Source organism: Caloenas nicobarica, chromosome 4 (genome assembly GCF_036013445.1).
Source record: "Caloenas nicobarica isolate bCalNic1 chromosome 4, bCalNic1.hap1, whole genome shotgun sequence".
Classification (NCBI taxonomy): domain Eukaryota; kingdom Metazoa; phylum Chordata; class Aves; order Columbiformes; family Columbidae; genus Caloenas; species Caloenas nicobarica.
In genome coordinates this window covers 50,708,024-51,284,739 of record NC_088248.1, presented here as the reverse complement: position 1 = coordinate 51,284,739, position 576,716 = coordinate 50,708,024, and the positions used below count along the sequence as shown (strand labels likewise).

General features: G+C 41.2%; 5 protein-coding genes, 1 long non-coding RNA gene and 1 other non-coding gene across 19 annotated transcripts; 4 read left to right on the top strand and 3 right to left on the bottom strand.

Annotated features, from left to right (window-relative positions):
• Positions 1–50,701: 50,701 nt before the first annotated feature.
• Positions 50,702–82,605, bottom strand: USP46 (ubiquitin specific peptidase 46). Of its 3 annotated transcripts, XM_065634182.1 has the most exons (10): positions 82,104–82,605; positions 69,363–69,443; positions 68,300–68,513; positions 65,792–66,021; positions 62,304–62,380; positions 59,721–59,804; positions 59,226–59,423; positions 58,319–58,397; positions 51,993–52,095; positions 50,702–51,363 (listed from the first exon to the last, which is right to left on the bottom strand). In XM_065634182.1, exons 1-9 carry the CDS (start codon positions 82,137–82,139, stop codon positions 52,006–52,008), a joined length of 1,089 nt encoding a protein of 362 aa, XP_065490254.1. In that variant the 5' UTR covers positions 82,140–82,605; the 3' UTR covers positions 50,702–51,363; positions 51,993–52,005. The 3 variants fall into 3 exon arrangements, with proteins under 3 accessions (XP_065490254.1, XP_065490253.1, XP_065490252.1); XM_065634181.1 differs by having other exon boundaries at positions 50,702–52,095; XM_065634180.1 differs by lacking the exons at positions 50,702–51,363; positions 51,993–52,095 and adding an exon at positions 54,753–57,301.
• Positions 82,606–90,753: 8,148 nt separating this feature from the next.
• On the top strand, positions 90,754–93,430 carry LOC135988580 (uncharacterized). Of its 2 annotated transcripts, XR_010606175.1 has the most exons (5): positions 90,754–90,815; positions 91,047–91,225; positions 92,007–92,109; positions 92,525–92,610; positions 93,155–93,430. It is a non-coding gene; the product is annotated as an uncharacterized LOC135988580 (long non-coding RNA). The 2 variants fall into 2 exon arrangements; XR_010606174.1 differs by lacking the exon at positions 90,754–90,815 and having other exon boundaries at positions 90,824–91,225.
• Positions 92,278–92,395, top strand: LOC135988785 (small nucleolar RNA SNORA26). Its single transcript, XR_010606232.1, has one exon. It is a non-coding gene; the product is annotated as a small nucleolar RNA SNORA26 (small nucleolar RNA).
• A 35,179-nt stretch (positions 93,431–128,609) lies between the features above and the next one.
• Positions 128,610–131,594, top strand: RASL11B (RAS like family 11 member B). The gene is made up of 4 exons (XM_065633757.1): positions 128,610–128,760; positions 128,836–128,892; positions 129,978–130,054; positions 130,924–131,594. Exons 1-4 carry the CDS (start codon positions 128,628–128,630, stop codon positions 131,389–131,391), a joined length of 735 nt encoding a protein of 244 aa, XP_065489829.1. The 5' UTR covers positions 128,610–128,627; the 3' UTR covers positions 131,392–131,594.
• A 1,727-nt stretch (positions 131,595–133,321) lies between these two features.
• On the bottom strand, positions 133,322–331,812 carry SCFD2 (sec1 family domain containing 2). Its single transcript, XM_065633853.1, has 10 exons — positions 331,039–331,812; positions 322,258–322,426; positions 297,191–297,318; positions 277,186–277,361; positions 244,447–244,696; positions 148,689–148,834; positions 145,235–145,369; positions 139,410–139,529; positions 135,261–135,379; positions 133,322–134,541 (listed from the first exon to the last, which is right to left on the bottom strand). The coding sequence occupies exons 1-9, from the start codon at positions 331,784–331,786 to the stop codon at positions 135,287–135,289; spliced, it is 1,965 nt and encodes a 654-aa protein (XP_065489925.1). The 5' UTR covers positions 331,787–331,812; the 3' UTR covers positions 133,322–134,541; positions 135,261–135,286.
• Positions 331,813–335,889: 4,077 nt separating this feature from the next.
• FIP1L1 (factor interacting with PAPOLA and CPSF1) lies at positions 335,890–380,298 on the top strand. 9 transcript variants are annotated; one of them, XM_065633783.1, is made up of 18 exons: positions 335,890–336,057; positions 336,810–336,849; positions 339,138–339,195; positions 342,631–342,731; positions 344,967–345,028; positions 345,223–345,330; positions 346,241–346,371; positions 346,651–346,719; positions 349,276–349,385; positions 357,829–357,922; positions 358,971–359,124; positions 364,526–364,552; positions 365,140–365,194; positions 366,923–366,978; positions 371,009–371,104; positions 372,120–372,345; positions 377,561–377,698; positions 378,391–380,298. In XM_065633783.1, the coding sequence occupies exons 1-18, from the start codon at positions 335,976–335,978 to the stop codon at positions 378,536–378,538; spliced, it is 1,755 nt and encodes a 584-aa protein (XP_065489855.1). In that variant the 5' UTR covers positions 335,890–335,975; the 3' UTR covers positions 378,539–380,298. The 9 variants fall into 9 exon arrangements, with proteins under 9 accessions (XP_065489855.1, XP_065489856.1, XP_065489854.1 ...); XM_065633784.1 differs by having other exon boundaries at positions 342,628–342,731; positions 372,141–372,345; positions 378,391–380,297; XM_065633782.1 differs by having other exon boundaries at positions 342,628–342,731; positions 378,391–380,296.
• LNX1 (ligand of numb-protein X 1) lies at positions 380,086–448,657 on the bottom strand. 2 transcript variants are annotated; one of them, XM_065633778.1, is made up of 10 exons: positions 448,272–448,657; positions 415,258–415,499; positions 413,536–413,691; positions 404,398–404,600; positions 401,286–401,657; positions 396,071–396,208; positions 389,992–390,169; positions 387,889–388,114; positions 380,947–381,105; positions 380,086–380,221 (listed from the first exon to the last, which is right to left on the bottom strand). In XM_065633778.1, exons 1-10 carry the CDS (start codon positions 448,655–448,657, stop codon positions 380,086–380,088), a joined length of 2,196 nt encoding a protein of 731 aa, XP_065489850.1. The 2 variants fall into 2 exon arrangements, with proteins under 2 accessions (XP_065489850.1, XP_065489851.1); XM_065633779.1 differs by lacking the exon at positions 448,272–448,657 and adding an exon at positions 444,345–444,436.
• Positions 448,658–576,716: the final 128,059 nt, after the last annotated feature.

Below are 576,716 nucleotides of genomic sequence, written 5' to 3'. Positions count from 1 at the left end.
TAGCCTCCTCCCCTGGAGCAGTGTCTGATCTCATGTTCAACCCTGCCAGGGTGAAATCCCACTGGAGATGCCCTTGGGCATCTGGAACAGGCAGAAGGCTGGCCCATCTCTGGTCACTGGGGCTGCAGGACACCAGTATCCTCCATACCAGCATCTGGAGATGCCATGGGGCATCTCAAAATACCACATGCTACCCGTGTTTGGGGATCTGATTTATGTACTTGGCAATAAGTTCCTTGTTTCCCTTACAGGCTGTTTCGAAGTATAAATAGTCTCATATATCTAAGCTAAATTCTCAGACCTTAAGTCTTTTCCAGCATGAGTAAACCTGTGCTTTCTTTCTCCTCAGACTATCATAAATCTTTTATATGTTTGTCAAGTCTCTTTGAGAAGCTGGATAAGTTCAAAACATTTTTGTGACCTTCTTCTGCTCCCTCCTCTTGTATTCCCACATACTTCTAAATGTACAAACACAGAGAAAGAAAGAATTTCTTTGTAGCAGCTTTACTGAGACTGTGCATGGGAGCAGCTTTGCTTTGCTACCTCTCTTCATTATTTCTCTTCATATTTAGCAAAGGGTAACAATAGCCTTTACTAGCACTATTGGCAGTTACTTTCAAGAATACATGAGTCACAGCTGGTATCACAAGTGCGACTCTCCCAGTCCATGGCTACCATCTGCGTCCCCAAATCCTAGGTGGAGGTCGGATGGTCACCATCTGACCTTGCAATTCAGATCACTCTGCCTCCACAGTCTGCTATTCTATTTCTGTTTCTACAGTGAATATCACCAGCAAACGTTTCATGTTTCTAAATGATTGATAAACTATTAGTGTTGGTTCAGGGACTGGTCCCTATGGACCAGGCTGAATGGCCTCAGTGGCAGATACAACTCCATTAAGACATGATGAGATTCACCAATGCGGCAATTTTTAGTGATTTTAATATGTACTCTGTTATTTCTGCATAAAATATTTTTAACCAAAATATCACCTTGTACTGGTTTGGCTGAAAATGAGTTAATTTTCTTCATGCAGTTAGAAACCTTCCTTTTTCATAGCTAGCACAGCCATTTTTTTGGACTTAGTTTGAGAACAAGAGATAACACCCCAGCACAGAGCTAATGTTTTTAATTGCTCTGGTCTGAGAGCCAAGGCCCCTGAGCTCTGCCCACAGGTGTGAGGCGGCTGGGAAGGGGGGCATGGATGGGGCAGAGCTTGACTGACATCCAGACTGATCAATAAGAGTATTCCATCATATCAGTGTCATGCTTCATATGTAAGGAGAGTTCGGATCTTCCGGTCACTCTCGGGTGTTTCTCAGTCTTGTTCTGGGTCTTGGGCACTTTCTCTCACATGCCTTTTTTCTTTGCTCTTTTTGTCAGAGCCAGGGGAGTTTTGGTTTGGGATGTTTAGTTCGGCTTTTTGCCATTTTGCAGAGGCCTCTGGGCTTTTCTGTCTTTTTTCTGGCTGCTTGGTGTGGCTGGAGTTCATGAGGAACTGCCTTGAGTATCTTTTATTTTATATTCTATTTCTATTATATATATTTATTAGTAGTGTATTAGTATTTTGCTATTTTATTAAACTGTGTTTATCTCAACCCAAGTTTCTCCCTTCACTTTCAATTCTCTCCCATATTGGGGTGGAAGAGGGAAGGGCGAGTGAGCTGCTGCTCCTAAATCAAATGCCTCGCGGAAATCCAAATAGACTATATCAATATGCATGACCTTATCAACTATGCCTGAGGTTCCCTTGAAAAAAGGTAATATTTAATGCTTTGATTTTGTGGCATATGGGACAGCATGAGTGCCATTTCATCAAGCATATGATGTACAGCCTGAGACACTCATAGTTAATGGTGTGTGAAGCTAATGCACTGCTCTTAAAACTTTGTTTTAACCCTGACTAAAGAGCAATATTAATGCTTTGATGAATGACTGGAAGTAACTGTGTTTCTGCTTTGGCTGAAATTATCTTAGCATGCTATGATTTGCATTTTGGAAGGGCAATAGATGAAAACAGGCCAGTCATTTACAAATTAAGTTGGGTTTTAAATCAAAAAAGGCTGAGCTGAAAACAAGACTGTGACATGTCGGGTCTGGCCAGCTTTGCTAATACATGGTCAAGCATTTGTATTTAGGGCTGGCTGGCATTTTTTCCCCTTTTAAGTGATGATGATTCCATAGGGAACATTTAGAGAATTATTCTTCATTGTACCTGTTTTCTTGTATCTGATTTCTATTTTTATTGCTAGCTGTTCTCTAGCAAGGTGTTAGCTTGGAGGAAATTTGGCTAATATTGCAGTTCTTTAGGTATCAATGCCAAATGCTTTAATAAAGTGTACAGCAGGCTTTAGCATAGATTAGTGAGCCAAATTCCACTTGTATAAAGCTGTCTCCCAGAGGCCTGCAGTCTGGACCATTATCCAATTGTCAATTAAAATTCCAGCAAGCCAGTAGACTCTTATTCTTAGTTCTGTGGCTGTAATATATAATTTTGTATTGTGGCAGGTGCACTGCCCGCCCTCCACCCCCTGAAAACAATAGAAATTTCTAGGCTGATGGACCACTATGGTCATACACATGCCCCTTGCTCAACAGACAGTGCCCTTGACCAACGAAACATCTCATCCAAGAGAAGTTTCTGGACCGCTACCATAAATGACCACAGTTCACATTCAACTAGGGTATAAATGGAGCCCACCAGAGACCCCCTTTGAGTTGGTCTTCCTTGGAGTGATGGGTCTGCAGTTGAGGAGCCTCCTCCTTAGACTGGCCATCTAAGGAATATTCCTAGGGGACTGAGACACCTTACCGACCTGGTAAGTGATCTGGATACCATTGAGAGTCCTCACTTTGTAACAGAGTGCGAATATGCACATTTTTGAATCATCACTCTAGAGTTCTGGGATCTGATCCCATGAGTTTGAATCAGCTGTGTAGTAAATGAGCTCCTAACTGATATCCCAACCTGTGTTTTATAAAGTTGTTGGAGTACTGAATAATTTTGGAAAAACCCTTTTCTAGTTTGTTTTCCACTAAACGGTTCTGGTTAGAATAAAGTCTGTTTGACTGTCTAAATTAACTTTTGAGGTGCCTCCATGACATGTGTATTTTGAGGGGTCTTTTTGAAATTAGAACAAGCTTTATCCTAAGGAGATCTGAAGATTGTAGCCCCAAGATGTAAAACAGATGATGTCTTAGTTTTTGTTATTCTATTACCATCTATTTTTATCCCAGACATAATTTGCATAGAGACAATGTAAGTGAACCAAAGTAGGATCGAAAAGGAGTCAAATGGAAGGTAATTGAGTTGGTGAGACTACAAATCTATTTATCAAGTGTTTTCATTTTAAATGGTCCTCTAGCACACTTTTTGTTTCTTTCTTATGCCTGTTTCTGTAGAGTGGCATTTAATCAGGCACAGCAAAACTTGGAGTAAGTACGATCCCATTTCTCTTCATCTTCGAGATGGAGAAGGTCAGCTAGGAGAGCTATTGCTAAAAATTGATTCATAGCTTGAGGAACTGCATCCCCTGGCAGCCAAACAGCCTGCCCATCCCGTGTGCAGAGTTGCAACACTCCAGCCATCAAGACACTAGGAAACTACTGTAGAGTTACAGTAGACTGCAACAGGAAGATTATAGTCACTGAAAGTTAGAGGCTGAAATAAAAGACTGAGGGTTTTTTTGCTTTTGTTTATCCAATACTATTAAAATAAGTTGGCAGGTTAGCTCATTCTTTCAAAGACATTTAAATACTTAACAAAGACTTGAAATTCTGCAGAAAGCATTTATCAACACCTTTACTAAGTGATTATTTGCCCAATCTTTTGCTGGATTTTGTTGCTGCATTCCTTGCAATCACTCAGTAGTTTCACAGCAAGAAACCACCGAATTGTTGCATGTGAAGGCTAAGACAGCGATTCCTCTGTGCCTACAGACCGCACAGGGAATGCTTTCACTTAAATCTCCTGTGAGGTCTCTGGAAAACCCCACATTCAGTAGGCCAGCTCTGCAGTTTTGTGCCTTGATAATGCTAGAGAGGATGACACTGCTTCCTCACCCATGGGGTTTTTCATAGCCTATCGCTCATGCCAGTGGCTCTGTCCCAGAGAGATTTACTTGCTTAACTGGTAGTAAAATCATATGGGAGTTAGAAACCAGAGAGGAGCAATTGAAGACACTACCCTGCTTCCCCAGCTGTAACAAAAGGGATTAACCAGAGAAATGTGGCAGACGGCTTATTTAACAGCTTGAGCAAGTTCACAAAGCTTTCCTCAGCATCCCAGCTTGACCAGCTCCAGTCCTGGCTAACGGAAGCAGAGTGTCAGATGATGAATATGGCAAAACATTGCATAGTTTGCCTTGGGCCGAGTGTTTCCTGGATGTGATTATGTGTCTGTGGGAAACAGGTTCCTTCAGGCTTCCTGGCCAATTATGGGAGAACACTGATGGGATGTTGAATGTTATTTTTACCAAGAGGTTGCTGGTTCAAATATCATCCCAGGTGGCTCGTAACTAAATATTGTTACCATTTGGTTAGAGCTCTTTGATATCAATTAGCCAGTGAAAGAGGAACCTGTGGTTTTACCTTGATTCTTAGTAGATAGATATCCACATCATTACAAGTCAGCCCTGCTCAGCTCACCTGTTGTTGTGGGAAACCCCAGGTGAGGTAATCGTGCTGGAATGGACAGTGAGGCATTTGGGAAAGGAGCTTACCAGAATCCTGGGGGAAGTCTTTTGATATCAGAATTACTGAATGTTGCTGTACTCTTTGTGGTAGAACACTTGACTTTCCATGACTTGACTTGACTTTCCATGCTTTCATGTCTGATCAATCCTCTTTACTTACTTGTTCCTAATTAAGAAAGGAAAGGAAGCACAATTGAGGTAAAAGATTGATTAATCTTTCACTAAAAGACAAATCCTTCACCAGTATAAATTGTCGTGGCTCTAATGGCTTAAGGGGAGTGTCAGTCATCTGAAAGTCTTCCCTGTCCATTTGGACAAGTTAAACCCACAAGCCTGTTGCAGTCCACAATAATGATTACCATGCAAAAGAAAATATTATAGGAGGTTTTTGAAGACATACTGAAGAGTTTGCATATTTAGTAGTTGATGCAAACTCACAAGAGCTACAAAAGTACTAAAAGAAAAAGTGAGGTATGACTCACACAAAATATAAGTTACATTGGTTGCTTTGAAGTGTTGAGCTTGGTTAAACAAAACCGTGGAGAAAGAGGAAGGAAAAATAACTCCTTATCTGTGACTGGGTACTTCCAAGGGGTTGGTCTTGCCAGAGGTGCTAATGTTGCTGCTGGGAGAAGGACACTGGGGAGTCCCCCTGGACCATTAGAAGAGACCTAAGCAGCTCCTACCTGCAGCTGTTCAGACTTCTTCCAACGGCCCTGGGGAATGGTGTATATGAAAGAAAAGTGCCTTTTTATTTTTTTTTTTCCTTCCCCACAGACATGCTCAGAGAAATACAAGTTATTGATAAGAGAAACACAAAGGAACCTAGGAAAACTAGGAAAATTGGAATAACAATGACTGCATAATCTATGTATTCTTGCTTATATCTCAGTGAGGAGCTGTCTGAACTCTTGGCTGTTGATCTTGACAGAGTAAGGAGTAGTAAAGAACAAAAAGTCCTGGTACCCAGTTACTTCCTGTCCTAAAAAGAGCCTGTACAAAGAATTTGTCTGGTAAACAATACTGTTGTTTGAGCATTAACTATTAGACTGATAAACTGTTTGATATATAATTCAATGAGAGCTGTGAAAAATCAAATGTCTCTTTCCATATTAATTATTTATGTTATTCATAGCCCATTATACGTGTTATTCAAAGAAGATAAAGCAATTTGATGAGTGATAGTTTTAGTATAGACATTCCTTTGATGGAGCTGAATCCATAAACTGAACCAAGCATTAGTCAGGGTTTGCTGATATTAATGAATAGGGGTAAAGTATATATGAATAAACTCATGAACAGCAGCTTGATTAGACACATGAGGCAAATTTACAGGACCAATTTGTATTTTGTAAGGAACCTTGAATTAGATAATACATGTTCTTTTTGATCTACCATGTATCGTGGACATGGACTGAGCTGTACCAGACCTGAAGACTATTGAGGGAAATGTTTTACCATTTGAACACAGGCTTTCATGTAAATATCACAGCTGACCTTGACACTTGGTTTACAGCTGGGGCAAAAATCTTAAGCTATTTGTCTTCTCCAGAGGTGAAGAAGAAATTGAAATTCAACTCAAATTGTAAAGGTCAGGTATAACTTTCAAATCACAGCAGCTCACAAAATTGCCAAGCAATCAAACAAGATAGAATATCTAGTGTTTAAAAGACATCATTTATTGACAGGCATTGAAGGGTCAATGCAAAGCTGAGGGTATGCCTGCAGGAGGGTACACCTGCAGGAAGGTACACCTGCAAGAGAGTGCCTTAAAACTCCATTAAGCATCTTTTCCCTGTATTCAGACATCAAAAAACTGAGCACATTCTGTGGACACAGGAATGGCTGGAGATGACTCCGTTGCTGATGTTTTTTTCTCTGCCCCAGCTACTTGTTAAAAGAGTCACATTTCCATATGTTTGCAAAGCAAATGAACAGGGCATTCCCAATGGTGTAGCTGCCCCCGATCGAATCTCCCATGACTAGAAAATGTTTGCATGGAGGCATGAAGGCTAGCATCTACCTCCAGGTGGATGAGGAGGGATGGCTGGTGTGGTGAGGAATGGTGCCAGGTCCCTACAGGACGTGTGGGCAGGGCATGTCTCAGGCAGCCTTTGTTGGCAAGGCAAGACATGAGCTTGCTGCTGCCTCCAGCAGCTTAGTCATCTGGGCTGGAGCAGTGAATGTCCCTTGTACCACTCTTGTGTTTTGCAAAGGTGAACCTAGTTTTCTGGTTTTATTGAGATTTAAAGCTGCCATACAGGGAGAACAAGACATTCATCTATTCAATCCAAAGCCATCAGGAGTTAGCCCAGGGAGAAAATTTTGCGGGGATTCTCCCAGCATTTTTAATATTGCCCAAGTTATAATAAAAAACTCAAGTAGGATCGTGGACATCAAAATTCACTGCTTATTTTCACATGGTTGTACAGAGACATTGGAAACTGGATTAGTTTGACAAAAATGTAGGACAGTTACATAAATCACCAGAATTTCAGTAATAAAATCAAGCAAAGTTGTGAGGCAGATACCATCAGCTCCCTTTTAAGGAAGTTTAACGGACCAGATAGGATTTTTCGATCCCTTTATGTTTTTTCTGAACGCTGAGTAAACATCTGAGCTCTAGAATGTATGCAGGCTGTTTGAGAGATCAATGTGGAAAATATCAGTCTCATTTACATACATCCGGAAATAATTATTGTGCACTTAGTACTGGTTATAAATATTGTCCTAACTCCAACCACAGTGACACAGGAGGCATGGGAGCTCATCAGCATTTCCCTTTTAGAGAGACAGGTTCAAATCTTGCTTTCCAGTAGGAATGCAAATGGTTTTTTTGATTTCTGCTTATTTACTGTTTGCTTGAAGAGTCTCAAAAACCTGGTCAGTCTCTGTTCTTACAGTCAGACTTCTGTGATCATGGGCCTTGAGAATGTCTTATTTTGGTATTTTGGGAGGTACAACCTGTGTCCTTTCTTGCAGTTTTTCATTTCAGCCTCGCAGCCCCTCCGTCCATCACTCCAGCATACCAGCACCCTGCTGCATGCAAAGGGAGAGTGCGCAGGGCTGGCTGACCAGCCGCCCTCAGCTCAAAGCCACGGCAGGAGGCTGCTCTGAGGGCTGAGGCCATTTCCATAGTGACTGAATCAGTGACCTGAGTGCTGTGATTCAGACATTCCCAACAAAGCCTAAGTCCACGGCCCTTCTGCTATGTGCCCCTGGGGAGCTAACGGAGGAGCACCTGGGGAAGGTGTGTTGGTGGCTGACGGTGACCTCGAGGCATGGGTGGCAGCACCCAGAGAGGAGACCCTGACAAGAGGCTTAACTGGGGTAGTGAGCAAACATCGGGAGAAAAAAAAGGGAGGCTGCATTTTGACCACACAGGTTGGCTTGGGACCACTCAATGGCAGGCTATTTTTGCATTAGACTACTGATGAAGTGGGCACAGGGTCATCTGTAACTCTTGCAATATTTTTGGACAATGAAAGGTAATGCTGGCAGCAAATTTCAAAAATTGATAAGAAAAACACTTGTTAGACAGTCATTCAAGTCTAAGTATATACTTACATGCAAACAGCACAATAAGTGAAAGCTTCATATTGATTATACTGTAGGTGGTTTAGAACAAGGGTATGTTCTGTATTTCAGCTGCACTTGACATGACAAATCTTCCTCTTGTTTTCAAATGCAGCACTGGCAAGGTCATGCTTTGAGATCATTTGCTTCCCTCAAGAAGCAAAAGCAACTCCTGTGGAGGTTTCTTGATCCTGCTGCAATCCATCAAAAACAACAGATATGCCCATGGTCTTTCAGGAAGAGACATGAATGTTTTCCCCTCAAGGCATCTGAAAGCTTGGTTCAAATTTTAAATGAGCAGAATGCTAGCTCATGAGACAAAATAAAACACCGAGAAAGACACATGAAGGGGTTAAATGGCAGGGTCAGAAGTAAGATGAGAGCCAATGTATTGATTTAATTATAACAAAATGACGGGTTTCACAGAAAGGATTAATTACTCTGAATTTCAGAATCTTGGACAATAAGGCTTGACTTTAATCTCAGCTGCAAAATTAAGATATAAATTAATACATTCCCCTCCCTCTACCCCCAGAGTTGTTGAATTTAGTCTGGGTTTTGATTTATCCTGTAGTAAGAATGGAATCTAGTATCGAAATTTGGATCCTGACCCAAATATGATGCAGAACTGTACCATATTGGAAAGTATGAGATTGAGATATTCTGGCCTCATATTCTGTGGTCAGGTTTTCTATTACATGTAAAAAATGGGAACAGATCCTTCTGTGTGCCGCTGTTAATACCACACAAGGGAAGAGAGTGGTCATTTGATCATGTATGGGCAACCTCAACTGTCTGTGCTGCAAAATCCCCACGCTGGCCTCGCAGCCTGTTGCAGTCTATTACATCAAATTTCACCTTGTCATACTTACAGAAAACCACATGTACCAACAAATCAGGTCTTGCATTTGGGGATGCTCGTTATGCATATCTTCTGTGTTGTCATGTCCCCATTTTGTTCTTTCAGTTGTTCAAAACTGGGGAAAGAAAGTGGCCTGGACCAAATAGAGTGTTTTTTGCATAATGGAGTAATTTGACCCTGATATGAGCCTAAACCATGTGTCCCACTCCTTCCCTTCCCATGACCTGTACCAAACCTACCCCTCTGCGCTGTGTGAAGTTCAGCATGTGTTGCTCCAGACTGTGGAGCAGTTTGGTGAATGTAAGACCAGGTTCCTTTCAGAGGAAACCGGATTGGAGGCTCTGCTCCAGGTGGACATTTGTAACCTTCCATCCCTCAGGAGAACATTAGAGTCTGATGCAATCTTTGGTCCAACCAGACACATACTGGGAATATTTGGCTCAGGAAACCAGTTTACAGTAAAACTCTTGAACTGCATACATCATAGCTCCAGCTGCTTCCCTCTACTGATCTGTTCCTCGTGGATGAAATTGCTTGCTAATGTAGATTTACCACTGAAGCCTTAAAAGTGCAATCACTTCTGATTTTGTGAATGCTCAACCAAGCAATCTGCTGCAAAATCATATCATGGAAGTGGATCGTCTAATTGTTCTTGCCAAAATACAGTGCATGGCAAATATTTTCCTTCATGTGGCTGTGCTTCTGTGGCCAAACTGTTGAGTACAGGGAGGCCATAGTGGAGAGACCAGCAAGAGACAAAACAGCAGTTCTGTGCAAAAATGAGCACTGTGAGTGATCTGCAACTGTCTGCAGGGCAAAGAGATCAAATGCTGTGCAGGAAGCAGAGTTGTGCAAATGCAGATAGGATACAGAAATGAAACTGTAGGATTTTGGCAGAGGATTTCCTGAAACTGGGCTCTGCAGCTTGGGTAACACTCCAAAGAGGCTACAGATATGTAGCGAGGAAGTTGTTTTCACATCCAACAGTTTAGCAGAGATTATGGTCTTCTGCTGTAATTGCCTCAGGATGTGGCTACGTGTATTTGCAGTGTGGACAAAAGCATGGCATGAACATGGACCTTTCAGGTATGTGCAGAGGCAAAATTTAGGGCATCTTTTCCTTTTGCAGACTGAATAGGCTTTTCAGTCTCCTCCTGTGGGGCCATACTTCACCACATCCCCAGTGATATTCTAAGTGCTATAATTATGCACACACACAACACATAATAGCAAATCTCATGAAACTTAGTTTCAAGTGACGTTTGTCCTCAGGGTGCAGGTTTCCCAGTTCCTGGGACAAACATAGCTTTGGGCAATTTTTTTTGCAGTGCTTTATGGATAAGATCATAAATGGTAATTATGAGATTAATCTAAAGCCTTTTTCTCATGAGTAAAGAACAAACTTACTGGGACTATGGTCAGCCTGTATGAGGACATCTCTACTGGTCATTTAACAGTAGCAATTCATGTCAAATATGTGGTTGTTTATCTAGCAGGGGAAGATTTTACATCAAATGCTCTTTCATGTATGCGTATGCACGTGGATGGTGTTTATTCATCTCCTCCAACAAATGCATATGAAGAAATGGTTGTTGAAGCTTTCTTTGCTAAGTCTCAATTTTTCCCTTTTAATTTTCAGATTGAGAAGATCTGGTAACTGTGCTTTCTCCAATAGAAATAGGTCCTGGCAACAACATGTATGAGGTGAATTATTTGTTAATCTGAAGGAACAAAGAGAGCAAGGGGAATGTGATGGAGCCACAGAGAGAAATGACATGAGGGCCAGGATTTCACCACTAGAGAGTGGAATTCTACTACACAATTTGACCTTTCTGCTCCCAGAGAAACTGATTTGAGGTGGGGAAAGTATGTAACAGCCCAAGCAGCTTTGCCTGAAGTACACTCTTTAGGTCTTTAATCAAAAGGCACATCAAGGAGGTACTGTATCCTTGGAAGATAAATGCATTACTTCCTCTGTGCGTTACTTAGCATGAGTTTCAGGAGGCATTTTGTGAAGTAAGATGTATGCAAATTGGAATAAGAGCTTATATAAAACTTATCCTTGAGACAGATGGTTATGTATTCAAATTTAAATTTCAAGCACTTTAATAGTATAAAAGAAGCCAGCTGAAATGCATTTATATGTATTTTTTAATTTTGTTTTCAACTATGTGTGTTCTATCACTATGCGTGTTCTATCACTATGCATTTCCCTTGGGCGGATACTTCAATTTTTAACTTAAAGATGGTTCTTTGAAAAAAATCTGCCTTTGCTTCTGCTGGTGTGGCTCCTAAACTGCACTGCCAAAGTCACTGCTGTGCCATGGCATAATGATAAGCAAACCAGGCATCTAATGGTTAGAGAAATGGGGGAAACCAATCTCTCATTCATACACTATGTCACTTCTGTTTATGTATGTGCATCTTTGTCATGAGGTTCACATGGGGATTCTTCACTTGCCCACTGCAATCTGCCCGTGGCGGCATTCATATGTAGCTTTAGGTCTCTTTCAGTGGTCACACACTCAGGCCTGTCGTACCTCACTTGCTATGCCTGGGACTTCTCTGTATTGCTGCAGCCTCGCTTCTCCTTGCTGAACAGAGGGTTGAAGCTGCAGCTGGCAACAAGAAGCAATGGGCATCTGCAGGGCCTGCTGGGGGGCGTGAGCCCTGAGGGCGCTCTGGGAGCCCATGGCGTGGGTCTAGTCACTGATGGGCAATGGTGGAGAAAGTAAAGGGTCTCAGGTCTCTCCTGCTGTAGTAGGTGATGTGAGGAGCCTGTGAAATGCAGAGTCACTGCTCTCAGGGGCTACAGAGAGGAAAAAATGCAGCTTGGTATCATGCACATGGACAGCCTTTGTAGCCTTTGTTGAAACCAATCTCCAGCTGACCTGAGATCACCAGAAGGAACATTAAGCCTGGGGAAGAATAAGGCTATTAAGTATACTCCAGGGATGTACTGTTAGGGATTGTTAATGGCTCTTCCGTATGTGCACAAGTGTGTATACAAAAAATACAGTGCTCGTACCTGGAATTTCACAGGTTTAGGAAAAGGCTAACTGAATTGTGTGTGCATAGTATCTGTTCCTTACCACTCATCTCCCATAAAGTATAGTGGGAAAGGGTTTATATAACAGGTTCCATCAAGCACTTAAATGGGAACCTGGGAAAGGGTCATCACAAACGCTGAAACCTGGGCCAGGCTGTAAATGTGGTTATATCTCTAACAACATCCTTGAAAATATGTCTCAGATCTGAAGCTGGTGAAAGACATTGATTTTGAATATTAATGCATTTATTTTAGCTGAGCTTACTACGGGATGAATCTGACCAAGTCTTTCTCTATTGGAATTTTAAAACTTTGCAGTGAATTGAGATATACTTAATCCAGAACATCCACTGATGTTTTAAAAGTTTTGTTCCCTTCTCCTTTCATAACAAAGCTGGTATAAACTTGGATCTCACATACAGTAAACGCAGCGATTAACTCAGTTATAGCATGTTCCAAAGGACATGCTGTTCCATGACTGACCATTAAAATACCACAAAGCATTTAAGAAAGAATGGATATTAAAAGTAAGTTTTATATAGTTTCATGGTAATTGTACAATAACAATTGACTTAAATATGTTTCCATTTAGAATATCTTCAAAAGGACTTGTTTAGTTCAGACATGCTGTGTTTACTCTATAATTTCTCCCAAATCACCGATTATTGTAAAAAGTAGCTAAATTGACATGGCAGTATTGTTCAAACACTTCAACAGAGCACCAAAATAGTTCAAAGCTTGTTGCTCAATATTTTTATCACAGCTGACATGCACACTAGAATGGGAAAAGGCTCCAGAAAGGCAGTAACATTATGATTTAAAATCGGTGCCACAGTTTTGCATTAGGCCATCTTCCAGAGTACGTTTTGCTCTTGCTGTTTTATTATAGAATTCAGGAGCTTATCGAGAGACAGCTAAACTTTGTACAAACAAAGGCAATGCCTTGGGATCTTCTCATGAACCTCATAGCAGCTGAGAATTGCGAGAATTCCTGTACTGGTAAAGGGTGGGGAGAATAATCAATATACAGAATTGTACTGTTAGCTCTTACTTCAGCCTTTTTAAAAAAATAATACAGAAATTGCTTCATCTTTGAGTCCACTTGCAACAAACAGCATTAAGGAATGGTAAGTATAAAGTAACGGAATGCAATGAGTATAAAGCAAGGCTCAATGATCTGGGGGGCTTGTGCAAAATGAGATTTGCAGGTTGAACATCACAACTTACACAACTATTTCAGTTACTTCTAGCTAACTGCAGCATGAAAGCCCCTTGAAAAGCTTTGCTGCCTCTCAGAGTGAGGTAACCGAGCCAGTACCTGTTATGTCTTCTGGGTATAGCCAGCAAAGATTGATGTTCAAAGCTATGTTTTCATTTAAGCGTAGTGCTGTTTTGCTCTAGTGTTTGTTTTCTGAATTAGGATCAACATATTGGTGAAAGTAGTACTTATCAGTAAAATTGTCCTCTCACTTTCTGGTGACCCAAGCTGACACTGTATCTCTGAGAGGACCTGCTTTCTCCACTGAGCTGGGAAGCAGCAACTGCGAGTGGTTTAGATAAGAGAGGTAATTCTCTGAAGCTGCAAATTGCCCCTTATTTCTGAATTGCTCTCTGGCAGGCCTAATCCCTTCCATGGTAGGGGGGCATGGCCTTATGAAGTGTATCTTTCTGAGCTCTCTCTTTGGTAAAGGAACAGAAATGAGCTCACCCAGAAGACAGCCAGGAGCACCTAAGGCTTGGTTTCTGTGCTGGATGGCCCTGCATCTGATTCCTGCAGCTATGGGAGGTGCTGTGGAGATCAGCCTTATCAAGCTGAAAATAAGGTTAGCAACTACAACCCCTTCATCTGCACATGCTTCAAATCCTATCTAGAACTACGTCTCTGAGTTTAGCTGAAGAAAGTAACAAGGTACCTCTGAAAAGCAACTTGAGGTGAGGATTGGACAACCTGGTCTTGGCTTCCCAACTGAGGAATGATGTGGATTAATACTTTCTGAAGCTTTGGCTGTCACCAAGTAGTGTAAGGTTGCAGCATGCAATAAAACTCTTGTACACTTTAAAAAAGTCAGACAAGACTAAATTATGGTGGTGTTCTGTGAATTATAAGTGCTGCAGCCACAGTTAGCTTCCAAGACATGGATCAAGCCAAATGACATCTGGACTCTGAGGTAACATTACATGAAAATGTGCTCAACTCAATGTTCTTGGAAGCTGTTACTCCATAAATGTTTAATAATGCACAGTAACTGCAGATACCTGCCAGCTGGGATGTGAATGCTTTTGTTCATATGCAACTACTTACTTTGCAAGATTGAGACAATGCTAGGAAGACAACGGTGCTTGAACTGAGAATTATTTATGGATGTTTCTCCTTGACTCCTACTCCCACACATGACTTTTGGCTGTCTTTCCTCAAGTCTGCATGAAAAACTGCACTTTCCAAAAGAGTTGAGTATAACTGTGTAGTCATGTGCAAATGCACCGGGATGGTTGTTCAGAAAAACATGTGCATATGTTCTGAGACAGCAGGAAGGAGAAGCAGGAGCAACATTGGTTTAGCAGTTGCTACTGCAGTCCCAGCTTCTCGCCAGAAGGAAGTTTTGGTTTAGGGGAGCTCTGAGGTAGGAGTTCAATTCTTCTGTTCCAAAGCTGTCTCTTGTTTAAAGCACGTTTACTCAGGGTTTTCCAGAGAGGGCCACAGCTTTGCTTTTACATGGGATGTTGGATTTCGGCTGATGTGCTTCAACTGATTGTGATGGGGTTTTGTATGCAGAAACTTATTACAGCTCATACAGGAGGCTTGCAACCTACTCAAGAGAGTGAGCTACTGTTACTCGGTGAAGTTCTCCATTCCCACCCCGTAGTGGTCAAACAGCCAAATCAGATGATTTCTGCCAAAATTTCTTTTCTTGATTTCTTTTTCAGCTTGGAAAAAGGAAGCAATGATTACATGGTGATTTTAAGCCCTTTTGAGTTCTCTGTAGCTCCCTGGCCTTGGCCACAGGCTCTGTGTAAAACACGGACATCTTGGCTCAGTTTTTCCAGGCAGTACATCTTTCCCTTGGACAAAGTCTACCACTCTTTGCATCTAGGTTTGTCCCACGCCACCTTTGCCATGCAGAAGACAGCTCATTTCCCCTAGCTGATGCTCACCCCACCTCTGCTTTATACAGGGACAAAGTAAGAATTAGTCAGCTTAGGAAAATCACTGGAGGGAGTTGTTGATGAGAAAAAAAGACCATGTTTTGGCTCTCTTAGAAGCATCTAGTATTCCCCACATCAGCCTGTGCATCAGCACAACTCAGGTCAACACTTTCATGCAGCTCTAGCTGCTTCACCCATTAGCGAAACACAAAGATCATCAAGAAAACTGTCTACTAAATGTCAGAGGGTTGTGGTGACTCAAACGAGAGCCTGTACTATCAATAATTGGTTTGGATGCAGAGGGTCTGAGGAGTTATAAATGGCCTTTGTTTCTTTATAGCAGCAGAAAAAAGGAAATTTGTGATACTTCAAGCGCTGGTGTGTGTGTGGTCTTTCCCTCGTGCAAGCTCACCCAAAAAGTCATTCCTATGTTCATAAGCAGTCTGCAGTTATTTTAACTTCTTTTTCTTGGCTGTAATTCTAATAGACCTTCTGCCCAGGTACCAAAGTGTGCCACACATGTGACTACTCAGACAGCAAATGTGGTTCATCTCAGACCACAGAGCCAAGACCACTCATGCTGTTTTTCACTCCTATCTCTAATACAGACAGCCTTTGCCTAACGTAACACACCTTTGCTGCAAAAAAACCTGACATACCTTCTATAAACAATAGTGATTTGCAATAAACTGTAAAGTGCAAAGCAACTGTCCTAATTAAAACACAGGAAAAAAGGGCTTTTAGATTTTTACATAGAATTATATGTACCCTGAGCCCTTGAATTAAATATTCCTTGGAAATTACTTGCTGTCTAATTGCAAGCAGCAGAACATACAATAATGATAAACTCTTGTTTTCTTACCATCTCCATAACTACATGGTAATAGGACCTTCTGCTTTGTTTTGCTCTGACAGCTTCAAATAAAACAAATGCAGGTGCTTCCAAGCTTTATTTTCCTCTAATTTTATGCAGATTTTTATTACTGGATAGCACCACGGTGTTGTACTTTGTGTGTGAATGTTGAAAGTGGACAGTAAGTAAATGAAAGTAACAAGCCAAATCTAAAAGTACATTTTTGTTGCTTTCTGCATCTTTAAAAAATACTTAAGTTTTACACTAAAAACCATTATCATCCTTTCTGTTTTACTCTCTCTAGTTCTGGGGAGAGAGGGCAAATCAGACTCTGCATGAGACTCGTGAAACTTCTGAATTTGCCAAGAAGCTATTGCTATGGTTCTCAAATGATACAGGAGGAACCATCGACCCAATACGTTGCCACTGACATTGGTGAGGCTCTGAGTGCACCCACCACCATGCAGGTGGGCTCGGGAGACACTTGGTTTAACTTGCCATATGCAAGGAAAGAGCCTGTGATCAATACATCCAGAAGCTTTTTGAGTACCAGAGGTGTGAACCACTGCCAGTCCAGTTCCTCTTGCAAAGTTCTTGCAAGATAAATAAGAAAACATGTTCGTAAGGAAGGGAAAGAAATGGGCTTTTGGAGCTCAAGGCTGCTTGCCATTTTATTTGGCCTCTTTCCTTGATTTTCATTCCAGGTAACCAGTATAGAAGTGGGGCAATACTGTGACAGGCAGAAAATAAGCTTACCTTTCATAAGGCAGCCTGGTTCAATAAGACCATGTCAGTTTAAACCAGCAAAGAATTTTACATTTTTCTTCTCACTGATGCCATTATCAGCCCTCCAGAGCACTGCATTATTATTTTTTTTCAAATAAAGCACTGATCACTTTTGAAATGCTGCTGCAGTTTGTCAAAGCAATGAGGTTGGTTCTCATTTATGAAAAGAATTCTTTCTACAACTAGAGTAGTGCACAGGAAGCTTTCAGAAAGTAATAACTGAAGCCCAGTGCCTTTAATGTGCCTGTAGTGTTCTATGATGAGTATATATTACTGTCAGCAACTTTTATAGCCAACCTATCAGACAAAATGTTGCATGTAAACACACTAAAGCCTTTAAGGACAACGGAATAAATGGAAACTATGATGGTTATAGGCTTTGTAACAACTGTATCCCTAGCAATATTCTCCACCAGGCAGTCTATTTTTGTCTATTGATCAGAGATATATGTGCTAAAAATATTGACTCCTTTGATAAAAAGGCAAAAATCAATGAAGTTGAAGTCAGGGATAGTTTGATTTATATTAGAGTCTCAGCACATCGCAAGATGAGTTTTCTTCTACTGATTAGCACATCCGACTGAAATATTGGTGACTTTTGTGAGGAGAGAATTTATTGTTTTAATAATCATACTCAGTATTTAGTCTTCCTATGTCTCCAGGCTAATTTCAGATAAAACAATGTTGAGATATGAAAGATGTGGCTGCAGGCAGATGTGATTAGTTTTATACTTATTTTTCAAGTGGTACATTGTGGTATTAAACTTGCTAAACACCCTCGAGAACAGGAGACAGGGCAAAACAGCTTGTAAAACCACTCACATGCTTTCATGTAGCATTGTCAAAATTTCCAGCCATTGAACTCCTTGAAAATGATAAAATATTATTGGAAAATTATCTTCACAATTCTACAGACCTTCAGATAATATAAAGTACTATCTTCCTACTGTAGCATCAGTTTATACCACTTGAGGACATGTGCCCTGTGTTGTAAACCAAACCACCAGACTTCTCAAGCAGTTCAAGCAACTTGCTGCTTGGAGGTGGAATCTGAAGTAGTGGTCACAACATGAAGAGTCCGCGTCAAATTCAAGCTCTGTGTGTGTGCTCACTTATCAGAAAACCTGAAATCACTTAGTGTTTCTTATCTGGGTTTTTTCTCTTCTTTCTGAGCAATAATGTCAGCAACTAATTATTCCTGAAGAGAGATCCCTGGAGAGAAGTCTGACATCTGTGTCACGCAATGACTGCTCTATTAGGAGTCTACTGTTATATGCAGTCGATTGTCTGATCAGATTTCATGTCCCTCAAAAGCCAGACAACCCGCCATAGGATACTCTCAGGCAGTTAAATCACATTAAATATTCAAACATGGAACTTGACATCATCCATTTGGTCTATTAAAGACTCTCACTTATTGCTGCCAGAACTAACCACACAGCTTAAGACTATGACTTTTAAAATTACTCTATCTGCTTCTTATGGCCTCCATGATGTCCTAGAGAGAGTGCAGAGGAGGATGACAAAGCTGGTGAGGGGTCTGGAGCACAAGCCTTATGAGGAGCGGTTGAGGGAACTGGAGCTGTTTAGCTTGGAGAAAAGGAGGCTGAGGGGAGACCTTATCACTGTTTTGTACTGTATGAGAGAAGGGAAATAATAATTTATGGTAGAGAAATTAATGAAAAAAAAGATGAAGTCAAAACTCTCTTAATTTGTCAGTAAAATGTGAATTCATCAACCAAAATATTTTGTAGCAAGACCTCTTTGGTCTCGTACCAAATAACTGAGAATGCCAGAAAAGACAGAAGCATTGCATTGCCAGTTCTTGCAATGAACTCCAGCATAAAGAAATTAAATAATTTCCCTGTGGCCACACGCTGATTCCAATGGCAAAGATGAGGATTACAGCCATGTTTTGTGACTGTCAGTGCTGTCTTTCGATTGGTAAGGATGTCTTCTCTCTTTGTAAAATGCCACAGTGTTTTTTTCTCAAAGCGCTCAATTTTGCTCTAGTTCTGCTCCATCTGAAATCAGTTAATATTAAGCCCATTCTCCATACACAAAGTAATGATACCATACTGAAATAGTATTTTATTCTACCAGAAAGACTGGCACCACGCTAACAATGAAAGCCCTCTGCATTGTGGATTTATTTTCTCCTTAAAATATTTAGGAGTTATCTCTAGGTAAACACCTTTGGTGCTTCTTGGATCACAAATTCTTCCTGTGGCTTTCATCAGAAAGAAAACTTCATTCCTGTTTTGTCTGATTTCATGATCTTGTAGCCATCTTTATTGATTAAAGAAAAAAGATTGCTTCATGCTCATCCCATTGTCTGTTTTGAAGGCTCTTCTAAGTTTTTGCAAGGCTCTGCAAAAGAAACTTTTGTAGTTTGCCTACACATCATTCTTAAATTTAGTATCTCCTCTACCTTAATGTCCTGAGAAATTATTTCACATCAGAAATTATTCAGCTTTTTCTGTTATAATTTAGGCCATTTTCACTCTGTGATTTCAATAGGAGGGTTATATTAGTAAGAAAGCAGAGCAAATACCACAATATTACAGCTTTTGCTGGATCTATAATAGACGGTGTGGCAAATGCACTTCCCTCCACACCCCCAAGAGCAACAGAAACTTCTAGGCTGATTGACCATTATGGTCATGCTCATGCCCCTTGGTTGACAGACAGGGCTTTTGACCAATGAGATGCCTTAGTTGAGAGATGTTTCTGGACCATTACCATAAATGACCACAGCCCAGATTCAACTAGGTTATAAATGGAGCCTGCTAGAGATTGCCATTGAGTTTGTCTTCCTTGGAGCAGTGGGTCCGCGGTTGAAGACTCTCATTCTTAGACTGGCCATCTGAGGAATGTTCCTCAGGGACTGAGAACCTTGCTGACCTGGTAAGTGATCTGGATACCCTTGAGAGACCTCACTTTGTAACAGAATGGGAAGATGCACATTTTGAATCATCACTCCAGAGTTTTGGGACCTGATACTTTGAGTTTCAATCAGTTGTGTAGTAATTGAGCTCCTAAATTATATCTGAATCTGTATTCTATGATGTTGTTGGAGTACTGAGTAACTTTGGATAGACCCTATTTTTAGTTGGTTTTCTGCTAAACAGTTCTGGTTAGAATAAAGTCTGTTGGGCCCTTGTTGCCAGCCTAAATTGACTTTTGAGGTGCCTCTGTGACAGATGGCTAATGTGACATTGTGATAACTTTGAAGCAACATTGATGCTGAAGTTAAAAAATGCTGCTTTCCGGGGATGTGGACATAGAACATTTGTATACAAAATGATGCCGTGTCAGACAACGTGGTATTACACAATGATAGCGCAAAAAAAAAAAAAAAAGTTTAGGAAAACACAAACAATAAGGGTTTTTTTAAGGTGAGAAAAATTGATATGTTGTGTTTTTTTCAAAAAGTACTTGTCTGAAGAAAGATAGTTTTAAGACTTAAAGAAGGGAGTAGTATTGCTTATGTATTAATCACTGTCATGGTTCTAACCTCATGATAACTGAACCACTTTACTACTGCTTCATCTACATATTCTGACTAGGAACCAGTTTAGGATGAGCTCTGAGGTGACTTTGCCAATGTATCTGGGAGGAAGCTGAGGGTATCTACTGCTTAGAATGCTCCCCAAGGGACACTTACCTGCTCTGGAGTGGACCTTGCTAATTTCACTTGAGTTTTTCTTGAAAGGACTGTGACATCTGCCCTTGGAAATCTTTGACACTGGATGTGTGGGACTGAGTAACCTTAGAGTAAAAAGAACTCCAGCTGCCCGCAGGACACAAGAGGGATGGTGGCTACCAACTCCTGCAAGTAACCTGGAATTCACTGTGCTCTTCGGATTGCCCTATATCAGGGGTGTCAAACTCATTTTCACTGGGGGCCACATCAGCCTCATGGTTGCCTTCAAAGGGCTGAATGTAATTTTTAGGACTGTATAAATATTGGAGTAGTTACATTTATACTGCTCTAGAAGGTATGATGGGTGATGACCTGTGACCTTCATGGTCAGCTGTTCTCCCTGTTCTATAGGGTAACTGTGGTGAGACCAGAAGTCCTTCTATACAAATCAGTTTAGGAGGTTGCCTCCATGTCTGTGCTTCTACTTGAAATCAACTCAAGTCTTTATTTCATCACTTGGTAAGATGGTTTTTGTTTGATTTTTCTCTGGCTAATACAGCGTTGACTGATTGTTTTCCTCAAAGGGAAGGTGTCTGTAGTTTTGCACATATGCAAAGCCGAGGGTGATAAACAGAAAGAAAAATAGCACCGATGAGTTTATTCGGAGGGAGGCAGAAATCCTTCAGTTATACAAAACTTACTATTGGAATCAGATACTTAAAAAAATAGGTCAACTTGAGACCTTTTTAAGAAGAACCGTCTGGACACAGGTTACAGATAAGGCAGTAAAGCCAAGGGTAGACAGAGAAATATCTTTGGTCAATATAGTCACCACAAGGAAATGAATTGACCCAGGTTCCTTGCTTCTTCAAAAGTTCATCTCTGCCCTCTTTACCTTGACCCTCTGCAGCTTTCTCATCTCTCCCTTGTACCTCCAGCTCCATTCTTCTTTCTGCAAACCTCCCACCTTGCCCATCTGGCCTCTCCAGCCTGCCTCAGTGCTTGCCACACACCTAAGGAATCAGTGCAATGCATAATCTGCTCCTTTCCTCACTCTCTAACACTGCTCTGGAGATGCTGTTTCCTCTCCACCCGTTATCTTTTACATGTTCTTGACTGGTCCAGTGCACCTCAAGGAAACAAATCTCCTTCTCTTGATACTGGAATGATGCTTTTTTGGCGGAATACAAGTCTGATTAAAACCTTCTGACATGATTCAAAGTTACATGAGATATAAGAAATATCAAGATAGCTGATCTCACTTGTATCACTGCAAGAGTGGTAAAATATCTTGTATCATCCTGTCTACCTCCAACTATAAGCCATTATTTACAGATGTAATTCCATCTTAATTGCATTGATGTGCATTGTAATAGATATTTTCCTTTTTTTTTTTTCATATTTGGTTTTGCCTAAACTTTTCCAGACTTCAAGTTTTGCTCCACTTTTGCTTCTCTGAGTAATTTTGCTTTATTTTTTCTTTGCTTTTGAAGCTCTACTGCTAGTGCCTTGCTTCATTATCTGAACAAAAATGACCTTTGAGGAGGCAAACAATCTTGCAGTCTTTGCTTAGTAAAGAACTGATTCAAAAGTGGTATCCCACTTCCTCTGAAAATGTCTGGCTTTTTTCCTCTGCTAAGTTTTTGACAAAAGAAAGGAAACACTTTTTACCTTTCTAGCACTGTGCTGTGTCTGTGCTGTTCGTTGTTGCTGCATTCTATCTGAAGTACTCACCATTGCTGAGGAATTTTGTATTATGCATTGAAGAGAGAACCAGCAAAGACAGTAACAGCTTCAAATACATCAAGGTGGTGAAAAGGCACAGATGGAAATAATTACCACTTTATTTGTGTTATTAGGCCAGACTGACACAGCCTGTTTCAGGAAGCCATCTGTCTTCGATTAAAATTGAAAGGTTTCTTATGAAATAATGTATTTGCAGGGGCTTCACAGCTGCAGAACCAACCAAATCTTTTAACATCTGTTCAGTCCAAAGAGATCTGGACCTAAGATACCTTTGAAAGACTATTCTGGAAATAGTGCTTTACTTCAGGTATTCCTCTTCTGTGGTCTCAACTGTTAATAGCACTGGCAAGCACATAATCTGTCGCCTGGAAAGGTCAGGACAGAGGCTGATGTGACCCTGGCCAGCTGCCTGGAAAAATGGCCTTCTAAAGCAAGGCCAGAATGGATTGTGCTTTACTTTTTTTGGCTTTTGTTGTTCTAAATTTACTAATGGGATTATCAAATGAGACTGTGAAAGGAACAACCAGTGGAGAGAGTGAGTTTGTATGACCTGAGAAGGCCTGCTGTCCAAGCATCTCCAGGCTTTTTACCTTTTCAAGTCCCTTCTAGCTTTTCAGATCTATACAGTGTAAGAGCTTGAAATTTTTGTAGCTGTAAGAAGACTATGACTATGCACAGAGAAGGCATTATGTGATCACCGACACTGCTTAGTCACGGGTCTTGCTTTGCCACCAGGCAATGATAAACGGTCGTAACAGCCATAGCCTATGTTCAGTCAGTAATGAATGCATTTCAGACTACAACAGTTTTGTTCTTGTCAGGTTTCCACTGTGTGTGTTCACTGAAGGGAATGATGAGTTTACCCTTACTCGAGCATTTATTTAAAATGTGTTTGTATTTAGTAATCTCTTTGAAGCACAGGAAATGACTGGGTGGCCAAAAAAAAAAAAGAAATATTTATATAGCAGTGCAGAAACGTCATGGCATTGTGCACAGGGATAAAGATAATCTATCTGTGATCAACTGTCTTATTTAAAAGGCAAACAACATGGCTGCCTCCAGATAAGATTAATACGTCTGTGCAACTAGATCATGCATGCATGGTTGCTCCAGGATCAGGGCTTAACAAAGCTGCTGCGCCATGCATTTACACACAGACAATTAATCCAGCAGGTCCAGCACATGTCCAAATTGACAGGTATGCACAGATCAATGTTATGGACATGCAGAATACCACCAGCACATCTGGATCTGGGTCTTCTGCTAGCCAAAAAGGCCTGGTTGCTCTCACTGCAGGTTTTAGACCAGTCAGTGAGACCTACTCTGATGTGAAGACACTGTAGGTGTAGGCAGGCAGCTCTCCTTGGCATCAGGCTGGTGGGAGCAGCGGCAAAACCACCTCAGCCCCTTGGGACAGAACCTAGATTGCCATGGAAGATGGACCAAACTGTGTGGGGCAGTGGTAGAGTAGGACAGTCACATTTCACATTGCTCAGCAGGTGAAGGGGTTCTCCTACCAACCAAAGCCTCGCAGCAGCGGAAGTGGCCAACCTGTGTCTCCTGAGCTCTTTGTACCCTGCCTGTTTCTCCATTATTCCTTTCTTCTCCTTTCCAGGGAATGTATCAGGGACAGCTTGGCATTAGACCATCATCCTTGGGGCAGGACAACTAAGTTTGTGCTATGATGTTACAAATCTCTAAGTTGCCTGTTATATCATGTTCTTCTACTGTAGAGGTCTGGTCTCTGGTGTGACGCAGAGAAGTGGGAAAGGGCTCATTCTAGCAAGGCATGATCAACTTGATGTACATGAGCAGTCTTGTTAAAACCAGCAGACCTAACTGGACAGCAAAGACAAGCACATGCAGTAGAGACTACAGAATCTGAGACTGCCTTTTAAACAGATATTTAATTTAGGGATACTCAGTTTCTCAGTCAGAAGGGTTTCCTTCATCTCCAGGTGTGAGGTGGAAGGTCCTTTTAGCTCTTGTTCTGCAGCTGCAAGTCTTAGGTTAGTTTTGGGTCAAGTCCTCCTGCAAGAATAGTTCTGGGGTCATCTGGGCCTCTCACTCCACAGCTTCATGTGCTCTCCCTGACAGCTTGAAAACTCTGGTGTTGCTGACCTTCCAGCAGTCCCTCTGATGGGTTTGCTCTGCAGCCATGCCTGCAGATACGGACCCATAAACAGCTTGCCTGGGCAAGCTGGAATGACAGATAGTAGACTAGATCCCTGACAGTAATACAAAGAAAAATTGGTGTAATGGGTACATTCCCATCAAATACTTTGGCTCCAACAAGCCACATTGTCTGGTGATGATGTGTTCTGTTAGAATTCCTCCATTCCTAGCAAATGTGTCTCCCTCCAACCCTGAGTTATGACTGAAGACAGTAGATATGATTTCATCCAGAGATGTGATCAGCTAGAAAGTAAAATATCTAAATAAAGCCAGTCCAATTCCTCAAGAGTGAAAACATAGTGATAAAAGATACTTCGGCATTGGCTATCACTCATTCTGATGAGAGTCAGTGGTCCACATTACTTGACTTAAATGGACTTTGAGAGGGGCCATTAAAATTTAACCATCCTTAATTGGATTATCCTATCACATATAAATCAACTTTCCTTCACATTAATTTCATTGGTTTGTTTTCTGGTGTATGCTTCTAGATTTCTTTTTCCTTGTCTATTAACAAAGGAGAATAAATGGATTATTTGAACAGTTTCTGCCAGCTTCCCTATTGTAATGTATTCACCTTCACCCCACCAACTAGTAGTCAGGTAAACACAGGCAGATAAAGTCCAATCTTTGCCAGTATGGTCTGTTGTGTTACCTGAATTGATCTCAAATTTTGATATGCTGCATAACAGAACTAGACGGAAAATTGTCTTGGATGTTGTGTTTCCATTTCCTGGTAGTACATGTCTTTTAAATACAAAATATATACAATATATTAGCCATCCTTCTCCATTTAAATAATGAAATTTTGTTCTGTAATTCTGAAAACAAGATCAGACAATACCTTTTTTAATGGTGAAATGGTGTCTGTTTCTTGTGGATTACCTTCTTTTATGTAGGAATTGTGATTACTTCCTCCATTAGATTTGATCATGCTAATGCTGTTTAACATTACTAGTTAGATTTTTGTTTTTAATTTGAACAATTGTGTTATCCAGCTGGCATTTAAAAATCAAGTCTTACTTTCCTGATCCCATAATAGAGAAGGGGTTCAACTTCAAGGATAATTTTAGTACAAACATATCAATGGTGTTAAGGTTCTTGTGGGGAAAAGCAAGGATGACCACAGGAGAGGTAATAAGTTCATTAAGCTGCCAGAGAGCAAAACCCAGAGTAGGTTGCAAAGAATCAAGGATAGCCCTGATGATGGCTACTCTTAGTAGCAAAGAAAAGATGAGGAACAGTTAAAAGTGGATTTTCAAGGGGAAACCAAATCATGACACCCCTGTTAGAATAACGGTTTCATGTTTCAGCCTGTGTTCTGAGTTGCTACAAGTCGGGTATAGGGAACTGGGTAAGACGGATTAAACAGAAGATGCTTCTTACTTCAGCCATATCAGATATGGCCCAGACAATAGCTTGAAAGGATAGGCGTTTTAGATCAAAATCAAACACACGGTACATTAAAAACAAGGATGCATATAAAGCTATTCGTGAATTTGAGACATAATGTAGAAAATGCAGCAATAAACACTTTTTATATGGAGACATGAATATTTAAAAACGGGCCTAATATTTGGCAGCTTTGGCTGGAAGAGAAGTAATAAGGCAGGTAGACATGGTATGTATGATATACAATGCCTTTTTACAGTGCACCTTGTGACCCTACTATTTGGGCCTCCTGATTACTAACCACATAGCCCTGGCCAGACGTCTGGAAGCCATTCATGAAGAGCTAAGCAACATGATGGGGACTGCAGCTCCTGGTGTACAAAGGAAGATGATTTCAAGACTCTGTAAGGGAAGCAAAGTTGAAAGGAAGAATGAGTTCTTACTTAAGCTATGTTAGGTGTGGTATGTTTACTTTTGTTCACCAAAGCCTGGAGTGTGGTTTTATGCATCCAGGACATTGGATCAGGAACATTGTCCTTGGTCTCTTGGGAAACAGGTCTTTTCAGCCTGAATCCCCTGCCTGGTGGGAAACATCTTCCTGAGCAGGGAGACCCAGTTGATAACTTCTTATTCTATATTATACTCAGTAACTATAACTAGGAAGTTACTGTTTCCATAGCAGTAATGCTAAATAGATACTTGTCACTTCTGAGATGTTGTCGTGGTTTAACCCGAGCCAGCAATATAACCACGGTAGCCGCTTGCTCACACCCCCTGCTCCAAAAAGGGGAGAGAATTGAAAGGGAAGGGTGAAACTCATGCATTGAGATAGACATGGTTTAATAAAATAACAAAATAACACTAATATACTACTACTAATGATATATATAAAATGGAAACAGAAGATAGAATAAAAGATACTCAATGCAATTCCTCACGAACTCCATCTGCACTGAGCAGCCAGTCCCAGGCAGCAGCACCTGGTCCCAAAAGCTGATTCCAGAAAGAGAAAAGAGAAAAGGGCAGAAAGGCCCAGAGGCCTCTGCAAATGGCAGGATGGCAAAAGGCAGAACTAAAACTCCTGAACAGAATGCCCCCAAACAGGTGTCTGTCCTGGCTCCAAAAAAGAAGCAGAACTAACGTCACCAGAAAACCTGACTCTCCTTAAGTATGAAGCATGATGCTAATGGGATGGAATACTCTTATTGGTCAGTCTGGATGTCAGTCAAGCTCTGCCCCATCTCTGCCCCCCTTCCCAGCCGCCTCACACCTGTGGGCAGAGCTCAGAGGCCTTGGCTCTCAGACCAGAGCAATTAAAAACATTAGCTCTGTGCTGGAGTGTTATTTTCTTGTTCTCAAACTAAGTCCGAATAATGACTGTGCTAGCTATGAAAAAGAAAGGTTTCTAACTGCATGAAGAAAATGAACTCATTTTCAGTCAAACTAACACAGATGTTCATATTCCATCAGACCTAGCAAGAAAAGGTTCTCTGTGTTTGATGGAAACATTTTTCACGTATCATAACTCAAAGTACTGTTAAAAATATTTCTGCCAAGGTGCAATACTTACTGTGCTATAGAAACACCTCCCCTGTGTCTCTGTTAAGGTCTGTTGCATAAAGGACTGGGCAGCTGGCAAGGACTTGGCTTCTGTGAGTAGCAGGGAAGTGCAGGAGACAACAGTGATTCTTCCAGCCTGGCACATTTGGTGTTGGGTGGTGAGAGTTTTATGGCACTGTGAATCGAGTTTGTGAGTCTGGAGAGCCCTGGAGAGTGGGACCCAAAGGTATGAGCTGGATAAAGCTTTTCTCTGCTTGCCTTTTTTTTTTTTTTTTTTTTCCCCACGGATGAGGGGTAGGACTCACAACAAAGCACCAGAACAAAATGAATAATCATGATGACACTGAAAGCTGCTAAACAGCTCTAGCCACTGTGTGAAGGAACCAAAGGTACACTATGTGACACTGATAAAAGAGACAGTTCGTGGTAAGACTAAGAGTGGTGCTTGACACCACTTGCAACAGAAAGTGCCTTCTTCCAAATAGAAAAGCGTGATACACTCTTGCTGACCTTAGCCTGCCATCAGTCACAGATACTGTTGCAATAAAACATGATTGGTGACAGTTTGAAATAATAAAGAATTAATGAAGACCCAAAAATAGTCATCTGGAAATAAGTATCTTGACAGCACATGGACCAGGGCTTAGCAGTGAAATTACTCCAAGTGTACCATATTATGCTGTATATGGCATGCACTAATCTTCACCATTAATTAACTGTTGCTGGCTTGCCTTGTGGCACAGAAGTTCATGTGGAATCCTAGAGTCTTGTTTAGGTTCTTCTCAGGTTCTTCTCAGTGAGCACCTCCCACCCCGACTGCACTGTCATTTCAGCTGCTCCCTGGAAGAAGACAGTTTGTTGATCGCCACAGAGGAAACAGCCACTGCAAAGCTATTAGCAGCCCCCATTGCTCTCTGCCTGCTTCCTAAACTGCACCGTGTGCTTGTTGATGCAAGCTAAAATTTGCATTATTCATCGTGTTCTTATTTATTTTTAATATTTGCAGAAATCTAGCAAGAGGATTTCTTTCCCTGGCTGCCGTCTCCCCAGTGTAACCTATGCTAGGAAGGAGAATGAAATAAGTGTGAAAAAAATGACAGTGGGTAAAAGTAATGCCTCAATGAAGACTGCACAGCTACCAGTGATGACAAAATACAACAGACTTTGTCTCTGAGAAGTGTTTGCGGTGTAGTGTATTGCTTGCAGGAGGAGGATGGGAGAGGGTCTTTTCTGTGGTTAGAAAGTGCCCCAGTTTGCACAGGTTTCACTAAGCAGGAAAGGGCATGTGGTACTTTTTTGTAAACATGGAATGGCTACTTAGGCTTGAGCAAAATTTAAGGCTTAAGTGCATAGCTGTAGAAATTGAAGTTCTTAATTAAAACTGCCATCGACTTTACCCAACTATTTGAAATGTGCTCAGTACTTAAAGGCCAGAGGATGACTAATATAGGCTGGTTTATTTAAATTTTCTCATTCCACAGTTAATGATAATTTTATATGATAACAACCAAGAAAAGCTCTAATGAATATCTTAAGAATAAGATCCTAACAATACACTTAAAGGAAAGAAGCAAAATAGGTCTTTTAACAAAACTTTTTTTTTCATCACAGTGCATTACAAAGTGGCTTTTAAAATCCACAAAAACTCTTTAGTGTCTAAAAAAAAAAAATCTAAAAACATCATGATAGAGTAGCATTGACTGGGAATAAAAGGCAAAGTGGAATGTCTTTTATTCTAAACATTTCCAGATGCAAACCAGAATTATCAGGTTTTGTGACTAGATTAATCCTTATGCAGCACTAACCATGCAGCATGAATTAAACCTGTTACTTGACAATGCACAGTATGTGAAGAGCTTTACTTACAAAAATTTGGTGACCAATACTACATCTTGGACTCCTCATGGTGACCAATGCTTTAGAGAAGAAAGGAAGTGCAGGTTTTGCTCTACTTGCTCTGCATAGTTTCTTTTCAGAAAAATAAAATGGACTTGACTGTGAATAAACCCAGACAAGAGCTGCCTGCCAAACCAGAAAAACAAACAACCAACTTAGAAAAAGATGAGTCAAGAACTGGGGCAGCAAGCTCAGAATCTTGAAACTCTCCTTAGATCAACAGTCTTCCTGTAAAAGCTTTCCTTGCCAATGTCCCTGGCTCCAAATCATGTTTCATGGGGAACTACTCCCCAAACCACATCATCACCACTATTTTTGAAGTGGAACTGAAAACTTCCACCATCATGCTTATCGATAAGAATATGCTGCTTCATAATTAGGCTTTTATTTAAATGCTTGTTTATATGAAATATCACTCTGAAAGAAGTCAGTGAGGTACTCCAATAATGGCAAAATGTTCCCTTTTCCATTTCCAAAATGTAACTCCTATTTTTACCATTTAGAATTTACTTTCTAATAGTTTAAATTTTGTAAGCATTTAAAAATTGTAATATTTTAAACTAAAAAGGTATCATTCAGATAAATATTAAACATTTTCCACAGCATGAAACAAAAGCCTTAACATACGTTCAATCTATGGCAAACATACTTTGTTTCAAACTTTTATTCACAACAAAAATGAACTTGAAATGTCAAAACCATGGGTACTCAAGTTCTGATTTTCAATCCATTCTGTTCATTCCAAAATCCTGTGTTGATGCCTCATTAGATGTCTCGTTATACCTACTGGAGTGGACATCAGGAGGAACCAAACAGGGGAGGGACACCAGGCAGGACACAATTGCGAGCAAGCTCCTGAATAGGCCATGACTGCAGTAGCTCCAGGCCTAGTATGTAACTCGGGTAGTGAATCATGTCAAGAGGAAGGCCTTTTGGCTTATCTGCATTTTAGCACCCACAGAAGTGTCTGGACACAGGGCTACACTGTCCTTGTTCTGGTCAGAGCCACCTTTGTGAGGCACAGACATTCCCAAAGCAGAAAGAACCAAAATCCATGACGATGCGTGGCATTTGGGAGCCTGTCTGGGTTCCCACTGACAGATGTTGTCCCAGGCAGCGACCCTTTGTCTGAGACCACACATTGAGAAGAACGGCCTTGGTGGAGAAATGGACTCTAGTTGGCCATTAGAGCTGGCAGACCCTTTTTTGACTGGCAAGTGTCAAAGTTGCTCACTGCTCAGGTTTCAAAAATGAAAAAGGCAGAATATTTACAGACCTATAAAGGAGGAAATTGGTAATAGGAATAATACCTGGAAAAATGGCTAATCCTTTTTTCAAGAGAGAGCCCTTATTGTCTAAAGGACCTGTAACTTGGTTTCCATGGCATGTCTTCATAGGTAGAAACACCTTGGTCTCAGCTATGCTGGCCTGAGAAGCACTTTGTAGACACCCTGTAGGTTTTGCAGTGGCTTTGAATCATATAAGTGAGAAACAGCTGGTTTTGTGCCGTATCTCACTGTAACACTGAGCTCAATTAAACCCCAAACATTGATGCATTCTCTGCTTCCAGTTCAGGCCGATCTTTAAGCTTGGGCTTTGAAATGTCATCTTGGAAAAAAGCAAAAACAAACACCAGAAAACTTCTTAAGAAGCTTTTAATTGCTTTTCATTCCTCAATTCGCCGCCGCCTTTTTCACTCAGAAACAATAATTGCTTGTTTTTCCTTTTTAGCTAAAAACAAACGATGAGAAAAGCAGGTATTATCCTACTCCAACAGCTGTATGTGATTCACAGCACATTTTGACGGTATTGTTTTCATCTTTATCACTTGTCTGTCTCGGAGCAAACTTAGCTGTTTGCAAGTGTGATCCTAAGAAACTGCGCACCCTAAAAGCACTGGCAATTTTGCACATTTGAGTCAAACCAGGATAGGAACTTGCTGTATTGTCACTGCTTGTGTGTGTTATCTGAGAAAATGCTAGCTCTGCAGCTGGTGGATAACCGCAGAGCTCTGTTGATTGCTGGAGGCCAAGACCTCCTGCTTATGGAAGCAGCCACTGTTTGTCTTATTTTAATCTGATTAGATCCTCGGTGGCTGCTAATCAGTGCATTTCCAGTGGAGAGTAAAGTCTGAAAGTTAACATCTCCCCTCAATTTATGCTGAGTTATTGCTGGGATTTGCTAGTTCCCGCTCCTCCATCTATGCAGAGCTGGACCAGGGTTTTGTGACTGTTTATGTGCACTGTGCCCCTGGATAGCACAATTACATGACCTAGAGAGCCTTTCCTCCTTTCATGCCAGCTCTACCTTTTCATGTTGTTTACCTAACAGGGTTGACCTGCAGTCTTTCTAGTAACAGTTGGAAGGTATTGGTGTGTCAGTGTCTAATCACGCAGCAACTCTTGGTAATGCATTATTTGGGACCTAAACAGAAGTTTGTCTTTTCCTTACCCTAGGCATCAGTACTGCAAAACTTTATTTCATGAGGCTAATAAATTAAAACTTTCCATGTTCTGTGGAAAGACAAAAAGTTGTTATTATTCTTGCAGAACCACATTAAACAGAAAGCAACAGCAGCCGGAGTATTGCTGACATTGCTTAATGAAAACCAGAGCATGGCAGTGGAAAACACACTGGGAAGGACAGCTTCAATTAGAGGAGAGATTAAAGGCCTCTCTTTTATAGAACCTAGGGAAGGAATGTGAAAGAATGGGTTTGAAGAAGGGTCTAATTGAAGGATAAAATGGAAATGGTAAATGCCTTATGATAAGATCAGTAAGCGGAGACAGCGAAGCCAGTATTTCTAGGAAAATGTGTAGAAGTTCACAAAGCCCCCAAAAGTCAATTCAGTCTGGAACAGACAGATAAAGAGGAAATATCCCAGGAATTGTGAGCATGTAGAAGTCCTATCGGACAAGGACAAAAGGTTTGAAAGGGAAGAATGTCAATAGTTTGAAAAACAATCAAGTATTTTATGCATTAAAAAAAATTCAGTGAAATGGGAGGAGAGTTGGGAAGATCAAGGTCTTTTCCTGAAGGAGGAATGAATGAAATTTGGTGACAATTGTGCTCTGACGATACCCCTCTAATCACAGAAAATTGGTTTTCTCAGTAGGGAAAATCTGCAGAGCTCGGAAAGGTAAAACCTCTTAAACTTGAAACTACTATAACCATGTGTCATATTTCTTCTTAACACGTAGAAAAGAGCTTTGACTTAGACAAGTATGTTTTTAATTAATTCGAATTGTTAGTTCAACCAGGCTAAGAACAAGGGTGGAGGGGAGGAAAGTGGGATGAAGGAAATTATTTCAGCTTCAAAGAATGTTCAACTGCATTAACAACAGCAAGAGAAACAGGATACCAAGAAGAGGAGGTTTTCTGTAAAGAAGTCGTCCTTCTCCCTAAGTTTCAGAAACAGCTCAAAAAAATCAGCCTTTTTGTTTGCTGCTTCTCTGATTCTGAGGCAAGGCTAACCAATATTGGGTTTGTTCACCTATGGAAGCCCTGTCTCTTCCCACCGTCTGGCCGTCCCTATTGGATTCTTCAGTTGCTCCTGATGGTGGCACGTGCTTGCTGCATTGGAGAGTGGCTCCACCTGAGCAATCTGCCACATCTTCCAGTGCAATTGGTTTTTTTCCCCCTCCAGCTGGTTAGCAGCACAGGTTAAATGCTATTATCTCTTGTAGGTAATATTGCTGTCTGATACCACCAACCATTTTATTTATCTCATGAACTGTCTAAATGTATCTGACCTCTTGAGGAGCCATACACGTCCCATTTCTTTCTGTTCTTAACAGCCGCCTGCCCTGTCTTCATATCATGCACTTGTTCTTGTCACTTGTTCCTTTCCACACTCTGCTGTTATTCCACCAACATTCTTTCTCTCTCAGCTATTGAAAGCCCTGAGGCTAGTACGGTATGCGTGCACAGGTAGGTATGTATATGCATGTATGTATGCATTTCATCTATTCAGGCTATGCCACCTCCCTGCTTCTTTTTGACAGCAGGTGTTTTGGGGATGGTTGCCTGGACACATGCAGACATATGTGGTGGTGGAAGGAGGGGAAGCTGCCCCTGGAAAAGGATATTGTGGGTCAGGCCTTGGAGACACGAGGAGAAGTCTGTGCGGAAGCTTGGCTGATGCCTGCCTGAACCATATCTAGCTCTTTCCAATGGTCAGGGTCCGTTTATTTCATTAGTACTTAAAACCTCTTTGGAGTATTTATGATTTTTTACTGGGTGTTTCTTAGAGACACACGTAATATAATTGGTCTAACAGTAAATCTGCTATGATGTGTTTATAAATGCAAGCTTTAGCTTCCCTGGAAAGTTTAGAATTTCCAGTTGAATGATGCAAGTTTACACAGAAGTGTGAACCAGAATAACCAGATCATTACATGAGAGTTTCTATTTTTACCTGAAGTAGATGAACATTTACTGACATCTTTACAAAAGGATGGCACCATTTTCCTATCGATTTATTGGCACTATATGTTCTCTTTGGCTTAAACTCAGCCAGGCACTAGGGAATGTCCCTGTTGCAGCAGTAGAGTTATGCACAGCTATCAGAATTAATTAGTTGTGCTAATCAAGAAGATGTATTCCCCCAGGCAGAACAGTACACTGATGGGGTTTTTAACTTAGCTGCTTAACTTCCTCTGCTTAGCTCGGGTACCCTAACAGGGTGTGCCAACCCTTACCCTCCAGGCAGGTGATTTGTACTTCCTTTCTTCTTCAGCTCATACAGCTTGGTTAATGTTCTGAAAGGAGAATTATTGCAGTTGATAAAAACAATCTTAAAATTGCTGCAGCTGCTGCCGTCACTCTCTGTTCAGGTAGGTAGGTCCATTTACCACTGGGAAAGAGAAATTTGCTCTTTGCTCACTGCTAGGGTTGAGCAAGCAAAGGGAGATGAGTAGTATTTTACTGCTGATATGGAGACTAGGAGTAAGATTGGTCATGAGTCTTCCCAGAAACACCTTTTATGCTTTTTTTTACTGCCTTACAAACTAGAAAAGCTCCAAAAGTTATTTAACAAGGAACATGAAAATGTCTCCAATCTTAAACTGTAATGGGCCGGAGAAGCCATTTCCTGGGCAACTCTGATCAGACAGATGCTGTTGTGCCCTTTCCATCACCTCCTCCTGCCACATCATACTGAGCCCCATGGGTCTGGAAGGCAAGATCCTGTGTGGGCAAGTGCTGTTGCTCATGTAACCTGCTTTGCTTGGGATGAGATCTGGGGCGGGGGGGTCACAAAATAGTTGCCTTAGTGGTGGGCTGTTCTGGCACCAGATATGTAGCATATCTGAACAGCTGTATGGGGAATTTGAAAGGTTTCTGCCCTGTGCCCATGTTCCTCTGGGAGCTTTCTCTTCCTCGATAGCCTTTAACCTCATCCTGTGCATTTTTTTAATATATATTTTATGGTAAATTTGTCCTCTGGTCACATCTCAAAAGTTAAATTGGGCTGCAAGACAGTTAATTTATGCTCCTCTGTTCCTCAGTCATTCTGAAGGTGCAAATCCTGCAGAAGAGAGGCAAATACTACTGTTTTATCTAATACATTATACATGTATCTGTGCTTGCTTACTCAAAATGACTGCTCTATCTACTGTGAGGAGAGGCGTCATTGTAATACATGTTTTATATATGTGCCCTTTAGAAACCACAGTTTGAACATTTGACTTTGAAACTGCAGTGAACCAGATTCTGCCTCTGTTATGTTAAATGATCCTTCAGCTTTTACTTTGTTTAGACAAGGCACTGCTGAAAGTGTCTTTTAACATAAGCAAAGATAGTGGAAATAGGCTACCTCTTCAAATGCATCAGCACAGCTCAGCTTCCTAAAGATATTTTGTTGCCTAATTGCCACTGACATGGCTTCTGAGACAGTCATTACATCTGTAATTTTGTAGAAATGAGACTCAGCAATTTTTCTAAACCTCTTAGGAAAAAAAAGGGTTTATGGAAGGCATTTATCAAAACAAGCGAGACTGAACTGGTCAGAGGTAGGTATATTTGCTCCTGTGGAAAGTATAGTATTTGAGGCAATTAGAATCATGGTGGTTTTGCTGTTTCCTATTTTTAAGTATTTTGAAGCATATTTCAGCATAACTGAAATTTCAAAAGCTCAGTGTATTATGCATGACATTAGAAAATGTAGCCTGAAGTTTTAATGGAGAATAACCTGTGCTTGAGATGGAAATTAAGAAGAAACCAGTGAGAACTTCAGCAGATGTGTAATAAGGTCCTACTAAAACGAGGAGAACGATTTGTGAGATGCATTTTGAGCAGAGTGGATGGAATATGGTAAAGATGACAGTGGCATATCTGGGTGGTTTATTTCCTAGTGGGGACAGAATAGCAAAGACAGTAAAATCTGAGACCAGTGCAACTCTGGGCCTCCCACAGAGAACCAAAGTCCTGCTTTTGAGGAATGAGCAGAAATAAAATCCTGTGAAGCACTATAGCAACCATCACCAAGGATACCGTCACAGATCTGAAACATGTTTATCCAGGAGAATTACAAGTCACGGAGTCGGATGATAAACTTGGAAATGGTATTTTAAAAGTAAAAACACTTGTCACCTGGTAATTGCAGTGGTATAGAAATGAGACACTTGGACTTCTTAATAAAACAAAGCTGTTTTTAAGAGATACTGGAGTATCTCCTAGAAATAGCTACAGAGAGTTGTATTTGCAAAATATCTGTAGACAAGAGAACTGGCCATTGTGCAAGAAGGGAAACCAGACCAACAAAGTCATTGCAGTAGAACGAGGTAAAGGTCTTTAAATAAAAATAATAATTTTTTAAAAGATTTTAAAAAAAAATTATGCTCCAATGTTAAGACCAATACATACTAATATCCGCAGTTAATCATGTTTGTAGGTGAAACAAATTCCATCAAGTGTGGTGTGATCCTCATGGATCATGTTCAGCTGAGCCATACTCATATTTGGCAAAGATGGAAACCCCAACTGATTCTTAGCTTTGTTTTCTTCCAAAGAGGGAAGTATGAATTGTCACATTCTCTTCCTGGGTGTGTCACTGACCCAGGAACACTGGACAACATCACACTGGACAATTCATCTGCTCGTTTCAAATTTGTATCTTTCAAAGGAAGACAAAAGCTTGCTAGGGTATTGTGAAGGTGAGCTACTTACCGTTTATGCAGAGGTCTAATCATGTGAAGTCTTGGTTTGTAAAATGCTGTATGATGTAACTTGTTGCCTTTCTTCACAATTGACATTTTTTATCTTGATACTCTATACTGCCTACAAGTCATCGTGTTCTTCCATAAGTTCTCCAGTTTCACGTAGTTCTCGTTGACACTGTCTGCCCACATCTTCTGCAGAGATGCAGAAAAAGACAGTATTATCCTTTACTCATGCTGAATTCATGACTGATCCTGTAAGAACAATAGCTAACAGTAGCAGTCTGTGTAAGCAAATGTTTCTGAATCTCACTGCCAGGCCTGGTTCAAATGTAAAGTTGAATTGTCTTTGCTCATAGTTAGATGGTTCCAGTCTCCTGCCCCATCTCTCTGGGTGTATAAATGTCCACCAACCTTTGCAGATGCTTCAGTTAACAAAAAAATAATAATAAAACCCCACCAACCAACCAACCAAAAAAGCCAAAACCCAAACAAAAACCAGTATCCCACAAGTCGCTCAGTCCCTGTCAGGATCCCCAGCTGGTGCCACTTGGCTCCCCCCATGAAGAAAGCTGGTGTCCAGGAGCAAGACTGGGTCACCCTGACAGTGCCTCTGCATGTCCCCTCGTACCCTGTGCCACCTGACAGAGGAAAATAAGCAAGATTGTAGTCTATATCACTGATGTTCAGGTGCCTAAATCAAAGCACCCTAAATCAGAAATCTATTTCTAATGTTTGAGTTTTGAGATAAACTATAATGTTTTTGTAGTAGCAGCCTATTCCTGATCTTTAATAACAAAAAGCTGTTTCTGAGTAACAGGAAAGATGAAAGAAAAAGACAAAGAAAAGTTATCACCGACACATTCCTTCTCAGTCTCAAAAATACTGTCATCTCTGTATTATGTGCTTTTGCATCTGATATTGTCAGTGCAATGTTTGCTTCCCAACATGACATCAAGCCATTACTTAATGCTTACATATTGGCTTATGACTTAAGAAAGGAGCACTTTGTTCTGCTGTGTCAACGTTACTTTTCACTGTCATTGGCAGAAATATGTTACTGTCACTTGCACACAACAGATTCAATCATCTTTTCAGTGGACACGTGACTCACATTAGATTAACCACTATGCTTTGTATAAAAGCATTTCAGGTTAAAATGGCTCGAGTTGGTCCAATAACCAAGAAGTCCAGTGATTCATTATAGCGCATATATTTTGTTATACTGGTATTGTGTCCTTAACTTTTTTGAATGCAGTTAATTTTTTGCAGCCCAGACTTTGTTACTGCTGAACATGTAGGTCTTTATGATTGGATTTGCATGGAGTGGGAAGCTGTATGTTTGGTTTTTTCCCCTCTGACTTTTTGTCCTGGGTTTCAAAAGTGGCAGAGCAGTTGCTTGGTGTGATGCAGGTGGCAGCTGCAGTTGCTGCGTGGGTGATGCACCGGGCATGAAAGCACCCCTGGATGGTACCCACCTTCTGCTTCCCGCCGGGACACTTGTTTCATTTGCACTTGTTGCAGCGTTCTGCCCACACTTTCCCAACAGAAAGACCACATCCTTGTGGAGAAGTTTATTCTCAGTGATGAACAATTTGGGTGGTTTTTTCCCCCAGTTTATGAAGATTAGGAAAGATAGCAAAGCATTTCCTAATGATTCAGTGTAATAGTTAAAAAAGTCAGGGCTTAATTTCTAGATAGATGTGCTCATATTTTTCCCTTTATGAGTGCATATACCAAGTACAACTCAACTATACTGCCATATGAATCAGAAGTGCCTATATGAAAGCCTGCTGGTGTGGGAGTTTCAAGCATGCATTAGGGAAGAGCAGCTGTGACTCCACTGTAAGTGCTTTTAGAAAGCCCATCTCATGCTCTGTTACAAATAGAAGAAACAACTATCTGCATTAGGCAGGCAGCACAGATACTCTTTGCATCATCTAATCATGAAGACTGGGTAGGATGGAATCTTATTTCACTTTATATGAGTTCCTGTGAGAAAACAGCAGAGCTACAGTTTTCTGCTTTGTTGCAAAAGTGTAATTTAGATACTTGGATCTATATCTTCTTGGTGATTCTATAATCCACTTTTACAACAAACTAAACAAGAAAGGGATAGATGATTTTTGCATGATATTGTGTCACAACATTCTAGGGTAACTTACAAAGAGTTTCATGTAGCGGCTCCCCGACGCCCCAAGGCTACATGCCTGAAAGCAGATCCCCTTGGTTCAGAAAAGACAGCAACAATTAAGGATGGAGGGTGGTTTCCACATGGTGAAAATCAGTGAGTTTTCTTGGCTCCCAGCAGAGCTACCCAGCCTATTTCAGAAAACAAACAAACAACAAAAAACCAAACAAACCAAACAAACCAAAACAACAGCAAAAAACCCAACACAACCCAAACTCGGCTCCATAGATGTCTACATGGCTCTTTCTTAAAGATTTCTCTGTTCTTGGAGATTCATGGCGGAGTTTGCAAGCTGCCGGGCAGCCCCAGAGCAGAAGAGACAAGGCTAAAAGCTTTGCACATAAGACATGCTCATGTTGGGGAAAAGCTCTGGTTTTCCAGTGTTGTCGTCTTTGCTCTGAGAACTAGATAATACTGATGAAACACCTTGATGGAAACTTTCCATAGCAAATTTCAAATAGAAGAGGTAGGAATTTGTGAGTGTATTCAGTGACAGAGACTCCTGAAAATAGGGGTTTATAATGGAATACAAGGGATACGAACTGGCCTACCTTGTTTAATATTCTTCGAATGGTGCGATCTGCCTACAATCTTTTAGCGCTCTGATTATTTCATCTCATTAGCTGATTTGATTTATTTCCTTTATGATGAGTCTGTCAGCTAAGATACAATAGGACTGCAAAAGGACTCTTCAATTCAGTGGCTTTCATTAGGTTATGAAGTTCTCACTTAATGAAGAGCAGCAATGATCACAGACTGAGTTTGAACTTATAGAGGGGGCCAGGAGGAGCAAGAAATATTATTATGAACTTTAAAATGCTGTTAAAATCCACATGGGATCTGTGGATAGAATGAAATATCCAATCTGACTACCCTGATTTTTTTTTTTTTTTTTTAGCTATAAATGCTTGTTAACCAATCATAACATTCTGACATTTTGATAAACAGCTATACTAAAATGTAGCATTTGATTAAAGCAATTTTTGGCTGGTACCTTAAATTTGGTAGATTTCCACTGAAATTACTGAAAGTCAGGAGTGGCCATAGTATGCAAGTTGTGTAAGACCAAATGAACACTTACTCTGTTTCCATCTCCAGCACTGACCAGGTCCAGACCCCACAGCTTTATTAATGCAACCTTAATGCAAAATCTGTTGAATTCAAAGGAAAGATTTCCCTGTTGATTTCAGAAAGAGCAGAAGCAAGCCATGTCAGTGGCAATTATATATTCTTTGCCTATTTTCCAGCCAGAAAATAGAACATTTTGAATAACCACAAAATAGCTGAAGTATGCTGCATTAAAGTTAATACAAAACCATCCCAAAGTTGAAAGAATTATAATAAGGATATTCTCAGATTTGCTTGTAAAAATGTGTACACACATCACCATGACGTTTGTCTTTCTGCTGTTGTGCTACATGGGAGACACTTTGGTGCTGTTAGTGGTGTTATTTAGTTGAGTCTCAGCCCTTCTCAGAGCCAGGTGGCTTGCTGCCCTTTTTGTAATAACAAGACATAGTTACTGGTGAAACAAGAAACCCAGGTAATCGCCTCATGGTCCTATGGGCCAGCGGGCATGGGAAGAAGGATTAATAGTCCAGAGTGTGGATGAGAGGGAGGGGGGCCCTGATGGGCCTAGGAAGACATAGGAATTAGGAGCTCTGGGTTTTATTTGCCATCGGTCACTGGGATGTTGTGTTACTCCAGTTAAGGACTTTACCTGGATGAACACTTGTAAAGGGCTTTTGGGTCCTGGCAAAAGAGCATGCTCATCTATTTCTAGAGGTAACCTCAAGGGTCCTAAGGAGAAGATGAAAGATTCACATTTCCTCAAACTGCTTTTGAAGAGCTCAGGCTTCCTGCCCTTTACACAGTCCTGAAAGGGAGACTAGAAGTTGCCCCCTCTTGTTCCAAAGGGCATACCAGCCTTTTCCCCCCAAAAAAGCTAATTAAGGAAATAGCGACTACATGTTATGCCAGCATCTGTAAAATGTGGGTTTATGCACACAGTAAACCAAAAACTTCTGCTCCTTTATGTGTTGCTATAGAGATGCATACAAAAGATATTTGTAGGAGAGATTTTAGGCAGTTCAGATGCAGTGATTTACGTCAAAGGAGTAATAAAATAATTAAAGAATAGTCATAATTTTCAATTTAACTGTTAGCTTCTGTTTGCTGTGGTACTGGAAACTGCAAATTTACTGCTGCAGAGACAAAATACATATTGATGAGGTGCAGGCAGCAAAGAGTTACTGGAGTGTGGACCACTTTATCAAAAGAAAGGCAGCATGAGAATATTTTTGAGTATTTTTTTGTCATGTTTAGCACATGCTTGTTCTAAATTCCCTTTGCTTCCAACACCAAAGAGTGACCTCTGTGAAACAGACTCTTGATCAAACAGCTTAGAAGTTGTTTTTGTTCAAGATCCTCTGTACAAGTCATTCTTGTTCAAGATCCTCTGTACAAGTCATTCTTGTACAAGTCCTTAGATTACAGCCAGCTACTAAGAGAAGAAAAAAATTACTGACCTCCAAACCCCACTGTTTCATGAGGAGCCACGCTCCTGGAGCTTATATTTACTCCAGAAACCTGGCTCTTTTTTGTCTTTTCAGACTCAGGTTGTCTGGGTGTTGTCCTGGAAAACCAAGGTCCAACATCTCTACACTACATTTTCAAGTATAGTAACATGCACCTAGTTATGATTATCATATGTGTACTTTCAATTAACAGACACCTAGTTGCTGGCTGTCCTAGCCAGTTTTCCAACACAACAGGATAAAAACGGCTCACATTGACTTTGGTGAATGCCCCAAAGCACATTGAATTGCAGCATGCAAAAGGCAGGATTTCTTTCCCATCTGTTCATGTGCATTGGATGTTGCATGAACGTAGATGATGATAATTCATGCCAGCTGGGGGTTACTTGTGTTCCGTTTTGAGCTGATCTTTCATCAGACCATGTTCATGAGTACTCGGGTCTACTTCATCCACTGGCAGTTAGGACTTTTTGAGGCATGGGGGGTTGCGTTGTTCAGCTTTTTGTTAAATTCCTGTTATGGAAGGATGGCAGGCAGGATTTGTGAGAAAGAAAAGCAGTGCTTTTTCACAGAAGTAGGAAAATACAGTTCCAGTGTGAACGAGGTCAGTGTCAAAAGGCATCTGCTGCCAAGGAAATACACTGTATTAGAGAAACGAGATCACAGTTTTCTCCTACTGCAGCTTCTCTAATTTAATTAATATCTGTGTTAACAGTCCAGAGGAAACAGCAACAGGAGGAGAAGCCGCTGTTGCAAAACAATTGGGCACACATGGCATTGAGAATAACCTTTTTTAAACACTGACAGGAGGATGACGCTTGATGCTTTCGTTAGTGTTGCAGGACATTGGAGCACAAGGGTGCCCGTGTCCTGAGGCTCATGCCCGAGGCAGCATCCATCAGTTCTCCCATCACTTTCTCGAGCAGACCTCAAACCCAAGAGACAGAATGTTCTTTGTGTGTGAAACTGTGTGTTGTCTGAGAAGTAAGTAGAAGTGGATGATGATTTAACTGTTTAGAAAAAAATCCTTGGCACTTCCAGGCTCCTGTGTTTATACACTTGCATTAGTTGTCTAGTCCACTCTGTCACCTGTCGGATTGGGCACAAACTCTCCAGCCTTTGCCACTTGTGAATGGATTTGAACCATATGGCTTGTAAACCCATTGCAGTCCTAATGTGAGTTTAGTTGGGTCCCGTGTGCTGCTTCTAAAAACAAGTATTACTAATGTTTTTACATCAAACTCATAAAACTTGGAAATGGTTTTATGTCTGGATCTGACCTTTCCCAAAGTCTGGGAATCCTTAGATGGTGATTGTAAGACTGTGAAGCCAAAAAATAAACACAATACTCAGTAAAAGTCCACAAAGAAAAGCACTAAGAAGCACAAAGCATTGTTGTGTCAAATAGCTGATATGGCCCAAACCCAAGGGACAGCGACTCTCCAGTCTAATATCTTTGACTCTTATTTGTTCTGTGAAGTATCTCTCTGTTAAGTCGAAAAGCTGTACAGTTATACAAGTTCGCCTAATTTGTTTAAAGGTGTTGAAGAGGTTAGATAGAGTCCCTTCGTGGCTGTGTGCGGGTTGGGCGTGGGGAGGAAACAAAAGCAAATTACTCTTCTGTAGTTGGACAGAATTACATATTAACATTCAGCCATATGCAAATTTTCTTCTATGAAAGATCTTACCAGCTTTTGGAAGAGAGTAACTGCCTTTTCTTTGCTTGGTGCCCAGTAGAAAGGGTCTGATAAGAATGGACATTGAAAATTAACATCAGTTCTTTAAACCACGAGTCCATCCCAGTAACAGCTGAGGATGGTTCACTTCTGCATATTTGCCAGGGTTTGTTCCAGCCTGAAAACGTGGGTTTTTTTGGAAACCTGATCCTTATGAGCTCCAAATGCCCATGTGGGCGAGGAATTGCCCTTTATAAAAGGAACACAGCATTTCTTACTCTCCTTCGTGAATATTAACCATTTGTTTCTCAGAACATTGCAATAAGGTTAAAATGAAGAGTACAAAACTGAAGAGGGAAATAATTTAAGTAAAGGGTTCTGGGAAAAAATGTTGTTGTTGTTCACCTTTTAAATATTTAACTTCATAAAAACATTGAGGATTTGGCAGATTGTGGAGGTTTGTTTTGTTTTGTATTATCTTGTCCTTGTTAGGTCAGTTCTTTTGATGATGATGTAGTCATCCTAAAATCCTTCCAAGGGTCTAAGATAAAATAAGTAATACTGTAAATAACATGATAGCATCTTATTATCTAAGCCATAAATGGAAAATTATTTTGGGTGACAATATATTTTTAGGGAGTAAACGAGCTAAGCAAATCCATAAAGAACCAAGCAGTACACAGTGCATAACCCGTTAGCCTAGTTCTTATCTGTTAAAAAAGCAACAATTAACTGAGTAAGTTTGGAGGGAAAGTTTCTATCCCTTGGAAACTTTCCTCTCTTCTTGATGTAAGGAAATGATCTTCTTTAATGGGCCATTTATTTCATAGCTGTCTGCAATAGAATTTTCCCCCTTTCCTTTGAAATCTCCAGATACAGTCATTGTGAGAGACAGAGCTGAAAGAAACACACAGCAACTCCCGTGTTAGATCACCTAGTATGTGCTCTGGACCTGATCTTTGCCCACTGACTTTGATTCAGGTTATGACGGGGTATGTTGCTTGGAAATAAAATTCAATAATCCTGACCTTTCAGGAAAAACTTGGCATATATTTATATCACTGAATTAATTCCTGCCAGCTCTGGGCAGTTGTTTGATCTCTTTGTAAAGATCTTTTCCTGTCAAATAATGGTCAGCTCATCTTACTGTCTGCATATGTTCCTGCTTGAGGGGAGAGATAAATACTGGCGTACCCATTTTCTAGGTGGGAAATAGAGGAAGAAGGACATTGCATTATTTGCCCCATGTGAGTTCTTGATAGGGATGAGTTTGGAAATCACAGACTCTCCTGTTCAGTCTATAGAGCTTGCTGCTTTCCTGAATGTCCTATCCTGAAGGATGACTCCTGTAAATATGCCTTATAGTATTGGATATTAAATGGTTGCAAAATTTACTGAAGGTGGTGACTGGTATTGCAATCCCTCAGAGAGAGAGAAGCTAAGGGCTCTTCCATTCAGTGAGAGCTAGAAAGTTAGAAGATACTGTCCAAAATAATAGGAGTAATAAGAAAAACAAAGAAGCCCATACATCATGGCTTAAGGGAAACAAACAAATCAACCCACAAACCAATAAAAAGGGGGCAGACTGTCACTTGAAATTATGCCAGGGAACTTGCATCTTGGGTTTTCGTGGTGGTTTGTGTGTTTTTTCATTGAGAAATGGTTGCATGAATTCAGGTTTAACAGCGTTTCAAGATAAATGTTTTTTCCTGAGGGATAAGGGTCATTTTCATATTACAAGGGTTTTGCGTGAAATCACAGAATGTTAGGGATTGGAAGGGACCTCAAAAGATCATCTAGTCCAATCCCCCTGCCGGAGCAGGCACACCTCGCTGAGGTTACACAGGAAGGTGTCCAGGCGGGTTTTGAATGTCTCCAGAGAAGGAGACTCCACAACCTCCCTGGACAGCCTGTTCCAGTGCTCTGTCACCCTCACTGAGAAGAAGTTTCTTCTCAAATTTAAGTGGAACCTCTTGTGTTCCAGCTTGAACCCATTACCCCTTGTCTTACTGTTGGTTGTCACCGAGAAGAACCTGGCTCCATCCTCGTGACACCCACCCTTTATATATTTATAAACATGAATGGGGTCACCCCTCAGTCTTCTCTTCTCCAAGCTAAAGAGACCCAGCTCCCTCAGCCTTTCCTCGTAAGGGAGATGCTCCACTCCCTTAATCATCTTTGTTGCCCTGCGCTGGACTCTCTCCAGCAGTTCCCTGTCCTTCTTGAACTGAGGGGCGCAGAACTGGACACAATGTTCCAGACGAGGTCTCACCAGGGCAGAGTAGAGGGGAAGGAGAACCTCTCTCGGCCTACTAACCACCCCCCTTCTAATACGCCCCAGGATGCCATTGGCCTTCTTGGCCACAAGGGCACAGTGCTGGCTCATGGTCATCCTGCTGTCCACCAGGACCCCCAGGTCCCTTTCCCCTACACTGCTCTCTAATAGGTCATTCCCCAACCTATACTGGAACCTGGGGTTGTTCCTGCCCAGATGTAAGACTCTACATTTTCCCTTGTTATATTTCATTAAATTTTTCCCTGCCCAGCTCTCCAGCCTGTCCAGGTCTCGCTGGATGGCAGCACAGCCCTCTGGCGTGTCAGCCACTCCTCCCAGCTTCATCTCATCAGCAAACTTGCTGATAGTACACTCAATTCCCTCATCCAAGTCGTTGATGAATATATTGAATAATGCTGGTCCTAGTACTGACCCTTGAGGGACTCCACTAGATACAGGCCTCCAACCAGACTCTGCCTCATTGACCACGACTCTCTGGCTTCTTTCCTTCAGCCAGTTTGCAGTCCACCTCACTATCCGATCATCCAGTCCACACTTCCTCAGTTTAGCTGTGAGGATGCTGTGGGGGACGGTGTCAAATGCTTTACTGAAGTCAAGGTAGACCACATCCACCGCTCTGCCATCATCTATCCACCTCGTTATGTCTTCATAAAAGGCTATGAGGTTGGTCAAGCACAACTTCCCCTTGGTGAAGCCATGTTGACTGTCCCTGATGACCCGCTTATCCTTGATATGTCTTAAGATGGCACCAAGGATAAGGTGTTCCGTCACTTTCCCAGGGATGGAGGTGAGGCTGACCGGTCTATAGTTGCCCAGGTCCTCCTTCTTGCTCTTTTTGAAGACTGGAGTGACATTTGCTTTCCTCCAGTCCTCAGGTACCTCTCCTGTTTCCCGAGACGTGACAAAGATGATGGAGAGTGGTCCAGCAATGACTTCAGCCAACTCCCTCGGCACCCGCAGGTGCATCCCATCTGGACCCATGGATTTATGGATGTCCAGATTGCTTAATTGCTCCCTAACCCAGTCCTCATCAGCCAAGGCAAACTCCTCCATTGCCCTGCCTTCCTCTGGGGCCTCAGGGGTACGGGGCTCCTCAGGACAGCCTCCGGCAGAGTAGACAGAGACAAAGAAGGCATTCAGTAACTCTGCCTTCTCTGTATCTTCTGTGACCAGGGCACCCACCCCGTTCATCAGTGGGCCTACATTGCCTCTGGTGTTAGTTTGATCTGCCATGTATTTGAAGAAGCTCTTTCTGTTGTCCTTGACCCCTCTTGCCAGGTTTAACTCTAAGGAGGCCTTAGCTTTCCTAGTTGCCTCCCTACATCCTCTGACAACAGCCTTATATTCTTCCCAATACTTCCCAATACTATTTATCCCAAATACTTTGGGATAAATAAAATTCAGTTGTATATAGAGCATGGTGAATGGAGTGGTTCGTTTTCAGCTCAGTGGAGGCTGGGATTGACTGCACAAGAGTGAGAGCAAGAGATTTGGTATATGAAGGAAACACATTCTCTAGGTACATTTCTTCTACAAGTGTCATGACAACTAAACAGACCTGCTAAACAACAAGCATTTACTCAGTGCTGTTACCACACCAAACACTGGCTGTGCGTGGTCTGTGTTATTACTTTCTGACAAACTGATTGTCTTTCCTCATCCTCTGTAGCTGCATTTGGTGATAAAAAATGAGTATGAATGTGTAACATTGTCATAAAGTAAAGCTTTTAGATTTCATGTGACACCTTCTCTAAGCCATTGTCAAAATCCAGTTTAATACAAATATTGGACACTACTCTGAAGCATGTGATTGCAAAAGTGTGCTGAATTCGATGTTGGTTGAAACCACAGTGCAACACAGTGATGCAGTGTGCCCAGACATATCCCCATATATGTCAACAGTAGAATGAGCAACCTGTGCTGGAGCATTTAAAAAATACGGTTTTAAAGGGTAGGGGGAAGAATTCTGCTTACCTTTTGGGTTTTAATCCTCAAGGTCAGGTTCTGAGAGGCAGCTGAGTGTCGTTCTGGTGTTTTAGACAACACTGGTCGCTGCCTGAACTACTCATCTTTAAAACAGTAAAAACTTCACTGACCTTAGCTCAGAATAGTTTTGTTTATCTGAAAATGTAACCATAAGTATCCAGAATGATGAAAAATAAATAAACCAAATAAATGTTATCATCCCTGCTTTGCCTAGTATTTCCTGCTAGTGTATAATAATAAACAATTACTCGGGGGCAAAAGAAAGCTAATCCATTCCTTGGGAAGTAAAGCGCTGTTACTACAAACTTCCCGAGAAACCTCAGCTGCCCCAGTGAATTCCAGGCAAGACAAGCCAGTTCGCAGACAGAAGGGATCAGGTTATACTGCAGCAATGTGCTACAAGATCTGCACTTTGAACTGCAGCCAGAAGTGAATAGGTCATCAAGGCAAGCCAGTGAAAATGGTCCTACTGGTTAAATCAGTCTGCCTGAAGGTGACCAGATTCAGCTCCAGTCGTGGTTATCTAAAATATGTAGGCATTTTGGTACACATTACTCAATTTCTACAATTTTCTCCAAATTAAGAGCTGAAAAGTTATTAAGTTATCTGGTAAACTATTTTGAGGATGAAAAATGCTTCATAAATGACAGTGACAAGTGTATGATTAGTCACTAAATAAAGTGTAAGATTTTGTTTGTGCTTCTCAACTGTGTTTTCAGAGACCAGAGATAATGCTGCTTGTAGTTCAGTACTTACAGTGTTCCACACATAACGGTGTCTTACAGCTGCACAGAAAACACAGCTCTGCACACCAAAAGTTTTGTGAGGATGTTGTAAGAAACTTTGTTCCAGTTTCTGTTACTATTAATCTCACTGTAGAACTGCAAACCTATCTGGAGCTTCTTTACAGCTATGCCGAAGTGATCAACAGTAGAATTTGGTCTCTATCGGATAGTCTCTTGGTTGAAGCCTAAGCATTTGTGGTGTCTGGTTTGCAATGTTGGGTGAAATCTGTATCTTCTCTTTCAAATTCTTTGTTTTTCTGGAACATGACTTGAATATTTTTCCTCATATGTGTGTGAAATGAAATTGAAAGGATAATGTTTCACTCTGGGTTATTCTAAATTTCATTTCAGTATTTACCTCTTTATTTTACCGTTGCAGTGATTTGGCAAAAAAATGTCTGTCAACCTCCACCTCTCGGGTTCTGTTTGATCCTGGTAAGTCTCTGTGGATTTTGGGGCAGCCTGCAAACTCCATGTTGTTGCCTCATCTGCTGTTTTCTGCATTCGTGGTGAGATGAAATGCACTTCTAGCACCAGGCGAAGTGTTTGTGGCAGGTTAAACTGATACAAGCACTTTGATAATGATCAGCCTTTACAGTGGTGAATGCCACCAATGGCTTCCTTCACAGCAAGCCCACCCTTCACATCCGAACCCTGACATTGTGCTCAGAGCAGTAGACACCTGCTGTGACGAAGTGGACTGAATGTGCCTCCCTCCAGCCATATAAGAATATGGGGAAGGGAACCATAGAGGAAAAAAAAAGGGAAAAGTTGTTATGATTCAGAAAGGTCTTGGACTGATTTGTTAAAGGAATCTTCTCAGGTTCAGACCACATGAGCAAATGTATGGTTGTTTATCTTTTTTTTCTAGGTCTGCTAATGTATTTTCCCATGTGAAGCAAAGCAATTCTGTACTGGAAATAATAGAAAACTTGTGCACCAGGTGTTCCTGGAAAGAGGAGATTGGAGGAAAATGTATGTTGAAGCTGCTTAGGTGTGGAGTGGAGAGAGCCATCACTGGTGTGCTGTGCCCTGGGAGAAAGGATCTGGGAAGATGGAGCTTTTCAGGGGCTGCTGGCCCCACAGGAGTCTCCCAGAGACAGCAGGGACATGCGACTGCAATCTCTTTAGGCTGAGGAGAGCTCGAAGCCCTTAGGTGACAGAGGAGCAGCCGAATGAGGGATGCCGTGAGGGTGAGTGAACTTTAACAAGGCCGTGAAGTAATCTACTATTTGATATAAAATTAATAAGCGAAGAGGAATATTTTTCAGAACAGATAATTGAAACGTTCTGTTACCATATATATATATATTTATATGTATTGAAAATGGTTGTCCTACTTTTCTTCTTCAAAAATTTTTATGTGATTTTTAAATGGCACACGGTCAAGGAAATGAACATCTCCAGAAACATGGTCTTCCATGTCATATATTTAGTCATGTCTAATAATGTTGTGTCAAGTCTGGTGAGTGTATTTAAATGAGGAAGCTTATGATTTTCTCCTACCATACCTGAGTTTTCAATGAAATGTTATTTTTAGCATTTCTCTGTTTATCTGGTACACAGAACACAGACCAATCTAGTCTAAAATCATTATTCTAACTCATATAAAAAAATAAGAAACAGACACATATGTAAACATCATACAGCTTCTGGAAAAATGCATTTCTGAGGTGAGAGCAATTCTAGAGGAGTCCATGTACCCTGCTCTTGGAAACCTTTTCTTGGTTTCTTTATATGTACACTTTAAATTTCATTTCTTTAAAGTGCTTTAAAAGTATGGATTTGAGACTTATTTATTTCAGTCATCTCCTGTGTTTTAAATTTCTCTCTCCATCCTGCAGTTAAAAGCTTATGTTCTAATAACCTAGAAATAAGTTTGAAGGTGGTTCAAGTTTTTTAATTTGAGAGGAAATCTGTACTGTAAGATATGAAGTGTTTTTCAACGTAGTCTTTTGATAGTATTATGCGCCATAAATCTTATAGCATATTAGTTACAAATTTAACATGCTGTTTGATAGCTCTGTTTGATTTTGGTTCTCTAAATGGTTCTGAGGGAATAACAAGAATCCATTTAGACAAGAGCAAGAAACTCCAGCCTTTTATTTACCCCACTTTTGAGTAAGTAAATTGTGTTTGCTAATGAATAACTTCAGGAAAATGAGCAGACTACAGGAAACTTTCCGTTCTCTGACAGAATTTTAGACCTCATTAGCAAAACTCTTTCCTACTCCGGTAGACACAGGTAAAATAACAGGCTATAGAGCTTGGGGTTCTCATTGTTCCCTGGTGCAAAAGGTAGTTCAATTCTGGCTGCTTTTTGGTTGGTTCAGTTTTAGCTGTTCTCAGTAACACTGGCAAGGTCAGCGATGTGCTCTGACTAGGTACAGCTCAGTCACGCAATTGTGTGTATATTCCACTGAGACAACTCATGATTTGCATTCAGAATTTGTTCCCTTTAAGACACTTCAGAGGCAGCCCAGGTGGTAAAATATTCTCTGAAGTCACTGAAAATGCAATGACTCCATTAGATGAAATAAAAAGCGAGCATCAGCAATCTTGCCATCTGTAAGAATACAGATACCTGACATTCAGAAGCATTTTGTGTAACAACCAACATCAAGGTCCAGCCTTAGTCTGGCTCCAGCTGAATTCAAAGCAAGTTGAATGGAAGCAAGATCAGCTAGGGAGTTTATTTTATGTAAAATATAAACATGTTAACAGGAGAAAATACTGTTTTCTTATGTTACAACCTTAATAACCAACATGAGATTTATCTTACAGTTCTGCAGGTAGTGCAGGGTTTAATTACATGTACATGATTAAAAAGAGCAATACTCAACTGTATACATACACCATGTATTGTATGCTTTACTAGAAAGTCAGTGTTTTTATGTGTCCCCAGTTGTGTGCCTAATAATTTTACTACCTCTTACTCCACTTAAAAACTAGCACAAAATATTAAAGTAGTTTTACTATGATTGCATCATTTTGACAAGGTGGGGAGGGTCTGTATATTTACAAAGAGATATACATATTCAATGCCTCCAAAAACCAGCCCTTTCTATATTTCTTGCTCTCCTCTCTCTTCTTCCTCCTACCCTATTCTCACATTCAAACAGCATAAGGTGACTTTGCTCCTAAAGAGTCATGGATATGTTATGGAGCTTGTGTCAGGTCGTCTTTAACAAAAGCTGCTGAAGCTATAAAATTGTCTCCAGGAAAACCATTTGAATCTGTAATGTGGCTGCCCTGATGTTGCTCTTGCTGTTAGAATGAGAGATGAGCGAGGACTGGGAAACTACTTGGTATGTGAACACAATCTGTCTTGGGACATCTGCAAAGACGAACACCGCTGCAAATACAAAGCTGATGTTTAAGCTCGTCCACTTTAAGGAATGTATACTTACAATTAAGAGTTTTGGGGAGCAGGGAGAGAGGAGTTGCAAATATTCATTAATTAGCTACTGTGGTAAGCAAGATGTTTTGGTGAACTGCAAAGGGTCTTCACAAAGGGTTTGCTCCTGTCACTTCAGAATCTGTAGTAGGGTTAGGGTTATCTAGAGGATAGAGCACCAGCTTCAGCTGGGTACAAGCTGAGCGTTTGGAAGCTGCATGCCAGTCCAGCTCCTGTGTGCTATCATGGAAAAGTCACTTACTCTTTAATATTCTTACATATAGTCAAGTTGCCACGTGCAACAGCCTTCATGAGAAGCATTAGGCTGTTAAATTGACCACTGTGAATGGCACATACAAGTCAGGTTATTTTATGTTGTGCAATAGACCCAGTCTTGATAACCAAATGAAGCAGAATGATTAAAGAATTATAGAAACTCCGAGACCATGAATAAAGCGAGTTATATGTGGTTTCATATTAAATCATACATGCAAAGCCAGCGAATAAACCTCCTAGGGGATAAAGAATCATTAGTGTGTAAAAATGCGTGGGCTTAGTCCAGATGGTCGCATCAGGTGGGCACATACCTCCTGATAGGTGTTATTCGACCTTGTATGCGAAAGGAGTGTGTTGATCCGAATAAGTCTTGTGGACAGGTTCAAGCAATCTCTTTGAAGTAATGCATGTTAGCTGGAAAGAAATTAAAACTCTGTCTGTCGAGGCTTACCAAGGGCTATTTAAATATTAAGTGCCACGTTAAATTGAGAAGAAGAGCCTCAGCAACAGAACTGATGCAACAGAAAAAGCCCTGGTCTTTTCATTGATCAAAGAGAATACAATATCTAAAAAACTAAGAATAACCCTTGCATTAACAACACAGGTAATGACTTTCTGATATGGATAGCACAGATGCTGGCCTCTAAGAAACATCCATTGTCTTTGATAGATGGTGTGGTTTTTTTTTTTTTTACACCAGCACTTATCCCACTTCATTATCTCTTCCCTTTATATGAGCCCAAGTGTAGAGAAGAAAGATGCAAAAAGGTTTGCTCTCCTTTCTAGCACTCACACAAGGGCCATGAAAAAAATGCAGCTCTTAAGATTATTAAAACTTGAGACTGCACAGAGCGCAGATAAAATGGCAAAGAGAGCAATACTTGTATCATCAGCTGATGGAGAGCTGTGTGTTTGGTAAAAGAGAATTCCCCTGTGAAAGATGGAGCTTTTCTAAATTAGTCACTGATAACCGTGCCATAGATGAAAGCATTACAGTCATGCTCAGATGCCTTAGCAGGTAGAGTGCAAAAAAGGTTGTGAAATGTGCAATGTGGGTCCAACTCGTCAGGTACATACTGTTATGTGCAGCAGACATGTAGTAAGTACTGTGTCCTTGTTATGTCTGAACAAATGTGCATGAAAAAATTTGGCCTTCCCGAATTTACAACCCAGCTAGGATTACAAGCCTAAAAATGTAAATTGGGTTGTAACTAGAGACATTGGATCACAAGCAAGCAGCTGCAAAAGCAAAAAGACAAAGGCAAAATGTTAAGCTGATTGGAATTTCACAAGATTGACATTGTTGCTTAAAGTGCTTGGGTTGATTGCATTTAAAAAAAATCAAAGTACATAAAAATTAAAACAAAACTAATAATATTAACTATGCAAGTTATTATACAAATAGAATAACAGACCAACAAAAGAGAAATAAATTAAAACAAACACTGATAAAAGGTACTAGCAAAGAACAGGTGCACAGCCAAAACTTTTTAAAATTTCTAGTACACGTTCAGCTGTAAGATACTCCCCACATTTGTCAGCTACAAGCAGCCAAAAAGAGATGGAACAAGAAGGTTCTGCTGCTGAGAGGCAGCAAATCACAGGCAGCTGCAAGTTGTTGGCTCAGATCCCCAGTACATGGTGCTGTAACAGATGAGTGAATGAAATGCCGTGTGTGAAGTTAAAAGACAGGTTGTCATAGCACTTTAGGATCCACCATCTAATGTGATTTTCAGTTTCACTTTAGTTAGGTCTTCAATATCTTTACTAAATCTAATGAGAAGGAAATACCTACTGCTTTATTTTCTTTACTCCAACTGCTAAAGGAACAAGACTTTTAAAATGTAATCTACTGCTCTGAGGTAACTGTAAATTATTAAAACAAAATTGACAGGAGTAATTTTGGGACTTGATTTCAACAAGGTGTTCTGCTTCACTGGCATGGTTTCTCCATCACTCCCCTCTTCTGCGTCCCTCTGCTATGTCCCCAAAATAGAAATTACATAAAATCCTGACAGCCTCCTCTGTGAAACACAGAAGTTGAAGTCTGAGCTCATCCTCTAAGATAACTGATTCATCAGCACTGCAGTGCTTCATCGGGTTCAGTGGAACAGCACAGGACAAAAATGTTATTTTTCTAAGTAAGAAAATAGTAATGAGACTTATAAATGGACAATACGTCTCAGCAACGGCATGTGAAACAAGTAGGAAACTTAAGATGTCATTAGGCCTAATATCCGCAGAACTCAATGCCATAAAAATAGTCATTTTAGGGAAGCACAGAATAATATTAGACATCTGTGCTACATTTTTTTTCTAGCTGCTCACTGAAAAGCTTTTATTGTCCTAGATATTTTTCCATTCTTTCATAAGGGATTGGAAGTCTACACGTAAGCATAAGAGAAAATGAATTATGTTTTATTTAATCAACTAAAATATTTTACATCATATGTTTGTTCCTGTGAGGCTCCCAATCCTAAAGAAAAAAGTGAATGTACTTAATTTGACATAGGAGAGTTGTTCTGCTGCCATACAAATAGTGCCAGTCTTATTTGTACGGCCACAATGGACAGGCTTTTGCTGGACTGAAGTCAAGGCATTCAGCACACTGTAGACTGCTTATAATTTATGGAATTGTGACTGCATTTTTTTTAATGAAAATAAGATGCTCCTTAGCTTAGTTGGTGTTAGCATCAAGTGAACATTCCACCATTTGTCAGAGTTGACATCAGACCACTGATGTTGGACTGGTGTGATACTAGTGCTGTGATCTTTTCATGGACTAGCATGAATTTAAAATGTTTTCTTCATAATTTATGAAAAGGCTTATTCTAGTAATTTTACTCTCAGTTGCATATTGCAATTATCTGTATGTTTTACAACCTAGAGCTGTCTTGCACCTGAATAAAACCAGAGATTATAATCCTGTACTTTAGCATTTAAATATTAATTCATATTACTAACATTAAAGAAATCACTTTTCAGATAAGTCAATTGAAATACAGAAAACATTTCCTAAAATTAAACAGATCTAAAATTGTTTTTATGAAAACATTGAAATGATACCTTAAGAATATATTTTTTTGTTGCTTTTTTTAAAATTGAAGAATGCCCTAAGAATGTTTATCAGTAAACTGTGAAGTACAGACCTTTGGACCAGCACTAGTTAATGCCGATCTAGAAAGTGCCTTTGCCTTTATTCACAGTGAGGAAACCTTACTCATTTTAAAAGGCAAGTGATTATTATATTTTTGTATGGAAATTCTGAATGCTTATAAATAAATCCATTAAAGAGGGATTTGCAGGTTTAGCTTTCCTGTGGAAAAGCTCCTGCGCCTCAGTGAGAATTGAAGTCTCCTGGAAGATGTCTTCTGTCTGTGTTAGAGACAGAACATTTCATTCTAACATCAATAAAAGAACTGGAGCTACATCCCCATGATGCTTGTCATGAACCTGAGTACCAGCCTTCATTCATGTGAGTGATCTCTGTAGAGTGCTACTATTATTCACCTAGTAAGAACTCTGAGGTTACATTCTACGTCCTTTTTCTTGTATCAGCATAACACGATAAATCACGAATAATGTTGGATGAAAGGTCCACTTCTGTTTCTCTCTTAGTGTAAAGTGCTACATTTCTTTAGTTTACAAAACAGCCATTGATAAATCCAACTGAACTTCAATTGATGTTACAGTAGAAGCTAGTACTTAATTTTCACCACTGTTTAACAAAAGATATTTCACATTCACAGTAGATTACAATGAAATAAAACTTCGTCTCTTTCCTACGGAAGACTAAAATATAAGATTTAGCTGCACTTCAAAAGACATTTCTTGAAATGGAGTGCTGGCCATGAAGTGTCAGGCAGGCTTCTTAAAAGAACAACCAAAAGCAACATTGTCTGATAAATACTTAACAAGAGTGAATGAAATATAACAGGTAGAAATAAATTCTGTGAGACGAGAATATTTCCTTGTAAATACTAGAAGCAACTGTCATTCCCCCTGAAGACAAGAGTGATTTTGCTGTTGATGTCATTGGAATAGGAATTTGGCTACTGAAGTTCATGAATTGTACAATGGAGTGAAAATGTCAAACCAAGCAAGGTAGTTACCTGGTGTTACCACTGCCACAACCTGTAGATCCCTTCTCATACCCTGTTGATACTTTCATCTACACTCATTCTTTGCCAAATTCCAGCATGCGAGTTCAGCAATGTTATTAGCCAGTACACGAGTAGTGCCAGACAAATTCACTCAGTAAAATCACAAACTAAGCCTTTTGATGTTTTTAAAATCAAACACTCCAGAGCCCTATCTGTTTCTGTGGTGACCTAGATGATGTCAGACATGTCCAAAATGTTAGAGATGACATACAGAAGAGACTTGACAATGCCCTCAGACACATGGTGTGAACTGTGGGGTTGTCATATGCAGGGACAGGAGTTGGACTCGATGATCCTTGTGAGTCCCTTCCAACTCAGGACGTTCTATGGTTCTGTATACATGACAGCATGTGCAAACTAACGGGTTTTATGTATTACGTTATGTTGCTCGGAAATGGACTCTGTCTTGAGAAATGAAAATGGGACCTACAGATATTAATAAAATTGCAGGATCAAGCCGTGTAACATGTATCATATGTACAGTACTTATCTGAATGGACTCTGTAATTTCAGTTCTGATGGATATATTATACGTGAGCAGTCTAGCAATTTCTGCAAACTCAACTAAGAAAACAACCTACGATATTCTTTTAACAGAAAGGTAAGTTCAATCTCTATAAATATGTGTCATCTTGCTCCCTTTATTCCAGTGCTCTGCAAGTTCTGAAATCTCACTTCATCTGCACTACCTCGTGATAAACAAAGTGACTGGACATAGAGAGTTAGTTCCACTATAATTTAAATCCTTCTATGTGAATTGTAGGCCTGAGATTATGCACTGGAAGTTTTTAACAACACAGGGCTTAAATGATTTTGGAAGAACATCTTTTTGCAGCAGAGAGTAACATGTAAAAAAATCCCCTATGCAATCACAATTCCATCATGAAACAGATTTTTTTTTCTTAGACTTAAAATGAGTAAGTGTATGTCAGGATGTATTTAAAGGAATGCTTTGTAAATTTATACACCCCAAAGCCACATAGAAAGTTTTAAACAATTTTGCCCTAAATGCAATGAATGCTTTCATATAAAATACTATTTTAGCTGGATTGGGTTTAACAGTTGACATCCAGAACTTATTACCTGTAAACGTTAGTCTGTATAAATTCCACTAAAATCTGACTGCAATTAATTCTTCAATCAGACTTAAAAACTACAAACATCCCCCGCAAAACAAGGTTCTGCATGTCAAAAATGGATGGTTATAGTCAATGCCACATAGACCAGTTAATAGGAGACAGAGAGTGGTGGTGTTCAACCGTACAAGATGTGGTCTGTGTAAAAGTCAGTTCAGGGGGACTATCACCTTCTGTTGCGTGCAGCATTGTTGTGTGCAATTGTCACAGTTTGCCAAGTCACTCTCTTGACTGATAGAATAAAATATAGCCAGACTCTGAATTTTTTGATATATCAGAGGTCAGACCATAGAATTCTTCAATAGCTTGAGCATCTATTTTCTGCAAAATAAATAAAATTATTTAATGTGCTGTCAGGTAAAAGAAATACCAAACATGAATTAAATGATTGTATAGACGCAAAAGACAAAGTAATTTGTTTCAGGGTAGCAATTAACGAATTCTGTTTGCAATTTAAGTGGTGAAAGGGTAACATTCAGGGGCTTAAGCCCTACTGGTCTCACTCATGGAAGTCAATAGGAATGTTTGTCTCAGAGAACCTAACTGAATTAGGCTTTTCCCAATAGCAGAGAGACTCCTTGGAATGCAGTAGTGAACACTGTTAAAACACACAAATGTGACCATGCGACCCCACCTTTCTGCAGTTTCCAGAAACCCTCTTCAAGACATGACACATCCAATGTCCCAGTGCTTACTTTCCTCCATTGGATTTACTTTAGGGAAATCAGACTCAAACCCCCAGCTTTGCCAAGGTGCTACAGTGACATAAAGGGTTTGCTTAGGAATTAATTGCAGTGTGCTTAGACAGAATCTGTAACAGCTGTGGGCCAGATCCCGCTCTAATTTACATTCAGACAAACCCAGACTGACTACAGAGTCTGGACTTTCTTATAACTTCCTAGTTGTTCAAAGATTGAAGTTCTACTGCAAGACTAACTTTATCCAGTCTAATTTTGCCAAGTGATACTGCCAAGGATTGCAAAACAGTTCCTGGATATTTTAGGTTTTGATGGATTAAATTGATTTTATTAGATGTGAACAAATCTTCCAAAATAATGAAATCATTCCAAATTAAACCCTTGAAGTCGGATATTAAAAACATTTAATGTTGCTCTGAAATAAAACAACCCCCTCTGACATTGACAGTAAGAACTACAGGATTAATAATTGTGTTTGCAATCTTAGTTGCTAACAGAGTTGAGCTGAATGTCACATTACAACCAAACTGTAGCTTTGCAAACTAGTAATCTGTACCCAGATCTAGATCAGAATTTCAACCCCAAATAGAAAAGAGAACATAAACACAAATATTGTGCTCATGACCTTCAGCATACTGACCTCTACAATGTCATCATCAAACAAGAGCCAAAATCCGTGACTTTTCACGATAGTAATATAATGCCCTCGATTCGGTCCACTAGAAAGCAAAACAAAAACACAAAACCTGAAATATTAGAAGATACCGTTGAGTCCATTTTGATAAATCCATTTCTATATGCAGGCAGTCCGAAGTATAACTAAATGTTACAAAGAACATAGTAAACCCACCCCTGGCAGTACAGACAACACGTACTCCTCTCACCTTGTTACTGACTTATTGCAAAGATTTCATGAACTGAAAGCTAAATGTGTTGTTTTCATCTGTGCTGCGACCGTTTGCAAATTAACCTATAGAACACTTAAAAATTTGCTCATCACCAGCATCAACTGTTGCAAGTATTTTTAAAACATTATAAACTAAATTTGAGAAGGAAAATTGTTTAGTATGAACCATGAATATTTGGTTACGCAGTCTTTGAGAAAAGTGAGAATAAGTTGTATTCCTAGAGCCCCAAGGATTTTTTGTTTGTTTCTTCTTTGACAATATCCGCTATGTGAGAATCTTTATTAAAGCTGTGATTGTCATTGCCTTGACAGGAGACCAAGGTGTGCTGCCGTAGGGCCTGCATGCTAGCAGTGCCTGGCCCTCACAGAGCCCTGGCTCCCAAGCTGTCTAAGTGGGCTCATGCGGAAGGAGTCGGCTCCATTAATTTAAGCCAACCTTGTGACTTTTGGAGGCCTGAGACATTGTTTTTAGAACAAGTACAGATTTACTATGAGAGAGGGTGGCTAAGAGGTCCAGGCCAAGTTGATGCAGCAGCAGGGTTTGTGTCCTCCCTCCCACCCTCCCCACATTTTGTCAGGCATGCCTCTCCCCTTGGCAAATGTCTGGCAATAGCTCAAGATACACGTGAAAGTATCTTACCTTCCACAGTGAACAACGACGGCTACCAAGTCATACATCCGATCTAAGTTGACAGCATCGCCAGATGTGTTGAAGAGACGTAACTCCAGAGGAAATACTACACGATAAGACAGCTTAGTATACCTGTGCAATTGCTCCATGTACTTGAATCTCTTGAGGTGTAAGGCAAGAATCATTGGCAGCTTTTTTACTCTCATCCTGTGAAACCATTACAGCACATATGATAAAGACCTGACCAGTTCAAAGCTATTCTGTCTTTCCCTAATGAGTAAACATTTGCATTATAAAAGCACTTAGTAAGTAACAGTACTCAACAAGCAGTAGCTTGTAGACTAAGACACACGTAGTAGCTTCGAATCTGCCTGTAGGTTCTCTGGCACACGCAGAGAAGGCAGTCGGGGTATAAAGCTTCTAGGTATCTAAAAACTAAATATCAATGAGGAGGTTTGTCAAAGCCCAGGAGGGTCATGGTCAAATAGCCTGCTCTTTGCTTACCTTTTCTGTGCCTCTTGTTTACTGCAGCAAGTTTCACAGTAGTATTTCTGTTCACTACATAATGTCTCTGTGTTACTGAAGTCTCTGTAAATAAAGACAATTATCAGTTCTTAAAGGATCTTAACATTTTTGCACCACTCGTGCTGATGAACTGGAACCCTAAAAAGACAACACAGGATGAAATCTTCTCTCCATTGAGTCGAAGTTTCTAAAGCATCTAAAGCAACTGTACTGGGGTTTGCAAAGGGACTTAAGGTATCTGGCTGCTGTGACAGCCCTATATTAGGAGCGGTGCCCCTCCGTATGATATGGGAGAGGGTCAGATATTTCAAAGTGAGACTTATATCCTGGTCTCCTACATATCAAGGGACTACCTAGACTTGGCTGTAGTCACTCGATCATCCAGTCCCTTTTAAAATTATTTGCAGAATGGAACAGCTTCAAATGCACTTCTGTCATCCTCAAATAGCTCACATTTTATGGTCTGGATCTGTAAGATAGGCTTGAATCATCTGACACAGAAGAAATAAATTGAACTCCATCTTCTGCATCCTCTAACCTCTGGAACTCTCATTCAGAAGCTATTTGATTATACCTTCTCGTTTTCTAAAAAGGAAGATGTCAGCTAGTATAGAAGATTTTGTAAATCCTGATCAAGTAAATACACTTGGAAATGTTTCTGGATCGAGCTTTGGAAGTGAGAGAGGCAGAGGAAGGCTGGTTTGATAATGCTTCTCAGTTCACCAGAAAGATTTGCCTGAAATCACAGTGCTGATACGCTTCAGAGCAGAATTTTAGGTACCTAGGAAAACTCAATTGTAAAAAAAATGACAGTGATTTTTTTGTCACCTCTAGTGTTACATTGCAGCTGAGCAGGCATTTTGAGAACTGCAGATACAGACATAAGCCCCTATCTCCCAGCTTAAGCACACAGGTTTTCTTGTGACTTTGGGCCTCAGATATATCTGAAGCCCAGATCTGTCCTGTTGATTGCACCTACATTGTACCTAATAGACTTCCGAACTCCAGACAAATTTGGACCCATTCTGACCCAATAATCTCTAATTTAGCATTGCAGCCCACATGGACAGAGGCTGAAGCTGTGCTACCTGCAAGTTCAGCCTGCTCCCACAGTAGGCAGCACAGAATCATCTTAACAAAGGCAAAGGGAGGATTCTGGATGATTATTTCTGCCTGGCATCATCACCACAGGGGTAGATGGGAGAGCTGAAGACTATATAGATTACCAGGCCATACATTATTAAAAGTTATTTACATAACTTTGTAAAAGGGGAGGATTTTCCATTTTCAAGTGTTAAGTTCTTTAAAGGTTGACAGAGCATGACAGAGAGACACTTCACATGACTGAATAATATTTATACTGAGAATGCTTTAACTAGTTGGGGTTTTTTCCTTTCTTTTTGTGGTCTTAAACAGTTTGATCAGAAAGTGCTGAAATTTAGGACAAAACACATCTCTTGAAAGATACATTGCAACAAAACTTTGACCATAACTACGATTATTTACCTAAAAGAAAAATAAAGCATGATCACTGGAAAATATTTTCTTCAATGGTAAACATTGATCTCAAGTATCTGATTTCATACTTGAATTTAAAGACAAAAATAACTGAATTCTGCCAGTTCCTCTAAAAAACATGGTGAACTTTGAAGGAATCATAAATGAAGAGCTGAAACTTTAGAAAAGATTAGAGATGGGTTATATGCATGGGGAACATAATGCTGCAAGATTCAAAAGAATGTGTTTGTGTATGTTTTAGGTCTTTTATTAAGGAAGGAATCTGATGTTTATTTTCAAAGCCTAACACATAAACTTAAACAAACAAAATAACACACACACAAAACCACCACCACCACCAAAAACCCACCTCAAAAACCTAACTTGTGGAATGTGTTGGTTTCCTTTTCACCTCAAAGTGAAGCTATGGAAATAATATTTTTCTAACATAAAGAAATATATACAGATGGTAGAACTTTGATAGATATTGATTTTATTTTGATCTCCAAATTGTTTGTTTAATAGTTAAGAGTGTACTAGGAGCAGAACTGAAACTTAGAATGAAAGTCTTCTCCCGATAATTTGAGGATGAGGCACAGAATAAGAAACTTAATATGGAAAAAAAGTAGACTTTTGAAATCTTTTGTCCTCTAGGGGCTCTAGCATTCATTCTGCAAAGCACACACTTAACTTTTAATATGCACGTAACTCCTAATCAACAAAACACTTGAGTAGAAGCTTAAAGATAAGCACATGTAAATCCATTTGAAGCCAATTATTATTCTGCAGTAATTCTTGAGGATGACAAGGCAATCAATTATCTTCCCCACAAGATGATCTTTTTTCTCTTTCAAACACATAAATTGAAACAGAAAGTGAGTAAAAGAAAATATATTCATGTATATTTTGTCATTAGAGAAAATATCCAGTTTACATTATTTTTCTTCTCCTTAAGAAAAGCTCAAGACCCCAATGTTATTCTACTTCTCTTTTCTGTACATACTAGGCTTGGGAAATTTAGCAAAGTCAGACAGAACTATCTGCTGGAGAGGTGCATTCATTTACCTTAGACAGTGTGTAATTGATGTGTTCTGCTCCACATCAACAGAAAGGTCAAGAAAATCTTCGTCTTTGCTACTAACCTGTTGCAAAAAATATACATGTAAAACAGAGATGTAGTAAAATGTCACACATCTAAACATCGTTTATGTCTATGTGCAAATGTTAAAGACAGAGCAATTTCTGCAGAAATGAATTACACAGAAATAATTCATGTCAATGCTTTCCATTTTTTTTCTAGTTCACCGTGACTGTATTTATTAGTAACTCTACCAATCCAGGTTTAATGTAATTTAGCTTCTGTCTGTTCCACTTATTCAAACCCACCAACTAGTGACTGCCGTCTACTGGTCATTAAAGGGGGACCATCATTGCCTATATTAGATGTGACTAGTGTATTATATATGTTCCCTTGTTACGCAAAACAGCTTAGTTTCTTATTTTACTGGAATTTTATTCACCCTTTATATAATATATTACACTATGTAATCACAGCTTATGCCCTACATAATTATTTCCACTATTAAGGATGCAATGAAGATATTTTCCAAATAAGTGTCTGTCAAGAAATTACATATTTAACCATGTTGTGATTTCTTTCCAGTGAGCGTTCCAAAGGCTGGCTTTATATTTCTGGTTGACACAGCTGCATTCACTCAGTGAATATTGTTCCTGGTCAATAATTTTGATTAAATAATTGAAAGATTATAGGTAAAAATGGCAAAGTGATGATATTTTGCAAAATAATTTTGATTTTTCCATTTTTTTAAGGAACAAGAGGAGAAAAATTCTAAGAAAGAGGTTTTGTTTTTTAAAAATGACCTCAAATATTTTCAGAATGGCAGATCTTGATTTTTGCTTTGAAAACGATTTTTCACTTAGTGTTCAATCTTGAAGATGAAAGAATGTAAAAAAAACCCTACAAACATAATTGTTGTAATACTTCAGTGAGTTAAAAAGACTGCAGAATTACTGCACATGAATTTAGTCATATGCATAATAACCATTTTGTGTATAAAATGCTGCATGAACACACCATATTTGCCTCCTATGACTACATTTCCTTAGAATAACTAAATCAGATGACAGGATAGTTAAGTTCAAATCAAGAACTTCAGTGGGGGGTTGAATCCATTGTTCTGACACAAGTCCCTCCTGCTCAGATTTCTGCAATTCTATGGATGTGGAAGTTATGTCCAGCTTTCAGCTCATCTGTGCATTATATCAGAGATACTATAAACGCAGTGAATGCAGCCTGTATCAGTGCTGGATCCAGAGGAACACCTTTAGCAGGATGAATCTTGGTATTAAGATAAAGTGCACCCAATTAAAATGAATAGCAGCTCTTCAGACACAAATCCTCCCTGAGACATGACTTGACCCACGAGACAGGAAACCACGAAACTGGCAGCAGTCAACTGCAGTATAAACACACAGCTGGAATTGGAAAGGTAGAGTGACAAAGCTTCAGAGAACATTGTGTCTCTACGGCTGGAACTGGAGTTGTCAGACGCACGGTGTATCAAGAAAGAGGTTAAATACTTGGAAAAGTCTTTGACAAGTATAGTGTTTCATTTGAATGCCACCAAGAAGCTAGGAATTTTGTTATTGATTTCAAAATATCAAGTATTTACTGAAAGGGGGAGGTGAGCTAGTTGTAGCAAGAATGATACAGACTGAAACTAAAGGTAGCTGTAAAATCAGATGGAAACTGCAAGTTTCACTGTGAGTGAAAATAAGAACTACTGGAATCTAATGATTCTTCATGCACTACATATTCATACTTTAGCAAAGGAACACCTTTGAGTCCATTTTACTGTTTCCCAAAGATTTCAAGATAAAATAATACAAGGAAAAAAAAAAAAAAACAAACTAGAAAAGTATCCTCAGTAGAATACAGTATTTCTGCATTCACAAGAGGCTATAGACAAGCCTTCCCACAGCACCAGTAGCTAGCATGATTTTTTCCACAAAGCTTGGTCACCTGGAATTACAAATAGGGTATTGTGCAGTTTTGCTGTTATCCAAGGACACATCCTGACTTCAGTACACTTTGTCTGAATAAACACTGGATATTAGTTCATAATTAGGCCGCGGCCATTTAAAGAAGCTTGTGAGTTAAAAAATAATTCTATCCTTTTGCTTATTTTAACTTGCTATTGTTTCTTGGGGTGTTATAATTGAAATAGATTAAATAAATAGTTTTCAATCTCTCCGTCATGTTTTTACTTACACAAGCTTATTCCAAACTTGGTCCAACTCCTTCTTTTATGTTGACTATCACTGCATATTTTTTTCTTGCTCTCTGACCCAAATCCCCAGAGAAGTCATATTTTCTTGGAGTACAGAGCTATTCTTTATAATTAGAAATATCAGAATATGTTGTTTTACACATCTGGTAGGACCTGGGTAGGGTTTATGTCACCTTACTTCAGCTGTCTAAAGTTAGATATTTAACCTCATCTTGCTTGCTGAAGATAACCTTCTCCTCCCATCTTAATGCAGGTGATCTAAAGATGCGTTTTCTTTAGAGGAGGTCCTTGGCAGCAGTACTGGTCTGAGTTAAAAACACATGATTGTTAGATCACTTTGCTGACCCAGTTCGCGGCATTGCTGCACCAACAATTGCAGCAGCTCCGTAACAACATGGAACCAGAACAAGCTGTATGGAGCAGACGGAATGCCTGATACTGCTCAAAACTTTGTGTGTCATGACAGCTTGGAGACAGGTGGAGAGAGCTTCCTGCAGGAGCTCCTTTGCAATCTCCATCATCTACAGAAGGAGCTAAGAAAACTAGTTCATCCTTGACACCTACCTTTTACGAAGCAAAGGTTAGGTGAAGTTAATTCCAAACTTTTTGGAAAGTCGGTGTCAGTGCTCTCCCCTAAACAGATTTTCTTTTTCCTGCCTGTGTTAGTCTTTCACATAGCAACATTACAGAGAGAAACTTTTTTTTCCCCTTTAAGTAGAAGCATGTGATTGAAAACCACACAAATCGATACGAGACTTGCAATCAGGCTTCCTAACTAAAACTACTTTTTACTCATACTTCAAACATGAGAGCCTTCAAACTGACAGCATTCTCTAGAAAATATTATGGAGATAAGAATACAGTTTGTTAATAACAAACTCTCTGTATGCCAGTCACATTCTTAGGATTGAATTAACACAAATTCATCTTAACTTTTCAGTTATTCATGGAATAATGATGTGAATATCTTCTCCCAAAGTTACAGTAATAAGGAACTGTATTGATTAACTAGTGAGGATATTAACTGTAGAGGTATGTATTAGGACAGCAAGACTTGGCATAGGTTAACCAAGTAATGCCTAGAAAAATAAATTTTTAGAAAAGAATATACTCACTTTAAGAAGTTATGTCTACAGGAATATCCACAATTCTCAGATGTCTGAAAAATTCATATATTTATATATATAAAATGTATATACCAATTAATGGGCAACAAGAAAAAAAATCTATCCCAATGCTTACGGTTTCACAGTTCAAACATCTAGTTTCGTTAGTCAGTGTTCCCTGAAAAATCTCATGCACCCAGGTGAGTTCTTGTTTATTGTTCTCTTCAGCTTCATTCATGTTGCCATTTTTCAGTTTCCCATTTTGCTTTTCCTGTTTCTTCTCCTCCTGCAAAATGTCTGCGATGGTGTTCAGCAGGTAATTTAAAAACTCATGTGCATCCTGCTGCATGTAATTGTCAAAGAGATCTGTGAAGAAGAGAGTTGAGATTTCAAAAGTTAAGTATATCCTCTCCTTCAAGAAAGCAAACTAAATTCATTATTTCTTTTCAAATAAATGTACTAGTCCTTGCTCAGCAAAGCATTTGGAATGATGCCAAAGAAGAACAGTTTTGCAGCCACGCTGGCTTCAGTGAAACTAGTTTGGGAGAAGGTTTCATCTCACCTAACTTTAGCTGCTGGAAAGGTTAGGCTCTTCTGTGGAGATGGTTGTGTAGGATCCCACTACAGTCAATGAAGAAAGCAAGTGGGTGACTCAGCCTAAATTAATTGCTTAGACTAGATGTCTAACTTTAGACAGCACTGACTCCCACCCATATATTCCAAGTCCGTCAGACACTTAGGAACATCACAGAGTTTGGACAGTGAGACATGTGGCTGGGGCAGCTGAAGACCTTGGATACTGACACATACCAGTGAGCTGTGTCTGGCTGGGGTGGAGTTCCCTGTCCTCCTAACAGCGCACACAGTGCTGTGCTTTGTACATCTGGCTGCAGGGGTGTTGGTGACGCACTAACGTTGTGGCTGTTGCTGAGCAGTGCCCGTGCGGCATCAAGGCTGGCTCTCCAATCCCCCAGCCCCCAAAAGCTGGTAGGCTGGGGGTGGGCAAGAGGTTGGGAGGGGACATAACTGGGACAGCTGACCCAAACTGACCAAAGGGATGTTCTGTACCATGTGACATGGTGTTCAGCAATAAAAGCTAAGAGAAAGGAGCGGGGGGCATTCACTATTAAGATGTTTGTCTTCCAGAGCAGCTCCTATGCATACCAAGAGGTTTCTTCTCAGGGAGTGGCTGGAAATTGCCTGCTGATGGGAGGCAGAGAATAAATCTCTTTTGGTTTTGCTTTGCTTCTGCATGCGGCCATTGTTTTTTGTTTGTTTTTCATTTGTTTGTGTTTTGTTGTTGTTTTTTTTTTTTAATTAAACTGCCTTTATCTCAACGCATACATTTTTTTCATCTTATTTTCATCCCTTGTCCTGCTGAGGACGGGTGCGAGAGAGCAGCTCGGTGGGCACCTGGCAGCCAGCCAAGGTTAACCCACCACAAACAGTAATAATAACACCATTTAATGAAGCTCATTTTTCACACACACAAATCTGATGAGCAGAGACTTGTCCTTTTCAATAAGAAATGCTTGCAGGAGGTGGGGAGAATATCGCAGTGATTTAGTACAGACTTCTCCAGTGAAGGCTTAATTTGCCCACCACGTTGAAGTGAAAAGAATCTGTGTTCCCAAGAAATGTGTATTTTTATCCCCCTGCTCCTGAAAAAGCTCACGTGGATTTCCTCAGAAAACATGGCAAAGATCCTTTGTCTTTGCAGTGTCTAGCCGAGGTTAATACACATTAAGTGTGGCCCTAATTTAAAAAAGCTGAAAACATAAGATCCAATCCCTAAAAGTGATTCCCAATAGTGTGGGGGCATTTATCACCAGATGACTCAGAGCTAACTTTGTCACACTTTCAAACGCCTGCTCTGGAATGAACAGTCTGCCCATTTATATGCTGTCACCAGGAAGAAATTTCTTCCAGGTGTTCAACTTTGTCTCTTCATTCAAAGCTCCCCTGTTTCTAAGCATACCACCCACACTGATATGAATCTAGGCCAAAATGGAGCTGTGTGGCAGGCTTCCTTATTTCAAGATGTTCCTCATTTCCCTTAGACAGAACTACTGCAAGATTAAGCATATGCTGTTGCCAACTTAATGCTCAAAAAGGGCTTGATGCTTCCCAAAGTAAGACTCTGCCCAGCACTTTGATGAAGAAGAGCAGCAGTGGACATGTAGGCCACTGAACACCCCCACATACATAGTTACTTATCCTCCAGGTGTTTTGGGGTAGTGGTGCCTGTAGCCCTCCTAGGTCACACGGTCTCTGTACTGTGAACTGCCTGCAATGGTTTTCTCTGCTATACTTCGCATAAAAATTAATTAAAAAATTGTGACAAGAGTATCACGCTATTGCCAGCCCTGGATCACTATTCAGAGCGGTCTGTCCCACCATGCTGTGAAAACATCATTAATTCTTGCACCTCTGGGAATGTATGAAACCTTGTATGGTTATTTCAAGCATAATATCATGTATACAGATACTGAAACATTAAGATCTAAACCCCCAAAAGTACTAAAAGCAACTTACAAAACTAACCTGAACATCTGATTAATATGATCACATTGTCCCTTGAAGCCACATTTATTTATACTGATGAACATATTACTGTCTAAGTGGATTCCAGTTTTCTGCTTACCATTCTCTTTTCGTAACCTTGATATGAACTTCTTTGGTGGAATAACTCCAACTTTCTTCTTCTGAGTAGCAATACTGTGGAAAAGATCTGCCAGGCAAGTCAAGAGATTTTCCTTCTTTTTCTGTTGGGCCTTGTATGATAATACATTTTCCCGAAACGGCCGGCAAAAATACAGTGCCTGCAGCACGGAGTTACAGTAGCAGGTGTTCCCAAACTGCCATGTAAAAGTAAAAACAATCTTAATCCCTGGGCATCACAATAAAACTAGTTGCTTCATTCAACTCTGGCTTCTATGTCCCTGTCACATACCAACCATTTTGCCATGCAGCTACTGTAGAAATATCTTCCACACCCACACTTGACACTTCACGGGAAAAAAACAAAACAAACAACTATGGTGTTCTACATTAACTAGGATACAAAGCAGAAGTTTCCACTTGCAAGAGATATATTTATTGTAGTGGATCTCGTTAAGCTTGTTTCCATATATTAATACACTCTTGGTGGGCTGTATCTTGCTGCTCAGTAGCAGAATGACTAATGTTTTCAATGGAAGAGATACTATATCTGCTTTACTTTTATGGGAATAAACAAGTCATTAAACAGCCTTCTCACTCATTCTCTCCTTAGTCAGATAAAAAAGCTTCTCCTAAGAGAGTCCCTGATGCAGGCTGCTGTACCTAAGCTCGTACATATTTGCATCACTTCCAACCAAAAATTAGAGACTGTCCCTCACATTTCATAGCTAAAAGAGACTTTATTGAAGTGTAATTTCTAATCACTGAAAATATTCGTGGAACAGCAAACTGTTTTCTCTGGGGATCTGTGAGTCTATCTTCAAACACCTGATACGGTTTTGCGACCCACTTTGCCTAAAATTGGAACATGAGCTGCACTTTAAAAAAAAAACAACAACAAACACAAAACAACAAGCAAAACTACAGTCCTGCCTTAGAACAGGACTGGGGGAAGGAAAAAAAAAAGAAAAAAAAAGACACCAATGTTCAAGTAACATTAAAGCCATAGTTCTGTATATGGTTTCCCTACTGAAAATGGTACTTACATTGACCAATCCAAAATAGTGTTCATTAATTGGAAACTGCTCTGGGCCAATGTCTTTTTCCAGAGCAGAGGCATTGGTGCCCTAAAAAGAAGATCGAAGAATTTATTTAGAATATTAAGGCTCTAAAATAAAGTAGTAGCAAGACAGAAACTCATTTTTTCCTTTCAACTACAATTAGCCAAGCTAACTCTCTCTTACTAATAGTGGACAAGCACAACAGTCACATGAGCCAACAAAAATATTTGCAGTTCTAGGTAGTTGAGCTGGCATGACCTGGACACTCTAGTAATGACCGATTAGAAGCGAACAGGTCACAACAACAGTGGTTCTCCCCTCATCCATCTCCATCTTATTTTTACTTTGTTCATAAACAGCTGGATCCCATTACCCTCTTCCTTCGTAAAAATACTTGTAGATCTGAAGTGAAACTATGAAAGGTATTTTGGATAAACCATTTTCTAGATGTAGGGCAGGTTTTCAAAGTGTTACTGAAACTCCTCTGAATCCATTCTAATTCATCAGCAGCCTTTAACAATACTTGGGCTCCAGACTGGCACCTACTTCTAGTAACAGCATCACGAATGCTAAAAGCAGGTGTAACATAGACCTGCCGTTTTGTCCTGTCTGACATCAAAGCTGCAAACTGTTACATCTCTCAGTCGCTGCCTCAGTGTGGCAAGTTAGGTTCTGCTGTATCTTCAACAACAAAGTTGCTTTCACAGCTACTGGTCTGTGGGCACAATGACTAATTTTGCATGTGTTACAAGTAGTTTTGCTGTATTAAAATGTCCGTGTTAGATTACCAGGCAAGGAAGGTAGATGGCTGCCAAAGACAGTGTCGTAACTGCTGTCCACTCTATAAGCATACAGATCCTTGTAAGACCTCACTAAAAATGCTGGATTTGGACAAGGATTCCTACATACAATCATTCCCTACATACAATCATTCAAGTTAGCCAATATTGAATCGGTGTGATAATTGCTTTACTGACATCATACATTTATTGCCTTACTGAACGTGCTCTGGAGTATGAAGTATTAATAATCACGCCTTAGAATTTGCATCACACAAGAAGAGCACAGTTGGTTGACTTCTATAAAATCATGTAAAATGGCCCTGTAAACATGCCAACATGTAAAACATCGGAAAATTTCTGAAATTTCCTGTGTTCGATTTGCTCAGAGGGCTCTTTAGCTAAAATTTTCAAGGTTATGATAATCAAATTAAATAATTCTGGTGTCCCTTCCCCATCTTCTCCCCAAAGCTTGATTTGTATTTCCTTACTGCACCTACCAGCACCACTGCTGGCTATATTAGAATATTATTTCATGTCAGCTCATTGAAAGAAGATTATTTCAGTCAAAAGAATCAGTGGTGTGAAACTCAGCACGGGTACTCTTTGAGAATTTGCAAGCCTTGAAAGTAAAACAGCTCCTTCAAGTTGGCATCTTCCAGAGGAGCTCCCAAGATTTTGTATTTCCCATTCCCTTATCAGATCTCTTTGCAGTCTCTCCATTTCTCTCTCCTGCACATGGCTAATTTCTCAGGCTGAGTGAATGTTATTTCCCAGACCTTTGAGACCAAAGTACTTCAGCTGCACGAAGGTCCATAAAAAGCTTAAGGGATGTGTTGTCGTTCTTGGGCTCTGCTAAGCCTCAGTGACAAACATGGAAAAAGAATGATCTGTACAAAGCAATTATTGGCTACCTTTCAATGGAGATGACAGCATGATAATTATGTAAGTTCCATGTGAAGATTGAATTCTTTGCTTGCAGAGACAGCCTTGCCGAAGATGCACAAATTCAGCAAAGCATCCAACTTCCCAAGAGGGAGGAAACTGATAAATATTTGCCCATTTGATATTAATGGGGAAGTAAACAGCCACTGTTACCCTCAAAACTTTGTCTGATAAAACAAAAACTTGACTACAGAAGATTAATGCAGCTTGAGAAGAAAACCATTTCATAATAATACTCATCGTATGACATTCAGATCAAAGTAAAGATTTCTTTTGATTAGACATTTAGCATTCAAATCAAGTTCCCTAACATAAGAATGAAATGGGTGTTTTTCCAGTTTTGCAGGAAGTATTTTCCAAACTCAAAAAAATTCTCCCTCTGGAATTCATGGAAAATAATTTCTCTAAAAAGTAACCTCCTACTCTTTTATAAACTACAGGTTAGTGTATGCTGTTAAGTAGAGTGCAAGTGCTCTGCTAACTGGTTCCTCCTACATTACTCATTTTCCTTTCCTCCAGGGCCAGGGTTTCTTACTTCAGAGGGTGCCAGATGGTTTGAGAAATTCTTTCTAGCATCCAAATTGTCTTGTAAATATTGTGAAAAAGAGCAGGAATCAAGATTTACCAAACAAAATTACCACTGAAAACCAAACAAATCCGTAATGTGCACTAATTTATCTTCATATAAAAACAATACATTGCAAGGAAATTTTCAAAATACATGCTGTTGAAACAATGTATGCTGAGTAACAGCTCATCATAGAGCTATAGGTTGTTCCCCAAAACCAGGTCCTGGCTGTTGTAAATGCACAACAAAGCACTGGATGGCAGTTTCCCAGTAAAACAGAGGGGCTAAATTTGGTCTTTGGGTAAGCTGACATAACTCCCACGGACTGTATTAGGAGTTGTGCCTTCTTATAGGAAGGGCAATTTCAGTCTGCTTTATTTCAAGGTGTCCAAAAAAATACTGTTAAATTCATAGAAAAAGAAGAGTAGGAAAACAGGTAAGCACAGAGACCTAATACTCCAAAGCAGTGTATCTTTTTACATGGAGAAAAAAAATGTAGACAGACTATTTACTAAACTTGAGCCATGCCATGCTACATTAATTTTTATATGTGTGTTTTGCATAGGAAGGTTCCTCAAGAAACATGTTGACATGATGGAAGAAGAAATGATTGGAAATTTTTCCAACCAAAGGAAACCAGAAACTGCACACCCAAGCCACATATAAACTGGAAAAAATACATTATTAGAGATGAGTTAAAGATTGTTCAGAACTCAGTTTAAACCAACCATATCAAATATAGAAATCATGTTAGCCTATTGAGGCTAATCTACAGCAAAAATCAACCATGACTATTTAACATGGTTTTAAGCATGGTTGTGCTTCTTCCCACTCCCACCAAGTCAGTTTTGTCACTTCTGCAGTGGAAACGGGCTCAAACATTTTAATGCAAGCCATTCTCTATGGCATACATTTATAATTAAATACATGTATAAATACATTTATACAGTCCTAAAATTACATCCAGCCCTTTGAAGGCTATCGCGAGGCTGATGTGGTCCCCAGTGAAAATGAGTTTGACACCCCTGCTCTATGGATTTATAAACGGTCTTGTGGTTCAGCTAGGAGAACTATCCTACTGCAGCTGAATTTACTGTAGTTTCATAAAAAACACTGGGAGTGGCAGTGTGGCCACAGAGCCTGGACCGAGGAGAACCCACGTAAGTCAATAAACTGGGATCTGGGACTACTAAATAAATTCACATCAGGGTATAGAGACAATAAAGGAGACTGGCTCCTTCTTAAATGAATACCCTAATGAAGGAAATGCAACGAAGTGACTGTGGTGGCTAAACCTTATGAGAATGAGAACTAGGTCAATGCGGGAACTCCTACAATGTATTCTATGGTGTTGGTGAGCTTTGATTTCTCTGAAGTTTTGCCACTTAATTCAACAATCAGTATTCAGCCCTTATAAAATGGCAAAGACACACAGTTAGAGACATAGCCAAGCATGGATCATTTCAGGCTAAGCCAAGATTTCAACCACAGCATCGCTCCAAAAACATTCTGGCCATATGACCTATATTGTTTCCTCTCTTGTTATTTTGCTCTAGGCTTTCCAATGGATAAGTCTGCCAGTTTTCATTTCAGCTGAAATTTCTGATAATGATGCTAAGAGTTTAATTTGTGCTTTGCATCACATGAAAGAGATTGAGTAAAAAAAACTCCTGTTCCTTTGCACTTTAGCATGTAAACAAAAATAATGCAGGGGAAAAAAAACCCAAAAGACACCAAAAAACTAAACCAACAACAACCAACCAACCACTCTCCCCCCCCCAAAAAAAACCAAAACCAAACCCCAGACATCAGATTAGCTCATTAAGTCACATGTAGCAAAATAAGCTAAATACAATCATTCTGTGGAGGGTGAGAAATGGAATAGAGCCAATATAAAAGATACTGCAAACAGAAGACAGCAAATCAGACTCTACATTCTAGTGTGACAGAGCTATAAAACATGGCAGTAACTTTGTAGAAGTATGTATGTGCTTAATTTAAAGTAAATGAGTGCAATAAAGAAATTTCATAAGTCACCTGTGGAAAACTATTAAATAGGTATTGCAAAATCAGAAACATGGTGTGAATGGCCATCAAACAACAAAATACAAAATAAGAAATAGCAAGAAATACCTTGTTCAGGAGAAAAATCTAACAAATCTAAGAAAAAAACCACATAAAATTGAGTAATGAAAACAGAAATTTAACAAATCTATAAAGAACAAAAGATCAATGAAGGAAGTTAGCTGGACCATGACAAAAGGCTTCAGATCATATACAGCTGTGAACTAGATTTTTTTTTTCTTAGTATTCGGGGAAAGCGAGAGCAATGTACTAGAAATAGGATTGTTTCCTGAAGGGAGAAACTGAAGACAAACTAGGAGTGATGTCTGGGCTGGTAGAAGAGAAATTAAAATAAAAATAGAAATGGCTTCAGGGCCAGGCAGCCTGAGTTTTGGGATTTTGGAAGGCACAGCATATGGGAAGGAAAGGAAAAAGAAGATAAAGATCATGAAAGGCAGTGATGGCTAACTCAAAATAGAGGCAGCAACTGTAAATGAAATCCAAAATTAGCTCCCAGAAGCAACACAAAATGAGAGAAGAGCGAACAGTATCACACCATACAGTATATATGCAACTGCATTCAATGGACAGGGCACCTGTCCTTGGTGTTGGACTTGGGACAACCTCAGCTTCCAGAGGGGGATGGCGAGTAACTGGAATAGCTAAACCAGCCTCATTCCAAACTCACAGACCATAGATAGAAAACCTGAAATGTTTCTGTATTTTTTAAAGTCTAAGTCCCACAAGATAGGTTGAGTTTAACCAGATTAGCTTTTTTTTTCTTTCTGCAAAGAAGTGGTTTATTGTTCCTCCAGAATAGCTATGTTGTGACTTTGGTATCACAAGATAAAAGACGGTGCTGCGAAAAACATTGGGGATTATAGTAGACAGTAAAAGGATATTGACTGACCTAAAAACCACTGCGTACTCGTGTTTTTGCGGGAAAGGTGATTTAAGACAATGTAACTAAATAAATTATTTTCGTGCCTTTTTTTCCAAAAGGCAAATTATAGGAGCTTGAAAGGAGATGTCTAACTTGGTTTTTTGTTGATGCACTAAACTATCTCTAATCGCAGACCTAAGTATTACATATACCATTAATAACTTTAGATCTTTACTGTGTGGTTACCAAGAAAGAGATAAAAATTGAGATGCCTGAAATCCTGAATCACTTAAAATCTTGGACGAAGCGTTTAAGGCACTTAGTTGTATATAGCTTTAAAAACTTGTTTTTCTCAAAGCACAAAGTGTTACAAGTTCAGCATCTAAATCCATAAGTAATGTTTTTAAAAATATTGACCTTTAAAGTTTCCATGATTAGACAACCTCCACCAAACTGCAGCTCAGTATTCTTTCATAAGTCTGTCTCCATTCCCAGCTTAATTGTTCTTAGATTAGTGGCACTCAGCCTTTTCCTGGAACAAGTAGCAAAACCATTTTTTTTTGGCCAGTTTCCTTCTTCAGAACACATAACCTCAAGATGGCCTCACAAGTGAAAAAGAGACTGAGGTTTGCTTACAGACTATAATTTCTTCAGTAAGATTTTTGTGTGGGCCACCCAGACTGCATGTGTGGTGCCTCGGAGCACTCTAAAGGCAAGGCACCTTCCAGACTTCATCACAGCTGCACCAGCTGGAGTACTCTTTGATAACCTGGAGACAGAAGTAAAAATACCTTCATTAAGTCTCAATATAACGTGAGTTATGAGGGCTGCAGTTATGTTGCAGGACAGGTTTAGAATTCAAAATTGGTTTTGACAGTCAATTTTTTACTTTTTTTTTTAAATTTTAGATAAATGCTCTAAAACCTGTTGAAATTCAGCTGAGACAAGTGTAAGATTCTGCACATGAAATGAAGAATCACCTGTAAGTGTACAGAATGGGAAACAGCTGACTAAGGTAGCAAAGAAAAGCAAAACAAAGCAAAGCAAAGTGAGAAAAAAAAAAGTACAGAAACTATAGCATAGTGTAAGATGAATAAGCATCAGCTGTGCAGTGCTATTGCAAAAAACCATAACAACAACAAATGTAGGCAAAATAATGAAATTATTGCAGACAGGAGTCTACAAAGTTCTTAAAGTAACTTTCCTGTTTGACTTGTCACTGGTAAGACTTCGGACAGGATCTTATGTCCAGATTTGGGTGCTAAGTTTCAAGAAAGAGGAAGGTAACTGGAGAAAGTCCAAAAGAAAGCAGTCAAAATGAAAAACTCAACTCTAGAGAAAAATGACCAGTAAAAAACAAGAATTGAACAGGGTTGTGTTGCATAAGACAGAAAATTCTGAGGCGGGGGGTGACAAGTACATGGCTTGTTATAGAAAGGAACTAGTCTGTTCTTGATCTCAAGGGTCGACAGGATGAGAAGTATGAATCTCAAATTGCAGCAATATAGAATCAAGTAAGACATCAGGAAACATTCTAGTCATAAGGACAGTGAAGCATTAGGATCGCCTGCCTAGAGAGATGATGTAGCCACTGTCACTGGAAGTCTTCAAGTTAGACATACATCCAAAATAACACAGGTTTACGAAATGGAAATCCAGTGGACAGTTAGAAACTTGATTGTCCTAGGACAGTTTAGATGCAACTATTATTAGGTCATTAATTGTGAAATCAAATAACCATAACACACAACATCCAGTGATGTCCAGCTCAAAACCATCAGCACAGCAGCCTTCTCTGCAAAGGGTGAGCATACCCAAGAACCCATGGAGCCCTGATGGTGGAGATGCAAGCTCATTTCTTCCCCAGAACTACTGATATACTGTGGTGCTAAGAGCACATAATATACATAAATGTATGTGAGTGTATCTACCAAACAGCCAACCAAGGACAGTTTCTTGCAGCTAAATGAAGCTCAGCAGAAGAGATTTTGCTGACTGCTTCTCTGGCTGGCCATGATTTACACTCCCCAGACTGTGGCTCTTCAAGCCCATCAGAACCTCACCTCCTGCGTGGCAGCTGCCCAGCACACACAGTTAATCAATGGCCAGATTCTGCTTTTAATCCCATTTCTTCTGCAATTCAGACTCACTCAGCCTTGCTGAGCTGTAATTAAGAGGTTCCTTTGTTAAGGTATTTTGCATAACCACTGGTTTGCTCTTAATTCAGCAACTTGAAGCTAAAGAATATGTGCATCTGAAAGAAACATACTGTAAACCACACGTATTCATAAATTTTCCTGTTGTCCTTCTAAACAACTAGTAAGTGCATGATAACCTTTTTAGCTATAAAAAAGCAGTATTCATGCAAGACAAGCCTCAGTCATTAGTCCAGGTTATACATTGGAAATGATAGATTAGGATGTTTCTTGCTTCGCATATCCTCCTCTATCCAATATAAAAAATATATTTTGTGGACTTCTGTTTGTCTTCTGATGGAATGCACACTCCTCCTTGTCAGTCCAGTACCCATTTGTCAGCCATACCCTCAAGTTTCTCATTACTTCAGAAAGGTATTACAAAAATAAGACTTCACATTCTCTATATTTTTCATATTTTTGTTTCTATATATGTCATACTGAAATTGTGCACTCTTGAGACTATACTTCTAAAATGGCATTGCTTGAACTGCCTGTAACTAATCTTTTCAGATGTAAAAATCTGTTTGCCTTTATCCACCTAAATATGCCTTCAGATAGCTGTTTTGGCATGTATTATTCTGCCTTAATCTCTGTTTATAAGAAGTTTTAAAAGTCATGAAGAAATACATGCTGCAGGTTGTTCAAATGAATAAATCCAGTTGAAAGTCATAGCCATCTATTCTGTAATCCAATAACACTCTTATTGTACAATGCAGAATTTGACTGTTTTTACGGCATTACAATTGTAATTTTTTTCTATCAAGCATTTTCTAAATCTATGTTTGTATTTTGAGCTCTCATTCTGCCAATGCTCTATATTCAAACAAATCCTGCAACAAGTTTCTATAATTATGACATTAAAAACAAAGAAAAAATCCAACAGTTATTCTTGTTTGATTCCTGAATGTAGAGACTCCCAAGTTTATGTTTTTCTCTACAACTAGTTTCTAGGGTGGTTAGAAACTTTTGTTTGTTTTTAAAAATGAAAGCTGAAATTCATAGGTATTCACGTAATTCCTGGAAACTATGAGAACAGGTAACATGCAAGCCCAATTAATAAAAAAACAAAATTAATCTGAGGAACTGCAACTTTTTTTTTTTTTTTTCCCCCAAAGGATATCTATACAACTATCAGGAGCAACTGTGAGGTATTTCAGATGATACCTTGTATCAGAAGTGATCCGAATTTTTTCAGAATGTCCCATTTATTAAATCGACAGAACACTCTGAAGTGTGGATCAGATTATTTCAAATACTATTACAAAATTATGAGAGAGGGGGTTGAGTACATGTTCTCAGCAGAGCACTAAAAGGTATTTAGGAGAAATATTGTCCACAGAGCTTGTTAGCCATCTCTGTAAAAATACATATCAATACATTCTGAAATGGTTAGGTGTCCTTCACTACACAGCAAATAATATCCCTAGGCCACAGCTGCAGCCTGCGCTTAACTCAGGACTCAAGGCTGTGCCAAAAGCTCATCAACAAAGAAACATACTGCAGAGGATTTCAGTAAGCAACAATCTTAAAATGCCACTATGCCTATCTACCTTTGAACCAGCATTTTGTACTTGAGTCATTGTGTTATCTCACAGAAACAATACCAAAAAGGATTACAGCATCCCAGGGGCTAGAGCACATCCCTAGTTTGTGTCTGCAGTCTACAAGGGTTACATGGCATCAGGTCTTGCTATTCACTCAAACAGGGTTTCTTCTTCACATCTACTGTACCTGTCCTACATAAAATCTGATAATTGTCTGTTGTGTACCTGCCTCCCTTTGTGGTGAACCTGGTGTGCAGACAGAGTCGATGAACCCTCCCAGTGTCTGAAAGGCAGGTACGAGGAACATCTTCGGGACTAGACGTCCCTTTTCAGTGTGGCCACTGTGCCTACATAAGAGGCCCACTGATTACTTGAGGCACAGTCGCCTTCATTCCCTCTACTCCAGCAGAACAAGCTTTAGCTCTTTGGTGTCATTAACCAAATCAGTGGGGAAAAAAAAAAAAAAAGCTAATACTACTGTTATTGTAACTAGGGGGACAAAACTGTTAAAAGACAATAGAAGAATTTTCTTTAATTCTAGATGATGTGTATTTGAATATTTATTATTAATACAAATAAATGGATCAAGTGGAAAGTTTGCGCCTAACATTTTTTCTTACTGGATAGCTCCTACTGTGTCTGCCTTAGTGTGTGAGAGCTTATCCAGTGAATATATGGTAGTAGATCTCTTTTGCAAGAAAGTTAAATATTGTCCCTGACTTCCTTGCTTCACTACACTTGTTTTGATCCTTCCTGGGAGAGACTGAATCTCTAACCATCTTCAGGAGACCAAAATTACAAACCTGAGATACTAGACCTCAGTCAATTAAATAGCAAACATGCATCCTAAAATGCTGACTAGCCAGGTTCCCTTGAACTAAATTCATTCAGCTAAATTTAATCTATTTTTCCCCTTAGAGACATGAAAGTACTTGGACAAACAAACACAAAAACCTTGTCAAGAAGAACTAACATTGAAAACACGATCTGTGCTCCATTCAGAAAAGGACAAGTATTTCAGGACCAATTCCTCCCTCTGTCTCTCTCCCCTTGACCCCCCTCCCAAGAAAATCAGCTAGGCATCATCCAGGTTTTTGCAAAAGTTGAGAGTGTTCAGAGATTTTATTTTTTCTTAAGTGGAACAGGAATGGAAGAAAGATAAGAACATAACTTTTTTCATTACTGTGTTCAAGTTAAAAAACTTAGAAACATACTATTATGCAGCATTATGTACCAAAATATATTCTATTACCTAAGAATCATGCAGCTGTTTCCTGGTCCACAAATTGTAAATAGTTCAGTTCTTCAAGCGCTATGTTATAGTGCAGAAACAAGGTTTGGGAGTTAACATCTTTGTCTCGTAGATTTCTACAGATGCACTAAATCAATCTAGCACTGCGAATATTCAGGTTTTGTACCAGTAAATGGTTTCCTTATGTCCCGTTCTTACGGAGGGCTGTCATAGCTCTTCTTACAAACCGCTGAGTTCAAGTCCAGCACTACATCTAAGTGGACACATTTTTGTAGAAGCCATAGCTCAGTGTTGCCAATACTTCCAAGAATTTATATTTCTCTTACAGTCCAAATTCCTGTAGCTTTCTGAAAATCTCAGTTCTGTTTGTTTGTTTTCCTAAAACAACTTCCAGTCCCCATGGGTTATCCAGAAAAGACTAAATCTGACCAGCTAACACATCACCTCAAAAAGCTAAGTACACAGACTCCAAGGATTATATAGCTTTACAACATCATTATCATTAAATCAAGTTCACCTTCTGTCACAGTATTGGTACTATGAGCTAGAGTTGCCTTGAACTATGAGCCCCTTTATGCCTTTTCTGCCCAAGGCTCTAATTCTTCCCTTCAGTCTCTCCATTTCTCGGATACTACTTTTGCAGGATATACTGGCAGGAACAGCCAAGCAGGACATCATTAGAACCGCCTCATCAGTTTTGCTGTGAATCTGTTCAGTCTTTGGGAGAATCATACTGTATACAAGTGCATCTGTCTGAAGCACACGAAAGAAATCATGGAGTTCCTAGTACTTTATGCTGATGCTAAAGTCTTACGACCACTTAAAAGTCTCCAGCTCCCCTTCGTGCGGTGCTCTCTTACACAGTCTGCAGGGCATCACACCCACCATTCTTCAGCAATAAAAAACAGAGTCTGCCTCAGAAGGAAGCGTGTTTGGGTTTTCTCCTCAGTCCTGTACTGTTTCCTAAACCTTTCTTTGCAGTATCCCAGGCCTACTGGCACACAGGACTGGAAATTATTAAGAACGAGGAAAAGTTCAGAAAACTACTTACTTTTTGGTGGAGAAGCATGAGCATCCAAATTATTTTAAACCAAATCTGGATTTTGTATTAAGCTTTTTTAACCCTAAATCCAACCCTCCCTCTCTGCATTTCAGAGCAGGTGTTTCAAAGGGAGAACTGAGGCCGAAGTCAGAACTATGTATGCATGGGATGTCCTGGGCATCTGGTTGGAAAGAAAAGAGCAAGCCCACTTGAGTGGAAGTGTGAACACGTGGAAGGGGAGCAGGCTTGCAATCTGCACTCCCTCCCCCAGACTACTGCTGCTGACCCCACAGCAGCCAGGCCTCTGGGGCTATGCCTGTTGCCTTACCCTAGAGTTAGGCTCCATTCTCCAGGGCAGGTGAATGGTATGTGTGGCATCACCAGCACAAGGCATGCTGGGGCACCACATGGAGGGAAGCTGGCAACTGCGTGTAGCTACTCTTGAAGAACCTGGAAATAAGGGGGGGAAAATACAGACTAATCCAACAAAATGTGCAGAAACAGGCTTATCTTCGGTTTGCACTGGGGTGCTTAACACACATCCATTTCTTTCACAAGTTTATTACTGCCTCGCTGTAGTGATAAACCTTGGACAGGCAAAATTCAAGCTCTCCCTTCCCCAACAAGAAGTTTCAAAAATCTAAACCAAATCAGGTGTTCCAAGTTTGCTAGGATTAAAATTAGACCCAAGCACAACGCAGAAAGTGTCCTTTCAGCTGTTCCTGGGGAGGAAAGTGGCAAAGTTTGCACATGACAAACACAAATATTAATGTTTCCTTATTCCTTCCTAATTGCCTAGTCTGATTTAGAGAAAGCTAAGTGATTCAAGAGTACTTGACAAATAGCAGTCCTCTCCGAGTGGCATGCAGTGCAAGCTAAACCCTGATGTCAGCTCTAAAGCCAAGACTTCCTGGAACAGGTACCTAGCATCGGGATCCAAAAGCGTATTATCACGTATCTGAGGATCCTCGTTTTCTGTATAACCTGGGGAGCTCCTGGCCCCATGAGACCAGAGGGTACCTCCCTGAGAGGGTTAAATGCGGTCACTGACTTGACGTGGATTCAGAGACCAACTTCGGGGTCCTTTGGCAGGATTACTTAGGGCAGGCGGAAGGGCAGGACGAGGAAGGGCTGTGGCTCCGTCTGCAACGCGTATCGGCCGGGGCCAGCCCCGCGCCGGGGGGCCCCTCCCCGGCCCACTCCCGGGCTGCTCCGGCAAAACTCCTCGGGACATCGCCGCTCTCCGGCGGCCAACTCCGTCTCAGGCAGGTCCTGGCGCAGCCTGCCCGGCTCCCCCTCCGCCGGGGGCAGGGACGCGGTCGCTTCCTTTGCCTGGCGCCCCCGGGGGGAGCCCCCCGCCGCCCCACCGCCGGCCCCAGCAGGGCCTGCCCCCGGAGAGGTTGCTCTGCCGCCCCCGCCCCCCGCCGGCGCGCCCGCCCGCCAGCACTCACCATATTACAGATGGAGGCGATGTTTCTGACAGTCATGAGTCTAAAGGTTGCAGCGATCCCACACCGCCATCTTTATAAGGTGAAAACAGCCCCGCTCATGGTGGGAAGAGCGCAGGAAGGGAGAGGGGGCGGCAGCGGCTCCTGCTCCGGGGCTGGGATAAAAGCGAGAGGAGGGGACAGCACAGGCACCCTTGGCGCCCGCAGAGCAGCGAGAAGGACGGACCTTCCTGCCCTCCCTCCTCCGGGCGAGTGACCGGAGGCTTTAGCAGCGCGGGGAGAGCAGCCGCATCTCCGCTCCTTCCGCCTGTGACTCTCGCACGGTCCGCAGGGCCCCGGGCTCCCGCTGGAGCGCTCAGCCGCGCCTCTGCGCCAGCCGGCACGGCGCTAAGCTCTCCCTTCCTCCTCCTCTCCTGGCGGCTGCCGTTGCCGCTCGCCGCTCCATTGCAGCGCTGCGCCCGCTGATCCGCTCTGACAGCGCCGGGGAAGGAAGGTCAGAGGCAGTGACCGGCACGGGGGCACCCCCGGCGGGCCCGGCCGGCGGCTGCCGCCGCAGCCAGTGCGCTGCGGAGACAGGGGGCGCGGGGGGGCTGCCCCTGCCGCCTCCGCCCGGCCCGCGGGATCTAATCGGTGGGCAGCAGGGTGAAGAACAGGAAGGCAGAGTGCAGGCAGGACGACATGGATGTGTGGCAGTGATGGCAGTACTGTACATTGGGACAGGCTCTCTCTGCTTCCTTCGAGGTACACAGAAGCCCAGGCGCTCACAAACCCCAGAACAGTAGGCTGGAATGAACAGTAGGCTGGAATGTAATTTACTGCCCGCAGCAGGTGCTTTGCATTGCCATTTCTGCAGACAACTTTTGTCTTCACAAATGCTCTTTTAGGACCATGTCCGCACCACGCATCTTAGTGCCAAAGTGCTCACTCACAAGTTTACAACACGTGGCATTTATATAACACTTAGTGCAGTAACCTCTTCAAACACAAGTAAGTTGAAGCCCATCCCTTTCTCCAAGTAGAGCAGTATGAGTGTGTTATATTTACACGTGGTAAGAGGCACAAGACTATTAAACAACTAACTCGAGGCCACGCAGCAAATCTCTGAGAGTAGCAAGAACACAGTTCAGCTAGGGCAATGCCTCGTCTTAGAATTCCCCTTTTCCTTAGCAGATGTTGTTTCCAGCAGAAGCTTAAGGCCCATTTATTGTTCCTCTGCTATGCTGAGGATATCATCCAAATGAAGAGAGAGAACTGCTAACATTTCTACAGGCACCTTTGCTCCTAACAGCATCTGGAAGCATGGCACACTCATGCTTGGCTATGCTTTTTACTTTATGATGCTGGTATATAGTAATTTCAGTCTATAGAGCTTGGCCCCGCAGGCTTTATTTAGAGGAAATATTCTGAAGTCATTTATTTATTTCAAGAGAAGGTCTATGATTATTAATAAAAATCTGGCATCAGCAGTAGCATCTAAAGATAAATTCCTACCCGTAGAATACTGTTAGGTAAGTGGCCTCAATCCAGCTCATTGTGGACAAGTGCCCACTTTATAAAAACAGTATCAAATTTGGCATTAGTTGGTATCCTGCTGACAGTTTCAGCAAAGAAACTCAAAATGGAGTTGTCACAGAGACAGAATTTTCTTTCCCCAGTAAGTTGGATTAGTTACATTAAACCACTGCAGACATTTGAAATACAGGATGGAGAAAGATTTTTGGACATTATGGAGTGAAGTCATCAGGGGTACTAAACTGCTTCATAAATCCACAAATCACTATGCAAAAGAGACATCAAATAATATAACATTGAGAAAAATTAATCCTTGGTATAATTCTATTAAGTCCATGATCTTACATGATGTGTGAACTTTCATCCCAAGTGTTTAATTTGTTTAAACACTGAGGACTGGATAATACATAATATCATGGGTTTTCTTGACATAACCAAGGAAAATGGGAGTTAAACTGCAGTGTCATTTCAGAACTGGCCACCCCCAGCCTCAGCTGCAAAGCAATCAAGGCCTGATTGGTCTCCAATGCATTTCTAAGTAGCCTCCAGAGACTGACAGTGTTGCACTACATCTGGCTTTGAAACTCAGACCCCTTTTATTCCAGAAGCCTAATTGTGCACTCTTCACTGCAGCCCATTTATTCCTGTTTACTGTAGAGATCGCGCTTGCTCTCAGTGAAAAGTTATGAACCAAATTAATTTGGTTTGGAAGGTGATTAAAAATATAAATGGAATAAAATGTGATAATCAGTAAAGCCATTTACCTCGTATACATTTTAATGGCAAGGACATTATTCCCAAAATACGAACCCCAGAGAAATCATACGAAGTAGGAAAACAAAAAAGTAAGAAAAAGCTAAGTGGTATTTTCACACTTTTGCTTTCTCACTGATGCTGATTACTTGATTTCAGGGTAAGGTTTCAGTTGGTTTCTGCTTGTTAAACTTTTTTTTTTTTTTACAGAATGTAATTGTTATTAGTTAAGCATTTGTTGGTTGTTCAAGCAAATTACTACTGTTGAAAATAAGTATATTTGAAAAGATGGACATAAATACATACACACACATAGTTCTGTGAAGAATTCAGTATCATTATCCTTAACAATAATAAAAATACTTTCATTTAAAGGTGGACGCATTTTGTGTCTTATTTCTAAGGATTTCTAATAAAAATAGGAAGCGATATACAAGACTTTTTGTGCCAGTTTAACAACACTTCAGCACTGGCTTTTTTGCTCTTCAGTCACATACCAAACTGGGAAAGAGGAAAAAAACTTTCACACTTTAAATGGACTGGAGAGTGTTTTGGTTTTCTTCTGGTGGTGTTATTTTCAGGACTAGGAAGTTTATTCCTGTAGCTTTCTAAAGATAAAAAAGTCCTAAAAAAAGCAACAAATGCTAGTTACAAACATTATAGGAACTGTATAAATAAAGAACAGTGACCAATTGTTTCCACTCTAAAGCGTTACCCTATCTCTTCATAACAAACAACTAACCCTGTGTTTCTTCTGAGTGTTAGACAAAGAGAAGGAAAACAAAGAACTATTTATAACCTAGGACTGCTTATATAATTTCTGTTGAAAGGTCAAAAAATGCCTCCTGCATTTAATTTTAGAGCAGTCTTGGTCTCATCTGGCTATACACTTGAACATTTTTATTTCACTACATAAAATAAGAACCTATTGTAAATATCCTCTTTGGCTAGCGGAGGCCTGGACTCTCATAACATTTTCCATCTGACATTCTCAGAGTACTTTGCAAACATTCACTCAGACTTGTCAAACTATTGGGTGGCAAGTTAATATTACCTTCTTTTACAAAGCAAGAAAACAGGCAGCAGAAATGTAGCTACTTGTCCAAAATTATACAGGAAAGTTAGTAGCAAAGCTGGGACTAGAATATCTGTTCTATGCTACAAAGAGGATATTGCATTTCCTTTCCAGAAATCTTAGAAAATTCCACAGAGGATTCTTTTATGTTTTTCTTGTAATAAACTCTGGTTCAGAAATGGGTAATCATCGGTCAGTTTTGCTGAACAAGTGGTTGGAACAGAATCAAATTTAGAATACATTTACAGGCAATTAAAAGGGCATTTTAATGGTAAAGGCAGTTAAAACAACACTCACATTTTCTGGAAGCTGTGAGAATATATAAGAATTAAAAGATAATTCAAATATCTGGTATACTTTCAGTGCTATGTTTAGAATTTTACAAACATTTTATATATTTTGTTTCTTGCCTTAAATTATGCTCTACAATAAATATCAACGTGTTTTTAATGGAATTACAAATATGTAGACACAAGCATGAGGACTAAGTGTTTTCCATGAAGCTTGGCCGCCACTGCAGAACAGACTGGGAGCTTTAGTACAATGCCAAATGTCAATGCACAGCCCATGGTGCGAGGCTGTAGTGCATAGCTCATAACAGCTTTGCAGAAGCCACTTCGTTTACACTTGAAATTCTAATGGTAAGAATTGTAGTCCATGAAAAATTCATGGCAATCCACAGAAAATGTGGTGAGTTTCCTGGGGGCTCTTTAGTCTAAAAAAACCCACAACAAAACAAAACAATCAAACAACCCAAAGCAAACAACAACTTTGGAATCACTATTCTTCTTTAAGTCTGTCAGCTTCAAAGCAACCCTTACCTAACATTTTCAAATTATCTGAGAAATTATTTCTCTTGATTTAAAATACAGTAAAACTTTGTCTTTAGAGTCCTAATGAGTCATACTGTCGTCACCTACCAAATACAAAAGTTTGCATTAAATTAATCTCTGAATCTTGCCTATCTTTGCTAATGTAAACATTATACTAGCTGGCAGAGAGGGAATACCATTTCCTCCTTTTTATCAGAAATTTCTATTTTATGGAAGCAATCAAAATACATTTACAGTATCTGATGTGACCTTTTTTTTTCTTTTCCCCCCCAGACGTCAGATTTGAAGCCCAAAGGCAGCAGAATAAGGCAAATACATGGATGTCAAATACACCAAAAGCTGACTGAGTGGATAAAAGGAGCTGAGAGTTCTATAGTGATAACCATTAAACAGTTTATTCTATGAAAGGCTGTGTAGGCCTTTACAGTCAATTCAATGCTCAATGGCATAAAGGCATAGAGGTGTGATTATCTTACTCTTGGTTTTTTCCTCCTGCTTAATTGTGTTTCAAAAAATTGTATTAGGAGCCTTGAACTGTGGCAATAAGAGAACTTCTGTGTATTTCTTTGTCAGTTTACATAATATTAATCTTCCCTGACACTGACTACTCAACTGAAAATATTCATACATTTGTGTAAGGCAGAAGCAGGAAGAATGGCCTTTACTGGTATTTTTCTTACCTCTACAAAATGTGCTTTCAGTTGGAAAGATATTGTTTAAGTTCTAGTCATACATATTAGCTAGAAAGAGATAACCAAAGTTTTTAGCCATGGAAGTAATGTATCAGACAAGAAGAAACTCACTGAGCAAAAAAAACAGAAAACCTAAGTTTCTAACAGAAATGTATTGTTATTTTCTGCCTCTACAAAGGAAATAACAATTCTGGCTTGCCCTCCTCTTCTTCTCAAAAAATTGTATTTATTATTTTTGGGGTTTTTTTCTACAGGCTCTAATTTTAACTAACATATAGTCTGAGGACAAAACGGAAAGGATATTTTGACAGCAGACAGGCTCTAAGTGGCATTTAGTCTATTTTCATCAAGAATTTAAAATAGTATTTCCATCTTATATAAAATGTGGCATAAATTAATCAAATTACTTTTTTTATTACATTAGCGTCTCAAAGTTCTAATCAAGTGAAAAAACCCGAGGCTGCTATATTCTAAGGTCTCAAACCTGTCAATTATTTAATGTAGACTGATACTGTCATTCAGCTGCAAAGACTGATGGTCACATCAAGATTTTACTTGCTTGGTTTTCCTTCATATCAGTGTGGAGAAAGACAGTGAAATTGAAATGAAACATTAATGACAATTGTGCATTGTGGTGAACACAACAAGATATTTTTAAACAAATATTTTTCGAAAGTCTTCCAGCTAAGAGAGGTATCAGACCAGTGACTTTGAGATTACATTCATGCATCCCACAAAAGAAAGACTTGGCTGATTAGAGCACCACCCTTCAAGATTTGATCAACTGTGTTCAGATCACTACAGATTCCCTAAAAAGCTCAACACTAATCCCACAAAATAACCAAGGAACCCAGCTGCCGCTTACCTAACTTCAAAATGCAGACCTTCAGATATTCTTCTCCTTGACTATCTAAAGTGTAAGTGCCCTAATGTAAACAGATCTAACATCATCTACTGGCATGGTTGAGCAGATGCTTGACAGCTTTTCCTAGGCATGCATAGGACCTGCTAACCTCTCACACTGAAAAGAAGTAAAGGGTCTTCTTCACCATAAGGCAGCCAGTGTGGAACAAAGGTAGCACATTAAGTATCTGATTCTTAAGTGTAATGCTTCTAACAACTATCCATACTTCCTCCCTCCCCCCTTAAATGTTTCCATGGTCACTAGTCAAGCTCCCATGATAACTGAAGTTCCTGCAAATTCTGTTCATGACCAGAACTGCATCTCTCCTGATCAGTGATTCATCTTAGCTCTACTTAGATCCACAAGTAATGTGGGCTTTCCCACAAGTCCCCAAGATATCCAGGCTTGTAGGCAGACTTAATGCCCAGCTGAGAAGTTTGTTGAGGTAAAAGTTAAGAGGCAGCTCTTTCCTCCAACAAAACATAGAAACAGCAGATCTGCCTGCAGTCTTGTAGGCAATAACTCAATGGTTACAGCACTTGCCCAGGAAACAGGAGAACACTACCTGCATGCGAAGAGGCTCAAATCCCTTGCTATGACAGTAGTCTATTCTCTAGGGAAGGTTTAGGAAGAGACCCTGCATTCCTCCTCTTGAAGTTGTGCCACTATCAGACAAGAAAGTACATTTCATGGAGCCAGAGAGAAGGCAAACAATGTAAAGTTTGTATGTAGAAGACAGAAGAAAACTCGTGCAGGGGAAGAAAAAGGAGTAGGACTTTATCTGAATGACTAAACAGCTTATCTGGTATAGATACTGATCACTGGTTTGCTGCACTAATAGAGGTGCCAGTTTACATTCTGTACTGGAAAAGAAGAAACTGAGCTTGACAAACATCCCACTGACACAGATAGTAAAAATGTAAAGGTTGGATGCCACTTCATCTTTTTGGCTACGTTGCAAGGACTGATCTGACTTGTGTGTCTAACTGTAGAAAATGGTCATTGCAGAGAAACCCACTGGAAATAACATCAAGTTACATGCCTCACAAATTCATATCCAGAGAGTGACTTAGCTGGAGCCCTCAGCTTTTGAATCCTTATGTACTCAGAATAAATTTACGGGCACAAGGATTGCATGTGCAACAATGTTTTAAGCAAGTATCCAGAATTAGAAGAGGTAACTAGAGGTGACAAGAAACAATTTCTAGAGCTATCTCTTGATTGCAACTATGTGACTGTTTGTTTCAGGCTGCAGCAGAGGGATGTAGACCTGTTGATGGTGATTTAAATACAGGGTTCAGAAAACTCCCAGGGATAGTGGGCCAACCTGTTACTTTCTTTCCACACACTTTCAGGTGCTGTGCTGGTAGCTACTCAGTATGAGCCAAGGTGTAGTGTTTGACACTGAGAGAAGAAGCTATGAATTATCAGCAATATATTCACCTCTTTGTGAAGCAGGAGCTTTCATCGAATTCAGAACTCCATGGAAACCAAGATGTTGTGCTTCCTACCTACTAGCTTTGCTGGGCAACATTCAAAGTCTCTGTGCTACAGATTACTGATTCCCACTTTATGCTAATTGGCTTGTGCTCACTCTAAAATCTTTGAGTAGTATCCCCAGTCGGGCAGCACATCACAGCTGTTGTAGAACAACAGCCATGTTTTGCACCCATGTTGTGCTCTAACTCACAGGACAACAGGTCCGGTTCCACCGTGCCAGCCTATGAACTGCAGCCGAGGCGTGCTCAGGGTGAGCTGCATGTGCTGTGAGGTCAGAGAGGGTATTAGTGCAGGCTTGAGGCTTACTTCACTATCCTTACAGACAGATCCTAAGCCTCCTAAAGTAGGGCTTAGATGGCGGTTTAGACAGAGATCAGTAGTATTTAGTTCCTCAAAACCGCTACACGGCTGCTGCTTCACAGATCACACAGATCACAGAATGTTAGGGTTTGGAAGGGACCTCAAAAGATCATCTAGCCTGATCCCCCTGCCGGAGCAGGAACACCTAGATGAGGTTACACAGGAAGGTGTCCAGGTGGGTTTTGAATGTCTCCAGAGAAGGAGACTCCACAGCCTCCCTGGGCAGCCTGTTCCAGTGTTCTGTTACCCTCACTGAGAAGAAGTTTCTTCTCAAATTTAAGTGGAACCTCTTGTGTTCCAGTTTGCACCCATTACCATTGGTTGTCACCAAGAAGAGCCTGGCTCCATCCTCGTGACACTCACCCATTACATATTTATAATCATTAATGAGGTCACCCCTCAGTCTCCTCCAAACTAAAGAGACCCAGCTCCCTCAGCCTCTTCTCATAAGGGAGACGCTCTACTCCCTTCATCGTCTTCATTGCCCGTTTCACACCGACGACGCTTTTGTTTCTGTATGTTAAAGACCTCCAGATCCCTAGAGTTTGGCCTGGGAAGATTCCATCCCCACCAAGACGGAAGCCCCGTCATGACCCAGGCCGCGGGTCCGCCCTTGGCCGACCGCTGCAGGGAGCGCGACCGACCCACAGAGGCGCTTCCCGCCGAGGCAGAGGGCCGCCCCTTTATCCCCGACCGCAGCGGCCCGGGGGCGCAGGCGGTGTCCCCGCGGGAGGGGCGCGGCGCGGCGGGCTCTCCCCTCAGCGCCTCTCGGAGCTGCGGCGCGCGGATCCACCGCCACAGGCCCGCACGCGCGCCCTGCCGCAGCCGGCCCGCCGCCCTCATCTCGGGGCGGGGGGGGGGGGGGATCACGTGCGCCAGCTCTGCCAATAGCCGGCGGCGCCCTTCCCGCTAGCTCCCCCTGCCCCGCCCCCTCCAGCGGCGGCGGGCGCCGCGCGGGGTCTCGCGGGAGCGGCGGGCGGGTATTTAAGGCCCCGGAGGCGCTACCTGCTCCTTTTCGCCGCCGCCCGCCGCTGCGGTGAGGTGGCTGCAGCCGCTTCAACAAGGGCCCCACCGGGCTCCTAACGGGTGGGGGTGGGGTGGGATCTCCTCGGGTCTTCCCTTCACATCTTGCCCTCTCGGAGCCTGGCGGTGCTCCGGGGAGTCAACACAGGGGGATAGAGCAGCTTTCCCTCACAGAAACCCAGCGCGGAGCCTCCTCTCCGCCCTGCATCCTGTCGTGAGGCACATGCGCTCCCGCTCCCTCCTCCCTCCCCGGCCCCTGCGCTGCTCCGGGCTGACTTCTCTCTCCCTCCGCAGTGCCCGGCGAGGGGAACGGCAGCAGAAAGCGTCCCAAGGTACCGCCAAGGCCTTCCGATGTCCCCGGAGGCTTTGTCTGCCGGCCCGCCGCGCTCGGCCGCTCCCGGCGCGGGCAGGAGGCAAAGCACAGTAGGCCTCGACCGCTGGGCATCTGGAGCCTCGCCTTTGAAGGGCTGTAGGTAAGGGGGCACACCGACCTCATCATGTTTCGCAGCCTGGGGCTGGTTGGATAAGGCTTTGGGCTTCAGAAACGGAGGCTTTAAATCCTGAGGCTTTGTATCACCTAAAGACAAACATACATGAGAATACTGGTCTGTGTCAGTGAGCCAAGGAAGTATTTGTGTACATTTGTACCTTTCTACTCTTTCCTAAACTGTAAGAATAGAGCTACACAGACATTAAATCTGATTCTATGCAGTGGTTTCTTTTTAATAGACTCCATCAAGAAAGTTGCTACAAGCCGCAGCATTTAAGGTACTGAATGCTATAGGCATTCGTGTTCAAACAGACTTAATTTTTGAAACAAAGTCACTGATTGCATAGGGTTCCGGTGCAGTCTTCTACTGTGTCTATAACAGTGACAGTCTCTGGGCTGACCCCTGTATAATTTGTTACAAGGTACATGGAAGTAGGCACAAGGTAGCAAAGAATTGGCTGGTAAAGGTCAGTCTGTTAAATCTGGAATTTTGCAGTTTACTTCAGAGTAGTGTCAATGCTATAAGCAATTTAGACTTAATAAACTTTCCATTGTTTCTGATTATCAGTATACTTTAAAAGATGTTCTATGTAGTTAAAGTGGGCTGATTAGAAAAGAATATTTTTAACAAGTTGAACCGTTGACTACTCTGCAGTCTTGATTTGTTAAACTTTATATAAATTACTTCTGCAGCTTTGTAGAAGAGGGCTTTAAGGTCTGTAGGTCTGTAATAAGACAATATGAATTTTTTTTTCCCTGTTTAGGGATCCCACTTAGCAATTTCATGTTTGAGGTGTTCAAGAGGCAGATGATCACACCTAAATTACAAGCAATGCTTAGGACTTCATTGGAACGTTCTGCTAGTAGGTAAGCATGCTCTAGTGTAATGACAATCACAGATAGTTTTAAATCTTGCTTTTTGATAATTCATAAATGTCAAGTAAATTATAATATCTCTTTTGAGTAAATGGCAACTTCAGATAATTTTAGTTAATAGGAAAAAATTGGTGCTGTAATCTACTCCCCTATTATGCTTTGCCCTCTTAAGTCTAGCAGTGTCTTAAGTGGCCAACACAGAGGGGTATAAAACTTCTCTCTCAAACCCAGAGGTGAGGTCGAAACTCTTCTTTGGATCATGCTGAGAGGAACATGGTCACGGAACTATTGCACTTCAGGAAGTCACCAAATCAACTTTATTAGTAGCCTGTAGCTAGATTTTAAATTGTAATCTGATTCTCATATTATTTGAGTCTTAGTATCAGTTTCATGTAAATCTTTTCAGGTTGTTCAGATGTGTCAGTGCTTTATGAACCTGTGTGATGCACACCTCGAGTGAAAAGAGTTCTTTGTAAACTGGTTGGTCTCCAGGTATGTAGTGTGGAAAAGATTATTGGTTTTTGGTAGATGGATTGCTTTATATAGCTAAGGAAGTTTTATTCTTTACTTGAAAACTAAAAACAACAACAAACAGACAAAACCCCAAAACAAACAAAACCAAAACAAACAGCAAAACCACAGAACTCCACAACAAAACAAACAAAAGAAAAACAAGAACAAATACCACTAAAAAGCCTCACCCCAAACTACTTTACAGTAGTGGAAACCTGCTGCATGGTAATTGTTTGAACTTTATATGGATTTAGCCAATCTAAATTAGAAAAAAATCTGATGAAATCTTATAGGCAAGACAATTATTGTATCCATTTATTCTAATCTGGCTGGTCCTCTAGTAAAGAATCCATACTAATAGTATGGGAAAAGAAAGTCCTGTCCTGTAGAAATGAAGAAATTTGTATTGAGAAATGGCTCTGGCTTAAGGGTTAATGCATGTAGGATGTTCATACAGGTCAACTTTAGGCCATTTACCTCTTGTGTGCATGGTGCTGACTGCAAATTAAAACTTCTTTTTCAGGGAGAAAACCAGCATGTCCAAGGGATTTGAACTGATATTAAACATCAGCTCATGATTTGATGAGTGGCTGATTTTTGAATTCATACTAGATGACTCCAGTGGTCACCTGTAATGTATTTTCTTGGAAGTGGAATTAAAACAAGTGGCTAAAACTGCACGTCTTCAATGATTATGTTTAAATAGGAATCTCACAACTTGTTGAAACAAGTTTCTCAACAAAACATGCTATAATTTATTTTTGTCTGTGGATTAATTGAAATAAAAGAGGAGAATGTTACCAGAAATTTGTGTGTTCTGAAGGTTTCTTGTGTAGGTGCTTCCTGTATGAAGGCTTTTTTTCATGGATGTGGGCACTCCTGTGCTGTCATGCGATAAAGTTCTCTTGCCAAGCACAAAATTAATAAGCTTAATCTTTAACTTACAAATCCATTGAAAGTGGCTCTCTAAATCATCTTCCCTTCTGAATATCTGGTCATGGTTTTCTGAAGTATTTTAGAATGCCAAAGCACTTTGAGGTCAACTGGCCAACTTCTCATTTATTTCATTAGGCTGTGTGTGTTATTCGCGTGTCCTCCAACTAGTCAAAAGGTTGTCTCAGACTTTAAAGAACAAATACTTGCCTATTTCAAATAAACAAAAGTTGCAATATTCCATGTAAAGAACAACCAGCAGGAAGATCCTTGAAGAGCAAGATCAATATGGTTGAGCAATTGAAAGCTCGTATGTGCTTTTCAGTTGCTTATTTCCAAGTAAATATTTAAGATTTGTTCCCCAGCAGGAGCTCTGAACATAAAGTGATTTATGTGCACCCTATTCCTGGCCAATGCTTCCTTAGAATGCACAAGCAAGAACATAAAGTAGTTTGAAGTAGCTGCCAGGCATTGCCCACACAGAAGGGTGAGTTAGTGTGGATTTAGGACCAAACTCTCTTATGTACTTGGTCAGATTAAACTCTCATCTAGCCAGGAAGAGTTTCTCGTTGTTACCTTTACTTAAACATGTCCTAAATGGGGTGAGTATTTAGTGATGATCTATTGCATTCGTAGCCTGCTAGGCTTACATAAATGCTGCTTTTCCTCTGGATTTGTGTTTTTATAAAAGGTGAAACTAAATTTGAAGGACATCCAAAAGTACTTTCTCTTCTATACTAAATCTGTCTCACAACTGTCTAGTTGCTGTTATGAGAAACAATGAATCATTTTCCTACAAGCCTTATCAGTCATTTTATAGTCCTCCAGGCCTCTGCAGTCATGTGCGAGGATTAAGTTTTAGTCTATTCCGTCTTGAGTGTGGTTTCAGATCTCATCTATGCTGCCTTGTGCAGGCTTTCTATTCTAAATCTTGCTTCTCTTGGGTTCAGCATTAACTGATGGTATTCAGTATAAAGAGATTTATAAATGTTGTCTCCTGTTTGCCTTAACTATTAAGGTTGTTTACATTTGATAGCTTGGGATGATGTTTTCAGTGAGCTGTCTACACTAGCAGAACTTTGTGAAAGGAGTAGAAGCAACGTAAGAGTTAGGATTGGTTTCCTTCCCAGATTCATTAGTTGTGCAATCAACGTCATAAAATTCCATCTGCTGCTCTGTCCACAAAGATCTTGTCAGAATCAAGATCTTTTGGAGTCTGCAGTCATGGTTAGCTCTGAAATTTTTTTTTTTTTAACATCAATTGATGCTGAAAACATAGTTTTGAAACCTTTTCACTAAGGAAAACTACTTGTTCCTTTCCTTTCTAAATTAATGGCCTAAGAGTACACTAAAGCTCCCTTCTCTTTTATGGTAGCTATCATGCTCTTGAAGGACCTGTCTGAAGACTTTTCAAAAAATAAAGTGTATTCTTTTGAGTTGTGCTCTGTGCTTAGGTGTTGACTCCTTCAGAGACTTGGTGGGCGTTTGTTTTGTGTTTTGATGTGGTGGGTGGGGTTTGTGTTGTGTTTTTTTTTTTTTTTTTATTGCTACTCTTCAACTTAATGCTGTGCAGTTGGTGATAAAAAGTACCATTAAATCCTAATGACTTGGTCCTTATTCACAATTTTTTTCTAAAATGTTTCAGGCGAGTCCTTGTTCATTCATCGCTGGTTTTTAAAAACTTTGGGAAAGTAAGCTCTATCACAGACAAATCATTCATTTGGCTTTTGTAGTATAGCCTTGGAATTCTCAAAGGCTCCTTTCATACTTGTTCATTTTTTGGGCTTGCAAATTCTTTTGCAGACTGCCTGACTCTGATCAATTTGAAGAGATTGGATTACTCGTTTATCATTGCTCCTTAAGCATTTCTGCTGCTTCGGTGTTGTACAGATTATTTTTACTTTGGTTTGGTATGACTTGCAGTTACTGAAAGATGCAGCTTCACTGTGGAGTACATTCACAGTTTAAAAGTGCTGTCATTTTTATGTGTTTTGATTTGCCCCTGAGACTGATTAAAACTTGTCTTTTAAGCAACATTTTGTCTGCTTAGCTATACTGCACCCTTTTTAACTGGGACTTTAGAGTAGTTTAATTGCTCTTTGCTCTTTCCTTTCCTTTCCTTTCCTTTCCTTTCCTTTCCTTTCCTTTCCTTTCCTTTCCTTTCCTTTCCTTTCCTTTCCTTTCCTTTCCTTTCCTTTCCTTTTTCTTTCTCCAAGGGAAGATTTTCCTTAAATTTCAAGGAGTTCAATATAAAAATGTTTTAGGATGTACTTATTTCCACTGCTGACAGCTGAGGTTTTGTTTCCCATTAGTCTTTCTGTTGCAGAAGATAAACTTTTTCACAGTAGTGACTTACACACTTCTACTGTGTACTGGCAGTATGTTATACAAGATTCCCAATAAAAATGCAGTGTTAGTTAAGTCCTAATTTGCTGTAGCTACTAACAAAATACCCATGTACCACTAAATGATGATGTTGTATGTGAAGTCCAGTCTTTGCTGTTCCATCCTTCTGAGACCTCTGGTCAGAAAGGCTGACGAAAAGAGGGAGAATAATTTCTAAAACTGATCTGCTACTCTGGCAGAGCATAAATGGATTTACTTTACTGTTTTTAGTACATCTAGTGAGAGAGCAAGAATGACAAATGTATACTTGAGACTCTGTGTGAATATTTAATGTTTTACCTACCTTGTTATTTAGGTAACAAGGAAATCTTAAGGCGCTGTTCTTTAAAAGCAGAAAGAGTGTTTCAGTAGAACTGGTTTAAACCAAAATTGAAGTAAAGTTAGTATTTTAAACTAAAGAAGTATAATTTTTTTGTGTGTGTCTATAAGACCTATGACTTTACCTTTGACTATATGTGCTGTCACTCACTTGGGGCCATTATTCTATACTGAAGGTTTATTTTGAAGAAACACTGGTTGAAAAGATAGGTCACTTGAGAGTACTCTGTTCTATGACTGCTCATGAGTAGTTATAATAAGAAATCTCTTATCAATTAACTTTGCCTTGTTTCTATTCCACCTTCAGGCTTTTCGGAATGTAAATGTGTCAGTTCAGGTATTGTTCACCTAATTAATTTTATGATCTAACATGTTAAAACAGTGAAGCAAAATGGATTATTATTAGTCTAGGAATATGAAGTAAATCTAAATTTGATAACTTTATTGTTGTAAATTAGATCATTTACCCTGACCAATACCCTGTGGGACTGTATAGTAGGGGCTGTGCAGTTCACTAAGAAAGCTGGTTTGTATGAATGGTATCCTGTAAATGAAGTGATAACATCACAATTTTCCCTTTTATTACTCATTGGAAAAGTGAAGACTAACGGAAGAAAAATGACCAGGCTTTCTGGAGAATAGTCAAGGGCTAAGTAGTTGGCTTACACCATCACAGATTCGTATTAGCTAGCCTTGTTACTGGCTAAATGACATTAAGTCAAATTCCGTCATTTTATAAATTTTTGTACAACAGGCATTTTTTTGGGAAATAAAATGGAGGAAATCTATAATATAACTTTTAATCTGTACATTTCTGTCTGTTCCAGCTGTTGATTACAAATTTAAGAATGCTGCTTACGCTTTTCATTGACTAAATGTGCAAGAATGTTATATTCATTCAGCAAGACTGAAGACTGTCAGATAAAAGGGGGAATATTTTCATGTCTGTATTTCATGTTCTAACAGACAGTTGAAAAGCATTGTATTTCCTACCTCTCTTCATTTTAGTAAGTTGTTACAACTGTTGAGACTCAATGATCAAAGGAAATTCAGATTAAAAAAAGCTGAAGAATGAAATGTACTTCAGGAGTAACATGTGCTAAGCCCTGGACTGTGTTCTCTGCACAGGGCTACGTGCAACAACATCGGTTTGTATTCTGTGCAAGATTCTAGTTCGACACAAAAGTGCTTGTTCTTCCTTTTTTTTTTTTTAGTTTGGAAGTTGTTGGGGGACCACCTTGGTACTCCCCAAGAGTTTTAGTTCTGAGGAGCTTGGCAACATCAGAATTTTTGTGATGGCTTCTACTTAGTAACACAGATTTGTGATCTCCAGGGTATGTGTTGCTTCACTTTTGAGAATCTAAAGTTTGGATGCAGGTATTAATTCATGTTAGAGTTAGGTTTATGACTCTTTGTGGCCTTACATTAATAAAGCATACTTATTGAAGTTTGATGAGAAGCTTGGAGGCAATACTCAAGTAATAACGGCTACTTGTTGTCCTAACTATTCTTTTGAGTCGGTGGTTAGTTGCCTGCATCTTCTTCATCCCTTCCCATAACGTTACAGTCATATTCAAGATTCTTGAGTTCATGCAAAGAGCAAAACAGCAGTAGGGTGAGAATATAGGCAGAAGGCACTTGTACCTTAGAAAAAGCGACTGTGCATTCCATGGATTCTGGTTTGGATCAATGCAGGCAGACATTTCTTACAAACCCACAGTTTATGAGATGCAAAAATCCTCTTTTAATGGTCATTAGATATCAGATCTATATAGAACACATTTTCTTGAACTTTTCTCATTTGGTCTCAGATGCAACTCACACTGGATTTTTCCACACATCAATACTTCTTGTCTCAATAAAGGTGAAAGCTGTTTGACCTTCTCTGACATTCATTGCTGCAGAGAGGGCCTCTTCTGTTCAGTAGACTTTGATGTAAAGATGAGAGATTTCCTCACATGCTTTGATATTTAGGTTTACAGTTTTGACTCAGTGCATAAATAATGAGCACTATAATACTGCAAATATCCATAGTCTCTCAGATTAAAAAAGTATAGAAGCTGACAATGACTTGCCACCTTCAGATTGTATTGTATGTTTACTGTAAGACACAAATTTATTTTAATTCACAACACATTCTAATAAATATATTTTAACTTAAATATACTTTATTAAAATTGAGAATGGGAGTAATTGGAAATAGGCAGAGTCCAAGGAAGAGCAGTGTGTGCAAAACAGGGTGTGAAAAAATGCTGGAAGTTTCTGCTTTTAGCACTCCCTGGATTTGGAGACAACAGATCATGCGGATCCCTAGTTTTGTCTAATGTGGTAGCAGGTGAGGTTGTTTTATTTCCTTCTTAATGGTATATTGCACATCAAAGCAGAGGTGGTATGTGGCCTATGATTCAGAGTATTTTTCAGACTTTCTCCTGATAAGTGAAGGGATTACACGAAAGTAATTTATATAAAGGAATTTGGCTTAGGTTTTATTAGAGCTCCTGCTGTCAAGTCTTATTACAGATGATGTGGGAAGATGAAATCCCAACTTCTGTTTGGCTATATCGTGGTCGGTGTTTTAAAAATAGGAAATTATCTCATGTGTTTTGGAAAGTGAAAGAAAATAAATAGCGACTCTATAGAAAAAATTCTCTGCAAGCTACCAGAAAAGATTGGTAACTGTAATGTTCTCAGGATTTTAGTAATGGGTCTTATTAGATTCATCACTTTTTTTTTTTTCCTCCAAAGTGTAAACATAAAATGCATACAGCATACTTTATTGGTAAAGTAACCAGAAGGGAATAAAGCCAAGTAAATCATACAGAAGGATGCAGTCTATTTCCAGAAATAATGTGTTCTCTCCCACATACCCAGACTCAAGATACTGATTTCAGGTACAGTATGGCAAAAGTTTTTAGAGTTGCTGGTATGTTGTGACATACCATTATTTTTTTTCCAGATACCTATGGGTCCCCTCAAAACTTCCGTAGATCAGTATGGTGGGTGACAAGCATGCCACCACAAATGTAGGGCAGGTCTCCAGAGAGTTTCACTGAAATTCAATGAAACTGTGCTTGTTTACTTCAGCAGAGAGTCAGGCCCCCAACTCCTCTCTACAAACCCTGGTTACCTTTCTGAAGGTCACTGTTAGTCACCTAATGTCTAAAAGGATTTGAGGTCCTGTCCTCAGCCTCGCCTCATTGTTATCTCAGTAGCTCACCTCACCATTCCTGCGCAGTGCTGTGCTGCCAGGTGCCCTGGCACAGTCTGAAGGTTCGGGGTTATATAAAGTTGGGTTATTTATACCATTTCTGACTAATCCTCATGCTGTTAACCTGAACTCCTCTTTGATCTTGTTCAGCAGGTGTCACAAGTTTCTGGCTTGGCTCATACAGTTTCCCATGTACTACCTTTGGTTTTAGCTTTAAGAATAGTAATCTTTATACTTCCATATAAGTGATCTGTCCTTCCATTGTGGTTTCTGGAGTTTAATCGCAAATTATTCCCTTTTCACCACTCTGTGTTTTTATTTAGAGTAATTGTATTCTTACTGAGCCTGCCTTAAGAATGTTATTTAATATCTTCTCAATATTTTGTGTATGTTTGTGTGAAGACAGAGAGAAAAGTCCCTTGCAATTTGTAATCGGAAACTTTAAAGTAGTTATAGACTGTGATTTAAGTGCTTTTGTTTTTATGCTGTTACACTTTTACATAGTTTATGTAAGTCTTTATTGCCTTGAGATTTGGCTACAAGTTGGATTGCTTGAGCGGGTCTTCAATAAAATTCAGCAGTGCAAAATACTTTTGCCATTTTCTTGAGGTAAAATAAGTTAGAGGTGAATATTTCATGTATTGAAATGTAGGTGAAGAGGAACTGTTTTTCCTTACAAGTAAATTATTTTCAGTTGTCAGATTTCAAAGCTCCAAGTAAGATATCATATGGATCGTCTCTTTGCTTACATTCCCAGCTGCCTTTCAAATCCACTCTGGCAGAATTTCGCATGCTAGATTCTATAAATTGCATGTTTTGAAGTAATTTAAAATAAAGATTTTTAGGGAAGGTTGGGTTTTTTGTTTTGTTCTGTTGGTTTTTTTCATGGTTTTTTGTTGTTGGTGGTCGTGGTGGTTTTTTTTTTCAGAAGTATGCAGAACTGGATTCTTTCCAGTCTTTCTGAAATTAGAGTTTTACTGTTGATGTCGACAGAGCAATATTTGGCCAGTGCTGAATAGTTTGAAAATCCCACTGCTAGTTACTAAAAGCAAAATCATTGGTATTTCTTAATCTCTTCAGGTGGCAGGGCATGTTTGGTTCAGCCAAGTAATTTGGATTGGCCACACTGAAACTGTTGATAATGTAATTTCATACTTATATCATGAAGCCAAGAGGAAAAATTAATTTATTATCCTGTAGGCACTGAAAGAAATATAAAATACACAGATGTAGTTGTAGTCTGCCTTTCAAGAAACCTTAGTTTGTGCCCTACATATCATCAAATAGAGGCATTGCGTGATATAAGCAGTCCTGCAGGTATCACCTGTTTTAGTAGACAGGAGCTTGATTTGAGGAAATCCTTCGGGGTTTTTTACTCATTATGCAGTTGTGGGTTTTGTGGTTTGGAGTGTTTTGTTTGTTTTTAATAACAACTAGACAGTTCATATTCATAATCTGTAACATACCACAGGGCAAACCTGTAAATAAAGCAATCAATGAAGTAAGGAACTTTAGGAAAAGATGAATTTCCTATAGAGAATGGTATGGAAGACTTCATCCAGAATACAAGGTCGGTCTCAGATGGTTGTGTGTATGCTTTAGTGTCATTGTGGTAGCATCGCTGAGGTAAAAGAAAATCCTATTTAAGCAATATGTAGTTAAATGTAATTAAAAAGCAGATGGACATGGAGTTAAAATAATGAAACAAATCTGCTTAAAAAATGGTAGCTTGAGGGAGCACCATAAGATGACTGAAAGAGAAGGAAAATAGTCATCACATACAGGGGTGTTGTAATTCCAATTTTATTTTTAAACTGGAAAGCTACTGAAAATTTTATGTAAGATTGTTGGCATGGACTGAAGAAAAGTGTAGACATGGTTGTGTGAAGGCTTCTGAAGAATGAAAGCAGAAGGTGAAGATGTAGTGGTTTGTGTTTCACACATTGTTCAGGAACCTTGAGAGCTGGGTTTAGTTGCTCTGGTTTGGAATGATTCAATAACCACCGCAAGTTGAATGCTACATATTGTGGGAAGTCTATTTCTTCAGTCCCCTAAAAGCATTAACTGAAGGTAAAAAAAATCAAAGTCCCATGCTAAAGAGATGTTCAATATTGTTTGTGACAACATAAGATCAGTAGTCTGTTCCACCAACAAAATATTGGTGTGTGATGAATTCTAAAATCAAGCTCAACATGAGAATTAGTTGGTGATCAAAACTTATCCAGAGCTGATATAAAATTGTCAAGAACAGATTAAAATACAGAACAAAATGTAGACACTTCGTAGAATTCAGTATGTCTAGTCAGCATTGAAGTTAAACTAATATTTCTTCTTGTTTGACAGTTTCTATATCAAACCCAGAAAAATTTCACACACTTCTCATATTTCTGATCTATAATTTAGCAAGAAGTAGGATATTCAATACAAGTCACTGGTTATTAGTGTCTGTAGATGGATAGTTTTGGAGTCTGAAATATATTTTGTTCACAACCGTAATCTACTAAAAATATGTCTAAAACACAAGCCGTATGATCAAGTATATTACATAACAGCTCAGTAATGTTGCTCTAAAAGCTCGCTTGTCTTTTTAACCTTGGATAATTTTTCCCCAATAAATTGCATGCAGACAGCTTGTCCAGAAAAAGAATTGTTCATTTAGGTAATTGCTGTTAATTCAGCTGAAAAAAACCCCAAGGGTAATATCACCTCTCCTTTTTAGAAAAGCAGTGCTCAAATTCAGTGAGAATGTCTTTGAGCTTTCAAGTGCAGCTGGTTTCACTGACTGACTGCGTGGTTTCTGCCCCTGTCTAACGGGAACCAGAACTGGTTGGGATCCTGGACCGTGGCTCTTGGTGCCTTATTCAGCTGTAGCTCTGCTGAACGCAATGCTGGGGGTTGAGGTAGGTAGTGGAAATGGATGGGGCCTCATTACAGTTTGCATAGCTGTGCAAATGTGCTCTCAGACATTTGTAGGGCAAGAGGAAGGTACAGGTCCCTCGGGAGTTCATTCTCTGTTTTCTCCCTGGAGCTGCAAATCTACAAATGAACCTAAGGGGATGTGATGGGTGCAGTGTACGAAAGTCCACTGTAATTTATACAGAATCAGTCCTTGTTGTGGTAGTGGAGAGTAACATGGTAAATAAGCCTACAGGGAATACCATAAAATTGTATTCAGGCTTGTTGCAGTATGCAAGCTAACCTGGTTAGACCTAATTTTGTTATGGGTTTTGTTCCATGGACCCTGGATATATCCTAAAGTACCTGGTTCTCTATAGTGTTGGGCATCCAGCAGCCATACAAGATATATAGCATTAATGTTTTTATAACAATAATAATTTTGATTTCTGCAAGTGTTTTAAATAGCTGGAATTGTGTGTAAAGCAATAAGAACAAACATGTCTCTTTACAATTGTTCTTCTATAAATAACGGATTTTACTGTATTGAGAAAATTAGTTACTTGTCTTATTCAATATCTCATCATACCCATTGTATAACAGCCAAACGCCCTGGCTACCCAAGCTCAAATGGTCATTTTGTATAAAGGTGTAGTTGAGCCCAATTTGTTCAGGTCATCTTAATTGTTAGGTTCCCTGCATACGGTAACAGCTGCTTTTTACCAAGCCAGAGCTAATAGCAGGTTTACTGTGATTCACAGCAAGACGAAAGAAGCTTCCATAAGTCCCAGAAATAACAAATTCTTTTTAAGTGTCATATATAGGTTTTTGAAGCCTAATGAATTGTAACAAAAAGGCTTTTTGTCTTGTGAAGGAAATGTTAGTGTATCAAATCAAGGATATTTTGTATAATGCAGAAAGCTTGCCTTGTTCAAGTTGCAACCTTTAAAGTGGGTTGGCTTGAAAGAAGGGAAAGCTGAAACAGAACAAGTGGCAAAACACTGGACCATACTGCTGGAAAGCAAAACCACTGCATTGTATCATCAACCAAGGGAAAAAAATACTCTATTGTAAAACTTCATTTTGAAACCTAGGATCCATTTTTTTCAGTTTCGAAAAATCTCATACTTACACAATGCAAGAGGACAAGGGAAGAAAATTATCCAGAGGGTTGCACAGAGATCTCCATGAGGCTGTATAGGATCCGAACCCACCGTTAAAAACAACTAAGGGTTAATAATCAGCACTGAAAGTTATGTGGAGTTGGTAAGATGGCAGTGGAGAAAAGACTAGTGGCTTTCTCCTCTTTGCCTTTGTTTTGTAACTCAAAAAACCTGATCGCTGAGACATTTGTTAAATAGTTGCTAGTAATAGCCATATCAATCTCATTTTAGAATTACTGCAGATTTATGTCGGAGCCTGACATATTATGGAGACAAGAAGCCCGTGCACTGTTTCGTATTCATCTAATCTCTCAGCATACTGGGAAAATGCATACAGGTACATTTTGTTCTCAGAATAATTTTTAAAGAGGTTTTGAAATCACTAGGCTATCATCTTTCACCACTGGTATTCGAGACTGTGCTGTCCTAGCTTCTTACTTATTCTTTTCTTTGTGTACAACAACATTTAGCAAGGAAATGGAAAGAACACCGCTGAGTTTTCCTTCTTGTTCCAGCATGAGTGTGGGGAACCTAATGCCACTATATGGTAACACTTAGAATGAATTTCAGCTGATATTGAAACAGTGAGAGACAAAAGTAACTGAATGCAAGGGGTCAAAAATCATACCTGCAAGACCCTTTGTCACTAGAAAATAGGTCATTTTGTGCTATTTTTGAGGATGCTTGTGACATTTCTGGTAATCATCTTATTGTCTTGGCAATATTCAAATTACAATTCTATTTTAAAAAATAACACCTGGGTACATTTGCTGTTAGAATGCCTAGACGGAGGACAAAAATCTCACTGAATGCTTAATTGAATGAATCATGCCTGATCCGCATTTGTGTTCCTGGTGATCGATTTTTCTGGCTCAGCAGCTCTGCTGGGTGCATACAAACTCAGGGTACCAGAAGCACTTTTCAATAAGCACATCTATTCAGTTAAGCTGCCTAAACTTCTTGTACCTTTTCCACGTTCCTAATTTAAATTGGCAGTGCTTGTGAATGGTATCAGGTTGTCAGCACTAGAGAAAAGAACCGTTCCTTTTGTTCCCAGAACTAGTACAGTGTGAGCTTTCTCATCTAGGGGCACAGGATGAAGAGGAGGGAAAAGTTCCCATCCTTTATGTAAAGCAAGAGCCATAAAGGATGACTGATTTTACAACTCAGCGTTAGACTTAACAGAGGAGTTGCTGCTGAATCCTATGGATACCAGTTTAGACTGGTAATCTCTCATTTTTTTGTCAGGAGGACAGTGCACTGTAACAAAACCCCTTCCACCACAGAGTATCACAGATCAATACGCAGTGTCCATGTTGCTTGGTTATATGTAGATAATCCTTGACCCTGTGCTCCATAGAGGAGGTAATAACACCATGTGTATCTTCATGCACTCATGTGCCTCTTTATTAACTGAGCAATCTAATGTATATATTTATTAAAAATATGGAAAGTAATATATCCCACAGTACAACTGGAGTACCTTATTGAACCATTAAAGAGTAATTAATTTATACTCATATCTTCACATTAATAATGTAATCAAGATCAGAGTGGCTAAACAAGTATGTTCTGAAGTTGTTGCTATTAAGGCAATCAAATTCCACAAACCTGTTACCAAGGTTTCTTTGTCTTACCTAGAAACACTTCAGCCCTACAAATTATCACATTGCAAAACCTTGATACTTTGCCATTCAACAAAATGCCTTATTCTCTCAGTGAAAAAAATGAACAAACACCACCCCCCCCCCCCGCCAAAGCTACAAACAAACCTATTTCTGCTTCTGATATGCCAGCTAGAAAAAGCTCTATCCCGAAAGTGCCCCAAACAGCTGGGTGACCATAGCACCCAGGAAGCCTGTGAAGTGGGTGTTTGGTTGCAGATGTGGTGATCTCAGCATACTGGATGTGCTCTTCCATTGACGATCTTGAAAGCTTCTGGTTATAGTGCTGAATGCAGTTTGGCTTGGATAAAAATCACATTGAGCACCAGTTTGAAGAGGGAGTGGTTTTGGCAACTGCTGCCGAGATAATTAATCTAATTCTGGTCTAAACCGTTGCTTGTCCCAGTAAGGAAATGGGTTTCCTGCACCTCCTCACATGAAACAAGTTCTTTGTGCAGCTCCTCCTTAGCTGACAAGCAACCCCCTGTGCCCATCTCCTTTCCTAGAGCTGTCTCCGGGGTGTCTCCCCCAGTCCTGGCCTTTTAACATGATGCTTCACCTTCAGCACCATCTTCTCCAGCAAGACTCCAGCAGAGAAGGGAAGGTGAGTAGTAGATTGGGTTAAATTATCTTCCCTCTGAAATCCTTCTGTTTCATGCCCCTGCCAGGTCTTCTTCCTGCTACCCACCTTCATCCCTCCTCTTCACCTGGTCAGATGGGGAATCCACAATCCTGCTGCCCAAGGTGCACAACACTTTGGAAACAAGCAGTCTACTACAGCCCTGTGCATATTTTAAAAAACATGGACCTATGCCCTTTTTACAAGCCAGTTATAAATTGTTTCATTGTTTACCGATTCAGTTGTGTATTTTTCACACAGGCTCACTTAGCAAAGGAATGCTTCTATTTAAGTCTCTTGCCAAGGTGAAGTGAAAACCTGGCTTGCAAAATCACTTCTATTCACATTAGAAAATACTTTTTGCTGTTATTTGTGGACTTTGGATCAGAAATGCTCTGTGTTATATGCGTTCCCCACTGACTGCTGTGTAATTAGGCTCCGATGTTTTGGTGGAAGAACGCTCCCCAGGCTGCTGCCGGAGTGGCGTGCTCCCTGGTGCACCTGCACAAAGCTGCCTGATAAGACAGCTCTAATCTGCACCTGCAGGAATGTGGTGTGGATCAGCAGCAAGTCACCAGTACACCAGCTCCACTGTATCCCCAGTTAAGCTGTAACCGATATATAAACAGGGAAAAAAAAAAAGCCAACTTTTTTTTTTTTTTTGGTGACAAGCAGTGCATAGAATTAGAGTGCCTTAGATCTGTGTTTTTTAAAAAAATTTCAGTGGCTTTCAAACACTAGGATTTGGTTCAGATCCTGCAATGGTAGAGAAAGTTTGCAAAACAAAATCCAGGCAATCTTACAATTGCTAGATTTTTTTTTCTCTCTGCAACCTGCAATTCTTCTGATAGGTAAAACCAAATTAATAGTTCTCCCTTTTTAAAATCTAGGAAGCAATTAGAACCATTCTTTCAAAAGCCATGTTTTTTTTCTAGCACTTTATTTTAAATATGTGTTGTAATTTCTTGTCATATATGAACACATAAGTTATCAACTAAGATCCAAGCAACATTTTGCTGAACTCTGCACTTGCTTGTTTGTGGTCAGGCAGTCTTTTTTTTGGTAAGCTATTCAAATTAAAAATACCAATAGGAGGAGAGAAGTACTTTTCTTACCCACATACAGGTCATTGCAGAATCATGTGGACCACTAGTTTAGGCAGCAGGATTCAGTGGGACTGAGTGACTGGGATTCAGTGGGACTGAGTGACTGTCTGTCCTAACTGCTGCTCTGCTCTCTGTTACCATGGATCTCCACCAAACGTCACAGGTGACAGACCCGCACCTAGATGTGTGATTGGTATCCATGGCTCCCTTCATTTAGACAATTGACTGATCAAGACAGATTTTCCTAGGAAGACCAGGTTTATTTCTTGAGGTTATTTTTCTCAGATATCAGATATACTTCTAGCTGAACAGTTAGCAAGAAATCGCAACAGAGTAAGAACCAGCCTGGGCCCAGCTGGCTCTGTTAGCAGGTTGCGTGCCATGTCACGCTCCTTTCTTTTCAGCCCCGCAGCACTAAAGAATATGCAGAACAGACTGAAACATTATCTCGTCACAGCAAAAACCTATACATAGGAGTCTTTCTAAAATCACAGCCTGTAAATTGGTTTTTTCCTCTTCCAATATCTTAGAAACAGATAAGCTCTAACTGAATAGTTTTCATATTACCTGCTCCTGCTCTCCAAAGAGACAAACAACAGAGCACTGGGGCACTGTCACGGTGAATAGACCATATCTCTCGGTGACTTGAAGAGTTTTCCTTACTAAAGATGTTTTCCTGACTCAAGTCCGGACCTGTGATAATGCAGCCCCTTTTACAGCCACTCTTACTCTGATATCTGAGTGGTTTTGGAGACTTGAATGTGTTTATCTCCTCTGTGATAGAGCAAGGCTGCACACAATTTGCACAGTTAAACAGAAAAGCTGTGGCAGCAGGGAATCAGACTGAAATCTTGGAAATCATGGACTATCAAAACATTCTTCACCTTGTTAATGTTTTACTAATGGGATGGATGCATTTTTGCCTTTTCGTTTGTTTGTTTTTGTTTTGCTTATGTTCCCAGGTGTCTTGGTCTATTACACTTTTCCTGACAATGTACAGACTTAAAATCACAGCTTGCATTAAATCCCTGTCCATTTTAGTATCATTTGATGCATTTTGCAACAATTTAATTGTTGCCCTTTCACACGAGGTGAAGGAAGAAAACAGGACATGCTGTTTTCAGAACGTTTTTCCCAAGATTTCACAAGAGCCAGCCTCTGACCCAGGCTGCATCTCCACCTTGGCAGGATGCACTCTTGCGTGGGGGAACCTATAAAGGAGCCCCACTGTGACATGATCTTGAGATCACCACCACTGTGGTCTCAGAACATCCAGCTCTGGGTAAATTATAGCCTCACAAACCTTCCGCCTGGCTTACACATCACTGCCGCAACAATGAGTTCACAGTGATATTGGCAACAGAGGAGATGGCCATAAATGTGACAGTGTATGTGTGCTGCATGCCCTTAATTGTGACACCAGTTCCCAGCAGGGACACTAGTGAGAGTTCTGGGGTTATTTTAAAAAAGTTAATGAGGGAAGGGAGACTCCAGCATTGCAACTGCTCTTCAGAGTAACCCCTATCAGATTACTCATAGTTCTCCTCTTACTGGGCATGTGGGGGTGTAGTTGAAGTGTTTCTCCAAGACGAGCTATGTCCTGCTGCATTATTCATGGATATAGACCAGCTTGCTTTAGCCTGAAAGGCATGTAGGAGGAAAACTCGGTTCAATTTGTTCATGGCATGACAGTACCGTAATTTCTAAGACAGCCAGTGTGGCTGCTGAGTTAGTTGGGAAACTGTGCTGTGCACAGGGCTGCGCTCCTGCCAAGTCACTCACACGAGTGTCAGCCGGGCAATGCTTCTGTGCTCTTCATTTGTGAGAGAGGTGAAATTAAAACAAAACAAAACAAAACAAAAACAAAAACAAAAAACCCGACCAAACGGAAAAAAAACCAAACCAAGACAAACAAGCCTTTAAGTGTGAGCCTGTCTTTAAGGACACAGTGGGACAGGGAAGAGTTATGTACCAACCACTTTAATTCCTGACACATGAGCAGTTTGAGTTTCCTGTCTTTTAGAAGTATTTGTAGTGCACATCCCTGTAAAATTCAGCTTCCTTCAGTCTTCTTGTCTTTTTGAGAAACTCAAAGGTGGGAAATTCAAGGGCAGATCCAGCTCAGAGCTCTGGCTGATTCACGTCCAGCCCTGAGATGGGATCCATTTACAGACCACTACTGCAGCTTGCTTTATTGAGTCCTCTCTGGAAGATGGTCCCAGGTGAAGGAGTATAAAAGAGCAGCTAGGGACAAAGCCAGTCTGAAAGTGCAAAAGCTCTGGAAATACATTTCTGCGGATTTTCTCTCCTGAGCTGATGGGAGCTTGGCTGGAAGACCCCATTGAGGAAGGGGGGATACATGCAGCAAGTATGGTCCCTGTCAGGATTACTATTAACAATCTTTGCTTTGTTAGGCACAAAAAATAAATCTGTCTTTTAATTTACTTGTTATGCTTTACTTGCTTTGTTTACTTCTTTGCACTTCTTTTTCTCAGTCTGGACAGAGGAAGAAATTTCTCCTTTTTCATTCATATTATTAGTGATAGCATCCCCGAACAACCATCTTCAAAATGTAATTTAGTCATTTAAAAATTAGTGTTTTTAAAATGAAACGGAAATTATTCATACCTATATTTATTTTGATTAGGGTTTAAATATTAGACAAAGTCGGACTAAATAATACCCTTTAGACAATGAAGCCCCTGCAAATATCTCTTTATATTATATACTGTTGCCCAAAGACTCAGTCATGTGGCAATCAACAGATACATATTCTATATCCGCTTTCCCTATAGTTAAATAAACTTTTAAAGCAAATGTTTAGCTCCTGACCATCAATCTGAATGTAATAATGGGGCTGTTTAAAGCCAGATAGGCTTCCCCGCTCCCCATTCTATTAAAATATTTACATTGTAATAACTCAGTAGGGGTTTTTTTTGTTTTTCTTTTTTACTAAATGGAAGGCCTGTAAGTGGGTGAAAGTATTTTAAAGCAGGGCGAAACTGAAGGGACATGACATGTTATTGAATTAAGGGCCTTAGAAGGTGAGGGCTGTGCAGTCATAAATTCCAGGAATGCGGATGTGACTCTCTGAATGTGTATATGAAGTTGACAGAGTTTGACAGCTACCATCTGTGAACAATAATGTATAGAGAAGCAGGGCTACATGATGCAGGCTGGAATGTACCTATCAAGCTCTGAGGACTACAACAATTTACTACTCATTATCAGTGACTGTGGTCATGATTAGCTGCAGGGGTTGGAATGAAACTTGGAAATGATGAGAACAAAGCTCCTCTTGTTAAAGCAGAGTAATTAGTTTAATACATACGAGGAGAAAATGGGCAGGAGACTTCCTTTTTTTCTTTTTTTTCTCTTTTCCCCCTTTTATTAAGTGTTTACCATCCAGGCCCTGCTCAGGAACACTAAAAACTGCACAGTGAAAATGGATGGACTGTTACTTCTTTCTGCATCACTTGAAATACGAGAAAATGGCTATTTTGTATTCATGCCCTTACTATTCTGGGGCTTTCCTTGACTCTACAGTCTTTGCAGCAGAGAATGACAGAGATGTAATTATGTGATAACTGTGCTCATGCTGCATTTGTTGATCAAAGCTTATTTCTTGTAGTCTGTACTCTTCTATGTTCCATCAGACTGCAGAATATTGGCAAAAATATACCTTTGAGCTACAGCATCTTGTAAACAATATTTCTATTTCAGAAAAGGTGCCTTTGCTGTTTTCTAGTCCTGCATATTCCAAACAAATCTGTGTTTTCCCACAGGTTAGTATTTTTTTCTTGGTAAACACCACCATGTACAGTACAGCTGGAGCCACAGAGAAATATTGTGAATTCTCATTTAAGGTTGCCCAAATACACTATCTGTCGAGACAGAGAACAAGCTTATTGCTGAGCATAAATTGGCATGGGTCGGTCATACTTAAAATTGTGTTTATACAAGCTGAGAATCTGTCTGAGAACATCAGGGAAATTATCAGATGAGAAACAGAAAGCATACTGTCTACATAATGCATATCTCAATGCCCACAATAATATGTATTCTCATTCTTTTCCTGCAAGAATTTGCTTTTCTTACAAAAATGACATCAATCCCAGTCTCCACACATTAGTCAATAGTGAACTCTGACAGCAGTTTTCGCTCCAACAACAAGGTGCCCAGATTCCCAGGAAGGGCATTTGACTTTGAAAAACATCCAGCAAAAACAACACATAGAAAGAAAGACACGGCAGGAAGTCTATTAAGCAAGAAAGATACCATCCATCCTCTTTTAATTGAAAGAGAAAGGTTAAGGTTGGTTTAAAAAGAATGTGTGAGCAGACAAGGAAAGTATAGTAAGCAGTTCCTGTGATAGATGGTTTAAATTTAGTTGCTCCTGCCTGTGGTGGGGGTGGTGGGGTTGGACTGTGTGACCATGTTGAGTCCTTTTTACTGCTGTTGTCAAAGGAAAAGATGAGGACATTTCTCAAGTGGAAAGGCAGCATGATTTTCCATTATCTGCTTTAGAAAAACATACACCAGTGAGGTTATCAACAGAATGCCATTAATATAGATGTGTTGCGCCCGTGTAAAGTGACTTACACAGACATGACGTAAAGGTGTGCCTGTCACAGCCACGGACATGCTCCTTATCTCTTGAATAAACTAACCTACCCTGAGTCTGGGGTTGGCACATTTCTAGTATCCAGGTTAGCTTGGTATATTTTTTCTGCATTGAGATGACTGCAGGCTAAACATGCCATTGCAATGGCAAACGGCTGGAACAAGTGGGATAAAGTGAGGTGCTCTTCTCTTGTGTTCCTCATCTTGAGTGGCAATTTGACTTACATCAGTCAATGCATACATAGCCTTACTATATCAGGATCTTTTCCTGATTAGTTCATTTTCAGCTAAATAAAGTAGAAAGAGATCAGTTTCTTTAACATTTTCCTCAACATTTTTTGACTTTTCTTTGCACAAGCTGTATCTCGGAAATGGAAGAAAGGTGTGTAGGTTAGATTTTTGATGGAAACAGTTTATTTTTCAGTGGTGAAAAAACATTTTTTCCATCTAGCTCTAATTAGCAATATATAAAAGTGCATTTCCTGAAGGAAATTAATATGCAGATGACTCAGGTATTGCTGTGGAAAGAGGCAAGCAGTGTGATGATTCAGTGTTGTAGTGAGTTGATAGTTGATAGTGATAAATGTGGGCCGGATCTTGTATAATTGTCAGGTGAGTGGTAGCCACTGGACTAGCAAAGCACGGACACAGCAAACTGCTGCTTCTGGTACTGCTGGTGTGCCATTTTGTGCCTTATTTTCTTGTCCAGAGCCTGTTCAGGAGCCTGTTAACACAAATTAGTGGCATCCAACTCATTCCTCCCCTTGCACTAGGCTTCCCTATTGCTTTTCCCTGTTTATACAGCACCTGCCACAGTGCAAATCATAGTCTTAATGACGATTGTTTAAAAGTAAGTTAAACAATAAACAGGAGACATTAACCAGACCTTCTCACCACCACCTACTAGGATGGATTTGAGACAGTCTGAAGACAATTTCACTGACCATTTCTCCTCTTTTTGTATCGGATCATTCCCCAAATAATTTGGTATTCAGACATCACCCATAGAGACATTAGCTGCCAAATATCCAATAATAAGTACTAGTCAGGAACTTAGATGTGTCTTTGTGTTCTGAAAACTTTCCTCCCTGCAGATCTTTCTTAACAGGTCCCGTTCTCTTGGTATCACAGTTAAAATGGACATGATATGCAAAAGGAACCTCCTGCTGATTGCCTGTGATGCTGTTTGATGTTGCATGCAATCAGTTTTGTTCTCAGCCTGTTCAGATTTCTGCTGGGTGAGGGTGACCTCCATTAATTAGGCACTGTTATAATTTGCATCTACTGCCTGTAAGACAGAAAACATGCCTACAAACACAAGATGGACTGACACAGACTGGAGCACAAACCATCAACCCAAATACAAACTGCCCTGGGGCTCTACACAGATGTCACAGACACATGCTGGTGTGGAAAGCTCTTACTACCTGCTATGTTTTTCCTGCTATCGTTATCTGTAATAGCAAGATAAAAGCTTGTTGAGGTTTGCCATGCTTTTCATGTCCTTTATTTTGCTGTGTAGACATTTCCAAAGGCATTAACACTTTTAAGACCATACCAGCCTGTAAAACAACCATTCTCTAAGCCTGCCTGTCTAATGCAGATAACCTACTGCATTCCTTCAAAGCAGTAAAGAAAACAGCAGCAACTCTGAAATTGCCTGTAATTTTCCTCCTAGCATTTTGTAACTATGCTATTTTACCTGTCTCTTTTATATGGGGGCAGTTTCTGTGGCTTTAGGATTGTATGTCTCTAAAAAGCCTTTCTTTATATGCTTTAAAACTTCAGTGTTACATCAAAGTTAGTAGAGCGGCTACCAAACATTTTAATACCAAGTTACAAGTATTTCTTGTCTTTAACAGCATTTGTTGCTCTCCCCATCCCAACAAGCGAGTACAGTAGAGAGACTGGGCAGTCTCACCTCATTCTCTACTTTTACTCGCTCATTTTAAAATCTGCTGTCAGCCAAGAATTTGTCGTACTTGTTCCCCCAGCTCCTAGTTCTCCTTTGCATTCAAGCCATCTTGTAGTGATTAACCAGCTTATAAACACAGTAAGAATTACTACCACTAATGAGTATAACCTAAAAAGATGGTAATCTCAAAGGGGTTTGTGGCTACTTCATGCCCAACAAGTTCAACCTCAACAGGTTCCAGAGTTAACACATTAATTTGTGTAATGTGGTTTTGAGACATTGTTGGGTTGTTGGGATTGTTAATTTGCTTTATTGCTTTTGATTAAGTAGTAAGTCTCTGGAGATATTTTCAAAATGTACAACATTGGTCCAACTCAGCTGAGTGATAACATTTTCATTTATTTTCACTATTCCATGCTTTTCTTTGCCTCTGTATTTTCATGACATTAAGCTGTAGATTTTAGAGGACAAAAGGTTAGTTCTAAAAGATCAGCTGCCTTACTGTTGCCCGCCCTTGCAAAATGTTTACATTTAGTTTTACTGAAGAGTAATATTTCTTTCCACTGAACACAGCTTTTTAAAACATTTTTATGACTGTTCAAGATCTGATACAAACCTTAAGCTTTGTGCAGGATTCTAATATGCTGAGTATGTATCGACGTTTGGAAATAAGTACAAACACCTTTTATTCTGTATAACTTTCATATTGTTTAGCTGAATGATTTTTAAGATGGCCTTTCTCAGGTTTCAGGTACAAGGCAGACCTTAGAGAACAAGTGTTGTGGTTCCTATGGGGTTAACGTCTAGACGCATCCCTGAGTACCCAGAAAATGGGTTCAAGAGTAAAACCTGATGCTGTCCTTTTAATGAGAAATCTGATAATAAAGAACAATAAACTAAGAAAATGGGCTAGATGAGCATTAGACAACTCTGGCAGGCAGGCCAGCATTAGCAGCAAGCCTGGGGTGCAGGACACCTGCAGGCACATTGCCCTGTCCCCATATCATGGCTACTGGCTCCCTGCTTATCAATTAAGAAGTAATTGAACTTGACCTGCATTCCCCCTCCGAGCATTTCAGAGATCTGGATCACTGTGAGTCTCTATCTCCTGCTGTTTCCAAAAGCAGAGCCAGCAGGGGGGAGAAAATGAACACCACAAAATGCATGAACTTGACCATGACCTTAAAAAATCCACCCACACCCTCCACAAACTGGTTATTGTCAGGCTGCCCCGCTGCTGAGCTGGCAATTTTTGAGCCCCAGTCAAGAACACTGCAGAGCTTACCTGTGACTGTAATAGAGAACAGGGCAGGTCTGTGAAGCTGTCTGGTTTTCAGACTGCCCTGTTTCACTTAGCACAAGAGGGCTCCAGGGGAGGTCTGAACAGTTGCACGGTGCGTATGGCTCATTATAATAATAAAGGTTGACTTGGGCTTGTTTCCAGTCTATGCTCTAATGAGAGATAGCAGGTTACATTCACCAATAGGATAACAGCCCCTAACTTTCCAGCTAGAATTGTTAATGAATCATTGGTTTGTCTCTGTTCAGATGGGATATGACATTCTAGCAACAGTCATTGGCTTGGTTTACTCAAGAAATGGTTTATTTTTCAAGAGGGAGGTCTGTTCATGTTAATTATTCTCACAGCTGGGATGGAAGTATACAGCACTTAAGCTCCTCTTACAATTCAGAGCAGGCAAATGCCAATAGCTGTGAAGCAGCTTTAGATTTAAGACCTCCATATTTCACAAAATAACAGGTACAGTTGTTTCCTTCCCTCCCTGCGCTGAATATTTAGTGCTATGAAGGACTGGAAAAAAATATGTAAGCTCTTCTGAAAGGAAACTGGAGCCAAAGCCTCCTTCCTTCAGCCAAATGCCCACATTAGTAGATGACATAGAGAGGTGCTCTCTTGCTTGCTCTCTCTCTCTCTCGCTCTCTGACACTTGTTTCTTTTCTGTCCTATCTCTCTGCTTTGATAACAGAGGCCGGGAATGCCCTGTCTCCATAGAAGAAGCAGTTCAGTGGCTGGAGGAGACTCCTGGAAGGGGCAAGATATGGCTTTGAATCATCTTACACTGGGGAGAGCACTGATTGTAGGTCTGCTGCTTTCTAGATGAGGACTTCAACCTCCAGGTAGTTATGGGTGATCATAGGCAGTCTCCATTGCTCTGTCCTCTAAAGTGAAAAAAATTAGCTGAACAGCACCCAAAGAATTGAGCTGTGTCTCTGAGCATCACTATCCCTGAGTGTCTTAGTAAAGCTTGGCCTAAGGAACTTCACAGCACCCATGTTTTTTGCAACCAAGATCGTCATGAAACCCTACATCCTTTTGGACACAACAAATGGACTGGCTGGGAGTAAAAGCATCATCCTTCCTACTGACTCTGGCTGATAGAAAAGTCCCTGTGAAGTTCTGTGGGCCAGAAAAAGTCCTGTGAAGCTCCTCCTGAAGCTGCTTGGGCCATCCCCCAGGAGAGGAGCACCATTGACAACAGGGCAGGCAGAGCCTCCAGGCTTTTAACCTCATCCTCGATTCAGCAGTTGATGGGTGGCTCTGCCATCTTGCCAAGTTGATAGAACTTAAACTCTGCTAGGGAGTCATGAGACTTCTGTCCCATAAAGCTCCCCTCTAGCTTTCATCCTTTGCCAGTGCAATCTGGCTTTGCTTGCATTCCAAAAGCACCTGCACATTTTTTTGCAAGTCACTGTTTTATTTACAATGCATCACACCTTGATAGTTTTTTCATCTACCCACCTCAAAGCCCTTGATGATGATGGGAAACATTATTGCCTCATTCCAGAGATGGGGAAAATGAGGAACCAGTCAATTTAGGTTGCCTTTGATATGATTCAGAACTGGAAGTAATACAGCATTACAGCAAACAGCTAGGTGAACATTTCAGTATTTATGGTCTATTGGAGAGGTCTAACTACATGTTCTATAGGTAGGTGAACAGCAGAGCATGTTTTAGAAATACACGCTCTGTGCCCACAATTCATACCCCCCCCAAAAATATATCAATGGACTTGGAGAATGGGAAGGGAGAAGAGAAGGAAAGGGAAATGGGAAAGAAGCTTCTTGAACCACATATAAAGTGCTTGCTCGATTTTCCTGCAATTAAGAAATCAGCAACATGTACTTTTTTTCTTCTTAATATTACTTTGTGTTCAGCATGCTTCTTCTTGGTAAAGCTGGCTGACTACCGGGGACTCCGAGAAGCAAGTATGTAGAAAGGCATTAGTGAGAGGCCAGAGAAACCTCCCAGAGCCATGGGGCTGATCCAAGAGCTCATATGGTCCTTGTATCAGTGGTCTTGTTTGGGGTTACTTGCAGACCCCACTAATCTTACTCTGGCTCTCTCGAAAAAACAGTATGTATCACAAAAATATAGCATTCTGGTACTTGATACAGCACATATTGCTTCCAGTTGTGTCCTTGAAAGATATTGTATATCTTTGCCTTCAGCTTGTCTTCTCCATGGGCTGAAGTATATCTGAGCTTGGAGGACCCTGCCTTAGCTGTGACTACAGCATGTGCCAGTTGAGTTTGCTTTGTCTTCCCAAAGGGCTGCAAGGCAGGACAAGTCAGCCAAATTTGGCAGGCGAACAAAAGCCGTTTGGCAACTGTAAGAAAAACAACTGCTCCACGTTTTGGAAGCTGTTGCTGGATCTCACAGTGAATCAAAGTGTGTCCCTTACTGCTTCACAGCGGCTCTGCTCCCGAGAGCACAGCCTTGCAGCAAGGCCAAAAACAAGCCTCGTACTATATGGATTTTCATCTTGTAAAAATAGCTTCATTTTCTAGACATGAAGTATATGTCCTCCAGTAATATGTGACGAAATGTAAATTGCATGTGTACTGTATCCAGCCATGTTGCCTGTGCTGGCAGCCTCTCTCTGGGAGTGTCAACAGCCCCGTATACCTGCGATGCTTATGTTTTCTCATGCATCCCCCAACAAAGCCATGCCTGAAGTCGCAAATTTCACCTACAAGCCACCGGCAGCTCCTTGCGTGATGGCAGACCTTTATGGCAATTAGCCAGGGCAAAATATGTGAAAAGATGTTGAGAGGAAGAAAAAGCGTCATGAGAGTGAACAGACTGGCTTGTCCTGAGAGCCAGGGCTTCCTGACCTCAGACCCAGGACACTTCATCGCTCGCACAGCACCACCACTGCGCGCCGGTGCCCATGCCACCAGCGAGACCATGAGCTGGTGTGCACCCAGATGTGGAGCTGGCTCTGCTCTCCTCTCGGCAGCTCCGGAGTGGCAGCCAGCGGCTGTCTCGGGTGTCCTGTCAGCACAGGCTGGGGACGGGGGAGGCTCTGGCTTCCTGCCCAGCGAGCCCTGAGACGCAAGGGTGGCCTGGCATGGAAGCCCGCAGGAATGCCGCCAACGTGGGAGCTGTGCTTTTGGCTCAGGGCATCAAAAGACAGCTTGAGGCATGGGGTGGGGGTGGGCAGAGAACACGAGGGCTGGGCTCGGTGTGTGAGTTTCTCTGGGGTAGCAAGGTGGTGGTGGGGCAAGGCATGGGAGTTTGGTTGGGCTTGGCTCGGTGTTAGGGTGGGTGGCGCAAGGATGGAGTGAGGCAACTGGGACATGCTTTGTCCTGAAGGTGTGACCAGAGGCAGGCCCGTGGCGACTGCTGTTCAAGGTGTTGGCTGCTGTTTTACATCGTGGTACCCACTGCTGTCAGTGGTGACACTCAAGTCATCTTCGGGCACCTCAGATCTAGGAGGACACTGGCCTCCTGGAGGCCCTGAGTCAAGGCCACCAAGCTCCAGAAACCCCAGAGATGTCAGTGAGCATCGGATCTGGCTGTGCGCTGAGGTTGAACTGAGCAAAGAGAAAGGTTTCTCACCTCTCCTGCTCTCCCTGTTCCACCTCCAGCTGCCCATAGGCCCCTCTGCTCACAGCAACACCTACTATGTTTTCTGAGGCAGATGAATCACGTCTGCATCTTCTTCTGCGGCTTTGACCGCAGGAGTCAGCGGTCGCCAGCGGAGCGGGAGGTGGGGCTGGCAGCGGGGCTCATGTCTCAGCGCCCCTGCTGACTGACAAAGCTCTGAGGGTGTAACAGTTGAAGCAGCTTCCTGCAGAACATGGCAGGATGGCATAATTTGATGGCATAATTTAAGAAACCTACACATTACGAACTGCAAAATATTACAGGATGAACATGTTCTTCCCAGATCCCTCGCTTTCCAGAGTACTGCCACAAGGCTCTGTGTCCAGCCTGCCCACACTGTCTGTCTCCCCATCCCAAGTGCCAGCTGTGATTCGCTTCCTTTGCAGAATTTGTTCTCCATTCTTTACTTCTTGCATGCTTCTTTTCTCATACTTGAAGAATTTTTCCCTGAAAACACAATTGGGCACTTTTTCAAGTCCTAGTGGAACTACAAGCCCGAGGCACAAACCAAGACTCACATAATTTGCCTTTATATTTTATTTAAAACAATAAGAAATTATAAATAAAATATCCTTGCTTAGTAATGCTTTTCCAGCTAAAGAACAGTTTGTCCTAGTGTTAGGAAAAACTGTAAGCTAAATTGACATAGATGAGCTGCTGTACAGCTTCCAGAGAGTCTTGGGAAAAGAAAAGTTTATTTCTGTAAACACAATCTCTTATTATAACCCTGAACAAAGGTTTCTACTTCTGCAAATGATTTACTAGTCAAAGAAAGTGGGACATTCATTAATAAATGTAAATACTGGTTTAGAAAATACATTTTAGAAACGGTACAGTATGAGTACAGTTAGAGAAAATTATGCATTATTGTAGTCTCAGCCAATTGTTCTTTTTATTTTTTTTTTCCTCAGAATATTTTTACTGAGCACTGAATTTTTTTTCAGGAGTTTCTATCTCAGAGTTAATTATAACATTAGGATCTGTCCCAAATCAGTAATAATGTAGTTGTACTGCTTGTTGAACAGAGAGGAGAATGAATTGCAACTTCAGTTCTTTCATAGCTGATTCATACACCAAAAGAGAATGAACCTTTTATATACAACTGCCTTCTGATATTTCGAAAGAATACATATTTTGAAACAGCTGAGATTGCAGTTACTGCTTAGATACAAGTGAAAAACATTCTAGTTACGTGGTAATGTTTTATTCATGGCTGCATGTAATATTAATGCAAAATACTTTTCCTTCTCAGTTAGAAATCCTGTTATCAGTTTGTGATGTTTCAGCTACTTCAGGTGCCAAGACGTGAGAGAATGTGTGATTCTAAGCAGTGAGTCAGCTGCTGTCTACATCTACAGCTAAGTAGTATGGCCAGAATAACACCTCATTTGACTGGCTTTCCTAATTATTTTTGTGCAAAGCCTATTCCCTTTCATGCCTATGGCAATTCAGGAGAGATTCTGACAATAACTACCGGTGAAAATCACTATTGTTTGTAGTTAGATCTGCAGATACAGTGATTCTTTGTCTAGAATGCAGTAAATACCTAATATATATTACATTTCAACGTTGTCTAATTTTCCAGTAGTTGATTGTAGTTGGAACTGCTCTTAAGCTTCACTTGTTACACAATTTTTTCTATATGCTCTTAGCAAGCATATATTTTGCTTTATAGCTAGTTTAATGCTCATTCTTAGTACTCATTTCAGCAATTTGAAATCGTATCTTGAGTTACAACTCAGTCTTGGTCAGAATGCTTTTTCAAATGAAAAGAAAAAAATCTGTTTTACAAATGTCACTGTGAAAAAGCATACATTTTCCCAGACTTTCTAGATAGGTTTTTTTTGCCCAACTTCAGACTATGGAAATGCATTTTGTAATGAATAGTTCTATTCCTATACCATCAAAATTAACGTAAACTTTGTTACTAATATCAACGGAGGTGGAACCAAAGCTGTAGCAAAACACATACTGCATGTACGTGTATACGGTAGCATATAATGCAGTGTTTGCTTACACGCTTTCATAAAAAAAGGGTAGTACTTTGCATTTAAATGCCATTTAATCTTAAATTTAAAGTGCAGTGCCTTTCAAGTTGACTTTTAATGGAGGCTGTAGCTTCGGTCCTCCCTTTACCAGTTAATACAGGAAGGTAGAGAGAGAAGTCCCAAGGTCAGAGGGAGCTCCCTTGTCCATCTCGGCAAACCTGCCACCCCAATGTGCAGCCAGGAGAGGGACCTTTCTCCATGGAAGTACTTTAAGCACAGGTTTTCTTTCACACCTTCACCTGTGTCTGACAAGCATTAGTAGTGACGGGCTTTATTTTGGAATGGGTGAACAGAAACTTCCTCTCAGGATGTAGTTTAAACCTGGTTTGAATTACAAACGATTTCTAGGCAGCTGGATAAAACTCACCCTGAGCTACGGTGCCTCAGTGCACAAGTCATTCAGGCACCGCCTGTCTGTCCCAGGGACTTACCCCCACACCTTCTAGCTAGAAGCTAGAAAATAAGTTGTTCTCTGTTAGTATTTTCCTTTCTCATTTGGTGGAGATTCTATAAGAATTATAGAATTCTGTAAAAGAAACCAAAACTAAACTAAACTAAACATAACTAATGGATTCATATGCTGAGACTGACTTTGTTTGTTTCTGAGAATTCAGTGAGACTGTGTCAAAGGCGACTTGCAGGTCAGCCACAGAAACCCATCTCCAGGATATTTCAGGCAAATTAGAGTACTTATTTTCAAAGTTCCTGAATATTTTAGGGAAAAAGGAAAAGTGCTCTGGTGTAGCACAAGAAACAAATGGAAATGCTTTCTTTCTAGTTGGAATTGATGCTTTCCTTTTATTCCTATTAATAAGATGTTACTAAACTTTTAAATATGCAATGGAATACATGGCGACAGCAGTGTCCCCTTCGACTTTGCAAGTGGTGCAATGACCCTGGAGGCTGCGGGCTGGGGGGGCCCTGCCAGGGGTGAAGAGCAGAGGCTGGTGGGACAGGGCCTCATTTCCTTCCTGGCCTGGGGACCCATTCCAGCCATACCACGTCGCAGCGCTGCAGGTAGCACAGGGCAAATAACTCTGGGCTCTGAGCAAGAAAGCAAATATAAAAATGACCATGAAAATTGCCCAACCAGTTAGAACTGGTTCCAGCCAGGGACTCAGGTCCTACCTTGAAATACTTAAATCCCATTTGGACGGCATAGATTTACATTCCAGATGAAGAATTAATGGCTTTCACACAATATCCTCAGCAGAGATGCCCCAGCATACCAACCCCTGCGTTTTTAGTAGATGGAATTCGTAATTCCTCCAGGAGCTGCATTCTTCTAAGTGTTACTTCTATTTTGGGACTGACTACTTGCTTTATTTAGAAAAAAACCTGCGCTCTTCTCAAACCATAGAGACTATATGAGTCATCTATACAATAACACTAAACCAGCCTTCCCTGTTACGGTACAGTTCATCATAATCACAAAGGGACTTATAGAAAACAAACATAGTTGACAGAGTCTGTTCTTTAGCTTCCTGTGTTTAATCTGTGTGCGTGTTTAGCCAGCTGAACAGTGTATTGTTGAAAAATGGGTCGTTATTAAAATGTTGGGTGTTGCAGTAGCTCCAAAGTCTCATTTTTTTGCTAATAAAATGAATGTCATTCCTCTGACAATTTTGGCTGCCTGTGTATAGTCTTCTGCCCGCGTAATAATTGTGTGAATGCTGATGAATACCCTGAAACTTTGATGAATAATTTTTTTAAGGCTGCCTCATAGGCAGCAGTGCTTGCTTATTTAAATGCCTTAAATACATCCTTCACAAAGTATCACCAATGGGCCCTAGCCTCAGACAAAACGAACTACAGAAAACTTATGGTATAGAGACACAGTGAAGCAACATGTAACCAGCTTCTTGTACCCTGCATATCTATGTAGCTTACTAGTACTGTTTCCCAAGAGGGAATCATTTCCTTCCCAACCTACCCCATTACCTTTTTCTTTGTTCATCTAGTTTGGATCATTGTCAAAATGTTTTGGAACGTCAGGTTTCTTATGGAAATCCCTATAGTTGCAGGGGTTTTTTAAAAACTGTTACTTACAAATTGTTAACAATAATTGTATTTTTAAAACACTACCAAAAGGCAGTGGGAGCAGAGTGCCTAATTCCTTTAGACATTTAAGGTCTGTAAGACCCACTCATAAGGCAAACCCTCTGACAAGCTGCTCCCTGTTCTAAGACGCTCTCCTTTCTTCTATGATCCCTCTTGTGTGAGCTGGCAGCAGGCAATTATTGTCTCACAGGCACCACTTGCTAGGCTGAGCAAGCCTGTCTTTCCTCCTCTCTTCTTGTAAAACAGGCATTTCTCCCTCCAATTGCCCTCACAGCGCCTTGCTGCACCAGTTGCACCTGGAGCACGGGTGGGAAGACCTGTGCCTGGTATTCCCAGGGACCTCTTACCCATCCCACCACCCTTCCCTGCCAGATACCTGGCCTGTCATGCCCTACCGTCACGCTTGCTTCCCGTGTATTCAGGTTGCCTCTTTCCTCCCCGTTTCCAAGGAAGCCCTTGGCCCCAGGTCTGTGACACTCACAGACACAAGCTCAAACACCCGTGTACACTAGACGTGGTTCTCTTAGTCTTCCTATCACAATTGTTCCGCTGCCCTGAGGGATTTGACGTTCATTCAGGTAGAGGGAGAGAAGGGGTCCTTCCTGGTGGTTCAACCGCTCATCTCAGAAACTCCGGGGCTATAGTTCCTGCTTCAATGCAATATGTATATGGGACTTCCGTACGGAATACTTGGGTGTATAAAGCACTGAGGTGTTTCAAAATGAGGTAGCAACTGAAAGGAGTTTAAAACTGGCAGGTACATGCCAGTCTAGTCGGATTAGAGTTTGAACTTTTCTCATGTATGTTTGCTGTACACCATGACCAGCCTATGACTGAGTTAGTAACTCCTGTACTAAGGGAATACTTCCTCTGTTACACCACGGGCTGGTTAATTGAGGATTTAAAAGAAGTGCTGAATAACATTCAGATATTCAAGTATATTTTGATGTTCTGCTCCCATGGGCAAATAGAAGACAGACTGCCAGTATCACAGGAGACAGTGTAACAGTATGACATTATACAATTAAGGCTGTAACAAAATGCATATGCAAGAGGGAGGATGAGTTAAGGTTGCCCAGGAGATCTTATTTCTGGCATTTCCTATATTTTCTGCATTTGACTTTGCAACCTACATGTTCACTCATCATAACTTTCTGTTTTAGTATGGAGGCATGACTTGAATTTACATCCTTCTTACTAAAGAAGTTGTATTAGAAATGTAAAGCTTTCAGTATCCTTCCACTTCAGAACAAGGTCAGCTCAAGCCACATTCAACAAGGGCTTGTGCCAGCCTGGCTGACCCATTTGAGCAGGGCAGGACCTGTGCACCCACTGTAGGGCCAGTCGCTGCCTGTCCGGAGTTGACAGCCAAAATCTGGAGAGGTGGTAACCAAAACGTTGCCTTCCCTCTCTGTAGTTTCAGGGATGCAAATTCTGCATGGTGACTCCATGAAGTTAAAGGATCTGCAGAGGTTAGACTTGCAGATGGTATATGCAAAAAGCATATATCTCATTTTCTTAGCAACTGAGAGAAGCTGTGCCAGGCCCAGCGCTCCTCAGCTTGTCAGCAACCTTTCCGAACGCAACCCAGGCGTTCAGCCCCTTGACAAACTGACTCTGTTGTAACACAAGATGAGATTTAGAGAGGCCAGCAATGGCACTTTCATGCTGCAGTTTTTAGAGGGCTTAGTATAGATCCTGAGGCATCCCTAACACGGAAAACAAAATTTCTACTGAGTGGTCTCATATACATTTTTAAGCATTAGAGCTTGTATTAATTCAAGAGATTCTGTTATAACGGCTTTCTCCCCACCCCAGCTTTTCAACTCAAACCAGCATTCTGCGTGCAGAACAACTGCTTGTACTGTGGGGGCACAAACCAGGACAAAAAAAATACTGGCAGCAGATGGGGAGCCCTGAACGGAAAAGCAAACTCTGAGATTTCCACTTGGATGAGAGTTTGGGAGCGTTACATAAGGAGGAAATGGGAAAAAATGCAAGCTTAAGGAAGATAAAATCTGATTAAAATGCAGACTAATATAATTGCAAAACATTACTCAGGCTTTCTTGTGGAGAGAGAAAAATGTCTGCTATTGTGCTGCTATAGAAACCACGTAGGGTCTGTGGGTAGGTGAGAGTGCATGGAGCGTGTCCCTCCCTCCCTGCTTTCTGGAATGAAGATCCTATCTTACTCCATAAGCTGGGCCTTCGCTGGCCAGGAGATCTCTCCCAGTACAGAGAGGAACTGTTTTCTTGTTTATATAGTTTCTTTTAATTTCTCTGTTCCCTCCCTGTTTTGTTCTGCTCTTGGAAGGTGATGCAGGGCTGTGCCAGGGGAGAGGTAAACTCTGGTCTTCTTGGGCTTTTCACAGGGCTTGGTGTACTTGGCTCTACGTGTTGGGAGCATGGAACACATGTACTGTGCCACGAACAGAGAACTTTCTTGTATTTACTGCTGTTAAACCAAAGAGAGAATTCATGGTGCTTTGGGAAGTAAATACTTATCTGGAACGAGCAGACGTTGTCCGTGTTTCTGAACACTGTGTCCACACAACTTGTTTCTCTGAAGACACACATTAGAAGTTAATTACCGGAGCACTAGATAACAAAGTAAGGTTCGTTCCCTGGCTGTCAGTGGAAGCGTTTTATGGAAGGTGTAAGCTGCATACAACTTCAGTAGCACAAAACAAACTATAGAAATGTGTCCCTGAAGTGTGGAAGTGTATATTCACACTGGCTCCGACCCATGACCATCTGGGCAAAGACCTTGTGTCTGGCAGCAGTCGCTTCTGCATAACTGAGAAGTCATATGAAATTTTGTATTAAAAAGACTGATGCATGAGGAAGCCTGTCCATACTGTGTTAAAGCTCTTTCTCATCCATAATATTAAAGAGACTGGTTCAAAATTTGAGGAGATTAATTTACTGATGCTTAGGAATTCTATGCTAGCATAAAGTACTGTAAAACCACATATTCTCATAATTTATAAATGTACACTCCTTCTTTGTATAGTGATGATTTTAATCTTTGACTGAGTGCCTTCCTACAACAATTCCTACAACTCAGTGGCCCAATTGCGTATTTTACAAAAACATATTTTGTATCTCAGTTTTTCTAGAAGTTCCACCTTCCAATGTGGCTGATTGTTTTGCTTTTGGTGTTCTGAGACAGAGGGAGAAGAACTCATTCTCTGGTTATTTTAGCACTTCATCCACTCTCTAATTAATCATCTTCATAAAACCAGTTTATTGAGGTGTCGTCTCCTTTTTGCCACGCTTTCCCTTTTCCCTTTTCTTTCATACCCCTTTATGTGTGGGAAACACCACTGCTGCATGCATTGCTATATGTTAGGCCTAAATATTTTTTTATGTAATGGTATTAGGAATTCTCTGTAGGCCTCTAGAAGGGGTCTGTTGGTCATCTAATCTCACTGCCACTGCAGTCAACCACACAATGTAATCCCTTCTATAAAGACCTCCAGCTCCATTTAAAAGAAATCAGACTTGATTTTGCTCCTGTTACTCTCATCAGAGGGCTGTTTCAGTGTTTTGCTACTCGGGCTGCAGACTTCAGCTTATACCCACTTGTTCTCATGTTCATATTGGCTTTTAGTTTTGACTTTTCTGGCTCCTCCATTTCCTGAGCCCCAATTTTTTTGTTTTGCCAAACTGAATATACCAAGTGTGTTTCACCACCCTCTGAAACGGGCTGTCCAGTCTCCGATCATCATAGTGGTTTTTGTCAGTACTTGTTCCACTTTGATTTAGTCTTGACTGGCTGAAAGAATCACACATCGTACTGCAGATCTTTTCTGAAATTACTCATCTGACATAACTGGGTTTATGTTTCCCTTTTTACATAGCTCCTACTCATCTTGTGATTAACTAGTCTTTCTTTTCCAAGTTCTGATCTCATAGTCAATGGAAGAAATTTTTGCAATTAATCTCTGCATGTCATTAGTACTATCAAATTTAATAATATTTTCATCAATCTAGTTTTAAGAGGCATGTAGTTTCTCCAATATACTGTTCCCATCCTTGTTCAAACTGGGTATGTCTCCCAGCTCTGCCAACAGCATATTTCATTATAATGTTTATGTTCTCAATGACACCATTATAATGTAAATACGAAGGACGACGGGAGCCTTGATGAATCCCGCACAGTATCTTTCCTTCTGCCTAACACTTTCCATAGAAAAGACCCCTCTGTCCTTGTCTCCTGATCCTCACATTCTTTGGCTTAAATGGTGGTTTCCTTTCTGGACAGGATCAGGTGTTATTGATGCCAAATATTGCATCCACCACATTTCCTTTCTTTAAGGAAAAGTTACCTTAGTTACCAAACTTCTAGGAAATCTTCTGTGAAACCCTTCCTCTTTGCTTGAGATAAAATGTCCAGATCATTTCTGCTGCTCTGGCGTAAAGAAATCCAGTCTTTCCTTTGCGTTCAAGTCCTTGAGTCCTTCAGCCTTGTTGATTCTTTTCTAATTAGTTCTCTTACTCTCTCCTCTTTTGACTTAGAATGCCTTTTTATAAATCTGAGTTTTACCCATCTATTTATTTTAAACTGCATCCATCAAACAATTTTTTCCCTCTGCCTTTAGTAGCCTTGCAATATACTCACTATTTACAAAGTTAAACCACCATGACCGCTTGTTGGTCTGGTGGCTGGCGAAGAGAGCTGCTCCTGTGCTGTACCCAGAGCTGCTCAGCCCCAGGCATCACTCAGAGCATCTGCTCTCACCTTTCTATCTGGGAAAGCAGCAGCTACTCTGGGAACATCACTTTGCTTCATTATATTCCAGATAGTTTTTTTCATATGCAAACGTAGTTTTGCAGCTTATAGAAAGCTCTGCACAAACACACGTTTGCTGCAATGGTGACCGTCTTTGCCTAATGTCACCATGAGGGTCCTGGTCCTATCCCTGACTCTCTTTTAATGTTTTCCCTGCTGAGGTTTTGAGCCAAACACTTTGGATCTACTCCCTCTGTTTGTGTAATTAGCAGTCGGTGTTACCCAGTGGCCTTTGCTATGAGGTCTGTTGTTCCCGAATACAGGAGACTGATTTTATCCTGCTCGGTTACCTCTGTCCTAGCAAGCTTTGTTTGACATGTGAGAAGGTTTTATTCCTCCATTTTGCTGCTCAGGCTCCTTGCTTATGCTGGCAAGGGTTTCAAGTGCTTTACATAGATCACTCCCGGCTCTCAGGCTGCTACAGTCCTCCGTTTCCCACCCACATCTCATTTATATTTCTCTTCCCTTGCCATTATCTTCTGTTGTTTCTTCAACCATTGTAATACCCATGTTTTACTTGTTTTTTGTGGTTTTTTTTTTTTTTTAATTTCTGTGTGTTACAGCCGAGCTGAGAGCGCACAGACCCTCTCCCAGCCTCATTCTTCGGTTTCAATTCTTTCCTCCGCAGTTGCTGCAGTTCTGATCCCAGACTGGTTTTTCGAAGTTGTCGGTCGGGGGAGGAAAGGGAAGGGAAAGGGAAGGGGGAGGGAAACGGGAGGGAAAGGGAAAGGGAAGAGCTTTTTGGCGGCGGGTGGAGATGTGGGACCGGCACCTGGCCCTGCGTGGAAGCAGGAGCGGTGCACCCGCGGCGGGGCGAGAACCAGACAGACGGCTGAGCCGTTATACTGCTGCGTCCGTCTGGGCGAGCCCGGCGGGGCTTTGGGAGGTGACCCCAGCGCCCCGATCTTCGGAAACGCTCCGTCGGTCGCCGTTAAGTGCTGGGGATGTTTGACGGTCGAGGCGTGTGGAGGTCACACTGTTTCCAGGCTTCTCCCCACGCCTAGAAACGCCTCATTTCCGACAGCCTTCGGCTCCCTCCGCCCGGGTCCCGCCGCCCTTCACTCGGCCGCTCGCCCCCGCCGCGCCCCGGCGCCCCGCGCAGCCGCCCGGCTCTGCCCGACGGGGCGGGGCTTGGGGCGGGGCTTGGCGGCGGCCGGGCGCGCTGAGTGGTCTCCGGGAGCGGGGGCGGGGCTTGGGGCGGGGCTTGGCGGCGGCCGGGCGCGCTGAGTGGTCTCCGGGGGCGGGGGCGGGGCTCGGGGCGGAGGCGGGGGCGAGAAAAGCGGCGGGGGAGCGGCCGCGGCGCGGCGGGCGCGGGCGGGCGGCGGAGCGGCGATGCGCCTGACGCAGAGCATGTGCACCATCGCCGAGTGCGCGCCCGGCGGGGACGCCTGTCCCGCCGCTGCCGCCGCCCGGCCCCGCCTCGTCAAGATCGCGGTGGTGGGGGGCAGCGGCGTGGGCAAGACAGGTGAGGGGGGCGGCGGTGGGGTCGGGGCGGGGCGGCGGAGCGCGGCTAACGGTTGCTGTCTGTGCCTGCCCGCAGCGCTGGTGGTGCGGTTCCTCACCCGGCGGTTCATCGGCGACTACGAGAGGAACGCAGGTAGGCGAGCGGCGGGGCGGCTTTGCTCCCGCCGGGCTCGGGGGTCGGGCGGCCCGCAGCCGGCTCGGGGGGTGGGTGCCGCCGGGTGAGAGCGGTGGGGAGCGGGAGAGCGGGGCCCCTGGAGCCGCCCGGGGCTGCCCGGCTGGAGAGCGGGGCGGGCGAGTCCTGGAGAGAAGTGCGGAAGCCCAGCGTGAGCCCGTGCGCACGGGTAAGGGGCAGCGCTTCAACCCGGGGCTGTAGGTGCATCTACCAGGTGCTTTTACCACCCAAAGCCCCCGAAGTGTCACAGGGCTGACACCTCGCTGAAAACTTGTTCCCCGCGCGGCTCTGGCAGCCCTGGGGAAGGTGCAGACCAGTCCCAGCCAATGTGCAGCTCCTGATCAGAGCTTTGCTGGTGCTGTGTTTTACTGCAGCTCTGTTCTCTGGCAAAACTTGCTTCATATGCTGAAAATGTCCCTCTTTGAAGAAGTCTCTTAGCTAAAACAAGAAAACATTCTGTAAACCTAATATTGCATCGTTCTTTGCAAACTGAATGCCAGCAGCTAAATGATCTAGGCAGTGCCACCTTAATGGGGAAAATGAAGAGGTGATGTGAGGTACTTGCTTCACTGTAGTCCAGTGGGAACTCTAACTAACGTGAATGTAAAATATACAGAACTCTGTTGAGGAAATGACTTGAAAAAACCAAACAAATTAAAACCCAACAGATCTTACAGGCCAGTCAGCAGATAGCTTCACTGAAGTGTGGAAATACTAAATAAGTAGACTGCTTTTCTGTAATAAAAGCTGGTTATTTTCCACACTTACCTTCATCGTCTAAGCTAAGACAGTCTTTAAGAAGCGGTTAAGTTCCAAGTTGCACATTATTAAATGCCAAGCTTCAAAACTAGTCAATGCAAGATTAAATCTCAGGCTTCTAATAACATCACAGATTTGTGGGTTGTTACACATAAAAAGTCTGTAACATTGGTTCCTTGCTTCATAAACAGTGAGAGAACTTTTCATACACAACTAATGGGCAGCAGAAGCAGCATCTGTGTGTAGAATGGTGGGTGTACTTGTGAACATGTTGGTGTTCTTGTCAGGTAATCTCTACAGCAGGCACATCCAGATAGATGGAGAGATGTTGGCTATTCAAGTGCAAGACACTCCAGGAGTCCAGGTGAGCTGGATGCAGCCATGCAGTTTGCCAAAGCAGCTCTAAATCTGTGTGTACTTGTGTCCCTCTGTGTGTGGCATCTTGTTACGGTCTTTCTAGAAAATATTTTGCTGTCCATGTCAGAGTTTGGTGTTCTGTGTGGGCGAGGTGGTAACTTGTGTTTCAACCAGTCAAGCCAGATACATTGCGTGCCTGTACTGCGCTGGTCGTAAAAGTAAACAAATCGCTGTTTTGATGAATCATTTGTACATTGGACGCCCATTACTTCTGAGTGGCTGAATTACTGAAAGATCTTTTTCCTGTATATTGGGAACATTAGACACAAAACTAAAAACAATTCTGTGCAAATAAGGTACATGTAGAAAAAAGTCATGGCTGCTGCCCAACAGGCTTCATAAATGTGTATGATGGAAAGTGAAGTCTGCTATATTGTGGTTGTGCTCATTAGTGTGTCACAAGTTAAAGTTTTGAATATATAGGCCTGAGTAATGCTGGATTGTTGCCTTTTTGAACTGGGCAACACTCCAGGTCTAAATGCTTCCAGCTCATATCTTTGCTTCCCCAGACTTACTGTCTAGCCAGTTAATTTCCCATTCTGTGGAACTACAAAGTCTTCCTTTGCATGCAGAACTACTCAGGTCAATTTTCCAGTTGAGTATACCAAACTCCAGTGTTAAATTCCAGCTTTTTGCAGCTGAATCAACATATGCATTTATTCACCATGCTGAGATTAAGTTTGTACTTACAATGTGAAATGCAAATATCTATGTCCGAAACTATAAAATGCTGTTAGGCTTTACAGACTCTTAAAGACAGGTTCCTTTAATCTTTTATGACTTCAGCCATCTAATTTGAGACCGTTCATTTTTCAGATCCATGAACATAGTCTGGATTGTAATGAGCAGTTGAACAGATGCATTCGCTGGGCAGATGCCCTGGTGATTGTCTTCTCCATCACAGACTATAAGAGCTATGAACTACTCAGTCACCTTTACCATCATGTTCGACAGTTGCATCCAGGAAACACAGTCCCTGTTGTCATCGTTGCAAACAAAGCTGATCTCTTGCATATCAAAGAGGTGGAACCTCAGCATGGACTTCAGCTAGCCAACATGCTGGGCTGTACTTTCTACGAAGTATCTGTCAGTGAAAACTATAATGATGTCTTCAATGCCTTCCATCTCCTCTGTAAAGAAGTCAGTAAGCAGCAAACAACCAGCACCCCTGAGAGGAGGAGAACCTCTCTTATTCCACGGCCAAAGTCACCCAACATGCAGGATCTGAAGAGAAGGTTCAAGCAAGCTTTGTCTGCCAAAGTGAGGACTGTCACTTCTGTTTGACAGCAGAGCCATTGGTCTTCCCCACTTCAGTTCCAGCTTGAGATTGAAACCTGGAGCGTTCAACACTGGCACATCTAGAGTCCAAGGCATTGTGTAAGCAGGCTGGTTCGGGCAGCCTTTCGCATGGCTGTAGAAACAAGTGGTTGCTTAAAAAAGGAACACTGGCAGGTTGGAAAAGGGAAAAAAAAAAAACAAAACAAAACCCAAACTCTTGAAATGGTTCTAGTATGTGACTTATAGAACGAGTATTCTAATTCGGAAAAGGAACTTTCCAGTAAATGAAACAAGTTTACTTTTCCTCCAGTCGGACAGATTTGGCTTTCATTTGTGCAGAAACAATCTTTCAGCTGTAACTCAACTTGTACTTGAGCAGGAAAACACCCTGAACTGCAGTTCACTGTTCAGATGTAATCACTTGAGTATTGTTTTCACATGGATGAAGGGCAGCATGATGTATCTGTTTAATTTCATTGCACAGTAGAACAGTATATTTCCCATGTATTTCAAAACAAATAAGCAAACATGAAATTGTTCTGTAAAAATACGTGTAAAATAAGTGGACATGACTGAGTATCAAGACTGTAAACAATGGTCTTTTATTTTTTTACTGGCTATGTTATTACTGACAACTTGAACAGACTTTGTATGCGAAACTATTGTCTTCAGGGTATGAACACACCTAATTACAAATAACTTGTGGTTTTTTACTGTCTGAAAAAAAATCCTGTCCAGACTAAATGATCCAACATGAAGGTTTTGAGGAATAAGCCTGGAGTTGGAGTGATAGTCCCTTATAGCTGCCACTGTAAGATGCACCTCTGTGTGCAATAGGCACAGAAGCATGGCTGGCTCCTGGCAATGAAGCTGGTGGTTTGTTCAGAGCTGAGCCAGTCCCTCTTCATCCTTAAACACAGTTGGCAGTTTTATATGTATATATTTTTTTTATTACATTGAGCCAATGGAGTTCACAGGCTAAAAGGCCTTATACACATGCACTTTAAAAAGCCAGTTGTGCTTTTGTTTAAACTGTAACTTATTTATTTTGTGTACAGTTACTCCTCATAGGGAGTGGACTTTTCATTCGTACTGCCTGGTTCAACATTAAATTTCTGAATTGAGTGTTTTCTTGTGTGTTCTTTGTGGGTGAGAAATGATGGGCAATAACCAGTGAACTGTTGAGACAAAGTAATGGTTTTCTCAAGGTAGTTAACATACACTGCAGAAACAGTCACAAAGCCTTTCCTGCCTATACTATTGCTTTATTAGCATAAACCACAGGGGGGAACCTCTCACAACTGCTTTACAACTTCCTTTTTAAGAACTCCTTTTAGGAGAGGAACCAAATAAGGCAGATACCTTTCAAATTAAAATGAGATTCTTCATTTCCCCTTGTCAGAAAAACTCCAGTGAGAAAGAAATGGTGTGAAGTAGGTCAAAATCAAGAAGCCTTATATATTGAGCTATATCACAATGAAGAAATTAAATTACAAGTCGTTGACTATTTTATTCATGTTTAAAGTAGCTTTACTGGGAGCCATCCTGAGGAGGCTGTTTGTGCTATGACAAGGATGACTGGCACAGGCTCACCTGGTCTGCACACAGCTCATACCTTGTGCAGGGAAAGCCTGACAAGGTCCTACTGATCATCATCTTTTTGACCATGAGCTACTGGCCAAGTGACTTAGGACTGGACTTGCAAACAAAACTGAGCTTGCCCTTCCAGTCTCAGCTTATTACCAAACACTGCTTAGCTTATTAACACAGCAGTAAGCCCATCTGCCCAGGGTGGCTTTGTGTTTTCTCCTACCTTTTGAGTTTAGTTTAGTGTCACATGCGGAGGGCTTGGACACTCCTTGCTGTGGTCCTGCACCTGCCCAAGCAACATCTCTTGTGCTCTTCCTGCTCACATGCAACTAGCAGGACACTCCTCATCCCCCTGGCCTTTTCCCCAAGTGCAGAATATGTGTAGCTACTACAGCTATTTCTTACAGATAAGGAGCTAACCATTACACTGGGGCCACTGGAAGGACTGCACTGGTCTTGGGCTACAAGAGGAGCAGCTTTTAGGCCCATCTTTCATCTCTTTGGCTACTAATCATGAGATGGTGGCTGAGCCCCAGTATCCATAGCCACAGCTGTGTGAAAGCCTCTCTAGGTTCCTCCCAGGACAGAAGGTTTAGGTTCTCAGAGGGAGTCAAATAATGCAAAATAAAAATGGGTCACAGGAATATAGTCCTGGTACATAGCCATACGTACTAGGAGAGAAGGAGAAGAGGGATGAGGTTTGGCATTGTAAGAACATTGCTTTATTGATTACAGAATTAACAAAACATCTATATTCTAAGATTAAGCAGTTCAGAAGGACAGAAAAGAAACCAAGAGACTGGCTATTTGCTTTCCAGTTGCTCTGTTCAAACTGTTTCATGAGCTTTTAACATTGCAATCTCATAATATTTCTCATTTTTATAGCACAAAGTTCCATTCTATAGTAATTCTTATAAACCTCTCTTCCACAGAAGCAGTATTGTCTATGCTTTATAATGGGTCCATTGTTTCCTTCTAGCCACTCAAAAGTCAATTTAAATCAAAATGCACCCTTTTCTGAAGACCACTATAAACATTTAAGAGAACTTATGCTAGCTAGTGAACGAAGGTTAAAAAGCTCCTTCCCATTTAATACCTTCCTTTGGCATAATAAAGAATGCTATGATAGAGTGAATGTCACTTATAATTTCGCATTCTTATCTCAGTGTAAGCTGTAGTCTTAGCATCCCTTGGATGAAGCAAGAGGATGCAGCTTTAGAGCTCCACCATTTTATGTTGCTATTCAGAACTCTTGGTGCTATACGCAATCACAATCTCTACTGGCTGCTGCTTTTTCATCACAGATTGTATCAAAGTTTTATAAGGAAAAATTACATAACTGAATTTGATAGCGGCTCTTTCATGGTCATAAATTTAAAATAAAAGCTGTTCACTATTCATGCTGTTCAGAAATCTAGCTCAAGAAAGAATCTGTTGCTGCGGCCTCTTGAAAATAGAATCGTGGTTTTTTGTTGTTTTTTTTTTTTTTTTTTCTCTCCTTTTTTAAATCCATGTGAGGGGAGGATTCTTCCAGGGTTATCAAACCATCAGAGCCCATATGTCCTCCTGCGTAAACCAACAGAGAAGTGTGCCATCAGAAACAGTCTTTTCTCCTGGGACTGTGGGTGGAGAAAGTAGAGCAGGAACCGGGAAGCTGAGAGAGAGGCAGCCACGTAACCCGGCCCCTGGGGTGGCTCTCTGCCTCTCTGCCCCCACCAGTCCTGCTGGGAGAGCATCCCCCGACCGGGAGGTGCTCTGCCGGCTAAATCAGGGCTGCGTTCCGTCGCCTCTGGGTTGAGGGACCAAATATGAGCAGAGGCGGTTAATGCTGTATAAGGCACATGTGTTTTGCAAGGTAACGTGACAGAGAGGGTGGATTTTGCTAGCCTTTCACTCCCTCAGCAGCATTTCCCACCAGAAGCAACCCCAGCGAAACCATCAGGAAAGTACTGCTCAGGGAGTGCAAATTCAGCATCACCTCGTCCTCAGCCGCCCCTTTTCTAGGGAATTATTACAAGTGATCACTCTTGCCATGCAGAGCAGGGCTGGTGTGGTTCAGCACCCTATGGTATTACCGTGAAGGAGGGGGGAGTTGTCACTGGACAAGTGGACCATTTTGGAGAGTTGCCCGTGAGCTGCACATGTCCCCATGCAGCCAGATAACCCTGCTGCTTCACCCCATTTCAGCTGGAGCCCTGACTGCAGCACGGGACATGTAATTTTTTTGAAGGCTGTTGGGAAGAGTGACAGACCAGGGATTTGATGTTTCCAGCTGAGACACTCACTCGTCTTCTCCACAGATCCTGCCCCGTCAGATATTGGTGTCAGGCTGGAGACGGTCCGTGGCAAACAACAACTCAATAGCACTATGCGGTGTCAGGAGTGCAGAGGAGAGCACAAGTACCTGAAAGAAGGGGGACAAGAAACAACAAGTCAAAATAAAGGGGACTGAGGGGGATGGAGCACTAATGAGCCATGGATATGAGCTGTTTGCTTCACTCAGCACCAGACAGGCTGTGTGTTTCTGGTGTTTACTGACAGGGCAATACAACTGGCCCAGTGAAACTGTCTGCTTGCTAATAACTGTAGTTAAGTCATTTTAAGGAGCATAATGACTGGTAGAATTGTACTCTTAATGAATGTGTGCTTTGACTCATTTCTACCCACATCTTACCCGGTGATTTGTTGTGACTGCCACTGTGTTTACTGCACGGCAGCAGCTGATGAAGCAGGGGTTTCCTCCCCTATAGCACAGCTTTGACTGATGGCTGTTGCCTCTCAGTTGGAGATGAGGCGAGCACCACTGAAGTGCTGCCGTGGGGAGCCACAGTCCCTGCTCAGAAACGTCTCTTCAGACCAGGCACAGGCTGTTCTGCACATCAGGACCAAAGCTCAACGTGGGGCACTGCCGAGACGCTATCGCTTTTGTTTGGTCAAATTTTTAATCCAAGATGGGTGTGATGAATGAACCTGTTGCTCACTACGGACATGATAGACACTCTGCTAGATGTAGGTATCTTGTTTTTCTCAAGTGAAAACCAGTATGCAGGTGCCTGGCATGAAGGCTCCTCTGAGGGCCAGAGCTACCAGCAAGGAGCGAGCGCATACGCTCTTGCTACATGGAGCTAACTCAGGGTCGAAGCCATAGGACACCGCTCTTACCAAGCCCCAAGTTCAGCAGTGTCTCTTGGGTCAGGCCTGCAGGCAGGGGTGTGAAGGCAGATTTATCTTACCAGCCCACTTGAACATGAATTTGCTTCTCCAGTGCAAATCAGAGGCGAGGAAGCACACGCATCAACAGCAGAGTACGTCTGTGTGTGTTTCCTCCAGTACCTCGTGCTCTTCATTGCACGGCTTAAATGTGTGGTACTGTTGCATTTCAACTTTTTTTGTTGTTCTTTCTTTCATCTTTTCACTTCAAATAATGAAAGGAATCTGGAGTTAAGTTACTACAGATCCCTTCTGTACTGATGATAGTCTCCCCCTCACTTCTCCCTTCCCTTGTCCTCCCACACAATCTGTGGCAAACTGACACTGATTATCTCCTCTCCTTCCTACGGCTGAAAAACTGTAATTTGCAGATGCCAAAGCCTGACATTGTCTTACTTACGTTACGTGAGAATCAAACTACAGCACAGTATGTGCCCATTGTGTTATCAAGCAATTTAATTCTGAAAAACATGAGCAGACACATTATTGAAGTTTTTTGGGTGTACAAGCCAAACATCAACAATAGCCACTGCCAGATAAAAGCAATTTCTACTTGGGAGTCCCACCACGGAACCCTGAGGGAATTTGTGCAACTAAGAGCAAGCCCAGAGAGAAAACTGAGAGCTCCAAATTTAATGTCTGAGAAAGGATGCAGTCAAATACAGTGGGACTTCCCTCCTTTCCCCTCAATATCTCTGAGGGCTCAGTGAGGGGGATAAATGTGAATATTTGTTCCTTCATTTTTACAGAGAAGGGGGGAGTTGCCCAGGGAAATAATGTCCACCTTTTCTCCAGGAAGGTCTCTTCAGGACAGTGTATCTCCTTTGAAGACCTCCTTATTCAGCGCAGTGTGCCTGTCTCTCCACCTGAAGGGCTGCCCCTCCTGATGGCAGCCAGGAGCCCGGAGCTCCCATCCTGACCCACCGCGCTGCGACGGGCAGTTCCTCTGCAGCGGAGGGCAGGGAAGGATGCAGCAAACGTCTGATGGTGCGTCTGGAGGGGCTTATCTGTCTGCACGTCCCAGCAACAGCCACATAGATGGTTGTGCATGTGGAGGAGGGAAAGTGAAACATCCACTTGTGCTCTTTCCCCTTTTTCAGTCCCCTGATTAAAGTAGAAAAAAAAGGTAATTTCTTCCCTTTATAGTAGGATACTTCTCACTAGGTTAGGGGAGCTATTCACCACCATGCAAAAACAAATGATGTGTAGGAAATGCTGTATTCCTTTGTGCTTCTGCATGGGAAATAAATTCGTCATTCAGATGCAGAGCAGTTCTGCGGATGGAAACATGTGTCTCCTACTCCACATTTAAATGTCATTTGCCTCAATTCCAAACAACTGCTGAAGTAATCAGTGCGTCCTGTCAGTTCTTTGGTTACTTTTGTCAATTCTTTGTTTTTGCACCCACACTCCATTTCTCCAAGAGCCAATAATTAGTATAAATGTCAGTGCTTTGTTTGACTGGAGGGGACCTGGGAGACCAGTGTTCCCCTGATGCCTGACCCTCATTGAACACCACAAAAAAGCTCTGTTAAATGCTGGCTCGAGTTAGACAAATGCCTGGCTTTTTGAAAAGAGAATAATCCCAAACAGGTGGCACATATTCACAGCTATAGTGCATAAATCCAGGTAAATCCAACAAACTCATAAATTTTTTCATATGAGAGACTTGTACAACTGCTTCTTTTCTTCTTTCTCTTCCCACTCCTGCCTCTCCCTCAAAGTCCTTTCACCTCTAACACAGCACATTTGGACAAAGGGCAAGTTGCAGTAAAAGCTTAAAATTCTTTAGGAATCTGCCTCAGAGGGTGACCTGCCGCCAGGGTTAAGCCAAAGCAAAGCAACACCAGATCCCATGTCACCACCGTCAAGCCTCGAGTCCCAGTAGAAAGCCACTGGAAAGTCTCCCTGCATAGTTCTCAGCCAACTCACGTGTTAACCCTCTGCTTATCTTTCAGGGTGTATTAATACATTTCGGGTGTGGATTAACTTGTCCATCAGTGTGTCACAACTCAATCCCCCTCCAAGAGGATAAAGAATTTCATTTGCTATTTTGAGATTAACAATAGGCTAATGGGGAAGAAATGTGTTATCAGATTAAAAAAAACCCCCCAAACATTGCTAAAAATGGCGTTTCGTTTTACAAAATGCTGTTTGAGACCACCTTGCAAAACAACTAAACTGTGGAAAACACATTTCAAACTGAGGGGCTGCTCTGTCTTTGGCTGGCTCCATTTTGCTAATGATTTCTCACTAATCAAAACTGTCTTCCACGGGAATTGAAAATAAGATGTTTACAAGACACCCTGGAAACTAGACTTATGTTTACGATGCAGCTGGTTACACAGAACTTCCCTGCAGTTTTTAGATTACCCTGTGTATCTGCACTACTCAGCAGATACCCAATTGCTCTTGTACATCCTTCTCCAAAGTTAACAATGATTTTTAACGTCTCAGACACTGCTGGAGCCCATCCATCATCCTCCTCTTCCTCCCCACTCCGTTCAGATGACAGCTGCTGTAGCCAGGTTCTGCTGCCAGAGAATGGAAGGGGCAAAGACCAGGCACATGGACACTACTGAAGCTTCACCACAGGAGCCATCCTCCTTCCAGGAGTCCAATAGCACATCCAAGGGCTGCAGAGACTTGGGGCTTTCTCCACACCATCTGCTTCAGGCTACTTAAGGCATGTAGCAGATGGGTGTCTATCAGAGATCCCTGGCCTAGCCCAGAAAGAGTACAGCTATACCCAGGCTAATTTATCCTGCTTCTCTGCAATGCTAATTGACTCGTCTGCAGAATCACCACTGATCTGTCACTAGATGGTAGCCAGGCCCTTGGCAGGCTTCTTCTGAGCATTGCTGCACTATTCAATGCCAAGGAGCCTGTAGCCTTTTGGACAGCAAATGTTTCTGTTTATAAAGAATACCAAGAAATGAATCTTTTGAGACATGATGAAAGCTCCTTCAGAATAATGCCTGTCTGCTCTGAACCCTCCAACCTGAGTTTGAACTTTTATTGCTGACTCTAACATGTAAAAACCAGACCCTTGGTGCCTGAACACTTGTTGTCTATAGATGTTTCACAGCAAAATCCTAACACCATTCCTATCCATGTGGCTGTGGCTTCATGCAGGTTTAGTACCAGTGCTACAGGGAACACTATCTGATGAATTTTCTCAGTCTTTTTTCAGATAGGAACGGTGTCTTTCGAGCTGTTTTTACCTGGGTACCAGGTTTGCATGTTGCTACCAGATCCTTCACCATTTTGACCTCAGAGACTGTCACTCCACCAACCATAAAGATGATCAGAAGAGGATGATCACCAGGGTGAGGGCGATTCACCTGTAAAATGAAGGAAAGCATTATTTGTAGTTGCTCAGTCCAACTCCAAACCTATGGACGAGCAGTGATTGGCTCCCTGAGCTGCTGGAGGAAGACTAATGAGGAAGCTCAGAAAGAAATATTCATAGAATGCTGGTTTCTGTAGTAGCTCAGAGCGAGATCAATGAGGATGACGCCTTGTTAAAACTAATGAACAGTTTCCAGGGAAATGGAGTCTTTATGGTTTCCACTGAAACCTAGAGGAGTTTCTCACAAGGTGTGAGGGCTTCTCCCTCCATTCCTTCTTCATTTCTTTCCTGCCTTTCTCAGAATGGGAGGAGGATACTTCGGTGGATGTGCACTTTGGATGCACATGTGCATGGAGCTTTAAGGAATGAGGGGTAAATCACTACCCAGTAGAAGCATGGGGTCCAGCCTAAACATGCTAGAATCCCCGCCTGAGATCAGCAATGGAAAGAACTGTAATGTGTTTTCACCAGTCCAGTAAATAATCCTTTACAATTCCAATGAAAACAAATCAGGTTCATTATAGTATAAAATTACTTTCTAGCTTGTTTCACTTCAGAGTTTTCAATACTTCTGTGACTGGTTTGTAACTAATATAGAGAAAATTTTGCTCAAACAAAACACTTGGTTCATTTTTCCCCAATTATCATTAAAATGGCACAAACATTCTACTTCATTTAAGACTTTATAAAACCGCATTGTAATTTTAAATGCGAAGGTGATGCTTTACGGCACTTTCCTCTTAACCACTCCTAGAAGTTTGATTGCTTTGCTGTTTCCTAGCAAACCCTTTCTTTCTTGACAGAACACACTCCCCTGACAACGCCCCACTCCAGTCCTTGGCAGTGATGTCAATGGAGCCCGTGCAATTGCTCTTGTCACACCACCCTTGCGTACGAAACACTCCAAATGTTTGTCTCCAAAACGTGACAGTGAGAACAGTTTAATTTACTCCTTTTTAGACTCTACGCCCCCTCTCCTTCCACAAGCGTAGGTTTTTGACAGCGTTCACTCGACAGAATGAAAGCGGCCATCAACCCGTGTTTGGGCGTAGCGCGGCTCCTTCGCTTCCACCACTGTGGCAGCTGCCTTGGATCCCTGTGGCTCCTCAGGGTTCAGCTCTTCTTGCCTTCCTACTGTGGCTGCCCCATGTTTAGGTTTTGGGCAGTTTTTCTTCCTGCCGCTCCGTCAGGCTTTCTGACCGGCAACCTTCAGAAGAGAGTCTTCCCTTTGGAGCACGCATGGGGGGCCGGCGTGGTCCCTCTCCAGGCCAGCTGCCCTTTGATTACACGGGGCTGCTCCCCAGGGGTCTGAAACCAGTACAAAAACGCCTTAGATAGATGTATTAGTGAGCTGAGTATTCATGTACTGGGTGTTTACTCTCTTAATTGCCCCCACTTTGCCAGCCGTGGAACTGATGGCACAGATAGAGTATTTATATGCTACAATTCAGGAGGATGTCCTGCAGTTCTGGTGTGATATTGAGCAATTTTCCATTTACACCAACAGACTGATTAAATGGATACACCAGAGCTTACAAAGACTTTCTTTATGCATTTTCCAACATCAGACTACTCACTTGTTACTATCTGCCTGTAACATAGTGCCAGCTCCAAATGAAAAAATGTCCATTCCTGTTACAAACACCATGAGGAGTTTAAGTAAGACCTAAATATTTACTTAAAATGCAGGTCAGATAGAGCTATTACTTGCTAAAACATTAGAGTATTTCACGCCATAATTGCTGCAAGGAGTGACACAAGGTTAAAGAAATAACTGCTTGCAAAGATGGCAAAGATAAAAGTTCACAAAATGCTCTGCTACGGTACTTCAAGGTAACACAGGAATTATTGTTTTGTTCCTTTTCATGGATCTTTGTTCTTCTTAACCCTCTCACCAGAGGAAACAGCTCCACTCCATCTCATGAAGCTTTTGAAGGACCCAAGACATATGCAAAGAGCTCGAACTTCAGAAGCTTGCTATTGAATAAAGTCTCTCTTTCCTAATGACAACAAACTCATCATAAACATGCATGCGTGACATTGGACACACTGAAAGGACACTCAGTATAAGAGCATTAATCGGAAAACACAAGCTTTCATGGCAATACTAAAGAGAAAATGTCTTGACAAATCATTTCCTTCAGTCAAAATAAACCTAGATCCAAACACATGGTGCCTATATAAAACTTATTATTTTTCAGAAGACTAAAGTTCAAACCACAAATTCCAGAAATGCATATTAAAAATACTATTAAGCATGCAAACCCTAAATCAAATTAAAATTGCAATGAAAAAGTTCTTGGAATCTGTAATTTCATTATGCTATGCACAAGTGTTTTGAAGGAGGACAATACTTTGGGTACAAAATATTTGGCTGTGTCGAGAATGCAAGTTTCTGCCAAGATTTTTTTGTTTGATAATACAACCACCCAAGGCTCTCTCTTTTGAAGGAACTGGCTGCATGTGGCTAAACACAGCTTATTTCTGTGATACAGAAGAACTAAAATGGACTGCAACAAAAGCAATGTGTATCTTCTGGGATCCTTCTAAAGTTCCCTTGTTTTGGTACATTTCTGAGGTCTCTGAATCACATTTACTGTGAGATCTGCATTTTGCAAAAATTCCCAAGTGAAATTCACATTCAGTTCAAAATACCACGCATAAAAAAAAATGGGATGGTTATCCTGGGCAAATAGAATGACTAACCAAGGAAAAAGCAAACCGATTACATCAAGCGAAGGAGCCTGAAGGAAGAAGGAGGAATGTTTCCTCGAGCTAGCAGAGCATCCTAGGTGGACACCAGCCTCCAGCCCTGAGCCCAACACTACTGCATTTCCTCAGGATGCTGATGGTCAGAGGGCTCTTTCTGTATGGAGGAGAGTGAGAAGGGGAGATGAGAAAGTGAGGTGACAGTGGGAATGAAACTCTAAAATGGAAGCAGGAAGGGGCTGGAAGACAGTTTTTTTTCTCATGGCAGATCACAAACCACAGCCTTTTCCTCTGAGGAAAGTCAGAAGAAACAACTTCTACTGTCCCATGACAGGTATCTCTGCCAACCAGGACACCAGCACCAATGCATCTGGTATTCATGACCAATCAGAAACCAATTAATTTAGCTGAATAACTGGAAAAAGGAAAACACATTGATCACCAGAAACTAGTATCAATGTATGACTAGTATCAATGGTATCAATGATACCAAGCTCAGATCATCATTAAAAAAATGGTATCGATGATACCAAGCTCGGATCGTCATAAACCACGTGTGTTTTGGAGTAGTGGTCAAAAGATGAATTCTTGTGGCAGGCAGCCCTTTTCCCTTCACCTTCCCTAAGATTCAAAACAAACACATCCACCAGAGAAACAACTTCTGCACGAGAGGTGTCTTTAAAAGTCTGTCTTGGGTGAACATGTCTGAGTCCATCACTTACCAAAGCATGTTTATGAGTTGGCATTTATATTCAGGCATTGAGGAAGAAATAAAAATATAAAGAAGCTCATGAAATAATTACAGTGCTGGTGGTGCAGTAAGTGGAGAAGATCCTCTTGTGTGAGAAACACAGGCTGGTCAGAGACTCATTGATGTAACAATTGAGCACTTGCCAACAAGCCAAGCTACAAACTAAATGAGCAAGCATGGCCACATATTTGTGAAGTACATGATGATGCATACGAAATATTCATCCTACACAAGATTTGCTTGCTCATCTGTTATATATTCCTTACAGTAGGATATTTTTCCTACTAGCAGAGATGCAAGTGTTTACAGGTACATATTGCCCATAATATACTTAAATGATACACACACACACAAATTATTAGTAAGGGTAGAATAGACTTGAAACTAGCTAAAGCTGTCAATGTCTCAATGTTTCCATCTCTTTAGACTTCCTGGAGTTCATTTCTTGCCTTTTTTTTTTTTTTTCCCCTGGTAAACAAAGGCAAGCTATGTTGCTGCTTAAAAAAGAAAAGAAACAACCAAACACAATGAAATAAATACAATTGTGAGAGTTATTGGTAAATAAAACCAATAATTGAAAACATCACTTGTGTGCACCAGCTTGTTTACTTTGATGCTGGAATATCTGTTTCTTCTTCTACTGTTTTTGGAGTGTTGGCATTAACTTTTTCAGTACTGATATATGAATGGAAAGAACACCGGGTCACTCTTTCTATAACTATCCTCTTTTGTCTCATGGCTTTACCATAAGCTGTGAAGAGCTGAGAATTTCCATTTAGGAACCTAACTAAATACCTCTTGGAAATCCGTTTCAACAGTGGACGGAGATTCCTGAAAACAAGCACCGGATTTTAGGCATATCTGATTTTGTGCTTAAGACTAACTTGCTCTGAAATAACATAAAAATAACTTTGTTATTCTGATAGTGGGTTCTAGAATAGTACCAAGACAACAGTCAAAAACTATTTTTGTCTTCTGTCTTTAAATGCATGGCAAGCCAAGCAAATATTAGCACAAAATAGAAAAAAACTTTTTCTTTCTGATTACTGTAGAATCACAGAATAATTCAGGTTGGAACAAACCTTTGTAGCTCCCTGCCCAAAGTAGGGCCAACTTCAAAATTATATCAGGTTGCTCAGGGCTTTGTTCAGCCAGCCTTTGACTATCTCAGAGACTGGGAATCTGCAGCCTCTCTGGACTTAAACACTCTTACAGTGAATGTTTTTTTCTTTATATCCAACTGGAATTTCCCATGCTGCAACCTGTGTCCACTTCTTCTCATACAGTTTGATGATACCTCTTCTGTGCTGAGGAGTGGTGGTGGTAAAACTGGAAGAACACCAGGCACAATACAGAAAAAAAATACTGCACTCATAACCATAGTGTTGATGTGGTGTGAGGTAAATTTGGGTTTGTCTTCAATGGAGGATATGCAGAAAGACAGAACTAAATGTGCAGCATGCTAGCTACTCCACACCTCATCTCAGTAGACATTTAGTGAACACTCGGCATAGGCTAATTTATAAAGCAGAATAAGCTTATTCTGTGATTCTGCATGATTCTGTGTGACTGTCTGAAAACATGCTAAGAGCCTCCACAAGGCAATTTCCAACTAACAGGCTTCCTTCTTCCCCACTGCAAGTTGAACCATATCAAGTTATAGAAAAGGCACCTAATATGGAGCTCCTCTGATGACCTTCCTCCCCTGTGAGACCTGACTGTTCATACTTACTTCTCTCCTATCTCAAGGCTGCTCATTGTCCTTAAATTCCTTCGATGAGTTAAGTGCCTTGTGCAATGCCTTTTGGAAATCCAGGCAGATCACTTGAAGTGGTACTTGCTTATCAATTTGCTTGATGGCTGTCTCTGAAGAGCTCTGAAAGCTAAGTGAGGTAGGACTGTGGTAGGACTTCCCTTTAGCAAAGCCACATTGTCTGCTCCTAGACATATCATCCTTATTCAGCCCTCCAGCATCATCCTTATGTAGGTGTCCAGTCTGCTCCATTCCTCTTGTTTTTTTCAGCAGGTGCTACCCATCTGTACTGTACCTGCAATGTGGTGCCTCAAGCTATTTCCAGCTCCCTCTGCAAGGATTTAACTCTCCTAACTGTCCCTTAAATTCTGCTGGACAATATCAACTCAAATACATAAAATCTGCCACTGCCACACAATGCTACGGAAAATCAGAAATGAGGCTCAGGAAAATCTTACAGATGAGCTTGGGAAGCCTGGCTTACCTTCATGAACATGCTGAATCCAGTTTTAAGGAGATCGGTGAGACCTGATGACATATGCTCAATATCAAGAGGATCAGGTCGATCAGGATTACAGATCTCTTCCACTATCTGTTTCAGCAGCGGTTTGTAAGAAGCCTGCACAAAAAGAACACAGCACTGTCAATAAAGCTGTTTAGACTCAGTGCCAGTGCTCTTCTAAACGTTTTACTTCTATTAAAGGTAACAAAAATAATTATCCTAGAAAGGACATCATTCAGAGAGCTAAAAGATTATCAAAGCAGCAGTGGTCTTTGTGACCTTGCCCACAAATGGTGTGCACCAGCACCATCAACCTCCAAAGACAGGAATATGGCCACACATTTACTCTGCCCATGTGTACTACATGAGTAAAGGGAGACAAGGAAAAAATGGGGCTTCTAGTTTCTCTGGAGTCTTTTTGGAGGTAGCACAGAAAGGGATAGCAATAGGGATGACGCTGTTGCCCATGGTATGCCCAGGAGACCCCATTCACTTCTTAATGATTTTAGAAACACTTAAACAGGGATTTTTAGGAGAGGTTGCTTACTGATCACTCCTGCCTTCCCACAGGCTCCATGTCAGCACTGAAACCTGAATAACAGCAGGGCTGGGAAGAGGCCAACCTGCCTGTTTGTCCCTCATGAGACAGCAGAGTTAAGGAGTCTCTGCTAGTCCTTCAGCTTCCACAGCCAGGGCACTCTACTTCCACCTGTGGAAAACCTTGAGAAAAACAGGCCAAACAACCCCACTGATATCAAGCATGTCAGAACTTCAGAGAAGTTAGGGATCAGGAAAAGCGGAACATGAGAATGTACAAATGATCAGCATCCTGGGAGATCCACTTCCAAAGGATCCACCCTACATCTTCTTCAGGGTCCACAAACCTGTGCTGAATATGAATTAGTAGCCCAGAAATTTCCACGTTCCTTTACCAAGGTTTAAACCACACTGCCATCCTGAAAAAGCTTCTAGGATAAAAATTTTAGGGATTTGTGGAGAGATGCTCTTTAATGAAAATTCAACCTTACTTCGTTTACAGATGGAGTTTTGCTTTGCTGCTTTCAGCTTTGCCTAAACTGCAACGAAACCACAATGGTTTCAGAAAGTGCAACAGTCTTAGACAATTAGCAGCTTCCAAATTAGCACATTTGTTTTCCTTTGGGACTAGCCCAGGTATACATCACCTCCTGGATTTCTTAGGAGAATCAAGTGTAACATCATTCATTTTGTAAAGATGATATCTACAAAAGACATCATGCAAAATAAACATATAAATGGATGGAAAATAAAAAGCAAGCTGCTTGGCTGGAAAGTAAAATTTTCTGGAGTAATTAAAGAAATGTTTTTCATCCAACACTTTACAGTGAGAAACAAAACTTAAGAGTTTTTGAATACAATCCTGTCAACGAAGATTTATACAACTCATCTAGTTCTTCTCACAACACATGCATAATTTTTAATTGAGCCAACAAAGCAAATTACAGCAAACAAGAGCTACAGAACAGTTTAGGAGAACGTGCCAAGATTTGTGTCAAATCTAGTCATGCAATAAACAACCGTTGGAAAATACACATGCAAGCATGAAGACTTATGTATAAAAATCTGATTAATATCTTCATAGATGAGGAACAGAAAGATATTAGGAATGAAATATTTTTGGAGTAGAGATCAAATCACAGTTGAACAGAGAGGTTTACTGCACAGAATTAAAGGAATAATATCATCTGACTTAAGCAAAACTATGTACTCAAAAGACATTAAAAATGTGCTATGATTTTGTATGTCTGAATTTTCAAAATTCAGCGCCCTTCAAAATGATCCACTTTGGCTACACAGATACTAAAAGGAAGGTACTATGATCACTTACCTTTTTTTTAAGCTATGATAGTTTCAAATATTTTCAAAATCTTTTATGACTTGAAAATCATCTATTACATTTTCAGGGAGTTTTTTCTGTATTTTTTATACAACCCCCAACAGCTCCATTGATTTCTAACTCATATAATGAAGCTTTCATCAACTTTAATTTTTGGCTGGGCACAAATTGCATTTAAAACAGCTGCTAAGAACCTTGATGGCTATGGGACATACCTCAGACAAGATTATAAGGAGAAAAGGAGAGAGAAAAAGTGAGAGAAAGAAAGAGAACCAGAAAAGGAGAACGAAAGATGAAGGAGGAAGGGATGGAAGAAGGGAGGGAGGAATATGCTTGAGATCAAGATGAAGGGAAAAGAACAGTAGTTACAGTATCAGGCAAAATAAATACTCAGCTCTTGCATGGTTGCTACATGAACTGGTTTGATAGCCTGATGAAAACATTTGTAAAGACCTGCACGTGTGATGGAAAAAACTGCACTGCCTGCTTATTTCTGCTACCCCAAACCTCCTGAACTGCCCTCAGCAGAAGGCTGGTCCTATTCAAGCTATTAAATCCAACTCATGGCCGGAACAGGGAGCTGCAAAGTGTTAATATATCCCTTGCTGCTTTCCAGCACTTAGCCCTAAGCAAACAACCTGGGTTACATCCAAAGAACATACTGATGCTAATTACACTTCCAGGAAACTTTTAGAGGGTATTTTCTTCCATCCGACTGCTGCCCCACTGAACTGTACTAAATGTTTAACAGTTTTCCCCATTTCAGACACCAGACAGGTCCTCAGTGCCAGGAGACTTCAGTAACAGGTTTTCTCCACCTTAGCTTTCCAGCGACATTTTGCAAAACTCCCGATTCCTGTTGTTACAAAGCATTGCTTAATTTGAACTACATCCCTTTGCCGGTCTACAGCATACTTGTGAGTTTGGAAGGATTTTGTTCTGGCTCAAGGCTGTAATTAAGTTTTACAGTCTCTCTCTAAATCACCATATGTGCTTTCAATCGTAAAATTCTATTTTTAACTGAAAAAAATAAAACACGTTGGGGGAGATGGAGAGACAGAAAAACATTATATATTAATCCTCATGATCTATAGTAGTATCGTAGTTCATGTGTCCGTATTATAGAAAAAAAGGGTGCATTTTTCACCTATTTATGAATGGGCCTGACTCTGACAGGAGAGAGACAGGAGAGAAAATACACAGAAATATAGTTGCTGTATGGATGCAGGCATTCTGCTTTGCTATGCCACGAGAGGTCTTAGTCCAGCATTGTCTTGTCCTAGTTCTGCCTTTCACTGGGCGTGTCACAACAGCGCTGCAGAGAAAACGCCAAATTTCTTCCTCAGAGAATTCTTTGTTGACATTGACAGAGATATGCCCGAGTTTGGATGAAGGACTTGAGGAAGTTCTTGATGATTAGGTCAATTATAAAATCTGTACTTAAATATTTTCCACATGGGCAGAACATATATAGGATTAGCACGTCAGCAAAATCAGTGCTGTAATTTTGACAGCATGCTAGAGAAATAACGTACACAGGGAAAAGAAAGATCCACTTGCCTGGTGGGTGTTGCTGCCTGGATTATGTATGGAATTAAACTGTTTCATGTGCATTCGAGCTCTTGCGATATCCCTGAGGGACCGAAAAATATTGTCCACTGCATCTGCTGCTTTCTGAGATGTGAGGTTCAGTGATGAGTCACAGCCTAAAGAAATAAAGAAAGGTGGATCTGAGTGAGTGAAAAACTTTCAAGTGTTTTGATAATAAGCAGTAGGAAAACAATAGCTGGGAGGAAAATTAAATTAGTTTCGTCATGTTATATTCTAGAAAGTCAGGAGCTTGTTAGACAGCACATCCTCAGCATGGCACAAGACTCTGTAGCTAAGCAAGAAGCCATAAATCCTAGACAGCAAGCAAAGCGAACAGCGCGGGACATTTGTAACATAAATCATACAGCAATTTCATCGGCGCAGGGTATGTTCTGCTCTCCACAGCAAACAGAAGATCCCATGCTAGCAGGCCCTGAAGAAAAGCCCCACATGGAAAGGAGCCAGCTGGTTTGCTCGTCTCTTTGGGTCGAAAGAGCCATGAAGCAGGGACTTGCTGCTCAGGCATCGTAACTGAGCCCTGGCTGGCAGCCTGCTGACTCCAAATGCATTTCCTACCTTTGCAACAAGAAAACCAGGAACAGACCATGCTAAATACAGCAGACATGATATCTATGCATTGGGAAGAGCTGTATAACCATAAAAAGTCCTTATCCCTCAAAGTGGCAAAATTACTACTTTTAACGTATTTTCCCAAAGCTAAGATATCTGCTAAGATACACTGCTTATCTTCCACCGAGGTCAAATTCCATTTAGAGGACCACATAAAAGGTCCTTCCATGTGGCCAGGCAGTACCTTGGCACAGCAAAATTCTTATCCTGGGCTCCATCCTCCTCACCACAGGACCTGTTTTGCACAGATGAGTAGAGAAAATGCTTTCTCAGCTGACCTGCTGATGCGAATTATCCAAGTGAGAGATAACTGGGTCACTTGGTGTTTGTATTGCCCTGTCAACACAGCTCTACACCTTTTGACATCTCTGCCCGGCTCACTTCTCGCTTGACTCCTCGTCCCTGTGGAGGAAGATGCAGCACAAAATAACCCTTCTTGCCACACGCACACACAAACACACACACTCCTGCTTATCGCCAGTGCCTTCTCTGGGGATGCTGCTGTAGTGGTTTGTGCCCATCCCCCAGTCCTGCGATCGGTCCTGCACCAGCAAACCTCTATGTCTGTGCAGAATCCTGCTGAGAGGATGGGGTGTCCCTGCAGGTCGCAGTGCCTGCCACAGCGATGCCTGGATTTCTACTGGGGATATTTCTGAGCAAACTTTCTGCTACAACTGACAGAAGATGGAGTTCTTCAGCACTAAAGGAACAACAAAAAAGGCAGTACAATTTTTCAAAATTTACAGGGAAGTTCTAGGAGTTAGCTAATCTGGATCACTCACATCTTTGAAATCTGTACAGCAGAATATAATGTATACACATCCACACACACTTATAGAGGTCTGAAACTATTCCTACAAGATGGTAATTAGACATTAGAAGCTTTCATGTGTCTGACTATCATTTGTTGAAAGGTTCCAAGTCAGATCCCCAGCTGGTGCAGCAGAACAGAAGAAATGACTGTACTTCTGCAGGGCTACATCGGACCAGGCTGCTGAGGATTTATGCCATTATATTCCAAAAACCAATGAAGTGAACACAGACTGGACCTTGGTGACTCAAGGTGATGTTGTAATTCTACGCAGACACTCACATATTTTTGGACAGGGCTCTTGAAGTTTTGTTGTTGTTGTTGTTGGTGGTGGTTTTTTAAAATGAGTGCAAAATAACTTATAGAAATATGTATTTTTTGGTTATGTAACTGCAAGATCTGTGTGCTCTGATACTCTGATTGACCAAAGCTTAGTTTTTTCATTTGGCAGAGGAGCCGGTGTGTTGTCAGTGAAAGCCCTGAACACAAACCCCGCTCTGCAGCTCATTACCCCACTCCACTGGTGCTCTCAAAATGAGATGGCTCCTGTGAGTGAACTTGTGCTGGTTTAAGTGCAAGGGAACCGTGTTCAACAGCTGAAAAAAGTGAAACAGAACACCTCCTGAATACATGAGGTTGATAAATAAAGTCTGAGGTGATAAATCCTCATTTATATTTATCACTAGCATAGGCAAAATATTCAGAGGAGACCTTGTATTGTCACTGTGCTTTTACCCTGCCCATGGGAAAACACGGGAATGAGAAAACAGGGCAGTCCCTGTCAGCTCCCAATTCAGAGGCTGTGCATATTTAATAGTTAACATTTAAAAGCATTTTGCAAAGGAAAAAAAAAATATGAAGTGCCTTATTATTGTATTACTAGATTTTTCTTCTCTCCGAAAGACAAGCTTTCCCTGTTTTAGCCACATGAGAGGTAAGCAGCTCCTACCTGATGTCAATAGTTATATTTTCTTTGTCCTCTCTTCAGTCCTGTCTCAGCAAAAGGCACTGCTTTTGGCCAAGCCATCTCTGCAATGTTTCCTTTCACTAGTGAATGCAAGTCCCCCGCATTGAACAAGTTCAGGCAAGGCAAAAATCACATCAAGTTTGATTTGCTTTGGACACTTGTCTTTTTTTCTTAATTGTTTATTTTCTTGGACCATTTAAAGTCTTTTGTTTTGGCCCTACAGTTATTTTTCTCGTGAAAATAAATATTTGTTTCCTTCTCCTGTTCACATAACTCCTCAGTCTATTTTAACAAGAGCCCTTTGATGAAGAAGTTTCAAACCAGCTTCTCACTTCCCACTTCTGGAACTGCAGGGCAGCTTCCAGTGGCCACGGTCTGGCTTTGTGGCTGGAAGCCTCTGAGATGCTCCTTGCCTTGCCTGGCCCAGTGCATCCCGCTTTGCTTTTTGTTACACAGTCAATCTTCTCCCGAGCAATTTCTCGGTGAAGTGCAGGCTCTGTAGCACCACTCACCACTCGAACCTTATTGCCAGGGAAACGCTGTCCGGAGCTCGGGCTTTGCTTTACAACTTGTGCTGACGCACTCGTGGGCTGGAGGAGGCCAGGAAATCATTCACCCTCACCATCTGCTTAACAGGCTCCATCGCTCCATCGCTCCATCACCGTCACCCGAACCAAAGCAAGAGCCTGGCATGCCATGCAGTGCTCCAGCAGCTCCTCACCCTCCACGCTCGACCATGCTTCCCAGCAAACCAGAGCGGATCTCCAGGAGCACCGCAGCAGGGGCTCAAGGTGTGCTCCCAGTCTCCATAGCAGAGCGCCGTGCTGGACCAAGTGTGGAGCTGGGGGGGTACTGGGAATAAAACCTCCAGTCCAGCACCAGTTTAAGGCTGACCAGATGTAGGGAAAAGAGGTGTACTTCCAAGGGTTGCTGTAAAATGTGGTTTCCTTGAGACTTCTGATCAAGAAATATCATGTGTCTGGGGAAGTCACAGCTCTTTTTCCAGGCTGACATCCAGTTCTTATTTTTTAAAATGTATCTTTAAAAACAAAAAAAAGTTTTCTTTTCAGTCTTACCCTTGAGATTAATAACAAAAACCTCCGAAGGCTGCTGCGTACCTGTGGCACTGCAGTGGGTTGGAAGAGGGGGGCCGGGTCTCTCTCCAGCCTGGAGAACAACAGAAGCTTGTGTTGTACAAATGGCAGGCGGCTACAAATCACCTCCCGTTCACACCTTCCCCGTGAATGGGGCTGTGTGTGCATATGGGGAGCAGAACACAATCCCTCTTCTCAGCCTGCTTCAGGTTACCAAGAAATCTGCTCCTTTTACAACAATGAAGAGGTGGAATACATTAGCTGCTGCACAGCTCGTGTGCTAATTAAAACAACTCTTCCTGTTACTGTGTTTTCATGGGAAGTTAAATGGCATTAGGAGAGCATGCTGAATGAATTTCTTTGAATCCCAAGCCCACCCGATTTTATACGGGAAAGGCATTTAAATTAAATTTTGGGATAATGCTTTCCTGTCAGGCTTGAAAAAACCCAGTTGTGGAAACAAAAATTCACAGTTAACCAGCAGGAAACTAAAGATTTTAAAGCACATATCCAAGTTCTTGATATCCCAAGAAGAACACAATGTAGTTCTGCAGTAAGTGGTGCCCAACCTCACTGATGTTGCTTCTGTTCTGCTTCCATCCACTTGCACTGATTTTGAGGAGAGTGAGAGCATCAGGAGCTGAATCCAGCACTTGACACAGTGAGACTACTGGCCCTTATTTTTGACCTACTTTTGAACTTTTGCAACAGAGCACATCTCTCAAGCTACACATCTGCATGACCATTAGTACCAGAACCAAGTCATTGTCACAAGAAGCTTGAAAAGAGAGGAATGAAGATATTCTTATCTCCAGTCTGGAGTGACCCAGAAGCTAAACTGGACCAGTTTTTCTACCAGTTTCTGAAATCAGAACAAAGATACTTTAAGAAAATGACACAGACATTGTGAACCCATGAGATCCATGACTATACAGTGGCGTGTGACTGATTATTCCCTCCATCAATGCATCAAATGAGAATTTCAGATCTTTCACTGTGCTTTGTCTCTTTTGGTATATGGTCCAGGAGTTATAAACAAATGTTCTATCTCTAAAGTAGTATGATAATTATTAACACTTTGTGAAGGTCTTTGATATTTCCAAGACATCACTGAAAGGCTACACAATCTTACAAAGATAAAATTTAGGAGAGCCGAAAGTTTACCACTTTACTCTGTTTTATTGGTATTAACTCAGGCTTTCTCTACCTTAGGCTGTCTCTACAATCTGTTTACAGAAATAAACCAATATAAATCCTGCAAACCCTGGAATGGAGCTGGCAGAGTAGCCAAGTCATTTCAGAAGCACACACTGAAGCATGGGCTAAACCAGAAAACTGGTACTAGAACAAAGAAAAAATCCAGCATCAGGATTGCATTATGCAAGCTATTTTCTAGATATGCAGAGTTAATTTGCTTGTCAGTGAAAGACAGAGAAAGAACAGAGATATAGGGTGACTGGAGGGTCAGAACTCAAAAAATAGCACTATGATATTAAACTAATGAAAATCTTATATTTTTATAGTTTAGATGATAGCATAGCAACGAAGGCCCTTCTTTTCTAGCAGATAAATCTAAAAGCATGTATATATATATCCACAGCCATATGTTTTGCAATACTTTTGATATGTTCTTGCGTTAAGTTTGTTATGAAAGAGTAGGTACGAATGCGTATGGTTACAGAGACCACGGCTGTTTTTTGCAAGGAAAAAAAAAATGTGTAAACCCCACAACTAGGATGAAATTTGTGTGATTCTGCACTCACCTTTCTTCCCAATGGATTCTGCCACAAATTTGAATCTTTATTCTTAAATCTGATTTTTAGTAAATCATGCTCTCTTCTGCATCTAAAAGGGAGGCTGGTGAGTGTGACGCTGTGGGACAAGGAAGGATGGGCCGGAATACAACATATCTGTTATTGCCCAACAGCAGCATCAGCAGACGGTGAAAAATCAGAATTGGCTCCATTTTAGTTTGGGGGACTGCGGAATTATGGAAGCGAGGTGCGTTCCCCAGCTCATGAGAAAAGCATCCAGAGCGTGCGTGGCTCCAGCTGGGGCAGCCACATCTGTGCTGCTGGCAGCCCCAGCGAGGAGCAAACCTCTGGTAACCTTTGAAATGCTGAAGGCCAAGTCAACACTGCAATGGGCTGAGTTCAAAAGGCTGGCTTTTCTGACATTAGCAGTTGATATGGGTGCCACGGATTGGATTAGAGGAAAGCAGGGGTGAAAATAAACAGGGCACAAGCTGAAAGATTTTTCGAAATGGTATTTGGAATTCAAAGTTGAATTAAAATCCCAAGACAAAATGCACTTAGTAAAAACCAGGTGCAAGTTATATAAAAATTGGCCCATTTTGCTGAAGCCCTGGCAAAGCAGCATGTCGGTGCTGCTGGCACGGAGGGGTAGGAGCTCATCAGCTGGGGAAGGGGCAGCACAGAGGTGCAGAGATAACCTGTCCCTATCCACAGCCTCGGGACACTCTTGCACCCTCCCCTACCAGCAAACAGAGGAGATTTCTAAGCCATCGTCCCCATTCAACTCCTTTTCGCATACCCCCTCTTCACTTCCCCCTTCCTGCAACAGCCCCTTGCCCCAGCCGTGCCTCAGCCCTTCATCGCACTGGGGAGGCTGAGCTCAGCTTGGACCGCACTGCTGCAAAACCTCTCCATCCCCACCACCCTCCTTTGGGAGAGGAAAGTTACTTGTGCATCAGAGGTGAAGAGGCCAAAACTTCTCGGAAGCATACAAGAGGTCAGCATCACAGCCAGAGGAGGAACTCAGGATTTCCCAGCCCTGGGCTTGACCAGCTGTCCTGCCAGTCCACACAGCATGAATAACAGACTGCAAACACCAGCAGGCAGAGGGATCAACAGAGGGGAGGAGGAAAACAAAGCAAAGCAGTATAGGGGAAAAACACTAGAAAGGGGAAGGAAAATGTATATGATGTTAAGGATCAAAACAGAATGTTTCCTTCAATTATTAGCAACCTCTGATTGGAACCTATTTGAAACCCGAGGTTCACATGGAGGGTTGCTGTGGGGCTCCAGCTGAAGCCTGAAACTTCAGAATAAAACAAAGGGATTATCTGAAAAGCCACAAAACAGAGAAGGTAAGCTCCACATTTCTACAAATGTCATTTATGATCTGATTGGCACATGGAGGATGGACACACAGCAGCATGCAGGGATGCTCCGGGGCAGTCCCCAGCCCCACACAGAGCAAGTGATGGTGTGGATGAGGTGTCTGCGATGGGAGGACAGAGGGTCCGATCCACCACCCAGAAAACGACAGAAGCCAGTATTGCGACCAGCAAAGGTGCAATTTGTAGCTTATTTTCATCACAACAAACACTCCCCATTTGAGAGAAAAGCCAAGGATGTTTTTGTAAAGAGTAACTAAATTTAGAAACTGAAATCTCCACTTCAGCTTTTAAATGAGCATCCAAACTTTAGCAGTGCTGAGCATCCAGGGATTGCACATGTATGTCTCCAGGGGCAGTTCAGCACAGATCTGACGTTTATTATCCAGGGACGCATCCTGCAATCTCTGGAGGTCACTGGCGAGGGATGGCAAGAGCCAGCAGTGTGCTTGGAAAGCTTCGTGTTGGCCTCGCCTTTGAATCTCTTCTGGAAGCTGCTCTTTGGCGTGCAAGGCACGCATAGCCCTCGTGGCTAAATACTTTGCTGAATATCAAGCTCTGAAGCTGCACATGTGAAAATCTGGCCACTAACTATGCGATTAAATATGGATGTAAGACCTAGTTTTGGAGAGCTTTTTTTTTTTTTTTAAAAAAAAATTGGCCTCAATATCTGTCACTTGGACATTTCAATTTTACGGGAATATTTTATTGCCTTCTTTTTGCCAAAATTCAACAGCACAACAAGTAATATCAACTTTTATGAAGCACTGCAAACTCAGTACTGGAGGCTCTCAAGTTACGTGAAATTAAACCCGTCATTTTGGTGAACAATTACAGGGAAAAACTACAGCACTTACTAGAATAAATTACATAAATTAATTGCAGGAGGAATTTAAGTTAGGTTCAGATGTGCTTTCTGAAGGAAATTAATGTTAACAAATTCATTAGGGAACCATTCAGTTGCTCCCTTAAGTAGTCCATATCTTAATTAAAAAAACACACATGTTAATAAAGCTATGGTAAATTCCTGTAAGTCTAATAAGGCCTCCAATAATATTCTTGCAAGAACTTGGTAAAACTTCAAGTTTTACTAAATGCTCTAGAGCTTCATGAAAAAAAAGCTCTAGGACTTACACAATCAAATGTCCTCAGTCTTTCACAAGTTATTCTCAGCTGTCCTCTTTTGTCTTCAGCCTGGTGGCTGCACTTTGGCAGGGACAGATTTTTGCTCCCATCAAGGACTTTTTGTCACCCATGGGCCAACACCTTTTGGTGATGCCATGAAATTTCACCCTCGGATCTGCTGCCTCTCACCTGCTCTGCAAGGTACTCCCAGAGGTACCGCGTACGTAAAGGACAGGCAATCCATGGGGAAGAGGGATGAGGTTCACGTCCAGGTAGCAGCAGGTGAAGCAGAAAGTGCCACCAGTATGGCAAAGCCTCCTTGGCCAGCGTGCGCCAGAAGAGAGGAGATGTTGCACATGTGCAATGGTACAGCTCTTCTCCTTTGGAAGAGCCTGCATGGCGGGACATGGATGGGACCCACCACTGCTTTTTCTAATGTACCTACTCAGGACCTAATAGTCCTGTTTCTTCCTCTCTTTCTCCAAGCATCTGCAAGCCACTAATGTGTGAGAGACCAGCTGAAGCCAGATGAGCCTTTTTTTAGGCTACAGTGCTGCTTACGCGCAGACGGTGCTGTCAATGCAGCACTTCACACTCTCCGAGCTGAGGAAAATCATACATGCAAAGGAAAGTGTTCCCAAGCAACTGTGTCTAAAGCCCTTCAGAAAGAAACACCGCGAAGGCCTGGTTTGTCTCTGCACTATGAAGCAGCAGAGCAGGGAGGAAGCTCATGTACAAGTCCACAGGAATCTAGATGCTTTACCCACTTGGCCTCAGAGGGGAACCTCAGGAAAACATGGCAAGATCTGTAAATATCCTTATTGTTTCAAACATCTATTATTTATGTTCATTACAAGGAATCACACTTTCAAAACAACAACAAAGTGAAATAAGTCTTCCAGTATTTTTGTTTGATATTTCCTTTTTTAGCTTGGACAATGGAAATTAATATGAGCAATGTTTTTTGCATTCACAGTTCAATTTGTTTGTAAGCTCCTGAAGTATTTGGTGCTATTTAACCGTATGTGAAGTCCCACTGAAATCCAGCCAGAATAACTTCAACCTTATTTTAGCACCCCATCTCCCCAGGAAAGAGAAATCCTACTATTCTACTTTTACTATAGGTGACTCATTCATGTTAAGGTAAAATATGCAAAGTGATTGTAACCAAGAGTAATGCCCAGCCTAAGTGGACATTTCATGGTAATTCCCCTGGTGATTTCTAATTCAAATTCCAGTGAAGTGTCTTACAGGGCTGCCTTTTTCAAAAAGCATTTAGTTGACAGTGGCAATGATACATACAGTCACAGTATATGTTAATGACACCAAAGGTGAATATTCCCATCTTGTGGCTATTTCAAATAAGATTTGGAAAGCTTATGGCCATGAACAAGTAGATGGATGATTTTGTAAATCACTACCCTGCAGCTCAGGCATAGGCTCAGCTCTGAATTTAGGAATCTGGGTCCTTCACGCTGGCACCAAGCCCTTTGCGGGGATAAACTACCATTGCGTAGGGTCCTACTCAGCTCGGTGCAGCCTGTGAGTAATGGCACTCACCTGCACGGATCTAATTGCCAGTTGGCTGTTATACTTATGCCCGTGTTTACACTTGAAATAGCAATATTTTGAGTTCATCTCCTCGGTCATCTCTTCCAGCTCTCAGTCCCTTTGGGCAGGAGCCGCCTGGTACCACGTGCCCACAGGAACTCTGACTTAACTGGGTCCATCACACGCTGCTTCTGTCTAAATAAAAACCTCACTCCAGGCTCAGTTCAGAGCAGGTTTGCCGAGGGAATGACAAGGGTGACTTACTGTGGCCTGCTAGGCACAAGCTGATCAGAAGAGAAAGTCAAGGGGCACATCTCCCAGGGGCTACAGGCGTTAGGAGGGGGAAGGAAAGGTTCCCCTTTTTCTGTACTATCAAGCACCTGCCAGCGCATTAGAGAGAACAATTTCCTACCCAGCAGGTCGCACAAGACTTTCTTTCTTTCTTCCATCAGTAGTGTAAGAATTGCACCATGCTCTGCCTTCCCAAATGTAGCACAAAGCTGGCTATGGTGTGTGAAAATGTTAACGATACTGAAAACCAGAGAAATGTGGCTTGTGATGCTCTGCTGGAGACTAGGGGTGTACTGGGCAAGGACCATTTTATACTTTTTTTTTTGTTCCTGATGCCTCTTCCCCTGAAAACAAATATTGACGTTAGACATTGAGGTAGAATATGGGGACAAAACAAGGTAAGCCCTTCTGTCCTGCAAATGAGGAGAAGTGAAAACCAACAATTTCTAGAGAAAAATAACAAGAATATTTGCAGTAGAGGGCATAACATCAAGAAAAAACTTTTAATACACACTATTGAAAGCAACAGCCACAATTCTCCACATCGAAATCAGTAATTGTACTTTAATGGCAACCTACCACATTGCAAGTCATATGTGACCAAGGGTAAAAGGACTAGAAACTGGAATGCTGAAAATTGCCACCTTTACATCATGAAAAACCCGTCTCTGATGAGTCACTGTATTGATCTACTGAACAAATGACCTGATGTGATATTACCGTGTTTCAGATCTTCCTCTGCAGAAAACACAGATAAAAACTGCTACTGTTTTTACAACTAACCATCTATATGTAAAGCACAATGTCGTACATGTGGGCTTGGGATGCCTGACTCAATTTTTGAAGCTATGAATTGTGAACAATTTAATCCTGCTACAAAAGAAAAGCTGTACTTACTGTCACCTTACCAGAGTTTGATATTAGAAAGCTTTGTGTCTTCATAAAAAGGTAAGTGATAGTTTAGCCTACAGCATGAGTGATTATGTTATTTGGAATAGGCATTATGTGTCTGATAAGATTAGGAAAAACATATTTTCCAGAGGTGTTTACTCTTCATGAATTTCATAGAAATACCTATGCAAAACCACTATTACATTTGGAGTCAGAAATAAAACAGGAAAAGTCTTGGCAAATTTCTGTCTTCAGCTTTGGTTTAAGTGGTTGTTTATACTTTTTAATCACCCACTATAAAGCTATTTCATTTGAAATCATTGCTGGAGTACTGTGTCAAAGAGAACTCTTCTTGCTTCAGGAATATTTCACATCTCAGTGAGAATAACATCCTATAAAAAGTACCTTCATGGAAGGCTTTTTTCCTTATGAAAGCAGATAACACTGACTCATAATTTAAAAGTCTTCCTGTGTTCATCTACTCTTATAATACATTGAAATTGTGCACTGCACTTTGCAAAGATCAAAAGAATACAGTCCAGTCCAAACATCCAGCAAACTGCAGATAAACAAGAAAAGGCAACCTAGTAAAAAGTATGGGCAAAAAGAACAATAATAAACCAATAAAAAATGCAAGTTAGAAAGAAAGCACTGCATTTATTATTCTGCTTTATGTTAATTTTTAAATTGAAATTATTGTTATACAAGAGACAAGACACAGACTTCATAACGCATATTCTCGGTCAAAAGCAAAATAAAAGAAGTGAGGCTGTGGAAAGAAAGAAGAGGAGAAGAGGAGAGAACAGGAGGAGAGAACAGGAGAGGAGGGAATGGGAAGAGCAACAGTAACTCCAGAGTGTCAGAAAATATTTAACATTCAAACTCGTTTTCACATGGACCAAAAGATGTGCCATATTCAAATACAAAGCCTCTTGTCATCAACAACTCTGACCACTTTAGAATGAACCAGTTCATTGCATGCTGAAGCAACGTTGTTGGTCAACAAACCAGTTTTTGGCATAGCACTATTTGTAGTTACTTTTGCTTTCTCTGAGAGACTGCAAATAATAAGATGTAGACATTAACATTTCGTGAATACATTTAACTTTCCATTTAGCTATAGCTTTATTCAGCATAACTGTAGATAAAGGTAGCAACAAACAATTATTGAAGCTTAAAGAGCAATTTTTAAAATAAGTACCAAGGCCTCATATTTGTTCTGAAACTGTTTTATTTTCCGGGAATACTGTTTAATTTGTCTTGATTTTTAGGGGAAGGAGAGGAGAGGAGAGGAGAGCTTAAAAGGTGTGATGGGATGAAGCTAGGCCAGTGCTTAAGTGCCTTGTTGAATTAGAGTTAAACGCTCTGGTTTAAACTCAGAAATAATTGTGCTGTTTTAATTAACAAACAATTGAATGGCTTGTGGAGTTGGTCTATAATGTTACATTTTCTTAAGAACTTAAGAATTAACATTTTTTGTCTTTAAAACAAACTGAAAACATTGTATGTATTGGTGAAAACACAGCTTTTAATGCAGGCTTGAAGAAACAACTGATAGAAAATGCCTGGGATCTGCAGTAATTTCCATTTAGTATAAATTATTAATGTTCCCAGGAAAAAGAAGTAATGAAAAACACTCATAATCTTGCAGTCAGGTTTCAACACTTGCTTATTTATTGTAGCCAAAAGAATAAGCATAACATGATTTATGCTTCAAGCATACGGCAGAAGCGTAGGGGTTTTTTTCATTAAATTGTGCCCGTCGAAGAATGAAAAAGGACATACCATTTCAAAATTAAATGATTTTTTTTTTTTTCCACTCAGGAAACAAAGAGATTAGTAAATTCAAGCAACCAGTCAAGTCTGAAGGACCGACAGCTGCAATTTCGCTGTGAGGCTGATCTGTGGCAGCCCAACGCTGTTTGCTGTCAGGGGACGGGGCGAGTACAGCTCAGAGGCGCCGTGGCTCCAGACCACCAAAGACTGTCATTTGCAGGATGCCTGTGCAATGGCAATTGTATAACTGCAATAGGAATATTTATACTAATATATCTAAGCTAATAGGTTCTCAGAATGATTGGTAGACATAGATGCACTTCCATGGATATATACCACATGTAGTAAAGCCAGCGGAGGAGAGGAGGAGACTTCTGAGACTCCTACCATAACCATGTTTCATTTCAGAATGAGAAAATATTGACTAATTTTGGTCCCAAAGTCCTGATACCAGCTTGTGACCACTGATCTCAATGACTAATTCCTGCACAGAGAAGAATTATACAAATGTTGTGAATGTTAAATACTGCGAAAACACAGCTACAGCTTTTTCTCCCACGTTCAAATTTAACATCAAACCTGGCTGAACCTTTCACAGTGTTACATTACCTCATTCACTACTAATTATAACTAATCGGGGCTGCATTCGTAAGGGTTCATTAATTTTCCCTGTATGTTTTTTGTACAAAACCACTCAGAGAAGGAAAGCCGCCTCACACTTCCATGCAGACCTTGAAACCAGAAGAATGAGCTCATTTTCCCCACTTTTAATCTTTTAGCCAAAGGACTGGTGAAACTGGTAAAAGAAAAGTTAAGAAATAAGCTGAGAAACTGTAAAACAACCCCACATCATAGAAACTGTGAGTTATCTGCTTCCTTGATGTGTTCACTACCAGTCAGCCTGGTCCTTGCCTTTCTCTGATAAGCTGGTGGCACATTTGGAGACATAAATGCTGCTCTCTGTAGCTAATTTCCGAGTGCTACTTCACCTCCCTTTTGCTTCACCTAATTTTCAAGCTGCAGAATGGAGAATTTTGAAAACAAACCAGCACCAACAGCACCACTCCCAGTCCTGCTCTTCTCCTTCCATTGAATATATACCTATTTTCTTCAAAGCTTAGTCTCAACCCCTGCCAGCTCGCCTCCCTTCTCTTTGCTAACTTCTGGCAGCTTTGGGCACAATGGACTTCGCCATCAGTTATCTTGTGCTGGCTGTCATCGAAAAATGGTACCATATTTTCACAAGAGAAATGGAAATAAGGCAAATATCTTATTATTTTAAACTGTTGTCTCAGCCGGAAATGTTACTTGACATGCTGCATCAATGAAGTGTGGCTCTGCACTTTTGTGACTGAACTTGAGGTACACACTGCGTTTCATGCTCTGAGAGAGGCGCCTGGGGCACTGAAACGACTCTGCAGGAAAAGCATCAGCAAGGGTCGCCTGGCAGTAGTTGCTCACACGTTTCCTTTGCATGATCACACCGTTCAGTGTCTGACACACTGACCGAGAACAAGTTTCCCCTTTCCCTGCAGAAGGATGATGATTGCAGTGAGTTACTCTCCAGGCACATGGCTGGACTTTAAAAGACAGCTCCCACAGTTAGGTAACATCAAATTAACATGTAGAATATAGTCACACTCCGAGGTATATATGGGACACTAACAACCATCTAGAGTGCAGGTGCAGGTCTCCCGTGAGTAGATTGGACATAAAAGCACCCAAGGTCTTAGCCTCAGCCCACAGCTACCTCCCCTGCTCCCGACCAGGTCAGTCAATAAACAGCAGAGACAAACCAGGGAACAGCAGAGGACATACTGATTCAAATAACCAACCATCTTGTTGCCTCCTGGGCAGTAGGTCACACTTTAATAAATTTATTTATTAGCAAGACTCTGACTGTCCATTTTTAATTTCCTAATGTGGGTCACAGAAGTAGCCCTAACTATTGAATGTCCCCATCTGCTTTGGTGGAAAACCACTGTGAAACCTTTCTCTATTGAGATTCTGCTTGTACCACAAGAAATCCCACATGTTGGTGTCTAGACCTGGGTTTTCTGTTCTTCAGCATTAACAGAAACCTGTCATTTTTTATAAAGCTCTTGATATCCCTTAGTTGCTTGGAAATACACTCATATACTGCCAGCACTCTCTTCTGGCTCCTCAGTGAGTATGGGGCACCTCTGTGCTGGAAACGCTCATTGCCAACATCTCATTGCCAAAACACATGTTTCTAAGTACCTGGTCCTCCTTCTAAAACCATAAATCTCAGCACTTTCAGGCTGAGAGGCAAAATGCATGATAACACATATAACTAGAGAAAATTAACAGGCCAAGGACCGATCCTTCAGAAGTGTTGTTGTTGACACGTATCTGCCTACCTGAATTCCAAGCATCATTAGTCATCACATGAATGAAATGACTGATGGCCAGGTAGACTGCTAGGTCTAAGCCGAACATTCCCACAGAGCTGACATGGAAGCATGCTACAGAATAACAGAAGGTCGCTCTCAAAACCTTTCCCTGTGCCATCGCTGCTTGGTGGACACTCTTCACTCATTCCTTCTCTTTCTCCTTCCTCCCGCCATGAGGAGACACACCACATGCAGAGGGGGCTGCAGAGGACGCAAATGCTGGGGTGGCTCAGTCCTACTCAGTGTTCCCATCAGAGCAGCCTCAACCTGCATCAGTCCACCCTCCTGAGAGCAGTGTGCGGCTGTACCAGCGAACCATGTGGCTCGGCAGCAGCAGCATCACCTCAGAAGTGAACCATCATGGAGTAAGAAAACACATTTCCAAGCAATGAAAAATATCAAAGGACGAAGCTTCCCCATACACTTTATTACTACTTTCTCTCAGATAAACAAAATGTTGTTTACCATACATTCTGTGCAATGTCACCATTACAATCTTGGCCAATGTCATGTCGACTTTCTCCGCCATTTTCATAGAATCATAGAATCATTTCAGTTGGAAGGGACCCTCAGGATCATTGAGTCCAACCATAACCTAACTCTAGCAGCAAACCATGTCCCTAAGAATCTTGTCTAAACACCTTTTAAACACGTCCAGGGATGGTGACTCCACCACTTCCCTGGGCAGCCTGTTCCGATGCCTGACAACCCTTTCTGTGAAGAATTTTTTCCTAATATCCAATCTAAACCTCCTCTGGCATTTTATTCAAGAAGTTTTAGCCATCCTCAGATGTAAAATTATATCTGTGTCCATGATCTTGGATGTAATAAGGTCTTCTTTTCCTTATACTTGGGATAATTTTTTTTTAATAATTTATTTTTATTTTTACACCAAAGGATTTGAAATATTATATTATGACATTCTGTACAGCATCTGGAAAACGCACGGTTTCCTTGCACAGATATTTCCTCTCTTCAGCGGAGCAGAACAGCCTCAATAACTGAATAAAATGTGAGGGCAGAGCCTGGCAATTAGTTAACAGAGATCTCTGTGCTATAGGAACATGGCAGAAGGCAGCACCATGCTCGAGCTCCTGGACCGAGCTCAGAAGGTGCTGCAGTGCGGCACCATGCCATTCAGTTCCCAGGAGAAGCACCGTCTCATGAGGATGATGCTTCATTCCAGACTGACCAGGTCTGCCTAAGGCAAGGCTAGAGTGCTGCCTTTTCTGGGCACAGCTGTTCTGCTTCTGGTTCCAGAGCTGATGGGACACATCCAGCTGTCCCCGAGCAGAGCACACAGCAAGCAATGATCTCTCTGCACTTGGTGGAATGTAATGCTTAAGCTTCTACTGTGATCCCCCAGTCTTGAATTGTTCTGTTACAGCTTATTATAACTCTCTGCACTTCCATAAGTTTAATTAGACCTTTCGTTGCTTTTGCAGAACAGCACATATGCTGACTATTGGTCCTTTAAAAATATTCTGAGGTGGGATTCATCTCTACTAGTGTTAGCCATCTGAAAACAGAAATCTAGTCCACTCTTGTTATCTCATCCCAGGGAATCTCCTGGAAAGGCCAATCTGTCTGCATTGACTATATGTAGATTCTAGAAAGCTTCACCTGTTAACATCAAACTCTGAAATAATAAGCATTAACATGGAATAAGCTAAAGTAATATAAATCTGCAATAAGGAGGATTAACTTACAGACCAGAAGAACTATGACAAGCACAATAAGACGTGCTGTTCTTCTAAAAACCAACTATGAATAGATGCTGCCATCAGCCCCCAGCACATTCAAAGTCAGAACTGCTTACTCTGCAGATATAAATAAACTGTCCTACTTTCGGCTTATGCCAATGCTACAGAAGGGAAAATGTACAGAGATATCAGCTAGATTAGACCTTATCCTGGGAATGATAAATGGAACGTGATCCATTTGTGAGGAGTCCTTAATATGTATAATACTTGCTTTATTTATTTGGTCTTTTTTTACATAATCTTTTTCATAGCTTCTCCAGAGTGCTGCACTAAAGTCAAAACGTCTCATGTTCACAAAGATTGCCTTGACCAGCTCTTGTAGAGAAAGGAAGCCAAATGAAAGCAGGATGAAGCAAACTGAGCAGAAAAGCAGCAGAATCTGAAGCTCCGATGTGTAAGCCAAAATGGACACAGGTTGGCTTTCAAATCTGAGAGTGTTTTTGCAGAGCTAGCAGCTATAAAAATGTATTTGCAGTTGTAAGTTGAGGAAATTTGATATGAGTCACAGTGGCTGTAAACATGCAACCCCCACAGAGGTGCTTGCAAGTCATTTCTCTGCATATACGTTGTGTTCAGTTGAAGACTAAATAACTGAGTAACTGCAGAATACCAAGTGCAGTATATAGATATAAGAGAAGAGGAAAAATGACACAGGCAACTACAGTCTAGTCACTTGACTTCCAAATAGGCATAAAGTTCAAGCAGATTTTGAAAAGAAAAAACAAGTGTTAAAAATGAATGAGGAAGGCAGAAAAAAGCTGACAAATGGAGGTGATAACCAGGCTCCTCATACATTTTTCTGAGTGAGATAACTGACTGTTCAGCTACAGAAGTCAGGTAGATGAAGTCTATTCAGATTTCAGTAAAACATTTCATACACTGCTACCTGGAGAATTAGTTTGGAGTGAAGAGATGGCGCTTAGTAAAAGAGTAGTAAGGAACGGGCTGAAGGAATGATAATGGCCTGAGCTGGATGGAGACTCTTAGCAACGTTCCTTGAGGACTGGTCTTATTATTTTTATTGATGACTTTTGCACAAAAAAAGTAAGAGTGCTGATGACAAAATTATGAGGCATTGTCCAAGGTAGAAGCCTGAGATATTATACAAGATTTAAGTTCCGAAGCACTAGAAATGAGACAAAGCAGACCAGTACAGCAACACAAAATGAGATAAACCTCCACGAGGTCATCAACTTAGTGGGCAATAATAAGAAATCTCCCCATTAGCTGGGACTCTGCGAAGGAAAACAACAGGAAGAGAAGAATTTGGGTGGTATTGGTTGGTCTGGGGACGACCCTGGGCTATGGGCACTGCACGAGGCATGTAAAACTCATCAGATAAGATACTTCCTGTAGATACACAGACATGCTAGTTCTGTCCTAAAAAATAATAAAGCCGCAACAGAAACAGTTTTGGTCACTGATGCTTGAGATACTTGAATTCAAACTGGAACAGGCTTAGAGAAGATCTGGGAGTGTGACTACAGAAATAAGAAATCATTTTTATCTGAAAAAAATGAGGCTTGCTCAGCTCAGCAAGAGGAAAAATTGAAGCTATGTAAGCTGGGAAGTAGAATGAAGTACCCAACCATCAAAGGAAGAAGGTCCTGTAAGAGCCTTTGTGTAAGAGTAGTTGGATGCGGCTGGAAACAAGCAGTTTCAAGATGGATTTTGATAAGTTTATAAACAAGATTATATGATACGTTTGCCTTGAAAGCAGCAGGGGGCTGGTTTGGTGGTGAGGGAAGCGCCTCTCTGCTTCTGTCTTTCCACATAGACTCTTGATCATTTCGAACAATTTTTCTATTTCAGAGATTTAATATTACGTCTACCAGAAAAACCATGCAATTGCTCAAACTCTTTATAGATGTTCTCATAAATGCTAATGTAGGATTTTGACTATTAAAAGCATAGAAAAGTCTGGCAGCCTTTTTAAGAGCCTGGTTCAGTCTAGCTGCAGGCTGTCAGTGACCAATTTCACCAGGCACATTTTTCTGCCCTGACAAATGGCTCAGTGGACAGCCTGTCTGAGAGGTTTACAATGCATTAATGCCTAAGTGCTCAAAGCTGGGAATCAGCCTCTAATAGAAATGAAAATATTTTTCCCCCTAGAAAGTTATTACAATTCTCCTTCCTTCTCTGAAAACATAAATGTTGAGTAAGTTGCCCAGCCATCTGCAAATACTGGTAGGAATAGTAAAGCCATCAGAGAACACAGATGTGTAGCTCTTTCACTTCCCTAGTAAGCCAAACTGCTTCAGCATTGAAAAAGTGTGGAAAGGTCATCAGAGAGGCACAGTAATGAAAAGGTCGAGGCCGAAAGGCGAGCAGAAGGCTTGAAACTAGTTGTACGCGTTATGTTTCTAAACGGCAGGAGAAACACAAGGTTTTATGGTGTACATGGGGTAGAAAATGGGATTCTGTAGGATCTGTGATTTGCTCTTGCAGGGCAGGACTTGCACCACAGCATGGAAAGTTAGCATGGAAAGGCAGACTTACCATCTTGCTATTTAGAGAGCTTAGGTGAATGGAGGGGAGGATGAAGCAGGTTATATATCTGTCAAAAAGTATATTCCAAACACCTCCTGCTGCCTGTACTCCAGAAGAGGGAGGTGGCGTATAGCAACCACCTGGCCCTATAGCCAAGGACGTGCATTTCCTTGCTCCTCTGGAAGTTTGCTCCAGTCTGGGTGAGCTGAAAGCCCCTGAAAGACCATTGCTCACACGTGCTTAGTTAAGCCTTGCTGGATTTTCACCATTAAGACATCTAAGGATGCTCTTGCCAAACTTACTCCAGTATTTCACGGGACATAGTGCTAAGAGAGCAGTCCATGCATCATCACTAAAGAGCGGCTACCTGTGATTCGTTACTTCCCAGCTCCTAACTGTGATCAAAAAGCAAAAAATGTACTATTTTCACAAAACACCACCAGCCTGTCCCATTTACTAGGCTCTCCCCAGGCCAAGGCTGCTCAGCCACTGTGCTGGTGCCATGGGGATAGACCCACAGCTGCGGCAAGGAGCAGGCTGCCAATGGCACTCACACAATGACGAGGCTCTGTTAAAAGGTAAAGTCCATATTGAAAATTAGTTGTAGAAAGCTCTTTTTTACGTTTAGTAAGCTGGTAAACTACAGGGGAATTTAACAAAAACCAACTATACTTATCAATAAATTTATGATGCTGACATCTATTTATTTTATTAAATCTATTCCTTGCCAGGTTAGCTCCACAGAATTCAGCATCCTGTTTTTACACAAGACTCAGGAAAAAGACATTCATACTTGAGATGCCTAAAAGGCTCCAATCAAGCTCTTCATATTTACTAAGAATGTAAACAAAATGACATGACCTCAGTAGGAATCATTTACTCCATACTTTTTACAAAAGAGAACAAACATATGGAAGGAATTACAGAAAGGGAGACAGTAAAGAAAACTAGTTCATCAGAGAAATGTTTTGTACACAAATTATATATGAAAGGGAAAAAAAATAGGTAAGCATAGAAAAATGAGTCCTTTGGCCAAATGTTTCTTACATTCTTGATAAAGTTTTAAGAGCAGTTGCTGCAAGAATGTATAATCAGATGTCAGGAAGCAACAGTCTGTGTGTCATATGCAAGGAAGGAATTTTATCAGGTTCCATTTTTAGGGAGCCTTAAAATACTGCAATGGGAAAAAGAAAAGACCAACACCCACAAAAGACTCAAAAAAACCCAAACCACAAAAAGCATTTAAAAAAATCACAGACCATCACAGACCCATAAAACATAAAAATTACTAGGAATCTGGGACCTAATGTTGCTGAAGTTTATTATGAAGCATAGCAGAAGAACCAGGGGCAGGGAACCTCAGGGCACCTGGCATAAGCACCAGGAAGAAGATCAGGATGGGACCGGGCATTTTTGCTGCTTGGAGATCCTGCTCAACAGGAGGTTCCCCAGTGAGAGCAGCTGCTCTGCTGCCCTCAGGATGGAGGATGCAGGAACGATCAGAATCTAAAATACCGTGTAAGCCACAAACAATACAAATGGGCTGAATCGCCCAAACCCACACGTCTCTGTGTGCCTTTCGGCTCCTTGGATTTTAGAAGACACTCAGTGACCTCTCGCCAGACCTGCAGCTCAATGGGGAGACACTTGGGAAGGATGCATCGAATGCTGTCACGTGAAACCTTGGGAGACTGAGCAGTTGTGGGACATCATGAACTCAGTTTCTCATAGGAGAATATTAATTTGGCTCAGCTGACAATCTTTTCACTAGCTTGCAAGTTAAAGTGAGAGTGTTGTTTTTACAACTTTATGAGAAAAAAATCCACACAAAGTTACTGAAAACGCAGGATTTGAAAGTGACATCATCGGGCTATGTTACAAGAAGATTAGCAGTGAACCTGGGCAGAAGTTTTAAGAACCAGAGGCTCCAGGAGTATTAGAGTCAAAGTTCAAACACAAGTTAATTAGGCTCAAAATATTGGACTAATCTGTTCTGCAAATACGGGCTTAAAACCTGTTTCAGGGGCTTGATTTCTAGAGAAGAGGTATCTTTGTAGAGCTAAGGTGTGGCACAAGTGTCTTCAGGATATCACTGATCTTAATTTGTGCCTATTCATTGAAGAACCATGACTCAAGTGACCTGAGTTGACAGACCCTTTTTGTTTTTATGAATACCTGCAAAATAGACCGCCAAAGCCAGCTTGATCAGAATGAAAGCCAAAGACTGAACTGGCAGACAGAATAGTCTGGATCTGTCAGGGATGCTGGGCAGCATAATGAAGCTTGTAGTGCTGCTGCCTTAGGTTCCCCTGCTTCATGTTAAAAACAGCAATTTCTGTTTCCCTGGCTGTCAATGTGTATCTTCCACAGACACCACATTAATTTCACAAATGGGGAAGACCATCTGCAAACACCATAGACTTGTTACAATAGGAACTTCACCACTGAAACCTCTAAGAATTATTGAAAATATTTTAAGAATTTAACTGGATGCCCCACGCTCTGCTTTCACTGAAAATGCATTTCATCCCTTGCTTCACAGGGAGCAACACTGGAGTAACACAACACTGAGCACCGCTGAAAATCCCATCATAACCGTGTTTATACAAATTAGAGACGTTGGAATTGCATTTTACACCCAGAGTATTCTCAATTAGCAAGCAAAAATGCTATGTTAGATGTCAGCAAGACAGGTGTCTAGATTAATTGAACCCTTCCAACCCTAACTACTAAACGTAGCTTATTTTTCTTATGAGAACGAGCAGCATGCCAGCCTGCTGTATGGGTGGGGAACCTGAATGCAGAGAGTGTGCCAGACCTGACCACTCGGCGCTGCGCTGTGAATAGCTGATTAAGCCTCTTTGTAGCAATGGCTATAGCGTGGCCTGCCTAGACAGGCAGACAGATTTATTTAACCAACGGACCATATACTTAATATTAGATCAAGTGATAGACACACACTGAAGAAGGTAGTGGGTCAAATTGCTCGGAAGAATACACCAGCATCCTTCTGGATCACTCAGGAGTGACAGTGCAAGCAATAATACAAAGAAGTCATTGTTATAATAAACTTTTGTGGTTTCTTTTGGTTTTAAAGGCAAGATTTCTTCTCTTCACTTTAAGATCCCTCCATTATAAAATGGTGGCTGAATTATTTCTGCTTTGGTTAGTTTATTGTCATATAAACATGATAGAAGCAAGGCAGGCCAATGAATTGCAGTAGTACTAAACCTTTACACACTATATTAAGGCATGTAAAATCAGTGTTTTAAGACATTATTTCAGTTCTAAGTTACACACATACGACACTCTAAAGCACCCTGAAACAGAGCCTGATGTCTAAATTGCCACCAAACTCCCAAGCTCAAGAGGGAGGCTCACACTTTCTTCACTGTTGGAATCACTTCTCAACAGCGATGGCCTTTATATCTCCACCTCCAGACTGCATCTGAACCCTCTGGTAACTGCAACAACTGCTCAGCTATTAAATGACTTAAAAAAACCCACTGAACATATTTTTATCATCTTTTCAGGGAACTTAGCAGCTACAAGTAAGAAAGGGGTACTTGTGCGGTGTGATCTTGGCAAAATACAAGCAAAGGCTATTTGGTCAACATTTCGGTATGGCAGCCCATGCTTTCCCCAAGTCCCTTTCCCTCCTTTCTTTAGAGAAATCCCTTTGGTAATTCAATACTGCAATATCTTTCAAATCAAAGGATTTAAGCCAATTGCGCTGACAGACATCTAGGAGATTCTCCACCCTAAGGACGAAAGCATGAATTTTAGCACAAGTCAGTGTGAAAAAGCTACTTCAAAGAAACAGCAATACAACCCACAATTCTATAAATGACTTGAAATGATCCCTCTGCACATTCATTAGACTGAGAAGGGGCATGCCACTGCACACAGCTACTCCTGGCCTTAATGCTGCTTTCTGGCCTCTGATGTGCAAGGCATGGCCTTAGGGAAAACAGCAACTTTTACAAAGGAGCGGCAGGCTAGGTATCTGTCTATCCAGGTATCTGTCTATCCAGATGTCCTCCTCTGGGTAATAGCGCAAGTCTCATCACTTCTATCTGTTACTTACAAAGGGGTTTTACAACTGAGGGGCTAACTAAATGAGAAAAATTAAAGAGTCAAGAACTGTGTTTAGCAATGTAGAAAAATCTGTTCTGGAAGAGGTACCTTGCAGAAAGCTGGTAAACACACTCAATGCAAGCAATTATCTGTTAGTAGGTAACATTTCAGCATATACTCATTTGTGCTTTTAACAAAATAAAGGGCTTTCTCAAATCAAGAACTTAATTTGGCAAATTGTGTTGCATCGCTGCAAAAAGAGCTCCTTTTCTTCACTCGAGGTCAAGTTTACTGATGCAGTGCATTGAGCAGTAAATCTGTGGAGGCTGAAAAGAGGTCAGCACTACGCAAGCAGATTTTTAAATACTTACAAATCCACCTGGGAAGAGAATTTGAGATCTGATTGTTGATTCCCAATGCACAAGCCTGAACATTTTAGAAATCAAGGGTTTTGGCATGTTCCTATACACACATACACACAGAATATTTATTCCTAATGTATCTATGTTTATCAGCTCTATCATCTTAGAAAGAAAATACTTTATGCAAACCAAACTCTATACCAAAAATCTTGTCATGCTACTCAAACCCCAAGTCTAAGAACATCTGCCAGCTCTAAAGACTGTCTAGAAAAAAAATCACAAAAACAACTAGCTGAGCTAGAACAGATGTTCAGTGGTGTTGCCACTTGTTACCCATACACGACCACGGTAAAAGCCAATTACTCTGTGTGTTCTGTTCGAAAATACCTGTAGAGAAGCTGTGAAGTAATTCTGGCTCACTTTCAAAACTACCTTTCGGGTGTAGGCATTTAGGTCTCATTAGTTGCATTTACATTAGATTTTAGTCTAGATTAGGATTTTTGATGAGAATCTTCTAGTTCTCACTTGCTGTGCTTCAATTTGCACTAAAGAGTAACCTTGGAGTGCACAAACTGAATTCCTTCCTGCTGAAACTAAATAAAAAATGTCCTCCAATGACTAACCCAGATCACAGGAGCAGATGAGAGCGAGTCTCCCACTCAGCAAGTGTGGACCCTGGATCCTCAGCATCAGCTGTGACAGTGTGTATGGAGAATAAGCAGAAGGGAAACAGTTACTTCACTCAGATAGAAAACGCTATGATATACACACAGAGCTATGCAATTTAAAAAAAGTAAAGTAACATTAGTAGGCAGTAAAGACATGCAAAACTGCAATGAAACCTTCTGCTGTTTGAAAAGCTCTAAAAATAACAAATGACAGTGCTGCTAAGTGCCATAAAAGATAATGGGATGGAAGTAAACATTTCAGAATTGTTAGGACAAGAAAGGGAGAGATATTGAGAGGACGGCTCTGAAAGGAAAAAGAAAAGAATGAACAAAAAAAATCTGTGAGTGAGTCTAGGTCACCCTTTTCCATAAAGATGCACAAAGCAAAGTGGACTTGAGCTCAACATCATAAATATCAGCCTTTAAACAGATCCTTTTATTTTTTATTTTTGATTGAGTTTCTTTCAACATCTTATCTTTTTTTAAAAACAACAAAAAAAGACAAATTCTTTTGCCTCCTGTTTATTTCCACATGCACACTGTGTGTGTGAGTTTAATTTAGCTACGTGAGTGGAAGAGACCCACACCAGTTGGCCAAATCCAAGCCTGCAAAACAAAGGCAGCAGGTAATGAATGCCAGTTTGGTGCAGCCCTTCTCTGTGCTGTACCTGTAGCTTTGGGGGTCACAAATCCGCAGGGTACAACTCGGTTGAGGCACGCAAAGCTAAGATGAACCTGTATGCTGCCTTCTATACCAGTGCCCGTCACACAGATGCTAGGAGGGATTTAAAGAGCAGAAGTTTCTCTCCTTCTTGTACTGACAACTGCTTGGACGGCACTGGGTGACACAGTGGCCCCTAAGAGATCTGTGTTACCGTAAATTATGATCAGGTCTTTTTTACAGGCTCTTGAAACCAGGTCAGTAAGGAGCTAAATGCATCTTTCTGTGTTGTGCTATTATAGTGCTTCCATAGTCCAAGAAATAAAGGCAGATAAAGGCAAAGCTTGGTGCGAGAAGCCCCTCCAGGAGAGGTGGGGGGAATCAGGATGGCGTGATGCACAGAAACACTGACACTCCTTCACGTGCTCATTGAGCTGCACGTGATTATGGAGCCACTACAGCACTGCTGTTCTGTGAAAGAACGGCATTAAAAGGCTCAATTCCTGCCCCGTGTCAGAGGCAAAACTGTCGCTCCTCACTTCATGGTACGTGCTTTGCGTGCCTCTGGATTAAGCTGTGCCTCGGCGCATTCCCCCTGCTCATCCACGCCGCAGATCCCAACACATGCAGCTGGATGCAGGGATGCAATCCCATGAAACACTGATTGTTTTGCAGCTCAAGAAAGATTCCTGAATACGTGTGTCTAATACCCCAGATCATCCTTAGCTGGAACAAAAGTTGTTGCCTTGCTTTTTTCAGTCCCCACAGGAAATGGTCCTCTCTTTATCACAATAAATAAATCCAACATGTCAACATAAATAAGAGCATTCTCTAGCTTTAGCCACTAAACGATTCTGAATTTCATCTGCAGTGTGTCTAAATAGAAACATTTATTTGAAGAAAGCAAATGGAGTTTTAAGAGCTTCTGTCTTGTTGCCGATGGAAACAAAACATGCTTCCTAAGCGCCTGTAATCCCGCTCACCTATTTTGCTCCAATAGCTTGGCTGCTCAAACACTCCTGTACTGCCCTCTCCTGTTCCAGCCTCAGCCTGCTGGTTTTGGACAGAAAATTAGCAGCCAGACAATCAAGCAAGCGACAGCTTGTTATTTTTTTCCCTGCAAGGTAGGGAAAAGTTAAATTTTAATGACAATTGTCAGAATTATAAGAATTATAATTATAAGAAATGATAGAAACTTAAAATGTGCATGGTGGATACTACAGCACTGACCGTACTGAAGACTGAACAGAAACTGCTTGACTGGGAAAAAAGCTTACTGCAATTTCTATTTGTTCCCCAGTCTTTCCTCTCTCCTGTGTTATGCTGCCCTCAACTCTAACCAGGGTCATTCGAAAGATGCTGAATAAGGGCTACACAGGCACCAAAACACCTTCCCTAACATGGCAGGGCATGCCGTCAAATTGGTTGTGTTCAAAACTGCAGCTCTCTAGTGAAAAACACATGATAATAAACCCTCTTGGGCTGTTCTTGGAAATGACAATTGCCATTAAAAAGCTTTTTGGTATTCTAGGGAGAAGACTAAAACCTGCCCAAACGGGGTCTGTTGTTGCACACTCTCCTGTCCTCCAAGCCACAGATATTAATTTGTGAGGTCTCCAACCCCAAATCCTTCTTAATAGGTTCTTCAGGTTAAAGGCAGTGAGAATTCAGAGGATTCTTCATAAATGTCGATTTTGTATTTATTGCTGACCGAGAGATGATTTTTTTTTAATACAGGAAAAGCAATCTGAATTAGAAATTCCTTTCTGGAGGAAGAAAGACAGTGCATTTGTCACCCGAGAGCTGAAGTATCCCAAGTGCCTCCCGATTTTCCCACTTCTATCCTGCAGAGTACAGTGACCTCTGCTGTCTTGGGAAAGGCAGCCTGCTTGAGAACCCAGCAAGAACTCCCCAGCCTTCCCCGTTTCAGCCATTCCCCTCCTTACTTCGTGAAAAAAGCACTGTACATTTATCTTATTGCTCTTTATGTTAAAAGAAAGAGAGAAATCCTTCCAGATGTCTGTCTGTCCCAGCTGCAGAAAATCTATCAGAAAGTCTGGTCTGGGTGGGTGTCACCAGCACCTCCCACAGGTGGTTTTGTTGTCTTTTGCTTTTGTTCAAAGAGCAAGGTGTTGATCTGAAAGCTCCCTAAATAAAGCAATGATTCACTTGCTCTCTTGTAAGATACAGTGATTTTTTTTAAACAACTGCAACCATGTCAACAGCTTCTCACAGAGGAGGAAGAACTGGTATCCATTTAAATCCATTCTGGGAATCATAAACAGCTTGTTGACAGAGGTCACATCCACAGGGGAGCTCACAGTTGATTAGTTCTCCTTCACAGAGCTTTTGCAGGCAGTGTGACTTGCGCTCCAGGGGAGGATTTAAGACAGAGATGTGCTGAACTAACCAGAAACAATTTGAGAGGATTGTGTTGTGTCTGCCAAGATGCCTAAATAAATGGGAAATGAAAATAGCCATGAATTTTGAATTGAGCTTTGCTACTTTCGCTGTGTGCTGTATGTCTGTGTTCTTGATGATCAGCTATTGTTTTCTATGCTGCGTTATACCAAATTCACAGCTTCTACCTCAATAAAAATACCTCTTAGATAATAATCACCGAATGCTTCCCATCACATTACTAGATTTGAACTCCAAAAATGCAAGGAGGGGGGAGAAGATTTTAGTGCACTCGAGACACAAATCTATAGGAAATACAAATTCAGCAGTTCTGCTGTATTTCCTTCGACCTGTAAATTTTCTTGCCTAAGCTCCTTCCTAATTTCCTTTACAGTTATTTCAATTATATAGTGTTGTCTGAATTTCTGCTTATTTACTTACTGTTGTTTTCTTATCAGTGTACACTTGCAAAACTCTCAATAAAGAAACAAAATGAATAACATGCAGGACATTCCAAATAAATAAAAAACCTAATCTAATCTATAACACAAAAGCTCTATTGCATTAAAACTGATGATTCGAATATTCTAAATTCACTATTTTCCCAGACTATTTACAACTAGCTGGCGTTTATTACTACTACAAGACAAGATGACATCCCTACCAATTATATTTTATACCTTCACCTATGTCATTCTGAATGATTGTCATTTCTCTGTTAAATCCCAGTTTTCCAACCTCCACTCTGTTGGCTCAGCCCCTGAGATATACTTCAAAGTTTATCCCACTGCTGAACTTTAATTGACACAATAGAAAATTCTTGCTTGGCACGCAATATTTAGGGCTTTCCGACTGCTGGTCTAAAGCATCTCGTTAGGCGGAAACAAATATCAGACCTATGAATAAAGGATATATTCCAACTCTTTGACCACATATTTTCAATAGTTGTTAACACAGACATTGATGCAATATTTCTGCTTGCCTAGTACTTTTTACGTATGTATATATAGACACATACCAAACAGGTTTCATATCTTAACTTCTGAACTTTGATTTCTTACTATTCTAATGTCTGCAAGCATATGCATGCAGATAAAGAATGCTGAGAGAAAGAATTATTAGTGAACGAAGAGGTTTCACCTAATGTTATAAAAGCTGATATTTCTCAATATTAGTTAATACAAGAATGGCTTAAGATTTTAATGGTTCTGCCATTAATGGCAGCAAACAAGAAATGTTGGCATCTTGTGGACTTTTTCCACAATCAGTGTAATAGCAGTGAAGTATCTTACTTAAAGAGAATTTCCTTTAACACTTCCACAACTATACATTGTTTACCAAAAAGCTCAAAAAGGCTAAGACCCCGACCCACAACACGGAAAGGGGGAGGAAAGACACACCTCAATCCTACTGCTTTTAGTAAGACCCTATATGGGTACCCGAGCTACTCCGTGACCACATTTCCCACATCAGGTACTACTGCAAGTCAGCGTGTCATGCTTTCAGCAACACTTGGTGTGGATGTTAAAAAAGTTTTACCATGTGATGAACATTTACTTGCATGAAATGTGACATCTCGTTATGGCTGGAGCTGCCAGTGACAGCTCTATTTGAAGGTTGCTGGTTATATGCAAAAGTCCTTCTTCAGTTTCTCATAATTCTGTCTAAACTGTATCTTCTTTATCCAATTTCTCTTCAGAAAGTGGATGTGCTTGGAAGGAGTAAAAATACTTCAGCTGCTTCTGGGAACAAAGAGTAGAGAAATTCCTTGCACTTTTAAATATTTTCAGCAGCTCTTTTGCTTATCTTTGCTCTAACACCTAGAAGTAGCTGGGAAGCTTAAACCCAGGTTTGAGATTAGTAGGTATATATTTTACTGTGTCTGGTCAGCATCCATTTTGATACAGCCAAGTCTTAAGCGTTTTTAAAACATACAGCTGTAGCTTGTGAATAACGGCCCCTGAAACATCTAGGAGCAGCTCCGAGATCCCAGGACTGTATGAAGCCCGAACCACCGCATAGCTCCTACCTGAGGTTATCTCTACCGTTTGTACACAGCCCAGGTAACCTGAGGCGGGCAGCAATGATGTGACCTGCCCCAGACCTCACAGAAAATTCACAGCAGCCCTCTGAGAAGGCGCAGCTCTGGTGTCCATGCTGCAGCCCGGCCTGCAGGCCGATGGCTCCTCAGCCTCCCACCCCGGGGCAGCAGCACCAGCCCGGCACCCGGCTCGCCCTGCCCCGTGCCAGGCACGCTTGCGACCTTCCTTGGACAGGAGGAGTTTACGTTCCTGTGGCTTCCTTCTGCCAGGGTCTACCAAGGAGGAAGCATGGGCAGAGAACTCAACTCTGATAGCACATGGGGGCCATGAAGCCCCAGCCACAAATGAGAATGTTTCAATTCCTGCAGATCTTCTAAAGCAGAAGTGTCAGACTCATTTTCACCGCGGGCCACGTCAGCCTCGAGGTTGCCTTCAAAGGGCCGAATATAATTTTAGGACTGTATAAATGTAGGAGTAGTTACAGTAGTTGCCTTTGAAGGCAACCGCAAGGCTGACGTGGCCCGCGGTGAAAATGAGTTTGACACCCCTGTTCTAAAGAATGGAATAAAGTGTCTTAAATGTCAGCAAGGGGAGTGCAATTCCTGCCTGCACGAGCCCAGGTGCCAGAGGAGATGGGCGGCTTCTCCTCCCAAGCCCCGTTTCCACCCCTGCAGAAAGCAGAGACAATGTCTCCCCAGTGGCATTGCCAGGCTCAGGGCCACAACATGCTCTGAGAGGCTCTGCTCTGCTCAAGGAAGGCTCTACCCTTCCCAAAAGGCAACTGCAAAAGTGAAAACAAAAAGAAGACTGACTAAATGAGCCCAGCTCAGCAGATAGATTTGTGAATTATTACATTTCTGACCCCCACAGCAATGCAAATCCTAGGATGTGCCAAGAACAAATTAGGCTGTCTGCAGTTGAGACTTCTCTCCAGAAAAAAAAAAAAAAGCCTTTTTTGCTAGACATAAGAAACAAGCATCTCTGCCAAAGCTAGAGAACACAGAGATAAAGATTCCCTCTTGAACGTCTCATTTGGAAAATTCAAGGCTTTATCAGGATGAAGATATGACTTTTTTTTTTTTTTTTTTTTTAAAGTAACTACACAACAAAAACAACAAATTGAACTTCCACTGAGTTCATGGCTTTACATTTCCATCGCTGTGTGTCTAACACATGCTCCTGAGGGCTCCATAATGCTTTAAAACAAGAGGAGCTTCTGCCTCCACTGCACTTAGGCTCTGGCTGAGGAAAGCAATTTTAATCTCATTCTCAAGTATCCTGCTAATTTTCCAGTCTCATTTTGTCTGTCAGATACAACTTTCTTTCTCTTTCCAGGGCAAAATGAGATATAGGTAAACAGAGAATGAGGGACGTGAGTTTTCTTTCCAAAAGTGGTTCTTCAGCAGAATGAATCAGAGGCAAAATATTAAGTCCGAGAAGCCGTTTCTCCCAGAGCTGCTTGGACATCCTTTAAAAGGGGGATGAAGCAAGTTTTTCAAGAATAAACTTTTCTGTAAAGTGCTAATCAAAGCACTTAACTTCAGTGTAGAATTAATTTGAGCCAAAGTAAAACTTCAGCCCTAAGCAGACTTCTGTCCATAAAGAAAAACATTAGTTCAAAAGTGATTATGCTTTTAACTTGTGTGTTTTGCCTCAAGCTATAATGAAGAGGCAAAATATTTAGTTTGCCCAACTTAATCTCTTTGTGCTGCTCTACAGTCACATTGTTGATCCCCTAATTCGTCTGTGCAGCTCCGGTATAATTCTGCAGAATGGCCATTCCTGAGTAAGCTGTGCTATGCTGGGGGAAGTTCACTTGAGCACAGATAACTCAAGTTAATTCAGCTGTCAAAATACAGCCAAAGAAATCCGAGAGAAGTGGTGCAATTTCCTAATATTATCTTCCTCACTCATGTTTCATTCACCCCTGGGATGGTAATTGAGTAGCTACTCGGTGTAAACTCTTTGCTCTGCAGTTCAAATGGGAGAGAAGCGGCAAAGACAATCACTAGTATCACACTTCAGCGTGTCTGGAGAAATTGATGCACACTCAACATCTGTGGCTATTTTTGGTACCGCGCTTGTAGTTTTTTATATTTCTTAATTTGTAAGCATTTAGTAAGCCATAAGTGAATTTTCCATACTGACCCATGACTGCTTATTTTATGTAAAAGCCTTGGGTGAGGGCTGTTGATGAAATGCAAGTATATTATCTGGACACCCTCAACCATAGAGCTGACTGCTGGCTCCTTCCTTACTCTAATCGCTGAGCACTTTTGTGTCAGAGCTAATTCTGCAAAAGCCATGTCGATTCTTCTCTCCAGCATGACTGATGCAGCTACTGGTTCATTAGTTCCCTCGTCTGTTACAGAGCATTACACCTCTGAAGCAGAGCAATGTTGATAGTAACTTCTCAGGTCTAAACACAATCAGAATTTTATTTGATTATTATTTATGTTTTAACAACCAATGAAGAAAAATTTTGAAGAGATTTTGCTTATGAGATAATAATTAACAAGAAAAATAGTAGTGTGTTTTGGAGGGATGCTCAGTTAAAGAGTAACTTTGTCAAAAACAGAATAAGAAAAAATAATTTACTAAATCAGACAATTCTGATTAATCTGAGGAACACAAAAATGACTGGATTATTTAGCACAGTGAGAAATAAGCTTGAAGAAGGACTTACCTGAGATCTCAGGACCTGTATCTCAGGACTTGAGCTACAAAGGATATAACTTTTTTTAAGCCTTCCATGTTACCCCTGAAACAGGCAGTCATTGACTACAGCTAAATGGTATCCTTCATTTAACTACGTGTTCCCCCAAACTCTCTGTAATTAAATAAGTAACAGTAGGGCTTTACATCACTTCATGCTGGTATGGAGAACTGCCTGCACAATTTTACTAGCCTGAATTATTCAGTTATTTCTGAACTAGCAATCAGAAATTAGGAAAAAGGCTTCAAAATTCCATGGGGAATTTTAAATTTGGAATTATTTTCATTGGCCTTGACACAAACTGGATTCACGTTTTCAGCCTCTCCCCTGCAGCCACAAGGGATAACAACTTATTTTCCTTCCAAATGAGACTTGCAGGTAATAGCCCAAACCCAGCAGCTGAAGTTTAAAGAGAAAGACCCAAACCTGCCAGACTTGGACATGGGGTGAGTGGAAGAGCAAAGAACGAGGGAAGAATCGCAAAGGACTCTGACCCTGCCTGCACCAGCACTGAGTGGGCACCACACTCGCTTTTCCCAACAGCTAGGACCTGAGGAAGGTGGAGAGAAAACAGTCTTATTTTCATGCCCAGGATCTTCCTTAACCAAATGAATTCTTCCCACATATACACACATATAACCACATAATTCTTCCCCCTTTCATTTCTTCTTGTTTCTGACCCTATTTTGCGAAAGGTATGGAGCGGATGTCAGATTACCACGGCTGCTTCTGCTCAGAGAAGACTGTCTCAGCAGCTGAATGTTATTTGTGTCCACACATGCCCTTCGTTCACACTTGCACTGAAGTAAAACCACCTTGCAGTCCCTGCTGTGCACTCTGCATGGTTTCACAGGTCATGGCCAAAGCGTTCTTCTCACACATTCAAGGGAAAGAAGCCCCCAAGATTTTTACAGTAAGAAAGATGATCTCTTTCCTCTGAGAGTGGCAAGTCTGCAGTTATTCAATTCCACCCAATAAATGGGAACCATACGACCATAGATGAGGGAAAGCATAGCTAGTTTACACTGCAGCCAAACAGTCAAACTACACCAAACTACACCAAACACCTCTGCAGTCTTTGCATGGGGAAAGCTTCTTCTGTGAATGTTGGACCTGTTCATGGCTTGGGACAGTGCCAGAACAGATGTGGCTCCTTTTGCAGGTCCCAGCACAGTTGTCAAGTCCTCTTATGTTCTGTTCTTTTTTTCCCCTGGTTTCTATAACTTGTGTATTTATTTTCCTTCTCAGCCTTTCCTAAAGGTGTACTTTTCTCTCCGCGGATTTTGCCCATTCTCCCAGTGCTGGTTCCCAATCAGCATTAAGGCATCTGAACTCTTCCACTTCAAGGAGTGCCAATCACAGCTGTCGTTGCTCATTAGGAAAACTGCACCTTTCAGGGGGGCCTAATCCCAACCAGAAGCTAGAGACCAGCACTGGCTTTGTAACACCTGGGCTGCAAACACCCTGGAAACTGGCCACCAGCCCCAAGAGAGGTGCCTTCCATCAGTCACACAACAGCAACAGCAGAAAGTGTGGACAGCACATTTTTCAGGGGCTGGCCTTAAAAGAGATGCTCTACAGTTCATCTACTAAACTACATAACATGAATATAATGGGAGATGCTACACCTGGAATAAAGATTTGAACTGTCTGCACACAGGTCCACTGACAGTCTTTAAACACAATATTCTGAAATGTAGTTAATACCCAAACAGCTCTAAATTATTGACTTAGGGATGCTGAGATGGTGTACCAAGGAATGCACTGTGCTTTGTATGCCCTGTTCTGCTATTTAATCCTCTACAGAAAACAGATCGCCAGGCTAGCTAGGTCTTTGTTCCTACCCAGCCCAACTGTGCTTATGTCATTAATTAGTTAATTTTCAGTTGCCCTTACAACTGCAGCTGGCAAGATGCAGAGCCGTACTCCTGGAACTGGACAGTGGGATCCTGCCTCCACCAAAAGGTGCTGCTGACTGAGCTGGGCACTGCCCAGGACCCAGAGATGAAATGTACCTCTCCCGTCAAGCTCCCTTACCCAGGCAGAGATGTCCTCTGCATAAGGAATCTGTAGGCAGTTGTCTTTCCCAATTTGCATGGTTGTCATCTTTCCCGTTGTGTTTTCAGACGCTTGTCCTCACCAGACAAAAGGTCTGCTCTCGCTTCTCCTGAAGTCAGTGGGAACTCTGCCATCAATTCCAGCGGTTGCTGGATCGGGGCCAAAATGTTAGCCACTCCGCTTCCCCTTAAGTCATTCCCAAACAATACTTCTTTGATTACATATCAAGCCTGAGGGGTCTTAGTTATCTTCTAACCCTCTCCTTTATATCTTCAGTATCTATGGATTCCATAGTGTAGGCAGGAACTGTTTGAACAGAAGGGCCTTAATCATCAAAAGTACTTTTCTTCCCCTGCCATGTTTTTTCTCAAAGGGAGTTTGTTGCTAATTCCTTTGGGAATGAGATGGGGAAAATGAAAAGGAAATGACACAGGTTTAAAGACAAGCTAAAACAAAAAAAACCCCACCCAGCCCTACAGAAAGGAGGTTTCTGACATTTGAGAACTAATGTGCCTATAATCAAATTCACCAGGAGAAAAAACCCCTGCTCACATTGAAAATGCTAACTTTTAAAATTATATTGGATGCAAATGTGATACAAGCCACAAGGGTAAACTTGGCTAGATTTTCAAGGTGGGGTTGCAATAGAGAATAGTAAATAATGAGAAAGGGGAATCCTGCTTATTTAGGTAGCTGCACAGCCTAACAAGTCCAAAATAGCCTCGATTGATTCTGAGTATCTTCCTAGACTTCTAAATGGTAATTGTGTTCTCCTTTAATTAGAGACAGTGATAGCAATACTCTGCCATAAAGAGAAGTTGTACTTAGATATTTAGTTTTCAGCCACAGAGGGCAACAGCAGACCACTGTGTATACTTATGTGTTACAGACGGCACTTGGTAAAGGATGAAATGGTTACAGCAGACAATCAGTCTGACTCAGCAGACCAAAACAGGACTCTGTCCAAATCGTGTCCTGCAAATAACGTCCTTGCAACTGAAGAACTCTGGCACTGAAGTTAGTATTATTTATAATTCTGCTCCACAGCTGAAGAACTTTACTACAGATTGGACATACATCAGATTCATGTATACTTAAGGTGAAATATATTCACTGTCCACATAGGACAGATGAGAATTTCTTCTTGGTTTTGTAAAATGTGCATGCAGTAAAGAAAATGTGGCAGTCGTGCCAAGTGATACACAGCTTCTCAAAAGGCTGGGCATGACAAGAGAGGAAAAAGTGCTATCAGAAAGTGGCACTATATTTTACTCTTCCACTGAACAAGAGGTGAATAAATGAACAAATACACTCTATATAAAATAAATGAGCAAATAAATTCAATATAAAATATGCACATAATATTACCAGGTAGTCTATTTGAATTAAAAAGTAGCTCTAGGCTAGGTAATGCAACACATCACATTTTATCAGCCTTCTCCTATTAGATATTCTTAGGGTGACTTATAAGACTAGGAAATACTCAAAATTGATTTAGGCCACTAATATTTTCTTGAAGCATTTTGGACATGATCTGGTATTTGGTCTGCTATGAGATCATGAGTGAACAATGTCAGAATACTCTTAATTATTTCATAGTGAAAAAACATGCAGGTCTTATTAAATATATGCCATGCAGCTAGAATGGTAGTATTTGACAACCTTTCAGAACATACTGCAGTGAAAAATGAGGTAAGGTACCCATTATGCTATTATAGTTGGCAAAGCACAAAAGCAAGTTCAAAATGAAGAAGGACCAGCAGCTTATGTTTCTATATAGCAAACAAAGTTTGGGATTTAACTTTCACATTGTAGGGATGTTTTAGGAAAGTCACCAGCATGTTCAACCTGACTCTGTTGTAAGATTTCATTGTGATAGGCAGGATTGGAAGGGAAGGATGTAAAGAAAAAACAAGCAATCCAGGCTCTAAAAATGACTGTGAGAGAAAATTGCTGTCTACACAGAGATGGCTGAGATGACACAAGGACATCCAGGAGCTGGATTTGGGATTTTTTTTTTCAACATTCACTTTGCTACCCTATAAAAAACATTTTTTAAGTAACTTCTCAGCAAGGTTGTGGGGGCCTTCTTTTCATGATTGTCATCCACTGAAACAGGCCATTGAGGGGATTTTTATATCATTGGTCTCCCTAATAGTTGCTACGAAGATGGAGAGCAGTAAACACGAATGTGTGCAAGCTCACTTGTTTGTTTGGAGAAGACTGTGAACGCCCAAAGAGCAGCAGTAAATCCTGCCTACCTGCAGCCACCCAGTGACACCGCGACACGTCCCAGCTGGGGCTTCTATGCTGGACTAAAATATATGTCAGTGCAGGAAAGGCTCCGAGATGGACTATGTGGAGATGAGCTTCACGCTGCCAACACGGTAGATCTGGCGGTGGAACAGGGCTCACGGCCACAGGCAGCCAGGAAGGCTGGATTTATTTGTCCTCCTGTGTGCAGAGCAATGCGTGTTTGTGCCTGCACGCGTTCCACGCAAAGGGCATCACGCGAAGCAGCGGATTAGCTATGGGGTTGCACAAAACCAGCTCCTGAGCTCTAATCCCAGTTATGCTGTTCACACACTGGGTGGCCTCGGGCAAGTCTATCGGCTCTATTTCCATAGCCGAGGGAAAAAAAGACCGCTTCACAGAGCCACTCTGTGTGCCACGCAACTGATGCTTTTACAGCACATTTTAAAATACCATGCACCCGATTTGCCTTCTGCCAGATCTCTTTCATATGAGTTTAAGTAAAAAAGGCCCAAAGTACGTCCTGTGCTCATTCAAGGCCACTTTAGATTAGTCAGAGTGGGGCAGAGGGACTTACATGGGAACAAGAAATGAGAGTCACATTTGGTATGTGATCCCTCGAGGAACATTTACCAACCATAGCACCACCTTTTACTGCTTCTTATCAAATCTTAGGAATAACAAAGCGGGTTTGTTGCTAGAAAGCATTTCTTTCTGCAGCAGTTTTAAAATAGACTTGCATCTGGATAAGAAAGTATGTAAATTTGTCTCATTTAATAATCGTGAAAGCTTAGGTATGAATAACTCTGAATGAAGCCGGGCAGATTCCAAGCTGTAGCTACAGGGCTTCCAAAACAGCCAGGGCAAGAAGCATCAGCCCTGTGGAAACCCAGCACTTCTATTTATGCTGAGTAACTATTCACTGACTGAAAAGACTGCGACAACAAAGCCTATTTCTCTGCTTGCTTATTCAATGTTCACACGTTTCTCTTCAAAGGTAAAAAGATCAAATCAAAGGTCCATGCCCTTTTTGAAGCAACCTTTATATATTATATATTAGCTAGATGTAACAGCATATTATATATTATATAAAACAGTCGCACATCACCAGGAATTTGAGGCATACTCCTCTAAAGGATGCTGTCGCAGTAAATTCCAGGGTTGGTTTCAGATGTCAAAATATTGTCAAGCCATCTTTTAGTCTAACAGGAATGATTTTTTCCTCATCCATATTTTATTTTGATTTGTAAGCGCTAGTTTAAGCCACATGTCAGTAAGCACGCTATCTTTCAAACTCCTTCACTTTCCCGCTCTTTCGAACTGCATACACCAGAGTGCCAGATCTAGTGTTAGAAAGATCCCAGCATGACTATGTTATTACTTTAATTAATCAGGGCCTAACATATGATTAGGGCATGAGAATAATATTATGATCAATCCTGCATGAAGTCCATGAATACAGGGTGGAGGATTTGCATATATCAACGATGAATTTCCTCTGCAGTCATTCAATTTAAACTTGGGGAAGCACTTAAGAGTATCTTTAAGAGAATATTGCAATGCAAAGTTACCATCTAGCTCTAGATCTCTCTACGATAAACAGTATATAAATTAACTCAAGTATTTACATTGCACTTACGGAGAAGTTAATATTTCCATCCTTAGACTCCATTTATATTGGCTGTAGTTCAGAAGTCAAGGCTCCAAAAACACTCAAAACACCTTCATGAAAACAAAATGATGGTAAAAATTTCCAGGATGTTTCTAGAAGGAAAACCTATCCTTCCATTCAACAAGAAGACATTTTACTGATGCCCCAAATGCTTGACTGGTATTTTACATTTAGAAATAATTTATGATTATTTGCATATAATTTATCCTAAGATGGACAAGCGAAGAGGTGAGAAAGTGGCTATAATTTCAGGTTTTTCTGTTTTGATAATTAGAACAACTCAGTTTCTGTTACTGGAGCACTATTGTTACAGGCCACACTTTCTGTAAAACCTTCATATGAAATCTCTGCACATCTTACGCATTTCACTATGACTTTACATTTAAAAAAAAATCTCAGATTCCTTTAATAATAATAGCAAATAGTTCCAGCTTTCTGCAGCTGCAGAAGTTTGCTGTCCCCAGAGATCTGCCATGGTACAGCTCTTGCTTCCAATCAAAACAGTGACACAGTGGCCATGATTTACAGCTTGCAGGGGCTTGATTAGGGAATAGTACACTACTGAGCAAATATTAAACAACTGAACAGAATTTTTAATGTGCAGGGCTTTCTATCTTCAACCCCCCAAATAAATAAATAAGTAAACCCCGAAAACCAATTTCCTGCCCCAAAGCTAAAGGAAATGGGAGCTGGTATTCAAGATCTCTCTTCCTCTGTTGCTGAAGTTTCAACTAGCAATGTTCACCCATAACTGAGACTGGCTCTTTAAACAACTCTATCGCTACCATTTTAAATAAAAAACATCTGCACTGTTACAGTAACACACTGAAAAACTTGCACAGTAACGAGGAACAAAAATTATAAGGTTTAGCATCAGACTGAAAATTGCTCTCAGGTAAAGTGGCAGAGTTTCCTTGCAGAATTACTACGAAACAAATACCGATAAGAAAAATTAAAAATATTTTAATTATTTTTAAAATGGTGATTTGATATACAAAAGGAATATTTATATTTTGTGCTCAAGCAAAAAGTCTTGGTAGACTACATGTTTTTATTAGCATTAGGAATAACAGCTATTACGTGACGGCATATTCTTGATCACATTGAATTTGCCCAAGCAGAATGAAATTGGGAACTATGTACAAAAAATTTCAGAATTTTTATTTTCTGGTAAAACAAGGCTTAAAACAGTCTACAGGACAATGTAAAATTACACACAGTAAGCTGGTCATGTTTTGAAATTTAATTAGTTGCCAAGCTGCAGTTTTTGGCACTCAGTTTTTGCTGAAGTCTAGCAACTTCATTTTGAGAAAGTTAAAACCACTGTATAAGATTTGACAAGCGAGAAAGTGACCTCGGTTTTCTTCAATAAAAATTAAATTAGAGGAGTGTAAGAAGCATGTATTCTAACTGCTAATTTCTATCATTTTATGATATACTTTTGACTGGGGGAGTGGAAAGAGACACCAACAGTTTAAGGGTCTGCATTTCTGCAAACGCCTAACTTCACATGCATGGTGATTTTGGGGGTTGTGTTTAAAATGCTGGTAGCTATGCAAAAAAAGAAAACCGCAGAGATGCTGCAGGGATTCACCACTTGACAGAGATCTTAAGCTGCAAATACAAATGGTACATGAAGATTTTACGAGTTACAGGGTCTGTCAACGAAATATATGCAAATGTTGCTATTCTTTATTCTGTAACTGCAGGGACATATCTGATAAAGGAAAAAAAAAAGCAATGTTCAAACTCCTAACTGTAAAGCTAATTCTAAATATATGGCTCAAAACTACTATTATCACATACGTTACGTATTAAGTAGAAAGCCTGAGGCTATTTGTCTGTCTACATTTAATCTCATAGTCTATTTTTCCTCCTGAGAACTATAGTCTATTTTTCCTCCTGAGAAACTGTCTGCGAACAGACAGATTTTCCACCTACTTTTGTTCTCTGATAGCAGAATCCAGGTCTGCGGAATTGTTTCATTTTCTGCAATTTGCATTCTTCAGTGAAGAAGCTGTTTACTTCTACCATGGTTATACAGTGAAAACACATCTGCATTTATGGAGTTAACAGCCATCTTATTAATTTAATTTTAGTCTGCCTTTTTTTTTTTTTAATAGAAACCTAATGAAAACCATGTTTATGTGCTCAAAGGCACAGAGGAAATTCATTACTCTGAGGAATAACACACTCCACAAGTGAAATGAAAGTAATCTTATTTATGACAGGAAGAGGCCTTCACTAGACTCAACTCCACCACACTTGGACTGATACTGGCTGCACGAAAGAAGCTGCAAATTCAGGAACCGGTTTCAAATGCGCGCCTCATCTCAGCAATAAACACATTTGCAGTTTAGCCTCACAAACATTCAAAGTCTGCTGAAGAGGAAGCATCCAGCTATTGTATTTACTATAAAAGTGTTACAAAGAGAACGCGACAATTACATGAAAAATAGTGATAGGGCCTCTCAATTGGGGTTCCTTCCTACCACTTAGAAATGAGCCTCCCTACGCCTACAGCCAGCCTGCTTGCTTATCAGATCTGGCACTTCACGTTGGATTTAATGGCGGTATTGCGGTAACCGAAATACCCCCGTTTACGTGCATTTATTTGGCTGTGGGGAGAGGAGAGACTTGTAAACACACCCACCTGGAGAACCCTTGGGGCTGAGGAGTGAGGAGGTGGAGGGACAGGACCTGCGAGGAAGGACAGATGCTGCAGGGCTGGGACCGCAGCTTGCTCCCGGGCTCGCTGCCCAGAGGTGCATGTGGTACCCTGCACAGCCGGGTAATTCCCTGGGCAGAAAAGGGAAACCAGAAATGACAAAAGATGATTTACTCTCCCATCCACCCAGCCCTGTACGTGTATGCGCCTGAGTAGCTGGTACCCATGTGCATGTATGCATGTGTGTCTGAATTGAAAAGAAAGAGGAAAACCTTCTTGCGAAGAGGAGGGGTGATGTGAAAATGCCTGACAAGTTATTGCTACAACTATTTCTGTACGAGATTGCATCTTTTTCTTGAACAAAATTAAATCGAAAAGGAAAAATGTTTCTTAGTGCTGTGAAAGTCAAACCCTACGTTCATCTCATCTCTGGAGACTTCAAAAGAGAGCTTTCATTAATGGAAAGTTGTGATGTATGGCAAACTAGATGGCTCCACATGCGTTTGCAATTTCTATATCTAAACCCACATGTTTTACATTCCTCGGGTTTCTTCCCCGACTTTGCCTTGAGTTAGAAAAGGGAAGGAAGGGGAAGCAGCTGCCGTGCCAAGGCTTCCATCCAGCAGTGAGACCTCTTCCCCACAAGAAGGCACTGTATGCTAACAAATAGGAGTGCGCTGATATTTTTGGAGGGAATTGCCATGCTTTTTCGCTCTTCCTGGCTTTTGCTAAAGGGCCAGCACAAGATGTGTGGGTTTCTCCAGCGTCATGAAGGACAGCTGCCTTTGTCTGCCTGCAGATGTTTGGCCAGTTCCAGTCTGGATGCTTGACCAGTGAGCAAGATAAGCTCTTCAGCCTTGCACAAGGAATTAAGTGATATTCTTGTGCATCTTCTGCCAGAAAGCAACTTTTAACACTAAAACAAGCTTGACGAATTTCAAGATTTAGTTAAACATATTTAGTTCTTCCTTTGCTATATTTCTGCTGCAATTACAGTATGTTTGCATTTGTATAGGCACTTCACTTTTTCCTCATGTGCTCTAAACTCCTCTTCTCCGTCATCCCACAACAAAACAATTAATTCTTTGTTTGCAACATTAGGCGGTTGTCATGGAATTTAATATGATTTTACAAATTTAGAAGTATGAACATTTTTGGATCACACATGAATAGAATAGGGTCACATAGACCGAGCGTATCTTTTAGAAATCACTTGGTACATATCGACTGCATCAGAAAAAAAAAAGATATTTTGGAAGAAAATAAAACTTTAAAAGCAAGTAAAAGAAACCGGAATCCTTGTCTCAGTCTATTATAAAATGTTTGAACATTCCTCCCAACAGGCAAGTAGTTCTTTAAATCATACACAGCCTTTTGTTTGCACAGGAGATTGCTCAATCTTTTTTGTCTAGATTTGAACTTGTCAGCTAGGAGAGCAGAATTGAGACTCTCCTCTTCCCTTGACAAACGATCTATTTGCTGACAGAGATGAGCAAGGGAGTGGACAATCTCAACAGTGCTATTCTACGGCCATATTTTATTCCCGCCTTAACATGAACACAGAAAAGCAGGAGCAGCTGCACTGAAGAAATAAGTGATGCTGTTCTCTGTGATGTCTATATACCTCAAATTGTTGGAAAGAGCCTGGTACGGGCCACAATTCTCCATCACAACACAGCTGAAGGCCAGTGCAGACCCGTGGTACATAAGGGGTCACTGCAAACTTGTAAGACCTACTTTCGGGTAGCATATATACTGAGGTTCCTACATGATTCTGGATAAAACACTGTCTGAACCTCATGAACAAGATGATGGATAGTGCCAGACGCCCATTTGGGCTGGGGGAGCTGCCAGACTAGCTCCATACGGCCGAAAGATGTTGTACAGAGAGATCTGTTGACATTATCAGAATTGAATTAAGTTGAACTGGCAATAACAAGCAAGATAGTATATGGAACTGCTTGCTTTCTAGCTGCTGCCTCCCCCCACGAATGAAATTAGCCACTCCCCTGCCCCAGCAGAAAGCTGCCAGCCCACGGGCTCACACACACCGCCTGCTCTTGCCTTTCAGGCACAGAGGGAACTCGGTTTTCTCCCTCCACATTTCTCACAACCACCTCAGCAGGCTCGTATCACAAAGCACAAGCGATGCCAGTGCTCTCTGCTCGAAAAGGTAACACAGAGATGCAGTTTATAATGAGTATATTCACACCCTCTCAAGTGGTTGTCAAAATGATGTTTGCCAACATTTGCAGTGCCCAAGCTCTCTCCTCTTACAAGCATGACACACTGATGTTATGCATCTCAAAATATTAAAAATTGAAGAAAAGCTTGGGTGAAAATGTCAGCCTTAGGCTCCACTAAATCCCATAGCAACCCCATAACCTACCCGATGTACAGAGAGAACAACGGGGCAAGTGTTTCGCTGCAACGCAGGAAGCCAGCCTCAGAGATAACCACCAGCTGACCCTTCTCTCTCAAGAATGAGAAGTCTAGATTTATTAAAAAAAAATTCCTTGGATATTCTAGAACACATCTGATTAACTTTTTTTTTCATTAGTATTTCAGGTTATATTCGAAAGTTTGTGGAGAACAAGTATCTGGAAGGCAATATTCTCCAGAAGAGTTAAAACACTTGAGGACAAACACTTTCAAGGAGAACTGGCTCAGCAAACAAGTTTAATTTTACCACTTGGGCATCCACCTCACATGTGGACTCAACGCTGGAGCAGGGCCGCAGCTTGTAAAAACTGTGGAGCTTTAATTCACCAAGCTACTACTCCTAGGCAGAAAGAGTATAATTTATCTTCACTTTGATGAGTTTCTGTGTTAGTTCATCAAAATTAACCACCAAGTGCACCTGGATTCTGCCATAACACGCATGCTAAATAACATCACCATTTTTAAGCCCTAAGTCCACAATGAGACACCTAGACTGAATGAACTGTGTGAACACTAAACTGGATTTCATTATGCCAAGCTATAATAATGTACTAACACAGTAAATCGGCTACGACGAAGAAAGCCTGAAGCTAAACAAAGGGAAACGTGAGGCTGGATTCTTTCACCCAGCAAGGTTACACTTTCATCCAGTAAGGTTAACCTACAGCAAGTGATCAGAGGAAAATGTCCTGTATCAGTAGAAGAAATATAACTGTGAAGTTTCACTTCACCCTGTATTCGCTGTCTGGATCCTTTGGCACAAAGGAGAGAGATGATCCAAGCAGCAGGATTTCAGAATGGTGGGTGCTGCAAAAGAGCCTTTTATCAAGCTGTATCCAGTTGCACCGAAACAAAAATGTACAGATCAGGTTCCCTGAAGTAGTCTTGCAACAGCACAACTGACTACAACTTGCAAATGCTTCAGGGTTCACAGGTTTCCTTCTTTGCGCCTTTCCCAAATCCACACAGCCCCGAGGGTGATGCCAACCACAAGTTACTGGCACCCTTTCAGATCCCGCTCAACCCCTCCGTTAACTGAAAAACAGTCAACCTTACAACTAACAATTTGCATCCTACTACTTTCTTTATGGTTAAATAGGCGTTTCCTGAAAACAGATCTCTGTGTTATCTGCGCTGAAGATCATATGTAAACTCTTGAAGAATATTCAGGAAATACAACACAGCTCATGCCAGTCTGACCTTACTCATTAGTAAGTATGTAGAGCATATGTTCATACATAACTCTGGGAATGTACTTGCACAATCAAATTAACCTTTGGACTGCTGGTGTTCGGTCATGATTTACTGTATCTAGTTTTCAATTGCATATGCATTGCTGCTAGTAGTACAGAAATACTATCCCATAAAAAACACAAAAATTGATAACAAAGCTGAAAATGGAGAAGAATGTTTTGCTTCCACTACAGAAATATAATTAACTATCACTATATACCCATAATCAGTTGTGTCTGCATCATAGAAAAATGCTCTTATTTGCAGCTTTTGCTCAGCCTAGTAATATTTGAGTGGGAGTGCAAGGGACAAAGCAGCAAAGGCAGGGGAGGAAGGGACAAGTCAGTAACTTTCCCCAGACACTGATTTAATTTAAATGGGTAGCAGCTTTTTCTTTACTAGCTGGGTGCAGTATTGTTCCTGCCTTCCCTGAGTTAGTTCCACCCCATTGCTAATTACCGCTTGAATGCGACATGCTGTGCAGAGGCTATAGAGGTCAGTCTCCGAAGCCTCCCAGATTGACACTATCTTGCTGAGCGGGTGGGAGAGCCGCTTGTTCCCCACCTCCCATGAGGGATGATGAAGTGGGCTTGTCAGGTCAGGCAGAAGCGACCTCCTCCATCTGAGTCCCCACCACAACAGGACTCGACCAGAGCCTTCCCCACCATGCATGAGCACCGACGGCGCGTCTAATACGAGGAGACACCAGTGGCAGTTCCCAGCGTGCCTGTTTGCTTTGAGGAGCCATCTCCTGCAATGGGGCCGACACGTTAAACCAACAAGCGGGATCTGCGCTGACCTCCGGTCTTGCCAAACCCACAGGGCAACAACCATTGCACAGACTTTCAGCAGATCCAGGAGATGAGTGAGACAATCTCTGCACGGCACTGTTTTCCCATTTCTGGTGGGTTCTCGTGGTGTGAAAATAACCACCTCCCTCCATATGAACATCCACTTCTCCTCTGTGACCACTGAATTTCAATTCCAATGTCAAAGAAAGCGAAATGCCTCTTTGTTGATGAAGAAATGATAGACTTAATGGAACAACAACTGTCAATGCTGTTTTTTCTAAGCTTTCACAAATGCTGAGCTGGTCTTCCTTTGACACACGCTGTATTGACTGACAGGGAAAAGAAAATCTTCTACTTTACAAAATAAACCCACTATTTTATTACAGTTAATTCTACATTTAAGAATAACCCATTAGAAGACGTAGAGTTTGCTGTAATCAACGTAGAAATTACCTTAATATAAACACTGTGATACTGTTAAAACAAAACAATCCTCCATAACCAAGTTCAGCATTTAACTTTAAAATATCAGCGCAAGGAGAGAGCAAATAAAAAATAAAAAACAAGACCCAAAACCTCAAAACTATTTCCCTTACAAATCATGTTTTTTACCTTTTTAACATGCGTTGGGGAATAGCGTATGAATTTGTTTCCAAAGCAATGCATCACTGAATGAACGTTGTGACAAAGATGTTGTTTTAATTGCTTGCTATTATGTTAGGACCATATGGCAAACTGAGGTGCGCGCGCAAATATGGTGTTCTCAGCAAAAAACAGAGAGTGCACCGACAGTGACTTGTTCTGAAGAGGACAGCTGTGCTCTGAAGCCCTCAGGAATGCAAAACTGGGCTTCTAGTTCAATTTGTGCTCAGCACGTCTGAAAAATTCAAAAAGCTGCATAATTTGTTTCTCATTTCTTGCAGAAAAACAATAAAAGAACGCTCATTGCATAATATTTTGCTCCTTCCGTAGAAGAAACCTCACACAATAGAGTCTGGTCCCTTCAAAACTGCAGTTTCTTTCCATTTATGTAAATCATCACAATCTTGTGTTGCTAAAAGGAAGACCTCCTTTCCAAGAGAGGCAATGGATAGCCTGCTCTCCTGCAAGGCCTCTTGGCACAAGAGAGACCCAGGGAGGAACCCAGCGACACCTCCTGAACAACGCTGCCAAGACAGCAGCTGGAACCCATCACAGAGCGCGACAACCCTGTCCAAACAGCCGAGCGCCAGCATCTCAGGGTACCGAATAAAGGAGGCTTACAGGACAGTGCCCTATAAGAACATGGATCTACTTGTGCGTTTGGGTTTTTTGGTTTAAAAGAAGTTTTGTCGGCTATCGGAAGCACTCCTACAATTTCACTCTTTTGATATTAATGTGAAAGGACATATTCCCTCAGTAAATCGGCTCTGGACCACAAATGGTCTTTTGGAGAGAAAAAAAAAAAAAAGGAAAGTAGACAGAAAGTGCTTCACAATAAAAGAAGCAAAAAAAGATCATTTTTAAGCCATAATAATGCAGGGAGATACTCAGTTTTTGCCATGCACTGTCATAGATTTCAGTGCTAAGTGAGAACGTTTTTTACTCTGAAGAACCTGATGGCTTTTCTCAATTTAATTCTCTAACTGCTGGGCAGACCCAGGTTTTGGATAACCATTTCCCCCTCCTTTTGTCTATTAGTGCAACAGAGAGTTATGACTGATGAGTTCTAGAGGTTGCCTGCACTGTAATGTAATACAATTCTCTTTTTCTGAATTCAAATGGGTCCAGCTGAGAAGCACTAACCTATTCCAAAGGTTACCAAGAATGAGGAAGAAAAATGACAGAGTGAGAGCCATCTTCATCCCAAAGGTAGAAAAAAATCTCCTAACACTGTTCAGGAAACAGGAATTTTACACCAAGGTAAAACTGTTGGACATCTCTGTTGTGACATGATGGGTTTGCAATAATTTTCAATAACTATAATTTAGATTTCAGCAAGACTAAAGATAATGAATTCTGCTCTGAGGAACTTTTTGAAGACAATCACTTTACGCCAAGGTCTCACTCCAAGCATTTAAGAAAGCTGGAAGATAGGAAATATATAGATAACCAGTAATGGCTGCAAAGTAATTCAAAACTTATTGAAGGACTGTTTGGAACAGAAAGACTTCTGTTAAAAAGTGGGAGTGAGTAGGGTCTCTGAAATAAAGAAAGAGCACCAATCGGCTCAAAATGCAGCAGTCTGCATCTTCCTTACACAGCTCCAAGATGATGGTTTTCTTCTGCAAAGTCCTGCCTTGTGGTGGTTCCGAACAGTTGCTGAGAAATCACTTGGTTTAGCTCTCACTAGGAGAGGTGGGAGCCTGCAAGGAGGATGAGGAGGATGAGCAACTGTCTGCAGCTATGAAATGCCATGTCAGAAGAGCCTGGTGGGTGAACTAAAGAGCTGCCAGCACCTCTTCACTGTCAGGATGGAATTGAAACCCCTTGTTTCCACCCTAGGTATTCTCCAACATGGAAAACTCAGACTACAAACTAACCCTGATGGCTGAAACACCAACACCTGAAATGTGTTTCGCTTCTTTTTTATGCTGCCTCAGTTTCTGTAAGGCATTTGGATACAACAGCTTAGGAATATATTGCTGGCTATTTAGTAAGAGCACATAGCACAGAATAAACAACTGCGGACAGAAACCTGCTGCTTTCAGGGTATGGCAGGTACAAGGAAATCCCAATCGCAATTTCCTCAAATCGCTCACTGAGCTTGTTACATTTTCTCCTCTTACTTTTGATAAATTTTGATTCAAATAGCAAGATTACCTTCTCAAATGGTCACATATTTATCAAAGACAGTGCAAGAGGAAGACTTGGGCTACATTTTTCATTAAACAACAGTTAAAGCGATGACCAGCAAAGCCAAACCCCATGAATGGCTGCATTGAAATACACAGGTGGTGTGAGCTCTGTAGGGCAACCACCAGCTTAAATGCGTATGAATTTGTAAAGATGACTGCAAAAGAAAGCAGCAGAGAAGGAGATGAGGTGAGGGAAGGAAGGACAGCCCAGAACAAGAAATGAAACAGAGCAAATATTCTGGTGGTGGGCTAGTTAGAACTATGGCTCTGGCCTTCTAGATACACAGTTTCTAGTGGCACCGAGATTGTGCTGAGCATTTTCTTACTCTTCTGAACTAGTTAAGTGATAGAGGGAGGGGAGGAATGGCATCTCTGAGGAGAAGCCCAGCCTGCCATGGTGGGGAGCAGGGGACTCTGCTGCCCCAGCTGTGCTTTTGGGCTGCCTGCGGAGCCTGGACCTTGTCACTCGGGCTACGAACAGAATTCTCCTCCTATGGGGGTGGCAACGGGAAAACTCTCTAGTTCAAGCCTGAATTCTGGCAATGTGAGAGGAGAGAGGTTAAATCATCACGGATGAGCTTCTTAACGACCTTCTCCCTGTTGGACAGAGCCTGCAGGCGTGAGAGAGGTTGCATGGCACAAGAGAGGATGTCCAGGTAGAACTGCTGAAAACAGCCTTAAGTGTCTGGCCCTGCTGCCTCTGTGGCCAGAAAACACTTGAGAAAACAGAAAAGGAAGATGATTCAGGGGCTCAAAAGGAGCCAAAAATGGCATCTGTCTGGCTTCTGGCAGCTGTCAGATTCTCATGTTTCTGAGTATAAAAAACAATGTGCACACACACACACACAAAAGCTTGAACGTTCAGGAGCTAAACAAGTCTAAGGACTTTGGGACACAGGGTTATTGGGGAATCAAATATGAAACTCAAGATGAGAAACAGGCAAAGAAGGAAACTGGTGGTATCAACAATTTCTGGCTTTAATCACTGCAGAAGGGCCAAGTCTGGAGCAGCTAAGACATGTGATGACTGCTTGGATTCTCCTTAGGGACAAACTTGGCTTTCAGTGAAGTTAGAGGAAAACTACCCCTCAGATGGGACAGGATGGGAGCAGGAGCAGGTCCCAACTATCCTATTCCACCAGCAGTTTATGGTGCTCGACATGGATGCACAACAGTTTTTGCTTTTCAGATACTGTTGTTTCCTTTTTCACGAGGGAACTTTGATGTATGCTCTTGTGTCCAATCAGCTTAAAGAATTCACTTTATAAAACTACAATTTTCAAATATCTTGAATTTATTTTAAGATCTACACTCTACACACATATACTTTCATTTTGGTGAGACTGAGAGTGATAGTAAATAACCAACTGCTGGCCTTCATTGTGGATTTAAGGTAATAAGGACAAAGGCAGCCAAAGACTCAGCATGGTCCGTGCCTTCGGTGGTTCTGCAGTCATGCTGTTTTACTTTGCATGTTTCTAACAAGGCGGGAGTTATATTCCCTGGTGGAGATGGTGCTCCAACCATAGACCCAAATTAAATTAAAGTGAGAAGCACTGTTTGTTTGTGTCTGGGTCAAGAACTGTTGCAATCAGACCTCACATTTCATGGCCATGATCAGAACCAGATCAGTTTACACAGGGGATGTCAAATACACCCAGTAAAATAGCTTGGGCTTCCCCCGGCCCCCAACAAAAATATTTTATTTGATTGCACTGAGCAGTTTTTTCAGAGTTTTCATGGAGGGGATTTTCTAGAAATTCAATCTCTTTTGTAAAATAAGCCTGCAGGCTAAATCTGAAAATACTCTTCTTTCTGAAAGGCTTGTGCACAAGCTACACTGACCAAATTCTACTCTGTTCATGTAGATTTTCTATATACATTCTTCAAAAATTAAAAAACCACTATGAAACCTAACAGTAACAAAAGAAAAAAAAATAAAATGCTGGGAAAGCTGTTAGTGTATCCTATATTCTTTTGGTCTATTTGATTCTGATAGTTGGCTCATAAATGGTTGCCTTGGGATGCAAATAATTGGCAGAAGCTTCTGAATGCTCAATTCTTTCTGCAAATTTGGCCACACAGCTGTAATATTTCCCTTACAAATTACAACAAGACACTGGGATGACTTTCCTTCCAGCCCTTTACTTAGCACTAAAGCTCCACACTCCCCATCTGAGATCTCATATTGTTTGTTAATAGACATCTTATAAACTTAGCAAAAGAGAACAGGTCAGAAGTAGAATCAAATCAGAGTTATACTTAAGATTATAAATATATATGGGCTATACTATAAGGCTATACTTACAGGAAATCCAGACATACCAGGTAATACTTGCACAGTTAAGCACAAAACCAACTGTAACTCAGTCCTACTCTTATTCTGTGCTATACTTCTTTTGTAATCAAAGGATTTGCAATCCCAGGTGAATTTAAACCTATTTTTAAGGACTTTTTCCCCCTGTTCTAATTTCATGTCATTGCCAAAGGGAATTAAGACTGTTTCTGTTTAAATGTTCAGATTACTTTCAAGGCTGGGTATACTCTGAATTTAAGGTTTACTATAGTTTATGATCCTTGATTTGAGGATAACTACATCATCCCTGCATTTTTTTTTATCCTTAAGTCTTTAATATTTTATTAATATTCTGTAAACATTCCTAATTTTATACATTATTAGAAATGTCATAGATGTTATTTCCAGGGTGTGAAGATCTGCCGTAATAGCCTTATACATATATACATAGTTGCATACTTACTGATATATCAAAGCAGGTGGTGTGTGTCCCCCAACTAAGAAAAGCTCATAGTTACGGAACCATCAAGGGACCTCTGGAGCAGTGCAGAACAGCTGAGATCAACGAGCAAATCTGGCCCTTGGTATGTCAGCTGGAAGTTGATTGCAATAGCTATGCAAGATTGGCATTTACTGAGAGGAAAGACAGAGATCCCCCTTCTCACAATGTCTTGGGGCTTCAGGAGTCTGTGACTGCCTGAGCTCCCCCAGAAATGGTGCCTTAATGAGCAGTGAAGCAAAAGCCAGCGATGCTATGAGGAGCCTTTCAAGCACTGACGGGTAAGCCGCTGTGCAACGCATCAGAGCAAGAGCAATCAAGTTGCTTAATTAGTGAAAGACAACTCTCGATGTGAATTATTCCAAATTATTCCTGATTTCTCCAAAAACAGCCTTTCTGCAAGATTTGGCTTACGTTTCACAACAAGAAACTGAAATGTGCATTTTAATTTATAAGCTAATTGCAGAATTTGACCAACATTATCAGAGAAGTAGTTCAAATGAGCAGAACCATGGAGGGGGGACAACAGTTACTGCACTTGCAAAATGAAGAGGCTCATTCGAAACACAACACAGAACTTGACTTATCTACATAGTTATTCACTGTTAATGCACTTTTTTTTTCCTCTTAGGGACACCAGGAAACATAGCCATTTGCTCAGTTCAAAGACTCAGAAGGTCATGTAGAAGACTGAGACTTGCAGCAGATCATGGAGTGCTTATTACAACATAACCGACCCCCACACTTCGGCATTTAAAGAAACACATTTTTCGGGAAAAGACCTTTGCATGTCTCTGAGGCCTTAGCTCTGAGAGATCAAAACTCATTAGTCTGTCATAAGAAATAGCTAACAAACAGCTTCACGAGTAGAGCAAATCTCATATCAAACATTTTGAAATATATGCAAAAATTTATTTATTCATAGGGCAGAAGCTGCATGGGCCAATTTCCCCATTTAACAGCTTCACACAAAACTTTGTTGAAGGCAGTTATGGTAAAGGTAACAGGTTCACTGTTGGGAAATACCAAGGTAGTTATATCCGCACTGCTTAGGCCTGTGCCAAGAATCTTTTCTAATCACTGTTTACATCTTCAGTTCATCTGTTTTTATAATTCCTTTTAGGATTTCAGTCTTCATGGCCTACCATAAGTCTGCTTCTGTCCAGTGGCTGCCAAAGTTTTTGCTACAAATGCTTTTCTAACTTGCTGCAGTCAGTCAAGGCTGAAAATTAGCAGCATATCATACAGGCCAGGAATAAAAAAAGAAATTTTAGTTCCCGAGAATTTGCCGTCAGCTTCAGTGGATTCAGCATTTCAATTACTGTTTCCAGGCCCTCCAGAAAAACCAACCAAAGCAAACTCCACAACACAGTCTCATTGTTCTAAATCTTGAAAGGATACAAACTGTAGTCTAGTAAACACCAAATCTTTTTTGAAGTTACTTAACTGCCTTTCATTACAAGAAAAAAGTAAATACGGGCTAACCTATTATGACAAATTAGGTAAACTAATAATTTATTATTTCTGAAGGAATAAAGATACTAGGCTTTGCTAAGCAAGTCCATGACATGTACAGTCATTTTCTACTGTTTCATAAGATACTTAACATGTGGTCTTAAAGAAACACATGTACACCAGCTGCACAGAAACAGAAATAAACTTCATAGCTCCAAGGACCCATTTCAAGGTATCTTTTAGGTCAATCCTCTGCAAACTAAGAGTCCAATTCTGTGCTCTTTAGTCAACTAAAATCTCCATGATTTCAGCTGATAAGTAACATATCCTGAAAAGTCTCCAATGCAATGAAACCCGAGTTCCTGAGTCAAGGGCAGCAGGGTACTGTGCAGCCAGCTAGGCATTTTTACTTAGATAAAGCAAAAAGCTTGTCTGAAACACTCCACGCTCCTGGAATAAAGAGAGGGGAATTGATACTTCATTGTCCCATGCCATCCTCTCTTCCTTACCAGTCTTACCAAAATTATACTTGGCACAGCCTCTGCAATGAATTGAGTAAGCTTCTTGACCCCCACCATCACTGCTACTCATGCCCACTTGGCCAGCTATCACATAGTTTCACCGTATGATCAAAATTACACACTTCTGTTTGAATAACGCTTGCTACATGCAGCAGCAGCAGCTCTTAAGCTTTACTTTCTAGCGTTTAAACATAACTTTCTAACTCACAGCTCTACAAGTAATATGGAACAGGTCAATGAAACTCAGCATTTCCAGTTCAGGTAAACGGATTAACTTTTCAGCATTCATCCAGCACAGCACTGGAAGGAAGATTACAGCGACTTGGTCCAGCCAACAGCGCTGCCAATTCACTGCTGTATATAAAATCACTTCAAGCTGGGGCTGCAAAATGAAGGGAAGGCCTGCCAGCCGCCAGAAATCTAGGAAAGAGGGAAATATGTTTCGTACCATTGAGGAGTAAGGATGAGCCAACATGATGCCGAATTGCTTTGAGAGCGAGGCTGAGTCATGAGACAGGTCTGAGGAGCGTTAGGGATGGGGACAGGGACGGGCATCACCACAGCCCTCAGGGAATCTGCAGGTGGATGGGTTCCTACTATTTAAAATTACTGAGCCTCAACTGAAGTTAACTCTTAGTTAAGGACAAGCCTGGACTTAAACAAGGGACTCGGAAGACATCTGACCATCCCAACGGCTCTCATGATCATCTGAAAATAAAGTTTAACATAATTACAAATGTACAAGAAACAGAAGTTTAAACAGCACTAAGGGCCAGCTGTGGAGCTGTCTCCACAAACTTCAGCGTCAGGTGATCTAAACACCTCACACCTCAACAGGAGGCGTGAATTCGCATCATACAACCATTCCATGCAAAGAGTTTGTGCGGACTGAGAAGTTCTGTTCAAGCAGCTGTACCCTTTAACACCATCCATACTCCTGCAGTGTGCCTCTCCACAGCTGAGCGGGTCCCGCCGGGGTGTATCAGAGCAGTGCCCAGGAAGAATAATGCAAAAGATGTTAAAGTCACTCTTCGAAAGGTCTTTGGTACGAATGCAATTGCAACCCGTAGAGGAGCATTTAATCAGCATCCAGTCTTTTGCAAAGTTCATAATGTGAAGAAGTTTTCGAAAGCATTTCGTCTTCATAATTCTCCTCTCAAAATTCCCAATGATTCATATTTAGTACAAACAAACACATTTTCCCTCAGTCAACAAAATAGTGAATATCAAGGGGCAATATTTTAATGCCGTGAAAGTCAAAACCACTGAATATTCAATCTTCTGTAAAGATTTAAGGTACCTCTAAGCAGGACTAGATGATTTTCAAACAGATTTGGTTTAAACTCCTGAGGCTGGCAGGGTTGTAGATTCTGCACTTCTTGCTGTAGCTTTAGCAAAATTCTTCTCACCCTGTTAACTGAAAGATCTCCTTTGTTGCCTTCCAGGAGTAGTGTGAAATGCGATTAGTTTTATCATCTTTGCAGGATAAAAGAGATGACAAGGGGATTTTCAAAAGTACCTTCTTATATTTTCATAAAGCTTTTGCTTGCAAACTGTCTTTTCTTTTTTCTTCCTTTCTTTTCCTTTTCTTTTTTTCCCTTTCCCTTTTCATTTTCATTTTCCACTACATTTAAGCATTTGTTTTGCATATTCTAGAAACATTTTTGCACAGCATGTATCTTTCATATATTGCTACGAAAATTCTGGTTTATGTATTCAGACACTCAGTAGTTAAAAAGATTTAAGATATACTGTTCAAGCCACAATAAAAAATAGAAGTTTCCTAGAAACAACACAACACAGTCAAACAAATAATTAAAAGGTGTAATTTTTTGCTTGCTACACTATCCCTCAGAAAGTCTTTGTGATTACATATTATCAGTAGTAACAGACATGAACTGCTGGTTAAATAATTACAAAAACACAAAGTTGCAGAAAGTTATTTCTTACAGCAACTGATTTTTAGAAATCATCCCTTTCATTATATATACATATATGTATGTATACATATATATAAAATTCCACCTGAGCACACAATGAGATTCTATCAATTTTATATGCCTGCACTGCACCATTCCTCCCGACGGAGAACATCTGCATGCCTTCTAGCATTATCATAAACTAGCCCAATATCCAGGCTTCTGTCAAATCAGACCTATGGCTGCACCTGTTAATCAAGAACTAATGTCTAGCTGACTGAAGGTTAATCTATAAACAACCAAAACAGAAATAACCACGGGAAGAGATAAGACAATTTTGGCTGATATGGGATCTGGAAGAAGGTACACAGCAGCAAGACATAAGCAGGTGCCAGAGAAGAAGAAACTGGCAACAGGGACAAGAGATTCTGGACGATGTCATCAGCCAAAGCAAGAATACAGAATCAAAGATCTCACATGAACGGCCAGGAGTGCAGAGTAAACCACATGTAAATGTATCATGTTCGTGCACGTCTCCAAGTGCTGTTTAAACGTTTTCATTCCCTGCATTTCTGTGTGTTCTACAAATAAATCATCCTGCATTTAGGAAACGTGTCTGGCCTCCCCACTTCCCTGACTCCAAAACATTCCTATTGCCAGTGCTACCATATGATCAAGAAAAGCACCATCTGTCTCTTCCAAATGTGGTCTTATTCATTTACCACTTCCACCTTACAGTCTACATATGCTGCTTGTCACAAACTTGCTCCTTTCACCCTAACTTCTCTTCAAAGCATAGAAAATGAAGAAAAAAAGGCCTCCATAATGAAATACCACATGGCAACCATGACGTAAGTTCTTTCACGATAGCACACAGTGATTAAACTTTCCTTTATTTTCAACTTGCACATCATAATAGCTTCAGATATGCAGGCAAAGACTTCTCCCTCACATTGCAAGTTTTTGCTAATTCATTTCAGAATTTTCAGAACAGGAACAAACACTGTCACTGAAGTCAGAAGAGCATTTCCAGCATTATCATGCAACATTTACTCTTAGCTGCAGTTTCTCCTGGTGCTCAGATGTTCAAAACTTTTACAGACGCAACTGGCAGAAGCACCATTCTTTCTAAACTTGGGTAAATACCACAATACACCCTTTTCGTGGTCAGAAAATTGCTGCTGTGTCTGGACGATGCAAAGAAGAAATAAACCTACAGCTCTTCTTCATCTCTGGAAGATGTATGCCAGAGCAATTTTGAAAATTTTCCCTGTTGATTTTTACTTTGTGGTAAAGGAAAGAAGCGGTTGTCCCAGGCAGTAAGTATCCCAGTGCATACATGGGAAAGAAACACTGGGGAATGGTTATTTTATTCTCTCTCAGTTCAGAGAAGTTTGCAATGCAAGGATAAAGTTTAAACAAAAATGACAACATTTTTCTTTATGGAAGGAAAGGAATATTTCTGTTAGTGTATCTGAACAATACAGCTCTGTGTATCCAAGACTGGATACCAAACCATCCACAGAGTGCACACCTCCAAAGAGTTAGCAATTTCAGGAGCACAAGATACAAAAGCGCAAACACAGCAAGACCTGTGATGTAACACAAAAGCAGAGTGACAGATTTGTATAACAGATCTTTGATCTGTCAAAACTGAAAGAAGCCTGAACATCCAGTACCACTGTTGAGCAAGTCGGTGTTGAGGTGGAGATGTCAGTCCTGGCAGGGTGAGCTCTCGAAGGGAATGGGCTTACACACGTCATGCTGCCTACCTGTACTCTCGCACTCTCAGCAACTCCGCTGCTGCCTCTAAGACCCCTCTGAAATCAGACCCGTGGTCACACAGGGAAGGTCAGTCTTAGGCCAACTCCAGATCCCAAGCGATCTTGTGGCCACACTTCCACTGCTTGCTAGAAAAATAATCTGGGGCAATTCAAGCTTGTCCAGAAGATGCTACTACATCTCGTCCAGAAGATGCTACTACATCTCATCCAAAAGCAATACTGACCAAAGCTTCCTCTGCTGGCACAGCCCACTGCTCGTCTAAAACCTGTAGCTATGCGCAAGTTTGCCTTCATGTTCATGTGGATGTTTGCCACCTTAGCCTTACATATAGTGCAAAAATATGCAAGGCATTAATTTACAGGACAGGCAATAGAAAAAGTGAAACAGAGAGCATCCCAAGAACAACCATTCACCCTTCGCCATCTATTTATCAGCATCATTAAAAATGACCCTATTACCTATCTCCTGTGCCCGCACAGAAACGTAGCATAACCTTTTAATGCAAAACAAAACTATAAATCAAACAGCTTATTTTCTATAATCTTTCATCTTGGTGGTGCAACGTCTACACAAAGAAAGCTTCCATAAAATACGGCATTCAAAATGTTGCATCAGTCTGTATCCTCTATACTCCATTCTTAGCATTTTTATACAGCCTTTTGCAATAGTCTTCTTTATAGAACTACTGCTACTGGCTCTCTGCTACTAGCAAGTTGTTGATCACCTGTGGTTATGAATACGCTTTCCCGTAAAGCACAGATCTGCCAATATTCCCAGATCCACAAGTCTGCATTCCTGACAAACATCTGTAATTCTTTACCATCTCAGGCTGACTCGCTGCAATAGCTGTCAGGCCCTTGTAGGAAAGTGCACAGGCACCTTGTCTGCCCAACGTCAGCCACACGATATCACAGCAAGACATTCCAGCCTACGATGCAAAGGACTTGGCCAGGCAGACCTGGCTATTGCTGCGGGTGGCTCGTCTACCAGGCAGGTTAAGTAGCTGAACTCATGGAAGGGGTTTGCGGAATCTAAAGCTCTGCCCTGTACTTTACCCTCCCGTCTCAGAAACTTGAGACCCTCAGTGCAGACACAGGCAGCCCTTACCACCAGCAGTTGGGATGCTAAGCTATCTCGTAATCAAATGTGCATTTGAGGTTGCACTAAAAATACAATACAAACCTGCCCTTAGAGATTTTGTAGTCGTGTTTTCCACAGATTGCATGACATATAAAAACAATTTTCCACGTTTAAGTTGCCAATTTTTAATTAGCTAAGTAACCTTTAGCTCCTGTACTACAATCAGTAAATTCCTGAAATGTACAGCTGATAATTTTTTTTTATGCAGGTGACAGAAAAAGTCATTAGAGGCAGGGCTTTTTGAAATTTAATTTTTACAAACATCAGAGAACTTACTGAGATTGCAGAAGGCAATTACATTAACAAAAATCTTAAAATGACCGAGTTCACCTGTTTCAGGAAGGAAAGAGGAAGAACAGGAGCATAGAAAGGAGCTATGTTTAAGACAGACTGAAAAGGCTAAGCAACTTTGTATACAAGTGTACACCTAAATCAAAACTACAAGGTAAAAAGGCCTCAGGAGAGTTACTGTTTCCTAAAAGACACAAAATGAGACAGGAGCATAAATTTGTCCTACAAAGCAGAAAACCTAGAACAACAGAAGGAGATGCACTTGGCTAAATCATAAGGTCTTCACTGACTTCAGAAAACAAGAAGTCATGGGAAGTGCAACTCAGGTCAGACCACTGCAGATGAAATACAGGCACACAGGGGCAAAATCAGAATGTACAATGCTGCTTTTGACATCCCCTGAGAGGGATGGCAAGAAAACATTTGAATAAGGGAAATGGGAAAAAGCAAAGGACAGAAGGAATCACAGGGAGATGACAATAAAAATTAAAAATACCATTATTGAATGCAAAGTAAATCTATCTACAGTTATTACTGAGAAGGTTAACGGATTTGATGCCTTTTTGCTGCAGGCTTTGCTAGAAAAGATAACGTAATCGGATGGTTAAAATGATCAAGGATAGACCAGAGGAAAACCAGACTAGATAAGCTGAGATGTTTTCATGTCAACTGGGCCAGATGAATTGCACCTGAGAGAATTTAGAGAAGTCAGTGAGCTAATCTCAGATCCATTACAGGCTTTCTTTGAGGAGGCACAGGCAACGGCTGAAGTTTTAAAAGGCCAGAAGGGGAGTGCAGGAACAGGCCAGACTTACAGACCTGTACCACCACAGGAGAAGCAAGTCCCACACTGGGAATTGTGGACAGAAGCATCATGTGGGAGAAACACAAAATAATCCAGTTCTGTGCTCTGCAGGGATGACTCTGTTGCAGTATTACCCCTCGCTGTGAGCACTGCACTTGAGGAAACACACGGAAAACTTGGAGACAGCCTGGAGCAAAGCACCCGAAATCATCGCAATGCCAGCAAACCCAAGAATAAGAGCCCTTAGTTTGTTTAGTCTGGGGCAAAGAAGACAGGAAGGAACAGAGGCACATTTTTCAAATACTTTTCTCAGTCACCTTTTACCTAACAGACTTTTCTATGCCCACTGAGGCTGGGGTTAAATTGTAGGAATATGTGAGGTACTTGGATGCCAGGAGAAACTTTGCAGTAGGGGGGGTTAAGCACTTGATTCTCTATGGGAGTTTTGGAAGTTTTAGGGGAGTTCATGGGCAGTTTTTAAGAACTGGACAAAAAACATCTTGTAGGAGGGGCTTAGGTAGAACTGATCCTGCCCAGTCAGGGGATGCCCTGGGAGGTGTCTCAGTGTCAGACTCCTCCTGTAATGCATGAGACGTGGGACTTGGAGGCACGATTCTCCCTCTGGACACAAACAGACATGTAAACGCCTTGCCCAATAAACTCTCTAATGGATGTATCAGCATGCAAATGCAGCTCTCTTCTGTGCCTCCTTATTTCAGTTTATAGATGTTGACTATGTCAAACAGGGGAGAACAAGGAACTCAGGCCATTCGTTTATGTTACCGGTGGGAAAGGACATCAGATTGCGGCTAGGATTTCTCCCAACAATGACCAACCTGCCCTAAATGGAAAAGACACATGATATGCCAGACGCGGCAACGTCTAATAGTTCCAGATGTGCTCCCAATGAACTTGGCAGTAAGAATCCGGTAAAAATTTGTCGATGCTGTAATCTAGCTAGGGGATTTGTTGTAATGAGGAATAACTTTTACAGAATGTTCTTGGTCCAGCCTGACACGTTGATAAGCACAGGGTACAGCAAGAACACTTGTCTTGCCTGTTTCGAGTCTGCTCACAATGACGACCCACTCGAGCTTGTAAAATCATTTAAAGGACTCAATTAAACTCTTGATTTTTATATTAAGAGAATGGGATAGGAGATATGATCATGTAAGATGGTTCTGGAATGGAAGAAAACAATCATTGCTCAAGAAATTAGACCAGGAGTCAGGAAGCTCTGTTTCTAACCCTGGCTTTCGCGACCATTCCCTTTGTTATCCTGAACATGTTACAGTGTCTGTCTTCACAGGTATACGAGAAGGATGAAAGCATCCACCAATCTTTGTACAGGACTTTGAGATGCAAGGTTAGCAAACAGAGTCAAAGTCCCACATCTAGAAATCTCGAATGCATTTATCCAAAGGTATTACTAATTATCTAAATCAGGCCAGCCTCTTAAATACTGGCATGAAGCAGAAGATGAGATCTTCCTCCCCACACTGTCATCATGCAAACGGCTAATGTGGCACACAGGAATCTGACTACTCCTCACCTTTTCAAGGAAGACTTGTTGGTACAAAACTGGGGCAGATTACTGTAAAACAGTCCTCCAAAGAACCTCTCCACAATTATTGGCATATAGAAAATGGTGGCAGAAGAAGAAGCTGACATAGAAATGATAAAAAACTTTATGCCCCCTTCAGTGGATTCTGGGTGCTGCATTAAATTGAGCATGCCTAAGCTTGTTTCTCTTATGCCAGAAGAGCCTTCCATCCCCAGAGCAGTCCACCAACTAGGACAGCAAAAGATGATGCAAAAGTCACTTAAATTCAACCAAGTCATTCCTCATCTTCTTTTGCCTTTGTCTCTACTTCTTAAGAGATACAGCCCAAAACTGCATCTGATGTATTTCCATTCTCCATTTTGGGAATTTTGTAATAAAGACAGACTTTTTTTCTTCTTGTACGAAGAGCTTTGTTCAGGCTGAGAAAACCAAACCAAACCAAACCAACCCCAAACAAACAAAAAACCCCAACAAATAACAAAAAAAAGACAGACATTGATTTTCATACATACCCCATACATATGTACATAAGGTAGGAGGACAAAAATATGGACGTGAAGGGTGGAAAATTCCTATGAAGTAGCTAGAATTTCCTTTTTGCCGATAAATGTAACAACACGGAGCAGGATGAACAAAAGGATGCATGTCTGACACAGGTGGGATATCTGAAACCCTTCATTTCAAGTCAAAGGTAGCAATCTGCTAGAGAAACCCTTATGGTAGGGGGGAAAGAGTTTTGGTTTTCTCATTAGGAGGGAGAGATGACTCTCGGGAGAAACCTCAATCTCACAAATTCTTTAAAAAAAACCCAACAAAAATGGAACCCTTAAACTGAGACAAGAAGGAGCTGAATGTGACTTTTAGCTCATGGTAAATGGCAGCATTCTCTAAGGATGATGACCATACACAGACCCGCAGAGGTGATCAAAATTATGGGACAAATTCTCAGCTGGATTAAAACAACACAGATGCTCGATATTTATATAGAGCTAAAACAGTTTATTCCTGTTAAGATATTGCCAGTTGTTCCAGACTGACATATCTGTCCACCTGAGAGGCTAACAGCATCAAGACATTCAGATACCGTGCTGACAGCTCGGAAGACAAATGGATATTGTGCTTTTTACTTGAAAGCTCATCACCATTACTTACTACTTGGGCAGCATCAATAGCATGTACTTTGGGACTTAACAAAAACTGTCTAGAAGTCAAGATCAGAAACTACCTACTGCTGTTGTCATTGCAGTAGGTGAGCAAAGCCGCAGTCTCTTTTCAGTTTAATTATATCTGTAAACATAGAGCATAGAGTAGCATAAAGCCATTTCTAATGATAGGCTCTGTGTCCCAGCTTTCTATATGATGAAGTGAAAACAACATAAATGTTTTTGGAAACGTAAGCATCCTGAAGGAAAAACGAACATTTTCAGTATCTATAAATCTTAAAACTGGGACCAGGCTGGAAGTTTGAGAAAGCACATAAGAGATAAGGGAACCCAGCTACTTGGAGCACAGCTGCCAAGCCTATTATAAGTAAGTGAGGCTTTTCAGGTTATACAAATTGTCAGAGCCATTGAGGAGGCATAAAACAAGATACTGAAGATCTAACAGAAAAAGCTGAAGCCAATAGGATGTTCAAATTATGAAGCACACAGCTCCTCTGAATTGCTCTAATCTGGCCCAAGTGACCTGGAAGGGTACAGGATTTGAAATTGAAATTGCACAAGCAGGAGATGGAGAGGGATGGCTTCCCAGTTCACTCTGGACCAATTACAAAGCACTTTTTCTTACTCCCACCTCTTCCTTTTAGCTGCCTTTTTCATATTCTTGCCAAAAAATAACGAAGAACATGCACGCCCAAGCCAATAATTAGCACATACAAGCAAAATAAAGCCTGACTGAATGGGTGCTGTTACTCATATAGTTAATCAGATACAGAAAACAGCGCTGGCATTCACTGTATCAGTAGGTGGTAGTATTTCAGTGCTCAAAACAACATGGTGGATTGGGTATGCCTAGTTTTCCATGTTTCAAACTACACAAGACCTTCCAGGCCACTAAATCTCTCCTGGGGAGAGGAACAGCTGCAACCCAACATCTGCCAACAAACAAGAAGTTCCTTCCTGGCATAATTATCAGGTTTTAACCTCACTGCCCGCACAGCCTTTTTCAACAATTCAGACTGAAATATTTGCATGTTTTAATACACGTATTTTTTATATTTATTAGAACAAAATATTTTCTGTTAGGTGACACTAACAGCATTTTTAGTCTCATTTTTTTTTCTTTTCAACATACACTTTAAAGATGGGAGGAACAGCTAACTCTAAGTTTTTGGTGCCTAGTATGTAGTGTTTTAACACAGACTGGATGTCCACCACTTGAAGCCAAAAAAATATCTTTGGAGGCATTGGATTTTCACACAGTTTGCAAACTTTACTAGCTCAAGACACAGAAGCTGTAAGCTCTTTTTATCCTCTACAGATTACCAAAACAGTACCTGTGACAGCCCATCATTGCTGCTGTGACTGCAAGAAAATGCACATTGGCATTTGGAAGGAAAAAGCTGCTTAGCTTTCAATAAAAAGAGATTTAAATAATCTCTACGAAGAGTTGGATTTTGGTACATGAATCATTAATGCCCACTTTTAGCAATTCACAGGTGAGTAATATGGGTGATTGTAAACATCTTCTATACTTACGGCTGCCAAAATAAAGGTGACATAACAGGTACTGAATTAATGAACATTTCCAATAGTTCTCAGCAAGGGGAGATACAAACGCGGGAACATTAGGTGACTTTAAAAAAGTAATGACATCCAGCTCTGGTAATGCAGTGACGCTTCCACATGTCTCAAATACCAGACTTGTACCAAATAAAGTTTTGAAGGGGCTCTGAATGCAGAGAAAGAGAAAGCTGGAGAAACAAAAGAGTAGAGCTCATAGTCTGAGGGAGTGAGAGACAGCAGGAGAACTTTCACAATGACATCACTGATACAAGAAATAGGCCACACTACTGTAAGAAGTCATTTTCAACTTGATGAAATATGGAGAAAGGCATTCTTAATATTTTAGGTAAAATCACTTTTCTTCATTATCAGAACATCATAATTTTAAAAGTTGCTACATTACAGTGACCTTCTCTTTAAGCCACAATACTTATTAATTTCCTGTAAAAAAATCTGTGCTCCCATCTATTTCAAATACCCTTTAGCCTTGCTAATTATAAATCACAGAATATCCATCTCCATTATGCTGCCGTTGTCATCACAAGATCCGCTCCTTGCTCAGCAAATACTTTACATCTCCGACTGCTGGAAAACAGGACGGTGTATGAGGGCAGGATCACTCTGGAAAGAGCACGTCTTTCCTTTCCTTGTACTGGCCACTGCCAGACACAGGCACCAGACCAGGCTACACTGTGCTTTGGTCCAGTGTGGTCTTATTTCCTTGGGGTTCTGAATCGTTTCCATTCAAAAGAAAACAAAACCAAAATGCACCTTTCCTTTATTCCTGTACAGCTTTGGCATTTCTCTCCATGCTTCTTGCAGGATTGTCTTTGAACACGTTTTACAATAATAATCTTAAACTACAGATAATTCTGCAAATATGTAAAAGTGCTGAGTTCAGATGTTCATAAAACCTGACTCACTAAATTCCTGAGTAAGAACAACAGATGTTTTCCATTTGCTTCTGTGCTACTGTATTTATTTAGCTATCCTTCCTTGTAAGAGCAAAATTCAAAATGAAAAGAGAATGCATGGTAAAACCAGGTGGCAAATCATGAGAAAGGGATTTTTATCTGAAAAAGTCTCCTTTAGTTCAGTAGCTTTAATATCACCACTTATTTATGAAAGAAAACCTCAAACACATCGAACTACTGAAAATAACTGACCTTTTTGAAGTTCTTCAAGAACAAACGTTAAAATAATGGAGTAAAACCCACTCTTTTCCTCCATAAAGCAAAAACGAGATTATGAGTTGGGTTTGACACATTATCTGTGTGTTTTTAGCTTACAGCAAGGTCAACATCAAGTGAAATGAAATGATGAATCCTGGGTGGGGAGTGGGAATCATGTAAAGGAATCTGGCCCAGCTATCTGTGGTTAAAGCAATTTAATTACTTAAGGGTGTTGTGTAGTCAGTCAGTCTCTACAGCATGGACTAGCAATTAATTATTTCCCTTCATGGCATTTTATCTTGCATTTTTGTATTTTGGTATAAAAGAAAACATAGTTATTGCACTAACATTTTTCGAGTGATATATTAAGCATTTTTGACATGCTTAGAAAAGCATGAACATAAATAAGTTTGCTATTGCCATAAAGTAAGTGAATTTTGATCGCATGATGGAATTTTGATTATATAAAGAAGTTTGTTTCAATGATATATTTTGATTAATTCAAAATATGCCCGACTTAAAGCTCTGGGCCCATATGCAAAATATTCCTGAAGGCTTCTTACATATGCACTCTTCCCAAGGACTAGAAATAAAGCCTTTCTTGCCTCTCTTCATCTCCAGCTCAGCCTCTCCTACTGCACCCTCTCATCCATGTAGCTCTGCCATTGCCAAGGTCTGGAGGAGGCATGGGAAAGGGGACGCTTCGTGTGGAGCGGCTGGGAGGTCACCCAGCACGTAATTGCTCCTGAGCGCTGTGCTCTGCTCCCAGGCTCCTTCTCTTCAGCCAGCGGGGTGGTCGGATCGAGCCCCCTGTCCCGCTCGAGCCAATGAGAGAGGCAGCCAATATTCCTATCAGCAAGAGCCAACAGTTAAAAAAATGTAGCTTAAACTTCAGCAGACTGCAGTCTGTAGAAATGAAAGCTGTAAAGCAATGATACAATCACAGGGAATGTGTCTCAACAGACTCATGTTGCAGCAATTGCAATGAGTGAATTATCTGAAGATGCATAAGAGCACGGTGTGCCTCACCAGCCGCCGGCTACCCCAGTGACCAGGGGATACTGAATCTCAAGTACTGTCTTGCCACAAGGCAAATCTGTTGTTTCTTTCTTTCAGTTTTTTCCCAGGTGAAGCAACACCTGGCACAACCACTAACATCAAAACATAACCAGCACTGACACTGAAGACGCATGTCTGGTTTGGATGTGCTAAATCAAGAAGTGCTTGGTTGCCAAGTGTGTGCTGAGTTTTTTGATGATGCTTCCGTTTTAGTTATCTCAGCTATCATGGGGTTCATGGTACTTGACACTGAGTAAGAGAGAAACATCACAAAAGGTAAACTCTCGTTCTACCATAGGAAACATTTAAGAGTAACTTCACCTGGATTTATGGATTTATAAAGAGCTGAACTGCGCAGAAATTACCCAAAGCTTTGCCTTAGAATATCATGCATGTTTTACTTTTAGCTTAGAATATCTACAAAAGAGAAGTCACTGATTTATCCTGAACAGTAACATCAAATAGAATGAAAGGAGATATTGGCATTTTAAAAACTCCTAAAATATTCCACAAGGATGAAAATTTGAGCTGAAACCTGACTTTATATATTAGTACACAAAGCATCACCCTGAAATCTGCCACTAGAAAGAGGCATTCACGTTATCGAAGTTAATGGCAGCTTAACATTTTAGCACCAGCTGTCAGAAACTGAAGGTGTTTGAGTCAAATTTTATATCACTTCCATCTTCTTTTCATGGCATGGGAACATGTGAGGGCTAAACACTGAACTTCTATTTTCATCTTTATGCAAGATACTATCGCTGGCAGTGCCGGAGCAAAAAGAAAACTCCTCTTATAACCTCAATTTAACTTCAGACGGATGTGCATGGTACAAAGCCAGTGAAGTGATAAATAGTTTCTGGCAGCTCACCCTTCCTACCTTGAGTAGTGTTACAGTTCATCACTGGGGCTGGCCATTCAGCACAGGAAACAGGGGAAGCAGTGTCGTGTTGTCTCAGGCTATATTCACAGATACTTCATAGAAATCCTTGGCAAATAGTCAGCGAGTACTAAAAAGCATAAAAAGTGGCTTTATTTTGTGAACAGATATATCTCAAAAGGATCCGCTAGGAAGCCCAGGAGAGGGGAAGCCTAGGCTGGGGTTAAAATAGCTGGTTTATTCACTCCTTCACAGAGCATAATAGCTTTACTGATTCATTCCACAAGTCATTTGCTAATTTTGCACCTTGGAAATGAGTATGGACACACATACAAATTAACATTTGCAGCAGAGGCATGTGAAATGGCTATTTCTCAAAGCAAATCCCAATGACAACATTTTAATGGTCTTATTACTATTTGTAACAGCTTCTTTGACAATATTGTAACTTAAGAGCCCAATTCTGCAAGCATTACTGCCAATAACTTGCAGCAGCAAGCTACTTCAGATGACAATTTGCAAGAATATGACTGAACTATAATTGCAGAAGAGGACCTTCAGTAATCTGCAAAGCTCTCGCTCTCCCCAAAACAAAAACAAAAACAGAAACAGACAGATTAATTAAAATATTGTCTCTTCCCTCCAATGCTAGCCCTACACAAAATAACAACATTCAGAAAATTGCCTAGCAAATGACTTGCCAAGTGGAAGTATGGCTGATGATCTCAGGCTTTTCCCAGACCTCAGGCTATTCTTCCTTTTACCAGAGATTTTTAGATGGCAACACTAATTCAAGAAGTTAATTAAAAAAAAAAAAAAAAAAAAGGATATCATAGGCTAAATGACCCCTTCTGTAATGCCACTCAAACCAGTTAAATTGCTCCAGGAATTAATTGGTGTCCATGTGTTTAACATTTGTTATTTGAGCAAAGAATAAAAAAGGTGCCAAATTTCTTGACACTTTATTTCTAATTAAACCAACCATAGTGTGAGCCTTTCCATCTGCAGGATTCCTCATAGAAAGCACAGATCATGTACAGCATAATGAATATCAAATGCAGTAAAAACGCACAATAACCTTTGTTGTGCAGAACTTAGGAACTGGTTGTTCATTTGTCAAATATCTGACTCTTCTCCCCTTTCCAAAACCGACACTTGTCTTTTGCACTGAAAATTACGATTTAGTGAAGGAAAAGTAAATAAATTTAAAAAAAAAAAATTTGTAATGGAGACAGAAAAATGCAGCTCAATTTCATGAGGATAAACACTGTATAGCAACATATGGCACAACACAGAGCAAAGCCACTGCTGCGTGGCTCTGCTGTTTGCAGAAGACCCACCATGGCATGGGACCTACTGCTTGGAGCCCCCGCAGTGTTCTGTTCAAGCAGACAGTGAGGAGCACCGCGACAGGAGAAGTGCAGGGAAGGCGGGATTCAGCCTGCTTCACAGAGCCACAGAATGGTTTGGGTTGGAAGGAACCTTCAAAGATCAGCTAGTCCAATCCCCTGCCATGAGCAGGGACATCTTCAAACAAACCAGGTTGCTCAAAGCCCAGTCCAACCTGGCCTTGAACACTCCTAGTGATGAGGCATCCACAACTTCATCACTCACTGTAGACTGAACCTTGCTCATTTTAGACCTCAGTGAGGGCAGTTTTGGAGGAAGTTCTACCTTTGATAGGATGGACAGAAAAGTTTTGTAGGAGGGTTGGTGGTTTTTTTTGCCTTCCTATGCAAGGAAACTGCAAAATTGCCTGGGGACAGTCATGTTAGATGTTCTTGGAGAACAGATTAATGGCCAGCACACAGGTGAGGCTGTCACAGGCATGTGATAAATGACCGTCGCATGACTACAACTCATCATGACACCCTCAGGTCTCTAGAATATCCAATGTACAGGACTATAATGGATATAATATTTTATACAGAACTACAGATATACACACCCTGCCCTTATGCTGGATAAAATACGATAAATAAAGTAGGAGATCACTGTACTCCTTTTTTTCATTAAGACTAAATGAGAGCTGTACACAGAATCAGTTAATTGCCCTAGGACTGCTCTTGCCATCACAATAGAGAGCAGTTTTAAAGTCGAAGGGGTAGACAACAATGAAATTGTACGCCTGGTAAATAAAGGATTTCATACACAATTTATTCTTCTTTAGAGACTGGAAATGTCATTATCAGCACGATCTGAAGTATGTGTGTCTCTGTGTGTGCAGATGCACGCATACAGACACATTTTAATGTTTAGAATAATGTAACTGATCACTTTCCAGACAGGAACATGTGGCTCCCTTTCTTGCTGTGTGTCACGCAGCCAAGCAATGAATCTAGACAGGCTTCCTACTAGGAAGTTTGGGGTTATTTTCTTTTTAGAAATGCCTATGTTTAGAGAGTATTTTTGCAATAGAAAATGCCTGGAACTAACTGGAGAATCATGACACTTTTTGAAGACAATAAATTACTCATTTCTATTAAAAGTCAGGTAGTGGAGCAATTGAGCAGGAAGGCACATGAATTTATATTTGTTGACTGTACATTGCATGCATACTATACTGTTACAGAAAAAGTCTTCCTTCTGCTAATCTCCTAACATGATATAATTCACATATTTGAGAATGATGGCAAGACTTGGGACACCCACAAACAACAGAAGAAAATTGCACCGAACCTGACTTGGCTATGAGATTATCCATACTTATTTGGCTGATATTTTTCTTCCTTCCAGCTTTCAAAAGAAGCTAATACAAAAAAAGCACAGTGTCATCCCAATCATTTTTATTGGTATAAAAGATATCGTTTGTCCTTGCTGATGCACATTTTTGAAGAGAACAGGGCACCTTTTCTTTGGCTTGGGGACTGGAACTTCCACTAAACAGGCAGATGTGGAAACTTTCACAAACACATGAACCATCCCAGCTCCTGTAGCAATGGATGGAGAAGCATACTGAAACACTGCACACGGCAGGCGAAACCCCAGCTCCATATCAGTCAATGAGAGTTCTACCATTGGCTTCAGGGCTGGGACATCACACTCCTCCCCCTGATGCTTTTCCTTTGAAAATAAGGCATTCTGAGGCTCTCCAGTCTTTATTAGTGAGGTTAGTGGTTAGAGTCTTTCACCGTTCAATGTACATTCCCCTTTTCTCCTAATATTTTAGCTATTTGTTTCAGTAACGCCTCTGTATCTGACATTTATTAGAGCACAAATCTATGTTAGATACTTGCTAGCTCATCAGGGCCAGCAGCAGACCGCTCGAGTCAAGTTTGACAAACGGCTAGAGTTTGGAGTCTTTCCATAAATAATGACTTTGCCTTGTCAGTTGTTTTGGCCTCTGCTGTACAGCACTGCGTTTCCCGAGCAGATGGAGCCGCTCTCGGCCGCCATCCCCCGTCTTCTGAACTTCCTGTGCTGTGCATGGTTCTCATCAGCGCCCATCCCGCCGAGAACACCTACTTCAGAAAGCTGAGATATGTCTTTTTTTAAACCAGCAAGAAAATGGATGAATATTTTCTGTGGTTATAGCATTAAAAAAAATAAATAACATACCTGCATTTGAATGGAAGTTTTAACCACACTGAAAGCTATACATTGTTTCAGTTAAAAAAAAACCCAAAACATTCCAAGCTTCAAATGGGTTTAAATTCTATTACAGATTATTCAGAAACTTTATCTCTTTTCTTCTAAAGATGCTTTTATGATCTTTAATTCTTGCTCACATAAATGTTATTGGAGCCACTCATATTAATAACTTTTGCATTCACAAAAATATTTATTAGTTTCTTCTGTCTTACAGTTTTGAGGGATGATTTGCACAGTGGTGTCTAAAGCGACCTTTAAAGTTAAAAAATGCACCAATTCTCTGCAAAACCACCTCCCCTGCTGTCACAGTACATTATGGGCATTGTGTGATTTCCATACACACCTGCTTGCAATTCTAACAGCTACGTTTCATACATCGCTTTGCAAAGTTCCTTTGTATTTCAGTGCCCTTAGAAGTTAAATATGTGGAGAATCAATTTTAAAATACTGTAGATTTGTGGAATTATCCACTAAATGGAAGTTGTAAAGACCTTTATATTTACGACAGCTATGCTTCCTTACAGAAGTTTAAAGACAGATGTGTAGCCAAGCCTGGCTATGACCCTAGACAAAATTAGTTTGAGGAGAAAAATACCAGAGACTTACACTTCCTAAATCTTTCAGTATTGGGGTTCCCATCTCTCATTGCTTTGATGTGTGGAAAGGAGTCACTCCCTTTTCTTACTCCAATATGCAACAAACCCACATTGCGTGGCACGGGATCACTGCATGGGATGGATGGTTCCAGCAGACCTGGCCAGAAGATGTTGCACAGTCATGGCACGTAATCCAGGCACGCGCACACATGGCACCCATATTTCAGTAAAAGAAATCTCCGCTATGCGTCAATCTATACAGCAACATGTGTCATGCAGCCCACGCATGGAGAATCCAGTGTGCTGGGGATGTGCCAGGCCTATTCTGCATGCACAGAGTAAATGTCCTGCATAGTGATTGCTGCACAACTACTGCTTCAGTGGGAAAGAGAAGAGGATGGCACCAGGCAGTGCTCAAACTCCTTTCTAGTGCCTCAGCTTGTTCTCTTGGTCTGCTCCACATCATATCTCTTAAGGCTTCAATTTTTTTAAGTCATTAAGAAGGGAGGTCCCAATTACACAGACCTTGGCAGTCAGGCAGACTCCAAGCATCCATTCTTAAAGGGAGGCTGAGCCACACCATCCTTACTTGAGACAGAGCCATGAAGATGGAAGTGGATAGAGCATGCTTGGCAGACTTCGCAACTATTCTGCAGACTAATTAATTTGGTTCATCCCACTTTACAACTGCTCTGAACAAAATATTTTGGAGTGCTGCATTTCCCAGTGCCGTCACTGATGCTAGCAGGGATGGGAAGCAGGAATTCCTCAGAAGTGATGAGAGGACTCCAGGAGCCCTTCTTCTCTGTGCAGAGGGCATGGAGCTGTCTCTGGATTTCCAGGGAATGAGAAGGGGATGTGGGAAGCTCTCCATCACCTGTTTGAAACTGGTTTAGATTCTGCTGGTGAATAAATCTACAACTCCTATTCAAAAACTCAGCATAGATTAAATTATAGGTATCTGGGCAGCAATATTTTAATGTAAACAGTTCTCATGGATGTATTAGAGCTGGCTCCATGTCAAAAAACACACATAGAAGACTTCTCCTCTGCTACCTAGGAAAGAGCTAGTTACAACTAGAGAAAAATCCCCCAGGAATATCCATGTGTGTCTGTTGATTTGAACAGAAAGCTTTGATAAGCAAAAATGGGAGAGAAGAGTATGATCTGCTTTGCTGGAAAAAAAACCCCAAGTAAATCTACTTTTATATCTGCATATTAAGTAATATTTTAAACCATTTACCTAAAAGCTCAAAATGGGCAGAGTGTTTCTATGTATCATACAGGTATACCCAGATGAGAATGCCTGAGAATTTTTTTTCCAGTGTCTTCTGACAAAGATATTTGCTGTCATCCAGAAATTGTTACTGGTTTCCTACATTATTAACGATCGATCAGGATTATGCTATTTATTTTTACACCAGTACTATCATCTGGTAGATGCAGTCAACACCACTGTTTGTCTGGGTTTTGCCTCACAAGCGTATTTACAGAGAGCAACCATCTTCTTTCTTTGTCTTTCTTTTGCTATGCTATGTAACTCAAACTATAATTTCTAGTGCTCCCACCTAAGATCCTCCCACTTTGCCCTCTATTCTTATTAAGCATTCTTCTCCATCTTGTAAAATACATATGCCTCTTTAGCATCCAACAACTCCCTCCTTGGCATCCAACAAGCTCTCTTGTTAACTTATTTCAGCTACAGTCAACATTCCATGCACGTGGGCAAACAGAACCAGAGGAAATCTCCTAGCCCCAATTCACCAGCATCACTGCCACAGCTGCCCGGCTGTAATTTGCAGACATGCACCAGCACCAGGTTGTAGTTCAGGATCCCCTGTCTGTGATCCCTCAGTAATATACCGCAGTGACTCTTCCCAGCCAAGAAAATATCCTCATTAGTCTTAACATATATTTTGATCTATGAAATTCTGCCCCGTTTCTATGAGGCTTCGATGTCCAGTTTCTTTCTGCATGAAAGCCCACCTTCCCCTATACTGACAACTTTGAGTCACCAGCAACCTACATAAGCACACCCCTAATACGCTAAATCCATTTATGGGACCCTAAAACCATCCTGAGTAGCATCCTTGAAGAGCTTTGCTAGTAACCTGCCTGGGTCCCCATCACCTCTCTTGCAGCATGACCCACCATACCTGTTTTCTGAGACCTTTCTCAGGCCACTTTCTCAGGCACCAGGAACTGATGCTCCATTTCTTTGGCTGCTCTGTTGTGTAACAGAAACTGCACATAAATAAGTCAGTTCTAAACAGATATCGCTTTGAAGAGACACTTCTCAAAACTGATCTAGCTGGCAGATACTGAAAGAATTACTACTTCAGCCATACTACATACTAAATGCACCCTAAAAAACTAAACAGAAATATACACTTCTGGAAAGTGGTATAAACTACCAGATTGTTATCAGGGAGGAAGAAAGTTATCTAGAAGTGTCATTTATACTGACTTGAGAATGGTTATCAGGAATAAACAACGCCAGATCTGTTGCAGAACAAGCATATCCTGTTGAGGAAAGCTATATAAGGAAGATTCTGTGCTCCAGCCACAGAGGCTATATTATTGACTCTTTACAGCGCACTTGAAATAGAGCCCTGTGTAGTTCTGGTTTGAAAGCTTCTGAAAACCTATTGAAATGAAGGGCAGGGAGAGCTGAAGAGGCATCTTAATTAAACAGATTTGAAAAAATATCCTTCTTCCTTCAAATCATTAATGGATAAAGCAACCAAGCATTCCTACTTCAGCAAGAGTAAAACACTCAGGAGTTTTACTTCAGCTATGACCCTAGGAACTTGGTCCTTTCACCTTGGTGCTGTAGAAATATTTTGAGTATGCTTTCATTTCTTGCAAAAACAAAACAGGAAGAAAAGCAAGAAAAATGTCTCTTCAAATGCCTGCCAATGTGCCTAACACTCAGGCTTCATTGAGCAGGTCTCCTACAGGAAGGGTTTGCAAGAAACTGCACAGGGACTTGCAGTAATCAGCTTATGGTGTCATCTGCTTGTCGTAATAAGACAGAGTACAAGGTAAGCTTACTCTGTGGAAAGAGTAGAAGATAGGACCCACCTAATGGAAGCAACTAGCAACAGCCTGATCAGTACAAAATTCTCAAACCTTCATGACTTGGAGGATTTGGCAAAGCCACCTAGAACCAAGGACGATGCCTGCCTGAGAGAGCAGAATCCATCACTGCCCAAGCACCTCACAGTAAACATCAGCCTCCCAGAACGAGTTTGGTGCCAAAAGGGAGACTTTACATCCAAGTCCAACACACACTCAAAATTATAGCAGCAATTACTATCGATGCATTTTACCCTTCAAGGTAGAAAAGCACTTTGGAGGAGAACATTAATATTTGCACTCAGATGTAATAGGAACGCAGAGTTCACACCAGTTTCTCAGTGACACACCAGTCAATGGTTAAGCCAAGCCTTTTGAATCCTGCTTGGGTCCCCACCTTTTCAAGCACATTCGAAGTAGTGCCCAGTTACCTACCAGATGCTGTCTAACATCATCACATGGCTGTCAGGAGAAAACTTTTCCCCTCTCCAGGCAAGTTGGTCTTGAGGAGATATATTCATAAAGATGAGTCTACATAAAAATGAACTCTGATGTAACAATCTCTGACAAATATCAGTGCACTTGAACTTTTGATGTAAAAAAAAAGTTGCGACATCTTAAATCCTGAGTGAGAACTCCCGCCAGGAGGTTTGTAAATACTGTTTAGGTGACCTGTGACATGAAGCAGATCAGAGGATTACTGGGAGAGGAGTATCCTTTGAAGTGTCCAACTGTGAAATATGGCACTTTTATTTCTATTTCTACCACATCATCACTACTAATAGAATGTATTTCATCTATATCTCTGATATAATTCAACTTCATTTTTTAATTTTGTTCTGGTATTTGAGGTTTTGGTTTTTTTTTCAGCTGAAAGGGTACTATCTTTAAAAATGTGACACCTGACCATCTCAAATACCAGCCTGTGTTCCCTGCAATGTGACTGTTCATGATACGATCCTGCAAAGTCTGCTCGGGCAAGAGCAGGAGAAAGGAACCTAGTGTTAGACCCCACCTTTGCAGAATCATCTCTTCCAGCCAGGGGTGGACTTTCCAGGGCACGTACCTTCATGAAGGTACATGAAAGTCCATATGTGCAGCATGCAACTGTGCGTGTCTCCTGGGTTCACATCAGAAAATGAACACAAAAGCTACACCTGAAATAACATCTCCCCATTGATGGCATTTAAACTGTCTGCCACTTTAATGTCAGCATCCCTTTATCACAGGCAAGTAAGAACTCTGAACAAAACTCTTCGTACAAAAACTCATGGTTTAGACTTTTTTGGGTTTTTTTTCCCATGTCTCTTCCAGACTTTTCCAGATAACCCTGTCTCCTTATGTGATCTCTCAGCTATTCACTTCCCATTGCTTCATTTCTGTACCTTTTCTATTAATTTATGACAAGAGTGAAAAATAATAAAGAGAATGATAATGCAATTTGTAAATGTCAAAATAACAGCCTCAAAAAGATGCTAATATTAAATTCATTTATCTGACAACTGCTGTACAGGCTTAAAACATACAGCCAATCTCCTACTTGCAAAAAAAAAAAAAACAAACCAAAAAAACCAAACCAAAAAAACAGCTGTCATTTTCACTGCAGACAGGACAAAGGGAAAGTTATCTACTCTTTCCAATGCTTGCTGCCTTGCATTTGTTCACAGCGAAGTTCTGCAACCTGCTTTCTAACTGCATAAGATTTTTCTGGAAATTACCAAGATCTTTGATTTTTCTGGAAGTTATCACAATCCTTTTCCATTCCCAAGCAGAATAATGTGAAGAGTATATTGAATAGCTCCCTCCTCCTCCCCTGGCGATGTGAGAACACCTGATGATCCAGGTCCCTGACAACTGCCCTCCTTCCGTCAGGAGGGGCAGCAATTTATCTAAAGCACTGTCAAAATGTGGGGTGAGCTCCTGCCTGGCTCACGGCTGCCTCCTGCAAGCCCTGGCCCCGGGCACTGCCCTCCCCTGCATCCCAGAGCTTTCCTGCCTGTGCCACAGGGCTCAGCAGCCACCTCCTCCTCCTGCCTTCACACTTCTCTCTCCAGCACTTCACTGTTTGTGCTGGTAGGAAAGTCAGGTTCATAATTATACCCGCTTTCCTAAGTTAGGTATGCTAATGGCCACGTGTTTTTTTTCTGAAGTAAATGTTGTCAGGGAGTTACGTAGGACTGTAACTCAGCTGCTTCCTGAAATTCTTCCAGAAACCTTGGATGAATGCCTTCCGTCCCTAGTGACTTAGGGCAACGATGCTTCCCTCCCTGGTTTATCTTTTTTGCTTTTAAATTAATACCTCTCTGCTGGAAGCTGACCTCCATCACCTGCACTGACAGAGTCAGCCTGTGCTGATTTCAGAGATAAGAGGATGAATAAAAAGCAGGTATTAAAAACTGCCCCCATCAACAGTTTTATTTAAGATGTATTTTTTTGCTTATTAAGATTCCAAATTGAGATTATGTTATTTTTTTGAAAAAGGGCTATACTTACATAATAACCCTCATTACTGTGCATTTGGTGCTGAACTTTCAAAGAACATCAAAGTACTGTGCTGGCAGAAATTGCTGGCTAAATCCTAGGGATCCAAGTTTTTTGAAGTATTCATCTTTTGGCAGCTGCAGCTTCTTCTGCAGGTGCAGGGAGAACATTTTATTTAAGTCAGTTTATTCATCTTGCTCAATTCAAAGGCTAGTTCACTCGAAGCTGAGAAAATCTTTGGTTGTTAGATACAGAGAACCAATTTCCAATTTACGGATAAAAACTAGATAGCAACGGATGAGGTCTAGTCAAGTGAAGCTTTTAGGACAGGGTGATCTGTCGGTTCTATCATTAACTGGAAAAACTTGCATTTAAATTTATCAAAATGTCTTTGAATTCAGGTTTTTAAAAGCCTTCAGCACATTTAAGGAAGCTTTGTATAACAGATTAAAAATAAAAACTGTCCGCAATTTTAAAATTTAACTTCACATTTCGCCTGGACAGGTTGGTACAGTTTATGGGCAAAAAATAACCTATTAAACATTGCAAACAGAGGCTAAGCTATGTAGTTGCTTAAATAAATGTGGCTACATATAACTTTCTGAGGAACAAAATAAGCTTTACTATTGTGTTGATGGAACAGTCTCTTGCGGAGTCACATAACCAACAGGTACTTAAAAAGAACAAAGTATGCAAAAATACGACAAGGACTTAAGCTCGCACATCAACAGTACCGTGGTATTGCTTTATAGCAACCCCATACCCTAGAATCTGTGTTCCTTAGGGGGTCATAAACATGCCATACTGAGGCACTACGAAACTCCAAGACAACTGGAAGACCTGCCTTAAGGAACCATTGCTAACTGGTTCTCCTCTTGCTCTATTTATTGGAGGTATGTGTTAAAAATGCAGTGCTTTATGTTGAAAGACAAAACGCAATTTGTGTCTAGACAATCTGCATTCCACAAAGTGTAAAATGGGGCCTTCAACAGCACAAGATATCTCCCTGAGACAAGTCTTGGGGGACCAGGGGAGCTCCCCCAGCACGACTTCCCGGCAGGAAGAGAGGAGAATGACGTAAGGAAGGTAGATTAGATTAAAATGAATAAAGGAGAGGATATACAGATATAACCAGAGCCCTTAGAGACAAATGCCAGCGAGTGCTGTGGGGATGGGGACGGAAAAGGGAAATGGGATTTAGCACCCATCCAACAACACAACTGATTGCTCATTAGGATGCATTTCTGCTGGTACAAGGAGACAAAAGCTGCAGGACCATGATGGCACCAGCTACATGCTGAAGGGTGATGGAGGAGGACTGATACGACTTCTATCTCCAGGAGGGTTGCCTGCTATTTTATTTCACCGACAGTTCAACAACCAGGGGAAAGACTGAGCAGAAAAAGCTGGAGGATGCCCTGGTGAAAGCTATGGAATCTGTGAATTTGGCTGATAAAGCACTAATCACATGGAATTAAAGTTCATGAAACAACTGGTTGTTGACGGCAGGAGTGCCCACCCCTCCCAGCACCCTCCGGCACCGCAAACTGGCTCCCTCGGCCACGCTGGTATGAGCTGATAGACAAGCTGCACGGTGAACCACATCAGGGAATTCATCCAAACTAAAAACAACAACAACCTGTAAAACAAATGCTGTAAACCACTATAAGTCTCTGCTGATCTGTAGTGACCAGAAACTGTTAGAGTTTTTGATTATTTGTCCTTAGGCTAATAGCCAGAAAGAACTTCTGCTCAATTGTCCTACATATGGAAATACCTTTTTTGCAGATAGTCAAGAAAAGTGAGCAATCATTTTACATTATTATGTTAATATTTATAATAACCAATAAATCATCATGGTTATTTCATGATGACCTTCTGCTTTGTTTCTCTACGCTGACCTTTACATATGATAGCACTTGCTTATGGTGTAGGATTTTCTGAACAAATCACTTGTGCACATAAGTAAGAACATGCACTATAAAGCTGCATGCACAATTTCAGTTACCAGTCAAAATAATCTGCCTCCTTTTCTACACCATGTAAACGCTTGTATTCAAGACCATCTTTAGAATATAATCTTCTGTTTCTTATGAAGTGTGGAAGATGCCGAAGTCATAGAAGAAAATGAGCCATCTACTTCTGTTTCTCCTTGGTAGAGAAAAAACAGAAGCGAGACACCGCAAGTAAAGAATGCAAATTGATTGTGTGAAGGAAATTATGAAACGAGCTAGTGGATAAGGCTGTGTTTGGAGGAACATTTTCTTCTCTCCATCTATTCCCATGAAAAAATCCAGATAACAGTGACTTTCAGGCCAGTAACACTCCCTTCTCACTTCTGTGCTAATAAGTACCTTCCTCTTTGATAACGGGGTTGAGGAACAAAGCCCGTATTTATGGTGTTCACCTCTCCAGTGATCACCAGCACTGGCCCTGCGCTCCACCTGACCCGGACACACGGGGGAAAGTGTGGACCCCGAGGCTCAGCTTCTTCTCTTAGATAAGTCTGACCTTCAGATGTCCTCAGTGATGCACGGTGCCACCCCCGAGAGCCGCGCAGCTTTATGATAAGCAGCCAGAAACCTGAGCTGAGATCCCCTCTGGGAGCATCTGCAAAATATCAGAGAAGCAATTTCTGCCAAAGCTGGGACCACAAAGGAGCACTTTGTCCACGGTTTTCTTCTTTAAAGAATCCGCTGCATCGTCCGGACCATAAAGCCAATTTAAAAAAATCAGGCAGACCTGTTTCTCAGGGGTGAGGAGCACAAGCCTAACCAGTCCCCATCTCTGTGCCAATAGTAACAAACACCTTTTCAGAATGTCACCATCAAAAATGAATCTCGGGCACCCAACACGAACAGCTAACCACTCATACCAAGGCATCTCTGCTACTCAACTGTGTAGAGCCTAAGTGAAAGGCTTTGCCTAAACAGTCCTCTAGCAGCTGTTTTCCTCATCACAGTCAAAGTTTCTCACTGCTACGCCTTCTATATAGTATTTGATATACATTGGGAAAATGTACCCAGCAGAGGTAGGAGTACTGACCGCAGGCATAAGCCAGCAGGATTCTTTCCACCCTTCAACAGTAGCTCTGTTTTTACTAACCCAGACACAAACACAGGGGCTGATTAATCATAGAATGTCTGAAGTACAAATACTTTCTATCCTGTTTGTCAAGGGAATAATTTAGAAAGGAACAAAACTGGAAAGCAGACAACAATTTAGCACAACAATATCCATTTCTTTCAGTTCCCTTTTGATAATTAAAAAATAAGCTTATGTTTTAAAAGTTAAACTAAACAAAATTAAATTTTAAGATGCTTGAATACAACTATCACATTTGAGTAGCTCATGCTTTTTCTTGTTGCAAAGCTAAAATTTAGCATCATACAGACAAAAATGTTTACTATCATTAAGGATTCCCACAAGGTTAACATATCTGCCAAACAAAAGAAAGTAAAAGGGTTTGCACTTTCAGACTCATCAGTGAAGGGCTTTCCATTTTACTATTTGTGCCATTCCTCAGTTCAGACTGAAATTTTCTAACAATGTTTTTCACCTCTAGGAATATTCCTCTTCTGACATTCGAAAAGGACCTGAACAGAAAAATCAAAAATTAGCCTTATTTAATGCAGAAAATTCTGCTTTTCTAAGCCTTTCCAGAGAGAAGGCTGAAGATGCTTGCCTTAAAAATCAAGCTTCAAAATCAGGCACTTAATTTTTTCTATTGCACATTTTTTATCTCAAATTCATTGGTTGTCCAGAGTATTTTTAATATTAGGGTATTATACTAGGGTATTTTGTTTTCCTTTCTTTCACTTACAAAAATATTTTTAAAATTCCACTGGATTACTCAGTTATAATATAATGATGTGAAAGGGTTAAATACAGTATTTTGGTTTGTCTTTTTCCTTCAATTTTTTCCTCAGAACACTAATGGAGTAATGTTGCATAATATCACATATTTCCTTCTTTCTCCTTCTTATGAAACTTTCACACACTATGATACCTGAATTCCTAATTTTTAGACTACCCAATCTTCTATTTCAAGCACATTTTCAGGGTTCCTGATACAGGGCTTCTTAATTGTTACTTTCAATCACCTTTACTGTGTCTTTCAAAACTTCTGCAGTATAAATATAATTGTTCTACCATGATTAAAAGACCTTCAAAACAAAAATCAACCCCTTTTTCTTTTACTTCACAGATGAGCCAGTGTTTGCCGAATGATAAACTCTCACACTCCAAAATCTTACACGGCATTTTATCACCCACCCCAAGCTCTCATCACTAATATCGGTGTGCGGGCAAGGTGGTCACGCCAAAACATTTTCGCTGAGGTCGGGTTAGCTGAAAGGCAACTTTAATGCAACAAACAGTCCAACTTTTCCCGTGGGATGCTTATGTATTGTCCACTGGCTTGACTGGAGGAAGAATTAGTACCTCAGGCTGTTGTTGAATCTGTTTGGGTTTGTACCGCACCAGTTTTTATTCTGTAATCTCTTCTGGTTTGGATAGCAAACACAACAGTTTATTAAGGGCATGACCCAGAGCATGCTGATGTAAGTGGAAGAATTCATATTGACTTGAATGATGTTTGGTCTGATGCCTAAGTAAACTCAAAGGCATAACCACTATTTAGTTAAAAATAGTAATGCTCTTGAGACCTCATAATGTTTTTAGGAGTGAGAACCATTCAAATCAAAAGACAAATTTTCAGCCTAGTGTTAAGGATCCTATGAACAGCTGCCATTGATAACTGTACTGACCCTTCATTAAACTTGTAACGTGCATGACCTGCATACTTAGATACTTGACTGTATGACTTGCATGCAACCAGTGGGAAATCAGATTTGCCATAGATTTAAACAACAGCAATAAGAGCTTGCGCAATTCTGCTTAATTGCTTACAAAGTGCTCTTTTGGCAGTGGTGTGTCTTGAAAAGAATGAATGAAGGCCATCTAATCTCTTTATATTGGAAAGTTCTTGCACACAAGAAAAAAAGTAATTAAAATTAAATTTCACTAAAATTAAGAGGAACATAGATTTCATTAATCTGTGGAAAAATAAAAGGAGATAGAAAATCTTTTTAAGGAATGTTTTTGGAACCTCCAATCTTAAAAAAATCCCAAAATTTTTTCATATTATCTTTCCACTTATTAAATGCTTTTCTACACATAGAAAGAATTCATCTGTCACGCCAGTGATGTTGGCATCTTATGTGAAACAAAAGCATAAATTCCCCACTCGTCAACATAAAATCTTTGAAAATTAAAGAAAACTCTATCAGAAAAATCAAGAGGAAACCTTGCCTTCTGCAAGCTATTAAGTTAACTCACACAAGTTTTCTGGTGAATCAAATATAGAAATAGATTAAAAAAATACTAATTTAGTTATTGGTACTATATGGTAAATGAAAATAAATTAATAGTTCATTTACGTTTTATATTTGTTATTATTAGTTCGTATTAGTTATTCAAACTCTATGCCAAAATCCTCTTTCAAACGAAAACACAAATTTTTAAGATTAGGGAGGTATGATAAAAATATTTGATGAAATAATATTTTAGGAAAATACAATAGATGCTCTGTTGAAGCTGAGAATATTCTGCAGGTGTTTTCACTTGAGCCACATCCTTACCTAGTGGGTCTGCGGGAGAGATTTACACTGTGCCTCTAAGCGCAGCAGCTCCCTTTGCCCGTCCATGGGTCAGCCCGGTCGCAGGAGCTGGGACCCATCAGGGACCCATAAGGGGATGAGCCTGGAGCTGGGCTGCCCAAATAACAGCTGGGAGTTGGTATCTGGCAGACAGGTTTTCCCCAGAACAGGTTAAATGCAACATATATCTTTTAAACCTAGCAAAGTAGTAGGAATAGCATGAAAATCTAGATTAAATATGCACATGGCGAATTCTTGGTCCAGTTTTGCACTGCTGGTTTTTCTGGCGTCTTCTTGTAACAGCTCTGAAGCCATTTCGTACAGTGAATAATGGGACTAAATTCACCCCAGTGCAACAAGCTGTGTTTCAATTCAACTCGTATGAAGCCTTTACGACACAAATGGTGCTTATGTGATGGGTGACACAGTCTGTGATACCAATTAGTATATGCACCAATAATTCAATACGGGACAAGGTAGCTAAGCAGCTGCAGGTAACTCTCTCCCCATAGGTCTGCCCCTGAAAAAAAAGGCAAGCTAATAACAGAGAAACTTCCATGTTTCAAACAAGATCAGGCTTACCACTAAATAAATAATTATTAATTTGAACTGACCATTGCCAGAACATTCAAGGACCATGCAGAAACCAAAACCACCATCCCAGAATAAATCCTGCAGTGTCTGGGAAAAACACAAAGAAATTTATTTTATGTCAGTAATTACCATCTGTAAAGAAAACCCTACATTAAGAAAGGGCGGGGGGACAGAGCGGGGTTGGAGAAGAGGAAAGGAAGAAAAAAGACATGGAAATCATTTTTAGTTACTATGAAGAGAAGAAAATACAAGTCAAGTTTGGAGCCTTGAAAGACTGCCAGCTGTCCAGGCATACATATTTTACCACTGAAGTATGCTTTTGTTTCAGAACAGTTGAGACCCCCAAAATGATGTAATCCCCAGTGGAAGACTGACAAGCTTTGAGATATTCCAAAACACAGATGACACATGAAATAGCAAGTAATCAGTGTAACTATATTGTATATTATCCCGTAAGAATCCAACAACGCAAACCTAATGCACCAGATAACAGCATTGCTTTGAGCAAACCAGGAGTAGAATGTCACAAAGATTTTTACAAAGAAGAAATCATTCAAGAAGGACAATTATCTACATGGGTGGAGGGAAGAAAGATGGAGGGGAACATATGCCTTTTATAATTAGGGGTCCGATTATACTGTAGCCGAAAGGGATTTTTTACATTTTAAATTTGATTACATTTCAGAATGAAGCACACTAATTGGTATTTCTGCAGTCTGTTTGAAGAGAGCTTCATCTACTTAGGGAGGGGGAAAAAATAACAAAAACCAGTGACCTTCATACCATCTATGCCTAATATCTAGTAATTTTGCCTCAAGTATTCATGGTCTCTTTTCGATTGCTGAAGCTATCTCTGGGAATAAGTGCTCCATGACTCATCCCAGTTTATCTCCTCAAAGCCAGGAAAGAGATACTAGTGAATATTAGAATCAAATAGATATTAAATCTAACAATCACAGCTGCTACAGGGAAAAACAAACCAAACCGCTCCATCTGCCACTACAAGTAAGAGACTGGAAGAAGTTATTTGCACAGGCAACACACAAGACAGCACCTCAAACCCAGGGCCATCGTGGGAGTTTGTTAAGGAGGGGACACGTACAACGTAAAGTGCAGAAACCACCACTTACTGCAAAGCAAAAGGCACAATGCACTCCCAGTTCCTATCAGTCTGCCAGGAACACTGCCATGCTGGAGAAGCAGATGGTGAATAGGCATGGAAAATGGAAGCAAAAATAACAAAGATTGTCATTTCTTGTCTCATAAAACTGCCTGTAAATGAGTTTATATTATCACTTATACAAATTCATGTTTCTCTAAATATATGCCAGATAAATGCGTATTTTCTGCACAGAAAAATGCTAAGAGAGAAGAACTGAGAAGGAACCACCATGAACGTAACTTAGGTGCCGTGAACTTGAATATCGAGACCTTTAGACAAGGATAGTGCTGGTGAAAGCAGATGAACTTTCAATATAAGACTACTTCTGAAGAAAGAAGGAGTTTCCAGAATGTGAAGCGAATAGAAAGGCACAAATTAAAAACTATGAACAAAAATAAAGCAACATCCAACCTTTGTAACCTGACCTTTACTGATGAAAGCCCCCAGAAGCAGCTTGAGCACTGAGCACTAAAGTAGGATCCAAAGTAGGGTGGTGGGAACAACCCCAGCGGACTGCACCTCCATCCCTGACCGGTACAAGCGTTTTTGGAGAGTAATGTGGGAACAGAGGGGTTTTAGGGAGCTATACAAAAATAAATGGAATGCCTTTGCTTACTGTAGTTTTATTTTTTTCCTTTTTAAAAATGAATTTGGTAACCAGTTGTGGCTGGAACTCTCCTACAGTAGCTTGTTCTGGGGAACAGAGGAGATCTAAGAGTAGAAGAGTAAGAACATGGCATTTTCACCTGGAGATATAACAACTGGTCACTGAAGTCTCCCCGCTATAAATGCTTGACCTGAAACAAAGAATAACAAAGGGCAGGAAGATACTTCACATAAACAAATTCGGCAGAGGTGTGAGACAGCCTAGAGGAGGGAGCCTGGAGAGACCAAGGAAAGGCTTTAGGAGGAGGTGGACAAAAAAAGCAAGTGTAGCAAGGAGCTAAAGGTGGACTGTCTCCATGTGGGTGATGGAGACACAGAGAGAAGAACTGGGGCAGCGGGCTGGCAATGAGGGCAGATGTAAAAACAGATGAACAGAGAGGAAGACAACATGGGTGGTGGGGGAAAAGAGCTCTCGCATGAAGAGACAAAAGAAGGTAAAGGCAGAAAATCTAAAAGCGAATCAATTATTCATAAACCTCAGTACTCTGATGCTGTCAAACACCTGCAAAGCCCAGGTAGTATGTTTATCTGGTGGTAAAAAATTGGTCCATTTGGAAGACAAGCTGCTGTCGCACTGACCCCTTCACTAGTGCAAGCAGCAGACAGCTATGATGTGCAGCCAAATCATGTGAACTTGCCAGTAAAATAAGCACCATTCTCTACAGTCAAAATGTTGTTTCAGCTTTTAAGTGTTTTGTTTGCTTACTTCAGAAATGATGTTGAAAACATCAAAGGAAAAACAGTGAGTTCATGAAGGCAAGCACTCAAAAATTAACAAATGCCAGAGTAATGGTTCCTCAGCATGGACAACATTAAGATATGGATGCAACTGATTGGCCTCTACTATTTCTTCTGCCATTTCTTCCTCACTTAGCACACAGGATTTGCAGGAATGCGAGCAGAGTATGGAGAAAAGGGCAGAAAAGGGCAGAAGAGGAAAAGACGATGAAGAAACTGACGAATTAGATTCTCTTTCTCTGACTCCCAATTCTCATATTTTGTTAGGTAAGGTCACCAGAGGCAAAGCTCTTTCCAAATGTTTATGTTATTAGGTTTTTCCTCTTTTGGAGCCTCCATTCTAATAAGCCCCCTTTAAGCTAACACGCAGGTGCCTCTGCCATGTCTATATATTCTCCAACTGCTCAACATTTTAAGAGAAGAAAGGCAGAATTCCTGTTAGGACCGTGGCCTACCTCTGAGGAGCCTCCTGGGCTGATATTCAGTAACAGCCTGGGAAAGACGTTGTCATCCGGGTAGCTCTGCTTGGTGAACACGCAGCAGCACTTCTCCATGGCTACAAGAATTCCCCAAAGATTGCTTTATAAACTCCAATACTACCTAATTCTCTTTTTTTTTTTTAACCTTGGAGGCTCCATCAATCATACGGTGTACACAGATTTGTAAAACAAATACGTACAGACAGCACCAGAAACAAAAGCCTGAAAAAGGACATTTGAATAAACCAGGAACATTCACACATTATATCCACACATTCCCCATATTAACACAAATCCAGGCAAGTCATATACATATTTGTATTGGTTTTAATCAAATAAATGTGTCTAATCGGCTATGACTGGCTGTTGCCACCTCTCATCAGGCAACCATTTCCACAGTAATGTTTATTTTAATGAATAAAGTGGGAAATTAAAGGAGAATCAGACATCTGGTTTTAAACAAGTCTCAGTGATGCATAATGCTTTCTAAAATTGTGTCGTGCACAAACATCACTGTTATTTACACAAAACTCTCAGTTAACAGAGCTCTCTCAATCCAATTTTACAAACATTACTTTCCTTGCCTGACGAAAGGATATCCAAGAAAGAAAAGGGAAAAAAAAATCCTTAGGCTGTGATCTGTGAACTTTCCTGTCTTGACAGACCACAGTCCCAGTGTCCGCAAAAGAGAGCAGGAGGGTCACAGGAAAATGTAACTTGACCTGAAATTTAAGCACCAGAGGTGACATTTACTCAACTATAAAATTTAAAACTAAACAAGAACAAATAAGGAGAAAGGGACTACAAGAGCACCTTCTCCACGGTGATCTAAAAATTTAAGACCATGAGAGATCTGCCTTTTAGGCTTATAGTAATGGCTTGAGGATACATGAAGAGATTTGTGAGAAAGTACTGATTTAAATAAGGTACCACTTTTGAACCTCTGTAGTACGTGACAATATTTTGATGTTATTGAAAACAAAACGGTCATAGCACTAACAACAGTTCTAAGGAAAGTATTTAAATTATTTTATTAAAAAAAAGTTCTATTAGCAAGGTTGACAGATCAATTAAAATATTTAATCCTGCTTGTCCCGTTATGTCAGAACTGATCCATAGACAACACTGCAACAATTTGATCCACAGTTTGATCCATCCCTTGAACTTGATCTCGGGACTGTGCAAGCAGGAGGAGCACTGTGCATTTTCACACTGATTTATATAGAAGCAGAATCTGACCCTTAAATTATAATATATATGCAAGCAAATTATCTTGACTATAATGAACGATTGAACAGAAGACCTCCAGAGCCAAAATCGATGAGTCTCCAAAGCTTGAGATGAAGAGGGGAAAATTAGGTGATGCTGACTAGTGAACTGCATGGGCAAGTGATGTATGTTTAAGCCACAAAACCCTGAGCTATTTCTTAAATTCTAGAAATTCTTTTCAATGTGATTTTTGCATTCCTGGTTCTGCTGTTAAGATGTCCAACACGGCAAAGGTTTTGCAAGATAAAAGATGGGTTATGATCAATAATTCAAGAAATTTCTTTGGTTTAACACTGCGATAACACAGAGCTGTATGACATTTTACATCTGGGCTCGACTGCTTCTTGAAATACTGTATTTCAACGTACTGCATCATCATTAAAATACATGGAGATTGCTAGCCTGACATAGGTTGACTGTTCAAAAATTCAAAGGACAGAATTCACCCTTGCTAAAATCTCATGGTAAGCACAAGAGAATTACTACCACCATGGAGCTGAAGAAAACAACTAGAAATATCAAGAGCTGTCAGCTATTCCTCCTTGCCACAGTGGAGGCAATGCTATCAGCCCTTGTGCCATCAGATCCAGCACACAGCGTGGTATTTAAAATAGATACCAAATTGACAAGAATTATAATAGAATATCTAAAAACTCTTACGAGAAGGCATTCAAATGTAACAAAGTAAAATTTTGCAATCTGCAGCAAACACCTTAACATTTGTGTATGTGTACAAAAGAAAAGCAAAACTCAAAAAATCACATTAGCTTTCTGTCATATGAGTGGTGAACACCAACAAGTCTTTTTTTTTTCTTTGATGGTTATTTAATACTTCACCATTTTTGGTTTGCCTGGCTGGGTGTGCTCTGCAAAACAGCAAGAATTTACTCAGCATTTCACATTATGCCAAAAGTTGAAGGTTTTGCAGGGAAGTGTCTCGTACGGAAAGAAGAAAAAAAGGATTTAACTATGCCACATACACATGTAAAAGTACCTTTTAAAAAGTTACCTAATTCTAAAGCAGCTTTTGTTTTCATTTTATACTTAAAGCAAAGAGATATTTGATGTTAGAAGCATCTTCTCAATGCTATTGAATTCGCATGCTGAAAAAGAATACAAATCATTAATGAAAATTGCACCGTATCAGTTTCCTGCTGCAGTTGGCTGTCCCGCTAAGTTGGCAGTGAGACAGCGGCCTGCAGAGCTGCAGGCATATGTCTCATGTTAAAAAAGAAAAAAAAAGACCTCATGTTATAAACACTTCAATGAAAATCACTATCCAGTTCAGAGCCGACTGAGACCAGGTGCTGAAGACAAAATAAACAGACAACATATGAAGTTAAAAAAAAAAAATCCCCAACGCCACTGGGCTTCCATTGGGATTGTCTTCTACCATACATTTTAATACACCTCATGAAATCCAAACAAAATATCCCTGCATGTGTACAAAGCAGCCTGATTTTCTCACCTTTAGGCCCATAGCTTTTTAACACTGATTTTTAAGATATGCCCCATATTTTTAAGACCTACAAAAATATGTATATGCAAATTTAGATATAAATTAATCCAGAACACTGCTTCATCTTCCAAACAATTCACTAGAAAGCACTCCATGTTTCCCAGCCCAGGAATCCACCCAGTCAGCAACACAAAGCCTCAAGTCAGTGACCACTGATTTGGCTTGCACGTCTCCCACAGAAATGGGAAAAAGCCTTTAAAAAGGTCACAGCAGAAAGGTACCGAGGTCTCGGAGAGCTCAAGGGTCCGAAGGAGAGCTGACGAAAATTAGGACATGTAGTCTGTGCCTGCAGCCAGTGGCTATGGCAGAGCAGGTCATTGCTTTGGTGCATACCCAATTTCTAACCATTTTTGCAGAGAGGTCACAACAATCCTCATTGATCCTTCTGACGGTTGTATAAATCAGATGAACATCTTGGGAAATGTGAAGCGATCTTTTTTTTCCCCAATAGCTCTGTTATCACGAAGCAAAGGACTGAAGGGTTGCAGCAGTGGCAGCATCTCGGGGTTAATTAGATTGCAGGAGCTCCCTCGGCAGCCCCTCTCGCAGGGCCAGGCAGCAGCTTTGCTTGTGTCTGCCCGGTGCTCCTGGCAGGGGGGACATCAGATCCGCCATCCTCTGGGACTGCTGGATCGCACTTTCCACTAGGTCATGTCCGAAATGCATTGAGAAAATATAAATAATATAGATACCAGGAGGTCATCTTACACACACCCTCTGTCAGTCAGAGAGAGGGGTATTTTAGGTGTCTATAAAATCAGCTGGAGCAATAGGAAAAAAAGCCTCCTGGACATCCGACTCCCATTTCAGAATTGGGACAAAATGGTCTGGGTTTGCTCTGGCTGCAGTAATAATGTCTGCACTGTGGCAGGATGAAGCTGTTTAGCTCTATCAACAGAGACTACATTTCATTGTGCAATGCAAAAGGGAAAACTCATTCCAACTGAGCCTTATCTGCATGCCAGCCTGGGAGGGCTCTGTGTGGCAAGGACCGTTTCCTCACTACTGAGGGAGACGCAGGGGGCATGGAAGAAAGAAACATTGCCATAATCTGAGATGGTTTTCTTTTTTATCATTTGCTTGGAGCCATCCTATCAGAAAGTTTTTCTTCCTTGTAATGCATCCACGCCAATGGCAGCAGCCCTGAATTTTGCACAGCCATGCCAGCATTTACAGCTCCTCTTTAAATCACAGCAGATTTAGCTCCACACAAACCATACTCGGTGGCATTTCTGGCACTTGCCTTCACTGCAGAGCAGCAGTTGTGACTTGCTGGCTACAGGACAGAGCAGAGTCCCCAGACAGCACAGCCTGTACCAGGGGTGTCAAACTCATTTTCACCGGGAGCCACATCAGCCTCACGGTTGACTTCCAAGGGCCGAATGTAATTTTAGGACTGTATAAAAGTAGGAGTAGTTACATTTATACAGTCCTAAAATTGTATTTGGCCCTTGGAAGGCAACTGTGAGGCTGATGTGGCCCCCGGTGAAAATGAGTTTGACACCCCTGGCATATACTAATTATGTACATCCAACAGCCTAATCCATTGGGAAGACCTCTTCTTCCCGATTCAAACCCGAGTGCTAAGCTTTCCCGCTAACGTTGGGCATGAAAATGACCCTTTAGCAACAGGGACTAGAGGCAGCTAATCCGTATTTCAGAGAGAAGTCTGGACATTCAAAATGTTTAGCTATTCGATGTGTTGAGGTATTACCCCACTCTCTGTAACCCCCTCTATGAACTTTTAATATAAACAGTTTAGTTTATAAACCTTCACTCTGGTGGGGAGCTGATCCCTATCTGCTTGCAGCCAGACTCCCACACATGCCTGCAAGCAAGGGGCAACGCTTAAACCGAGTCCTGCACCCTAGACCTGTGGGACTGTCCCAGCAGGACCCAGCATTGCTAACACGTGGCTCTTTTGTTGTTGTTGGTTGGTTTTTTGTTTGTTTGTTTGTTTGGGGGTTTTGGTTTGCTTTGGTTTTGTGGAGACAATGCAAATGCAGAGCTCCTGAAGTGTTAATGGGCAAACTGGAACCTCTTGAGAAGGGCTGGGAGACAGCACAGCTTGTTAAGACATCTCTAAATGTTCAAAAAGAAGAACAGAACTTTGAATTTCTTGAATTGCATTTCTTTGAAAGCTAAGAAGGGATAATATTGAATTTTGATTTTTTCCCTAAAAGACAGCAAGAAACAATCTGGTTGCAGCTTTGTTTTATTTTGGATAAATATAGCCAGTTACAATTCTCAGCAAAAATATCTACACTACATAGAAATACCAGATTAATCCTTCTCTAATTTGGCTACATGTTGCCATTAATAAAACATTTAGCTTCTAAGAACATGTGAAAAAAGTATTTTTGTTTTCATCTAGTCATTACTTTTTAAAAAATTTTTAATCAATTCTGTTGTGAAACTCATAGCTTACTTGGAAATAAGCTATTAGACACGCAAGAGATAGGGCTAGTCTTTCACTTAACTAGTGGAAACTTTATAGAAAATATTCTTGATAAGATCATGCAAAATTTAAAACCACTCGGCCTTTACTCTTGGATTTTATGATTTTAAACAATGGTAGTTTCACAGTATTTTCCTGAACTGCATGAATTGGGTGGGGAGGGGGTAGAAACCACCAATAGAAACCACCCTGAGCTACACCTCCACCGTGAAGCCATCCCTTTCTAGGAATGTAAATGTTCATTGCAAAACCAGAACTGATTTTAGGACTCACAATACTTAGGCCACGCTAGCAGTAAGGTAGTGATACATCTTCAGGTAACATTTCCCCCAAGAACCGTGTGCTGAGGACAATCAGAAGCAGAAAAAACAGCGTTGTGTCTAACCCAATACAGCAATGCCTATACTTAAACACATAACAATTAGAAAAAGCAATGAAAGAGCCCAGATATTCATTGTGTGATTGAAAATTTCAGTTTTTAAAGGCTGATAAATAGTTCCTGGCACAAGAAGGTTCCTGCTTTACAAGAAGGGGCAACCTAGAGCCCCTGTGGCCCGTGGGCAGCGCAGCTGGCTGCCCCCAGCCCGGCCGTGCCCTCCCGAGCCCACCACAGGCAGCAGGTCTGCTCTACAAAGCTCCCATGGAGGTTTGCAGATGAAGAAGAGAGAGCTGTGCAGCTGAAAAAACAGTTTTTTAATTGCTTTGTGGCTCTATTAGCATTACGTTTGCATATGTTTGTAGCTGCACACGGCTCTACACGGACACTTACAAAACTAGATGAACAGATAAGATTATAAAATAAATATGATATTTTACAGCTTTTTTCTTTTTAACAGCTGCCAAAAAGAACCCCTCCCAAAATGCCCCCCAACCCAACATTCTGTTGAAAAGCATCGTTTTCCATTATGTTTTGGTCTGTTCTGTTTCCCCTCCAATTTGTAACTTTCTGCTGGAAACAGTGATGAAGAACATATGTCTGTGGCAAATTACACCCAGGAGAAATCTCGGAACTGTTACATTCAGTTATATTACCCAAGGCATTAAGACAGTCTACCACAACACATATTATTTAACAGTTCCATCAAACACAACACCACTAATATACTTTTATATTATTATGCATGCAAAAAAAATTGTATCATATTTCTTAAATCTCATTAGGTGATTAATGTGTTGCATTTTCATTTTAATTAACAGTTCCAGGATATTTTTAGTGCTTCAATGAAACAAGGTGTTACATAAATGCAGAATGCTATCGTACAAATATTTTGGAAAACATATGTTCAGACAACAATAAGGCTGAGAAGCCTAACACTCAACAGCCAGGAAATTGTAAGTGCTTGTGCTTCTTTCACAATATAAGCTTACGCAAGTGCTGCATCTTAATGTATTCTGCAGAGGGCTATACTCATCTAAGGCTACATCAGGGAAATCCAGTGTGGCCAATGGGATGGACAGACTAACATCTCTGAGAATCACTTTCTTTTCCACTTGTTAAGGAAGTACTTAAGCAAATACTAATCCAGTTTAACCAGGTAACACCAAAAAACAAACACAACATAAATATCTCCTGTGCACTGATGAGCTGCATCTTTTGAGGGAGTTTTGCTCTAGTTCTGAGAGGTAGTCACATCACTGGAGATTTCCTATAGGCATAGACTCAGGCATGCAAAAGTAAGCTTATATTTAACAAGTATAATAGGAATAAAAGACACCTCGTATAAACCCAGCTATTACTTTGACTGATGACTTGACCTCAAAAATCAAGTTTTCTAAAGTTTCACGAAGGTTTAACATTTTATTTCTCAAGTGACTTCACGGGAACAACAAATAAAACCAATAAAAAAGTGTATCTGTCAAGACTGTACAGCTTGCAGAGAAGAGGAAAGCAAAAGACTCAGGCAGCAGTTCAGAGACACAGCTGACATAATGCCTTTTAATTTCAGCTTAAATCAAACAGTGTTAGTACAGTGTTGGGTTCAAACTAAAACCAAAGCATCAGGTGTATTGGGAGTGGAGCACAAGTCCTCTCTGTGCAAAGAAATGTAATCACTAATACTCAAAAAAGTAATTTAATAAGCTTCTTTAAGTTCCAAAATGAGTCACACAAAGCCGACTGCAACAGCCCACTTCGTGGACTGTAAACTGAGTCCCAGAGAAAGTCACTTGATGAATATCATATAGAGTCTCACCTACTTTATTAGTACTTATTCATAACGTGTTAGAATAACTGAAGTTCTGTTTTTCTGGTTCTCTGTGGTGTTCAGTCCATACACTGAACGCAGCCATAGCTCATAGAAAATACACTATAGAATCACGAAACTGAAGACTCTGCTGCAATGCACACAGGAGTCAAATGATGGTTACATGGGAAACTGAGTTACTGGCATTTCTCAACTTTGAAGTGCTTGGCTTTGCAGCCTACATAATATTATTTCTGTATGCCTTTTGAAAGGTAACAGTGAATTTTGCTGTCTGTTGCTATAACCAGAACTGTCCAATGATGCATCGCGAGCAGGGTTTGAAACTTAAACCTGCAGCTGTGCAGGTTAAGCTCCTCAGTAAGAGCAGAGTTACTGTAGAATGGATATTGAATATTCAGGAACTCGAGTCCCACATGGGAACCTGGAGGCAAGGAGCAAGCCAGCAGGCAGTGTCTTGAACCTACCCAGTAACTGGCTTACTTTCCTCTCCTGACGTGTTCAAATTAACATTCCACCTATCATGTACCTTGATGGAAAACTCAACATAAAAGACTGAACATTTTGCCTTGTTCTGATCATGAATGAGAGATTCCAAGAATTACTGAAATTGATTTTAGTCTAATTAACTTCTGTCACCATTTAAGAGCAGAAAAGGTTTGCTCTTGTTTCTGACTTAGAGTAAAATGAGGGCAGAATGCTGCAGGTCTGGACCACGATCTGTCCAGCCCCGTGGCTGCTGCTAACCTGCAGAGCTGGGCTGACCTTGTGAAAAAACAGGCCAACCTCTACCTGCTAAAAGGAATAGCTGGTCTGTAGTTCACAGCATGTTCTGCTGGAAGCAGAAGATGGCTCAGCATTATATTTGCTATCGTACCAAAAGGGGAAACCAGCGCTGCTATCTATTCCCCGACTTTCAGCCCTGCTGCAGAGAATGTCCTCCTCCTGTGCCTTTGAAAGAAAGCTTGCGGGTGCTCTGGCGATTCTGACTTGCTTTGCCTCTCAAGCAGCGAGTAAGGAACCCAAGATTCAGAGAGGAGCAGGATGCAGAACACGGGCCTGGCAAAATACCAGTTAAGGAAAAGTAGATCTAAGGTTGCTCGTGTTTTCTCAGTCTCTCCAATTCAACTGTTCAGCAAATTACAAATTCAGCAAATACCACTAATGCTGAGAAAGCAATCTGTTGCATGAATAAAGGCTTAAAAACTACCAAAGGGGCATTCCTTCAAATTCCATTTTATACTTTCCTCCCAAGACAATCCTTAATTTTGGTCACGACAGTAATTTTTTTTTTTTTTTCTCTTTTATGAATAAGGCAAAAGAACTGTCATTCTAAATAAGACGCAAAACCAAGGAATGCTGATAAACCAAGAAAAGTATGCAAACAAGGGGGAATACTATCACACGTGTACAAAAAGCACAAACACACAGACACAGAAATGAAAAGTTGCAAGGGCGCTGGCTCTGTGTCATGCAATTAACTTCATAACATAATAATGGTATGCTTGCTCTAAAACCTGTATGGGGTTTGGGTGTGATGGAGTTATCTTTCTTCACAGTAGTTTGCGTACAGTTTTGGATTTGTGGCTAAAAAAGTGTTGAAAACACACGAATGCTTTGGCTGTTGCACAGTGTCAAGACTTTCCCTTTTTCATAGTCAGATGCCCCACGTAACAGAGTGAATACTTCTGCATAAGGAGACGAATGCCATACTTCAGACATCCACCACGCTTCTAACAGTCTGCCCACTATGTAAAAACAGACAAGTAATTTTATTTCGTAAACTAAAGAATCTTTGAACTGAAACATTCATTCACCTGTTCATCTCCTCAGAATTTGAGAGCAAACACACAGACACTTTTACTCAGGAAACATGCATGCTGGAAATCAAGCATAAAAGTATATTCATAAAAATTATGGAATTATTGACAGGTTGTGGAATATAAGACAAGCACAATGTGTATTTTGATATTTATTTGTGCTTGCAACTCAATAACCTGAGTGTACGAAGAGCAACAAGGGAAGCATCTGTGTACACAGGAATGCAGCTTCTTGTTGGTACTCAACTAGTTTTAGAGACCAAATCTTCCTTTAGGTTTGTTAGGAACAACAAAGAGAAACTGGTAAAATTAGTGATAAAAGGCAATATATGAAAATGGAGGTTTAGAAATAAGGGGTTCGACTGCACCATATCCAGTGGAAGACACCACTGAAGTTGTGAGGAAAGCACCATATAGCAGACAAGATGTGCAGTATATATTGAAAATCAGGAGATCAAAAGTCCACAGGAAACCTGGAGCAGTGCCAGGCACATACAGCTATATACAATGGGCGCCATGGCCAGGAGTATTAAAATAACAGCACAGTGCAATTACAACTGAACGTACCCATTTCTACAGCTAACCATTACAGTATTTTACACTCAAAGCAACAGCAGACTGGTCAGACCACACCTGTATTTTACAGCAGAAGTACCCACAGGGAATTGTACCAGAATAACCAACACCAGTATTATTCCACTGCCCTTCAGACTCCCCACTTAGGCTCATTCTTGGCAAAAGTTTTCAATTTTAAATTCCTCACAACATCTTGATTTATGTTCATATACTCCCTACCTCAAAGATGACCTGGTCAGTGACGTGCTTGCTTTAGCAAGTATTGAGAAAACTGACCGCAGGAAGTGAGATCCCTTCTGCCATTCAGGTATGCCACCCCCGAGTCATAGTTCGTTCATTTTAACAAATGTTTTCAACAATTATTTATTTCTAAAATGTGACACCAGCAGCAAGAGGTTAGGGCTTTCCTACTCTGTGAGTGCTCATCTAAAAAAAGGCTTAACGTGTTATTTTTAAAGGCTAATGTTCATGTTGTTTCAGCAAAAAGCTCTATGTTGGTTTTAGACACATTTCTTCTTTTATGCCAGACAGGCCAGCTCCTCATATTCACAAAGCAACTGTGGTTCACTGAACATGCTTCCAGAATTAATTTTGACTTCCTGAGGTCAGCTTTACACTGATCAATGAAAGAAATTGTGGACAAGATTACCTTATGAAAACACCCAAACTTAGCCAACCTTTAACAAAAAGAACGACTTGTAGCGCTTTCATCAGACTCAGCACTATTCAAGGACAGCTTGTCAGCATTTGGCATGTATGAACATGGGAGAAAGAACAAATGTAAAGGAAATCCTTGTGCTTACTCACATACCCTCGGCACCACAGACGAGTCAAGCTGCTTTTATGTTTCTCCCAGTTCCCACATTCACAGCCATCCAGTTTCATACCACACAAGCAGAATCTTACCTGTTATTTTCTGCAACACAGGAGATGGCTCTGGTTCATCACAAATGGCCTTGACGAGGGCCTTTTTCAACTCTTCTTCAGCTGCATCCAGTTGTTTTCCACTCTTGATTTCTCCAGCCACAGAATACATGTATACCAGCAAGACAAGGAAGTCTTCACAGGTATAATCATCTTTCATCCTCTCGTTGTAAGACTTGATCATTGGCAATAACTGGTTCAAAACACTGGGCATTTCTGACTCGCCAATAGTCTGAAAAACAGAAAGAAGATTGTGTCAGATTGACCCCGTAGTGCTTATCAATTAGCATCAGACATGCTCCTGCCTGTATCCACAAGTTATTATTTCTCATAATAGTAATGCTCATTTAATGAAACATTGTTCAATATTTGCATTCTCATTTGTCAGCACATAGTCCTGTGACTTATTTGCTGCTCAGGCAGTAAATATATCATTTTCCTACAAGTTTTCTCCTAGGGACTCAGGACAGCAGCATCTTAGCATTTGAAAAGCCTGATGATTATATGTTTTCGATGTACCAGTATGATGAGAGGACAGGAGCATCAGTCTCTGTGCTATGGGTAGAAATGGTATAAAGCACAAGGTGAAATACTTCCTCTAAATGTTGGGCCTGATTTTGTACTTGAGCAGGCAGTTCGAAGTCCAGCTCCCATTGATTTCAACTGCTATTGCAAGCTCCTAGCACATCCGCAAAACGGACCCTATCCTTTCAGGTCAGAAACCCAGAAAATTAGAAACAGAGGGAGCCACCTGTGAAGTGTGTGGTTTAGGTGACTGGTGTGGTTTCCTAGAGGAGCTGAACAACAGGAGCAAGGACAGTGCAGCGATCACCGGCCTGGAACATGCCCTGAACCTTTTGTCCCTCCTTCACAGCACCCTCACCACCTTCTCAAGCCATGTAACACACCAAAAAAGCCTTCTTTGCTAGGCAGGTCAGGCTCATTCCCATGGCACATCCATGCAGCGAGGTAAGGCAAAGGCCACGTGGAAGCGGGGAGAAATATGTGACCACGAGGCTGAAAGATGATCATAACGGGTACACAAGGAGAGGAAGGTTGACAGAGAAAAGGAGGGGGGAAACAGAGTATGCTGGCGTGCCCTAGGTCCTCTGTGGGAGAGGTGTCCATTCAGCTTTCCCGTGGCTGTAAGAAGGAGACTTCAGACACGAATCCCCTGAAGTGCCACGCTGGTATCCACATCACCTAACACCAGGGCTGGGGTTTGGATTCACTGTGTCGGTCACAGGGACACGTGGGAGGAGAGAAGACGGCTTTCCTCTCTCAACGGCAATCAGTCAGATCCACCTGAGAGGTCCCCTGCAATGCCACCCTCCGTACCCTGCCCCTTGCCCTGTGAGTGCCAAACGGCTCCCTGTGAAAACCTGTGGGTCAGTTCATAGCGTACAGCGGAACACTGAATCTCCTGTAATCCAACGAGTCGAGCCTGCAAACGTTTATTCTTGGTTGTTACTGCACTGACTTCAAACAGACCAGTCGTGGTAAATAGGCGTCACATTCAATAATACACCCTTTAAATAGATTCACAATAATAAAATACGAAACAAACAAACCAGAAAAAGACAGAGGTTTATACAACAACAAAATAATACAATTAAGTTTATCGCTGCTTTTAAGTGCATTAATTTAGTTCTGATCTCTTAGACTTTCTGAAACCTGGGCAGGGATTCTGGAGTCTAACTTCAGGAACAAGGAAACTGAAAGTCTCATCTCCTGGTGTACTCCATACAACACTTCAAAGGGCCCTGGTTTTGGTTGTATTTTGTTTTAGTTGTTCTTTGACAATCTCAGAAACACTAAGAAGCATCTCACGAACTGTGATTTTTATACCTACACTGATCCACCACAGATCACAATCATAAAGCAAGCACAAATTACTCAAGCTCTCAATAAAGTTTTTCCCAGCCTGTGCTATAGGAAACAACACTTCTGTGGACTTTGGGCCCCACCCTGCTCCTGACATACCAGTTTTGCCATAGGCCCATCTTTCAAGGGACTTTAATGTGGTCAGATGTTACGTTCCTATTCGAAAACATACCTTAGAGAAGAATTTTCCAACTGCCCACATGCTAAACCTACCAGTAAGTGCACACTGCGGACCCGAAGCAGTAAATTACAAAGCTGCAGTGGTCAAAAGCATTTGGGAGCCAAAAAGGAACATTTGGAAATCCAGGAGGGCTTGGCATCCTGTGTGCATTTGGGCAGGGACCATTAAATCACAAGCACAGCCAGTCCAGGCGCTGCTCCACTGGGAAGTCAGTCTGTGGTGGCCGGCGCTGGTCTGGCATAGGCTGGCAGCTGGGCCACCCTCGGAACAAGGTGGTTGGTTCCCAAATTTCAACTGAGCCCTGCCTCAGTTCAGCGTTACCTGCTCCTGTCTTGAAAAGTGGCACAAACAAATTCTCATCTGCATGCCAGTTCAATAAATACCTAATCACTCAGATCCTAAAATGGAAAAAGACAAAACTTCACGGAATTCAGAGGTACGCAGCTATCAGGAAGAAGTCACCCACAACCAAAAAAAGCCGAGTCATTCCTAAAAATCTAAGAGCGGAACATCAATCTACATGTGGAGCTATTCTGGAACAGATGATAAACTTCAATCTATATTAATCTGAATGCGATTTTAAGGAAAAGTAAGCCCCACGCCATGTATTATTGAACATTATCATCTACTGGCACTTAATCTATTCCTCGCTCCCCTCTCGACATGCAAACTCTCTACTTCACTCCATCTCTAAATATCTCATAGCATGCTTCTATAATACCGAAGACAAGTTCCTGAAAAAGCTCTATTTTGCCTGCACAAATTACCCAAATGCATGGAGCACTGAGGATGCACATGATCGTACAAGAGAGGAGGGGCAACAGCTCTTGCCTGAGGATAGTAGCTCCTGAAAGTACACGTGCACAGCATCTCTGGCAAACTTTCAAACATACATAATAATAAAAAAAAAAAAAGATGGGTCTAAACTTTCGGGATGATTTACTGAAGGGTAGGCTAAAACTCAACGACTTAAAGCAACAATTGCCACCTCTTATCTTCAAAGTAAAAATGAAAGAGAAAAAAAAATTAAAGAGCTATAATAAACCGTTAACTTCAGAACGCACATAGGGTCTTTCTGGGGTATGAACTTCTCTGGAATGTTTTTCCCTTATCTCCTGGGAAATGGCGCTACAGACGACTTCAAATGGAACTGCCAAGTTTCAGAGGCTATTTTGTCCAAACGGGCCAGTTGGACTGGAGCACATATGAAAAAAAAGGACTCGCAGCCTCACTGCAGAGCAGGCTCCACAGGGAGCTGGGAAATTTGCCTCAAACAAAATCCACTGGCAGATTGTCATTATCCGGCCACCTCTGATGATTTAGGGGCTCCCTGCACCGCCTAACAATCAATCAATTACCCTGATTGAACAACCCTAAAACACAAGTTTTAAAAATGTAACTACCCATGACCCAAATTTCCTGCTGGTTATGTTGGCCTCAGGTTAGCCCCATTTGTCTATTGTCAAGGGAGCCAATAAAAATAATAAAACCAGGTCAGGTCTGAGCTTTCCAAAGGCTGTATAAAAACATTAACGCAGCTTAATGCAGTGCCAGCTAAAGCCCAAGCTCTAACACCTTCTGCTCAGTTGGACTGCTTGGACATCGTAATGCTATAATCATGTATTCTTCAGAATCCAGGGAGAGTTTGTGATAGATTTTTGTTGTTTTCCATCTCTTTAATCCACACGCCTTAGTTATTTATTTTTATCACTTAAGCTGTGTAACAATTTACTGTCCCTAAGGGTAAATGAACTGACGTCAATTTGCTGATTTTTGCAAAAGGCCCCAGTTTTGGCAGATGGGAGGATAGTGAAGAAAGTACAAAATTTTTTTTTTTCAGTTCTTAAACACTGAACATGATACTGTGCTTCAAAAGTGATATTTAAAACGTGATTTAAAGGATCTAAAGGAATTAATAGGAAGTGCAATAAACCCAAGAAAAAAAAGTTTTGCATTTCTGTGAAAGGCATTATTTTCAGTATTAAATAAACCTGTAAGAATCTGAAGCCATAGAATCATCGCACATCTTTTACACAAAAGAAAACAGAACGCACTGGGGAGGAAGAGAAGAGGAGGGTCAGAGTTTACTTGAATTAACACGTGTCCCTGACAAAATTGAGAGGAGAACCAAGCACTCTAATCCCCGTGCTTCCAGCCCACTGTCCTCAACACATCATTAAAAATATTAAAGCAAAAATCAGCTTCAAGCAAGTGGAATTTATTTTCTTTTAAAATCCAGGAGGAAGAAGGTGATAAATCTTAAGAGACTACTTCACTATGTAAATATTCTAGTGGCTTTCCGTCTAGGCAGCAAAATATGTTTAATTCCTTCAGAGGTTGCATGAGTTAACAGAACTTTCTGGAATGGGAACCACACAGCTTTACAAGAACGAGGAATTTTATTGGCAAAAAACCAAAACTAAAAACTCCAAAATCCAGCTGCAGGTAAAACCAGCAGGAAGATCAGTGAAAACTCACAAGCCCTTGGTTCATGTGCTGCCCTGCGCTCCCAGACCGCCCTGTTTAATAGAAGCTCCTTTTATTCACAACATAGGTGGGAAAAGAGGTTTCATGAGTTGTGGGATAAACAGCTTTCCAATGTTGCTCTATCTGATTTGACATGTTTTACCTGGGTTTGACATTTTGTGTTTCATGATATTGCCACACAGCATGTTCGTTTCCCCACTATCCAGATGGAGGCAGAATATTCTAGCTGCTAAAAGTGACATCGGCACCAAGGAAGGACCTCATGGATATACAAAACCAGCTCGGATCCTTTGACAGCAGCAGATCTCTGCAGCAGTAATCATCTTAGCAAAAATGAGAGATGCTGCCAAGCTAAGGAGGAGTCTCAGACGCCTGCAGCGCTCAGCTGCTCATAAATCAAATGCTGCAGTTCTGTTACTCGCTGTTTTACACTCTTTGGCCACCTGAGATTTGGGGTTGATTTCATGCAGTTTCCATATGGGTGAGAAGATGTCTGTACTCCCTACTCCCAGCAAAACAATCACTTCATGTATTTTGTTTTCATAAAACAGCCTATGTGTGACTAGTGATTTGACACAATAAGTATGATCTTACCATGTAAATTATGTTGAAATCATTATGATTCCTGACTTAGGTAGGTTTTTGTAAAAATGTATCTTCTTTTTCTCTTATCTTTAAATACTTGAAGGGTATGATTGAAGAATAACCAACCCAAAACACAACACAAAAAATGAAAGTCATCAAATTACTAAACTCTCACCATTAGGAAACCCCTCAATCTGCCAGTGTCAAAATATATAGCATTCAATTATTCAGGCAGGCTATTTCAGAAGAGGATGAAATAATTTTGATAACTGAAGTCCACTGTCTGTACACTTCCTCTTGAAGGAAGTGAGTTTGGATGACAGAAAAGTTTGAGTCTCAAACTTATGTTTCCAGCTGGGAAGGGTTGACAAAGCCTTGTCTTGCAGGGGAAGGAGCAAACTTTAGCCTTAGGGGAAAGCAGACAAAGCATCCAGCGACCTCACAGCAGCTTGAGGCTGGAGGTGTGAGACGCTGGCAGTAAATGGTCACTTCCGGTAGAAAAAAGAGAAAGTCATTAAAGATAAGGAGAAAGATCACATTTTGTTGGGGACCAAAACAGGTTTATGACTTGCCCTCGTCAATACCAAAGGACTTGCATCTTCCTCTCTTTAACGGCAGCGTTTGTCTATTCAGTTGATAGACGATACAGAAATCCACAAAGAACACACGTATAAAGAAAACAGCAGAGAAAGATGAGAACGAAACCGCTCGTGAGAGACACAGGAAACAGTAAGAGCATCTACGACCTCTCTCCTCTGTCATTACTCTTAATGACTCCTCTGTCTTTAATGAAACATCCCTACAGAGCCAGTCCTATCTCCTGTCCTCTTTTTTGTATTTATCACCCATTCTGAGCGCTGCCCCAGGAACCATATTCTCAAAACCGCAGAGACAATTTCCAGGCAGCCCTTGTAGACGGAGTCTTAAAATTCTACTGTAAACAAATAAAAAGCAAATGAAAGAAAATGAGTAAGCTTTTTAAAAGCTATTTTTAACGTGGTTCATGCTGTCAAAGACACAGATTCACATACATCCTATGTGCACAGTCTCCCAGCTGGCCTTCATTCTTGCCTTCTGCCCACCACAGCAGCCTCTTGCTCCTGCGCCTGCTGAAGTGTTTCTCTGACTGTGCATTGAAACAGATCATTTTACCCAGACTGGTTCTCTGCTCAGGTTTACTGCTTGGCCACAGTAACACTTAGGCTAGCCCTGAAGGCCGAGGACTGGGCTGATTCCTTATGCAACAGCTCTGGCTTGAAGCCTACATGAGCTAGAGTTTAAGGTTGCCAAGAGATATAACAGAAGATTATGTAAAGAATCACCTGCTCTTTGGATGACTTCCTCAATACACTGTCATGTGGCCAGATTCTTAATTGGTGCCTACCAGTCAACACTACAGACATTTACAGTCCTTTGCCAATTTATACCTACCAAGTATCTATGCATGATGTTAGTACTGCAAAACAGTGATGAGTCAAAGGAAAGAAAAATAAACTTACAACATAAAGGTTTTAAAAAGCATGACATTTGTAAGCTCTTCCAGTGAGAGATTTTTTTTTTAAATGTGTCTTGCACAATTCCAAAAACCTACCACTGACACTTAACAGCTAATATGTGACAGCAACAAAAATATTTAAAACAAGCTGTTCAACCCCTATCATTTCAAAAAACAAAACAAAAGCAAAGCCCAGGACAGTTCTTTCAGCCAATAACTCCCCAGCCTATCATCATGACCTAAGCAATTGGATTACACCGTTATCCCATAGCCAAAGAAGTATATTCCAGTGTTTTTCTTTAACCTAACTTCCATAGGACATAAAAATAAATTATATTTTTAACAACATAATTAAGATTTCCTCTTATCACCTTTCTCCTGCCTTTACTGAGCACCACGGTTGTTTGACAGCAATTTCCGCATTTTCAATCATCTCACAACTTCTTCAGTTATTTTTGTTTCTTGTGTTACAAGAGGCAGAGCCAGTTGTTATGTCAGAACTGCAAGACTTATGCATACATTTCAAGAAAATTTAAATGCCATCACAAAAGCTTCTTGTAAACCCACTGATATGTAATCTTTCACAGCACAGAAATCACCTCATCACTGTGAGTTATGCTGTCTGGCAATGTATCATTACATCATATAGTCTATTTTTTCCCTCTCTCTTTGGAAACCATCTAAGTGTACAGCTGTGTTAAGATATTTTACTGGATTCATGAGGGCTCAGCAGCAACAGGATACTGAAAAAAGGATATTTAATAAGTCTGGATTTTATTAGACAAAGCTCTGCAAGGATAAGGACAATTTTACTTAAATCACCGCATGTCTGACATAAGAGACTCACTCATCAGCAAGTTAGAAAGGGAGCACTTCCAACCTGCTTAGTCAAAAGCTTTTAGCTGTGATGGCTTCTACAGACATTCTCAGTTAAAACGTGAATCAGCACGGCAAAAACGGTGTCAGAAGAATGAAAAAGCAGTAAGGGCACAATCAAGATAAAACATGTATCAGAGAAAGATTGTGTATGCGTTTTTTGAGGTAGGCTGGTTGTTTTTATAAGCCTTAGAATACTGGGAAAACTGCCAGAAGGTGATAGGGGTTCGATATTGAGAAAAGGGCGCAGGGATAACATATCTGAGGAGGTTCCAACCCACATTGGCTTTGAGGAGAACAACAGGAAAGCATTCAGTCACTGCACAAAGCAAATGGTAAGAATCCCCAGGGACAGAAAACAAATAAAAGGGGTATAAATCAAGCAAAATATAGTACAACCAAATCCATCAGCCAACAGTGCAGACTGTATCTGTGGAATGAATGGACTTTCTCCTGGGAGATGCCTTCTGAAAAAGATTGGAGAGATGCTCTGGACAAAGGCAAGGACATGAATCCCTGCTTAGATCACTAGCCATAACCCTGCAGGTTTGAAAAGCAGATGACCTAGAGGGGATAAAAGGTCTAAAAAATCATGAGTGGACTAGAGAAGGCAGGTAGGGATTGATTGCTCACTCTCTGTCCCAACAGAAGAACTAAGGGGCAATAAACAAAGCTGGTAAGAGCCTGTTTAAAAAGCAAATTAAACGGAGTAGTTCTTCATACAATTTGCTCAGATGTGGAACTCCTTGCCAAAGGTTGCTGCTAAATTCTTACTTGGGTTCACAATGATGATGGGAAAACTCACAGGGGAAAAAATTTCTTTCAAATATTAGTAAATATACAGAAACCACATCTGCTTCAGAACTCAAAATGCTCTGAGCTTGGAGAGTATCATATAACCTTGTCCTTTTCTCTTAATCTTCTGTAGGCAGTTGCTTTTGAGTATGGTTAGAAAAAGCAAACTAGCTCAGCTACATTTTTGATTCGATCCAGAATAGACATATTTACCTCAAAGCCACGGTAAAAAGGCCAATATAACTACAAAATACAGTATCCAGAGGAAAGAAGTAGGTGAGCAGGTTTATTATAGTACATGGCACTGTCAGGATTAATTCCAATATATCATGCACAATTCCAGTGTCCACATTTCTAAGAAGCTCTGTAAAACTAGAGACAATGTTGGAGAGAGTTACAAAATAGCTAAAAGAGTAAAAGAGAAGAAAATTTCGGAGTATGAGACAGCTCTTGAATCTAGTCAAGAAAGGCACAGGAGAAACAAGGGGAATTGAAATTATGTTTCTGCCAATCCTCAAGTTAGTGGAGATCCTCTCAGTGGCATGCATATTTAAAAAGACTTTAGAGGGCAAAAGGACAGAAAACAAGCAGAAAGCACAAACTCCACGGTCTCACACAATAAAGCACTATGTGTGAAATGCATCTGGTGAATAAAACCATAAACTCTTTGGCACAGTGCATAACTGCAGTGAAAAGAATTGTGAACTGTGAGGGAAAATTAATTTAGAAATAGCAGAAAGGATAAAGGTAATACATGCTGAAATACTGGACATGCTGTGAGGGCTGGCAAACAGCAGTAAGTTATGAAAGGAGACCCTTTGACAGTCAAAATAACCCCATTTTGGGCCTTTTCCTCCACATCCTTGCCTTCTCAGGTACCTCTTCCCTCTCAGCCCCTTTCTTTTGGCTTTTTTTGTGTCTGCTGCCTCACCACCAAACTTTTTTAAACAAATCCAGTCAACTTCTGCCCCTAGAAGTTTGATACTGACACAATCAGGACTTGTATCATACATTGCCACAGGCATCAATGCCAGTTTGCACCAAAACATCATATAAATCATCCAACTAAGTTATGGCCAAACACATACCTGAAAGCTTTTAGCAATGCTTAAAGATTACACTATTACATAAAATACACTGAATAAGGATGCTATTTGGCTAAAACATACCCCATTTCAAGTAGCCCTAGGATCCAGCTTTTTGTTGACAATTTCAATGGAAATGGATGTAGATCTGAGCAGTGTTCTCTCTTCTCATGCCTTTTTTTCTGTCCCTTTTCTTAAACAAATAAACAAATAAAACCAACAAACCAGACTGGGGAACATAGTGAAAATCTATCACTAAGATAAAAACACACTTGCAAAAATCATTGGAATTTACCAAAATACTGGGATTTGGAATTCTTGAGAGTCAAGAAACTTGAAAGACATCTAAAACATCAACTTGCATGAGAAGGCCATACGAGACTAGATGCCAGATCACGTTACTGCATTTTACAGATACAAATTTAAACAGTAGCTAACTTCCAAATATTTTACACCTCAGTATGCAGGTGGATAAAGACATAGTACATGACATACACCACAAAGCAAAAATATATGGACATGGGAGGTTTGCACAGGAGAAGATCCCAGTGCTCTGCCCACAGTCGTGGCTGGAACCTCAGGAAGGAGAGAGAAGCAACCCAGGGACAGGCGAAGGCAGATTCCCATCCACTGCGGAGCTCCACGGCTGTTAATCAGTACAGTCAATGTTATCACAGTAGAGTACTGACATTTCTAGCCCTCGTACAAGGCTTTAAATGGGATTCAGGCTTTCATGATGATTAAAGGCAGATGTCACACACATGAGTAAGTTTGTAACTTACGTACTCCTCATCCGTTTTTGTGTGTGGAAGGACGTTTTGACAGGACGTCTTCACTGGCATAATTTGCACAAGGAAGAACACTTTCCTTCCCTTTTTCATATTGGGAAGAATAAAACAACCATAAGTATACAACTACACCTCATTTAATTCTATGAAATGTATCAGGTTAAAACCTTAATTTTCCCATCCAACTTTCCACTGCCATTAAAAAGTAAGCAGGTTATCATCTTTTGGAGAGCAGTGGATGGCAGACACAACAGTGATACTTCTAAGTAAAGGATATGTTTTTCCCTATAAATGTGCAAGAATAGCAGCTGCAATGACTGCTGATCATACATCTAACATAAAATATAGAGTGAAATTTAGCAATGGGCAAAATGGCAATTATTTTTCCCCTGTTATAGCGCTTCAGTGAAAAACTTCTGAAATCCCATTCTTTTAATCTTCTCATCCCATCCTGGAAATCTTTTCTTGCTCTAGAAGCTAACAGTTCTCTCTTTGAGCACAGTTTAACTCGACTGCCTACAAGCTGCTCCTTCAGCTCCTTAACCAAGCAGGAATCCTCAACACTGGAATTCACATGGGGTGGCGAACAGACTGCATGCTCCAGGCTGGGCACGCCTGTGCATGGGTTTATGACCTTCTAGGATGAAGGTTACTGAAAAGTATACCAAACATCTGCTTCTCAATTGTGATTCTCCACGGCCCTTAGCCCACGTGCCTTTCCCGTGGCTGGCATGCAGCAAGTCCTCTCCTCTTTTCACTCCTTTCAGTGCTCCCATCGTCCCTCCCATTGAGCCAGGCTGTGCTGGGTGGCACTGGCAGTGGTTTTGCAGCTGGATCCTTGCTCTGCACGGAGAAGACATCGAGCTGCTCTCCCACCGACAGCTGCAAGGGCCATGTGAGGGCATCCTGGCTGCCAGGGATTGCTCCTGCCACACCTCCTCCCCAGCTGTTTGTCCAGCACGAGCTACAACTAGAAAAACAATCCCAGCCTTCTGTCCCCCTGGGATTTCCCTCCCACTCAGCCGAATGCCTGAGTCAGCATAACTATCCCTCATGATATCACATTTGTGCAAAGGCAGCGAGTGCAGCACAGGACATCTGGTCCCAATATCTAAAAACACTTAAATCATGCATGTCATTCCAAACACTTAAGGATTTCAGAAGTTTTCAGTTACTTTCATATATTTGTCCTAGTTGCTTCATGCAGAAAGGATTTCTTATGTGCAAGCTTCACTCTGAGGATCTGGTGAAATGTATATTCCACGCCATTTTAACTAGAAAAAAACCAACCCAGCCTTAAAGATAAGCCCAGACCTGTCCTAAGTTACCTTTATATTAACTTTTTAAAAAAAATATTCCAGAAGGGTACCAAAATGTGCTGAGTTACAACACTTGCACTTCAGATTTCAGCAACAGCAAAAAAAGATGGCCCTATGTGCAATATTAAAAACAAAAAAACACACACAAAAAAGCCCAAACCAAACTAAATACAAACATGCAAACAAATGAACAAACAAAAAACACTCAAAAAACCCAATATCAAACAAACCCCTCACAACTTCAGTTGTATATGCTAGACATTGAGGTGCAGAGATATTCTCTCATTCCCCATTTCGGCAGGAGAGAGAGGAAGCGTGGCTCTGTGGTCTGGCACCAGGCTGACACTTTGCAGCCCGATGCCCACCTCCACGTCCTGCTGCAAGCTTCTCACTTTTCTCCACCTGTGAGCAGCTTCCTCACACTACCAAGCATTAATTCAGCTGCTCTAGTAGCCTGATGCTGAGTGCCAGGTACGAGGAATAATGTTCAGTGCAGCAAATAATTTCCTTCGCAGCCCCTGCGTACGCTGCAAGCCATGGTACAGCACAGGCACACTCTGAGCCCACTGTTGCCTATTTTGAGTGTCAACAATCACCAGGCTGTCAAGGGATGGAGCTCAGTATTACCTGGCTTCCTTTTCAAAAGTCAGCATGGGGCATGTCTATCTACCTCACCATTGCTATCGCACAAATCTCTTGCAAGAGGGAAAAGACAGCGCTTCGATATAATTTCTGTTCTTCTTATCTGGCTCCCCACACCTCAGGGTTGGAGTGTCTCCAATCTCTACTGTACATGACTTCTACTGCAGCGTACACATACCACTATAACAGCAGAAAAATATTAATTTCTTTTTTGGCAGATACTAGAAAATGCTTCACTCCCTCCACAGCACAGAAAGGTCCTGCTTTTCTATCAAGCCATCTATCAGTCCACGAGAATCAGATGTTGGAGGCATAAGAGATGTTCTGTATGAAGACACCAAGGCAACAAAAAAGAAGGGGTATGAGAAACCATAGTTTGAATGAGAGAATCCAGAGGATCTTGGTTATATATTACAACTCACAAAATACTTCAAGTCATTTGTCTGAGACTTGGATCCCATTTTGGAAGGCAGAATAGTATTATAAAGTTCTTTTAGACACTGTTTATTAACATCAAAATGAAATATGAAAAGCACTTTCTGTTAAATCCAGGATCTGAACAATTCTTATAACATGTAGCCTAAATAAAGTAAAACTGTATTGCAACAGCTAGAAATCAAATTGTGTTAATACTAAACATAAAAATAGATTCTTTACTGCACTAATGTATGTTTAATCCTTTCAAAAAACAGACTTTCAAAATAACATCATCACAATTAAGTTACTTCCAAACATTACAATGTGAGTAGCTGCTCCAGTCATCAGCTGGGACCCTCACGTCCCAGACTACTTTTAGTTTTCCTGCAGCAAACATCCCAACCTTCCCAGCAGACAGTGTTGCAGGCCCTAGCAAAGATCACTAAACCCACAAAATTTCTGTGCTACTGTTTAAGAACGGCAGCATCCACCAGGGGAGCGGGGGGTGGGTGGAGATAAATCTAGAAACAGTTGTTTTCTCTTTAAAATTTTACTTTTTAAAATAATTTTTTTAATGATTACAGAGAATCTAGACCAGTCTCAGAACAATCTTTTCTCCTGTGTCCAAATAATTTCCCTCCACCACCTCAGTCATCACCACTTTTGTCAGATCCCAACAAATTACTGGTTGGTGGTCTTGCTATTCTACCCCGAGCCGTATTTTAATTAGTCAGAGCATTGAGAAAAGATTATTGTGCAAATATTGGCGAATCTTCAAACAAGAGTACATGCTGTCCGTTTTATTCACAATGAAAAAGCTCTTAAAGAGATTTTGATAAAGATTTGCCTCCTGCTTGCAGCCCACATTTGTAATGTTTATCTAAGTGGGGGATATAAATCTTTTTCAAATGAACCCCACAGTTTTTAAACCAGTCTTGTTATAAACTGCCTGTTTCCGTTTTGCCTGCCTAAGCAAGCAATGCCGAGCCTGCTCGGGATAGACTGGAACTAATTTAATGTGCTCCAGGTTTAATCCCCATCCTCCCTGCTTTTACTGGCAGATTTTACACAGAGGACTACTGCTGACTTTAACAATGATTCATGAGATAAGTAGGTTTCGACTTGTTTTTCCACAACAGAAAACACGCAACAGAAATGCCACTGAAATAAAATAATAAAACGTGACTGAGTCAGAAACAGATTGATAAATAAATAAATAAACTTTGACACAAGAACTGTTTTTTCCGCGCTTAGCAGCGCTTTGAATTTATTAAGGTTATTATGATGGAATTTATTCAGCTTGCTTTAAGCAAAAGAAAGAAGGACTGCCTGTAGACCTCTCCGGACATCAACAAGCCAGATCCCAGGACGTGCGACTGTTCCTAAACATGCGAAAGAGCGGGACAGAGACAAAGCCACGGGCTATGGCCCAGCATGAAGCGGCACCATTACTCTCCTGCACGATGTGAAAGGCTTAAATATGAGAAGAAACTTATTCACAGTGAGGGTGACGGAACACTGGAACAGGCTGCCCAGGGAGGTTGTGGAGTCTCCTTCTCTGGAGACATTCAAAACCCGCCTGGACGCCTTCCTGTGTAACCTCATCTGGGTGTTCCTGCTCCGGCAGGGGGATTGGACTAGATGATCTTTTGAGGTCCCTTCCAATCCCTGACATTCTGTGATTCTGTGAGCCCCCGGGCTGTCCCGGTTGCCCCGTTGTGGCCGGGCCGGGGGCGGCGGGGCCAGCAGGGGGCGGTGTTGCAGCGCGGGCCGGGACGCGCCGGCGGGAAAGTGACCCCGGCTGCAGCCACGCCGCCTGCAGCAGCCACCGGCCGGCACCGGAACGCTGCTGAACCACCGGCCGGCACCGGAACGCTGCTGCTCCACCGAGCGGCACCGAAACGCTGCTGAACCACCGACCGGCACCGAAACGCTGCTGCTCCACCGGCCGGCACCGAAATGCTGCTGAACCACCGAGCGGCACCGAAACGCTGCTGCTCCACCGGCCGGCACCGAAACGCTGCTGAACCACCGACCGGCACCGAAACGCTGCTGCTCCACCAGTGCCAGAACCCTTCTTTCTCTTTTTATTTTTTACTTTTTTTTTTTTTTTAATTCGCAGGACGAAAACATCTTCATTAACTCTGACCACTGAAAAAGGGTCAGCTTACTTTCACAAAATGTAGCCGAATTACTGATGGAGAGATACACATAATCTTTTACCATATAGATACTATTTTGCAACCATCTTCTCACTGACCAAATTCTTTCCTCATTTACATAAACCAGATGTTTCTCTGACAAACCAAACTCCTCCAAGAAAAAACAGAAGTCGCTATACATTTCACGTCTGAAATGAAAGATGATGTGAATATATGGCACAAATGTTCCATTAGCCACTAAAGGCAAATGTATACGTTAAGTGCAACAGTTTTCTTCTACTTAGCAGAACTTCTCTGAGGGCTTAGGTGATCCTTGGCAGAAGCGTTAGAAAAGGAAAATGAAGCTACTTAGATTATATTCCCTGCCTTCAATGGCTTTCATTCCCCTTGGGGAAGCCAGCTAAATTTCTTTGCCAGATCTTGACACTCAAATCAGCCCACTGAGTGGACAAATACTCCAAAAGCAGTGATCCATATTCCTCATTCCTGCAGGAGAAGTGGCTCCTGGAATCTTTCTTCCCAGTACCCGATTCCCAGAGGATATGAGAGGAACAAGAAGAATGATTCTTTAACTATACTAGCAATCATTTAAAACTTGCAACCTTTTGGTACACATCGATAAATAGAAGGACATGGGGAATACATATTTGCTGTTACCAAAATAAGAAACAATCATAAGATTTTTTTTTTCCTAAAATCTCTCAGTTATCCCTAATTCTTCTTAATGCTTTAAAAAAAAAAAAGTTTACTAAATTTTTTTGTTCACTATAGCAACAACAATATCTTACACTTAATCTGAAAAGCTGAATTCATGGAAGATGCCTGAAGGTTACACTCATCACTCAACTAATCTTCCAGAACCTGTACAGTCTTATCTGCCAAATACTCCCAAATACATGAATCAACTAACTTTTGGCATGGAGCTATCAAAATCCTGGTAAGAAGGGCAAATCCTCATCTTAAATTGCACAGAGTGATGCTGAATTCAAAATAAGAGCAAAACATTCAGCATGAGAACAACTACTAGGTAACTGCAAAGACAACTTTGATGATGGCAATGGCAAAACTATGAGAAAAGTAATTTCTTCATTTAAGAATTTTTGGGAACCAGTGGGATGTCCAAACTTGCCCTGTATCCTGAGATCAAGGTATCAATGGGATTTGCAAGAGCTGACCTGGCTTTGAGCCGTAAGCAGCTTTCCTCGGACACAGCACAGCCGTTTTCTTTTCTTAGCCCTTCTTTGAAGCACAGACCAGCAAATACTGAGGCAACTGCAAAATACCCCAGAACTGGTCCTAAAGGATCGCTCCGCTAGTTCTCATCTCTAAGTTAGGTCACAGATTTCACTGGCCACTATTCTCACCTAAAAATACCATGACAAGGCTTTTAAATCTCAATGTCCAACCACTTGAGAAATCTATGTGTCAACTTTAGGAAAACAGAACTGAAGCAACAGACCCCAGAATGACACATTACACTTAACCTTTACTATATATGCTTTCAAGGGATACCGTGGCCCCGAAAGGGCCGTATGGCCCTAGTGCCTGGCAGCCGTGTTTCCCTCCCCTGACAACAGCAGGGTGCTGCCACGAAGCCCACACTTCTCTCTCACATCCAAACACTCTTGCACTGATGGCTGGGAATGGTCTCACAAACTACTGTCAAAACCCCCACATCCACAAAATCTACACTGAGTAAGTCTCCACTTTCTGGCAAGAATGATTACATGAACGTGATCACGTATAAAAGGATAAACATCTATCCACACACTGAGACTTCTGCCAACACAGCCAGAAAAATTGACATGTATAACTGGAGAAAAAAAAAAGAAGTTAAAATGCTATTTTGGCTCCATCCCTCTGGTACTGTAAGCTGCAACCAGCAGTGAGCCTTCGAAAGGCATTCCTCCAAAATCACAAGTTCTCAACTTACAGTGTTCTCTCCATACAAAATAACATGGCATTGTCATATGCTGATTGAAATTTAACTCCATCTACAATAGCTTTCCCAAGAAATCTTATTATGTAAATAAATAAATAAACAGAATCAGCATGACCCGTCCACTCTTTCAACACTACATAACAAGAGCAAGTCTAAGTCAGCATTCATACCTTTTTTTTTTTTTTTTTCTTTTAATTAAGGGGGAAAAAAACCTAAACCTCTCACAGTATCTATTGAAAAGATCACTCACATAGTTTGTTCCCAACACTCATCAGTAACACAGGCTAATTTCCAGCAAAGGTTCACTTTACATATCTGATATCACAGGGGACGGCTGAACCCAGGCCCACAGCTACATAATTAAATTCAGTGGTTTCATCCTACAGCAAGGGCCAGATTGATAGCACAGTGAAACAAAACCCCTTATCTACACAACTGATACAGTAAGTATGCAAAAGCTCAAGAGGTTAGGAGATAGCCCAAGATCTCTGCCTACTCAATCTCTGGCAATTTGGCATCAGTTGGACTCCTAAAAACAAGATTGATATTCTCAGCTTAATTCATATGTGCCAGGAACAGCTAAGATGTAACAGTGCCTTTAAACCAATGATATAAACTACAAAATTTTCTTGCTTATTGATTATCAAAAAAAAGCATCAAACCAATTCTTCCGACCATGTGTCTAACATTTCTCAAATAATCAGTAATGATCATTGCCTGACTGCAATATTTGTAACACACTGCTTTATCTTTTAAATAAAGATGTAGTTTGCCAGCTCCAATACTGACTTCACAATCTCAGGACTTCATACTGTTGGAGGGTTTTTAGTATTATTTCTACCAGGTCTCCAACTTTCCAGAACTTTGCTTTTACATTTAAAGCTATCAGTTTATGAAGAACAAACCTCTCGCTCAAAGGCTCTTACAGAGAAACCTTGTAAAAAGTCACGGTGCAATATATGGACAGCTGTAAAAATTAAAATATCAAGTCATTTTCCTGACAGTATATAACTGTTCCCTAGAGTGTGTATTTTGTTCATAATAAGCTCTAGATGTGTGAAGGACTGAAAAAGAAACTTCACATATTTTCTTCAGGAAGTTTTTCCCCCAAAAGATGTTTGTCAGAATGGCTCTTCTGGTCTGTGTAACATCCTCTGCTTCTCAGTCTTCCATGCCTGCTACATTATTCAGCTGGTAGACTGGTGAATTATGAAGTTACGAATAACATTATGTTCAGTATTTATGTGAAGACTACACTTTTCTTTTTTTTTTTTGGAAGAAATGTAAAAGCAGTTTGCTTCTCAACTGAAAACTAAAAGCACGTGCTGAAACAGACATGGAAGGATAAGGGATGATATCTACCAACAGTGAAGAGAACTTGGAAGTTCTGCAATGGGTGGGGAAAATCTGGGAAGGGCGGCAATTAGAAATGTTTTGGAAGAAGAAAACATTTTTTGGGGTGAAAGTTAATTTTTACTGTGCCAATCACAATTTAAGTTAAATTCAAGTTTATTTTTCCTCATTCGGTTTATGATCTCATCTAGTCATCAAGGATGATTGATGATGTTTCAGGATTTGGGCCTTTGCCAGTTGCAAGTAAAAGGGAATTATTTATTTTTCTTTAGCGCTATACTGCTGCCATTAACTGTATCCCACCCTTTTCTGTTTACAGTCTGTCATGGAAGACACAGCTTTATTTTAGTGTGGTGTAAGCTCTTGTCTGGGGTCAGTAGTGTAAGTGATCCAGCAGAAGTCTTGCACAACGAGCATCACTTTGCACAGAAAGCATACAACCTTCACTTGTGAAATGATTCCTGCCACCGCTCCAGACAGGGCTGTCTGCTCCCATTTAAATGTGGACTTGAAAGCCATACTTGAGCAATGGGCACTACCATTTTCCTTGTGGCAAAACTACATTTGTTTAATCCCTTTAAAAACAAACAAGAAAATTACTTTGACCTTTGCCTTGGTGCAAGGATTCTGATTTTAAATGTGTATTGCATTTCTAACACACTGTAACTGTGTCCAGCTGAACTGGGTCAGATTTATGTGCCATTAGGAAAAAAGGAAACCAAAGCAATTTAGTTTTCATGTTTGTTAATATCAGAACATCTTGTAGCAGCATTAAGTTTTAAACTGAAACACACAGAATGATATAAAAAGAAGATAACTGGAAAAGGAGTGGGCTGCTAAAAACTGCATTAAACAAATAATATGGACTTTCTCACTTATATTTTTTTTTCTGGTTTAAACTATTCAAAAATGTGTGTTTGAATGTCCCCACTTTGGCTGTTCATAAGCCACAGGGAGGTTTTTTTTCATGAACTCTTCAACCTGAGAGTTTTAGCAGAAAAGCTTCTTTACAAGGCTTAATTAAAAGCAGGTTTAAGTCGGGGCCCTCAGTCACTCTGCTTTTTATTTTGGCCTTCTCTCTGTGTCAGAAGTCAAGTCCCAAAAGAGAAATGAAGTTCATTATTGAGTCAGGAGAATATTTTCTCCTTCATTCTAAGACTAACTAAACATGTTTCGGGTTTGAGTTTGGCTTTAGGTACCTTCAAATAAGATTTTATATTATATGCACCTAAGGGTGAAATGTAAGAAGATGCTAATAATGATTTTTAACTTTGCTCTACATAATAAATAATGTGTGAAAAGCACACTGCAATCTCCTTTGTATGCAACTGATTTGGTACGGGGAACCGTATATTCTAAACAGATGGTGTTCAGAATGAGTATACTTCACACCATGAGAGGTTCACGATAAATGCAACATCATCGTCATGAAGCATGGTAAATAGTCATGCAGTCACACTATAAAATGCATTGAGCAATGTACCAAACCAGAACAGTACTGACAGATCTGTAGGAAAGCATCCAACTTTTTCCAAATGTTTTAAGTAGTAGTTTATTGGTGAATTTTGACATCGAATACTATGCTAGCAGTTTTTAAGGCATGCTCTCCATAAAAGCAAGATTATATTTTAGCATAAATAAATATTAAAAAAGGGTTCCTATTCATTCCTAACACTGCTATGGTTTTCTTCCTGCTGTCCCTTTTTCCCACATTGCCTAGTCTAATGAAAGTGGCCATAAAGAGATCCACATCCAGTACAGTCCACTGTGATTTCACCAGAACAAGGATGCACGGTCATTCTGGTGCAAGGAACAGGGACCAACAGCCAAGCAGTTAATTGCTTTGGTTAAAAGGAAAGGTATTACATTATCTTTGGTGGTTTTGTAACTGGACAGTAGGCATAGCCTAGTGCACCCTGTTTGCGACCAATAGCAGAAGCAGATGCAAGAGCGTGGTATTTATCATGAGTATTTCTAAGAACAGAAACGTGGTGATGTTTTTCAAAAGGCCCTTGAATGGTCACCAGATGTGAAGCACATGTGGCCCTTGAATGCAAGAGAATGCAACAATAAAGTTGAATCAATACAACATGTGCCAGTAATAATACCAAGATGACATGCAAAGGTTTTAAAAACAAAAGTATGTAAATTATTTTTAGTTTTTGAGGACAGAAAAACAGGTCACCTGGTTGTCCACGAGTTCCTGCTTCCATGGTGATTTGAGAGCCCATCTGCATGAAATATGTTGCTCCCTCTGTGAGACAGCATCCAGCTTTTGTGTTTTTACATAAGAAATTCAGTGCCCGTGTTGCTACTTACTGAAAACATTTAAGAGTTAAAAGATTTAAAGGTATCCTCTGCCTCTACATATTTTATGAAAATAAAACTCCTATGAACAGCACATGCAGGAAAAGAACAAGATAACTAAGTGCCCAGCCAGAGTGCTCTCCTGATGTCTTACAACTGCCTGTCCTCCTTTGAGTTACAGAAGAGAAGCAGGATGAGAAAGGGCACACTAGTCCATGTTATCTTTACTTCTCCAAGTTAGGAAATTTAGAGAAAACTGGAGACATTTATAAGAACTTAAATAAAACATGCCTTATTTTTATCGGGGAAGAACCCTTCTGCTCTGCCCAGGAAAGGCAGCACTACTATGTGAGGGTAAGTCATGAAACTATGCAGGAGTATGTCTGAATCCTTTGCTGCCTATGGTTTAGCAGCTACTTCACTTTCCCTGGACTCGGGGATGGGAAGGGAAGAAACACAAGAAGAGAAACTGATGGATAGAATTAAGTCATTTTTGGAGTGTTTCTCATCTCTGGTACCTTAGCTTTTCCTCTTCTCTTACTAATGCCCTTGTTAAAAAGAATTTGAAGCTTTTCCCTTCCCCGGGCAGAGACCTCAGACTATCATCTATTATTTATCCGTTACCAACATTTTACTTTCCTGAAGGATAAACCTACATGAACCTGACAGTTGTGCTGAATGGCAGTGGTTTATGGACTAAGCCATTTATTTATCTAACTACAACCATATGTTTTAACCTGTTATGAAATTATGAAATACTTCCCATCAATAGTCCAAGTTAGATTTCTATACTGAATTGCCTAATGTGAATGTACAGCATTTCTGTACTCCAAACAGAGTGTGAGGAGGTAAATAGCAGTTAACTGTATTCATGCCTTATTAGACACAGCTGCACAAATGGGCTGTCGGACTTCATTAGAAAATACTGTACAAGTTTTGCGTGTGCACCATGCCCTTCATTTCTGCAGGCAACGTGACTACTTCGAATTACAGGAACACTCACAGAACCATATGCTATTTGTTTTAAAGGCACACAAAGGCCAGCACCCTGGGATGGGGTGGTATAGAGTGGACTTCTGGAGAGAAATTTCATTTTTCCTCCTGTGCCTACTACATTTTTAATTAACAAAGCATTCTTATACAATACATGAAAGAGTAAACACAGAGAAAACAATGCTACAGAAGCCTCAGACTAGGCGGGTCATTTCCAGGTATGGAACAATTATTCCCCTTTGCTTTTTGAGGGAGGATGGGGTGCAAATGAGAAGGAAGTGGTGTTGTTACACCAGTGTGTCTTGTATCAGCCCTCACGCTGCTCCATGTCAAGCTGGGAACACCACAGCCAGCAGCAGCTTCCAGCATTAATCCACTGTTGCCAGGCCTGCAGTATGCTGACTTTAATGTTCTTGTACTCAAATATGGTGCCATGGGGTGAAACAGGCAGGCTTCCAAAGAGGTATCTTCTTAGATCAAGAAAGTCCCTTAGGAATCTTCATGGCAATGGAAGGTAACTTAACTGAAGAGATGTGAACTGGAGAAAATCTAAAGAAAGAATGCTATTATAAAAAATCTCTCTCCATTTTCCAAGAAACCTCAGGAACATGTAGGAAACACCAACTAGTATTGAGTCATTTGTCTGCTACGCATGCCTGTGGGACAGCAGAGGTGGTAGTAAACATTTTGATTAAATCCTAATATTTTACACCTCTCCAAGAGACACGAGTTACGGTTACAACTTTGTTTAGGCAGAGGCAACTGGTCATCTCTAAGAGGACACAAACCAATGAATACTACACAGGCAGACCTCTGACAAGCCAGATTTGATTTTAAAAATGATTCTTCATGATCTACTGCAGAAGTAAAATTCCACTAAGATTTTGTTGGCTGAGTCAGCATGTTGCCTTCAAACAGGACCTGCTTTTCTAACCTAGACAAGGAGACCTGAGCCTGACTTCTTCACTGGAAGCAAGCAAATGATATTTCAAGCAAGTCCATACATCTGCAAGGAATGATATAATAATTTATAACAAAAGAAAATCTACCACGGCTTCATAGCTGGACTGAGCGCCAATCAACTTGTTGTATAGCACTGTCTCTTTGAGTAGCTTCCTTTGAGGGTGGAGAAGGGGACACAACATGACTCTCCTTCATTGGAAACATGGTCAAGAATAAGTCAGAGTGTTGAGAGTTCTCTAACTCACTGCAGGTTCACATTCACCAGGTAAAAGACAAAATCTTAAGTTAGGAAATGTAGTTAAGTCCTAGACCACCTCGATATTGGCCGACCTGACAACTCGGTGAACTAACACCACCTTGTTTTCCATCAAGTAAGCAAAATCAAATTAAGAATATACTTACTTTCCTACTAAAAATAATGGTTTGGGGGAAAATATTAGCCTCAGAGTCCGAGCACAGTTGTGCCTTCTATGAGCTTCATGCGGACAAAGGCAAGAGCTGAGATTTGTAGGCAGCAGCCATAAAGACATGTTTGCACAGGCGCGACAAGGCTCACCAAAGTGGGGTTTTTTTTGGTTTTTTGGGTTTTTTTCTGAGGCAGAAATCCCTTAGAGTATTCTGTGGGACACAAGGCAAAGGGAGAGGCTAGGCTTAAAGCTAGAGACTGGTGCTGGGCCGGTGGGACTATCTGCTTTCCAGGCCAGGGCTGACTAGTGCCCAGACAAGCCAGACTGTGGGAAAAAGCAGTTCAGTGAGCACCTGTGTGTCTGTGCACGTACCCTGTGCCCAGAAACATCCGTGAGCCAGGGAAGTGCGTGGGCCCCTGGAAAGGGAAATATGCCACTCACCAAAGCGGGGAGACAGAAAGAATGCAACGTGGCAGCCTCACTCTTAATTTTGGATATCACCCACAGTAAAGTTTTCATTAATTTTCAGTTATGTTGTTCTTTCTCCTTGCCAGTCTGTAGGAAATAATCAAGTATATCCTCCAAAAAATGAGGAAAACTAGGCTGACAGACTAACATGATTACATACAGTGCTGGCACTATCAAACTGCTTTGCAGATAAGAGATTTGATAGGTGATTTACTGCATTTGAGCTAACAACCACAATGATAAGCAGTTCCTATGAGTAAAGCTCTCACAAGATGCTGTGTTCTGTGGGGTTGATTTCATCATTATTACAGCAGTGCCTGGAATCTTACCTAGGGACAACTCATTGACTGTAAAAATAAGGCAATGTTCATTTCCTTAAAGACAATAAAATTAGTGAAAGCAGACAAAACTGAAAGGTTAATGCAGTCCTGCTCAAAACCTATAGCAGGGGCAAAATCCACTTAGGTTTATGAGCTAAGAAACCCTATGTATCCTCTTAAAAAAATCCCTGCTTTTCTAACGTAGATGATGACATGCTGAATGAACCACCTTGACTAAAAGCATCCGAAAAATACACCAAACAAGGTTCTTTATCAAAAAGCATTGGTATCATAATGAACAAAATGTATAGAATATAAAATGCTAGAGCAGACAGAGCCTCCTACCTCCCCGTCTCCATTCATATACAACTTTGCCTGTCCAGTAACACACAATTAACACCAAATTAATGAGCTTATTGGCAGAGACTAAAAACCACAATAACACACTTGATTCAGTACTCATCAAAATTTTGCCAATTAACTTGTCCATCAGCAGGCTGATGAATAGGCATTGCTAATGGAATTTCTGATGCTGAGGCAAAAAGATGGAATCTGCACTCTTCTGCTGCTTACCTGTGACCACTCACGTCACATCTAAAAAGACACCACTTACAGGTCCCTGCCCCCAACATATAAGATGCTGCTACCAAGATGCTGCTACACAATCCTTCACTGTGTTAGATCTGAAATAGTGCATGCCATTTCTTTGCAGGTTAATAAGCCAAGAGATTTACCCAGTCCACTGGAGACATTTCTCATGTTTTTGGAAGAGGTTTTTTTAAGAAAACCACATTTTGCTACTCAGTCTGACCTGTCCAAGTAATAACAGAAAGAAATAAGATTTTTTTTTTTTGCCTGAGGGTGGCAACAATCTCCTTAAGAAGTTAGGGACTGGAAAGCAGACCCTGCCACTAACGTAAATCGGGTAGTACACAACTTTCTATCAGTGGAGTAGTGCAGACAGCAAAGCAAGGACTTGCTGGGAGTACACGCGACAGCAGCTTTGCCTCTTGGAGCAGAATTATCTATGTAAGAGTAAATGGTGACTTATTCAATATTGTTAATACTATGCCTCTCTGCAACTCCTCCACATATACTGGTAGGGAGTGAGGGCATCTGCTTTTCAGCCCAGTTAATGTAAACTTTTACAGCAAGTAAGCAGTTAATATTACATTTTAAGGAGAAGAGTCACAGAGGAGACAGGATGGTAAGTGCCAGGCAGAGCCACAGCTCCTCACAGGGATTCCCTGGGGCTGGTGAAGGGCTCTGACTATCACAGGCAACAAGTGTTCATACGAAACTGACAACCATGCTGCCCATCTGCAACATGGGCCAACCACACACCAACTGCCGTGTAATTTCAACATGCACCTCAAAAAAAAACGGGCAAGAAAAAGAGTATTAATTGTTTAAACTTCTAATAAAATAATATGTGCATGTAGGGGTGGTGGTAGTAGTTTTTATACTTTCTCCCTCCCAAGAGCTGGCTCCCATTACCATAATTTATGCATCAGGATTCTTTTATTTTACATCAAGTATTCTGGTTTTGTACACCGAACATTAATGTAACAGTTCCCATTGACTTAATATGTTTAGCCTCTTCTTCCTACAAGGCTTTTTAAGTTTTATTGCTGTGGACATTTGTTCACTTAAGAAAGCCATTTCTTTATTAAGTGCTCATTTTAGAGGCTCTACAGGACTCTTATCTGGACACAAAATATTAGCTCCTACAGAAAATGAGGAAAGGAGGTCTTTACTTTCTAAATGAGAGCAACAACGGCAATACTTTGCAGTTTTTCAGACCAAAGGAAAACACATTTCTCTGACAAGAATACAAAAAGATATGCTTAACTCCCATATGGTATGGTAACGCCACTTAAGATGTTTTAACCCCTTGTCAGCCAGAGTTAGAAAAACTTAGTTTCTAAGTTTTCTTTCAACCAATTAATAAATTGTCGGTAGAAACAGCTTCTGTTCACTCTCAAAGGATTTATTTAATGTTAAAACCTGTATGTTATTTTGCTTTCAAAGTAGTCTGACAAAAGCATTCTACTCACAGAAATTTAGTTCAAATAGAAGAATTATATATATACATATACAGACTAGAGGAATTATATACACATATAATGGGTGATGCATAAAACCAAACACACCCAAAACAGCTTATCACTTCCACAAACTTAGGCCACTGTTTTACCGGTACTGCTGCAGCACTGAGGTGCCCCAGCAGTTAGGGCTCTGTTTTATAGATATGTATAGAAAACACATAAACACAACTGGATTATTGTTAAAAACAAGGTATCATAAACATGAAAGGCATTGAATAAGCAGAAGAAATTAACTGAGACCATGCAAGGCGTGTGACAAGAAGCAACACTATTTCAGGGCTGGTACACACCAGTTTTTAAGCAAGGCCACGAAATTTAACAAAAAAATTATGAAGAATAAATACTTCCAAAGTTAAAAATATCATGTGTATAAAGGCAGAATCCAAATGGGTTTACATGTTCTGGAAATGACTTCCAGTTTAAATGGAGCAAGCCTAACAAATGGGTAAATAAGAACTTGCTGTAAATAACTCGGAAGCTTAAGCAAGTGATTGCTGCAGGACTATTTTCTCTTCAGAAGTCATCAACAAATTACATTTGATTCTCTAGCTGTGCAAGGCAGAATACATATCAGTGTCCCAACTGCAATCTGATCCAAAAGGTACCAAATTCCAGAGGACGACCTTTGCAATCAACATTGTATCATGCAAGACTCCCACCAAGACAATTCATGCCATATGTAACTTTATGTTGAAAAGTGACTGATCTCTTTTTTTTTTTTTTTATAATATAGCATCCCTTATTACAGGCAGCTAACATCATGACTCTTCTTTCCAAATACTGTTGGAATATCTCTTCTAAAAAGATTTACTGAGCAACATCGTAGGCCACCAAAAAGACAATTTATTGCACTGAGCTGAGCTACATAAGTATAAATTCCATGCAGATGAAAGCAATATAAATAATAATAAGGAATGCCACTGATCTTAGTCTATTCTATGTAGAAATAAAGGTCTCACTACAGCTGAATTATGAATCATTATTGCAAAGCAAGAGGAATTACTCCAAAAGCTTTGCTATTTCCTCACTGTTTTCTATCAAACTGCTTGCTTCAGCAGCCCTGAAGCCCATGCTTAAGCTTTTGGTCTATACCAGTTTAGAGTCAATAAATGTCACCTAGTAACTACTGTACCTTGTAGAAAAGTCAAGAACTCTGAAAAGTGAATTCTAGGCTGGGAAAGTCTGCAAGCTGGCGGCTTACAGTTTCCAAATTTATTGGCATGGGGTCCTGTGCAGGGACACATAAATGAACAACGCCTACCATATTCTCCAATGGCCAAAAGGGCAAATAAATAATAATGTCATCCTTGATTAAGTAATGAGTCATGCATACCCTGCATTTGTAAAAGATGGTAAAGAATCACGGCACAGAACAGAATGGTTATCAGTACTCAAGCTATTAGATCTTGCTACTGGAACATTAACTACAATGTAAAATATTCAGCTGAATTGCAGTTTTTTCCACTTCTCTTCTGAGTTTGCACTCTAATATTCATATGAGAAAGAATGATGTAATTTTATTAACCTCATAACCACTTTCTGCCAACAGAAAAATAAAAACATTGGAATGGCCATCTGGCATTAAGTTTCTGTTTCTCTTAAAAACATGTCTATATTTTCTGTTTCTCAAGACACTAAGGACCAAAAAAATAATCTGTCTTCTGACAAATTTTAGGGCACAAAAATAGAAAATAGAACCAAAATAAAACACAATTAGTTAGTATTTGAAAATTTAAATGTGAAGATACTATACTGTCAGGAACTCTCCATGTAAACATGTGTGCATAGCTTCTACCATTAGTGTGTTTGATGTACTTATAGGATTACCAGGAGCCACTAAAAACTCCAGATACTTGTGCTAAAATATTACAGTGCTCTGTTTCCTATGATAGCACAGTTTTGAAAGAAGAATGGAAAAGAACCTGTAAGATTTAAAAAAATGACCAAGTCAGCCTTTGAAAACAAATAAGTTAACTTTAGACAGTTATGATTGATAAATATATCACATATTCTATATTGAATTCAGCCATAATGACGACTTCGATATACAGATACATGGCAGCCCATTTTGTAAGATCTGTCTTTACTGGCTAATCAACATTACAGCACCGTATTTGTTTTTCTAAGCAGCCAAGGTGATGCGCAGTACCCACCTGTATGCTCTTGACAGAGACTAGAAGTCTAGAAGTAACACCCTTGAGCTGGGTACGCTGGTACATGAGCTCAAATCCAAGAGCAACAGGACAATGTGCGTGAGGTGGCGGCACACACCATCATGTCAATTGAGTAGCTGTCCTCAATATCTGCTAGAATTTCCAAACCCACTGATGACATTTCTGATGCCATAGCTGGGAGATGCTAAGTGTGGAAGCACTGGCCCAGTCAACAAGGTACTTGCCTTACAGACAAGTACAGGACATGAAGGTAGTCAAATCCCAGAGAGGACTTGGTCCCAATTCAAGGAGCTAAGTCTGAGAAGCCAGACAATTCAAATAGGTGAAAGCTGAAAGGATTTTTAGCTGGATATGAATCATAAAGCTAATTATAGCTGACCAGAACAATATAGCCCCAGGTTCACACTCTTTTCCATCTATACAATGAAACTGTGAATATGTTGGGGATTTGGGGATTTTATTTGCTTGTTTGTTTTTAAAGTATGACCCTTAATTCCACTTACCCTTGAGATTACATGACATTATTGAGCACTGCAAACCAAAACTTTGACAGTATTGAGATCCAATGGTAGCATCTTGGCTTCTCGGTCAATACTAAAGCTGCCTAATTTCCCAGTAAACTGTGAAATGTTGGTCAGCAGGTGCAAGATATTTGTGCCACTGCAAAGTCTCAAGAAGCAATAATCTCTTCCCCAACACTATGATAACAAATAACAATGAATTTAGTAATACTTAAGATTTCCTTACTTTGGGCAATGCAGTTATTTTAAGATAACAGTCCTTGTACATTTGCAGTTTTACAATGAAGTTTATCCCAGACATCCCCAAAAAAAGAAGAGAATATCCTCATCCTAAAGCAGAAACACACTCCTCACCTTTTTTTATTGGGGGGGATGTGGGGTGGTCTGTCAAAACAGCTGTTTGCTTTTAACAGTTCTGGTGCAAAAAAACCCTTCCTGATAAAGTAGGTGTTGTTTGTAAAGAATAAAGCAAGAAATACCAATAAGATTGTGAAAGAGATGCTTGTTTTAGTTTGAGTTATTACTAGTCATTGTGTGTGATGCAAAGAAAACATTATATAGGCATTTACACCGGGAACTTTCTACTGTGGGATCCAAACACAGTAGAACACAGAACCTGGCATTTTAAATCCACTCCGTTTAGTGGAAAGGTTTGCATTTAAAAATGTGCAGTAGACAGCTAGCTGAGGACAAGGTGTAACAAACCTTTATCTGCTATTGCAGTGCAACTGGTACAACCATTGCCGGAATTTGCTGCTGCACAGAAATGGCAGTAGTATGAGTAAACTTTTTTTCTCACAGCAACCTATAGAAGCTTGGAATCAATTTAAATCCTCCCTCTTCTGTCTTACTCCAAAGTACAGTGGCAGAATTTCATACTGCTTGGAGATGTCTGTTTTATTTGCGGGTAAAAGCATTTCAAGTACTCCATATGCTGTTTTAGAAACACAGTCCAATAAACTTCCTTGCACTGAATAAACCCCAACCTTGGTACTTAAATGGATGGGGCTATAAATAAGATAGACTACTCTTAAATCTCGAGAGCAATATTATGCCAGAAGGATGCAGCCAATTCCAAAAGGCAGCACCCAGCCTGGGGTGTTTCAGAGCAATACCCTTCCCAGAGCAACTGCACATTCTCTCGGGGCACATTATGCCTCCATTCACACTGTCTACTGCTGCTGAGTACTTTTAAACTGAATTTGGAAGCAGAAACCCCTGCTCAGTGAATATATGAGTAGTATTTGTTAGAAACAACAAAAATATTCTTTTTTCTCTCAGTGTCACATTTTGTTTAAACTCTGGAAAGAGCTCCTCTTCCTTATGCTTTTGCATTTCATGGGCCTCTGCTGCTTAATAAACCTCCATGAATGTCACAATTTTGAGGCGAACACAGGATATCGCTAAACAGAGCTGAAATGTGTGGAGTGACAACATTCTTTCTTTCTGTTACCTCCCTAAATTTTAAATTCTCACTTGAAGGAAAGCAAGGCAGTTACATTTACATGAGAAGTACTGGGAAGTTGCAGGCAGGGACATTTATGGATGGTCAGAATTAGAAAAATGGGAAGAGGACCTCAAGAGAAGGAAAATACAATAGGGTGGGATATCTCCTTGGTAAGCAGGATATACTGTTTCAATCCACAAAGCATTTAAAACTTCTGGGTAGTAAAAGCTCCATCACGTGCAGAGGTGGAGCAGCAAACACAAAGAGAACTTGTTATTGAGCAGATGAATCATCCTGATGCATTACTTGTAATCCAGCACACCATCCTCTTTCCTTTGAGGTCAAGACCATGATTCCATCAAAATCCAGTTTCAATCTCAGACCATTTATCCATCCCAGTTAAAGAGAGGATAACTCTGTAGTTAAGTGTGCAGCTGCACTGACTGTCAGCAAACTTCTAGTCAAAACCCAGTTTCCTTGCTGGAGTTGTAAGAAACTTCTTGAGACAATACAGGCCTGAAAACTGTATAGTTACATATCTAATGATGATAAAATACTGGAATTGGGTTGTTTTGTTCCTCTACCAGGTTATTATTAGAACTGAGTAGCTGCAACATCAACTAAAAGTAGTGAAGAATCAAGGAATAAAGAGAAGGAAAACGGAAGACATTTATCAACATAAGAGTTAGATTAAAGGTTTGATGTCAGCAATGTGGTTGTTCTGAAAAGCACAAAGTTGACTAAGCAGACAATCATAAGACCCATCAGAGAAATCTGGTAATGAGAGAAATTCCAAAACTGTGCAGATTTATTTTTTTGGGAAACTTGAGAATTCTAACACCAGCTGTTTATATTGGGTTATCTCCTTTGGCATCAGCTGAAGTCTGACATGCATCCATCAGTGAAAACTCTAGAATTCCTACACTGTCCAAGTCTAATAATATTACTCCCAGTAGGTCTTTTGCAAACAGTTGTCATCTTCTACATGGTTCCAATATAGGATAGTAAGAATTCTACTTTCATGTTGAAACAATTACTTTATATTGAGTATTTTTAAAGATTTATTATTTTAAAATATCTGAAACATAACGATTATGCTAAGGAATTTCTCAGTAGTTTTGCCGAAATAAACTACCATGGCATCAAATTTAGTGCAGAGTGTTATGTACCAGCCATCCACAATGTAATGCCCTAGCTGATTTTTTTAAAATAAAAATATCTCTGTTGTCTTCTGGATCTCTTACTATTTTGCTCTTCCTACAAGCCCCTGTCAAGAGACCAGTGACAGGCCATGTGCTCAGAAGTGGACAAGGCATCTCAGACTCTATCTTCAAAATAGAGTCAGTAAAAGGTTACATGCTGTACACATTGTGTAATTCAAAGTAATTGTTGTTTGAACTACTGAAAATGAGTATGTGCTTAAGAAACAGCTACAAATGTTAGCCTAGAAAGTTTGCTTTGGCTGACATATTTTACCCTAATATGATGGGTGGAAGGCAGTGGGTATAATCCAAAGCCACCTACGATTATGAGAGTGCTTCTTATACATTTCTGTTTTATGGAATATATAGTTTGGTTGTTTTTTACCTCTGTTTTTCCACTCCCTGATGATTTACAGCATGGCTTTTAAGCTGTCTGTTGTTGTGAAAACACTGCTGAGCTTGCAGCTTTATTTTTATTCTAAAGCTGAACTGGTTTTAAGATGGAACTTAACCAGTTTCTGAGAAGAGCTATGTGACGTGAGTCACTGAAGGAGAGAGAAGGGAACTACAGGTTGTCAGTCCCACACTGCAGTCCAGACAAACCAAAGAATGGCTGCAACAAGTTCTTTTACCCGAGATGCGTTTATTAACTAGACAGAAGGCTATATATGTTATTCAAAAATATTTCCGTCTTACCAAAAGAAAATAGTTTTTTAAAATTAATGTAGACAAGAGCTTGGTAGTATTTAAGTTTTGCATATCTTGCACCTCGAATGTCACAGACATTCATTGACTACAAAGCAATGAAGTATGGGCTGAGTCTTCTCAAAGGACCAGGAATTATATCCACCTGATCATGGGGAGAGTCAGTTTGTTGGTTTGTTTTCAACATCTAAACAAAGACGGCTAATTTTTACAAAAGAAGTAAGGACCACACTATGCACTTCACTCATTTAAGGCTGACTCTAACTTCGTTAGAAGTTAGCTCATGAAGATTTGTCTCTTGCTAGGATTTCAGAAGATGGTTCCTATAAAAACAACACAATGACAGAAAAAACAGCACAGGAAGGAAAGTGTTGAGCTTTCCATGAATTTCAACAGAAATTAACTCTATTAGGTTCTTAGAAAAACTCCTCCTTTGTTTGGTACATCTCCAAAGGCTAGTAGGATAGAGTTCAATGCACCACTAACTCTTAATTTCCTGAGAGAAATCCAAGTGATACAAAATGCTATGTAAATAATACTGTGGTCACCAACAGGATGCTGTAAAAAAGTGGTGGTGGGAAAAGCTAAGGGAAGATGACAGCTGTGAGCAAGAGAAATCTCTCTCAGTGCGTGGAATTTCCTACTATGCTTTCATCTGCTCAGTAAATTACACAAGTTTTACACTCACATAATAACATAGTCCTCTCTACATTTGATTCAGCACATTACCTGAAGAAGTGTCTTCGGAGTGGTAGCAATAATAATAATTCTAATAGTTATAATCTTATCCAATGCTAAAAGTGATATCACCTTGAAATTTCATACAGATATAAAACTGCCACCCAATTCAGATTATTTATGTACTTCACCTTTAATGTCTACCGTTTTATTTCTAAAATTATTCTTAGAGAAAGCTATAAAAGATTAACTATGTAGGTTCCCATTCCTTTTATCAGATCAGCAATAAAGAAGAGCTTTTTAGCATAACATCCAACGCACTTCTTTGGAAAACATAAAAGCTACAGAATTCAATGGGAATTTAAAAATTAAATAAAACGTTTCTACTTATGTAAAATAAATTCAAATAATATGTACCTGCAGAAGTAATCTCTCAAAGGCAAGGAAGTTGTCCCATTTGGAAGTCTGGGGGTGTTTCAAAGTCTGGACCGTGGCCAGCACAAGCTGCAGAAGACCACAGTGGTTTTCCAAAGCTTTGAGGTTATTTCTGAAAAGCTGAATGTATGAGCTGAGCTGTTCTGGGGTGACTCTGCCTGTGGAAAGGAAAACAGGACATAGCGTTCAGTGGTGACAAATACAAATCCAGATTTTTTTAATTATAGCGAATGGGTTATAGAAAACTTTAGAGGCTCGCTCCACCGTGGGCCTGATCCTACCTTCAGTGCAACCACTGGGAGCTTCAAGCTCCAGCAACAGGCCAGGACAAAGCCTCACTTCATCTATGAACTGTGGCTGAAGGTATGCGGTATGGCAGGTATTTAACAATACCCAACAGATGCTGACATAAAGGGTAATGCCATTTTTTGTTTTCAGACATAGAGGGACATTAATTTAAGCTAGGGGAATAATACTTGGTGACTACTTCTAAACAAAGGTCGATCTTTCTATTTTTATCAATAGTCCAATGGGAATTCATGAGCCTTCTACCTTACACCAAACCCACACCCTCCAGCTGCTTCCTGAGGGTAAGTTTTTGATCAGTGTTAACTCAAAAAAATAGAGATAATGTTAGTGATTCAAGGAACTGTTTTCTGGAGCTGTTCCTGGAAGGGACACTTCCAAGGCGTGACTCTTCAGTTTCTGAGATGCAGTCAGCGTAGCATGATTTCACTCATTACTTGAAAATAAACATCCCGGCGCCCATACATTGGCCTGTAGATCTTGCCTTAATAGAAGAGCATGAGGGGAGTCATTCAGGTCACACAAACACTACAGAATTAGCAGTTATTCCATCCAGCACTAAAGTGCCAGCTAAAATGTACAATCGCTTTACATTTTAGTAATCATCTGTTCCAGAGAGGAAGGTCCTTAGTACCTCATCTGCCCCAAGAAAATGATCACAGGCCACCACACATGCCATTAACACACAAGGAAAAATGGTGTCAAAACATCACCCTAATTGCAAGTCTGGATGGACAACCAGTCCAGGGCTGTGTCCTGGTTTCTGGCAGCGTCTGCCAGTAACGAGTCATCTTCCTCAAGCAAACCAGACCTAAAGAGCAGCAACATGTGAGATGGAGTGAGGAAGATCCTTTAATTTAAACGGGACGAGCTTTGGTGCCAGGAAGGCAGTAGGCTGAGCTGATCCTAGGCGGTTCATGGCTTATACCACTGATCATTTTATTCAGTACTTTTCCATAAGGGAGAGATCTTGTAAGACTGCCACTGTGTTTCTTCTCTGCGTTTGGTTATATCATCACTTCACAAGGCGCTTCACCTGCCTCTATCCTTTCACTATCATATAAATAGTGACTAAATGATTCCAACAGTGAATAAATGTTGAAAGCACTTTCTCTTAGTTTCAGTGATACCAAGGGTGTTCTTTGGAAGAGCATTTAGATTAGGGAAAGCTGCTAAATAAAGCAAAACCACACAGGCTCTTTATGTGAATTTTAATGGAAAGCATCAAAATAAAAAGTCAGCACATTAACACACAAATCAAGCTGACACCACTCAGTAGGCCGGAGAGCTGACAAAAGGCTTCCACGGTTAACCCACATAGGCTAAAACAGCAACCACAGCCATGTGTGTTTTTAGACTAAACACTGGAGCTTTCAGCCTTGTTTTATTTCTTTTAAAGCTGTGTCAGGCAGATTTACATGGTGATTTGAAAGTGTCAGCCCATGATGCCTTGCAGCATACCTTGGATAATGTCTGCATTATTACCTAGAGCAGTCCTGATATATAGTAGCATATTCAAAATCTGATAACTTGCTTCAACTGAGAAAACATGGAGTTGCCAGCCCTTCCCTCATATGAAACAGTAAAATGGGAGGGCTTTCAAGACTTCTGATCTTAATTAAAAAAAAAAATAATTTTTCAACAGTTTTGTTCCATATTGTCCCTTGTCAAATTGAATCCAGATGCAGCACTGGATCAGTCTGAGATCCATTCAGCACCATTTCAGATAAACAATCAAATTCTTTCCCACCCTCAGAGTACCACCAAAAGAAAGTCCAACACATATGTAAACATCAGTGAAATCCTGACCTTAGTAAGTCATTAACAAAACTTACATTGGCATTACAGAGTCCAGCATCTCATCTGTGATATTTACAATATCCATGGAACCACTCAGATCCCGGGTTCAAGAGTTCCAGCCAATTTCTACACAGAAATCTCCCTGGACAGCTGGCTGATGCACACAACTGTTCCAGTAGATGAGGAAAAGAATTTGGGAAAGTGATTGGTGGTAATCAGCAATTAAATGACTTTTCCTCAGGCCTAAATCCTCACCACCTTTCCTGCTGCTTGCTCACAGTGGGAGATTTCAGCACAACAGACTGAATTTAATCTAATCCCATCCCCACCAGCCTTCTACTTTTTTTTAAAGCCCCTCTGCTGTTCCAAGTCCTTTTGTGTTGCAATGTGGCAGACAGGTCCTATGAAATCAAAATGAGATGGATGCCAACCACATCATCGTATTTCAACTGTGATTTTGTTCTTCTGAAGCAAATCCAGAGATTCACAGGCAGAAGCAACTACAGGCAGAAAGGACTGCAGTCTAAGTGTCTTGCCCTGCTCTCTTCTCTTCCTGCTCCATCATGGTCATGCTCTGCTCCAAAACCTGACACTTGCCCATAGCCAGACATCTGTGGGAGCATCGAGGTCTGACTCGTGAGGGCTACATTGTGCTGACAAAGCACTTGGTTTTCAATTCCTGGTTATCAGAAAAAAGAGAAGCATGACCTCAACCTCCCTTAAAAAGTACCAAAAACCTTTCTTGCACAAACACTCAAAATTCTAGATTGTTTGAGAAGTAACCTTTGCCATTAATAGTTACCAAGTGTAGCATGTGTGAAACAGGTACATTTATTCCAAAATCTGTCCACTACATTAAATCACGATACAGTACTTGATAAAAACATCTACTGCAAGCAACATTAGAAAATAAAAAAATGTTTCAAAGCGTCATGCCTCTTCCCAGGTACAGTAGAAAGGATAAAACAAGTAGGTGGCAACTGGGAAGTCTCACACTGAAACTCAAATATTAATAGAACACACGAGGATGGGGAGCAGGGAAGAAAAACAGTAATGCTGATAGACTGATTATGTGTATAGTGCAGGAATTAATTCAGCTAAGAAACTGTGAATGGTTACTTAGGAACAAAGTATTTGTGCACTAATGGAAGAAAAAAAAATAGTGTAGGGGATGAAACTGGACATTACAGAAGTAACAGAAACATGATGGACCAGGTACCAGTCTCACTACTGAAGAGCCAGTTCCATCCAGGAACACTGAAAGTCAGTGTGATGAACAGCTCTATATTTTAGCAATCTGATAAACTAAGGATAAAAAGGAAGAGATAACAGGGACTAGGCTAGAGTAGGAAATGTCCAAGAAATGGTGAAAATTAACTACCTTATTAGTCTGATATCAGAAAAGCTTCAGGACAAATGTCCAAGGAAAAAATACCTTGCATCACACAGGCAAGTGGGATAAATTGCAAAGTATATTTATCAAAGAATATAACGTCAAATTGATATATAAACAATTAATTAATTAATTATAATGCAAATGTATTTAGCATAGCATTAACCATGCTATAACCATATCCAAGGGAGAAAAGACAAGGCTTAGAAGAATTGTAAGAAACTTCCAAAAGTAGATGGCAGGTAAAATGCAGTAGAGAAGTACTAGCATATGAAAAGAAAAGGTAAAATAAGAGTTTGCTTGTGTGCACATGTACATATTTTTAGCAAAAATTTTGGTACTAAACAGTGCCAAAACGGGTGCTGTCACAAGGCTGTGAAATATCATTAATATGGAAAAAGAGCAGAAGGCACAGCTGGATTGCTTTGAGCATTCTTTTAATCTAAGTGGGACGAAATTTAACAGTATAAGGTGCAAAATTATGCATTTTGAGGCTAGGATAAAAGCATCTGCTTTAAATTGGGAGTTAAAACCTGGAAATGAGAGAAGAAGGAAATAACGTGTAGGTCTCCTCATTGTAAAAAAGCAGGTAAAATCCGTACTGGGTGATATAGTTACAGTAAAAACAGGGCCATAGAAATGCCTCAGTACAAAGCTGCTCCCCCTGGAGCACTCCGTGCAGCTACAACCATCCCCATCCCTGGAGGTTTAACTCACAATTGTGCTGCATGCACAGAGAGGCTCCTATAATGATTAGATGGACAGAGAAAAGTTAGGAAAGCAAACCAGAAATTCCTGGCTTATGTGGGCTCCCTGCCCCACCTGGAAAAAAATAAAGATCTCTAGAAATGCACAAAAAACGTTTACATTAAGGGTCAATATTGGTACTAAATCAATGGGCATAAATAAAGCATGAATATATTTACACAAGATACTAAGAAACATGTCCCTGTATCGATCAATATTCCAATAGTGGAGATGAGTAGAGGCAAACTAATTTAACTTGTTCGAAGGTGAGGTTTGATGAGTGTCTAATGAGCAGTTGCATAGATGCTCACAAGACTTAATTCAATACAAATGGCCCCCATCGATCCTTTACTCCTACAACAATTAATTGGCAAACATATTGGGACATACGGATGTTGAATTCCACCTCCAACTTTCAAGAATTCAGGGCAGATCCCCAAAGACCAACAGATCACTTTTACCAACTTCTAAATTACAGAAGCCGTACCTTGTATGTAAAAAAAATAATAATTGAAATAAATGATTTTTTGTTAAATATGAAAATAGCAGCACTCAATACCAACATCTGCAACACTATATCATATATAAAATGCAGCTAATACTACGTACACAAATGGTGATGTGTACAGTAAGACTGAAGGGAAGAAATAATTCTACTACTAGTGAGGCAGATCACTCAAGTTAGACATATTGAGGTAGAAATTACCAGCAACTGATATTAAAGGTCTGTCAAAAATCTGTTTTTGAGTAGTGAGAGTAGCCTGAGTAGAACAGAAAGACTTTCACCTCAACAGTTAAACAAAAAGTTAACTAGACAAACCACATTCATAGACATGAAGACGCGATTCCACAACATGACAATTTTCCATTTTAAATTAATGCTGCAGTCTACATAGTGCAATGCAGGCATCGCTTCAAGAAAATAATTATTTTTCAAGATACCTTTACTGGTAGAAGTAAATTTTTAAAATACAGAATCCCAAAGCGCATTTTTTTTAATGTAAAGATTTATGGATGAGCGAGGTGTCTAAAGAGCAAAGGTCAGATTTATCAATGTGCTGTCGCAAACATACAGTCCTTACTTTTTCATGTAACACTTAGTTAATTATCTCCATAGGGACAAGAAAACAAGTAAAGAGGAAAGTACATTTTGTGACTGATTGAATAAATAAGTGGATGCTTTTCCAAGACTACAGGAATCGCCAAATACACATAGCTTTAAACTTAGTTCAGTTTCATGCAAGAGCATTCTGAGCTTCAGTGGCCAGAGCGCTTTTGCTGAGGTCCATTTTTCACTTGGCAGAACCACGAATCAGAAATGACCTTGGCACGCTTATGTTCACAGGCGAGATTTTTCAAGGCAGTAGAGGGCTGAAAAATTCCAAATAAATTGTTTTCCTCATCCACAGTCTTAGGAATAGAGACCCAACTCTCCCAGCAGCTTGCCTCTGACCATGTCCAATGCTGGATACTTGTGAGGAATGTAGAAAACCTTCATAGTGCATGAAGCCAATTGGACAATGGTGCTGCTAAGGGAGTCGGATATTTTGCAAACTAAGTGAGAACAATTTAGTAGGACGGATGACGCCCTTTGTGTCTCCTTGTTAGTGTAATTTCCAGATGTTATTCTTATTAACTCTAAATGCTTTTGTATTTCTTAGGAAGTTTCAGTAACAGTCTTCAACAGCAAGTGCCACAAAAATAATTTTGTCTCAACTTTTGTTTAGTTACCTTAAAAAGTCATCCAGTCCTTAAATTGTTAATAAAGACGAGAAGAACGTGAACTACTCTCTAGTTCTTTGGAGAGATGAAAAGTAGGCCAGTATTAGATGCTGCTTGGCTGGCTTCTCCAGAATCAGGCTCTGGGCCTGAAGAACACTAAACCTCACAGCAGACTGAAAGCAGATGTCACAGGCTTATTTCTAAGAGCACATGCTCATCTCCCACAAGCACAAACCCATCTGCTCTGGGACTGATGGTCACTTGTACGCCTGCCTCCCTTTTCTGTTGCTGGAGCACTAGTATGCAGACAACCCCGTGGTCACAGGTATGACAACAAACAGCAAGTCCCCACTGCAGCAGCCCCACGGTAAGGCCACCTTGGGGGCTGAGCACTCCCTGAAGTACAACCAAAACTGCATGGCAGCAGCAGCCTCCAGCAGGACCGTGCCACTGAGGAAGAGCCGTGACCAAGCCTTCCTCCCTCGCTGGCCCTGACTGACCCCCATCCTTCCTGCCACCTTGGCAACAGCTGCAGGACACGGGCACGGGAGCTCGGCCACTCTGCCCTGCCTGGCACGGGCTTTCCAGTGCAGCTCAAGTCACTCCAGACTGATGGACCTTCAGGGAGGCAGTCTCTCACCTGCCACACATCTGAAGGTGTGTACTCCAGTGGCTTTCAAGGACATAGAAGTCATTGACAATGGTGACAACTATGCGGAGGTTTAGCAAATCCTGGAATAGAGAACAAACAAAGCTGGACTCTATTTACCACTCAACTAACACTTGCCATATGAGCCTGAACATCTAACCCAACTTGGCTTCAGTCTCATCAGCTGTAACATTGAGTTAGTTTTCTCAAAAGCAGTTTATTGTTCATCACTAGACGTGTATGGTATCATCAAATCCTTGTTTTAACAGTGTTCCTATATAGATAATTTATATTCACACAAGTGCCACATGCTATTTTAGCCTTCTCTGCTAATTAGCCTGAGTATTTTATTACAAAGCCAAAACCATGCTTAAATATCAGTTGTTACTATTCTTTCAAAATTCTTTTATGTGCCTTAAAACAAAGAATACTCAATCAATTAGGTGGGACAAATGTAACTAAAGCACTCTAATATAATCTTCAAGATTTTCAGTTCTAAGCACCTAAATGCCTAAATATGATGCCAGTTATGATTTACAGTTCCTACATTATCTACATTTTCAAGTTTCCCAGTGCATTCAGAAGGCTTTGACAAACATAACTGGTAGCCTGCATGACGCAATACGCATTGATAATCTTTTCTTTTTAGCTCTTCAGAGCTTTTTTTTTTAAAATGCGTGGACGCTTCGACCCATTATTTCCTTCTCTGTGTACTCTACCATTCGGTTTCTCCTTTTCGTTGTTAAATCAGTATGAACAAAAAAGTAACAACCAACAGTAGCCAGCATCTATGATATTCTCTGGTTGCCCTCACAAATATCAAAGCAAATTTCAGAACTGTTTGAATAAATACGTGAAATCTTATCTTCCAGAATGAAGCTTCCTATGAGTCACTATCTATATTAAACTTCCAGTTAAATACTGGAATACCAGAGTTTCTCAAATCCCCTTCTTAATCTTGACTAAATATGTATCATGGTTGTATTTTGTTACCTTATTTTTCACCTATTCAACCAGGTTAAAAACACTGAGCACTAGGCCAAGTCGCAACCATAGGGTCTCCAGCGCTAAAAAACCAGTAATCCTTGAAAATAGTAATTCACTGTGACTGTAAAGCAACTTGAAATCTGCGAATTTGGGTGAATCATCTCCTGGATGCTTTAAAGTTCTCTCAGAAATGAATCAACTTGTTTGTCTTAATATAACATGCCCAAAGGATTTCAGGTGGCTCGCGCATGTCCTCATTTAACACTAAGACATATGGTTTCAGACACTGAGCGCTTCAGAGTGTTCTTGGCACGCTGTCCTAGAGAAAGAGAGGTCGTTGTTCTTCTTTGGTACATTATTCACAGGACTGATTATTTCTTTGACGATTTCTGGAAGACTTCTGCAGCTGAGAATACCCTAACAATCATTTTGGGTGGTAAGCAAATAATAGGGATGGAAAACATGATGATGTATGAGTATGTACATAAGTAATTCACCATGTCTCTTGTGTAACGAGTCATCTTTTGTGAGACTGAATGATGAGACTTATACTATTATGCTAGGAAAAAAAAAAGCGCACTGGGCAAGCCACCCAGTTTTACTATACTGCCACGTTCCACCTCAAATCTTACTTCAGAGAATTCACAAGCGCACCAGCACGTACTCTGTCTTTGGTTTAAACCCTTCGGCACGGGCCCTTCTCAGTGATGCTTTGGTCCCTTAACTTCAACAATACATCACTTTCAGCTGCTTTCTTCAAATGTGCTCCCCCCTTTTTTAACTAGATGGCTCTTTTCTTAAGAGATTCTTAAGCCCTTTCTGTCATCTGGTGAAACACACAAAGCAGGGTACGTAGTGCTGACGCCCAGAGTTGCCCCAGTGTCCCAGCAAAGCGCAGGTGCCACGCGTCTCCCCCGCGTGCCAAGCAGACACCAGAATCAGCATCTCCCAACCCCTATCCATGAACTCTCCTTCTGATATCAAACACAGTCATTACGGGTAGCACACCCTATTAAATGAAGATATCACAGAGCATGTGTACAGCAAGCTGTATCTTATTTCCAACCATGCTGCTTCCCTATGGACATAAAAAACAGCAACTGCAGTAAATTTCCTTTTCTTGGACTTAATGAATACATGCTTTATTTTTCACCCAGGTTCACAGAGTCTTAAGGGACCTGCTCCTGTGTTTTTAGCCCTGTCTTGATCATCACAAATGGACAGTCTACAAGTACAGGGTTGTTTGGTTGGTTGGTTTGGTTGGTTTTGTTGTTTGTTTTGGGTTTTTTTTTAAAATCAAATTCGAAACTTCAACATTTTTATTTTTAAGACTGAAAAGATATAACAGAAGACATCATCAGCAAAAAATAAACTTAGTGAATAAAAGAAATCTCTGGTATGCACCTGAAAAAAAAACCAAATAAATTTTAGCAGAGAACAGAAGATGGCAATACAATTACTTTGTTTCAGGAAACGGCATCACTATTCAGTAACTAACTAATAGTATTTTTCATGCTTTGCTTTTATATATTTGATTATTTATATTTTTGTATATACATAAAATCAGCTTATTTCTATAGATTACTGATCTAGCTTTACAGCTACTATTGACTAATGGGTAATCAAAAACTGGAAGAAGCATTTTAACCTTTCCTGGGCAATTTGTTTTGTTTATTTAGACATGTTAGAAACGCTGTGACCCACTACAGATTCCAGCCAATCAAGAAGTCCTGTTACTTATGACATCTCTCAAAACAACATGAGCTAGTAGTTTCTGAAAAAAAATCAGATAGTAGTTCTATCTATTCAAAAGCTGATTAATCCTTTTAAGTGAATTAACAATACCTTAACACTTGTTTGCAATTCAGAGATGCATGATTCACAGTTTATGCAAATAAAATTTTTATTTCCACAACATATTCTATTTCTATGATGCTATATTTTAAAACTCTAAATATTAATGAGATCTACTGACAATCTGCTTTGTTCTCAAAGGGGACTATTTGGTCTGACTCTAATATCTCAAAATGAGTTTAAAAATGATCTTAAGAGATTGTGTGATGAACCACGGTCAGAATACTCTTTAAAAAGACAGTCATTTAAAAATATTTGATAAGCTTTATAAAGCATGGCTGTAAGTATTAGGAGTGCAGCTTCATGTTTGTGATAATCCTTTAAACATGTCCTAAAATAAATATATTTGCAAGCAAATGCTACTTAAATTTTTAAGCTTTTAACCCACAAAGTCTTTTCCTCCGAAACATACACACTGTAAAAACGAATAACAATGTACATTTATGTTAAATCTTTGTTTCAAAACTTGAACAAACGTTCATCTGTACACTGATGTTTACTCCCAACTATTGTGAATGTTATGTAAATTTTCTGGAGAAAGACCACATTAATATAGGCTTTTCACAGTACTTTTATTAAGACAAAAAGGCTTCATACTGAAGTTAATACGAGCTTTGCAGTATTACGTTAACGAAGAATACAAATAATGAAATTATATATTTGCAGAACTCCTGCAAGAGCAACACGCTTCTGTTTTCTTTTAAAGTTTTAAGAATTATCTTCAACTCTAATCACAACCAGACATGGAAGGAGACCTGGCCACAAGTTCATATTTAAGTGTTTGAGTTTACCATCCATAACAAAAATTGAAATTTAAAGATTAGGGAAAAAAAAAAAAGTACTTAATAAAAAAAAATTCCAGACACAAAGAAAGACTATTGTCACCACACTCTCTTCTTAAAAGGAACAGTAAGGTTAGCTAAATAGTCCTGTATCCATGTGCCAACTACAATTTAATCAAAGACGACATACTACCAGCGTATTTCTCTATTTCACACCACTGCACAGGGTTCTGTGTTTCACTTCCATCTGCAAACTGTTTTATAGCAGTCAAGTGTGAAGTAAATGAGGTACGAGACACTAGTATGGCATACTTTACTGTTTCGTTGGGACTTAAACCATTACCCATCTTACATCCACAAGAGACTATCTAGCATGCAGTAGGTTATTCATTGAACAATGACACAGCTGCAGTCAGAGATTAAAATACCTTTACTGAAACTGTGTAAATTAACTTAACCTAAGATTAAAAAACCTTAAAGATATAACAAGAGCCTAGGGTAAAACATGGTACTTGCTACTTCAGAGCTAACTGAAGTCTTTCATTTAACATAAAATAGGTGTGAGTAGTCCCAGTATTACACTTCTTGGTTTTTTATGGTAAATTTACGTGATGCGTAATGCAGTAGTTTATTCATTAAAAACCAACAAAAATCCCCAAAACACTCTGAAAAAAAACTCCCAAGCAAACCACACTCACAACACTCAGAACAAATCTGAGCAACACTTGTTTTCCTAAACCAGAACAGCAAAAAGCCATTTACAATCACCTGCAGAGAATACCTTCATAAAATTTGAAGGAGAAAATTTGCCTCCAAATAAATATATTGCAATAGAGCAAGTAACATGATGCTTTGCAAAACTTCTATTTTTTTCTAATACTATTTTGAGTAATTTCAGTTTTGGATTAAAAAAGTCTCTGCTAACCTGTTTTGTTTAAAATTTGTTTCATTTCATCATGAGTGCACTTCACAATACCTGCCGCAATCTCCTCCTCTATATTAAGCATGTTTTCTCTAACCAGAACACAGGACTCAATAACTCCCAGGACCACTTCCAAACCCATTTCCAAAAGCTGTAGCTGTTGTTGCAAAGAGAACATTCCACGTCATTCTTTTCATCTCAGCAATTAAGATGAAGACTTGGTATTTCGAGGTACTTTTTTCAGCTAGGGTGTGTAAATGACATGGATGTTCTATCAACATTTTTCCTCTCTTCTCTCCTTAATGAGATAGATTTTAGCGTGGACATTTCCCAGAAAAATCTGTACTTCAGGGGTCTAATTGATACTCTGCCATTAAGGATAGACAAAGCAGTGCAGAAGTCACAGGCAGATGTGAAGTGGTGTTTTCCCCAAGCCATAAAGCAGCATAACTACAAAATACCATTAAGGGAAAGGTGAGAGATAGAAGGAAAGAAACTGGTAAACTATTTAAAAGAAAAAGAATTGGCTCAATCAGCTGAGCAGCTACGAGACAGACAGAGCTGGGTAAGAACTTCCAGCTACCTACAGCCACCTTTATCGCTTTAGGCTTTTCTTCTTCCTCATGAGATACACTGCACCGCTCCGCCAGTTCAGAGTTCCTTCACCTTTAAACTCATCAAAATTAAAGAGTCACAGTCTGTGTCTGGACCTGGCACAGTAACTCTTTTTCAGTCCTCGTGCTCTTGCCCAAATAAAACAAATACAGTTAACAACAGTAAGCTTAAGTAACTGCGCATAAAAAGTCCTCTTATTTTTATATATTTCCAGTGTTTGAGCAAAAGTCCATCAAGAAGGATTAAAATTTATTGTTTGCTAGCACAATATTTCAACATTTGGGACACAGCAGCTTCCAGTTCTCTTTTCAACTTCAGAAACAACAGCACTCACTAACACATTTCATGGATGCCTGTAGACACTAGCAAGTCTTTTGCCACATTCACCACGCCATTTTGTAGTAACCATAAAGTCCTTTCTTTTTTTCCCCCAGCCTTTATTGCAACTTCTCCTGTGTTTCTTTAATTTGCAATAGTCTTAACAGTGGATCTGTGACCTAAACCACTCTGAATTTCAGGATGAAGTGTGTCTGCCAAGCTGCACAGGAATCAGCTGTACGCCCTTGCAGCAACAGAAGCGAAACGTACTGGGTGGCATCAGCACAAACACAGCCAGCAAGCAGAGGGAAGTGGTTATAACCCTCTGTTTAGTACTTGTGAGACAGCATCTGGAGTATTGTATGGAGCTTTGGGCTCCACAGTACAATACACACTGGCGTGGGTCTGGTGAAGGACACTAAAATGACTTAGGGGGCTAGAGAAAATTATGCACAAAGAATGGCTGAAGTACACAGGCTTGTTAAGTCTCAAGAAATGGAAGCAGAGATGGGATCTACTTACTGTCTTCAAGGACATAATGAGTGATTACAGAGAAGACTAAATCAGACGTCTTGGAGGCTCACAGTGAAAGGACAAGAAGCAATGGCCACACACTGCATCGAGTGAAAAATCAACCTGTACATAAAGGAGAACATTTTCTTCACGAGAGAGGTTAAGACTGGTGCAGGGTACCCAGAGAGGCTGTGGAATTGTCATCCTCAGACATACTCAAAATTCAGCTGAACAAGGTCTAACACATCTATCTTAACTCTTAAGTTGTCCTTGGTTTGAGCAGGGGGTTGGACTAGATGACCTCTAGAAATCCATTCCAACTTAAAATTATTTGACAATTCATCCATATTTGCTGATACTGCTCCTTCTGTGCTAAGCTGCGGGCAGTCATCAAGAAGTGCAAATTTCCTGGCAATCGTTTTCAGTTAACTTCTTATTACAGAATTCTTTCTCTGACATGCACTTGATAAAAAAGGATGCATATCTGTGCTCTCAAAATGAGCCTTCTGCTGCTGTCTTATCTTCCTCTTCACCACAAAGCCTCTACCATGCTGTTGTTTCCACACTAACAGCAATTTCCAAGCCCAGTGAGCACTCCATTCACTGCTCAACCTGCACAGGATTTAAATCAAGAGCATCAGTACTTGCTTGCACCTCATAAAGCACACATTTCTTTCAATTATAGGAACCTCTATGTACTAGACCGAAGAAGAAGCCATGGAGGATAAATCGCAAAATACGTAAATGGACATCACAACTTACATAGTCCTAGTTATTCTGAAGAATATTTGTTTTCTCTTTTGAGCAACTGATCTGTATTCTCAAGGACGCTACTCTATGTATCAGCAGGTGAGACTGAAAAAGGAACTGACACACCACTTTGCTGAATTCAGCATCTAACTTTGAAAGAAGCATAATGATTAGTGCAAAGATATCACCACAGCTGGTGATGCTTCTAAGCAAAACTACACACAAATGCAGTGTCACTTAATGATGAAAGACAAACTCTTCTGCTCCTGAATATTTTGTCACATTTCCTGAAAAAGAGAGAACTTTGTTGGCAGGAATATCAGTATCTTTCATCCTTTCTGTTATACCTAATGAGTTACAGAGATGACCTGCAAAGTTTATTTGCTTAAGAAAAACAGTTACATACTCTTTGCACATCTGGAGCTTGGACCAACATCTCTGTCCTACACTGGCAAAACCAGATGACTATCAGAAGATGGGATCTATTTAGTTAGGTGAACACACTGACCATACTCAACAGGATCGAAACCTTGAACTTCATCCCAGTGTAACATTGCAAGGTGACACAGCCATAAGATCAATTTCTTCCTACAGTTCTTAATATGGTAGTGACTATTCAGAAAGACGGTCTTCATCAAAAGTTATCAGGGAAAGCCTAACACAACTATATTCAAAGAGCATTCCCCTGGGAATGCAAAGGCCTACACAGAAGCCCCCCAAATAGGAATGTATCCAAAACATTCAGAAACACTTCAAACTCTCCAAAAACATTAGCACTCTGAGAAGCAAAAAGCCTTCCTGCCTCCAGGGGTGAATGATGCAACAAAACATCTGCTGTATTGACCATCATGGAGACTGGGAACATTTGCTTCGGGTCAAGACTACGTTTTCAGTCGCACTACAGGGAGAAATCAGGAACTCAGTATTGCAAGAGGCTGGAAAAAACAAATCTGCTTGGCTAGATGGTCCCACACTGCAAGACTTCCGTTACTTTTGATGGAGCAAAGAACAGACTAATTTAACTCAGGAACTGCCTACTCAGGATCCAGGCTGTGTAGTGGAAGGAGTTCAGGTCTGAGACAAGCAGCGTCCCCTCTCTTTGGAAAACTGCCGCGAGAACACCGGTGAGCCCCTAGAGCAGGACAGTGAGACCCATCGTCCAGAATTCAGGACTTCTCGGGCTGAGCCAGGCCTATCTCACTCGAGTTGGTCCGGGCAGCCTCCCACTTCAAGGGGATGCCCAAAGGAGACTGGCTGCTGCCTCACTGATTCTGCAGCCGCTTTCACGATGGGTTTGGAGACCAGCTAAGCAGGCAACAGGGCAATGTACATAAACGTCCCAAGAAGCAGTCTACCATATGATCTCCTCTCTGCACAACAGTGTCTCCCAAGCCCAGCTGTTACCCAGGTACCCACCACTTACCCAGAGACGTATTTTAGGAGGGAATCAAACACCCTGCAGATCGCTTTGAGCCCTGCAATGCCAATCTGCCTTTTCCTCCTCTGTAAGAACCTCAAACCCAGACTGACCTTGTCCCACTACTTGTCTCTATCACAGAATTGTCCTAATCGTTGGCCAAGGTGCATTTAGGTATCTAAGATCAGGCTTGATTTATCTGGAAAGATAAGTACAGACTTATCTACTTTATTACAGCTCATTTTCTTAGTGGGTAGCCTTTATCCCAATAGTTTACTACAGGAATTCATGGTCTTGAATCTTGAATATTTTTGCATTGATCTTGTGAAGAATAAATAGCATGTTAAACACCATTACAGTCCAATGCAACTTTTCATTAATTTTTTTTAAAAATGCACATTTTATATTCATAATGTTTTTAGATAAGGTATTCTTCTACGTTTTCCTGGCCATTTTAAGGTATTTTTCTAACTCAAAATGTTTTTTCGTACCTCCAGGCCAAAATTTCAGGATCTTCCCACTTCCACTCAAACTTTAGAGTTCAATTCAACCTATGCAAACCAGCCCATCTGAAAAAATTACAGTACTCCACAAAGCTGAGGTTTTGATGATTTTGTAGTGAGCTTGATTTTTAAAACTGTATTTGTACAGTTCAAATAGAAAGAAACTAAAAGGCTTTTCTTCTGTTAACAAGCGCTCGTGTAACAGCACATTGCACTTTTTTTCTGTTACTATACCAGTGTTTTGACTTTCATCAGTCTCCATGCCAGTAAAAAGACACAATAGAGGAATTCAGACTCAATCAAGGTTTACTGGGGTCTTTTCAAACAGAAGAGCAAGGGTGTTTCTAAAGCAACAAAAGAACATTTGTAGCAAAGTTTTTACCACTGCCAAATACTATGCTAATAGCAAAGCTTTCAACAAGAGATTCAGGGGCTGCCATGTTCAGAAGATGATTAAGATATGCATCAGGCCTATGAAGAATGGAATGGGAAGAAGAAGAATGGAAAAAACAGCAACCTTTCCGCTGTTCTGTAAGTCAGGCTGCTGCCTCTGAGCAGAACTCCTTACAGCCACTTACCTGAAGAGCTGAGCAGAAGTAATCCCTTCCCAGTATTTGCAATCTCACTTGAATTTAGCACAATCCTATAAATCTCACCAAAAGCTATTCTGATGATATTCTAAACTGTCTTCCAAAGAGCTTTTCAACAGGAGACTTAATTATTTAAATAAAACAGATTTCTTTAAATGCCAGGATTTTTATTATGCCAAAATAATTTACACCTACACAATGGGCTACCTGACCAGAACTTGGCAAATACTTATCTTCCTGAGATATTGATCACTTAGGTATCCCAAACACAAATGGGACTGCCTCAGAGACAAGATGGAGCTGATGTAGTTCTTAAAAATTGTTGTTCATGGCTTGCTTTATTTTTTTCTGTGTGTATGTTCATGTAGATATACAGATATGGAATATTTTAATGCCTCTTTATTTAAATAGACATCTAGTAAAACACAGACACCTGTTTACTGTTTCGGGAAATGTATCTATCTGAAAGGGTCAAAGCAAAACTTAGGTGTAACTACTATGTTAGTAACATGGTTTCAGCACATTTATAACATCCTGTAAAGAAAGGGCTCAATGTCAGCATGCCCACAGTGAGCAATACCAAAGAAATTCTCCCCAAAAGTCAATACTGGCAGCATTACTAAACTCCATAGGAAATTACATCTTCAAAACCCATATACCCATGTAATGTATTTATGGATGGAATGAATTAAACAGTAAGTAAGCTGGATATATCACACGTAAATCCTTCATACTGGCTAGAATTCTGCACAGAGCTTTGCCTGCCTTCTCCAGGGTGGACCTCAGAAAATCAAACACACTACCTAGCTACACAGCTCAGGTTTTGTTCTGTAAGGAAAGAGCAAATTAGCTCCATAGCTATGTGTTCCAGTTGGTTTTATGGACCATCACTTCCCACTTTGTCTCTCTCGGTAATGTGGTTTCCTAAGACTTGCAATTCTTCTTTAAAAAAGACACAGGGTTTAAAAATGCTTGCAATGAACAGCTCTGGACAGCTTACTAGCCTGCATCACTTGCTGAAATTTGTAACGACAGTGTAGTTCTTTCACTGACAAAGTGAAATGACACATCAATACACACTTTCCTCGGACATAAATGGAGGAAAAAAAATGCAAATCTTCCTTGAAGATGGTATAAGACCACTTAATGGCCCACCTGAAAACCCCAGTATGAGATGGCTACAGAAAAAGGAGAGAACGTTGCTCTATTTAAGACCATCTCCATGACATTTGTAAATTTAAAACTGGGCTTGCTCCAAGAGTCCATCCACCAAAACCTTCAGTAAAATGTTGCCAGCTTATCTTCAGCCACGTTCTTTCTAAGCTGATCTCTCCTGAAACAGTCAAAAGGACTTCCAGACATCCCCACTACCACTTCCCTTGATACAAATAATAAAATCTACTCAGCTCAAAAAATTTGGACAAAATTCTTCATTTCCTTTATTTCTCTTTCTTCTCCCTCCTCAGAACTTCTCTCTCCACTCCTGCTGATATCAACAGGAGAAAATGGAGCTCCCAGTGGCATTTGGGACATTTGGGGGTGTTGTGTCCTCCCACAACTGCCAGGGCTCCTGCCACACGCAGTCGGGCAGAGAAAGAGGAAAGCCGGGCGTCAGGCATGTTGCTTGCCGCGGAAACGTGGGCAAGCACACGCAGACCTCAGAGTAATGAACAGCCTTTTAAAGCCCAGAAAACAACAGAATTTATTTTGCTTGCACTGAAAATATGGAAACAGGATGGGATCGAGTTTCTCATGGCTGCACAGGGCTCCTGTGCTGCCAGCGTCACACATGATGCAGCTTTTCAGGCAGGTGGCCACTGCAGGAGGGCTCAGCTACACCAAATGGAATTCAAAGCTTTGCTTTCAAATGTAATTCACTCCTTATTTCCAGGGCGGGGGGAAGGAAAAAAAAGTAGTAGCAAAGAAAATACTCTTTACCATCTGACACAGCTGGTCTTGGTAAAGAAAGTAAGAGGCAACTTTCATGCTAGAAAAACTCTCTTACATTTAATATTAGGGCCATAAAAAAACTCGGAAAATATCCTAAGTGTTGGGAAAACCAGTGTGCAATCCGCCAAGATCTTCTGATACAGGCAGAACCTGAGGTAAAATCATAAAAACTCAAGTCTAAGCACAGAACAGAGAGAGAGCATTTCTCTTCTCTCCAGCCAGTGTTGCCTCATATCACAGCCACAGGAAGGAGCCTTTTGACTAAACACAGCAAACCAGAACGGGCCACCAGAATTTTTCCTTCTCAGCATAAGTAGGAATTGATAAACAACACAATTTCCAGCTTCTCTACAAAGAACTAAGATGTTCTGTAGCATGATGAACAAGCAATGAATGCTGTAAAGATGCAGATCTGTTCTAAAAATTCATTAATACATATTTGTCATTGGACAATGTGATACCTAGGCATGAACTGTAGGTTTTCTGCATTTACGCTGAAGAAGAAGTTTTGATGTTGGTGACTGCAGTGCCCTCCTTTCCTTGTTTCTCATTTTATGCATGTTTATAATTTACAAGACTGCCTCAAATTTTGTTTCACCTTTTCAAGTGCAATTACAAAGTTAACGACTGATTATGATTCTAGCACAAGATAAACATACAATTCACAAAATAAATAACAAAATTCCCTAGATATTAGTAAATTACAGCTACACTTCAGGAAAACACAAGTCTCAAGAACTAGAGAGTCAGAAATTTGTTTCACCATCACCTCTTAAGTGTTTCTACATAGCACTATATTGGGTCCATGTATGTCAGATGTTTAGTCTGCCATCAGTAAGTGTCAGCTGATATGACTAAGACCCAGGTTATTGCAGCCTTCACTGGATACCATGGAAAGGGAACACTGAGGAAAGGATGGCTGATCTAATCATTCACACGAAGCAGCAAAGGTAGATGGCTTGTTACCTCTCAAAGATAGGAAGTAATTACTTCTAAAACAAAGCTGAATGTCAACATTAATAATCTTTTTTTTAAGGCATATGTAATAGAAAAACAGTGGGGGCTTCTTAATGCCATTATGGTGAATACTCACACAGACGTTATCAGTGAAACCTTAAACAAAATTCTATTATTTACCAACTTGTCTGAAGGAGGTAGGGCATAGTAACAGCCCTCTCACAGCTGCTCCTTTTACATTTCTTTAAAACAGCTTACAGCATCACTGTTGCAGAAATCTAGTATTTCTGATTAATAATCTACTAAACGCATGCTCTAGGTATTTGTAAAGACCATACAATATATGAAATGTTATAGTTGTTAAGACTTCATGAGTTGGCTGTACATCTAATTCTTCTACAATATCTTGGCAGTTTACTCTGGAGTCCCAGATAAAATCCTATTACTCTTATTCCATGAGGACATTTCTCTCTTGATGAAAAGTTCAGCATAAAATAGTCCCAGAGTACATAAAATGCAAAAAAAAAAAAAATTGCAGTATAGAGCAATACCAGTTTTTATAAGCCTAACATGATATCAATTCCTGCATTTCACTGAGTACGGGATATAGTGAGAATGAGGTTCTAAAAGAGCTATTGAAAGTCATTATGTTGTATTCTGTCTATCTAACATTCTCAAGTATTCATGTTTAAAGAGTGCCCAGATGTGGTTTTCAGCTTAAACTCTGTTCGGCCAGGCAGCCTTACTTCACATAAACCTCACTACCTACATAATTTAATCACTACATTTACAATGTAATCAAATGCGAGATCTGCACACCTGCCATCAGATCAGCTGCTATTTACAACACCTGCTGTCAGGACACAAATCTTGCTGACTTTTTAAGAATAACCATATTCTCATGCTTTGCATAAAACCAGCACTGCTAACCATTTGCATGCCTTTAAAACCCTCCTTCCTGTAACTCCACTGCTTCATCACTGCTCTCACTCTTTTTAAGGTTGTTATATTTACAAGAAGACATTTGCCTCTCACTTACAGACCAGAGAGATCCTGTGGTAGCCACGATGCTCATCTGAAATTTGTCGACAAGGATGGGGATGAACCAAGGATGGGGTGAGTTTCTCCCCGAGAGCATTAAGTGGAAGAAGAGGAGCTGACATGACCTTTCACATTATCACTGTGTAGTGAAGGGTATGTCACACTACTCACCCATGCTCATCTTAATAGGTAAATTTTCCCTGCTCGCAGCTTCCACAAGGTGTCTCCTGGCCTCCATCACAGCTTCCTTTTGTTTGAGGTTCATGAAGGACTCCCAGAGAGCTTTGGCAGCTGGATCACTGTAAGAAAATGACAGGGTTATACTAAACATTGCTTGAATAATGGAGTAAGCTTAAGACAACATTTATATTTTAAGATGAGTGCTTCTACTTAGTAAATCCTCTGAGGTGGGCAGGATACAAGCAAAAATAAAGTGATATAAAAGCTTGATTTTTTTCTTAGTGGAACAGTTGCTACAGTTTTACAGGAAAAAAATCTAGAGCTTTTTGCTACTAATTACAAAGCGTTAGAATTCACATATAATAAATAAGCATGTCAGCCTCAAAGTAACCACTACTGTTCAACCATGGGAACATCAGAAACAGTTCAAATTTCTTCAGTTACTAAAAAGCTGTGAAAAGGACAGGCTCTGGCTCTCCACGAGAGCTCAAATCCCAGAGCCAATACTTCCAACGCTGAAGGCTGTTGGTCACTTTGGGTGTCATGGATTCTCCTGACATGAAAAAAATAACCCATAGCAGAATGTAACCGTCCTTATGGTTTCTGTATTTACAGATTTCCTTTTTATTGTTGCTGTTGCTAAGCTTAAATTAGGAATTTGTGTGGCTCATCTGCACTCCATTCCCCGTCAGTCTTCTCTTTTCTCTAGGACACTGCCATTTGTTGCTGTCCTGAATGAATTCAGTGTTTTCTTGGTAGGAAGGAGGAGAAGGGAGGAAAAACCCTCGCCTGGGGCTAAAGCCACACATTGGGATTAACTGTGTTGTAATTTTTTTAAAATTTAATTTCTTTTTTAAAGAAAAAACCTCCCTCTGTTTTTTCCTCAGGAGACATTTAACTCCTAAATAACTTTTTGATGTCATTTACAACATACTTGTAAACATGCCAAAACAAGCTTTGTTTCACAGAAAATAAAAAAACACCAACAAATCATTTGATACCCATTACAGAGCAGCTGTGCTTACGGTCTGCTGCAAGGGCAGGGCTGTATTTAGCAAACCTCTGCAATCTCCCAAACCAGGTAAGAGGATCGTAAAGCCCCACTCCTGTTCTCCCAGGAACCCACATCCTCTGTCAAAGCCTGTGTGAGTACAAGGACCGTGGGAAGAAGGTTGAGTGACCCTTCTTCTGAACAAACCACAAACATATAGGAAGAGCAAATTTCATCCTATTGCCGTGCTTTAAGGAAGCAAAAGTCAGATTTTGTGACACAGTCCTTCCATTTCTCTTTCACACAGTGCAACTCAGCCTTCCCCTGGTGACGGAGGGAGGAGGCAGCACATCCCAAAGCAGCCCAGTGCATCTGCAGCAGCTCCTTCTTCTCCATTGCCAAGCGTGACCTGAGCATCGATGCTGCATGCTGCTCATGGGCAGCAGCTCCAAGGGGATTCCTCACGAGAAAAACCACGGCGATTTATAATGTATGACAGTGCAAGAAATAAGAAAGAGATTTCCAAAGCAACTATTAATAGATGCTTCAACACAGTCTCCCTTAAGTAATGGATCTTTGGGTATGCTGTTTTTACAGGCTATCTACTCAATTACTATGATTCAGTCCTACCCACCCAGCATCACTTTTAAATGCAGCCTGTTGATCCTGTTCACATCACATTCCCAGGGTGTGTCTCACTGTCATTTACAAGCACACCTGAGGTTTGGATTGCAAGAGGGCACTGCTTGCCTGTTAATTAATCCCTTCCTAAACATGCAGCTCCAAACAAAAATCTATAGAGATCAGGAATCAGGCCTAAACCATCAGGAAGCTAGTTATAAAAATACTTTTTTTTTCCTATTTGGAAGAAAAGTTAAGCTTCTGTTTTCTAAGATTTTAACCTGTTCTTATTTTCCCAATTCTTTTCATCACCATAAATCTAAGCAGAGTCTTGCATGAACACAGACACCAGGAGCTAAGACTTTCAAACAAAGCAAAACAGACAACACACGAAAGCTAATATGTCTCCCAAATTTTGCACTGGTTTTTGTAGTCTCATCTTTCTCACTTCTATACTTTATAAAGAAATTTAGCGAGTAGTAAGTGTAGAAAAATCATCCCAAAAGCATCTATAGACCTCAGTAAAAGTCAGAATGTATGTGATAAGGTTGCACCATTTTTCTGCCCTCTGTCCCTGCTTCCTGCTCTCTTGCCACACCAAGTGTTGATCAGTCCTGTCAATTTGGATTGCACAGTCTTTGAAAGCAATATATGCTACGCTTGTGTAATCACGGCTACAAGTCTCTGTTTCAGCTGGTACGTCTTCTTGCTACTAGTTTAAACAATAAAAAACTCTGTAAAACAACAAACTAATTATTTTAAACAAAAAAAAAAGAGTCATACTAATGCACTAAAAACAATTGGCGAGGGGAGGTTTGCTTTCTGCTTTGTAAACTCTTCCTCCTTTAGCCACAGTAGGTTTTCTTTAATCCCAAAGACCTAAATTTGCACAATCCCTGAGGGTTGCTTCAGCATACAAAAATTAGCAAAAGTGAAACAACTGTGGTACAGCCTAAAAGCAGATGGGGGCCAACCACACTTCTGTATGCTTGGATCTCTGTGTAATCCACTGAGTTTCCATAGGCATTTTTCTTCCCACTGCTTTGCAGAATACCTAGTGGTTGACCTATCATATACAGAACAATATACAAACTAGCTGAGATCAATATATCTTAATAGCTCACATACATAGCCAACTGACGAGGTCAATCCACAGAAAGCAACAGTTCCCACATTCAGCCATTTTTTTGAAACAATAATAGGGAAGAAGAACAATAAAAGTACTTGTACGTTTTCCACTGAAAACACTTTTCCCATTCCCCCTCTAATACATCCTTAGAGAAGGGATTTTGCTTTGAACAACTTCATCAATGACAGGACAGGAATGGCTGCTGGGAATGAGTCAGTGGGACGCAGCACAGGGCTCTGGTGTTGCTTCTTGCCTGATCCGAGAAGTTACCACAACATTTTCCTTTTAGAGATTTCTAACACTCGGAAACAATATTATCTTATCTTCCCCTTGTGGTGAGACATTTGTCTGTGACTGCCTTCCAGCTCTTGTCATGGTGCCCTTCCCCTCCTCTTTTTCCCATCTGCAGTTCCTCTGCTTTGGTCCAAATGCTCTAATCTGATGACACCGGTGCTGTAATCAGTGATTTGTACGGGATCCAGTACCCCAACTCAAATTCCTCCTTCCTCTTGCATTACTTGACTTCCCAAGGACTATTTATTTGGTTTACATGTTATCTAGTGAACTGCTGCACTCTGAAAGTAGTTTTCTGCAACTAAGTAGATTTTTTTAAAAATATTTTATGCATTACAAAATATTTAAAGATATTGTCTGAATCATGTTGTTTTGCTTAAGAAAAAATAAACTCTGTACAGTTACATCACAATACAGATCAGGAACTCTTCCAAATAAACGTCACAACAATAGTAAATAGTTCGGTGCACACTTCTGTGCATCTCTGTAACAAAATATTTTGCAGGGCACAGCAAGCCTGATAAAGCACTAAAAGGGGGCTTCTACCGTTAACCAGTTTCACCAACAAGCTCAGAGTTTTGCTCCCAGGTTTTGATACCCTGTCCTGCCCTTTATCATCATGGTCATAGTATCTAATGAACCAGCCATCTCAGAAAACAGAATATAATAAAAACAAGGGTAGCAGCTATCTGGTAGACGAATTAGAAGTTCATTAAGCAAAAACATTACATTACATCCAGAGATAAGGTTGAAGTCTTTGAAAAGCCCTGTTAGACACAGCTATACCATTCGACATACATAAAGCGAGGTTTTTGACAGACATTTGATAATTGCAAATTTCCTCCTTCATTCATAAATGTTGCATATTTTTCATGAGCCATTCTCTTTTCCAAGACTATTTAAAATTTACCTGCATATAATTTGGACTTTAAACCACAACAACAAAGGTTATAAAGGAAAAGGGAGAAATCTAGACAGCTGAAAGATACAGCTTCCCTACTTCTGGTACTTGCATGCCAGTTTTCAAAACTGAACTGTGAAGACAAAGAGCAAAAAAGGACCAGTCATCAAACACATAATCTATATGAATCCTGAAATGAGATGTCATCAGCAATAGTGCAAGGAAATGGGTGCTGAAGAGAAGCAGGTCAGAAAGACTGGGATGTCCTATGCTGACCAAGGACAGCTGCAGGCGGTTCAAAGCAGCCCTGACTTGCAGCCTCCAGAGGCACTCTTTCTTTAATTAAAGATAGGAGAGACAGAAAAATAAAAACAAAAATCAAGAATAGAACAAGTCAGCTGTGAACTGGCTCACTAGCTGGCTTCCCAAATTTACAATACCCAAAGGAAAGACCGCTCAATGAAATCTGCTGTTCACTGGCACCAAGATGCCAGGATGAAAAAGCCAAACCCTTGAGAAGAAGTAAGGGTGCAGTTTGGTGAGCAGCTCTTTTGGAGTCGGTGTGCTGGCTTCAGCAACACTCACTGTGGGGGAACCTGTTCTCATTCCCTTTCAGCTGTGGCAACACGTTCCATGTGGGAATATGCATTGAGTCAGATAGGAAAAAGTTGGTAATTTGTAAGCACAGCTCAGATCCCTCAACTATTTTGCTTGATCTAGACATTTACGGGTGGAAAATCAAATGCCTAACCTTGTACCTGTTAAAATAATTGTAACTTATTCTCTTGATCTGATCTGGTCTGGTCCTGCAAGGACAATACTGCCAAGGTCATCTGACAGACAGAAAATGCCCCATCTGTGATCATCTGTAGGCTTAGTCTCAAAGCTACTAATTTTAAATGCATTTAGAGAGAACAGGGGGAGGCTGGTGGCACTGGTTTGTGCTATTAGCAACCTGAGATCAGTAGTCTGGAAATAGGTGAAATCAAGTGCTAGTCAGCAGAGAACAAACTCTTGGAGTAGACGCAAACCTAAGGGCAAAGACAGAAACCTGGGGACACTTAGGGCACCTGGGTGTCCAATGCACAACACCACAATTTTAGACTTGGCTGAAATAATTTGTCTCTTGCTTCACACCACCCGTACAGAAATACATTTACTTCCTTATAGCTCCACATCTTGTCTGTTACTGATAAATTACTAAAATATGGTCTTCCAGGTCACTAATGTAAGAGCAAAAGGTCGAAAAGCCATAAGCCCATACTAGAAAATATGTCAACTCAATGACTAAGTGGTCCCCATTTACAATTATGTTTTCAGATCTACCAATAGGCCATTCTTAACCTCCTTAGCATTGATAATATTAGTCAAGCAATGTATTTCTTCAATCAGCATGTATAATTAACAAAATGAAAACAAGTCAAACGCTCTTGTCCAAGCAGCATACCATCATCACCAAAATTATCAACCACATCTGTAGTCTCTGGCAAGCTATTGCAAATTATTTTAATATGAACTAATTTCCAGTCAAGGAGGATAAAATAAATTGATGGGTATATTATCTATTACTGGATTTTTGCCTAGACTAAGTTGACTAACAGGACAAATTCAGGTCATCCTATTTTCTCCTTATAAAACACTAGTATAATAAACCTTTTATTTAAGTTTCATGCAACCTTTGCTGTGGCCTCAGGCTTATAATAGGTCAAGAGTCTCTTCGATAACCTTTTCAAAGGCCAAACTGAGAAGTCAGTATCTACATTGAGTTTCCTTCCCAGATCTACTGTAGCTCAAATCAAGAAACAAAAGGATTGCTTTGTACAGTTCTGTTTTGTTTTTAAACTGCTTGGGGTCAGGTGGAAGCACAGTCTACATCAGAAATGGCAAGTAACCAGGTGGAGGACATCATACAAGCAAGATGTTAAAGAAGGAAGAGTAAGTGAATGTGGTTATTTCTACACCTGACAAAGGACATGGGATTTCAAAGAGCAACTTGCTGACACAGGCTCTGAATAAGTGACAGAAAACAACAGTGAGTAGGCTTCAAAAATTAACCAGCCGAAATGACAGCATTTCAGCATAACAAAATAGTTGTGTTTGTACTTTTACAGTTAAAAAAAAAATCAGAAGGAAAATTGTGATAGTCTCAAGATGAGACAGATGATGTGGTTATCGTATCAGCAAAACTTTCACCTTATGTCAATATAGATTTACAGCTCAGCTGTGCGTGTATATTTTTGCAAGAAGAAGGGAGGACGAAAAAATTCAGTAAACATTAAATTAGACCTCCATTAATACCACAAAGCTACCCAAAACTGAGTGACTGCTAAAAAAACCAGTAAGCGTGCTGCCAATGTATCCTTTGCAATAACTCACATTCATTTTAAGAAGACACAACATCCACACTAAGTGCACAGCACTTCAGAAAACAACAGCAGGGTGCTGAGAAGACCATTACTACGAAGAACAAATCCATTGCTGGCAATATGTCATCCGAATACCATCAAACTGAAGAGAAGCACAAGCCTGCGATAAGACGCAAGGATTTGGCTATGAGCCTGGAGCGAGGGGCCACGTACCAAGAGACATCCCCCCTCCTCCCATCCCCTTGCTGTTTCGGAGGGAGCGGGGGCCACACCAAGGCTACAGCGGATATACCGTGCGTTCCTGGAGACCAGCCCAACAACTTGAGGGACAGCCACGTCCCCGACAACCAACAGCGACACGTGGAACCGCCTTGCCTGAACAACCTCTGCTCCGCATGGCAGGGATGCTGCGGGGATGCTGCGGGGATGCTGCGGGGATGCTGCGGGGATGCTGCGGGGATGCTGCGGGGATGCTGAGAGCTGATCTCTGCGCCACCACACAGCCCAGACACAGCTGGGCTCAGAGAAAGAAGCTGCTCTTCGTTTCACCCTTCTGAAAATGACCAAAAGGCTCTAATGTAATTTATCAAAACTTTTCTATACAGAAACAGCTGTCAGTATTTCCAGGGCTTCAGTCTGTCACACTGCCGGGTATTTGCGCGTGTCCCAAGTGTGTGCACTCAGCAGGCTAGCCCATGCGTGTTCAGCTTAAGATGCGGCAATACTCTCTTCAAAGAAAAACACAAAAATCCAAAAATGTTTATTTTCAGGTAAATGTCAATTGCACATCCCCAGGATGGACTAACACTTTTTATTTCCGAGAGAGTAAAATGACAACTTCTTGAAGCTTTAAACTGGCGGACTGTAATTCTGCTGTTGGACATTTTATATGCTGGGCAAATCTGCTCAGCTTACTTAAATACGCCTTGCAGACAGCAGGAACTTGAACTACCTCCTAATCCATCCTAACCCTATAAAAAAAGGTAAACAGAAAGCGAATGTCATCGTGGTATGGTACTTGCAGAAAATCGCAGACAGAGCATTGGATATTACCATCCTCACCACAGATTACTAAAAATATTGCGACATGGCAAAACACACAAAACCTTTTAAAAAACAAGCTCTTTGCAGCCATTCGGCTTAGAACCTTTTTCCTCACATCCTCACTTAGATATGTGTCCTCTGTGTATTGGTTTTTATTATTAGAAGATGCAAATGGTACTACCAAAAAAAAGAGTGTCTGACAGCCAACATTGAAGAACATAAATGTGTTCCTGAATAATTTAACGGTTATTTCCCAGTTTCACTGCAAGCCCTCAAGCCAGTCGGTGGGTGTAATCTGCTCTAGACTCAACTGTGGCTGTGTACTTTGGCACCAAGTCAAAACAGAGAGGTTATTGTTTGATTTATATGCCAAAAGCCACTTAGATAAAGGGCTAATGGCAGGCTGATAGCTTCAGCCTTTGCATGTGGTGTTTATACAGACCCTTCTTTCCTCTCCCTCCTTTCTGTCTATACTCCAGGAAGGCTGTGTCACATCAAGATCGAGTTAATTAATTAACTCTTACTAGCATAATTTGATTGATAAAACAATTGATTCACTAAAGGTCATGGGGAGTGCTATTAAAACACCAACTTTTCTGCCTCAACATTGCATAAGGTTTTGAGATTTGCATTTTTCTACACTGCAAACAGCAATTTTAAAGCAATTATCACTCTACAATAATTGATGGAAGAAGCTATGAGAAATTAATCTGTCAATTAAAGTGCATTGCGAAGTTCAGAAAATATTCAAGTACTTCATGAGATATTTAAGCAAAAAGTAAATCAATCCTACAACAGGAAGGGTCACATAAGAGAATTCTCTATATTGTTAACTCTGTAAACTATTAAACTTTCCCCAAAAAAGAAAACTAGAGGCCTTGTCTATGTGATATACTTTGCTATTTACTATGTCCAAACTAGGAACATTTCCTAGTATATAAGTGTTCCTGTACTTTTAAAGCACTCCTACAGGGAACATAGCCCTGTATGACCAAATTATTATTTATTAGATGTTAGTAAACTTTATTATCAATTTATATAACTAGATTATTTTTCTGCAAGACACAAGCAGCATAAATTTTTAATTTTAAAAAAGGCCATTTTAAAGATACAGGAAAAAAAAATTAAAAATAGACTAGATTCTAACAGCCTTTTGCCACCAAGTAATTTTAAAGCCCTTACTTTAAACCAGCAGGCAGATAAAAAGAAGCTGCTAGCCATTTAAAAAGCAATTTTGGGATAATATTCAAGGTGTGGTAAATCAGCTTGCAGCTGGCAAAGCTGAAGTGTAAGACCAAAAATGGGAGCTGATGACTAGCCGCAAAGTTTTACAATAGATTCTCCTCCGGGCCATGTGAAATTTTTGTAAGTATCAAGTGTTAAAAGTAACATTTTTATCAGGAGTTTATTGATCAGTTCACTGATGTTGTTCAATATATAGGTATGCAAGAAAGTACAGTATTAATTGGACTAATACACTAGATCTGCTCATAAAAAGACATTGTTTGCCACTAAAAGTCAAAAATTCCACAATTTTTTGCCTCCTCTCCTCTGTTTTGACCTTAGCAAGGATCAGAATACAGACAAAATTTTCTTCATTGCTGATTTCACATGCAGCTGACTCACTGTGGCCATCAAACAAATGTACACAGCACACGGGTTATTCTTTAAAAACTCCAGCTCACAAATGAAGTGTATTCTGTCTAGTGCACCAGGGCAAAGTTGGTTAAAACACAGCAGTAAGAAAAGGAACAGTTATTATATGCAAGTTATTATATTCAAGCTATTATTTTTAGCTTGGCATACCTACAGATACCAACTCACCAGGGCAATGCTGTACACTTGGTCAAGTTAACTTAAATTTTGCAAATGTTTTCAGATGCAGGATGGTAAAACAAGCTGTTAACTACCATGAAGAGAAGAGAAGAGAAGAGAAGAGAAGAGAAGAGAAGAGAAGAGAAGAGAAGAGAAGAGAAGAGAAGAGAAGAGAAGAGAAGAGAAGAGAAGAGAAGAGAAGAGAAGAGAAGAGAAGAGAAGAGAAGAGAAGAGAAGAGAAGAGAAGAGAAGAGAAGAGAAGAGAAGAGAAGAGAAGAGAAGAGAAGAGAAGAGAAGAGAATCATTGGTCATGTTTCGTGAATCTTAAAATCAACAGGAATAGGAAAGTATTCTTTGAATTTGCTACTGAGTGCCATGAGAGAATAAGTTTCGGTTCATCTTATAATGAAGCATACAAAGCATGGGACAGGATTTTCACCGACATAGTAGCAAAAGTCTGAAAAATGCTGAGAATATACAAAATCACAAGCTCATTTCAGACAGACAGGAATTGTGAAAGAATTATCTCAAAACAGCTTTTAAAACAACATCATAATTTTAAGTTGCAAAACCACTATGTTTCATATGAACTATTGTGTTCCAGTAACCATGACCACTATACTGCAAACCAGGAGGAAATATGCTCCCTGTTATCAGTGGAGCATGGGAGAACTTAAAAACAAACAATTCAGGAGGTTCTTATAAACACAACCAACAGGGCAACCCCAAACTGCCCCACAACTGCTCTGTTTACCTACAGCTCTTTGCTTGGGGCGCAATTTCTTTCCCCCTCTCCACAGATGATAGACAGTAAATCAGACTCTTAAAATTGGACATATTTTTGGTCCCACAGGTGAACTGAATTACAATAAATTTAAGAATTAATTATTAAAAGGTTGGCAAGGATTCAGTTCACATCGGGAACTAATTGAAAAGAAAGGAAAAAAATCCTCCCAGCAAAAGTGAACGGTAACACAGCATTCTACATTTTGCCCTTTTTATTTTTAAATAAAAAAACAAAAGAGAAACTTAACTTTTCTGGCTCATTCATGTATCTACTTTACAGATGGCCATACTTATAAAACAGAATATGTACACAAGTCTGATGACTGTGGTCAACCACCATCTGAAGCAGGTTCGTCATTTGCCAAACCCACCATCTTAAGTTTTATCGAACATTTCCTCAATCCAAGCATCATGTAAACTTGTAAGGACAAGCATCTTAACCACAGTCCTGTTTTATGTTGATCTAAATATAGACATATTTATATACATATATGCTGTGACACGCATACAAGAAGTTTTTTGGCTTCAAAAAGCCAAAAAATTTAACATACACAGTTCAGCATCCATGACACAGAACAACTTTGCTCGCTAATAACCGCATACATGAGACAACGCAGCTGCGCACAGAATGATGTTATGGAAAAGTAATGCAACTCCACTCATTGCCGCTTCCAGTATCAAAGAGTAATAGTGTAAACTAATGACACTAGTGTGCATTAAACCAAAACAGAAAAATAATTCAAGACAGCAGAAAAGTAATCTGTGGACCGTATTTTACCATAACAAAAGTCAGCACAAACACATGCACGCACACACTGTATCTGAAAAGAAAATTAATTTATAAATCCCCTTATTCTATTCCATATACACAGACTAGTAATACGGAATTTCTGTATCAGCTTAATATTAGAATAGCTGCTTAGTGAAAAAGTTCTTAGAAAACATTCAGAGGTTTTTTTTTTCAATAGAATTTACTATATCTATATTTAAACTGATATGGTCACATTCAATAATTCTTTAGACAGATGACATTTCCACAGTGTTTCATCTGATTATAAACAGCCAAAACGGCATTTTCCTGTGTTAAAAACAAAACTACATGGTCCAACAAATAGTTTGGGGAGCTATGGGTTCTCATCTCCTCCTTGTTCTGTTTAACTCTTCCCAAGATCATTAATATCCACTTGAACCTGTAAACTTCAAGGTCAACCAAAGGTGAAACATAAGGAAACAATATAATATGGAGTATTCAACTGGATTATATGCTGTGAAACATTAAGGCAGTTTCCTTATACCATACCTTTTCTTCTTTCTTAGTAATAGAAGATATAAGAAGATAAACGCCATATAGCTATTGAGCCTGATTTCTTAATTTGGAGGATTTACAGAAGGACTAGTAATTCCTTTTACGGAGTAATTTTAAAATTTACCAACTGTGGCTCTCTCAAAAATGAGAACAAAATGAGTAGAAAATATGCAAACATTCCATAGATGGAATAAAAATATACCCAAAATATTGTAATACTGTGTCTTACCACTGCCACAAGCAACATAAACCCTCTAAGTCTACATTGATCGTCACTGTTAAACTCCAGCAGTGATGTGTTGTATTACATGTTTAAGGTTGTGACCAGCAGCACTAAGAACACACAAAAGCCTTGCAAATACGACAAACCTCAAGACCAAGAGGGGTCAGGTCTACTTGTGGACCAAACATCATGCAAATCTCTGAAGCTCCTGGATTAATTTACCTCTCACACAGTTATTCTTCTGCAGATGAGCCATGCCAACACCAACAAAGCTATACATGCATATAAACCATATCATCTCTATTTGCAACATCAGAGGGGGAAAAAAATATATATATATAAACTGTCATCCCCTACAGGTGCTGTGGCATCCAAGTGCAGTACATCAAAATCTGTAAAATAAGATGAACAAGCAGAAGAGGCTGAAATTGTGGGGAGAAACTACTTAGACCAGGACCCTACATCTTCTCCAAACCACCCTGTGAAAATGAGAACTAGTGCTTAATTCCATAACACTTTGTTGTCTGCAAATTATAAAATGATTAGAACTCTGAATTGGGTTACTGACCATTACACTAAAGCTCCCATTCACTTTGGGAAATTTTAATTCAAAAATAACACTGTAATGCACACACACAGGGAGTCATGCAAGCAAACAGCTTTGCAATTTCATATGGTGGCTGATACTGCTACAAGATTATTCCTTCAACAGAGATCGAATGTTTTGTCAGGAAGAGAGTTCCTCTAAACAAGTGAGGCTGCCTCTGCTGAACTACTGGAAGAAGCCACAGCATGAGCATGAAATGGGTGGCAAAGGACCAGGCTTTCCCTAAATACATTTCTGAAGCCAGCTCTATTCACATTCTACAAAACTGACTGCCAGTGATGTTTCACACCATTATATGACTACTGTGCAAAATGCAATATGTTTTTGTCATAATGCTAATGCTGGAAGACGTTACCCTGAGGCAAGTCTCCAGGAAACAAGGGCACTTTCGGGAAGGTAAGGGATGTAGGAAAAGGAATCTGTGCGGACCTGTTGCTGCTCATCAGGCTGAAGTACGAGTGAAAGGGAAGCATTAGTCATACAAACAGCCCTGCAACAGAAGCATGCCTGGAAATTACACCAAGAAACAGATCATCGTCTTTGCCTGAAGTTCTTTTATGATGGTTACTTATCAAGTTCAAGAACCTCTGAAGTCTATAATCTTACAAGATTATTATCCTGGAACCAAATGCTGTTGGTTGTCTTAAAATACATGAATTTCAGGGTGTCTCTTTTAAAACTTGGATTATCTCAAAAACTTTACTGGAAGTCAAGTGTACCAATAACCCGGGCATTCTATTAATATTTTTTAAGGATTCTTCTTTTTGATCTAATACAAGTGTACTTACCAAACACAAAGTTTGGTCATTTTAAGCCTTCCTGGTGATACCCTAAGCAGAGGGACCTGGCAGATTACTGAGAGTGAGAAGAGAGCAAGCAAGATGCATCTCTGAAAGGTAGGACTGACTTTGATAGAGGCTGACTGATGTTTAGGTCTTAGTAATCCTTGAATTATTAAACCCCACTAAGCTCCATTTTGTATACAGATGTGATTTTGAATATGTCCTGTGCAATTAGAAAAACAGATTAACTGTCAACTAGCCAAAGAGTTCTAGCTGTAAGATGTGGTCAGCACACCTCAAAACATTTTAACTCTATCTTTTCTCTAAGCCCCATCTGTTTCTTTTCCAAATTTTGCTGTTGAACAATACATAATACATACTGTTACTGTTTTCATCCATTAACCAGCTGGTAGGATAACCTCCCTTCTACATTAGTTTCACACCAGCCACCTCTGCAGAAGAGCCTTTATTACAGGCCACAGAATATTTAGCTAAACTTTCCCATTATTCAAACAGTAGCTCTTAAACAATTATGAAGGCACTGGGGCGTTCGTTCAGCAGATAGCTATGCATCTCACTGGGACTTGCAAAAACGAGTTTCAGTTTCAAATGCACAGCAGCATTCTCTATTCAGGACCAAGCTCCTCTGCACTGACTCAGCATGGGACCAGGTCTAGCAGTGCTCCTTCCTCATCTTCTGCTCCCACCTCAGTGATACATTCCTTGGAAGTCTTCAAAGATTTCTCAAAGGAGCACCTACAGAAGAGTAAAATGCATAAACTGTAATAGCAGAAGCGGCACCTGATCTTTAGATGAATTACAGGCAGGCTAATCCAAATAAACAACCAAGCACACCATAGCAATCAGATGACTCTGAGAAACAGAAGGACTGACCATCCAGATGAATGCTGAAGCCAGTTTGCTTCCTTCAAGATGAAAGAAAAATCACTGAAAACTGAAATTCTTTCTGTTGCAAGGAGAATTGATTATCGAGACCTGATCCACCCTGTTTTCCAGATGTGGATATACAGTACTTCATGAGGTAAAGGGAAGGCTTGATGCCAAAAGCTTCCCTGATATGCCACAGCCCTCTTGGTCACTGTAATGAAGCAGACCTTAATCATTCCAGCATTACCCCAAAATTCACTCTTGCTCCTCTAGCAGTGGCCAAACTCTACAGGGGTGAAGCAAAAAAAGTGCAAGCAAATAATTTCTTAATACTTTCTAATATTTATAACCATCATTTAGTCCTGTCCGAGTTTCTACTGGTTGCCTCTTGGTCCAACAAAACGGTTCTGTAAAATGTTGCATTCCTACAAGCTGCAGGACAGCTTACACAGAATGCCAGACCAAGTTCTGTATGAATCAAGTTAATTGAAAGCTTCTGAGTAGGGTTTTGTGCACTACAAGGTATATCAAAACTCTTGCCAAGCAGCTCTTTAAAATGTGCATAGTAAAGAGTTACTTGTCAGGGATTTTAATTTAGTTTTCGGGCAAAGTAAATGAATTACGCTAAAAATAAAGTCTGATCCTTACAACATATGCATTACTTGGGAATACTACATGTAACATAATACGTTACTTTAGAGCATTCTGTTCTGTGTTTTAAACCTATTGTATAAGGTTATTTTAATAAAAAATATTTCAGTGAAAGAACAGTTAGTAATGAGGTGCTGACAATTGAATCTACATTCAAGGATTTCAGTGGCGTGCCAAGTCCACTTTTACAGATGCACTGGGTTAGTTATCCAATACATGTCCTTGAGGCATGTAAAACCAATATATTTTGGGTCACTTTTGGCAGCAGAGATAGGTGAGACAAGTGAAAACATTTACCGAGAACACATCTGAAGTGTGTTTTTCTTATTAGAGAAATGTAAGAAAATAAACCCAGATACCATGGAATGCCAGGAATTCCCTCTCAATGTTTTTGATTTACAAGGCCACTTTTTGGTAGTCTCCTTTGACCTCCCTCCCTCATTTGCTGGCCTAAAGCCTCAAGTAACAAAAGCAACCTCTTGACTAGTCCATTTTCAGGGCTTAATGTACAGGAACATGTCTTCATCAGAGAAGGGAAGACAATCCTTTCCACAAGTGACTCAGTTACCACAAAAATCATTGCTTATGAAGTCTTATGGCATAGAGCACTTAAAACAGTCAAAGATACTCTCTTTATCAGTTGAGGACAAGTGTTGAAGTAGAGACTTGGAGACACAAAATAAATAGTAAAAAAATAATCTGAAGCAGGCCTTACATCTTACAGACATGCTGTTGAACAGGCAGGGCCAGATTCTCTGCTAGCATATTGGTGAAAACAAACTTAGACTAACTTAAGGGCTTTGCCCTGCATATCTTCCTTATGTCCCTCTCTCACTTCAAAGTAGCATATTTGTCATAGTTTCAATCCAAACCTAGAGCCCCGGCTTCTTCAGATCTCACACAAACCTAATATGGCCAATTCTACCCTTCAAAACCAAACTGATAGCTATTCAGAAAGAATAAAGCTCCAGCCTCAGGCTTTCATTTCTATAACCATTTCCATACTTCGGGTGATCTGTCATGGAGAACAAGATAAGGACTTTTGTCTGCATTGCATATATTTACCCTGTGTTCTGGATATCTTCTCACAGCCCCTCCCCGATACACTTCTGCCTACCACAGAATGAGTAAGAAGAGCAGAATTTTGTTTTAATCCAAAATCTCTGGATTTTCCATGGCTTTTTTTAGTCATCCAATATTAACGCTGCATCCTCCTAAAAAAGGCTTGTATAAGAGGTGTCTTGGGTGCTGTTTAATTTCCCTCCTCCTCCACATTCTCTCTTTACCATCAGAACCCAGTGCATCACTGATGGTCTATTCCGACCTGTGCAAAGAGTGTTTGAAGCCATGACATATTCCCGTGTCACTAATAAGACCCACAGCTTTTTCTGTCAAAGTTAATTTCCTTTTTCTAAAGAGTAACTGGAGCCTGAGCATCCACGTGCAGCATACACATTCAGTGAGTGTTCTGTGGCTGTTTCCAGTAATTGAAAATGGCTCAATATGGATTTCTTTTTCTGGTTGCTTATTTAAATAAGTAGTATAGTCATGGAGAGACTTAGGTAAGGTCATAAAACTCTTCTCTCCTACAGCGAATGGGAATCTTTCCCAGTTGAAGATCATTTTAGAAAATACTTGCACAATCTATGGAAATTAAGTGGCACTTGGAGTAGCACAGTCATCCAGAGCCTGCTGAAGGACCACTTCTGGCCACGGTTCATCAGGGCATAAAAACTGGCTTGGTTTGGTCAATATTGACAACCACTTTTGAAACTGAGAGCAGCTATAAAACAGCAAAAGCCATTTCAGAATCTCTTTGCTACACTTCAGGAAAACAAGATGCATGAAGAGAGGTGAGCACTGGAGCTAGGTGTTATAAGTTAGAATTCAAAGACCTGCCATCTAAATAACAGAATCCATGCTAAATATTATTTAGCCATGCTAAATAACAGAAGAGGAGGCTGGATTTTTGGATCAATTATAAAAAAAATAAAATCAATAGTTGTGTAAGTATTTATCTGTATAAAAATGAAGTACTTCTCCGTGCACAGATTCTGTCTGCTTTCCAGAGCAAAAGCATCTTTAGGCTCTGTCAGGTGAATAGCTCACTTCACATAAATTGTAGCCCATGTAAGCTTTGACTCCTGTTTCATATTAAGCTCAGAATCATGAAAGAATCCAAGTCATATAGTCAAAACTTGCAAGAAAATCTGTTGCCAACAGATAATATTGTTTCCTTCCCAAACATTGATTCGTCGTCTGAATTAGCAGCTGTCATTTGTTCTTCTCATCAGTCTATTATGGCACATTTTTCTCTGTTCTAAGTTACAGCAGGCTTACTTTATAGTATGAGAATGATAAACTAAAACACCCGTCCAGGTCACTTGGTCACTCTCTGTTCTGGCACTATGACTGAACAGCAAACGAGTAATTCCACAGCATGCAATAAGGCCAATGCATATCACTGCATTTTAAAACTCCATTGTTGAGGTCATTCAGAAGGCAAACCTGAAGGCAGCTGGCCAAGCAGAGTGAGAGCTAGTCTTAGAAAAATCTCACAATGTCAGCCAAAGCAACAGTTACTAGGAGGTTGTACTATAACACAAGAAAGACTCGAGCTCACATTGGAGATTCATAAAGTCTACTTAAACAAACACAGTTTGCATGCTGCTATTGAATTCTGAATACATCTGCAGGAAAATGCACTGTGGCCACACCAAGAGAAAAATAGTTTGCAAATTTACACAGGGGAAAAACAGAAACTCACAAAACTCACAAACAAAAGCATTAAGGTAACAAGAAAAGGATATCAATTTGAAAAGAAATGCTGCGGACAGCCAAAAAAACACCACTCCTAATAAACATAAAGATTTTCCCCTTCTGTCCTGACTGCAAACATCAGAAGTTGCTCTTTCTGATAGTTAATGAGAGATTTGTCCTTTACATCTTGCAAGGAACGTACCTGCAGAACAGAGAGCAACGCTAACAAGGGAACAGTCAGAAGATAAACTGGCTGAATGTACTCACTGAATTTCCTTACAGACATTAAGTTACCTTGCTGTCTTAACCAGCTGAAGATACAAGTACTCAGAGACCTGTTGATGGTTGGACAACATCTGGGTAACACTCAAATTTATTGTCTTTCCACAGGCAAGGGAAAGAGTCACAAAACTCAGGATTTAATGACAGTACTCAAATAGAGATTATATTGAGAATAACATAAATACAGGGAGCCCTTCTCCAGAAGAATTAAAAATATGTCTTTGAAAAATTAAGCATGAAGGGTTCTGGATATTGCTATTTTCAGCTAGCAGATTCTACAGGCAGTGGCATCTCAAACCTCTTGATCCCTGCACTCTGAGTTTGGCTGAGTGTCAGAGGACTCAGGAAAAAAACTTGAATTCTGGCTGAAAACTTTCATTAGTAAACCTGGATAGCCGAGACAAACAGTGCACTGAGAGGTCCTCAAAGCACAAGGAATGAAGTCTTGAGCAGTCCAGCTTCCCCCAACCTCCAGAAGTTCTTTTTGTGGGCTGAGAGGCACAGATAAGGAAGAAACGCCCAGCTGACGCTGAGAGCTTGTCAGCCCAATTCATTCTTTATCTCAAGGAAAATAAGCTCCAAGCTTCCTCTTATCTAGAAGACACAACTTCTAAGGCTTCCGAGGCCTGTCATAACAGGCGGCTGAAAAAAATGTGGCACCTATTAGGCAGGAACCTGGTCAGATGAAGAACCCTCACGCGATTCCTCTGCTGGTTACTTCGACAAACCCACTACTGCAGCAAACAGGGTTTTGCAGAGCGGCAGCGAGGTCTTCCAGCAACGCTGCACGTCACACAGCGCAGGCGAGCTGGAGGTCTTGACCTCTTCCCAGAATTTTCCACCCTCAGCACCCTCTCACCCCTTCCTTTTTTCCATTTCAAGGAGGTCCCGTGTTGAAAGGATCCAGGCAAATATACACATTTATTGTAAGATATAATAAATCTTATCAGCTTGTTCATCTTATCCTGTGGCAACAGTCAATTACATTCATTTGATTCAGGCTGGTTTGAAACTGAGCAGAAAGCGTCTCCTGAAAAGCTTGTCTTGACTGACAAACCCCAGAAGCTGATGCAGCCGTGGCTGTTATTCCCAACAAGAAGATGCCTTGAGAAATTTCAAACAATAAGGAAACTCTAAATAGGCCTTGATTCAGGACTGTGCTCTGAGCCCACATGTGTAAAACAAAGTGGTGAACATGAAGATCATCAGTCCTGGAACATGGTGGTGCTGGGGGATGCTGTGTTTAGGGCATTCCTGCTGCCTGATCCACTGCTTAGAGAAGCATCTCTTGGCTGGATTGCTGAAAAGGCAAAAAGTATCAACAGAAAAACCCTGTAAAGCCCAATTCACCTCCCTGAAAATGGACCTCAGTGGCACAGCGTAAGTCCTAGAAGCACAAGGCTGAGCTGTAATTTCTCCTGTTATTGGCGAAGGAAAACTTCAGGGGGTCTTCTAGTGTGACGTGATGTCTGTTTTTCAAAAATCCTGCAGTTAAGACCTCCTTTTCTCCAGAAAATTGCTGCTCACCTTGTTCAGAAAGGCAGATAGGAAAAGGCTGTACATGGGTGGTGGCCTTTTTTTCGGTTGGTTGGTTCTGTCTTTGGGGAGGGGAGGAATTGAGTTTTGGTTTAAAGCAATCCTTGAGAGCTGAGCTCAGCAGGGCCCTGCAGCAGCGGCGAGAGGCCGGGTCCCGGGGGAGCAGAGGGAACAGCGGGAGGAGCGCCCCAGAAGCTGCGACAGGCGGGGAGCCCCGGCAGCACGCCGCTGCTGCTGAACCACCACCAACACATCGGAGCCGATCCAAGAGCGGTTCACAGCGCACAGCTCTCCCTCCTGCCATCTGGAAGGGCCTTGCCATCCATTGTTTCGGTTTACCCTTCCTCCTCCGCAAGACTCTCAGTGCATATGAAGTAATATAGTAGTGTCATCTGGATTTTCTTACTGTAGTATTAACATTTCCTCTTTAATATTAACATTCCAAAAAGGAAAATTACTCTAATTTATGCCATAAATTTCATAACACTATGCCATAACACTGTCCCAAATTACCTCCTTATTACAAGCTTTTATAAACTTATGCATGCAAAAAAGTGGTGTGTTTTTTTTAAATTAATATCTATAGCTGACATAAAGGAAATACTCAAAAAATAAAACTGAAAATACCACAAATATCCAAGAACCATCCTCTGCAAAACTTAGTTTGTAATTAATTCGGTGTAAAGAAAAACATCACTGATATCCTTTAGATGTTTGTTCTCCAGTTAAAAATATGATGGGGGGGGAATCAAGATAATAGAATCAACCATTCAAAAAAAGTCTATTACCCGTCTTAAAAGGAGACTTTAATCTCCTTTCTGGTTGTAATTCTTGCTGCTTTTTTCTTTGCCATACAAGCAGGAATAATCTTTAATTTTAAATTCACATCATACATGATTGTTCAAAGAATATTGCAGTGGCGTATTCTACAGAGATCATTGGAACTGCTGCTCCATCAGCTCACAGCAAAGGCGGCCAGTGACACACAACTCAAAACAGTCTCCTTTTCCCAGTGTAACGAAGCACTGCTGGTAGGAGTGGGATGAGCACAGTACAGAAGAAGGGACAAATGGAGATCCTATCTTTGCTTGTCCTGAAAACTTAAGTACCCACATAATCATTTGCACCATTAGTACCCACATAATCATTTGCACCATTATTTGTATCCTCCCGAAGACCAGAACTCCCAGGATTTTCTGCCATGTGGCCTGCAAACATGTATCCTGACAAATTCCCTGTTTTACTGGTTTAAAATACATGTTCATTAGGCAAGGACTAGGAGGGGAAACAAAAGGAAAAAGAAATGAAGTGACCTGTCCAAGATTACGCTGCAAGCCAATAGCAGAGCCGGGACTGGAATGTAAGTCCCCTCGCCTCATGGCTCTCCTCTATGCTCAGAGTTGTCCAAGTCCCACCAGTACCAGGAGAGGTCTGCACCATCACATCACACCCAAGAGCGAAGGTGCAGCTGGAGAGGGGCTTTCTTCTCCATCCAAACTGTAACAGTAACTTGTAAACAAAAGTATTAGTCAGTCTAAAATAGGAATAACAACCTCAAGAACTAAGGAGAATTGAGAGAAATATGTATTTTCAACTCCCATTAACATGCGACATTGAAATTTTACTATTTTATATCCAGGAACGTTCTCATTTCTAACCAACCCCCTTTCTCTGCACCCCAGCACACCTCTCCTTCCACCCTCATACAAGGACCTTTGCAAGTGCCACGTTTCAAACATCTGGCCTGCATATCGATGTTTTCTGCATCACACCCATCAGCAAGATTGCCCCATTCTGAACTTGTTATTTTTTCCTCCAATGCAAATTCAAATGATTTAGTGGCTCCATCTGCTTTGTCAAAAGTGCTCAGACACCTCAGCTATATTGCTCACTGAATTGCTTTAGGCGTAGCAGAAAAAACATGAAGTATGTTATGTCATAGTTTTGCATCTTTATGGAAAAATGCTTGCTATAAGAACCCAAAGGTTCTTTGTATATTTCATTAAATACATATACACATTAAATAAAAATCTGGTCTCTTTCTGAAATTTTAACACCCCATCGAATTCCAAGAAGCTTGCAAACTCCCAAAATTGGAGAAAGGAAGCAAGAGTGGAAAAACAGACAAGAAATCTTTATTCAGCAAGTTCTTGAAATGTGCATAAACTAATTAAGTGTTCTATTTATTCAGCAAAATACAAGAGCACATCAAAAGTGTTCCTGGGCAATAAAAAAGCGGATTAAAAAGAACAAACATACATATTTATTCAGTTGCCCCCAGTTCAGTGTCACATAACTCTTTACTTCTGTTCCCACACGTCACAGACCTGTGGCATCTGAACCCTGAGTTGGGGCTTCAGGGAGCCATGGGGCCTCCATACACCTCAGCTCCTGGCTTGCAAGAGGTGGAAACCAGCACAAGATAAACCTCCATCAAGATAAACCCATTACTGACAGCAGGATGCTTCCATGTGATAAAATACCAATGTCTAAAAACACCAGATAGGTGCTTTGAGAAACAAAGTGGCCAAAATGTTATGGAATGGACATGATGGATGGCTCACAAACACATCCTGATGTTCACCAAGCAGACGACTATTAGAAGCCACTGCATGTACGCTTAAAATCAGAAGCTGAAATTGTTAGAAATTCCTGCAAAAACACTGTGTGGGTTATCAAAATATGAAGACCAGCAAGAGAGCTGCAATCAATATATTTTTTTAAATTATCTCTGCCATTAAGCTTTCACTACAGTTTCCACCTCTATTATGCATCATTTGTTTGAAAGGACAGGTTGGCTATTGCTTTTCTTAATCAGAAAGCAACAGTTCTGATCAAGAGTGGATGTCTTTAGTTTTATGTCAGTAAACTGTGCCTTTTTTTTACATATATCCATCTGTATATAAAAATGAATAACATTTTGACACAATTCTCAAAGAGCATAACTCAGCACTAACACTAGCACTGGAGCAGCAACATGTCAGTGACTACAGTAGGGCAAACAATTACTCTGCAGGATTTTTGAGGCTACTAAGACTAATAAAATTAAGAGGTCTAGAATAGATATTTTCTTTAAAAAAAAAATTCCCTTCCTCACAAAGAGAGTACCTTCAAAGTGCAGTAACTTAAGCAGCATGTGGCATTTACATTTTTATCTAAATCTTTAAAGGAACCCATTATAACCTCATATTTGAGAAAAGAATCCTGCTTTATTTCACCACACCAGTCATAAATTATTCATTAATTCTGTTTGCTAACTCTGTAATCAAGCCCAGATGTTTCTGCTGGAGAGGCATTCCATAAGAAAAGTTAAATATAGCAAGCTGTGTGGAAGGAGCAGACCTCTCTCTCTCTCCCAACCACAGCACACTCAAATATTACTTGATTTAAAATAATGAAAACATTTGAAAAATATTCTGAATATGTGAGTCTGTGAAATGCCACAGTCTGATCACACCATTTCATGTAAAAAAGCCCCCACACATTCCACTTTGGTGTAAATGAAGTTACTGGTTCTGTCTCTGGGAAAGGTGCTGGCACTTTCACTCGCCAGGGTAAACAGAAAATTTACAAGCAGAGGAACACTCCTTGCCATGCATCATTTACCAATATAAATCAAGACCTAAGTTTTCAATTACAAGAAACACTTCTGAGCCAACTACCAACAGCAGTAACCATGCTGATGAAAAACTGAGAGTATCCTATGGAGCTTCTTAACGGAACTGACAGGGAAACTTACTGATGAGAATTTTAAATCCAGTTCAGTGCTTCAGAACTTCACTCATTTTACATTAGCAAAGATGATTAATCCTGACATTTATAATCCAACACTAAGAATGCAGTCCTCCTAACAGAATGGAAACTACCACCTTCAGACACCCATTCAGACACTGTTATGGTTTCTAGTACTCTTCAGCAACTGTCTTAAGCTGGTTGGGGAATATCTTTTTTTAAATTAGAAACTGTTCCTAATCATTACGCAGTTGGAGAAAAAGTGGGAGGTGTAGGGTTGAACATCACAGAGCCACCTTCTCTGGAGTTTGGAGACTATTCTCGGGCACACAAGACTTCTTCAGTTGTGAACAATGACACAGGAGAGATTTTGAGAAGCCATTTAGTCCCTTTGCTCTGCCCTAAGGCAAGATCAATCCTATTTAAACCAATATTTGCCTAATCTGTTCTTAAAAATTTGAAGCATAATACATTCTGTAAAATGACTTAGCAGAGAGAGGGTATTTTGGAGAAGCTGTTATAAACTGGTGTGGTAGTGACGCTACTGTCTTGGTACCAGGTATCAGCTCCTGACATCCAACTTTGCCGCACTTGCGCCTTGTAGCCAAATCCTGTTGTTCTTTAACCACTTGTGTCCATAGGAGACTTCACACAATGTTAAGTCTCGCTGCACTGTTAACAGAGGGCACCTTCCCACTAGCTAGCAAACAGGCAAACAAACCTGTATATTTATACTATTAGCCGCCTTAGAACACAATAAAACTCTGGTGGCTGTTCATGAAAACATGGATATAGAGAAGACTGAAGTCATAATTTTGGCATGAGGAGGCATACTAGCACTAGTTTTAGTCTCCTCAATGTCAATAATGTTAGGAATAATGGAGTCGTAGCACAAGTCAACAGTCTTAGGGCAATAAATATATTTTTTTTTCCTATTCCATGCTGCCAGAAATTTTCTTCCTGGTAGCTACTCAAAGTTAGCAGAAACAACCGCTACCACAGCATGTCTACCACAGGCAATGACCTCTTCATTTTGCTGTGTAGACATATCTTAAGGACATCTCACTTCTGCTTCAGAGATCAGCTGGAAAGCAGCCAATGAGAAGAAAACCAGAATAAATTCTATTTAAGTTAGTCACCCCAGCAGCAACTTACAATTCAGTCCACCTATACGAGGAAACGCTTCCTCTCCAACTTTTAAGCAAGACAGGAGTTATGCAACGTGAAACCTAGAAACTGGACTCAGTTACAGCATGTGTGATAGATGGAAGATGATAAAGGATCTGGAGGCTCTCAAAAAATAAAGACCATATATTGGAACCTTGGAAAGTCTTCTCTGAAATCTTTGTGGGGGGGGAGAAGAGGGAGTAGAGTGCAGGTGTGGAGCACCAAAATGAGTCAAAACAGAAGAACAGAAACTACATGAGACAGCCCATCTTGAAAAAATGTTTTCTAGCATATGAGGGGAAGATTACAGCAAAAGAAAAAGAACTTCTAACCTCCTTTGCACTACATGAACTTCTAGAGCACTGCTGAGCAATTTTTTTTTTTTTTTTTTGGTGGAGTGAAACCAGCACCTGGTATATTTCCTGGTTTATGTACGGTAAGAGAAGTTGCAGGAAAATTTCAGTTCAGACAACTAACTTTAGAAAGTGAAACAACAAATCCGATGCACTTTACAAGCAGATTATACATATTATACATTATATATATATATATACATTATACAATACAGATTATACAAGCAATTATACATACCTATTAATAAGTATGACTGTTCAAAGTTCCTGCTTCTAGGTTGTCCTTGTTTAAGCAAAAACCAGGCCTTTGTGAAGCTGTCAGTATACCTAGATTTGTGCCTAATTATCTATCTCCACAGGTATGGTGTTTGAAAACAGGGATAAAACCTTAAGTTAACAAGTACTCTAACAAGATTTCAGCATACAGCTCACTTTATAATTATAGAGAGGCTTATGGGAAAAGGAAGCCACACTTAAGACCTACCTGTTTGTATGACCTGTTGCTTAGGCAGAAAAAGAAATGTCACAAAGAAGAAATCTTGGTGTTTAATCTGTACTGATTTCTATTACGGTAACTTACAGCAATTTAAATAACCCAAGCCTAAAAAGGTCCTGAGAACATCCCAATTTTGGGACACTTAACTGGCTTGCTCACTTAATGCACACATACAGATGATTATGTTCCAGCAGAATTAGGACCAGATGGGTTTTTGCTGTAAACTTGATTTTTTTTTTAAAGGAAAAGACTTGTTCTCTGTTCATTTTTTTTTCACAAAGAGAAAACAAACATATTCAACATCTTAAAAAAAGAAGAGAAAGTTTACTTTGGTTGTGCTAAGCAGCCAGGTGCCATAATGCTGCAGGTTTCATCTGTAGTCTGCAGTGATGTAAGTTCCACCATGTTAACCATTACATCGGTCTTGTGGCCAGGAAGCTTGGGAAGCACAGAAAGTATCTTCTCTGCAAGATTGTCACCATGATGACCGACTGCTCCTGGGGAGAAAAAAAAAAGACCAAAAAATTGTCAGGTACATAATTAGAAGAGAAAAAAAAACCCCTAAAAACCAAAAAAAACCCCAAAAACCAAAAAACAACCATGCAAGGAACTGAGAACAAAATAACAACCATATGTTTTGGGGAGAAAGGCACTGGTAGTCATAACATCAAGAACACATTTAGCTTTTCAAAGATATTTTGCTACAAAAATAAAATTAATTTCTGGAATGTCTGAAATTAAAAGCATTGACGACATTTCAGAAAGATTAATTTAAAAAGCATAAATTAGACTTAGTTTTACAGCTGTTAGAAATTCACTGATTTTGCACTTTAATATGCAAAATATTTCTCTTTGAATAAGAAAGTTGTTAAACAAGATTTGCAGTGGTTATTAAAAAAGAAGGCAAACATTTATATATACATGCTCACATGCAAATTACAGTTTTCTACTTAAACTAATAGGACTGTGCTTAAAAGGGCTGTATGCAAGTTGCATACACAGCTACCCAGATAGACTGGCATATTATTACAATAAACAACTACCAACAACATACTACCATCAAGGTCACCACTCTTAAATGGACTGAGGGCAGCCTAGGTGAAACCAACATGAAATTACTAAAACAACCCAAGTTACATAGTATAAAATGTCAATTTGACCACATTCCAAGATAAACTCTGAATTCCATTTGGTACATTTGCTTCAACTCTCCTGATTTCAAACACATATTCTCTTCTTTCCATTCACCAACTCCACACAGGCACTAAAACCGACTTACAAAACATTGAGACCATAAGCTACGCCAAAACAGAACAACATGACACACACATAGATGAAAAAGTCAGAGGGGGAGACTGGAAACCTTATTGCCTTTAAGTCAGGAACAAGTTGAAGGTATTTGTATTCTGCCGATTTAGCTATAGTTTGGCTATCACCACAGGGCTGTACACCAGTACTGAGCTTAGTTTTGCTCTCCTGGCTTTACTCACAGGGAAACAAGGACTTCTGAAGCCACCTTTGAGAGGCAAGAAAAAGATCTTTCAGGCTATGGTCCCACTGCATCGAACTCTGTCCATCTGGCACCCTATCTGCTCTCACTTTTCATCATTTCCAAAGACAGAGGTCTGTTTCCATAGTTGAAGTAGCTTCACATACTCCATAAATCCCTTCCATCAAGAACATTAGTGGGGTCAGATTATTAACTGCTCTTGGATAAGCAGAAGGTTGTCTCCAGCAAGTCTACAGCAGGCAAGTATCCATGCTGCAAAACCACCTCAAGGTTTATCAACTATTCTGAATTGAAGAAGAAGTTGAAAAGAGAAGCAAGGATGGAAAGGGAGGAGAAAAGTGAAGTCAAACTCCATGCTGACAATGCTTCTACCCACAGGAGGCATGGAAGGCACATGTGTCCAGCATGTGGTGGTACTGCAATGTGGACACCTGGCCGCTCGGCTGGATTGAGACTACCAATTTGTTTCAGCAGAGATAGTAATAGTCACAGAATGACAGCAACTTTTCCTTTCTACCATCCTCAGATAGATTTAGACCACTGAGATACAGATGAAATGAGCTGAGTTGTCTTTGTGACTCCCTAAGACATCTGCTCTCCAAAATCCCTGCATTCTTCTTACTAGGTCAGTCACTTGTCAGCCACACCGCCGTTATCAACACTCGCAAAGTTACAGACATGGAAAACAGATGGTAATCTTCTGAACCTCCACCCCCACGGACTGGAAGCAATGTCTGTCTCTCCACATTTGCTGCACATGAGCAACATTTAGCTAGACAAGACATTTAGCTAAATTGGAAACACCTCAAATGCAGATAAACCCATGTTAGTTATTAACAACCCTCCTCCTTTCTCCTTGGCAGAGGAGGAAAGTCTCAGTGTATTTAAGTTGCTTCCACAATAAGTAAGTGCCATCTCAGTCTCCTTAACACAACTCCTATTCCTTGGAGGTCCCCACCAGTCCGCAGGCACTAATGGCTTTTGCTGTGCCTCATCGAATCAACCAGAAAACATCTCCTGGAGCTTTTAAAAATCCCTTTCACCCTGATCAACTATGCTAACCAACCAAGGCTGGAAAGACAATTAAACCCCATGAGACTAGGAGAGGAAAGCATGGGGATTCTCTTTTCAATCACACTGACTTCATTCAGCGGGGTCCATGGGACTGGTTTCCATCCTGCTCATCACTGTTGAAGACAGCCAACAGGCTACTCAGCAGCTTCTCAAGACCAATGGCATTCAAGGCAGCTGGTAGTTTTAATGCTGTCAATGCGCACACAGACCGGGTGTTGAAGAGACACGGCAAAGTTATCTGACCAATGCAAAATAGGAATCTTCAGGCCAGGTTAATATCCAGTCTCGAGGACACAGGAAATCTCATGTATAATGTTCTAATTTTACTTTATCTTCTCATTAAGAGTCATAAAGTGAAATCTGTGACATTTGATACAGGTTGTAGCTGGCACAACTGGCAAAGTCAACAAACTGATTCTCTAACAGCAGCCAGGAACACATTAACTACACCCCCACGTTCCCCAAAGAGGCATCAATGACATGTATGCAAAACAATATTTTATTAAGACCATTAGCAGGCCTATATCTCACCACTTGTACTCCAATTCTTATGTTCTCCTACTGGCTCTACTGTCTAGTTCACAAACAAAACAAACAAAAAAAAGCAGATTTACAGGGCCATTGCATATCACAGAAGCAACATGAGAACTTGGGCAACGGGAAGACTTTAAAGTCAGTTGACAAACATGAGGAGCTTGGATTAGAAAGTTCTCCTACAAAGGCATTGCTCACCAGCCAACAACTAATGCAGCTAATTTCCACTAGAGGCTTTTCCTTCAATCAAAATTCAAATATAAGTCAGAGTGCACCAAAACAGCATGCAAGGCAGGTCTTTCCTCGACTATCCAGCTTTCTTAACATCTGTTGTTTTAAGTACTTTCTAGATTAGTTCAGGACTGGTGATTTTTGAAAGATAAATGAACAAACCCATCCCAGTTTTCATGATGTTTCAACACTGCACGCTCATCCAGTGTTTTTTCTGAATAAGATCACCATTAGGAAGACTTTACACAAAAGGACTCTAGTGGGATAATTCCTATAATGCAACTTTCTTAGGCAATGCATCACCTCAGTGAAAGCAGGTTTTGAAATATCAAAAGGCAGAAACGTTTAACACCTAGTCCATTGAAAGAAGCTGGATATTTGGACCTCTGGTTCCAAAGCTTAACAATGTTCTGCCATATTCTTTCATCTAGTGTTAGCTTAAGCTGACTTTGTTGAACAGTGCTAGAATGCAGCCTGTAAGTTCCCAGGAATTCAGGTATTCAAGGAAAACTAGAGCATCCTTCTACCTTGCCAGAATATATAGATCTACATTCTCCTTTGCACAAAGGAACATCAAAATAGTCAGTTACCTGTCCCACTAGGCTGGCTATAGAATCTAAAAAAAAAAAAAGCCATCCAAACAAACAAAAATAAACAGAAAAAGAGAGAAGTAGGAGCACAGCAGCCCACAGCCAAACACAGCAGCAGAGTGCTGGCATAGAACTGATTGTCTCTTACAATTAGCTATAGCAACATAAGTAAAGAGTAGTAAGTTTGGAGATAAGAAACACTGAAGCAACTGCTGAAGGCTCATGCAATTTCTAAGACACCTGCACTGATCTAGCCACCTGTAGTTTTCTTTAAATAGGCAAAACTCATTCCATTTGTTTGCCTCTATAACAAATTTAACATCCGAAGCATCTAAAAAACTGTTATAAAAGTTTGTGTGCCTATTCCACAATAGTAGAATCTTTATAAACCACACCAGAGAAAAGGCTGCACCCTGATCCTCAGCACTGAGTTAATATCACTTGCATATTACTCCTCATAGCACTTGCCATTACTCCTCATAGCTGCAGTCTACAACCTCAAGTAACCAGAATAATTTAAGTTCCATTGCCTCCTGTGTCAAAGCTCCAGCCTAGTTCATAAAAAGTGGACTCCTATACTCTACAGGCCTCTATTTATGTTTTCAAGGCCTCACCTTATATGATGTGGCATGATAGATATAACGAAAGAAATAGACAATTACAAACAGGCTATTTAAAACAAAAATAATCAAAAAGATGTATTAGTCAGAACTAGACTTTACCAGAACAACACAGGCTTACGTCAGTCTTCACTCTCATCCTCCTCTACAAATGGGACTAAGCTGTAGGACAATTAAGGCGCACTGCAACTTTCTTGTTGCTGTGGCTGCTCCCAGGAATGAAAAGAGAATGACATCTACACTTCATTGATGAGTGACTGAACTGTGCTTTCTGTAGCTGTTAAAAGGCTGAAAATATTACAACCAGCACAAGGGTGTGATGCAAAGATGATGCCTGGCTGACAGTGAGGGATACAATACAGAAAGTTAAACCTGAGTTTGCAGCCTTGGCTGTGGGAAAACATCCCTGTGATTTTGCCCGACACATGCAATAGTGCTGGAGGAAGACAAAAGTGCTGTTGCTGACAGCACTGAAATATCTAACTTCAACAACACTCATACAAAGGTTATTATTCAAAACCATAAATTGACTGCACGGCCATCTCCTTGCTATTCTTTCTTCTCTGCCTTCTCCTCACTGTATTGCATTTCAAAATCACCTGCACATACCACTGCTCCCTGCACTTAGAACAGCCCACATCCCAAAGTCTGCAAAGCACCAAGAGACTGGAAAGAGAAATGTGTCGAGCTGTTCTGAACACCAGTATCTGAAAGGTATCAATGAGCTTATGAATGAAAAGGGAACTTCCAAGAAGCCAGAAAAACTGCTTCATAAAAGGTGTGAATGCTGGCAAGATGGTGAATAAGAAACACATGGAAGGACCATGGGGTTACAATATGGAATCATAATGCAAATATCTAGGGGCGCAAATATTAGAGGACAAAAATAAACAGCAATTAAGGCACCAGAGTTAGCTCTGACTTTAACCAGTGCCACTTCTCAGAGTACCACTATAGCTGGAGGATTTGTTCTACTAGTTAAAATAAAGGCAGTGAACTTTAAAACAATAAGTAGGCAAACAAAAGCAGCATCACACATAGGAAAACATCGAAAGTGGAAATCTGCTATATGGAGTCCTACACAACAAGTCACAGAGACTGATGAGCAACGAGGTGAATTAAGCCACTTTGCAGAGGTAAAAGCCATACAGCTGGCATTGGACATTGCTGAAAGAGAAAAGTGGCCAGTACTTTATCTCTACACTGACTCATGGATGGTTGCAAATGCCCTGTGGGGGTGGTTAAAGCAGTGGAAGCAAAATAACTGGCAGCACAGAGGCAAGCCTATTTGGGCTGCCCCATTGTGGCAAGACATTGCTGCTCGGCTAGAGAACCTGACTGTAAAAATACGTCACATAGATGCTCATGTGCCTAGAAGTTGAGTCACTGAGGAACATCAAAACAACCAGCAGGCAGATCAGGCTGCTAAGATTAAAGTAGCTGAGGTGGACTTGGACTGGCAACATAAAGGTGAACTTTTTCTAGCTCAGTGGGCCCGTGATACTTCAGGGCATCAAGGAAGGGGTGCAATATATAAATGGGCTTGTGACCAAGGGGTGGACTTAACCATGGACAAATAATCAGTTAGAACGCTTCTGATTTTTTTTTTTTTAACAGAAAAAACATCTCATTTTATATGTGACTATTTTTTTTAATAATGGCCACAACAAAGAAAATACAGTTTCTTGACACTGGCACCAGAGGTTCTTTACTAAAATGTACTTAATACTTCTTTAATATGTTCTTTAAAGTGGAAAGTTTTCAATATTTATTTAAGTACCAGTATTTTCCCTTAGTTCAGCTATTTTCAATTGCAGCACCAGAAAAGCGACTTTTGAGACATTTGGACTTTTACTATTAGAAATCAATTGGCATTACTGAAAACTGTTAGTTATTCTATCTTAACATCTTATTTACTCTAGATAAGCATGGAATAGGAGCCAAAAATAAAACATCTGTTAGTGCAACTCCTTTAGACATCATCTAGAGCTACTTAAAGCTGTATTCCGTCCAGGTCTTTGAGTTAGAAAATATTTGCCTCCTGATAGCCTATTCAGAGTGATTCAAAGTCACCTGGTTTGAAGCAGTAGCCTGATTTAATCAGAGAGTAGCCCAGCACCTGCCCCTAGTGAACTTCCAGGTTTTTGTAGAAGTGCTTGGAATATGAAAGCATTCTCAAAATTCATGGATACATAAACACTTCTCATATCTGCAGCCCACATGTTGGACAAGATTCAGGTACCAATAAGACATTTACAAATCAAATCCAAAATCTTTCATCTTTAGAGAGAAGAGATTTAAAAAGTTGTTTGAAATGAGCTGTAAATAAGAAAGTCCACGTCAAAGACTTCCACCTGCACCAAGCTGTTATTTGAAAAAAATATGTTTATTTTTATACTGCTGGCTGCAAATACATATCATAGCTTAGAAAAAAATCCAGGGGCTCAGTTGCAAATGTCAAGCTGGAAACTTGCAGATAGGAAGCTTTAGCTTTTACAAAGTGTAAGGCTGAAATTCAACAGACTCAGCCACCTGAAGGCCAAACAGTGGAGTCAGATGTAGGGGGTCAGGGGAGAGCATATATAAAAGGCTGAATATACCTAAGAAAATTAAGGTTTCAGGTACAATTTAATTGTGCCATTCCCCACTTCTTGACAACTGATTTCACAACACTAAATGCTGCCCTTTTCACATACTTTTTACTGTACAGTCTCTAGGAAACCAATGAAACAAATCTCATCGTGTTGAGCTAAACTCAGATCCATACAGTTCTTTACCTCTGAAATGCACTAATTTTTTCTTCCTTCAGTTAGCACTGTACTTGATGGCAAAAGTATGGTATTATGCCCAAAGCACAGGAAGGCTTCAATGAAACTGTCAATGAATTCTGGAGGCAAAAGAACAATTGCATGAGGGGATCTTAGTTTCAGTTATAGATACCGAAGAAAATATATACTAAGAAAATAGTAATCATCTGTACTCCAAGAACTTTGATGCATCCCCTCTAAAGCTGCCCCACCACAGCCCTGATGTTTTCTCCGAAGAACCTTCTCCTACGGATGCACAAGATCCCAGACTTCACCTCCCAGATTTAAGCTGGTATTAATTATCTCTCTTTGTGCATCCTCAACAGTCTCCTGGTCAGGCAGCTCCTTGTCATGCACGATTTCCAGTTCCTTTTCTTGCTTTTAACTCTTCCCACCACCCAAGTGCATGAATCCTTGCCCAGTTTCACTGGTTCCCACCCCAAACAGACACACCTCTCCCAGTTTAACTTCAAGGCTCATCATCCAAGTCCACTCTCCTGCAGTTTTCCCAGCAACCTTCCCAAACCACAGCACGGCAGTAACCACCCAGATCCATAGCTGCTCTTCAGCACACTGTTGACAGGTACGAACCCTACAGCAATGTAAGGATACGCAAAGCCAAAACTGAGGGGGAAAAAAAGACAGAAGAAAATTCAGAAACAGATGAGCTGCAGATGCAACATTGTGCCAAGCACTTGCTATGGGACGTGTGGTGAAAAACTATGTCCTGAATTATTGACTACAGATAATGCAAACAGAACCAGGCCCATACACTGTATATATAAGCAGATCTATCAATAATACGATGGGGTAAGCGAATGCAGCAGCTCCTGTGTCAATTATTCTCTAAGATTACTGTTTCCTCTAAAAGATCATTATTCCAGAAGTGAGAGGCTGATACAAACTTTTTCCGGGTCACCGACCCTGCACCTTGCTGGTGACTCATTCCGTCACTCTTCCTCTTTCTGCCCTTTTGATATCACATCTTACCACATTAAAAGACTTCAGCTCACCAAGCTTGCAGGTGGATTACAATAATAGACGTTCTCCTTCTGACAGTTTCCTAATGGGCTCTCACACCACTCTCTATGCTTCTCAACTTTTGCATCAATTCTGCACCGATTTGCAGCGTTAAATTTATCATATGGTTCATTCTTACACTCATTTACTTCCCAGAAAGTGTTGTACGAACAATTATGTACTGTTTTCACTCAAGCATAATGTTTTCCAAGTTACCAACACCAGCCATATGCAATTGCTTCACTCAAAGACTAAGTATAATGCATAACATATAAAACCCATATATATATACATACAGAGACACTTTCAAGCATATAGGCACAACTAAGTGTATACATAGATGTATATTTATTTAGATAACTATGCTAAGGCTGACAAATAAATACACTGGGAAATGTTTCACAGTAATCCACAAGGCACAGTTTGAATACTGCAGACCATTTCCTTCACATCTTGGGATGACATACAGGCACAGCTAAGGTCTCTATTTTGCAGCAAAGTGGAAGTGCCAGAAACAAACCCTCATGTTTCCAGCAGAGCCTTCTGCTTCACTCTTGGTTTCCATGGTCCACTGGGGAGCAAGGATGTGTGAGCAACCACCACTGCCATAGTGTTACACAGCCTCCCAGGCCACGAGGACTCCTGCAACTACCTAAAAACCTCCCGATGGGATAGATGTGGGCCCACAGGGATGACAGCCCCTGTTAGTAGTGGTTTTCTTACCAGCGAGGTCCAACGTCCTGTCCACGAATATGATGGAGGCCTTGTTGGTTGCCATCCTCCTCCTGTTCCTGGCTGGGGCATAGCTCGCCAGCTCAGCAGCAATGACCCTGCTGAGGGCCCCCACGGCGAAGCTCTCCTCCCGCAGGCCCAAGGCGATGAAGAGAGCGTCCAGGTCACCCACCAGGGCCCGCACCGCCGCCCGCAGCTCAGCAGGCAGGGCGCCCAGCCCGACCTCCGCGGGGCCGGGCCCGCCGGAGCCGGGCAGAGGCGGTAGGAGCTCCGCCAGAGCGGGCAGCAGGCAGAGCTCCGCCGATACGGGTGCCAGGAGCGGCGGGCCCCGCAGCACCACCTCGGCACGGCCGCCCTCGCCCATCCACCGCCGCAGCGTCTCCTCCAGCTCGGCCGCCCCGCCGCCCTCCGCCTCGCCGCCGGTCACCAGCACGCAGTGCCGCACGGCGCCCTGGCCCAGCACACGGCGCACGGCGGCGGCTGTACCGCCCCGCAGCGCCCCGCTCACCACGAAGACGACGCGGGCCGACCCCGGGGCTGCTCCCGCTGCCTCCGCCGCCTCAGCGGGCAGCGCCCTGACGGCCAGCGCCCCCGCCGCCAGCAGCTCGCCCGCCCCGCCGCCGCCCCAGTGCAGCGCCTCCGCGGACACCGCGTCCAGGAAGACGACGGCCCGACTCGCCCTGGCGAGCACGGGCTCCCAGGCCTGCCGGCACACCTGCCGCAGCTCCGGCACCGCCATGGCGGCAGCGGCGGGCAGCGCTGACAGCCACAACACACCGCACGTGCCCGGCGCGCCGCCGGCGCCGTAGGATGACGTCGCGGTCGCGGATTGGCTGCCCGCGGCAGGGAGGGGCGGGGCACAGCGAGCCGGGCCGTCCCCGGGCCGTGACAGGGCCGGGCGGGCTTGTCTGTGGGGTCGGGCGGCCCCGGGCCGGGCTGCGGGGTGAACGGCGGCGGTGAGGCCTTTTGCCCGGGCCGCGGGGGTTGGGTTGTGTTGTGGTGTGGTGTCCACCCGAAGGGCCGCCCGTCCCCGCGGAACCCGCCGCAGCCTGCTGCCCGCGCCGGCGTCCCCGGGGTCCGCCTGGCCCGTTCTCCAGCCCAGGTCTGTCACACCGCGAGAGCAGCAGCAGGGGTACGCCTCTGGGGAGAAGAGGGGAGGGGGCTCTTCATTTTGCTGGCAGTGCCAAGTTCTGACAAACATTAACATGGTTTCTCTCGTCTACGGTCTATATTAGCAGCTCTGCTACAGCCCGTAGCCCTGGCCGGTGTCCGGAGGGGCATCTGAGCACTGACAGTTCAGTTTTGCCTGATATTTTCCTGAAGAGGCTGGAAGCCACCTTGATCTTGCTCCTGGTAAACGTTAAAGCAATTCAGTGTCACTATGTCACTATCTCCTTTGTGCTGCGTCCATATCTTCGTTACACTGAGAGAACGACTGATGTGCTGATACTTTTTTAAATGTACAGCACTGGAAAGGTGAAACTTCCATCGCCGTTCCCTGTCCTATAATTCTGTATTTCTTGTGTCAGTATTAATAAATCCAATGGTTGAAAAGCTAGCAACAAGAAATATTATCTTTTAATAAATGCAACTTTTATGATATGCAGTTGGAGACATATGACAAATTTAGTTCAATTTCCGCTGTAGAAAGCTCTTGATCTCAAAATCAGTTTCAAAGCTAACTAGAAAAAATGCCGTAAATGCATCTACAGTTTCTTTTCCCCAAAGAATGGATGCTTGCTTGCAAATCTGTGTACTACACGGTATTTCACTTGGGCAACTTCCTTAGTACAGCATGAGAAGAATACCTTTTCTGATATAGTGGTATTACCAGCAACAATAAAAAGACAGATTATTTAATTAGTTCATCTGCTATCTTAACTGGTTTTCTCAGGTCTCTTGCAGGTTCAGCTGTTTTCAGGACACTGAAAATCATCAGTAATGTGTAATCACCAGATTTCCAGTAATGAAATTAAATCCTCTCCTTCCAGTCTGCTCCACGCACGTTCCTACCCTGACACGTTCTTCCTCCTTCCAAATGCAGACTTAGTCTTTGTGCTGTTCCAATTCCAATATATTAGTTTAACCTTAGGGCATACAACTTTATGATGCTAGAAAAATATGTAAGCTAATAGCCTTCTTGACTATTTTGATTTGAAAAATGAATGCCAAGAAATTATTTGGGATGGTTAACCACTGAGCCCCTGCAGTTATACACAAGTAGACTGAATTACCTCAGAGATTATGTATCTCTGAGCTTTTGGCTTTATGCTTGAGTGCCATGGACAAAAGCTGGATATATTATGGCTTGTCCATTTCTAAAAGGTTGGGGTTTTTCTCAGGCATATTGTCAAAACAGCAGATGCTTTTTTAAGAAAACAAATATCTTTATTACTTTATAAATACTGTACAGATTGCAACTAGTTCTGCATATGCCAATGTTGAAAAAAAGGATTACTAGCCGGAAGACAAAATGAGGTTAATCAGTTCAAAGCACAATGGTTAAATTACAAACAAAATTATCTAAGTAGTTTTTACAGCTTATTTTATTCCATATGCAACTTTACTACTACTGTGTTAGAAAAAGAACCGTACTACAGGGTTCCTGTAAACTTGATATCTTGTGCATTTCTGGAGTGTGACCTGTGGGTTAAGATGCTTAAGGAGTTCGCGAAAATGTCGTCTTCTGTCCTCGGCCTTTTAGTTACTCAGGGTCTTGGGAGAAGCCTTTTTTTTCAGGCCCCAACTGCTGCTCTCCCGCTGCGCAGCAGTAAGGAGAAACGGCAAGGTCCCTTCCAGAGGTTGGGGCTGGTGGGAGCTTTTACCTTCGAGGGCAGAAGTTAAAATGCCACCTAAGCAAGCACTTTGTCCTCGGAAGCAAAGCAGGAAACAGGTTCAGAGCACCCTCTCTGCCCAACCAGAGCCAGAGGTGGGGCAAGATCTTCCTGGGAAGGGCGGAAGGCTGGCAGCTGTTTGCAGGACATAGCCTTCTTGCGCCAATGCTCAAGCTGTTCCAAGACAGATTTTTATGTGACCGCCAGCTGAATGTGATGTCTACTTAAAGGCCTCTATGAGGAAAATTTATTCAAGGATCTGTGTTGATGTATTTTAAGAGATTTTATGTTCCACACCTACTCCTAATTTCTCTTTGTGGTGTTTTCCACAAATGAATTTTCTACTTCATTGTCTCTGCAATCAAAGGAAACTATTAGAGTTCTACTGTGTCATGTAATGTTGGCCAGAAGCGTGTTAAATGCCCAAGTAAACCAAACAGGAATGAAAATGAAGAAAGACACTGATGCCCAGTAAGAGGTACTACAATGCAAATTTGTTTTATGAGAAACAACTGTCTAGAAATGTTTTGGATGAAAAACACCTCTGTTCACTCCACTACTATAGGTACAAAAATGGAATTGCATGATGAAAACCTACCCAATTATACCACATAATTCATGATCTGTAAATGACACCCAAAACCTCTGATTTCAGGGGAAAAAAATGCCTTTTGAGAAGGTAGTTTGTTTGTGTGAACTCCAGTGAAACACGATGCCATACATGAAACTTTAAAACAAGGTTCTCTATGCAGGCAATTCAAAAAATAAGCTTCCCCTGCCTGGAGTTGAGATGTGTTTATAATACAGTCAAGCCTTCTAGCCTGATTTTTCACAAGCTGTCCTGCTGTGAAAGAGGGGTCCCTTTTTTGGTTTTCACAAATATCCCAAGACACTGAAGACTCCATTTGTACACAGAACTGGTCAAAAACTTGTTTTGAAAGTTGTTGGTACTTAAACGTTCCAATGAATCTTGCAGTTGTGAATGCAGCATTCACAAATGTGAAGTGAAAGCATCATCAGTAAAAATGGCTTGTGACTTCCCACTGCTTTTAAACTAGAGAAATTTCTTCATGAACTCTGGAACTTTCACAGCACACTATTAACGTTAAACTCTTACTGGAGCTAAAAATAATATTAGGCGCTTTGTGCAGGAAAAAAGATATGTATGAAGAGTCGTTAAACCTAAAATATTACCTCCAGCTGGGAGGGTCCCTGCGCAGAGAGCCAGGACAGTACTAGCAGAAGCAGCGGCGTGTGTTTATCCTGCGGTTACCCTCCCCCTGGCAGCTGCCATCAGCCGCCAGTAGAAGCACGGCACTGGACTGTACATGCGTTTGGCCAAGTCCCGCTTCTGGAGATGGGCGAGGGTGTCCCAGAGGAGGCCGCCGCGCTGCCACTGATCCCCGCTGCGGAGACGGGCGGGCGTTTGGGGATGCACAAGAGCAGAGGGACCGCCGAGGGCAGCGGAGACAAAGAGCAGCGGGAGGAAGGGAAGGCGGCTCTGGCAGGCACGCCGCGCCGCGGGAGGGTGCGGAAGGCACCGCCGAGGTGAGTCCCGGCGACTGGCAGCGCACAGAGCGGGGTCAGGTCGGTGGCGGGGCCGGTTCCGCGGGGAGGACAGCTTTCGGGCTGGGCCCGGCCTGGCCGCTCTCCCCCTCCGGCCCGCTCCTCCCGCGGGCGGCCAGGAGGCCCCTCCGCTTCTCCTCGCTCGTGGCTGGCGGCGTCCCCGGGCCGGGAGGGCCTGTCTGGGCGCGGAGGGCGCCGGGCCGCGCCAGGCCACCTCCCCTCGCGGCCCGCCCGGGCGCCGCCGGGCCGCCCCCCGCATGCCCATGCCCAGGGCGCCGCGGGGCCGGGCCGGGCCCGCTTCCTGTGCGTGTCACTCACTCGGCGGGGGAGGGGAAGCGCCGAGCAGGCGGCGGCGGTTCCTCCGCGAGCGGTGCCGTTGGGCCGGCCGCGCGCTCGCAACCCGCCGGCCGCCGCCCGGTCACGGCCTGAGGCGGCGGCGGAGGCCCGGGGCGGCGCGGCGGTGCTGCCGAGCGGCGGGAGGCCCCGACGCCGCCGGGCCTGGGCCCTCGCGTCCCGCGGGAGGCGGCCATGTCTACCGGTGAGGTGGAGCGGTTGGCGGCGGACCTCGGCGGGGCCGCCGGGGACGAGGAGGAGGAGTGGCTCTATGGCGGTACGGACCTTCCCAGACCCCCGTTCCCAGCCCACCTCCCCCGCCCGCCGGCCCGGTGGTGTGCCCCGCCGCCGCGCCGCGGGGGCTGGCGTGTGGGGGCGGATAGGCCGCGGCGTGCGCCGCCAGGCCGGCCTGGGGCTGAGTGCTGCCCCCCGAGCCGCGCCAGCCGGCCGCCGTTTAAAAGGGTCTCCCCGTCCCGCCAGCCCCGCTCAGTCCCCTCCTCCTGGCCAGCCCTCCGGCGGTGCTGTCCCGGGCCTGTGCGCGGCCCCATCCCCGCCGCCGCGGCGGCTCCCTGCCCCCTCCCCCCGAGGCGCCGGTGCCGCGCAGGCCAAGGCGTTCTGGGCCTCGGCAGCGGGAGGCCCGCATGGCGCTGCTCCCCCACACGCACTCCTGGGGCCGCCGAGCGTCTCCCCAGCGCTCCCCCGACCGGGCTCCCAGCGTTGAAGTACTGAAGCAGCCTTAACCTTTTACGCATAAACTTTCTTCGTAACTTTAGGGACTTCCTTTACGTTCAAATCATTATGAAACCTGTAAACTAAACCCTGCCCCTGTGGTGGACCTGTCAGTATAGAGCACTGAGGGCTCGGGTCTGCTCGACCAATTTCACAATTGAAACGTTATGAAAATGTCTCAAGGGTTACTGGATAGTAAACTGAAGGGTTGTCTAATAATCTGCATGGCAAGATATCTGTTACGGTTAGTATTCAGGGGGTTGTAATCTTAACTACTGTGTTTCTTTTCTCTTGCGGTAGATGAAAATGAAACAGAGAGACCAGAGGAAGAAAAAGCTAGGTGAGTGTCTTGACAGCTGGAAGTCCTGTAGCGTGGCTGCACAAACATTGTATTCATTCTTCTTCCCAGCTGCTTAAGGGTCTGTGGTGCCTGAACACATACTGCTGTCTTTGAAAATCCCCTTAAGATAGTATGTTTAGTCTGCTAGAATGACTTGCCTTTTCTGTGAAATGGTTTTACCTGTGAAATTGGGACACTTGAGTATAAAAGTTATTTTCAGTTTTAACTGAATGGACAACAGTAGCCCCTCACGAAATGCCAACAGGTCTCTTATTTCTGTAATCATTGTGCTTTGCAGTCTTAGTAATGGATTGGATAATTCTAGATTATTTAGAAATTAAATATAGCCTGTCTCTCGAAGAGTTTACAATATAATTACAGAAAGAGGAATACAAGGGAGCAGTGGAGGATTACTCAGTAGTTTGATGTGCAGGTTCCATAACGCATCTGCTAAGGGTTTTGGAGTTGATTTTGTTACTAATAAGAGAGTATTTGAAAGAAAGTTAGAAAAAGCTGTGGAAGTATTTGGGGGAATCTGCTTGAGTTATAAGGAACTGTATGAGAGAAAGCAGAAAGATGGTCCCTTGAAAATCTAGTGAGGCCGATGGAGGCTGGTAGCAAGGACTGACTGGAAATGGGAGTCAGTGTCTCATACTGAATGAAAGAAGTCTCACAATTGATAAACTGTTCATTGTCAAGATAAATTAAACAAATAAAGGGGAAACCCATGCAAGAAAACATGCATTGTTATTTTCTATAAATGCTTCCAGTCATCAGAGATTTTTTCTATGAGAACTCTTGAATTTAGTTACCTTTGGTAGACTTCTTGTCCGTAGGCTTGCTCAGTTGCTTTTTTGAGCTGATGACAGCTTTTGACAGACACAGTGTCCTACAGCAGTGACGACCTCTTGTAGCATAAGAAACGGAGTTGTTTCCTGTCACCTTTTCCATGTCACTTAACCGTTTTCTAGACCACCATTGCATTCGTCTTGAATCGTCTCTTTTCCAGGACGAAGAATTCTAATTATTTTTTTGCTATTTATTTGGAAGCTATTCTATATTAATTGATTACTTGTATTCAGTTGCCTTTTGTTGACCTGGTACCTTTTTCAGTATTACTGTTGTTTAAGAAAATTATTTGCTTGGCAACAAAATGATCCTTAGAAACAGTGGTGTTTTACTTCTGTTTCTGGTCAGGAGTGTCTAGCTTGTCATTTGGCTGCCTCAATACATAGTTATGGACTAAAGAGCCTGACAGATGGTAGCTTATGCATCTTATGGGTTGTGTATGGAACTCTGGAAGCATGGTGGCAGTTTACCGGTTAGAAGTTTTTGGTTTCTGACATCTCAGTTTTGGCATTCTTCGTATAAGTAAAAATTGTGAGGTTTTATTTAGGTTCTGTAGCTAGTCTGTCGTTTTACTGGGTGATGAAGTGCAGTGGTCAAGCTTGGAACCTGGGGTCGTACCTGGTGTGTGTTGGGTTTTGGTGCAGCACTCATCATGGGTATTTTGCCAACAGAAGACAGGATCAAAATCATTCTGTTCAATAACGATTGGCAGTTGGTCACTCCATTTCAGAAATGTCTTTTCAGTGAAAGAACATTGCTTCTAAATGGCTCCCTGCTTACTCTGCTGTTTGTGGTGCAACATCCTACCATTTAATGGAACTGTGGTAATTAAAATGTTGCTGCGTAAGAAACAGCAGTAGGTAAGAGCCCAATGAGATAGCTCATTTGCATGAATTTGACAGTGCTAGTCATTTTAGATGGACTAGTAGTTTTCAGTCTACAGTTAAAGTATAATTAAATTAATCATTGCACTGTAGCTGTTCCGTATCATGGAAGAAAATTTCACAATGCAGATGTGTGAATTTCGATTCAGTGCAACATTACCTATAGATATTTGAATGTTTTTTCCATTATGTCTTTGAAAAATGTCAGTCTGCAGGGAAAAAAACCCCTGTTATTCTCCCTTCATATATTATGAAAGATTTCGCTCTGATTTCAAGAAAGGACCAAGGTATGGTGCCTTATTACTTTCAACTATTCTACAAACAATCAGTTAGTATGACTTAAGGTACCTAAATATTATTCTGCTAATATAAAGTTATATTCTTCTAGATTTTTAAAAAATAAATTATTTATTTTAGTTAATGCAGAAAATAGCTGGAGCTTTGGCTCTTCTGTGGAATGATATAGCAAGGCTTTTTTCACCATTAGCTGATAAATGTGAAGTAGTCTGTGCGTAAATACCTGGTTTCATCTTTTCCTGTTTGTTTTTGTTTAAGTGCTCCACCCCCACCTGGAAGCGAAGAGGAAGCTGCAGAAAATGGCGTTGTGAAAACGGTAGTTTTAAATGTGTTTTTGAAATACTGCTTTAATTTGGTTTGATTTATGGAGTATTTGTAATTTGGCTATGGACTTACCATTAAATGAATTAATGCATAAGTGTACAGCTTTGATTTTTTTTTTTTTTTTCCTCCCTGAAAGGTGTTTGACACTATCTGCAGGAGCTCTGTAGAAGTTATAAAATTAGGAAATCCAATTTCCAACTGCAGTCCACTTTTTAAATCTAACTTACAGAAAATAAATCAATAGTACTTCTGGCTTTTTGAGGGAAAGGCAGTGCTTCAAGACAGCTGTCTTTTCTCACAGACATCCTTTTCAAAATGATACTCTATTTTTCCTCACTGACAGGAAAATAAAATCCTCTGTTTTTCTTTTTTGAACATGATAGACAATAAGCATTTTCAGAACTACATGAAAATATGGTTCAAGAGATGAATGACATGTGCCTTTCAGAGGCAACATAACAGACTGATTTGGTAGTAGTCTTCAATGTTCAGTATGTCTTATAACTTCATTGTTATTGTGATGAAAGAAACAACCAGCAAACAAAATTCACAGTTGCAATGTTGATAAAAGGCCTCAGTTTACTGTGAATGGGAGTAGTTTAAATCCGTTCTATGAAAAAACTGCAATTTTACTTCACTGGATTTTTTAGCTTATATCTTGCAAAAATTCTCTTACGTGATGCAGAAACCAGTGTCGTCGTATTTGTGCAAGTTTTAAGGACTGGCCCCTCAAAAATATTTTCAGTAGGTCTAATACTCTATTTATGACAGATATTACAACTTGGGGAAAAAAACTTTAAAAGTTTATTTCAGTTATTTAAACTGAAAAGCTCTTTATTGTAAGTGCACCAAAGGCTTTTTGTGCTGATGCTAATACTGTAAGTGGGCAGTAGATTTAATATGTTAGATACAAGGAGACAATAGTATACTTTTTCGAACTTACTGATTTTAAAATACTCAAGATCTTCATTGGCACAGTTTCCTTGTACTTGCATATCTTTGTTTTTCACCTATAAAAGCCTCGCATTGTTAGGATATCATTAGAACATCTCCATAAATTTAAGAACTTTATGGTAAAAGGTGCACATGAAGGGTCAGCAGCAACCTAGAAAAATGGATGGTGTTCAAATTGATTGAATAAGAAAAGGTGAATATTTCTGTGAGGAGAGTATTAAGAAATCATTTTTTTATAAGTGAAATTGATTTTGGTTGAAAATGTACATGCTCCAGACAAAATTTATTTTCTCTTCCATGCATTTGAAGTGGCTCTCTACTGTGTGGGTTGTCTGATATGCAAGAGTGGTGAACTTGTACTTTTCGGCAGTGGGGCATTGAAAGACTGTTGCCTGTCCTCAGCTGTCATTTACATCTCTGCTGATCTGGACTTCCCCCCCTCCTTGATTAGACTCTTAATTGTTATGTAAGTTACATTAATGTTGTATAGAAGGGAGGAACTGCACTCCAACATCTTCTGTGCAGCAGCTTTATCTAATTTATGTACCAGGCAAGTTAATAAGTGGTATAATAGATAAGGGCTAGAGCTCAGCTGTGCTTGGATAATTGCAGGTTACCTGTGCAGGGTCAACATGGCTTTGGTATGTTCAGCCTCTTGCTGAAGGATTCGACAAGTATGTGCATACAGGTGATGTGGTTGATAAAGTTAACTTGGATTCCACAAAGTTTTTGAAGAAATTCCTCACCAGAGGATTTTAAGAAAACTAAGCAGCTATAGGATGAGAGTCCCACATGGATAATTGATGTGTAAAAGATGGAAAACAGAGGGTAGAAGTAAAGGTTCAGTTTTCACAGTGAAGGAAGGTCACCTCCAGTGGGGATTCTGTGGAATGTTGTGCATAACCTGTGCTGTTTAATGTGTTTATGCATTACTCAGAGAAGGGGTAAGTCATGGGATCACAAGTTTTCTGATATTACAAAGTTATTCAAGATAGTAAGAGCAAGGACTGTCTGTGAAGAACTGGCTGGTTAATAAATGCTTATTGAAATTCTGTTTAGAAAAAGTGATGTTCATGGGATGAAAACCAGGTTTACAAATAAAGTGGTGGTCTCTGAGCAGACCATTACCACTTAGCAGGGATGCACTAAGATATGTAGATCCTTGAAAGTGGTGGTTAAGTCCTTGTCAGGAGTCTAAAAAGCAGTTAAACCTTGGGATGTAGCGGAAAATGAAGAGAACAACATTGAAGATATCATTATACCATACATTCATGGTTCTGTTGCACCCTGAATTCCATGTGCTGTTCTGTTCCCCTCATATGAAGGCTTTACTTCAACTGAAAAAAGCTGAGAAGAGCAGCAATAGTAGTTGAGGTAGCTTTCATACAGGAATGGCAGGTAGACTTACTAGGCAAGGACTTCTCAGCCTGGAAGGCAGGCACACATAGGATACGGTGGGGTCTAACAAAATCATGTATGGAGACTATAAATAAAGATTGACTCATCACAGTCCCTTCCATATGAGAACTGGGACTGTTAAATGAAAATCGTAGGAGCCAGGATGAAAACAAATAAAAGAAGTTGGATCTTCATGCAGTAGACAGCGCTATGGAACTCCTTGCCAAAGAGTGTAGCTGCTGGGAGTTTGAGTCCAAGGGAAATCTGGGCAAGTACTTGAGAGGAAGATCCATTGGGGGTTACTAAATGGACAAACCATAACTGGTTTAGGAAATGCCCTGAGATTATAATAATCAGCAGCTGGAAGAAAAGTGTTAGGGAGCAGCATCATATGTGTTTGCCCTGTTTTTTCTCTCTCCTGTGGTCTCTGGGAGGGGAACCAAAGCTGCAAAACACTGGACTAGATGAACTCTCGGTATGAGCTGGCATTATTATATGTATCAGCGAACTTGAGTGCTATGGGACAGAACAGCATGCAGTGTGGTCTTGTATCTGTTTTTTGCTGAAAAATCTCAGGTATTTGGTATAGTTTACTGATGTTAGGAACTGAATAGATTTATCTGAAGGGCAGTGCTCATATACAAATGGAAAAATATTTTAGTTACCCTAGATATATGTAATTGAGGATGGCAAGAAGCTAGTCTTGCATATCTTGAAGTTATTTTCTGAATGACATTGTAACAATGAGTAGAACCAGTGTGTATGAGCTAGATAGAAGGAACAAGGATATTAGATAGTGGAAACCATTTTATGTTTATTTAGGAAATGTCATGTTTCAGAAACAGAAGCTTAGATACTTCCCTATTTTAATCCAGATGTTTCAGATACTTGTAGAATTTCAGCAGATCAGCCTCCTAATTTTACTGTTAATGCTTCTCAGTTCTGAGGTCTAGGAAAAGGAGAATTTTCTTTGTTCAAAGATTTCTAGAACAGATAGTTTTGTCTGGATTATTTTTCCACTGTAAAGGTAAGTGGCTGCTTTTTGTCTAAGCAGTGACTTTTTCTTTCGTAGAAGGTGGCAGAGGCTGAGGATGACAGTGATAGTGATAGTGATGATGATGAAGATGATGTTCAAGTCACCATAGGGGATATTAAAACAGGAGCTCCACAGTATGGGTAAGTTATTTGTGAACACTAACTGGGGGAAATTTCCAGATTACGTTTAATTATTAATTCAGACCCTCTAATACTTGCCAATATCAAATTGTATACATAATCTCAATTTTGGTGTTGGTTTTTTTTTTTTGATTTGTTTGTTTGGTTTTGGTTTGTTTGTTTGTGGGTTTTTTTAGCTCTTTAACAATGTTTTTAATGATGTGGTGACTTGAAAACAAACAGAAGGTGAAAGGAAATCAATAAAATGTCTTAAGGGAAGAGCTGTTATAGGAGTTAAATTTTGTTTTCAGACTTTTTGAAATAATTGTACTAAATTGGTAGAGAGATTTTTATTATAGAGTAGCTATGTTACATAGCATTTTTAGGGTCATTATTGTGATGGGGACATTTTTGTTGCAAATGGTAGCGTGGTAAGCACAGAGAACATTAGAAACATTTGTCCTTGGTCCTGTTTGTAGTGGATACGGTTCTAATTAGACTTCTGTAGTTTCAATTTGTATTGATGTTCTCAAATAATATTTTAATGTACTTCAGGGTGGAGCTGCCAATCTCTAGAGATAAATTCTTAAGATCATGGTTTAGGTATTTGTACCATACAAGACATTTGTTGCTGTTATTGCCCCATATTCCTTCTTCTCTTGATAAAGGGCTTCTTTTTCATTGAGTGCTTTTGAACAGTGTTGGTTTTACCGAAAATATTATTTTTCATTACATGGAAGTTTTCTGAGGCAAGTGTTTTGATTGCTTGTCTTGGCAATTCTAATGTTTTTATACTTATTAAACCCAGAGTTACTAGGGCATAATTTCTTAATAGAATTATAACGGGTCTGCAGGTAGGACTGACTCCTGTATATTATTGTGTCCGTGACTTTAAAAGCAGGTGATTTATTCATTTTTGAAACAGAATATTTTTAAACTTTCCGTATTTCGTATCCTAAGCTAATTGTGCAAATCAATGTAATATAAAAATAGCAATTCTTTCAGTTCTTTATTTGCCTGCTTTCAGTAGTTTGCAGTATGCTTGCGGTGTAGGCAGTGACCTCAACTTTTATGATACTAAAGCAAAACTAGACTTATATTCTCAGTGAATTTGCTGGCGCTTTTTCCATTAATACAGAAAACAATGACCAGATTACTCTAAATCTAATTAGAGTAGAAAGTTTTATGTAGAATTGGTTGTTTTCTGAAAACCCTTTTTTTCTGGGCAAATTGGACAGAAAGTTCATGGAAGGGCAGAAATCTAAAACAAACTCAACATTGCTGTTCATTTTAACTTCAGTATAACAAGTTCCTTTAATAGGATTAAATGATTTTTCATATGGTAGTCAACTGCTGTTAAAAAAAAATCAAGATTTGTTTGACAGTCATGCACAAATACAACATGACAGATCAGAAAGTTAAATGTTTTGTGTCAGTTTTATACTGTTGTAGCACTTGAATGAAAACTAAAACTGCATGAAAGTGGTACTGTAAACTATACACTGCTTTCTAGTTATTAATATATGCCAATCTCATTATGTTTATGAGTTGATACCACCTGTGAGGATACATTGCACGTAAATGGTAGTGAAAGCTAGCTCTTAATGTTCCAAAAGAACAACGCTGTAATTCCTATGGTAGTTAAATCAGCTCAGTATCTAGATTTCTGGGTGCATTTTTGTTAAGAAAGCTCTCAAGTATTTCGGAAAGTGAAATGTTAGATACTTTTCTGTTGGTCACAAGGCTGGTGATTTTCAGCAGTACATTGAAACAGACAGCCTTTCGATCATTGTATAGAAATTCTTTTATTTTTCACTTCCGTACAAATTAAATGGAATACTTAGGAAAAGAGAAAAGGATCTGTCTAAACCCTTTCTTTTCTTTCTTTGTTTTTACCCTAATCCCCAGAGTGTCATCTGTATCCCTAAATGAACTGCGTTTTTCCTTTCTCTCTTCTTCTGGTTCTGTCCATTCTTGTTTCTGTCAAGGTCTTTATCCTTTCAACTCAGGAAGAGTGGCTGGGACTTGCTTCACAACTGTTTATTAGTTGGAGAAGTTGCTACTGAGCATAGAAAGGTATACTCTCTTCCTCCTAGGCTGATCTCTTTACAGTGTTACCAGCTTGGAAAGCTAGAGATTCAGGATGGCGATTGAGCCTGGGTCCAGTTTGTTTCTGGATCTAGCTAACTCTTGTTTTGTGTTTTCTTCAGTTTTAGAGTTTTCTCTGTCTAATTCAGTTTTGTTAATTTCTTTAAGTTACGGAGCGGCACCTGTGAATCTCAATATTAAGACAGGAGGACGAGCTTATGGGTCTTCTGGTAAGAAAATTTACACAGAATTTTTGGTGTATTGCAAAAAAGTTTGATAGTTTTGGATGAAGGAAATAATTTTCACTTCCAAAACTTCTTGATAAATTTAAATCTGACTTTTAATTTCTATTTTAAGTGTGTTACAACTGTTAAAACTTTCTTTGGGCAATACGGAACGCTCTAACTTTCTAACTTCTTCACAGGTGCAAAAGTTAAAGGGGTGGATCTAGATGCACCGGGGAGTATTAATGGTGTGCCACTTCTGGAAGTAGATTTAGATTCTTTTGAAGATAAACCTTGGAGAAAGCCAGGTAATGCTCCGGTTTACATTAACCGATACATTGGTATTCAGTAGGTTATTTTATTAATAATAATTCCTGTTTACTGCATGTAGATGTTATCTACCATATAGCTAGAAGATTCTGTACAATATAACTTGGAAAAAGCAGTGAAGTTATGTGTTGCCTGTGTGCTGTGCTGCAGAGTGTGTGCGTGTGCCATGTTTCTTGGTATACAGCCCACACATATGTCAGCAAAAAAGAGACTGTGCGTATTGTCTGGTTGGCTCAAATGATTTGACCAGACTTGTCTAATACCAGCATTAGTTGGTTGGTTTTTTAGTGGCAGCACATCTTGCTGCTGTGTATAGTTTTTTCTAGTGTTTATATATCGCTTTGGTGAAGCAAATAGTGTCTACAACATGGACAAAAAGAAGCCTTTCCTAATATTCTGGTGTTTGAACTGTTAGCTATTTGAAATATATTCTGTGCATTTGAGTTATGTCTGGTCTCTTTCGTACAATAAAAATACTTTGTGGCATCAAATGAAATTATGAGTCAAAACAAAATGAGGAGTCAGATACAGAACAAGCAAAAGGGAGTGGTTCTTTGCTGAGCATACAGCAAACCTGTAGATCTTACGTGCATCCTATTATAAAGATACGGGGATTATAATATACTATGATATTCTGTAAGTATCTACTCATGATCCCTGAGACAGGATGCTAGGCAAGATATTCTTTCTGACTAAATTAATGTTTTTATAGTGTCAGCCATGAATACTATATGTTTACTGATGTTAGATTGTACTGTACATTTCAGTAGTATGTTTTTAGATCAATAGCTAGTACATTTTGATGTTATAAATAGAGTTGTATGTATGTTCAGTGAAGAAAAGATCAACTTTGTAACGTCCTAAAAAACTATGCTTTTCTATTTAAAGGAGCTGATCTCTCTGACTATTTCAACTATGGGTTCAATGAAGATACCTGGAAAGCTTACTGTGAAAAACAAAAGAGAATACGAATGGGTCTTGAAGTTTTACCAGTTACCTCAACCACAAATAAAATTACGGTAATTAGTACAACTTTTGTCATATTCTACACGCTTTTTTCCCTGTAAAGCTGCTTGTGTGTCATAAGCTTGTTCTGCCCAGGTCAGTGCATTTGTTAGAGTTTGCACCTGACTCCCCACCCCGAGCCTTGAATGTGTCTGTGTTGCTTCACTGGCAGTTTGTGTGGGTAGTGTGACAGACTAGCTACAGCCAGATTGCATCTGTACCGTTATTCAGGTTGTGGCCCATCACTTAAGAGTTGTGTGGTATCTTAATGGGCAATGTGTTATTTAACTTAGGCTGAAGACAATGCTATGGAAGTAAGACCAAGTGCAGAGATTCTCGATGGCAGATACCATCTTTTGAAGGTGAATTTTAGTAAACTTTTGTTGGTTGCTCTCATTTTTGTTGAGTATTGCTTCCCATGCCACCACAGACTGACAGAAGAACTACTGAAATGGACATAGCCATTATTTCAAACTCTCAATTTACATCAGTGACTTCTTGTGTATGACACAAAATGCCGATTAAAAAGTGTTGCTTTGTTCGTCACCATTCTGCAAGCATGTGAGTTAGTGGCCTGGTGAACTAACAAATATCCCAGTGAAACTAATTTTTCTTTATGTGATGTTTTATTTTTAGTTGTAGTGCATTTGTTTGTGCGGATTAAAGAATTTGTGCAGATGTGCTGAGGAAGCTTTTGTAGATTAATAGCATATTTATTTTTCCTGTTATGGCATATTTATTTTTCCTGTGGCCTTGTAGCTCTTATTGTGTTTTGCAACACTTATCCTTGGCAACTCTGAGATGTGAAAATCAATCTTCCATATTTTTCTGTTGTCCTTTTGGGATTATATGGCAATAAATCGAGTTATATATAACATTTTTCCATTCGGAAATGCTGATTTTCAGAGAGCAGAAAAATCTGTATGACAGGATTTATCTTAAGCACTGAACATTTTTTTTCAACTTCTCATTTTCTTATTTACTCTTTTGTTTGATACTGACGTTGAAATAAGAATACAACAGTTATTTATTTTGCTTATTTTCAATATGCAGTCATTTCTGTTCATGAACTGTCATTAAATTGGCTTTGAACTGTTTGCTTACTTCTGTTTACTCCTGTGACAAAAGTGTCAGGTGCAGACAGGTATTTTTGTTTCCCCTCAGATGCTACTTGAGGGTCTCCAGTCATTTTTACTTTATCTTAGCAAGAACAGATCAGAAGCTCCCCAGGGCTTTTGCCATCCTCAGTTATCATTATAATAGTGTTATGGGATGGTGGAAATGGTGGGCAATAGAAGTTATGATTTGCCATTGTATCTGATGGCTGCATTCAAAACTTCTCTGAACTGTTGCCAAGAAGGAAGAAGGATAAGTATTCTATACTAAGGCTTGCCTTATTTCTATCTCAGTATTGACTCTTTAGGGGTCCAGTGATCAAACAGTACAGATAATAATTGTGTTTTAAGAGTCTGAAGTAAGACTGTCATGTGTTTCACAAGAAGTGTACATGTAATTGTTAAATAATTTGGGTTTGGTTTTTTTTCCACTCTTCTGAAATATTAAGTCTCATGTAATTTACGTGGTATGTTTAGATTAATCTTCTGTAACTGGTAAGACTTTGTCTCCTGCGTTTTCTAGTTACTCATCAATTAATAGAAGTCTTACAGATTTTTCAGATAAATACTTAACCCAAACCTCTTTTTAGTATTTTTTTTTCATATTTCTGAATACTAAAGTTTAATGCATTTTTTAAGGAATCTTAACTATTTATGTGCATTTTGGGGGGGCTGGGAAAGAAATGCTTGTATTTGGAAGTGAGATTCTGCAAAACCTTAGTAGTTCACTTGCCTACAAGAAGCTATGAGATCAGAGCCTGTATGATGTTATACCATGAATGAATTAGCTAGATTCCTATACCATAATTAGCATATATTGCTATTTATGAAATTTAGTTATCTAAAATCCCTGGTATCCAAGCATCCAAGTTAAATAAATGGAAAATGCTTTATGACTTTAGCATGGTTTTTGTATTGTTAAAAGACTGTTCATTCTCAATTGTAATTTTGAGGTTTGAGCTTAGTGATTAATGCATCTTTGGCTAATTACCTCACTAGAGTGATGTAGCTGTATGGTTGATGCAGTGGGAGTATCTTTAAAAACTGAATTAGTATGGGTTTGTCTTTAGTGCTAACCCATGCATATTTTTCTTTCATGTATAACGTGCTGCTGAAGTCAAACAAGACTTCAAGTACTTGCACAAAAGGTCTGGTGTAGCTTTAATAAAGTGTCTCTGGAATTTTGCAGTACTTCAGAAAAAGTACTGTGTTTTTGAAGCATTTATTCTGAACTAATGAAAAATCTTCTAAAGTTTGTATAACCCGGAGTATGAGGTGACTTCCTGGTATGACTTGGAAATCAAGTAGTTACTAGATCTCATGGTCAGTAAGGCAGATGGAGAACAGACTATTTCTTGTCTCATGGTTTGTTCTTGGGTAGCAAACCTGTTAGATATCTCTGTTGTTAAGATTATAAAGACATCTTTTTTTAATAATAATAATTTTCCTTTTTTAAAAAATGAAGGTGTTATTTTGTTCGTACAGGCAATACTACAGGAAAATCAATTTGGTATGTTGTTCACATCCAAATCAAATGCTTGGAAAATAAATCTTAAAACTGTCTAATCTTCTGTAATAAATTGTTCTCTGCCATATTGCTTCTTATTTACATATTAAACGCAGTACTTAGGTAATATATCCTTATAAAATACAGAGTTTCATTAGCTATGTAAAGGTGACAGTTCTTTATAAAATCTGATTAAAGTTGGACCTACTTTCTTTTTGTATTGGCTATGTGCTATGCTGAGTGTTGGGGTTACTATACTTCTGAGGTTAAACTAATGATAAAACATTATTTTGAAGGTACAGCAGGGCAGAACTGGAAATTTGGAGAAAGAGTTGGCAGTACAGTCGACCAAAGCTGATTTCACATCTCCTCCTGCATTACTCAAATCAGGAATTCCAACAAACAGGTCAGTTAGACAGTTGTAACTCAAGACCAAAAAACTTTTATACTGTTACCTCTCTGTATTTGAAGTTCACGATTTTTATAGGAAAAAAGCAGAACATATTTCTGTAACAGGTAGAAATGAGGGAAAAAGTGATCCTCATCACTTTTCTGTTTCAGTCACAGTTACACATGAATGCTGTGCTACCTTCTTGGCTATTCAGATAGAGAAAGTAGAAGAAAAGGGGAGGAAGAAGCAGCAGGATCAAATAACAAGGCAGCTATAAAAATCCAGGTGTTGATGTGCAACACTGTTTTCTGTGTAGAATTAGATTGCCCATGGTTCTGTAGGTGTGGGTATTAGCTAACACACCGCGGTTAAACAAAACGTAATTGAACAGCTATGAGTTCAGTGACTGGGAGGATTCCTGGAAGCCAGTCTCTTTCCTGCAAGGTAGCTTTAGCTTCTCCATATTTGACTATTTTACTATACTTTCTTTGAAATTAGAGAAATTTCCTTACTAGAGTTTCTTCCCCTCCTTGTCCCAGCCCCAGGCTTTAGTACGTTCTCTCTTTTTATTATAAGCTACTTCTGTTTGATACCTGGCACTGGCTTAGGATGAATCCATGCTTCTGCATTACTTTATTTTTCAAGTGATCTTGTTATAGGCATTTTGGTTTTGCACAGATTGAAAATCATTGTCTTATAAATAGTGGCAGGGGAAGTAAAGCAGGTTGTGTGCTTTTGTCATCAACAGTTAAAGATTAGCATCTATGACTTGTCTTTGGCATTGCATCTGTAAGTACCTTGACTAATTCAGAGACAATAGTGTTCATTTATTCTGTCCTTTAAGAGTCAGTTCAACACCGAAGTGTATTTCTCTTGGGTGGAAAAAAAGTCGTGATACTTTTGTCTGCATTTTTCTTTCACTCCTAGAATATTCTTCCTGGTAGCCTAAATTATTTTCTGAGCTATCAGGTTATACTACTCTGTTTTTACTAAATTTTTAGTGTGTTGTTTTCTTTTGGTTGGTTGGTTTGTTTTTATTAATTTTTATTTGTCTATGAAGTAGTACAGGTCTTCCAAACTTTGTACCAACCCTTTTCTTTTTCTGAATTCCTTCTGATTTGTGATGTTCTTGTAACAGAGTTCTCAAAATTGAATGTATTGTTCACAGGGTAAGGATTGCAAATCTGTGTCTAGTACAGGTTTTGTTACAGGATTTCAATTCTTTATGCATCTCATTGGTGGACAGAAAACCTCTATAGTACTTTAGAAAGTAGTTAATGACCAGCATATTGAAATACAAGTAAGCTTAAAATTGTAGAAAAAATGCATTGCGAAAATTCTGTGATTCTGTGAAATTTGCATTTGTTGTGAGAAAGCGTAATACAATAGGGTCATATACGTGCATGGTGTAGGCTTCATAAGTAAAATCTTTGTCATATGGTCTACTTAGGATAAACCTATTTTACCATAGATGTCTTTATTCAGCATTTTAATGTGATTTTTTTTTTCCTGCCTGAGGTTAGCAATCTCAAGTTTAAGTGACCATCTTTTTGCTTTTTAAAGTTTTATAGTTAGTATATTGGTTGTTAATCAGAGCTTTCCTGAGAAACTTAAGACATGTTTGTTTTCTCCAGGAACTAAATTTATCTTAGTAAAGGTTGGGAAACCTGTATATCTTTAAGAATAAGAAGCCAGTAAGTGAAGTTGATCTGGTGTGTAGATAAAGGAGAAACAAAATAGTACATTTCTAGTTGTATTACTTGTGCATTCCAATGGTTAGTATGTTGCTATATAAATGTTTAGGGTGAATACTGTAATTGTAAATTGTTACAATGGCAAAGCTGACTTTTTTCCATATTAAATATCTGCTCCTTTGGATACATTTGCTTAAAATAAATTCTTGTGTAAGGAAAAAGGTATTTCTGCCAAGTGGTCAGAAGAGGTTTTGAAAGAAAATGGTATGGTTTAAAGTCTGAGATTAGCTCAGGGAATGAATGCATCTTAACTGTACGGATTACATGTACTTCTACTTGAATGACTTCTTCAGAATGCAGATACTGTTTTCTGTATATAAAAAAACTATATGACTAATTTCTTTATAATCAGGCAGTGTTTTAGGGGATTGGACTTTTTTATTTCTTAATTAAAGAGCTAATTTTAGGTAGGCAGAAATTTTTTGGCAATCCAGCTCTTTGATAATTTAAAGTAATTGCCTTTATGCTATGAAGCATTTGCAATAGCTTTGTTGTGGAATTGCTGGACACATTTCTCATGCAGCACTAAAACTTCTATTAGGTTCTAGCAGTAGTTGATTTATTTGGTGAAAAGGAGGGAAAACTACAACTGGGTATAGCAGCCTTGGTGTGGAAATTGGTAAGGAGCTAGATATAAGAAGAGGAACTCAAAGAGCAGAAAAGATAGAGACACAAGAAAAGAAAGACCTAGACTGTTTACCTCACCACAAGTGGCACCTCTTCTCAGTCGCAGACAAGCACTGTCTCCAGAAAAGCCAGCTCAGGCATCAGAAAGTGGCAGAAACAATATAGGAGGGATGAATCACACAAATTAAGGTAAGGGAGTGGTATGGAAATCAGGACGTGATCCTTATTTAATGTTTTAATTCCCCATTTACTAGTCAGGACTGCAGCATTGTTTGGTGGATGATTTTACACATAGATATTGCAGCGCATATTTCTCTTTAATGGGAAGTCTGAGGACAGATGGTGGGGTTTGCCTTTTTTTCGTTTGTTTGTAAACAAACATAAAATAATTCTGTGCCTACTGTTCTTACCTTTTTAGTTTGAGTACAGTAGGTGTTTCCATATGATTTCAGTTGAAATTCTCAAAAAAAAAATTCTCTGAGGTTTAGCAGGAATATTACTTGTTACCAATATGGAGGGCGTAGTTTGCAAAATACAAACAGAATTATTGCTCACCAGCAAATATAAGTTACTACTTCACTAGAATTGCATCCTAAATGTTTAATTCAAAGAAAAATTCACTGCTTGTTCATACGTGTCTGAGTAATTTTGCTTGAATTTATAAACAATTACTGTCTTAATCATAGCTAAGCTATTAGTTGTTTAGAAATGACACCAGAACATCTCATATTGATTCTGTGATATTTAGGGCTATTGAAAAGCATGACATGTGGTGTAACCCTAAAAGAGGAGTTAGAACATAATGGAAATGGTTTGGTAAATACACATCATATACAAACAATATGATATAAAAATATAATGTTTGTTCTCTAGAGTCAGTTAATTAAAGACTAATTGTGTGCCTGGCCACAATTAAGGTAAAAACCCGAAGGGATCTCTTTTCAATATAATGCTTTTTAGAACATGAAGAGTATTTAACATATTTCAAACCTATCTTAACCAGGCCATAGGGAGGTCTTACTGGTTTTTAGACCAGTGCTTTTCCTTTTGTCATTTTTCAAGGACTCTGAGATAGTATTTCTTTAGTAGCAGAGGAATAAGCGGAAGTTTCATTTACAAGCTGGATGCAAAAATGGGTATTTTCTCATTCCAGCAATACCTGGAATAGCTATCTATCACAAAACTTAATTCCGTCAAAAGCTCTTGTTTTTTTTAACATATATTTATGCTTTTTGAGTTACTGCTAAAGAGTACATTAAATTTAAATGGATTTTGCTTTCAGATAAATTAGTCTGTGAATGTGTTAGGCTTTCTCTGTGCTTGGGTGTTTCTGTAAACAGAATTTTTATAGAAAATAGATTTGTGATAACATCATTACTGTGAAAAAAATACAGGTTTCTCTTGTTTCATGAACTAGCTTTGCAAGACTAAATGATGAAAACCCAGATATTATTTTGAAAAAAATGTTTCATATATCACTGATTTCTGTATTAAATTTGTTTGCTTCTTAATTATATCCATCAGTGGTGAGTTCAGCAAAGCTGAGGCTGTCCTCAAGGAGGGAAAATAAATCATAAAACACATAAGCAAGATAAGAAGAAACACAGCAACATATTTAATATGTTTTTTAAGTATACTGTAATTCTTAGACTAGACCATAGGTCTAGGGAATAAATGTGGCATCCTGTAGTTAAACCATTTCTGAATTCTGAAAAGTGGGTTGGTTTTTTTTCAAAAAGCGGTTCATTATATTATTTGTGGTGGGGATGGGGGATTTCTGAAACTATGAATTTGGAAAGGAATTTTCTTTTTTTTTTTCCCCCCTTCTCTTTTTCCTCCTTTGTCTTTGCTCTGTGGAACCTAAGTAAGCTTAGCTTGCCAACTGATATATTTCTGAATTAAATCTCCATGGAGCGCAGTATTCATAGTGCAAATAGCTCGTAAATAACCATTCTCTAATTAGGGTGAAATTGCTCACTGAGTTGCTGGAATGTTCCTTTCAAGCTACACTTTGTATGAACTCTGCTGTGGGTTCATGTGCATCCCACACGTGTGGATTGCCTTTTTATGTTTGGGTGTATCAACTGGGAATGCATCTGTATCCCAGGTGCCCTCATCATGTAAGGAGCAAACCAACCCCTTCCTTTTCTTTGCATACAGTGCTGAGACAGAAGCCTGGTAATGCTGCTTAACATCCTGTCACTAAGTTAGATAATGGCTGGGGAGTCTTTGAAATTTCCTCATGTGCCAGTTTACTATGACTTAATCAAGATCCAAGGCTTCTGATTTGCCACTTCTACTAAACTGATGAACTGTTACATTCTGGACATTTCAGATTCCTCTCTTGCCTTTGTGAAGAAAGTGGTGTCGTCTGCCGCTCCATTTGCAATTGAATAAGTGCTTTCTCTTGTTCCATGTGGAGTGCTTGCTGAAATCATTATTGCAGTCTTGGAAATAGAGAATTTGCCAACTTCATGGTATGATAGCAAAATGTTGAACTCATACATCATTACAGCTGTTGGGAACAAGAAAGGACATACCACTATAAAACATTATTGAAAAAAAAATTATAAAGCATCAACTCAGTGAGAGTGAGTGAGCATAGGTGTATTCTTCAGACCCTAGAAAAATTAAATGAAAGCCCTGTTCATTTCAGTACAGTTGATGTCTAGCCACCAACTGCTAGTCTAGATTTGCATCCTGTGATAATGCAGCATTTTACTTGGGCTGCTTCTCAAGCCTAAATTAGCATTATTGCAGTATGGTTGATGCACATATTACTTTAATTCCCACTGCTTCTGCGTTAGTGTCCATTGTCTGTGTTTTCAATGCTGATTCCAAGAGTTGCTGGCAGTGCGCAAACAGTGTGAGAGAGGAAGAGTCTTAATTTGACGTACATCTCTCCCAAGTGGAAGCCCTGTAAAACAGTGGAGTGAGCCAAATGGGATCACCTAAGGAGGGACTTCTTGCTGTAGAAGAGAGTCATCTATCATATACAAGAACTAAGGCTAGGTAAAATGACTTTTCTAGGGTATGGTTTTAGATAATTAGACAAGATACCAGCAATGGAGGAGAAGCAGTATTGTAGAACTCTGAAACCAAATGAGCTGTCAGAGTGAAGACTGAGACAAAGTTTTGTTGTTTTATGAAAACACACTTGTCTTCTTTTTTGTAGTGAAGCACAGTTGGTTTAGCAATTGTTTTATAATACCTGTGTTTTCAATTTAGTTACTGAAAGCAAAATAATTATAATCAAAAGCGTGGCAGTGCTGGAATACCGTGCAAGACCACTGGGGAGGATTAGGAAAGCAGGTGTTGATTATTTCAGGATTCAGAGTGAAACAATCTGACGTTTAGGATGGGATATTAGAAGATCAGAGAATTTCTTAAACTTGTATTATCCTTGGAGAGGCTGCTGTGTAGTAGATAACATTTTAGTCTGCAGATGTGTTCTCAGACCCTCACACAATTGGAGGGTTTTTTCCTCCAAATCGTTGTGCTTAATGAGCTTGCTTTGAAATCCAGGAGGAAGCTCTAAACCCAGCCATTGCAAAGCTCAAAGGAAGGGCATTTGGCTCATGCTCAGTATGCAGCCTGCCAAGGAACTTTAGATGATCTCTGGGAGATCTAATTGCTGCTTCATGCTCTAGTGTCTGCTGCGCCTTTTTCACCTGCAGTGGAGTTGGAGGTATGTGAGCAACTGGGGGCAGAGTTGTCAGTCTGGCAGAACTCAGAGCCTGTAATCCCAGCTTCCAGCTGTTCCCCCTGCTATTAATGTGGTTAGTAGTCCACTAGATACAAAAAGTACAAGAACTTGTCTTCTAAAACTAGAAGTATTTTTTTTCTTTCTATGGTTTTCTTTTCTGAAATTTCTTGACAGTTTTTTCCCAGTCTTATTTAGTTATGTATCATGCTATTGGTAAATATTGTCAGTTTTCTCTACTATGGTTTCCCTTATAGGTGTGACAAATGTACCTTTGTTTCTGTCACCCATTAGCAATGTAATTCTGTACCTCATTTTCTAATGGAGTTGACCTAAGTGAATCCTGCTTTTTAACCTCGTTTAGAAATTAACCATGGGCTGTAAAGCAGGTAGGTTTTGTTCTATCTGCATAACAATTATAGTTCTCTCTAAGGCTAGGTTTCTGGGTTTTGTTTTGGGGCTGCAAACAGAAAAGTTCACTATACTTTAGATTCTTCCTCTCTTCAAAATAGTGGTTCCCCGTTGTCACAGATACCACTTTTTAGTTTTAGTAGGTAACGTTCAGATCCTTGTCATACTATTTTCTGGTCTGGTGCCTGGAATGCTTCTTTACTGTCAGTATATTCCCATGTAGTTGATTTATTGAAGATTTTGAGAGATTGATTATACTTTGAATTTTGGTGTTTGCATCCAATGAAATGCCATCATGCCTTTACCCTCAGTTTAGCATTTTTAATCTGCTTTGAAAAGTTAACAAGTTACAGTTGACAGCTATGTGGCCACAGGATCAGATGGTTAGGGGGGCTTAAAGATACCTCTCTTAACAGACTAGGTGAATATGTACATAGGAGTTAAGGATTTTATAGTAGGAGCAACTTAAGTCTAACAGGCATAAGCTTAATAGCTGGACTGGTTTGGAAACTCAAGTGAGATACATTTGCATTTCAAATTCACACATTTGACTCCAGTGTGGACTGGAATAACTTGTTTGTAGTCAACTAAAATCACTGAAAATCACTGAAAATTTAAATCCTAGATTACATTTTTCTAAATAAGATGCACTTCTTCAAATTAATCATTAATAATTAATAATCATACATGTTGAGAAGGAAATCTTGGAATTATTGTAGCTGCTTCCCAAAATGTCGGTTCAATTGCCAGTGTTAGCCATAGTAAGAGAATGGCATGGTAATCATCCCTAGCAGGGGGAGCAGACCGGGACAAGTCATTATGGTGGTACATACAGCCGTGATGAATTGAGAGCTGGATATTATCTTTGGTTCTGCTTATGTCAGACAAGAAGAGATATAGCAGAAGTAGAAAGCGTTCACAAAAAGATTAAACAAATAGTGAAAGTTATAGAATCAGTTTTACATGAAGAGAGATGTGGACTAGTTCAGCATGGGAAGCAGACAACTGAGAAGAGATACAACAGAGGTACCACAAATAGTACATTGCCAAAGAACAGGATTTTGGTTTGAGTTTGTTGGTTTTTTTGATTTTTTTTTAAACACAAGGACTGTAGGGCGCCAAATAAAATTGTAAGGCAGAAAAATAGCTGAAACATATCTCATCACTGGAGAAAAAGTAAAAGTGTGTTCAAAAGAGGTAACGCAAATGCAAGTTAATTGGGGGCTATTAAACACAGTTGCATGGAAGTCCTTAGATTTTTGATTGGCAGAAACTGGGAGGGAAATAATGTGTGTTATGCATATCACTTCTCGTCATCTTTCTCTAAAAATCCATTACTAACTACTTCTCTGGTAGATGTTCTTAATGTACATTATGTTCTGTTGTTGCCTGGTTGGGTTCTAAGGCAGACTGAGGTGGGTCTTTTGCTGCTCTATTGGTTTCTTTAATGAAAGTGAACATAGTGCTTAGCTGTGCAAGTGTTTTAGAGGTGTTTGAGAGAAACTTTGCATTTGGAAAACTGAGGAACAGAAGTATGAATGGCTAGTCTAAAATTCCTTTGAGTTTCATGCAAGGTTTCATTTAAGAGTCAATGTCTACTAGTTTCATACGCATTCTGTATTCCAAGATAAGAAGGATGGTAGCTGATTTTGTTCAGTATGTGCTGCAGTACCAACAGTATGCATGGTGGGGTGGGCTTCTGTTTATTTCTGCCTCCTAACTTACCTTCATTTGATCTTCCATGGAATCCTCCAGTATTATTTAGTTCTACATACTTGCATAGTTCAGCAAATTTATCACATTTAATGTTCTTCAGAAACAGTCTTTTATGTTTTATACAGGAGAAGGAACTTGTGGTATTTAGAATGAGAGAAGTCCATAAGACTTTCTTATCTTTCTTTTCTTTTTCTCTTTTGTCCCTTTCTAATTCTGCTTGTTGGTTGTGGTTTGTCCTCTATTGCAGGCGATTAGCTGGCACAATAGATGTGATTGGACAGACCATCACTATCAGCAGGGTGGAAGGACGACGGCGCGCTAATGAAAACAGCAACATACAGGTTTTATACTGCAGATTTGCACACTATCTGACATTTTTTGCTTTCCTCATAGCTTCTGATTAAAATATTTCATTGTGTATCAATGAGTAATACAGAAGTAGCTTTAAGTTCAGGGAGAAAGTTGCAGCAGTTAATTGAAGATGAAATATTTTATATATTCCAAAAGATAAATGTTTTGATATACTTCTTACTGAAAGGAGGTGAGCAATATTGCAGATTTACAATCCAGGAGACAGCATTGGCTCTGCTAGATCTGCATGGGGTAGCATTTTGTTTACTAAGTGACAAAAATAAATATTTAAACCGATGTCCATTTCTCTCATATTCCTGACAGACAATAATGCTGAAAGTGAAAGCCTTTTCATATGCAGTTTGACAAATGCAGTCTTTTAAAAATAAGTTGTGAAGGAATAAATAGTTAATAGTACTTTTTAAAAATAATATTTTATTATTTTACTGTGAATTGTAAGATTAGTCTTTATGATTTTAGTCTTTATGGGCTTGGATTATCTTAAGAAAACAAATAAATACATTAAGATCAAATACACTTTTTCTCTCCTGACTTACACGTGCAGAAGAATCAAGTTTGCTTGGTGCCCTAGCTGCATTTCCATGCCAGTTTAAGTTAAGGTTAAACAATGAAAATAATAATGGCTTGTAGTGCTTATATTGAAAACACTGCCGTGTGTTTTTCAACTGATCTCATAGTGTTGAAATAATTTAAAGTCTCGGTTTTTTTCATGCTTTTCATATTGATTTTTAAAACATTTTCCTTTATATATAAATTGGTGGTTTGGGCCATATTCAGATGGTTTATATTCCCTCTCAAACTTTGTTTGTTGTTCCGTATTGGCTGCTCTTGGACCCTCAGAGGTACCTATCAGGTATGGGAAACGGAACATAGGGATGCAGGCAGACCTTAAACCATCTGAATATGGCTCTTTAGGAGCATAAGTAATACTTTCCTGTTGTAGTAACTGGAAAGAGAGGTAACCTATCTTCTACCCTTTTGACATAGCAATTGTAACTATAGTTTGATATTTTACAGGTTCTTTCAGAACGATCTAATCCTGAAGTAGACAATTTTACCAAGCCACCTCCATTTTTCCCTCCAGGAGCTCCACCTACCCACCTTCCACCACCTCCTTTTCTCCCACCCCCTCCAACTGTCAGTACTGCTCCACCTCTGATCCCCCCACCAGGTAAATATCCTGCAGTACATATAACATGAAAAGTGAGACATGCAAATGCTTGATTGTAAGGAATTAAAGACAGCGCATTCCATGGATATGTGCAGAATTGCTACATTTTGTGTTCTTTTCTTAATCTGCAAGGCAGAAACGCAAACTTCTGTCTTTACTTTCTCAGTAAGCGTAGTCCCAAGTAGTAAATAACTACCTAAAAGCTAAATGTTGGATCATGTGTCCTTGAAAATTATTGAAGTGAGAAGCTGTTTTCTGTAATTCAACTACTGTTAGTGCTATTGAGAGGTACATGTTAACAAGTAATTCTACAAACTTTTGAACTAAAAGTGTGGCATACCGTAAATTTGTGTTAGAAGTTGGATTCTCTGATGTCTAAGGTCAAAGCAGCAATGGAAACTTTAATTCCTCTTTCCCATCACAGTATGTTTGATTTCCCGACAGTCCGATAAGAATTGCATTTGTGCCGTGTCCTTTCAGTCAGAGATTAGCACTTGATGCTTTTATCCAGTGTCCTGTGTCTGTGATTCTTAGAGGAATCAAAGCTCTTTGAGAATTCTTCTTATTGTTAAATCTGATTTGAAATTTACTGATATTTACTGAATATTTACTGAAACTTGATATTTATGGAAATTTAATGGAGGCAATGTCATGGACAGTTACTTGAGTGTTGTCATTTTAAGGGATTAAGTTCAAAAGGACTTAGCAAGGAACTAAGAAGAATGGTCAGTGAGATATGAAAATAGATGAAGAAACTTCGGGGAGTATTTCAGTAGGAAAGTGGAGGATTTGTTTATAGAAGAGGCTGTTTTTCCATTATTTTCTCCTTGTGTTCCTTGTATTCTTTTGCTTGACTTGTTCTAAAATCACGCTGAGCAGTTTCTTTGCTATTCCGGTCACATAGGGAATCTTTTAAAAGTTTCTCTGTTACTACTTGTACATGTAAGCAAGGAAGTAACATCATTATTTCTGTGCAACAGCTTTGTGTGGGGCATTATAGGGTTCAAATTCTCATAGAAGAAGTTGCTTTCCTCAACTGCTGATGATAATTTTAAAACTATTAACTCTTGATGCCTGGCAAGTTCTGGTTTTCATCGGTGATTGTCATACACAAAATGGTGTAACTTAGGCAAGAGAAGAGGGAAGGGATTTAAAGATGAAATAATTCTATGCCCTTTTCCAAGTTTTTGTGCATAAATGTAAAATATAGGATGCTTGAAGAGAGATTATGCTACTGCTCTGGCAATTTGGTGATGTTTCCTTACCGCGGGGGGGACAGAAAGGAGAGGAATGTCATGCTAATGCTAACTTTGTTTTTAAGCTGCATTAAAACCTTTCTGATACAGTAATATAGGTAATGCATTGCAAGTTTTTAGAAAGTAATTTGTTAAAATGTAATCGTGGTACAGAAAAGGTGATCTAAGTTGTATGTTATTAAAAGCGTGAGAGGAATGCCCACAGATACCCCAAACACACTTGGTGCAGGGATGTCGTATAGGTGTACTGGACTGTTCTTATGAAACCCCGCACCTGTCGAGCTTTTAAAGGTGAAAGAAATCCATATGTGTTACAGATCTAGCAAGCAGGTTTGACTTTAGTCTTTTGGTTTACAGACAGTTTCATGACATATACTTGTTCAGAAGGTCTCCTTCAACATCCTTCCGTGCTTCAAGTAGATTCAAAAATAACGATTAAGAGCTGTGGATTTGGTTTCTTCAGGCCTGTGTTTTAATTGTGCTGTTGCCAGGTCTTTATCTTCAAAGCTGTTCTTAAAATAGAACCTGCCATCCCTACTAGGTTCAGTGGAGGGGAAGGGAAAAATCTACTCTTACCCAATATTAAACCAGGACTACTTGCCAGAAAATTTAAGTATTCCAAATATAAAACATCCTCCAAAAACCCCTTTGAAAAAGGATCTCGCTTTGAAGTTGGATCTGTTGCTCTGAATTCATTCACTCTTGTGATTCAAATCTTTTTTTGTGCAATGAGTCCTGGAACGATTCAAAGGCCCAAATGCAGAAAATTCTCAAATACTCCTAGGAGATCACTGGCTGTGGCAAAAAATGTGTTGGTTTTTGTTTGCTTGGTTTATTGCTATGTTGGAGTAATTTTAAATCTAAAGAAGAATGTGGATGCTTCTGTTTAACAGACTTTAAAATTTGTTTTATGTGTTTTGGTTTAAGACTGTGGTCAAAATGTGACATGTATTTGAAATATTAAAAAAAAAAAAAAGTATTCTGCAGTATTGAACTTCTGTTGCATAACATTGGGAAATTTGACTGCCTAGACTAGTACCAGAGCTTAGCAAGGAGCTGTACATCTGCTCAGCCCCAGCAATCTAAGTGTCAACTTTTTATCTTCTGATAAAGGAGAGACAATTTGATTTAGTTTAGCCTGTGGCAAAAAAAGTTTGTCACCACGTTGAGTTGTATTACATTGCTGTGGGCTTTTATACAGTTCAGCGAATTCACAGTATCTCGTTAAGCTCTGGCAGTGTTACCATATTTGATTCCTTACTCTGCAAGTGGAGCACATGTGGCATTGCTTTCCTTTAGTAAAACCCACTTGGTTTTCTGTAATTATGTACCCTTCTTGAGTTAGTAGGATGGTGTACAGTGTCCTGAAAGCAATTCCAAGCACATAAGGTCAAATGCTGCACTCGTGCCATTTGGATTGCTTTTGACACGGAAGTCTGAATATTTAGTTTTAGGCCAGGTGTACCTTTGTGGCAGTACCACATGTTTTAGGGATGGGGCGTGATCTACTCCAAATAACCTTCTTGTACTGGTACTCAAGTTTAGTCTCTACATTGCAAGAAATGGCTCAATATTTCAGTCTTTTTTTCTTTCTCGGAAGTAGTATGTGGCTGATGATGCTTCCAGTGTGTTTTCATACACTGCATTAGTAGAAGGCGAAACAGTGAAGACTTAAGAGAGTCTTAATTTTCCTATAACTGAAGCTCATTATTTTTTTGTTTCTTGTTTTGTCACATTCGTGTGTTAGTGAAGAAGGTGAGGAAGAAAACTTTGTTTAGATCTTTTTAGTGATATGAACTTGGAATGTAGAAGAATGTTTCTTCATGATACCGTCAAATAAATTGGATTCTGTCTTAAAATTATGTAATCATTAACCATTACTTTAAAAATGTTCTTAAAAGGTTTTTGGGGAAAAAATGCCGATGTGTTTTTTTAGTATGATACCCTGCATTAACAAATTAATTGAAATTATTTGGTCGTTTAGTCTCTGGATGTTAGTTTGATTCAGTCTGTCATGACTTTGAGTGGCTTTCAAGTGAAATTTTTCATTTGGCTTGTAATCTTGTGAGGAGATTTTTATTTGCATTTCTGCACAAGATAAAATTCTGAGGAATACATTAATTGATTAATCAGAATTTCTTTCTTTTTGTAAAGAGTATTAGCTGATGGCTTTCCAGGAAATTCTAGGCATAGTAGTGAGAGTCATGTTCAGTGCTTACAGTATACAGTTTTTTGTGCAGCAATTGGAATTTTTTAAGCTTAAGGTAGAGCTAATAAATTAATCAATTTGAGAGAACTTGTCATCTTTTTCTAGCTTATGTTCATAACATTGCTGGAGAAATTTTGTCTCAGAGGTATTTTTTTATATATTTATACATATATATGTATTTTATGTTGTAGGCTCATGAAGAATCTGTTAAGATAGACAATTAACCAAAAAAGATGAATAGAAAATACTTCAGCTATGTAACAGTTTGAGCTCCCAGTCTTGCTTTTCTTTCAGAAAGTTTCATTAGGAGTGCTTGGTCTTTTAAACGTTACACTGTCAAAACTTTTTATGGTGTGATTTCCAGTGTTTCTAACAATGATAGCGCACCTTGGAAAGCTTGTGTGCTGGTGAGGAGAAAATGGCTTATGTAGTTTAGAAATTTGGCTTTTGGGGATAACTGTGTCCTAATTTACATTTTGGCCGAGAGATTAGATTTTAAATCTTCAGCACTGGGCAGCAACTTCAAGTTTGTTTCAGTTTGTTTAGTCCTATCAACTTAATGTCGATAAGAATTCATGTCAGTGAAATCACCAGCAATTAGTGAACGTCGATACTGATTACTTTTCCTCAGCTTGCATATTCCTTCATTCTCTCCTTCTGCCAAGGCAATTTGGGAGCAGTTGGCATTTCTAGACATTATAATACGTAGATGTAGTTAAATGTTGCTGTCATACAGTAGTCTTTTAGTTCTAATCTTGAACTAGTGATACATACATAAAATTTATCATGCAGTGGCCAGTACATCCAGGATATTCTCTGAATGATGAAGTCTGGAACTTGAATGGCATGGGTTTTAATTTCAGTGGGTCTGGCTGCTGTTCTGTCTGGACGTTTATGCCGTTGCGGCAAAATCGATGAAAGCACTTGGCAAAGTTTTCTGTTCTCTCCCTTCCGAACTCTTGCAGTGAGTTGTTGGGTTGGAAGTACCTATTTTTTAATGCAAGCAGAGTTGTTCATAACTAAAAGAGATTTATGAGTGGTAAAGTAGTCTGGTTTGTGATTATATTGTTTTAGTGCAGTTTATTATTTTGATGTAACAGTGTTTTGTGTGTTCAATTGATGTAAAGCTAGTTCTTTGCAAGGTATGAGGAGATAATGTCCGTTAAAGTGTGTGAATTATTTTTACCTTGTAATCATTCCTTTCATAATCAAATAAGATGTGTTAATATGTTGAGGGAGTATATTTTGTTAAGTCAGCTAATTTAGTTGGGAACAATTTCTCAGCTTTTAGGTAGGTTCATAACAGCTAGGTTAGGTCTGAAAAACAGAAAAGTTACAACAGTTTTTGAATTTGTTTGTATTAAAGTATGCTGCTTTCTCAGATATTTACAAGAAAACAGAGTACTTAACACTCTTTTCCCCTCCAAGTAGCAGCTGAAGGATTAATTGCAGTGTGGCATAGGAATGGTTTAAGTCTGTAGTGCTCACCGTTGCTGGAATATTTTGGCCATGTGGACCTACCATTTCCTATACTAAGCTGTTAAAGGTCAGAGGCCAGTTGCATGTCCTTTCATCCAGTTATGGAATATAGAATAAAGCAAATATATTCTATGGGGTGTTACATTTTTTCTGGGTACTAAACATTTTAAGGTTATGGTTTTAATTCTAATCATGAGACCAAGAGTCATTCTTCACTATTTTTATCACTAATTAAATATGATCCCGAAGAACAGGAGTTTAAATAAAAAGCCGGATTTCACAAGGCTTGCATAAAATCTTAACAATTGGTATTGATGTGAGATTTTGATCTGAGGACACAGAAAGAAGTTACCATTCTCCTTCATCATGTACGTGGTGATAACCTCAATCTGATTTTAGATCTGTAGATAATAAACGTAAACTAACACTGTAACTGATATATTACTTGTCTTTTTAGGTATACCAATAACAGTGCCACCACCAGGTAAACTTGCTTCAAATTTTTTTCCATGTTTGGTTAAGAAATGAAAACTTAAGTGATGTGCAACTTAGCAGTTCTTTTAGTTACACAGATAAAAGTTCATAGATACAAAACTTTATGTACAGATGTAGGCTCAGTTATTTTGATGCCAGGCAGAATCAAAAATGTATGAAAATGCCGTCAACTACTGAACCTAATCAGCCAGTTTCTAAGATCTGTGCTTCCTTCTTTCCATTCTTTTTTTTCAGTTATGCAGAAAAAGTTGTGATTTTTGTTTATTAAGTATTGTTAGATACTCAGGAATTTTCCTATGCTTCTGAAATACTGTATTTTTAAGAATGATAAGGTGTTTGATTTGAAGCACTAATAATGTGTTTAATGCTCTGCCTTTGTTAAGCTGGAACATAGTTTTCAGTCTTACAAAATAAAACCGATTTACAGAGTGAGAAACAATGTTTGCCTTGTACTCTCTGGAATTTGTTGGTCATTGTATGCTTAGCTCAGTTCTTTTATGTGTTTATGTTTTGTTTGGGTTTGTTGTTTTGTTTGTTTGTTTTCCTTTTCCTCCCTCACCTAATTTATTATTACAGGCTTTCCACCACCACCTGGCGGTCCTCCACCTTCCCTTATACCCACAATAGAAAGGTGATTATCTGTTCAAAATCTTATAAAGCAATATATCAGTATTCCGTAACTGAAATAAATTATGCTAACTCGTGTTTTATGGGTTTTATCTGGGAGTGGGGAGATGGTTTCAGATTTTTACAGTGTTTTTACAGAAATGTTGCTAGCCTCACCTGTGTGATACTTAATATTCTTTGGAGTAGGTTACTTTACCACTTATTAGTTTAGTTGAGTTATGACATTATATCAGTGCCAAGACTTGAGAAAAAAGTCAAGGTAATGATTGTTAAAGTATTCTTGAATAGCCTGAAGGCTGATTTAAGTGAACTGTATAGTTGTCAGCTACTGTATCCTTTTCTATAAATGCAAATAAATAATTTGGCCACAGATTCAAGCCCTCATAAGCTATAGAAAATGCCAGAGTTCCACGGAATCCAAATTTGTTTTCCTGCCGTGTTTATTCTAAGTGTTCAACTTTAATCGACCTAACAGTATTTTTTCAATACCTTTTTAATATACATATATACATATATAAAAGGAAGAAAAAAAAGTTGACCAGCCAAGCCTTTGAAAAGTATATTTTGCTGGAGGCCAAAACCAGATCATATATAAAGCTCACTTAAGAAGATGGTGCAAACCTCTTGCCAATCCTTCAGATTTCACTGAAGGAAGGTGCACACATCTGCTCCTTTGAAATTGAAAATTCTATTAACTTATATGCTACAGGATGATGATGGTAAATCTCTGAGAAAATCCTCATCTGATTTAATACAGAAAAAAACCCTAACTGGATGCACTTGATGGGCATGAAAGTAAATTTATTATTTCATACTGACAGATGCTGTGAGTGACTGCTGCTTCTGACTGTTAAGCAGCAGGTATTGCATTTACTTGTAGCAAATATTTATATAGTTTCTGAAATATGATGTAAAAAAATCAAGTTTATTGTAGAACCTAGAAACTAAATCTCATACTTTTAAATGTTAAGATGTTGTATTTGCCTTTCATTATCATTGGTTTTGTTTTTAAGCTAACCCAAAACTTATTTCTTAATGTCCGAGTGCCTTCAAGAACAGAAATAACATTTAGGTTAAATATGGCAGAGATAGTTCATTCAAGTTATGTAGGAAGTACTAAAAGTCATGGAAGAATTATATATGTATGAATTATACCCTGTTCACATACCATCCTTTTTAAGCTTTCTCGTTTTTACCTACTTGAGTTGGCTACCACTGAAAGAAGTCAGTGTAGAAAACGTGTAGCTAATTTAACAGTTTATTTATAGAACTATGCATTTGAAGTCCACCTGTTCTTAGATATGCTCATGTATCTACTTTTTAACAGAAAGCATGAGAATGGCTTAATTCATGAATGAAGCAGTTCCAAGCAATTGAAGATTAGCTTCAGTATCTCTACAGAGACATGATACCTGCAACATTTGAAAATGCAAAATAACAGCTTTGATAATAAGGATACTTTTTGTTTCAAATTTTAAGAAGAGAGAATGCAATTTTCACCTCATGTAGTAAAACATAAAATATACATATTTGTGACAATGGGCAGCTCTCTTAATTAGTAATGCTCAAAATGGAGGACTTAAATCCATTTATAACAAACACTGTTTTAGCCTGTATGGTGGTAAGAATTCAGGGGAATAATATTAAATGTATATTGATGGAGCTAGCTTTGTATATTGATCAAGGTAGCTTTGGTAAAACTGGGTTTTTACGTGCATTTTCTTTTCAATAGTGGACATTCTTCTGGGTATGATGGTCGTTCTGTTCGTGCATTTTCATATGGCAGTGGTGAGTAAGCTTACTGGCTTCGAAAATTTTGACTAGTGCTATATCAAATTGCTTGATATGCTAATCAGGATTTTAGCTAAGAGTCTAAACAATCCCTTCAATAATTCATTAGGAAAGCTGTTGCCTACCATTATAAACAGATACAAGCTATTGCAAATGTAACAGTTGCTGGTAAATACTATTGTTTTGCTTACTTATTTTTATGCTGGGTATTCTTTCCATTCCATGCTGCTTTTGCAGAGCTGTAATTTCAAACAATAAAGTTTCATTATGTGCAATCAATTGAACATCCACAGAACCTACAGTGATTTTAGAACTGTTAACCTAGCACAGCTCTGCTGCTTGAGCCAAAAGAGTGATAGCAGTACTAAGATATCTGTCAGCTTCTTGCTGACCTAGCCCAAATTGGGAAGGTAAAAGAAATGTAGAATCACAGAATGGTTGGTGTTGGAAGGGACTGTCAAAGATCATGTAGTCCAACCCCCCCACCATGGACAGGGACACTCATCCAACCTGACCTTGGACACTTCCAGTGATGGGGCATCAACAACTTCTCTGAGCTACCTGTTCGAGTGTCCCACCACCCTCAGCATAAAGCATTTCTTCCTTATGTCCAGACTAAACCTACCCTTTTTCAGTTTAAAACCATTGCCCCTTCTCCTGTCAACTGCAGGCCCTGGTAAAAAGTCTCCACCTTTCTTATAAGGCCCCATTAAATATTGAAAGGTCACAATAAGGTCTCCCCAGAGCCTTCTTTTCTCCAGACTGAACAACCTAGGAGAGATGTTTCAGCTCTCCAGTGATTTTCATGGCCCTCCTCTGGACCTGCTCTAGCATGTCTTCCTTGTACTGGAGGCCTCAGAGCTGGATGCAATACTCCAGGTGGGGTCTCCTGAGAGTACACAGAGGAAGAATCACCTCCCTCAACCTCCTGGCCATGCTTCATTTCATGGAGCCCAGGATAGATTTGTTTTCTGGACTGCAAATTCACATTGCTAGCTCATATTTAATTTTTCATCCCCCAGTACCTCCAAGTACTTCTGTGCAAGGCTGCTCTCAATCAGTTCATGACCCAGGCTGTATTGATACTGAGTCCTGCCCCGACCCATGTGCAGGACCTTGCATGTTGCCAGTCACTGCCTCTGCCATCAGTGCATCTGCCACCCAGGCCCATGCCAAGCGCCTTTTCTTCCAGCTCAGTTTCTGTCTCCTTGCTCTTTGTTCCTTTGGACCCTAGCTGCTGGGAGGAGAAATTGTAGGGAAAGTTCTGTCCAGTTCTGGGGATACATAACATTCAGCACAGATCAAACGTTCAGATAATGTACCTCCCAAATATTCATATGTCTTTAGAAAGGATATAAGAAATGATTTTTGACTTGTAATTTCTTGAAGTTAGAGCAGTTTATGGAGTAACACAGATACTTCGTTGGCATTGTAAGGGTCTCCTCATCAGTTACCAAGTTTCTGCTTTCATGCATGGAAACTTGTTACGTTTTGAAGAATTCTTGATGTGGGCAAACAGCTACTTTATGCTAACTACTTTTTTAGCAATAATTTATCTGTTTGTTTGTTCATTTTAGCAAAAAGGTAAAGCTGAGGCAGGCAACTAAGATACCCAAGTGACTATTTTGCTGAAGCTTTAACATCTAAAGCCATGCAGAGTATCATAAGGAAAGCAGTGCTACAGTCATTTAGTATGTCCATTGCGTCCGTCATCTCCAATTTAGAATGTTTTTCACTTTGGAATCTCTTTTGTTAGACTTTACTATTCTGTCAAGTATTGTCAAGGACACAACAATATTTCCAAGTTTTATGTTGACCTTTAGAGGTGATGGCATGCTTACGTTATTGCAGTAAGAATATACAAAAGATGACTGTCATCGTGATTGTGCCAACATTGAATTTGAACTTCTTCAGTGGGGTTAAAAAATTATGCTTGTCTTTGTATGGTTATGGATACCAAGAATCACGTTCTGTTCCCATCCTCCCAGTCTGTTGCCATGTTGCCAATATATCTGGCATCCCAGTTGTGGCAAAAGCTTTCGTATTTGCCACACTAAGCAAATTGTCTGTCTCTAAGCTGTGCCTGTCATACCGATTTTTGGATCTGTAAAGGGACAGTGGCATTTTATTGCTGATGTTCATCTCTTACTGAAAGATGTTTTCCTGGCCAGCATCTTGCTCTCACAGTCCCTGTCTCACAACGTGATCACTGGCCAGTATTTTACTAGTGCTCTCCCGTGCATCAGCACTTAGGCGAATTGACGGCTCAACAGTGCAGCAGCATACACGTGATCATTTTAATTAAGAATCACTAAGTATATTTATTTAATAGTTGCTCTGGATGACAGCATTGTATTGCCAACCCGCTGTCTTTTTTGCCAGTCTGTATGTTTTATGGCTTTGTTAAAATTGTGGGGGAAGGTGAGCGTATGGAACACATTGCAAAAAATACCAATCTTGATGAAGATTCTAGCCTTTCTTCTGCCTGCTCAAATTGCTAATCTCATGCCTAGAGTTCTCTTCCCTGGTGGTCAGACATGTTTCCCACTGCAAGCCCATTAGGAAGGTTGCATAGTAAACCAATATTCTTAACTTGTAGCTTCAAGAGTATCTATTTTGTCTTTGTACTCTTCCACTGCATCAATGCAGTTTCTTCAATTTCCTCTTAAATCCTTTCACAATTCAGTGCTACCTTTGCTATCACATCTTTGAATTTTGTTGAGAAGTCAATGTATATGGCTCTGGGTGTGGTCTGCCAGTGAAGCGACTTGTATGCTTGTTCGCTTTTTCCTCAAGCATTTCTTTGTTCTGTGCTATAAATGTTCTTTATATCTTATGAACTTGCAAGGAATTTAGTGTTACAAAACCAGCTTGAGAGTCAGTATTTTTTGAGGCACAAAGAAGATGTATTAATAGTTTGCCATATGCTGTGACACCATGCAGCTTTAAATTTTTAAACCATCTCCGAAACAGGACTTGAGTCTCCAAAACTATTGACTGTTCAAAGCTCCCTCTCTCTCTGTTTTAAAAACAAAATCAGAGTTAAACTTTGGAAGTGTCTTCCTTTTTGTAGAAATTATTGGAATAATCTGTGTAGAAATACAAAAAGTGACAAATTACTTCATTCTGAATCATAAACACAGAATACCAATTCATAGTAGAAAGTAAGCTTCTTGTGTGTTGTGAATAATTACTGTTGATAATCTAGATATAAAAATGCACAGAGTATCAAATAACTGGTTTATCTTAGGTTATTGGGGTGGAAATGACATACTTCTGTCTGAGAACTACTGCAGATGTGAGGGAGTAACCAAGTTCGCCATAAAAGATTATACCACCATTAATAAGAATAATTGGTTTGTAGTATACATTTAAAGTTAAACTGAAGTTTACACTTTAGATCAGAATATTCTGGCAGCCAGTGTATTCAAGTCTCGTAGACCATACATATGTTGTTGACACAGTGGCAAGTCAAGGAAATTAGCAGTCTTTAAAGTCCAGCTGTTTTTTTGCTATTTCTGGCTGCTTTCCTTAGAAGAATTTCAGGTTTTGGCAGTATAATGAACAACATACTATTGTATTAGGGTATTTTTTTTCTGTTAACTCCTCATTTTCTCTGTAGCCCTAAAGTGAAACAGTGTCAAGCATTTTGTTAGAGGCAAAGCCTCGTATAAATGCTTTTTTTAGAGAATTATAATGCTTTTCATCGCAAATGTATTTTAACAATGAAGTGTTTTTTCCTGCTCTGCCTGCTCAAAAGATCTTTTGTATTCCTCCTCTGGACGCTTGGCAAACTGCTGTCTTCAGCTTCTGCCAAAGCTTTCTGGGGCAGGCAGACCCCAGCTGCTGGAAGCAAAGCAGCCTGAACATCGCTGTCTGGAGAAGCCACTGGTTTTGTAACTCAACAGTATTAAATACAGCATCAGTAATGCACTTTGCATTGTTCAGTGGATATTTATGTTAATTATACTATTAATGTCTCTTTGTGACACCATGGAGTCAAGTGAATATTGTTCTCATATTGTAGATAATGAAGTGGAACTCAAAACAAACCATTTATTGAAGGCTCTGTTATCAATGGCTAGCAAAGCAGATAAGCAGAGAGTGGGAAGTCCTCTGTACTGTAAGTCCGCTAGAGAGTGCTGTTTCCAGTTAAATACCACAGCCCTTATTTTTCACCGACGGGCGTTCACGGGGCTTCTGGAGAGGGAGGGCAGGACAGAACAGTTGGGGCATTAAAAGTTGTAGTTATTTATTACCTCGGAGTTGGCAGAAAGCAATGGAGAAGTGCATCCCTTCTCTCTTCCCATTGCTGGTTACCTAAAAAGCTTGTGAGACAGTGTCATGACTTCCTTCTTCACTTCATAAGCATATTATCTTTAAGATAATACACTTAATTCTGAAAGTATTACATTTTAGTGGTAGTAGTGGTTGTGCTGAGTATTAATTAAAAATAGTATCTTACCAAGCATAAATGGGAGCGTTATTTCTTCTCCACAGAATGAATTTATGGAAGATATTTCTAAAGTTGCTGTTACATTCTGTAATCAGAAAAGTATGGCATAGCACAGTATAGAATATAAATCAGTGAATGAGAACATTGTAACTAACGTATTTTAAATACAATGATTTTAAAGGACAAAACATAAAGATAGTAGCATCTAAATATACAGTTGGAAGCATCCTTTCTCCTTTCTCCTTTTTTTTTTTTTTTTTTTCTGAAATATACTTTCAGAGCTAGTGAGTTTCAAAGTCAGTTTTGTTTTCTGGTTGTTTTTGTTTTGTTGTTTCCCCAAAACAAAGCCATCGCACCACACAAAATCAGATTATTTCAGCAAGTCTTTACACAGTTGTTTTTGCTTTTTTTTTTTTTTCAAAAGGGATTAGACAGTCTTAGGTGTACATCCTGGTTCTGTACGTCTTCATAACGACTATTTAAATGAGTGCCAGAGGCCTTTATTAGCATCATGGAAAAAATACAGAGTTTGCTGAGAATTAGCTTCTATGTGAAAGGCGAAGATTTGAAAATGTTACTGGAGAAGGCTGACAAATGTCTGTGTTTTCATACATAAGCAGTATTAGAGTTTTCATATGGTTTCTGATTTTGTTCTTTCTAATACCCGCGTCTTTTTCTTTAGTCACCTTTCCGCACCTTGCAGGTTCTGCTCCTTCATGGTCTAGTCTTATGGACACCAGCAAACAGTGGGATTACTATGCACGAAGAGAGAAGGACAGGGAACGTGAGAGAGAGCGATCCCGAGATCGGGATCGCGACCGGGAACGGGACCGAGACAGAGATCGAGAACGTACCAGAGACAGGGAAAGGGACCGAGATCACAGTCCAACTCCAAGTGTGTTCAACAGGTTAGTGAAATGTCTTAAGCGTGCTGTAACTCTGCTCAAACCTCTGTGTCTGTATTAAGTAGTGTACTTCAATGCCACAATTTAGTCTTTAGCTTTATAGTCCAAAGATCTAGAGGGTGTGGCTTTCACCCCTTCCCCCTTTTCTCTTGGAAATTATAATTATATTTCTAAGCGTAAAAACAACAGTATACATCCAAACTTGTCATAGTGCTTCGAAGGTTAAAGGTGTAGTTTAAGCCCTGTGTATGAGAGAGATATCCAGCTCTCTTTGGTGTCATAGGTCTAGAAAAATCTATAGAAGTAATAAATTAATCTTAGTTGTCAATTCAGTGCTAAGAGCAATGTGGTGCAACATTTGACCTTAATGGTGTTATTAGCTGCTAAAGTGGCTAGTTTGGTCATTAGCGCTGGCTGAATAATAATCTACCCTATCTTTTTTAAAAAACTATTATTTCAAGGTCAATAATTTTTTTTTCATTTTCAAGCAGACAATGAAAATAATGGCAGATAACTTTATTTGGCTTTTAACCTTCTAACTGCTTGGAAAAAAAAAAGCTGCAACTGTTCTGTGTTGCGTGTGCACAAGTACAAAGCGTTTAATGTTGAGCTGGCTGTGACTCCACAGAGCAGAGGTCTGTTGGCTTGCCAGATTTATCTAAATTTACTTTGCTTATTATTTGCTAAGTATTTTTGGGTAAATGTCCTGACTCGTTTCTCAAGAGCTTTTTGTTAAGTTTCAGTTTTGCAGAATATATACGTTAGTTGCTAAGCAGATTGTTTTTACCAGTGGTTTTACGCTGTGAGGAATGAGAGTGACTGGAGTCAATATTACTGCAGTTGAGAGATGACATTTGTTGCACAGTGATTGTCAGCTGAAGACCCAAACTGCGCGTAAGATAGGGATTTTCCACGTATGCAGATGTGGTGATGTCCTGTCCCATGTGCCGTGTTCCAGGGTCAGTTTCTGAGAGCTCAAGACCAATCTAAACATCTGTTTCTCAGACAGCTTGATTGAAGGCCAGAAAGAAGCCTGGTCATTCAAGGGTGCTTGAAATGAACCTTAATAGCTTCCAGGCCTAGAGAAATCTCTGTGCTGCTGCCAGAGTTATCTGTAAAGGAGGGGGAAGAGCAGGCCCCAACTTTTTTATGTGACTAAATTATCCACCATCTGTAGCAAAGCTGTTGCCACATGGCTGTGTAAGAAAATGGGAAGCCCTTAACTAGTATAAGTTGGTTTGGAAGTCACAGAGATGGTGGGAGAGGCTTAAGACAGAACATGCAGTTGTAATATTTTTTTCTAAGAAGGTTTATTTTTAATTCCACTTAAGAAAATAAAATTAAACGAGCTATGAGGAAGAGAATGTGAACTATTTTAGCAACTGCACAGATACATTACTTTTGTTTAAATTCCCTTTGTTTAAACTTTAACAATGCTATGGTGGAGATTCGGAGTAAGCATAATCTCTAGCTTTTTACTGCTCAGAAATGACTGCTTTTTATGTTTTCAGTGGTTCTTTTCCAGATAGAAAGCCTGTATTTCTGCTATAGTATTTCTTAAAGTTGTAAGAAAATGGGAATTATTTTTATTCTATTAGTATAACCAAAATGTGGTTTAAAAATGAAATGAACCTTCAGCTATCTTTATATTATATTCCACCTTTACTGTCCTTAGATGAAATTGTGTATTTTTACAATATATGTCACTCTTCCCCCATGAGAAGATGCTGTTCTTTTTGGGCTGTTGTACCTTTTGCAAAAATGATGTTTTCTTTTCTGTTTTGATTGTTTCAAGTCAATTAGTTACCACTAAAAATATAAACTTTGGAATTTGATCGATACCTTAGCATTTTGTGCTTCTCCCGTAGCAATTTGGAAAACAACAACAACAACAACAAAACCTGCAAACAAACCACAACACCACAAAATCCAAGAACTGTGTTTCTAGGGTCCCGTAACCCAAGAATCCCAAGCACCAGAGCAGACAAGGGTCTGTCTGGCTAGAAAGCGGCTACAGGAGAGGACTTGGCATCCTGGTGGGCAACAAATTGAACAGGACTCAGCACTCAATGTGCCATAAAGGTCAAAATGCATTGGGCTGTTTTAGAGCATAGCCTAGATGTGGATAAGGCCATTATTCCTCTCTCATTGGGCACTTGATACCACATGCGAAGTGCTGTGCCCAGTTTTGCAACCCTTGGTGTGAAAAAGATGACATTGACAGGCCGGAGGGTCCAGTGGAGTACTGACAAGGTGGTTAGGAGGGCTGAGGGCATGGAGTTCATTTACCTTGACAGGAGAAGGATGAGGAGTGTTCTTAAAGATGATTGTCACCTGCCTAGTGAGTGGTTATAGAGAAGATAGAGCCAGATTCTTTTTTCAAGGTGCACAGAGAAAGGACAAGAGGTAATAGTTAAAAGTCACAGCAAGGGAAATTCCAGTTAAATAGGAGGGCAGGAACACATGCAAATGACTAGTGGCACTTTAAAGGTGTGTATTAGTACAGGAACCCCATCTCAAATGAAAATTTTCATTTGTTCATGTCAGATTTTACCTTTGGTTATAGCTTTTGGTGGATTTCGGAACCCAATTTTAATTTCATTTTTAACATTATACTTTTTTATATATTCTAAAACTGAGCTTTACAACTAGACTTCCCAAGGAACATGCTGTCTTTATGGTGCTGTTTTGTTACACACCAAGTTAAGACACACTTCAAATGCAGATCAAATAAAGACTCTCATTCTGAACTGCAAAACTAACTGCTATGTTAGCTAGGCTAGTCTCTTCAGTGTGACTTGTCCTAGAAACTAGCAGGTGATATCAACCTTCATCTTTCTGTGACATTTGATAAGAAAACTCTTCTAATTAACCCCTTACCCAAAGCCTTAATTTCTCATGAAAAGAAATGCTGAGTAGAAAGGAACTTGGATTCTAAATGTCTCCCCTACACTTCCCTCCTTCCCCAATAGTAAAAACTTGAGGGTAAAAAAATGGTAAATGATCAATACAGATAGAAATGGGTTAAAGGCATGGGAGTTGAGATTTCAGCATTGTAAGATTTGGGATTTATTTTCTCCCTTCCCACCACCCCCAACTGCTTTAGTTCACCTGTCTGGGTGTTGGACATCTCAGTGGAGCAGGCAAATTTATTTTCACACTCTGGACTGTAATCTGGGGTGCCTCAGGATGGCTGTGGAACAGTGTGGTCAGAATCCTTGTTCTGTGGCTGTACTGCCTTCATTTTTTTATAAGCTGATGTCTCTTTTGTAGAGTTTTTTTGTGGGAGAGATAGGTTAGATTTAACATAGTCTTAAAGTGTGTAAGCAGTTGAATTTTGGTTGTCTTAAGGGAGGGACAATATTTAAGAGAAGTAGTGGTGGCTTGATGGCTGTGAGGGTGACCAAGCACTGGCACAGGTTGGCCAGAGAGGTCATGGAGTCTCCATCCTTGGAGATACACAAAAGCTGTCTGGACACGGTCCTGGTGGCCCTGTTTGAGCAGGGGTTTGGACCAAATGACCTCCGATGATGCCTTCCAACCTCAACCAGTCTGTGGTTCTCTGATCTCTCACAAATGTACTTTGCAGGATTTGATCAGCTTACTCTCAGATCTACAGTTATAAGTGCATGATAAAATCTTATAAATGTCACAAGATTGTGTAACAATACAGGCACCAATCCATGCAGTCATGTTACTCAGTGACAAATAGTATATCATCTTTAAGTTCTTTACGAATAGCTGTGGTTTTCCTGATTTTGATGTGTGATTATTTTTAATATCTCTTAGAAAACCAGGATTTTCTGTGGGATCTTTGATGCTTCCGTACAGTGTCTTGAATTGCTAATTTTTGAAATTTGCTTCATTATATAATCATAAAGTTTCACAGAAAGACTAATGCTGTTGCTTCAGGTATTCCCCCTTCTTGCTCTGAGTTGTCATGCTTAGCTCTAATAATCACTAATGTAATGTCTTCACTTGGGAAATGGCCACAGGATCCAAGTTATGGCAGATAAAATTTTTTGATCTAAGTTCTCACTGCTCTGGGACTTGAGGAATGTTTTTAGTCTTGAGCTGTTCTTGTGTGATCTATCTGATCTGTTCTGGTGTTGTCAGGGCCCTCAGGAAAAGACATGCTTTTCTAGTAAATGGTGGCAAAGATAGAAAGCATGAAACACTTGGCTTTTGTTGGCTTAATAGTTAAATTGTTACTTGTTTCAATTAATGCCTCAGAAAGCCTGGTCACATTGTACCTTTCTTTAAGACTTGGTAGGGATCTTCTGAACTACGGTTACAAAGACTTCATATGATATATTACATAGTTACAGTAAGTTCATTTGTATTGAGGTCTTATTGTTAAATGAGACAGGACACCATATCTGGGTAGAATTTCAATGTTAGAGAAAGGATGAAAAGAGCATGTCTTTTTAAGCTGTGCTAATGTAGCATTTGAATGGTGTTGGCTAACTAGCTACTGCTCTCCTTTTTTCTTTTTTTAAATTGCACTAAACTCTTACAATTGCCCTTTTCATCAAGTCAAAAGGTGAAACTACATTATTATGTAAAGCCTTTGAATTCTTGTATAGCCTTTAATATTCAGGGGGTTTTAGCAGCGTTGTGGCAGGGCAGCACCTTGCGGTAATCCAAGAAAGGAGTGTGAGTAGGAACAGTGTTGCCACGGTAGAGAACTTAATTTTAAAAGCAACCCAAAATGTTGAGTATATTTTACTGTCAGTCTCTTTGCACCTAGCTTCTCATTTCTTGAAGCTGATGTAAGGAAATAGATGAACTATACCAAAATTTAATTTAATTTACTCAAATGGTGCAATAGTCAAAAAGTGTGCTGGTAAGTGTTGGGCATTACACACACTGATCTGAAAACATTACTAAAGTTTCTGTAGATTGTACTTCTTTTGGAGCTAGATACAGGTTTAAGCTAACTGCTTGATAACTCCTGTATAAAATTAAGGTGACACTGTTATAGTCTTTTTTCCTTCCATTTTTATTGAACAATCCCCTTTCAAAACTACATTAACCATGTAAGTCTAGTGTGTACGGTGAAGAGTTTTAATGTCCCTTTAGCCTACATTGTGGATCTTGTTTAGAAACCCAGAAGCAACATAAAGATTTTTGTCATTTATCCTGAGAATAAGAATTTCTTTAACATATGTATACTGCTTGGTGTTACTGTCCTGAAAATATATTCTTTTTTAATCAGTGATGAAGAACGACACAGATACAGAGACTATGCAGAAAGAGGCTATGACCGCCATAGAACAAGTAGAGAGAAAGAAGACCGACACAGAGATAGGAGACACAGAGAGAAAGAAGAGACTAGACACAAGTCATCTCGAAGGTTTGATATTTTTTTCTTTTTAATACGATATGAAGACTCGACCAGTTTAAAAAAATAAATTTTTAAAAGAACCCCAAACAAACTGGAGTTTTGTGGAAAGACTGTAAACACTTAGATGTACTACTTGGAACAAGTCTGCCGTATAACATGTGGACAGACAAAAAGCAATGTTGGCCCCAGATAACTTCGTATTGAATGATATATGGGAAAGAAGGGTAAAAATGGTGGGTCAGAAAGACATGGAGCAAAGCGGATGTTCAGAACATTAATGTAAGAACTCAACAGTGATTCTTAGTAAGTAAAATAATCCTTATGGTCACTTGATAGAAATTGTTCAGCTCGATCCTTTTCAAGTTAGAAATAAAGGTTAAGTCCAGGGAAGGGGATCAGTAAGAATGTTAAATCATTAAGGAATGCCGATAAGGACATGAGATAATTAAAAATATTGCTATTAGAATACAGGTTATAAATGTGAAGAATCCTTCCAGTTTCCCAACAAAAAGTACAAGATAGGGAATGTATGTACCATTACATGAAAAATTCAGTTTGGTGCTGACATCCAAATACTATATGGATCAGAACAGGTGCCAGTCTTCAAATACAAATGCAAAGGCTGTTTTTTTGGTACTCAGTAATTAAATTGGTTCTGAAATGTCGTGCAATCATTCGAGGTATTTTTTCTCTCTGTTTAGCAACAGCAGACGTCGTCATGACAGTGAAGAAGGGGACAGCCACAGAAGGCACAAACACAAGAAATCCAAAAGAAGCAAAGAAGGAAAAGAAACCAGTGGGGAACCTGCTCCTGAACAGGAAAACACTGAAGCTGCCCCTGTGGAATAGACTTGTGTGACTTTTGCCTACTTGCATATATATTAGTGCCAGAAATAGATTACTATAAATCTTGTTATTTTTCTGGGTATTAAAATAATTTGCTCTTAATCTTGTTCTGTTAGTTTGAAATCAAAGGTTACTTTGGTTTTTTTGAAAATAAAAAAAATGAATTTTTCATGTTAAGGTTCCTGGACTGACTTTGTCTTTTAAGAAGCAGTGAAAAAACATCTCACAGCTAGAGGCCTATGCTCTTACAATATATGTAGGGCTTAAATTCTTCATATTAAATTGTCTGCTTTTTTTCGTAAGTCAGTGGGAAGGTCATTCTTTACTGACTTTAGAAACAGTGTGCATTCACTTTATTATATACCAACATCTGGAACAGGGTGGGTTTAGTATAGCTTTTAGAGTTCATATCTGAAAAGGTCATCCTTTACTACAGGCACAGACAGGAACTGCAGACTCTTCAAGATCCTTGTATTAAGGTGAAATGAAAAAAATCAGGGAAACAGGGAAAGGTGCTGATTGTTCTTAGTCTAATGGAACACTGAGTGTGGTGATCAGATGCTTGGTAATTATGTCTGGCTGAATTAAGCTGGATAATCATCCCTGCTGCTTTTCAGTGGCTTAAGAGAAAGTTCATTTTAGTCTTTGTTCTAGGGGAACAGCCGTCCTTAATATGATAAAGATTAACAAACATGTCCTCTTCCCATTGCTAGCTTGTAAGGAAAAAAATAAGACTTTGGAATATAGGTAAAGAATATAGGTAAAGGCAAAGAACAGAATATATTTTAAGAAAAATATAAGACCATTATCACTTTCAGATTTACTCCATCCAGTACAGTGCTATTTAGAAGACTTACTCGATGTACTTCCTTAAAAACAATAACTCTATATAAAAATCCTAGATTTAATAGTATTGATCATACTGGGGAAACTAGGTCATTTGGTTTTGGATGAAAATAATGTCTGTACAAGTACACAGTTACAGTTATTTTTAATTATTTTAGAAATTTAATTCACAGTTTTACAGACTAACAAACAGTACTTGAAAGTCTTGAAAATACCAGCTTCATGCTGACCATGAAAAATACACATAATCAAAGTGCTATTAATGTGTTGGGTAAAAACCTTCACCTGATTTTTGCAACTAGAAAAATTGCAAGAAATTTTTCCATAAGTTATTCAAGGATTTATTTTTTAAATTAAAATAAAGCGGGTGAGGAGGAGTTGCTGCTCCTTGCATTTAATTATTATTATAATAATGCATTAAATATATATATTAAAAAAAAGGCAAAACAAAAAAAAAACAACCAACCAAAAAAATCCTTAAGAACACAAGGGAGGAAAGATTAAGTTTGTAACTTAAATCACTGAAGTGATTTTCTGACAGGTGTCCCTGCTTTGCCTAAACTTGGCTTTTCTTGACATGCAGGTTGAAATTTCACAAACCTTTACTTCATACACATACTTGACACCCCCCAGAAGTGAAGACTGATGCTCCTTTTTTTTTTCCTGTGTTGAATTGCTTGTCATACTCTCCATGAAGACTTGGTTTATAAAAAAGTGCCAGGCCAGGACACAATTGTGAGAGTAATTTTTCCTTTCAGTTCTTTGAGCATCCTTGCCAAGTAGGCATGCATCATTCCTGATGTGTTCCTGCCATTGACAGCAAGGAGGATGTCACCGCATCTGAAAAACCAAAGAAATATGAGAGAACAATTAAACAAGGTGAATTCTTACCTTAAATGTTTGCAAATGTCAAAGCTTGTCCTTAAGCTGGCAGGAAGGGGTAGAAATGAGAGTTACTATTCTTTCTCTGGCTAACTACTGGTCCTGAATAAGGGAATAAAGCGAGTGAAAATACTTCACTTGTTTGTTGTTTTTTTTTTTTCCTTACAACTTTGTAATTAATTAGACATATTTGAAAGAAAATAGGATATAGTTTCTTCAGATGGGAATGAGCCATGTTCTGAAGAAACTACTAATTTTTAAGGCTTCTTAATCGATTCAAGTTTGTTCCATAATTCTGCATTTACTCATATTGGTGTTTTCAGGGAAGGTGGTTGGTCGGTTGGTTGATTGGCGGGGTTTTTTTTGAGCTGGATAAGTGGGAAAGCTTCTCTGTGCTGCCATGCTTTGTACTACCCTAGAGATCAAACTGACTTGTCTTTATACTTGTTCATATACTAGTGATTGCTGGACATCTGAAAACATCCTACAATGAAAGCAAATCTGTTCAAGTTCAGGACATTTATGTCCTGTTTCCAGATTGGTCAGTTATGTATCAATGAGTCTTTTTCCCTCTCCTACACTGTCTTCATGAAAACTTGTTTTTAAAAACAAACAAAACCCCTCAAATGAACTAGATGAAAGACACACTTAAATTCTACTTTTCATTAGGTAGTTACCATTACCTAATTCTGCCATCATTATATGCTGGTGTTCCCCCAACAATGGATTTGATAAAGAATGGTTTGTTCCCAGTATGTTCTTCATAACCTCCTACGATACTGAAGCCAAGACTTCCAGATGTATTTCTTCGTAATACGATATCTTTGCAGCTGTACAAATACCTGAAACAAACCAGTATAATTAAATGTCTTACAGTTAGATTATGATGAATCTTTGATGATTCATCTGCCTTTTGGTACACCCATAGAGTGTTTTGAAGATGCAAAATAACACCAAAGTTACACTGTACTGAACACTTACACTTCCCTTCTGTTTTTGTAGTGCTACTTTCCACAACCAGTTATCCTGAAAGTAAATTTACTAGGTAATCTTGGGGTTAAATAACTTGGTTTATAGGGTAAGAATTCATGGAAATGATCTAGTTGCATTCAAAAGTGATGGAGGAAAACACTCAACTGAGACTGGATTTGTTATTTGTAAACCCTCATTCTGGAAACTATTTCACCTACATTGTACAGTCCAGCTAAATAATCTCGAGGCCAAAGAAATGAGCCAGAATTACAGAAGTCACGAGATGGCACAAAGAAGAGTACCAGGGAAAGAAGGGATCCTGAGCTTTTCTTACCAAGTAACATGGTAAGTCACAGCATAGAAGACAGGAACAGCCTGTCCATGACAGTCAGTGCTTTGGAGTTCCGAGGCTGCTGTTGAGAAGGTAACTTGTCCTCACTACAATGATTAACACAAGATTTTACGGTAAGAGAGCTGAAATCTGCTCCCTCCATTTGTCTGTTGAATGTATTTTAAAATACTTTAAGTTATGCTGAGTCAAAGCTTAGCTCTAAAAAAGAATAGGGAAAAGCAACAGTAGTAAGCTTATTAGACTCTTAGACCTTGCCTATTTCTCCAAGTACATTAATTTCAATACCTTTTTTTTTTTAACCAGTAAAATAAACCAAAAATGATTTCATTAGAGCAACAGAAATTTCTGTCCTCAGTACTTAACCTACTCATCATTAGAGGTGTACCCAGGAGAGATTGAAGAGCCTGAGAACCCTTTTGCTATTGCAAATCCGAAAAGATGGGTTGGTCTACAGCAAGCAGCCGCTACCAGCTCTATTCAGAGATTCATTAGGTTTACATGAAACATCTGACACTTCTGTAAAAGGACAAATATCTTAAAGGCTGATGTGTCTAGCTTTTTTTTTTTTTTTAATTTTATTTGTCAGATAATGCTTTTGCCGAGTTTCACAGGAGGATTTTATAGTAATACTAGATTAGTCCCCCTGGACCTACAAATATTCACCTGCTGCCAGGATGGTAGGTATATAATATTTGCACAAGAATTCACTGGCTGCTAATGCAAGAAACAGGTGACATTTGTTTCTTTCCTCAGCAGCCAGGGGTTATTACTTTACCATCTGTGGTCTTCCTCAATGTGCAAAATCACTGAAATCCTCTATGTTTGATGGTACTTATCAAGGTCATGACCAAGTGATGCCAGGATTCAGCCATTGCTGCTGTTACCTAGTGTTGATTTTGGGGGACAGAGGGTCTCTGCTGCCCAGGGCTATGCACACTACCGTAAGGAGGACATTGCTGAAACTGGAAGGCGATCAGCTAAATCCTAGTGCCTTCAAAATGGAATAGTTGAGCAGGTAAAGACACAAGGAGAAAACACAGTGAAGACAAGGCTCCTGTGCATTCTGTACATACAGTCGGTAAGGTTATCAGTTACATTGTCTCTATCAGTCCAGAAAGCATAAATACATATTGGCTGTCGAAGTGTATGCTACATATAAGTAAAGTAGACACAGCACACTAGCATTTAGGACTGTTCTCTCTGCCAGAGCAGAGAAAACACTTGGGAAGCAAGGAGCAACAGAGGGAAACTACTGTGTCCCGACTCCAACCCCCAGCACTGCCTGTCACCTCACTGAAGGGACAGGGCGTAACTTGCTGTGACAATGCAGTGGAGACCAGGAAGGCAGGATGAGAGGTGCTGGGGTTAAGCTGAGTGTGGGAAAGGGAGAGGAAAGGGTTTTTCCAAAGTCTCTACATGTTTGTCATCTTTGGTTCCCAATACCCAAACTGGTAATTAAATGTTTTAAATGCCCCAGGCCAAGTCTGTTTTGCCCACCAGCATGATTGGTGAGTGATTTCCCTGTCTTCACTTTGACCCATGAGTATTTTGACTCTCATTCTTCCTATTTTCGCTCATCCTGCTGGAGGTGATGAACGAGGAGCTGTGCGGGTGCTTGGCACAGGCCACGTCCAACCCGTCACACTGGTCATAGCTAGAGAGCGATTCTTGACACAAGTGGAGTGACTATGTGGTGTTTACACCTTTAAATTGGTGTTTCCTTATCTCCATCCTATGGGACAGAGGGAACGAACGTGGCAGTGCACCATCCATCGCTATATATTAAAAGAAAAGGACGCTGAGAGGCAGGCGTGCACGAAGCTGAGCTACGTGTAACGCTGGTACTGCTTGCTCTGAGTAGTTTAGCGCATGAGCAGAGATTCCTTCTCTGCCTGAGCAAAGAGCAGCCCGAAGGGAGTTAGTTCATTTGGGTCTGCCCACAGCTGTGCAGTAATAAAGACAAGCTAGAAAACACCACAGAGAGAAAATGAAATAAGTACTTGCGTCATCTGAAGATGCTTAGTGTGTTTGAGTAGATTACTTCTCTGCGGAAGTCCCAGTCTGTGTGTTTTGACCCAGTTAAACTGCCATAACCCACTAAATGGCAACTGGTCCAGGGAGAACTGTCTTCTGCCTTGGAAGAGAGTGGCTCGCAGCCTTCTGCCTCTAGCTGTAAATGCTCCAAAAGCTGAGGAAAAGGAGTAATTTATGTGCGAACTTGCTCACATTCATGACTTGAGGATAAATAGTGTCTAGACACAAGGTCCTATCATAAGAAATACTACAACTGAGTATCAGTTACTGATGCAAGAGGAATTTTAAAGTGCCCATTTTTCAAGTGGTTAAATGTACAATTCACTGCTGCTTTTTGTGAAAAGTGGGTAGCCTTATGCTCTGGGAATCAAAACCAGCCTGACTTCAGGAGGAATACCAGCGATACCAGGTATGAAACCCACGACTCCCTCCCCCTGCCCTGTTACAGTAGATAAGTGGCAGTGGATTACAGTAGTATCTGAGAATCACTCCCAGAGCCCAACAGCCCAAATAGAGTTAATTTGGGGAGTTTCTCTCCTAATTCCATGTTTTACATCCATTTCTACCCCTGGTTTGCAGAATGAGTTTAACCACCTCCTGTCTTTCTCATCTCACTTCGCAGATGAAGAAAAGCACTCACGCGAAGTACTAATGTTTGTAAATGTTATGACAGGATGATCTATAAAGTATTTTTAAGTGATAGCTGAGGGAAGGAAATGTGAGGAGAGCAAAGAAAGGAGGGCAAGAAAACAAGCAAGAGTCGAAGAAACATCACGGAAATGCTTTTCACTAGCTGCTCCTTGTGCATGTTTCACAACATTTCCCTCCAACAATAAAGGAGACCTGCCTTCCTCAACAACAATTAAATTTGCTACCCTGAAATAAGTCTTCAGGCAGGAATGCTTAAGGTCCTGCATCACTGCTTCCTCCGCACACCCAGCCCGCAGTCCCTCCGCTCACACGCGGTCCAAGTTTTGACAGATGTCAGATGCACATGTGCGTCTATTTTATAACCACCACATATTGGACTGTACTACAGAAAGAAGAGAGGAGTTGTTTATGTATTACCAAGCCATATAAAAGTGACCCAAGCCAATTTTCATATCTCAAAAGGAAAGGGCTGAAATTTAAGTGCGAGCCACAAACGTTAAATTATGCAAGACAGATTTTCCAAGGCATTTCGCTTTGGTGCAAGGAGATAGATAACCTCTCTGATTTCTGCTGCTACTGACTTGATCCAGAAAAATTGGATAATTCCCTAACTCCCAATATTCTCACCTCTTGTCTGTGCTCATCTCTGTAATGTGCATGCAGTCCTTGGGAAAGGGGCAAGTTCTGTGCTAGTATGGAAAATGAGACATTTGCAGTACACCAGCCTCAAAAGTGAAGAAGATATTTTTAATCATGTAACATTGTTAGCCTGTTTTCTACTTCATCAGTCATGGACAGAGGTCTATAGACATCCTCTAGCGTTTAGCTCAACTCAGCACAATTTATGGGACCATCCTTCACAGGATTTTTATCAAAACTCCGCGTTTTTGGAACACAGAAGGAAAGACTTTCCCCTTAGTGACCCGAACCTGAGCATCCTGCTCTAAGCCGCAGTGTCAGGCTGCCTCTGCGCTCCCTGCCTTGCTTGCTGTGAACAGATACATTGCACTGCTGTGGCTCATCTAGAGCCACATCTTTCCCTTCTTGACAGAATTTAAAGTATCCACCATCCAGCCACCTCTGTTCCTGGCCTACCCATTCTACCACCTTTTCTATTTGTTCAGTTTTTCTTATGTAAGCCCTCCCCATCCTGCCCACCTTCCCGGATACCTTCCATGTTCCTGTATAGTCATGATTTTGACACTTCTACTGTTCTATTAATATCAGTTGTACCAAACCTCTTGGACTTGTGCCTTGGAGCAGTCCCTCTGGTAAATAGTTTGGCTTTACTAATGACATCACAGTTTTAATTAAGATAAGTGAATCTTCACCTATTATAGTTGCATACCAGGCACCTTTATCAAGATGGACCTGTCAGACATATTTAGGCAGAGAATAATTTTCTCTAGTAGCCTGGAAAACGTCATGGGACTTCTGGCAATACCTTGTGATCTACTGGGATGTGATCCTTGCCAAAAGCAAACTGAATGCCAGACAGGGAAAGGTTAAATGCTCAGACTGGAGGGAAATGAGTTGATGTGATACATGTCCTGGTGAGAGGACTTGTTAAAGGACTTCCAGATGTCTGATGTGGGCCCTGGAGAATCTGTACAAGAGTAAGAGTGTAAGTGCACTCATGCCAGGGAAGGCTGGAGGGTCTCATAATACCTAATGTGCAAACCCAAACTTGATCCTCGTGCCCCTACTCAACGCACCAGCCACTAATAAGGACAAAGTACACCTTTGTTACTGTCACGTCTGATCTGTGTCAGTCCCTGTCTCGAGCAGATGTTCAGAGCAGCGTACCAGCCCAGCATACCAATCCCCCTGCTTTTCTTCGGCAGCCAAGGGCCGCGCTGTGCTCTGTGCGCGGGGTCACAGCTGGGGATAGAACTACAATGAAGTTCTTGTCTTCAGCCTTGCTGACACTGGGGCTGATTTTCCTTCAGGCCGAAGGACTGGGAATGGCTTCACACATGCAGCTTTCAGAGGAGGGCGGATAGAGCGAGCTTAGAGGCTTCTTTTGAAATGGGAAAAACACCTTTTCTTCCCAAGCTGCAAAGTGGAACTGACTGATGTGAACCCTGGGTGCGAGCCTGCAGTACTGTGGAGCTCTGTCCTTCATCTCCATCACCTTGCTGAGCACATGGGGACTTCAGGCAGCTGTGGGCAGGAGCTCAGGTTTTCTATACAGCTCAGCATAGGTGGGGTTAGGGCAGGAATTGGCTGAGTGCAATTATTTCAGTCCATCTATTATATCAATGGATAGTGATTGAGGGCAAGACTCAGCACTGCAGATTGGAGCATCTATAAGGTCTCTAGTCTGCTTGCTCTCTCTCTGCTGGGAGCACTGCCCATGCTCCAGTGCCTTCATGATGCTGCTGGTCAAGCACAGGGCTGCAGAAGATGCGAGCAGGAATGAAGAACTCCCTGGGCCTGCCTGTCCGCAGTGAGACCGGGTAAGAAAATTTTACCATTGCCTGGGGTCGCAAGTTATGGGCCATCCATTTACTGCTTTTTCTTTTGACTGCCTTTCTTTCACAGGAATAAGGATGTAGCCCTTTCCACTGGAGGAAGAACCTTTTATCTGTGGGTGACAGACATCTAGCCTGCCTTCTGCTCTTGCAGTGCTTCAGCACGTGACTCAGTCATTAGCATCAGACCAAGCCCCAAAACACATATGGTCCTCAGAGCTGACATTGCTGCAAGGCAGAGGAGCTCAAAATGGCTCAATCCAGAAATGGGGGAGAGCATCTAACCTACTATGAGAGACTGGGAAATGAAAAGGAGTCCTGAAACTGTGCTTGGAGCAAAAGCCCACCTATTCTGCGGGCCATCATTTCATGTCCTCCCTTAAAAGAGAAAGAGATGCTCTGCACTGCTGCCAGGGTTAGGAATGTGGGCAAAAGTAACTGGTAGGCTAAATTCTTCATTCCTTGAAGTCAAGTATGAATTTCAACTGTGTGATGCTAGCTTCACATACTCACAGATTTACAACATGTCCTCACTGAATACTTTACATCTCTGAAGCTGCAGGTATACACCCTGTGCAGTGTGCCTGAGAGAACCTAACAACATGTGATGTGCCTTTTATTATCCTGACTGAAATGACAACACAGCTGCTTCCTGTGTATGACAAATGCACTTCTTTTGGTCGGGGGTGGGGTTAAAAGAGGTGATTCGGAGATACTGGCCAATTGCGCGCTCTTTGCAACATCTGGGCAAAGTCAAACAATTCAGCTGGATTTGGCTAAGGAGAAGGGCTGCGCGGCTTGAGAGCGGCAGGAGGGGTAGCTCTGCCTTCTGCAGGGTGGTCAAGCCCAGACCCCAGTTCAACAATCTCCTGTGTCCCTGGAAACTTTTCCTTTCACTCCCTAAGTACCAGATATGTCTTCAAGACTGGAACAATTCAGGATCCTTTCCTCCCTTGCAAGCAGATCTACATGTCTATTTTGCCATGTACACATGCCTGTTTACAAAAGGGAGGTATTTAGAGTCAAGTCTGTGACAGAGCCTGGATTTAATTAAGATGTCAGTGCAATGAATCAAGCCAAAGGAAAGAATTGCCAGAAAACATAAATCTTTCCTCCCACTCCCATGCGATCTGGGGACTTACCGTGGCAGCCCCAGCCACATCACCCAGGAAGGTGACCAGTCGCCGCTCTCAGTGGCCTGCATGGCCTCAGTGGGTGGCAGGCAGTCCTGCTCCTCCTGACTATTGCATGATCTCATCTCCAGGGCTTTGAGCTCCACCGATGAGTTGGTGTTTTTCAGCAGGGCAACAGCCTCACTCCGGCTGACTCCCGTCAGGTCAATACCGTTCACATTCAGGAGGATGTCACCTGAGACCAATAAAGTGGATGATAAAAAACCCTGCAAGTGTTTCCAGCATCCTCTCCCCACCCCCACAAAGAAGTGAGTCAAAGCCAAGGCTGAGAACTTGCTGCCTGATGAGGCTGTTTGTTAATCCTATCATTTAACGTGGATGTGAAGCATATGCTAGTAAACATGCCACAGGCATGAGAGAAGAAGCTAGATCCCCGTACACATGAGCATCACCTGGCTGGACAGAGGCTTTGGTCCTGGTTTCTTGTCACAATACATCCTGCATCTGGAGCTGAATGGCACAGTCAAGGTCAAGCTTTGGTAAGGGCACCTGATGCTAGTCCAGGTGTCTGAAGCTCATTTCCAGCTAACAACTTTTGTACTCAACCTGGGCTTGAAGCCTGAAGGAACTGAGGATTGCCAGTCCGGCTGGCTCTTCATAAAGTTTGCCTTGCAGAATAATGTGTTATTATTTTAATGTTAATGCCTGTTTGAATGACTGCAAGTCAAAACATCTTTCTGTATGCATTATTGATAATGTAGGCACAGCAACTTCACAGAAAAATGCAAAGATGACCTCAGTTACCACAAGGACAACAATAAAGACATCATTAATGTCATGCAAGTGGCCACAGTGCCAAGTACTTTGCTACCCTCCACAGCACGTTCCAATGCCAGGGCTTCCCCAGCTGCCCTCTGAGCTTCACCTGCTTGTTCCTCCAGGCAGGGCTGTGCTCACTGGCACTCCAGGCAGCGCCACGTGAACATTAACCTCTCCTTGTGGTTTGCCCCCATCAGACAAACAGCCTAAGGGCTGCTCTCAACTGGGGAGGCTTATGGTGCTGTTATACCACCAGGTGTTTATTTGTATCTAATTTTATCAAATTAACTAGGCTGAATTTTCCATGCTGCCTCATGATGAATAGTTTTTGAAAAACTTACCCCACCAAGAGGCAGCCATTTCCCAGCAGGAGGGAAAGGGAAATTTGATGGTTTGCTGCCATTGTCACGTTCTTACATGGGTTCTGATGGGCAGCCATAGCTCCCTCAAAGGGCAGGTTCCCATTTGTGCCACTGCCAGGGGCTGTGACCCAGGCTCGTGGGACTTGGCTGGGCTGCAGCTATTATGCCCCACTTTTGGGTCCCTTCACTTTCCTCCCACTCAGGATTTCCCTTCAGCTTCTGGGCAGCAATTGGGCGGAAGCTGAGTGTGGGGGATGAAGGGCAAGGGCACGGGGAGCTGTGTGGTTGCTGGATGCAGAGAAGCAGGACACTTGGCTCTTGGGGATGTGACATCCTGAAAATTGAGAGTTTCCCCATTCCTCTGCTGCCTATCTATTCCTGCAAAACTCACCAATAAAATATGCTCCCCATCTTACTATTAAGGCTTAATCATACAGAAGAGGAGAAGCTATTAATTTTGTTACTCTGTTACATCAAGAGCCAAATGGAGTTACGAAGCCAGTGTTTCCAGACATGGTATTGAGCCATAAGGACTAACATTGCTTCATATATGATGGGAATTCTGCTCCTTTATATTTCTTTCAAAGCCATGAATGATATGACAAACAAGCACAAAAATTTACATTAAAAACCCAGTAAGGTTGCACAATGAAGATTTCAGTAGTTAGGAGATGATGGTACAAGCTCATTTTCCTGTTAAAAACTTTTTTTTTTTTCCTAGCAGAATATGCCTACACCCCACTTCATGGCAACAGTTAGTGCTGCATACTAAACCTTTTCTGGTAGTTGACTTAAGACCCTCTAATCTGATGCATCCCAAAAATGTATGGGATGGCTAAAGATATCAGGGTGTGATGCTCTTTCACTGTCTCTCTGTTTTTCAAAGGAAGCCTTTGAATTAAAGCAGGCTTTGAAAATACCCTCTTTTTACCTGTTTTTATCCTGCTGTCTCTGCTGATAACTCCTCCAGGTTCAACATTTATCACATAGATAGGCAAATCCCATTCCCGATTAGATGCTCCGCCTGCTACAGTCATTCCCAGCGATTCTGTGTGATCTTTCCGGACAGCCACCACCTTCTCGTGACAGGTGACGGCATGAAGGGTGCTCTGTCATGAAGAAAGCAGCAACAACAAACACAGTGGGCACAGGCACCTTCTCGGCAGCTTAGGCATTTTCTATTAAAATGAATATTTGTCGAAGGAACACCTCGACACTTCACAGCCACCTGCCACGCCTGGCCAGATGACCGGCACGACTCTCTCTAGGGCTCAGGCATCCATGGAGTCAGAGCCACCACTGAGATAATCTGTGCTTTAATAGTTAAAGTCAGGCACTGCTCCTGCCAAAATCAGAAATGTTTTAGTGTTGAGACTCACAGAAGCGGGTCTTTGAAATGCAAATAAGAAATCTGATTTCTAAAAAAAATGTTCTTGATATTAATACCGCTAGTGGTCCTCTTATCTTTGACTATCAGGTCACGGTTTTTATCTAGCCGCTTGCAGTCTGAACATCATCTGTACAGTTAAAGGGAAATTGTCCATCTGGGTTAAAGGAATAAAACTCTTGCAGATAAATTAGAAGATACACATTTCACTTGCTCTTCTGTATTTCTGTGTTTCTTTATAAGTTACTGGTGGGAATACACTCAGAGAACATATATTTCTGTTCAGGAAAAGAGAAGGACATTTGTAGAGTGAAGAGCCAGCTGCTTCCAGGGTGCTCTTCCTAGTGCTTGCGCTTAAAAATTCACTCTGGGACAGCCACCTCTACTCTCTGAGGACAGCCCTGCCCTTACTCCTGCCTCGGGACAGGAGAAGTTACACACACCCTCCTGGTCATGCAACAACTGTATGAGCCAAGGTGAAACAAACTCACGGGCGGCCTCGGTATGGAAAGGCAACACAAGCTCCAACAAAACCTGCGAACCAAATGTCACATTTACAACACACGCAGGTCTAACAGAAGAGCTCCGGAAACAAGGATGCTTGTCCAGAAAATCTGGATTTAAATGTTATCTGCTTTAATTTGCTTAAGTATTTCAAAAGCTGTGCTCCTGGCACCAACTCTTAAAGATCCCAGTCCCTCTTGCAGGAACAGCACCACCCATTCCAGGCTCACATGTAGATACAATAGCATGCTGCTAAATACATTTCAAATATATATTTAAAAAAACCCCAACCTTTTCATTCACAAGTGTGACCTCACATTTATAATATGCAAAAATAATCTATACATGTCATTTAAAGCCACGTTAATCTCTTTCAAGAAATCTGAGATCCCACAAAGACATTCCACCTCAATTCGTGGGCCAGCAGCACAGAACGTGGAGCAGGTGAGTCCGTGGCTGCTCCCACAGTGATGACAGTGGATGAAGGAAGACAGGAGCAAGAGGGTTTTGTGGGAGCAGAAGGAAAGAAGGAACAGTCTCTCAGTGGGAACTATGTAGTGTGAGGAGAGGAAGGTGCATGGCCTGTCTAGGCATAGCACAGGAACAGTTTCAGTTTTGGGGTTTTGTATTTTTTTGCTGCTGGTTTTGGTTTTGTTTTACAGGCAGGGAAGGGTATATTTTGGGGGAGTTTTTTGTTTGTGGTTTTGTTTTGTTTGTTTTTGGTTTTTCTGGGTTTTTTTAATTGGTGTTTTGTTTTTTTTTCCTAAGGTGTCTTTGGTGGTACTAACTCTGCACCAGAATTTCTGGGATGCAATGTCAAAAACAACACCTAGAACCTTTCAGCAGCTTAGTAAAGGACCTCAAGATGGTTGAGCAGAAGTACAGTGGCTGTCACAGAGCTCCAGGAACAAAAAGGCAAAGAGCTCAGTGGAAGAGGTCTTCTCTTAGTCACCAGCCTGAAAAAACAAAACTGATATAGCTATTGGGACATATCACATCTGACCCATACAAAACACAGGCACTGTGTAAGAGTGAATGGGCTTATGGCTTGCAAATGAACCTTGAAATTTCAGAAGGTTTTATAACAGTCCTTTTTAAAAAAAAATATAAGTGTTCTAGTCCAGATAATTTTAACCTTTCACCTTTGTCTTTTAGGTGCAAATGTTTTAAACGTAGTAGTTCTATCTTTATGCAAACCAAACAATGTTTCATCCATGTTTGTACCTTATTTGTAAAAAAGGTTTTTGTCTTTTTTCCCTTAGAAAAGAATGGTTTTCCATTAAGAAAAGGCCACTTCCTGAAGCATATGGGATAGGGACACTACTAATTGTCACAAAAATGCAGTCTGAAACTTTGTAGCAAAATATGAAATTGGAATTAGGCTTGCAGCTCTGAGTGTTTGGAGCAGTTCTGTTAATTGTTCGGTGTCCATCATGTCTCAGGCACCAAAAGCATTAGTTGATAAACCTATTTTTGAGGAACCAGTGCAAAGACAAGCAGATGTCAAGACAGTGCTTGGTAACAAATTGTCATGTTGTATTTCAATGAAGAATCATAAAAGTACTGGTACTTGTATGCTCAACCATGTAGGACCAGTTTTCCTTTGAAGCTACTCTTCCACATGTCATTTTTTACATGACTGCAGACAAAAGGGAATTGAGTGACTCAGCTGAGACGAAGGCAGTGATGAAAGGAAAGCAAAGCCTTTCTTAGTAAACACACGTAGAGCTTTCTTGGAGGTACAACTGATAACGAGTAAATGAGTTAAAAGGCAATGTTTATCAGTGGCTGCATTTCAATGCATTCTCTTCTAAACAGTTGTCTTTCTGTCATTTTGAAGTGACCTTGGAGGTCAGGAGAAGAAAAACATAACACTTCATCTCCTTTTTTATTTTTCTTTTCTGTATTTTTACTGTAAAATAAATATTTACAGCAGATTAGCACAACTTCAAAGCCATGACACGTGTCTTGGAAGCAGAGGATGTAGCTGGGTCTGCTTGGACAATGTCTGTCACCTGAAGGCTAACCTGCTTGTATGGGCAGAGAACGTTGCCTGCCCAAGCAACAGGGCAACAGATTTGTTTTAAGTACTAGACAATTTGTTAGAAATGAGTAAGAAAACAGTTACAATTAAAAACAAGTGCTATTTAGTTGATGAGAAAGCTCCCACTGACTTCAAAGAAATCAAGTCTGGCCTGTTTATGCGTTACAGCCCGGCTTAACAACCTCGGCTGCAGAAGAAAGTTATTTCTGACATCTTCTCTTTTCTGCATCCAGGCAGCAGCCGGAACACTTTGGGCTATGCTTCTTCTATCTCCATCCACAGGAAAACAGCTTGGTGAGAGCCTGTGCAAGGCCAGCCCGGGGTCACTGCTGCCAGAGAAGGACTTGGTCACTACAGACTGTCCTCTTTCTCCAGCGCCTTGTTCGCTGCATGGCTGGTTGCCATTGGCATTGGCCTGAAAGAGAGACACCTCCTTGGGCTTTCCAGATGGAAGGCTGTCATGAGGGCAACAGCTTGGCCAAAAGCTGTTCCTGAACTGTTAGATGAGCACGACGGCTGCTGGAAGCTGGAGTTTATTCTTGGAGCTGAATACAGTCAAGGCTTGAGAGCAGATTTCAGCCCGCGTTTACACACATGCTCTACAGTGAGAGCATTCCCGACCTGCTAGTATCACTTCCTACAGTAAGCTCAGGGTGGAAACGAACACCTTAAAATTAACTGGAATTCAAGTCATTTAGCAATCTCTCTATCAACCACACATAAGAAAGCAATCCCACTGATGGCAGCAGGTAGCAGACTCAAACCACACGCACAGGAAAATCCCTTGACACTAAAGTGCAGCCAACGAGCATTGCCTTAGTTTTGAGAGGGAGCACACGTTAGGACTCTGCACATGCCCTAGGCTTGCAAGCATTACTCCTGCACTAATGTCTGTTTAAAAACAAATAACATTTTAAGTCTGCCAAAGCCTAGAGTTTAAAGACCTTGAATTGTAAATGATGTTCAGTTAAACCTTCAGCAAAAAAGCAAGAAAAATTCAAACTGACACACTCATATCCTATAAAATGGCAAATAAATCTCCAGTACTGATTGTATTGGACCAAGAGCCTACAGTGCCTGAAGCTCATCGTGTCCGCCAGCTGTACTGATCTACTGATCTATTGCCAGTGCATTTTCTCTGATAAAAACCCTCCACTGCACACACACAAAGCTAAAGGAAGTTAGGAACAGCTCAGAATTTACTTTTTTTTTTTTTGGCTGTGATCTTTCCTGGAAAGGTGCCCAAATGGTGGCACTGGGCAGAAGCCCACACCAGCATGCCCACTCATGAGCTTATGTAGCACCCATCTCTTCATGGCAAACTGGAAATCCTCCTAAAAGCCATGGTCTATCCAACAAAAAGCAAATCTTTGAAGGACAGTTGCAAGGTCCATATTGGTCCTTCAATCTCACAGGTACCCAAATAACATGGGATTTACCAAGAATTCCCAACTGACGCCTAAATGGGGATCCAGGGCAGAGTATAGAAGGCATGTTCCCAAATAATCCCATGTGATATCAATTAATCAGATTAACATAGTAGAGCTAACGGGTGCTCAGAGCATCACCAGAAAACATACAGTAGCAACACAAGCTGATGGCTGTCCTACCCATATCTCCCTAAGGAAATCACTACTTCATTAAGAAGTAATGCTTTGCAGATGCGTGATTAGTTGGGCACTATTTGCTACTGGGTAGTAGCTACTGAGCAATGACTCTGCTCTCTGGTTTAACTCTGGCTGAACCAGTCTCACCTAACAAGGGCTGTGATTGAGATTCATGGAAAAGGAAAACTAAAAATAGATAAATAGACACTAGTATATTTTTTATACATCAAAACATTAAATAAATGTAGTTAAAAAACCTGCAAAGAATGGGTATCTTTAAGGATTTGTAAGATGCAGAGCTAGGCTTGTCTCCTGGCTGACAGCTGTATGTCTGATCTAAGAGCTGGTTCAGTCCAAAGGGCCCTTCAAGGACACATCTGGCTGCCCATCAGGCAGGATGGACTTAAACCAACCCTGCCCATCCAGCTCCCTGATGCAGCCCTGGCGCCAGTGGCCAGGGGACCAGCTCACAAAGGTTTGCAGAAGTGGTGACACTCAGAGTGATTAATATAAATTAACCAGCCACGTGACTTTAGATTTAGTGAAATAAATTCAACTCCTGCAAGGACACACCTTGTTCTGTCTATAGTGCAAAGAATTACATTGAGTAAACTCAGAAAAGGTATTTTCAAAGCTCTTCCTGAGTTGATCTCTGCTTTAAAACTTCATATACTATTTGACCATGAAAGCCTTTCTGTCTTGTGCAGAGGGCATATTGCAAGTCTAAACACACTAAACACGCAATGTAAGCAGGTACAGAGGAGCAGCTGGAGGGACAGAGTCATATCTGGGGAGACAGCTGCTCTGCGCTGTGCGGCCCTGGATCGAGCCTGGCCGTGTCCAGCATTGCTGGCCCTCGCAGTCCCCATCCCCTGCGAGTCCAGGTTCTGTCAGAAAAGGACCAACACGTTTTAGGTCCAAAGCTCTACAGAAAGACCACATGCTCACAGCAGCTGTGGGGACCACAGCCACTGCCTGCCACTGGACTGCCAGCCAGGTCAGAGCATGGGTATCTTAAGAAATGAGCAACAGATTAATAATTACCATGGTTTTCAAGCAGCTTATGGGAATCTCAGCACAGCATATGAAAGCTTTTTGCCTGAAGACTTTTCTCCAGGTGGAGAACCTTCAGATAAGCCTCTTATTTTTGTTGGAGCACGTTGCTATGTGCTGGCTCACACTGCCGGCCAAGCCTGTGCCCATAGCCAGGATGTTGTGTGCACATCAGTCCCTGTCCCACCACTGCCCTTCACCTTCTCCTTCTCTCCCCACTCCAGACAGAGGCAGGACAGAAGCAGTGCATAAATAATGAGGAGCATACCTTTTACATTTCCATTGCAAAAGAAGACATGTTTCTTCTGGTGTCAGAAACCAGAGAGAACAGCCCAAGACACTAAAACACTGTCTGTCCTCCCAGTCCCCGGTCCCACGGACAGCAGAGAAACCATGCAAGCGCTTGTGTCCTCACCTTGCTCGGATTCTTTCTCTCAACATGACAGGGCTGGGGGTTGCTGCCGTTATAACTCCAGCCTGTCTCCTGTAAGATGTCGGGGGTCTGCTGCCTGGTCTGCCGCAACACGATGAAATGAACCTGCTTCTCACTGGCCTGTGGGAGGAGATAGAGCATGAATCCCACCACCCCAGCACAATAAACCCCTGCACTTCAGCCTCAGAGAATTCATGAAATTCCTGGATTTCCCACTGATACGGTTGCAAAGACATAAACCAGTAGCATCAGTTCAGATCAATAAAGTCCGTAAAAATTTACTGCCAGCTACTTAATACTTCTCTTGAATATTTGATGTTAATTCAGAAGAAAAGTATCTGCCCCAAATTTGTCTGGAAGCAGCAATCGCACCACCATGAGTACTTACCAGCTCTTGCACACACCTGCATACACCAGCACAATGTGCCTGCCACAAGGGATGGACAGACAATCGGAGCTGCTGCTGCCAGATGGGAACTCAGAAAAAGATGCAATTAACCCTATAAGGAGGGATGTGCTCAAGCCTTGGCTGGTGAGAGTGGGGATTAAACGATGTAACTGAGTCCACCTGCATGCAATGGGCATGGCAAATGTAAGGCAGTTTGAAGAAAGGGATGTGCAACCATTTTGAGAGGTAAAATCCTACAGCACTATAGCACAGAGAGAGAGAGAGGACAAACAAAAAGCACATGGAGTAATGGAGTTCAGTATGTGAAACTAGCACAAACTCTCACACTAGGAACAGGAACTGCAAAAACAACCCAAAATAAGCTCAAATTGCTTCTGAGTCTTTTTTTTTTTTTTTTTCCCCACAGCACAGTTGCAACACTTATGTGCCTGAGAGATGCTGCAAAGCTTCCACTGAGTTTGTTTTCTCATTATTTATAACATGTTCTATGTGTGCCTGATATCAGCATTACTAATTCCGTGTAAAGGTGAAATTTTTCTGTCTTATTGAATCAGCACTGTCTACCTAGAAGCAGATGGCTTCATTCTTCCCTCAGTGAGGCTCATAGAAATCTGTTCAAGACAGTAGTGGCGATGGGGCTTAGCTGGGTACATCATAGGTGTCTGCTGTAAAGACAAATGGATAAACTGAAGTGTAGAACACCCCACAATGCTCTAGAAGCATACTCAGAAGATTAAAAAATTAATCCTCTAGTCTCCTTCTGTCCAGGCTAAAGACCCTGGTATGATGACAGGCAGGAGGGGTTTTCAAGGGCCAGTCTCCAGAGGGACTTGTGCCTGTTTGCTCACAGGTTATTACTGAGGAACTGCTCAGGATCTCATGTGGAGCCCCCCACAAGCACGTCTGGGTATCTGGTCCCCCTGGGGCTGCAGTAGTGATGCTTGTTGGTACCACAGCCCTGGGGGCATCAGACCTCCAGGCTGGCTTGCTGGTGCACTGACGTGCCCTGCTCGCCAGAGAGAAGCTCAGGGAAAGCTGGTGTGGAACGATCAGCTGGAAACAAAACCCAAATCCAGCTGCATTATTGAAATCAAATCTCCACAGACAATGAACAGAAGCCAGAGGAGGCCCCTGGGATTTTTGGTTTTATCTTTGTTTTGTCTTTTCCGGAGTTGGATTCAATAGTAGTAGTTGAGAGTTTAAAAATGCTTTTGAAAAATGTCACTATCATTACAAAACCAAAACAAACCAAAACCAAACAACCCACCTCTCCTAAACCTCCACTGTAAACCTGAAATCTCCAAGTTCAGGCTGTGCTGTTTGCAAGGAAGGTGGTATCTCAGTAAAAAATGTGCACCGCTTTGCTGCTTTCCCAATACTTTGAGGGATGCTAGCTTTTTCCTCAGCAGCTGAAATCACCACAGCTTCATAATATAACATTTGGTACATGCATACATATTTCAAAATATCTTCCTAGGTATTTTTGCCAGGTCTGTTATTATGCAATATTAACTTCTGGTTTCTGGATTCATCTGGTACCCAAAAGCAGAATGCTGTATCTCAGGACAAATGAAACCACCCTGGATACTAGTTTGCAACATGATTGACATGGAACTGAACAATACAACACTGAACATCCTAAGGGCATATGGCCCCACAAAAATCCAGTTTTCTTTAAAACAAACAGCTTCAACTTATGTAACTTCTGTTTAAAACTCATCTGCTGCCACATGGTTAGTCTCAAAGTTAGTTATTTAGAGGAAGGTTGTAAATGTGATTAATTCTTGTAGAACCACTAGCAAAAGTTCAACTAGAGTCTCTACTGCAATGCCACATTTGTCTCCAGGTCAGTTAAGTAATTTCTCAGAAGTCCAGTGTGTTTTTAAAAGTTATCCAAACAACAAGGCCAGCTTTTGTATTTATGTACTTCCATATAAAAACACATTAACGTTTCTCCTAATCAGAATATTACTTACTGCTTCATTCTGATCTCCCCCCTCCCCACCTCTTATCCCACAATTCCTTCTCCATTTTTTACACTGAAGCAAGAATTAAAGAAATTAAGTTAGCTTTGAGACTGAATGCAAGCAATAGCTGAAACAATCTACTAGAACTAAAATTTGTTACTGTCAAAGCCAATCAGACAGGGAGGCAGAGACATGGTGGCAATTGCCTCTTCTGCTCTGGGCAGAAGTTGCCCCATCCCTCACAGGGATGGTGGAGCAGGGACACGGTTTGCCCACAGCGGCCACAGGACCTGCTTTCTGCTGACAGTGGTTGTCATGACAGAGAGGGGGTCGTGAGCCCATTGGAGATGCTCTGAACTCTGGTGGGGGGAAGATGGAGAGAGGAGGGCGAACATCTGGTGGCAGTAAAGTCTGGCTTAACCCGTGCAGCTCAGCTTGTTGGGCTCACATGAGCACCCACTGATCTGTTACCTTGTTCCTTTTCTTGTCACTCCCATGGAAAACAGATGTGGAATGTCACGTTATTTAGCTTAAAACTGCCACATCTGACACAAGGCCATCACTAAAGATGACACGACAAATGGGAAGCAGCAGACTCTCAAGTGTTACAATGTGTGCACGTTCCTAATTAGCACTTGAGCGTTTTCTTCATTTCGGTTCTTGTGACTGAGCTTATAAACAGCCAGACACCTAATCCACTGATTAACAACTGCTTCACATATGCTGAAGAAGGCCTGAAGAATCAAATTTGTCTCAATTATTCATTATTTAGAAGTCAAAACTAATCAGATTCCACAGAAATCTAATGTTCTCCCAGCTGTGCTTGGCCTAACAAGCCACGACCGCCCTTTATGATATTAGTGAATATTAGTTCTGCTTTTAAAGAAACTGGTGGTGTATTTGAAGCTTCCACCACTGTTAATTTTAAGACCTCAATGTACTGTGAGTGACACACGCTGAGGTCCTGACAGGCAGGACACTGTTGAGAAAGCAGAGGACATAGTAAAACATCCCTTTGTGTAGGAAGAAAATGCAAAACACTTGTGGCTTCAGTATAATGTTTTTTCTCTGGCATAACATGGAAACAGGAAAAGCCAATGATAATTGATGAAAAAACATGACAAAAAAGACACAGGTTCTGGGAATTTTGCATGAGACAAATGTGATTCCTAGAGCTCACATCAATGCAATGTAATCCTGGCTTTTTGGAAACCTGAGTCTCCCCTTTGATGGGCATGTTGTTTGAATTCCCAGGCACTGGTGTGCATTTCAAGCATTATTATAAATAACACCCACTCTTTGGAACCCAATAAGAGCTTTAGTTATGTATTTAAACACTTGTGTGTGAACTGTCTCATTAGTCATTTTTTCCATTTCAACTCTAGGCTGCATGTGTTTTTTGCTTAAGAAGCACTGTTGCCTTGTTTTTTAGCCATAAAAAACTGTTTCGAGAATACAGGGGGTTTTTTGTTTGTTTGTTTGGGTTTTTTTGGTTTTTGTTTGCTTGTTTGGTTGGTTTTTGATTTTTTTTTTTTTTTTTTTTAAAGGTTTTCATTCCAGACTTTGTTCCCCTCGGAGAATTTAAACCTGCTCCCACTGCCACTTTCTGCTCCCACTGCCACTTTCTGCTCCCACTGCCACTTTCTGCTCCCAGTTAGTGAGCTACACAAAGTAATCCAGAATTTCAACAACTGGCATTAAGCAAGGGGGCACCGTTTTCTTTACCTAGGCTATAAACTTCCCAATAGAAGCTGGCTACAGCCAACTGTGCACCTATGCTAAAGCAGGGATCCTTTCCACAAAAATACATGAATTCAAATGCTGCTGTCAATCTGACTCGTATTACCCTGATTGTACCTATCAGAAGGGGAAAGAAACCAGCCTGCTTTGACATCTTGTTATTGAGACTCATGAAATTCTTCAATATGTGAACACTCCACATGCCTCCAAATGAAATGTAAAATTGCACAAGTATAATGATTGCTATAAATATGAGATAAAAGCAAGATAAGATTCTTGGGTTTGCTTTGTATGTTGAAGTTTTGTAAAAAGGTAGGCTGTAAAGAGGGAGAACAAATGAAAATGGTTCTGGAGGGGAAATTAGGCAGAAGTTGACTGTTTTTGTAGCTGAGAAAGGCACAGGGGTTTTTTCTGACAGTTTTGTGGTAAGACTGTTTAGTGCATTGCAGAAGCACACATTTAGTTCTCCATGTGAGTCTAAATAGAGGTTTATAAAAACTACAGATACAGATCAATTTTCTCCAAAACATCTGGATTTCCGTATGCTGGATTTAGGCAAGAAATATCTACATAGTATGGAGTACCTTCGGTCGAAAAACACCCCCATGGGAAATCACTGAGTCTGGGAGGATGACATTCATCCTTACACATGCTGTTGGTTGCCTCAGGCCGCTCCAGTTTGCTCTGGGGCTGCACCAGGGAGCACTGAATGAGTCAGGACCCAGCTGGAACCAGTGCTCCCAGGGCACAGGCTGGCCTGCCCTTTGGCAGAGGGCACCACTCTTTGCTGATGCAGAGGGTATGTGGAGGTTTACATTGACCTGTACTTTACAAAGCCCCCTGACTGAGCTGATTGCACAGGCATCACTGGGAGGTGATCCATGCCCATATTCATCCTTGTACCCACCGTGAAACAAGGTTGCTTTTAGAGGTGTAAGTCCCATCTGAGCTTGACACATCTCCTTCCCTCCCCAAACTCCACAGTCATTAATTTTGGCCCCTGCTTTGCAGTGGATGGTAAAAACGCGCTTCTTGGCTTTTGCGAAGTCCAGAACCCAGGCTCAAAGTGGGGGTGACAAACCTGTATCAGCTGGGCTGCACTCTCTGGACTGCTGTACCGATGGTCGTGCCCATTGATAGCCAACACCCGGTCATTCTCCTGAAGCTGTCCATCACGGGCAGCCACGCCGCCTTCCAGCAAATTGAAAATAAATACCCCTGGTTCATCAGCCTTGCGGACCAGCTTTATTCCCAGATGCTCATCCGGACTGCTTTTGTTTAGCACAACATGGAAACTGTCATCCCTGTTGCAGAGAGAATCAAGGAAAAGTCCACTGTTTCGGCATCGGTACCTCTGCTCTCGGAGTACTGTCAGTCGGAGCATGTGGCAGGGTTGCTTCAGGATTGACAGGGCATAGTTGTGAGGCACATTTTTGATGTCCATGCCATTTACCTGGAAAAGAGGAGTGTAAATAAGCAGCAGAAAGACTGCCTAATCTGAATTGGCACTGGAGAGGGCAGATATGTTTACACAGATGTCTTCATACGAAGTGACGTGTGCTATTTTGAACTGTGTCATGCAGGAGGCCAAGTTTGTGGTGCAGAACAGCCTTGCCCCTGAGGAAAGGACATACTGTACAGATACTTTCTGCTTCTTTTTTTCTGCTTTCTCCCTGATACTCTCCAGACACGCACATTATTTTTCAGCTTTATTATAGCTCTTCCCCAAGCTCCAACATCCTTTCATATATCTTAGTTTTATTCCTCTAGCTTCTGATTTCAAATCGCCTTGCCAGCCTTTACTTTCACTCCCACCACTTTTCTGCCATTTCTTGTCTTCATTATCTCCCAGTTGTTTTAGGTACAGTAAAAACAAATGTTCCCCACCAATGAATCTCTAATTAAAATGAAGAAAAGAGCCTCAAGTAGAAGTTCAAATGTCCTGGATATTTACTAGCAATTATGCTGAAATACCACACTAGACAATTGGCTTTTTTATGTTTCTCAGTGTTTTCCAGGTAACACTTAGCTCAGATGGCAGTAAAACCGAAGAACTGCCACTTCTTTGATTTGGCTGGGGAAAAGAAGGAGAAAAAAAGAGCTTCCAGTCAATCCTGTCACGTCTGCGTGTGTAAGAGTGACTAGATATTGCACTTTATCACTGCTAAATGAAAACTAGTTGCAAGGTTGCAATTCATTGCTGGCTGGAAAACTTGAATGAGACAAGTTATTTCTGTGTAGTTTCACATCGCACAGGTTGGACCACTTAAATATTAAGAAATATCTCCAAACCACAACAGAAATATTCCTCAACACGGCAAAAAGCATTTGACTGGTGTTTGATTTTGCATAATATCTGTGTGGGAATGACAGAGATGTTCCTGCTATGGTCTCACAGGAGACTGCATCCCTGGAGGCACAGCTCAAGTAACTTTGAGTTGCCCGCTTGGGCGTGCGCAGCACCAGCATGATGCTGAAATAGTCATTAATCCTTAGTAAATGCCCAGGCAGGCAGGTATGGCCAAGAAGAGCTGAGCTGGGCCCATCCATGCTGCAATCACAGCTTCCCACTGCAGCTTGGATATGCCCTGCAGGAACAGTTTTGGCTCAGTGATGCTATTAACTATGCTGCTCTGTGCTGGCACCAGTATAAAAAGCTTCCCCAAAATGTGTGACGGGGTGACACTCATCCAGCTGCCACCTGGAACCACAATCCAGAGGCACATTTAAACAGAGCAAAATGTCCCCGCATCGTGATCCTGCAAAATCCCTTTGGCCAGCGGTCCATCAGACATGAAGCAGAAGGCATATCACAACCTTGACATGCCTTAAGCATCCTCAGCTACAAGCAAGGTCAGCAAAAGCTTGGAAAGCAGGATGGCTTACAGGTGGTGTTCTGAACTTCAAACGACAGTATCCTTTCTAACTACTCACATGGAATATTTAGTAGAAATCAGTAGGGCTGGGAGAACTACTCACTAACCCTACCAGCCAGGCGTGCTAGAGAAGGCAGCAAGATGGACATGCAGAGGCCCACCTGGAAGATGACCCTGAGATACATGAACCCAGACACATGGGGCATACCTGCCTTGCAGTCCACCCAGCTCGTGTAGCCTTATCCCAGGCAATGCCACAACGGTCAGTCTGAGCACCAGCACCAGTGTCCATGGCAGCATGGTCCACAATGAACAAAGCACTCTGCTCAGAAGTTTACCTGTAATTTGGAAAACCTATGGAGCTCTTCGCCATCCCTGGCCATGCTGTCACCAATATTTGAACTAGATGATTAAAGCTGCTTTGGGTGAGCACGTGGTTGAGCTCAGTTGTACATTTGGCATGCAATGTAAATATACCTGTGCACTCCAACTATACACCATCAAAGCATTGAAACAAGAAAAGGAACTAGCATTTTCTGTTACTGCACTTTCCTTCTAAGGATTGAAGCATTAACATAATTTAGCATCCTTGCAGATCTCCCAGTCACTGGGGTAGCTGAGAGTGCAGTTGCCATTCAGAAGCTATTGCTGAAGCCACTTCTCACAAGATACATGATCTTTAACCATCTATCCTAATTCTAGTTCATCTGTTTTGTATTTCTATAGAAACAGGAGCAGAAGTAGCAGCCAACAGCTAACACCTGTATGCTGCTTAAATTTCTTCTTAGAGATGTCACCTGTGGCTGCTGGTGGAGCAACATTCCCAAAACCAGAACAGGCAGCACCTCATATGCTGTATAGTGACAAACGCCTCACACATGGGACCTAGATGCAGAAAGAATTTAACCCTTATCAGGCCCCTATCACTTGGTATAAGAGGAACATAAGGCAATGGAAACTTCACTAACTGAGATTTAAGCTCACAGTTCAGTAGAAGCAACACAAAAAGTTTTGGCACCACTGGGTCAGAAATTCCCACAGTATATTGTGTAACATTGCATTTTGGATCTACCATGTTTGTAGATGGTAGAAATCAGAGAGGCTTGGTAGAGAACAGGAAAATAAACAAATCTGTAAGCCTCAATACCCATTGAAATTAATGAAATCATTGCAGCATGCAGAGGAACTGAACATCCTTCTGCATGCATTATTCTGCCCACACAAACAAGCAACATTGCAAATCTCATCTTGTGACTGACTTACACCATCTTATTCTTTGTTAGGATACTTTTATCTTGTACCTTCACATTACTGTACCTTTAGTATTATGTCTCCAGGCAGCAATCTTCCATCTCTGGCAATTAGCCCATCTCGATAAATGTGCTGTATAATAATGTGGACCAAAGGAGTCTCACTGCCTCCCACAATCCTAATTGCCAGGTTTTCGTGGGCATTCGTACGGTTGATCTTAATGCAGGTAATTTCCCCATCTGGAATCAGGTGATACAACCTGGGAAAACCTGGAAATGCACATTGTTAGGTATTTATTTGACATCACAGCTTTGCTTTCTTAACACATGCACCACACAACTGCAAGTATCTGCCAGTCAACCAAACTAGGTTTTAGGCATGGATATGACTTATACTAAGTGTGGAAGAAAGGATATGTATGTTTGCTGAGTGGACTCGAAGGGATCTTTTTTTAATTAATACATTCGAACGTCCTTTTAGTTTTTTTCTTTTCCACCCACAAAACACAGCTCTAAACCACTGATGTAATCCAGACAGAGGAAATGTACTGAAGAAAACAAACAAACAAACACAACAGTTAGACATGCTAATATTTTAAAGGAAAAAAATACATTTTTAGTCAGCAAAGACCCCTCCGAGCCAGGCCATGGTTCCTTGCTGGCCCTAGAGAAGATGTGCACGGACATTCTGCAAACCTCCATTCCCACTGTGGTGGGCTGCACACCCTGTCTCACTCGTAGCATCCCAACATGCCCTGTTTTCCTCTATTTTTTGTGCCATAGCTGAGGACTGGGTGCTTGGCTTGTGACATCCAAGGAAGCACTCTTTTACCCTCAGCTGGCAGAAAGGGAAGATTTCTCGGGCAACCCAAAGCAAACAGCAGTTTCCCTTCCAGATCCCTCTCTTTTCATCCCGGCTTGAACTCTAGGAATTAGGAATAACTCGTCCTTACTGTGACGTGTTTATATTAAACCCACAGGACACCGCAGGTGCCTGGAAGGAAAGATCTCTGCTGGGCCTGGCAATCTGGATGTGAGGAAGAGGAGCTAATGGTGGGCAGGGGTCCTTTCTGTATTTATAATGCACTAGAGAAGAGTATCCTCTTCCAAACCCTACTTTTCAACTGGCGTGTTTGCTTTCACAGCATGTCCCTAATACTTACTTTCCTTCTAGGTCAATTAAAAATTTTAATCCACATTCAACAGTGAGCAAAATTGAAGTAAAAGCACCAGTGAGTTTTCTAGCACAGGTATATCAGACTTCAAATATTTTGAATCCCTTATATGTAGAAGAAAGCTTTTGAGGTTTTTTTGTGTGTGGGTCCAACCCAGCACTTACATGAAAAACCTGTAAGTCAATAAATTAAGTGCTAATATTTTTTCAATAACCTATTTTAGAAATGAAAGTACAGTCATTGTTACTGCATAGCAGCACAGTGTTAAATGAAAATTAACAGAGCAGTATGTGAGGCAGAATAAATATTTTCTACTACAGAATTAGCAGGTAACAAACCAGCAAGGTACCAAAGCCTCTTGAGAGAGAGAAAGGGGAAAGAAAGAACAGGGAAAAAATATTAAGAAACACCATGGTGCATCCCTTATCACTTCTTTGATCACGTGCTCGCCAGAGTAGGAAGCTGTCTTCCTCCACGTCTGTGAAAAGCACCTACCAGTAGCACAGACTTCGACTTTGTGGTTTTACACAGAGTTGACAGGCAATAAAAATCTATCTAGATAACTGTACGGCCTTCATCAACCTAATATCCAAGTATTCATCTAGTTTATACTCTTGTGATAGCAGTTACTGCACTAATACAGATTTACTTTGGTTTTGCACACAGCTTCAACATCTCAGGAATGGAATGTGCTTTATTTTCCCCATACTCCTCTATTTTCTGAATTGTTTGCCCATTTTGTAACTTGTTCACTTCTCTCTAGCCTGAAGGGTGGATTAACTCCATCTAAATCCAGGCCTCTAACCCAAATGCATAATTTGATGATCTGCTTGCTCTGGCTTCCCTTACAGTGCACGGGCATCCAAAGGCAGTGATACCAGCTTCACCACTACTTCACTTCTGGAGGTGCTAAACTCTCTCCACTGCTATGTAAGAAGAAAGAGGCAATAAATGCTGGCATCTCAGTGGGGTGATTAAAGTCAGATGATACAAATACTCCTCAAAAATCACTGAAGGCCTGATCCTATACATCAGAATAAGCATGCACATTTTATACTCTCTGTGGGGCTATTGGTGTATATGTGTGTGTATATATATATATATATATATATATATAAAAGTAAAAATGCAAATGATAATCTGAACCCTCCCTCAGACCCTCTCTGCACAGAAATAGCATAAATATATACGTCCGCATATTTTGGAGGTTACCAAACCAGTTCTGTAGCAGAGCTGCTTCCATTTCCCTTTGCATTCACCTCATGTCCTAACTCTGCTTTTTTACTCAAACCCTCATTCGCCTTCATTCCTAATACCTCAATCTGAAAATTTTTTTAAAGAAATTACCCAGTTTCATTTCTTGACCATGGAGAACTGTGGACTGAACAAGCTACTGACACTCCCTCATAATTTCAGCCTGTAATTATCCAAGAGCAAGATCAGAGAAATGTGGCAGTGAACAGGTCTCTACACTTATATAACGCTTGTATAAATATTTATATAAGATATAAACATGCATAAGTTTCTTTGCATCTTGAACAATGGTTTAACTGGTTTATTAAGTTCTGCAGTGGCACTTGGCTGATTTTCAACATAACTTTATGAAGAACCTTTCAGAGGAATTTTTAATGTCTAATATCATTCTCAAGTGTGCAGTCTACAACAAAACAAATCTTCCCAAGACATTTATCTTGCCAGTCTGCAAGTCACTAGGTTTCTCTTTCCATAGTTAGCAGGATGTACTGCCACACCTCCTGTCTTCATTTGATCTCTATTCGTTATTGAACATAATTAATAAATTGCATCATTTTCCTCAGATGGGCTAAGCAACCAAAATAATTCCATGATCCCCTAATTTCTACTATATTTATTGAAGACTTGCCTGTTATTTTCATGTTGGTGTTTGTGTTACCAACAACCTAGACTGTCATAAGTGAAAGGCCAATGCCTATTTTAATAAACACAGAGTAAGTTTGACAAACTAAACGTATAAAAAGCACTTTTTTTTTTTTTTTTTTAGTAAGAAAATTCACTGTAGCTTTTTCACCAAACAATCCACATGCATTGTGTGCAGTTTGATCAAAACCTACCATGCCTGTTTCAAGATGATGCCATGTCTGGAAAGCAATGCCTTCAACTTGAATTGTTCTACTGTGTATACCATACCCAAAAGAGGCGGACCCTGCTCCAGCACACGGTTGCATGGAGTGAATGGGGCCTCAGCAACCACAGTTTAAGGGCTCTAACTGAGTTGAGGGCTTGTACCATTCACACATACACAGCCTGTTGTGAGGCTGGAGCATCAGTTTGCACAGACCCAATTTTCCAGCCCTTACACTCTTAATTAGAATTGTCTGTTCTCTTTAACCAGGTTTTCCAGAGCAGGAAAACCCAGGAGTATTGCATACCTTTCTTTACCATTTTATATTTCCAGTTCTTATATATCGAAGAGCTGCTGAATCTAGAAAGGAGAAAACTTTCTGTCTTGTTTTTGGTGATTCTTGCAGGTTTTCCCGCAGAGTGCTGTGTTTTTGTCACCGAGGGTTGTATGGAGCATTCTGAATCTGTCAATATAATGAAATGTCACCTGTATTCAGAAAGGTTGTATGCGCTTTTCCCTCAAGCAATATTTTCCTTATATTAGTGTGCAATTTTATTGCTATTTTCACACATCCCACTACGGTAACAAATAACATAGGAGAGACCAGCTTTATACAGTAAACTCCGCTTGTCTGGTATGATGTAGGACACCGAGCACTCACTAGTATAGTAGCTATGAGACTGTAATACAAATTTTTCAGTATGCTTCATCTTTTGTCCCCACAATTTATAGTACTTAATGGCAAGTGTTTTCTTAGTGCTCAGGTTTCAGCTGGCTTCAGTTTGCACCGTGCTCTTTCTGACAGTACTGCCATCAGGATAACTTCTGCCTTCATTGCCACAATCCAGTGTGACAAAGCACTACGTAATGTTTGCCCTGGCTCTGGAGTCCAGATCAGTCAAAGTCACTGTAAATAAAACCTGTGTCTGAGGTTGCAAGTCCTTGTTTAGATCAGAAGTTCTGACTGATGTGAGGTGCCATCCCACCTCCATGAATAAGACTATCTGCAGGGACACACGCTCATGCTTCCCAGCATGGGATGGCACCTCATCACCAGATTGTAAATGAAGCTTTTGTAACCTATTCTTGGAAAATTCTTGTGTCTGTGAATGTCACGTGCACTTGCACTAATGTGGGGCTTCATTCTACAGATCTTCCTTTCCAACTGATTTTCATTTACCATTTCATTCTCTCAGTGGTTTGCCATCATTTTGATTTAATGCCTTCTCTTAATTCTTCAGTGATGCTGGTCTTATGCAGGGGACAGATAGAAGACAATGCCAGTTCTAATACCTCTTATTGCTTTTGGACATTCGTCTCACCAAAGGAGTTCCAAAAGAACTAAACTGAAATAGTTGTAGAGTTGAATGTGTCCCAAAAGAGTTGTGGCTGTCTCATCTAAAGCAGGCAAAGTTTATTGGTCTGCAGTGGAGGAAATGCTACAGAAATGATCTCTTCTGAAAATTGCCTGGTTTATCGTCCTGGAGCAGAGTACTTTCAATCAGCCCTGTAAGATATCCCACAACGGTTCTGGGAAATCAGAACTTCAACTGAATCAAAACTGGGGCAAACAGGAACAATGTGGGATTTCTGTGGGGTGCAGCCTCCCTGAGATGAAGGTTGGGCTGCTGCTATCTTGTCCTATGGCTGGATAAGCCACTTTCTTTTCTGCACATAGAGAGCGTTAATGCCATGAAATGGTTGATACTTAGAGCCATCTGTGTTTCACTTACCTTCTTTTTCTTCATATACCTTTCCCAAATACTGAAGTATTTATCATACATATCTATCTATCTATCTGTTTTATAGATATATAAAACACAATGAGGCTCAGACTGAACAGTAGGAGTGAGATACACCCATACAACAGGAGAGTCTGTCCTGTGGTGCTGCTAGTGCCTGCCAGGGCTTCCTTGGTCTTAACTGTTGCAAAGCAAAAACAATGCACCCACCATGACACTCAGAGGAATGCGTTTCACTTTGAACAACATTTGACATCCTCAAGCAATCACAAATCCAATTCATTTTATAATTACTTGACTGCAAAATGGAACCGATGAACATTTTTGAAAACCAGCAGCAGGGCTCCCTTTTACTGTAAATTTGTATAGAGGTTTTTGCAGTTGCATTCCCAAAATCTCTTCTCCTAAAGCATTAACTGGTTTATGACTTATTTGTAGATCAGTATGAGCAAAGAGTATATAGATATAGTCTTTCTTGCAAGTGAATTTAAAGAGTGTGATGCCAAACTAAGAACATAGTGATACAAATAAGCATAGCAAAGCTGGAGCAGTCTTCGCTTGGGGGTATTTTATCATTTAAGTAGATTGTCAAGGTCATTTACACTAGTAGATAAAGTCAGAAGATATTACATCTTAAATGCGTCAGTGCCAGAAGGATGTTCCTGTCACCTTCCTTCACTACTCAGAATGAAACCATCTCTTTTAAACTTTCCTAATTTCTTTTTCAGACCTGGAAAGCTATTTGTAGCTGTAAGTGCTATTAATAAGATTATTCTTCAGGCAGGTATCACAAGCTTGGGTGCTGCACTACAGACAAATACTTCTTTGCATGTGTTATTTACAAATGACTAAATTATTAAAAATGAGAAAATCTTAATGCCTCCTTCCTCCAAACTTTTTCTCATCAGTGTTTGCACTTTTCATTCACTTCTAATATTATATTTGGTTTGGAAAATGAACAGTTCTCTGTCAAAAATGTCACCAAAACATTTAAACAGAGGAATAAAGAAAGCCTGAATCATTTCAGTCCAAAACGGGCACATTGTTTAAACAAATCAAACCACAGGTTGAAAATGGAAATCATGAAGTTATCTTCAGAGTGCAAGACTGTTACCAGCTCCAGGTATAAGATGGCATTAGACTGTAACTATTCTTCTGCTGTAATTATAACAGAAACGTATTTGGTGTTAGGCATCATATTTTTCAGTGTCCCCAGGTAGCAAAGGAGTTTTCCAAAACCAGTACTGCATTCAGCTACAAGTTAAGCAGAATCATGGTTATTTGAATATTTTTTCTCCCACATTAGGAATGATTATTTTGCCTTGTACCCTTGCAGCCATATTGGAGCTGAGCATTGGCCTCACAGATGTATCAGCTTCAGATTAAAGGCACCTACACACTCTGCAGTAGACAAATAGTAAATTTGACATCAGTGCTGCTGATGTTGAGGGTCAATACATAGGTATGCACTATGATTTTCATTCTCAGAGCTCCTTTGACCAAAATACAGGCAAATAATAACAGCAAAACCTGAACTAAGATGAGGAAATTCTTGAAAACTGGGGACAGATGGACTATAATACATTGAGCTTTGCCAGATGATCTGACGGCTCCTTTACCAACAAAAGGTTATCAGCCAGAAGAGGTTATTTCGCATTGTGCCTGGCACAGTCTCAGCTTTATTCTGCTCAGGCACTGACCATGCCTGCTGAGGAAAGGAGCCACTAGAGAGATCATGAGATGCCGTCCAACCTCCTGGAGCAATGAGGCATGGCTGAGGTGTGCTCTCAGGTGATCCCAGGCAAGAAGCTGTGAAAGTTGGGGCAAGGCAGCAGCAGGAATCAGTGCGCTCACACTGGGTGTGGGGGGACAGGAACCACTACCCACAGGAGCACCTCCATTCCCAGGAGACCAGAGTAGCAATGGGGACACAGATATGCGGGGCTGCTTTTTTCCAATGGGTTTGGACTGGATCATTAGTGAGCACAGGGCAGAGCACACTGCTGCCATCCCTAAAGACTGACCAACAACTCTAACCAGGAGTCAAACTGCAGACTGCTCAGAACAGCTGAGGATTTTTAAAAATAAATAGAAGAAGAAAACATACAGAATGGTAGAAGAAAACGAGCTTCCAGCTGGCAGGATGATAACTGCTACAGAAAGAAGTGTATTCATTTGCTCCTCCAGTAAGAAGAAACAGAGAGAGCCTTTGAGATGCCATTACACGAAACACCTGTTGCAAAGAACTGAGTAGCAATCCTTGTCAATGTTGTATTTGTATTCCTGCAACTTACTTGCAGTTTTTTAAAGACCAAATTGCTGAACTGTGTAATTAAAATGCATTCGTTGCATATGTAATTAATACAGTAATTTAGGTACCCAGCTTCTGTGATCTCATGCGTAAGAGTAACTGCTCATTAAGTAGTTACATGCCTACCTCGTTTTTCCAGTGCAGCAGAATATATTTGGAAGCTTACAGGTAGGCTTGGTGCAGAGGAATGAAACCAGAAGCACAGCCAAGGACAGAATGGCAATCCTGACACTCTGAATGGGACCCTGAAGGGGCAATCACTTCTGAGCCCCATTATCTGTCCCTTAAAAAGGAGACGACGGTGCCTTTCATTCTGCTGGAAATCTAAAGTCCAGTTTCATCTTCATATCTCCCTTTTATTAGCATGTGGACTGTGCTGAGTTACTGAATAGGTATTGTTTGCATCCAGATCATACTCACACACTCTGGACATGAAACCGCACTTTTGGTGGAAAAATCAGTAATGTAAACTATAAACCTAGGTAGAAAGTGGCCATAAAAATGTCTATGCTCCATCCTGAAGAGGTGTCTTTTGAAAAGTATGAACTTGAGGCATGCAGAATTTCACTCCAGCTGAAGAAGGGCAAGCTTTTGCTTACAACGGATTGAACAATTGCTAGGGAATGAGAAACATATCTGTCTGCTCAAAGAGGGATTTAGACAAATTACTTGCAAAATTTTACTTAGGGGAAAAAAATATTTGAAACACTAAAGTTATTAATGATGTTTCCAGGCCAAGTAGTAGATTCACATTATTTTTATGGAAAAGATTCACAGTTTTGAATTATCTGGTTTTGACTACATCAGCAAGTATGTGGACTAGGAGAGTAAGTACAAATAACACAGTAATGTAGTAAAACTCTCCTGAAGGAATAAGCAAATATTGAGAAGAAATATTGAACACTCTTCTCCGATTCACCACTTCAAGAATAATGGTGCCTAAACACAGCACTTGTCAGCCTTTTGTCCTTATTTTGTGTGCATTTCAATGATAATGTGAAACACAGAGAAAAGAGAAGTTGGATATTTTGTCTTCTTAAAGCTCTTAGCCTGGACATTTGATCTGGAAAGAGAAGTGAGATGCTGAGACATCAAGCAAAGGGATAATCAGCTCAGTGGAGACCTTGATTAAGATGATGATTCCCAATCTATCATCACTTCCTCTTGATGCACAAATGCTGACGTTGGCTTCATAATTACAGTCCAAAGCAATTAGTAACATTTGTTTATTGCTTTGAGAATGCCAAATGTTAAGTGTTCATGCCTGCCAGACCCCTCATCTTTGACATACGCCAGACAAGCTTAACTCTCCCCCTTGTTTAAGAGCACAGCATTCTTACCTCATCACCTGTCTGGCTGAAGTAATACAAGTCTGTCACCAAGGATCGCACAGCAGTGCTGGAATAACTACAGCACTTCCATACCATCCTCTCACTGGGAATTTCCAGTGCTCCATAAATATTAGCCAAAACTGATTGATTTCCTATAACGTATGATCACTGTGATCCATTTGCTTTAGGGGAACAGATGCGCGCCAGTAAAGGCTCTTCAACGAAATGATACAGCAGATCAATGACAGCTCCAGTAATAGATCCCAGATCCCAAAACCCATGTGCTAGATACTGGGCTGGGTGTAGCATGCAGGCTGTTACCAGAACAGCCCTACATGAGGTCCCGCACACCCTAGCAATATTCTTGCCTGCCAGTCACTAACAATTTTTTAAGGAAAATAAGGAAAGATTGTGTTTTCTGGGTTTTTTTTAATCATGCACAGCCCACCACATGAAAGGCATGTCAGTCACGGACATCAAATTCCCACGCAGATAAGGTCCCCTACCCCATTTTAAGTCATAACATGTGAGGAGCAAAACATTACCTTCCCCTCCAACAGCAGAGTTTCGAACAGTCTCCCTTTCCTGGCCAGCCTGGTTGGAAACCACACTTCCACTTGTTGTCCTTCGAAGAACACTGAAGGCCTTGTTTATTTTTTTAAAAGATCTGCTTCTTAGAGTGGACCGTTCAAAGTGTCGAGCTGCAACAGTAGGAAAAAACAAATCAATACAGTTCAGCAGTTCTGGGCTAGAACCATGTCATTTCTGCAACTGTTGGCATACAAAGGGCATACCAGCAACAGCAAGGCTGCTTGCACTTCATCGTTGCACCTGACTCCAGATGACACTCTGAGGCTGCACCCACCTGAATCTGGGTACTATTATTCTCTCTCTGTCCCGCACTCTGGAATTGCCACCTCCCCTTGCCTCTGTCACCAGCCACACACATAAATCTCCTGTGAGCATGGTAGCCTGGGAGAGAATAATCCTCAGTTGAGGCAGAATAAGCTCTGCCATTCTCAAGCTATATAAATTTGACCAAAAAAAACTTCTGGAAGCTGTTGTTAAAAACTCTTCTTGGAAAAAACTGGCGCTACTGCCTCAAAACCCTGCAATGCTTCCAAAGCTGCCAATAGTTTCATGTGAAGAATTCAGAGATTATCAAGTGGGAGAGACCAACTAAATCACATCTTCTAATTTGGATAAGGTAATAAATTAAAAAAAAAATCACAGCAGTTTCTAAACATGTCACTTTCTTTTCCATCCTGCTGAAGATATCTTTGTGGCTGTTACTGCTCTGTCTCTTCGAGCTCTGCATGCTAGTCAAACATTGTAATCTAATAATACAGCATTCCCTCAAACCAGACTGTGACCTCTAAACTCAATAAAATCAGTGGGATTTAATTTCATTCTGATGTTCTCTTCTTACCCTCCCCTTTTCCTCACTTCTCTAGCCCCATGCACACAAGAGGATAGCACTGCTCATTTTTTAGTCTTTCTTCAGCCCTTCATCCATCCTCCCAACAGGCAGCTGGTGCAACACAAGGTAGGATATTGACTTTGGTTTCAGTGTCCTCAAATGCCAGCTCTGAACTCACTGTTAACACCTCCAAGTCTTCTTTAGGCCAGGCCATGTTTTTCAAATATGACACTCATCTCATCAGAGCTGGGTGCAGTGTCACAGGGTGAAGGATCAAGGCAAGGTTTCCTGATGCAACTTGTCCTTGACTCTGGTTATTTCAGCAGGACCAGCTCCTCTGAGCGACACCTCCGTGGGAGGCTGGCAAACATCCCCCAAGCTCCCAGGCACTTCTTAAGGTTTGTTTTCCTGCAAATTCTTGGCAACTGCCAAACATGGTTACCAACAGGCATTTGGGTAGGTGCTCATGGCATGATCTATGTGGATTACTAGTGCCACTGTGTTTTGGTGAAGCTATTACACAGCTACACCATCTCTCCGGCACATCACATGTGCCATTTTCTCTTGCAACTGAGCTGATCTGCCTAATAGTATTTCTTAAAACCTGCAGTTTGCATATGTGCAGCTAGTCCTTCTTCAGCTTGATGCTGGCCCTGGCCAAGAAAATTTGTTTTTCACCTCAAATCTATTGGGTCACTGACTGTGCAATTTGACAAGCTATGTAAAAATAAAGCATTTGCTCCCCCCCTTTTTTTTTTTTTTAAAAGCCTCTAACAACATATGTTTCACAGGAAGCAGATGCTGAAAGAGGCCACCAATCTCTGAAACCACCACTTTCACTTCTTACTTCTGTTTTGGTTGCTGCGATGCAGGTCTCCAGGGCTGCTGCCCGACTGGCTGTCCTCCGAGGTGGGGCTGAAGGCCGGGTTCACCAACCCCGGCTCATCTGTCATTAAGGCGATGGCCGCAGCTGCTGAGAGCTCGGTGCCCAGGGAGGTCACTGCCAGGCTGGAGTCATGGTCTGGAGAGCAGTCTTGGGAACGCCTCTTTCGTTCCTTAGTAAGGCCGTAGTGGGATGCTCCTTTACATCTAAGGAGAAGGGAGGGAAAGGGAGACATTATAACAAGTTGTATTTAAATGTTGTGTACTTATGGAAATTATCTGGTGCCAAGGAATCACTCCGAGTACAAACTCTGACAATCGTGGTGGCTGATGAAATACAGACACTTAACAAGAGGGGAAAAATGCCAGTCCCATCGTGTTACACAGACTCAAAAAGAAGGAAAACTGTCCTCCAAATTAGCTGAATTAGCACCTTACATGGAAAGACTACTGCTGGTCAAGAAAATATAGAGATCCACAGCCTTGCCTGTAGTCTCGTGTATAAATAGTTAGTGTAGGTGCAAGAGGACAGGAATAGCAGGTGGCTAATTAAACCAGAGGCTACAGGCTATAATTTTCCCCATGCCTCTGGTCAATGAAAGAGAGCAGGGTGAGACCTAATAACTTCTCCAGGTCTGCTGGTGAAATAAAAAGCACCTTACCCGGTCCTGCACCCTGACAAATCTTCCCAGTCACCAGAGTGGTCACACCAGGAGCACAGTGCTGTGGTCCTCCATGCAGGAGGCAGGGTCTGCCCTGCAGGTAGAGGCCAATGCAATCCATGAAGGCAGGGCTGCCAGCAAGGGCTGAATGCCTGAGGACTGTGGGAATTGAGTCTCCACGCTGTGCCCATACAGGCTATTTACTACATGAACTGCACCTGATCAATTATTTTCAAATCCAGTCATGGAGGTGAAGTTTCCAGCTCTGCTATTCCAGTTCAGTTGAGACACTAAGACAGAGAGGTCGTCACCATTGTGACAAACAGGTGCGAGAGGTGGTGGAGTGTCCCACTGGCCCCACCAGAGCCAAGGAGGGAGCACAGACCTCAGAACAATGTCTTTGGGCCAACCTGGGACTTCCACCAGTTTGGAGACCTCAGGGTTGGTTCTAAAATAATTCCAGAGAAACATCCAAATCCTAAATTCTGATTCAACCTCTGCAGGGACAAAATCCTCCATTTCTGTGGAGACATGCGTGTTCCCAGAAGAGCTGAAGATACAGCATTGTAAGAGGCAAATTACAAGCCTGCTTTGGAACAACTTACTTGTGGTCCCAACCTTCTGCTCTAGATTCATATTAGACAGCAGAGGCAGGACCATGCATGGCATTTCTTTCTTAAGACTTGTTAAAGAAAGTCACTTGAATGAAATTGGAGATCACTGTGCTCTTCATGAGTCACTATTTAACTAAAGCTACATAATAGCTGAAGAGACAGAGTGGTCCAAGGACAACAGCACCTGCGACATTTCTCCAGCACCACTTCTGTCCAGTGCCCACCCACTAGAACCTCATTCACTACATTAAAAAATAAAATCTGCTTTTTAATCATAGTCTAATGAGCTTTGCCTGCTTTCAGTTACTATTATCTCTTTCTTCATAGCAAAGGATAACTGATGACTTTCATTAAAGTGCCCTATAGGATGAACTCGCAGAAATAGCTGCAGAAACCCTGAAGGAGAGAAAGCTCTTCGTAATATATGGCATAGACAAAAGGTAATGCATAATACATACAGTACACAATGCTAGTGGGCTAAGTGTCAGAAAAAGAAGTACTACACTGAACAGAGTGTAGCCTTGGAAGAGATATGATTTATGGAAGTGGTTCCTGGGACAGAAAGACGAGATGAGGATGAGTCACAGAGCTCTCTGTATCAGCTTTGGAGTAGTGGTTTAATTTCTCTTACAGTATTGGCTTTTTATGAGACAATCAAATTAAAACCTTTTTTGAGCACTAAGTTATGATCTACCATCATTTACCTCATACCGCTTCTGACAACTTCCATCTTAAAGAAGAAAAAAAAAGCCCATCTCAAACCGTATCATACTAAGGCAGCTGTGTAAGGGCTTTGTATATGCTTTAAGGTTTGGAGGGGAATGGCTGTGACAGAAGTTATTTCTAAAACCTTTCACAAGCAAAAGGAGATGTCTCAAAAGAAAATGTTCTTATGGAAGAGAAGGATGGTCAACTATTTCAAAAGGCCAACAAAAAACTATTTGGGACACCTATGCCAAGACTAGACTGCAACAATAATAATGTAAAATAGAAAGGAAGAGCTCTCCTGCCCCCGCTGCAGTAGGCGTTTTCCTATTCCTTCCCCCACAAAGAGGCTTGACTTCTTACCTCTCCCAGCACCCCACATCCTGGCATGATGCTCTCCTTTATATTTCACTTATATTTCAGAATATGATAGGAGATACTCCTACTATACATTTTATTTTATTTTCCTCTGTTTCGCTATGCCAGTAAAGTTTCAGCAGTTGATATCAGGGCACCAGCCTTGTGAATGTGTCCTCAAAAGAAGACAATTTTTATTTCTAGTATATTGCATGAAGATCAACATGAAGATCAGAAGAAGCTCTGCCCAAAGATTCCCAGCTATGTGGATTCAGCTGCTGCCTGGTGCCCATCTGCACTTCACTACTAAAGCCTTCACTTTCTGTGGAAATTCTCACTCGCTGCTGCTGGCTGCACTGCAGACACCCCGTTAACAGCATCAGTCCAACAGCAATGAACAGAAAACAGTCGCTTCGAATGCAGAGAGGGCTGATCCAGTTTCAGATGTGGCTTATTGGAGAAGACAAGTTGTCCTGATACAAAGCACAAGGCATATCTTTCTAAGTCTGCCAGAAATAGTTAAAAGAGAACCAAAGCTCTTAAAGTATGAGCACTGAAGCTATTTCTTAAATAATTGTGGCAGGCATAAATGAACACAAATCAAACCCTCTTTCTTCAGATTAACACACTGTCCTTGAAGAAGGAAAAAAAAAGTCCCAAGCTCTCAAACTTGTAATAAAATCTACAACAGCATCCCTTCACTTTCATTGTTTTCCTTGTGCTGACACTGCTGTGATAACAGAAAACAGAAGAGACGACTGTCTGAGTGGAATCATATTTATAGTGTCTCAGCTACATTTTTCCATATGGTTGCATTTGGCTCCCAGAAAAGAGAGATCCATAAAAAGCTACATGCCAGTACTAATTACCTCTCTCATTGTGATTATTAATCAGCTGCCTGATTTACAGCTGGAAGAGTGAGATACCTGATTAACGCAGGCCAGTCAGAAAGTGAACCCAATGCTGTCTGGTGGCCAAGGTGAACTACAGATTTATGTTCCTTCTCAGTCGCACTGGACAATCAGTACATCCGTGCAGCCGTAAGATACCAAAACAATTTGAAGGCCAAAACCAAGAAAGATAAACAGACATGAATAATGTGTGTTGTACAACTCATGCTATTAAAGTAGTGTCACTAGGTGCATATAGGAAATTCAGAAAATGGTTTCTTCTGTTTGCACGCCTCTTTTATGAAGCAGAAATGTGCTGCCCTAAATACTGGCTGTATGAACTAACCGCCAGGCAGTGAGAGGGCAGTGGTGGCTGCTGGAACTTCGCCTGGGGCTGCAATTCTGGTTGGCATCAGCACCGGTGGCCACGGGGCAAGCCTTGCCGTGCTCCACGCATGAGGGAGGCCCTGCAGCCCAGTACTCAGGAGCTGCACATGCCAAGTGCTGAAGCCTAGAGATCCAAAACCTTGTGGCTGCCTTAACATGGTCCTACCATTTGTAAAAACAAGCTTCAGTCAAACTGAAAGTCAACAGAAACATTTCCGTGCTATTTGCAAACACAAATGAAAGCAGTGGTTTGAAAGCAGAGATGTGTTTTCCTTGCAGCATCCGACATTCACACAGAATAGCAAGGAGGGCCTGAAAGTGAGGTTGACCTCAAGGATTTCCATCATTCAGGCTGACACAGGGGCAAAATGTAAAGGCAAAACATAAAGAACAACTACATGGATTTTTTTACTTCACTTCTGGTGATATAAATGAAACAGTATTACAGACAAAATGATATGTGTATATTTATAATGCATTTGCTTTTTAAAAAATGCCCTGCCTTCTAACTATGTCACTTCACAGGTTATCGCTCTTTTCCTTGTCTCATACCTGGCTGCCTGGGCTGGCAACAGGGGAAAAAAGTGAATCTAGAGACTGACAGTGCTTGTGAGCCAGGTCTGGCACAAATAAATGGAGCAGAAGCTCTCCCTACCCAGTTACAGCAGTACTTTCCCAACCTTCCAGCACACTCATATTTTGGGGCTGTTTTGCTTTAGAGCAGCAGCAATGAACACATTGAATGCAATTAAGAACAATGTATACATAGCACTCACAATTGCCTAGCAGAAGAAAATACTGCGTAATGGGCTGCCATCGCTTATCAGAAGCTCAACCCTGATCAGGGTAGACAAGTGTGTTTCAGCTGTGCCCTCCCTGCAAGCATTTTAATCCTCATTTAATTTGGGCTTGACACAAGCCAGGACCAGAAGTACCAACAGTACGTATCACACCCCGACTGTCTCACACAAACTCTCCTGGCTGCTGTGGTACCCTTGAACCGATCCATCAGAAAGGATGATGGAGAAGCTGAAGGTGACCAACAAGCAGCATCCAGGATAACCTGGTGCTGATAACCTCACTTGTGAGACCTGGTGTGAGGCTCCTGCCACGTCTGGGAAGGAAGGGGGGATTTGAAGTGGAGAGGCTGACTCACAAAAGGGTGTTGGCAGTTCCTGCCCCACAGGAACCATTTGCACTGTGTGTGCATCAGCAGTGACTGTAACCCAAACATAACCCAAATACCTACCATATGGATTTCAGGCCAAATGCCGAAACTCTAAAGCTTTCTGAAACTTCATCATAAATGAGTGGACTGACTTCGTCAGTTCTCAGGCAGAGATCACACCAACTGTTCTGATCTTGCTTTTGGTCACCTTTCACCAGGAACTAGAGCATAAAACCAAACCCTCCAAAACTCCAACAAATCCCATGTTATGGATCTAAGCTAAAAGGCAGCAAATACACAATCTCCCCTCCAGACCAACCATACTGGTGCTTAAGTGGCCAGAGACATCAACGTCTTCAGCAGTGAAGGTGACTAATACCTTGCTGCTTCTTACACCCAATGATGTTGTATCACACTGGCTCAGAAATCTGGCTCCTGTGAATTCTGGTCCTACATGCAAAATTCTTCTTTTTGGCTATATATGAAAACCAATCTTGGAACTGAATGCTTAACAACGATGCCTTATCCTTGGTAATTCTGAGTTCATGCACGGATTAATCACTGCATGAATGCTGCACATGAAAAGAAGCTACACAAATAAGTACCTGATTTTTTTTCTTTTAGTGCATTTTCCTTTTCTGCTTTTTAGAAAGGATGGTGTCATGTCAAGGCATTCCTCAGGCTACTGTGGACACCAGCTATAGCTAGGAAGTTCCTGACTACATTAAACCTTCTTCAATATTCATAAAGAAAGGGATCAGGCATCCAAAAAGCAAAGCTTAAACTTATGGATTACAGTTTCCAACCAACATTTGCTGAAAGTCAGGCTGCAAAAACCTTGTCTAAACATGCAGCTAGAAACTGGATGTTCTCTGCAAGTGCACCTGTATTTCATAATGCCAGCAACGTTTCTAGATGCTCATCACTGCTGTTCTGTGTACTCTATACCCTGACATTGATGAACTTGGGTATCCTCTCCCTGACGGTTTCCCTTGCCACGGTGCCAGAGGCTTGCCATCTTGTTTGAGGAAAAATAACTGCTCATTTTTCACCTAAGTGGGAAATCATCCCAGTTACTATTACTCTTCCACTTCAATAACCCTATAAACAAAAGCCTTTTAGAGACAGCTTCCTGACACCTGGGGCATCGGGGCTGGCTGGAGCAGAGGCACAGGCTGGTGGCTTGATCCCTGCTCCCTTCGCAGGGACGGGCATGAGCAATTCCACCTACACTCCTATAAAGACCACTGTCCCCGGTGTCAGCATGGCAATAACTACGACAGAAGTTCAGATGAGGCAAATGGCTTCTGTGTCTAGCTGTCAGAGAGATTTTCTCATGTTATTCGCTCTGTGTCGTCAACCGGAGGCTTTTGCTAAAGTATAAACACATAGTGGATGTAATGATTCTATATTTCTGCATTACTACACTCTAAATATTTATAAAGGTCCTCATAACATTTATTTCTTTAAGCTAAAGTTATTTAGCTTAAATACTTTCCCATAAGAAAGGGAAAACCCTTCAAATATCTATTTTTTTCCAGTTTAATTTCTGCATATCCCTGATACGGTTCCTTAGAGTTTTTGTTTTAATGAAGCTATCATAATTCAACAAGCTCTGGAAGTACGTTACTGGTAAAGCCTAAAGATGTGCTGTGCCCTGTCTATAAAGATCTAACCCCAGGGAGAGTCTGTCATTTTACAACGTTTTTGCACTACAATGCTGTCAAACAAAATGTATTCGTATATTATATAAGGAACGTGTGCAGGAATATCTGTATACTTACACTTCCATGTCAGATACTCTGTATGAACACCACTAGAAAAATGACTTATAGTTCCCACAGATTAAAAAGCCCAAACAAACAAAACCACAAGCAACAACAACAAAACCAACAGTTTTCTAAGCATATGAAGAAACTATATCTTGAGCGTTCTTTATGATTACTATGTTAGCCATCAGCTACAGTGACATACTCCCATTTCTGTGATTTGGTTGCTGAGAAGGAGCAAGCATAGCTAGTGATTCTGGTACAGACTCTTGAAGGTATTTTGCCTTGGTGAAGAATGGAATTGCAGTTCAGAGCTCAGTCCCCACAGTTCCCAAAACTACCGATGGATGGACAGTCGGTGCCAGACACACACTGAACAAGGACTCAATGGAAACCAAATCCCCACTTTAAATTTGACTGCTCATACTGAGGGAAAGGAGGAATCTCAAGATTTCCTACTAGTTTTCAGGAGAGTTGAAACAACTTGGAACACATTTTTATTCTTAAAAAATTGTAGAATTTAAACTTCACGTACATGCTACCAAAGCATCATGTAACATGTGGGCATGTCTAAGCTTTTTTTTCCGTTCAAAAAGCAAAAAGTTGTACTTCAACCACCATTATCAGCTTCTATTACGAAATCTCTTAAAAGGACCATTAACCTCCATCATGGGAAAGGGAACTGGAAGAAATAGGTAAACAATGCTAGTTGCCTGCAATTGTGGGCAAAAATCATGACTGGGATTATTGTGCAATGATCCCGGTTGTTCTTGGGACTGTGTACAAATTGTTGATCCAGATCACATTATCTTACTCCCCTGACACTTCTTCCAGGCCATTACTTTGTCACTGATGATTTTTAAACTATGACTGTACTGATTTCTCTTCAAGGTTCAGGCATCATTTCAAGTTCTAGTGTTAAACCATTCCAACGAATGGTCTTACATATACGAGAACAGCTCTAAATTGCTTGCCGCAACTGAGATGGGCAAGTCAGCACACAGGCTGGAAATGCCAATTTCTTTTATGGATTAGCACAGCTTCTATGTTTTGCCTAACACAACTACTACCTTAGAGGAGCTAATATTTACAATTGACTTCATGGCTTCACCTTCTGTTGCCCTTTCCCCATCTGTGCCCAAGCCACCAATGCTTTGAGAATACACAAGGACATCCGCAGCCTTTTCTGGTACTCACATAAGGCATGACCTTGGGTTGCTGCCACAGCTTCTACCTTTTCAATGCTGCCTTTAAATGCTTGTAGTGCTTGTACAACATAAGCAGGCCTCGAGCAACAAAAGTGAGGAATTAACCAGGCTGAAAGAATGTAGTCAGCCTATTCATCATTATTTGCTCCTAGATTACTATAAACAAACATTTTTCATCACAGGGAAGTTACTTGCCAGCAATACAGAATCGCAGTGATCTTTTGTGATGCAAAACAACAACAGTCTTTATTTATACTGAACTTACCCAATTAAATACTAAAGCTCCCCAAGAGTGAGCTAATAATATTAAACGTATCTCATGCAATCTACTCACACCAGCTGACACAAACAAGGAAAACAGAGGAGCAGCACACTATCTCTGACCCTTGGTAGGTGCTCAGGTACTGACACAGCAAGGAATTTATGAGTACCTGGGTAGGAGAGCAAGATAAGAGGGAAAAATAAAACACATGGCACTAACATTTTTGAGCTGGTGAGAACCTTGCAGTCAGTTTCTAGTGCTTTTGGCGTTCAACAGCTTATAATACATCATTTAAACCCACTGAACCTGTTCAAGTGCTATATTAAAGTCCTGAAGCACTCAAAACTCCTCTCTACTTCAGTGAAGCTGGATTGATTGAAACTCTACCAGCTGCTTTCATTACCTTCCAGAATTGCACTGTTTTCTACATAACATAATTTAAAGCTTCAGCCTTCCCGGCTCTTGAAGAAGAGTAAAACTGGGACATTGTTTCCAAAGAAAGTGGGAAAACATAAATTAGGAAGACCTCAATAGTTTTCTTCACAAAAAACTTGGGTACTTGCCAATAGTTGTATATTCTTTTATCTACAATTGGTGTGCAGTTGCATGCAGTGAGTGTCAGTTGGGTATTTGGAAAGTGATATAACACTTGCTATCAGCAGCTGTCAGCTTCATATCTGGTTTTCCGACTCACTCAAGGTCACTCAAAGAACAGCACTGGTAATCTGCAGGCAATCTTGACCACTGATTTTGCCTTATACTAACAAAATAATACTATAATCTTTTTACAGTAGGAATTGAGATTGTATGTAATGAGACTGCAGCAGAATCACTGAATATATTCCTCATTTAGAACCTTAACTGAAACATGAGCCTGAGTAAAATTACAGCATATATAAACGAAGGCTCAAAAAATGTTGATGCTGCTAAAATCAAGATATCTGTGACAAAAATAACAGGTTTAAGGACAAACAAATTCTTGAAGTGTTGCAATGCTATACCTCACAATCTGGTACACTGTTTTTCAAATTATGTGGATACACACATAGTTAATGTTAAGAATAAGCATTCAATCTGTTGATGCATGTGTTTTTCATGTTTATTGTTCAGTGTTTTGATCACTGGGTTATATTCAATGAGTATAACTACTCTCCTGGAACTTAGTATCTCAGCATTATCTTCTCCTCTTACTATCCACACCTATACTATAAAGACTTTATGATGCAGTGAACAAAGTATGCTTGCAATGGGACAAGAGGTTTTGGGTTTTTAACAAGAGTGACAGTATCAGTGTAACTTGATTCTTGCAGCTACAGACGGAAGAGACTGCCAGACAGAAACTTTGTACTTACACATACTTAGCACACATTTCTTTAAAAAATAAAACTAATTACAGTATCTGCTATGACACAGACTCAGTAAGCCAGCACTACTGAGAGCAGGTTTGAGGCTTCTGTTAGCACAAAGCAGGGACACTTGTACATAAGTATCTAGATGTAAAATAATAAAAATGGAACACTGTGTTCAATTTCAAGGTGTTTTCAACCCAACGCTTGGGTTTACTAATATGTTCTCCACTGGAAATTACAGGAAACAGTGGGGCTGCAGCCAGTTAATAATGATTGTTGTCTTTATACCCTCTTATTGACAGAACGTTTTATGGATAGCCACCCGCAGCTCTAGCTCTGGTGGCACTTGCCTGTGACCTCAGTGACCCAAAAGTCACATGAGATTCCTTTTAGGTCAATCTTATGTATCTAAATTACATTGCTATCACATCTTGGTATACATCAAGCTCTGAAAACATACTTGTTTCCACACAGGGAAGGTGACAAAAAGGACGACTCAGCACACCTTCTCAGAAGTTGAAAAACTACAGAGGTTCCTGTCAGAAACCCGAGTATTGAGAAAACATCTCCACCACCATGACTAAGTAGCATTTTAAGATGTCACGAATGTTTCCCATTTTGAGGAGTAGTTCTGTCTTATCGAATCCAATGTCTGATATTCAACAAAGACCCTTAATCAGTCCTATAAGAACTGAACAGCATGTGACACATGAATCACTGTGTCTTAAAACCCCAAAAATGACATGAGTTCCTTGTTGGGGTGGAGAAGGAAAAGTACAACATTTCCTGGTGTATCACAGAGCTCAGTTTCCAGCATTTCAGCCTAAATGCTAGCGTAAGTATATAACTCACACTATTGACTCAATATCTCATTACACTAGTGGGTTTTATTTTGTGAAGATAACACAGCCAACAGTACATTTTGCTAGAGAAACACCATTCTGGCTTCTATTCTTCCTGGCTCTGCAGTCTTCCCCTTTGCACATATGGCTGGAAGAGGATGGATCAGGAGGATGTTACAAGCCAGTTTTCAGACCAAATCTCCCCAAACCCATTGGGCATGCAAAAATCTTCAGTGCTTCTGGTTTTATGGGTTCCACCCAGTTGAATATGAGATATTTCAGTGAGATATCTCACCCTTCCATTAAAATAAGCACACATTGCAAAAGCATTTAAAGTCTTCAGAAAGTCCATATCCAGCCACAGCACAAGTATGGCTGGAATGTTGTTTACAGTCTTCTGAAAGTTCACATGGTAGGAAATGCTCACTTATGCTGTAAAAATTGTGAAAACCAGTTTTTTTGACTCATCATTTTTTAACAGAACTATCAGAAATACTTTTAACCTGAATTCCTTTAGCCCAATCTGAAAAGAAGCCCAGTCCACTCAGTCCTCCCCCCATGTTGCTACCTGCAAGCAGTGCTGCACTCAATGGCATGGAGAGCATCCAAAAATGCAGTGGTGCAGTTTCCCTCCTGTTGTATATGGGCAAGGGAGGCTGAGGGAGTTCATACCCTCACACCTTAGTTTTTAGGAGTGCTCTAACCGCTAAAGCTCAGGTCAGGTTTGAGTAAGGCTGATGCCTGCTCCTGCTGCTGAAGCTTATTCAGAGAGGTGGATTAAGCAACAGGGAGTCCTGATGCTATTGTCAAATGAAAAACGGGTGCCTGGGTTGGGAAAATCTGAGCCCTGCTTCAAAAACTGCTGTGGCTTTTCAGTTGGAGTTAGAAGAGGTTCATAAGAAAAGGTACTGTCCTCTGTTAGTCCGACCAACGTCTTGGGGAAAAATGGGCAATACCATAGAGGCGCATAAGCCCTGCTTCAGTCTGAAGCTGAAGAAGTGACCTTTGAGGCTTCAAATATAGATTTAGAACCCCTCCATAAAAATGTGTCTTGTTTTCTTAGACCGCCAGAATTTAACTGATGAATCAAGGGATAAAATGCATAAACTAGGGTGGAAGAAGGAATCCAACCTCAGACCCCCTTAATTACAGAAGACGCCTTCAGAAGTGAGTACAGTGTTACCAACAGCACACAATGGATTTCCCTGACGATGGCAAGGATCACAAAATTACTGAACAGCCTATGCTGGAAGGGATCTCAAAAGATCATCTGGTCCAACTTTTCATGGGAAAGGGAACTTAGATGAGATTATCTAGCACTCCAATTGCATCATGAAAACTTCCAGCGGTGGGAAATCTACCACATCCCTGGAGAGGATGTGGATGGAACATGAATGATTGTTCCCCCTGTAAAAAAGTAGGAGAAGGAGAAAATAACTTTTTGCACCATATCTTACTTTAGGCTCAAGTTGTTCCTGCTGCTCCTTCATATTCCGTAGATTACAGATGCTATAGATTTCTTTAGGTTTTCTTAGTCACTTTTACTCTCTCAGATTTCATGCATAGTATAAATAACCAAAAATGTTATCACTCTGTTTGTTTCTTTAATTATTAAACTAACTTTAAAAAGTCTGGGGTAAAAAACAGTCCTTTCATACAGTCCTGTTACAAAACACATTATTTACTTTTCCTACTAAAATAGAGGAAACAGAAAAAATCCCAAAATATTCTTTAGGAAGCTGCTCTTTCATTCCCCCTTTTATGCCAGCACAGCTATGGGAATTTCAATATTCAAGCTCTAATGACTATTTTTGCTTTTAAATTAAAAAATAAACATTACAGATGCAGCTGGGCACCTAGAACACCTTGGGCAAACCTGGGCAGCAGGTTTGGAGAACTGAATCTTGAGTGTGATCTCCAATTATATTCCTGCAGGAAACCCAAGACAGTGGCCTTGCCCCTGCTGTCCTAGGAGAGGGACGTCCTACCTGACCTTGCCGCTCCCACAAAATGGGTGGAGGCTGCTGTGTGAGAGGCTGCTTTGAAATGAATCCAAATCGTGAATTCTCTGTGACAGGTTGTGGCATGTGGGTGACTCAGCCAGCCTCTGTGCCTGAGGCTGTTCCAGCCCAGGCTGTGATTTTGTTAACGTCACAATCTAAGTAGACTTGGGTCTCGTTAGCAGTGGTGATGGACTCCCTGAAGGAAAACTAAGGTGACGTAGGGAATTGTGTCGGTTCATTATCGGCTCTGAAAAGGGGGATAATTAAATCCATCTTCTTCAAGCTGAGATGATCCTGATCCTTCAGAAGGGAGCTGGCAATCTAACCCCTAGAAGTGTGCTCATGCCATACCTCATCACCTGCTTATTTTCACAGCAAAGGCACTACCCACATCATAACTCAAGGTGACCCAAGCCATCAGCAGCAGACAGCATCTCCAGCTGGACATCTACACTGGTGTCCAGCAGACAGCACAATGCTGGGGGCATTGGACATGTTGGCAGCCCAGATTCAGACATACATAAAACAAATCCTACTTGCTTCATGTAAATATTACTGCAACAGCCTGTCAATGCAGATGGCTCATTGAGCCGAACTGACCAGCTTTGTAACACAGAATAATCTTATAGCTACAATGAGAGAATTTTTTCTGGTTCCTAAATATCTGCCCCAGCCTGACATGGACATTGTGGATTTAAAAAAAAAAAAAAAAAAAGAGTAGGCAGACTAAACAAAACTGGTAGTGCATTTAAATATTTATATTAACAATTGAGAAATGGCTCTCTGTTTTAGTATTTTTTGCAATGCCTTGGACCAGTAGCTGGTGGTTTATCTATGATCAGCTAGTTGTACTTGTTGAGGAATTTCCTTAACTGCCCCTGAAACAAGTTTACTTCCTGGAGGGCAAAGCCAGACACTCAGCACCATGTGTTTATAAGGATGCAATACAGAGGGAAAAGAGGAGGAGGAAGAAAGGGAAAGAAATACTTAACAACTTAATGACTGTAAACAAGACATCATCACAGCAAATTATTTTCTTAGTACTTTAAAAGCTAACTGAATATGCTACAGTATCATGTAGGAGGGTTTGTTGTGTACTTAGATATTAGCATTAAGGACACCTCCCAAAATCAAGCACAAACAGTTATGCAAAGGTTAACCACATCAGCCTCCAGAGATGTTGCTGCTTCCTACAGGATTGTCTGCAAGAGGGAAGTACATGATTCCTGTAGTGGTTGTGGAGTAATACCTTAGCCACACCATGTGTATTTTATGTGTAGACACACATCCAAGAATAGATTCCCTAGAGACATCCCCATTTCAGAGTAAGAGCATTCACCACAGAAGCTAGAGTAAGAACAATCTTGTCACTTCACACCCCACTTCATCATGGATTAACTTCCCTGTGTGCTCAGATCATCTTTTTGGGATCATTTCTGCCCTTTCTTCTGGGCACCAAATAGAAACTGTGAAAGCTCTTAGTGCCAGTTTTATGTGCTAGATTCCCAATGGCATTGCACATTGTAATAAAATCCCCTAGGGCTTACTATGTTCTTGTTCAATGTCTCCCACAACGCAGGGTTTGCTCATTTGTGGGTCCTTTAAACTACCACAGCACAGAAAGCAATAAGAATAAAAGCAGTCCAGTAGAGTCCTAACTGTAGGACAAGCACTTCTATTCCCCGCCGGATACCTCAGCATTTCTAGAAAAAAGGAGAGAGGGAAATGACAATAACAAACACCCATCTACCTTCTAAAAACACGAAAAGCTGGGACTTGAAACAGAGCTCTGACGTTGTACACAAGTGTTGCTAAAGATGCAGAATCGTGGGTCACCCAAATTTCTGTGCTCAGTCGTGGACCTCACAGCTCACCGCGGCTTGCAAGGTCGAAGATCATTTGTCTTCAGTATGACTATTTTGGAAGACCTGGAAGAAGCACTCTTTGCACAGCAGTCAGAAGGGAGGATAACATCAGCAACTGCTTTCCTGGCACAGGGGACCATAGGCAGCGCAGATGTTCGTTTTGGAAATGTCAGAGAGTAAAAATAAAGTGTCAAGGGACTTGTCATCGGCAAATGGTAAAATAGGTGATTCCAGAATAGTGCTTCATACGGTCATAATCTTTTCTTGAAACCATTGCTCAGGAAGCCCAGGTCTGACTAACTTTATAAATAGCAAACCCCACTTGATAAACAGACATGCAAATTATAAAATCGTTTAGGATCCAGTCTCCCTGTTTGTCTCTGACAAAGGAGCACATAGGCATGTCTCAGCACAGATGCTGCAGTTGAGATAGACCCATATCAGCCCTCTCTTGCCTGGTCACAGACGTGTCCAGGGAACGTCAGCAGAAGGATTTCAGGCCATACCCACGGCTCCACTTCTCTCTCTCTCCCTTCATCTGCCCCCTTCACAAGCTGCCTGCCACAGGGAAGGTCTGTGCAGTGTCAGTCATCCCACTAGAGCCCACGGACAAACAGGAAAACATTGTCCCTGGGCTGTGGGACGTCACACACCTTTGGAGGCAAAACGTGGTCTCAATGCTGTTTTGAACTCCTGCAGGTTTATGCTCATGCGGCAAGCCACAGCAGTGTTCAGGTGGACACAGAGCTGCCTCCTGTCCTCCTTGGTGCCCAGGGCCTCCCTAAGAGGAAGGATGGGGACAGAGTAAGGGAGGAGTGTCATATGGTGCCAGACCTATCTCACTTTTGAGCACTGCCAGAAAGAGATGGGAGGAAAAACTGCACAGAAGCTTTTTCAACGAAGACGACCAAACCTGTAAATCCTGAATTTCCCTGCAGTAAGCAGAAAAATCCTTCCACTTCCTTGTGCCCGGGGACACTGAGGTGAAATGAAGATGCCACAATAATTCCTGCTTCATCACTGCAGTGAACCAGGGGTGTGGTGAGAGGGGACCAGGGTCCATCCCGAGCCTATAGCTACACTGTTCAACTTCTTCAGTATCTTCTGAGACAGTAGCAAGTCTATTCACCCTTTAAAACCCCTGAGGCCTTCTGTGGTGATGTGGATGACCCTTACAAGGACTAGCCTCAAGGCTGGAGACAAACAGGGACCTTTCCACAGCCCTTTAGCTGCAGATCTCACCATTCAGCCACAGATCACTGTTTCCTGCTACCCTCCTGAAAACATTCTGCTTAAAAGGGACTTTTTGGTCAGTGTTAAAGTAATAGAGTTTGTTCCTGCCAATGCAGGGAAATATATTTCAACAAAAACAAAACAAAACACGCCCCCCCCTCCAAACAAACAAACAAACCAACCAACCAAACCAAGCCAAAAACCCCAAACAAACAGAAGAAAAGTCACAATTTTGTAATATCTGTTGTCATGCAGCTACCATTGTCACAAGGGACAGTAGTCTGAGGTTTTGCAAAGCTCCCACACACGGGTGTGTTTTTTTGGAGGGAGAGGGAGGTTGTCACAGAGACTGCAGAAGCTGGAGTCCATGACATTTTATTTGTATTGTTTCAATTCATTCAGCCACATGCCCTCAAGGGATGTTCTGTTTTTTAAAATTGCTGGTTTTGCTAAAAACCGCATGGTATGAATCAGTGTGGTTAGATGCTCCTTTCCTCCCATTTTTTTTAATCCCTACTATTCTATCTCTCTGCTATATAGGTGTAAAAAATAGAAGTTTGCCCATGTATGCAAACCCTCATTTTCTTCCTAATTCATTCAAATGTAATTCAAGAGAGTAATTTTCTGAAGTCAATGGAATAATAGCTGTATAGAAGTAACCTAAGGGAGGAAAAAAATCAAGCACATTGATATTACTCTTTTCATTACTTCTTCCATCTTCTATAGCTTCCTCTGTCTGAGTACTGGAATAGCAGATACAGTAACAACTAAAGACAAAGTCCTTGAACCAAACAAATCAACTATGTAAGAGGAATTGAGCGATACAGGGGGAGAACTTATGACCCTTATTTTCTTGGCTTATTTTATTTTCACTGTTTGTAGTGGGTTTTGTAAGCCAATTTGTAAGCCTCCTAATGATTGTAGTCCAGGTGGTAATTTAACTAGGCAGAGGATCGGTTGATAAAACTATAATTAGACGTCAGTTCTATGACTGAGCTATTTCACGGCCTAGCTTAACCTGTGTTTAGTCTAACAGATAAATGTTTAGAGTTCACCAAGACTGCTGAAGTGAAGTTAATATAAAGAGAGTCTCTCCCAGCCTGGTCAATCCATAAGGCTTTCTTTGTTTTTCAGCCTTCAGTTCCACATGTTTTGCTGAAGTTAAGCTCTGCGGTTTAAATTCACAATTTACTCATACATTAATCCATAAATTTAAAATAAAAAGCATAAACAGCTCAGAGCTTTGCAGTGCTGCAATAGTGCAAGGCGATGGAAGACACATGACTTGGCATCATTGGAGTTAATCACAAGTGTCCTTGACAGATCAAGTCAGCCAATTTCTCTCTTTCCCTTTCCTCCTCACTGTCCTTGAACAAGGCAAGATATTCAAGGGAATAGCCCTTTCATGGACTATTTCAGTGTTTCACAGACCAGTTAGGTGCTTCGAGATGAGAGAATGGAGCAGACAGGTTCTCACCACTACTACAAGGACAGGGCTTGTGTAGCCCCAGTAGAAGTGTCTCTCCATGGACTGAATTTACCAGCTTCAAGTAACTTTGAAATTATGGATGGGTGATCTCCATTCACCTACCATGGTTAAATCCAGAGCCAACTTACTCTGTCCTTATTTGATCCTGACTCTGCATTTACTAGAGTGGTTACAACGGAGTCTGTGTCTGAGGGTGCCTGATATTTTTAAATCATGTCAATTCTGCTTCATCAGGCAGAAGAAACACGCTGCCATCATGCTGTGCAGTGTTCAAGGCCATGCTTCCCTAATAACCTTGATCCCTCGGTACTGCTGTACCAAGCGGGACAGATGTGTGGGAGAGGCAAGAACAGAGGTGTAAAGAAAACAGGAATTGAGAGGAAGCAACAAAAAGACAAAGATTTAGGATGGCCAGGAGCAGCCAGGTGGAAAATGCCTAAAAGAACCAAAACACAGCCTGGCACTGGTGATGACAGAGACTGAATGAGCATTACAGGTCATGTCAAGGGAGCCAACAGAAAGATTCCTATTTAAAGAGTTTCAAACCTGCATCTTCTCTAAAAACATACACAGGAGAGAAGCAGCCAATTCGCACTTGGCAGGTAGCATCAAGAGAGTTTACGTAACACTGCAAAAAGATAAGGACCTATTTAAAAGCAAACTCTTATTTTTACCCTACACACAAGCAAATCAAGCTCTCCCATCACAGACAAAAAAAAGCCTTCATGCTGTCAGCTGTGAGATTTCTTGGTGTTGTAAAGCACCACAGGGCACAAAATCACTATGGTATTTTTTGCATTGGTTGTCAACCTCTGTTTGCTGGGGATTTGAAAAACAGAGGGGACATAAAGCACAGAAGATCCGAACAACAATTAGCAGACCTTAACAAATAGCAAGGAGACCATCGCAAATCTGTGAAATGCATTTTCTCTATAAGAAAGGGACTGTTATCCTCTCTGCAATACTGAGTTAGCAAAATTATGAGGGACCTAACTGAGCATCTGCTGAGGAAGGGAAGGGAAAGACAGACGTGGTGTTGTGTGGTAGGTGAAAGAGAAGCACAGGTGTTTTGGAAATATCTGGTGTGGATTACAGTTCATCAGCTCTAGAGGAGGGTTACTTGGTCTTGACCTCCTTTTATGGAATCTTAGAGACATTTTGGTTGGAAGAGACCCTCAAGATCAACGAGTCCAACCATTAACCTAACCCTATCACTAAACCATGTCCCTAAGAACCTTGTCTATGCATCTTTTAACACCTCCAGGGATGGTGACTCCACCACTTCCCTGGGCAGCCTGTTCCAATGCCTGCCAACCCTTTCCATGAATAATTTTTTCCTAATATCCAATCTAAAGCTCCCCTGGTGCAACTTGAGGCCATTTCCTCTTGTCCTATCACGTGCTACTTGGGAGAAGAGACAAACACCCACCTCACTACAATCTCCTTTCAGATGTAGACAGCGATAAGGTCTCCCCTCAGCCTCCTTTTCTCAAGGCTAAACTGCCTCAATTCCCTCAGCCGCTCCCCGTAAGACTTGTTCTCTAGAGCCTTTACCAGCTTCATTGCCCTTCTGTGAACTCTCTCCAGCACCTCAATGTCTTTCTTGTAGTGAGGTGCCCAAAACTGAATACACTATAATATATAAATGTCTTTTGTTCACTTGGGTCATGTTACTATTATTCAAGCCTAATTTACAAAAAAAGCAGATCTGTGGGACTTTGCATTTATTTGCTTTGTCAGCTCAACATATTAAGTGCAAGTTTATATGTACGCTATGTATCTTATTAAATGCTCTAGTTTGTTTTGGTCTGTTATCTTCTGATTTATTTTGAACTCAAAGACCATAACTGTAAGCACCTTCAAACCTACAGATGTTTAGACCACTGAGAAAAGAGCAGAAAAAAAGCAAAATGCAACAACCATTACTGTTCAACTTCATTACACTCATGCCTTGGAAGGATAAACAAGAATGTTCTGGAATTTAATCTCCCCTGAGGAAAAAAACTGGAAGGAGCATGTTTGCTAGAAACAATGTACAATCTGCTATAAATCAGCAAGATATGCAAAATTTAAATGCAATTTAAAAATGGTCACTGAGAAAATTTACAGATACAGGACCAAGGAAAGTACATTTGCATGGCTGTACCCTCAGCCCATGGCAGCACAGAGCAGGTGGAAAGCAAATGTGGAGAACACAGCACGTCCCCAACTCTGGAGTCTGTGTGGGATGTGCAGGATGCTGCCAGCCCCATGCCAGGGCCCAGATGGGGCACGAGGACAGCATGGACTGCAGTAGCCACCACTGGGCACCTATGGCAGGAGCTTCTCAGGATTTCTAGACTGATTTACTAATATTGCTAGTATCAATATTTCTATCACAGTCTGGGTTGGGGCAAAGCAGCAGCAACTGACACTTGAAACTGTTCTCACCCCCACAACAGATCTCAATGACAACTGTAACTGCAGCAGTGCCAGGAGCAACAAAGAAACACCAGCATATATACACTGCGTTTGGGAAAGAATTGTATTCACCCTTTCTCCAGCAGTGCCACCTTCCTGCTGCGATTACAAACCAGGTAGTAATACCTGAAGGGGAGATGTGCCAAATGTTTAAACCAGAATCAGTGGTGAGGCTGCTTTGGGAGCTGACAAGGGCAAGTCACAACAACCTCCTGGGATTCCCGTTCCCACTGCAAAACCTGTTTGGCAAAGGGCTGCGTTGCAACATGTGCTCTTCATATAGAGTACTTATTTCTGAATGTAATTGAGCCTCTTGGCAGGAGATGCTCATATACATCAAGTAAAACAACCTTGCTCATCCATATCAACCTACACATCCTCACATAGTAGCAGCAGGATAGCAAAGTCTCTGCTTCCAGCGGCCTCCTGTGGATCACAGGACAGATTTGGTTAATCATGCCTATCTCCTCTCCGTAAAAGCCTGCTCCACATGGGACATTTTCTGGCCTTTCATAATGCTTAGTTATAAAATCCACAAGTGAAAGGGCCTCCATGGATGCTCCTATGAAGCCACTCCACTACTCATTTTACATGGGAAGGAGGGTTAAAAAGAGTGGGTCATCACCAGTGCTAACTGAATGTTAAAAATAACATACAACAGTAATGCTTACCACATATGGGAGGAGAAAATAAAATACCTGAGTTATACTTTCAAAAGTAGTACTGTCTTGTTTTAATAAAAACACAAAACAAAACGACGCCATCGGTCTACCAATATGATCAGTTCACTAAGTTCTGCAGAGGAAAGAGGAAAACACAGTCCTTAGAGCATGTCAGATTCCCTTCGTCCTCTATTTAAGAGGTTACTAAATTATTGAAATTCTATATTAAGAATATATTACAAACTGTCTAGTGAATGACGGGACTGCAATGCATAATATAGAGGTGTAAGCTTCCCAATACGTGCACATGAAATGACTTGCTGACCTAAAACACTTGCTTCCTGCCAAAGTGATTTCAAGAGAGTCAAGGAAGGAAAAATAAATCCCAAAGTAATACACTGATGATTGAATTTTGTAGCTGAAATTTATACCACTAAAGACATGTTATTCATTTATTTTACATTATTTAGGTAAATAATATGCAGTGAGTTAGCCGAACAGGAAATAAAACATGAGCGTGGCTCCAGCAATTGTGAATATCTTGTCTTAACCTGACTTCATGGCATGTGTCACAGCAATATCATAGAGCAAGACAACACCACAAGGACAAAGGAGTCGATGGTGATTATTTCCTCCATTGTACTCAGCTCAGTGTCTTGACAAAAACAAGAGTGAATGAATACCAGAGCAGATTCAGTCAATGCTATGTGTGATTGTTACAAATCTGATTGTCTGCCGACACTGCTAAGAAGAACAAGACTCTATCAATAAAGTTTAATGGTGCTACCAACAGAAATTCAACAGAGAGAGAAACTTCCTAGAAATGCGGCTGAACTTTCCCACTGTTACAGTCAGCCTCTTTTCCTTTATATCGGGAGGATCTATTGTACAATATGTAGACGTTACGGGTATTTCATAGTTAATTTTTTTGTGTGTAAATGTTGTGCAGCATCTGTTGCTATCTCCAGACATTTCACTAGATTGCTCCTGAACTTGCTTCAATCTATATTCAGAATCTGTTGTCAATCAATAAATTATATGAATAGATAAAGAATGTTCTAGAGAGAGCCCAAGGATTCGCTGGCAAAATTCAGTCTTCACCATCTGGAACTTTGCTGAAGCCTAGGGGTGAATTCAGCTTTCTAAGATGTTTAAGAAAAAAGTTCACATTCTTAACCCCCAAATAGAATTCAGCTCCAAGCCAGGAATCCTTTGGTGGCAGTGGAGTTTTAGTCATGACCCATGACATGTCATTGATTTACAGATACCTCCACCGAGGTACCAGTTCAACACAGACTGACCAGCCGGGACCTTACTTTTGAAATAAAAAGCCCCAGGCAGACACATCTATGCTGTCACAAAGGCTGTGCTATTAGTCCAAGATTGTCAGTGATGTTATGATAAAACCTTTGCTTTTGTGTCCTGTGCTGTTGGCATCCTCATGCACCCAGTCACTACATGTCTTGGGTTTGGACATGCAGTCACATGCCAAGATGCAGAAAATCAGTTCTAGTTCCTGAATGATAGCTGTGCTCATGGAGGAGGTCACAGAATGCAGCCGGCTGCCCTGTAGTCTGGGAACCTTGAAGGCAGATTCCCCCAAAAGGTCAAGAGTGCTAAAAAAAAAAAAAAAAAAAAAGGAAAAAAAAAAAGAAAAGAAAAAAAAGAAAAAAAAAAAAAAGACCTCAGACCTATTAGCCTGCTTCACTACAGTGAAATGAACTGCATTGCAGCTGATCTCAGAACCAGTATTCAGAGCAGGATTTAAGCTATGACAGGGATCTTCAGGAGCAGTGTTTATCCTTGCATTGCAGGACAGCCCAGTTCTGCCAGATTTGTCAGAGAAATAGCTCAAGGAAAAATATCCTTGTCATGCTGCCAGTGCCAGTGCTAAACTAAGTTAATTGTCAGAGAGATGCGGAGGTCGGCCAAACTCACAGCATACGGCCTGTGTGGCTTAATGTCAGACGAGAAATGAGAGTCTGGTGCTTGTGAGTAACCACCGACCTCCTGCAACTCCAATCACCTCGCTGCTTACTCCTACCCCACTGGCCTCTCAGGGCTGCCCCAGCACTTTCCCCTCTCTGGTCCCCATCCCAGAACTCACCTCTGAGTGGGATAAGGTTTGCCCCCTCCATGCTCCTGTTACACAGCCAAGGCATGTAAGCACACTTCTTATGAGCAGCCTATGCAAAAATCAGACATAACTGAGACATAGCTCACTCATGAAAAGAAAACTTTCTGCCAACCATAATTATTGCATTGCCTTTCTAGCTTGGCAGGGTTTCACTTGTTTTGGCTATGTCAGGTTTTACTTTTGGCAACAAAATGTATTTGTTGGGATTGACACTGGCCAAAGTCTGCCCTTTCCAAAGGTGTGAGAAGGCTCCAGCCATGAGAAAACATTCCAGAAAGAGTAAAAGGTCTAATCCTGATCTCAAGTGTGTGTAGGTAGCTGTGAATCAAGTAAAGGCAAATTTCATGCATGCATAGAAGGAATGAAGCAAGATCTTTCTCAAAGTATAACTGAAACGCCAATTTTCGTTACACACAAAATTCCCAGGCAGAATCAACAAATTCTTAAAGCTCTCAAAGGGTTTTTGGTTTCTGGAGCTGCCCCAGACAGATTTTTTTCTGCACCTAGAATCAGCACTGGGGAAAAAGATGCTAACCAGTAACACTTATGCCATGACACTGCAGCACTCTCTGGCCTAGACTGTGGAACAGGTAGAATGTGCAGGTGGGGAAAGGTACCGTCTCTGGGAGAGGGTGGCAGAAGGCGCGGGAGGGACCCAGACCCCTCCATGTTGCTACAGGGAAAACGCTGCATATTTGGCAGAGTGCAGTCAGTCCTTGATCAAAGAGTGACAGGACCCAGAACCATCGTGGTCAGTGGAGACAACTACTTTCTGCTACACCTGCTATGCTAGCAGCATAGTCTGTGTCAAGCACTCCTCAATACAACACCTAATGCATTTAGAAAATTCTTACTGGGCACCTCAACACCATGAGTTTAGACTACAACTCCTCCTGTACTTTTAAGAATAATACAGTATTTTTGTAACTTTGCAGTTCACCTATATGGGCTTCTGCTTGGGGGCTTTCAGGCCAAATTTATACTAAAATTTCAAGATTTACTGTGCAATTCTAACAGCTGGAAATATGAAGATGAATGTAAGAAGATGACCTTTTGCTTTTGAAACTGAAATTCTCACGTAAACTCCTTCCTCTGGCTGGCAATTATTCTCCTGATCAGTATGGCTTGTGGCAACATGAGGGATGGTTTGCAGCTTGCTCCCTAAATCCTTGCCACTGTCTCCCCCTTTGCATGTCATCGGTACAATGGTGACTTGGGCTGGCAACAGCATCCTACAACTCACTCATTTATAAGAATGCACAGAGCACAGCAGCCAGACTCAGCCCTGGCTGCAGCATCTTCCCAATGTGAAGTCTGAGAATTGCCCACACCTGCCACTGTCCCAGTGGTCTCAAGTCTCAAAGCCACCTGCAGATCCGTCACTGTGCGCACAAGCCAGTCAGGAGCCAGGGGAGCTGGTGGAGGGATAGTCAAACACAAGGCAGCGAGGGGACAGGTTGGGGAAGTGACACTAGCTGTTGCTGGAGATTTTGGGAGAGATCCCAGAAGTCTGAAGGAAAACTAGATCCTAGGAGGACCTGCTGCCCTTGAGGAGAGCTTGGGGAAGAAACAGAAAGGGAGCCTGAGAGTGCCCAGTGCCTGCTGCTCCCCTGCACCACAGCACCAGCTCAGATGTGATATAAGATAATATCCAGATCAGAATCATAGAATAGAATCATAGAATGTCCTGGGTTGGAAGGGGCCCACAAGGAAGATTGAGTCCAGCCCATGTCCCTGCATATGACAACCCCACAGTTCACACCATGTGTCTGAGGGTGTTGTCCAGTTTCTTCTTGAGCACTGTCAGGCTTGGGGCTGTGACACTTCCCTGGGGAGCCTGTTCCAGTGTCCACCACCCTCTGGGGGAAGAACCTTTTCCTAACATCCAACCTAAACCTCCCCCGGCACATCTTCCTGCCATTCCCTCAGGTCCTGTCATTGGTCACTAAAGAGAAGAGATCAGCGCCTGCCCCTCCTCCTCCCCTTGTGAGGAAGCTGTAGACCGCAATGAGGTCTCCTCTCAGTCTCCTCTTCTCCAGGCTGAACAAACCAAGTGACTTTAGCCACTCCTCATACAGATTCCTCTCCAAACCCTCCACCAACTTTGTAGCCCTCTTCTGGACACTCTCCAGCAGCTTTATATCTCTTTTATACTGTGATGCCCAGAACTGCACACAGTGCTCCAGGTGGAGACAAGAAGAATCAGGAATTGAGAAGACTCTAATTTTTGCTTTCATGCAAGAGATCAGAGTTTGCCATGTTTCATCCTGGCCCCTTTGCGAGGTTGTAGCATAGGGATGAAGCTAATGGGCAGCCCTTGATGCACTTGTGCCTTTCTGCTTTAACTAATCTCAATTCTGTTTTCTCTGAGAGGCACCCAATTCTAGTACACTAGAAAAGAACCTTCACATTTTATCCCAGCATGCTTTGTCCTGGATATTTAATGCAGATATTCTAAATATTTCACTTGTATTTTCATTCAAGAGTCTTTCCATTCAAGCCTTGCTTTCCAACACTTTCAGCTTTAATTAACCTCACAGCTTAACTCTAACACAGATTTCCACACACGTAGTTTTGCATGGAATAAGGAGGCCACCAACATGTGGCTTTTGCAGTGGACTAACACACAAACCCAAAATGCACTCCAGGCCTATCAATTTTGCAATGAATAATGTGTGCCCTGCACTCCCTGTCCTCCATGCAGATAACTTCACAAGGACAGATTTGAAGCCAAACACAAGTTTCACCGAGTCGAACAGAAATTAAAGAAGTTGGCTACATGGTTAAGCTCAGTGTTGGTAGAGGGCTGAGAGGGCATCCCTAATATCTTGACCCAAATTGTGCTTTCTGTAGACAAGGTGTGCCCAAGGACACTGGGAGACAGTTGGTGCTTGTGTTTCTTATTTTAAAATTGAATGAACAGAGAAACAAAATTTTAATAGCTATTCCAGCTCAAAGTACTGTTTTGAAATTTAAGAGAGTAGTTATCGTATAACAGTTATATGGGGAAACCTGATCCAGTTAATTTGGTGAGATGCCTTTGACTGTTTCATGTAAAACCCCAGAGGGGTAAGAAAAAATGAAGTAATTTTTCGCATGCGGGTGAAGGTTGTGCATTTCACTCTAACAAGCAACAGATTTTAAAATAAATGGCTTGATTCAAATTAGTGGGGTGGATCTAGCTGGTGGATTACCAGCAGTGACTGAAGCCAGGAGCTGTTTAATCCTTGGAGGGAGGCAGTGCCAGCAAACACAGTTGCAATGGGCTGCCCAGCATTCGACCTGTGCTGAGCACACGGGATGCCCAGCACCCTCCCGGGTGATGGCTCGGTCAGTATGGCCATGTGCCGAAGCAGGATTAGGTTGGAAACCACCCCATGCTTTCCACATGACTGAGGTCCTCAGAAGGACAAGGTGAGGTTATTCACTTGCATCCTCCTTCCCGTCACAATTTTATTTCTATGTACTCATTGAGCTTACAGTGCAGAAAATCCTTCCATTGAGAAATAGCCCACTGCACAGGTCCTGCTTTGAAGTGAGGGGACAGCAACGGAGGCTGGTGTGAGCAGTGCCACCAGGTCCTTACTCCCAGGAAAGCCTCCTGCAGTGGCCACAGGCTGGGTCTCCAACCATACACCAGGTTTTTAACTGGAGGGAATAACATAGCCCAACTCAAAAGAATGCTTGGACAAGTATTTCCTTTCTGAAGATATTTTAGATAAGAAATAAAGAGACCAGATGCCTGTCAAAGTAGCTTTACAGGGACATAAAGGAGAAGGCACGGACCCTGGACTGGGGAATTCTCAAGACCCATGCAGACACTTTTGATGCCAGGAGACATTGTGCTGGTGTGGCTGCATCCCACTCCTTTCCAGAGTTTCCTCAAGGAAGACTTTACAGATTTCTCCTGTCCTTCTGCTAGGTGTTCTCATGGGCTTCCCCTGAGAAGAGAGCACCCTGGCTTACCACATGATTTGGCTAAAAGCAAGGACAAGAACATCATGTGCATCAAGATCTTTGCTGGGGGCAAGGGAGGCGCAGCAGACAACGGCCAGGGAAGTGGTTTTAGTGTGGGCAACAGTGTCAGGAGATACATATTTGCTTGGTGAAAATACCTATAATTATCAGACTGCTAATAGAAAGCCAAAAATAGCAGCACCCCAAATCTGTCCCGTCAAGTGCCACTGCAACACATCCACACAATTCTCTTTCCTGCCTGCATGGCACCCAGCTGAAGTACAAAGGTCTGACACAGACTTTCCCCAACTCCTTGACTTTCTCCTCCTTGACTCTCCTAAAACCTCTCTGGTTTTTAGATGGATTCCAGAGCCTGCATCTGCAGATGGGCTTTGGGCTATACTGTAATCCCTGTTCCCCAAGCTGCCTGTTCCACGCATAGAAAAAAAAATGCCCTCAAACTAAAGCAAATCCCTGCAGTGCAACACAAATAACTTTGTTTGAACAGAGTAGAAGGGAAGAGACAGGATGTATGAACAGGAGGGCAGCGCAAATCCTATCGGTCTTATTCTTTCTCTTGTGCCAGCACCAGTAATGGTCACCACATCCCTGGTGGTCCTCCAGCTCTTGCCTTGCCACTCACACCTCCTCCAGCTCCTTCCTCCCGCTTGCCTGGTATCTCTGGTGGCTGCCAGCCAACAAAATAACAAGTCCTGACTGAGGCCAGTATTTGTACTGGCCAGCGACCAAAGATAGTGCAATAATGGAAAAAAAAAAAAAAAGTTTCTGCTTACTATGGTATGGTTTTGAGCCATGGAGCAAGCTGTCAGATACATTATATGTGGCAGTGGCTGTACTGTTGCATGTGGAGAAGGATTTATGAAGCTGTCTCTGTGGGTTTAGGAGCACAAAAGGGCTGGGTTAGTAAACCTGTGTCCTCAGGTGCAAGGCCGTCCTGGATACCTGTGCCCATGCTGTCCCACTCACAAAACTCTGCGTGAAAAATGTCCTGCATACAAGAGCCTGAGCAACCGAAGCAGCAGCTTGCGGGTTGTAACATTCCTATATACTGATTAAACAGGACTGAAAACAGTATTTCTCTTTCTCTTTCAATTGCTGCTATTAGAGAGGACCTTGAATCCATTCCACAGATTAGTACATCAGTGCCTTGTGCAGCACGCAGCAGCAGCCAGATGCCCCAAACACAGAAGGAGGAGGAGGAGAAATTCCTGAAATGAGCTCGAACTGCCTGTCGCCCTTTTGGATTATGTCAGCCCCAGCAAATCCTGCTTCCTGCTGCCCTGGCCAGAGGCACAACGATATACCAGGTCCTGAGCACCAGGTCCTGGTGTCAGGTAGCATCCAGGGCTGGGATCGGGGAGGCAACATGCACCTCCCATTGCTGACAGCCAAAGATGCACGTCCAAGCCCCAGCCCACAGCCACTCAGTTAAGAATGACTGCCAACATTCAGTGAGACTAACATCTCTGTGGGTTAGAAGGCTAAATAGATAAGAGAGGAATAGCTACTGTACATCATAGCCCTTTACTCTGGGCGAATCAGTGAATCTGAATTCCCCAAGAAGAGCAAGTAGGCTGCATCTGCGCCTGTGCTCTGATTAATCTCATCAGTTTGTTTTCCTGGAAACTAGATGCCCCAGATGCCATTGTTTCCATTATAAGTGTTCATCTGCTCTGTTTTTAGCTTGATTGCTCCTGTAGACTGCTTGGCTTAACTGCTTTTTGTTTGTTATTTTTTTTAAATTAACGTTCTTACACAAAATGTCAGTGAATTAAAATGAGGGCATCACTGCAACCCTCGACATCAGATTTGCCAAATGTTTAAAAACACCTATGGCATACAGAAATCCTGAGCAGTTGTATGCAGTGTGACTAAATTATTAACAGTTGCCATGCATATCACAGAAGGGTTTCAAAAGGGGACTTTGTGTTTCTGTGAAACACTGCTATTTTTCTCTGACAGCAGAGACAAAATCATTTGGAAATTAGCCTCATTGGTACTAATCATAACTGCTATTAAAACATGCCCACTGTGGGCACAATACAGTAATTTTCCATTTTTGAACAGAATTAGCCATTTCATGCTTATCTCAAGGAAGATCTAGGAGTTTATAATTTATTAAAACACAAACAAAACATAATTAATTGAAACACACTGGAAAAAAATTCTATTTCTATTCATAAAAACCCTAACAACTAGAATCATAGCATGGTTTGGGTTGGAAGGGACCTTAAAGATCATCTAGTTCCAACCCCCCTGCCATGGGCAGGGACACCAGTACAATAATATTCAAGCACAAATTAAACTAGTATCATTTACGGATGATACCATACAATATTTGTTTTATGGGTTGGAGAGATCAGCTATGGGGTTGTTTGTGGTGGGGTTTTTTAAATCATGAAGATATATGCATGGATTGCTACATTTAAATTTGCGTTACAGAGAAAACAACATTCTGCTGTGGGCAAAACCACAAATACGGGAAATTTTTTTCCTGTCTCAAGTGAATTATTTCTGGTGAAAAGCTTCTCATCATTTTGCTACAGGCGTGCAGCTTTACACACAGAACATTATGCATGTACACAGAAAGAGAGCTCTACTGGGGGTGTCTATCCTGATGATGCTCTCCTCTGTGCCCAGCTTCCCTGAAAAGCTATTTATGGAAAGCCAAGACACAGATTCAGAAACGGAAAAACCAAACCAAACCAAACCACCACCAAAAATGTCAGCACAGAAAAGCAAGTTGATGAGGAAAAAGGCAGCTTCTCTCCGTATACCTCAGCTGCTTCCGAAGGAGAAAGCAATGGGGACACACTGCTATTATTAGCCCTCCAGCAGCTAGCTCACAGCGTGGTTTGAAGCTGTTGGCAAGACGTTGCAGGATTTTCTTCACAGACACACAGGCAGACAGACCAACCCCCCAAAACGCTCATGGCGAGCCCCTTCCCGCCACTCAGGTCAGACAGACAGACAGACAGAGAGCACAACACCAGCGCGACTGTGCGTACTCACAGCTCGGAGTACAAGAAGTGCAGGTTGCCCACATTGTCTATGTAGTTTGCAGGACTTAGCCAAGGTAGAACCAGTAACAGGAGAGCCTTCATTTCCAGTGCAGGGCTGGCACTGCTGCTAGGTTTCCTCCTTCCAACTGTCTCTCTGTGCTGGTGGGACACACAACGTGAAGCTTTTGTGCCAGCCAAGCCCCTTCTAAGCAAGCCTTTCCATTTCAATGCAATGGTAGCACATTATGAATCGAACTTAAATCCCTTAAACGAAGCTACACTGCAAAAATCGTTGACCTGTAAGAGGATTATTCCATCTGACTCTTGGATGGGTAGATGTGAGGGTTTAGGGACAGCACAGCGTGGTTGGCGAGACAGTGACTTATGCTGCAGAGAGCGATGCTCGGGGAAGAGACCTGCCTCCTGCAGGGTTCAGAGTGGTTCTTCAGAGGCAGCTGGTACGTTTACATCACTGCCCACAAGCAGATGGGTTACGAGCTAAACTGCATCACAGAAGAGTGTAGCTGTCTGACAAGTGGGGGAAAAAAATGCCCCCCGTGGAGTTTTGAAGGAGGCGATTATCAGAAGACCACACCTTTTTAAAGTAAAACACCGCAAAAGATCACAGCCAACTGCCAGCTGTTTGCATCTCAGTCTGAATTCCCCAAATCCAGTCAGATGTTTCTGTGCAAGCATAAATCATGTAATAATCCAAGGACATGGATTTTTTTCTTAAGGATGCAAGAGCAAACATTTTAAATAAGGGTGCTTTTAATGGACTACTCCATGGTAACCACTTTTTTTTTTTTTTTTTTAAATTCTCTCATCAATTACAAAGCATAAAACAGCAAACTCACCTTGTCCCATCAATGACCTCGTCTCTGTTCAGGGCAAGCTTTCATTTTCTCTCTGAGAACCAGGACTGATCCAAGCCTGAATCATGCAAGAAATGCGAGGACTGCCGACTGCCCTGGTGGCTCTCGCAGAGTCTACTTTAATTTATTCACTGAGAACACAGATCACGTTCAGTCGAGATTTCAGATGAGATCTGAGCTGTTCTCGCCGCAGGCACTGGATTGTTTATGATTATTATTTTACTTTTTTTATTAGCAAAGTCACACACTTTCTCTCTCCTCTATTGATTCACCGGAGTTAAAGAGAACAGCGGCAGCTCAGTCTGTGCCCGGGCATGCTGGAGCAGGTGCCTGAAGAGCACAATGCCCTTCTCCTCTCCTGCCCTGCCATGAGTTGAAGGTGGGATGGCAAGGGAAGTTTCTGCATTTCTGAGAATGAGATTAGGCAGAGGCATAAGATACCCTTGGTGATAATTAATTAATGCCACACTTGAAAATAATAATGGAACTGCACAGTCTCGTCAAGTAGAAGGTTGCAGAAGTGCCCATTTAGCAGTCACTCAGAAAGTTCCCTTCTAATTCTTCCCTCGGATGGGAATGCCAGTGAGGCTGCACGACCCACACCCCAGAAAGCTGAACTCCCCAGCAGCAGAGGTTCTCCATTATTTCCTACTCCCCCACCTCTGCCCTTTGGCCTTAAGATAACTCAGGTCTCCACAGTGAGGAAGGAAAATCCATGTCATGGGTGGCAAAGAAGCAGGCACCCAGCCTGTGTAGCACTGCCTCGTACTGCACCTCCTTAGAGGCCTTAGGCTTTGATAAGGAGGGAGGTCACTGTTCTGTCTCTCCAGTCCCCCGCTCCCCGGGTTTGCAAAGCCGGGACTTGGTATGGGAGCCTGGCACAGGGGAGGAAGGACAGCAAGGAGCTGTGGGAACAGGTTACTAAGCCAATTCTTCCTGCTCCTGGTTGGGCTCAGGCTAAATGAGCCAGAGGCCTAGGATCTTGAAAATCCTGAGGAGGAAATCCAGACCATGGACATTTAGTAATAAGCACTGGAATAAAACTTGTCAGGCTTTTACAGGATCAAATAATGATTTACAACACTGCTATTCTGCAAGGCATGTATGTGAAGAGTTTCTTTACTATTATGTCTAGGAGGAGAAATGAAGACGGTGAAGTGACTTGCGCATGTCCATGTAGGAGAGTCAACTCTAGAAATCAGAAATTGTACTAGTTGTGTGGCCTCTGTGTAAAAAACAGAATTCCACTTTTCCTGTTTATTGAGTGGGAGAGGGCTTTCCTGCTAGTTTTATGGACACAGTTCCAGCATCTCAAAAACTGAAGACAAAAAAGAAGGTTCTAAAATACATTAGAGTCAGCTATATGAAATGAAAAGGCAAAGGGTGTTTGCACTAGGGGCTCAATGTTTTTGTGGCTGGAATCTGTAGAGAAACATAATCTCAGTGACAGTAGCTCACAGCAGACTGTCAGTCCCTTTACCTGCATGACTACTGAAACCTCTATTTGAGGTATGTCAGAGAAGTACGGATCAAAGGCAGAAAATCCTAAGTAACTGTGTTGATTTTTTCCCTTAGCAACAGAAATCTAACCTTGCAAAGCACTGCTGGCACCACCTCTTACACCATGGACCTTGAGACAGCAGCAACCTCAACAGGGAAAGCCAGGTCTAGAACTGGGTGGGCCAAGGGCACCCAAATCCACAAGCATATGAAAAGTGGGCTTTTGCCCTTTGCAAGGGGTTTATTGCTAGTTTTCCATTTATTTATTTATCTACGAGTTTTTGTAATGTAAAACGGTCAACTTTTTTTTTTTTTTGGTTAAACCACAATGACTTCAGTGAATATGTTGAGTAAATCCCTTGTGGGAATTCAGGTGCTTTAGGAAATGTCGTCTCCAGTTCAAATGGGGACATATTTGAATGGCAGGCTGCAGAGCCGCTTCCAGTTACAGGGTTCAAGACCCAGAAGCCTGCAGCCATGTGAACACACCTCTGTGCTGCAGCTCACCAGGGATGCTCTGACCGTGAGCATTACCATGTCTGTGCAGGAATGTGCCCCCAACAGCAGTGTGGAGCCCTGTGCTGGTCGCCCAGGGCTTTCTCCACAATGTAGAGGAAGCAGCAGACACCTAGGAACACGGCTCACACCTGCAAACCACAGGGGAAGTCATTTCACCAGACAACAGACAGAGGCCACAAAAAAGCGCATCTCTTAGACCCCACCTCTCCTCAAATCCGAAGTGCTGTTACCTGGGTTATGTTGAAGTATTTGTCTACCGTCAGAAATCACAGCCCTGAATGTGTCTCTTTACTCTTCTGCCTTTCTTTCAAAAGGCAGAAGACGCAAGAGAAGAGCAGCAGCACACACTTTTACCCTGCAAAACAGAGTACTCGGCACCACCAGCTCTCTCCTTGCAGAGGAACTAAAGAGCTCCCTGAAGACGTCTCTCCCAGAGGCAGGCGAGGGGATGTCCTGGCCCCCAGGAGGGGTGAGCCTGAAGCGGGGGGTCCAGCCAGGGAGCTCCTCCACTCCACGCTGGAGAAGCGGGGGCTCTGTGAGCCCCAGCGTGCAGGGCATGGGGAAGTGCTCACCTGGAAGAAAGGAGCGCTCAGCTCCGAAGACCAATACCAAACCAGAATATTTTCTGCTCTAGTTCTCATATAGGTCATTTGTGATTCAAAAAAGGATTGAAGAAAGGGCAATTATAAAACCCTTAATGTACTACTAAAACATTTATAATAGCTCAGCTTCCCGAAACTCACAGACATCTTCAGATGACTAAATACACAATTCCATTATGTAGCTCACAAGATATCTGCCCAGAACCGCTAACGATAGCGTGAAGTACCTTGAATGTATGTGATTCTAAAAATACAGTGAAATATTGTCATATAAATGGACTAAATTCACCTCTAAATTGATGACACTGTAGGTGTTCATTGCAACTGAAATCTATAAATCTTTCTTTACATTAATTGTCTATTTTAATCAGCATTAACTGAAGATATTTTTTCCCTCCTTAAGAAAAAGAGTGAAAAAAAATTCTATCCACAAAAACTTACTGGTTTTGGAAATGCTGTTCGAGCTGACCACGTTGCACGACCTCTGAGCAGTGTTCTGTGAAAGGGCAGCTAACCATTAGCTTGTCCAGGAGGTTTTTCACTAGTATGCTGGACTTCCTACATGCCTGGAGAACCACAAGCTTGCGGTCCATGGGGCAGAAGTCTTTTTCCACAAGGAAGTTCGTAAGGCAGACCATGCAGTAGGTGTGACCACAGAGCGTGTCTAATGGCTGAAGCAAAGGTTGCAGGCAAATGTGGCATATCAGATCATCATCTACTTCTTCAGTGTAGTTGTATAAGTGGTTTTCTTCTGGTAAATGTGCTTGGCCACAGGTGACACAGAGTGGCGGGAAGCTATCCTCCATTTGTTCTTCTTTCTGGCTCATAATCAGAATTGATGCAATTCAAAAGAGGGCAGACAGGAACACCTGGCCCGTTTTCTATTTGTGAGAGCTGCAGCAAGGCTTGCGTGCCATCAGATCTGTGGGGAAGCAAGACGAAGAGTTATATTCTGGATTTTTTTCTCTTACCATACTTACAGGATGTACGCAGATATGAAGTACCCTAGCAGGTTTTAGGGAAAGATTATATCTTTGGGAGAGGAGGGTAAAGCAAAGAAGTGGGGGGAAAAAAAAAAAAAAAGGCTAGCCAATTAACTCCAGGGACTTCTTTCTCTTAAATCTAGCTTAGTTTACACAATTGCTCTCATTGTAAAGAAAGTTATCAGAATAGGAAGAAATACTACAGGCATTTAATGGTTGAGAACTTTGCATTAGCGTATAATTGCAGTTCCAGTCAGCTGATTTTATGGCCACATTACTTCTGCTGGAAATGCAGCATCATGTGTAGGCAAACATTGCAAGACTGTGTGCAGATATTTAGGTAAGAATAATGGTTACTGCCCAAGTCGCTGCCTCAGCAGAGCAAGGGAGAGCAGCAGCTTCACCTGGCACACAGCAGCGTACAGACACTGTACACACAGCTGGAGGAAGGACATTTGAGGATTTAGAACCTGAGACCCTCTAGACCATCCTCTTCCCACAGCAGCAATGGATCTCCCTGGCTTTCAAAACCACGGAACACAAGACCCCCATCTTTTACATTGCACACAATGGTGTTACAGACAGCAAGAATGTACTTTGGGGAGAGTTCGGATCTTCACTGTCTTGTCCTGGGGACCTGGGACTCTGAATTTAAAGTTTGTATGCTTGCATAGCATTGCTCTGAGTGCCTCAAGTTAAGCCGTTATAATCATCTGCACTAGCATGGCCAGCTCAAAATGTCATTTTGCTTCCCAAAGCACCAAATATCTCACATGCTGAAGTCCACAACACAATGCCAAGTACTGTGTCACAAAATTAGGCCTGTTTCTTTAATAATATGTATTACAGACACTCAGTATGTCCCTAACTACAGACCCAATTAGCTCTGGCCAGAGCACCTGCCTGCTGGCATTTTAAAGATGTAAACTCTGTGGGTGGCAGCAAAACTGAAGAGTGATTTGTAGTTTTTACTTGATGAACCCTGACTGCTCATTGGAGAACTTATGTCTCTTTACATCCGTGCTTATTTTGATAAACCGTTTTGAAAATAAACATGAAGATATAAAATATGCAACGGCCTAATTACTACTCTTGCTTGAAAATGTAAATCTTATTTGCTACTCTGCCATAACACTGTACTGTTTCTTCCAGCTTGACTTAATTTGCTGAGACAATGTGTCAGCCTCAGACACCCACTTTTGAGGGCAAATGAGGGAAAGAATAAAAAAAATCTGACTGTGACAGAGCGTATTTTCATGTAAAATAACACCTTATTTTTGTGCAAAGCTCAGGGGCTCTAAACCTGAGAAGTTAAACTTTAACATGGCAAGGTTTTTCTGACATAAAGGTAAAATGATTGCCCCACTAACTCTAACCAGATGTTTAAATGTCAAAACATTCACTTTAATGCTTTGCTAGATCCTATTCTTATGTAGCAATTATGCTAAGTGGCTGTATAATAATATTTTTTGCTTGCAAGACTAAGTTCTGCATAAGCTCTGTGTCCTGATTAGCAGTAGCTTCATTTGAATCAAAATCATTGCCTGCTAGAATCCTTGTAAATATTTAAAATACTCTATACCATGGCAATCATTTCCTTTTGAATTAATATTCACCAGAGCTTTATGAACGGCTCTTTTTGAAGAAACAAACATCTGTCTATAGTGCAGAGAACAGCTATACCTGCTGTCTTAATATAGGAATTAGATACAGTATTATTTGTCTCTACTAAGGAGATGCACAGCAAAATGAAACAAGATGCTCGTGAGGCTCAGGTGGGGACAGTTTGGGCACCACAAGTGACTCCTGGTAGGTTGCTCTTAGCCAGCTTCTTAATCAAGTGGGGTGGCTGCAAGCTGGTGCTTGATTTACCAGCAGCTGTGTTTCACAGAGGGAGCGGGAGAGCGTTCGCCTGATCTCCGTATCCCTCACTCATGGAGGGAGCCCATTCAAAGTGAACAGGACCACTTGCAAGAATGGCAATATATGTCTCAGGAATTTGTGGGATTATGGCTTTTAAAATAGCCATAAAGTGAATTAGAAATCAATAAAGCAGGACAAAAGTAGCATTGCTTTAGGAACTTTTTTCTTTCCTACATTTTTGAAATTACCTGCAGCCAGGGGAATGGGCAATATCATGCTGCTTCTCCACTCTCCTGCCACATCCTCTTGTAGCAGCATACACAGGTGGATCCACATGGGTGCTCTCCCTGTGCACCAGAAAATGTCCAACCCCAACATTTTGTTGCCTCAAATGTTCCCAAGGACAGAACCTCTTGCTTCCTGCTGGCAGGAGACCCAGTGTGTGGCTCCCATCAGTGATCTTGCTGAAAGCTGGACCCGAAGCCCTGCTCTGAGGCAGGAGCAGCTGCAGGAACAGGAGCACAGGCATCCCAACAGCCTCGTGCTCTAACCCTGGGAGTACTACTCCTTCGCTCCCACATGTACAACACATCAATTCCCCTGACACAAATTAGCTACAACTGAAAACGGTGCTAGAGCTCTGAAGCAACGACAATTATTCCTGCAATGACTATGGAGAAAGAGAGGCATTGATACCACGAGGCCATGCTCTGTTGCAGCAAAAATGATGAGAGATGCCCCAGTGGACACAAAGCCAGACTATCCTGGCCACATTACAGATACTCTTTACGAACCTGCCAGGCTAATAATGCATTGGTAGTGAGAAAGTGCAGGTGTGGGGAGCTGTACCTGAATTTTAAAATGTTTACATAAATTACAAATACTTGCTACAGTGCAGGGAAATAAAACCATCCATGTTAATTAGTAACAGGCATGAAATTTTTAGGAGGACTTAATTCAAGTCCCAGGGCTTCTGTTACTTATAAAATTTAGACTAGGTAATAACATAAATTCAGGGGGGGCGAGGAGGGAGGGGACAAAATCTGTCAGCCTCTTCTGGCTAATCTGGTCCATGTACACCTATGATGAACCTTCTTAAATCGTCGAACATGTCAAGCAATGAAATTATCACCGTCTGTCTTTGGGAGGTGATTATACCATCACAGGAATTAGCACAGAGGGTATGCAATGGAGTTGTTGCATAAGTTCAGTCAGAGGCAGACGTTGTTTGAAATATTTGCAGTCATTTGTATTTATAACATTTATGTGCTGTCACAACAAGCTACATAATTAGTTTAATATTGTTTTAGGAAGCTTAAAGCCTCAGTGTTGAGATTTGCTAATGGTTTCTCTTGAACAACGTAGGAGAGAGGGAAAAGGGGATTTAAAATTGACCTGCTGATAACCAGCACATACTTCTACTTCTATTAACTGTGAATAATAAAACACGCTTTGAGCAAGGAACCCTCTACAGGTAGATGATAAAACATAGCCAAGTGAAAAAATGCAATTATTACTCAGCTGAAAGTCTCTTCTTCAAGGCCTGTGCTTGGGGGAGGCGGAGAGGGAAAAGGAGAGGGGAGGAAACCTACATCCACCTGCAGTCAGTGTCAAGACCACTGGCAACCTCAGCAGGGCAAGGATGTCACCTTGGCAGTCCCATGCTGGCTTACAGCGAGAGCCTTTTTTTACAGGGACCAGTTGCTGCACAGACGATTGGCAGCAAGAGATTTTAGATGTGGTGGTGGTACCATGCCCGGGAAGCCAATGCCAGTGTTTGCCCCTTCACTGTTGCACAAGAAGGTTCCAACAACTGGAGTCCCAGATTTAGCATAATTGTACAGCGCCTAGCACAGCTTGGTTTAGATGAATACAATTAAATACTGATTTGTAACAATTTCACAATGTTGTGACACTGCAGTAGATCAAGCTCCAGCCCAAGGCACAGAGCTGGAGCAGAGGAATATGGTGCAAATGATGAAGGTAGAACACTGTCATCCTACGTATCTATTCTGCCAAGCTTTCAGCCACAAGCTGGAACAAGAATGGTCACATGAAGGCAAGCAGCTCTGTGGCCACAGTGACAGCCAGTATCATGCTGACATATTTTTGTACAAATTTACCCAACAGACTGCACTGATTTGAAAGAGTTTGCATCTTACAGGTCTTCACTGCTTAGAAATTTGTAACCACCAGACGTGTTTAAGAGAACAACAAAACAAATCCAGACAAAAACCATGGATAGTAAACATGGAAAGTAGGTTGAGAGAATCCCTTTCATCCCCTTGCACAGCCAAGCCTGCGACTGTCCCATCCCGATTAAGCATTTCAGCAGCCTTAAGCTTAAATCCTGACTTACCATCACGGTTACACCGGCAGCAGCGCAGCAAGAGGAGCACTCGCCGAGCAGAGCAGCAAAGCCCCACTGCCTCTGCCCAGCCACACCGTCACTTATTAACCCAGCAGTGCAGGAACCTGCACTTGGAAGTAGCATGGCACAAAATGGAAGAAGCTTCAGGTAGCACAAAGTGAGTAACCAAGGCTAAAAGAGAGAGAATTAAGTGATGAAAGATAGCAAGGAAGCGGCCAACACAAGAAGGAATAAACAGATGCCTAAAGGCCAGAGAAATAGTGACACGGAGACTGGAAAGGCAGCAACTGGCTTAAATCCCAATGGGGACAGAAAACCCAGCAAACAGACGTCACTTGAAAATGAAGGAGTGACACAGATGAGCTGTAAAACAGGTAGATGAATTTAGCTCTAGTAGATTTGAAGCAGTGTGGCTTGGGGTAATGAAATCCTCAGTCAAGGGAAAGGGTGGCCAGCATGTGAAGGGAAAATGGATTCTGGATAGTACAGTGAGATTATAAAATATTAGCTGGTTTTGTTTTCATTTCATTTGGTTTTCTGTGTATTTAAGTAACACATTTATTAATGTTCCTGCTTTATTTTTGGACTCCCAAGCATGTGTGTAACAAATCCTACATCCAGTGTTTAAAAGGGGATGCCTTTTCAGTCCCTGTTTTTCTGCTGTACAACCTTGTAGGAGGTAGAGGTACTACCGATAGAGCTGTCGTGCTCTTTTTAGCTGGGCTGAGATAACAAAGTCATGCTGCATCCTTCCCCCAGCCCCTGCAGGGGCTGTTACCTCATGTGGATGTGCACCTCTGAATGACTCAGGGCAATCCTTTAAGTGGTTCGCCAGGGCACAGTATGGCCAAAGGGGCTGGTCTCTTGGTGTGTAAGGAAACTGCTCCATGATAGCAGCATTGCCAGCTGCTAAGTAAAATTAGGAGCTTGTTATTCTTCCAGAGATGCTTTTACCTGTCTGCCTTTTTGCCACAGTAACTGAGAGGATGCTGCAACCAATATCTGCCTTTCTTGATACTCGGCTTGTTTTGCCAAGAACCTGGAGACTGCCATCTTGCTTGTTAATGTTAAAAAATACCCACTCAAAATTGCTAGACTTGGCACCTTTCACAGTCACAGTATTAACTCTTTAATGAAGCATCAGCCCAGGTGCTCATGGCTAGACATGGGCAGGTCAGGAGATGTGGGCATTGTCCCCACCTAGCGGCTCACCCACACTGGGAAGAAAAGGGAGGGAGGGAGCAGAGGTCCTCCTTCATCCCTAGCAAAAGCTCAGAACCCTCAGGTTATGCAGGATTAGCTGTGATGATACTCAGAGGTCGTTGGGCAGTCTGTTTGTTTCACAATACTAGACAACAGTTGTGGAAAGCATTATAGACTGACCCATACTCCAGTATTACCTATTGTACAAAATTTTCCATCCAAAAAGACATTCCAAAGATCTTATCAAACAGATAATGTAATAATTTGCACCAACTTTGGCAGAGTTGCACTTGAGGCCAATAGGGTGAGTCGGTCTGCCTAGATTTGAAACTTTGTTCAAAAGAAGGTTGTAAAACACCAAAGTGCCTAAAACATTATCATCACATTTTAGGACCAGCGTTCTTCCTGTGTGGATCTTTCTCTCTTTTTTCCTCCACCTCTCTTATTTTAAATCTGTTCTACCTATAGAAAAGTCACAACGTTTTCTTTCTGCTTGAGGTGTAATCAGTAGTAGATGATCTCCAACCGATATTTGTTACAGACAGAGCTGAGATGTATAACTCCAGATAAAAAGCTGGTAACTGGAGAAGAGTTGAGGATCCTGGAGATATCAATTTAGCAGATAAGAATTCAGCTTGACTTTTAAGATCATAGGAAAGACTGTTAGAGCTGGCTCTTAGGAGAAAATGTTTGTACTTAAAAGCTCAGCACATCAGTACAGAAGGTCTCTGAGACAACAAACAGGAACTCCAAAACGTCTCCTCTGCCTGGCCCCAGCTTTAAGACAGCTGGTTTCTCAAAGCTATTATTAGTCAAAAAGTCCTTCTCAGAGCTTGTAACAATCAACACACTTTGCAGAGACTTCGATGATGAAAGACATCTCCAACTGAATAGAAAAATCCAATAGTACAGTAGGTGAATAACCCCAACTTTTCAAGCTGTAGCTCAAGCTGTGAAACCTAACAGAAATGTCATCCTGTGCCTGCATGCACAATAACTTCAAAAACCAGAACCAGATTATTTGAAAAAAAAAATTGGTTTTCTCTGTGGCTCATGCTGGAATTTACAGAATAAACCAATGCTGGAAAAAGTTTTTTGTTGTGGAATTATGTATCTAAAATGTCTCTTAGGAATGTATGGAAATACATTCTGCTTTTTCGTCTGGCTCTCTCTCGCACGCCCACGCAAACCTGAATTGCTCTTTCTGACGATTTCATGGATACAAAACTTTGCTCAGCATGTTAAAATGAAAAAATTCAGCCCAGAAGTAATTTGAGAATATTAGGAACAGCTGGACAAGATTTGAGTGAAGAGAAGATTTGAATAAGACAGTACGTATCCATAGGTTAACATACCCATGCTATAAGGAATACCTCCTATGAATGAACTCACCTTAGCAGAAGGTAGTGTTTCTGAGAAGACTTGTAGCTGGCATGTCTCTAGTCATTAAATACCATGTTAGTTGAGGTAATAATTTCCGTTTCTTGTTTTTTTTTCAAAGTTCAGTAAGCCCAGACTTGGATCAACAGCATATGCCAGAACTACAAGCTCAGACTGCCAAGTGCAAAGATGAGTTGTAGCAAAATGGGCAGGCTGTGGGTAACTACTTCTCAGAGGCACACGGTCTATCTGCTCAGAGGAAGTCAATCATGTGGCTGAAGCAAGGCTGTGTGAGCAATTATGATTGGCTCCTAAAGTGCTTCCTAAACATGTGCTCATTCTAATTGACATAATAAATGCCATTGGCATTTCACATACTAAATTATAAAATTGCATGGCTGTAACAAAGGGTATGTTACTGCTCTGATTTGGCTGATTGCTCGGCTGTCTTTGGCAAGACTGGCAGCCTCACAAATACCACAGGCTTGTTCTCAGCCATTTGACCAAATGGCAAAACTGTATTTGTGTGGATGCATAACCACATGCCCCAGCTGCCCTTCAAGATGCAGGTAGCTAGGAATAGGTGCAGCAGTCCATACAGACTGCATGAGGGAGCACATCCCTGGTCCTTGCTCCAGGTGTCCGTCTGCTGTGTCTGGGTGATGAGGGACACGTCTGCCCACCCTCCTCCTGTGTTTCAGAGCAAGGAAACATGGATCTGCAGACCACTCTGGAAACACAGGTGTTCCAGCCAGGTGCTCCTCAATCCAGACAGCCTTGACCCCAGACATATTATGGACCCACAATGGGTACATCACAACACTGAGACGTTGTATGAAAACCTTGCTGCTACAAAGTGCAAAACTTGGAATAAAATTAATTTACTTCAAAATAAATAAAATAAAATGCTCTATACCTACAGTGTGAATTTTGTTCCTCATGTGAATTTCACGACACTGCTTCTATCGTATTTCCTAAAGAAACAGGGCGGTTCTGTACTTGTTCTCTGTCTCTGTGTGACTCTCCTTGCTCGTCCCTGCTCTTTTGCTCCCCATTACCTTTCGGATCCATTTTTCAATTTCAGCCCCCTTTGACAGAAGCCTCCATATACACTATCACAATTACCATGAGAATAGATGGCTGGGTAGGAGAGAAAAAAGATTGATGTTCTCACAAAAAGAAAGGCTGCAGAGTAAACCCAAATCACACTCGATATTAGCATAGACAGGCAGGAAAAGAGAACTGTGCATAGACAGCCTTCAAGAAAAACTAATGCTGGAGCTACACCATGGTAGGCGAAGCCACAGGGAGATAACATTCACTAATTCTTCTGCCCACTGAACCCCAATACATAATCCAGAAAGCCTGTTCTCCTTCCTTCCATACGCAGCAGCACAGGCACTGAGACGGCTCATACCGTCAATGGAGGTATCTACCTGAACAAAAAGGTTTCTCCCTAGGCATGCCCTTTGCTTTCTGGCTTCCTAATGAGTGAATGCACTTTTTACTATGTCCACAAAGCCAAAAATACTCAACCTCTTTGAGAAGAGCAAGATATCCCTTCCTCCACTGTGCATCGTTCAGCTACTCTCCAAGCTGGTCCAGCTGAAAGAGCTCAGCAAACCGTGACCCTCGTGACCCTGGTCCATCAGGGGAAAAAAATGACCCTCAGTGTGACGGCAAGCTGTTGTCAGTATGCAAAGGGTAAAGGGATAAGGAGTACTGGGGAACAGGGAAAAGGAGTAATCATTCTTAGGACAGACAGAATGCATGGCTGGATGGTGGCACCCTGGCTGCCAGTGGTGCCTGTTCAGTCTCAGAGACTTGCTTGTCCTCATTAAAATGTTTTACTCTCCATGCTTTGAAGATTCTGTGTCTTCAGACACCAGGTAAGTAATCTCATTGACTTCCCGTCTGTAGGACCAAGAAGAATTACCAAAAAAAAAACCCACCCCACCCTCAGCACCTTCTTAAATGCTTCAAAGTATCTTTCATATCTTTTGTGGCACTAACTCCATTGTGCTTTTTCAGTGTGATATTTATGTTGGTAAAGATGAAGAATGACCTGCCCAACTCACTCTCAGCTTCATGACGTGCAAGTTGCTCAGCCAGCACAAACGCACCCCGAGAGCACCTGTACGTCCCATCAGATGTTCGCTCCACACAGACACACACAACGCAACACAAAACAGCTGCAAGAGCTGCAGCATCTGCACGAACAACCTGGCATGTGAACCACACGTCCTCCATGCAGGTCTGCCCTACTTAACTTGAAAAAAAATAACGCAAAAGGCAAAGCGAAATACAGGGAAATATGAAAATCTTAAGTTAATACAGCTTCGCAGTAAGTCTTAATCTCCCTTCACAATCCTCTCCCAGGGCCCCAAGTGGGTCAGGGGGCAGGCGGGAGATGCTACTGCTCCGTCCCATCAGCAATGGGGGAGGGAATTACTGCTGAAGAGGGAATGAGAGGGCAGGGGCAAAAAGCACCATGAAGGACTTCTCCCCTGGAGGACAGGGAAGCCTTGTACCTCACCCTGCCTCCCATGGCCACGGTGCCTGCCACCCTCAGACCTCACAGCACCTTCTCACACGTGACCACGAGACAATGTCTAATAACTACAAAGCGCAGAGCATACGATGGATAACCCTGCTAATAACACATAATAAAGCCAGCCATGCTTTAATTACACTGTGCCTTTACAACTGTTCCTCTGATCTAGGAGTCTCTTAATGCTTGACAAACTACTTAATGAGTTCTCACAACACCCTGTGGGGATCTTCTTTGGGAGCAGCCCGCAGCACGGCTGGGTGAGCAGGGGAAGGGGCTGATGGCTGCTCCCACACCACAGACCTGCTCAGACCTGAACTGAGGGAAAGCCCCCACAAACTCTTGACTTCCAGGGCTATGTCCTCTGCTTTATGAACAGGCACCCATGGGGAGACAGCAGCAACTTGCAGCAGCTGGCTCCCCAGTGGGACTCAGCTAAGCAGAAGTGAATGCTTTAGATAAAACCTCTGGCTCATTGCACTCAATGGGCCAAATTTAAGTAAATTCAATGAAGCAGGAGTTTAGTTATCTGTATCTCAATTCCACTTATGTTGCACCTAACTCCAGTACTATAACTTATATATAATTATTATTAGATAATATATATAATCTAATAATGAAAATTATTATTATTAAAGTTTACACATATAATCTATAATTGAAGTTATAGGTTTGTAAATGTCTACACTTAGAATAATTTCTGTGTCTTACTATTTCTTCCTCCTACGAATTGGATCCACAAAAAACCAACTGAATAAACTAATTCTAACCAGAAGAAACAGTCCTTATTGAAAAACTGCAGTGACACTCTGCTCTTTAAAATAACACAATCCAAAATTTTTCCCTGTCATGCAGTCCCATTCGGGAACCTGGAAAAAGGAGGACACAAGCCCAGGCAGGGTAGTCAACAAGTAGATTTCAACAACTTAGGGGGCAGCCTCCTGAATAATGGGCAGACACACAACATGCAGCTGGAAACAGAAACTTCACATGGCAAGGGAAAGAAGTTTGGATGAGCTTACAGGCATTTTGCAATGCCGAGTGCTGAATTTCACATTTAAGAAAAAGTCACTGTTGGAAAGAGGGAAACGTCTTGCACACTGAAGAGGCTGAACCCAGCAGCCCAGCTACTGTGGCTTGACAATCAGTTTTCTGGTGCTAACACTGATTACTTTTTGGATCTTGAACAAGCAGCATACTGTCTTTCACTCAGTTCTCTCTCTCTTATGAAATAGTTCTGACCATTTCCATTTATATTTGCTGATAGTCCCTTTTGCTCGTTCAGGAGTGAGCTGTGTGCTAGAGTTTATAGCCATCTCCCAAATGGAAAGGACTAGGGAAAAACAAAGTATTTGAGCAGGAGTGGAAGCAGCTCCCTAGCTAAAGCTATGCAACGGTTTCCATTCCAGGGCACCTTTCTGTAGCAGGATAATGTCTAAGATCCCTGTCTAACAAATGCCTCATTAAATAAACTTTGTTTATTATAATGACTGGGCCCTCAGCTACCAAAACACATCCTCTAGAGCCTGGTTCTTCCTCAGCTGCTCAGTGCTGGGAAACAGCATCCCTGAGTATGGTACTAATCATTGGACTGGATTTATCACTGCTTTAATTGGGGTTTTGTTGGAACTCCTCAATAAAGTACATTGCTAATTAAGATGCATGTGTTGCTGATAGCCTTGTAACATTGTCCTTAAAATGAAGAGGCTTACTAAGGTTTGTCAGTCATAACATGGGAATGATGCTAGAAAGATAGTTAAGTCTGTGGCTGAATTAATATTTGCTTCCAGAACCAGTTCTACAGGTGTGAAGACCAATTGTGTGCTGCTTAGTCCTGTTATGAGAAACTGATTGGGAATTATGCGCTAAAACTGTCCTGCTTCCTGCATCCTTCCACAGTCAGATATGATCTGCTGCATGCACGCAGGTAAGGGGATTTTTTAATTGTTTGAAATTCCTCTTACAAGTCATAGCTATTTCAGTGCCTCAGACCCTTTTTGACTGGATCTAAGCTGAGGTGTTCTTTTAAATAGCAGCAGTACGATTAGATGACTCCTCAGACTGAAACTATGAAAACCCAAAGCTGTGCTACAAGATACTTTCCAACACTGAGTTCTACTTGCAAAATCCTTTGTGAACTGCTACCATTAAAGAAAAATCAGATTTGAAGGAGAAAAGCAAATAAAACAACAGCATCACCCATAATATCAGAATCTCAACAATATCTATACTGTGTATCTGTAGGTGTGGAAAGAAAAGGGCTAGGGAAAAGACAAGCAAAAAGTAGACTACAATTATATCCAGTATCAGATCAAAATTTACCTGCTTTCAGACAAGCCATTTTCTAAAAAGGTAAATGAGTCCAGACAGAGAAGTAGCCATTATAATTTAATAAGAAATCACTAGCACATGTAAGCAGTTGTTTCATTAAGCCTCCTTGTTTTAGTAAGATTGTTGCAGGTGTATTAAAGTAAAACTGGAGGAACAAGGAGAGGGCTGCCAGGAACCACTAGACAGAAAGTTTCAGTGTGTTCAGCTCCTTGATTTCTTTGTAAAGGAGTAATTGATGTCTATTCACAGGGATGGCAAACAGTATGCAGTCAGAGGCCATTGTACCCGACAGGAACTGTTAACCAACCATTCCCTCAACATTTACCAAAGGTAAAAGTTCCTGTTTCCGTGTTCCTTGAGTCAAGTGATTGATGTATTGATCTGTTTTACAGATTCAGCTTGAGCCTTTGGGGAAAGCCTTGGAAAAAGTCAACTGCATCTCTGCACATCCCAGTTTCTAGGAGCAAAAATTTCACTGGAAGAACTGGACTTGCACTGGAAACAAGCACAAAGACAGTCTTGCGTGATACCAGTGCCTTGCCATTTTAACTGGAAAGGGGCCTTGATAACTCCCCAAAAGGCTCTGGCCACAGAGATAGTCCCTTAAAATCAGCTGCTGCCCTCCACCTGCCCCTGCAGTGACAGGGGCCAGGCTGCAGCATCCAGACGTGCAGACAGGATTGACAGCTCCAGAAACACCTCACTGCTTCCCCCCAGCAGCCAGCTTGGAGGAGATGCTCTGCATTTGAAAGCTTTTACTGATTTACCTTCCTGCTGGAAGCAATGATGTTTGATTTCCTCGTTTGCGGTGAAACGAAGCTTATCTCTCATCTCATCCTACGTGCAAGATTTATTTGCATTTTGCAAAGGAAAAGTTATGCTGGGGGAAGATGCCAGCACCTTCAAACTTCTTCCAAAAGACAATTCAATTTTTTCTTCTGATAGATGATCGCAACTGAGAGCCAGGAACATTCCTCCTTCCAACTCTGTGCTACAATTAAATCCTGATGCAGTTAATCCTCAAACACACGAGCCTGGAACCTCCTTCCAAAAAGAAGAACTCCTGTGAGTGAAGGGGAGGAAACTTGTAGAGGACCATGAACAAGTAAGAGAAATTAGCAGCAAGAGAAAGAACATTTTCAGGTGGCAAGAAAAAGATAATGAAGAAACAAGCTTCCCCAGATTGAATCAATTTACATTTTTGGAAAATACACATAGACTCTGAGGTTTGGGGTGGAAGAATATAAAATAGCAAATTAATAACAGATTACTTCCTTAAGAGGAGTTTTCAGTCTCAGGAAAGCAGATGGGAGCATTGAGGGTACCACTCCTCACAAGGCAGCAGCTTTCCAAATGCCTGACGGTGAATCCTGGCTTTTATTTACAGATCAGCATTTGTGTTTTCCAACGACAGCTTATGACAGGCAGTGCTATTTCAATGAAGTGGTGGAGCTGCCTTGGTATTGTTCTGCATGAACCTGAATGAGCAAATGAGAACCGGTTTCGAGGGTGGGATGAACAGAGAGCTCCATTTCTACAGAAGACTGTGGGAAAACAAGTGCCTTGCCTAGTGCCCAGTACAGACACCTAAGATATTCTTGCTTTTCATGCTGTTGGAGGAACCCTTTCCTAGTCATCAGGCACACAGAGAAAGCATGAATTACAAGTCTAATATGCATGCCTTTCCTGGATATTTTTTTTCCTCAGTAGATGTCAAAGCAGCAGAGATCTTGATGCAAACAGTTCATCCCTATTTATTAAAAACACCCCCAAATGTGCTTAGCTTTAAACATTTGCATGGGTCCTGATGATTTATGTACTTGGACCTCTATTCTAGTGAGTGCTTTAAGCGTATGCTTCAGTGTACAAGCATGTCCACGTATCCTCATCACGGTCCTGGGTTCTATGTTGCTGTATCTGTGCATATACGTGTTCTCACATGAAAAATCCGGCTCATTGGTAGAAATGAAACTTAAAACAAGTTATGTGTATTCACATGCAACCATTGCATATATCAGTACTGAATAACGAGACTTATTTGGGTTAAGAACTGAGTGTAAGTAAGTGGAGGAGTACGAGTTAAAGGTAAAAACTAAACCAAGTTCTCTTTCTCTCTTCACCTCAGCTGCAGTTCTATGCATAAAATCAAGCTGCAAGATACAGCAAGGGCGAACGTAACCTCAATTTACCTCCTACAGCTGCAGTGAGAGTTTGTGGGTTTTAACCTGGGGGAGGGGAAGAAATGGGTTTCCAGAGGATTAATAGAACGATGGGCTAAAACAGCTGCAGTACAAATGGTACCTCTCCACAGATAATCAGTTGTCTTTAAATATGCTTTACTGAAGAAATGGCCCTTCTTAGCAAAAAGAAAACAGAAAACCAAACACATCTAGCTAACAAGAAGGTAATGAACTAAGCACAGCACTTCTGCATACTGGCATGTAGTAAGTACCACTACCAAGAAACGCAGCAACCTACGTGTGCATTATATGGCCTTCTTCACGAGATTATGAAAATAATCCCTGCATTAGATATTAGGGAGACTGAATCACTAATGGCAGGCACAGTAAATATTTCTTGCTGCATGGCACTGCTGAGAACACAGGCTGAGGTTCGGACCCTCCTGCCGCAAACCTGGTTTGTTTGCTGGAGCGTTTCCTTCCACCTTTGCCGCTCTGAAACAACTCACACCCAACTGAAGGGTAAAAGCAGGAACAGCACAAAAACCCCAATACAAGCCTTTAAACTCACGTGTCTGGCTTTACCGCATCTCTCATCTGCTGCTGGTGAGGTCCTGCCGGTGTGAAATCCTGGGGCTCGGGCAGGGGAAGGGCATCCAGCCTTCAGCCCCGTCTCTGCAGGCAGGGAGCGGACGGTGGCACGTCAGACAGGGAAGCCTATGGCACGACAGAAGGTACAAAGAAAAGCTGAATTGCATAAACCTGGGCAGTTTAAGGTTTAGAAAACCACACCCTCCCCGTCATTTCTCCTGCAGGCAGATAAGCGAGTGCAGGTTGCTCAGACAACAGTGTAATCTGAAGATTTTACTTCTCTTTCCGGCATATATCAAAGTCCATTTTCCATATGGCTCTTCCTCGCATTTCTTTTCTTCTTGCAGTTTTGCAGTCAATGTGGTTTAAATTTAATAACGTGCAGTGGGCCATCTTAAAAATTGCTTCAAGACAAAAGATTCATGTTGGCTTTCCCCTTAGAAAAGGAAGATGAGGCCCGCAAGCTCTAATCCTGAGTCCACGCTTTGGAGGCTGGATCTTCACCTTGTCCCTGCACACTTGACGTTCGTGGTGAAGATGTGAACCATGTAAGAGCAATTTGTAAACTCCAGAATCAGCTGGCTGAAAATACAAGCTTTGCTAATTTTCTGAATATTGCAAAATAAAGACTACTTTAACCTTATCTTCCAGTAACTTTCAGTTGAAAAAGTACCCAAGAAAGGGGTAAAATACTGTATTGCTGAACTGTAATGCAGCAGCTGAGTGTGGAAGTTAACTACAAAGGTAGCAGAAGCAAAAATTTCTGTTTTTCAAAAACTGTTTCCAGTGGAGGAAAAGAAACCCTGACCTACCCACTACATCAGTCACTAATAAATGAAATTACTTCAGCCATCATAAGTATTTGCTCCTAAGGAAGGAACTGTTATAGAGGAAGCAAGGCAGCTTCGAAGAGGGACTTGAAGTAAACAACTGCAGTATATGCCAAAAACAGGCAGAAGGAAATCCCCAGCCTGTGATATAAACATCTATGGCTACCAGGTCTTGGCCTCCAATTCATTCTTACGCAAGTTTGTTTCTCTTGAAACATTTTAAAAGCATATGTGCTACTTGTGATTATAAAATCCCTTGCTAAATATTTATTTTAAGAAATCATCAAGGCAACTGTCAGGTCCTACCAGCAAGTGAGACAGTCACCCTCTTAGCCCGATGGATCCTTGTTTTCAGTAGCATTTGCCTTTCCCACCCTGACAGCACAGAACCTCTGCTCTGAGTTGCTCGAGGAAACCTGGGATGGATCCCCACCAAGCTAGCCCACAGGTGCTCGGTGCACGGTCGCCCAAAACCCAGGTGTGTGCTGGCAGCGCCGTGCTGCAGCTGTGGCACTGTGCAGCGCTGAATTGCTGCTGCTCTTCCCCCGGGATGGGTGCAACACAGAGACACGTGGCCTGCGTGGGACCAGATGTCCACGATGGTCACAAGGCCAGATACGCAAGCTTCATACGTCAGCCGTCTGCAAAACTGAGCCATGCATATGCAATGTCCTTTTAAAAAAGTGCTTAAGCTACGGAAGCTTAAACATTAGCAAATACATCCCCACAGAGCAAAGCATGTGTTTAAATCCTTCCTCACATGGGAGGTCTCTCCACAGCTGATTGCCCTAGATCGGAAAGCCCAGAGCCCTGCTGTCACAGGTGACCACATCAGACACTCTCCGTTACACACTTAATTCTCATTTTAGAAAGTGGCCAAGTCTTCACCCCCTCCCACTGCTGGGAGGCTTTTCCAAGTTTCCAGACTAAGGGCCAGTTCAAACTCATTTGTTTTCATGCCAATGTTACTGGATTGCTTAAATAGCCTTTCCCATCTCATGACATGTTTTCCTATTTTCCTTTCCACTCAAACTCTTTAAGTCTCTGTTCAGAAGAAAGGCTCTCTCCTGCTTATCCAAACTGCTCTCTCAGGCACACATTCCTGTCTAAATTATTCTCCCTGGAATATGGCATTAATACTTCCCTACACATGCCAGGGAAATTATTTCCCCAGAAGTGAGTTAGTTATTGGCACTGAACCAAAGAGCTGGTGAGCTGTACCCACCGATGGAAGATCCTATGCTGAAACTGTCTTTCATCTGCTGGGGAGAAACAGGTTCCTCCCTTTGCCTGCAGCTGGCTAAAGGCTCTGACAGATTTTCTTCATTAACGGCACAAAATTGTGAGAGTATCTTCCTAATACAATTCATTCTTTTGCATCAAAATGGCAGCAGCGTTTCATAGATATGACTGGTGTGATTATACTTACTTGATAAACTTATAATTCCCTGGTATAGCTTCAAACACTGGAGGTGAAAGAAGTTACGTATTTAGCCTGTTTAATTTTAAAACAAATTTGTACAGTTCGTCTCAACCTATGTAAATATGGATATAAGGACAGGCCTTTCCGGTTGCAGATATCCTGTGCTTTACTACTGCTGAGATTATTTCCAGGACGACAACATGCTATAAACTCTATTGTATTAGATATAGTCATTTATGTACTTCAGCTAAAAGATTTCAGCATATATTGCAATCATTGGCAGCAGACACTGTGCAAGCTAAGTTAGAAGATTAGTCAAGTCAAATTGTGGAAAATTGCAATAATCAAATATTAAGTGATAATATTGTAATTGATGACATCTGCTTTGGGTTGAAAAGATCACTGTGTCCTGCAAACACACTGCCCATGCAGCCTCCTCCAAAGGCCCATGAAGTCGGAGCAGACAGGGCAGAGGGCAGGTCAGCTCTTTTCCTGCCACTCACCCCTGTCTGCCAGCCCCTGGTCCCAGCCAGCCAGCAGACAGCTTGCCATAAAGGAAATAAAAGACCAGTTTCCAGTGTGAGTTACATTCCTGTCTGCACAGATCTGGCATGTGGCTGAGATGGGCTGTCTCATTCAAGCACACAGGGAATTTCCAGTGCTGTTGAGTATTTCTGTGATTGACCCCATAACAACAAAACACACCCTTATCCCTGCACCCAATGGATGGACAGTAGGATGACGACCAGGAGGTGGAGAGTGCGTGGCCCTGGCTGATACTCTGCTTTGGTGGAGGAGAAGAGAGAACAGGGAGCTGGGGAAGGAGCATCAAGAGCTGTGGGTCATGGCTTGGGGCAGCGGGCACAGACCAGCAAGGAGGAGATTTAGTCCCTCCTGGGATGAAGCCATCACCTCTCCGCAGTAACAGCAGGCCACTTCTACATCTGGCATGGGCATTTGGTTCAGTGTTCTCAAGTGGGATTGTGCCAAAAATATACCTTGGCTTGTAGAGGCATACAGAAGAGTAGGAACAAACTCCAGGGGAGAAAAATCAGGTTTAGAAATGAGTCCAGAATTTTCATGTCAGTTTTTGTGTCAATTCCCTCTTCTTGTTTCCTCCTGAAGGAAAATCAGCAATCTGAATTGGATCACAAAACTTAAAAGGAAAGATTGCCAAGCACTTGTACTATGGACTCTCTGAGGACTACCGAGTGCCACTGACGTTCTTGGAAATCAGACTATGGACTCTACAGTTGTTAATCACCGATGTTAAACTAGCAATTCGCTACAGTGTGACAGCTGAAATAGGATATTGACTTCCAAAGTTTACCTACTTGGCGCAATGTACTGATGGCAAGGATCTTACACACTCTATGTTACTTTGGGAAGTCATGTTTTATTTGTCATAAAAATTTACTGTATCTTCTGTATTCTGTACCTTAACATTTTCTAGAAAACTCCTGAGAAGGAGAACAGGAGCATAATAAGGAAACCAAACCCACGGTATTAAAATAATCTCTTGTCCTCAATCAGTGAACCAATAACACTACCAGACTTACAACTACTGTTTTTTGAAATTGACAGCTTTCATGGACTGAGAGAGCACAGAATCAAATATGGCCCTACTGCGAAAAACCCCCAGCAACTTATGCCGTACCAGCAGCTAAAATCATCCCACCAAACTGCTCACACGGCATCTGTCAGGAAGAGCTCCGATGGCGAAAGCCTGCAGGTCCAGCTGTACAACCTCAAGTGAAACTCAGGGTCCTTCCACTTCCTCCAAAAAAAAAAAAAAAAATCTGTGAACACACGAGCTGTACATACATAAGCAAAACAAACATTCAAGTGGCCAAAACACTCTGGCTGTTGGGAGAGGATAATATTACAGATAGCAGGGTCTATATGTTTTCCCTTGGGAGAAATGTTTGAAGTTAAAAGATTAATCTGGGCTCTCAGCACATTCATTAGTTAAATTGCAAAGCGAGCTTGTTACATAACTGATTCCAAGACAATTATAGTTATCTCGTCAAGGTTCACAGTATGGGTGGATTGCTGACCAAGGTAAAGCAAATACTTTCTCTAGGATGGAAGCTCTCTGATCTGTTAGAAACATCAGCCCGTGCCCTACCTTGGTTTTTGGATTACCTGTGCCTTTTCAGAAGAATATATTTGCATAGCACCTCCCAGAGGTCTCTCCAGCATGGAGGGAGAGGCTGAGGAAAGCTGGGTTCACTCTGAAGAAGTTGGCAAACTAAGGCACAGAAATTAAGTGACTTGCTCCTAATTACCGAGGAACTGTCCGGCATAAAAAGCACCTCACTAATTCTCCCATACTTTGTCAAACACACCAAAGGGAATCATTTAAGATGCAGTAAAATGTCTGTACTAAAAGCATGTACAAATACGTAGCATGCACAGTCCATCCTTGAACTAATTTACACAGCCAGATTTATATCCTCAGAGCAGTCCATAGAGTTCAAGATTAGAAGAAAGAAGGAGGTCACCTTTCCCAACTCCTTGCATGTCAGAGGCTGCCACATCCCCTGCTCTGTGCCCTGTACACACCACACTGCCTTGGGTTTAGCCACATCAGGAGCCTTTCTAGGAAAGCCTCCCATCTTGGTTTGAAGAAACAAGAGGTGGGGAACTCACTAACCTCTTTGGTAGTTTGCTCTGGGAATTAATCATTCACACTTGTAAAAACACATGGCTAATTTATTGCTAATTTGATGACACTGCTTCAGGTTACCATCATCAGTCTATGTTACGCATTTCTTAGCTGGCTGAAAGAGCCCTTCCCAAGCTGGTAGCTGCATCTTGTACCACTACCAGTTAGACTTGCACTAACATCCCAGTCTATTTTTCATGTCGACCAAAAAGATTGTGCTTCAACTAGCATGTATATTACCTAGTCCTTAGGTAAGATTTTTGCTGTTTCCTGCTTTCTCCTCCAAATTTTAAATCATCTTTTAAAGTGCTGACTGTGATGTGATTGACGTTACTCCACATGAATCTTCCTGTATGTATACACACAACAAACACTACTACGCTACACAGACAAAATCAGATCCTTGCTCTGACTTGGCTCCCTTCTGCATGTGTACACACTAGATATTTTGACCTGCTGCTGGGTTTTGACCACGTTCTGAGGTTGTCGTTTAAGATCTCCAGTGTCTTTCCACAGTCTCTATTTTTTTTCCTAAGCTGTCTTCTCCATTTCTGTAGATTCACTACGTGTTCCCTGTTTCCAGGTTTATAATTTTGCAGTTGGCTCTATTAGAGTACTCTTTGTCTGAACTCCACTTTACGCAATTCAGATTCCATTTTCTGTAGCACCATGTGTGATCAGTGAGTGTTCCAATATTTTTCCTGCAAGACCAAGAAATGAACATAGCAGATGTGCGCTGAGTCCTGATCTGGCTCTGGAATATTGCCAGAAATAACCTTTCTAGTGTGATTCTTCATCAACTGCTTTGATACATCAGTTCTTAGCCACCTGACATGTGCTTACACAAGAATGTAAAATGCTTCATTTTTGACCAAAATATGTCAGGATATCAAGCTGAACACCTTTCAGGGTCTGTGATGCCTATATAGTTACTTTATTAACTAAGCAGGTAATCTTACGTAAAAAAATAAACCAGGCTTACCTAACAAGACTCACGTTAAATGTAAACATAATTGGCTGCCATTAATAATATTCCTGTTCTTTATTACTTGAATTCCCATATCAGAGTCTCTATTATTTTACTGGAAGTCAGGTCAGGCTAGCTGCCCTGTCGTTCTCAGAATTATCCTGTCTGTGCTGCTAGGACATTGTAAAAAAATGAGCATGCTTTCAGTCTTGGCAAATTTCTCCAACATCCTCAAATTTATTAAAAATTAGCCTCAGTGGGCCAGACAATTTCTCAGACTTTTTTTTCTTTTTTTTTAAGGATGCATACGTGCAGGTTATACAGGTTCTTAAGCTTTTCCTGAAGTAGGTGTTGCCTAACATTCTTTTAATTATGAATGGGCTAGAAAAGAACTCATCCTCCTCACATGATATATGCACATCATCTTGTTGATTTCCAAACATAAACCAGAAATATTTCCAGAACATTTCAGCCATCTACATATTTCTTATTAACAATTTTAATACCTTCAGTCCTTGCTGGGCCTACACCATTGCTACATTTTTCCTTATGTAAATTAAAAACTCCTTCAGAACACCATTTTCTTGCCAAGAGTAGATTTTGCTTTAGCCTTTGCTAGTAATTTCCATAATTCATAACATATAAATAACAACAGATGTCTAGCTCCCCTTTTCTAACCCCTTTTTCCAGTATACAATCACACACTTTATTTAAATATATGTAAATTCTATGTATATTCATGCCCACATACATCTATAGATATATACACGTACATAGACCCATATACAGATATGTGTAGACAAATATATACTTGTTTAAATGCGTGTGTACTCATATGTAAGCACATTTCTACTTTCTGTCTTCTTTCGCCACACATGTTCTCTTAACAACGTTTTGCTCAGTTAGCAAACTTCTATTGTAAAACTTGCAGTTTTCATACATACCTTTCTCTTCCCAGTCACTTCTCTTAAGTACTGTCCTTGGCTTTGGGAAGTTTGCCTTTTCAAAACAGCATGTCACTGTTTGGGACTGTTTTTTGTTCAACTATATTGAATGTAATCAGATCATGATTACTTCTTCCTGAGACAATCTGATTCCCTGTCTAGTAGATAAATCCATTTTTATCTATTATCAGGCTGCTCAGAAGCCAAATTCTTCCATGCCATGATTGACACTGTTTCATAGAACTATCATCGAGTATCTAACACTAATCTAGTGATGTTTTGCAGGTAGCGAGTCTCCAAAATAAAGTTCTCCATAATTACACGGTTCTCTTCCCACATGCAGTAGTAGCTCATCCTGTCTTCAGATTTAGTTCAGTGACTTATAATATCACCTCTGCCCACCCCTGCTTGCTCCTGGGCTTTGGTAATCAGCATCTCACACTGTATTTCTTAAGATCCTGCACTTCCCAGTTCTAAGTTATGCATATACGTGTCACTGGGTCATACACAAAGTCATTCCTCTCGCACAATTTCTTTTATCTCCCTTAGCCTACTTAAACAGCTTATACAATATTCTGACATACAGGTCCCTCTAGCACTGAAACCTGATGAGACAATTAAATTGAATTTATCTTGATTATTGAGAAATTCCAGTTCCTCTTATTACCCAGGCTCCCAGCTTCAGCATATAAGCGTTTCCACATGCATTTCTCTTTGGATCATCTACCATGCTGATTTAATTTGTTCCTGACACGGCGAATCTGAACCACATTTACTTTCTTAATCCCCTTCAGCGTGATGTTACTTTAAATACAGTTGTGGCAGTTCCTAATGATCAAGATTTTTTGCCCCCTGCCACACCTATTCAATCTCTCGGTCATTTAGTACTGCATATATTACAAACCAGTACATGTTTTTGCTCCATGATATGTCGTCAGTCCAAAACCAACAGAGACATTTTGTGCTGACCGCTTGGATGCTGACACAGGCTGGCTGGATGTTGTATCTGCAGCACTATTTAAATAATGACATTCAGCATCGTTCTTTCTGTGTTGGAGCGTCCTGTTTTTGCAGGTGGCTTTGCAATATAGTTCAGCAATGAGATTTTTAACATCAGTGCAACCAGTCCACTTAGGTCACAGAGGCACAACTTATCAAGGAATCGCAGTCTGCTGCAATACTTTCAAAACCTTGCAGTCACAGGACTCAGTGCTGGCCTGAGCTGGTCATGGAAACTCTCTGAAGCGACACAGATGAGGAAGAAATGCATTAATATCTGCACATGTCTGACAGTCACCCACTCGTAGCTACTTTTTTTCCACACAGCACAAACTATGAAGCTCTGCAGAGCCTTGACAGGAATGGACAGGGGCTGTGCCAATACCCACAGCCACCTCAGACGTGTCTGGTCACCACGCTGGTACCTGCCTTTTCATAAGAGGACGAAACTCTTTCGGGAAGCAGGTTTCACTTAGTCCGCACTGACTGCACTGAATATTGGATTGTCTCTTAAAGTGTTTAAACCCTCTGCAATCTAGCTAAAGAAAACCAGGGCCTGTTTTATGAGCAGTGCCCATCTTGCAAAGAGCCTTTCTTTGTTTTACTAAATGAGTTAAGCATCAGTCTACTCACAACTCCTTTTACGCAGCAGTGGCTTAAATTGCTAATTCATTTATCCAAGGGAGAGTGCAATGCATAGAGTATAGATTACACCAGAAAGAAAAGCTGTAAGGACACGCAAACACATTTACATAGGGACAAATGAAGCTTATAGCATTTTATACATAGAAAACCTCCTCAGCAATGCCCATTGCAGACTGGGAGATGGTGATAAGCAAAAGCATTTAGCAAAGAGCTGTAACCTAAAGCTAAAATGAGTAAGCACTGCTTTTTCCTAAAGTTGTCTACTTACAAAGCCAAAGGTCTAAAAACAGTGGAGAGAAGAGCAGCTGATTCGCTGACCTTCCCCACACAGCACAAGTCATGGCCTTTCATGGGCTTCTGCCCTCGCTCTGTAACACAGAAAACACATTTTAAGTTTCCAGCAGCTCAGGTAACTGTGCTTGCATACCTGTCAGTCTCCCAGAACCCATGATGACTTTTGGATTAGAGAAACAATTTCAACCACTTCTAACAGATGAGTAGGGCTTTCAACAGCAATTAAACAGGTTTGGTAAGCAGGTGGAGGTGAAAGACTGATGGCATTTTCACTCGGAGAAAACTCTCACTGAATATGTCTCACTAAAACACAAAGTGCCCATTCCTAGCATGGGAAAGAAGTCTTAAATGTCCAAACAGCAGAAAAACCTCCCCTTGGAGCCCACAGTACCCATGAATCTACAGCAAAACAGGATACTTTAGAATTGATGATTGTGAATCTATTTGTTTAACTATACTTGTTTACCACACTGGAAAATTTAGATCTTGCATGTTTTCAAAAACCATAACAAATGCATATATAACTATAATACATATATAATACATCCATATACATAAAATTCAACAAAAATTTGAATTAAATTTGAGCAGTTTCTAATGGAAAGATGATGATGATGTTGCTGATTTTGTCTGCAGTCCACAATGTGAATGCTTAAGTATAATTTCAAACTAGAGCTCCCTGAGAAAACATTTATTTTTATGCACTGTACTATGAAATGCCTTACAAGTTGTAAGTCCATCGAAACTGATAAAAATAAATTAATAATGTCCGTTTAGCTGACTTACAAATCTCATATTATTGGGTCAGTGTAGCAGTGCACTTCCCTTCAAGTATATTATGGCCTGCAGCAAAACCACCACAAGCTCTTCAGCAAACTAGAGAAGATAAGATTTATTTGACATTGGAAAACCTTAAACTCAGCTTTCAGTGCCTGGTGATGTCTTCAGTGAATATATTGTGTGCTTTCTCTAGTGTAATTATACCCAGATGATCTGTATTGAACATCTTTAACTGCTAAAAATATAAAAATGAAAGCCTGACCCAGGCATATGATACAGAAGCTTTTTGAAAAGCACTTCCACCACAGCTCTGCCACTTGAATCTCAGCTGATAACATTGACATCAGAACATTTTGCTGATGTGGTTTTAGGCCTCTGTAGACCACATATACTGAAACATTCCAGATCTGGGACAGTAAAGCCACCAAACTATTTCTGTGTATGATATGATGGCAAGAGGTGAACCTGAATCCTCACAGGTTCAATGTTGACATACCAGTGCTTCATGCTACCAACCTTCCCCCCTTGCTGCTTTGCTAGGGAACAGGTGCTAAGAGCTTACCCTATACAAGGTACTTACTCGGTGAATATGAATGGGGTTGCCATTATCTGTCAAAGGCTTCAGGCTGAAGCAGTTGTTCAGAGCATTCCTGACACGTATCCCTGCTGCCGACAGAACAAGTCTATATTCATGCCCCATGGACAAAATCGCCATTTGTATTTAGATTCGCACCATGTTCGCAAAGTTCTTTGGGAGATCTGTTCGCTTTGTATGTGGGGAAATGGATCAGAAAATACTGACAATTTTCAAAACGCTTGCTCTGAATTTCAATGTCTCCTCCTTGTACTGGCTAACAGTGAGCTACTGTTGGGACACACTAAGTCCCTCACACCACACGTAAAGTACGTTGACTTGCTGAGTGTGTGGAGACTGCAAACTCCCTTGCCTACCCCTCCCTTCCCAAAACACCAGCAATGGACCATTATCTTTGATTTTGACATCTGAAGAGAGAATGCAAATGCCAGGAAGGAAGTTTTTAGAATCCGTAAAAAATACTCTCTAAAAGACCTTCCAAAGGGAATATTACAACAGGATACAGTAAAGAAAAACAGGAGAAGAATTTGAGGGGGAGAAGCTCACACTATAGATGAAAATACTTCTGAGAACAAACAAAAACAAAACCACATCCAAACTTACTTCTGCTTAACAGAAAATAAATCATTAGTGAATTTTCTGCTTAAAATAGACTAAGCACATTAGTGGAATACGTCTAATTTATACCTTCCAGACTGTGCAGTGTAGCTCAAGGAAGATGAAAGTACAGTCAGAATTGATGTTGGGGCCACTCCCACTAGACCACCAAGGCAGAAGGTGAAATACAGAGGTTACAAGCTGAGTACTAGGACTCAAATTCTTTGAAAAATTTGTTTTATATCACCAGGGTATCTCCTCAAGACTCAGGAAAAATTTATCTCTACAGTTACTGAAATGAAGATTAGGAAACCTCAGTCTTTCTGAGCATCTTGATAATAGCTGGTCACTATAAAATTGTCATCTCTAATTACATTTTGGAGACAGTAACTAGCTTAAGGCTATCTGTATTCTACACTATAACAGCATGTAATATAAAAGCAAACATTATCCTAATTGCAGCCTCTTTCCTCCTCCAGTTTCTTTTTCTAAACACCAGCAGGGTGGACTGTACTGTGCATGCCACACAGACAGTCTGCACATCAAAGAATTTGCACGCTAAGCAGCTGAGATCAGATCAGCTCTGCACGAGGAAATCCAGAACTACTCAGTGTTACGCGGATCTGCATTACATGGATGTGCATGACATGAAAGTCATGCTGGAAAGGCTGACTCTCGACAAATATAGGGGATGGTGACTTGCTGAAGGTGGCTAAAAAGCTCTGAACAGTTTTGATGTACAGCTGATTTTCAAACAAACTTCCGAGCAGCTGAGACGTTGTCCTGCAGAACAGGACAGAGCACAACAAAGCAGCAGCACTGACTTGGCTTGTGGTTTCTCCTCAGTTATCAAGGCAGCAGGTTTTTGTCAGAATGCTTTCCAGGCCCAAGTACTTCATGACAAACTCGGAACAGACCTTTGCTGGTCTACGTGAAGAAGTGCAGATTTGTTACAAAATAAGAATTGCTGGTTTAAGTGGAAATTTCAATGAAAGTTCATGGAGGAGTAAGTTAAATGGAAAGTATTAAGCTTATGGTTGAAATGAGGATGCAGTCTGAAAGAAAAAATGTACAGCATCTTTTGCGGGTGTTTTCATAAGCTGGTGGAATTGCATTGCTCTGTAGGTGCTGAGCAAACAGAGCAGATCTTGCACAGCTCTCACGAGGCTTTGGGTGAGTGACAGAACAGTGCTCTGTAACCCAAACTTATCAAAAGCTATCCTGGAAGAAGAAGGTCTTCATGCCAGGAGGAGAGGGTACAGGGAAGAACAATCCCTTTAAGAGGAAATTTGTCTGCCTGTCTGTGTTTAAGAAACTAGTAGATACTCAGCATGGTAACTTTAAATTCACTTTCTTCCTGATTATTAATTTATCCTTAACCCAGCATCCTAGGGAAATAAAGTCGAGGCAATCACACTTTTGTCTGTGCCTGCCTGCTTCCCTCTGTATCTTCAGATACAGTGGTTGTTTTCAGTATCATAACTTTGATAAAGGGATGATGATCTCAAAGATTTTACGTACCCATAAGTATAAAGGAAATAAGGCAAAGTGGCAGAGGAAAGAGACCCCATTAAGCATTCACATGGAGAGGAAAGTTGAGGCATAAATACATCCCTTATTAGACAGAGAAGAATCAACAAAAGGCTTGAAATACTTGAAAGCCTCATGGGAAATACTTCAATTGAACTCACGCCTTTCTAAACATCAGGAAATCCAGCTACCAGACACAAATCTGTAAGAAACCAGGCTTCACTGGCTCAGCTGCTCACCCAACAACTTTACTTCAGCAAGTAAACTGACCGCTGCAATTGTGAAATACCCATATTTCATCGGATGCAGAGCGCAGGAAACAGGCTCTTGATGAATAATCAAGGCTTGAAAAACGTCAAGTAAACAGTTTCCAATTAGTGGTCCTCACGAAAATAAAGCTTCCCCGCTACCTGCCTCCAGGGCAGCATTTTTGGGAGTCCATGGAAAGGGGCACTTGGTGGCCAGGGGCACAGGGGGCTATACAGGGAGGGCTCCCTTGCTCCAGGGGAAGCACAGTTGTGAACCCAAGAACAACAAAGCAGCATTACACTTAATCCATTGCCATCTGGCTTCATTTTGACAATCCACAAAATCAGACACAACATTCTTCCGCAAAATCCCTGAAAAACAACGCAGAACTAGTGTCAAACCCAGCATCCTCTCCCTCCCTGGACCCTCCAAGGGCTTGAAAGAGAGGTTTCTCATAAAATGAAGAGCGATTCCCCCAAGTGACATTTCTGCAGGAGTGTTCAGGCTACGGATGTTTCCACTGTTGCAGAAGAGTTTGCATAACACAGTGCTGTTTGTCATATTTATGGAGACAGGGAGGGGGAAGGGGATGAGAAAGAGAAAACAGGAGAGGCCACGAGCCATGGTGTCGACCCATCCATGAGGAGCCGCCTGAAAGAGCCTATCAAGTCTGCATGTTTGCTCAGCTCTTGACCTGACCAAGGGAGAACCAGGACCACCCATCTTCCCCAGCAGAAACCAAATGGTCATCCCTGAGGGGCCAAGGTGAGCCATAGCCTTTAAACTAGCTGGGAACACAGCCCTTCTGCAAATCAGCAAGACAAATCGCCTTATTATTATTTCAAAACAGCATGTTGCAGGAAGCCTTTGTTTGCAACATTTGCATTGTATTGAGGCATGAAGGTAGTCTACATGGCCTGTTAAGTGGCCTCAAATATTGCCTCATTGCTGATGGCTCTCATAACCACATAACAGAAAAGTTTCTTTCCACAACAGAAGCAGAAAGACAACCAAAAATACTGAACCAGTGCCCAATTCAGGGTAAATTGTGTTCAATTTGACGAACACTGACTACCTGTAGAAAACAGCTTGCCAAGGCCTGAATCATATTTTCTTTGTCACCTCCCAGCTTAGGCGTGCAACTCAGCTCTGGGCTTTTCATGCCCTTTCAGGCACTCATGTGTTGGAGACGCCTGGCCTTCAGCATGACACAGACCTCCTGTAGTTCCTGTGTCACTGCTGCCAGCTCTGTACAGATGTCTCAGATATTCTGGGACATCTCAGCTGGCACTAGATGCCTAAATTTAGGCAGCTGCATGAGATTGCAAGAGTTACCCTGCAGAAGCTATGTCCTCTGTTCCATCATCCTCCTGTAGTCCATGATCATAAATCTTCTTGCACTCCCTGGGTGCTACCTATGACAGGAGCAAACATACGTGGGTGTCTTCCCAGCTGCCAAAACAAGTGCACTAGCAAGCAAAACATTCACACTCATGAATGACACTTTGCTCAGCTTCCACAAAAAATGTCAGGGCAGACAGCAAGGCAGATACCATTTGCATACCTGCCTTAATGCCACCGGATGTCCCCAGGTATGGCCTGTACTCTGCTTCTGAGCATGCCTGAGCATCTTGTCCTCCAGAAAGCTCATTACTGACAGCAGCATTCATGTTAACCAGGCACATCTCTGTAGAGCACTGTGTGTGTACATGCATTAACCAGGCACCTTTCTTAATTTTCAAGATTATGCCAGGGAACAACCTTGCCTGGCCTTCACACATGGATTAGAAGTGAGGGGAAATGGAAAGAGTAAGTTCCCTGTGCTACAGCAGTGCCACCTGCAAGGGACACGTAACTTCATAAAAATCCTACTGAAACTCCCAAATGTTTCCAGTTGAAACATATGAAAACCCACATTTATGTCATGGCCTGAGAGGAGGAAATGGCACACTTGCACTAAATACTGTGGGATCAGTTTTGCAGAAGTTATACCTGCATGAGCTTCAGCACTGTAGATAGAAAAGCTGAGCTCTCACACACCAACAGCTCAAGCAACTACACGCCCAGGAGGGAGGGGAAGGGAGAACATAATCTCCTGTAAAACCAGAACTGTAAGTAATACAAAAGAAACACTTATATTGAGGAGGACAGTAAAGAAACAATGAGCAAATAAGACACTTGTATCCCTAATATTTTAAAAAAAAAACCAAACAAAAAAAACGAAAAAAAAAAGCACTACAGAAACTTGACTATGAGCCAGGCTAAAGGGACTGGGGAAACATGCACTATGATTAATTATGCTGATTTGTGATGCCAATAGATTTTTAGGGAAGTCAGGGATATAAAAGACAAATAGCACGACTAGTAACAGATTTCAAGCTGAAATTATAAGCTGCTGTGACATTGCTGTTTAATTACTGGTATGTTTCATGAAATCGTATATTTTGCAGATTCAGTTCAGGGTTTTGATCATGTCATGCTGTAGGCTTCTATCTCCCCTCACAATGTGCATCCTCCAAGGATGCTACAGCTGCATCCTCACTCCGTTTGTAAAGTTAGATGTGCAGCTCCACTTTACAGCCAGTGAACCTCTAAAAGGACAGTGGAGTTGGAATTGCAGGTTTGAACTGATGGCAGCAGTCTCCAGATTACAGTGTCTTTTTGCACAGACATGCCTGGAGCCTCCCTCTCCCTTTCCAGGCACCATGACTAAGTAATCACTCAGCTTGGAAGTGGGCTGAGTTCCTGGTGGCATTAGAGAGCTTTATCTCAGGGACTGAGAGTAACAGATGGGTAAGGGCAAGATGATGGGATTGCTGGATTTTGAGGGGGTAATTCTGTTTGGTTTTCTGAACGATAAACTCCAGTTTGTTTCACTTTCATACAGGGCTTGTCCAACGCTTTGTAGTGATCACAACAGGATTTGACTTGGCTCATGGCCAAAACTATGTCCTCTGTTTCATCATCAAGTGAGAGATGTGCATATCAAGTATTTACAATGCTTTCTTCTCCACAGAAGCAGAAAAGCTCTGCCCCATCCATCCTAAAAAGGTCCCTTATTCTACTCTAGGAGCTTATGAGATCTCTTGAAGAATAAGTTTACATCCTCCTATGTTCATTTAGCCACACCTGGGGCAGCATCTACCTGTTCAGCATTGTTGTTAGAAAGAAGACAGCAGAAATCTGACAACCTTTCATATGCCTGCAGTAGGAGGAGAAGCTTTCTCTGTGTATTTTTAAGTATCTTAACTGTATCTGTGGAGAAAAGTAAGGCTGAATATTAAAACATTTCAAGAAATCTTTACAAAAAGAAAAAACAAACAAAAAAAACCCAAACCCCAAACAAACAAAAAACCGCCATCAGTGAAATGTGCCCTCTATATTCAGTTCACTACTAAATTTTTTTTTCACCTTTCCTTCATCTTATTGGACATACACAGCAATGAGTTTCCCTGTGCGGCTGGTATTATCTCCAGTCTACAAGTGGTTTGTCAACAGGGTTTGGAAGTGCCAGGCTGGAGTTACTAAACTTCCATATTCAGGTACAACCAGGTACCTTGAGTACAGCTCGTCCTGTTTCCCACTCCCCTGGCCATCCTTTGCCTTTCCACTTGCTGAGCTGGAGCTTCTCCAGGCAATTCGAACCAATATGTATTTTGAGTTTATACTAACAGATACCTGAGAGGAGTCTGCAGCATTGCTTATGCCCAAACCAATATAATTTCAAAATTGTTTCACCATACCCCAACTTTATTCCTTTACTGGGGTACTATTAGACTCTAAAATGGAAAGAGGGGCTTCGTTTTAAGGATGTTGCTTTTGCTTGTCTTTCCCTATGTTGCAAACTGGCAATACTCTTGGAAATCTTTGCTGAGAGAGGGTATCCTACAGCAATTAAGGTGTCTCAATGGAGCTATATAAAACACTTGAGGAAAATGGAGTAAAAATTGTGAAAGACTGAAATATTCATCTCCTACCATCTGCTACACAGGATATGTGCTATTTTACTGTTTCAATGCCCGTAATCTCTCTGTGTAGAGCAGTTTAAAGCTCTGTTCTAAAATAGAAAGGTAAAGCTTTTTTTCACACTCCATTTACTGGCCAGCTGGAACTACAACGTCTGTTCCTGCTCATTTATGAGAGTTCAGAGGAGAGGGTGGTGGGCAGCACCCCAGTTTAGCCGCTCTGTGGAAAAACACTGATAGGAAAACAGGGGGAAAATGGCTGTAAAATTCTTCCTTAAAAGGCAAGAGAGGGCTTATGAATGAGAACTGAGCTCCTTAACTTCATTTTACAGATAGCCTTCCCAAGGCCAAAGTCACTCATTCAGAAAGGATCTCAGAGAGCAACCAGAACACATTGCGTGGCCTCACAGTGTCATTCTCACCACAGGTGGGAAGCTGCAGCAGAGCCGCAGACTTAAAACCCGGGTGGAAATATCTTTAGAATTCAGTTATAGGATATAGTACAACAATCGTGGAAAAGGAAAGTGCGTAACAACAGAAAATAAATCACAGCTAATTGAAACATCATTTTAGAAACTATTGCAGCTCGCATAGTAAAAACACAACAAAGTATTTTTGCTCTTTTTTTAAATGGAGGGCATTTTTTGTTTTTGCTTTTAAAGCACACACTTGGTACTCTATGTGCTTTACACTGTGCAGTGTTATTTTTTCCATCTATGTTTATTTCATCTTCCTTCAACCACTGTCTTTCAGATACTGCTTCACAGAGCACTACTTCAAAGTCCACAAGAGGTAAGTCATGTAGAGATTAAGTATTTCTCACATTTTGTCATTAGTATTGCCAAAATCCTGCTTAAAATAGTCCCTCTGAGTGTCTCTACAAAAAAAATCCCCAGATTTCTAATCCAAGTACTAGCTCAAAGCAGTAACAGGCTGCTTTTTGGCTGATCTGCCAGCCGGAATGGTAGCCTACCAGACACTCTATCTGGATAGCCTTTGTTATAACCATCTTCCTGGGTTAATTTTTTTGCCCTTCTCTCTCTCGCTATAGGAGTTGTGTGTAACAACCTGTTTTAAATAAACGAGGATTCTCCTTAGGTCTTTTCCAGCCTACATTGCAGTCAGTGTGCCTGCAGTTGAAGGAAGAGGTCCCACACTTCGGACTTGGTCCGGGACCTGCTGAAGTTGGACCACTGGCCAATATTATTTCAAGGAGAGGAGAAGATACGTTCCCATGGATGGAGAGGTTCAGCAGTAACCCTGTCATCCTTCCTCTCCTCCAGCTGGTGGAACTTCAGTCTTGTCTTGGTTGAACAAGGGCCAGAGACTCTGCTGCCCCTGCTCAATGCCTGTTGAGATAGGGAAATACCTCCAGCTTAGCAGATTGCATTCATGCAGAAGTAGGTACATGGGCAAGAACTGTGGACATAATATTGGCTGTGAAATCCGTGGCACTTCAAATGGTTCTAGATGTCTCTTCTAAGTATTGGAGAGGAAAAAAAAAAAAAAAAAAAAATCTATCTATCTAACCAAAACCTGTGGCTCTCCAGACAAAAAAAAAGCTTTAGGAAAAGAGTGGAAAGTTGCTTTTCATTAATGTCATTGAGAGAAGAAGGACAAGATTTGCCACAGTGCTCTTTCATCTGCCCTGCAGCGTTGCTGAGCTGGACCACAAGTGGTCTGGCTGTGATGGCTGCCATAGTCCTTGGACTCTACAAGAGCTGCTCATACTGCAGTCAGTGCCAGTCATGGACAGATTGGAGGTCTGTTCATACCCTAGATACACATCTGTGCAGAATAAGCACCGCAGCAGCAACCAGAATTTCCTTCATCTGTCAAGGAAAACACAGTTGACAAAACATCTGTGTTGTTGCCATTCTTCAGAGAAGAAAGTGTATTAACTGAGAATCTTTTCCTCTAAGAGGTGTCTGACTTACTGCAAAATCAGCATTTTGATTTGCTTGTTCACTGCTGCCACGAAATATGGGAAAAAATCCTCTTCAGAGTACCTTGGCATGCTGAAGACAATATTTTGAAACCAAGTTACCACATGTTCAGAAGGAAAAGGAAAGTACTCATGGAACATGTCCCACAGGCTCATAAAAAAATGGTCATTAACAAAGATTTTTAAAAGAGTTAAAGCGTGACAGTTACTGGAGGAAAGAAAATGTCAAGAGCTGCTCAGAACTGGAAAAACAGAAAAAAACCCCAACATTAGAAGCAGAAAGAACATGAAGGATATTTCTTTCAGCTTCCTGCAGAAAAATTCTAAAATATCTGCTACTTGAAAAGTCTGTAAATTAAGAAAAGACTAGAAAGCATCCTGAAAACAGCTGTAAATTATACATCCACCATAGTCCTGTGACCTAGTGCAGAGCAGCATCCTTTCCAACCTCCCAGCTCACAGATCGTCAGAGGAGAGCCCGAATGAGTCACAGCTGTATCTTTCTAATTGCATTTCAATTATTGAAGGGGAAGGCTTGTGTTTGGCCTGCACATGAAAATTGTCAGCTTCCCAGAATGTTTACCCCACTGGGTGTTTGTTGGGTTGTTTTTTTTAAAAAAAAAAAAAAGTGTTTTAAGTCTCTAATGAAAAACAGGAATTTTATGCCCTGCTGGTGGCATAATGGTTTCAGTTTGCCTGGATCTGGTAGACTCCACAGGGAGACAATATTATTAGGAAAAGAGAGGACAAGGCTTCTGTAGAGGCACAAAACAGGTAGCAGGGTTCTGCAGGAGGCAGAGAGGTTGCATGAGTTAAATCAGGGTGGAAGCTGCAGGCTCAGTGGCCCAACCCCACCACTCAAAAGGACCTGGTTTCAACCCAGCATCTACATTTCCAGCTGTGTTGCACACAGAGACATGGTACAAGGCTGGCAGTGGGAAGCAGCTTGTGCATCTCCGCTCCAAATACTCTTCCAAGTCAGCCAAGCATCAGTAGGCACCAGATGTGCAAAAACCGCAGGTGGGCTGCCTTTTTATTCATCCAAGGGTGCTTAAAAAGCTGGCTGACATCGTAGTGAGACCTCTCTCCGTAATTTTTCAGCGTTCTTGAGAATCTGGAGAGGTCACGTAAGACTGGAAGGTGGCAAATGTTGTCCCAATCTATGAGAAGGGCAACAGGGATGACCCCGGCAACTACAAGCCTGTCAGCCTCACTTCTACTCCTGGCAAAATCATGGAGAAGATTGTTCTGGGAGTTATTGAAAAACATCTGAATGACAACGCAGTCATTGGTCCCAGCCAGTACGCATTCATGAGGGGAAAGTCTTGCCTGATCAACTTAATTTTGTTCTCCAACAAGGTTACCTATCTAGTTGACCAAGGGAAGCCTGTTGATGTGATCTTTTGAGATTTCAGTAAAGCCTTCAATACTGTCTCTCACAGTATCATCCTGGACAAGATGTCCAGCATTCAGCTGGGTAAACACACAATGCAGTGGGTGAGCAATTGGCTGACAGACCTGTCTCAAAGGGTTCTAGTAAATGGGGTTATGTTGGGCTGGTGACCAGTCACTAGCGGGGTGCCACAGGGATCCATCTTAGGGCCAGGACTCTTCAATGTCTTCATAAATGACTTAGACTCAGGACTTGAGGGATTACTATGTTTGCTGATGATACAAAATTGGGGGGAGCTGTTGACACTCTCGAGTGCAGAGAGGCCCTGCAGAGGGATCTGGACAAACTGGAGAACTGGGCAATCACCAACCACATGAAGTTCAACAAGAGCAAGTGCCAGATTTTGCACCTGGGACACGGCAGCCCTGGCTGTACATACAGACTGGGGGCAAGATGCGGGAAAGCAGCTCCATGGAGAGGGATCTGGGGGTTCTGGTCAATTGCAAGTTGAACATGAGCCAACAGTGTCCCTGGCAGCCAAGAGGGCCAACTGTGTCCTGGGTGCACCAAGCCCAGCATTGCCAGCCGGGCAGGGAGGTGATTGTCCCGCTCTGCTCTGCACTGGTGCGGCCTCACCTGGACCCTGTGTGCCGTCCTGGGCGCCACAGGATAAAAAAGATATTAAACTACTGGACAGTGTCCAGAAGAGAGCTATGAAATTGGTGAAAGGTTTGGAGAGGAAGCCATGTGAGGAGCAGCTAAGTCACTTGGTTTGTTCAGCCTGGAGAAGAGGAGACTGAGGAGAGGCTTCATCATGGCTACAGCTTCCTCACAATGGGAGGAGGAGGGTCAGGTGCCGAACTCTTCTCTTTGGTGACCAATGACAGAACCCAAGGGAATGGCAGGAAGATGTGCCAGGGGAGGTTTAAGTTGGACATTAGGAAAAGGTTCTTCCCCCACAGGGTGCTGGAGCACTGGAACAGGCTCCTCAGGGAGGTGTCACAGCCCCAAGCCTGACAGTGCTCAAGAAGAGACTGGACAATGCCCTCAGACACATGGTGTGAACTGTGGGGTTGTCATATGCAGGGACAGGAGTTGGACTCAATCCTTGTGGGTCCCTTCCAACTCAGGACATTCTATGATTCCATGATTTGTAGGGACCAAATGAAGGTCAGCAAGGCAGTACAGCACAGGTTTACACAAGAAAATCAGAGCTCATTCCCATTTAGTTGTTTTCTCTGTGCTTCCTCAGAGTGACCATCACCTCTCTAACAAGGGCAATGTAGCTTGTATATCTCTTTCCTTAGCTGGGGGCTACTAGGCTCCCATTTCCCCATCCCAAAGAAGACTTTGAGGTGGCATTGCTCAGCTTTTCTTACAGAATAGTCTCTGCACAACCATCACACCTAGGAGAGATTTAAACCACACGTGCAATAAAGACTCTTGGGTTCTTTGGTGTCTTTGGCACATTTACAAAGTAACTAATAAAAGCATTGGCAAAACAGAAGGCAAATGGCAGCCAGCAAATTTTGGAGGGAACATTGGCTACAGTTTTCAAAAGTGGAATGACTTTTCCTTCTTGCTGCATTTCCTGTGAGATCCTGCTCTTTAATCAAGCACTAAATCTCAATGTAATTGCATCATTCATTTTTGCCATGGTAGGGAGAAAAACTTCACCTAAAATGGCTAGGATAGCATAACCTGAATTTATGTTACATTGCCCAAGTCAGCTGAAATACTATTTGGGATAAAAGAAGGACATATGCAATAGTGGAAACTGTAGTAGGATGTGTTACAGATTTTCCTGTAAGAGGAACTTTATTCAGAGAGCCAAGAAGTAGAGCTCACGCTATGTGTGGGAGGGATGGACACAACAACAAAACAAAGGAAGCACTTTAAGGACATAATGATTATGCTCTGAAAAAATCAGAAGTCTTGACTTCAGGTCAATTTGAAAAGCCATATACAGGAGGCAGCAGGCACAGCAGGTTTGTAAAGTTAGGTGAGAAATGTACAGCCCTGCGTTATTGTGAATCACAAAAACCAACTTGCTCCACACGAAGAACAGCACATAATGTGAAACCCCCTTTTACCAAGATGAATCAAAGCATTTGGTGCAAATGGTCTGAGATGCAAGTCTTGGTGCTGGCATTACTCACATTCCTCTCCCCTCACCGCACAATGGGCAACTGGAATTTACAATTTACAACTGGCAGACTGCTTGAATGTTCTCCCAATATGTTAACCGTTGTCTTGTTTTGTATATTTTTTCCTAACATCTCGGCTCCTTCACTAGGCTTTGTTGTGGGCAAGGTTATGTACATGGCAAAGCTTCCCATATGGAATGGTTTAATGGCTCTGGGATATCAATGCAATTGCTGTGGTTTGCAACAGATGGGGCTTGGCTAGACAAGGAGCCAGTTACCGTGGGTGTTTTTACAATTGTTTTACGCAGCTTTCCTGTCACCACGTGGAGGTAAAGCAGACAAGCGAAGTCTTCAGGGATGGAGAGGCTGGCTAGAAGGGACATGTTGGCCAAAAGAAAGAGAAAATGAAACAAACTAGAGAGTTAACAAATAATGCTCATGGCTACATCTGAATTTTAATTAGTGCCTAGCCCTGTAAGTGCCACTTAGGTACTGTTCTTACTATCAGCCATGGGGCAGCCATTAATTCTTCTCCAGGTTGTGACTGATCCAACCAGTCAGGCCAACAGCCAGTGCAGAGACAACAGCCTCATCTCCTTCACCTGCTCCAGCCCTACTTCCACTTTCTTCCACTCCCAGAGACAACGACATGTTATGCAACAGCATGCATATTAATGTCACCATGTGGGCAGACAAATGCATCTACAGCCTCAGCACAAAACTCTGGACTGAAACATTGCAGCCTGAGTTACAGCTCGCAGTCATGAAAAGCAGTTGAAAAAAAAAATCACTAAAGGTTTGTGAGCTTCAGGTTGGGTTCAAGTTTAGACTGGGGTTATATTCCACAGAATCAAGGTTATTTGTAGGTCCTCAGCTTGGGATTTCCCTCAGGGTTTCTCCTTTTGCAAAGCAATGCATGTTGAATCTGCAGCACGTGTGCTGGTTACCACTTGCAGTTTGTGTTTCCCTCTGAGGAATTGCCAGCTTTGAAACCACCCTGAGAGAGGCAGAAGATGGCAAAGGGCAGTGGTGAAAATGGGCTTGTTGAGGGTTGAATGCACCCTTCAACTTCTGCTAATTTCCAAAGCAGGAGGCTGGGAAGCACCAAGTGTCCACAGGCTTGCTGAGGGAGCATGGAGCAGGGGAGAGTCAATTTGCTCTCAATGTTCAGGAAGACGGCATGGAGATAGGAACACCATAACCCTCCCCAGCTCAATTCAAAATAAAATCTACCTTTGACCCCTCCACAGGTTCAGCTAATCTCAAATATAACAGAGCCACAGATCTCCTATTCTCAGGGTAAAGGAGCAAAGGAGAGGGCAGCATAGGGCAGTGTCCGGGCAAGTAGCAAAACAAAAATCAACTGAAACAAAGAAGGACATTTAGAGGAGAAGAATGAGGAGTTGTGCAAAAGCAATGACATTTTTGATGGAACAAAAAGCATATTAGCTGAAAGCCAAGTGCTGGATCCAGGGAGGAGACTTGAATCATCCCCTTGGATCTGCTCCACTCTTAATAAAACATTAACTGTTCATTGAGAGAGAGCACACGTGTGTGCATGAATCAGTAGCCTGGTGGGTCTGCTTTTGAGAGATGAGACTTCCTGAGCACCAGTCCCTCTCCTAGTAAATGTTGTTTATCCAAAGTGGAACGACTTCAAGAGGAGAGGCTGAGGGCTTCCCAACTGCCTCCTCGGGTGAAGTAGTGACAAGAGACCTGGACAAGTCCCTTAACTACTCCACCATTCAACAAAGAGGACACACTCACAAACCTCTTCTCTTTAAAGCACTCCAAACAGAAATATTTCAGGGGTTGGTTGGAGAAACAAACAAACCACCACACACCAGAAAAAACCCAAAGAAACAAAAAAACCCCCAACCACATCCAAACAAACCTGGCAACCAGAATCCCTCTCAGTACAATCTGACTTGGATTTACCCTTGCATTTTTTCAGCTGTAGGGTAGCCCTGGTGCAGACCCAAGAAACAAAGCAGATCCCACACACAGGCAACCCAATTTCTACAAGCACTGCTGAAAGCAGCACCTCTCATAGCAGCAGGGAATGGCTCTCCGATAACAGGCAGCCACCTGTCTTGGGCTTCACTGCAGCCACGAAGTCAAGAGCAATAGCGAGCCTGTTTTAATTAAACACTGTTTAAAAGCACCAAACAGTAATGGTCACGTACATACGTCAGCTGGTCACATTCAGCTCTTAGCCAGTATGGTTTCAAAACTTGTTTGTGTTTCACATCAGCTATTTCCTGGAGGATCAATCCGTGCTAGCAGGCTGAATGTTTAAAAGCAGTGTTTCTTGGCCATATTACAATCAAAGTACCACCTAACACTGCGAGGGAAGAAAAGAGATTGCCCTTCTTGTATCACATATTTTTCAAAGGCTGGGAGAGCAGGAATGAAACAGCACACTAAGTACTAAGTAAGCAGACTGGTACTGCTTTGTAAAACTGCTCTTTTTGTTTTCAGTTGCACACTTTTGCCTGGGCACTGCCAATCAGGAAAGTTATGTTGCCATTGCCATGACCAGAATGGAGAATGTTTTGTTGCCATCATGTCTGCTATCACCTTCCTATGTCTTATGAATCAGCCACGGACTGCAAATCACAGGCTGCACAAGACTGCTCCAGCACAAATATTACTATCCTTTCCCTTTTCTTATATCAGGAGAAAGTAAAGATTTGGCTCAATATGCCATGGGACTGCACTGTTCATCCTGATTTGCACCTCAAGATGCAATGCACGTACACAGAAAGAGGGATCTGCCCTAACTCATACAGCTACTGAGCTGGATGAGCCCCAGTGCTGTGGCATTCCCAAGCCAGAGGGAAGGCAGCAGAGCTGAGAGGTGAGAAGGAAACAAGAGTGACAGCCCCAGGAGAGGCGTGGACCACTGCCAAGTGCTCCCACAAGAGACTTGGCTTCCAGGGCACAGGGTAGTCTCTGACTTCTCCCAGTCCCTACTGCAGAGATCCTTGGCTTCCTCCTGGTGCTGGGATGAGGAGGGAGCAAGTACTCTTAACACACACACAGAGAAAATTCCTCTGCACTGGGACATTCCCAGTTGCTTTGCAACTCATAGATTTATGTACAGAACTCAAAGGGGCAAAATTGCACTGACAAAGTTGGGATAAGGATTTGAGGATCACGGGTTCATAGGAACAGGCACGGGCAATGAGACCATGCAGATTATTTGCAGACCAAGATGAAAAGCACCAGATGGATTGGTTTCCTGTCATATTGGAGCTCTTCCCCCTGCATTGTGCAGTGCCAATGTCGTCTGGGTGCTTTGCATTCCTTTCCAATTCAGCAAATTCAACTTTGTGAGTCATCCAAGTGGATGGCTGAGCTAGATCAAATACAAGGCATGCCTTGCTAAGATAATTAAGCAGTTAGTAGAAAGAAGCTTACACCAGGCCCTATAATTGCTCTGCACAGCTCTGCTAGACTGAAAGCAGCAGCAGCTTCCACATGAATAATTCTCATGTTGGAAGGCCTGCTATTAGTCCTGAGCAAATTAAATCCATGCAGTAACAGCACAGAAGATACATCAACAAACTGAAGTATCTTGAGGATTCACCTCTTCCTAGAAAACAATTTTCATTCCTCTAGTTACTGCTTTTTATGGGAACTACAGATGTGCTTAAAATGTAGGGGAAGTTCTTTAAGTCTTTCTAAACATGAACAGGCACAAACCAGCTCCAGTCTGGATCAGAATCACAGAAATACAGAGTGGCTGAAGTTGGAAGGCAATTCTGGAGGTCATCTAGTCCAACCCCCTGCTCAAGCAGGGCCTCCTAGAGCTGGTTGCCCAAGACAGCTTTTTAATATCTCCAAGGACAGAGACTTCACAACCTCCCTGAGAAACTTGTTCCAGTGCTCAGTCACCCTTACAGTAAAAAAGTGGTTCCTGATGTTCAGGAATGTGCTGATAAGGTTTATTTGGGACCAAAAAATGATAGCCCTGACAGCAATCTGCCATAATGAATTTCACTGAATTTCAGAGCTACTCGAACATTTGTAAGAGTTGCCTAGAAAACGCCAGTCTGAAAATAACACAAAGTACAGTTTGGGCCAATTCTTTGATTGTATCTATTATACTATAAACACGTACTGCCCATCACAAAAGCATTATACCCATGCTCCAAATATACATTAATATACGCATGTTCTATTCTCATATAGACACACACATTCCACATAGTTATGTGCATATGGGATATATACACATTGATATAGTTACCCATTGCCCTACCTTTTTCATCCACACTGAAAGCAAAAGCAGATCCTTTCTGCAAAGTAAGAAACCTGTCTTAGGAGGACGTTGAATAGACTTAGCAGTCTGGCTCTCAGGCATATATATAAAATTACACACACACTAAACTAAAAATCTAACCGTTACGTGAAGGGGGAATATTTGCAATTAAGCAAGAGATTGCACTGCTGTAAGAAAAGAAAGATTCAAACCTTAACTATCATATCAAAGTGCATCTGATGTATTCCTGGCATCCCAGGAAACCTGCAATTACTGTGCAGAATAAGAAAAAATTGCAGGTTCCTTGGAAGCCAACTGCTAAACTCATTAAGTCTTCCTGGAATAACAACATATTCCCTTGTGCCTTAGCTAGACCTGTCAACAACAGGGGCCCTGACAAACCGCCCATGTTTGCTGGTTACTGCTCTTACCCTTGGGGTCCTTACATCACACCGTGGTTCTTGTCTCCTGGGCACAGCACAGCTGGCTGCAGCTTCCTCTGGAGCCCACCAGGACTGCTCCTGAAATGACCCCACATTTGTCACTGCACACGTAGCCTGTGCCTCCTTTTCTTCCTCTTCCCTCTGATCCGTAGCCACCTGAACACCTCCTCTATGGAAGAGCAGCTCTATTCAAAGGGAATGGAGCAGGACCAGCAAACTACTCCCATGTCGCAGAACATACTTACAACATGGGACAATTTACAACAGCAAGGCACCTGCGAGCTCTCTATCAGCACAGTATGCTACTGCTAGGCCTGACCTAGCGTCTACACATGTACTTGCAGAACTACTTCGACACGCTTGGATGACTGAGTTATTATCTTCTTGCAACAAGATGTTTGTCTTTCAGTCATCCAGCAATCTGTGCAAAATATTAATTCATGTAATAAAAAATCTAGTTACTTGAATTAATAAAGTTTAATTAAATTATAATTAAAATTAATCACATTTTAATTTAAACAAGTTAGTTTTAAACAAGAAGAAATTATCTTAATATTTTCAAATGTTTTCATTTTACACCATTCTCAGAAACACTGATAACTGTAAGAATTTCTCTGAGAAGGCAACATTAAACTGAAAGATAAATAAAAGCACTTAACAGTTTTAGTTGTACTTAAATTTTCCTAGAAGAATGGTTTGAACAGAAATCTAACCTTTTGGTTTTTAACAAAACTGAACATTTCTTTGCCAATTCTTTTCCAACTTCTGTAACTGCATCTATACCACTGTCACTACAAATGTTGTAGTTGTTAGGAAATGATCAAGCACAGAAACAGTACATTACTTCAGGGTGATGCTACCTCCTGTATTTTTTTCCCTCCAATCAGGTCTCTTTTAGGTTAAAAAAAAAAAAAAAAATCATAACAACCCTTTCCATAGACTTCATGATCATTTAACTGGTACTAAACAGATGAGGCCACAGTGGTGATGAATTATTCTCCTAAAGCACAGGACACGGATGAAGTTACACAAGAATGGAAATTCCAACCTTAAAAACACTATCGAGGGTAGCTTGGATCCACAGCTGAATTCAAGCTTAAAAGACAGGTCCTATCTTTACAATGAGCTAAGCCAAGTGAATCTGAACTTCCAAGCAGACTTGAAACGATGACTTGGGAACCAGCTAATACACTCAGAGGCAAAAGGTTTTCATCTCCATAAATTTTTGCTTTTGCAAGAAGATTTCCTTATATATCAGCTGGTTCTAGAGATGAGAGAAGGGCATCCTGATTCCAACTTTGCCTGTTCATACTGGAACAAGGTCCCCAGAATGGGAAGGTCTAGTTCCAAGTCTGGCAGCTATGCCTGAGAAAATTCATCACGTAATCCATTTGAGAGGGTTTGGCTTTAGATGTTAAAAGACAAACACGTTACCGACTGACCTGCTCAAATAATTTTTGCTTGTAATCACCTAGGATAAGAACAGTATGCTTGTCCATCTTTTCGGTTACATTACTGTAACTTTACAAATCAAGTGGTGACATAAACATAAAGCAAAAAATAACTAGAAATCACATACAGTTTGACAACCTACAGCTCTTTAATTTTGTTGTTAGAATGGCAATATATTTTTCTCAAAGCTCTTCACAGTCTAGGCAATCAGATTATACATATACTTAAAACTGTGTTATGTCTGTATTGACATAAAATGTATTGCGTCCAAGGGAACACAATATGCAAGCAATGTGCAAACACACAGTAAAAACAAACAAACCCAAACAAAGAAACCACAAACAAACAAACACTACACCAAAACAAACGGAAAAGGGAGCAAAGTAAAGTCTTTCTCCACAAATAAGAAACTCGTTACATGGAAAGTACGTGGTTTGCCCCAAAACACAGGAAGTTGGTAGCAGACAGGATCTCCAAGCCAACCTTTGGAATCTTTAACTAATAATCCCTCAACCACAACTGCATCTCGGCCTCTTTTCTCTGTTTTTCACTGATATTTATTGGTGTTTGTGTGCATACACTAATAATAACTTGCCAGCTCTCTGTATTATCGTTGAAGACGCACTTGTCTCCATTTTGGGACGGTTTCACATTTTAAGTAAAACTTGTCCTTACCGGTCATAGACACAGAGCAAACTAGGCAGCCAGGAAAGCAGGTGATGTCTTTTAAAAAGATATGTGCTACATACTGCCAACTCCTACTATACCATATTGAACCAGAAAGCCCAGGCACACACCTCCCTTCAAGGGCAGGAAAAAAATGCTTCACCTAATGCTTCCAGGGACATACACAGACAAAGCAGCATTGGGTTCTTGGCACATCTAGAAAAAAAAGTACATCATTCTTGCCTGCGTGACTTGGCTCAGCTCACCTAGGCAGTCCAGGAAAGAGGGGCTCCTTTCTGCCTATTCCTAGGAATCTCTTCCCAAACTTTCTGAAACATGCAAAGGACTAACATCCAACTCGCAAAAACACAAGCAAAAATAATACGCTTCCATGAAACTTCAGCAGGATCTACAGTCACAACTGGCAAAGACTTTTGTTACTGCGAAACAGCACTGGGAACTGATTTAACAAGTAAATTAAGTATTTTCTACACCTTGTATATATGCAAGTCTCTTACCCTCGGGCATGCTGTCAATGAATGCAACTGCAACTCTGTCGTGACAGCCCTGCATTCAACAGCACCTTTCTCAGGGGAAAAAAGCCAGGGTTTCAGCCAAACTGTAATAGCAGGTCATTGCCTACAAGGCTTGAGTCTAGTTATTGGCTAAACAGAATTTGAAGATTTAGATTTAGTTTGGCCTATGCTTGTTCTCTGGCCATTAGCAAGTATTTAAATAGAATTAATTGGCTACTTGCAAGGTCATTTCAATAACTTTTGCAACAAAGCCTGGTGAGTTCTTGCACATACAGGCTAAATGGCACACACAGATTAGCCTGCTGGCAGTGAAGTGTGCAACACGCAACTTCAGTGACCAAGATAATTGTTTCAGTCAGGTTCTCAGAGTAGTGACCCCTTTTTCCTGTGTAGAACTACATATGTCCCTTTCTATATTCATCCTAATTTTACATTTAACGCTCAAACTGTTGAAAGAAATAGCAACAGAACAAGCAAAGTGGAGGAAGGCTGTAGAGAAAGCAATTGCATTTTTCCAATAACTATGAACTGATATTTTTTCCCAGAAATATCATGCATTTACCTTTGAAGAGAATCATGGTTCAACAACACAGCCATGCTGCATGAGATTGCTTTTTAAAAACATTCAAACATGCCTAGTCTAAAGATAGCATCTCTCTTAGGTACATGCCTCTTTGTCAGGAAAGCATTTAAACTCTATGCTTCCTTCATAGTTAACAGCTGCATTAAACAATTCAACTGGCACCATAAATTATACAATTAGCAATCAATTGTGCTTGAGCCAGTCCTAAATTATGTGCCAATTTGTAGCTTGATTGGGTAGTTTGCATAATTAACACAACATATGTTCTAAATCTTGTCTTTGCTCACAAAGTTGCAATAATATGCAGACCAAGAATTGCTTTATGAAGATCATGAACTTCTCAAATGCATTTATTAAACTGTTGGCAGAAAACTCACAATTGACAGGAAAAAAAAATTGGAGGAAAAAACCCAATAGAGATGGTACTCCTATAAATGTTCACATAGTTCTAATAATAATACAGCAAAATAAAAGAAGGCATGGCATATTCGAGCATTTGTGAAGAGCATGCTGTACGCTTGCCCAGGGAGGAAAGTTGCAGCTTCTAACAGCTGAGTCAAAATGGATAATGAGAGTTATGGCATATTGCTGATTAAAAGTAAAAAAAGAAAGCCATATTTTATCGAAGAATTATCCTTTTTTTTCAGAACTAGTATAGGCAGAAGGGTTTTGATAATGTAATTTTGTCATGTTACAGTTGGTATTGGTACATCAAAAGTAGTGTACCAGGGGAAAATTAACCTAACTGTACCTGGCTCTAAAGTCCAGAAGGGGCCACAAAGATGATCTGAGGGCTGGAGCACCTCTCCAGTGAAGACAGTCTGAGAGAGTTGTGATTGTTCAGCCCGGAGAAGAGAAGGTTTTGGGAACACCTTATTGTAGCCTTTCAGTGCTTATAAGTGGCCTGTAAGAAAGCTGGAAAGGGACTTTTTACAAGGGCATGTAGTGATAGAACAAGGGGTAATGGCTTTAAACTGAAAGAGGGTAGATTTAGATTAAATATAATGAAGAAATTATTCACCATGAGAGTGGTGAGGCACTGGAACAGGCTGTCCAGGGAAGGTGTGGATGCCCCATCCCTGGAAGTGCTCAAGGGCAGGTTGGATGGGGCTTTGAGCAACCTGGTCTAGTGGAAGGTGTCGCTGCCCATGGCAGGGGGGTTGGAACTAGATGAGCTTTAAGTTCTCTTCCAACCCAAACCATTCTATGCTTCTATAAGCCTGTGATTCTAAAGCAGCCATTACCTCTCAGAAGAGAGATGTTAGAATCACTGGGAAAATGTCAACACAGTGCTCTGGAGACACTACATGAAACATCAGAAATTATTTAAAGAAGAAAATATTATCTCACTGCATTCATCTGTGGATAAATTCAGAGATATTTTTTTTTTTCTGAAAGAGATAAATAGAACTACAAGAGACACCGAGACAGCACAGGAGGTGAAATGAAGATCTATTAAATCATGAAAGACACAGGGAAACAAACAGGGGACAATTATTTCCTTTTCCTTAATGCAGAGGAAAGAGGCAGCAATCAATCAGGTTATCAAGCAACAGGCTTAAAATCAACACAGGGAAATACATTTACAACCTCTGCAAAAGGTCCAAAGCACATCTTGATCAAAAAATAACCTGATCAGAGCCACAGTGTTAGTCTTATATATAGCTTATATACAATTTGTGGCTCAGGGTTTCCAAAGCTGGAAAGTTCTTGAACATGCCTTCAGCCACTCTATGCATCGTTTGTTTTATCCCTTCCAATGGCTTTTGTTACTGCCCACTTCTTAATATAGGGTACCCAGCTATATAGATGATTATGGAGAGCTCTTGTGCAGTGACTAGCCCTGGTGTAGAAACAGCTATAAATCATGCTCTTAGCAGTAGAGCTTACCTTGGTTTGGAGAAGGAAAAGAAGCCAAGATAATGTAAAGACCTTAGAGCTGCACCTCCAGTAGAGCACTTCTTCACAGAACAATGCTGGTGAAAGAATTTTATAGGCTAGACTTCCTCTATGTTTCCATGGTCGTGGTGATGTGAGAAAACTACAAATTAATATGTGCTGGCACCAAGACATTCGGAGACCTACAAGTCTATCCTTGGCTTAATAGTGAGTTCATCCAAAACAAGAACAGAAATAGCATTATGTATTTCTAACTGGTCACAACCAACATTTCATGTGTGGAGCTCGACATTCCCAAACTATTTGGTCAGACTTTAAATAGAGTTTGAGCTAAAATGAAAATCCATTGAGTCCATTTGTTCTGCAGAAAAAGGAAGTAAATTGTCTGAATTAATGTTGCCATTGTGAGTTCTTTACTAAAGTCCTTTAAATAAGTTAGACATCAAAGTATTTTGCAAAACCGTGGATGATGTCACATAGGAATCAAAAATTAAGAGTTCTGTGACCAAACCCTGTGCTCATATACCGTCATAACAGCCTGCTTTTGTCTGAGGGCTCCCTGTGCAACTGCAGGTTTGCACTTGCCTATGCAAGAGAAGTGACTGAGCTTCAGCTTGCACATTTGTACCATGTTGTCCAGGCAATTTACAAAGAAACAGGTGACTTTTGTGGTGAACTCTTCAGGATTAATTGAAGGGAAATAAAATAAGCCTCTTTCAAGACTTTCTATGAAGTCCTTAATTTAAAATATCTTATTTGGTTATTTACTTAAAGAGCTTTTAAGATGATATTGCCTTATCTGAAAGAGCTTGGTAATGAAAGGAAGAAAACCCAGTCCTTTCAACTAACTCCTTCCATCAGCTGCAGATTCCAGCTTATCTATTCAATGGGTTCCACATTTGAGTGGTTTTTTAAAAGACACAGCACTGAAATGCAAAAATTGATACGCCAATTTAAAAATATCTCAGAAGCAAGGTAAGCAGCCCTGGAGTGCTAAACGCTGTCATACACCATATGGTCTGATGGTTTAAGCCTGCACAGAGCACTTATATAGGATCTGTTAATCTCAGGAGTGCAATATCAAGGCAAACTTATCTGAGTACTGCCAGGTACAGTAAGGCAGCAGCCAAAGACCTTGTTCACAGACATACCCAATCAGCGTCAGTTGTGCCCTGGTTTCCTTCTTCCAGCCTTCTTAATTCTACAAGTTTTTGTACTTGGTGGGCTATCAGAAAGCAAATGCCATTGCAAACTTTTGTGCGCCCAAGTGCTGTATTAGCAGGGCTTTGAGATGCAAGAGAACAGGACCTAGGTTCTAAAGGAGAAGGAAAGCTTGAGTTGCTTTCAGAGAAATAGGAGTCCAAGAAGGAAAAATACATGCCACTTTTTTTTATGCTGACCTTTCTTTTTCAAATATTTTCTTTCTAAAAAAAAAATCTTCCCTCCTCCCCCCTTACACAGGAGAAAGGAAGGAACTGACAATACAATTTCTGTGTAGAAAAGGAGAAAAATGCAGTAATACCATTTTATTTAGGGTGAGTAGAGAGTAGCCCGCACTCCAAGCACCACAGAAGAAGACACCACCACATGCAGCAGAGAGCAATGGTAAATACAGTAATCTCGAGGTGGAATTGGATACACTCCGGTACCTCGTGCAGAGGTCACTTAAACATCCCTTTCCCCAGTGTGAGCTCCTGGCCAGGACCGACCCTTGCTCAGGTCTTTTTCCCTGAGATCCATGTGTTTCACCCACCTACTGCACTGCAGTGAGCCCGAGAGAAGTAAGGATACTTCACAGCTTGGATCGCGCCAGAGTAGTGAATTTCTGATCTCTTCAGGAATATAACTGTTCCCACCAACCTTGAACAAGATTATTTCTCTTTTCAGTACATAATTGTGAAAAACAAGACTTCCATATCTTGGGAAATGACCACATTATGTGGGGAGTGGGAGATCTTGGCAGGTGGCAAGAATTAGCAGCCTATGCAGAATTACTTTCTAGCATTAATTACTAACAATGAGCACCAGAAAACCCCCATAGTGAGCAGCAGAATGACTGTGCCATTGAGACAAACAGGTACTGTTTATTCCTAAACTAGTTTCCTTTTTTCTGACTCCAGGATGGATTTTTCTCCAGGATTTTGTCCTGTCCAGCGGGCTGTACTGTTCTGCTGACAGTGCGGAAGCCCATGCATAGAAAAACAGTCACACCAAGACAAAAAGAGGCAGCACTTCTCCAGCAATTGCTTACATAGACTTTGCTTATATTTTTTCCAAATTACCACTTTAAAGGATGCACATTTTTTTCTTTGCTAGAAAGGACAGGATGAGGTAGAAACTCAGTCTGAGGACTCTGCCACAAAGCAATTGATGGGAGCTTCCTGCCTCCTTGGTTTAGCTCATGGAATAACAACCTCTACAACTACCACCTCACCCTTTCCAAAAAACCTCAGAGTAGGCTTGCCAGACATCCCAAATAATGACTTTTCATGTTTTCTGCTTCTCCTTTTTGAAGGCTGATTGCCTGTCCACTCTACTGCAGGATGTTATGCCTACATACACTCCAGCCATTCAGCAGAGACCGTAGAGCCTTGGGACTGCTCTACAGCACTTTGTTGGGACTTTCCATGCTACTGCCACCCCACTAGGCTGGGTTTCAAAGAAAGACAGAATAGGAACAAAAAAATAATCCTCCAGAAGCCAGCAAAATTATCAGGCACCATAAAGAAAGGGACCTATAAGAGGTACACACATTTCCTGTGAGGATATCTGCCTGAGAAAGTTAGAGGGAGATTTCTGAAGGGACTGAGGAGCCTAATGGTATAAGCAAATGCCAAGCTGGGTATTCAGAAGTTTGTTGCTTCTGTCCTCAACTTTTGGTATCATAATGCAGCTAAAAAATATGGCCCTCTGTCACCTCACAGAGCTGCAAAGCAGAAATTGAAATCAAGCTCCAGCTCTGACAAGATGACAAAGGTGGCTGCCACCAGCCCACAATGCTGGCCCTTCTAGTATTTTTAGGTAACACTTTGTGGCTGGTTGATATAAACTCTTCAATAAATCAGTAGGCTTTCCTAGCAAAGGGCTCTTAGGAGCTGGCTGCCTTGGCTTTTGGGCTGTGTGAGCAGTGCTGCTGCTGCTGCTGCCACACCAGGGTCTGGGTACCACGACGGCTGCAGTTGTCAGTGGCTCAGTCCTCACCATGCCTGGCTGGTGGAAGCACCTCTGCCAGGGTGGCCAGGAGCCAGGCAGGGCCAGTGCCCTGGTGCCACGAGGGCTGTGCCACAGCTCTGGACTCACCAGGAACCTGCCCGTGGGCTCCTGGGAGTTGGCACAGAAGAGAGAGGCATGGTTTATTACACGTGCAGGATTAAGCTAATTCTAAATTACCCGTGCATTCTCTAAGCAGATGTTTAACTTAGCTTATAGCCACCCCAGCCACACGGGCAAATCACAGACTGAGCACCATGCAACATGCTGCTGTCCTGCCACTTGCGGACCATTACAGCCAGAGCAATGTTGGCCTTTGCAATTTGCCTTGCATGAGATTTCTTGCGTGAGCTAACCAAGGTTGAATCGATTCAATTTATTTTTTATTTTTCAGGGATTATTAACATATGCAAAGGAAAATAAATCTCACAAGGAGGAATCTTATTGCAAAGGGTGAAATCTTTAACTTGTTCACAGCAGTGAATTCCATGGAGCTAAGCCAGTGTTGACGAGCTGAGTTTCTGTCCCTTCATGTTTAATGATAGAGATAAAGACCTGGTTCAGAGCTTTATGATATAGAAAAGCTTTGTAATGCAAAACAGACCAACTTCATACAAATGTTTCCAACATTGTTCTTATTTCCACAGCAGACGTTTAGAAGAAAGTGGCACAATAGTGTGACTTGAGAAACCTTTATTAGAATTAGAACAAGAAAGAACAAACAAACAGAAAACAACCATTAATGCCCAGGGTAATTTTCAAAACCTCTTTGGTAATTTCCTCTCCCCTCCTTTTTACAAATATGGGAACAGTTAACCACTCAGGAAGAACACTTTGTGAATGTGGAAACCTGAAGAATTCCCCTGCTAGAGTTAACCCACATTAAAACAAAGATTTCGTTTCTTTTATCTAATGGAGGATAAACATAATATTTTCTGTGGCAAAATATAAAACAGGTTTCTTCCCCCACCCCCTTAGTCAGCTGAGATTTTAAATAGCTCTTAAAAAGTGTCGTGTAACAACCAGACTAGAGCACCTCAATGAAAAGCCAAGGAAAATCTTTCTGACTTTTTACACAAAGCACATCAAGAGAAGGAAAGCAGCCCGCCAGAGACCAGATCTTACATCCCCTCTGAGGGATGAAAGGACTTTGTTACAGCTACAAGAAGTCAGCACAGTAGTGGTCTTGTCAGCCAGAGTAAGACTAACCAGAAATGTCTTCTCCCTTCCAGCCAGCAAGACTCTCCCACCAGCCAAAGAGCCTTTGCACAGCTCCCAGGGTGAGCCCTGATGCCCGCTGCTCTGCTGGGAAAGAAAGTCTGTGAAACTTGGGGGTGGTTCGGTCAGAAACTTGTGACTCAGCTCTGCTTCTCAGCTTTCCTTGCATCTTGGATAACCCCCTCCCTCTTGTACCCACCTCTGACATGGCCTGGCTGGTCAGATGTTTTTCGTGTCTGGGTGTCAAAGCCCATCTACTTTTTGATGGAGTGACACACACATCTTCAGGGGATAAATCAAGCCTGAGTTCTAGGAGCTCAGCTGCGACCATGAACCAGCCTGTCTTCCCTGCAGTAAGTGTAGCAAGAAGACAGAGATACCATGTGGTGTCCAGGTATTTTTTAGAGGTGCCAGGAAAAGCAGAAGGGACCAGAAGCGCTCTGTGGCTTAGGACAGCAAGCTGATGTCTTAGCATATTTTTATCCAAAATGTTTGTGGATAAAGACACAATGAGGTACCTGCCATGCTCACACGCACCTATCCATACCATCGTCTGCACGTAGGATGCTCTTTAGACCCTTCAGAAATAACCTCTGCAAGGCTTGGCAAATACAGGGATTGTCTTGTCTAAAAAGGGCTTTTTCTATGTGGTAAAAGTTATACTAAATGTGAAGTATAATTTAAGCTGAAAATGTTAGGATGTACTGGGGTGATAAAGGAAAAGGAAAGCACAGTAAGAAAAAAGAAATTTAAAAATTCAAACAAAGCAACAAAAAACATGGGAAAACAATAGTACTTCTTTCTCTAAACAGCACAAAATGTTTCAGCCTAAGCATAGCACAGAATAACTTCATGTTCAGATGTCCACACATCCTCTTCACAACTGGAAAAAATGTTGCATTTGATTGAAAAGACCTTTTTTGACCATGGAAATCCACAGGCAAAGTAACCACAAAAGTTGGCATTTTTATGCTGTCCTGTATCCACACACATACTAGTTTGCTCTTACCTGTACAGCTGTTGCATGTTGGGAAGCTTAAAAAAAAAAAAAAAAAAAAAAAAAAGGTCATGATCTGGATGTAGATCAAACATCTTTACAACACACAAAACCAGGCACTCTATCCCTATTAAAATTCAGCAGGGGTGACATATCAAAAACCTTGCAGACTACTGTGAGAATTTACCTTCAGGAAAGCTGACCTCTTCTATAGCCATGAGGAAGATTTTTCACAAAAAGCTCACTTTAATGTTATTGTTGCAACTGAAAACCTTTCCGTGTTCCCATGAGCTGACTGCATTGCTTATCCTGGTGACAACGATTGCAGGACAGTCTGACAAACCCAGACAACTTTAAAAGTAAGCAGATGACGATTTATCTGCTGTGAGAAATCCGGCAAGTTCTAGACTTGTTTACTAGCCCCAGACTAGAACAGCTCATCAAACTGCAGCACTTAAAACCAGAGCTGAAGCTCAAATATTTAAAAGCGTGTTTTGGAAACACTCTGTGTACACTGAAAATCTTGGGTTGGATCCAAAAGTTGTATTTGAAACTGCTATCTCCTAATTAAAACAGTATAGTCCCAAATGCTCGCTTAGAATGATACCTTGGGCACATTTTGTGGATTGAATTTGTTTAGTAAATGGAGATAGGAAAATTTCTTCACAATTAATTTTCATTTATTTGAATGTCTAAACAATTTTACAGTCTCATGCTTCCTTCAATAGCCTGATTAAATGGACTTACAAATGCTAAAGGTTGGGCCATAGTTTATTCAATGTCTTCCAGAATTTTGACTGCATGACTCTATAAATTCTGGGCTGATACTGAATGGAAGTTTCTGTGTTTGAATCACTTAAAGTTGGCCAAGGCATTAATAAAAACTTGTGAAGAGAAAAAAAGATATTCACTTCTTATTTAATGGCATTGAAGATTTATATTATTAATTTCCTTGAAAAATTAATGTCCAAGTTCCCCATCAAAAATGCAGAGTTTCAGAACTCTTAAAAGAAAAACAATCTAGATCTATTCTGAGAGGATTTTCTTCTTAGCAATCATGAGCCACAAAGACAAATTAGGGTTTCATGGCAGTTAAGCAACATTTGCATTTCAAAACTGCAGCAAGAAAAGTTTGAAGTTTTTGAAGAAAGGAGAAAGGGTGTGAATATGGCTCTGTTAAGGCCAATAATAGACCTCTACATACAGTTTGACACTTTGAGTGTTGAAAAATCCAGAGAGAGTAAATGAGAAAGACAAGAACACACAGAGGACAGAAGAAAAGATGACTTACTGAAAAGGTTAATGAGTGAAAACCAATTCATTTTATAAAAAAGAAATGTTCCATGAGCAACAGAATTCCTGATGCCTGGATTGTAGCAATTTTGAGAGGAAATGGACTTGAGGAAAACAAAACTGAAGGAAACCTCCCCCTAGTCTCGATGTCTCTTAACGACACACACTGCAGGTAGCCTGGGAATCCATCCACACTGACCTGCTGTCCCTGCTGCCAGAGCGTGTGACAGCTGAACTCTCCCTTCTCTGAGTCTCTCTCCTCCATCCAGGCCAATTTTTCACCAGGCCAGCATGAACTCTCTTCTTTGAGACTTCCAAGCTCTTTCAAATATGTCTGGAATCAGCAAAGTATTCCGAATTTGTTAGCGAAGCTGATAGACAAAAGGGAAGAGGATCACAAATCTTGCCTCTGCAGGAGCCAGATGCAAAATAAGGCTGGCTTGATGACAATGTGGACATGTATGTAGGAAAAAGAATTTCAGACTAAGAGCGCTTTTTGTTCTGAAACTAACACATTTTTAAGCTGCAAAAGCTTGCCAAATTCAAAGCAGAAAGCTTGACTTTTTCTTAATAGAAGAAGGCAATTAGCCACATGAACCAGTCACCAAAGAGTTGATTCTACACCTCTTATGTGTTCAACACTAGATGCTGGTCCAAAAACCCCCCATATTTTAGCCAAAGTGAATGAAGTATGATGGCCTAACTTAAACAGGGCAGGCAGTGGTCTCTCAGGCCTGTGAACAAATCTCCAGCATGACACAGCAATGGTAGACATCCATTAGTCATGGACACAATAATGCGATAGCTTGGTGACAGCAAGGACTCCACAAGCACTCCTAAAAAGTGGGCTGAATAAACCAACTGTAAACATGGGTCTTCAACCAGCAGAAACTGCAAACTCTTCAAAACGCTTCTCTTTGCACTAGCAGCCCAAGCACCACCCTGCTTGGGTTCTTTGTCTAACAAAAGACTGTAACCCATCAATCTGCACAGGCAAGTGCAGCTCACAGTATGCTGTTGGAAGCGACTGTTACTCCTAGCCGTAAATAGCGCCTTGTGCGTTCTGTTCAGGAGTGCTGCAGCACTTCTGCACCCTCTGCGCAGCAGTGATGCAGGTGAGGGCTGCAAGGACTTGACACAGCCAAGCTCTGTGTGAGGCAGCCTGTGCTGGCCTTGGTGCAGGATCACCCTGTGTCCTCAAACAGGGTGCTGCCATAGGAGGAACGCAGGGAGAGAAAGTGCTTATTCCAGTTGGAGTGATCTGGCTATTTCAGGCAACACTTTCGCCCTTTCAGAAAGCAGCTATGAGACTGCAAAGTGGTCAAGACCTCATCCTATGTCTTTGTTAGACAAGATGCTTGGTGCCTGTGGCTCCCACTGCTTGGGAGCACTTTTCAGTTCCAGCTCAGAAGGACAAGTGCCAGCTTCCAAGCCTCCATCCTCTCTGCGACATGCTTCCTCAAGGACCCAACCAACGCCTGGCCTTGCTTGGTTGGGGAGCATTTGCTGCAGCAGATACAGACAGAGCTGTAAGTGGAACCCTTCCTCTGGGGTTGTGTTCCCACTCCGTGCTGAATCCCACGGGCCAGGCTGGGTGACTGCTTGCTCAGGCAGGGCTGTCAGCAACGAGTGTCCCTCCATCACCATTTGCAGAGCAGGCTGGTGGAACCTCACGTTTCATGCGGTTGGACTAGGTGTTCTCCGGAGGTCCCTTCCAATCCTAACCATTCTGTGATTCTGAGACTATTGCAGCAAAATGCATCTGGCAGGAGGAGATAACTTGCAAAAAACTAGGGTGAGAAGATTTGAGTGTTGGCAACCCTAACAAGCTGGATTCCCAAAAAGATCTTGAAGGATTTGGCAGAACTCAAATTACATTTTTAAACAGTTACTGTAAGTGTAAATGTTATTTTATCCACCCCCTTGAACTATATCATCCTGGCCAGCCACCAGGCAACCACACCCACGCTCTTACTTTTACAGCTGCAGAGATGGGGTCAAGATCGTCTATGTTCTGTGTAACTCAAAACCTGTTATTAAAGTAATTCATTTGCAAATAAATCATCTTTGTTATGCAGCTCCAAGAAAAGAAGGAATAAAATAAGAGCTTGTGAGCTTAAGCTCACTTGCTGAATGCAAATCCTACTCCCTCCCCTGACCACGTTTAAATAGTTAATAATAATTTGGTCATCAAGGCACCTCTCCTTATTTCATTCAAATCTGAGAAAGTCAATACAGTAATCACTAAAGAAAAACAAAAAGGAAAAAAAAAAAGAAAGAAACAAAACCAAGGTTTATGAGGTGATGGCTCTTCACAGGAAAACAGAAAAGGTCAAAGGATCATACAAGCACTCAAAAGTCTAACACTGAGCCAGAACATGACCAGGAACATTATTTCTTCTTACTTTCACCATTCTTTTAGCACCAGCATGTGAGTGCAAACCTGTCCCCAGCCAAGTCAGGGTAACGCCCCATTGACTTTGATGGAGGCGGGATCTCAGCTACTGCGGAGGGGATGAAAACTGCCAAGGGATTTCTGGGAGGAAACAAGTAGCCTTATTTTCAAAAGCACTTTGTGTGATCTGGCTTTAAATAGTTAGGAGTGCAGTTCTGCATTCATGCAGGACCTTGCATCTACATAAACCTTCTTCAGTTGTCTGTTTACTGGCATTGTGTTAGGTTTTTTGGTGTTTTTTCGGTTGGTCGGGTTGTGTTTTGTTTGGTTGGTCGTTGTTGGGGGGTTGGTTTTGTGGTTTTTGTTTGTCTGCTTGTTTGTTTTGGTTAGGGGTTTTTTTGTTTTTTTTTTTTTACTTTCCCCTTTTCCCTTCTTACAGGGCCATCTTTGGAAGGTTTTTCCGGATTTAGAGGAATGTCATCAAATCTTTTGAATGACAGGCCAGGGACACAACATATTTTCTTCTAGTTCTTAGGTAAAAATTTAAGGTTTGTTTACTGCTGCAAGTCTGCACGTGGTTATAGCTTTTTCCAGTACCTTCTTCCATGTTTCTGCAAGATACTGGATATGCATGAGAACTGCAAACAAATTTATCGTTAATCAAACCTGGCCTGCAAGATTCATTATATCTTTAAACAAAACAAATAAAGGAATAACTTGTTACAAAGCACAATGTTATTTTATGCCTGCTGCAATATTCACAAATATACATAAAGATTAGGCAGCTTTCTTGTGAGGAATTAAAGCCACAGGATGAGCTTTAAAGTAATACCACATCCAGTAAAATATTTTGCTGAAACTGAAACAGCCAGAACCAAACTTTTGTCCTATGTTGTGGTATAAGGAATTCTGAAAAAATTTCTGCAACCCATATTCAGTGATTTAAAATAACTATTCCTAATTTAGTCTACCTTCTCTGACCCTGTATTTTAGGGCCTCTGATGGTCTAGACACACACTTGCCACTGTGGCTATAGACCAGATCTTGGCCAATATCTAAACCGAACTACTTTTTATGCTTGTTTGTTTGTTTTTCATAAAAATGATGTGTTGACATTCATATGCAGTTTTGTAATAGCTATTGAAGAAATACCACCTGAAAGATCAAATTAAATTTACTTGAATTCATTACTGTCTACAAAAGGATACCTTTCATTGTAGATGTTTCCAAAGATGCCATGCTGCTTCTCACTGTGTGGCCATATGGACTATAAACTTGAAACAGACTTTTTCTACAGAAAGATTTTATTTCCAGTATTTTTTTTTTCATTGTTTTAAACTAACATTTTAACACCAAAAAAAGGAAATATTTGTATGTATTAGTATTGGCAATATCTGGAAGTCATTACGTTTTCTGAATCCCAGACTAAAATCAAGGAGCACGTAGTAGAAGCAGCAAGCATATTTTTGCATGCTACATGTCAAGCCCACCGCTTTTTCCCTCCCTATGGTCTCCGTGACTCAGATTCCAGGTCCTTTATAGCCTGCATGTTGCAAAGTGCCTTTCTGAAAGTAACGCTGCGTGTTTCTGCTCAGAAATTTCTTAGCAGCTTACAGAAGAGAAACAATAAGCCATCTGTCATGCAAAGTCTGGGCTGTTATAACCAAAGGGAGAACTGAATGAAAAAAATATGACCAAGCAGGGCAGCCTTTGTCAATAATTCACTGTTTTCCTCCACCTCCCCTTCTCTTTCTCTCTATGGGACCTACCTCAGACGTCTACCGAGCACAACAGTGGTAACAACCCATTAGGAGACCGTTCCCACCACCAGCTCTCCCGCACCATCACTCTTGCGGCACTCGCGACCCATTAGCTGGAAATTACCTCATCATTTGTCAACATGTGTCTAGCTGTGACAAGCTTGGGGATGTAGCAGTGATGCTCCCTGGCATTGCCAGGGAACAGCCTCATTTGCTGAGTCTCAGGGTAAAATTAGCCATTAGTCCCAACAGTACTGTTATTCACTGCTCTTTTCTCCCTTTTTGGCTCCTCAAATATGTAAAAAGCAAAGTTGCACACTATTTTTACACTTCAGAGAAAGATGTGCCAGGCTAAGGACATGAGTAAGATTTGGGAAAAAATAAAAAAATATTATCAATGGTCTCTTATTCAGTCATCTTCCAAAAACCAGCACCACCAAAACAAAGGCACAACTGTTCCTGCATGATAAAGGGTGCATTGATAGTGCTCCTTAAACCAAGCTGGCATACTCTTGACATTCCCCTCTCGTTGAATCTTCATGAAACTCCTACCGCTGCTCAGTTTCCATTTCTGTCATGATCACTGACACCATATACAAAGTGGAAATTCCAAGTAAATTATCTATTGAATCTGACTAACGCTTTTTGAATAATATTACCTTTTGGGTCTTTACAAAAGTCTGCAGCACTGTGTCCTACATTTTAGCTACAGAAGCATGCACAAAGGCAGCAGGGTCATAAAAAATCACATGAGAGCTAGTATCAGAGAGGATGAACCCTACCCAGCATCACTACAGCTATATACCTTCTTGTAATTTTGATAGTGATATAAATACAAGGCCAAGGGATGATGCATGTGACTGATTATCTGGTATGTTAGTAGTTCTGCTAAAAGAAAATTAATGGTTATTTATTTTTCAAAGTTTTCAGTAGACTAAAAAAATAACTTCAGTTAGGAAGGTGAAATATTTGTGTTTAAATTTGTGAAGCATTTTGAACAAAATCATTCTGAGTTATAAAATATTTTGTTGATATTTTAAAGATGATATAGAGGCTTTTAAAACTATGTCTTATGTTCCCCAGTAGAAATCATAATTTGCTGTGATAAACCCATTTTTTTCAAAGCATATTAAATTGCTGCCTAGGTTCATTAAAGAAGTTTGAACAAAAATATTTCACTCAACCCTTACTGTCTCAATCTTGTCTAGACTGAGATTTGTTAATCTAAGGGAACAGCACTGGTATATTCTTGTCATATTATCAGCCAAGAGCATTTGGAAAAATGCATGCTGTTTTCCAAAAAAATAACTGTAACAAGCACACAGGGAAAGTGATCTCTCTTTCGATATGAATTACAAAAGGTGAAAAAAGAGAGACAGACTACTCCTAATCTACAGGAATGCTGAAAGCTGGGACATAAAGGGATGCTTTCCAAGTACTCAGAGCAAGAATGCTGCTCAGTTTATCCCATGGAGCTGATACACCCCAGCACGATAAACATGACCACTGCTTTTATTAAGTGACTGTGAACTTGTATAATAGAAAAGATTGTACCAAATAAGGTCTAAGAAGATGTTCATCCTGCCTGCTGTTCTTCAAGCAAAATGCACTGTTTTTCTTTATGTTAGTCTACCAGTAATATCTTTCCAATTTTAACTTTTAGGGCCTGAGAAAATTTTCCATATAGTAACACTGAAGCTGCTCTGCCTGGCTATGGCATGGCAAAATGTGAACAGAAAGGAAGTATGTGTCCTGGTGAACAGACACCTGGCCCAAGGAGGGTCTAAAGAACAACAGAGTAATAAATATATTCTTAAAGAAAAAATAACATCTAAAATATGAAATTTGAGCTAATATTTAAAAACACAGCTGCAAGCTTCAACAAAGGTTAAAAATTGCAATTGATTTCAGAGACTGGAAGCTGGTAGCCACCTTCCGTGTAGACATGGTCACAAGATCAGCAGTGACGACTCCTAAAGAGATGCAGAATACTAAACATCACTGTTTATTACCAGTAAATAATGGCTAGTGATTTGTCTTTCTTATTAATAAACTCCAGAATATGCCTCCACATGGCTCTTTTCATTCCATGCTTGTGCATCAACTTCTACTACCAATGCCAGTTTGAGCTTGTAATATTTCTTTTCAATGAGTTAAAAAAAAAGGACAGATGTTTCTGATTTTCCTCTTAACAGATGACAACGTAGAAATGTATTGTGGAATCTGGCATTGACTCATTCCTGAAGTACCGTTACCACATGTCCCAATCACAAAACAGCAACACATGGTATAATGTTTCTGGAAAGAATCTTGTTGCACAAAAAGTTTGCAATCTATGAATTCTGCCCAGAATATAAACCACCAAATATTCCTTCTAGTAAGTATTTGAAATTGGAAAGCAATGCACAAACTGGGGTGGACGTGAAACGCAGGGGGTGGAAGTTGGTTGTACTTCACAGGAAAATCCATTCCTGTTCAAAAATCAGTGCAAACTGCTGATCACAACAACAAATTTTTAAAATCACACAGAACATCTTTTGCAATCTGGGAAAAAATATCCAGTGAACATACTATTTGGAGAAAATGTTAATAAATTAATAAATCAAAAGAAGGACTAGCACAATTACCTGGTTTGATATCCTTTGTCACACAGGCCAGAGGACTTCCTTGAGTTAATGCCAATTTGAACTAAACACATCTCTTTCAGTGAAAAATCACCTCATGGTTTCAAAAACTCCCAGTGATGGGTAACATACCACAAAACTTGGAAAGTCACCTGGTTAAAAGCTCGTTATGTGTCACAGGGTGTGTGTCCAGGCTCAAGGGTGTTATTTCCCAGAAAAGAGCTTATAATCTTCAGGTTCCCTTCATCCTCCTTTTCAAAAGCTGGGCAGCTTGCTCAGCGTTTTTCAGCACACACACACACTTATTTCCCAGACTAAATCTTCTCTCACTCCAATGGCATCCCTGTCCTCGAGTGAAACCCCCCAAGCTTCCCCTGAACCCACATTCAAACAACTCCATTGGCACTTCTGGCCCCACCACCCCCTTGGGAGCTCATGAGTAAATAAGCAAGATAGAAGTATCCCTCATCACTTTTACCGTTGCTTTTCAAAAGGTCAAGCATGTTTCTTGCACGTGCACAGGCTGCTTTTCCCACACAGCATTAGCTGAGGAGCACGCCAGCCCATCCAGGGCAGCGGGTGCCCTGATAATACACGTCTGCTCCCACCTTGCTTGACCAAATGACCTGTTGAGGTACCCTGGGCAAGTCGCCCCAGGCCTCGGCAACTTATTTTATCCCACCTTTAAAATAAGACTTGGGGACCCACAGCAGGGAGAAGGACAGCGGAGTGATCCATTCAGTAGAATTACAGAAATGATGACTGGCTCACACAGGCTGAAGTGCACTGGCTCACTGTCATCAGAGATGGATTTCTCAGGTGTTTGTCCCCTGCACCCTCTGAACTGCATCCACAGTTCGGAGCTCCCCAAGGCATCTTTATTTCATAAAATACAGACAAGCTCAGGAAGCTGAGGGTTAATTTTAACCAATGCCTCTTGCCAATTAAGCGACCAAGTTGAAGTGGGGTGAAGTGTTCAGGATGCGGTTGCCTGGAGGGGTGACTGGACAACAGCCGGCACTGACTAGCAGGATGCCTGCTTCACCTGTCAGGCTTAAAGATGATGCTTCTGCCTCGTCTAGGGGAAAATCTAGCAATTCAGGAGCAGGCCGATACCTCCTGTGGCTGCTCCAAGCACAGTTCTCACCCGAGATGGAAACTTCATCGAGTATCACAGGCTAGTGGGAAGTTTCACCTGCTGTGTCACTAAGTACAAACTTTCTTCTGAATCTGGTTTTACTCTCAAACCAACAGCAAGGCTTTCAGGCAACTCATCCTAGGAATGAGAAAGAAACTAACCAAACGGTTAAAAAAAAAAAAAAAAAAAATGTAAAGGAGCAGAATAGTGACAGTGTGAGAGGAAGGCGGCCAGCCTTCTGGCATGGTTCCTGGATTACAGGTCTGCCACAGGGAAGATGCCAGGCATGTTTAATTTTTCCACTCTTTTACACATATTTCCTTCTGTCTTTCCTATTTAGAGTGACAGCTTTAGGGAAAAGAGACACATTATTGTAATTTGTTTTACATAAAGCTATCTTGCATAGTAAAACTGAAGACTACCAAGATGCAAATGTTAAGATGCGCTTCAGACACAATGCAATCCCCCAGGCTTCCTACTGTAGAACTGAAGGAAACCAGCAGTATCAACAGCCACAACAAAAATACAACAGGACACAGGATGACATTTCCTAAAAGTCAAAAGGTATCCTCAGGACTGGCACAACACTGTCTTCTCCTCACCTTTGACATACTTCAGAGGAGATGGTGGGAGCAAGTGCAACTCCATGGGGCTGTTCACTGTCAAATGTCTGGAATGCTAATGTAAACACCTTGCATTTTCTTCATGCTTTGCCTTTAAAGACTTTTACCAACATTAATAATAATGCTACTACTCATAGAGCTTTTGTAAGGATTAATTTGCTACGGTCATTAGAGTCCACTGCTCTTTACCACAGTCATGTAATAACATACTTGGTGTACTCTTCAAAACAAAAAAGAAGCCAGATGCAGTACATTAACATCTGCTTATGGGAATCCAGTGATTTCTTCTCTACGTCATCCCTTCATTATGACATACAGCCACATATGATAGTCCCTTAAATCTTCATGTCTGCTCTAACCCTTGCACGCACCCATGAAAAATAATTGTCATGATATCTGTAAAAATAACATTTCTTCTCTTTTATGGGGGCACTTGCAAGTATATTCTGATCTACCAAGCAGGACTGTTACTGGCATCTCTGTGAACACTTCTTTTGCCTCAACATGGTTCAACCCATCCTCCCAACCTCTTCCAGAGGTCTACAGAAAGATAGCAGCTCGCCTGCTGCCTTGTTTTCAAATTATTACAGAGAATCCAAGCTTTTGCCTAACAGGCCCATGAGGAAAGTTTGACACTGTTCAAATCCTGAAGAGTTACTTGGTACATGGCACTGGTGCATGAAAAACAGGCTGTGGTTGGTCTCTAAATAAAAGTTCCCTGCTCTGGTCCCCATTACCGTCACATCAACATGCCTCATAACTCTCAACACATTCCTCCTCCCTACCTTTTTCTGACATAAAGATCATTTCTCCTACTTCAGAGATGAAAATTGATGGCTTTTACCTGATGGTTAGTCCTTCACTTCAGTGACTGATAGCAGTGCCTCTTCTTTTCCAGTCTCTATATTTTCCCAGCCCTTCCCCGACCTCCTCAGCCCCCTCCCAGCTTCTGAGAATTATAAGGGACAAAAAGACCACAGCCCAGCGTCATCCCTGTCTCCTCCGGAAAGGAAGTAAATCTCCTACCTCAGGCAGAGTCGTTAAGTGCCTAAATTTAGCTGGGATGAATCTGGGATTAGACCATCAGAGCAGGGAAGAAAAACAAGGCATTTCAAGTATTAGGCAAGAGTCTTAACACCATCCCCTACATTGCACTGGGGATCTCTGCCATTCAGCAGTCCAAGTGTGCAACTTTAAAAATGACACTGATAAAGGTAAGCACTGAGTTCAGAGCAAGTAGAGATCAGATCACTAAAAAGGACAGTGTTTAGTGTACATCACCACTTCCACTCTTTTTGTTGTTTTGGTTTGTAGTTGTTGTTTTGGGGTTTTTTGTTGGTTTTTGTTTGTTTGTTTTGGTTGGTTGGTTTTGGTTTGTTGTTTTTGGTGGGGGGGCTGAGGGGAGAGCAATATTTATACTAAGCCTGATTTTGTCAGTAAAGTGCTGGAGCAACATCCAGCTCTCCGCATACACATGCAGGAGGGTGCCACCACACATCCCGTGGTCCTGACCAGGCACCTTTACAAGGTAACTTGACGCACCAGGCTGCCATGGCATGCCAGAGTGCAAATGGACACCGTGTTTTGCTCCGTGATGGTGTTTAATTGAGACTGTGAGCAGTCAGACAGGTTGACAGCCCCCCGCTCGTGAGTCATGGATGCTTGTGCTCAGATAGCTGTGCCTAATGCAGGCAATTGCATCACAGAGCAGCCAAGGCACACCCCTAGGTAAATGCTGCCTGATGGTTTGCTTAATTATAGTTAGCATGCCTGGCTGTATGATCTCAGAAATCAGAGATGGAAAAGACCTGCTGCATAACTTAAGCATTACCCAGGTGAAGTATGTCTCCTTTCCTGTCGGAGGCAGTGAGGCTTTCACTGCTTTCCTTCTGAGGAATAATCCACATTTTTTACTGCACTCCTACTTCCTGGGAGTTTTGGCCATCTCTTGTTATTGCATTTCATCATTTTCTGAGTCAACCCATTTCCATCCCTTAATGGCTCATTACAGCCTCCTATTCCCACCTGCTTAGTACCTTACTGCACCCGCCCTTCAAAACAGGGAGTGGAGGTGGCCCATGGGAGGTCCCTGCTCCCCACAAGAAGTTTGGGCTGCTCATCTGCAAGGCCACTGCCCAGGCCAGGGGCTGACCCTGCCACCATGGACAGTCTTGGGACACGGGGAGGCTTGAGATCAGATTCTGATTCCTTCCCTCCTCCCCCTGCCTATGCTGCCCTTGTCCACCCATCTAAGGCACTTTCCACTTGTTCGCTGATTTCTTTCTGCTCTGCTTGCTGTGTGACAGCTATCCACAGGAGGAAAGGGATATGAAATATAAAAGGATTGCTATTCCTTCGATTGTTTCTTCTTTTTCTTCTTACTGATGCTAACATATTTTGGTGGTGGTTGCTCTGGGCTCCTGAAATTTTTGCAGCATCACTGGTGGAGCAAGTCCCACTGAGACAGGACCCTGCATGTATGGCACTAACCCCAAGTCACAGCCTCTTTCCCTGTTATCTGCTGAGCTCTCATGTGAGATACATCACCACAGAAAGTTCATCCAAAATTTTCAGTCTGGTAAATGAGGAAACACCTCATGTATACAACAGAGAATTCAGATGTGCATTTTTCCATATCCGAGTCAACAGAATCTGATATTTATTTATTTTTAAAACCCTGGGATGGGTGTTGTGCACTTTTGACCTGCTGTCAGTCTGAGCAGCGATTAGCTATTAGCTGGATGCAAGTACACGCTGCAGCAAGGATACATTTATGTAACTACAGAATACCAGAGATTTCAGTGATTTATGTCCCCTTCTCCACATTCAGTACTGGAGATAAACAAAAGTGAAAAGAAAGGAGTGGTTCTGAAGTTCAGAAAAAAGCCTCCTGTGTGCGAGTGACAGGTTCATACAGCAAGCTGAGACTGCCAGCCAGCTCAGGAGCCACACAAATTTTCGGACTCATAGCCTGACTATGTAAAAGGGCCCCTCATTTCTGCCAGCATTTTGGCAGAGTTTTTCAGGGTTTTTTCAGGAATGTGTCATTTTTACAAAGAGATTAAAAAAAAAAAAAAAGAAAAGGAAAAAACCCTTCTGCTGTCAAACATGCAAACATGGACAAAGTCTTTGTACAATACTGCAAAGATATCTCGATGCTATGACTGAGGATCACCCGATTGCACTCTGACATAGTCTCCTGGAACTGAGCTGGGGAACACTGCCCGAGTTACCCCACCACATTTGCTCATTACTGATCATTGTTTTGTTGTTGTTGGCACACAGTGTGCTGAGAGATGCCCTGTTTGCTGCAGAAGGGCTCATGTTGCGCACTGGCGGGACAAAACACTCGCTGCCAAGCTGGAGGCAGCACTGCAGCGCAGGGTCTGGGGGGTTCGGGGATGGTAAAGGGACTTTAAATGCACTAAATGAGGGCGTGATTTTCCTGAAAAGTCCAGATCTCTGAACGATAACTTTCAAAGTTGTGAACCAAAGGAACCAATCTTTTCTCTCAAAGAGAAGCCCAGATCAGGAAAAAGAGAGAAAAAAAAAAAAAGCAGACACAAGAAGGCCAAAATATCCAGAATAACTCAGAGACATCCAAAGTAAAGCTCTAAAAAAAGAAAACTCGGTGCCTGATTTAGACCAATGAGTCTCACTGCATTATTGCCATTTTGCTGCTCAAAACAAGCTCTTGGCTTCCTCATGAGAAATAGCTATTTTGCTTTCAAGATTGCCATTCAGTGTCTTTCCTGAATTTAAAAGAAAATGAAATTTTACAAATGAAACAAAGACATATTGGGGTAAAAATTACTTGAGTATCTTCTGTGTTGCTATGATAGGATAGTTCCTTCCGAGGGACAAAAGGAGACATAAGTGATACAAAAAAAATGGATGATGTTTAAGAAAGTCAGTAAGAAGTAAACTTCCGAGCATTTGCGCTAGGCTGGCACTTTAGCAGTAGCAGCAGCAAAATAAAATATTAATGAAATGTGGTTCAATGATTTATATCAGAACTCATCAGAAAAGAGTTATTCATTCCTTCTTCTGCCCTTGAAAATTTTTCACCTGAAATAGCCAAAGCTTTTGCAATTGAAGAAATAAAAAATATTTTGAATCTGAATTACGTGAGGACAGGAGCGCTGTCATTCTTGTGTCTTGGCTAGGTTTTGGAGGAAAGCCGTGCTCCTCATGCTACAGTGTGTTTTCTTCTCTTTATGAAGAAGAGCAATTCCTCATGGCAGTTGTGTGCTCGCAATGCATCACATGAACCAAAGATCTGCTGAAGATCATCTTTTCCAGGGAAACATGAGTCTCAGGTACCCAAACAAAAATTCCGATGAATATCTGTGGCATCTTTACAGCCAAAATGTTTATGTTTAGGTCAAATGCTTTACCCTTTGGACAGATGAATAAATAAACAGCATTTCTGGGTATAAGATGAATGTTCACTTTTTCTCTAAAAGAAAATATTTCCACACAAATTACATATGTTTAAAAAGTAAACTCCCAAACCAACAACCTTGAAAATGCATTTATCAAATAAGAAGTATCTGTGTGAAAAGCATTCATCTGAGCAGTGGACAAGTTTCTTCCAAAACATAGCTCAAACTACATGAACTTGTGCTTGGAAGTGCTGCTCTGATTTAGAACATTATTTCTGGGCATCATGAAAGATGCAAAGAGAAACTTCCTCAGAGAGAGCCTCAGCAAACTTACGCAAGGTTGCCGCCATCCTCCTGAGTTCCCAGTTTACTGGGAGGTGCAGAAAGCAGCCTGTGCTTCTTCTCTGAAAAACACTTTAAAGCTCTATTTTCCACTATTGAACTTTTAGGGATCATGCTTACATTTAATAACAATCCATTAATTTAGAAACCAAGAGCTATTGCAGCTGCTACTCAACTATCCACTTCTGTGGTGATGCACTTCACAGGGGTGTCTAAAATTTCCATGTAAAACTTTTTGTTTCCCCCAAACCCGTGGAATTCCCATCATAGGTTATCCACTGCCAGAGTCAGCCTAAACGGAAACTGTAACTATCAAAATGCAGTTGAAACAAAGATAAAAGGAAAAGGTTTTGTGCTGATGCTCTTTCCAGGATCCTCAAGAAAAATGAATGAAATTCATGGTCTTCTGGCGCTTGCAGCAGCTCTAACCTGAAACCGTCACACTTATGAGAGCCTTGCCAAGAATATTTTCAGGTTTTGACTGAGCAATCCACCTGAAACAAATGCTGGACTCTCCCAGACGTTCACTCTGATGCTCTACCATTTCTACATGCTGAGAACACATACATTGTACTCTGACTTAGGGCTGCCGCCATGACATATGGAAGTTCTTAACTTCCCAAGCTCCAAAGTAGATGGACATGGTTTATACTGCTGCAAAATTCCTTTAAAAGACACATTTTAACATTTTTTTTCTTTCTGAACAAAAAACAAAACACACAAAGCAAAAATAGGATTATTAACTGGAGTCACTAAAATGGCATGCATAACATCTCAAAGGGGAAAAAGAAACAATCTGGAATCACAACACTGACCTCACCTAATTTATTTTGAACCTTTGTAATGTTTAGTATTGCTCAAGAATAAATCTGTAGCAAAATTATAAGCAGTGTAGTTTCTAGTTTTGCTTTTAGATCTAATGTAGGACGTCAACTCCTTCAAAAACGAAATCTATGTTGAAAAGTTGAGGTCAGTACAGCTAGAAGTCAAACGGATGTGAAAAAATCTCAAAGAATCGGGCAGCTGCTTTCCATCCAGGCGGTCAGGGCAGTCAATGGGGCTGTCTTAGGTGAGAGGGGAGAGCAATGGGTGCCGGGGGAGGATCCCGTGCCCCAGGGAAGGGGAGGACAGGGAAGAGCAGCCGGGCTGCCTGCTGCCTCCCTGCCCTCCCAAGAACAACATCAGCACTCGACCAGTGACTTCGCAGCCTTGTCACAGAGTTTATCCTCAAGACCTTTTTCCCTCATCCTCCCCAAGGGAAAGCTCTTCTCAACGTTTAACCTGAATTTTCTTGGATGAAATTAAAGGCTGTTAGTTTGTATCCTCTCTACTGGTTCCAAGGAGGACAGACTAGCCCTGGTAGCTTTTATGCATGCCTTAAGGCTGCAGCCGGGTCCTGTACCACTACTCCTCTTAGACAACAGTAAACTTAATTCATCCAGTCTCCCTTCATTGATCACAGGCCTCAGAAACGTGACCTCCTGTTGCTGCTGCCCTCTGGACTCACTCCAGTTTCTCCAGACCCTCTGGAGATGCGTCATCTGCCATACTCCAGCTGAGGCACCGTCCATGTGGAGCAGGATGGAAGGATTACTTCACATTTCTCGCAGGCTATATGCTTGTTTATACAAAGCAGTGGGATGTTTGCTTTTTTTGGGGCAATGCAATTCTACTGACTCATGGCAGCTTGTGACACCCTGCAACCTCCAGAGCCCACTGCTTGCATGCACCACCTACACAGCCATCCCTCAGCCCACGTCTGTGCGGTCAGCTAGTCCTGCCTCCACCGACTGCTGCAATGGGTAACTCTCTCCTCAGCATCATCACACTAAATTAAAGAGTCTTGGGGTACCTCCGAAAGGGTGTTGAACAGCATTCACTAAATTAATTTAAAAAAAAAAAAATTAATAATTACCAGCAGATGGCAGCCCCCTGGCATGATGCAGAGCCCATGCCACCAAGGTGTCCATCTTCCCTGTCAGCTTTGTAGGGAGGGAGGAGAGCTGATCCAGAGATGGTTTTCTGCGTAGGTTGCTGCAGAGCACAAATGCAACCCCGGGAGAGGGAGTAGTGCAGACAGGGGCTCACCAGCTCTCGTCTCCCCTTCTCTGCTGTTCCCAGAGGGGACATTGGCCTCAGCATGCCTGCAGCAAAGCTGCACAAGCAGAAAGTCCATTTCTAGCATCACCACCTTTGCAAACAGGCTTTCCTCTATCGTTGTCTCTGCTCATCTGGAAGCAATCTAAGGCCGTGATGAAATACGTGCCCCATGCGCAGGGAGGTGGGAATTTAGCTTGGGGGTTCTTGCACACGCATGCACACACACACGCACACACACACACCAGCCCTGGGAGTCAGTGCCTGGGGTCAGGCTCCCAGCTGACCCCAGGACGGCATTGTGAGGAGGGCAGCAGCACGGCCACCCCTGTGGACTTGCCATCCTGCCCAGCCCCACAGGGTGAGGGGCTGGGGAGCAACGAGCCTCCTTTCTTCGAGCAGGGTTGTTCAAACAAGCACCACACAGGATGGGACTTTCTGCCTTGCTTTGCTACATCCCTTATCAGTTCATGGGAGATGTCCATGCAGTAAATCTACTTCAGTCATGTATTTATTTATCATACACTCCAGAAAGAGCCTAGGCTAGTGAATAAACATGTGGCGATCTAAGTGGGGCTGCTTTTTCAAAATGCCTTTATTGCTTTTTTTTCCCCTATGATCTGTGTAAAAAGGCGTGTTTATAAACAAATTGCAAGATCTATTTATACTATAGCTCGAGACATTTACATAGTTCTCTCTCAGAGACTTTTGGTGGAGGCGGTAAACTGGGCTGGAAGTTGATCTGACAGGAAATAAAAGCTAAAATTGTTTTTCTAAAAACCAGCAGATAACACTAACAGGCTAGGATGAGTAAGAGCATGGAATCCAGATCGAGACGCTGGATGCAGCGATCTGTGTACTACAAAAACCTCTGTCAACTGAAAGAGATTCACATTTATAGAGCAAAAACAGCAGCATATTTCAATCACACACAAACAGAAGTGGAGCAGAGCTATCAAAATCCCCAGCAGGATCTCATGTTCAGCAAGAGAAAATTTCATGGTGAGCAACATAAAAAATAATAAAATAAAAGCCAAGACTAATAAATGACTTGAATCCATAGACATATTTTTTGGATGACTGGTCAGGTAGGTCAGCACAATCTCCACATTTTTCTAGAAGAAATCTTGATTAAGTCCGTTCATACAGATCTTTATCACACATATGAACTCCAAGTTTTACCATCGCTCTAAAAGCAAAGAGCAGATGCAACATGGAAGTCAGCCAAATGAAAGATGGAAACAAATATTCCTGCGGCACTACAGTTGTTAATGCCTCTGGAGGGGTACAACTATCTTGAAATACAGAAAAATACAAATGCAGCAATTTTTTATTCTGGTAATATAAATGTCAGATAAACCGTTCCTAGCAAGTTCATGTGACCAAGACGACTCGGGGAGGGAAAGCCCACGGCACCTGGATGACTAGTGTTAGACATAATGAGAAGGAAAAAAAGCCCATAAAACGTTAACATACTGCAGCTCACGAGCTGCCTGCGTATGCAATCCATTTACAGCCCCAAACTGCTTCAGCGGAGCCTCTGGAGGAAGCAGCGTTCAGCAGCCAGCCTTGCAGCACCAGCTCCAGGAAACCATCAATCAGCATGGGGAGAGTTACACTGAGATCTGTCCAAGAGGTTATCAGCAAAAATAATGTTCCTGACCGAAAAAATAAAAAAAAAGGATGCTCGGATATCTAATAAAATTGCACCCTTGTTGTGATCAGTAGGGAAACTCAAAACCTTTTGCAAGCTGGATGTCCCTGACCTTCTTCTGAAGGTCCTGTGGAGACAGGGCAGTGCTCGTGGTAGTATTTCCGTGTGGCGAGATGACACGTCAGTAAGAAATAAGATAGAGCTTACATAAACTAGGCAGTTTTGACTGGAAATGAAATGGCTAACCTCCAAGACATAAACAAAGGCAGACAAATGGGGTCAGAGTGAGAATCCTGCCCAGCACCCTGCTTCTGCCCCACAGGAGATGTCCAGGAAAGAGGAAGAGAACAGAACACCTGTGGAGAGATGTTTTCTTGCTACCTCTTCCCATCAACCATTGCCGAGGAACCTTGACCAGAGGTTGCATCCTGCTTAATAAAGAAACTATGTGCTTGAACCATCAATTCAAAGAAATGAGGGCACTGAAAATAATACTACTCTCAGTGAGGGAGTACACATCTGGATACTGGGACGCGAATAAAACAATAGACAGCTGAGGTGGGAAATGAAAAGGTGTGAACCCTTCAGTCCACCTCAAACCCTGGGGGAGCTATAAAACACATAGGTAATGGGGCTCCAGGCTTCTGCTCTCTGAAGTATCGGACAAGCAGGAATGCTGGCAGGAAAACAGGAGTTTTTGTTTTCTGGCATCAGCACAGTGTTTCAAAGGGTTTCAAAGTCGAATACAACATCACATGACAAGGTCAATATTTTCTCTGGCCCTGAGTGTTACACTCGCCGTGATTTCACCCATGTCAAGTCCCAGTGACAGACTGCAGGCATCATATCTAACTGGCAGCAACTACTAAGATCTTGTGGGGTTCCTATCTAGAAACAGTTCCCCCCAAACTGGTTAGCTGCCACCTTAAAAAACTATGGTCAGAAACACAGTCCACTGTGTTGATGGAGTGAAGAGAAAGTTTTTCCCTTTGGCCACTGTTATACAGACTGACAATCTTTGGGGTACTAAAACTATCCATGGAAACCTGTACTTCAGCAACTGTAACAAGAAAACAATGTGCATGTCAAACAAAATAGAAGTCTACATAAAATTTCTATTAATTTAGAACATTTTAAAAAACCCCAAACAAACATAAAAACCCCATGAGCATGTACTATTGCCCAAATCTTCATAAAATAGTTAGTTCTCATATATTCACATCCTTTGGGAATGCTGCCATAATGTGGAATGGGATTTTTTGTATATCCTTGCTATAGGTTTATTTACTAAACAAAGGGCCACCTATTAAGTTTTGATACAGAAAAATAAGTAAGTCTTCTAATGATGAAAGCTGCCTTTCACTTCCATATACTGAAAGATGAGTAATAAATAATTTATTTTTCACAGTAACTGTAGTAGCTTAATTTAGTCATCTTGCAGATCCCAGCAAATGATAAAGACATCCTACATTGCCTTTTTATATCTCTACAATCACATAAGAGCTAAGCATATTCTGGACATGATGGATAAAGACACCAAATGGGCAAATTTGTTGGAAGTCTGTCTTCAGAAGAGGAGTACAGATGCTGCACATCTGGATGTGTACCTAGCGGTAGATATTTGAAAGTGCTCAAGAAAATAAAGGAAAAGAACATCTTAAAAAGCTAGGGAAAATACTACTATAAAGGGTGTCAGCAAGGGGTAAGCAAGGAATGCTGCTGGCAAGGTGGAAAAGAAAACACACAAAAAATCCACACTAAGAAATGAAAATTCAACCAATTTATTTCACTGAAAGCAAGTTAGAAGTTTTTGCTCTCCTGGGAAGAAGAAAGCTCAGTGGATTCAAGTCTCAGAGTCACGTTAGATACGATTTTCTTATTTTTAACTCTCCTTCAGCCTTTTTACTGCTGGTGCTATGATGTATGATTTCACCTGCAAGGCCGTTGACCAGCCATTTTGGGTCAATTTCCTTACAAGATGATTTCGGATCAGTTGCAGATGGCTGGGGTTTTGTGCCAATGATGCTGAGTATCTGAAATTGTTTTATCATCCAGACGATTGTTTTGTTACTGTGGAAGGAAAAATCCCATCTACTCCGTTTCATCAGAAAACAGGAATGTCAGCAGCCTTAGAATAGTTTTGTCAATATAGAGAAACTGTAAGTTTACATACCTATGAACATTTCAATATACTAAGGTGTTTCTAAGGCATTAATGGAGAGTGATTGTTCTGCACAAATATTAACATTAGCTGTCGTATGTGAACCCAGAGAGAGATCATAAAATAATCTCTCTACTCCATTGTAATATCAGTTTGGTAATATATCTGTTTTTCTGACTGCTACATAGCTAGTTTTAATGCTAAGAGATTACTCAGTTGATTCTTACACCACCACTCATAGCGAGCCTGGAATATACTCTTTTTTTTCTCTTAGATCTGAGCTGCAGATTGCATGTTTTATACAAGAAGCCTGTTCCCAGAAAAATGCTCTCCAAGTATACGTTTTGTTTAAAATGTTCTTATAGTGCTTGGAGTTGTCTGTCTCCTGATATGTTGCCTGTTTCCATTTTGTAGGGTTTCACTGAACCCCACAGGGATGGCTTTTTCATACTTTTGTTAGGGATTGTCAGACTTTTGCCTTAATTTCCCAACACAAATCTATTCAGATCTACCAGGTTTGAGACTAAATTTTAATAGAAATACTAGGGGAACCATCTCCATCTCAGGCATACTATTTGACTGGACAACACAGAAAATCTCCTAAATTTTTTGTTTGTTGAGAAGGATATTTCTGTTCTAAGTGCATTGCACAGATCTGCCTTTAGCCAGAACACTATTTCCTAAAATGAGTCATCCATGAAAACAGATAGGTTTAAATTACAGAAAAATGCTTTGCAAAGTAACTAGCGTTGCAAACCCAGAAATAGCTCAGGAGACCTGGAGAGACTCCAGTTCCACAGTATTCATCCATTCCGCCAGTCCCCAGCCGTTCAGTCTTCCTGTCATCCTCCCTCCTTCTGGGAGATTGTTAAGTTTTGGTTAATGCAAGACTAAAAATCCGTCCACAAATAGATGTGTTAATAGGGAGTAAGAAACAGGTCATGCTTTCTGCTTCATTATTTCCAACAGGAGAGTCATGTTGTAGAGGCTTTACTGAGCTTTGTCTCACAGTCTTTACCATGACTTTTGTTACGTACACAAATTTGGGACAGCATATTTAAGTAGCAGATAACCACAGAGCATCTCATCCAATGCACTCCCTTGCCTGTTCATGGAAAGAGCTGACTGCAGCATATCACAGTGTTTCTGTCTGTGGTTTTGATGAGCTGAATCCAAAACCAACCATTTTCTGTTCCATCTGGGACCATAAAAGTCAGAGCCTGTCCTGGAAGTATAGACATTTTAGATCAAGAATAAAACTCCTTCAGCAACTGCAGAAGAGCCTGGATTATTCTGCAGCACATAAAGCTTAGGCTGCACATTTTATAAAACCTTTCCTGCCGTGACATACTACAACCTGGACTCATCTATTTCAAGCATGAATTTCTTTCTGCCTCCTGCTTACAGAGATCCACTTGAGGGAAAGGAGCTGAAGCAGAGCTAAATTCCCAACCCCTGTCTCGTCACCAGCTAATGCACCACCTGGGCCCAATGCTACATCGCAGCCTGCATATAATTATTTGAAGAAGTGGTTTTCATAAAACAGGGCAGCTCCACGACTTCAAAAATATTTGCAGGAAAAGCTCTGTGAGGTATTTACTTTGCAGAAATGTGAACCCTGAATCACAACGCTTATCATAAGTCAACATCAACACACTCTGCTGATGGCCTGAAGATCGTGCCAAGGAGAGCAGTATGCTGTGTGTGTCCTGGTCTACCTTTCCCTAAAAAGCTGCTGGCCACCGTTTCTCTAGTCCTCTCCTTGCAGACAGGTCCCAGGCCAATAGTAACTAAAGCAAAGTGTACTCATAGGAAGGGAATGACATAAAACATGGGGAAACGATTTGGACGACAACAAAAAGCAGACTGGATGGTGACTTCCCTGCCAAGAGGACTCCTGACTCCCCTCCTGACTTCCCGGGCCAGAAGGCAGCTCCGTGGTGTGGTGAGGGTCGGCAGGACTGTCTGGCATCTGACCCTCTGAGGCTTTTCTTGTCTTCCTTTCCCAATAATGTTGAAGTAGGTCTTAGCTCAACAGCTTCTTCCTATGTTTGACAGAGAGGTTCAGAGCAGAGACGAGTGGCAGCCCTGAGGAGTCCTTTCTCATGGTCTATTATAAAGGATTGCTCCACTGCAGGTAAGCATGGAGGGGCACACAACACTTCCAAACTTCAGCTTTCACAGATGGAGTATCTATGTATCCTTCAGACACTTTCATAGGTGTCTAACATTTCGAAATGCTGAGAGTATCTGGTCTTTGCATTAACTTTTTGTGGGAATTTTGGAAAAGGATGTAAATATGAACAATATGAAATAAACAGATATCTTTGAGTGGAGATTTTTGACCTCTTCAAGGTTAACCTGATTAATATTTTTCAAATATTTTAATGAATCAAGTACACATTAAAAAAGTTTATTTTGTCCATCTTTCTTCATTCAACTCAAAAACTCCCACCAAAACTGCAGTATTCTATTTCAACAGAATTAGAGAACATATGGGAAGGAAAATCTATAACCATTTTTGTGTCAAATGAGGTGCATTAACTGTTGGACATCTGTACTTGCATTTTTCTTCAAATAAAGTTTATTAACACCTAAACAAATTCATTGTTTGCATCTACCACCTTTTCTTGCTTTCTCCCTTCCTCCTTCCCTCTCCCCCTCTCTAAAAAGTTTAGACAAAACAATGGCACCCAGCTCAATCGCTGTCAGCTTGTCCAGGTATTTGGCTGGATATATGTAACGGCTGAGGATGGGCCCCCACCTTTGAAATCAGACAGCCTGTATACCAATACTTGCAGTTTCCAATGGGAAACATCTTACTTCTGTTCTTTTTTCCCATTATTCTTTTTCCTTTCTTCTTTCAGTGCTCTCACTCTCATGGTTGAGGGAGGTATAAACAGAGTCTCACCATGCCACAAAATACATAGCAGCACTTTGGGAAGTTTGACAAACTGGAATACATGTTTAGATTTCCTGACTTAGAGACAATGCAGAAAAGAGGGTTCTGGCAGCCTTCCTGGAGATGGGATGCAATAGCTTTGCTCTACGATATACAGTAGGGGTTACAGGCACTTTGAACATTTACAGAGCACTGGTTCAAGAAGAACAAATCATTTTTTAATCTTTGTGTTGTAATTAAATGCAACTTAGTGGAGTTTCTGCTTATGAGAAAGCTGACTGGAAAGAAATCATATTGCTGTGAACTAAAAAGAAATTATAACATGACACTGCACAGCATGTTAGTATGGCACAGTTCCACTAAATGTACCTCTTAGATTTTGTTGCCTCTTCCTCCTCTGAATTCTTTAGAAAAGATGTGCCACTTTAACATTTTCTCCTCCATGTGGGGATTCATTTCCTGCACACATGGCATTTGGACCATTCACAAAATTTCACCAGGTCCATGGATCCTAGGGAAAACAGACTGGAATTTCCAGGTGATATTTGTGCATATCGCTATGAAAAAAGATCTGATTTAACTTCATGACCACAAGAACAACCTCCTTTGCAAATCCAATTTTAGTAGCAGCCACCTAAATATATTTGAAACTTTCCTGGCTATACTGTAGTCTTTTGTCCCCAGCTTGCCTTCTCTACAGTGTGCTGTCTTTTAAGCATCCACAGCTCCTTCTGACCTCCTTCTCCTACATTGCTGAACTGTCTCCTCTTCCCCTTCAGTGCCCATGAAGCCCTGGTCAGGCAGATCCCACCATCCCCAGATCTCCTCTGGGTCTACTCCTTGCATTCCCCCATGTTTCTGTCTGCAAGGGAAGTGAGACAGAGGCAGGTGGAAATTATGCCAAGGCATTCCAAATTCTTCCCATTTTTTAAAACTAGATTTTTCATCTCAAAATTTAGATCATTGTTTGTTTATGAAGGCAAGTTTGCACTTAGCAAGATCATTATTTATAATACATTTTAATTCCAGTGGTCAGTTTTTGTCTTCATCACATTGCAGTTTTATAATTGTGATTCAACAGACCCAGATTTTTAAAACCAGGAAGCTAATGTTTTCTGAAAGGCTGAACAACTAGTACAAGAGGTCAAGCGCACTGAAACTGATCTCTCAAATTCAAAGAAGCTCTTGTGCAAAAGCAATGCTGTCTTTTTTTTTTTTAAGTGAAAAAAAAAAAAGAAAAGAAGAAGAGCAGATTGCAGAGTCTTAAATGAATCTGGGAAAACACTTCATAAACATATTTTTGTCTCATAGCAGTTATCAGTAGTTTGTATAGAAATCTCAATGCACACAGCACACTGCTGCCCTGAGGCACTCGTCTCTCCCTTGCTCTGTGTGCATCACTTAGAGTCTAGAGCAGACGGCTCGCCCTTGAAATGTTAGTTTAATAACAATGATGATAATTTCAAAATATTCTAGTCGATCTTTTCTTGGCTCACAGCCAGAAAAAAAAAAACAAACCACAAACAACCAACCAACAACAACAAAAAACACCCACCATAAACTGCTTAGAGAATACAGTAGGGTTCTTTTGCCTTCCATGCGCAATCACATGTATTTCACCTAGCAAATATAACAAATAAAAATCATTGGTAATGGATAAAATCTTTAAAAAACAAACTTATTTCAGACACCTCTTGGCTAAATAAAAGACAGCTTCAAAACAAAGCTTAACTGTACTGTGGTGGTGCTAGGGTTTTTTATTACTTAAAGGCAATCTCTCTCAGCACAGGAAACCTTCAAGGGAATAATAAGGCAATTCAAATGGATGTAAGAAGACAGCCAGGACAGACAGAACAAGAGACAGCTTATTGCTTTATTCTGAAATGATCTGTTCAAATATGTATGTTTTAACCCACATACCAGGCACTTTTAAGTGATCTGGCTGTATTCTACTAGATTGCATTACCTGTACAAATCTAGGACGACAAACATTTTAACGCACAAAATCACAGCATTGATCAAGATCATGAAGGATGTGCAAACAAAATTCACGGAGAAAAATCAAGCTCTTCTCAAAGAACAACAAAAAAAAGAAGACCTTTAGGGAAAAGGGTTTAGGAAGCAGTAAATACATCTGAAAGAGGCAAGGTTATCTGGGATTTATAAATTTTTCCAAATATTTATGCCAGGTGCTAAAAAGCAGCATTGCCCTTGCTTAAAACTATTTGGACAAGCAGGCTTACAGCTTTCCTCTCTGTGTAAACAGTATAGCAGCATTCTAAACAGATTAATAGTGGTATCTGTTCAAGTCAAATATTTATGTAAGTTAGATGAGTGGAAAAGGTAGTCTAAGGAGAATATTTTAACCGCAGATTCTAAAAGGTACTGAAGTATCCTGCCTGCATGCAAACATCCCACCTTGAGCAAATCATGTTGTTTAAAACAAAAAGGTTTGGTGACCTAATCCATTATTTCCGGTGACCTAAGAAAGATTTTCTCTCCCTTTCAGAGCTGTCAGAGATATTTACACTTGTGCTAACCATCACAGCAGAGAGGTACCAGTACATAAGCAAAACCAGAGTTCAACAGCCCTGTCCTACACTGGGAAGGGATCACAGACTCTCTCTGGTCTCACTGTGGTTTTATTCTACAATTATGGATTAATAATGCTCAAATAGTCTAATCTGCAGCCAGTTGGAAGGGAAAGCAGGAGAACAGAGGTGGGTGACTACGTTGCTGCGTCGTGTCACAGCACAGCAGAGCCCCTGGACCAGCCAGAGCTGCCGCCCTTGGGGCAGGATGCTCAGGCCAAGCTGCTCCCATGGGAAGGTACTGCTGCTGTTATTTGCACATGAAGTGCCTCAGCCTCCTGTCAGTCTGTGACACAGGACAGTATGGAATAGCTCTTCTAGTCCATAAATTCTATTAGAGAAACTCAAATTTTATAGTGGTATTCTGGGTCAGGCAAAGTTGACAGACATTAAATGAGGTCAAATTTAGAAAGACTGAAAAAGCTGAGGTGGCATTTGCCTTTCTCTCATACCCATGATCAGTGGGTTTGAAGAAAACTTTAAACATCCACTTGCATATGAATCAACATCCCTTATCCACTTCTGTCCTAATTTTTTTCATTTTTCAATTCAAGTAAGAATTCATTTCAAACAATAAACAGCTATGGAGTTAGAGCAGCACATCACAGAGGCTGAACTATTTTATAGCTTAAATCTGATGGGTCATATTTCACTACAATGTTTTCAACATCTGCAGATTTCTCTTGTTTTGTGGAAGACAGAAGTAAATGTCTTGCAGAACAGGCACCAGAGAAGAGCAGCCAAGATATTTTGGTGGCACAGCTGTGTTGCCTCAAGAGCTGGAGGGAAAGCCGTCTCTGAGAGCAAGCGAAGCGAGGAAGCTTTACACAGCTACATGCATTCACCCTCGTTTTGTTAAACTGGGCATTTATCTTCTCCTGCTCTGGAAGCCCAGCATCAGCAGTTAATTGATCGGGATCACAGACAGACTGGTGGGAGCACTCAACGCAAGGGAAAACCCCCTTCACCTAAAGCCGGGTCTCTAAACACCAGCACCCATGGGCTCTTGGGAGGTTACAAGCCCAGGAAACCCATCACCTCCAGGAATCTCCTGTTTGCACACCACAGAGGGTTGTGGTACAGCCCTGGACACGGTTGATTTGGGGACCCTGAGTAGGGACTGAGAGGGCAGGAGGTGCAGAGGCATCACCGGGTGCAGGGGCAGTGGGGAAGGGGTGCGCTTGGAGGCCATCAGCTCCAGTGAAAGCAAGCAGCGGGCTTGTGAATTTGGTGGCTGGCGTTTTTTTTGCTTGGCACAACAAGGGAATCTTGTGCTGGCCATGCCCTCTGCGGGAGGTGATGCACCTGGTGTGCAGCTCTACCAGGCCAACATCTCCTCTCCAGCCTCAGTGTGTGGTCTGAATTTGTCTCCATGTTGAACTGGAGCTCCAAACCATGACAGAGCAGACCTATCACTAAAGGGGAGAAATGAAAGAGAAATCCTCTGTGTACAAGTGCTGTAAACAAACAAACAAAAAATCTTCTGCAAAGGAGTAGCAGTTTGTCAGGGCAGAGGAGTTTTTTCCCAATATTATCTAGGACTCCACTGCATAAGGCAAACATTAACCTGGTTTTCCAGCTGTTTTTCAGCATTCCCAGCTGAGCTTTCTTGCAGGAAATGTGCACCTTGGAGCACAGCCATCTGCATCGGCTCTAATCCCAGTGGCCTTCCTGCCTTGCTGGGGCTGGGGGTAGGAGCTGCGGTGCTGGGCACAGGCACTGTGCTGTCCCGTCCCAGCCTCAGAAAGGCAGAAAGTTAAAAAGAAAACAGAGAACAACCCAAAATACATGACTGCAATCCACTGCTGTTCACATGAAGTGCAGAAAGGCTTTGTTTCAGTCTGCACAGTCCTCCCACCATAGCCTCAGCCTCCAAGAAAAGCTCAGGTTAAAAAACAACAACAACAACAACAAAGCCAAAAATTAAGTTTTGTATGATTACAGACTGGGGCTATAAATCCTGAGCTTAAATCTGAGGGATAAATGCTTTTGGATGAAATAGGCCACCTTCAGAAGTTCGAGTGCTGAATTTCAGTTATCCAAGTAAGAGGTGGTGCTCTAAGCAGCTGTACACGATTCCTGGAAATGTCGTTGCCAAAGAAAAATTACTGCTGAGGAGTGGGACTAGATTAGAGTCTACTCTAGGAGAACAGGAGATGGAAATGGTGTTTTCACTTAGATTTAGATGTCTGGGTTTTAGGGGAGTCTCCTCACCAAGCAATACTTCCACTGAGTTCATTTTGCGAGTGAGGAGATCATCAGTCAGAGAATGATTGACGACAGTCACAGCCCCAGCTCTCACACCACAAACATTGGCTTTCAGAGGTTTGTATTCACAATGGGTCTTCCAGCCACATGTCTCCAAAACGTTGGGTTAGCATTTTGGGAATGTTTCCAGAGAAAAGGCTAGCATCTTGGTCTTGGATGATGATGCCTCTTCTCCTTCTTCCAGGACTTACTGGACTGGTGATTCAGCTCCTTCCTCAGACAAACTGAATCATACAAAATCTGGTCTGACTCACGAGAGGAGATTTCACATTCTTGCACACAGGCACACAGGAAAGGCTCCCACATTTTTAAATGACTAACCAAAGATACAGCAATTTCTGAGAGGCTGAAAACATGGCTCTGTCCTTATGCTGGTCGAACTAGGGGTATCAGATCTACTGTAGACACACCACATACTTCTATTTTGTACCAATGGGTTAGTATAAGCCTCTCAAACACCTTATTGCCTGTTCTACCTTATTGTCACAGACATTTAACTTGCAGAGCATTCAGGGAAAGGAATTTTCTGTCTCAACTAAAAATAAGAATAATAGCTCAATTGCACACAGGAAGTATGAAACTATCTGCAAAACAGGAAGGAGAGGATGCTTTTTGCATGAACAACACATCTAGATGCATGTTCTAGTCCAAGTAGACTCCTTTCCAGATGAGCATCTTTTTTGCACCACTGCTTATGTAGGTGGAATATATTACATGTTTATCAGTAGTTCGTAGACTTTAGTTTACATAACTAATAATAAAAAGTTCACAGCATTCTGATCTTTTAGATATAGCTTGTTAACAGAAATAACTGCAAAGAAAAATAAAGTCACTTGAAATCTAGATATGTATTCTGGTAACTTTTTTTTCTTAACAACTTGTTGTACATTAATAACATACCATAAGAGGGGGGGAAAAGCACATACTTTGGGGGGTGGTAGTGGGGAGAGTCTAAAACAAGAATTTTGAGACTGAAATAATTTTAGGAGAAGTTACAGGAAACCCAGTTAGATGGATGCAAAAAGTTTTCCAATGAGCCAAGCCAAATTCAATGTAACCCAATCTAAGGAACATGAGAGGAACACTCAGAGCCTTGCTATGATTATCTGTGTCTGTGCCTCCACACACAGTCTAATTTTCAGCACAGTGTGACTTAGCAGGATGTTCATAAATAGATCCCTAACCTTCCCCTTCGTCACATTAAAGCTGAATTAAGTATCGTATTGTAGTGCCATTCCATATGCTCTAGATAACAGGGTGAGGTATTGATTGAATAGCAACTACAATTATTCACTAACTCAGAAACACCTGAATAGTTCTTCCCCTCCAGCAGACTGTATGCTACAGCTGAGCTGCCAATGGACTTTGTCCTGTCAATAAAATGATGGGGTTTTTTACATTCTATAGAGATGGGATTCTCTCATTCTCTCTCTCTCTCCCCTTCTTCTCACAATTTAATGGCAATTAATATGCAGACACACTAAAGAACTTCATTCTTGAATGCACCAACTAGTGATTTAATACATCAGAGCTCCTGAACTAGCCTGCTGCTACATCAGTAGAGGGACAAAACTCCAGATTTAGGCTGTCTTTCCCCCAGTGCTCTCTGAATTCAGAGACTGGCACAAACCAAACCTTGCTGAGCTCTCATGATTAATCACAGTTACACTTAGGAGTCTAACACACCTCTGTCTCCTCTGGGGACAGAAATAAACAACCGCACTGAAAATAGGGTTTTTCATTTCTCTACCCTCCCCCTGATTTCTCATCTTTCCGATAGATGTGTTCTTTGGCTTCTTCCTGCTCACAAGAGGAAAACAGAGGACACATTAGGCTGGTAGTTCAATGTGCATAGATGAAAGGCTGAAATTCGAGCCAAGGAATCATAAAATTTCCAAGGCTAACTGCTGAAACCTTCTGCGTGCTGAGTGAGCCTACGTGTTTGTGTGCCTTTACAAATTATTCTGCAGATAAGAAAGGACTCTTTTTATTTTTTATTTTCTAGCACCCCAGGCAGTCCCAGTGAAACAGCAGGCCTCGATGGCTTGTGCTTGCACCAGCTGAGCTCTCAGAAGCAGTTTCTCCTTCCAGGCTCCTGGTACAGGATGTCAAAGGACCCCTTTTGCTGGGGCTGGTCACCCCAGTGCAGGGCTTCAAGCCTGGTGCAGGTCTTCAAGGCTAGACTGCCCTACTACAAGGTGCAAAGCAAAATGCAACCAGACCTGTGGCTTTGCAGAGGCCAGTGCAATGAACAGAGAGCTGTGGTGACTTTTCCCTCGACAATCTGAACTGCTGGAGGCCAAATGAGAAAGTCTGGACCAGTCACAGCCCAAATTAGATTTGGAAGAAAAACTGTTCATTGGACCAGGTATCTATTGTCCAGCCCAGAAATCACAGGTGTGGATTGCAATGGCCTATCCAACAACCGATGGTGGGGAATATAACCTTGTAGCTCACTGCAGGTGAAAGGAGGTGCCTCAAGGAGCTACCTGAGTATCCAGCAGCAGCAAGGCACCTGGAGGGGCCATGTACATGTCATGAGGGGCCTTGCCAGCATCATGACTACAGAACCCAGGCTGAAAATGTCATTAAAATATCTGTGTTAAACTCACAGGCCTTCCCCCTTCTTCCCCTCCTCAACTAAGTGGGCAATTGTTCACGGTATAGAAAGAGGCATGCAAAAATGCTTCATTTTCATCATGTGCATTATAAACATCAGTCCTTCTATGGCACTAAGAAAATCTGTCTCAGTGTTGTCCCTTCAATCTCCAGTTTTTCACCCAGCAGACAGTGGCAGGCTGTGATGACTTGCCGTCCTAACCAAGGACAAACCTCACACACTCATCACAAGCAGTTTGGGTCTTGCAAACAGAAGAATTCCAAACAGAATCAATTTCTGAACAGTTTCTGAACAGTTCAGAATAGCAGAGACTTCCATAGCATTTGTTATTTTCAGATTTATTCCACGATATACGCTGCAGTGCTTTGGCTGGAGGATTTCCTTGGCCTGAACAAGAGCTGAATTTGAATTTCAAATATTGCAGTCCACATAGTTGAGACTTCCCTTTCAGGAAGCACTTTAGTCTTTTAAACTTCAAATTCCCCATTTTAGAAAGCTTGGCAAAACACAAGGATCCATAATTGTGCATGCAAAATATTGAAAGTGTGAGTGGATGCCAACAATCCCATCCCTCGCAGGCAGGAAAGCCACATTTGCACAAAATCATCCCCCGATTAGGGACTTCTGATCCAGAAATGTGTCCTAAGGGTTACAGGTGTTGTTTCTATCGCAAACAGTGGAATTAAGACCCAAAAAACCTCAACTTCCAGCCTGGTACAGCAAAATAGTGGTAGAGGAGAGAGCATAAAATCTATGTAATTTTTCTGGTTTTCATTGCTTGGGTGTCCAAAGCTGGGCAGCAGCTGGTGTGGAAGCGGCAGGAGGGCGACCGGAGGAGCCTGGCTCACCTGGGACCTCCTCGCTGCAGAGGCCACCAGCCACTCGCCAGCCCACCGGCAGCTGCTGAGCAGCCAGTTCTCCCAGCACAAGCCGTCTGGGTCAAAATACAGCCTGGTCCCTTCTCTGCAAGACTGCTGTCTCCTACGGATAAGTAGGTAGTCTCCTGAACTCATCGCAACTCAGTGTGATACCCAAATCACCCCAAATTTTGGAGCCTTAGGTATATGGCTCAGTGTGAAACATCTCAAGAGACATAGCTGAACAATTTCAGGAAAATGGGGTTTAGCTGCTATTCTTCCTCATGTACTGTACACTTATCTTGATGTGCTTTTACAGTTCCCTCAGTGTACAATGAATCAGGAAGAATAAACACAAATGTACGTGAGGTGGTAGCCTGCTGATAATTCCACTCTACCACTCAGCGTTGCAAACTAATGCTGTCTGTGACAAAATCAAAACAACCATCTTCCACCACACACAGTCTGCTGTAGCTGTATTTTTATTTTCTACAGTGACGGCATAATAAGTTTGTCAAAAAATATGTGCATGTCATGTACATACATAGAGAAACATACACATAAATTTCCTGTACTGTACTCAACTGTAAATGGAAACAAGTCAACTTGACAATTAGCCAATATAAAGAGAGTTAAAGAAATTTTAGCCCGCACACCTATCCCTGCTTCCCCTGCCAAGATGTGGTTTAGCCATCATTTTTTCCTATTAAAAAAGAAGTGTAAATGTTTCCTCTGTTCCTGTGTTAAGACATGTAGAAACAGGAGAAGTTACTAGCACAATGACTGTCTGGACAAAACTTTATAACATCTATACCCCAAGGACAATATTTTGGTATTACTGCAGTTGACAGTACTCAGAAATCAGCAGAGCCAGGATTTCCCCCACAGCAATTCAAATGCTCAAAGTAAATAAAATACAGAAAACGAGAAAGAAAGACTGTAACACGTGATCTCTTGCAGCCATTAGCTTCAAGTACTGGCTGCCTCTACCACAATACCTCTAAAGACTTGTATAATTCCTCGTTTTTAGAAATTTCAGTCTTAGGAGAGGAGGCTCTCAATCTGAAAAAAAAGAATTTTAAGTCTTGCTGCAGTGAAGCTGCAGAGGGGTTCCAGTGACTTGGTGAAACTTATGAGCAAAGAGACACTCAGCACTGTAGCTGAGAGCAGAGCAATCTGATCACATTGCAATCCCTTCTCAGTCACACTGAAGCCTCAATCCTTTCACAATTCAAACCACTACTCGAGTTAGGGCCATCTTTCACAGTAACCTACAGTTTGCAGCATTAATTCCCTGAAAAAAAATGGGTGAAATAAGAAGTAAGAAATAAAAAAGAAGCCAAGCCCAGAGAGCAGGATTGTACCTTTAAGTGCTTTGACAGCTCTAAGTGTTTTCTTCCTGCTCAGGAGGCTTGTTGGCAGCCTCAGTCGACCTGCAGCCTGCTATGTCTTTAATCGTGGGCTTCTGGCCACGGCTCATTTGGGAGCTGCTTGTACGTTCCTGGTTAATCTTAGCCTTCTCCATTAGCACCAGGGGAGACGTGCTGTCCGACATGGAGGTAGAAGTGTCCCAGCCCATGGGACTGGCCGTCGGGGATGGGGGGAAAATGTTACTGTAATTGCGACAGGCTTCAGCTCATGCACAGAGATGTGCAGTTCTTGCATCAACACAGAGGATCCAGGTGCCACAAGGCCAAGGACCAGTGCTCTGCTCCCCACTGCTGACAGGGTGAGGGCTCCTCGCTGCTGACTCCCTGCTCTGTGATACTGTTTGAGAACGAGGGCCAAGAAAAGAGCTGTGCTGCATTTTTTCGGGCTGCTCTCTTCCTGCAGCCCCCCAGGAGAGAGGTGTGCGCAGGCACACAACGCTCACAAACATGCCCAAAGAGATCACGCAGCCCAAAGAGCTGCCAGCCACTCTTCTCTTGCCCCAGGCAAAAAGTTGGGCAGACTCTGGCCCCAAATCACAGGCAGCAAAGTCAGAAGGACTTAAACATTTGAAATCTTGCATAAATGCCAAAAGCAAATGACACTTCAAAGATAATGGTTCAGGGTGTCTCTGGTTACTTTAAGGAGATGCTGATGTCTTCAGAGGCTGTTTTTCCCTCTGGACATCATAACTCGAGACGTGGCCCACATTATGCGCAGAAAATGAATAAACTGTTTCCCAGGACAATCACAGTAGGAGCAGGTTCTTTCTAGCACACTAATTACAGGGAATGGTGAGGATGAACAAAGCACACTCTACAACTCCATGTAGATGCATTAAAGATGACATCTCCACTCAGAGGCTCCCCTAGAGCATCCCATCGGACTCTACTAGTCACGTCACTTCATATTATTTGACATAATGCCATACGCTGCTGATAAAACCAGACAGATGTACACAACAATAATGTAACTGTGCCTTCAGAAAATGGCAGAATTAGTCCCCTGTGACATTGTGACCAAGTAAATTAAAGTGAGCAGGGAAAAAATATGTTTCACACATATTTTTTTGCTACCCAGTATTAAATTATTCAGTTATATACTGTCTGAGTCTTTTTGCAAGCAGCTGGCACTATAAAACAGGGACAGTCCTATGAAGGGAATATAAACTGCCCTTTCATATGTGTAAACGAAGAGCAGCCACAAAATACGTCTTGTTGACAGAACAATATAAAAACCACTGGAGAGAAGGGGTAGATTAGGTGTGCTGCAGTACAGTGCTAGTTACTTCATGACATCTTTCTGGAAAAATTATGATGTTTGCCACCACTTCAAATTAGAAGGCACCTTCCTTTCTATGTAATGTGGTGTTTGTGATCCAAGCCTCTAGCCTCCAGGATTTTAGGTCCTGAGCTGTGAGTCAGCAGAGCTACTGCATCATTCGACTTATTCAAGTCTCCCTCATCGAGTCTTCGTCAAAGGGAGGGCAAGTGCCATTACCCCTCTCCTCAGCTATTACTGCACCTTCAAGGAGCTGAAGCTTTCCATCTCTCCTGGTTTGCTTCAACACAGTCTCTCATTTGTAAAATCTGGATCAGACAAAAGGTCCACCTCCCCACAAATTCTGGGGTCTAACAGCAGTCCACGGCCCCTGCAGTGCTCTCAGGGGAAACACTGATCCAGCTTCTCCCGCCCACCGTACTTTCTCAGTTATCCTTGATTAATACATAGTTTGTTACAATCACAAAGTATAAATATTTTTGGCATGAAATGGAACTGTTATTGACACTAAATCATCCTATAAAAGCACTTATGGTAGATTTCACAGATACTGGATTGCATGAAAACGCTTTACGCTGTCAAGCACTGTTTTGGGAAATATAAACGCCTTAAGTTCTTTGTGTATATAGAGGACAGGCTGCATGATTAGCCTGACCTGTCTTTAACATTTCCCAATCCTATTGCAGTTGCCCATTTTCACCTTTAAAGCAGTAACAACAAACAACAGTGACAGGACCAAGGGAAACAGAGCCTGAAATCTGCAGTTTTTGAAAGTTTGGGACTAAAAAATTCAGTCACTTCTGAGAACGAACCCTAAGGGACAAGCATTTTCTATCCCACATTAAAGAACCCACTACGCACTAGCAAGGTTTTATTGGAAAAACTCTCAGGCTTTCTTGCTTTGAGGGAGGGACTGGGATTTGGGCGCAGCAGCACAGGAGTGTAGGACCTGTAGTACACAAGCCACACCTGCAAAGGTGGGAAGACTGGGAGGGGAGATAGCAGCTGGATGGCGAAGGATACAGGAGAAGGCAGAAGCAGCAGGAATCAGTGGGCAGAGAGGAGAAATACCCGTGTACAAATGCACTGCTTACCAGAGCATCTCCCCGTCCCAAGGCCAGGATGGAGCCCGGCTCACCTGAGGTTTTCCATCGCTCTGCTGCAGGAGCCGGTGACAGGTGGCCTCTCCTGCCGCTCTCGCCCAGGTCCCTGTGGACAGCAGCAATTACTGATGGTCAGTAACTAAGTTATTTAAAGTGCCAGAGACCTGTGTAATAGCTTCTACGGCCTCAGGTGCAGTGCAGGGGGCAAGTAAACGCCAGTACGATGCTGTGTTACAAAACCTCTGAGGGCAGAACTATTCTTTTAAAGGCAAACCAGGAAGTTATACATGGGAAAAAATAAAAACAGAACATCAAGACCAGTACATACAAGAATAAGTTTGACAATGCCAGGTAAGGCCTGAAATGAAGCTGTCTACAAACCTAAAGCAGTTCCTTTTATGTCTGTTTGCTGGGTTACCGTTTTGCAATTATTAATACATAGAATTTTTCCATACAATCCCTTACCATAGTCAGCGCAAAGGAAATAAAACCTGTAGAAACACAGTAGATTTAGACACAGAATAAAACTCTTTGTATAATCCAGATTCTGCAGAAAATAATTAACTTTGGAAGTTAAGGCTGGGGACTGCAAGTGAAAAATTTAGTTTTACATACAGTGCAGCAAAATACCAGCCAGCAAACCAGCTTTTACCATCAATTTCTTCCTGGATAATACTAGATTAGCTGAACTGGACTCTTCAGTGGTGAGCTACTGTGTAATTTTTTTTTTTTTTTTACCTACCTGATATAAGTTGCTTTGAGCTGCTTCTTTGTTCAGTTGCATGAGCATTCGTAGAGCAGAACCCTGTGCCAGAAGACCCCTACTCCACAAATTTTTTTCACTTTTGCCCTCATTTGGCTAACTTCCCCTGAGCAAGACCATCATAATGCTCATTTATTTCAATGAAGGAATCACTTTGGTAACTTTTGTGAAACACTGTCATGACAGGCATCAGAGTAAGCCAGGAAAAAAAACTAATAGATTAATCTTCTAAGCACATCTTAAAAATCATGCAGTAAATAAGTCACAAGGATGAGTACTGAATGTGAAGCTGTAATTTTGCTTGAGAAAAAAACACCCACTTTGAACAAGGAGTGGGAGAGACTTTTGCATTCATGTGGTTAAACACTACTATTTAAACACACTCACAGTAGAGATGAATTAAGAGTGCACTGCAGTTTGACTCATGGTATTTCTTGAGGGTTTGATTTTACAAGCTTCATGACATTCTTGTAATATTTCTCCTGGGTAAGAATTTGATATAAATATCATGCCTTTTAAAACAAAACAAAACAACAACAACAAAAAGTAAATTCTTTGCTGTTAGGGGATAATGCCCCATCACTTGCTGAACATCTGGTTTTGAAAAAACACCCAGTAGAATTTTGAAGTTGTTCTCTGAACTAGTTCAATGATTTTCCTGTTCTAGCACTGAAGTAACACGTTGCTTTTTCTCTTCCAAGATACTTTCTCAAACTGCCAGGCTACCTTACCTGCCTGGACCTGCCACTTAGTTCCTGCAGCCAGCCTGGGGAAATGCACCCACTTGAGCAAAAAGAACCAGCGACTGCTTCTTTGTGCATCTAGAGCATCTAACACAGCCCTGAGACACATGCTGATAAGATAGTGGCTGGCTTAGAGTGCAGCTGTGTAACATATGCATTTTACTAGGGTGTGGTGACTCATGATTTCTATCTAGTAATTTCATCTGGTTGTGTGATGGACAGAGTTAGGAGACTCCATAATGGGTGCTCTGGAGACAAGGCAACAGTCCCTCATTTCTCCCCAGCACCCCACTCCAACACCTGAGCTCGCCCACTGCCACAACTTGTTGCAGAGTTGGTTTTGTTTCTCCTCTTTTCTGGAAGCAGCCTATGTAAGCATGCATACGTGTGCGTGACATTTACTCTGAGAGGTGTTAGCAATGAATCAAAGCTCTTGAATAGCGATTTTCACACATACCATGGACTCTCAGCCATGCATCGTCCCCCGCTGGATGAGCCAGACTATGCTCACCCTCAATCTCCCTGAATTCTATGTTGCTGAGAGTAGGCCGATTCTCAGTTGCTCCTCTTGCATCAAGGCACACTGGCCCAAAAGCAGGAGCCCACCTTCCCCATATACGTGTCCTGCCCTGAGAGAGGAGACCAGCCCAAGGGCTAGAGCTACCTCCTTTCTCCTGCCTTGTGTGGGGCAGGCAGGGTGGGGGGCAGTGCTGGCTCTCCAGGGAGCCAACTAAAGCTCTTCTCCTGCTCTGGGGGCTCATTCCTCTGCAGTGCTTGGCTCAGAGGAGAGACCAGCTTCTTGTCTGTGTGTAAAACTAGTCTGCAGCCCCAAGAACATCAGTGCAAAAAAGTCTTGTCTTCTGGAAACCCAGCAGAAAAAGTGGGAACAGAAAGCTTTTGTATAAAAAGCCGTCTATAATCTCTGCCGCCTACTGAGAGGGTCCCTGTCTGGACTGTGAAAGCAGTTCATAGTCTTTCTGGCTCCTCAGTGGGATTGGATGGACAAATACCTGTAACAGCCAAAACACCTTCTTCCATTTATGGGTGGCCATGAAAGGACCTCTCCATGACAGGGGCCAGGGCCTCGCCAGATCTGTGTCTGGCAATGGTCATCCAAATAATGCAAATGCCCCGTCCTCGTCTTTCTGAATGGATATGGTGAACAACACCAGCACATAGCAATTTATAAACTGCTGTTCAGCAGCGCTGCCCTACTACAAAATAACAGCGGGGTAAACACAACACTTTGGAGTCAGGCTAGGAGTGCAAAGCTCCTTTCTTGTCTTATGGAAGACCACCCAATTTCCAAACACTGATCAATGATGGTTCATGCACTAAGGAATTGTTTGAAGGAATTGCTTACACTAGGTTGTATACATTTTGTCTTGGTAAAAAGACAATCTGATTTGGCAATAGTTTACTAACAGGAGTTGCTTAAAAATTCAAGTGGAAAGAATATTTCTGTTCTTCTTGGTTTCTTTGGATAATTTCCCATTTAACAGCTTAAAGAAAACCATCATTTAGAAGAAATACCCATCGGTTCTGAAGAATTCACAACCTCCTTTTATGGCAACAGCAACTAAGCATGAATGATGACCTCTACATGCATCAGGCTTGCGTGTGACTTTTTGCTTTTGGATGTTAGTACTCTTTAAGCTACCAAGTCAATGGAAAGTTAGGAGAAAATCTAAGTCATAGATGATAAGCTTAACATAGCTACTTTATCATCCAGGCCTGCAAGCCAGCAGACATATAACCCTGGAATGGAACTCGAAAGATCGTCTAGTCTATCCCCCCACACCATACACAGGGAAAGGACTATGCAACCATCCACAACAGACCTAGCCTAACTTCTTCTTAAAAAGCCTCCAACGACAGTGATTCTTCTCCACTTACAATATATGCTGTGAGACTGAGCATGCTAATCTTTGCAAACTTTTGTCAGCAGAAATTTAATATTTTCCTGAAGGTCATTAATGAGCTCATTAGATAGCAGCGTGTTAAACACTGGTCCCTGTGGCACCACGCAACAATCTCTAGTCTATTTAGTTACAATTCGCTTTTTATGACTACATTTTGAGATTTGTCAGCTTGCCATGTCTTAAGTCACTTGTTAAGTGTCTTGCTACACTATAGCAGCACTGCTTTGCAATCAGGACACAATGTGGTGTTAATGCATCCCAGAACTCCACTGTGTCAGCTATCTGCCTCAATCAAGCCTCAGTTTTTGAACTCTGAAATCATGAGTGTTTAACAAGTCCTAGTATTTTCTGAAACTGTGTTGACCAGCTGTAAGTGCAGCCCATTTGTTGATTCTTAAGCTCCTGAATAGGCAGCTGACATAACTTACATGAAATTAACCAGTTTATAATTAGCTACCACTCATGGCACAACTCTACTTCTCTGATGGGATTTCCAAAACATAGTAGAAGTTACAGCCAGTGGGGTTCAGATCCTTGCAGACAGCTGTTTCAAGAGCCTCTACTGCAAGCAGAGGACCACAGCAGTGGAACAGATGAAAGCAGATTTGTGTCCTACCTCACCTTTCCACCCCAGGCTCCTTTCTCTGGAGTACGAGTGCCTGAATCTGGCTGGCTGCCTGGAAACCTGGAGCCACACGCTGCTGCCCAGCTGGCCAAGACGTACCTGCAGGCTTGGCAACAGCTGCCTGCTGCCAAACAGAATGGAGAGCAGCTGAGTTTTCCTTCATGAAATGAGGCATTAATGGGGTTTTTCTCCTTTGCCCAGCTGTTGTTTTTCACAAAGCTTGCAGGAGCTGATAACTATGAAACATCTCCATAAGAATTAGTCTACAGGTTTGGAATTATTGGGATAGGATCTGGCAGACTGAGATCCTTTTTGCCTCATTTCTGTAGGAAACCAAACTGAATACTCTTCTTCCGCCCAAATGTATTTTTCGTATCCCCTTGGTTACTGACAAACTGAAAAGCACTTCATTGTTCTCATGAGATCTAGAGACAGCCTGCCACTGCTTTTAAAACGACATCAATACTTACTGAGTTCCTTTTTGTATCATTAGCAATTTAACCATTGTTACCAAGTCTGGAAAAAAATAATTTCTTGATACCTCTTCAGCTTCAAAATCACTTCATACCCAGGCTGTCATTAAGCATCTTCTGCTGTGTAAATCCTCAGGAGGACTTGGGACTAACTGATTTGAAGAGGAGGGAAGTACCCAGATCATTCAGAGGTAAAAGTTGAAGCCCTGCTCCTCTCCTCAGCATCGTCTGGTGCTCAGCTCCCAGCTCCATGTGCTCATCTCTGTCTATCCCTCCACATAAGCACCAGCTTTCCCATTCACTGTGTGAGTAGCCCAGCACCCAGCCAGCGCTCATGGAGATCCACAAAGATGCCTTAAAAAGGGCCACAGCAGAGCCCCTGTCCTTTGCAGAATTACTCGGAGCTGCCTTAGAAAACCTTACCCTAAATATGCACAACAGCAAGCAGTTTGTTGCAACAAAATTCTTTAATGAGTCGTGATGGGGCTTTGGGAGAATGAAGAATACAAAAGGCACTTGCTGATGGCAAAAAAATGTGAAATCCTGGAGATAAATGAAAATTTCCTTTATTGTGCAATAAAGTTGGCCTTTTAAAGCTTAACCAGTCATTTCAAAATATTTCAAACTCCCTTCTTACCCCGCTGTGCTGCCACAATTACAACACAAAACAACTGGAGAGATAATTAATAGGACATTGCTGATACTAGTGCTTTTTTAGCACGTTTTTCTGCCTTAGTTGCCTAATAGCAGCAGCACCCAAAAATGTTGATGACATAACCTCAATGACATTTTTCCTATAGCAAATTAAAGAGTTAGATGTCATACTCCTCATGTGAAATGTGTACTGACCTTGAACTCTCAGATCCCAGTGTGGCAGCACCAAAAGACTTTTTCTGAAGCAGATTTGGCTTCCACAAAGAAATCCCTGAAGTAATACAGATGATTTAATGTATTTTTTGCAGGGAGGAAAGCCACAATATTCTTGACTTCAGGGAAGGGCAAACCTGCATAGATTTGCATTGTTCCTATGTGATGAACCATCATGCCTGAGAGAGCTCTGAACCAAAGCATGTCTCAGCTTTGAAAACAGTCTTTTTGATCCTTTTATTTAGGAAGCTCCTGTTATAGTCTGAAAACCCAGGATTCAGGGAATGAAGTATGTGAAGGTTTAAAAATATGGCAGAAATTTGTACTTTGACAAGTATGGGTTGTATGTTACCTGTGAATTTCTTGTCCTTTTAAATAGTAAATTGGAGGCAGGACTTGTCCCATACATAGCACTCATTATTACATTAAAAGCTCTTTGAAAGTCATGTGCTGCAGAGACATAATGGCCTTTTTTTCTAAGCAACTCTGCAAAACCCTGTTTTTGTGATGAATGATGTATCTTCTGATTGCACAGAAAGTGCACATTGACATTTTGGGGATGTAAAGCATGTGTTTTTGAAATGTTCCAGAGATCAGCATACAAAAAAATACAGGAGCATTATTTTCAAACACCAGTCACAAAAGTTAAGCTTCTAAGTTAACGTTTAGAGTCCTAGATACAAATTACAGAAAGATCAATTTATAATCCTAATATTAAGCATCTAGTCTGTGTTCTAGTATTCTATGAAATTATTTGTAACTACTAGTAAACCTTAAAATCAGCTTTTTTTTTTTAGCAAAGCAGAAACTTCTTCACTAGATTTAGCTACCATAGCACCCTTCACAGTGCAAAGGGCCCGCAAATACTGAGGGACTTTTTTGTGCCTTTGCAGAGAGACAAGTTCATATATAATCCAACTCTGCTGACAGAATTAATTACACCCATTGCATCCCCCTGGGAGTTCTGTAAAACGGAGATTGGAGCTGTGCTGGAAAAGGTGTGGTGTAACTGGCTATTAAAACGTGTCCTGAGCTCATTCTCAAAACCCACTGCAGGAAGCACAGCTGCTGTTTCCCATGGGAACCAATTGGTTTATACTTTGGTCAACAGACAGTCCTCCTCTCTCCTCGCTTGCTTAGGCTTGAACCCAGCAATCCACGGTCTCTAATCTCTCTTTCAGGCAGGCACTCGCTGACTCTGTTTCATCTTCTCTAAAAATAAAAAATTAAAAATATGAGGGAGTGCGAAGCAAAAAGAGTAATCAGAAGGAATGTGCAGTCTTTGTGATGGTCTCAGCACCAAATTAAAGGGCACAGACTCTCCCGCGGCAACATCCTACCAAGCACAGTTCCAACAAATGTTGCTGTTTGTTGTAAAAATGGGAAGACTTTTGCAAACATGAGGCTTATTAGCCATCTGCTTTTGTGACATGGAAAGCAGAGCTTGAAGGCCATTCTTTTGTAGAGAGACATCAGAGAACTCAAAATGCTTTAGAAGAGGAGGCAATTTCCATTCTTTCCATCTCCAGATGTGAACACCGTGGCAGAGGTGATGGTTATCTAGCATGCCAGGGGCACAGCTGAAAGTAGAGCTCAGAGCAGGAGCCCACACTGGCTACCCGGCCATGTGAATGCAGGACAAGGGAGGAAAAGGCTGTGGAAGATTTGGGGTAGGACTGGAGAAAACAGCTTAGCACATTCAGAAAAACAAGATCAGAGGCTTATTTAAGACAAATGGCATTTGGAAGCCTTTAAGTCAAAATACAAATTAAACCAGCTGATTACTGTTGGAGTTAGTACGGATTTCATTTACTAAAAAAAAATTATAACGTCTGATCAAAGTTGAATGTGTCGAAACGGCACTGACTGATTTCTTTTCCCTGCGCTGACGTGACCCACAGCAGCTTCTCATTCAACCCGGAATCATAAGAGAAGGAGAAAAAAGAAGACCCCTGGCTTGGGATGCCAAACCCCATCCTGTTTACCTGGGACTCCCATCCTTGCTTCTGTCCCAACCCTGCGAGTCTGAGAGCATAACCTGAGTGTCAGGATGGATCAAGACAAAACATCACTTAAGTGTTTTGTGCTGTGGTACAATCACAGACCTTGCTTGCTCCCCTGGAGAATGTTCTGCACACACATAATGGTGGTAATAAGAGTACAAAAACTCCATGGACCATTGGGTCCAAGCCACATCACTTCTAATTCTTTCAGTCTTCAGTTATCCTCTTACTGCTAGGTGTACACCACCCTGCAGTACGGTGAAAGACAGGAGGTTTCAATAATAATGTGCCCTGCCAAGGCTGACATATATTCTCATATATCAGCTTGTTTCTATTTAAACCCACAGGCTTTTTTCTACTAGGGGCTTCCTTCCAACATTACGCTGTTGCACTAGCTAGCAAGTAGCTGAATTCCTAAAAATATTGACAAGAACATATCAAGGCCCATGCGTAGTACTACCAAACAGACCTCATGCCAGAGCCATAACCTTTCTAAACAGAAAGCTGGAAAGCCCTTCAAAGCTGGTCAGGGCTGCTTACTAGCCAATGTTGGGCTTTGTGCCCAAAGGCCTGAAACCCTTCATTCCCAAGAACTCTCCCTCTACCAACTTCAGCAGATACAAAATGGTTCCAGAGACGAAATATTTTTGCTTGGACACACATAAGCAGTCTCTAATGATTTCCATGGCATATTGTTATTTTTATATCCTCTTCGTTTTTCAGGCATAAAGAGAAGTTGCCTAAGTAGTTGACAAAGTGTGATGAAAGGATCCATCTCAGACAGATTTTTGCAGCATGAGGTGTATCTGTATGAGCATTTGGCATTATACTCTGCCACCCCCTGGAGAATCATCCACAAACACTCCTGGGCAACACCTTTTCCTGAAACATTTTGTAACCTTTTGTTGTACAATTAATGGTTGCCTAGAACAAATCTTATTCTGTCCCTTCCCTGTAGCTGTGAACAGACTCAACAGCCTATGTAACCACCCAGAACTTCTACCTCTTGGTTTTTGCCTTTCTAAATTCATTCCAACCCACCCCTGTTTTGCTGGTTCTGGCAGATGAAGTCCCTTGGATTTTTTCTGGCCCCTTTCTCACTTTCTTGTCCACTCTTCGTGCATGAGTGCTTCTCTCACATACCCCGTGGCTACAGCTGTATTTGCCTGTGTCACCCCTCATCAAGTGCCCTCAGGATATGGCTATAATTAATTGTTTGCTGTGCCTCAGACAAGGAACACTTCTTTGAGGACAAAACCCATACTGAACCCAGACAAGACAAATGAGAACAACAGCTCCTGCCTCAGTTAGTGTCTTGAAGATAAAGAGAGACCTTCTGCAAAGAGGTTTTTCTGTATATTGGTCAAAGACTTAAAATATTAGAGAGGCTTTTACAAGATGTGCAGGAATTTGGAAGAGCTCAAACGTTAAAATGCAAATACAGTTAGTATTTTGGATGAGCCATCTTTCAGTCATTGTGCTTGAATGATTTCACGATTTCATCCATCAGGTGATGAATTTGTCAAAATGAGATAAATATATGTAAGTGTAACATCCATGTTAGAAAGACAGAATATATTTCAATGGGGTCTAATGCCAAGTGCAGGATTTATCTACAAGAAGAAAGTTATGCTGTTGCCAAATGGCTAGTCCTATAAACTGATCCAGTTAAACTAACATAAAAGGTTCTTTTTACACCTTTTTTTTCCAATGTAAAAATAGCTCCTTATAGTTTGAAATACATTTGTTCCAAAGTCTCTAAAAGGCTGAGCCCATGTCAGGATCCACAGCATTTTACTGGCAGCAAGAACGATAACCACAAAGAACTGTGTAACCACCTTGTACTTCCTGAGCTCTGGAGCCGAATTATGCCACAAAATGAAGTGAAATGGCACATCACACACTAGAGAATCAAGCAATACTTGGACTGATACAGGCACCATACTTGGCAGGAAAACCTTAAAGCAACTTCACTGGCTAAGCATCCTGTATTGTCCATAAATTGTAATTCATACAGTTACCAATTCTGCTGTTGCTGCTTCAAAACAAAAATGCCTAAAACGCTCTTCTGAGAGGATAGTTTATCATACCTGGGGTTTGGCAAAAGAAACTATTACCCACTTGTAGATTTAGAAATTCTCTGAGATAGTTTCAGTGTGGAAAAGCAAAGTCTTCTTCCAATATAGACATATATTCTATTTACATTTCTGTCAGCCCTAGAATTTGGCAAAGCAGAATAAAGTTTCCCTGGAATACAGCCCAGTGAAGAATTGGTGAATAGTTTATATTTTATAACAGCGTTTTAAGTCTCTGTTATTAGCTATACATTTGGAATAGGACATTTCCTGAGTCCTCATTTACTGCCATAGCATGACAACACTAAATCAAGCTTTAGGTTTTTGTTTGCTTGTTACTTTGGGAATTTTCCTCATTTAAAGGTGTATTGCTTTGTTATATGGAGAGCGGGAAAGAGACAAAGAACAAAAGACTTTTGTTTTGAAGGAGGAAATATGGTATTAGCAGTTGCATTACATGTATAATAGAAGAAATACATATAATGTGTACCACTTCACATGTATAATTTAATTTGTAGGAGGGCTTTCTGTTCTCAAAAATAAATAATATTATTCCCTTTAGTTTTCCGTTAAAGAATCAAGAACAATTAAAAATCATGAAAATAAGTATTACTGTAGATGTACATGCAGAAAGAGACCTGCATGGGACCTTTCGAGTAGAAATACTGTGGCTATCAAAGGAAATTACTCCCTTGATATTTTAATTTAAATACAACATTTGGGAGGGTTTGGATTTAAGCATGTTGGATTTCTTTTACTTTGGATGCATTATTATTTCTTTTTTTCTTCCTTTTTCTGTAGCCTGCATTCTTTTGGAGCGTCAGGGGCTGCAATTTGTTTCACTAAAGCCAAAAATGTGGTTTTGCTTTGTATACTTAGCACTAGTTTCTATGTAAGATACACACTGGACAAATCTCAAGTAAAGGTCTCTTCCAGCAGAAGGTCAGACGCTTGGTGCCTTTTCCATATGTTCTGAACTGCATTGCTGGCTAGCTGTGTGTTGAAAAGGAGCTTTGAGAAAGAAATCCAGTCCTCCTTGCACATCTGGAAATGTTGATGGTCAGTTAGATTTTAAAGCATTATGGTCATTCTCCACAGCAAAGATTCAACATACCTTCAAGGCAAATGCAGTGATTTCCAAATGCTCGTGACATTCCAGTGGTCATTTGAAATGAAGAGAGAATGGATTTTAAAAAAAAACTTAACAAATGACCTTACAACCTTCAGAGTCCCTGTGTGCTCCAGCCTGTGTCTCAACTTTTACACCGCTATTGCAGTAAGACAAACCACTTTTGCTGTTGTTTTTTACAGTGACTTCAAATTGTCAATATGATTTACATCATGAAACTCATCCTGAAAAAATAAAGGGAAAAGGAAGACAGAGAAACAGTCTCAGGCAAGAAGAAAGCCCTGTTTTTCTTTAAGAACCTAAAGACAAATGTGACTGAAGTGGAACAAACTAATTGTCCTATATGACCCCAACTAAATGAAAAGTTATCATGTTTCTAAAGATGAGAATATCTACAGAGATAAAACCTTTTTTATTCATGAAGTTCTATGTTTTATGTACATAGCTTTTACAAAATCTTCTTTCATTTCAAGAAAGCACTGTATGTTTATCTAGTCTCCTGGAATACAGAGAAGGCACATATGGTGAGCATTTTTGTACCATCAATCAGATTCTAGTTTGTCAGTCAAATCCGTGTAATGTAAACACTGTTCAAAAGAGCAAATTTCTTTCATTTTTTAATAAAAATTGTAATATTATTTATTTTAATAGTTGCAGATTCTACCTTGGAAACCTTTTAATTTTTTCAGTGTGAGGTTTTTACCACCTGACGTGCCTTCAAGAGACATAATTTTTCTGAAAAGGGTGGAAAAGCACCTCTAAAAATCAAGCTACCTACAGCTGAAAATATAACACCAGAGAGAGTCAAAATCATTCGGCGCTTTAGTTAACTTTTGGTTGACTCAAGGCTGAAAGACCCTCTGTACTCTCCTAAAGGCTCTGTATTTCATGCTAGGATTAGTGATTCTCACTTCATTTTGCTTAGCCTGCTTGTTTGGCTCTTTTACTTTGCCTTTGACATTGAAGCAATTTTCCCAAAAAGAGTTTATCTCAGTCTGCATCTTATTTGCAGCTGATCTGTCCATGTGGTTTTCCAATATCAGAAGACCTACAGCTAGAATAGAGCCATCACGTTACAGGAGATCGATGACTATAATTTACAATCGGTTGAAGTCAGATAACTGCAGCACAACCAGGTAATTTGGGAGTGCCCTGGGAGCTATGCAGTGTTTGCTCACGCTGCCTCCGGTTGGGTCCAGTATTGTATTCCCCATGCGTAAGATTAACCCTCTTAAATACTTGCATTCTTAGACACAGGCAAGTCTTGCAGGCTTGAGGTCAAATTAAGAGTTTGACTTGCAAAAATCTTGATGTATTGAGTTAACTGCTGCTGACTTGCCCAACTGTGGAGAAGGCTGTAATGCTGTTTATAAGGTCATCTACCACCGCAGGTTTAACAGGTAGCATGAAACTGGAGACATGCAGCATCAGCTACCCGTCCATAGCTGCAAACAGCAGAGCAGTAGCCTACTGTATAGGCAATCCCTTTGGCTTCAGCACAAGCACATGCAAAGTTGGCTTCAAAGGCATCAGATTTCTACTGACCCGCATTTGTGCCACTTCCAGTGGATGCAAACCCCAGGTGCAGGTCTTCGAAGGTACAGTGTGTGCTTTGGAGCAGAGAGGTAGTGTCGGTTCCGAACTCAAGACAGTGATTTCCTTCTCTTTACCCAGGTCCCTGCTTTGAGGGTCAGGCTCCCTTGTCCCTCTCTCCATTTGCATTTTTATATATGAAATAATTATCTATTTAAAAAATGGTTTACAGAATGTTTGAAAATCTCTAATGATAACCCTTAAATTATGGAATAAACTGTTCAAACACTGTGTAAACTATAATTTAAAATGACCAGTTGTGGTAAATAATTTGGAGCGTAGATAAACAAGATGGGTATTTTTTTTCTGCATGCTAGGCCAATTGTTTGTGAAACATTCCTCAAAACCTCTTGAGAAAATGCTGCAAGAGACATTACGGAGCTGCATGGAAGTGTGAGGCTCCATGGGGCAGGCAGAGTGGAAGATGACACTGGTGAGATCTTCTGGGGGAGTCGTTTCGGGCTCTGAGCGTGGACCACGAATTGCAAAAGAAACCTCTGACAAGTCAAGGGAAACACAGTCCAGTAAAATAATCTGTGAGCAAATCTTTCTCAATGCTAAAACTAGCTACGTAGGGTATGGCTTGGGTGGTGGTGAGGCAGCAAGAAGCTCCTCCCAGGCCCCAGTGTCCAGCTTTGACTGTGGCCTGTGCAACGCTCAGAGCTGGCCTGTCCAGTCTAGTTGTGCCTACAACAGCAGCCATGGTGTAGGGATGGTCACGGCACCCTGCAGTTATTCCCCGAGGCTTGTATTTCAGGTGATCTCTTGCTTTAAAAGCTATGGATGGATTTTAAAGGGCTTTAGTGTAATAGGCTTATCCCTGGCCATGTTTAATCCATTAATCTTTTCGACATGCATTAGTTTGCTAAGAGGCAAGGCCAATTCAGGATGACAGTGAAAAAGAGACCACATTCAAGTAGTAATTGTTTCCATGTCAAAGACTGAGGCCTAATCTGCATAAGGCTAAGAGATTCCTTTTAAAGTTTAGCATAACTGGGAACACCGTTAATATCTCAGGCATTATTTTATCTCACACAAGGCCTGTAGATCTGAGCTAAATTAAAAAGCAATTAATTTTCAGCTTTAATTCACCTCTGGGATTTCCTGAGTGTCCAGCACCTCCAGCCGGATCAGCCTTGCCCCTGGCCACCCCGGTGCCAAAGCCATTGCTGTTGCCACACAAGGTGAAAAGCCAGCAGGTAAATTCTTGAGAGAAATACATAACTCCAGGAAATTTCCTATTATCAAGGATCTAACCATTTAACAAAGAACAGATGATTGATATTAATCATGCTGAAGTAAACAGGCGATGTTCTTGATTACAGTCTTGCGCCTGTGCTGACTCAAGGCTTGCTAATGTGTTATGTTGAGACACCATTCCTTCAGCTGTACTTTACACTTCACCCCTTGCCAGTAAAGTCCAGTTCCCTTGAGTAATACTAGCATTTACGCTAGTAAAATTGCTTTTAAATTAAATTCTGTGTCACAAATAGACAAGAGCAAAAGCATGACAAGACAGAGGGCAAGACTGTGAATTCGGTATCCTGAAGGCGACTGTTGGGTGCTCGTGACTTCTAGTCCTGGATCCCCAGAGCAGAAATAATGCATAGAATAGCTAGGCTTCCTCGCCAGGCTGTGCCCCATGCTGCCTGTTACACCTTTGCAAACTCCTTCCCATGCACATGCTCTCATCAGAGCCATGTTCACTTTGGCGCTTGCCCATCAGCGCAACAAGGTGGGTACATGCTGCAGAGTGGCTCTGCTCGGCTGTCAAGACCAGTGGATTTGAGTGCCTTCAAACTGAGGAAAGAGCTAGATGCAGGTGTCCTAGCTCAAGGGAGAGCAGGAATGGAAAGCGGCAGGCCACTTGCTTCTCCATCTCTTGCCGGCCCTTAAAAGAGAGAAGCAGCATCTGCTGTGGGGGTGTTGTGCTTGATACCTCAGGAGACTTCAGCAGAGGACCATCTAGTCCTGGATCCAAGCACAGACAAAGCCCTGAAGCAGAGAGCTGAGCACTACTGGGAAAGCACAGGAGCCCTAGGTGCCTGAAGAACCCAAAGAAGTGGGGAGGTCTATGGCATTTGGGTGCTGCCAGGTTGGGAGAGTAGCTGAGCAGGGTCTTTGGGGATTGCCTTCATGGACTTGGTCTTCCCATACGCGAGCCAGATCCTGCTCAAGTTGTGAGAGTTCCTCCATCAATCTGACCATAAGTGGCTTGTCCCAAGACAGAACAAGCAACAGCCTTATCTGTTCATATGGTGCCCAGCACATCGATGGTCCTGTCTCCCTGGGCTGGGTGACACAATGGCTGAGCATTGCACGTGGCACAAAACCTGCCCATGGAGGCATCACATGACAACCCAAACACCACACTGAGGAGCTGAAAGCTATCTTACACCTCCCGATCCAGGCCTAGGACAGCCAAAAATGTCCCAGCAAGTCAATGGGGAGAAACATCATCATCTCATACCAGAGCCCCATTCCTGTATCCTGACTACAGTACAGCCCATCCTTGCAGAAAACCACTGCTGTGCTCTGGTGAGTAAAAAAAAAAGACACTAACTTAGCTAACACTAATGTGTTTCTGCTTTGACAGGAGGAGAAACAGCTCTAAAGTATTATGATAAAAACTCCAGTGTCAACACTGTTTCCTTCTGTGAGCCCGGAACAAGACTGGATGCCTCACACTCAGTTCTTGTCAAACAAAACTTCATGCACAGTAATGCAGTACACCATCATTTATTGTATCTTCCAGTGCAAGAAGGTTCCCACTTGCTTTGTTATCAGATGTTATTGCTGGGCTTTGATGCTGTTCCCAGTTAAGTCAATGGAAGTTTTGTCTTTAACTGTGACACAGCAGCATTATACCCGTTCCACACTTGCGCTCTGCAAGAGAAGTCTGTTACGACTCTTAGGGGATATTGTGCCTGGAGTATTGTGGTTGCTCTGCTTTTCAGTTTGTCAGTGCTATATCTCCATTTAGGTTTTAGTTTTGCTATGTTTCAGGCACCTCATCCAAACCCGCAGGCATTTGATAACTGAAACCCTACAGAATTAAGAAGTTACGATACCTTTTTGTAAAAATGAATCAGTGCATCTGTCAAAGCTTGACTATTAACCATCAACTTTCCAGCTGGAAGCAGAAACTTTTAAAGAACATATTATATCAACAAATTAATCTGACAGTAGATTTTCAATAGCCATTAATGAAATGCATCATAGACAAAACACCGAAAAATTATGAGCCATTCCTGGGGCTAGTTATGAAAATATTCACCCTTAAGCAAGGATGTATTAGTTATCCAGCCAGCTTTTTAAAAACAGCTCCAAAAAGACTGAGAGCACATCTGCTGCATGTTAAACTGGAAAAAATTGGCACCTGAAGAACTGTTACATACAATGTAAGGACTGTCAGACCCTGCAATATATCCCACAGCAAGAACTCTATGAGATGTAAAGCAGGTTATGTCAGACTCGAGAAGCAATATCAGACTCTGGATACAGCAGACAGAACAGAAATTTGACATGCTGCTTAGGAGCGAGCGCAGGCAAAGCGGGTCACTCAAGCTGCGACTTCTGCTGCAGAAATTATGTTTTAGAAACAAGCTGTGGCCCATCCCATTAACCTATGCCGGTGGGTAAAAAGGCCTACGGTCCTCTGTTCCTGCTCTGTGCTGGCTGCTGGATAAAGTCTCTGCACCTCCCTCTGCATGCTGGCTCCAGGGCACAGAGCAGGACCAGCAAACCAGTAGGTCCTCCTGTGTGTCACAGGGAGCTGGCAGGGCTGCCTTTCCCTCTAGGAAGGAATCCGGGAAGCAGATATGATTCGGCTGCTAAAGATTTATTGAGTTGTACCTAAAACAGAGCTTGTGGGAAAGCTGTTTTTTAACTCTTAGGTTGCTGGTCACCTAAAACATTCAAGTACATCACCTGCTTCTCCCTGGGAGGAGTCTTGCGCTCTACCTGTGAGGGGAGGACAGCCTCTGCTTTCCACCGGGGCACTGCAGGCAGGAAAGAGCCTGACAAAAACAGGGAGCTCCTTAGCCTCATGTGACCATCAGCAGCCCAGACCAGCTCTGGATTCTCTGTGCCTGAACCCAAAGGACAGATCTCCCCTGCTGCTAGTTGGGCTGCTGGTGCTGGAGTGCTCCTGCACACTCTGGTTCCTCACCCAGCACACTTGGACTGGAGCACGAAAGGAGGCAGCCCCTGAGCAGCTCAGGCTGCAATGTCCCCTCCAGCAGGTAGGCAGGCCGACAGGCAGCAGAGGAGAGGAGGCATCTCTCTGGCTGGCATGGAGGGAACCAAAAACCCACGTGGGCAGGGATGAGCCTCAGGTAGCCACAGTGAGACAAGAGCGGTGGGAGAGGACCAGGCTGAGGGTGTTTCCCAAGATGGGTGCCAGAAGATCCAGGTTTCCCTTGTTGATTTCTATGCTGAAGCTGCTCATCACTAACAACAAACCCTGCAACATTTTATAATTTAGGCTTTTGAGTTCCAGTATGGAGATGGGAGAGGGAGAGAAGAAAGGGAGTGGGGGCCACTGAGGGTAGTCCAGCTTTGTTCTGAATTTACTGAAATGTACTTTGGGACTAGCACACTGAAAGGACAACAAAGCTTTGACCACAAAATGGCTAAAAGCCCTTTAACAGATTTTACAAAGGGAGTGGTCTGGGAAAGTTTTAGAAAATGAGAAAATGATGCAACTTTCTCTGGGAGTTGGAAAATACCAAAATATATATATAGGGTGTACTGAGTATAATGATTGTTGGTTGTGACTCACCAGCCACATAAACTTCTGTTACCTCAAATCTTTAATGAAACAGGGCGAAAGAGAAACAAGGAAAGTCATCATCAAAGACTTGGTTTTTATGTATTTTTTTGTTCTCCTGTCTTTTCAAATCTTTCTGTTTTGGGTTCTGTACACAGAACTGTACTAATCGAATGCAAATACCTGTCATGAAAATACTACAGCTTTTAGGGTAAAGCTGGAAAGCAATGTTGCATCTTCTTGAAAAAAAATTATTTTTCTTTTCTTTTTTTTTTCTTTTTTTGGTTTGTGTGAAATGTTTGCATCAAAAGGTGGGTTTTGGTTTGGTTTGGTTTTTTTCGACACTGATGTTTGTATGTGCTTCTTAACAGTATTCTAGTGGAAGTGTTTGAGTATTGCTCTCTTTACCTGCTTAACCAGAGCTGAGAATCTAAGGTTTTACATTCGTTTATCATCTTTTGCATACAATGTTTCAAGTAATTAATGGGCATCCAATCAAGAAAGAAAAATCTCTTTAGGTTGCCAACAGGAAAAAGATCAAATGTTGAGAACGAAATATTTGTAAATGGTCCACAGCTGAGAATTACTCCCCTAGGAAACTTAGAAGAAATATCAAATAATAAGTATGTGAAGTAATTGTAATTTGTACTTTCGAGAAGTAAAATCAACTAGACTGCTAACTACAGTCATTTGCCCAATGGCAGCTAGGATCTTTGCATGTGGGCTAGAAGCCATCTATTGCAATGTCTAAAGACTTTTTAAAGGATTAAAGTTAGGACAGGGAAGTGCATTTTTGTTTGGCTCTGGTTTTGTTGTGTGCAAACTTTAATTTGCTTCTGTACTTTTTCCTTGATTGCTTTATTTGGGTGGTTTGTTACTACTATAATACATCCTGAGGCTTTTTGCTTCCCGTAAGTGACACTTGCTGTCAAGAAATCACTTTCCCGTTGCATGTACATCCTACACTCTTGTGTTTACAGACTTGTTAACTCTAATTGAAATCATTTGCTTTGGGTGGTCCTCACTGTGTATGCTAACTTCCATCCAGTACTCTAGAAGAAGTCAAGGAAGGAGCAGGCCTCAGCAAAAGGTGCCCCGGAAGCCAGGCCTGCCAAGTAAGACCGTTAACGGGGTTTTGAACAAACCGGAGCCCCGCTAAGATCAATGGTTTGATTCACAGGCATATATCCTACGCATATTCCTGAAAGTCCTAGATTGCTATCCATAGATCTTAAGCCAGTAAGAGAGAACACAGCCTGCCAGGCTATCGTAGGCAGAAGAGCTATCTCATGGGGTTGTGCTGCTCAGGCACCAGGAAACAATGAGGAGCCCACACCAAGCCAAGTGGGTTGGAACATGCTGATAGCCCAAGTGCCAGACCTCTTAACCAAGGGAAATTCTGGGGAAGCTGAGGCTCTCCAACATAGTTTTCTTCCCTCCCAGCATTATTTTCAATCTTATCTGGCTCAGATTCAGTAACTGGTTTTCATCCAGTTATTATTTCAACTGGGACCAGGAGAACTTCTCAGGCATCTTAGACATTTTTAAACAAGTCCGCTGTGAGGGCAATGCAGAACTGAAGCACCACAGGCACAACACTGAGTAACACCCCCGAGTCTGAAGCTCTCCTGCAAGAGTCCTGCACCGCAGGAGCTGGATGGGCAGAGGAGGAGGCAGCTGCCCATGCAAATGTGCTGGGTGTCAGCAAGCCTGTTCCCATCAGTGGGCTGAGGGAAAGGGCTGACGCTGCCTCAACATTATCTCACTGATCAGCCAGGCCATGAGAGCAGCAGGCTGCGTGGGATTTAACCAGCGCACAGAACTGAGGAAAATCAGACCCTGCTTAGCCAACTCAGCAAGAAAATGCAGGAAGTTCTCAGGAATGGAAGTCTTTTCTAAAATAGTATTAACGTATTAAACATTAAAAATCGGAAATGTCTATACATGATAGTGCTGGGGACTACACAGTAATCACTAAAAATATCTGTCTAAGCTCAGCTTTACCCTGGACATGAAAAATCTATCCTGGTTTGTGATTTGTGCAGAACTGAAGCGCTCACCTCTCAACAATGTCCTGTGGATTCAACGTAGGCATCTGTATGTTCTCACCACATTACCTGTCACTAGTGTTCTCTCGCTGCCCTCCCACCAGCCAAAAAAGAGAAGCTATAATCTCTCTGTGGTCACAGCATCTCACCAGTAAGGCCAGTGAAGTAGAAGTGACCTTGTAATTTTCTTCTGTTATTGCCTTCATGGAAAATACTAATACCAGAATTGTGGCCACACTGAACCACTCCTTATTTCTGATTTCTCTTCTCTGAGCAGATAAGAATGACCTAGGGCCTCTTAGTGTGTTTTACATCAAAGACTGATGAAGAGTCCTGACAGCCTTGATGTCAGTGCTGTAAATAAACCATTAATCACACTGCCATTCCAGGGAACAGCCTTCTTCCAGAGGGCATGAACCTTCTTCAGGTCACTAATATAAACCACATCTCCTCTAATCCGGTGGGGTGGTGGTAATGTCAGGGCTTTCAAGGTGGGCTGACTCTGTGTCAGTGGGATACTCCATTACTCTCATTTTAACGCATAGGTCATTGTTATGGTTCCAGTGAGTTATAAATGGTCAATTAATGGAGAAGCAGTTACAGCAAATTAAATAAAGTGCATTGCAGTTGGAGTTACAGAGAGCAGTGGAAAGAATAGAAGGCTCAGTGTCTTGTTAAAACTTTTCCTTTGGAGTTGAGTACTGCATAAAAACTTGATACAGAGGTGTAAGAGAAACAATAGGGTCAGTGATCTGGCAAGTAACCAGAACAACATGCTTCTAGTAGACACTGCAGAGTCTAATGCTGTCAATACCAAACATGTGTCTGTTATTAAAGAAGAATCTAATTTTAAAATCAATGCCAGGCCAGTGCCTTGTCAGGAGTATTCTCTTGCCTGACACACTGTGGAAGCCTATAACTGATTCTTCGGTAAGATTGACATTGGAAATAACATTTTACAAAATATCTATATAAAAAAACAAGCAGTATATAAGATGTAGATTTTAGATATTGTGTGTAATACATTATGCATATATATTTACCTATATATATATATATTCATATAACCTATTAGGGTGATTTGGAAATACAGCTAAAACCAAAGTCAGTCCAACCTGCACTCTGTGGCTGGACAGTTAAGCCATCACGGGTTAATTGCAAGCAGAAATCTGGCCTTCTGACAGACTAGGTTTCGCGTTGGGAACTGCCTCAGTAAGCATGGCTGTCTGCAATTCCCAGTGAAAAAGCAGCATAGAAATGATGATCCAAAGGAGCTGATTGCTGCCTCCCTGAATTAGAGACTCCTGAGGGCTGCTTGTGATTCCCAGAAGTTATTCAAAGTATCCCTGAATCAAGGAGCTCAGGGCTACTCTTAACTATGCTAATACAATTTTTCATACAATAAATTATTTAAAAAAAAAAAAAGAGTGGTCCCAAGGGCATATGAGCCAGCTGGCACTGACCATTTTCACACACTCCCTCCACACCGCAGCCTGGCATGAACACTGCTAACGCAGCTTGCTGCTACCAGAGGAAACCCCCACACTCTCCCTCTGGAGGCTGAGCCTGGGGTTTAAGGCTGCGCAGTGTGGTTTATGTGGTCAGTCCAGACAGCAGGGTTTGGAAGCCATGCTCAGAAAACCTCTGCAGAGCAGAGAGGGAGGCGGGTGGCTGCAGGGGCACATCGTAGCCCTCCTCTGGAAAGGGGCTCTGTGGTATGGCCAAGAGGGGGGTCACAGCCTTCCCCTGGCCTTCCCCAGCTGTGCTGGTTTTAGGACTCCCAAATGAAAGGCAGTATCTCACAACCTGACTTCTCTAATTACTCCAAATCCTGACACTTGCTAACCCAGGTGAGTGCTGACCTGGATCTGCGCATCCTGGGCTACTCTCCAAGGGCAGATTCCTTCCCAAGGAAACCACCCCGCTGCTCTGCTCTGCCTTGCAGACCAGGTACCAAAAATGCCCGAGCTCTCATCAGCTCCATGAATGCAGCTAACAAACTACTAACACCACAGCAACTAAATCACATCTCTGCTGTGCTCCATCTGTTTACAACAGCAGCCAGTGCCAGGGCTAAGGCTCTGAACTTCCCTGACTAAAGCTTTGAGTAACCCTCACTTGCCTTATAACAAAACAAACCAGGATGCGTGGGGGTGCGTGTGTTTGCCTAAGCTTGACTGTAAAGCCTGACTCCCTTGCCTGATGCCTTAACCAGGACCAGAGGATGTGATTGCTGGCTTGGAACAGAGCTCCATAAGAGAAGAACGAACTAAAGAAATGCTTTTCCACACTGAAGCACAGATCACTTGTGTTGTCCAAAATGCTGCTATTTAAAAATGCCTTTTGCAAGCAAAGGATCATGAGTTTCCAAACTGTCCAAAGAATCGCTCATGCTATAACCATATGTAGGTCAGGATTCAGCACTGTTCAACAGCGAGATTCATGAGCTGGGCCTCCCACAAGCGTCTTTGAGTAGAGGAGCACAAGGTAAAGCTGCCTTCCACTTCTGTCAACAGAAACTCAGCTGTGTTTTTCTAAGCCTCAGGCTGCAGTCTGCATACTTAGTTTTTCAATACAATATTTATTTCAATTTTAAATTGTAAGTTTCTCTGAAAGACCTCCTTCCAGGCTTTTCTGTGCACCTCCAGCATAATCATCTGGAATTGAACTCGAACTCAATTTACAGGCCTGAACCTCACTTCAAAACCAATTATTTTTTAAAACTCGTATGTATTACTTTGGTCCTTTTAAAGTAACAACAGTAAGATAAAGGTATAAAATATCAGATTTTGCCTTTTTGTATTTTCCCAAAGAATATTTGTTTTGAAGAGTGTAGTCCATAAAATAAAGGTAGAAAATATGTATTTAAAGCATGTTGCTTCTAATAAAGGAAACATTAGAACTGAATTTATACTAAGTAAAAATACCTGATTGATGTTCCCAATACATAGGTTTAAAGCTATTCTGACAGCCCAGGAGAGTAAAAGAGTATTAACTCTGTCGCCATCTACATTTGACAGAAATAAATTTTCGAAAAGTACCTGTGAGCTGGACAGAAGAAGATAACCAGGAAGTCTTGAGAAACAGAGGTAGGCACACCTTAGTGCTTCTTCTGACCCAGACCGAGGTTTATGTGGACATTTCTGGAGTCACCAATGAACACTGTTAGTAAAAATGAACCCGGGAATTACACACATTGACCGTACACAAATGTCCTCGACTACCCTCTGCTGTCACCACATCTGTCTGTGCCATGCCATGTTTCCATGCACACTGCCATGCCACCACCTCGCATAAAACACCTGGTCCCCTACACCCCATCCCAGCCTTCCTGAAAGGCATCAGCGTGGGCCTGCAGGTAAGGGGAGGCTGAGGGGCTTCAGCTGGGTTTGCTGCTCCTCAACTATCCTGCCCATCTTCCCTTACTGCTGGGCCTGGACATGGCTGCCCACTTCTCTTTTACCTCTTCCCTCCCCTGAAGAAAGCGCAACAGCTCAGCATAGGAAAAATAGGCAGCAGGACCTCCTGGTAATCTCTACACCCTGGCTGATCTTGCTTGGTGACTAAACTGGTCCCAACAGCCTTGGCTTTCCCCTCCAAGTTATTGAGTAGGGTCTCCAGTCCTGAAGTAGCCTAAAATTTCAGAGGCTGTTTCAGATGACGTAGCCGTCTGTGGTCACTAGAAGGCTCCACAGTCCCCTTCCAGCCCAGGGAAGAGCAAATGCTTGTAAACAAATGAACACTGTTTAGTAGTAACTACACTGCCTCCATCTGATGTGTATTCAACAGTATATCAGAAAAGACCTTTCTTCTAAACAAGAGGAAAACTAAGTACAACCAATTAATTTCAATACTCTTAGAAAACACCAGGAGGCTGGTTTGTGATGGCTGGTGGGGTACTCAGTGCTAAATACTAACGTTACCTTATGAAGAGGACATGGTGCAAGACATGTGAGCAAACGTATACTTCTGAGTTACAGGCTGATGCCAGTCTACAATCTACTAAATGCAGGCAAATGTTTCACTTAAAGCATCTGGGTAAAAAAAAGCCCCATGTGGAAGTACACAGGACTGAAGCCTGGGTCTCTAAAACCTCAGAAATGCAAAAGCAGCACAAAGTTACACAACAATTTTTTTCTAATGTTTGCAAGTGTAGTAGATGTTTAACTTTACTGATGAGCAGGATCGTGCCCAGGAATCTGAAACTGCTTCAGAATTATTGTTAAACACAAACCCCTTGAAAATGCCTATAAGCAAAATGTGGTCCTTTGTTGTTGTTGTTGTACCATGGTGTGTTATTGGGAACAGTAATCATTCCCCTAAAATAGAACTTCTGCTAGTTGAAACACACAGCATCTCCTTACAACCCTCCCCTCTTTTTCTCCTACAACCTACAGTTTATATTCAAGAATGAACATATTTAAAATTAATCAAGCCACTTTTTGCATCTATTTCTGTAAGTGCTGCTGGCCCTTGCATTGCTGTAACACATCATCAAGGAAATGGCCAGCGGGAACAAGAATTCTGCAGACTGACAAGACAAGCAACTTTTATTAAATGCAAACTGTCAACTTTGGTACTTTAGATAAATGCTTTGATTTAGGAGGGTCAGAGACAGGCAGAAGGTGTCAGCAGACAGATTGGAAGGTCTCTGGGACTTTTCAAGAGATTTATAAGTTGACTTTTGTTTAACCATTTGGTTTTTTAAGTATTTTGGTTTCTTTGAGGTCCTTATATCCAAGTTGACATACCTTCTAATTTTTCTGTGCTGACTGTGCAAGTTTAAAAAAAAACACTGCAAATTTTCACTGTTCTCAGTGATTTAGCAGGAAACCTCAATAATCTTATAGGTAAAATGACCTAGAAATAGCCTTTGATCTGCAGTCTATGTATGCATCATAAAAAACACAGAAACACAGTCAGCACCAAATGCTGCAACAAAGACCTGGGGTTTCTGAGTCACCAGCCTGCAGTTCATTGTGTGCGTAATGAAATTACCATTGTTCTTCCACATCGATAGAGCAGTTGGACCAAACTTCTCCTGACCTGTGGGTAGAGGGAGAGGCTGCTGTTCTCTACTCGAACACACTTATACTCAGTCAGCCCTTGGCAGCCTCAGAACTGGTTCTAGCTCCAGGGAGAGCAGGCTTTTGGTTATGGCAACAAAGGAGTCCTGGTTCTGTCACTTATGCCAGAGACGTGGTCACCTGAGAGCTGCGGAGGGCAAGGCAGGGCACATGGGGTGGCAGCTGCTTTTGAGAGAGGTTGCGGAAGCTTCTGGCAGAAACATCTCTGTCCACACTTAGTTTTGCTTGTCCTTCTTCCCATGGCATCTCCTGTGCAAGGGGGTAGGTGCTAGGGAGCATCCTGGGGCAGGGAAAATCATCTCCCTTTGCATTGCTCAGAAGCCTGAGGCGGGGGGTGGGAACACTGCTGCCAAACAGCCTCCTGACAAGCAGAAACTGGTGGCTGAAACCCCCAAGCTCCAGCCCTTCACGCAGTTCATGGAGGGCCTGCTGGCAAGTAGGGAGACCTGTTCCCAAGGACATCATCAGCATTTCTGTTCAGGGCTCTGCGTGTGTCCCCATCACTGCCATTAGACCACTTGTGATGGAAAACTCAGGGCGGAATTTTCTTTTGAATGTTCACTTTTAGAAAACAGAAACATGGAAAGCAGTTCTTTGCTTCGACTTATTATGGAAAACACGTGTGAGTAGAAGGTAGTGGGACCCACCTGCTAGAATATCCTGCCCAGTGCAATATCCTATCCTTTGCTGTTGGAAGACATTTGAAATAACATTTTCAACTTTTCCACACTTGCTAGCCAGTTTAAAAGGGAGATCGCTAGTGGTGTTACAAGAGCTGCTTACTTTTATTTGTGATAGCTGTTTTTCTGTATGCATTTTCCTGATGTTTTTGCAGAAGAGGTTATTTCCTTGACCTTCACATGGTTTGGGAAAAAGGTTTACATTTTAGATTTTCATTTTAATTTTGTTCTTGTGTGTTTAAGAACAAAAATGAGACTATCGTCTCCCCAGAGGATGTTTAAGGTATGAGCTGTGAGCCAGATGCAGGCCATAAAACTCTGCAGTTGAGACTCCTTGCAGGCAGCTGCAGTCACCCATCAATGGAGACTTCGGGACCCAGAATGGACTGAAGCCAAGCCCCTGGGATCAAGGGAGAATATTTAATTATGTGACCCAGGACCTCCTTAGGACGCACACCTATCTTAAAAGCATAAATTCTGTTATCAGTTTGATTTTATACAAATTAACTTTTCCCTCCAGGGCTCCTGGACAGGGGAAGACTTACATGAGATACCATAGTCTTCTATGCACAAAAAATAATTATGAGAAAGAGAAGCCTTTCTTCAAATAAATGCAGCATACTTATGAATGTGTAGACTTACTAGTATTGTTGTTTTTTGTCTTGCATAGACTGAAGTTACATTTAGTTACTGCGTTAATCCCATGATCCATGACAGAGATAAACCTGCTGCAATATTGCTGGAAAAATGAACAACCAAATCACAGACAAATTTAGCAAGTTCCCCGTTCCAAGGTTATCCTTGTTGGTTAAATTCCTTAAGTACTCTGTACCAAGCACAAGAAATAAAGACCTTGTCCCAAAATGCCGATCTAAACAAGCCAGTCTGAAAGCTCACACGTAACAGTAACAGTGCAACACATGCACTGAAAGAATTAAAATCTGGGTACGCTCACTACTTTCAACCAGTTTGATAGGCAGCCTCTCTATGGGTTACCGACACCAAAGCCCAGAGATCTCAAGATGCAAGAATTCACGACCACCTCAAACAGAGGTGGGTTGCATGTCCTACCTCTGCTCAGGAATGGATGAGCAGTATGATGGGGCCGTGCTGAGCCTTGTTTCGTGTGAAAGTAGGTTTTTAAGAAAACAAGAGCAAAAACCAACAGGAAATGTAAAGAAAAGCACAGAGAAAGAGACTGAAGTCACCCAGAGTCAAAAAAGCTTTGGTAGGACAGTCCTCAGTTTTTGAGTCAGGTGCTTGCTAAACAAAGTTTGGTCTGTTTTATCCCATGTGTGCCTGTGGGACTTTTGTACATGCTTTGGAAATAAAACAGACAGTGGTGAAGACATCCATGTCCATCGTCACCATTGTACACCTGACCCAGGCTGCAATACCCTGCACTTCTGATTGCCAACTTAGGTTGAAATAATTCCATAATGACAAGATGTGAAGTTAGTTTATTATGAGTCCAGTCTTGTCATAGTTCCAGAAGTCTGCGATAACCACTAGATTCACTAAAAATCTATTTTTTCATTCAGGATACATTTGTATATGTTATAGACTTGTGACATGTTACAAGGAGTCACAACTTGCAATTTAAATTGAAGCACTGATGCCATCTCAGTTCACAGGTTTTTTTTCAAAGATTAGTGGCATAAAAAGAACATCTTAAGATATTCCATTTCAAAGCACTGTGCTATATAGAAACAGAAGTGAGTGCGTTTTGGACTTCTAGTTCATTTAGGTGCTTTTCTTGAAAGTCTTGCCAATTGCTACTCTTGTGGAGGAAAAATGTTTCTGTGTTCATTTAAACATTAAGACAAGCTCACTGCTGAAAACTCTCTAATTGCATTAGGCAGATGATACCAAATAGATTTCATATATAAACTGGAGACGAAGTCTTAAATGCAAAAATTAGCATATTTTATTTAGATGGATGTGACTGTGCTTGTGCTTACTACAAAAAGAGCTATTTTTTTTTCTTAAATAGTTTTATTTGTTTATACTGGCATAATGTGTTTAGCACAGGATCGATCAGTATGTCCAAGTCATCCGTTAACTTCATCCACTGTTGCAGATGTTTAGAGTTCCTTACCCTATATTGAGTGAAAAATGGACACCAGAGCCATGGCGTGACCTGAACTGATCTAACATTTGATTGCCTCCATCCCAATGCACGGGTGAGAGCTGGTGTTGACTTCCACAGTCTTCTGCACAGCTTATAATTGTCTTCAATTTGACCTGCAGTGTTTAATTTTGTTCACCAAGGAGATTCTAGATCGTGTTTTTTGTCTGTTTGGGAGTGGGTGGGATCAGCGCACCATATCGAGGCCTGGACCCTCTGGAGGTCACAGGCAACTGTCACCTGCTGAGGGACCACCAAGGTCCATTTTGGATGCAGAAACAAATTTTTCATCCTTGCGTACTGGGAAGCACCATAACATTCAAAAGATTTTCCAGAAACTCTCAGCTTTGTTTTCAATCAACATTTAGTGACAAATAGAAAAAAAAAACCAAACAAACACACAACCAACAACAATTAAAAAAACACTTCTCAATGAAAACTAACAAATTTGTCTTCACTTTTTTATTTGACAAGCATTTCTGAACATGCAGACACTTTCATTTTCAGAAAGCAATCTGGCAAGGCTTTATGTCGGTGATGTGTCTGTGCTGGTATCCATACATGTCCTTAAATAATGGTACAAATATAGTAATAACAACAGATATAATCATACCATTAATAGGTACCCTAGGAATAATAGATGTCTGAGCAAGTATAACACTGCTCAGAGGAGCCTGTTCTATCACCTGCACCATTGTCCCCAGTGCATACTTGAAGGTTCATTCATATGGTCAAGGCTAATAATATCAAGGTGAAATTATCTCAGTCCATCAGGCAAAGGAATGCTCAACTCTCCCAAAGATAGTGCCAGTAAGCCAAAGCAAAACCTCTATACTTTGATTCAGAACTTGCTTTTTTGCTTTTTTTTTTTTTCCTAAAAGCAAATATGGACATCTCTCATTTTGCTTAAATCTGTTAATAGAAGAAATACTTCTGTTTCCAAACAAGGAAGAGGTAGTTACTGGACAGAGTGGAGCATCACCATTATTTACATGAAGGTGTTTCCTGTTAGCATGGTATCCTCCACTCCCTGGCCTCAAGTTTTGTTTGGTGCACATGGCCAATCACTCTATAAACAGGAAGAATACTTAAAAGATCATCTAAATAAAGCCTGTGTGTATAAATCAATGGTAGGTTAATGAGGAAGAAGCTGGCCAAAAAAAAAAAAAAAAAGTTACATGCAAGACAATAGTTCTTACGAAAGTAAAAACCTCTTTGCATGTGGGACCTCCATAGTGGCTAAAACCACTCTAGTAGTACAACTCTGAACAAAAGAAAACCTAGGCTTGGCTGTTACATATGTTTTCTCAACAAGCCAAAGCACACACATATATTCAGTCCCTGTGCGGCCTCAGGTGAAGGAGCTACAAAGAAGGGATTATCTCACAATGCATTTACAATTAAGTTCTGTGCCACCCTTGATGTTTTTTCAGCTGGCTTTACGTCTCCTTCGCTTGACTTTACACTACCAAAATGCCCAAGGCAGGCAGGGTGGTTGGGTAATGGACATGTCATAAGCAAATGCTAAAAAGTATCTAACTTAAGATGGACAGTAAAGCTGCTGAAATTTTTGTATCAGTTGTCAACTTTTTGTCCCTCTTCCAAAAACTCCCAGAGACTCTTGTTCTTGGTATTAGGTTCTACTTTCTAACACAGAAATTGTTCAAATAAGCAACGTTATTTTACTTTAGTTCTCAGATGGAGCTTTATTTCATCCAGATGTTACTGCTCATACCCCTGTCTTCATTTAGAGCAACACTTTGTAGAATACCTAATCTTTAAGTCACTTTTCCTTTAATTCACCACTATATTTTTTAAATGACTGTGTCTGACATAAACCACTGGCTGGTTTCACAACTGTGGCGTCTCCACCTTTGGCAAACTGTTCACTTATTTATTCCATCCTCTTTTAATGGAATTGCTGGAACCACTTAAAATCCATTAATATACTACAAATTTCAAGAACAAACCATATTTGTGTGAATTAGTGCAGTTGGGAAGACTGAATAACTTCTGCTTCATAAGAAATCAAGTTCGTTGTAAACATGTAACTACTGTCTTCAAAAAGGTTATAGATTTTCTGCAAATATTGACAGTTAAATCCATGTTTTGTAATAATTATCCACCTTTTTTTTTTAGTTTTTATTTTCTAACACATTCTAGGAACTTTATGAATCTAATTTGGTGTCACTAACTGTCAGCTACCAATGCATCTGTACACAGTTTATGAAGCAATTATAATGCTTTTTGTGTGTATACATGCATATATATTATTCCTATACATGTCATACAATACAATATTCTTCGGGGACTGAATCATCTTCTTGCTTATGTCTCTTATTGATTTCCATGCTGATGTGTCAGACAAGCACAGTTTCTTGGATATGTCAACCCAAGAAAAACTAACTAACATCACCTCACAGCCACTGCTGAAAGCACAGCTATTCAGAAAAAAAAATGGCTTGAAACAAACTCAAAGCTTTCAGTTAGCATCTTCAAATGCATTTTTGAGAAGTTAAATGATTTAAGGATATAGATTCTTGAATTAGATAAAACCAACAAATTAAAATCATCAGGAAAGTTTGGACTAAAATGTTTTGGAAGCTGATTTTAAGTTTATAACAATTGTAATACAAGCATGGAAACAGGTCATAATTCTCAAAAATAACACAAGCACTTAAAAGAGAAACTAAATAGTTGGAAACCCTACTTATACACCAAAGTCACAGCAAGGTCTCTACCCATGTTAAGCAAGGGAGAATCCCTCGGTGTGGTAATGAATGAGCTGACCCATTGCCCATGGGGACTATTGCAGCAGTCTCCCAACGCATCCTACAGCTCTGGCCAAAATCTGACCCTGATTATGTTAGAAGGGTTGTCCTGGAATTTCTCCCAAGTAGCCAAGACAGGAATTTATTCTGGTACGTTCAGTTCTCAGTCTTATTGCTGGTTTTTGGGGAGGTAAAGGAAATGGTAATATGATCCGCCTCAACCAGATACCTACCCTGCATCACTGAGACTTTCCATCCCATCTTAACAGCCTTAACATATTAGCACATCTTCCCACTCACCATTTTTCCCAAAGATAATGCCCAGTACTAAAACCAAACATGACAGCTGCAGCTACCTCAAACATATGCTTTGTCTTGCATGTTCTATTTCTTTCTTCCTTCCTCCCAGCCCACAGCCTGCACAGCATTTTGCTTTCAAAACATTTTGTCCTTGTATTATCTTTTCTCACTTCCCTCCATTTCCCCCTTCTCATATGCCTCTTCCCTAGGAGAAAATGACTTGCTGGGAAGCTGGATATGCCTTTGGACTTATGCTGGAAATAAGTCAATTGCTGCAGGTGTCCAAACTTGCCAGAGACTGATACCGAGGGTCTGGGACCAGTTTTATATTCCACATTTTTTGCTGTTGTAATGGACACATAGAAGTGGTGGCTGTTTGCAACACAAAAAAAAGTATTCAGAGAGCTCCCAGCATTTCTTGCTGCTGCCTGCTTTGTGCTAGGGAGCCTTATCGCCCCAGATCACTTGAATCAGCTTCAGCTGCGCCACAAGGAGAGACTAACACAAAATTTTTATCCCTCCAGGAGAAGCACAAGCTCCTTCTTGGAGCTTACCCCTGGCTCCTCTCAGCCATTGCTGCAGAGCCGTGTCACGCAACTCTTACATCCCAAGTCATACAAAGTCCATGTAGATCTTACCCTGTTTCAATTCACTGTACCTCTCAATCTTCCCATTGGTCTTTGAGCCCCTTTCTCTCTTTGGAGACTAAGGGGACCAGAAAGATGCCAAATATCCAGAGCTCAGGCCTCTCTTAAGAAGGATCCAGTTTCCAGAGAGGAACATGATTACAAGCAGCATTCAGGCAACATGGTTGGAATAGAAACAACAGCCCCAGCTTTGTCCCAGCAGCTTTATACTGCCTTGGCCTCTCCAGTGAGTTATTCCTGATTTACACTGATGAAAAAGAGAGAGAGAGGAAAAAGAGATGTGTCAGGGCTACAGGGTTTTGTAGCTGACACAGCCAAGAAGAAAGGAGGAAGAAATCACTCAAGAATCTTTCTATTACAAAATGCAGAGTAAGACTGAGTAAGATGATTTGACAGTACTGATTTATTGGCAGGGAGAGAGAAACGTATGCACCAGTAGGAACATCTATTTTCATAGCTGTTCTGATAGACAAGACTCAGTTTTAAAGAAGTTGGCCCTGGCCTTCACCAGTTTTGATTTGTCCCATGTCATGTTCAGCTCATCTGTCAGAGAGTGACAGGCAGTGTTACCATTATCAAAAGAAAGAAAAAACAGCCAAGAATTCAAACAGAAATATGTGATCTGCCATAATAAGAAAACAATTAATTTTTTCTTGTGACTTTTCCCAAAAATAGGAGAGCTATGTTGTCTCAAAAAAAAAAAAAGACAAATGAGACTCAAATCTGAATCATGTTAGCAGAAACCACCTGCAGTTAATCACAACTAGATAAAGGAATGACTTCTCTTCTGGTCCAAATCTTCTGTCTTCGAGGCCTACGAGCCTTCCAAACCACACAAAAGAAAGGTTTCAGCCCTGATTTATTCTGTGATAGGCAATGGATGGCACTCACACCATTCCACTCCTCACTCCTCCTTTGCGCTCTTGTAGCTACAGCCCCTGGTACCAGGTGATTCACCTGACCTTCAGGATTTAGTGAATTTGAGTGGGAGTCAACTGTGTGACTAAATTGTTTCCCCCAGCAAATAAGTCAGGGCTCAGGTATACATTTCTACTGGCAGTGGTTTTCATTCTGTGAGGGCTCGTTTCCTGCAGGAAATACAATTTTTTAACCAAAGCAAAGAATACACTTCTTCCTTTGACTGCTAGTGTCAGTGTTAGATGCTTATTAAATTTTGATAGGAGGCCAGAAGACATATTTTCTCTGATATCAAACTAGTCCTTGGAGATTCTGTCTTTCACACAAATCTACTATTCTGACTCACATTAGAGATGAGAGAAAACACAAACAGTGGTCTTACAGTACATTTTAAAAGAAAACTCCTTTTTAGGGTGGCAGAAATCTTCAGGGAGTTGTCTGTTATACCTTAGCCCGTTGGTAATTTTTGTGTGTGCACGCTGGACCTGATCACTGGATTACTTGCCAGAAGCGTGTCTCACAACTAAAGGAAAGTATATCGCATCAATTGTACACTATCTCTTAATGGTTTGTAAGCAATGACTTCATCAGGGCTCTGACATACAGTTAGTAGTTCGTAAGACTAAATAACATTTTGCAGAACTTCCTTTGTTCTAAAAGCTGTTTTTCACATAGAGGAAAGATTCAAGGCTTATCCCAGCCTAGGTCCCTTTGATTAAACACAATGTAATTCTATTTTTCTGCTGTGTGCCAACAATAATCACCATATCTATAATATCAGTTCAACCACATAGCTGTCAAATTTAGATGCTACATTTACTTTACTAAAGCCATTATCAACCAGATTTGTTCACTTAATTTCAATGTAGTTACAAGACAGGGCTATACTATGGACTTCTTGTGCTTCTGTCACGTCTAATTTGATCATTTTCTGCTAAGTTAAAGTCTAACCTGCTGGACTTCTGACAAATCAGAAAACCATTTCACTCTTTCCTTGACATTTAATCTTTGCAACACCAATGTTTATGAACAGATGTGTTCTCTGAGTGATGCACTCCATTTCTGCTGTAACAGGGGGCAGTGAAAAATACAAGACCGTGTCCTCCAGACAGCGGTGTGAGAGCTGTGATCATACACAAAGAGCCAGAACAGACAAAAGGCTGAAGGAGGAATCCAAGTGCTGACAAATCCCATAAGTATTTAAATATATTGGTTTTTTTTGTAGTCAAGCCCTTCCCTGTCACCAGGTGTGTCTGCACAGCCCAAGGCAGGTACATGCCAGGGAGGTTTCTTGGGGGGCAGAGCACCCTGCAGAAGAGTCCTGCTGCCAAGAAGTTTCTTTATTTTGCTGTTTAAGTATTGTTTAACGCTCTTCTGCTAATGTGCCTGAAAGCCTGGGGCTGGCTTGCACCCAGCCATGTAGCCACAGGCTTTGTTCCTTTAAACTCTGTCCAATGCTCTTTTCTCCTTGTTTTTCATTATTTGTCCCCCTGCTCCTGCGCCCCTTTTGCTGAAGTTTCCTGGCCAGCCCATCTGTGAATGGCAACAAAGTCATGGGATGACTCTCAACCCCCTACACTGCTCAGGCATTGCAACCAGGGTAAAGGTAGGTGGCCCAGCATCCCTGTAGCATGTTCTGGTGGCTTGCTGCTCCTCCTGGGGCATGAGGAGCCAGGCAAGTTCCAGCCACCTCTCATGGTGCCCTAGGAGAGAGCAGGGCAAGGTCGTAGCAACAGGTTTGACAGAAGGTTTTGGAGAGACCGAGGGTCAGTGTGAGGAACCAGTTTTGGCTGTGGAGGAAGAATTCAAAACAAAGAGATGTACAAGTTGTGCAGAGTCATATGGCAGCAAAATTGTCTGAGCATCAGCCCCAAGTAGAAATGAAACTCAGCAATCTTCACAGCTTGATGAATGTCTGCCATTTTGACAGGAAATGCCAAATGCCTTGAACTAATTATGTCCATAAGGTTTTCCTGCTGGAGACAGTGCTTTGGCCCACTTGAAATAATGAAGCTTAGACAAACAAACAAGAACTCGAAAGGCTAAAGTCATTGCTGTTAATCTATCTTTCATGAAATTAGTAGATATTTCCCCTCCTTCTGCCCTCTTCCCCCTGCCCTGATTCTCTTCTACAGAACAGAGCCCATATTTCAAACGATTTTGCTGTAGCCTCTCCACGTAACAGCCTTGAAGAACAAAAGAAACCAGGAATTCAACAGCAATGGTCAATAGATGTGACGTGGTGGATTTGAAGTGCCTTAGAAAGCTGCACCAGATAAGCAAGCAAGGCTGCTGCTGGGGAAATGCTGTCGAAGTGGTACCACACAGGGACAAGAAAATTATTGTGATAATCCCAAACTGGCCTCTAAGGGGCAGTAACATTGGAACAAATTAGAGCAGTCAAATGGAAAAACAAAAAATAAATCCATTTCTAAGCCGAGATAGGCTTATATAGGAGAGCCATGAAAGGCTAGAAAAAGCACAGAAGAGAACTAGTTGCAAAAGCCCAAATGGTTCACTTTCACTCAGAAACCCTGGAAAATAAAACATTGACCAGAAATTATTGTCCTCAGGTTCCCTGAAGGGAAAGAAAATCTAGATTAGACATGCCTCATGAAGGAATTAACACATGGACATTCAAATGAAATGCTGATATTTTCTTTAAAGGCAGAACTTCCAATGCAAAGAGTGAGCACTGGTCCTAGTGTGGGGATTGTCTTATTTATAGACAGCAGGGAGAAAATAACATTGCTGAAATCCTTAACTATTATTCAACAAAACTGAGCTTAGCTGTGCAGAATGATCAATAAAACTTCAAAGGATTTAGAATTTTGGTGAGAGAATGAGCTAATGCCAAGTCCACTAAAAGATACTACTCCTTCCCAAATTACAGTTGATTTATAGAAGTGATTTGTTTCATCCCGGACAAAGTACCTGCCACAAAGCTACTGGGCAGACTAAAAAGAGTTTTAAAGGATCACCCTTTGAGAATGATATCTATCCAGATATAAAACAACATTTAAACAATAAATCAAGTCTTCTGCTGAGGTGATTATTCAGAGAACAAATTTTGGCTGTGTTATTTATAGCCATGTTTTCACTTTTTTTTTCTTTTGCGAAATCCTTTTCAAAGTTTGGCTTGAAATGAGTTTGTGATTTAAAAGACCCTGCGTACGTAAGTACATGTACATATACAGAATGTTTAACATTCAACAGCTATTTGCACTGATCCGCAAATTTCAGAGCAAGACAGCTCTGCATTCAAGAAGCATCCATATTCCCACAGTCAAATTTCTTTACAAGATCTCAGGCAATATTCACTTTCCAGCAGAGGGGAAAAGTGGTACAGAATAAATGATCAATTAGGAAATCTCCATTTCTTTTATCTGTCCTCAGCCTCATGGGTGAATCTGAGGAAATTGGGACATCTTGGCTCTCTCCCAGAGAATGTATGTGCATTTCTTTCTGTTAGGAGCAAGGTGCACACCTGGATTTCTCTTTGAGACAGAGTCGTGGTGGGCCCAGACTCCCAGGAATGCCACATTGCTTCTTGGTTCCATGCTTTAAATGCAATCGTATGTTATAGCAGCATACGTCAGTTCCCCTTGGAGACTGACAGCAAGTCTGCTTGATTTTCCTGCTGGAGGAACAGCAGTTGTAAAATCTTAAGGTACTACAGGAGAAGGAAACTAGAGTGATGTCTGGCTGTGCTGAGAACTACCTTGTGATATAGAAAAGCTGCCTGTGATGTTTTCCAGAAAAACTAACTTGAAATACACTTTTGAAAGAGGTTTTCAGCACACAAACTGGCATTTGGGCAAAGCCCAGCTTTACCCAAGAGGCTCTCTGTCCCCATTCCATCAAAACAGTAGGTAGTTTTTTCAAAATCTGTATTATATAACCACAGACATATGTTTAAACATGCCCAGTTTGTTTATTCATCTGTATCCACTCCTCTGACATCTCTGTACAGATGCCACCAGTCAAGCAACCACTGGCCATGTGTTCATGCTGGTACCTGATTTAAAAATACTGATCAGTTGCTTGCACAGGTCAGGAGCACACAAAGACATGGCCATAGTGTGGACTTCATTTTACTATCTGACCAGGATGCTGATGTTCATTAATTAATGCCAGTGTTCATAGAAAAAGTTATTCAGTGCAGATATTGCTTTTTAGGTTGTTTCCTAGTACTAAGGAAGCATCAGAATGGAGGAAGGAGAGGAAAAAGACCAAAGGCAAAAACAAGTCCAAATGGTTACATTTTCCCTGGGAAATAAAACAGTCCATTATTGTGGGGTACTGAATAGCTGCTTGTAAACTCAGTGAAGAAATAGCTAGCAATAATGACCTGTAAAAATATCATTAAGGTTCAGTGTTAACGCTCTTAAGGTAAACATGCTGATTTCTACAGTTCACAGCATCCTTTGTGGCTCACGATATCCACTCACTCAGGCTTCATTTTGCTATTAGGAGATTTGAACTTCTTGTAGTTTGGAAAAAAAAATCCAAGATTTTTGAGAAAATGAGACCTCACAAGCTGTATTAATTATAGTAGTGAGTCTCTCAGGCCACACCCTGCCAAAGGCCAGCAGAGTGGGCAAAATACTCCAGAAGTATAAAATACCATTTTCTGTAGCCAGTCACTGTCCTTTCATCATAAATCTCAAAGATCCTTTAAACTTTAAGGTTAAAGGGATCTATTACTCTCACAAAAAATAGAAATAGAGTTGCTTTTACTCAGCTTCCCAGAGAATGAAATGTGTGTGGAGACAATTTTTCCCAAGACTTTCCTGCAAAATATCTTTTGGATTACTTTTCCTGTAGTATTCCTAAATTATTGCAAATGCAGCAGCCTGTCTGTTACAATTACTGAGAGAGAGAGACGACCAGTAGGTTACTGTTCCCAGATATCCCAAACATGTCAACTTTCATTATTGTATCTTAATATCATCCCTTTCTCCAACTGCTATTTGCATTCTACCACACACTGGCCAGTTGCTTTTTGGGTGAAACTGCTAGTTATTGAGTATAACAGATTTATAGCCAGGAATGAAAATGCATTCTTGAAATCAGTAAGGTGACTGGTAAAAGCTATGGTTTAGGTTAAAATATAATTGAATGTCTAAGCTGCACTTAGACTTCTTGTCTCTTGTTTCCCAAACCCTTGATCTTCCTCATCCCTCCCAGCTCTCCTACAATTTCTGGATACTGTGCCAAAACCTGATGTTGCATCACTGGGCTCTTACAAAGTGATACAGAAAACAGAAGTACTTTGGCCCTCGATTTTGGGCAGGTTTTCCCCAAAAGATTATTCTTTCAGGAAGCGTGAATCTGCATGCCCAGTGATGACCTCTTATTCCAGCTGCCATGCATCTTAGGGAGAACAGGAGTCAAGAAAGACAAACTTCTGTCCCTCTCCCCCTCTCTCCTGGAGCTCCCCAGCTTGGAGGTTTTCCAGGATCCACAGCCGGGGTCAGGTAGGGAGATCAAGTGAGGTCCAAGGTCAAACTGCAGGGCTAGTGGGAGATGTTTGCTGGGGCCTGGAGGGGAGAGGAGATGGGGAATGTAATGAGCTCAGAGAATGGGGATCTCGACAGAAAAATGCACCGAGGGCAAAGAGATGAATGAACATTTGCTCTCAAAGGACAGGGGAGTTTTGCTGGGGTTTTGTTTTTTGTTTTTTCTGCAGAAGCCAGACCCCATTCCTCTATCAAGCTATACAAACATAAGCTAGAAGAAGTAAAGCAAAAATACATTTACTGAGCACAAGCAAATTGAATTAAGTAATACAATGGAAATTAATTCTCCAAACCCAGCAGGTCTCCCAAAATCACCAGGAATCTGTTTATCTTTGCTACAGCCCAACACATGGGAAAAGCTTCCTGTCTGGCTTCTAAAATATTCCACCATGGAGGGGGAAAAAAAAAAAAAATCTGCTGGGTTTCTGTTGTTTTATACCAGACAAGGCTGCAACAAAGCCCAAGGTCTGCAGTTCCCTGTTGGCCAGCTTTGAGAGAAAGCAGGTAAGCTGCTCCTTTTGTACCTCAGGATGGGAAGACTGACAAAAAGAGGCTCTGAACTGGGAAGAAAAGCTTCGGATATCTTCTATGGCAGGAGAAGTTGTAAGCTAGAATGAGTAAGAGCCATTTCTAATAAAAAGTGTGCCAGGAGGGGTAATCAGAAAGATTCTTCGGATTACAGTGAGGCTTTAATTGATAACACAGTTAACAAAGAGACAACTCCACGGGGATGCTCAGATGTGGTCAAGATGAGCTTCTTACAAAGTTAAGTCAACATGGCACAGAAAAAGCAACCCCCAAGCCCTGGGGCTGAGGCTGTTCTGGGCCACTGCACTCGCCATGGGGAATCTTCTCGCAGTGGCATTTCGCCATGTGTCAGCCCTTTGTTTTACCATCTTCCAGTAGCCTCCTGTGCTCCTCAGTCACACTACCTACAGCAGTGTTTGCCAAAGCAAAGGCCAACGGTGGGAATGGCAGCCAGGATGTGAACAGCTGGACAAGGACAAGCATGGAGACATGGAAAGAGGGTGGGAGCTGAGAGAGGTGCTGTGATCAAAAAATGGAGAAATCAAAGGAAGGGCACGCTCACTACAAGGCAAAGGTTGAGATATGCGTTAGTATCCCAGAGTGGGACTGGTCCATCATTGAGTGAGGCCCAGGGACCTGACCAAGAGAAGGAAGCAAGACTAGGAGCAGGAGAAGAAAGCAAGACTCAGCCACACACGCCAGGCATGGCATCACCTCCAGCTCTCCAATGGGAGAGCTACCCACCCCTGGGCCACTGAAGTAGGGATGCTGCACTTTGGAGTATGTAAGCACATGCAGTCTCTCAGGGGACAGAGTGGTGGCTGCCTGCATCTCGATTGCCTGAGGGAGCTGAGAAGGGAGAACGGGAACTTGGCCACATTTCTGGCAAGAGCAGTTCCCATTATGAAATATAGTTGCTCTTCCTGTACAACAGTATAAGCCCCTATTTGCTACAAAGCAAGATGTGTAAACCCCCGGCATAAGAAGAGACATGCTTAGCGTTGTTCTCTGCTTAGCTTTGAGCTAACTGTGAACAAAGGTGAATCCTCAAAAAGAGAAACTTTGAAGCCTCTTTTTTTTCTACCCCTGCCCCAGTACGGAGCAGTTCTGTGTGTGCTGGGCAGTTGCAAGCGTGCCCTCCATTTGCACAGCTGTGAGCCCTGCAGTTTTGTGCTTCCACAGAAAGATCTGTTTGCCTCACACAAACAAACAGCATACCTTTGGTATGTTATTAAGGAAGAAAGGCACTTTTGTTTGGTGTGAAAAAGTAAGTCAGGTTTCTTTACTACCTTCTTCTTAAGTGGCTGGACATCAGAGAGGCTGGCAAAAATAATTTTCCAGCAAAGGAATCCCAGTTTCTCCAATTATTTTGCAGTTATTTTCTTACAGGTAATCTCTCCCATATTAACAGCTTTCCTTCTGTGTCTCCAGCTGCTGCCAACAACCCATACCTCTGCTTCTCCAAGTTTTGCCATGATCCAACCCCAGGAGGTGGCTGAGGCATGACCATCAGTTGATATCTGAGCCATGTTACTGAAATCTGCTCCAGAAAGAGGAGGCACAAAAGAGTAGATCCTCTGAGCCCTTATGTAACAAGGGAAATTACACATTCTGCACTCCTAAAAGCACATGGGAGATGAGACTCTCAGATGTGTCAAAACAACCAATCCAGCCATCAATCTTTTCCTACAAGGCATGTATATCAGCCCGCTTGCCACGCATCCCTAAGTGCAACTCTCCTGATGTTACAAAGCCGTCTGAGATAAAACACTGGAAAGTCAAACAAAATGTTACAGGCAATAACACCTGTCCCCTTTCCTTATTTTTGCAAAACAAGCACGTTTTATGAATACAGGCATTTTGCAGTGGTACAGGGCAAGCTGCAATTCATACTCTGTGTTAGGCAGCTGGAGCTTCTGGACTGCTTTCCCTGCAAGAGTGAGGTAAGGACACAATAAGAAGGACAAAAAAGTGGTTCAGTAAGAAAATACTCTGAATTTGGAATTAAAAGAAACAGACAAAACCAGCATTAAAGAAAACAGCAAAAGACCTGGCCCCCTGGACAGAGAGAGAACCAGGATGCTGCTGTTTTCTGTTCACACATGAGAATGGCAAATGGCAGCACAGGTCCTTGTCCACAGGTCTGCATCATTCCTAGTGCAAAATCACCTGGAAACCTCAGTGAGTCTAGGAACTGATAAAGCCTGAAGGAGTGGGAAGAGGAATGCCCCCTGCCAGGTGCTCTGGTTGGTGCTTGCTCAGTGAAAAACCCAGAGGAAGAAAATATCAATTTACACCACACACAACTGACCAAGAACCAGCGAACCCAGAGCCAACCCACAGCTCCAGCTATTCTCCCTCTTCCTGGGTAGTTTGGGGCCTGGTTGACTGGTCCTCTCCTGACCAGGCTTTGCACTCATGAGTGGAGGCTCCTCAAGACCCAGTCCCATGAGGTCCTTGCGCAAGGAGGTCCTGCACACACCCTGAGGAAGCAGCAGGGAAGGAGACCAGGGAACACCTCTTCTCCACTGTTCCCTCCAGGTCCCATGGGACCTCCACACCATACTTCACTTTCTTGCTTTGGAGAAGGGATGACATTGTCAATGAAGTCTCACAAAGTGGCGGAAAATTTGGTATTTAGCAAACACAGTCACAGCAGAGTCCTGTTTGTCCCATTTCTTTGCCTGCATTCCAGGACACCAGGCAAATCACCTTGGTGCACCATCCTGCAGGTGAGGACACCTCAAAATAGCAGTGGTCTCCGCTGTGGGGTTTGCTGGTGTGTATGAAGGCTAGGACCAGGTTTATATGGGGAACACTTGCAGGGAACAGAGCAGCCCTCAGACTGCGTGAATGAAAACAGGGCCTGTTTTTAACAGTATGCAGAGAAGCATGACAAATCACTAAGTGTGGTTTTATGGGCTTGTGTGCTTTATTGTGCCCTTTTTTCTAAGCTCCTGTCTTCAGATGTTGGCAGCAGGTGACAAGCTTGATACCCAGTTATAAAGAGACAACTGCATGTGTATAACCACTCTTGCTCATCTTTAAAGTGAAACAACGAGGGAGTTCAGATTTG

Coding starts and splice junctions, on each gene's coding strand:
- FIP1L1 (XM_065633782.1), top strand. CDS start 335,976: ATGTCTACCGGTGAGGTGGAGCGGTTGGCGGCGGACCTCGGCGGGGCC. Junction 336,850..339,137: donor CCAGAGGAAGAAAAAGCTAG/GTGAGTGTCTTG, acceptor TTTTTGTTTAAG/TGCTCCACCCCCACCTGGAA. Junction 342,732..344,966: donor ACAGGAGCTCCACAGTATGG/GTAAGTTATTTG, acceptor AATTTCTTTAAG/TTACGGAGCGGCACCTGTGA.
- SCFD2 (XM_065633853.1), bottom strand. CDS start 331,786: ATGGCGGTGCCGGAGCTGCGGCAGGTGTGCCGGCAGGCCTGGGAGCCC. Junction 277,362..297,190: donor ACCTATTAAGATGAGCATGG/GTGAGTAGTGTG, acceptor TCCTTTCCACAG/GCAGAGTCACCCCAGAACAG. Junction 139,530..145,234: donor GATTCAGCATGTTCATGAAG/GTAAGCCAGGCT, acceptor TTCATTTTACAG/GTGAATCGCCCTCACCCTGG.
- RASL11B (XM_065633757.1), top strand. CDS start 128,628: ATGCGCCTGACGCAGAGCATGTGCACCATCGCCGAGTGCGCGCCCGGC. Junction 128,761..128,835: donor CAGCGGCGTGGGCAAGACAG/GTGAGGGGGGCG, acceptor GCCTGCCCGCAG/CGCTGGTGGTGCGGTTCCTC. Junction 128,893..129,977: donor CGACTACGAGAGGAACGCAG/GTAGGCGAGCGG, acceptor TGTTCTTGTCAG/GTAATCTCTACAGCAGGCAC.
- USP46 (XM_065634180.1), bottom strand. CDS start 82,139: ATGACTGTCAGAAACATCGCCTCCATCTGTAATATG. Junction 66,022..68,299: donor AAGGTTACGAAAAGAGAATG/GTAAGCAGAAAA, acceptor TCTTCTTCACAG/ATCTCTTTGACAATTACATG. Junction 59,424..59,720: donor AAACAAGAGGCACAGAAAAG/GTAAGCAAAGAG, acceptor ATGGTTTCACAG/GATGAGAGTAAAAAAGCTGC.
- LNX1 (XM_065633778.1), bottom strand. CDS start 448,657: ATGAGCCAGAAAGAAGAACAAATGGAGGATAGCTTCCCGCCACTCTGT. Junction 396,209..401,285: donor GTGCAGCCCAGCTGATACAG/GTTTGTCACCCC, acceptor CTCCTCCCACAG/GCCAGTGAGAAGCAGGTTCA. Junction 388,115..389,991: donor AGACAGCAGGATAAAAACAG/GTAAAAAGAGGG, acceptor TATTGGTCTCAG/GTGACATCCTCCTGAATGTG.